Source organism: Harmonia axyridis, chromosome 1, assembly GCF_914767665.1.
Source record: "Harmonia axyridis chromosome 1, icHarAxyr1.1, whole genome shotgun sequence".
In the NCBI taxonomy this organism is placed as follows: Eukaryota; Metazoa; Arthropoda; class Insecta; order Coleoptera; family Coccinellidae; genus Harmonia; species Harmonia axyridis.
This window is the reverse complement of record NC_059501.1, coordinates 79,230,543-79,782,435: the sequence shown is the minus strand read 5'-3', so window position 1 is coordinate 79,782,435 and position 551,893 is coordinate 79,230,543. Positions and strand designations below refer to the sequence as shown.

Sequence of the window (551,893 nt, the reverse complement as noted above, 5' to 3'; positions counted from 1 at the left end):
AATTCTGCTGTAGCAGCGGCTGCTATATTGAATATTTCCCAAGGCACAATTTCATTGCCACTTTCGCTGCTGTTTTCCATATTTTATTGCGATTGCGATAAAAAAACATGCAAATTGTTGACAACTAATTTCATATGAACTGTCAGCCTTTTTATCGGTTGCTATAGTAATGATCAACTGCATTCATTAAAAAAAAACCTACCAAGATTTTCATATTCACAATGACACAAACGACGTGATTCTTTTCCGAACTAGTTCGGGAAGTACGTACTTTCCGGACTAGGCCGAGAAATGCTACTTTCTCAGAGAAAAAGCGCCCGGGAAGTGAGCACTTCCCGGACGGTTGCCGAAAATAGTAATTTACGTAACAAGTCCGGAAAATAGGGTTTTTTTGGACGAATAGACAAAATTCCAGGACGAGCGTAAGCGAGTCCTGGAAGTCTGTGAGTCCAAAAAAACCATTTTCGGGCGTGTTGCGTACAATATTTTTTCGGCAACCATGTAAAATAACACTATCGCTGCTGCTTTCCATATTTTATTGCGATTGCGATCAAAAAACATGCAAATTTTTGACAACTAATTTCATATGAACTGTCAGCCGTTATCTCGGTTGTTATGGATTCTATGATTCTTTTCCGGCCTAGTCCGGGAAGTACGTACTTTCCGGACTAGGCCGGGAAATGCTACTTTCTCAGAGAAAAAGCGTCCAGGAAGTGAGCACTTCCCGGATGGTTGCCGAAAAATGTGTTTTACTGTGGTAGACGGAGACTTTTCAATTGGCCTGTTGTAGGAAACGGAAATATGCCTCCGGGTGATGGTCGTCGAAGACGATCAGAAATTCCGGATTTCCAAGCGGAAAACTCAAAGGGAATCCGAAGGCTTCGAGCACAATTGCATTCTGCTGGTGTATTTTTACGGTCGCCGGCTATATTTCACCATCAAATCTCCACCATAGGCCTTGTACACGCCCGAACTGTACATTTTCAATGGCAATTTATGGCCGATGATAAACATTAGCAAAGCAAAGTAGACGACGCACTTGCATCTTAAAACCGTTTAAATTGCGCCATATATTAGACATAACGCGAATGTAATTGAATATTTGTGTAATTTTATATTTTTAATGTTGGTACACACGGTGGATCGCTTTACGTGCTAAATCAGTCGGGCGATTGTTGGGCCCGATAAGATTTTATTGGAATGAATAATTCAGGAGGAGCGCTCTGATTAGCGTTAGCTCATTTCCTGAGGTGAGCTTGAAAAACGGCCGGGTTTTTTGAATTTATAGACGAGGTGGACGTGGAAAACAAGGATTGTTCGAAAAAGTTGGAAATTTCACATGAAAGCTTACTATTACCATGCTATTCCGTTCTGTCTGTCTGACAAAAATTCAATAGTGGTAAAAAAAACTAATAACTGAAAAACTAATTAGGTTTGCCTTTTGAAATTAAGATTTAACTAAGGGGGTTTGTTGCACTGCGATCTAATGGTCTATTGTTCCCCCATCAGAGCTATTCTGGCCATTACGTGATCTACAGCTCGCCTTCCAACTCCAGTATCTGGAATGGCTTCAAAGAGGTTACTCCACAAGTTTCTTGTCCGAAGCAAATTTTGCGTTGGCTAGAGTGATGGCGTGGCATTCCATTACCAGGTGATCCGGAAACGATTTGACTCTAATGTCAATTCACTGCAGTTGAATCAAGAAGGCAATCCAGTGAGAAAAGAGCTATAAAATTAAATTTCATTTTGTAATAGGTAAAGAGCATATTTATGTAATGGTTTTTCTGCTAATAACATTATAATATATTATTAGCACCCTTTTCTTTCATTCATCATAAGAATTTGTTGATTTTCTGCTATTACTTATACTCGTTATTTATTCAATAAAATCCTCAATTTATGACGCACCTTCAGAAGAAACTGTACGTCTACCTCTTAGAAAAAGAAGGTATATTCCCGACATAACTCCGACATTTGTTGGCTCGGCTTAAAGTCTCGGCCAATAAAAATAGAACAAAAGAATAAACTAATAATAAAAATGAAACACAGTATGAGCAAAAAAGCTAAACAGTTACATTTTCCGTATAGTCATGTAACTAACTCATGAACAACCACGATAAATTCCACTAAAAATTTAAAAACCTTAGCGATGAATTAAGACTATCTTTTTTAGTTGCAGAAAAACACAAAAACTACTCATATATGTTCCCGGGTTCAAAAGTTCTGATAATATTACATTTGTAGCTTTTATCGGTATGTCTACTTTTTACAGCCTTTAACTTGGGAACCAGCGTTGACCAAATTCGTCTGACCAGTTTTTCTTTAATAGAGGCATAAAGTTCTTCAAAAAACAATACTTACATTTGAAATTAACTAGTACGAACCATATTTTATACATTTAGGTGCCTGTTCTTTCAGTTCGAAACATTCATCTGGTACATGAGAGCTCAAAATCTGCTGACTTCGAGTCAGTTATTTCCTCATTTTTTTTTTATATTCTGCGTACATTTTCTATGGCTTGGTATTGTTATTCTAAATAAACAAGCAGAATTTCAACTCCTTGTTCTTCGCTTAAGAACTGAGGACCTTAGATCTATAGAAATGAGGAGGATCTATTACGGATGCGAGAGTATTCATACTACACAAAACGAACAAATCATCAACTATGGATAAAATACAAGAGAAGTCAAGACATCGATGAAGACGAAATTGAAGATCTAGTATTCTAGTGAAAGGATTTCACTGCATATGTAAAACAGGAGACAGAACGTGAGGAACCTGCTCTAACATCGCAATCATTTTATGGTTTCTGGGATATGCGCATCATCAAATGAACACGAAATAGCGAAATAGGCACTCTCTAGCAAAGCTTTACTAGAAAATGAAGAATGTCGCCTCAAGAGAATCATTACAAGACCTTTAAGTTGATGGCAATAATGAATGACCAAAACAGGCGCCCTAGCAAATCTTTGCTAGAAAATGATCAAGATGCCGCCTTACGAAACTGTTTACAAGACCTTTAAGCTGATGACAATACTGATACTGGCTGAATGTTGCTTTACAGCATAGAGACTTGGTGGATAGTGTACCTTTCAAGAATGCCGTTACTACATTCCTTTGTCTTTAATATTCCAATAAGAATTGTGAAGTTATAACTGAAGAATGGAAATGAAACATTGCATGAGCAAAAGAGCTGAGCAGTTACGTTTTCTGGCTAGTCAGGTAACTCATAGCATAGGTAAAGATGATAAATATCCCTATAAAATTGAAAAAATCACAGCAATCAATCTCTGGTTTGAAAGCCATGGTAGTTTTTATACTTATGTCTACTTTGAACACCATAGAATTATAATAAATAATATAAAATTGGCTAACATCTGCACTTGGTAATGAATGAAGAATATACAAAAAGAAAGAAAAAGAACTACGATTTCCAAGTGGGTAATATCATACGATATTAATTATCTATCTGGTTAATGTATCAACAAAAATGCCATCAACATAATCATTGTCAAACAGAAGATTTCCACGCTATTTTATAGGAACCATAATCGGAAGCAAACCAAGGAGAATGCATGTCATCAAGGGAGAGTAGCGATATACCGGTTTCACCCTTATTAGGGATCATCAGTATTATGATTCCTATGGAATAGCGTGGAAATCTTCTGTTTGACAATGATTATGTTGATGGCATTTTTGTTGGTACATTAACCAGATAGATAATTAATATCGTATGATATTACACACTTGGAAATCTTACTGCTTTTTCTTTCTTTTTGTATATTCTTCACCATAGAACTTGTGAAATAGCGATGAGCAGAGTCTTCTGATCAGTTTCTCTTATTGACGTTAGGTATTAAGGTTTACAAAAAACATTCAAAATTAACCGGTAACCATTTTTCATAAAATCAGGAGCTTGGTCCTTCAAATTGACTTGATTCTAAAATGTAAAAGCGTTCTTTCATCCAACTTTTCTCTCCTTCCCTCCCACATCCCTCCAAACCGCATCCAGATCCCCGCCGACAGATCGCTCACACCATCCCACCCCCCCTTGGTCCTCGCCAGGAGCCAAATCCACGTGAGGGGGTGGCGGTGGCGGATTCGCCGAGGGGGTCGAAAAGCAGTATCGGCCCCGAGGACGGCGACAGATAACGGGCGAAGATTTAATCCCGTTCGAAAATCCTCCGGGCCGCCGCTGAAACACGGGGACATCCGGAGATCCGGATCCGAGATAAACGGACGAATTGTTCTTTTAGACCCGTTACTTTTCAGAACGGATCCGGCGAATCCGCCATTTGGCTAAGGACTTCTCAATTAGGGGAGGATTTGTCGGGACGGTTGGTAGTCTTGATTTTATCGCTCTTTCTAGTTGTTAGGTTTGGATTGGGACGGGATTATCGGGTCCGAATGGAATTGGGCAATTTCGGAGGATGCAGGGATGTCTTTGAGGGAATTTTGGGTGTAGCGCATCCACCATTAATTATTTCTTATATCAATAATTGTGTATGTAGGAACATAGTACCTAATTATGAAATCACACGTTTACAATTCTCACGATCAGAATTTTGAAATATATTCGAACGTGGTATAAAATTGCAAAGTAAAATTACTTCAAGTAAATCCAACCAATAACTAGATACCTATAACCAAATTGAAGGTGTATTTATTTTCTGTTTGAACATTTCTGAACATGTAATAATAAAACTGAAAATATTGCTGCTATAGTCCTTAGTGTTGACGAAACCCAGGTTTGTCGATTCCTCGCTGATCTTGGGAAGATGATCGTTTGTTCTTAATCCTATCTATTAATACAAACCTAGGGAGGTCGTCGATTCTGTTTTTAAACCGACGACATCCTTAGGAGCCTTGGCTATTACTTCGTGAGTATCCAGAATTCACTTTCCCATATGAGTGGTCAGCCAGCCAGCTCCAGGCATTAGCACACTATGGGTTCTTTCCACAGAGTCTGCAGATCTCATCTGCTTACTTACCCATGCAGTACAAAAGATATTTGCACCGACAGTGTCCTGTCAGCATCAGTCCAACCATTACCAGAAGTCCAGCTCGTGGTAGCCTTAGGAGCTTTCTGGTATAGGTCGGTGAAAGGACCACAAATTTCTTTGCCCGAGCAAGACCCGGTATATTCCTCCAGAGGGTTCTCCTATTGTCCCTTTTCCATTGTTGGACCGATGTTTTGTATTGGTATTTTCCAAGCCCACAGAAGGGGTCAGGGCCAACAGATGTCAACCTTGATGGCCTTTTTGCAAGTTCATTGGTTTTTTCATCTCCTTAAATACCACAATGCAACGGTGTCCATAGTAGAGGTACTTTATTGCCTCTGATGGCCAGTTGCTTTATGGGATTACGGCACTCCCAGGTCAGTAGAGCCCCTGGCTATATGATTCCAGAAATCTCAACGTAGACTGGCTGTCCGTAGAGATGTAAATAAATGCGCTCCCCTTTGAGGTTTCTCTTGAAACATCTTTTAGACGCAAGTGTAGATAGCTAGTGTCTCGGTTTGCATGTAACTATTCCAATTCATGTTTATAAGAATTTCAATATGAATTTTTCAGTGCTTGGGTTAACTAAATTTTTTTCGAACATTATTCTGATCTCCACATTGTTATAATCCTGTTGTTGTTATATTAATGAAGCACAAACTGTCAAAAAATTATTGGGAATTGCTAATTCAAAGGCCTATTCAAAAAGATTATCGATGAAACACCAAGTTATTAGTTGAAACACTATTTCGCCTGTTTTGATATTTGGGTTCTTCATTAGTGAGCCTTTAATATAGGAAGAGTGTTTCTTTGAAGCTGATGTGATAAATTCGGATGACAATATTCAATTGAGCTATTTATGGCATTATTATAAGTAGTAGTATTTCATTATTTTTAGTTATCTTCATATCATATCTTATCTTCATATCATATCTATAACTTCTTCTTCTTCACCTTTTGGACATTAACTAATACCTAGTCAAAAATAATTTGGGAACAGTACTGTAGATTTGGCTCAGGTTACAAATCCTGACTTAAGTGTTTTAGAAATGGGACCTGGTGAAAAAATTGACAAAGTGACTATCGAACCCTCTTTAATTAACATATTAGTTTGTTGTGACTCTGCATGCGCGAGAGGTTGCGTTGCTAGCTACGGCTAGCATCGGTGGGTTCGTATAGAATCTCCGAATTTATGCAGAAGAGTCACCTCTCCACGATGGTGTGAGATGGTGTTCCTTGAGTCAACCAGCGATCTCGAGACGAAACATCATATCCCTAGGTAGAAGGCGCACATACCTAATTGATTTAAATGCCCCTCTTTCGAAATTTACTAATGGAGCAGTTAAGTTATATCCATTAATTGCTTATAATTAATTAATCTCCATAAATGAGGTCTATTACACTTCCAATTATTTCTTATTTGTTAAGCATAAAAGTAGTACGTGTAGCTTACACGACATAGGTCTTTTTCGATCAATTTTAAGGTATGGATACGCAACTTCATTTGGGTGTGTATACCATGGAGTTGATTATCGTGAGAGTTTCACAATACCAAGCGTTTATAAGGCGAAAAAGGACTACATCTTTCGGTAACCTAACGAAGAAACTAATCAAGCAATTCTTGAAACGAAACTCACTAGTAGCCCCCTTTAGGTTCGGCGATATTTCACATCGTCCCCGTCGACCCACCTAACCTAAAAAACATCTAAAAACACGCCAATAAACTCCCACAATGAGCGGTAAATCTCGATCGCGCCGTACCAGATTTCGATTTAATTGCGAAAAATGGCCAGGTAATTGGCGAACAATCGAAATACCCAACAAACCTCTCTTCTCCCATTGTTCTTCTGGCAAAGGCCGGTTCCCACGATCGCTCCTTATCTACGGTACTGTTTCGAAATTAAAGTACCGCGCCACGCTCGTGGTGTAACTGCGGTGTGAAAGAGGTAGTTTATAGGCGCGGGGCTGAGGTAATCTCTCGGCACGCTAACGAAGTACACGAAGGTTAGAGAGGTAGCAGCAGCAGCAGAGCCATTTTTATTTATATCGTCATTAGGTCTGGCCGATATCGACGGTTGTGTAGTACGACACCGAGGTATATGTGTCGTCGTCTGTTCTGTGTTTCTCTACATCGGCTTAATGATGCTGGTAATTAGTTCGTCATCTTTGTGGTCAGACGTATACACGTGGTATGTCGGTCAGTGGTGTAGCGATGAATCAAATCGGGAATTTAGCTTTGACAGTTGGCAATTTCGTCACACAGAGCTTTATATTCACACAGAATTTCATTTTGAGATTTTTCAGGGTGTTCTGCTCGTATAGTTCAAACATGGACTAAGACTTATGGTGCCTAGATTCGGTTCAGATATGTTTTAGCGATCCTTTAGTTCAGTAAGGAACATCATGTGAAAAATGTTGAAGAGAATATTGTTGAAGGAAAAGATTATTGTTGCTTGTATCAATTTTTTTTAAATATTTTCCTTGATTCTTCAATTTAGGGTCGAGTGGAGAATCGTAAGCTAGTCTTTACCCCTATATTATTTTTTCTTGCAAATAAAGACACTATTAATATTATCCTAACTTCTGGTTGAAGGATAAGTAATTTCCGTATGTGGAAACATTATGACCTCTGTTGCGCGAAGACATTGATATAAAATAATTTTACTGCTTCTTGTAACTTGATGCATTTCAAGGACAGATATAACCTTGCTGGGGATCGACCGGCTTGACATTTTGCATTAACTGAACTTAAAAAGCCTAAGACCTAAGTCTTTCTACAAAATATTATGTAACGTCGATTGTGGAATGCCTTATTTCCAAGATCCATGAGGAATCCATAAATCTTGGTTTTCGTCAACACCCGGTTTCGATTCCTTATAATATGTCTAACTTCTTCCAACAGCTCAAATTTTTCCACCAGCTTCACTATGGCCAACCCAGGTGATTCACGACGTGCTTTAGCTTCGCATGATGTGGCTGCAAAATTTTCACCATTTCTGCAGTGACTTTGAACAATTTCAATATTGAGGAGTATATCGTTATATTTTTAGTAATGGCGTAGTCTTCACTTGTCAAATGTCAAGACATTGACAGATTTCCAGAGAGCAGGATATTCAAAAAGAAACCTCTTAATGCAAAACCTTATATATAAGTGAAGATACAAGTGAAGATAGTATTGTGAAAGACCAAAAACACCATGAAACCAACGCTGCACGCCACTGCAGGCTGTCTACCCAGCAAAAACGTCAAACCGGTCCCGGGTAACTTACCAAAATGTCCAGTTGCCGCTACTCAATTCTGTCAACGTCAGCCATTGAGGTACGCGAGGATTATTCACACTCATTATCCTTCTGAGGTCTCTCTCTCTCTCGCCGTTCGAATCACGTTGTCCTAACGAAGATATTCATGTTCATCTGCATCTGTCACTATCCATATAAACCTGAATAATGGGTCTTTATTTGAAGCCCTAGTCGGCGAGATTAACAATGAACGATTGAAAACTGGAAAGGATATTGAAGGCCGGACGGCTGAGACTTGCAGGTATATCTATGGAGAGAAAAAATGTCGACGTTTTATGAGATGTTGGAATAGTTGTGCTTGTTGCAATATTCGGATATTGAGAAATCTCTGATACCTTTAGACCTATAAAAAACATGTTTCGTTGAATAAATTTGATTTGCTTTGTTCATAAATGTAACACATCGAAAAAGTTCGAAGAAAAATTAGAAGATTTAGAAATTTTCATAACTTCCGTTTCTTTGTCCCAATCGCAATTCCGTACTCTCACAAAAACATAAGTGTAAACTCCGTTGAAGCCTTCAAAGAAGAATTCAAAGATTTACAAATGTATATCTCCAACACGAGGGATGAAGGTTGCAACGATTTTGCACGATTCAATTCATGTAACGCTACTGCAATTTTCAAAGACGCAGTGGTTTGTCGATTCGTCGTGTGTGGTTGGTCGCCGATGAAGCGCCATCGGATGCGCTTATCTAGAGAAAGAAACAGAGAATTTTCTGAAAGATTTTCAATAATTATCGAGACTTCAGGAAAGATACGTACCTTGTTTTGGATTTCAGTCATTACTAGTTTAATTTGAGATTTGGAATTTATTTTATAGGCGAGAATTGTGTCAGGATTTTCGCAGTTTTTATTTCAAAATTATTTGTTTAGAGTGAAAAGGATCGATCTTTCCATAATTTAATTTTATTAAATTTGTAAAAATTTGGGTAGGAGTTTTGTTGCCAAATAAGCCAAACCACCCCTAGATATCAGAATCTCATGGGCAATTGTAACGTTACAAGGTATTTGTTTTGTCATCGACGTTTGAAAAAATCACATTCAAACCCCCCAACATTCAGTCAGTTGCCCTTTTCTGATACACCATTATTGAATTATTCAATACTGTCATTGAGCCTATTATTAAAACATTTCTTGTAATAAAGAACATTCAAATATAGATATAAATATCACAATCTCTAATTCATCATTCTTCGGCGTCTACCGATAATAAACACTAGAGCAATGAGTAAAAGTTCATTGCTCATTAACTTACGTCTTAGACTGCCCGGATTCAGAACCAGTTCCGGATTTTTCTCCATTTCTGCACGAGATAAAATCTAGGAGGCTGGCAGTATTATATTGACGGGCATAATGCAACAGGCCAACAAAATGGTTTACACGTAAGTCTGTTTAATAACTTAACGAGAGCATAAATTAAATGAGCACTGCTTGATAATACCATAGCGCTTCAAGTTGGCGAGAGGATAGATCATTTCCAGTTTTGGCAACAATGTAATTTCGACTGAAGAAAATTTGAAGATCACTGAGATGAAAGAATATTCAAACTTTAGTTTTACGCAACAGTGGAATTTCATAAAAAATATAATTTCATATTATCAGAGAAATTAGTTGGTAAATATTAAAATCTCTAGAGATATGGATGTCCCCTCACTGTTGGAAAAAATTCAAGATAGGACTGGCGACTTTGTATTATCAATAATTTTCGAACTTGAAGGAGATTTCCGATAATTCAGTTGAGTTCCGCATCATTGCCTATGGTGTTCAAAACTAATTTCGCTGTTGTTTCCTCAGAAATATCACCATTTCATTGTATTAGAGCCATCTTCGGAAGAAGCAAAATTTTTCGCTGTCATTCATGAAGATATGACCAATTTATTTTGAAGCGCTACCTAGGCAATTAACCAACATACATATAGCGAAATATTTGAAACAGTAATTTTTCAGAAACGCCGTGTAACTCGAAGAAGAATCAAGGTATCTATGATATTCGTTATAATGTCTTATTATTTTGAGAAAAAAAAAATAGTTCTCGAGATGCTTTCAGAGAGCATCAATTTTCGGACACCCTATACCTTGCTAAGAGAAATGTTGACTTGTATTGATTTGGTCGCATTAATTTTCATTCTTCACTTATTACACAATTTTTAATTTTCAAGGAGATGATTCTCAAGCATTTGCAAAGCCATGACTTGGTCCTCATGGCTTGATAGTCTAGCGGTGTCATTAGCAATTGTACCAGTTATTGTGTCTCTGTGTGTTGGTAGATCGGCTGTGTATAATAAACACAATAGAGGGCCTAAGAAGTGTCCTTGCGGGACTCATCCATTTTTAATATGGAGATAATCCGATCCTAAATTTACTTTCACTGAGATAAGATCGTAACAGATTGAAGTAGGTAGGTGGTAGAAACTTTTTTTATTTTGTATTATAGGACAAGATGCCCAACTCTATCAGAAGGTTGGCTGACGTCCAGGAATACTGATATGCTGATATTCTTCAAGAGCTCTATTCCCCAATTATCAACTTCCAACAACAAAGCAGGTGAAGATGTAATCTAAGTATTAGCAGAGGAAATGTAAACAGGGCATCATACATTTCAACGTAAGATACAAGAGCACAGAAAAAAACCTCAACAAAAATCTGTCTCCTCGTATAGGTGTAGTGACTGGTTTGTGTATTCGTTTACAGAATAAGCTGACATATTTATATTGAAGGACTTCGTCCTCATACAAACAAAATCTTTTCCATCCAGTCTCTTCACCAACGGTTGACGACTTCAAAATTGAATCTGAAAACAAAAGAAAAGAACTAAAAAGGAGTATGGAAAAAGTAAGTTTCCATTATATTGATTTGATGAATGGATAGCTTGGAAACCACCACCAAATTTATAAATTGGACAAGTAATCACCAAGTGGTCAATGGTTTCTTTTACACCACTCACATGGTTGGCTATCAATAGAATGTCATTCGAAGAGCGTACTATTACAACGATCATGACCAGTCCTAAGTAAAATACGAGGAGTGTTGTAAAAGTGAAATCACACGTATGCCTGTCGGCTGCTCAGTTGATACGGTGAGGGTGTGGACACCAAATGAACTTGTTAACTTGACTAATTAATTGTTGGGCGCCAGGCATACTAAAGTAAACCAAATTTTTTATAAATTGAAATTTCTCAAAAAAAAATATTAAAAGAGATGATAAAAAAAAATGAAGTCAAGTATGAGAAACGGGAGATAGATAAGAGAGATCTTGCTTAGTGGTAAGAAATAAAACGAATTAAATTTTACAAATATATTAAAACTATTTAAAAAAAATATTGCTGAAGGCTGAGAAAAAAAATAAATTCAGAATTTCCAAAAAAAATATTGCTGAAGGCTGAGAAAAAAATAAATTCAGAATTTACAAAAAAAATATTGCTGAAGGCTGAGAAAAAAAAATAAACTCAGAACATTTACAAATGATGAAAATTTCACTGATCTTACAATTCGGATATTAGGTCTCCAGACAGAAATTGGAATAAGTAGGTAGGTTATCGAAAGATGAATTTTGATATCTCACTTGGTAGATCTTGTTTCTCAATTTTGATAGTTGCTTGATATCAGAATATTGCTCTTGGATCGAAGTGGTGAAAAGAAATTCAAATCTCGGGTTCCAATTTGGTGGATGCTCGCCTGAAGTGGAACTCCCCACTTCAACGGCACTTGCAGTATTTCGTCCAAATATTTTATGAAGGTTTCTGTGTAACCTTGATCAGGATGCAGATTCAGTGCAGCCTGGTTAGGAACTTGTACAGGAATTGTGGAATCTTCTTCGTATCAAAATGGATGCTTGAGCATGCGTGGAGAGAAAAATTCAGGAAATTAGATCTGTACAATTGTCGGAAATAAAAATGTTCTGGTTGAATTTAGAAAAATAGTATCAAAAGTATTGTATGAAATTTGGAATTGACAGAAATTATAAACTATTATATAAAAATGAGTTACTTATTGAATACTTTCCGGAAAGTGAAAAAAACTTATGTTATAAGAAACAATGAAATGAAAGAAAAAAAAAGGTACAAATGACCCGAGAGTTATCATAAGACGGAAATTTATTTGATTTGAATGAAATTTAGAGTTAATTACAGCAAAAAAGGGAATATGTACTTCCTGGCGGCTCTCAAAAGAAAGAGGAAAAAAAAATCCTTACACACCACTGTGTGTCACGAGAAAAAAAGAAAAGAGACAATGGAATATCAAATTGAACTATCAGATATCAAATAGTAAGATAGAATTACTGATATTCAAAGAAATAAATAGGTAATATTGAATATCTAATATTAAGGTACTCAACCAAACGTAAAGCCACCAAAAAATATCACACTCACTCTCCACCTGTTTTCAATCAGTCGTCAAATCAATAGTAATCCTCTTTCAGCTGAAAACTGAAAAATTCCCATATTGAACTTCAATCTCCGCGCACTCTCTATATTAAATATGAGAATCGATAGTGTTCGATAAATTACATCGGGGATCAGTGGCGTTTCTTAAACATGAGCTGGGCAAAATTATATACGGTCAGTTGAATCGTTACAGTGTATTTAAAGTGAGGTCTCCATTTATTTTTTCACATTAAATAACATTTATTTACTAAGTTTTGTACATTGCTGTAAAGCTTGAAATCTAAGCTATTTTTCTACGTAATCGCCATTCACTTCGATGAGCTTCCTCATTCGTACGACAAACTTTTGTATCCCCTCCTGAATGAATAGAGTCTCTACTGCACACATCTTGGATTTTTTCGGCCAACTCATTGAGGGTCAACCTGCGATCTTTCAGCACAAGCGCCTCAACTTTCTGCTCTGTTTCGTCCGAGTGTGACGGCCTGCCGCTGCGCTCCTCGTCGTGAACGTTTAGTCAGCCAGCAGAAAATTCTCTACACCATTTTTGAACGTTTTTCACGTCCATACATTTTTTACCATACACTTCTTCCAATTGACGATGAATTTCTATAGGTGGAGTTTTTTTTGAGTGCAAAAACTTAATGACTGAACGTAACTCACACCTGGCGGGAGCAACAACCGGCAGTTCCAATGCAAAAGGCTGCTACGTCAAGACTTAGCGTCCTAATGAGCTCCACCAGGTGTCGATTGGTGGAGGGGGGCCTAAAGTATACAAAAGTGTTGCCGGATTTTACTAGCGCTACTTGCGACGATACAATGGCCTTGGAGACCTTACTTTAAATACACGCCTCGTACACCAAATTTTCCTAGGATGATTGAAACCTAGAACTTTCTCTGAAGGATCAACGATTAGACTTTTGTTGAAGGTATTACAAGAACTCCATTCCGAATATCAGATTTCCTTGTCACTTTCATTAGATTGAAGGAAGAATAATCTATTGCGTGACTTTAATCTGGCAGAAGAACTGAGCAACTTTGTGGACTTACTGTACTGTCGAATGCTCTGGTCAGAAACTGAACTGGAGATGCGGAATCCATTCTTCTGTATTTGGTTCGTTGTTTATTTTTCTCAAATGAAGATATTAATAATTTCAGTTCGCCATTTCAGCCTACCCGAAAACGACTAGCGGAAAAAACTAGATCGCGCCACAAACGAACGAAAATATTCTCGATACAAAACTGTCCCGATGCAACCCAGTTTTTCAGAAATGGACAAACTTCCAGCGGGCATGTCTAAATTGTATCAATAAAACGTGATACGGGTTCGGCGAAACGAGCTCTGTAGGTCTGAGAGACAAGTGTCTCGCATTGTTTTGTCAATCAGATCGTGACGAAAGTGGTCGATTCGTTTTGCTTTTCTGTCCGCTGATGCTGTCCCCGTAATCTGGTGTAACTGAACTCTTACCTCTCGTAATTAGTGGAGGATCTCGATGCATGAAAGTAATGGCGAATGTGACGAACTAACCGTAGCGATAGTAGGTAGATTTATTTTAGCATTGACGAATGTAAAGGTGTCCCATAATCAGCGCAAGATTTGAGTTGAATAGAAAATCATTTTTCAGCCCTTTCATTGTAATTTTTTATTGTACAGGGTTATTCACTATAAATTACCCACCCCTTATCAGCGTTATCATTGCAAACCGAAGAAAAAGTTGAATGTAAAAGTTGTGTACTAGTGACTAAATTTTGATGAAATGCTATCAAAAACCCAGTGGCGTGCAGATTTCAGGGGATACAATTTTTTTATACTTTTTTTCAAATGGGACACTCTGCATATTATTGAATTTTTGTAATGGTTGTTTTTTCCTGATTTCAAAAATATAACATATGTTACCCCTATCTTATACCGTTTTCGAGTTATAAGGCGTCGATTAATGGCGAATTCACTTACCTACTCTTAACATAACTTCATAAACTTATAATTAAATTATAATTTTCATGGTAGTGTTCATGCATGCGACTTAAGGACTCAAAAGTGATTTATGAAAGTCATAAGTTGGTCAACTTTCAATTCTTCGTGCAAATCAGGTTCTGCGCATGTTCATAAAACATCTTAACGAAGACGAAACAATCAATAAAATATCGAAATTCGGTTAATCAAGTATCGTCAATTCTGGCACCGCTCTCCGATTTTGCGTAGACCTCACAGTTTTGAGGAAATTCTAACTCGAAATTTGGGAAAAAATTGAATTTCCAACCAAAAATCATTATATCTCCTAAATTATTTGTCATAGACCCCTCAAATAAAAACTTTTTTTGAACATCGGGTTCTGATCTGAAAAATAGTGAGGTTTCAAGGGCGTAGCATACGTCCAGAAGAAGTTGCAGCCTCGGGAATATCATCCATTTTTCTTTCGAAAATTTAAGATTTTTACCTCTATAACTTCTGAAATAATGTACTGATCACAAACCTGCAAGCGTTTTCGTGATCTACATAGTCGAATCAATCAATGAAATGGTACAATAGTCCCATGAAGAAACTTTTAATTTTTTTCAATTTTCTAAGGGTAAGGATGGAAAATTTTACGAAAATTTTTCTAACGAAAAAATTTTCAGGTGAGATCGAAATTCGGCTAATCACGGATCGTTTATTTTGGCACCGCTCACCGATTTTGCGTAGATCTCACAGTTTTGAGGAAATTTGAACTCAAAATTTGGGAAAACTTTGAATTTCCATAAAAAAATCTCATCAAATAAGAACCTTTTTTGAACATCAGGTTCTGATCTGAAACATAGTGATGTTTCAAGGATGTAGCTTACGTCCAGGAGAAGTTGCAGCTTCGGGAATTTCATTCATTTATTTTTCGAAAATTTCAGATTTTTACTTATAATTTCTTAAATAATGTGTGTACCTCAACCTCATGAGCATAAGTGAAATGGTCTTCGGTTTGAGATTGTTTTTTGTCTTCTTAACTCGTCTCTTTTTGCAGTCTGTCAATCGAACTCTTAATTTCATTCCGTAATGTTGATTTGCTATGGAGTACAAAGGTATCTTCTAGGCCATTTGTAGACATTGATTGTTTCCCAGAAATTCCAGATTTTTGCCTGGTGCTCAACAAACTGTTCATCAGTCTGAATCTTACGAGAAGATTTAAATTAATGTATAAATTCATAAGCAAGCCTAACTAGCTGCTCTTTGTTCAAGAGATACGTCTATACATCTAAAGAAGAAGGAAAATCATCACAATCACAAAAAATCAACAGAAAAACGAAGAATACATAGTTATCGTGATACTAATCTCTTGTTTGAATATCAAACGATTGATTCAACAAACGGCGCATACCAAACGTCAAAATCGTTCTTGAAAAAGCGAATAAGCTCACTGTCCAACGTACCAAACAATCCCAGTCATGGAAAATAATCTGATCGAGCTTTTGATAGATATAGAATCTATAATTTCCCATTCATCTTCTCGCATTGGCGTCACGTATAAACAACACTGAAAATATACCCCCTGAGCGTCCACAATATTGGTCGTAATTATTTTAATTGTTCGGACATAAGTCTAGTGATTCTGAAGTGTTATTTATGTTCGAAAATGCCGAATCATCGGAGGAAATTACCGGCCTAGCAAGATCGAGGAGCTGCCTAAGTATCACTTTGTTCGTTTTTACTATTATTTAATTCGATTGAGGCGCTGAATGACAATCAACACGTACTTACAGTTTTCGGTTCTGTGAGTAAATCAGTGACGTCCGTCCTGAAAATCTCTGGGACGAATAAGCTAAGATTTCGTATCTAAGCTTTTGATCCAAAAAGATATCCGATAAAAAAAACGAACAAGCCAAGATCATTTGTAATGTTATATACCTCTCTACAGAAAATATGTTACATGCCGCCCGAAAAATTTATGGTCTCCAAGTGCACAAAAGGCGCATAAAAATGCGAATTTCTAACTTCCTCTTGACGTTAAGACAGTGCTTTTCTGATCTTTTTTCATTAGGTTCTTGTTTTGTTTAGTCAATTCGATTACTTGAAATTCGCTTATGAAACTGCGTGGATTATTTTAGCTTTCAGTAGAAATTTCCCGAATATATTTGAGAACTACATAGAGGGTTTTACAATAAGAGGTTTTATTTTTATATCAAGAACTATTATATTTTAAGAGAAATCAATGAAGATTAATTTTTTTGTTAACTGAAAAGTATGCCTTTAACGATTGAAAACTATATCAGCCAAATTGCCGCCACGGCTACGGTTGCAGCACAATATCCTGCTCATAAAATTATATGATCAATCCACACATTTGCGACTGTATGTCCTAGATAACTTCAGGAATTTAATTTTTGAGGTTTGGAATCGATTGTGAGGCAAAATATGGGTCGAAAGATGTCGAATCACAAAATCTCGGTGGCCAATTGTGATCACCTCTTCGAGAAAAAACACAGCCAGGAAACATTCCTTCCAAAATTGAGATTTTTTCGTTACTTGTGGGGTACGTAGCTCCGACTTGTTAGAAATGATCGTCGTCCATATCAATATCTTCTAATTCCGGCCATAAAAATCTCTAAGTATAGTTTGATAGCGCAATCATTGTAATAGTTCCCCCAGTCTCGTTTTCGAAAAACAGCCCAAACAAGAACCGCACCAAATATAGTGACATGTTGAGGATGGAGAGGCTTTTCAAAGAATCATTCTAGGATTTTCCGAGCTCCAAATGCGACAATTCTTCTAATTGACCAAGGTGAAATGGGCCTCATCACTGAAGATGGAAATCCGGATCATTTTGATGCATTTCAAGGACCCAATAAGCGAAAATTGCGTTGTTGGCTAGAGTTCTTGTGTTACCTGAGCTTCAAAACCCTCAAGTCTTTATGAAAAATACGCTGTAATGTTGTTCGTGGTATGCCTAATTCCCAAGATCAACGGGTAATCGACACTCTTGGGTTTTTTCAGTACTACGGGCAATATTACCTTTGTTCTTGAGTGAAGTTCACATTCTTTCAATTCTTGACATCACTAACTTATCTCAAGAAGTTCTTTCCACCAGTTTCACTATTGCTTCAGAAGTGACAACTCTAGCGATTTATTCAAAATGAAACCTAACGGGTGTTTTTTTTTCGAGGTATATAACTTTAAGTTGGCATTACTGTTCAAGATGGCGACCGATTTAACAGCTGTCAAGTGATTTATTCTCAGTTTGGTTTGGCAATTCATCATAAATAGACTCACGCCTGAACAACGCTTGCAAATAGTGCAATTTTATTTCGAAAATAATGGTTCTGTGCGGAATACGTATCGCGCACTACGTCCATTTTATTTTGTTTAGCGATGAAGCGCACTTCTGGTTGAATGGCTACGTCAACAAACAAAACTGCCGCAGTTGGAATGAAGCTAATCCTCAAGTGTATGTCGAAACACCGTTACATCCAGAAAAACTGACTGTTTAGTGCGCTTTTTGGGGTGGTGGAATCATTGGTCCGTACTTCTTCAAAAACGATGATGGCCAGAACGTTACAGTCAATGGTGATCGGTATAGAGCCATGATTACTAACTTTTTCATTCCTGAATTGAACAACTATGATGTCCAGGAGCTGTGGTTCCAACAAGACGGCGCAACATGTCACACAGCTCGTGCCACAATCGATTTATTGAAAGACACGTTTGGTGACCGCCTAATTTCACGTTTTGGACCTGTGAATTGGCCTCCAAGATCTTGTGATTTAACACCGCTAGATTTCTTTCTGTGGGGCTATGTAAAGTCATTGGTCTATGCGGATAAGCCACAAACTCTTGACCATTTGGAAGACAACATTCGCCGTGTTATTGCCGATATACGGCCACAAATGTTGGAAAAAGTCATCGAAAATTGGACGTCCAGATTGGACTACATCCGAGAAAGCCGTGGCGGTCATATGCCAGAAATCATATTTAAAATGTAATGCCACAAGATTGTCTTGCGGATAAATAGAATTAATATCAATCGAATAATCCATCGTTGTTCTATTGCAATTTAAAGTTCTATAGCTCTAAAAAAACACCCTTCATTATTGGAAATCCCCTTTACTAGATGTATGAATGAAAGGATTACTTCTTTATGAGAAAAATAGTTAGTGACACATTTTTTATGAATAGTTTATAACGCATCTCTTATTGTACGAAAAACAATTTTTTTTGACAGTCCCAGAACTAGCAAATGCACAAATGCAGATTTATAGTTTTTCTTGCCACAAAAAGTCACACTTTCACTTCTTCTAAACAATCTCTTGCAATTCAACAGAATCTATTATATTCGCGAAACATCATCAACATACTACCCTCCAGATATAGGCACCAGACCGAAAATGCGAAATCAAGGAAAATATGGGACCTAGAACTCCGCCCTGGGGTACTCCATCCCCAAAACCCAATCCATCACCGTAGCTTTTATCGACGCGAAATTAACGTTCTCGTCAGACCCCTGATAAGCGAAGAACACAACCTGAAAGCCATCTGTTAAACCTCGGATTCCTCTACAAGCGAATCCGAATCAAACAAGCTCTCTTATCTAGAATTCGTCCCAACCTCGTCCGCTGCAAGATTCTTCTCGGAGATGGCCGGGCCTTTTTACGTCGGCAGCTGAATCGTCCGGCTTATCTAAAACGGAGAGTCGTTGTATCCTCCTAATAAATCAATAATGAATAGCGCAGATCTCGGCTCGGCATCGGGATGGACCCAAACGGAGCTGAAATTACCCGGGGTGATTCAATTATATCGAATACTCGGACAATACTATCTCGGTTTGTCTCGGCGCGACGGTGACAAGTGTTTTCGATTCTCCTGTACCGGTGGAAGTAATTAAAACTGGCGGCGGTAGGTGGAGGCACGCTCTATGTCGGAGTTGTAGTAGAAAAGAAAGGATTCTGATGTGATTGAAATTTTAAGTCGAATCATTGGGATTTGATTAAAGTGTGTTTAGATATCTGTTTTGATTAGTGGGAGGATTCGAAGTCTCACTGAGTAGAATAAAAGGAGGAATTTAATTATTTGATCGGTATAATGTATCATTTAATTACAAGGTAGATGATGAGAAATTGAGAAGAGTGTGGGACCTTGATTCGGACTGTGGGGGACTCCATCCCCAAGTGGAGGGCACGCTCTATGTCGGAATTGTGGATAGAAATCAAATGTGATTGAAATTTCAAGTCATCGGGATTTGATTTAGTTGTGTTTAGATATCTGGTTTAATTAGTAGAAGTATTCGATTTCTCACTGTGTGTGAATAAAAGCAGGATGTGAATCAGTATAATGTGCTATTTAGTTATACGGTAGATATTGAGTGATTGAAAAAAGTGTGGGACCAAGATTTGAGCTGTGGGGTACTCCACCTCTAAGTCTCAATTATGTTTCTGAATATAATAGATACGCTTCTGAATTGATATTATTTTCACTTCCACAGACGTTCCATTTTAGTCTGGCCGTGAGCGTACAAAATACTAATTTTCATATCAAATCCGCGAAATGACTCTTTAGCAATAGGGAAAAAGGAAATTAGGATACCTAATATCGATCGCTAAAGAAATTCGCTGCCCTGATATAAGCACTATTCCTGGACAACCATGAAAAATATGAAAATTGAGTTGTATGTTGTATATCAAAAGAAAAATTAAAAACCTTTGGCTGTACTTTCTTAGTGTTTCTATATAAATCGAATTTCTCTTAAATTTCCTACTGACATTCACAAGAAATATTTTTTCAACTCGTGACAATGTCTGATAGTGGTAGTTCAGTGTCGTTAACTCTGGACTTAAAAAATGTAGTCGATTCTGTGAGCAAAAGTTCCGTAATTCGCATCTATGCTTTCCTGCTTTTTTTTTTGTTCATAATTCATATGATATATTGAGTTGAATATCTTATTAAGTATAAGGTAAATCTTTCTAAATAGAATTATTCTCACTTTGATCAAAAGAAGAAGAAGATCCTGATGGCAATTTGTTGCACAACTCATCATCTTCTTCAGATTGGAGGGCAGGTCATTTATGAAAAGTAAGAATGAAAGTGGTCTCAGGACTGAACACTGAGGGACACCCAAATTCACCTCACAAACATCTGAGAATGAACTGCCGACTTTAACGATCATAGTTCTCTGCCCTCAAGATAGCTGGAAATCCATCTCAAAAACACACCCCTGAAACCTAGACTATAGCATTTGTCGATTACGAAGGCTTAGTATGCTAAAACTGACTGAAAGTACTGATTTAAAGTTAGGAGCTTTTGTACGCTAAGTTTTTCAAGAAATATTATATAAACTTTTAACCAGCAGAACCATAGGAAATTCGAGAAGAATATCGAAGAAAGAGAGAAAGCACTGTTGTAAGACAGGAGGATGTGGGATCATCATTTTTGCGCCAATAGCCTTGGAGATCAAATATACTTAAATACAGTTCTACAGTTTCATGAGGATGCAATCGGCGAATGAATGAACGAGAGCTCAAAAGCTCCTGATAAATTTAATAATTATTCGAAGTTTCTCACACCAAAGAGAATGCCAAACAGAAAATTTCCAGTATATTCATCAATAATAATTGTGAAACATGCAAAATAGAAAATCAGTAGATCGGTATTGTCATTTGTATTTTTTGAGGGGTTTTGCCACTCCGCTCAAAGGCATGACTGAACACTCAAGAATTTGTGATGAGAAGAGACCCTCCTCTCTCGGAAAACTCAAATTCAAACGGAAATATAAGGCTGGACGTCTGTGTGCGTATATACGAAAATATACGGCATCCAAATTGTTCGTAATTATTATCAAACTCGTTTTTTCTTAACCCTCTAGAGACCGTAAAGTTCCAAAGAATCCAGCAAACGATAATTCACAATTTGAACAAAAGTAACAAAAAAAACCACCGTAACGCGGTGTTACTTTGCTACGTATTGGTGACTTTACACATGACCGGTATATTTTCATTGAACATTATATTTGTATTAAATCTGACATCGTTGCGACAAAACACGTGCAGAGTTGATTAAGTCGAATGATGGTTGGAATTACACAATTCGAGAAAAGTGTTCAGTCCGTTGTGGAACGGTGTGGTGGACGTTTGAGCTGCGGCGTGATTATCGGCCGTTTCAACAACTGGTATGTACTAAGGGTTACTACCTTTATTTAGTCAGCAATTTCAGATTGATTTTATATGTACAATATGAATTAGTACTTCAAGAATATGTATTCACAATTTTAAATAAACATTATATATTCCTATGCGACGTTATGTGTCTTTTTGTATATCAAGGATACTTTACACATAAAGTGGGATTCCAAAAATTAATGAATATAAACTTCTTTTTCAGCTTGGTATAATGGGCCGCATTTATAAAAGAAGAGTTGGTAATAGAAATTACGCAAATTATTCTGAAGACACATTAAAAAATGCTGTTGCAGCAATTCGTGCTGGGGCTAGTTACAGGGAAGCTGGAATCCGTTATGGAATTCCATGGAAAACCTTGTGGAACAAGGTCAAAGGAAAACATAAGAACAAAGTGGGTGGACCAACTGCATTAACGGAAGTCGAGGAAAGAGTTTTGGTAGACGTGCTTCTTGCAGCTGGTGAGTTCGGAAGTCCTCTCACTGCATTCGATCTCAGATTACTAGTCAAAAGATATTTTGATCGAAAGGGAACGATCATAAGCAAGTTTCCAAACAACTTGCCAGGCCACGACTGGGTTTTGAATTTTATGGATAGGCACAAAGATAAGCTGTCACAAAGAAGCTGCCAGAACATCAAGACATGTCGTGCAGAGAAAACGGAAGAGGAGATGCAAAATTATTTTGAAAATTTGGAGAGAAGCCTGAGAGATGTTCCACCTACTAATATTTTAAATTTCGATGAAACTAATCTTTCCGATGACCCCGGATCTAAAAAATGTATATTTCGGCGAGGAATGAAATATCCAGAACGAGTAATGAATACTTCTAAGGCATGTATTTCCATTATGTTTGCCATCACTGGGGCTGGAGATGTTTTGCCACCATACACGGTGTATAAGGCGGAGCGATTGTACGACCAGTGGACCATTGGAGGACCGAAGAATGCTCGTTATAACAGGTCGAAATCGGGTTGGTTCGATGGCTTTACCTTTGAAGATTGGTTCTCCTCAATTGTTATTCCTTGGGCGAAAAGGCTTTCTGGGCCTAAAGTTATTATAGGCGATAATTTATCCTCACATCTGAACATAGAAATTATAATAGAATGTCAGCGAAATAATGTTAGGTTCGTATTTCTACCGAAAAATGCAACGCATATCACCCAGCCTTTGGATGTGGGTTATTACGGACCTCTCAAAAAAATATGGAGGAAATTACTGACGGATTATAAAACACAGAATCCTCGAGACCAAACTCTGAACAAGTCCACATTTCCACATTTGCTGAAAAAGTTGATGGACAAATTAGATTTGACCAATAAAACTACAATTGAGGGAGCTTTTCGAGGAACAGGAATCATTCCATTTAATCCACAGGAAGTGATGAAAAGGTTGCCTTCAAATAGAGCCCAGGAACATATTTCCGAAACACTCAGCGAGTCATTGCTGGACTATTTGAAAGAATTTCGTACTCCTCAATCAAATATAAAACCTCGATCAAGAAAAAAAATGTTGAAAATTCAACCAGGAAAATCAGTTTCCTATGAAGATTTTTGTTCCGATGAAGAAAATGCTGCAGAAGCTGTAGAAGGCGTTGCCGAAGATGAAGAAGAAAAAGAAAATATTCCAAATATTGATCTCACAGATGTAGACGTAAGTGACGAGGAATTACCCATTCCAAAACCAGGAATTTTTACTGTGATTAAACTAGCTTCTAAGAAATCCTTCAAGCATTTTATATGCAAGATTGAAGAGGTGAACAGGCCAGAATTGGTGGTCAAATTTATGAGAGTGAAACGGGAAAATCTTTTTGTTTTCCCGGACAAAGATGATATTTCCGTACAAAATGAAGACGACATTGTTATGTATCTGAAGCCTCCATCAATGAAGAGGGGCATTTATACGTTCGATGGACTGAATACTACAGAGTACAAATTTTGAATATTTTATGTATACCTATATTTAGAGTTGAGAATGCTTTTTACTTTATCAAGTTAACAAAAATGTTTTATTTACTTTTGTACTTTATTTACGAATATAAATAAATATTTGTCCATTTTGAAGAATTTAGTGAAATATTTTTGAAAAAATATTGAGTTTGTTCAATGAAAAAAAAAATCAATCAAAAAACATATGTAAAAATAACGTGTAAAGTATCCATTCAGACAGTTCGACTTGGAATAATATTTATTTTTATATGTTCTTGTAAATTCACACTACGGACAGGTGACTTTACACAAAAATAAAAAAATAAAAATCTCGTAACTATCATATTTCGTCGACAATATATAGGCTTCCATGTGTAGACAATAGTCTAAAATAACATATATATCAGACTTCAAATTATCAACTCATTATGAGAGGTAGTTTTACTGTTAAAAATGTCAAAATTGTTGCAAAGTAACACCGCCTTACGGCACTTCGAATTATAACCCCTCCAATTCCCCCGCGTACCTCCCCTCCCAAGCCAAGAAAATTTTCTCCTCGGAGTAATCATGTCTTACACTCGGTCGGAAATTAATGTCCAAATACTTTTTTCATTATTCCGCCGTGTCAATTCCGTGAGCCGGGTGCGGTCTGGAAGTGACGCGCAAAAAAAGTCCAATCTATCTCTTTTGTAATTAAGTGGAAATTCAATCTTTTGAATGCGCGAAAGTGGGGACCGAAACGGGCAGTAAATTTAGGTCCCTGGTGCGATGAAAATTGAACGGAGGTCCCGCGGAATTCCACGGCTCAATCGCACTTTAAACAGTCCGGGAATTGGAGTCCTCTAGTCGAGACAGGTCCGGCTCTGATGTTAATTTTGTGAAATTCTCAATAGAAGCATCTTTTGTAATTGCGTTTTATTGAAGTTTTACCATAAGTATTTCTATCATTATAAACTTACTTACTTACAGCAAATTTACTGATAATCATCATAATCTTTTGGTGGAATCAAAAACTGTAAGACTATGGAAATGCAATGGACTCCAAACTTTTCCATATTCACTTAAAAGTAATGTTGTCACATCTTGATTCAAGATTCGATGCTTGGTGCTGAGACGAGTTACTTCTTTTCGAAAAACCTCGTAATTTTTACACTATGGTATATGATGAATATTTGATCCGTTGGGTATTTCATTGTTAAGGACGGTCCTTTATAAAATTTTATTGTGACTCTTATCACAGTCAAAAATATGAATACAATCGTTACGGGCAGAACAGGAAGTACTCAAAGAGACATTGAAAAAGGGTTCTGCCCGAAACGTATGTATTTATATTTTTGACTGTGATAAGAATCACAAAAAAAGTTTAGGACCATCCCTAACAATCAAATACCTAACAGATCAGATTATAGAAATTAGTGAGATAAATAAGTTTCAATAAATATCTATAAATATTCTTTTTCTACGCAAAATATTTCGAAATGTGACGAGAAAACAAAAAGATAAAATAATCTAATTTTTTATTACCTCTCTAAAGTACAACTCGATTCACAATCGTAGCACTGATAACACAATTGGAAGTGTAGGCACATACATAAAACGTTCACACTTGGGCTAACACCATATTATGTTTGCCACAATTGTAATTCGCAATATTCAGATATATTTTTCAGACTGACCATTTCATTTGATATGAGCTATTAGGCTAATTGAAAACTGCCCGGTCTGATGCATAGAGGGCAATGCTAGTATTAAATCCTTATAATTTTTAGTTAATACCAACCTTCAAACGATACGTGTCCAAATTTGACAGCAGTCCGACCATTAGTTTGTGTGATATTGCGTTGTGAGTGTAGCTACTTTTGATATTTGGAAAAAAGATGGAAAAAAGGATTCCGTGTGCTGATATTATATTGCCTTTTGAAGGGAAAAAATACAGTTGAAGCAAAATCTTGGTCTGATGAAGAGTTTCCGGGGTCTGCACCAGGAGAATCAACCATCATTGTTGGATATGCTGAGTTTAAACGTGGTGAAACCAGCACCGAAGACGGCGAACGCCCAGAAGAGGCTGTCACCGACAAAAAAATCGAAAAAGTTCACAAAATAATTTTTAATGACAGTAAAGTTGATCGAGATAGCAGACATTGTGAAGATATCATCTGAACGTGTACATCCTATCATTCACGAATATTTGTACATGAGAAAGCTGTGTGCAAAATGGGTGCCGCGCGAGCTCACGATCGATCAAAAGTAACAACGTGTTAATGATTCTGAGCAGTGTTTGAAGCTGTTTAAGTGCAATAAACTTGAATTTTTGCGTCGATATGTGACAATGGATGAAACATGACTCCATCAATTCACTCCGGAGTCCAATCGACAGTCAGCTGAGTAGACTGCACACGATGAACCGAATCCAAAGCGAGGAAAAACACAACAGTCTGCTGTCAAGGTTATGGCATCAGTATTCTGGGATGCGCAAGGTATGAAACTCATTCATCACCTCCAAAAGGGCCAGACCATAAAACAACAGCGATTATAATATAGCGTTATTGAATCGTTTGAAGGACGGAATCGTTGAAAAACGGCCCCAATTGAAGAAAAAAAAGGTGCTGTTCCATCAAGACAATGCGCCGCGGGTCACAAATTAATGAAAACAAAACAATTTGCATGAATTGGGCTTCGAATTGCTTCTGCATCCACCGTATTCGCCAGATCTGGCCCCTAGCGACCTTTTCTTGTTCTCAGACCTCGAAAGAATGCTCGCTGGAAAGAAATTAAGCACCAATGAAGAAGTGATTGTCGAAACTAAGGCCTATTCTGAAGTGAAAGACAAATCGTACTACAAAAATGGTATCGAAAAGTTGGAAGATCCCTCAAATCGCTGTATCGCCCTCGAAGGCAACTATATTGAATAATAAAATCGAAATTTTCCAGAAATATGTGTTTTACTATGGTAGACCGGGGACGTTTCAATTGGCCTATTATTCTCTGTTATTTTTTGTTATGAACAATATCTTTTTGTTCGTTTAATGATTTACAGAATTAATCTTCAATTTGATTCAAATGAACATTTTTTCTCAGATTTCTATGTGCTCGGGAGTTATTATTACCGTCGAACAGACAAACATTCGTGAATTTTACAAAAAATTCGTCAACAGTGATTTGGCGTCATCATTTGAGACCACAACCGGCTCAAAATTGAAGAATTTTCATGACGCAAAGAAGTTTTTGAGTGAATCAAGGAACGAGTGCTCAAAAACATCGAAAAACACCTCGCATCAAATTGTTGCAAAAAAACAACCATCAAGAGCAGGAAGCATCTCCAACCACTCGAACAGTTTTTGGTTCATTTCGAATTCATGTATTCAAACGGGAAAAAATGGTTAATGTGTCATAACCAGGTCTATTTATCTGATAACTATAATTAATAACCGCGATTATACAGACTGGCCCGCCTCCCAACGAGCTTTGAAATACTTCTCGCTCTCCGTATGAAGAAATAAGTAGTTGTGAAGAACACGTTTCGTGATCACAAAATACCTAATTATGCCTTAAAGTTAACTTTGCATTATTCTGAGACCTCATCAAATATCTATCATTGCCGTGGAAATGAATGATGCCTAAGTGGCCGGGCAGACAGCATGTAAATGACGTCAATTATTATCTAATTTAATTTTATCCTCGCTGTGACAAAATTACAACTTTAACTCGTGACAAGGCAGTCAAATTAGTATGTTCGGATTGGAGAGAAGGTGTGTTTTTGTTGCCACCCAGAGTTGTGAACGGAATTTTATTATGTTTTTCTTTGTTTCCTCGTTTTTTGTGTGTGTTCGTCCATTTTGTTTGTTAATTTCAGTTTTTCAGGTTGTATCGTTACCTCAACATTTATTTTTATTAATTTTGATTAAACTGGATAAGCTTTCATAAAAGGTATGCAATTGATGTATAGGCCAAGAAGAAGTTGGTTTGAGGCTTCAATAGGTCGGTTGATTTAGCAAAGAGATGAAACTGGTCTGATGATTTTGAATATTGATTACTAATTAATATTATAGGATTAGCTTGCACCATGACCTCTAAGTTCAATGTGCCCTCTACCAGAGTTGTTTTCACCACTACTCCATCTACAGCTCGACTTTTATTTCTGGAGTTCTAATGAGCTCCAGTATCCGGGATGGTTTCAAGAAAGTTACATCCCCACTCCTACAAATTGCTCATCCGAAGCATTTCTTGCGTTGACTTGCAATGATGAGGCATTCTGTGGCCAGATGATCAGGAGTTTCTTCCTCCTGCCATATAATCTGCACTTATCTCTTTCTGATAACCCTAACCTTATTAGGTGCTTTTGAAGGAAGCTGTGCCTTCAAAGGAAGAAAGTGTAGCATGTTCGTAATGAGATCCAAATAATGATTGTGATCCATTTCTGGAAGATTCCGCCAGAATATATTTCATTTGTTATATTGATTCTGTCGAAACCATTTCTGATAGAGTATTTTCAGGAGGAGAATTATATTGGCTACATGCAATGTTTAACGACGGATTGAAATTTTAACGGGTCCTGGATTTAAATGAACGTTCCTGTAACTGGATGTGAGTAGTACAAAATTTTATTGGAAATCATAAAGCAAAGAACGAAAGGCAACTACGCTTTCAAATTTTCAAAATTCTTCGTTGTAGCATAAACGGTCACTTATAGAATGGCATACTGTCACAACGACCATGACCAGCAGTAGCGTACCCAAGGGGGGATAAGGGGGATATATCCCCCGCCCCCCCAGAAGGAATATCCATTATATGTAGCAACCTTATATATCACAATATTATTATGAGTAAGCAAAATTCTTTGGAAAACTTCTTCAAAAGAAGGAAAAATTGAAAATTTTTTTCTTAACCCCCCCCCCAAGGCTTATGTCTGGGTACGCCACTGATGACCAGTTCATAGTCAATTTAAAATACGCCAAATTTCCCTAGGAAGATTGAAACCTAGAACTTCCTTTGAAGGAACAATGATCAGACTTTTGTTGAAGACATCACAAGAACTCCTTTCCGAGCGCCAAATTTCTTTCTCACTTTCATTGAATTGAAGAAAGGTACTAATCCATAAAGGATTGCGTGACTTTAATCTGGCAGTTCTTGTATCTGGGAGGTGAGATATTGGAAATAAGTTCGGGTAGAAATGAAATTTTTCCTTAGATATCTTGACTGGGATCTGTCTAAGAATATGAGGCGGAAGCATATGTGATAGCATTGGTAATCAATGTGAAGGTGTAGATCTAATAGATCTGATAATTCATAAAAATGTTAAGCTGTGCATCAGTTTTATGGATGTGAGCACTATCGAACCAAACAGAACAACAGTCAGCAGCAGAAAAAACCAAGGCAAAGCTGCAGTACGAAGAGTGCTGGCAGCAGCACCCCATGAAGAACCAGCTAATTTTTGAAGAATATTATTCCTCGACTTCAATTTCAAACGTGAATTTTCCAAATGAACCAACTCAAGGCAGAATTATTGAAAGTAACTTTCAATTTTTATATTTTTGTTGAATATTCGATTCTTGCTATATTCCCTCACTAATTTTCAGACGATAAGTTATTATTTCAAATATAAACGAAGTATGAACTGAAAATGTTAAAAGAAACATATTTTAAATGAATAGATCTGATAGACAAAATCTAGAGATCTATTTCGGGTTCGCAGTGGAACCGTTGGAAAACCGTGGGCACTAAAACGCATTGAATAAAAACAAAATATGTAACAGGTGTTTTTTTTCGAGGTATAAAACTTTGAGTTAGCATTACTGTTCAAGATGGCTACCGATTTAACAGCTGTCAAGTGATTTATTCTCAGTTTGGTTTGGCAATTCATCATGAATAGACTCACGCCTGAACAACGCTTGCAAATAGTGCAATTTCATTCCGAAAATAATGGTTCTGTGCGGAATACGTATCGTGCACTACGTCCATTTTATCGTCGACAGAGCAGTTGAATGGCTACGTCAACAAACAAAACTGCCGCATTTGGAGTGAAGCTAATCCTCAAGTGTATGTCGAAACACCGTTACATCCAGAAAAACTGACTGTTTGGTGCGCTTTATGGGCTGGTGGAATCATTGGTCCGTACTTCTTCAAAAACGATGATGGCCAGAACGTTACAGTCGAAGGTGATCGGTATAGAGCCATGATTACTAACTTTTTCATTCCTGAATTGAACAACCATGATGTCCAGGAGCTGTGGTTCCAACAAGACGGCGCAACATGTCACACAGCTCGTGCCACAATCGATTCATTGAAAGACACGTTTGGTGACCGCCTAATTTCACGTTTTGGACCTGTGAATTGGCCTCCAAGATCTTGTGATTCAACACCGCTAGACTACTTTCTATGGGACTATGTAAAAAAATTGGTTTATGCGGATAAGCAACAAACCCTTGACCATTTGGAAGACAACATTCGCCGTGTTATTGCCGATATACGGCCACAAATGTTGGAAATAGTCATCGAAAATTGGACGTCCAGATTGGACTACATCCAAGCCAGTCGTGGCGGTCATATGCCAGAAATCATATTTAAAATATAATGCCACAAGATTATCTTGCGGATAAATGAAATTCATGTCAATCGAATAATCCATCGTTGTTTTATTGCAATTTAAAGTTATATAGCTCTAAAAAAACACCCTTTAGTACAATGTTATGTATGTGAGTGATATGTAAATATCTCGTGTATCAATGAAGTCCAATGAAACTGCTCTCATCAGAAGCCTAAGCACGTCTTGATCCTATTATTTTCGGAACTTTGTCGACAAAATAGTCAATAAGAACACAAAAGCGACCGACAATCGGATAAAAAATCCGTTTCTACCTGCCATCGATTCACAGAATAACGCAGCCCCGATCCACTTGATCGAATCTCCAGCTTCCATTCGGCCGACGTAAGAACGGTCCCATCAGGAACCCTAGAACGTTTCCATCGAACGTTCCTAATCCCGATCGAACCCAATCTCTCCCCAACCCAAGGGCGTAGAAATGGGGGAGGGTTTACTGGGGTTAATTACCTCACCAAGATTTCCAAAATATGAAATTTCAAAATTCTCTCAAAGACAAAGAACGAAAATTCTTACATAAAATCAACCAATACTTTTTTTACTTTTTTTTAAAATCGACACAGCAGCAAAAAATCGGACCCTTTAACGGTTTATGAGTTCATTATCGCTTTCAAGCTACTTTCATTGCACTACGAGCACGTCTATGTCCGAGGTTTATCATTTTTCTTTATCTACCCGCTTTGTCGGCGTTACCTTCGTTTTGTCATCTGTGGTTTTTGCATTCGTCATCGGTATACACTTATCCAGCTCGCGATCTCGTGATGTTTCGCGAATTACGTCTCGTGAATCGGTGCATAATTGAATATTGTCTATGCTCTTGTGATATTATAACTGATTATAAGATTTGACACTTATTTCCTACTTATTTGTAAAGAAGATTAATAAAGATTCGATAAACTGTTATAAGCATCACAAAAAAGGACTACAAAAACATTGAATAGGACATTTCATTCTTAAAATAATTCAAGGAATCTCTTATTTTTCTTCGTACCTGCAATTTAGCAACACCCTGTATAAGTAGCACTTACAAAACTCAAAGGAAATAGGTTCTACGTTTGCGTACGGAGAACCAATTCATAGATTTGTTTTGGATGCGTTTGGCCTATGGGAACCTGATCTTAGAGTCGTAGAATTTTTTTACTGAAGGTCTCCTAGTGGCAGAAGCAGCAACAACATCAACCTTAATGATCTGAATAGCATGAGCTCTAGCTCTATGACGGGCCCCATATCTCTGTAACATTGAGTTACTGCTACAGAAACAGTCGAGTTTCTGTATTCCCTGTACATGTTGTGGATTCCAGAACGGGAATCACACCTCAGCAAGATACCAGATAAGGGAATAACAATCGAATAGGTAATCAAAAAAATGCTATCATTTCGAGAAATTTTTTGCTAAAACTCCGCTATCAAACCTTTCATTCTCAGATTACAGATATGGGTATCTAAACGTTGTCGTCAAGAATTTTTTTCGATTACCCCCCCATCCCCAAGAAAAAAAGATCTACTCCCTTGACGGTCCCAGAACCCCTCAAACGTTTCCAGCGAACGTTGAACGTTTCCTAATCCCGATCGAATCCAATCTCTCCCTCCAACCCCACCTCATTCTTGTCGCCAAGATAACGATCTATCCCGAATGCCATAGTCTTCAGTTTCCGCATAAATCCTCCCAGTTTTTTTTTTCGACACTGCATAATGGGAGATTATTCCGAGATCGATTCAGGTTCAAAGATGGGGTCCGCCGTTATAAGGGATGATCACGGTCTGAGGATAAAGCCCAAGTTTCTTTTAATATGTCGAAGTTGTTGGTGCGGAACGGATGACCCGATAAGTTTCTGGATGAATTATTCAGGTTTTTGGAGATTTTCGGTTGGCAGGATTGATCAACGCCGGCTATGCTTTCGCGTCGTTTAGTTATTCAGGGGGGGTTGGTTGGTTATTTGGGTCTTCACTGCGAGGAGTTCAAGCTTGAATGTTATTTAATATTTCTTAATAATTTGCAGTATATATTATCAACAGTTTATTTTTTATCTTAAAAAGTTGAAGGAGTTAGATCAAAACACATATGAAAATATAGACTAACTAAAATTTTTCGTGTTTATCTCTATTTCAGTATCGTAATATTACTAAGAACAGTTGTATAATAAACCCATAACAGCATTGTTTTGAGTTATTTTTTTTTGTTTAGTGGTTGTCTACACTGACTTCCGATCCTTGGATAAAGCGAAATGATTTTCAACGTTATTTGCAATTTCTCTTATTTGTGGCGATGTTAAATCGATTTTTTCAGACATAATTCACGAATTCAATGCGTAATAATTGTAAATTATTTCAAAATTCGAATGGTATGATTCAATGTCGAATTCCGTTATCTGTCAATTTTTGTAACAGTCACACCAACTGCCAAGATACAATACATAAAGTCATTAGGATATATAATCTGAATTTTTCATTAAATTTCGGAAATATTTCAGAAAACTTCACTGAAATAGAGAAAATATCGTCTAATACTCGTTGCAGAAGGCAATTCCTACACTCATGCTCACTCCTTTGTCGCTCGTTTTCGAATTTCGCATTTTAGACTAGGAGCCCATTCTGCAACTTGTTTGAGATTATAGGTACTATTAATATCGACTAATTTCATTATAACATCTCATTCAAATTTCCAGGTTGATATAATAATTCTTACTATAATTGTTGTGTTATATCAGGACTTCTTCGGGTGTTTAATGATTATTGAACTGAATGAATCTGCAAAAATGAGAGCAAACATAGCAGAAAGTATAAAACACAATAATAATCAAGGAATTCTAAATATTTATAGAGCGTTTGTTTGCTTGTGAACAGAGCCTTGCAAGACAAGGACGAAATGGATTTTTGCATCGCATTGTGACTGGAGATGAAAAAAGGTTTCATTACGATAATCCCAAACGCAGAAAATCATGTGGATATCCCGGTCATGCTTCCACGTCGAAGGTCGAACTAAATATTCATGATTCCAAGGTCATGCTCAGTACTTGGTGGTACAAGCGCAGAAAATCATGTGGATATCCCGGTCATGCTTCCACGTCGACGGTCAAACTAAATATTCACGATTGCAAGGTCATGCTTAGTACTTGGTGGTACCAGCTCAGCGTAGTGTATTATGAGTTGTCAAAACCAACTGAACCAATACCAGGCCATCGTTACCGTTTGAGCTAAGGCAGAATGGCCGCATTATAACGAGAGACAGGATAAAGTGATTTCACAGCATGACAATGCTCGACCCCTTTCTGCGAAAGACATACTCGCAAATGTTGAAATGGGTAGTCCTACCCCACCCGCCGTATTGCCCAGACGTTGCTCCATCGGACTATCAATTGCTTCGATCAATGGCACACGGCTTGGCTGACCAGCACTTCCGGTTTTATGAAGAAGTAAAAAATTGGATCGGGATTCGTACCTGCCCGAAAGATGGGAGTAAGTAGTGGTCAGCGATGGACAATACTTTGAATCATAAAATGCATAACCAGTTTTTTACAATAAAGCCTCGAATTTTAGAAAAAAAAACGGCGGAAGCGAAATTTTGCTTCTATGTAATTTCCTTTTGATTTTGAACCTCATTTCCTATTCATTTTCCATAAATTGATCAGATTGTAACTACAATCTGATATTATATTGCTTATGTATTCAAGTTATAACAAAATCTGCTTGAAATATTCTTTCCAGGCACTTTTGAAGAGTGGATACAAAAGATTAGACAAACTCATTAGCATTCAACTCAAAATTATTCAAAAACGGTATATGAACAAAAATTTTTCATGTGAAACGATAAACGTATGAGATAAAATTAAGCACAAGAAACCGTGATTCAACTATTCCGAAATTTTTTAATTCATGATTAAAATTTCAATAATTAATTTGAAGTATCTGCAATATATCAGAAAAATACTCAAATCACCTTTAAAGTAAACGCCGTTTTCATTTCCAATCATCTAATTTTTAGGCTTTCAGAAACACTTCATACGCAGAAACAAGGAAGTGTTTAGAATAATGAATGACCTAAAGCAATATCAACTACAATCAAGTATCAGAGAATATCCATAAGAACAGAATTTGGAATACTCACAGATATTTTGGAAGCCAGTTCTGAAGAGAGTTGCATCGATTAACTTATAGAATGTTGATATATACCTTCATAAATTTGTATTAGTTATAAACCATAATATCCAATCAATTATATGAATTTGAAGCTATCGAATTATTCATTTCAAAGTTCGAATATCTTCTAAATTTGCACTCTGTAAACACGAACACACCGTTACCTCACAGGTTTTCATAAACTGACAACCCTCCAATGTCACTTTGACAAGAGCGATTTCTCACTGACGTTTTGAGAAGAACCTTCGGCTTGCAACAGTAATGTATCGCCGTTTTTATTCAAGAATCGTTTCGAGCCCAAGCCGTCGAACATGAAACTGTTCCTGTGCCGAACTTTATGTCAGTTTTTAACGTTGAAATCGACAGCTGAAACTAATTTTAAGTGAGATTAAGTACTCAAAAAAATGTATAAATGAATGTCAAACCGATGGCCAAACGAAAAGTCAGCGCAGTTGGAAATTACAGATTCACTGGTAGAGTTCTTGGAAAAGGTAACTTCGCTAGGGTGGAAGAGGCATGTCATGAAGTACTTGGAATCAAGGTAGCCGTCAAAATAATGGATCTAAATAATATCAAGGAGGAGTACGTTGTCAAGAATTTATTCAGAGAAGCAAAAATAATGGCAAGACTAAAACATCCCTGTATTGTATCCCTTTTTGAAACTATTCAGAGATCCGACAATGTTTATTATCTCATAACAGAAATAGTGACAGGAGGAGACTTATGCACGTATGTGAAAGCTCAACGTAGTGGAAAATTAGATGAAAAAACTGCTAAACACTACGCTCAGCAGTTCGTATCAGCTCTGTCATATATGCATCATAGGGGAATAGTACACCGGGACTTGAAGATGGAAAACGTAATGCTCAACTCCTCGCAGACTCAAATAAAAATCGTTGATTTTGGTCTCAGCAACGAATGGTCTGCGGAAGCACCTCTGAAAACACACTGCGGTTCTCCTGAATACGCAGCACCTGAGCTTTTTGTCACTAGTAGAGTTTATGGACCTGAAGTCGACCTATGGAGCTTGGGCATCATCCTCTACGGTATGGTTGTGGGTCAACTACCCTTCGTCAGCAATAAAAGCCCCAATATATCCTCTCAAGAACGTAGAAAAATGCTGGTAGCACAGATCAACAAAGGCTTATCAGGACCACAGCGTAAAGCAATCTCCTCATTTTCCATAGAGTTCCGAAACCTGATGACTCGCTTGTTGAACGCTGATTCAAAAAAGAGGATCAATATAAAGGATATGATCGTGCATCCTTGGATAACAGATAACGGAAAGAAGATCGTGAAGACCAATCCTTTGAGGAAGCTCAGCACAGCCACTTATTCCAAGATGATTAACGAGATCAGCACTCTCTGTCGAATCCATGCAAGCGAGGTTCCTAAGATAATCGATAGGAATCCTTTTGGTACTCTTGGAGCTATGTTGAACATCATGGTCCATAGGACTTTCATCAAACCCTTCACGCCAGATCTCTTAACTCGTGCCGTTTCTGATAGTACCACTTTGCATGTGATGAGGAATATGGAGAGGCAAAAGACTGAAACTCCCCTCAGGCTTCTTCATACTGCTAGATCGCAGCAAGAAGACAAGTTGAGTGACAAAATAGCCAGGCCACACACTACATCTGCTTGCAAATTGAGTAGAACTAAAGCGATACTGACTAGGAAAAATACGCAGTTATCTCCGAAAATTTCCAGGCATGTGAAAGAAGAATCATCCATAACAAAAAGTGCAAGACCTCGTTCCGTACAATTCACCAAGAATAGCGAAGTTAAAGAGGTCAAACGTCCTGCTACCTCAGCGTTGCATAAGCGTCAAGAGTATTCAGCACTTATTGCAGCGAAATTTGTCCACACCTCGAGGAGTATAAGATCACGAAAGAGTTCAAACGATGAAGAAGCAATTCCTAAGAAAATTTCAGATAGTGCGCGCAAAGCTGAGTCCTCAGCTTCAAGTAGAGTTGCCAGGGTCTCGGATAGCAACATTCCAAAGAGGATTATTAAAACTCCAACTTCTTCGAAACGAAGATCATCAGTGGACAGATCAAAGAATATCAAGTCGTTGAGTGCGACAGAAGCACAGAAACATCCATATCTGAGCCACTTACCTCAGTTGTATACGCTGATGAAGCTTATAGGGAGTGATGTACAGAAGAAGGGGTCGACTGATCCTCAAATGAAGTTGAGTGCGAGGAGTAATTCTAATAGATCCACGTGCACGAAACATTCAGGTATACCGATTTTACCAAGAGCGTCGCCAGCCAAAACTAAACTCAGAAGTTGCCAACCAAGCTGTACAAATATTGCAAATACTGTATCTAGTAATAGACGTAAGGTAGGAAAATAAATGATAAAAGGTCTTTTTCTGTTTTTTTTATAAACTTTTTTCATTTTTTATTTGGAGAAGTTGGTCACTTTTATTATTTCTATGACAACTGAAGAGATTGTTTATTGAGTGAATTATTTTCATATTCGTGAAGTCTACACTCTAACTCAGTAATCATCATTGTTATCAATACCTTTACTTTCTGCCAACATCAATGTAATTCGTTTACGAAAAGAATAAATAAATATCAATTGTTTACGGTGCTTTATCAAGCAGAATTTTTCCTTCCAAAAATTATCCTGTTGATAGTCGATAGTTGATTGATTCTGCAATGAAGTATATGAAATTATTGTAATTTGTAACTGTTCTATATAATCACATGTAAACTGAAAGCGTAATCTGTTTTCTCAGAGTGTTTCATTTCATCAGAAGAATTAAGAAGTTTTTATATTTTTCAATGCAATTTGAATTTTATGAGTCAAAATGTTACTTGACCAGATTTGTGAAAATAAAACTAACGGATTATTATGAACAGTCTCCATTTCACCCTGACATAGCTTTGACCGACTTTTCACCAAAATTACGTACTACTTTGAGGCAATCATTTTCAGTTGCTTGAAGTAACGAAGGAAAATTCGCTAGAACAAGGAACTGAAGTCGATTCCAGAAAATAATTTTTTTATTTACATCGGAGTATATCCCTTTCAAATCGCCATGTTGGCCAAATCTGGCCTTCCTAAGCCTGAACATTCGCTAACTATAAAATTAGATAACATATAAGTGAAAGGAGCTCCTTGCTGAGTTTGAGTTTTATGTTCTTCATGATGTTAGAGAAATATATGGTCGTATACAAGAATTTTTATGTATCCGTATTTCAACAGTAAATTCAATATATGAAATACCTTCACATGCCATTGAAGTCGTTGTTCTCAATTGTTTGTTCCACTTGTACATCTAGTTTCATTAGAGCAAGTTATCATTCAACTTTTAATTTCATTTGATCTACTTAAAAGTCCCGTAAACCTGTACTTGATACTGTGCTTGCTGCTGTTTAAGTACATTGATAACTTGCTTTCTATTCTTCCAAACTTTCTCTAGAATCATACATCTTCCATTCTTTGCTACTTTTCCTACAGCAAGTCTCAACGTGTGTGGACTCCTTTAACACGATCTTGCATACCGGTTCATCGTGCATTATCCAAGTACAATATCTCCTTCGCGTTGAGATAATGTTACGCAGATGATTAACATTGCCGATAGAAAATATAATTATAGTTTTCGTGTAAGAGATGGTCTGAAATAGTTTAATTTAATTGTAGAATGGGGGTGATTTTTACGAAATAAATTGAAGAGACATGAGAAATTACCGTCCGACCCCGTATCTGCGCGCATCGATCGTATTTTTTCGTGCACTTCGCTGATTTGCAATCAAAATTGAATTGGGAAAAAATCCAAGGGTAGAAAATATGTCGATATCGGCGGAGTTCATCTAGATTGGATTTGATATATTGGTTGCTAGACCACTTTGCTGATGCTTCGGTAAATTTCATCGTTACTTGATTAGCATCTTTTATTTTTATGTGATTTATTGATAGTCTTCTATATTTTCTTTATTTTTTTAATTTTAATGAATATATGCATACCTCATAAAAGTAGTTTTTCTAGAGAGGCTATAATTTAAATTTCTTCATTTTGATCTTGTTCATTACTCTTGCATACATTATCTGCAGATTGATCCATTAATCATTTAGGTATTTCTTGAAAACTGGCCATTCTTGTTGAGGCTTATAGTTTCAATGAAATGTACTATTACACATTGTGTTTCTTAGAAATCTGTGTTTATGTAGTTCATTCAATTCTAAATATTTAGTTGTTTGAAGATGTCTAAGGTTCAATATGAAGGGCGTTCCGAAAAGTTTCATTTTGATTAAAAAAAAACGATGGAAAATGAAATCAGCCAAATGGCCCCATGGCTACGGCTGCAGCACCATATCATTATCATTAAATTTTTCAAGACAAATTTGCACATTTGCGGCTGTATGGTTTCGAATATCATCTTTAAGGTCTTGAATCTATTGTGGAGCATTGGCATATACCTTATCTTTCACGTGGCCCAAAAGATAAGCGTCTGAAGGTATTAATTAAATCACAAGATCTCTGTGGCAATGCCCAGGAAACTTTTCTTGTATAAATGCGATTGTTTTGTGGCTTGTGTGGCACGTAGCGTCGTCTTCTTGGGAATAAGGTGCTTCTTGACGACCCAAGTTGCGGTGTCTTTCGGACCACCTGTAAAGGGATCCGTAAATCTTTAGAAGACTTAAAAACTTTCCGGGAATTCAATAGAAAAATCAAAGAATTATCTTGAACGGTGATCAAAATATGGTCTTCAGTTTAAACCATTATTTCCATGAAATTGATCAAAAAAATGTGACCTACGTCAGAATGTACCACAGATAAATGATGACAAGTGGGGTATTTTGAAATCAGAATTTTATGGATATTATGAGTATGATATAAAAATTGGGCATACACAAAAATATCGTATTTCACCACTTTCGAATCAGCTTGTAGAGTCAAAACTGATGCAAGCTTATGCGCTAGAGAGGCTGTCGCCGACGGAAAAATCAAAAAAGCTCACAAATTAATTTTGAATGACCGTAAAGTGAAGTTGATCGAGATAGTAGACATTGTGGAGATATCATCTGAATGCGTACATCATGTCAAACACAACAGTCAGCTGGCAAGGTTATGGCATCAGTATACTGGGATGTGCAAGGTATAATAGTCATTGATTGCCTTCAAAAGGGCCAGATCATCAACAGCAATTATTATATAGTGTTATTGGATCGTTTAAAGGAAGAGATCGTTAAAAACGATTTGAAGAAAACAAAGGTGCTGTTTCATCAAGACAATGCGCCGTATCACAAATCAATGAAAAAAAATGTCAAAATTTATTTATTTATTTATTTATTTATTTAAATGTATTACATCCAACAGGCACATGCCCAATTACAGGTGTAAGTAACATGAAAAAATTACCAAATAATGATAACTAACGGAATCGCCGTCGGCAGAAAATTGCATGAATTGGGCTTCGAATTGCGTCTGCATCCACCGTATTCGCCAGATCTGGCACCCAGCGACTTTTTGCGGTTCTCAGACCTCAGAAGAATGCTCGCTGGAAATGAATTTAGCGCCAATGAAGAAGTAATCGCCGAAACTGTGGCCTATTTTGAAGCGAAAGACAAGAATGGTATCGAAAAGTTGGAAGATCGCTATAATCGCTGTATCGCTCTCGAAGGCAATTATGTTGAATAATAAAATAAAATTTTGCCAAAAAAATGTGTTTTACTCTGGTAGACCAGGGACTTTTCAATTAATAATAATGATAATAATATTTCTTTATTTTCTTAATACAGAATACACTGTATAGAAAACGTCAAAAAAAATTATGCATACAATAATAATAATACGAAAAAAAGAAACAAATTAGTAACTGAAACCGAAAATTTGATTAACAAAAGATTCAAATTCCTCAAATAAAAGAGTAATCCAAGTATTCGCTGGCACTATAAAAACAATTTATCAACAACAATTCCTTAATGTCATTCTTAAATTCTTAAAAACTAAAACTTTCAGTCTACCTGGAAGATAATTAAACAATCTGATGCCATGGTACGTTGGCGAGTGCTGAAATTTAGTTGTTCTATGTTTTGGAATACAGAGAATATCTTTGTCTTGTATTGTAATCATGGTAATCAGAACATTATCCCAGTAACCTCGAGTTCTTTTTGATATACAATAAACAATTCAATATGAAAACACAAGGAAAACTTAACAATCTGTTGGAACTGAAGATTTGATTGAACTGAAGTAGGGTCTACAGTTGGCGTTTTACAATAAAAATTTCATACACCGTAACGGTTCGCGTTTACTTATTGTTATTTTGTAATTGTTAAATGAAAAACATTGTACAGGGTGTCCCAAATTCGATACTCACTGAGAGCATCCCAATAACTATAAGATTCAGAGAAAAAAATATTGAAACACCACGATCGCTCTTTGAAAAAATGGCAGAATACGAATTTGCACAAGCGCCCAATTTCTCATATTTCTTTAAGTATAAAACCCAATAAATAAGACTTTCTCGCACCCATTTCCATCTTATCCCCATCCCGATGAATAACGCCCATCATAATCCCCTCTACATATGCATATGGTAAATCGCGCCGAAGGTGACATAGACATAACGCGAACTTCAATTTCCTAGGAAAGAACAGCACGTAACCCGCCTCTCGTTCCACCACCCTCCATCTACTGTAATATTATGGAAATGGATTCGGGCTAAACCCCATTTTCTCCCATATAACCAGATTATCGCGATGCTCAAAGTTGCCAAACAACTTACGCCGATAATAAACTTGAGAGTCTTCGCTTATTTTCGCGTACGCCCGCGTTTTTCGCCGAACCCCCGGCCTCTTCTTCTTCTTCTTTTACATATCTGACATTACTTATCCGTCATTATGGCGGAAGTGATACGGCAGCCGGTAACAGAGAGACATCCGCTTTATGGGACGTTCGGGCTAATGGGACGGCTGGATTTGCCATTGTTCTTCGTCGAACGTTATTTTGACGCGGGCGGTAAAAGAGAGTTATGTGCGAGGGGCTTAACGGCGCGTATATAGAGGGCATTGATTAAAGGAGGTCGTGAACGATCTCTGTTGTGTTTAGAGAATGCGTTAGTCGTTAGTTTTGAATATTCTTGTTGTTTTTTTGGGTGTTCGTTTGCGTAATGGGTTGTTTACACGAGTCGTTACGTTCAGTGAAGACGTTTGAATGTTTAGTTTGAAATTGTAGTCGAGACACTTCATTTTATGATGTATCGCTTGAATGCCAAGCACAGGACCGCCGCCAGAAATTTAACTGCCTCGGAAAATTAAAATTTTGCCGCCTCACTTTGCCTAATTCAACCTATTCGATTCTAAAAAATTTGCTGGTTGCAAATTTTTTATTTTAGACATATAGAGTATTTTGACTAAAACAAAATTATGTGAAGAAATGTTTTATAAACTAACTTGGCGCCCCTATAACTTCGCGCGGTGGTAAAATGCCTGGTATGCCGGTCCTGACCAAGCAGGCCATGGCTTGGTGTAGTGGAATTATCTTTTGCTCGAATTTTCCAAAAATGATAGGAAAATGTTAAAATGACGTTTTCTAGAAACCTTATAATTCAGAACCATAGAAAAATAATTGGCCAATAGTTCCGTGACCGCAAACAAAGGAAGTTGAGATTTTGGGGATGTAAAATAACTAGTTCAGTCCCCGTTCAAAGTTTTGTATAAATAGCATGAGAGAAAGAAGCATTTTGCTCCCTTTTCAGGAAAAACATTATATTTTTAGAGACTCTTTACGTCGAGGACTCAAGAAAACTAAGGTTTCAAGATTCCTCGTAATCTGGTGGATTAAGCATTCCACAAAACGACACTAAACCGAATTTTGCATAAAGACTTGATATTCTTCCAAGGGGGTTCTGTGACCTAATAGTCTATTGTGCCTCTATCAGAGCTATTCTCGCCATAGTGTGATCTACAGCTCGCCTTCCAGTTCCAGAGTTTAAATGAACTCCAGTATCTGGGATGGCTTCAAAGAGGCTACTTCCTCACTTTAAGAAGCTTCTTGTTCAAAGCAGATTTTGTGTTGGCTAGTGATAGCTAGGCATTTTGTCCCCAGGTGATCTGAAGTTTCTTCATCCTCCCCACAGAGTCTGTACTCATCAGTTTCTGTTAGACCTACCTCATGAGCTGTTTCCTAAGGCGGCAATGCCCTTTGATGAATCCAGTGAGGAGATATAGTGTGTTCTTGCTAAGATCCAGATACTCCTTCCTTCTCCTAAAACTCTTTCTTGTATGTTCATTTGCCTATACCACAGAAAGGTTCCTGACTAATGAAATAAGTTTGTTCTCCTTTTCTGGCAAGTATGTTGACCTCTTCATTTCCTTTAATTCCCTAGTGGCCGAAAATCCAGACTAGGAAAACCTTGTTATTCTTGCCCATTTTATTGAGTTGCATGAAAACTCAAGACTTAAGGCTTTTTAATTTCAGTTAACAACAGAATATGCTGATCGAACACCCGCAATGTCATTCGCTGATTGGGTCCTTGAAATGTATCCAAATGATCCAGATTTTCATCGAAAAACCATCTTCAGTGATAAGGCCCATTTTTACCATAGAGGAATTAGCAGAATTGTCGCATTTAGGGCTCGGAAAGCCAAGAAGATTGTTGAAAAACTTCTGCATCCTCAACGTGTCACTGTTGATGCAGTTTTTGGCCTGATGGTTGTGATTGGATCTCATTTATTCAAAAATGAGGATGGTGCAACTGTTTCGCAAATGGAATGCGCTATCGAGCTATAATTAATGTTTTTTTTTATGGCCGGAATTGGGAGCTTTTTATGTGGACCACTTTTATTCACAAAAAACGAAATAATCACAATTTTGCACGAAATTGGTCACCAAGATCTTGTGATTTCAGAATTTTCTGCTGGGACCACGCGAAATATACGAATACTCCACAATCGATCTAATAGGTTAAAGATGAAATTCTTGAATTCGAGGACATAAAGCCGCAAATGTGCGAATTGGTCATGGTAAATTTCATGAAAAAGATATGATGCTACAACCATAGCCGTAGCGGCCATTTGGCTGATATCGTTTTCCATCGTTAATACCTTCTTCTTTACGATGAAATAAACATCCATTGATATTTTTTCATATCAGAATGAAACCTTTTATTGAAAAATCCTTCATTCAAATCAAGAAGAAAATAATGAGTTCTTCGAAAGAGCGCTATAAAACTAGCTTACTCTTTTTGATACCTAACATTCAACTTAACCTAACCTAACCTAACATTCAACTTCGATTACCCAGCCCGAAAGTTCCAAACGGACTCTGCTCTTGCGAACTCCCTGTGTACTCAGCTCCGAGAATTAGTTTCTCGATGTAGAATCTCAATTCCAAGCAGCACATTATCCTATGCAATTCACGCAGAGCTTCGATCTAAACGTGCGGTTAGTGCCAACCTCATAATTCTAAATTTTGATCGGTTGCCTTCCTGAAACAACGCCAGGAGATTATTAATTGCTATCAATTTTAGCCATCTACGGCGCATTTTATCGATGGCTCCGTATTAAGTTGGTTAGCAGAACCGGAAGTCGAGACTTGTCCCATATTTCATTTGCGATAGATGCATCCAAACTAGTTTTATTTATGCGGCTGCATATAATAAGGCTGGATTTATAGCTGGTCAACAGCGCGCTGCACAAGGCCATAACTCAGCAGTTCTTTCGTCGGAGCCAATGGGAAATTAGCTAGGATCTGTCCTTCGCCAGTTGTGACCGTGAGATGTAACGGTTTTGGCGGGAGTCGCAGAGAAATTCGTGTTACTTCATCATGCCGATTGGTTAAGGCTGATTGAAGGTATGATGAAATTTTGATTTTATGTTTCTCACGGTTGATAGTATGAGGAAGTAATTTATCCGTATTCTTTGTTACTAAGGAAGAAGGAAGCTGTGGTTGTATGAAAAATTTATGAAACGAACAGAAAATCATCAAATAATGAGGCTTGAACCATAAAAACACTGCAAATTTTACACAATGATTTATTATTTTCTTCTATAGCTATCGGAAAAAAATTCAAAATCTAAAGATTTTTCCATAGAAGGCGAAGGCTTATGGACTACTGGGACAAAGTTGTACTCACCATATCTTGAGATGGTGACCGACAACAAGATTCAGATTACAGAACAATTCATAATAAGTGAAGTGAAGAAAATCCATTTTTTTCGAATAGATGGCTTTAGTTGTATAACAGTTTCCACTAGATGGGGTAGGAAAGATGAGATTTCATACTACAAAAACTTTTGTGACAGTTTTGTGATTAGTTGATTCAGTTTAGTTCGGGCACCCGTCAAATAGCGGGTATAAATAATAGAGTTAGTTGCCGGGAAGTATTTAAAAAATACCAAATACTTACCATCCCCAGCTCCTTTATATTTGGGTGTCTTTTATTTGTTCACGGACGTAAGGGGCAGCTCCCAAGGCACTCTGACGTCCATACCTATGCAACAAGAAGCAGAGATAATTATGTTCCACCAAGACACCGCCTAGAAAAGACCAAGAATACATTCCTATTCCTGGGAACAAAAATGTATAACCACTTACCAGCTGAGGTTAAATCACAACCACCGAACCAATTCAAGAAAAAAATAAAAAAATACTTGTGTGATAACGCGTTTTATAGTATAGAGGAATTTTTGCCGCATGATTATTCATAGTTGTCGATCATTTATGTTGTTTGTGAATTGAGTATTATCTTATACACAGTTTATGTATATGTTAGTCCTCAAATATTTTATGACAGGCCTTGTAAAATTGAAGGTAAATAAATATGATATGATAAATATGGACATGAGCAAAGAGAAGATACGCTATATTTTACAGTTTTTCTTCGATAGGCGGCTCGAAATGTAAATATTGTTTATGGTCCTGATATTGTGATAGCCAATCTCGCGCAATTCTGGTTTCATCACACCAGGTTCATTGTCGAAAATGTTAACAAAATCATGGACATTGTCTAGTGCGAGATCGAAGAGTTGAAGATTGCATAAAAATCCGTTTGAAACTATTTGCATAAGGCTAGTCTCAGGAAGAAGCTCGATGTAAGGAATCGCAACAAAATCCATCAATTTTTGTAGCGGTTGGTGACTAGTCATGAAAAGTGAATCCCTTACGACAACGTCAAGCGAAAACGGCCGTGGTCGAAAAGCAGTGAGCTGGCGGAAACAGTGGCCAAGCTTCATTAAGGGCCAGGAATGTAGGAATGTGTGTTAGGTGGGTTTGGCAAAGTATTATTTATTATGAGCTGATCCCCTACGACACAACTGTTAACTTGGAACTGTACTGTCAACAATTGGACCGTCTGTGTTCCAAACTATGAGGTAAAGAATATTCTATTCAGTTCAATTGCAGAAAAACATCTTCGACATTTCATAATCTTGTTGAGTAAATTTCGGTAGGAAAATATTTTTCAAAAAGTGATTTCTTGCTTTCTCCTTTTAAAATTCAAGTATCGTATACTCGCGCTAGTGAAATAATTGATTTTTATACCAAATTTCATAAGGATAGTTCTTATTCTGGGTGGACAAACCAAAACACGAGAAAAGCATTCACTTGGCATCAGGAGTTTTCGAGCTGTGAAATTTTCACATGTAGACGAATACAACTAATTTAGTTTAGGCTGAACTGTTTAGGCCCAGGACTAACTGTTATATAAACGTGGTATTTTATGGTGCAAGTGGCGCAAGAATGAACGAGCGCTTTAAAGCTTCTGAATGTCTCATTGGTAACGAAATATTCACAATCAGGGAAGTTTCTTCGCGATTCCTACCTGTTTCTCCTTTTCTGGATCGGGCGTCGTAATGCAGACCGAGAACATTCGTTACAGTCCCTTCTAACCATCGGACGTTCTGCCGAGTCCCATTTGCATGATTTAACTAGAGTTAAAATGACGCTCATCTGTCCGACAGTAGGACTGCGAGATAAGGAGGTGAACAGTCGGATAAGTTATGCCTTCCTCCAGTTTCGAATCCAATTTATTTTACGATAAAAGCTTATTGGAGGGGGGCAAGAGTCTTAATATTTATGTATCGGCGGAATTTCTCTGCTTTGAATCCGCGATTAGTTCGATTATGGAGTTTTCGCTTTGTGAGGTTAGTTACGATCTGGAGACGGAAGAGAGGATGATGCCTCTTCATTTTAACGATTCGGAAGGGGAAGGGGAGATATTGCTCCGTTAGGTCGGTGAGAAATTGAGGCCTTTTGCGTTACGTCTTCTTATTTCTGTTGAATCGTTTCCGCGAGTCTTCGTATTCGAGATTTTCTTCATTACGTGAAGTTATTATCTTTTAGGACCTCTTCTACTAGGGGGGTTAAGTGGACCGAGTGTAAAGCTCAATGCCTTCAGTTGTCCCCTCGAAGAAGTAATAATTGCTACTTCTCGTTTTTTTGGGAATTTACTATACAATGTGTTTGTTAAAGATAGGTCAAAACTAAGAAGGCGATTCCTTGATTAAAACTACGGTCTGTGCTGCTTGAACCCGCAAGAAGTGAGGAATATTGTAACTTCAATCATGCAAATGAATGCGGAAAAGTAATACATAGTGCACGCTCGTAGAACAATCAATTTCTACCTAATTACTTACAAGTCGAGAGTGTCGTTTAAAGACAGATTTTGCTTACGCCTGCAAATACCTACACTACATTAAAAGTGAAAACATTGTGGGAATTCTAATAATTTGAAAATACGCTATCGTTCAGTGTCCTACATACACAGTGTCCGTAAAAAATGAAACAAATTTATTTTCAGCTAAACAGACCATTTCAAGGAATAATCCTGAAACACGTCGGTTTTTTATTTAAATTTACCGTATTCTAAAATAATAATCTAAAATATACAGGGTAAATTACTTTCGAGTAATAACGTCACCGTCATTTTTTTCAAATGGAACACCCCAAATTTGTCTCAATTTTCCGATTACTCTAGCTGAGCTGATTCCAAAAATGTATCACAAATTGATTCCAATTGGTACGGGGTGGACAAAAATACAATAGTTTTGTGTGTGCTCATAAAGTAACGCGTAACATTCTTTATTCAGTTCAATTAACAATTTTATCAAAAATACTTATTATCTAGCGGCAGTTGGTTCGAATGTAACACCCTGTAGTTTGTTACATTTTTAGATTTATAAAAATGTATAAGATTAAGAAATAATTTCTTTCATAGTCTGTCTGCTAGACTACAAGTACCAACCATGTTTGGAAACAGCTCATTTTTATTGATCTAAAAATGTAACAAACTACAGGGTGTTACATTCTAACCAATTGCCGCTAGACAATAAGTATTTTTGATAATATTGTTAATTCAACTAATAAAGAATGTTACGCGTTACTTTATGAGCACACATACAAAACTATTGTATTTTGTCCACCCTGTACCAATTGGAAACAACTTGTGATACATTTTTGGAATCAGCTCAGCTAGAGTAATCGGAAAACTGGGGCAAAATGGGAGTGTCCCATTTGAAAAAAGTGACGGTGACGTCATTACTCGAAAGTAATTCAGCCTTTATATTAGATTATTATTTTAGAATATGGTAAATTAAAATAAAAAATCGACGAGTTTCAGGATTCTAACTTAAAATGGTCTGTTTAACTAAAAATGAATTTGTTCCATACTTTACGGACACAGTGTATATCATTATAAACAACCGAAGAAAACATTATATGTTTAACTCGGTAGCAAAGTAGATTGACTGCCTTGGCAGAATTCCTAGCCTCGCTACGTTCGGCTAAGAATTATCAGCCACGGCAGTCAATCTACTACTGTGCTGCCTAGTAAAACAAATGACTATTTTCGTATGTTTTACACACTAAACTTTTCCACGATTATGAATAGCGAATAAACTTTCACAAAATACAAATCAAAACGCACAAATCATATTGTTTTACCTCCTTAATAGCCTTTATGAGCGGCGTATACTTTCTGCGTTTCAAAAGGCCCGACATCATCATGCAGAATTATTTTGCACTGTCTGGGAAATGATTCCGCATGCGTTTTAACATTTCGGTATGATACTTCATTATTTTTGGGTATAACATATGGAAAATTTGGTTTTAAATGCAAGTAAATGATTAAATAAGGGCGATATTCCATAGCAAAGCAACCCTAGAAAAAGAACCTTCATTCTCCTAATGACACCCCCATTGTTGGTGCAATGCACGTTCATCCAATTCCGTTCAGGAAGTTATGGAAAGGCTCCAAAACCGATACACTCCACCCCTATTCAAACAGGGGACCTAATGGCCCAATGAATATGTGAAATTACCCCCGAAATAGACGCATCCTACAGGAGCCAATATTATTCCCATATTGGAATATATTGTTTTTTCATTGGGTAAATTTCTCCTATTTGCATATTTATAGGGCAGGATCTACCAAACTCTATGCTGCGGTCGGTATTTATAACCGACATACGGCTCTAGCTGAATGGAAATCTGAATATTGCTGGAATAATGCAACAAGAACTCGAATAAAATCTGGTTGTAAGGCTTAGGTCTTTATGCGTTTGAGATGTCGTTTGGTTGTTCGAAGGGATTGAGTGGATTCGATTTTGAGAAGTCTATGGCAATTTGTTTTTAACGATGGATGTTTGGGAGGGTATTGCGTGGAATTGGGACATATGTGGCTTTTTGTATAGTGCTTTTTTGAGTTGTCCTTATTCATATTTATTTACATTTTAAATCCTTATTCTAGGAGGTTGTTGTAGGGAGGCTGTAAAATGACGAATAGAGTTGTTTGATCTGGATAAAATATGGAGATGTTTAGCTGACCGAATTGACGCTCATGTTAGTCAGTTTATCTTTTCAAGAAAATTTCTTAGTGTATTAGAATTTTGAACTGATAATACATAGTCAAAAGTCTTGCCCCCCCAGGTTTCTCAAGAAATAAACAATCTATGTTCTGGCAATGAGAGGAATATTTTCCTCGATTTATATTGCTATATATTTGATAGAAAACTTTTGTTTGTTACTCTTTGCTTCATTCCGAATGAAAAAAAATAGGAAAAATGAGAAAAACCCTAATTTATCGATTATTTTTTTCGGATTAATTATAGTTATTCCACAACAAAATCCAAATTCATTAGTCTGTCAAACCAACTCTTCTTTCAATCAACTGCCCTATACGCCTAAGCATCCCAAAAATCAAGACATTAATGAAATTTTTAGGTATATCGTTCCATTCTACCTGAAGAGCTTAACTTAATTCCTGAAAAGTTGAAGGTGGGTTTTGTCGATTCGATATTGCTCTCCTTAAGTAATCCCATACGGGCTCATACTGGTGAGTTTGCTGGCCTGTTCATTCTCTGGATATTGCTCTGTTCAAAAATGTTTTGAACCCTTTGTGTGCATTGTGCTGGGGCTTTATCATTCTGATAAATGAAATAATCCCCAAATTCGTTGGTTCCATGATGTTTTCTACATAGATGGCACCAGTCTTTGTTCGTTCAACGAAAATAAGAGGGGTACGGCGACAGAACATTATATCCCTCCAGCAAATTATTGATCAGCCCTGAAAGGGAACAACTTCTCAGGCGAATTTGAGTCGCTCCAGTACTCTGTCTGGACCTCTTCAAACCCTTTCTTGTAGACTATCACTTTGTAAACCGAATCGTGACTCGTTCGAAAAAAGTACTTTGCACCAAGACTGCCTTGGCGATGTTCTGCTCATTTCCGACGGGTAGCTCTATGTCTAGGTAATAGACAAGCTACTCTTAAAGGTTTTTCTTGCCCTCAAATTTGAGGAACGCAACCATCTCCTTATGGTATGGTTGAGACTACCCATCTATAGGTCCTCAAAGAATGACTTCTATAGGCTGTTACAGGTACCGTTCGATTCCTTCGAGTAAAATTTGCCATATAATGGTCTTCCCTTGCAGATGTTACTCTTGGTCGACCAGGCACCGATCTCCGGACAATGCTGCCAGTTTCCAGGAAAAAGGTCACTTATCTGATGGTTAGACAAATCTTCTCGATGTACTAGCTATTCTTCCCGTTCAAACTGAGAAATTGATTTTGGAAAATAACTTCAAAACATGACATCTTTTGATAAGGATTCCAAAATGAGATAACCATTTCTTGAATTCAGCGAATTTTTTTTCGTAAAATTGTTCTTACATATCCGAAGCCTTCCTCAAGGCCATAACTTTAAGATTCCAGTTGAAGTGAGACGAAGAGAGTAATTTTTCTAAAGGTCAGCGTCACATTATTAATAAATGATTCTGCCCGTCTAACTCATTTTTAAGTGATCAAGAAAAATTTGGCCAAAACTAAATTTATTACTCAATTTGAGGAACAACTTAGCAAGTATCATACCATTTTGAAATTCCTATTGAATGCGTCAACGTTTGAAGTTACTGATGGCCGGACAGAATCGAATTTAAGGACCCATTCGTTATTAGTGAGTTGAAACTTTCCGGCTCAAAATTCAAAAAATACAGTTCAGTGAACGAGCGCTCAAAAATGATTAGTCCATCCAAAAAATTCTCTGAGATAAACTATTTCTGAACTTTCACATTATCTGAAAGTATTCCATCAAAATTTGGACGTCTTAACAAAAACCAATCCAATTGTGAACTCCCCCAACTCACCTGAATTTTTCCAACTCTTCCTCCACTCAGTTACACCATCCAGCATCCCCATCCCAACAATTGAATAACATTCCATCATCCCCCGAAACGAACAGTCCCCACTACACACAGATATCCGAACGCAAAGCGCGAAAATACCGAATTTAAAGTAGGCGGCTTTGCATTTTCATCGAATTCGAGGATTTTCGCCGGAATAAAATTCAGACCGGTAGGTCTCGAAGATAAATTGCATCAGTTACGACTCCGGATTATCCAGGGTCGATGTAAATTTGGGCAATCACTCTGCCTGCCGCCCCTGTAGGTGTGGGGGGTTTGTCGAAGACAATGCCAGATTCTCGCTACTCAAATAAGAACGTCTCGAGTTTCTGTTCGTGACTGTTTCGTGAACATTTCTAGAGTTTGGGTGTTTTTTAGAAAGACAAACATTGAAATTTGAGCTGCGATTGTTTTGGGAGGAATGAGGGGTGGTCTGGGAGTTGGTGTGATAGGGATACTTGAGGGGGTTTGCTGTAATGGAAGTGCGAATGAAATTTGATGCTGAGGATGTTGGGAAATACACTTGAAAGCGTTTGTAGTATCGATAACAAACTGTAGGGAATGTAACAATTCCATCAGTTCGAAAGTTGAATTTCAAACGAAAATTTTATAAACGGAAGAAGTCGGAGTAAAACCATCGAATTAGCAAAAACGCACTCCTAAGTATGCCAAACTAATGATGAATTTGAATACGGAATTTCAGTGCTTAGAATCGAAGCCGGAGTTCCCCAAGGATCGGTGATGGGACCGCTGCTGTTCAATTTATACATGCCAGACATACCAAAAATGAATAGATACAAGATATCCTTGTTTGCTGATGACCCCGTTACCTACTTACTATCACAAATGAGATCAACAAGGCAACATCCACTTCTACTACCACAGAAGTGTTCAGCAAAAGCCAAGAGGATGCTAAAGACCTGGAAGGTTTCAGTTTGACTTTTCTTACTGAAGACGATCCACAGCCCATGGCTAAGATAAGTTTCAACTTTTGGAAGCTTTGCTAGACGATGGTCGCCTAGTTATAAAGGCTAATAGTTTTGAAGGCCAGTCTGGTGATTATCAGCCAGGGCCATCTCATGCTCAACATAATGTTTTTTTGAAATATATATTCTTCTGTTCTTGTTCTTCCTTTAATTTGTTCGTTTGATGTCAATAGAACTCGGAAAGCAATAGCTATATAGTCAGTTACAGATAGACTGAAATAAACTGATGGAATGCTTCAAAAAATGGAGATTCAGAGTGAATACGACGAAAACAGTTGCAATCTTCTTTACAGAAGCAACAGTAAAGAAAGAAAAAGCAGGAAACGTCAAGATAGTAAATCAGACGATAGAAAAAGGAAGCAAAATACCATGGAGCACCTCTAGACGAAAGAATGAATTTTGACAAACATCTAGAAGAAAACAGGAAAAAACAAGACAATTGCACAGGAGACTGTACCCGGTGCTCAACACAAAAAGTAAACTTTTCCTAGAAAACAAGCTGAAGATGATGTAAATAGTGCTAATACCAAGCATTACGAATGCAGGAGTAACCTAGTATGATACGGAAGACAATAAAAAAGATCACTTACAAAGTACACTGAATAGAGTAATCAGAACAGCGCTTAGATCTTTTCAGATTTAACAATTCAATTAAAAATATGAGTTATAAATGATCAATTCACAAATAATTTTCAAAACTTTATATATCTACCTAATAACATCCTTCTAAGACTAGGGACTCTCTTGAATCTACTAAGAGTTAAGATTCGCAAACTCTGGGGAAGATGGTCAAAAATTTATACCTTGATATATGGATGAACCTAGAGGTGTTCGTTTTAAGAAAATATTATCTCTTCAAACTTAATCTAAATTTTTCGCACTTACTCTAATAACTTAATATAATGGAGTTATAAATTTTCAGTATGAATCCTGTAGGAGTCCTGCCTACAGATTTATACATCCACATGATTAAAAACCATGAAAGAGAAGCCTCTTCATCTTATTTGAATAATACCCAAGGCGAACCTTCCAATTCCAACTGAAAATTATGACCAGATAACATCGCGTTCAAAGAATACGCAGCACAACAAAGCTATAAAAACAACAAAACAGCGTTAATAACGAATCACCCATCATAGTGCACTTAGTAAGATGTAAAAGTTGTCCCATACGCAATGGAAACGTCCGTATCTGCGTTTGCATGTGCCTAGAATTCAAATACGAATCCAAGCCCCCTTTGGAACGAACGGCGATTTCTGAATTCATTGCCGTGTTTCAGATAAACATTGATTAATGGATATGGTTCGTGGGACTTTTCCATGAATCTGAAATTTGATCATTATCGTCTATGTATTCAGTCCATTCGTGTTGATAAAACGGTATGGAGATTTATACGGATTTTTTGAGGCAGAAGGAGCGATACATCAATCTGGAATTGTTGGTTGTGTATAGAGCCGTTTTGAATGGGATTACGCATAGGCGTAACCTGAGATTTAGTTCCAAGTCCAATCAGGTAAATGCAAATGCTTCATAGACTGGGATGTAATAAGGATTTGGAAGGTTTTGGAATGGCAAGATGGAAAACAGATAGAGAACAAGATCTCTAGTTTGAATTTGAGTAGATCGCTATATCATTTCATTAGAATCTCTGTATTTTTAAAATTTTGTGCTGCTAATGATTTTCAAATGCAATTCTATTCCTCCTTTTAGCCTTCACCAAGTTATAATAATAATAATATTCATTTCTAATATACTACTAATGGTATGAATTTATGTAGCCAAATAGACATCGAAAACCTGCAACGCATAAAAAGAACTGTGAAGACAAAAACACACAATCACTACCTGAATAGCAGCTTTGAGAGGAAAACACTGCCGAAGAATAAAAGAGGCAAGGGTTTGCTAGAAGTCATGGAACTTGCTCATGGGCAAATAGAAAGCCTATGAACATACTCCAGAGACCAAGTATGTCAGAGGTTTACTAAACATATTGTGAAGCAGACGAATCAACAACTTGAAATATCAGAAAGCTGCTAAAGGGGAAAAGTCCCTATATTGAAAATATTTCAACGAGGTGAAATAGGATCATGTCGACATTGAAGCGTCGAACTATTCGCTCATATCAGGTGGGATGTATTTAGAAACGGAAGGTTTTCTTCTAGTCATCCAAGATCATCGAGAAACTGATGAATATAACTATCACTGACAATTGACGCCTTGGCTCGTATAGTAGGGAAGAGGTCGAAAAAATTTCATTTATATGGACATCGAGTATCAATTGAAGTACAAGCAGGGAATGATTTCAATGAAAATCGTCATCTTAAAAATTGAAGTAGTATCAAAAAAACTTAAGAAAAATATCATGGAACTAGGACTTAGTGAGTATATCTAATGTATTTGCTTCCAGCTTTATCAAGGACTGTGAGGAAAATCCGAGCAGGGACGGAAAGGCTCAAGGATCGATGGGATTCCGTGGACGAGGACCAGAGAGGCTACAAGTTCCAGACACGACCGAGATCTATCCTTCTGATATTTCGAATATCCGGGATTGAGTGAATGATCTCCTTAATGCACTTAGGTGGAGTGAAAATGGCGACTGTGAGGTGCGTTTTCTCTCCCACACTGAGTGGCTGGAGTCAGAATAATGTTACTTCTCAAAATGTATAAAAAATATATAAATTCTTGATCTATGTCTTAGAAACTTTTCTCTCAGAACAAAAAGAAATATTCTCAAACATTCCCTGAAGAAAAAAACCTTGTTTTTTTCGATTCAAAAAAGATGAGCAATAAAGACAACACTTTACAACATTTTGTCTTTTTCTTGAAATCTTTCATGGTATCTGGTGACTTGAGATTTTGGAGAAGGCAATTGTATACACGAGGAGCCAAAAACACATGTGACTTCTGACCTCTAGTCCGATTCATCAATTGTATCACAAAAAATTGACCTGTGATCTTCGTTCAAATAAGCTGATCTCAAGTTTTTTCCTGATTAACTGCCATATTCGAGAAAAACAGTTGTCTGACCTCCATAATCGCAGCAAATTCAAAAAGGCAATAACTGAGGTAACTTTTTGTTTCTGAAGATGACAACATCGTTTTTGCAATGTTTCTTGAACGCTTAAATGATTCTCTCCTACAATGTGGTTACAAAAATTTCAAGGATAAAATAACATTTAACATAATACTACAGCACTTAATCTGATAATTTAACACCAATTTTTACATAATAACGCGGCAGAAATCTATGTATTATTTGCAAGTGCAAAAAGTAAAAAGACAGTGAGCAGCTGTAGGTGAAAACGAACTAGACGATAAGTTGAAAAATCAGATAAATGTTATTAAATTTCTCAGTTATTCTACAGAAATATTGTTTTTTCTTGATTCGAGGGGCCCCAAGTTCTCAGAGATTTAAATTAACGGGAGGTTAGAAGTTATAATGAATAAAGCTCGTGCTCAGAAAGTCTTCATTAGGACATCGTATCGTAAGCCACTCTCAAATTAAATTTCTGTTCCTAATGATTTCATATCGAGTAATCGCTGGGGCATGAAACTGAAGAATTAATTAAATATAAAAGTTGAAGCGACTTCTTCTAAGATTTCCCCTAGGATTTAGCGAACGTTTATGCACACTGTAAATACCGAGTTATAGACAGCGTACATACCTATACCTACATCATACCTCGCATTTTCAATCTGCTGACGGATGAACTGAGATCTAAATTTTGTACATTGAACTCCTGCAGACTATTCAGCAAATATGTTAAGAACTATTTGAAAGGAACTGATAGAGCTAAAATTGCAGATATAATTAATCAGAGATAACAGTATCCAACATCTATGGACCTGAAGTCGTACCTTGCTCATGAGGCTGCCTCAATGCTGCACTCGCAAAATTAGTGCACAGATTTTAAGGAATATACCCTCCATGCAACCAATCGGTTTTTGGAGGAAACTATGTTTATTCAGCACCAGAATGTCTTTTTTTTCTTTTCCATTACCATTTGAGTGACTTTTATTGCTGCCCATGGACATTTTTCATTTTGATATTGTTCCAGCATATATTTGTTGAGTTTATTTTCTTTTGTAAATTGAATCAATGAATAAACATGAATCATTATTATTATCTCTTCACTAATTAAGTCCCGGACATAACCAGTAAAAATATATTGTTTTTTCGAAAATTCGACATTATTCGTGGACTTAGTCACCTTCAAGTATGAACTCGGCAATATAACTTTTCTGCATATAGTTTCGTCTTTGCATTTGAACTTGGCCCAAACCTCGCCGATCACTTGTTCACTAAAGCCAAATATCTTTCCCATGAGCATTTTTTTGAGGTCTCCAAAAAGCTAGTAATCGGGAGCCAAATTTGAAGATGAAAGCATGGTGGTCATCAAGCTGATGAAAGGGCAATTCGTTCAATTTGTCCATGGTTTTCAACGATTTGTGACAAGGATCATTGTCTTGGTGAAAGATCTTTTGAATTGTTTTTTTTTAACGTTTTTCTTCATTTCTGCACTCAATCAATCCAATAACGTTATATAAAGTTCACTGTGGATATTTTTACCTTTGTCAAGATAGTCAAAGAACAATATGCCATGCACCTCCCAGCATATGGATGCCATAACCTTGCCAGCTGATGTTTGATCGCTTTGAACGGCTTTCACCGACTGGTTCCAACTCAGCTAATGCTCTCTTTAAGTTAGAGTGTAGTGATAAATCCTGTTTATTTCGTTTGAACAGTTTTAAACAGCTTTAGGAATCGGCAATGCGTTGTTGATTTTGATCAGCCAATATATTAATAGTAAACGATGTTATGATTGATTTAATATCATTGATTCCTATGAATTCGGCTTCCGAAGGACCATGAACGAGTGTATGATTGATTGCTTGGTTTACCAAAATGATCATCCGGCTCGAAGGACCATGAACGTTTGTATGCTTGATTTGTGGATGGAAGGAAAATACGTATGATTTTCACTTGTTTAATATGTAAACACAAACGCTGAATTTAACTGTAATGTTGTAATGTAATAGTAGTAGTAGTAACTTGTGAATACCAAGTGAACGAATATTTGTTGAATACTTGAATGTGAAATGACTGATGAATACTGTGTTACTTACTGATGAATGAATGAAAAAATTATTAACTGATGAATATTACTGGGTGAATACTGAATTAATGAAAGCACTCTCTAGAGGTGGGACCATGGTGCGAGAAAGCATCGAGTAGAATCACAGTAGTTCTTTTTCTTCCTCTGTAAGCCTTAAGTTTAAAATTTACATTAGCTGAAAATCATTTCCTGTATTTTTGTATGTTTTCTGAAATAATTGCCGCATTCGAATGGTCAGATCATTCAGCATCATCGGTGGTTCTTCGACCACATTCAAAAACAGCATACTACCTGTTAACCGATGATGTTGATAGAACAGAGTCTGAATAATACTTATCAAGTTATTTCCTAGTTTCTAGGTCTTTTCTATCTAAAGTGATCGTGTTTACGGTCGACCGGACCAAAAAAATTAAATTTGAGAAGAGAAACGTCATCAGTGAGTTGAACCTTATCGTTTGAAACCATTTCTGGCTTTACAGACATAGTGACGAAGTAAAAGAGCGATCTTGTCGGTGAACGACCGCTCAACAACCCAAAACATGAAAGAATTTAATAGTATATAATGTCGTTAAAGCACACCTAAACGAAGTAACCCGAATGCACAACTCGTCAACGCTGAATTCAAGACCAGTAGCTCGATCAGAGAACCAGGCCACGTCTCTTCCATGTCTTCATCCGTGTCTAGCATCCTAATTATAATTGAGGCCGGCAAATCAACAGAATTCGCTCCGACCAATTCCAGACATAATAATAATGAGTTATCGGCTTCTATTGGATCCAGAATTGCACCTGGATTACGGTCTATTCAATTCTTCCCCAAAACCCCAAGTTATTACGGAGATGTACGAGAACAGCGGCGTCTATTGGAACCAAGTTTGGATCTCCTCTCTGTGGGGGGTTTGGTTATTTTGTTGGATATCGAGGTAATAAGTTTGTTGGGAGGATGTGGGATATTATGGAAGTTGGAGAAAAACGTATATTGGATCTTATGGGGAATTATGATTTGCTATGTGAGGAGAATGGATTCTGATGGTATTAACGGATATTGGTGATTGGACGATATGTGATGTGTGTTTCTGAATTGTCTGTATCAGTTCCACTTAAATGTTTTTTTTTCAACAACAATATTGTAGAATCTGAGATGGTTTGAGTCTTAGCTGCCTACATTTAGAAATTCTCAATTGTAATAAACCATCATTTTTTGTGAAAAACAGTTTTCCACAGATCAAGAGATGTTATTTAGTTCTTAAAGTTTTGAGCTTAACCTTCATTCAATACTTAATCTCTTTTGGAGCTTGGTATTAATGAGAAAAAAGTCGTATGGCATCTGTGCGCCAGGACCAGGACTTGATAATAATAATAATAACATATATTCATCATCAAAGTTTACAGATACATGAATTAAACAAAAAGTACTCCGTCAAATTAAACTATCGATTTATATGAGGAACTAATGACATGAATATACAAAAAATAGAGAAAACCAAGTGAAATGGTTTTCTGTGAGTAAAATCATCATCATCAAAACTGATAAGTGAAGCGATCGAAATAAATTTTGCTGAAATTTCCTATGATTCCGATAATGTGATTCTTCCATAAATAATAAACATAAATAGAGGGATTATACGCAATATTAACATATCCTCAACATGGTTAGATTACGTTGTCGGATTGTGATATATTTTCAAATCCACAATTTGAATATATCATCATATAATATTGTATATTATATTGAATGAAATATATTTATTTGAGTGATTCCCGATTAAATATGCAAATTTCAATATTTGGAAAACGATATTTTTCTATTTGTCGAATTCATAACAAGTAGAATCTTTTCATCTCCGCGCGCTTCATGTCAAACTTGACGTTGGGAACAAAATTTGTTTACTGAAAATGGCATATCTATCTATGTTTATTACTCGGAGGATCATTCATACTGTGCGATTTCATCTTGCTCGAAATTAAAGCCTTATATCGAAAAAAATTTCAATATTGCGTGACCGATATGACTAGGTCGAATATGTAGATTTTTGAACATGCAAAATAATTATTCCAATATTCATGCCAAATTTTAGGAGTAGCCCTTAACCAGAACCTTATGACCAAATGAACCATACCTAAACAATGTCATCATATGGCTAGATGCCAAGAAATCACATCTCATTTATATCTTCATAGACACAGTTATGTAGTCTTAAACTGCTCAATTGGCTCATGAATTGAACCTACCCTCAAAAGCTTTAGGTACTATAGTCCTGCCAAAAGAATTAATAATGAAAAATTATTTTCCATATTCACGAACTGTAATTCAAAGAAGAAATACCAAACAGTTCGATTACGAAAGCAAGGTGTAGCAATAACTGAAAATGTATTATGAAGTAAACGTGGTTTTCTCCTTATTTGATGTAACATCAATAATATATATGAAAGATTCATGCGTTTGGAGTATATGGTGTTTTTGAATTCACTTCTCACTGGATTTCTCACCCGACTTCTCACTTCAGCTCGATTGATGAATAATTGAGAAAATCGTGCGATAAATAATTTATCATTTGATTTATTTCATGCAGTCAAATGTTTGCAATACCTCATGACGGGAGAAAACTATTTAGACTCAGTAAAGGAATTTATTAATTTTGACGTTTTGAAATACTGCTGTATCAAATATGTATATGGGGTGATATTAATAATAATATTGTCAACGCCAAATTGCGGAAAAATTTTTGAGATTGAACCCGAGAAAAACTTGGCAATAGTAAATCTATGGAAAGGAACTGAATGAATTTCTTTCTTATGCACAAGTTACTCGAAGAGTATGAATATTTTAAATTGATTTTATTGCTCTTTTATTTGCTGCTTAAAGATTCATGTTTTTTTTATATTTTCATCATTAATCTTATCCGTTTGTTTTAATTGTGCAGTTAATTCATGTTAAGTAGGATCGTTAGCATAGCTTCCTCAGTTAATTTGTTAGAAATGCGAGAAATGACTAGTAGAGAATTAGGTATGTATTTTCATGAATGACCTCTTCATAAAAATACATACCTTATTATCCTCTAGTCATTTCTCGCATTGCTAATCAATTAATTTATGAAGCTATGCTATTTATGAATTTTTATAACTGAAACAAAGGGACGTAAAATTATATTCAGCTAACAGGTTGCCGCCTAGCATAACATGGCCTTGAAGATTATTAACAGTTGTATTTATCATCAGTGTTCATCAATTTCGATGATACATGTCAGAATTGAAGAAGGCGACCAATCTTATCATTATTGAGACACAGAACATTAGAAATTTCGAAAATTCTTTTCTGATGAAAGTACATATGAAGCCTAATTTTTGTATAATCTTTCAATTCAGAAATTGTATGTGTAAAAAATTGAAATGTCACATAATATTGCAAAAAAAAATTATGAATAACAACGAATTTTGTTTTCATCTCGAGATCGATTTTCATCTAAGGAAGCATGGAGTAGTACATGATATTCCATGAAACAAGTGCAAAAGGCATAGATATCCTTTCACTTGACGAGTTTTCGAAAATATTAGTGTTAGAATGAGCCTCCGGTTCGAATATTGGATCAATGGATCACCATTGACTGTAACGTTCTGGCCATCATCGTTTTTGAAGAAGTACGGACCAATGATTCCACTAGCCCATAAAGCGCACCAAACAGTCAGTTTTTCTGGATGTAACGATATTTTGACATACACTTAAGGATTAGCTTCAATCCAAATGCGGCAGTTTTGTTTGTTGACGTAGACATTCAACCAGAAGTGCGCTTCATCGCTAATGGACGTAGTGCGCGATACGTATTCTGCACAGAACGATTATTTTCGAAATAAAATTGCATTTTTTGCGAGCGTTGTTCAGGCGTGAGTCTACGATAAATTGCCAAACCAAACTGAGAATAAATCACTTGACAGTTGTTGAATCGGTCGCCATCTCGAACAGTAATGCCAACTTAAAGTTATACACCTCGAAAAAAAACACCCTTTAGTTCTTCAATTTCTTCGCACCGATAACAGATATCCTATTTTTCCTCTTCTTTTTTTATTTTTTTTATTATCTTTCAAATTTGCTGATAATCACTCTTGTTCTTCTCTACGTCTCTTCTTCTGTTCTTCAGTTCCAAAATCTCGTCTTTCATACAGAATTCATTTTTGATCTTTTTAGTAGCCAGAAACTCATTGCCAATCTTTACAAGCCCCTCAGATAACCTCGATAGATTCTACAGACCCCAGACAGTCTTTACATTATTGGCAGAATTTCTTCATATTATTTTTTTCAACTATTTTTTCACATGGTTCTCCTTGTTTGATTCTACTCATATTTTTCCTTTTTTCTTCAACAGTATCTTTCGTCTTTTTGAATCTGAGTTTCAGCACAAAGTAGTAGAGAAATATTATCTACCCCAAAATCACCCCAATCTTACCTCTCCCCAACTTTCAGCTCACACCGACTCTACACATTCCTACTTCTATACGTGATTACAAAAACCATACGTAAAAGCTAGTCGTTCTATATGGAAATCCCGACCGGTAACGTATACTTTTCGCTGGCGGTATATTTCAAAGCAGAGTGCGCCCGAGGGAGATGAAATATTATTCTCCTAAATTGTCCCTATCGCGACTTGTTCATTTTATTCAAATCCAGGAGTTCTCCTTACGCCTGGGAAAAATCTCATACCACCTATATACCGCGAAATTTACGAGGTAAACTTTCCAATACTCGCCTCTCTCCGCAATCAAGATATAAGTGCGCCCCGAAACACTGGAATGATAGAAATGCGTTTTAAAGTGGCTATAAATCCACGAACAAAGGGAATAATGACGCGGGGGTTGAATGCCGTTAGGTGACGCAGGGGCGCAATACGCCACGTTGGACACCCTGCTGGGAAAAGCGTTTTTCGCGAGAAAAAAAAAAGTTGACTTAGCATCGAGAGCTTCTGAGCGATGGTTCATGCTTACGTCACTATACGTCGTCTATTATATACCTTTGGAGACTAAGAAACTGTAAAGGTACCCAAATATACAGGCTGTTTAGTTAATAATTGAAAATATCACATCTCATAATATTGAGCTCGATATATGAAGATTTGAAGCAAATTATCTAGATATAAGGCGTCCTGCCTGAGGTGCAGAGTGCTTTATTTCAAAGCTTATAATCTGTCATTATACTTCCCGATATCTTGGCCTTTAACTTCTTTGAATTTCAAAGTACACTTAGAAAAATTAACTGATTCTTCATTGCCAGCACTATTCGAACGACAGCTATGGCCTCAGATTCTTCTGCTGCTGAATACTATTTGGTTCAATAGTGCTCAAGTTCATGAACGTTTCTTTAGAATTATCAGTAGAACTATTAGCTCCACAACTTTACCTACATTAGTTGCCAGTCCTATCACATAAGCTTCCGCCTCATATAGGGTTTTTTTTTTCGAGGTATATAACTTTAAGTTGGCTTTACTGTTCAATATGGCGACCGATTTGACAGCTGTCAAGTGATTTATTCTCAGTTTGGTTTGGCAATTCATCATGAATAGACTTATGCCTGAAAAACGCTTGCAAATAGTGCAATTTTATTTCGAAAATAATGGTTCTGTGCGGAATACGTATCGCGCACTACGTCCATTAGCGATGAAGCGCACTTCTGGTTGAATGAATAAACAAAATTGCCGCATTTGGAGTGAAGCTAATACTCAAGTGTATATCGAAACAGCGTTACATCCAGAAAAACTGACTGTTTGGTGCGCTTTATGGGCTGGTGGACTCATTGGTCCGTACTTCTTCAAAAACGATGATGGCCAGAACGTTACAGTCAATGGTGATCGGTATAGAGCCATGATTACTAACTTTTTCATTCCTGAATTGAACAACCATGATGTCCAGAAGCTGTGGTTCCAACAAGACGGCGCCACATATCACACAGCTCGTGCCACAATCGATTTATTGAAAGCCACGTTTGGTGACCGCCTAATTTCACGTTTTGGACCTGTGAATTGGCCTCCAAGATCTTGTGATTTAACACCGCTAGACTACTTTCTGTGGGGATATGTGAAGTCATTGGTCTATGCGGATAAGCCACAAACCCTTGACCATTTGGAAGACAACATTCGCCGTGTTATTGCCGATATACGGCCACAAATGTTGGGAGAAGTCATCGAAAATTAGACGTCCAGATTGGACTATATCCGAGCCAGCCGTGGCGGTCATATGCCAGAAATCATATTTAAAATGTGATGCAATAAGATTACCTTGCAAATAAATAAAATTCATGTCAATCCAATAATCCATAAAAATAGTATGTTTTATCATGAAGCCAGTGTTGTAGGTTAATTTGTGGCGGCTTCTCATAAAGCTCCACATAGCAACAATAAACACAGCACTCGTTGGCCTAGAGGTTAGGATGTAGACTCACTCACCGAGATACGACGAGGTGCCGGGTTCGAGTCCCGGCGGCTCCCGATAATAATAAATTCCCCAAGCGTCTGTGACACGGCACACACAAATATTCCAAAGTCACACTGATGAGTCCGGTGTGTGTACCAGGGACGAAACGCATAAGTAGGCATATGTGAAATCCTACAAAACCAACCATAAATGAAAAGAAATAAAATCTTACTTACGTTACTTGTTCTGATACATCTAATCGAAGTAAATAAAATTAAAGAACTTCACCATCCTACTTCTATCTAAAGAAAACCTAGTTGGAATTTTATTGCAATGGAAAGCTATTCTGCTCTTTCTATCTCCCTAGTGAAGGAGGATAATCCAGGTGTTTTTCTAATAGAATCGAAACTTATCCGAGAAACTCTGAAAAAAGCTGTCCGAATCCAACCCTGGTGACGCATATGGCTGAATGTCACTTGGGCAGTGACGAATGAAAAAGTTTATTTCCCCCTTGAACGGAAACTTTTAGGCACGTACTTGGACGGCATTTATCCCTTTTCAAACTTATTACGGGTTCTCCCCGAGTCTATCCATTAGGTTCGAAGTTCCTTCGACAGCCAGTTTCAAAGAAAAAAAGGGCAGCAGTATGCCACACTGAAATACCGCCTTTTTTGTCGGAAAATCCGTCGTAAAACAATGAAATATCGCTAGAGGTAAAAAGCTAGGTTTTGATTTTATGACTGGAGACAGTTGGAGCGCGATTGATATTTTAAGGAGGTCCCTATAGTTTGTCCAGGAAAAGCAGTTGATAATATGAAATTTCAAAAATAAATATTGCTTTTCAGAGGGAAATATTTATAAGAAATAGTTCATTCATAACATATTGCTATTCAATAGCAATGTCAACATATTGTATTTGCGGAACATGTTGTAGATGTAGATTTAGGGGAGTTTTATTGCACCGCGGCTTTATGGTCTTTTGTGCCCCAATCAGAGCTGTTCACGGCATTATTTTACAGCTTGCCCCCCAATTCCGGAGTTCAAATGTACTCCAGTATCGGAGATAGCTTCAAGGAGGTTACTCCCTCACTTCTTATAAGTCTCTTGTCCAAAGCATTTTTGCGTTGGCTATCCGGAGTGTCTTCCTCCTCCCCACAGAATCTGCACTCGTTTTCTTCTAGACTCATTCTGATGAGAAGCTTCCTGAAGCAGCAATGCCATGTAAAGAATCCATTGAGGAGATAAAGGTCATTCTTCTTTAAGCTCCAGATACTTTATCTCGCTGTATCAGAGTTGAGATGAAACTTTTGGAGTGATCCTACCCAGAAATATTTCGCTAGAGTGTTTCCCTTATACGGTTTTTGTCTTCTCCTAAATTCTTTTTTGTAGGTGTATTAACTTTTACCACAGAAGGATTCGAAGCCAATGAAAATAATTTGTACTGCTCTTCTGGTAAGAGCTGCAGCCAGACTTTTAGAAAGTTACGCTATATCACATTTCTGATATACTAATAATAAATTAATTTTATGTTATTCAAGAAATAAATTGTTATACTAGTTATAAATTTATTTCAATAGAAACAACCTCTCAGTATTTTCAAACTGAAACATACATACTAAGTTCATTTGAACACATCTTTCGATTGCAAGTAGATATCTCTGCCTGAAAGACACTTGGACAGAGACCTAAAGATGGTGAGCATTTGGTGCCAGCTTCAAATAGGTTATACTTCAGCATTAGCCGTCATTTTGGAACCATCTGCAACTAATGTCACTTCATAAAATGGAAAACTACTTTAATGATTTTTGCTCAAAAATAGAAAATGAAGTGAATGAATTAAAATGACAGAACATGTCTGCAATCTGTTACTCATCATATTCGATCATGTTGTTTTTTTTTATGCTCTTACGCTTTTTCGTTGGTTTTTTGTATATCCCCAAGACTATTCTCATTGGCCAATTTGTAAAACTAGGCAGCATATTATTTACCTATTTGGAAGTAGAAGTGTAGTCTTTTGTATATAGACAAACTCAGTCTAACTACAAAATGTTCTGTTTCGCGAATGAAATTGAAAAAAGTGGAGGTATATTTTCAAAAAACAAAAGGTATTCAGCTGATAGATTTAGGAAAAAATATAAAAATGGACTCTCAACATGACATGAATTCAGATAATTCAACAATATAATAATTTTCAAAATCCAGAATCATACACCAATAATGATAATTAGTCAGGTCATTCAAAACCTAACACTAGGACTGTCACTAGGACTGTCAGTACTCAATGCAATGATGAGTAAAACATTACAAACTATTCTGAAAATGTGCAATTCATGAGAAAATGATATATGACATACATTAATGAAGTTGACGTTTTTCAAAATTCATGGACAAATAATTTCAATATACGTACCATGCTTTTATATTCTCACCTATTTCGAATTTATATCGGACGGGCCATATTTCAATGGAGCAATCCTCAATTTCCAAAACGACCCTGTTCAATGGTAATCTGGATTGATTATACAATACATTAAATGCTTATTTAGCTCGGGTAAGCCCAGCAAGCGAATAATTACACTATTTTGCAAGATATGGAGGTAATCAGCAGATCCTTTGCGTATTATTAAACTGCATTCAGTGTCTGGCATGCTAATTCCTTAAGGTCCTTGACTTTACAGGCCGTTCAGATTATTCAACGTTGATTTTTGAGAGCTCATTCTTCGAACCGATCGCTTTATTATTTCGTTAAAATGACTGTATTTTTAAAATTTTGTCTCAAACGACAAGGTTTGATTCACTGAGGACGAATCCGTGGTCAAATTATATTCTCTTGAAACTTTCAAAGTTCGGATTTTGAATGCCGTGGTTATGTTTCTTTGTTAGGCAAAATTCAACTAGGGCTTCCATGAATGTGCCTGTGAATTTCAAAATTACAGGTTCGATCGAGAAGGAAATATCCATTTAGTTGTGAAGTGATGACTAAAAGCTTAGTGAAAAATTTCATGTTGATTGCTTTATCAGGTTCATAAAAGATTCAAGCAGAATATCTAAAAAATTACCCAATATTCCTGGCATGATAAGAACGGACTAAAGATTGGTATTGATATGAAATAGCAATTTCAAGCTTCCTGCAAAATTTTAAGCTAATCACGTTTTGTAGACCTCAAAATTAAGTGAAAGGAAAATAAATTTGGCTCTAATGAAGAAGAAGCAATTGCCGAGATTCAAGCTCATTTCGAATCTTTTGATAGAGAAGTCTGTTAAAAGTAAAAGCAGCGTTGAAGAATGGTAGATCGGGGTCGGTTGAAACATTTCAACCAAATAGCTTGCTAAAGCCACAGCGTATTTGAAAGTGTGTTATAAACGAACTTTAGTTATTCAATTATCAAATTGTTGAGGTTTAGGCGGCAATTTATGCTTTCAAAAAGTCGTCCAATAGGAAATTGTTTCTACTGACCCCATACCCGGCCGATTGAAACGGTGAATGTGTTCAATTGAAATAATAATAATATTTAATAATATTAAGACATATATATTGAGAATATTAAAAGATATAGTTCCTTTTGTTGTTATTCATGAATCTATTTATTTTAAATCGCTCCTTACATTAGCATCAGTCCCATGTTTGAACTTGCAATAGAAAAATTCTAGCAACACCGATTTCTTACTTACACATCAGACGGTAAGTCACTACACTCCGTCATTATACATAGGTCTAAACTTTGCTTCCACCGATTTTTCCGAAATTCGAAACTTTATTGTAACACACTGGTTATAAATTTATGTTTTGAAGTATTGTTCATCACAGGCCACTACTTTCTCCCATCTTTCGGGCAGTGTACGAATCCTGCCTTGAAAAAATTGACCATCTTTTGAAGCGATTCACGAATCGATCCAATTTTTACTTCTTCATAGGACCGAAAGTGCAGGTTAGACAGGCCGTGTGCCATTGATCGAAACAAGTGAAAGACCGAGGAAGCAACGCCTGGAGAATACGGCGGGTGGGATAGGACTTCCCATTTCAACGTTTCCAAGTATGTCTTGACCACTTTCACAAGGGGTCGACCATTGTCATGCTGTAAATTAACTTCATCATGTCTTTTGTTGTATTGCGGGCCTCTGTTTTTTAATGCTCGGCTCAAACGCAATTGCGTTCGTTAACGATCGCCTGCGATTATTCCACTCGGTTTTAACAACTCATATTACACGCCTAACTGGTTACATAAAATAGTGAGCATGACCTTGAAACCGTGAATATCGTAATGAACCCATTTTTCGCCTTGAGTCGCAATGCGATGCAAAAATCCCTTCTGTCTTTGCCTTGCAAGCAGCTATTCACAAGCAAACAAACGCCGTTCAATATCTCTCGGCTTCATCTCGTACGACAACCCAATTTTCTCGTTTCTGAATTATTCCCATGACTTTCAGGCGTTTTGAAATGGCTTGTTGAGTCACTCCCAATGATCCTGCCAATTCTTGTTGCGTTTGACACGAGTCTTGATCAATTAATGCCTCCAATTCTGCATCTTCGAAAACCTTCTCTCTTCTGCTGCCATGCTAGTCTTCGACGTCAAAATCACCGTTCTTGAACCGTTGAAACCACTCTCAATACGTCTTTTCACTAATAGCGGCTTCACTATTTAGTATTTGAGAGCATAATACAACTCCATCTAACCCCCGCACTGTCCTTTCTATACAAATTGTTACAACCGACCCCGGTCTCCCCTAAATGTATCACCTTAGGAGGTAACTTTCATTTCAACGACGTTATTGATTGAAGTAGAATGTTTTAAGAAAAAATTATGCTTCTACTGGTAACACCCGGGACTTACTAAGGGAGGTGTTACATCCACCAGGAACAATCAACCTTTCCAACCCCAAAATCAAACAACTAACCCACCCTTTCACAGCGTTAGCACTCAGCCACAATCTCCCGTATTCATAACCACGAATCCATAGTTATCCCCCTGTGATAATCATCTGAGTTAAACTAGCACGAGTCTCATGTTTGAACTTTTAATAGAAAAATTCTAGCGACACCGAATTCTTCTCAACACAACAGACGGTAAGTCACTACACTCCCTAATTATACAACTTTCTCCAACCCCTGCAGTTTCCAATACATATGGATTGTTTCAACCATCCCCTGTTACAACCGACCCCGGTCTCCCCGACATGTATCACTCTTGCAGTTAATTTTTATCACAACTACGTTATCGAATAAAGTCGAATTTTTAAGAAAAATGCTTCTACTGGTAACACCCTGGACTTACCGAGGGAAGTGTTACATCCGCCCGGAAGCAATCAACCTTTCCAACCCCAAAATCAAACAACTAACCCACCCTTTCACAGCGTCAGCACTCAGCCACAATTTCCCGTATTCATAATCACGAATCCATAGTTATCCCCCTGTGATAATCATCTGATTTAAATTAATACACGTTGGATTTGATATTCTACGGCCGTTCGGTTGGCCGTACCGGAGCGTAATAACGCGGACGTGTCGTTGTCGTTAGCTCAATAAACAACTCGTTACCTTCATTTACATACGTGTGTGATTACCTTGTCCGACATGCAAAATGTTTGGATGTGCCGTAATGGCCTACGTCTGGCCCGAACAAAATAATGAATTGATTCGTTTCGATGCTGGCTGATCGTAAATTAGGGGGGTTAGTTTTGTGCATTTGGTAGCATTGGAGTGTATAGGAATTGTAGTTTTCACTATGTGGTGGTTTAGTTAGACAGTTTTGTTACGTCGGTAACAATTGTTATATAAATTACATTTTCTATCAATTCAATTTTAACTTTATGATTTCTGCTCCATCCTCCTAGTTGGATCAACTTTTCCCTGATAGTGAGTATCATTGATAAAGAAGGTATACCGTGTCAGATCCTTAATTATTTTCTGAGCGGATAATTAACAAAAAACATTATATTAGGTAAAGAATCTCCCCCATCAACTTTTAAAGTAAGGTAAGATACCTATCTTAAAACTATACAATATCAACATAATATAAATAAAGCTTATACAGGAAATATACATTCAGTGAACATTGATAAATATTTTTTTTCTACAAGAATGCACTTTCAACTCTTTTTCTACATACATTTCAAGTCACAAAGGGACAATTCCTCGAGAATGCGGAAAATCCACTGATATTCCTTTTTCGCACGCATATGCGTGCGGGGAAGAAATAGCAGTGGATTTTTCCGCACGCGAGTATTGAAGAATAAACTAAATGTTTTCATGTCTCTATGCAGCAAAAGCCGAATTATTGTCAACTAATGAACGGCATGCAGTTTTGTGCAAAAAAATAGCACTTTCCGCACTTTCTAGGAAAATTTCTATTATTACAAACACAGTGTATTATTATCTGTTAGTATAACAGTTTGAATAAAATTGTAAAAACATTACAATAACCTATTACGAGACTTTTAATTGGCAAACTCATTATTTGTATCACCATACGAAATCTCATTGATTTGTATATTTTACAAAGCGTTTAGCAATTAATGATCTTGAACTATTGAATATTTAGCTCTGTATACTTATAGGAATAATATTCCTATGAGTATTATAAGTATACAGAGCTAAATATTCAATAGTTCAAGATCATTAATTGCTAAACGTTAAACACCTATATTCCTGGAATATAGGAGTTTATTTGAATTTTTAATGAATATTTTAATTTTTCTCCAATTTTTGAATCTTAGCATGTATAATAATTAATATTCAATTCTCTGCATAGAAATAAGAAATTAATAAGCTCAATTATGCCAGCCTTAAAATTTGCCGCCTTAAACAGGTTGCTGGTAAATCCGCCACTAAATCTCGGGAACCTTTTGGATTGAAAAATATCAAAGTAATAGCAGATTTGAACACGTAACTAAATAAGTTCTAGGCCTGGCGCACAAATGGTAGTTGTTTCGTATGAAAACTTTCTAGAAATAGGTGCTTGTTCTCCGCTGATCAAAGTTACACCATTGATTCCGAACGCTGTTTAGTGCTGTTTAAGCGGAATAAACAGGATATTTTGCCATCGATATGTGACACTGAATAAAACAAACATTTATCACTACAGTCCTGAGTGGTACAGGGAGTTAGCTGAATAAAAAGCAGTCTACAAAAAGCGTCCAAAGCGACCAAAATCTGCTGCAGGGCCCTCTCTCGAGGCCGGTAAACCAATATTTTGCCGGGGCGGCAATTATTGGAGGGCGTCATTTTCTACCTCTGCCGGCTGATCCGAATTCCTAGAAGAATGTATTAAATTATTTTTTTCAATTCCCACAAATTTTTCATACCTGATTAACTTGTGATTAACATGGGCACATTCGAATTTAAAATAATGGTTCTGTCAAAATTCGACAGAAAAACCTGAAACCGGAGAGTCTCTGCTCTGGAGGGGCGGCAAATATTGAATGGCAGAATTTTCTACTTTTTCCGAGAAATCTGGATTCCTAAAGAATGTTGTTGCGTCAAGTGAATTTCACGCAAACTTTACGGGCAGTTGGAATATTCAGAAAGACGCATTTAGTTCGAGAAACCAACCCCAGCAGGTACAGCGAGGGCTAAAGATAGAACAAGAGCATCCTTGGCGCCACATAGGTGCTACATATGGTCACTCTGAAGTCACATCTAAGGGCAAGGAACGAAGACGTGGACCAATCAGGGACCTGGATGGCGCTTTGGTATGCAAAATCCAAAGCGACGCTTAACATATTCAGTACGCTCGTAGCTGTGACCTTGTAAACATATAACTTGTACAGCCAAATTCAATATATTAGTTAAGAAATCCGGTGTTTAATTATCCCAATTCAATAGCATTACAGTTGACCGATTCAACCAAAAACAAATGTATTGAATAATTAGCTCCTTGTCGCAAATCGATGAAAATAATGGCCTAATTGAACAAATTGCACTTCCAACTGCTTATAACACAATTTATCTGACCCTCAATGATTACTGGCTTTTTGTAGACCGCGAAAGAATGCTTCAGGATGAAAATTCAGCTCTAATGAAGAGTGATTGTCGAGGTTCAAGCCAAATCCGAAAGCAAAGACGATTTTTTCACAAAAAAGATATTTACACGTTAGAGGAGGGTTGGAGTACATGTATCATACTTGAAGCTGACTTTGTTGACAAATTAAGTCGAATTTTTGAGAAAAAAATTTGTTTTCACTGGTAAGGCCTGGGACTTTTTGAACCACTTATTAGTGTAACCTCAACGGGCTCATGAAAGAACGAGCGCTCCAAAGCTCCTGTAAATGTTCTTGAACTCATACAATTTTCTGTACCACTACCAACGTCCAAAGCTAAAATCTTAGTTCGTTCAACTCAAACAATACGGGTAAACACTGTAAACAACATGTATATCACATTCAGCAGGACTAGTGTCATCCCATTATCGATCGATCAGAAGATCCTGCCAGTAAAGGCCATTCCACACCCAATCAATCATAATAAAACAAGCGTGAATATTGACACAACGACACAGGGGTACTTAACGAACTACTAATCACATTTAGCTGGCCCACAATAAAGCCGAAGGTAAAAATAGTCTGGTCTACAAACATTGTTGTCCTTCAGGCTCCCCATCAAACGCCAAAAACGTCGCAATCAAAGCGATTGAGAAAATTGCGAGGTAAAATTTGTCGTCATTAATCTTTACCCTTCTCCCGTATTAAATTATTGTTATTGGAGCGGACTGTCTCTAATTCCCCTGCAATTTTCAATTTAGAGTCGACGGTGTACCTCCAGATGTTGCCGTAATGACCACATCAGTGTGTCATTATCGTGGACAAAAATGGGAGAATGAATATTAGTATAAATGCTATCAAATGGTCTGAGGTTTGGTACTTGGAACGATGTGAAGGCATTGTGTTTTGATGGATTTGTGTAATTAACTTCTTTTTGTTGGTTTAACCATTTTTTTCTGGGTGATTATTTATAGTGTAAGCATGTCTACGTCGAATTTAGAGTTAAATGGACAATAAACTTGTAGATCGTGATATAGGTTAATATACGTGATTTATTCAGTCTCTGTGAAATGAACCAATCAGAGATCAACATTTACCAAATAAATTTTGTTTAAATAAGTGGATATTGCACATAACATTTTCATAGTAGTGATATTTGATTGTCCATTTTGGTTTTCATTTCATCAAGAAAGTAGTGGTAATTGGTATATCCATCATATTGATTTGAAGTAAGCGATCCATTCTGAAACAGCATCTGAAACTGAATGGATAGCTTTGAAACCTCCATGAAATTTATAAATTGGACAAGTATTCACCAAGTAGTCAATGGTTTCTTCTACACCATACTCACATAGTGGGCTTTCAATATAGAATGCCATTTGAAGAGCATACTATTGCAATTACCATGGCCAGTCCTGAGTTGGTTTACAGTAAAATGTTCCAAGGCAGATTGAAACCTGGAAATTTCTCTGAAGGATTAACGACTTTTGTTGAACTGCATTCCGAACTCCAAATTTCTTTGTCTCTTTTATTATATTGAAGAAAAGTATCAATCCATAAAGGTTTACGTGACTATCTGACAGTATCTGAGAGTTAAGCTACAAGAAATAAGTGCCCCCCAATATTTCTCGACTGCAGCCTGTCTACGAATATGAGGAGGAAGAACAGGGTGCGGCAGAGCCGATTGACGAGTTTTGACAGGTCATTGCTAGGGATGTGGTGGGGGCAGATAGGTGCGAAAGGGGTTTTTGTGTTCCTTAGAGTCAGTAGTTTTTAGCCAGCACCATGATTTGGACCGAAATGATTCGGAGCTTGCCGTTCGGATGTTTTTCGAAAATTACCGTTCTGTGATCATGACCTAGCGGGCATCTGCGAACATCTGAGACAGATGTTCCCAGGAAGACTGGTTTCACTGAGGGGGGACTTGGGTTGGCCAGCGCGCCCACCAGATTTGAGCATCTGCGACTTCTTCATTTGTGGCCACCTCAAAGATAAGATCTTCGAACATCGTCCCCACACCCTGCCAGAACTCAAGCAGCGAAAAACCGAAAAATGCCGGGCCATACCGCTCGAGATCTGCCAAAAAGCGATCGAAAACTCCGAAGATTGACTACATCAGTATGTCGCTGCTGACGACCGCCATTTGAGTGATATCGTTTTCAAAACTTCAACAAAAAACTATATTTTCTACTGCTTCGAATGAATAGATCCGTTTTTCTCCAACTTTTTAAATTTTTTGTAATGGCCCTTTGAAACTCGTCAGTTGACTCTGCCGCACCAGGTATATGTGATAGTATTGGTGACCAATGTGCAGTTGTAAATCTAGTAGATCACTGATAACTTTCACAGAAAAGTTGAGCTGTGCATCAATTTCATCAACATGAGTATTCAACTGCAGAAAAGAGTGCTGGCATCAGCACACCATGAAAAACCAGCTAATTTTCGAAGAATATTATTCCTCCATTTCAATTTCCTACGTAAATTTCAAAGAAGAACTCCAAGATATTTGGAAAAAACGGGTGTTTTTTTCGAAGTATATAAGTTGGCATTACTGTTCAAGATAGCGACCGATTCAACAGCTGTCAAGTGATTTATTCTCAGTTTGGTTTGGCAATTCATCATGAATAGACTCACGCCTGAACAACGCTTGCAAATAGTGCAATTTTATTTCGAAAATAATGGTTCTGTGCGGAATACGTATCGCGCACTACGACCATTTTATTTTGTTTATCGATGAAGCGCACTTCTGGTTGAACGGCTACGTCAACAAACAAAACTGCAGCATTTGGAGTGAAGCTAATCCTCAAGTGTATGTCAAACCACCGTTACATCCAGAAAAACTGACTGTTTGGTGCGCTTTATGGGTTGACGGAATCATTGGTCCAGAACGTTACAGTCAATGGTGATCGGTATAGAGCCATGATTACTAACTTTTTCATTCCTGAATTGAACAACCATGATGTCCAGGAGCTATGTTTCCAACAAGACGGCGCAATATGTCACACAGCTTGTGCCACAAACGATTTATTGAAAGGCACGTTTGGTGACCACCTAATTTCACGTTTTGGACCTGTGAATTGGCTTCCAAGATCTTGTGATTTAACACCGCTAGACTACTTTCTCTGGGACTATGTAAAGTCATTGCTCTATGCGGATAAGTCACAAACCCTTGACCATTTGGAAGACAACATTCGTCGTGTTATTGCCGATATACGGCCACAAATGTTGGAAAAAGTCATCGAAAATTGGACGTCCAGATTGGACTACATCCGAGCCAGTCGTGGCGGTCATATGCCAGAAATCATATTTATGATTCAAGAATAGTTATTTATAATACAAATGCAGAAGGCATTGATATTCTTCCACGAGTTCAAAATTCAATGAACGAGTGGTAGAATGAGCCTTCTGTACGAGTATTATACATTATTTTCTCTAATTCATTGAATTTTCGTTGAAATTAATGAAATATTTCCATTAATATAATTTAGTGATTTTTGCAATGAAAAATGTTGGTTGGCAGAACTAATTTCTTTAAGGCAAATTGATGAATTGACAGATAAAGCCGTGGCGGAAAGTTCGGAGTACCAACATAGAATAATAAAATATAACCATGAAAACTGTGCGTTTCTGATATATTCTCGCACGATTTTGTTCTACAAGATGTGGAAAAATGAACGGAATTACCACAGAATTAGAGAAATTAATAATTCGAAACTACGTACAAAAATTAATTTGAAATAATTGAGTCTTCAACCATTCTTCACCAAAATCACAGTCAAAATAAGCGGATAGTTAAATCGACTAAATTCATATCTCCCTCCCTATGTACCACATGATTAACATCCCCACCTGTCATATCCCAAAGCCATTTAGTGGTAATCACAAATTCAAACGCGAATCCAGGAAGCGTATGAATATATCAGAGTGATTTTGCATTTTCCACCTCGACCCGGTAATTTTATACGAGTTGGCGCTGAAATCAATCAGCAGTAACATGAAACTGCAGCTTCCGAACCGAATGGACCATCTCCAACAGTGGCATGTCGGTGTCGACCTGTTAACTATCGAATTACCCCGGTATTGCAGGGGTAACAGGGCGGTATGTAATCCATTATCGAGGTCTCTTTGCTCCGTGAATTCTGAACAATTGGGTTCATTTCGGACAGGTATTGAGAGCACATACGGCTATTCTATTGAATTGGCTGTATTTTTCTATCGGATGGAACATAAAGCTTTGGCTGGAATAGGTGAGGTGAGAGTTAGTCGATTGCCTTCGTTTTGCTGTTATACTGGTTGACCAATAAGTAGGTATTCACTGTTTTTATTAGCAATATGTTGAAAACTGTCGACTTTGTTAAGATTTAATTAAGGAGGTTCCGTTTCACTGCAAATTAATGGTCTTTTGTGCCCCCATCAGAACTGTTCTCGCCATAAACTGATTTACAACTAGACAGTTCCAGAGTTCTTATGAACTCCAATATCTGAGATGGCTTCAAGGAGGCCAATTCCTCACTTCTGCAAGTTTCTCGTCCAAAGCATATTTTGCGTTAGTGATGGAGAGACATTCCGTCACCAGGTGGTTCGGAGATACTCGTACCCTCAGAATCTGCACTCGTCATTTTCTGCTAGACCATTTCTTATGAGGGGTTTCCTAAGGAGACAATGCCCCGTGAGGAATACAGTGAGGAGATGTAGTATATTCTTACTAAGATCCCAGATACTTCTTAGATCTCGCAGTGTCAAAGTTTCGAAGAAACTTTTTGTAATGATTCAAACCAGGAAGATCACTCCAGAGTGTTCGGTTTCTTCTTTTTTCTGAAACTCTTTCTGGTATATAGATTTGCCTATAGCACAGTTCCAGGTCGATGAAAGGTGTTTGTGCTCCTTTTCTGGCAAGTTTGATTGCCTCTTCATTCCCTCTGATTCCCGAATGACCGGGAAGCATTTTTCCGTTTCCTATGTGGCTAGCTCAACCAGTTGCTCTAATCCATTAGGGAACGGAGAAGCACGAGACAACTCCGTTCCCTATGTGGTTAGCACAACTCGCACATTTATTAACCATGCTTTCTGCGCACATGCAAAAAATTGTGCATATACATCCATATTGTTATTCTTATGTTTAAAATTCGAATTTTTTCTTTGGATCAGGCATATTTTCGTTGGGTTTCATTTAATTTCTAAATTCAACTCTTTCATTGATAGGTTCTTCATTTATAATTCTTAAGATCATTGGGTAATTTTACGACAATAAATTTTTCAGGTAAGATCGAAATTCGGCTGATCACAGATCGTCAATTCTGGTACCGCTCACTGATTCTTCGTAAAGCTTACGGTTTTTTTGGGTTTAATAATGGATACTGATTTACGCTTTTCAGAACATCTGAAGACTTTACTCATGAGGGCATATTCAAACTTGAGACTTATATACCCCAACCGGCATATACTTGATATGAAGACCAAGAGAACTCTTTGTGAATCTCTTGTCTTATCCCAATTCACATATTGTGATTTTAATTATGGGCCGTGTTTGACTAAGATTAATCGCGATAGAATTCAAAGAGTGCAGAAGTCGTGTTTCAGGTTGATTCATGGTGCAAAGAAGTATGATCCTATTAGTTACAAAATCAGGGAGGATGAGAGTCTTTTTATGGAATCGAGGAGGAATTATCACCTAGGTACTTTCACTCATAAGCTTCTTTGTAATGCCGAGGCTCCACCTTTCCTCAGGAAGAGATTCGTTCATCATAGTAACGTTCATTCGAGAGTTACAAGATTTCAGGATAAATTTGTAGTGCCGAGACATAAAACGGCTTTATTTCAGAGAAGTTTCATCTTTCAGTCAATAACATTTTACAATTCCCTACCGAATGAGTTCAAATTGTTGAATATCAATAAGTTCAAGTTAAAAAGTATTTGTTGTGTGAGCAATAATCGATGTATATTATTTCAAGGGTGTGTATGGTTGTTATCTTCATGCTGTGGGATTCGGGTGCTCATTGGGTATACATTTCATATTTTGTTTTATATGTAGGTATATATTGCTGACTTGTTAATTATTATGTACTTGTTGGATGCTAGCTCATTGCCGGTTTGGGGAGGTTTGAGTTTGAATAGCAGTCTGCTAGACTTCGCCTTCCGCTGCTAGGTGATGGGTTCATGTATTTCTCTATTTTCTTTTGTGAAATAAAGACGTCATTTATTTATTTATTCATTTATTTATGTCCAGGAGAAGTTGCAGCCTCGGGAAGATTATCAATTTTTTTCTGGGAAATTTCAGATTTTTACCTATAATTTCTGAAATAATGTACTGATCGCCCAACTGCAAGCCTTTTCGTTATCTAAATAGTTGAATCAATCAAAGAAATGATAAAATAGTCCCATGAAGGATTTTTTTTTAAATTTCTAAAGGTTTGGTATGGAAAATCTTACGAAAATTTTTCGACAAAAATTTTTCAGGTGAGATCGAAATTCGGCTAATCAGAAATCGTCAATTCTGGCTCCGCTCACCAATTCTCCGTAGAGCTCACGGTTTTGAGGAAATTTGAACTTTAAATTCGGGAAAAAATTGAATTTCCCTCCTAAAATCTTTATATCTCCTGAATTATTTGTCACAGACCCCTAAAATAAAAGGTTTTTCAAATATCAAGTTCCGATCCAACACTTACTCAGGTTTCAAGGGCGTAGCTTACGTCCAGATAGTGTTGCAGCCTCGGGAATATAATCAATTTTTTCTCAAAAATTTCAGATTTTTACCTATATACTGCAAGCCTTTTCGAGATCTACATAGTCGAATCATTCATAAGCTGACATGTTTAATGGAGAATAACTTTATGATGCAGACACAAATCGACTAATATTTCGATGGCGTTATGTCTACAAATACGTAAACTTATTGTATGACATCTACGATCTATTTATTTCGACTACCACTCACCGCTACATCCATCTATTGCAAAAAAGCGGAAGCACCTAATAGCTATCGTGGTTTCTTCAGTTACGACGTAATATTTTTGGTTGAATTGTAACAAATAGAGTCGACCACAGAAATACGAACATAGACAATATCAGATTACCTATACGGTTTTGATAAGCTAAACGGCAAATTATCCCTAAAACCCAATCCCGATACCGTTCGTCCGAGCATTCTCACGTGAATCCGTTTTCTGCAATATCGGAAAAGAATTCGATCGTGGTCCCGTCAACCGTGACGGGCGGACAGACTCGTCCCCGCTTTCCGGTGTCGTGTTCGCTACTCCTTTCCCAGGACCTAGTCGGCCGTGAAAATTGCGGCGTCTTGCAAAGCGTGTCATTTTAATTGTGAATTTGGCGTAAACGACGTGATCTCGCTGAACGGTGGTTGGATGACTTCATTTAGCCTTCGCCGGAGACCATAGAGCAATAAGTACCTATTGATGGAGAGAGTAAAGTTAGTTCTTAGTGTCTTCAACATTGCTACCGAGATCTGGACGTTGTCAGCTTGTAATGAAGGGTTTTCCAACCAACAAAGGGTTTCATTTTGAATAGTCACTTTCGAAGCTGTCATATTTTGACCCGCTACAACAACGCATTCAAATTGTTGAAACTCATAACAAAAATGGCAAAAATTTTGTGGTCACAATTCGCAAAACTAAACCACTTTTGTAACGTCGTGAAGGAACTTCTCAGCTAACAATAGTGGAGCAGTTAGTCGAATTTGAGTTATTGGAACAAGTTAGTGATGTGAAGAATTGAAACCGTGTTTGTCGATCAAGAACAACTGAGAGAATTGGTGCTGTACCCTGTAGCCTGTAGCGTTGACGAAAACACAGGTTTGTCGATCTTGGGATATAGGCATTTTCCAAACGACATTACACATCACACCGTTTTTTGCATAAAGACTTATTATTATTATTGATCAGGGTCGTTGCACCTCTGTTAACCTTTCGGGAACTGCGACCAAATTAATCTTTTGTCCTTAACCCCACTCATTTATACAAACCCAGGGAGGCCGTATCGTGATTCTTAGGCCAGTCAGCCTAAGTCATTTGCACACTATAGCTGTTTCTATCTCCTTCCCACAGGGCCTGCAAATCTCATCTGCTGACTTACCGACAGTTTCATTTCAGCAGTCTCACTATTACCCGAAGCTCAGCTCGTGATAGCTTCAAGAGCTTTCTGGTGGAGGTCGGTGAAAGCACCACAAATTTTTACGCCTGTGCAAAACTCGGAGTGTTCCTCCAGAGGTTTTTCCTATTGTTCAATTCTCATTGTTGGACCGCTGCCTTATATTGGTCATTTCCCAAGCTAACAGAAGGGCTCAGAGCCAACAGATGTTAATCTTGATGCCTTTTTTGTAAGTTCATTGGCTCTTTCGTTTCCTTAAATACCACAATGCCCCGGTACCTATAGTAGAGTTACTTAATTGCCTCTAGCCTGTTGCTTTATGGTATTACGGCAGTCCCATGTTAGAAGAGACTTCTGGCTATATGATTCCAGCGTGGTGGGGTTTCTTTTGAGACACTCTTGGGCCCAAGTATAGACAGCCAGTGTCTCGGTTTGCAAGATAGAAGGCTCACTTCACAGGGATCTAGAGATCCTCGTTTTAGGCCCATATACAGCAATACCTGAGCCTCTCTGGAGGATTTATTTGTCCATGCATAAAGTCTTGAAGCTTTCAAAGTTCAGTTAGCACAATAACTCGAGATGGTTGATCGCCAGCAACGTAGTATCTTCGATGATTGGATTCTTAAAATGCATGAAAATGATCCGTATTCTCATAAGAAAATCATCTTCACTGATAAGGCCTATTTTCACTACGTTAATAAGCAGAATTGTCGCATTTGGGTATCAGAAAATCCAAAAATTATTGATGACAAGCCGTTTGGTGTGGTTTTTAGGCTGGTGGTGTGATTGGAGCTTAATTATTCGAAAATGAAGCTCTTGCAACTAAATGGTGTTTTTTTTTGAGCTATAGAACTTTAAATTGCAATAAAACAACGATGGATTATTTGATTGACATGAATTTTGTTTATCCGCAAGATAATCTTGTGGCATTACATTTTAAATATGATTTCTGACATATGACCGCCACGGCTGGCTCGGATGTAGTCCAATGTGGACGTCCAATTTTCGATTACTTTTTCCAACATTTGTGGCCGTATATCGGCAATAACATGGGAATGTTGTCTTCCAAATGGTCAAGGGTTTGTGGCTTATCTGCATAGACCAATGACTTTACATAGCCCCACAGAAAGTAGTCTAGCGGTGTTAAATCACAAGATCTAGGAGGCCAATTCACAGGTCCAAAACGTGAAATTAGGCGGTCTTTCAGTAAATCGATTGTGGCACGAGCTATGTGACATGTTGCGCCGTCTTGTTGGAACCACAGCTCCTGGACATCATGGTTGTACAATTCAGGAATGAAAAAGTTATTAATCATGGCTCTATACCGATCACCATTGACTGGAACGTTCTGGCCATCATCCTTTTTGAAGAAGTACGGACCAATGATTCCACCAGCCCATAAAGCGCACCAAACAATCAGTTTTTCTGGATGTAACGGTGTTTCGACATACACTTGAGGGTTAGCTTCACTACAAATGCGGCAGTTTTGTTTGTTGACGTAGCCATTCAACCAGAAGTGCGCTTCGTCGCTAAACAAAATAAAATGGACGTAGTGCGCGATACGTATTCCGCACAGAACCATTATTTTCGAAATAAAATTGCACTATTTGCAAGCGTTGTTCAGGCGTGAGTCTATTCATGATGAATTGCCAAACCAAACTGAGAATAAATCACTTGACAGCTGTTAAATCGGTCGCCATCTTGAACACTAATGCCAACTTAAAGTTAAATACCTCGAAAAAAAAACACCCGCTCTAATGATGAATGGATTATGCTACTGAATTATGATTAATGATTTTTCAGTAACGGAATTGTACGATATTGATGTGGGTGACGTTAATTTTCAACGAGACGTCGCTACGTCCCTCAAAAGCAACGGAACAATTACAATTCTGCAAAGAAAGTGGTTTTTCGAAGGAGTGATCACAATCGGTCGAAGAAATCTTGTGATTCAACACCTTCAGACTTTTTTCTTTGACAATGCTCCAAAATCGAATCGAATAAGCCCTCAAAGATGATGTTTGTGAAGTTATCAAGAACATACTGCCACAAATGTGCGAACTGGTCAAGAAGAATTTCATGAGATGGAATTGGTGAAGTCCATATCATATTGTAACTTGTTTTCAAAAATTAAAATGCTCGGGTGCGAAGATTTTTCTCAATAAGTCTTCGTACAAAGAATTATTGACTTCTTACGTTACTTTTTTGGCACGCTATATGAAGTTAATAAGTGTGCGATACCTAAAAATACATCTATACAGTCGGTAATATGACCTTAAAGTTAACACCCAGTATAAAAACATAAACGATATATTCATCCCAAAATTCGGTAAACACCCCCAAAATAAAATTCAACCCACATCAAAAATGACGACACCTATAAATCCCAATGAAAAACCCTTTCCAAAAGGCCTAATCCAAACAAACGACGCTCGTTAGCAACATGTGTGTCCTAACTTGGCAGGAAGAGGAAATTCGTGTTGCACTTCGACATCGGTGAATGGCTCGTGTCAAACTTTTACAACTAATTAATTTTGATGAGACGTTCCCACCGCCTGCTGTATTCAGCATATCGTCACGTGCAAAACTGAGACAAGACGCTCCTCGAGTTGATGTCTGGTACAAACGACGCCTTAATGAGACCATGACCGAGTTGTGATTAATATTGAGGATCGTGAAGATTTTACTCGATTAGAGATGGGGGAGGATCTAAAGGGTTCGTGTTCTTGGAAGGATGTTTTGGATGTTTCGTTTTGGAAGTTGTCAGGTTTAAAGTTGATACAAGGATGTGGATAATATACATAAATTGCTTGAAGGGTGCTGCCGTACTTCGATATAATAACTAAGTAAGTATGGCTTGCTGAAACTTACGTCCAAGTATGCAGGGTTAGAACTATTTTAGGGGCACTGCAGGGGTATCAAAATCCGCCAAAAAGACAGGGTGGCTTGAATTACAAAAAAGTTGCATTATTTAGGGATCAGTGTGTTGCTGTTAACAGATCCAAAATGTCTCCAATGGTTCTTAAGACATCTCCAAAAAACTAAAAATCGAGATTTTTTTTTGTGACTCATTCGTTTCTGGAGATAACTTCACGAAATTCGGTTTGTAGCCTTCATCCAATATAAATATTCTAATGGTGATTTTTTTTCCATTGTTTTAGAGACGCCGTAGTCAAGTTTTTTCTTATGGACGCCATATTGTATTTCCTTATGAGTTGATGAAGAAAAAAATTACGAATTCAACAATGTATCACACCCTACCAAAATATCGAGTCTAGCTGCGCAAATCTGAACTACCTGTTTCATCGACTTTAAGGTTCTTTCTGTTTTCCGGAAGTCACAAACTACTACACAAAGTAAGAAATTGCGTTTTTTCCTCATTTATAGTTTTTCCTCGATTTCTCTCAAAGTATTAATTTTAGGTATAGGGTTTGCTCGAGTGACCCCCTCCTTTTATACGTAGAATTGATTGAATTAATAAAAAATATTGATTCCCAATTCGAAAATCTCGAGTTTTGATGAATTTAAGTTGTCCAAGTTCATGATCTTCTGATACACACCCTGTAAATTTTCGGTTGAAACCGCAAACAGTTTTCTGATCTAGTTTTCACACAATGTATGGCATATTGCCGAAATTGTCATCAAACAAGCTATCTTATGATACAATAATATACTGAGTGTGTCATTTGAAATAAAGAAGTAGTAGTCTGTTTCCAGTACCTAAAACCGGAAGTTGTAGAGATTTGAAAAATATTAGGAAGAAAGATCATTGTCTGAAAACCCAACCCTAATTAATGCATAATATAAAAGTCTATAGGCTATCGCGGTGAATCACTCTCTATACTCGTACATAAGTACGAGTTTCAGATTCTAATATTTCGTGTAATGAGTATTAAAAATGTTCTGGTTTTGTTAAAAAAAATCATCACCCGATCATGTGTGAAACCATCGAAAACTCATGAAAAATGAACTCACTACCTATAATAATTATTCCGAGTACTCACCGATGGGTTTATTCCTTTTTTTCGATTTTCGATTTATTATTTCTTAGAACTTCATTGCCTTTCATTTTCATCTTAACTGTTAGCAATTGACTGATGAGACATCAAAAATCTATAACAGAGAACATATTTATGATCATCACCACCATTTGATAAAATAAATCATAAAATGTGTATAAAATACCTTGAAAATAACTATCTGGAGAAAAACTTGATTGATAAAGGTGAATCTCTAATTTTTGCAAGTCAGTTTCATAGACTAATAATTATTTAGTTCACCAACAATCATCGATTGGTAGGCGGGGTTTTGCAATTCCTTCAATCTATGATCAATGGTAACTAGAACATTGAAAATTCAAGAATATGGAAAACATTCAAAACTGTGGTTGAATTTCTTTGCAATGTCATCGAATACGCAATTATCAAATCAAAGTATACAATCAGTAACCAAATTGCTAAATCGCAATACATATGAATAAAACATATTTCAGAATCTAGGATTCTAAGACTATTGGAAATTTTCTGGCTTCATCAAAAATGTTCATTGAATGGTTTGTTTTCGGGAAAAATAAAACTGCTTCGAAAACTGATATATTCATTCATTAGAATGAACACAATACATGAGGCGATTAGATTATTTCATCAATGAATATCTCGTCTCTGAAACAATCCAAATAAAACGTATTTAATAATCGAAAAACCCAAAAAAAATGTATCACTTGCCTCCTGTGAGGTTTGAACTCACGACCCCTGGTTTACGAGACCAGTGCTCTACCACTGAGCTAAAGAGGCTCATACTTACGGCGGCGTTAGTCCGCCATATATTCGTAACATTTGATATTATAGTTGAAATTTCATTTTATTCATTCGGTTGAAATTGAAAATAGCATAAAATGGAATTGTATTAGATGGAGTTCATCGTTTTCTTGAGTGTAATGATATAAAACGGAATGGAATAATTTTTTAATCACGAATTTGCTATTTTTATCGCACATTGTGATATAAAGATTTCCACACAAGTAGTGATTTGTTGATAAACCTCCAAAGAGGAATCCTATATTGAATACTCTAAAATATTCCGCCAGATCATCAAAAAAATCGAAATATTGAATTATTTTATATTTGTGTGTACTGTTCAAATTCAAACTGAACTATTCAGAGTCTTTAATAATAATTTCTCGTTTCTTTTCCTATGTTATTCCATTTGTTGAAGAATACACTTTTTTTCATCTCTTTGAAATTAATTATCCCTTCAGGAGGTCTATAAAAGAAGTAGGTATCCTATAAAATCAAGTTCACATGAATAAATAATCCATTTTCTCCATTATACGTATAATGGAGATATCAACAGTGAAATATTTAATCGAATTCTAGTTGAATAACTGAAAAATACCGTCATAATAAGCTTATATCTCAGAACTTCAAAGGTTGGAATAGGGTAATCTGATTTAATAGGATACCTTTACGATTTGTGCAGAAAAGCTTTCTATTGGTGGAGTGGAAATTATGAAAAGTTACACTCATTAAGAACGACTAAATGGGAAATCACGAATATAAGGGATGTACTCAGTTTCCCATCGCGATTTTTCCTACTAGTCTTCCGAAGTTATCCACTCTTGCCAAATGCATTTCAGACCATTCTGAACAACAAATGCATAGGTGTGTTTATGAATCTGATGGCTAGCGCATTATTGATACTGCGCTACTCGATAAACTCTTGGAAAACCCTTCAGAAATCAATAATTAATAATTGATTATACGCATCAGATCCATGAAATACAGTGGGCACTGCATTAATTTGCAAATTTATTTTGAGGTCGTTTTCTAGTATTTCCGTTGAGTTCTATTCTATTAGGCCAATTGAAAAGTCCCCGGTCTGATGCATAGATGGCGATGCTAGCATTAAATCCATATGATTTTTAGTTAGTACCAACCTTCAAACGATACGTGACAAAATTTGACAGCAGTCCGACTATTAGTTTGTGAGATATTGCGTTGTAGCTACTTTTGTTATTTGAAAATAGATTGGAAAAAAAGAATTTCGTGGTGAAATGAGCACTGAAGACGGTGAACGCAGTGGCCGCCCAAAAGAGGCTGTCACCGACGAAAAAATCAAAGAAGTTCACAAAATTATGAACGCAAAATATCATCCAAAGGAGTACATCATATCATTCACGAATATTTGTATATGAGAGAGCTGTGTGCAAAATGGGTGTCCTGCGAGCTGACCATCGATCAAAAGCAACAACGTGTTAATGATTCTGAGTAGTGTTTGAAGTTGAAGTTGATCGAGATAGCAAACATTGTGAAAATATCATCCAAAGGAGTACATCATATCATTCACGAATATTTGTATATGAGAGAGCTGTGTGCAAAATGGGTGTCCTGCGAGCTGACCATCGATCAAAAGCAACAACGTGTTAATGATTCTGAGTAGTGTTTGAAGTGCAATAAACCTGAATTTTTGCGTTGATATGTGACAATGGATGAATCGACAGTCAGCTCAGTGGACTGCATATACGATGAACCGAATCCAAAGCTAGTAAAACACAACAGTCAGCTGGCAAGGTTATGGCATAAGTATTTTGGGATGTGCAAGATTTAATATTCATTGATTACCTCTAAAAGGGCCAGATCATCAACAGCGATTATAATACAGCGTTATTGGATCGTTTAAAGGATGAAATCGATAAAAAACGGCCCCATTTGTAGAAAGAAATGTGCTGTTTCATCAAGAAAATGTGCCGTGTCAGAAATAAATGAAAACAATGGCAAAATTGCATGAATTGGGCTCTGAATTGCTTCCACCTTATTCGCCAGATCTAGCCCTCAGCATTTTTTTTTCTGTTCTCAGACCTCAAAAGAATGCTCGCTGGAAAGAAATTTAGCGCCAATGAAGAAGTAATCGCCGAAACTGAGGCCTATTTTGAAGCGAAAGACAAATCGTACTACAAAAATGGTATCCAAAAGTTGGAAGATCGCTATAATCGCTGTATCGCCCTCGAAGGCAACTATGTTGAATAATAAAATCGGATTTTGGCAAAAAAATGTGTTTTCTATGGTAGGCAAGGGATATTTCAATTGGCCTGTTACTTTCCTAGTAGGGGTACAAAAGCAAGAAGTCCGTCCCTGGAATCGAAGATTCTAATTAATGCTATGATTGATGAACATTTTTGCGTTCATTTGTTGAATCACGCAACCATTAATTCCTAGAGGTATTGAAATGTTCTCTCTATGCAAATTTCAATCTGGTTTTAACGAACCGTTACCTAAGTAAAACTTATATACTGGCTCAATTAGTGCCCAGATCTGAATTAGTTTATGACAGATTCGAATGATGTTGATTTTTAACTGGACTGTAATGCCTTCGGATATTATTTATATTAAGATTGTGTCAGTTCAACAGAGTCAGATTCCCTCTTACTTCTTGATAGATACTGAGTAGGTATTCATTGAATTTTGAATTGAAATAGGATATTATACTAGATATAAAAACGTTTTGAAATATGTAAATTAGAATTTTTCAAATTTTCTAGAGATCGCTGAAGAAAAAATTCATTAATTAAACTATTTCAGCAAACTCTGTGACAAAAAATGCAAAAACAAGAAGGCGTCGGAATTTTTTGACCAAACTTGGCTCTAATGTTTATATAGTTGAAGGTTGTAATCGATTTCAATCCAAATAATCAAGTTCTAAAAAAGAATATATTTGAAGTTTTACATGTTATGTGGTATATTCTTGATATATGAAGTCGATTTAGATTTTTTGGTTCCATTTCATTCGTTTTTTTGTCTGTTTTACGATTTGAGGCTTTGATCATGCTTAGAGTGCGTCTTCGTGAAATTGCATTATTGGATCAATTTTCCATTCAGAGAAATCGCTAATGGTAGGTATCTACTATGGTTTATCCTCTGACATAGGGTGTTATTAAGCATGAGAAGTGGTCAAGAACTGTAAGTGGACGCCCAAGACTTACAAATGAGGTCCATCATCACCATTTTTGGTTGATGGCATAAGTACACCGATTCTCGAGTACAAGATCAATAGCTGATCAATGGTTTCGAAACACGTGAATTATTATTGTGAAAGTAACAGGAATTCTCAATTTTCATGACATCAACTCTACCTGAACCTTAATCTTAATGTTGTCAACACCTTAGATAAACCTCAAATCGATAAACAAATTCCCAGCTACATTGTTTATAGCTACAAGGTGAGGAATCATTTACGAACATTCACCAATGCGCTACTAGATTTACACGTTGTACAAGAGAAACTGTGTATCTATCATTTATAATATTGATCACGTCTTGTACAGTTTCTAATGTTATCACCTGTTCAGAATGCTGTGTAAACTAGTGCATAATTCATTGAATAGACTGTACCTTCTATCACTTGATTCTTTCACAATGAAAATGAATGTTGGCAGTTATCTAGGTGTAAGATTTTACTGGAATACTTGGTTGAAAAATGTTCAAAATGGTACAATTTTACTCATTTGAATAGTTCTTTTTGAATTTCCAAAAAAAATTCTCAAACTTGCATTATGAACGAGCACTGGTGTAAGTAAGATCTTTAGAGATCTTATGTCAATTAAGATCCAGCATTTAGTTTTCTGAAAGAATTTTTTTCTGCCCATTGCTTCATTTGAAGTGGAGAAAATAATTAGTAAAATTAATAAGGATTTTTTCCTCCAACAATCAAATACTTAGCAAAATATGCATCTGGAAAAAACTATCGGATAGGACTTCATCACAGAACAAAATTCATCAAACATTATTGCACCAAATATGTTTTTCCAAGTTCAGTTTCTTATTTTCTTCCTTTCTGATGTTCCTGATCATAAATATCGGAGATAAGATTATTGGTATCCTAAACGATTTCATCTTTCTTTATGGTTTTTCTGGATTCCACAGAGTCAATAATTTATATTTATTGCACAAACTGACTAACCCCTTTCAGCGATTTCTTCTAGGCCTTTTAAACATCGAGATATTCCAGTTCGATTCAAAGCAACGAACCCGGTGATATTCAAATTTATTGTAATGAGACCGGTTTCAAGAAAATAATCTACTTCGGATTCTACAGTTTCTAACTCACATAAGAAAGATAATGAAAGCATGTGGTGGTGCATCCGATTGTAAGTGCTCCCAACGTTACAACTTGAAAGACTTTTGAAAACGATTGTTAATTCAAAATATGAGAATATAAGATGTGAAGTAAACTATACAGTTGAGGTTTTGTATTAATTCAATGTTCGTAATCTAACCAATACTAGTTCTTCAATTAAAAAAAAATAAACACAAAAATGAATACGATGAAGGTTTAACTGAAGCAATGTTTTGTACAACAAAAAATAAATCAATCAATTCCTTGAAAGGAACTAGAGATAAGCTCACCCTGTATACATAACAAGGAACATTTGAAAAAACAACAACAAACTTTTTTCCCCTAAGAAAATTTGTGATCATGAAAAACATAAATATATTAACATATACAAACTTATCAATTCAATTTCAAGAATCTCCTCTTCATATTCGCAAAACTTTCTATCATAGAATGAATATGATAGATAGAAAGATAATGCTTCTTTATTTCAAATAAACGAATACAATGTTATACAAAGAAAAACTTTAAGTGAAATGACGTCATACATTTACAGCCCTTATACCGCCCCTTCGAAATATTCTGCCAGACTTAACATTACTAATAATTTTTTTATTCTATTCCTGAATAGTTTGTAATCTGATATACATTTAATTTGATTAGGCAACTTATTGAAAGCTCTTATACTCATGTAAGATGGACATTTCTCTGTTAATGTTAACCTATGTGCAGGAAATTGTCTGAAGATCTTGTGTTGTATATATTCAAATTCTCTTCTGTAAAATTGTGCCTATTTATGTGCAGAAACAACAAACATTCGAACAAATAGACACCAAAGACTGTGAAATATTCTTACTCCTAAATTTTCCCCTACAAGATTCCCTAAAATTTAACTTAAAAACTATGCGGAAAGCCCTTTTTTGTATCAAAAATATTCTATTTAAATTTTCATTATTTACCCAAAATATTATTCCATAATTGAAATTTGCTTCAAAATTAACTATTTTTAAAGTTCTTTCATATTAACTTATCGCAACATTTTAGTGCAGATTTTCAGTCTCACTAGTCCATTCTTCATACTTCAACTCTAATTCTATTTCCATTTAACTAAAAACGATACTATTTTTCTGCTCAGAGAAAATAGGCATTATTGAACGATTTCAAAATTGTTATTTCTGTGGCGCGAATTGAATTGACGAATTAACAAACAATCAGTGTCGACACTAAATGTGACACTTTTACTCCTTATAAAATAATATACTGCAAATTAGCATACTTGTCGTTATTCTACATCTAAAACAGAATCATAATTAGTCCTGACATACAATCATTTATATCAAATGCGATCTAACATAACATCCTTAATTCTTCTGGGTCAGTTTATCTAATGAATCTCTCAGATTTCATACCGAGATCCATTAATGGAGGCGAAACCAGCTTTAACCGATCCAAAAAAAAAACCGTGTAATCCTCTAAAAATCCCCTCAAGATATCACACGTCAGATCTAGTTGCTCCACTGTTGCCAACCTGACATCAAAAATACCATCTTATCATAAATCTCTCCTAAGCACCGGTATGGAAAATGTTGCATGATATTAACCAAGAATAATCACACACGCTGTGGACTTGTATCTTCGCAATGGTACCAACTGCGTCGGCGTTCTTTCGATCAGGCCTTGCAACTTGCTGCGATAAAAACGGCAAATATGGAAATTGATTCAGCTGCTTCGTACCTAGCTCACATCGTTATAGAGGGATTCAGGAGTGAAATCTTACGAGTGAGAGTACTTGTAATTACTTGGTGTCGGTGGAAAAAACCAATGGCAGAAGATAAAAAGAGGTGATTTCATTCCAGCAGTTGGAGTATCTATCAATAGTATAAAAACCTAGCAAATTTCAAACAATTCTTTACTCCTCAGTATAATCCCACAGAATGTGTCAAATAGTATGAAAAAAGTATATATAATGGGTATCTGGATGTGAGGTTAAGTTAGGTTAGGTCAGGTTAGGTTGTGTGTCAGGTTATTGGTTTATAATATGTTACGAGTAGAATTTAAAAAAATAAACCTTCAAAATTGATGATGGAAAGTTTTCCAATAAGAGGTTTTATTTTAAATAGCGCACAATCAGGACAGCTCTCACTTTTAAAGTGACATTCGACAAGTAAAAACTACGAAATCACTCAAAATGAAAGGATACACGCACTACAAAATATGCGAATGCTTCATATTATGGAGCATTTGCATATAGCAAACTGTCGTTTTTTTAATGCAGAATGTCTCACTTACTCACTAATACTTATAATAATTATAAAATACATATACCTGAAACATTATAAATAATAAAATTTCAATGAGTCTACTCGATGGAGGCAGTTTATATACACACATCGGAAAAGTCTAAGGATATTCTTCGAAATGATTGGTTTTGAGTTAAATGAAAGAAAATTCGAGGAAATTATGTATAGATGTATTCAATAATTGTTTATATACTTCAAATAAACCGAAATTTTTATAATGAAAAAGTGAAAAACTGAAAAAAATCGAAGTCTCTAAATTGCGAAAAACATAGTAATTATTCTTAGTAATTTTTTATCGAAAATCAATTCAAGTTTGGCATTTAATATAATGTGTGGCCTCCTCGTTGATTAATTACGGCTCTACACCTACGATTCATAGACAAAATCAGATTGTTTAGGTCTTCCTGATTTAAATTTGTCCATTCAGCTGTCAGAAGCTCCCTGAATTCTAAAACATTTTGGACGTTTCCCATATTTGGCGTAATCCTTCTTTGAAGCATGTCCCATACATGTTCTATCGGATTCAGGTCCGGAAATTGTGCTGGCCATGGCAAAACATCAATTCCCTCATTATCCAACCATTGTGTCACAATACGAGCGGTATGGGGACGAGCATTGTCATGCATCAAATGGAAGTTTTCACCAACAGCTTCTGCATAAGGTTGTACAATTGGTTGCAGAATATTTTCCAAATATTGCTGAGCTCTTAGAAAACCATCAGGAAAAACGAGCTCTGTTCTACGTCCAATGGAAATTCCTCCCCACACCATAATTGTACCACCTCTATAACGGTGTACTTCCTGGACGTGTCTCAAGCGTTCTAAATTACCAGATCGTCTCCATAGTCTTATTCGACGAGAATCTGGATGATATCCGAATCTTGATTCATCTGTGAATAAAACTGTGGACCACTCATTGACACCCCAATTTTGAAACTCACGACACCAATTCAATCTTGCAGCGCGATTTCCTCTGGAAAGTGGTGGACACCTAATGGGCCGTCGGGAATGAAGATCGGCTTCATGAAGACGATTCCTCACAGTATCTCGCCCAATGGTCAAATTATGAGCCCGTTGAAATTCCATAACCAACTCAGGAGCCGTTATAGTGGGTTGCCTTCGGGCGGTCAAAACCAAAAATCTGTCTTGAATAGCAGTTGTACAACGTCCACGTCCTGGATGATTTTCGGCAGGATTTCCAGTTGTTCTGAAACGCCTCCACCAACGACTTATAACACTTTGTGAAACACCCATTCGCTCAGCTGCATCGACTTGTCTCATGCCCCCTTCAAGTGAACCAACCACTCGATTCATCTCTTCCAAAGTTAAATGATGTCGTTCCATAATAAAAAGAAGTTGATAGAAAAATATTGTCGATGTTATAACCCAAAATCGATCTAACGAATGCATGAAATGATTAAAATCAAATACAGAAATTTTAACTGCGACATTCATTTTTTTTATTTTTATCATATCTCCCATATTTTCTTGGCTAGCATATGTATACAACCAAAATTCACTCCGCATGATGATTTCAATTGGTAGTCTGCAAAAAACTTGAGATAAAAGCAATATGCGATTTACCATGCGAGATATACTGAAATATCCTTAGACTTTTCCGATGTGTGTACATAAATATCAAAAAATTAAAGTCAACATCAACCAAGCGATATATAATTGAACTCTCTAGAACTAGAATTGTTATTTCAATTTTGAACGTTAATTTGTATATCTATTTCACAGGAGAGTAAGAGAAAATATCTATGATAATCAGTTGAAATTGTTTTCTATAAATCCTTATGAGATAAATAGTTATCCTACGAATTCCTAAAATGAAAGTTCCTAATATATCATAATCATAATCAATCATAATCATAATCAAATATAAAAATTTCAGTTGGTAAGTGTTTTCAAACTATAAGACACTAATGAGGAAAAATTGTATTGAAAAATACCAGAGTTTCCATTGGTACGTCCAATGTTAATTCAGTTATTCAATTCATAAATCGTTCACTCAATTTGTACAGTTTTGGATGATAAATTATTTTTTTTTATTCTAATATTTTGTAAATTTGGAATCATTTCCAGACGAAAGGGTAAATATAGAAAAAAGATATAAATAATAAAGGTTGAAGGAAATTTTCTTTTTAAAGATACATATGTTTTGTTACTTACTTCTGTTTTCATGTTAATTTGGTTATTCAATTTTTCAACCGTTTACTTGATTTGTACAATTTTGGATAATTTTTGTTTTTTCTGGATGAATCTAATATGTTGTCAATTTCTTCAGACAGTCCTGTACTCCTATTAGTAGGAATTGTAGCCTGTTGAAACTATAGTGTGGCAATAGTATATTGTGCAACAAGTGGGGAAAGTCCAACTTTTCTCGCGAGTGTGGAAGTTTGTGGCACGAGCCTGAAAGGCGAGTGCCGCAAACACACAAGCGAGAAAAGGACTTTCTCCACATGTTGCACACTATACTTTTCCTGCAACTGTTCAAATTTCAATAATTCAAGTAATGAACTTAATTTAAATCAAAATGACCTTAGTTGACAGTAGGTGCTAATTTATTGCATTTCCATAGAAACGACTCAAAAGCCCAATTTCATTGGTCTACCAAGCGATGTGTGGGCAAAGTGCCGTGGGGAATAATATTTCCCACAGTATGAGCAATACATAGTTTTGAAATTGAGAAAGCTATGAAGAATACGCTACTTTCCATAGCAGTTGTAGGAAAAACAATTTTTGCTAACAATTAAATAGTTAAGTGGAAATTACTTCGTTTCATTTTTTATTTTAAAAACACGTTTATGAAAACGGTGAATTTATTGGTTTATAATGTCCGTGATTCCTATGTTAGGATCTCGAAAATTATAAACTTCTTCATTTCTCGCTGAATGTTTCGCGAATTGTTAAGCAATAATAAGCAGCCCACAAAAATCATAGTTCCCTTCATCGGAACTAACAGAGTACATCACCGTTCCTTTCTCTACAGACCTGAGGCATCAACTCCAGTCCTTACTAAATTGAAACTCAAGTTTATGCACCAAAAAATCATTTAGAGAGAACATCAATCAAAAAAATAAAATCAGACTCTATAATATTTTTATTCCAATTGAAAATGTTCTTTCTTTTTCACAGAACAGTAACAGAGGATATCTACGACTATGTATAGAAATTGCTTTCTGTGAATCCCTTTCAAATAAACAGTTTCTTTCAGTTAAATTCAGGTAAATTCAATAATTTTCTTTTAAACTATATGAGACACTGATGAGGAGAAATTCTATTGAAAGATAAAACATTTTCAAAACGTAGGTCTGCATTCATGTTAATTCATTTATTCAATTCATACAGTTTTGGTTTGTTTTTTCTGGTTGATTTTTATATTTTGTCAATTCGGTATTGTATCTTTAGACGAAAAGTATAAATCAAAAAAAAAAGAATCAAATTTAAGGTTTTGGTACAATGATTTCATAATTTTGATGCCTAAAACTTTATAAAAACACCTTTGAGAATGGAAATGGTGAATTGATTGGTTACTGATATCTGTGATCCCCATGTTAGGGCTTCCGAAAATTCTGAACTTCCTCATTCCTCATTGAATGTTTTGCGAATTGATCGCCAATAATAGTTAGCCCACAAAAATTATAGTTCCATTTATCAGAACTTACAGGGCAAATAGCAGTTTCTTTTGCAACAGACCAAAGACGTCAACTCCAGTCCAGTTCCTAATTTCTATTTGAAATTCAAGTTCATACACCAAAATGATTCAGAGAGAACAGAACATAAAGATGAAACTAAACTTCATATGACATTTTTATATCGAATGTTAATGTTGATTTGTATACCAATTTCACAGGAGAGTAAGAGAGAAGGTTCTCTATTCATGAACTTCACAGGTATATTGGACAATGTGCCGCCTATAATTTCCAAACTATCTGAAGAAATTCAATAATGGGGATGAGTATACATCTATTTGTTCGTTCAACAGAATGTAAATTCTAGGCTACATTTTTGACTGATAAGAGTACTGGGGTTGTATTAAAAAAGTAGCCTGGTGTAGCTACAGTATGGCGAAACAATTGTTGATAACAATTGAATAATTCATCGGTACTTTGTTTTATTTTATTTATTATCAAAGAACACCTTTGATAATGCATACGAAAAATTTATTGGTTTTATAACGGTTGTGATTCCCATGCTAGGATCTCGAAAAGTCCAAACTTCTTCATTTCTCGCCAAATATTTCGTGAATTGTTCGCCAATAATAAGAATGGACATCAACCAAAAGATAAATTAGACTCTCTTCAATTTTAATTTGAATTGAATATGTTAATTTGTATATCTATTTCACAGAAGAGTAAGAAAGGAGATCTATGATTACCTATTGAAATTACTTTCTCTAAATCCCTTCCAAATAAACAGTTTCTTTCAGTTAGCCTACGCGTGTCTAGAATGCAAGTTTGTAAAATGAATCCGCAAGTTTCAATTTGGCAAATTCAATAAATTTTTTTTTACGATGATATCCTGATGTGAGGAGAAATTCTATTGAAAGAAACAAAATTTTCGAAACGTACGTCTGTCTTCATGCTAATTTATTCATTCAATTTATTAACCGTTTACTGAATTCGTACAGTTTTGAATTATTTTTTCTGAATACCTGATTTCTGTGATTCCCATATTAGGATTTCGCAAAATCCAAACTTCTTCATTTCTCGCCAAATGTTTCGCGAATTGTTCGCCAATAGTAACCAGCCCACAAAAATCCCAATTCCATTCATCGGAACTAACAGGGCGAATCGCCTTCCAACATACCAAAGGCATCAACTCCAGTCCTAACTTAATTGAAACTCAAGTTCATGCACCTGAATATCCTCGTAAATTCCTTGCACTCTCGTGTCGAATTGGAAGGAACTGAAATTGCAAATTCACGAACGAATCGAACCCGATATTCGAAGGCATATAAAACGGAGATTTCCGTTTCAGTTCCTCCTGAGAGGAGGAGAAGAAACGACGCCATGCATCGAACAACACAACTCTCAAATTTATTTCTGCCCACAATCGTTGCCGTATAAATCGGTCAGTTACCTCAATTTCGCTAAGGGCGATAGGTTTGTACACGACCTATGATGCAAAGCGTACCACCGAGGCAACACATCATGCTTCGAGTGGAAACAATGGCGATTTAACAACCGGGATCTGCGACGATCGTTGACATTCAGGTATACAGGGTGGCGCAAGGAACGCGTCTTTAACGTTTCTAGTTTTTCACAGGACGCTACTGGTGGATTTTGATTGGAATGTCGAAATCAAAAATCGCTTTTTAAGTGTTAAAAAAGCTGCTCGGTGACGTTCATTAGAAAGATTGCCGATAAGCTTGATGAATTGTAATGTTAAAAAATAATTGGCGCACACCCATGCTAAATCCTTCAAATTCGTATTCATATCAGTTGTATATAAATTCGATATTTGAATGACAACTTATTCTACACTCTGTGCAGAAATCCTACAAATTTATTATCGATTGATACGTTAATCGATAATAAATTAGTAGTATTATCGATTAATTCGTTTATAATCGGTACCTCACCATAGTTACCATGATGTGGGGAAGGGAGGAGTACCGATTACTAACGTATCAATCGATGGTACTACTAATTTATTAAGGATTAACGTATCAATCGATAATACTACTAATTCATTATCGATTAATACCTTAAAAATCGGTACCTCTCCCTTCCCTTACACTCACCTCATTATGGTGAGATAACGATTATAAACATATCCATCGATAGTACTACTAATTTATTATCGATTGATACGTTAATAATTGTTACCTCACTACTATGGCGAGTCCCCTGACCATAGTAACTATGGTGAGGTACCGATTTTCAACGTATCAATCGATAATAAATTAGTAGTGTTGTGTTATCGCCTGATACGTTTATAATCAGTACCCCTCTCTTTCCCTCACTATAATACCTATGGTGAGGTATCGATTTCAACTTATCAATCGATAATAAATGATATCTCGCCATATGCACTAAACCTCATCATAGGCACTATAATAAGGGAAAGGGAGAGGTACTGATCAATCGACTATACTAATTTATTATCTATTGATACGTTAATAATTAATACCTCAGTACTATGGTGGGTCCCTGACTATAGGAACTATGGTGAGGTTCCGATTTTTAACGTATCAATCGATAATAAATTAGGTAGTAGTGTTAGATTGAAAAATTTGTAATCGGTACCCCCCACCCCTACTTTTCCTGACTGTAGTACCTATGCTGAGGTACCGATTTTTAACGTATCAATCGATAATAAATGATGTTAATAATCAGTACCTCACAATAGGTACTTTAGCCTGGAAGAGGGAGGGGTACCGATTGTAAACATATCAATCGATAACACTACTAATTTATTATCGATTGATACCTCAAAAATCGGAACCTCACCATAGTTACAATAGTTACTATGAGGTACCTATTATTAACGTATAAATCGATAATAAATTAGTGGTTATAGTATTTATAGATTATGTTTTCGATTGATACTTTTATAATCGGTATCTCACTACTATGGTGATTCCGCTGACTATAGTAACTATAGTGAGGTACCGAGTTTTGACGTATCAATCGATAATGAATTAGTAGTGTTATCGATTGATACGTTTATAATCGGAACCCCCCTTTCCCTGACTATAGTACCTAAAGTGAGGTACCGATCATTAACGTATCAATCGATAACAAAGTAAAAGTATTATTTATTGATACGTTAATAAATCGGTACCCCTTTCTTCCCCTGAATCGATATTGAATGAAAAGAATCCCACCACTGATCGTATATCGCTATTTTACCGCTCCTCGCATCTCTAAATACCGTAAAATATTTGTTTTCTTTTCAGATATTTGTAAGTGTTGGCTGTTCATTGGAACACATAATGGAAGCCTTTGTAGATTATCTTTGTCTTCTGACATAATCACTGAATTATCAGCATAATATACTTTTTTTATATTTTCGCTTCTCATTCGGCATCCTCTTCCAGTTTGCTTCACGTCTTTCATTGTCTCATCTATTTTGATGCTGAACAAAATCGGGCTGAGGCTGTATCCTTGTCTGATCTTGGTTGTCACAGGAACTCTCTTGCATATCTAAAATTATTAGTATTCATGTTTTCTATTACCTTTATTATGTTGGGGTGAATCTTCCTTTTCTTCAGTAGAGCTGTGATATCATAAAGAAAGTTTTATTGAACTCTGTAGCCTTTTCCGTCATTTGGAGGATCACAAATATAGTACATATAGCAGAACTGTTGCTCCTGAATCTCTGTTGAAATTTTAGAGAAAAATTTCTGTATAACACAGGGTTAATTTTTTCTCCATTCGGTTTGGGTAACAAAAAAAACCCATCTTTGCTCTGTGACCTCCCACATGCAGACCAAACCCAACTCATCACGTACTTCATTTTCGAATAAATCAAATCTACGGCCGCTCATTCCAGCAATCAATCTTCATTCTCGCTCTCTCCCAAGGAACAATACCGACCACGCCGTGAAAATTGACCGTTGCCGGTCGCCTCCTATATGTAATTTTCGAAATAATCCAGATGGGCGCGTAATTCACGGTTGATATTTGCCAGAAACCGCAGCGACCACGGTCGAAATTATATCGATGCCTTTCGGGACGCCGCGGCAGGGAAATTTGTTCTCTGGTTCGGAATGAAACGACTCTGTGCTCCAGCGCGATAACTATAATTTCGGAATGAATTGATTTTATGTGCGGGTTTTGATTGCTTTTAATTACGACTTCTGGGTGGGAGGTTTAAGTGCATATGGTGAGAGCGGGTTTGGATTATACAGGATGAATGATATTTTGGTACTGGTGATTTTTCAACTGTTTCTTGGTTGATTTTTGGGTGCAGAATACGAAATATCTCTTAGATTCACGCCGGCCGGTTTCTGAAAGGCCTACCAACGTAGAATCCAACTTAACTGTTGTCAGTTCTATGGTCGAGCGTCATTTAGGTTGCTGAAAGTAAGGTTAACTCATTTTATTTGAACATTCTGGGAGTTGACACAGTGGTCAAATATTACACGTGAATTATACTCCAAGCGTCATTTCGGGGTTCTGAAACTCGTTTTAATTTTATTTTCAAGTTAATAGCTCCAGATAACATAGATAAGTTAATTTTACTCTGTACAACATTTCAAAAACTCTAATGTATTGGACATTGCTGTAAAGTTGAATGTAGTATTAGGTGAACAAAGTTTCGATCAGTCTTTAAGAAACCGGGAGTCAGTCTATTAGAGAGATTCTTTGAATTTATACTTTTAGGTCTGAACTATTGCTTTGTCAACATAACGCCATCGAAATATCGGTCGATTTGTGCATCATAAAGTTATTCTCGATTTCAGCTTACGAGCCAAATTCTCGTCATTTGCGAGATGTTCTAATTTTCTACATTAATATGAAGCAATCTGTGGCTGAGGCTTATCGAAAGCTCTCAAATACCTTTGCTGAGGCCGCTATTAGTGAAAGAACCTGCCGAGGCTTCAAAGCTTCACGAATATTGATTTTGACCAGCATGGCGGTGAAAGAGAGAAGGTTTTCGAAGATTGGAGGCATTACTAGATAAAGACTGGTGTCAAATGCAACAAGAATTAGCAGGATCATTATTGGAAGTAACGCAACAAGCAATTTCAAAAGCCCTGAAAGTCATAGAAATGCTTCAGAAACAAGGAAATTGAGTGCCGTACGAGTTGAAGCCGAGAGATGTTGAACGGCGTTTGTTTGCTTGTGATCAGCTGCTTGTAAGGCAGAGACGGAAGGGATTCCTAGATCGCATTGTGACTGGAGAAGAAAAATGGGTCCATTACGATAATCTCGAGCGCAGGAGAGCATGGGGATATCCGGGCCATGCTTCCACGTCGACGGCCAAACCGAATATTCACGGTTCCAAAGTAATGCTCAGTATTTGGTTGGACGAGCTCGGCATAAAGTATTATGAGTAGGTAAAATCGACTGAAACAATCACAGGCGATCGTTATCGAACACAATTAATGCGTTTGAGCCGATCATTGAAAGACAAACGCCCGCAATACAACGAGAGACAACGATCAATGGCACACGACCTAGCTGACCAGCACTTCCGGTCTTATGAAGAACTGAAAAATTGGATCGATTCGTGGATCGCTTCAAAAAATGTCCAGGTTTTTCAACGTGGTATTCGTGAGCTGCTCGAAAGATGGGATAAAGTAGAAACCAGCGATGGACAATACTTTCAATTATAAATGTACAACCACTTTTTTACAATGAAGTCTCGAATTTCGGAATGAAAACGGCGGAAGCAAAGTTGTACGCGTATGTATTTCCATCAGGTGAAGACAGAGTCCATCAAATAGTTTTGAGCGCATCAAAACTATTAGTAGTGTTTTAATACACCTATTACTCTTGAAGTTGACTATCTGAACGAATAAAATTGATTTAAGAGATAATGTGTTTTAACTGGTTGGGCCCGGAACCTATTGACTTAAATGTTATATGGCCATACTAATAGCTTTTTACACAGAAAGTATTCCACTAACTATCCTCGAATATAAGAAACTTCAATTTCCACGTAGATCTAAACCCTCCATCCCCAAAAACTCCACCCTCGCTGCTCATTTCGATCAATCATTCCGCCAGAACACGTCGCCGAGCCGAGATGATGCCACCAATTTTCAGCCTGGCCAGAGACGAATGGCCAAAGCCAGGCAAATTTAATGGCACAAGAAGCGAACGGTGGCGGAGGTGTCTGCAGATTTCCGCGGACCGGCCTACTTGATTGAATTAAGTGACAGCCTCGTCGTGGGGTTGAACTCAATTAATAGCGGGTGAGGGGGGCGATGCGGCTACGGAACCCGCGGGTGCGCGCACTCATCGTGACTTGCAGCCTCCGAGCGGATGAGTCCTCATTTAAATTTCCATTGAAGCGAGAACCTGGCGAAATTACGAATTTTGGGAGAGAAGGGAATGTTGACAGGCGGACGTGACGTCGGGTGAATAAAAATGTTGGAGGTATGCGGTGAAGTAAGGGGGTTTGGGAGGTTTCTGGCGCTTGTTGTGTGTTTGTGTTGGGTTTGGAGAGCGAGTGCTTTGTTGTTTCTTTACGATGTCGGTATTTTTTGAGATTGGAGGCGAAAATAATGAGGAATTAGTGATCAACTTCAATTCTGTCTGACGATATCTCTTGAAAGAATAAATCCAAAAACTTTGAATTTTCGAGGTTGTTTCGTATGTCGAATGTCGCAATTGAGTATGTTTAAGGGAGAAATTCGAATAGGGGTTCCGTAAATATGGTCGTTCGATATTTTGTTTTCTTTATAATTCAAAAATAACTAATTTCATCGTGATGAAATTACTCATTTCGATTAAGAATAACATTTTCAAGCTTAGTGCACAATTTCATGTATGGTATAACCAGAACCAAAGAAAATTCTAACAGAATATCGAGAAAAATTGGGTGCGATAGATCCAACTTTCAATTGAATTTATACCTATCAATATTCCAATTCTTCCGATATTCTTCCGATTTACAATTAATAGCAGACTCGTGGCGCATACTCTTTTATTTTCGTGTATACAACTTCAAAATGTTTATCATTTCTTTTTTCATTAATAAGTTTGAGCAGTGATTGCAATGAATTCCAAGCAACAGCGTAGTTCAATGTTTTAGTTTGCAAATATTTTGAACCAGGAGTTACAACAAGAACCAAATGTAAAACGAATGAAATAAATGAGTTTCTAATTTTTGATCATTGATTTGCCAAATTTCTGGCCATATGTCTGGATTTACAATCAAACTGACCATCATGGTTTTTTAATACAGTTTACTGACGTCAATTATTTATCTTTGGCAGTTTTCTTCAACACACTTTCATCAATTATCGAAAATAGAGCCTTACAGACTTTTGCAGTCTATAAAGTTTGTATGTTCTTTTTTGTTTCTTTCTACCATACTGCCATTCGCTTGTAAGATGAACTCAGAAAAACTGCAGATTCTTCCACCAATCCAAACAAGTTTTCTGTCTCTAGTAACTTTACTGCTGAATCAGCTACTAGGTTCAAGACGTGATAGATACGTCATATTTTCATTTAGCTTTTTAAGGTGAGCCTGTAAACCGTTATAATACTCTTTCATGTTATTCTTTCCATCGAATGAACATGAAACGATATTTGATTCCAGAATTCCGTACTTGGTTAATTCTGGAGTTACACGTTTTTACAATGCAGGACCACTCGAGTCTTCAACTACAGTAATTTCTAGAAGCCTTTCATAATCTTTTCATCGAATGACATATCGTACGAAAATAGCCAATTGGTATATAAGTGCTTCCTGTATCTTGGGTAGAGTCTACCATAACGTTATGAATAATGCTATCGTGGAAGCCTTTCAAAATTATATTGCGTTTTATCGAAGCAATTGTTTTTATCAATTTGTTCAAATGAAAGATTTTGACAAAAATATCAATACAGAATCTTGCCCATAATGTCTATTCGTTGTTCATTTTAAAACGTTTGAATGAAATAAAATTGTCAAAAAAACATATTTTCAAAAATTTGTTTAGTTTAGTTTGGTTCAGCTGGGGGTCCCCTTGGGCCGGGGCCCTCGGCGATCGCCGACCTGCCGACCTGGCCAGACCGGGCCTGCCACCACTTAAATCACACAACTCACCTATACAGGGTGTTTCCTAAACATGCGGAAAAAATTCAGGGGGTTGTTCCTTGGACTATTTTAAGCATGTTTTGTCCTTGGATGATTTTTGAAAAACCTCTTTGTTTCGAAGATACAGGGCGAACAACATTTTTCATATTTTTAAAATTAATAATAGTTTAAATAAAAATGCGTACCGCACTGTGTTTACTAAGTAGGTACAATTTATTTTTAAATTTGTTTAACAACATTCCAATTACTAAAAACGGCCAGTTTTTTGACTAAAAATTGATAAGTGCAGATGGTAAAGGAATACAGATTAAACACGGTTTTCATTTGAATTCGTTTTGTGATGTATTAGCAATTAACATTTTATCTTTGACTATTATGAATCGCTTGTATGCTGGCTAGAGGTGGTCATTTTCAACAGTTTTTGTAGGTTGAGTTGAATTTTCATGTAATTTTTCATAATAAAATGTTATTATCTGAAATTTTGTTTCCCCTATATCTTCGAAACAAATAGGTTTTTCAAAAATCATCAAAGGACAAAATATTCTTAGAATAGTCCAAGGAACAACCCCCTGAATTTTTGCCGCATGTTTAGGAAACACCCTGTATATCGTAGTGTGCAAACAAATAACAATGTACCAAAGACTTTGTTTGACGGAAATGAAAGGGCTGTGTGTTGCATTTTAAAAGTATATTTCTTGAACACAACCTAAGTTAACATGATTTAAAGAATAATTTATTGATTTGTTTATTTTTTTGAATTTTTACATTTGTTATAATTTATTAGTAAAGGCCTCGGTGCCAGTTTTGTAAACTTTTTCGAGGGGTGAAATAAATGATTCGAAGAAAAAAACCATATAAAATGAAATATAACCATGAAATACTACAAAATCACCGATTTCCACTCCCCAAAACGCAGCCACCCATCCTATCTACCCGAAATCCGCTTCGAAGGACCAATCCAACCTATCCGACATCCTCAAACAAGTCCCAAGTTGCGAATTCTTCGTTCCATCCGCGTTACCACAACAGAACAATCGACCGCACCAAGAAGAACCATCAAGGCCAATTTGTTCCGACCATCAATCCGCTTCAGGCTTCTCGCCGGAGTCTAACACGCGGAGGAGACGAAGACGCCCGCCGTCCTCCGGAGACCGCCGCTGAATTCCTTTTTGAAGCGCTGGAGAAATGGCTTGGGGATGCAGGCCTGAGATGTCCTCTGAATAATAATGCGAGTCTTTGACGAGTTTGAAACTCCGGGAGAACTTTGGGAGGGTTGACAAAGTGCGATTAGTTTCGGGTTGTAATTTTTTAGGGGATGGAGTTTGGTTGGGGGGGAGGAAGGAGAAAGAAGGCGGTTTTGGTCCGAGTTGGAATTGTTCAAAGAGAAAAGTTTTGGCGTTTTGTATTTGTTCTGCCTTCGTTATAGACTAGTAGGTCATTAGCTGAATCCTCTGTCAACAATTAAATGTCTAGACAAACAAATATATCTATATCTCATTATTTATGGCACAATGAGTTTTCGGAAATAATATATCAATTTTAAAATGGTACAGATATAAGTTCGAAGTTCCAAATCAAAACCGCAATCGACCAGTCACAGATAGAATAGCCGCTATTTCCACATCTATCCGTCAGATTATTGTGGTTCAAGTGCCTTCTATTGTTTTCGAAAAACGACATAGCATTAATTTTAGATGAAGAGGAGGTGAAACATCAGGAGGAAAAAAATACTATATTTAAGAGTTTACTCATTCACTTGAATCATATTTTCCTTTGGATTTCTCTATAACCTTTATGCATTGATGCATTAATACTTTCCTCAAATCCAATGCAATTTTGCGTTCAGAATGCAGTTCTTGTTATGTCTTCAACAAAAGTCGAATCATTCATCCTTTAGGGAAAGCTCCAGGTTTCAATCTCCTCAGGAAAATTTGTTGTACTTCGTAGTGTATAATCGTTGCAACAGTATGCTCTTCAAATGGCATTCTATAGAACGCCAACGTGTGAGCCTGGCGACGAAGAAATCATAGAACACTTAGTGAAGAATTGTACAATTTATAAATTTCATGTTCGTTTCTAAGATATCCATTCAATTTCAGATCCTCTTTGAATTTGAAATTTTTAAGCCCACTAGAAATTTCCAATGATCTACTGACAAAGAAACTGCAACACCTAAAAGGAGTTTTTTAAATTTAAAATTTTCTTTGGTAAAACATAGATAGTACAGCAAGAAGTGAATGATTGAATTTGGAGAAAAAATCGTGAAGGTTTTTTCATGTGAACAATCTTTGTAACTTAAATATTGTAGTAGTTTTTTGCAAGTTTTTTAAATTTTACAACAAACCAGCTATTCGAGGAGATCCAAAGTCGATGTTTAGTTGTTAAAATGCTAGAGCACGTGTACGTGGAATTTATCGCCAGTTATGTGAATTTGAAAGTGGTCGAATTATTGGTCTACGGGATGCAGAGTTGTCATTTCGAGAAATCGCTAATCGTACGAACAGAAATCCAACTACTGTTATGAGATGTTGTCATGCGTGGTTTGATTATGTCCAAAATTGGAGAAGAGTAGGCACCGGACGTCGAAGGGGCACAAATGAAGTTCAAGATCGACGTCTGAGCTTTATGGCCATTAGAGACCTATTTGCGACAACTTGATCTTTGGCTTACCGCCAGATAAGGTCTTTTGGACTGCAGCATTATCGACCCCATCTTGTGTTACCTCTGACGGTTGAGCATCGTCGGCAATGATTCGTGGTGCAGAGAACGCCAACTTTGGAATGTGGAATAGCTTCAAATCGTCTTTTCTGATGAATCTCCATTCTCCTTGGGTATATGATGGCCGATGAAGGTTAAGACGACGTCGAGGAGAAAGACGTGAACCTGAGTTTGATGTTGAGCGTCATGTACATCGGACAGTAGGCGTTATGGTATGGGATGCTATTGCACATGCTAGTAGGTCACCTTTAGTCTTTATTCGAGGAAGCATGACAGCGTTGCTTTACCTTCAAGTGATAGTGTAGCCATATGTTCTCCCTTACCTTAACCGGATCGGGAATCCGATAGTTCAGCAAGATAATGCCCGACCTCTTGTTGCCAGAGTTAGTTTAAACTTTTTCGAAGCGATCCATGTAAATCTTTTGCCATGGCCGCCCAAACTCCCCGATCTTTCGTCCATAGATCATGCTTGGGACATAATGGGTAGAAGGCTTGGAAATTTACCCCAACCCCCACGGACTTTCGAGGCTCTGAGACATGAAGTACTGGTAGCTTGAAATAGTATACCTCAAGAAGAAATAGAACATCTTATTGCATTAATGCCGAGACGTGTTGGGGAGTGTATAGATAATCGCGTTGAACAAATTATTAACCAATTTATCAAATGAAATATAAACCCTTCGTTTTTTCTCCAAATTTCAATCATTTACTCCTTGCTATACTATCTATGTTTTAACAAAAAAAAAATGAAAATTTAAACAGCTCCTTCTGGGTGTTGCAGTTTCATTGTCAGTTTGTATATTTACAATTACTTATGATACATTTTGTACGTTTTGATTAAAATGAATGAAGCATGAATTTGATTTTTTTTCCACAGAATTGGAAAATCAAGGCCGGAAGGGTTGAAAGAACATAATTAAAAACTCAAAATTATATACAGGATATGGACGATCCAACGTTTCAGATGTGGAGCACATGAATAAAATCAAAATAAAGCCTGTCAATGTTGACTATTCCACATTTGGTGAACACCTGACCAATAAATGTACAGGCACGCATACGTAGGCAATGACAGGGCCGGATTAAACTCTTTTCCGCCCCTAGGCCAAAAACAATTTGCCGCCCCTATGAGTAAAGATAATTTTAAAAATTCAAATTTTTTAAATACGTGATTTTCGCAGAAGTTGATAAAGACAATTTTCTATCTGGAAATAAAACAATCTAATGTTTCAGAGTTATATTTCATAGTAAAAAATTACAGCTTTCATAATCAAACTAATAATGGTTTTCTTCTTGCCTTCTTTTCCGCAAATTGTTGCAACACAGCTTCGAAGTCTAATTTTTTCAACAATTCAGCTTCAATGCACAAAACGGCCAGAGAATTCAAACGCTCTTGAGACATGCTAGATCGCAAATAGGATAAAATTCGCTTCAATGCTGAAAACGACCTCTCTGCTGAACAGTTCGTTGCAAAAGTGCATAAAAACATTCTAATTGTAATATCGATGTAGGGAAACACTTGCACTAAGCTTTTATCACTTCTAATGAAGGTACTCATCTCGTGTAGAGTTTTTGGAGGTTGTTCTAACTGTCCTAAGTAGGATTTGAAGTGCAAACATTCATCGTGGAGTTTTTCATCTAAATCCTGAGGAAAACTAGAGATGAGATTAGTAACCGCTACTCCTAATTCTTCAGAACTAATCGATTGCAGTTTTAATAAAAAGGAGAATTTCGCAGCAAAACCCTTGTAGCAATTTTTACATTGATTCAATTCTCTTGTTAGAATGTTAGATAGTCAATTATAACAAGATAAACCCCTACTCTGAAGTTTTCCCTCCCACTCAAAGCAGTATGTCCCACTCGAGTTTCATCAGCAGGAACAGTTCTTGTTGTGGCTCTTCTTTCTTCACTTCGATATTTCTCAAATCCAGAACTGATCTTCGCTTTTTCTCAAATCGATCAAATTGATCTCTTAATCCTAAGATATAATCAACCAATGACTCATAATTCAAAACTACTTCATCTATACCAATGCCAACTTTCTGTATTGCTTCGCTCACTTTATCAAATCTTTCCAAAATTGGACTCCATACAGCGAACATAATTGCGGTTTCCAGAGATGTTAGCTTGATTTTCAATCCTTTTGCTCCACTCCCAGTCTTAGACCTGTCCCGCTCATCAATTTCACTCAAAGCTGCGACAACTTCTTTCCAGTTTTGGTTCATGCTGTTGCAAGCTTCATATCTCGCCGACCAGCGAGTTGTAGATAATCGTTTCACTGAAGGGCCAGTCAGATGTTTCATTAGTATCCCCCAGCGAGCAGTCGAGATTGAGAAGAAAACGTAAATATCCTGAAGAAGTGAGAAAAAATCCCGAGATGCCTTACACGATCCAGCAGCGTGTTCTCCGACGAGGTTCAGCGAATGAGCCGTGCATGGGATCCAATATGCCAAAGGAGAGATTTCTTTTATTTTTGCTTGCAGTCCATTATATATTCCTGACATATTTGCCGCATTGTCATAAGATTGACCTCTACAATTCGCAAAATTGAAATTATGCTCCTCCATCATTTTAATAACAGCGTTATAAAGGTCTTCAGCCTTGTGTCCCGGATTTGGTATAAATCCTGTGAGTAAAATTACCTAAGTTAGTACCAAATTATTCAATGAGCTCATAAAGATAACTATTATTCACCCTAGTAAATATCAGTAATTATGTGTGAGTAGAATACTATATTTTATCCACGATTTCCTGGGTAAAATTCGAATTAATCTGCATTTTCAAAAATTAGAGTAGTTTCCAAAGCGATGACAACATTTTCTGCGTTCGCACTGAAAATTGCAAGCTCAAAATAAAGTTCAAAATTTTCACGTGACATCGATTCCATCAGTAGCCTTTTTTTTACCGCGCTGATAGCTTGGTGGTTGATCTTACTGTCAGTCAGTCTATCACGATGCTGATAAGTTATTCACTGCTATAATTCATATGTGCATATTATAGAATAGTCGTGGACAATAACAATTACATTGCATAAATCAATTCAAATTTTCATTTCTATGTCAAAATTATTATAATATGTAATGAATTTGTTATTTCAAACGTTTCGATCATTAATCGCTCTTACTAATAAACTGGAATTGATAAAATAGCTACACTTAAAAACATTTTTTGAAAGTAACATCATTTCAGTATTGGTAAATGAGAAAACATTAAGAAAAAAATACAACTTTTCTCAATCTTACCTAAAAATCTTTCCACTGGTTTTCCGTCTTCTTTATTATAGCGAGTAATAAAAGCCAGTTGATCGGTATGCGTTATATCTGGTGTGGAGTCTACGCTTATTGAATAGTATTTGGCTTCTGTAACTTCCTGATCAATTGATTTTAGAACTTCTGTAGCCATAATTTGGATAATTTCTTCACAAATCGATGATGACAAGTAAGATACGTTCCCTCTGCCTTGATTTCCGTGCTTTTCAATGTGATCAGCAAGAAAAGGGTCAAATTCAGCTAGAAATTCTAATAGCATCATATAATTGCCATTATGTAGACTACCAAATACTTCCGTCGAACCCCTGAATGAAAGTCCTCTTGATGCCAATGCCTTGATCGCTGCAACAACTCTCTTTAAAACTTCTCTCCAGTACTGTACTTCCCGCTTGTATTCTTTAACATGAAGTGCATCTACCTGGTCAGCTGCTTTTTGCCTTTGGAGTAAAATTAGGACACAATTTTTGTGATTCTGTGAATTCTCGTGCTGTTCAATAATAATAGGATTTTTCCAATCATTAAATCCGGTAGATGCAAATGGACCTTTCCATTGAATAAACGGCATGGCAGACAGTAGAGACGTCCTGTGCTGGCAGAGTAAATCAAGAAATCGCGAGTGTGAGTCTCGGCATTTTTCAATCGGGTTTTAAACAATCCTTTCGAACAATATCGAACGCGATCATTGTAATTCCTTCTTGAAGCTTCAAAATCTAATAAATCAATATTTTGTTTAATTCCACGATTGATAAAATTCTGCCTCAACTCCTCTGTTATTTCATCCCACAGAGCTGGATCATCACTGAAGTTATCTGAACTGCCGCTAATTTCTGGAAAAGCTTTTTTCGGATTTTCACAAGATTCCACTTGTTCCGGAATCTCCATAATGCTTTCAGCTTTGTTTGATGTGTTGTTACCACTTGTTGAATGTTGATCGAATTCTTGTTGAATTTCACTCAGCTCTGTCGAGTCCACTTTTTGTTTTTTATCACCTTTTTGTAAAAAGGTGTCAATCTTGGGAATCTTCTTCACCAGTTCCTCATTTTTTTCTGATCTTTCCTTTGCTCGTTTTCTATATTCACAACCACTTTCATGTTTTCTTGACATTGCGAAAAAAAGAATGAACAAGTAGATCTGAAGATAAGTTCCCACAAAATTTATTTATACTAAAAATTGCACTAGCAATGTTTAAAAATGACTGGCGACAACTCTATAGTGGTTAGTTCTCGATTCTGAGTGTATTGCATGGACGGAAAAATAGGACTGACGAGCTGCCAGTGCCGATTCCGAAATTCACGCAAAAAATTTAACTAGTTACTTGCATCCATTGAAAATAATACCTACTAGGGCAACTCATCAAACGTGCCGCATTCATATTTTAAATATTATGCCAGTCCTCTGATTTCCCTGACAGTAATCCGTGTTTTATTAGTAGCAATTACAATTTACGATAGGATAGGTTTTCCACGTTCTCTTTGATGCGCTTAACCGCCGACAGTGCCGACTGCTGTTCGGTTTTAGGGCGGCTCCTTTGATTTTCAGATTACCGAGGGGTGTGAAAAATGCAACAATATTTCTATCTTCCATTCAAAAGAATTATACATCGGTAATGAAAAAATGGGCGAAATTTTCGAAGATGGCTATTTCTACATTTTCGTAGAGGAGTTAAAGAATTTTTTTTTATTCACCGAAAAATTTGCCGCCCCTAAAATTTTGCCGCCCCTAGGCCATGGCCTATGTTGGCCTAGGCGGTAATAGGGCACTGGGCAATGAGTTTGTATTTTCAGCGATGTGTGTATAAAAATTGTGTACATGTTGGTATTGAAGACCCGAGATCCATTAACTCTAACGAGAAAACCGTGTTGCGAGCTTTTTCAATCGATTTGCTTGATGTAGGTATCACATTTCAAATGCCCAAATACACAGCACTCGATTCACTACGTATGGATTTCGTTCTACAGTGAGTTGTTATCGTTATATTCATGAGTATTCATGAATTCATCGGATTTATTGGCAATATTTTCGAGAGAAACTTGTGATAGTTGTAAATTCCATTCGGCATTGGGAGATTTGTGTAGGAATATTAACGGTTGTCATGTTGGCAATCGAATGAGGCTGATATTTTCGATCGAACAATATTGCTAATTCGATGACACTTTTGATATATTGGTTATAATCTGTCATTTATATTTTTATAGATTACACAGGCTAATTGAAAAGTTCCCGGTTTATCATAGCAAAACACTTTTTTTTTAGCAAATTCGATTTTATTATTCAACATAGTTGCCATTGAGGGCATACAGCGATTATAGCGATTTTCGATATCATTTTTGTAGTATTTGTCTTTCGCCTCAAAATAGGTCTCAATTTCGGCGATTAATTCTTCATTGGCGCTGAATTTCTTTCCGGCGAGCATCTTTTCGAGGTCTGAGAAGAAGAAAAAGTTTTTTTTTCCTCAAATGGGGCCGTTTTTTAACGATTTCATCCTTCAAACGATCCTTTAACGCTCTTTAATAATCGCTGTTGATGGTCTGGCTCTTTTGGAGGTAATCAATGAATATTATACCTTGCGCATCCCAGAATACTGATGCCATAACCTTGCCAGTTGACTTTGGTTTTCCTCGCTTTGGATTCGGTTCATCGTGTGTAGTCCACTCAGCTGACTGTCGATGGGACTCCGGAGTGAAATCATGGAGCCATATTTCGTCCATTGTCACATATCGACGCAAAAATTCAGGTTTATTGCACTCAAACAGCATCAACCACTGCTCAGAATCATTAACACGTTGTTGCTTTTAATCGATTATGAGCTAGCGTGGCCCCCATTTTGCAAACAGCTTTCTCATGTACAAATATTCGTGAATGATATGATGTACAAGTTCAAATGATATCTTCACAATATCTGCTATCTCGGTCAACTTCACTTTACGGTCATTCAAAATTATTTTGTGAACTTTTTTGATTTTTTGTTGGTTACAGCCTCTTTTGGACGTCCACTGCGTTCGCCGTCTTCGGTGCTCATTTCACCACGTTTGAACTTAAAATACCAATCAATGGTGGTTGATTTTCCTGGTGCAGACCCCGAAAACTCTCCATCGAGCCAAGATTTTCCTTCAACTGTATTTTTCCCTTCAAAAAGCAATATTTTATCAGCACACGAAATTCTTTCTTCAAATAACCAAAGTAGCTACATTCAAAACACAATATCTCACAAACTAATGGTCGGACTGCTGTCAAATTTTGACACGTATCGTTTGAAGGTTTGTACTAACTAAAAATCACATGGAATTAATACTAGCACCGCCATCTGTGCATCAGACTGGGGACTTTTCAATTGGTACTCAAAAACAATTATTTTTACAGTTTTATCTCAACAAATCTTATATTCTTCTCTTCAAGAGATGGTTGATGATTCCAGATGGTTATTTAACGGATCCAGTACTTAATTCAAATTAATTATCAAATGAAACAATTTTTTATTTCATTCCAGATGGTTACTGGAACGCATAAATTATTTCCTCATCTAAACCTGGTATGACCGATTCGAATACTTTCGAAATGATACCACGCCGGTATAAACTTAATATCGCAACACTTTGGCCTTTTCAGAGTTACAATTAAAAGAGCTCGTTTGTTTAACGGCATGACATGAAAGCACGATTCAAGTATTATTATATGCTGACTCGAATGAGCGATTATTCAAGTTTATGATGGCAGGAAACATTTTCATGTAGAGATGTTTCTATGATTATAGCCTGAAAATTTTCATCCTCAGATATGGAATTTCTGCAGAACTTTCTCCACGTCAGTTGTCAACTGGTCGGCTAAATTAATTGGTAGGTATGTAATTGAATTCATGTAAAGAATTAATTTATATACTTTCGAATCTACTGCTTTATTATCATATCAAGTTGATTCACAAAAAATTGTGAGGTTTTCTTGTATAGATTATCATGGATATATCTTTCATTATTTATTGACAACATATGAAATTATTAACTTTCCATTTTCAGTTAAAATATACAAACCTACTGTTTTGATTCTGAATAAATTTCAGGTAAATAAAGGTATCTTTGGTCGTCTTGAGTATTTGCCATCTGGATGACCTCCAACATGTATCATGTTTTTTGAACATGGATTTCTATAACTACTTGGAAATATTTGTTTAGATTTGAGTATTGTTCATATTCAAAAGTGTCCTACTTTGAAAGCGATACAATAAAATTCTACGAAAAGCGAATATTTCATTCATTCATTCATGTTACTTTTATTACTCACTCGTAATTGCCTTTGTAAAATACTGTTGTGTTACTGGTTGATTTTATTGTGGTAGCTCGAGAGATGGCGTCGAAGGCTGCGCAATTGCCTGAAGAAAGGCACTGCTTGGAAGATATACCTTATCGTTCTACAAAAAAGTCACCACGCTTCGCTATGAAGGTGGAAGATGTATATGGCAGAGCTCACTGAGCTGCTCTACTGATCATCAGTGCGGTTCCGTTATGAAATACCAAAATCCTCTGAGAGATTTCAAGAATTAGCTGAGAACGCCTCCGTAAATCTTAATCAATCTTTTCTGATGGGAAATTTGAGACGTGAGGGCCTTAGCAAACCTGAATTACACGATAACCCACCAAGCTTCAAAATTTCGGAATAAGTAGTTCTAGTCTAGACCGTGGTATTGTACAAAGTGAAGCTACATTTGTGGTAGTTTGAAAAATTGATGAATACGAGTTTCGTGTATTGATGAAACATTATTTTTCATGACAAAAAGTGTCCAAGCAAAGCGAGAGCAAGTGTTATTCAGATTCTGTTCTATCGAAAACACAGGTTTGAAGAAGATATGCTGACTTATATTTGGCTCTTATGAAGAAATGATTGCCGAGATTGAAGCCTACTTCTAGAGCAAAGATTAATATTTCTTCAGACAAAGTATTCAGAAGTGATAGGAGCGTTGGATTAGGTGTATGTATCCATCTTAACTCCAGAACGCCTAAAGCTATCGCTTTGCGACCTTTTGGTTTTTTCATACAAATTTGATGGGTTTTCTGTTTCTGTCAGAACTTAAAGACAAGCAGCAAAAACAAATTTATCATGAGTATATTTTGTCCTCAATCAACAAGATATTATCTTTCAGACAAGATCTAATTTTCTCGAGAATGTTGAGCCAAACTGAAGTTAGAGGCATTTCAATCAGTCAGATTTCTCCCTTTCCCTTACCCTTATTTGATCGAGTAAAATTCATTTTTCTACTCGACGGTAGCTGTTATGGCCCCTAGCGGTAGAAGTATGAACTTCAAAACAATTTAGTGATGCAAATTTTCACCACAAGTCTCTACGATGAGTGGATCCTGAGATATAGCCGACCTCGCTTATTTGCCCACCCTGTAGTTTCGTAGATAACACCAACAGTAATTGAATTTGAACCACCCTGTAAACTCCTCCAAATCACGGTTATTATAACCTTTAAATGGTACTCTCTCGCAGCTCAGGCAGCAGGATACGTAATTATCCCCAGGGAATAAAAGCTATCATTATTAACTCCAACTATACAACTACCATTGATATTGAATACTTAACAGTCAACTACCTAATTATGACTCATTTGTATATTAATAATACACGAAATAAAAACCAAAATATTCACTCTCCAAACCCGTCCAATTCTCAGGATCACCACGAATCCAACTGAACCCATCGGAATTTTCAATTACCAGAATGGCAGATCGTTTAATCCGCGCCATCTTTACGATGATTAAGAATCCGCGAATGTGACCGGAGTCCTTGACCAGTTCCGACAACAGCTAAACTCGAAAGTTCCACTTTTCGGAGAACACGCTGGCAGGCTCGACATTCTCCTTTCGTGTCTCCATCGGTCCCCGATCATGTCAGTTCTCAGTTTTGGTTTCCGTTCACGTTTCAGTTCATTTTGGAACATTTTGAATTTATACATTCCGTTCAGATTTTATGGTGCTAATTGTACCAATCTACTTGAATCCTTATAGCCCTGAACAAGGTAACTGGTAGGGCCTTAAGTCAAGTACTTAATAAAAGAATAATTGACTGGACGTTAAAAAACTACTACTTGACTTGAATTTAAGATGATTTCAAATCAAGCTCAAGTCAAGTAGCTTAAATATCAAATCAAGCAGCTTGAATATCCAATCAAGTAGTTTGAATATTAAGTCAAGCCTTGAATTCCTAGAACTGGTACATCACTTTTTGAACAATTCTGGAATAGTTTTAACTGAAAATTATTGGATGCTTGGATGACAAGAATAACAAGGTCTGTTTAGTCTAGGATTCCGATCAATAGGAAATTAAAGAAGAGGAATAAGCCGACAAATATGCCAGAAAAGGAGCACAAACTCCGTTTATCAGCGCTGAACCTTTTTGTGGTATAGATAAATGTACCTACAATAAAGAGTTTCAGAAGAAGGAAAAAACCGAAAGAGACACTATGTCGGAATTTTCCAGCAGAACACGACGAGTTAAGATTCTGTAAAGGGGAGAAAAAACTACAGATCACCTGAGGACGAAATGCCTCGACATCGCCAGCCAAAAATACTTTGGACTTTCAACAAAGGTGTATCATACTAGGATATAATCAAGTGCTTACAAACTCCCTTATATTTCCTATCACACCCTGTATGATCACAAGGACTGAATTGGTGTGATGGTCAAAAACGATTCCATTATTACTTGTTGTTACTTGTTTCATAATAGGTATCCTCGTAAGTACCTTAGTTGTCGAATGCTCAAAGTATTTGAACCAATTTTTTCTCAGATGATTTATTCGTTTCCAATGCAGTTTTATTACTTTCGAAAATTAACTCTCGACTTATCGATGAAGTTTTTTTAACGAATTCAGAAAATTTTCAAAACTTCCTTCATGAAATCTTAGAATTCTAAAAAAACAATCCCATTTTTATATGTATATCTCTTGATGCATACTTCAGATTATTTATTTCAGAAAATAACGCAGGGACACACCAACAATTCCAGTCATAATATTAAAAACTATTGCGATATAGGTACCAATTCGGTTACTGAAAATATAATTTTATACTTCGATTGCAGTCATTCAAAGACATATCACAGAAAATCAATCACAGTTTTGTATGTTTTCCATAGTTTTGAATTTTCACTGTTCGAGTTACCCTTGATCATAGATTGAGAAATTCCAAGACTCCGCCCACCAATCAATGATTGTCGATGAACTGAATTATGGTCTATGAGACTGACTTGCAAAAATACGAGATTCACGTGAATCAATCAATTTTTCGCCAGAAAGCTATTATTGAGGCATTTCATGTACATTTTTCTTAAAAATTACATTCGATATTATCATATATTTCGTCAAATGGTGTTGATGATACTGAATATGTTCTCTGTTATAGATTTATGATGTCTCATAAGTCAATTGCTCATAGTGATGATGAAAATAAAAGACAACGAGGTCCTAAGAAAAAAAATGAATAAGTGTATGAGGACGAGAAGCTGTTTCAGATTAGGTAATAAACCCATCGGTGAGTACTTAGAATGATTGTTATCGTTAATGAGTATATTCGAAGAAAATAATTTCTTCTAAATTCCAACTCTTGATTTATCGATGAAGTTTTTTTAACGAATTCAGAAAATTTTCAAAACTTCCTTCAAGAAATCTTAGAATTCGAAAAGAACAATCCTATTTTTATATTTAGATCTCTTGAGGCATACTTCAGATTATTTATTATAGAAAATAAATCTGGGACACACCAGCAATTCTAGTCATAATATTAAAAATTATTGCAATATACCAATTCGGTTACTGAAAATATGATTTATAATTCGATTACACCCATTCTAAGAGATATCACAGAAAATCAAAGCAGTTTTATATAGTTTCCATAGTTTTGAATTTTCACTGTTCGAGTTACCCTTGATCATAGATTGAGAAATTCCAAGACTCCGCCCACCAATCAATGATTGTCGATGAACTGAATTATGTCAGTCTATGAGACTGACTTGCAAAAATACGAGATTCACCTGAATCAATCAATTTTTCGCCAGAAAGCTATTATTGAGGTATTTCATATACATTTTTCTTAAAAATTACATTCGATATTATCATATATTTCGTCAAATGGTGTTGATGATACTGAATATGTTCTCTGTTATAGATTCATGATGTCTCATCAGTCAATTGCTCATAGTGATGATGAAAATAAAAGACAACGAGGTCCTAAGAAAAAAATGAATAAGTGTAGGTGGACGAAAAGCTGTCAGATTAGGTAATAATTCCATCGGTGAGTACTTAAAATGATTGTTATCGTTAATGAGTACATTCAAAGACAATGATTCGTTCTAAATTCTAACTCTTGATTTATCGATGAAGTTTTTTTAACGAATTCGGAAAATTTTCAAAACTTCCTTCATGAAATCTTAGAATTCGAAAAAACAATCCAATTTTTATATGTATATTTCTTGATGCATCCTTCAGATTATTTATTCCAGAGAATAACTCTGGGACACACCAGCAATTCTAGTCATAATATTTAAAATTATTGCAATATACCAATTCGGTTACTGAAAATATGATTTATAATTCGATTACACCCATTCAAAGACATATCACAGAAAATCAAATACAGTTTTATATAGTTTCCATGGTTTTGAAGTTACACTGTTCGAGTTACCCTTGATCATAGATTGAAAAAATCCAAAACCCCGCCTACCAATCAATGATTGTCGATGAACTGAATTATTAGTCTATGAGACTGACTTGCGAAAATTCGAGATTCACGTGAATCAATCAATTTTTCGACAGATAGTTATTGTTGAGGTATTTCATGTACATTTTTTTAAAAAGTTACATTTGATATTATGATATTTTTCGTCAAATGGTGTTGATGATACTAAATATGTTCTCTGTTATAGATTCATGATGTCTCATCAGTCAATTGCTCATAGTGATGATGAAAATAAAAGATAACGAGGACCTAAGAAAAAAATGAATAATTGTATAAGGACGAAAAGCTGTTTCAGATTAGGGAATAAATCCATCGGTGAGTATCTACTTAGAATGATTGTTATCGTTAATAAGTACATTCAAAGAAAATAATTTCTTCTAAATTCTAACTGGGTAAAATGCAGATAATTCCAATCATGGGAAAAGTGGAATCCTTTCGTTTCTACTTTTTCAACTCAAAGAAAAAATAATACGAATAAAAAGTAAATGGTTTTGAGGAGGAATCTCACTTAGACAAGAGCATCTTTGAAATTTCAGATGGGAATCCCTGTGTTTCATTGCAAATTCGTATTCTACGGTAAAAAATACAAAAGATTTGTAGAAACCAATTTTTCACAATTCAACACAGAAGAATCTGCAATCGAAATTAAATTGTCCGTTTGGATGACCTTGGCGTAACCGTTCCATTAATAATTCCCTCGAAATTCGGACGTTTTCTGCTGAACTGTTTGTTTTCAGTACATGCACTATCATTGTTCATTTGAAATGTCGAAATTATGTGTTTTTGGTTCAAAATATTCCCATTAATTAATGAGGATGTATCAATTGAAAGAATACTCTTTGGAATCTAAGAGAAATCTCCTCCAATCCGTTTATCTTTATTCGTAGAAGGTCTTTTATTGTTTCAACGAATAGTTGGACAATTTACGATTAAAATTTCAAGTGAATTATCAATGGAACGGATACATTAAGGTCGTTCAGACGAAAAATTCAAACTCTATATCAGAACCATGTGATTCGAAAAAAAAGGTTTGCCCAGTTGAAATTCCAAAATTGACCCCTGTACATACAAGGGAGATTTGAAAGGAAGAAATTCTGGCATAAGTGGACTTCTCTCCATCCTCAGAACAATTAACCTTTTATTCAAAATATTTTTCCGTGAAATGTTTACTTTTCGAGATTTTTGACTGACTCAACTCGGTATACAAACAATAACTATTCCAAGCTTCGTTCAAAATTTCATGTAGATAGCTTAAACAGAACCAGAGAAAATTCAAGAAGGTGATTAAAGACCAAATAAACCTATCTAGTGTTATGTGGCCTCAAAAGGGTAAAATTTGCACATGATCTAATAACGCTATGAAACTCTTGACTTAATGTCAGTGATTCTCTTCTTTTTAATATGAAGTTTTTTATTCTACAGTGGTCATAAAATTTTCTAGGGTTGTAATAATCACAATAATCCACAGAATCGATTCCTTTTAAAGGCTTATAAAGATTGTATATTTTGAGTATCATTTTTAAGCGTAGGAAAACGTAACAGTTCGACTATAAATACACAAAAGAATCTTCAGACTGCCTTGAGTCGTTCGAATTCTTCGCGGCGAAGACATAATCCGGACAAATTGATTAATTAAAATTTCGCCTGATGCCCGGACTTGGGACTGATTGTATCTTTGTAGAGAGGGGGGGGGAGGAGGAATATTAAATATTGGGCTGGTTCTGTCCGTGGGAATTCCATTGGGTTCGACCTAGATGTTCTGCACGCGATTGAGGAACGAAGAAAACTGTATTCCACACGACAAATGTGATGGATTGCCTTTTGTAATCCGGAATATGATCGGAGTGTTTCCTATTGCTTTGTTAGGAGATGGAGGGGGGAGATTGGATGTTGAATTAAGAGGTTGGTTTTGAATATTCATAGAAACTTCTCTAAGAAGATTTGTACGGTCTTCTTAGATAGATTGCTTGGACATATGGAATTATTTTATAGAAACTATACTGTTCATTTCAGATTATATACTGTTCATTTCAAATTAGATACTGTCATTTACTTCCGTAGCAGTTCTTTTTGAAATTCAGAAAGTTATCGTTGTTGAACCTTTTTTTGAAATTGAGAAGAATTACATTTCGTTGCAATTTGTTCTGCAAGTTCTTTCGAGTATGCATTTTGCACAGCATTCATATTATACTTTTTGACACCACAACTGGTTTTGAACGACCTTCACAAAATTCGTTTTTGAGCAAACGGCGACCAGGATTTAACTCAGTTTGACAGCAATAAACAGTGATTTTTGGGTGGTGCTTCAATCCTAAAAGTTGAATTTAGTCCATCGAAGCATTATTGTTGAGTTATTAATCCATGTCCAAATTGATAAAATGTTAGTACTTGTTAGGAGGAGTTTATACCGTCTCAGCAGTCATTTCAATAATAGGTATACAGGGTGATTCAATGGGATGGCCTATCAGACGTTTATGGAACACTAATCATAATTTTATGTTGAAAATTTGCATATTGGGGTTTGAGAAGATGATCTTTCTCCTTAAAATAATTTCAGATCTCTACAATTTCCGGTTAAACCGGAAACAAACTACTACCTACTTCCTCATTCCAAATAGTACACCCAGTCTATTATGGCATCATCAGATAGCTTTTTTGACGACTATTTCGGCAATATACCATACCTTGGGTGAAAACTCAATGGCTCATGAGTTAATGGGATTCTTATAAATAAAATGGTGGCTTTGAGGACTCAAATTTTTTCCATTCTTCGGCAGAAAAAGCTGTTTTCGAGAAAAATATTTATTTTTCGATTTCGCAAATACGTAGTATCTATTATAAGACTGTTTGCGGTACGGCCCAAAAATGTACAGAGTTTTCATTAGAAGATTATGAACTTGGACAACTCAAATTCATCAAAACTCAAGATTTTCAAATTGGAAACTATATTTATTCTTTTTTCAGTCGATTATACGTAGAAAAATTAGTGGGTTTTACTTAAGCAAACCCTATACCTAAAATGAATACTTCGAGAGTTTTCGAGGAAGAACTTCAAGTGAGGAAAAACCTCAATTTATAACGGTGTGGAGTAGTTTGTGACTTCCGGAAAATACAGAAAGAAACTGAAATCCGATGTTTCCAGAACTAAATTTTACATTTCATGAATTATAATTAATTTTTCGTTGGGATTGTTGAGGAATTCATAAACCAATACAATTTTCAATTACGAATAATTCATTACAATTTTTGAAATGTCAAATTTAGTTATGGAAACATCGAATTCTAGTTTATTTCTGTGTTTTTGAAGTCACAGACTACTCCACACAGTTATAAATTGCGGTTTTTCCTCATTTAAAATTCTTCCTTGATAACTCTCAAAGTATTTATTTTAGGTATGGGGTTTTCTTAAGTAACCCCCACTCTTTTTGTCGAGTTGTAGAAATCTGAAAATATTTTAGGGAGAAAGATCATTTTCTCAAACCCCAATATGCAAATTTTCAGCTCAAAATTATGATTAGTTTTCCATAAACGTCTAATAGGCCATCCCGGTGAATCAACCTGTATATTACACTAGAAACCATCAATTTATATGAGGTTTTAACTATTATTCATTTTAGGGAGTTCGTCATTCTGAAAAGTCGTTATTTGTATTTTTTTTGGAATGGAAAAGAAAAAATTGAATGAATTTTTCATTGAAGAACCACGTGGTATGAACCCCTCTCAATTCAATTTCCTTGCTACGATGGTTATTCCATCAGGGTTGCCAATTCCTGAAATATAAAAGGCAACCGTCATGATGACCCACTCCAATTCAATATTCATTAACATTTTAGCGATTCGAACGTGAACCAATAAGATCAAGTACCGGGTTTTTCACTATAATTTGACCCCCCCTTTAACTTTGTTACTAAAAGAGGTACAAAAAAATGTTTTCTATGAAAGTTTCAAGAAATCGACTAATGTTTTTTCAAAATGATCTCACAAAATGAAAAATATACAGAGTGGGCAACATATTGATTGCAACTTCATTTTTTCAAATAGAACACCCTGTATATTTTTTATTATTTGACTAGATCTTTTTCCCCTAATTTCGAATATATAACATATGTTTGGTCTATCTCTCTTATTCTGAGTACCACAGAGTTTCAAATTGAACCTCCTGGCAAGCTTAGTAATCAGTTTTCAAGTGGAAAGCTGCGATAATTCAAAATGCCCTTTTTTGAGTTATCTCGTGGGCAAAGATTTATGACATACGTTTGTCATTGAATGAAACTGTTCATCGAATATGCACTACACAGAATAGGGAAAATTTGAAATATTTTCACTTTATGTGAAGAACAATAAGAATAATAAAGCTACAAGGAGAGAATATATGGAGTGGCATTCAAATCATCCTATTCCAATTTATAGTGAAAAATATATGTCATATCGTTGCCAATGAGATAACTAAAAAAAGGGCATTTTGAGTTATCACAGCCTTCCACTTGAAACATGATTACTTAACTTGCCAGGTGGTTCTTAAAATTTAAAACTCTGTGGTACTCAGAATATGAGAGATAGGCCAAATATATGTTATATATTCGAAATCAGGGGAAAAAGAGCTAGTCAAATATAGAGGAATATACAGGGTGTTCCATTTGAAAAAATGAAGTTGCAATCAATATGTTGCCCACCTTGTATATATTTCGTTCTGTGAAATCATTTTAAAAAACATCAGTCGATTTCATGAAACTTTTGTAAAAAAAAATTTTTTTGTACCTCTTTTAGTAACAAAGTTAAAGGAGGGGTCAAATTATGGTGAAAAACCCGGTACATAAGTGTTGAGAAAATTTCAGTAGTGAAGGATCTATCGGAATTCCATGAAACGAAAAATTCAAATTCTAAATAACTCAAATTTGATAAATGTAACTTTTCCTTCCGTCGTCAATCACCCCCATAGCCTTCAACCTACCCATCACCGTCCCAATCCATCACCTCACTCTGAAAACTCCCGAAAACCCCCGGCCCGTTCGCCGTCCCCAAAACCTGCGCACACCGCCCGTCTCCACGTGGTCCTCTCCAAGACCGGGCGCCAAACACTCGCTCAAGCCGAAAGCTCGACTTCAGCCTTCAGTTCGCGTCAAAGCGCTAGCACGGTCGGTCGCTGAACCTTCCCTAGCAGTCCTGCTGCATGTTCTTGCCTCCGGACGTGTATTTGTGTGTGTGAAGACCGAGAAGTCGCTGCTGCTTCCAAACTATTCGCGATTGCCGGTGTACCATTGTTCTTGGCGTCACTTCACCAGCTTTTTTCAAACGGCCCGGACAATGAGTAAGGAACGCAAAGAATGGTGTCCTTTCCAGTGGGTCGCAGTGTAGTGCATCCATAAGTGTCATCGGTGTGAATTTGCTGATTTGGGTTTTTTTGCCTCATTAACACCCTGGACTAACTTTTAATCTCTCTCAGCTATTACTAACGACTCTTTCAACCCTTAAACTCCCTCCCATTTCACTCTGAAGTGAATATACACTGCAGGACGCCAAAAAGTACCATAAGTGTCATCAACTCTTCTAACTCCTTATACTTATTCATTCCCCTCTTCAAGTGAAAACAGTGCAGAACATCACCACCTAACAAGTGCAAACTATCCTCCAGTACAACTAACAGCTCTTCTAACTCCTCAAGAAGTGCAAACTATCCCCAAGTGCTACCAGTGATAGCTAACAACATTTTCAACCCATATACAGTGAATATACAGTGGTAAACCCCAGAGTTTCACCGTTTAAATTGTGCAAACTCTCTTCAGCAGTGTCGTCAACCCGTATGGTGGACGTCAAAAGGCGGTTTTCTTCATGTTCTTTTCGAGGAATTTGAAACGGGTTGATCTTTGAGTACGGATTGTATTTCAGTGAGTGAGACCGGGCTTATGAAAGTTCGATAAAGTGAGAGCAGTCTGCTTTTGGGTCATTTCGACAGTTCTTGTGGATTATTCTTGGCAGGACGCGGAAGAACTTGTTTGGAGGCGACTGGGCCGTATTTGGAGTAGATGTCTGATTATTATCGCAGTTGTACGGATTGAAAAAAAGGTGAGTACTCGTGGTTTTTTTTTTGAGGTGACAGCGTGATGCTGTTTGGTTATGTTTGGGATTGTTAAGCGGGTTCTGTGTTGGCGAGGAGGTTGGTTTATGCATTTTGGGTATCTACTGATGACAAGTACTTCTTGTGTCGTCTGCTGACCAAGATATTTTTCGGTCTGGGCCATATAGTAAGGAACATAGATAGAGAATATACGCAATTTTACATGACCCCAACATGGTTAGATTAGGCTGTCGGATTGTGATATATTTTAAATCCACTATTTACTATATCTTTATGGATGTATATTCTATTGAATGAAATATATTTATTTGGGTGACTCCCGATTAACTATAAATTTGAATATTTGGAATCCGCTATATCTCCTAATTGTCAAATTTATGATAGGCAGAATATTTATTAATTTCTTTATCTACCTGCTGAAATCCAAGGTTTGGCAACTTTTGCTCTCCTAGTATCATCGGTTGTTTCACGTCGTTTTGCGCACTAGAACTTTGTTTCCCGAATTTCTTATATATTTAGAATTTTATTTCAATATATTTTGAATTAATATGAGACGTTGATTCACTATGGGACATAAGAAGTGCGTTCTTAGAAGAGAAATTTGCGAATTGAGTGAAATATTGTATCACTGATATGTTTTCATTTCCGCGCGCTTGTTGTCGAATTTGATATTTAATGTTGGGGACAAAATTTGCGTACTGAAAATTACATATACTCCCTCTATCTATGTTTATTACTCTGAGGTCTTAGCCAATATCTGTCTCAACAGATATAAATCGATCTGATATATTTGCTGAGAAAATGTTAGACTTTTGGATCCAATTAAATCCTAATCTGATAAACTGAACAAACACACAACGTACAATGAAAATTTTTGCTTGGAACATTCAACTAGGAGAAATTGTACGTCAATTGTATAAAATGAAACAAAATGAACACCAATTTTTGGGATATTTGGTGTTAGATTCAATAATTCATAATATAAGGAGTAGTACCTACCTCATCTGTACAATGACAATAGCTGCAATCTCTTTCGAATGTTTTTCAAATTCTTCAACAGAATGTATCTGTCCTTCAGAGACTTGTACTTTTCACATGTTAGCTGATGACTCTCTGCAAATGAAGAAACCTCGGAAGAAACAAACTTGAATGAACTCTAGATATAAAATTTAATATCATATTAATTTCCATATGCTGAGGATATTAAAATTGCTTTCGAGACAATAACATTAAATAATCGAGTTAGCCTTAATCGAGGCCTTAATTATTCATCACTACTAAAAACATTTATGAGTGTATTCGCATCCTTCCATTCACCCGAGCATTCACCTGATTCGATCACTTGCGATTTTTAAACTTTTTTAATGCCTGAGAATCGTCTCATTAGATAACTCTGAGGTGATTACCGGAAATTACCCTATATAAGGAGGCTATGTTGAAGAATAGAGTTGAATTATATTGAAATGATTCCTGACAAAAAAGTACTGGGAAATTATGATTTGAAAGTATGTTTCAATTTCACCAACTGTCCTTTAATATTTCTATATATTCATGATAGAGTTCAGTGTCATCTGTTCTTTAGTTTATTCATATCGCTTCATTATGCTTATTAAGTTTTTGTGATATATGGCACCATTCAATCTAATCAGAAATTATTATTTTTATTTATTATTTTGAAATAAGCCTACTACGGAGGTGATAGAGAGAAGTCTGGAGAAATATGTAACGTAAAAACTTCAAATCGGAAATGTAAAATTCTGTAATACTCATTAAAGTGAAGTATTTTTTCTCCATAAAGCTCAGTTAGCCTAATTCCAGCACTGTATTTAAAGGTGTTACTTTCCTGCTTAATAAGTAGATAATTACCTTATAAAACAACACTCTCGAAATTAATTAATCTTTGAATTACACAATTATATCTATGTTTGAATTATAATCTGGTTCGATGATATCAACAACCTAAATTTCACAGAAAACTAGACATGGCTTTAATCGAATGTCATAACTAGATAGACATAGAAATACATTGACTGATTTAGAAGTTTATTGATGTTTAAAATTATGCTTGACAGCATTGTTCCATATATTATTTAGTGATTATTTTGGTGAATCAAAATAGTTCAAATGGCCTCGTTTGTCGAAAAATTCACAGTTGATATTGCTTCAATGGCTATTACAGCAAATTACCATTTTTACAAGCTGGTGTGAAAAATGATTGTAGAGCTACAAACATGAAATCAGTGATTTTCTCAGTGAGTTCATTCCATTGTCTATTATTAATATACATTATAAGATATACTTACCGGTTTTGTCTGAGTGTCAAGTAAATCTAAAGGTGATCGAAAGCTTATCTAGATTTCAGAAGATTTGAATCCTTTATTCCGGAAATATCAATATCAGTTACCATATTGACTCAATAGGTTGATAGATATTAAGTAAAAAGTGAATAATCCACTTGAATTTCGTGTACAATTTGCTCTGATTTCAACAATTTCAGTCCGTTATGGATTTTAAAATTTATTTGCGTGGAAACAATAACCATTCAAACATGCAGCGTGCTCCCGCGCCCGGTGTCCCCCAGGACAGATTCTTGACCCCGCAATATCCGCCGTTGCAATCTGAACCAACAGGTCCCAGTCCGGTCCTTGCCGCCTTCCTCCGAGATACCATAACCAATCGCAGAACAAATTTTTATCATAAATGAATTGAAGATACGCATAGCTTGATAACTGTATAGAAAATATCCAGTCCCTGTGTCGACTACCTGACCAGCCAGGAATCTCTTTTTTTCTCCTGCGTGGCATCGAGATCGAAATAATTCACTTCAGATAAGTGGTTGCATTCAGTGCAACTTTTTTCAACGGACTCTTGTTGTGATCGCCTTATGAGGAGACACACTATTCATTGTACGAACAGATAATTATTGCTTCAGGAAAGTGGAGAGGCCTGAAAAAGGAAGAGTTGTTGATGGTGCTAAATTAATATATTTTCAGGAGCATTCGGATTTATATTGGTATAGGTTTATGTCTCGGGTTTATGTATACATAATAATACGAATAAATCTGCGATCAATATATGTTATATTTTTAGATTCTGTAGTTGATAATACTTCAAATTACCTGTGTAAGAGTACAGGGTGTTCTACAAGCTCTATTATTATTATTTTAATAACTTTGAAATACATAGGCGTAGAACTTTGCATCCCCATGATTTTTTGCGGTTGGGATTATCGTACTGAACCCATTTTTTGTCCCTTGTCACAATGCGATGTAGAAATCCCTTTAATCTTTGCCTTGCAAGCAGCTGTTCACAAGCAAACAAACGCCGTTTAACATCTCTCGGCTTCAACTCGTACGGCACCCAAATTCCTTGTTTCTGAATCATAACTATGAATTTTAGGGCTTCTTTCCTTAATAGCAGCCTCACCATAGTTATTTGAGAGCATACGATGAGCCTCAGTCGCAGATTTCTTCATATTAAAGCGGAAAATTAAAACCTTCAGCAAATGACGGGAATTTGGCTCGTAAGCTGACATGTTTAATCGAGAATTACTTTATGATGCAGACTCAAATCGACTAATATTTCGATGGCGTTATGTTGACTAATACCTTAGCTTATTGCATGACATCTACGATCTATTTTTTCGACTGGCGTTATAGCCATTTACAACTGTCGTCTTTTAAAGTTTGTCATAAATATTCATAATTTTCTGGCTACAACTAGAGGCATACGTCGGGAGCAAACTACTAATTGATCCTCCTCCCAAAATGTTTGATCAGTCGCGGAATTGCATTTTACCATAATATTTATGTTTCATTCACCTGAAAAGTGCCATCAAGATTAATAGGACTCTATTTTTACTTCTCGACTGACACTTAGCTTGTAAGAATATATGAATGAAAATAATGGTGTTGTAAAAAGCCATAAATTGTTCAAATAATTGCGTAATATCTCACTTGATGTAATCAAACGCTTGTGATGGTGAATAATTTGTTTACATTATATTTCTATCACTTTTGTGATTGGTGAATGAGTAAGTATCGATCTGAAAAATAGTGAATTTGGGTACTACTACTGCAGTGTTGATCGCTTTATCCAGAACCATATTGAATTAAAAAAAAAATATCGAACAAAAATTACCAAATATTTCCGTGACCAGACAATCGACGGAGTTGATATTTCAAGCTGAATACTAAACTTCGATGCCTTCTTCAGAACCATAGAAAATTCAAAAATAATTTCGAAAGAAAATTTTTATTTTGATGACAACAGATCCGACCTATTTGAAATCTTTGTAATGAAAGAATAACAATTTCAAGTCTGTTGTAAAATTACGTGCGATCAAAAGTCCAAACTTAACGTCAGAGTTAGTAGCAACTTTAAAAAAACTCCAAAAAGCTTGTTTTAATATTGATATAGAACAAGCATTTTATTGTTACTTCATAGAACAAGTTTAATAATGCAGGCATGACAAAAACAATGTTTTCAGTGTTTCAAAGAGTTTTCCAATGAAAGGTATAATTTAGATAATAAAAAAGGTATATTCCAAGAAAAATCAATAGATGTTTACTCCATTTTGAAGTGGTAGGTATGTCATTAACGATGAAAAAGCTTCTCCCGAAATTTTCAAGGACCAATTAGCACGTTTGAGACTCGATAACCTCACGAATTCAATCTGCTGGGTCTTCAATGGAGCATTGGCATAAAGGTACCTTATCATGTCAGAAAGAAGTCTAAAGGTGTTAAATCACAAGATCTCGGTGGCCAATTGTGATCTCTTGGAAAACCGTTTATTTGAAATTCCATTCGAGAATGAACATACTGAACTTCAAAAAGGAAAAGGCTCTATTTTTATTGTGAACAATTACATTTCACAATATTTTTTCCTCTCCTTATCTACTAGAAATAGCTTTCAATGGGCTAGAATAATTGGTTTGAGAGTCTCAACTTACCTGAATCATAAATTTCTGGAAAGGTCAAAGTGTAACCATTTCTATCGTAATTTCTTCACATCACAAATTAATCCCAGAGAAATTCAAAACGATGACAACTCTCGATGCACCTATACCTACGGAATATAATTATTTTTTATCGTCCCATCTCGGACCATCCATTGTCGCGTCGAAGGGACCCTACAACGACCTGCCCGATCCTTATTTACGACCACTTAACGTCTTCTTTTCACCTAATGAAGAAGACACCTTTAATTCAATACTCGAAATAATAACCGAAAGCTTCTTGTCGGCCGTTTTGTAGAAGTGTGTCGTACTGGCTGTGCATGTAAATGAGAGGGACGTGTTGAACAAGAAATGAGAATTAAAAAGGATCGGAGAACATGCTCGTGGGTGCAGGTTGATGGATCGATCCTGCTGCAGTTCACGATGGGGAATTCTAGTCGAGATGATAATTGAGCGTTTTATTTGGAGGATCTTATGAATGGTGGCGCGTTTTCAACTTATTTTCTAATTTTTTCGTGAAATCATATAGAAGAATTCGAGAATAGCACACTGAATTGATATTAGGTGCTATTTAGCGTATGCGAGAGCGTATGTTAGTTAGCTTTGAGTATGAAACGCTTCATTTATCTCGGTGAAGGTTCGCAAGATTTTTATATTTGTTGTCCAATTTTGCTTCCGTCGTTTTGCAATGGATTGCTGTAGCAATAAGTGGTAGTGGAGAAAAAAATGAATCAAAGATGTCATAAAATAAGCTTAGGTATTTGTAAACATAACGCCATCGACATATAAGTCGATTTGTGCCTGCATCATAAAGTTATTCTCAATTAAACATGTCAGCTTACGAGCTGAATTCTCGTCATTTGCGGGAGGTTTTGATTTTCTGCTTTTATATGAAGAAATCTGAGGCTGAGGCTCATCGAATGCTCTCAAATACATATGGCGAGGCCACTATTTGAATGAATTTGCCGAAAGTGGTTTCAACGCTTCAAGAACGGTGATTTTAAAGTCAAAGACCAGCTTCGCGGTGGAAGAGAGAAGATTTTCGAAATGCAGAATTGGAGGAATTTAGATCGAGACTCGCGTCAAACGCAACAAGATTTGGCAGGATCATTAGGAGTGACGCAACAAGCCATTCCAAAACGTCTGAAAGTCATGGAAATGATTATATTCATAACCATTTTTTAACAATAAAGCCTCGAATTTCGGAGAAAAAAAAGGGGAAGCAAAATTCTACGCTTATGTAGATTTTCAAGTCTCATTCTGACAGTTGAAGTCCTAACCAACGCTAACAAGTTTCAAGGTCTTTTCGTTCGCGAATTACAGTGCCAAATTCTGATTGCAGACATCGTGTCGAAATAAAAACTAAATGGAATTTAAAATTTGTGTTAAAATTCTTCAGTTAGTAATATCGCCAGAATATATTCGAGGGATACTGAAGGTCAATAAATTGGTCTCCCTGATTAGATGAAGAGATAAAGACGTTAACTCCGTTCAAGTCTTCTGCGCATGCCAAGTTAGCAAAGTTTGTGGTTTGAGAATGTGAACCGTCTTCTAGAATGCTTGGCTATTTCACAATAAATCATGTAAGAGATCGAGACGAACCTACTACGTGATCAATGACACTTAAGTATTATTTCCATCTGAATTGTTTCAAAATCATTCTGACGTAAACTGGTAGTGCTACGCAAAAACTAAGACTGGTAAAAAACATCTGGCAGCGTTTTTGAAAACAGCATGTTAAGAATACCTTAAATCAGTTGTTGAATTTCCGGTACCAATTTATTCTCATTTTGTGGTATCGTTTATTTCAACCTCGATTTCAACTTTATCAGCGACATTTATTTTTATTGTAGAAACTGTTACTGAATGAGCGAGCAAAAACTTCTATTCTAACGTCACTGCTATTCATGTAATTTGTCAACATTCACAGATTGTCCAGATACCTGCCAGCATTGACAATAGATAAGCGACCAGCTGTCAAACAATAGTCCTCTAGAATTCCCCGCATCTCACTGATACTTATTGTATCAAGAAAGGTAGCTCTTGAACGATCTCAATAAAGATCAGCAAATAAGGATGCCAGAAAAATATCCCTTTTACCTCAGATCGAAATGAACACACACAAAACACGGATTACTCCAGTAATCATCCTCGATCTGACATAAACCCACTTTCGAGATTAAGCCCCTTTCAAACGCCGATATTCCACATAGAGCCATTAGTTTTTGCGGCCACATTTTATTAGAACCATTCCGACGGAGCTTGAGAAAACGCTCGCAAAAAAAAAAGGACAAGAAATACGGAAAATAATGTTAATTCGAAAACATTATGAAGCATAGCGAACAGACAATACCATGCAATTATTTTCGTATTATTATACTCGTGAAGCACGCATGCATTTGTGTAATTACAATGGCGATTGTAACATCCAGAAATGCGGCACTTAATTCGTCTGCAGGATCTGCAGGAGAACCGTATACGTACGGACCGACTCCCACCGATATTTGTTTGCGTTCCTGCTGAAATAATGGTTAGGTTAGGTTATGGTTATCGCATATAGCGTCGAAGAAAATGTAGGTTCGAACGGTGTCTCGAAAAATTCTGGAGAACACAATGTAGAATATCTATTGTGGCTTGATTACGTGAAAGGATGCAAATTTACACAATGGTTCGTTTCCTATTTCTCATAGAATATCCCTCTGTGACATAAATGAATGCAACACCTAGAAGGCGTTGGAAGTCTCTAAAAAAAAGCAGGAAAGCATTGTGGCCAATTCACAAGATTTCATTAAATTTCACTGATGAAGTTGAGGATTATGATGAACTCTTATGAGATTTACAGAAAACGTGGTTACTCCATGCTTAATCTTTTATTTTTTTAGTGCAATTATATGAACGCCTCATTTATATCGGAAACCTATCGCACGATTTTTGTAGATTTTGGTGAGCAAGGATCTTGTGATATGTCATCCGATAGTGGTTTTTACATGATTGTCAGATCAATGAATAATAATAATCAACTTTGGTTTTTCAAATGGATAACCCTGTAAATGTTTTCCCTTTTAAAATATCGAATAATTCTTTATGTTTCCTATACCTACAGATTGCATAATTTTGGAGTTAAAGCTACATTTACATTATCTTTGACGGATAATACGGTTATGATTGAATTGAACTCGTTCAATTTCAATTTCAAATTCAATTCAATTCCATTTTATTCATCAACATATATTATGATACATTAAAAGTTTAAACTGGATTGCCAATTTGCAGAGATGCAGTCTAAGCCAGTCTTGTATACTGCCAATACTCTCGCAAAAACAAGTGATGAATATTCCCTGTATACTAATCACTAATATTTAAATTAACAACACTGATATGTAGAAAAAAAATTAAGTTTGCGTACATAATCAAGAACAAAACAAAAAAGGGTAACACTAAGAAAAACAAAAACAAATTTTAGCTGAACAGACCTGAAATACGTCGATTCTTTATTTTAATTTACCGTATTTCAAAATCATAATCTAATATACAGGGTGAATTATCACTTTCGAGTAATTTTTTTTTAAATGGAACACCCCCATTTAAATTTTCCAATTACTCTAGCTGAGCTGATTCCAAAAATGTATCACATGTTGATTCCAATTGGTACTGGGTGGACAGACACAGTGTATATGAGCTATATAGAGCTATAAGCAACATAGATCTATAAGCTACAATTTGTGGAATACTCGTAGATGAAACTTGTGGCTCTATAGGACTTTAAGCAACTTTTAGGCCAATAAAGATCTTTCAAAACGGTAGTTTTGCTGGCTTCTATTACAATTTACAATTATTACAATAAAATCGTTCATTGAAAACAACAAATCAATAAATTAGTCATTGATAAAGTTGAGTATACTATCGAAATTATAGCTCACACCACCGTTAGTGGTCCACTTGAATGAAAGCCATCATTATAGACTCCCGGCATACTCTACTATAAGCTTCACGACATATACGCGTCATTCGTGTATAAATCCTATCCGATTTACCAATCCTAGTCCGGAACACACAAATCGCAGCGGGTACCCAAAATTCGAATCGAGAATGGTGTCGTGACATCCCCCGGTGTTTCAACAACCAGAAATTACCCGATCTTTTGTCCGCCAAATTGCTGAATAAATCGGAATTGCGAAAGATCGCGGCCAGACAATGCCTCAGCTCCGGTGTTCCCCGTGCAAACGCACCAAGAATGAAAATTGCCTCCATTAAAAATACCGATGACCATCTACTGCGATTCATCACGGCCGGTACGGCGCAACGACCAAACGGGCAAAAAAAAAATAATAATAGAAGACGTAGGTTTATACCTACGGGAGTATGTATTGTCATTATACCCGTCGTAAGTATTATTACGGAGTAAAAAAATGGTTGCTGTAATCTGTTTAATTGCTCTGCGCGCGACGGACGCTGGTGGTCGATGACTCCTGCTGAAGAGATCTATTACGACATTCTTCCAGATGAATCTCGATGTAAGCGGATTTGGGATGCTGTCGCATGGTCTGGATTTTTCTATCGGGAATGCGATGGATTGTTGGATTCCGTCAACTCTGAAAATTTTTCACCGTTGTTCATTGTTTCCTAGTATCTTGACAGAGTGACTTATGAGATAGAAATAAAACATTCTTCCTGTCTGGATTCGAACCTTTGACCTCGCGGTTACCGATCAAACGCTTTGCAGAAGTTGGCATACAGTCGTCAATATACAGAAGAGCTGACCCCAACAGAACTAGGTCTAGAGCTTTGCGTTCAAATTACTCCAATGAATTCATTCTATAACAGACGTTTTGGATTTAATGATTATGTCTGAGAGTATTATGAGTGAAGTCAGGGTGGTTCCAATTCGTTATTCAAGAATCTCCTGAACTACAGCAGTGAGCTTTTGAGCGCTACACGTTCACTCATGCAACAATTGTGCCCTTCGAAGCTGTTTATATAATACCTTTCTGAGGTCTTCAAGGCAGCAATTGGCTCATAAATTAACGAGTATCCATCAGAAGTTCCTGAGTACACATCAGAAGTTCCTGATTACACATCAGTGCTTTCCTATGTTCCTCGCTTTTTAGTTTCCTTTTATTATAGTTTTGTATTACTTAAAAGATAAATAGGGAAATGAGCACCAATATAAAAACAGACTGAAACTAATGACTTAAGCCGAATAGGAGCTTTTGTAACCTTGCCTAAATTGTGATGTTATTTTGTCTAGAAATATCATATGAACTTTCAACCATGCAACCTGAAGTTGCACTTCATGAAAATATTTAACCTAACCTAACCTAACCTAACCTAAAGTTGCACTTCATGAAGATATTTCAGTGATCAACGTTTTTCAATATACAGGGTGGCCATTTGAAAACGAAACAGACGAGATTACAGACGAAATAAAGTTTTTCGATAGAAATGCTCGGACAGGTCGATTTCTGTTTCGAGGGGGACAACTTAAGATGTAGGTTACGGACGCATAGCGCTTCAACCCTTGCTACTACAACCCTCACCCCCAAATTTTGAATATGGAAGATGGGTGAGTGATACCTCATTTGAAAGGTATTTTTATACTGATTTCAGCACAGTAATTGTTTTTTCATTTTATGCATTAGTTCTCGAAATATTCTTAACTAAGTATTTGAAAATGAAGTGGTGTTTTCGTGGCACTTGTAGTTATCGACATTTTGAGCTTCAAAACAACCATGACTGTGGCTTCCTTCCTAACTAACTAACGCATGAATATTTCGAGAACTAATGCATAAAATGAAAAAACAATTACTGTGCTGAAATCAGTATAAAAATACCTTTAAATTGAGGTATCACTCACCCCATCTTCCCTATTCAAAAATTGGGGGTGGGGGTTGTAGCAGCAAGGGTTGAAGCGCTATGCGTCCGTAACCTACATCTCAAGTTGTCCCCCTCGAAACAGAAATCGACCTGTCCGAGCATTTCTATCGAAAAACTTTATTTCGTCTGTAATCTCGTCCGTTTCGTTTTCAAATGGCCACCCTGTATTGTAGATGTTTGCTTCAATATATTCTATTCGATCTTCTGAATATTGGGAATCTATGCTTCCTAATTTTCAAAATATGTGCCTCCTAAATTCAATCAACTGAATAGGAAGTGTAGGGCCAACACACTTGCCAGAAAAGGAGCAAAAACTCCTTCCATTGGCCCAGAATCTTTTCGTGGTAGGTATAGGTAAATGCACCTACAAGAAAAAGTTTCAGGAGAAGAAAAAATCTTCCTGGATTGGAACATTCGAAAAATTTTCTTGGAGACTTCGATACTGCGAGATTTGAGAAATATCTGGTTCTTAGCAAGAATATGGTTCACATTCCCACTGAATTCCCTACAAGGATTTGCCTTCTCAGGGACCACCTCTTGACAATGAATCTAGCAGAAAATGACGAATGCAGGGTCTGTGAGGATGAATAAGAAACCCCAGAACACCAATAAATTCATGCAGACTATCGAAAAACAAAAATCTAATGTTATCAACGGAAATAGATCTTTTCGAGTTGAAATTTTGCTTGTTAACATTAATCCGAGCATTAATCCGGTATTTCTGTGAAAATTGATACGTCTAGGTTTATGTAAAATAATCACTCGATCACTCGATACACGACGTGAGGGGTCACTTCAGTGTAGTAACATTGCTAAAATGACCTTGACGAACCATAGAAAAATCGTTCCCAAATTTCACTGTACAGTGCATCCCATTTTGGGTGAGACTGCCAGGTTTCTCGCTTGTTATTTAAGATAGAGCCTTGTGGTTTTCACGTTCCTGTCCTACTTTTTCGTGAAACTCAAGTTGGTCTAATCAGATTTTGCATAACTGTTTCCGTTCAAGAGATACATGGCGATTTTGGAAATTGATACTTTTCGGACCCCTCCTTTATCTCCGAAGTTATTAGAAATAATGCTGAGGTAAAAACTACGTCTGAATCAGAATTCTGCGTAGAATCCAGTGGCGTACTCAATTTTTTTTTTTTCGGGGTATGGTTTTGAAGATTCAACACAAACCTATATTTTTTTTAATGGAACACCGTATATATCATTACTTCGTTGAATTCGTTATATTTTTCCCCTCAAAATGATGTATGATACTATATAGGTAGAATGGTCAGAAATGTTAAAGAAACACTAAAACATCAAATAATGATGATTTTTTGTTAATGAGCAATGGATTTCTCATATGAAAAAAAAGTTCAATTGGATAATTTTAATTTGTGATTTTTATAAATAGTACAGTAAGCAAACAAAGATAATACAGTCATCACTAACATGAAAAACAAAACGTAGGTACCTACCTAATAGCAACAAATAAATGATACAAAAATTCATAAACATTGCATGATATCTTACAGATTAAACTATTCAAATTTTCCTCTAATACATAATGGACAAAACTTTTCAATACGCCTTAGTGTATTTAATATTATAAAAGGGCGGTTTTGTAAATCTTGGAAAACTGCCTCTCTTGATGCACGAAGTTCTTCGAGACTGTTATGTCTTTTACTGTAGTATATTATATGTATTAGGAAAAATGGACAGCAATTTGAACATTTTAATCTGTAAGATATTATGCAATGTTTATGAATTTTTTTATTATTCATTTGTTGCTATTAGGTAGGTACCTACGTTTTGTTTTTCGTATTAGTGATGAGTGTATTATATTTATATGCTTACTCTACTATAAATTAATATCACAAATGAAAATTATCCAATTAATCCTTTTTTTCTTATGGAAAATCCATTGCTCATTAACAAAAAATCATCATTATTTGATGTTTTAGTGTTTTTTTAACATTTCTGAACATCCTACCTATATAGTGTCATATATCATTTTGAAGGGAAAAAAATAACGATTTCAACGAAGTAATGTTATATAGGGTGTTCCATTGAAAAAAAAATAGGTTTGTGTTGAATCTTCAAAACCATACCCCGAAAAAAAAATTGAGTACGCCACTGGATTCTACGCAAAATTCTGATTCAGATGTAGTTTTTACCTCAGCATTATTTCTAATAACTTCGGAGATAAAGGAGGGGTCCGAAAAGTATCAATTTCCAAAATCGCCATGTATCTCTTGAACGGAAACAGTTATGCAAAATCTGATTAGACCAACTTGAGTTTCACGAAAAAGTAGGACAGGAACGTGAAGGCTCTATCTTAAATAACAAGCGAGAAACCTGGCAGTCTCACCAAAAATGGGATGCACTGTACTTTATGAAATTCGGTAGTTGAACAAATTCATCTGTGTTTTTCTCGCTTCCTTTACATATTCACTGCCCGAACATAATGCAAATTGTTCTTGCGTCCTCAAAAAGCATCATTAAATTAAACACCACAATTTGTACACAGCTATCAAGACCACCATAAAGCAACAATGTTTTCTCACAGCAATTTTAATATCATTTCGGAAATGAAATAAAAAGAATCTAACGCTGCCGAGGACGTGAAGGCAGACGGAAAAAATTGATGAGATGTTGTGTAATTAATCAAGCTGAGACAACGGCGAATTAAGATGGACAAATACGTTTCAGGTACGTTGAATCTTGATGAAAGTGGTTGCCTTTCATTGCACGGAAATCTTTATTGAGGTCTCGGTGTTTTTTTCCCTTTTCATTCATTCTATTCGGAGCTAATAATTGCCGCTGAAGAAACTCAATCTATCTTCTTGGAGATCCAGAGTTGGGTCGAAGTTACAAGAGAGGAGATAGAAAGAAAAAAAATTAGTATTGCTCCACGCTTTTGAACGGGAATAGGGTTCATTGAATTCAATTCGCTGAATGTTTCATATGTCCACCTTTAGTGATAACTATTCTTCAGCTTACAAAGTTTTTGCCAATTGCTTGACTCTCCCAGTTTTACTTTTACATCTCAAATATTCTATTATTTTTATTTTCCAAAAAACTCAGATTATAGTGTTCTCAATTTTTCTTTTCATCATGTTGTGTAGGTGAATACAAGGTGTCTCAAAACAAAGTCTACATTTCTTTAATCTACTGCGTGGCCGTAACGATTTGGAGGGGCGCGGGAGATATGTCGAGCGTTTCTCGGGAACGAATCGCACGTTGTGCGTACGCGAATTTTACGAAAATGATGACTATTGCGCAGAGAAAATTCTTCAATATTCAAGGTTTTGGTCACTGGCGCGCCAAGCATTCATCTCGTTAGGAAATGGATGAAAAAAATTGAAGAGATCTGTTCAACACTGAATGGGATGCAATATCATCGCAAGAAATTATTGGACCATACTTTTCAAAAATGCAAATGGGATATGTACTAACTGTGATTGTATTGAGTATTGAGTGAGAATGTTAAATGAGTTTTTGTTGCTTGAACTGCAAAATTTTCTTTGCAACTGATGAACATCATTCCAGCAACTTCACACACGTTCAATGAGACTATCTACTAAAAATCCTACTAATTGAAACAGGTGACATTCATTGCACCACTGTCACCTTCCGCAGTTCTGATTTAACTAGGAATTCACGGCTTGACTTGATATTCAAGCTACTTGACTTCAGCTTGACTTGAAATTCAAATCAGTATTAGTATTTCAATGTCAAATCAAGTACTCATTCATCAAGTACTTGACTTTACATCGAAAAACTACATCTTGAGCTGATTTCAAGTCAAGCTCAAGTCAAGCAGCTTGAATGTCAAGTCAAGCCGTGAATCCCTAGATTTAACGCCAATGAACTTTTGCCAGGGAAGTTTACCACCAAACCGTTCTCAAGAATTTTGGTGTAGTAAAAGTGACAGTAGACATTTAAATGGCATTTTTTTCGAGAAATTGATGTTCTATTCATTTACTTTTATCAATTATGAGTAACTTTATTACTTATCATTAAAAACGAGTCATTAATTAATTTTAGGATCAGCTACATATTCAAAAATTTACATAATTGATCCGAATTTTTGAAATAATATTCCCTTGAACGGACCCTTGAAGCACACCATGGCTTCTTCCATAAAATATTCTACTTAAAGCTCTTCGTAAACCAAAAGCATATAATCCATTGAGCTCAGTGCTTGAGTGGCAATTTCTTTTCTTCTTCGCTTTTCCAAACCAGGCCATCATTCTCATATCCAATCAGTTTAATTGGAGATCCATCCGATGATTTCCAAAAGTGGGCAAGACGTGCTTTATGGGTTCCGTGAGAACCTACGGAATGTCGACGATGTTAATAATGGCCTATAAATGATCGAGAAAGGTTTTTACTTCTATATTGAAACAAATAAATTGCGTGATAAACCACAATTTTGCCCGGAGATTTATGACATAGGATCCGATCCCCTATATGTCAAACCGCAACTTGACAGGACGGGGTAGCTGTAGGTTTCGCCCTACATGCAATCAGTGCATTTCCTCTTTTTATTTATGTTCTTATTCTGGACGCCCGACTACCACACTGAATAAAACACGTCGAAAATACCAGGTATTACTCTCGGTATTTCTTCATGATTCCGATTAAAGGTTGCGTGCTAATTGGGGATTATGAATTTAATTGAATATCTTATGTTTATCTTACGGTCGGTTTTTCTTCTGGTGGTCTCAACTATGGTTTGCGATTGAATTCGCTATCTTTTCTCATGGGGGAACTGATGTATTTATGATTCAATGGTGGTAATTCTGTTCGACTAATTGCTAATTGCTAGAATTCTCCTGGAAGGAAATCGTAATTCTTGTTCTCTTCCTTGATAATACACCGAGAAAAACAATCGTCTCGTTCTCAACAGAGGAATTGCTGAAGGTGATAATTTAGACTAGACTTCGTTTACTGTCGGGCTTCTTGAATGTGCCTGATTTCAGATAGTGTACCTTACTGGATTGACGAAGATAGAACAGTGTTTTCTTTATTTATCTCTTTATGGTAATCGTTTTATGCTTCGTTATCTAGTCAAGAATAAAATAAAATATATAAATTTTAGGTACTCCCTGCTACGACAAAATGTCGTCAATGGTTTATAATGATAGTTTCTACTCACCCAAACAATAATGATAGTTTGCAATTAACTCAGTTTCAAAAAAAGGGTAACACCTCAACCCTTTCATGGGTTTGGAAGAGAATATGCAGTTCAGAAATGTGAGCTCAAAAATAAGAAATACCTCTGAAGGAATATACCCGAACAGGGCTGATGTTCAGAACTCACAATTTGAGTTGGCAAACTTCTCTAAATTATTGTCAAGTCTCCTATGAACGTTGTCAGATATGGTGGAATTCTGAAGATCATCGTAACAATTGTTGACTAGGCTATTAAATTAAGGATCAAACTGTTTACAGTTATGGAAAACTCTACAACAATATCTAATCGAAATGAATAATACGCCGACAAATTCAAAAATTGGTGTACAATTTTGCTTCCGCCGTTTTGCAATAGATGGCTGTAGCGGTAAGTGGTAGTCGAAATAAATAGATTGTAAATGTCATACAATAAGCTTAGGTATTTGTCAACATAACGCTATCGAAATATTAGTCGATTCGTCTGCATCATGAAGTTATTCTCGATTAAACATGTCAGCTTACGAGCCAAATTCTCGCCATCTGCCGGAGAATTTAATTTTCAGCTTTAATATGAAGAAATCTGCGGCTGAGGCTCATCGAATGCTCTCAAATACCTATGGTGAGGACGTTATTAGTGAAAGAACGTGCCGAAAGTGGTTTCAACGCTTCAAGAACGGTGCTGGTCGAAGACCAGCAAGGCGGTTGAAGAGAGAAGGTTTTCGATGATGCAGAATTGGAGGCATAACTAGTTCAAGACTCGTGTCAAATGCAACAAGAATTGGCAGGATCATTCGGAGTAATGCATTGAGAAACAAACGTCCGCAATACAACGGGAGACATGATAAAGTGATTTTACAGCATGACTATGCTCGACTCATGTTGCGAAAGTGGTCAAGACATACTTGAAAACGTTGAAATGGGAAGTCCTAACCCACCCGCCATATTCTCCAGACATTGCTCCCTCGACCTTATGAAGAAGTAAAAAATTTGATCGATTCGTGGATCGCTTCAAAAGATGACTAACTTTTTCAACACAGGATTCGTAGGCTGCCTGAAAGATGGGAAAATTAATGGCCAGCGATGGGAAATATTTTGAATTATAAATGTACAACCTGTTTTCTAGAATGAAGCCACGAATTTCGGAAAGAAAACGGCGGAAACAAGGGACACAGAAATAGCTCAAACAAATATAGAAATGAAATAGAATATGATAAAAGAAAGATAATATTAAATGAAAGTATGTTGAAAGACACAAGTAGGATATATGAAGGTCTGGATGAAGTTACAACTTGCGACCTTCCGATGAGCAAGAAATACATATCATTTCTTTTCAGATCTTTGTCTTCCTTTTCATCTTGGGTTGGGACAGTCTTTCAAGTTCTGTTGTCAATAGCACAGTATCTTCAAGAATGTGTGGAACAGACTGAAACGTCATTGATGATGTAGATTTTTGTCGTTTTGCTTTCAATGAGTAACGAAATTGGGACACTCTGTACTCACATCAGCAACATAGCGAAGAGTTAGCAACCCAAATTTTCCCAATCGGAAAGTTTTGTCTGCGTTTTCCAGCTTGATACAGATGGCATCTCGGATCCGCCATCCGCGTCGTCACGCAACCGCTGAAATAGATAAACTACACCAATTATCCCTTCACGTCCAGGCAGATTGAAAAACTCGACAACACGTGCTACGGCAAGATATCGGGAAAACTTCCATTTCCTCTCCTCCCTACGCGTCCGTACGCGCGAGCGACAATAAATCGGACGATAAAGGAATTTTTACGATTTGGAAAGCAATTACCGGCCGATCTGACCATCTGATCCCCTATCTTCCATTAAATATGGCCACACGCGGTCGTGTTTTATCGGCCGGGACAACAGGGGGCAGCACCGGTAATGCGTACAGATATTCAGTGTTAAGTTATGGTCATCCGCTATCGTTCTGTGGTCTCGCCACTGATACCCCGGCCTTTATAACCACCCTGGCCGATGATATTTATTGGGTTTGCCGATTAGGGCCCAGTCGAGTCCGCCGCGTAATTAAATCGCGGACAATAGAGGGCGCTGCTGCGAGTGTTCGATTCAGATAAGTCGTCGCCAGACGACGCCGCCGCCTTTGGTGACATGTGTTATTTGGTGTCGTATACGTGTTAATCGGATGCTCGGGGTGAGATATGTTCCAATTGTGCCTTCGCTAATTGAAAAGGCAAGGGCGCAAAAGCTGCACGAATATTTTTTTTAAATTGTTATCTTTGTTTATGAGCGCTCGTTCTCCGAACATTTCTCCATGAAGTCTGTATTTTCCGAATAACTGATGAAGAATATTTTTTCCTGAAAATCTTGCATGTCATACATAAATAAACGAATGAATAAATGAAGAAATGAGTGAATAAATAAATGATTGAATAAGTAGATGATTATATAAATAAATTAATTATTGATGGAATGAAGAAATAAATAAATTAATAAATCAAATTTATCAGTAACTGTGTTTTGAAGTGGAAAAGCGACATATCCTATAAATCTTGCATAGTGATTAACGGCTTGGCTTGATAATCAAGCTACTTGGCTCAAGCTTGACTTGAAATCATTTCAAGTTTAAGTCAAGTAGTAGTTTTTCAATGCCAAGTGAAGTATTTATTCATTAAGTGCTTGACTCAACAACCTACTTGAGCTTGAGCCAAGTGGCTTGACTATCAAGCCAAGCCGTGAATCCCTAATCTTGCATGTAGGCAGAGTATACATCTTCCTCAAGTGCCGTCTTCGTTCCGAAGGTTGGCTATCATCAAAGCTATGCCAATTCTAAATACTGCAGATCTAAACAATTGGCAGTTGTTGCAGTTGTACCATTTTCTCAAGTTCTTCAACCACGAGTTTCTTCTTCCTATTGATCTTTTGTCCATTATCTTTCCCTGGACAGAGTATAAATAAAGAAAGGTTTAATTGAGGAGGCTCCGTTTCACTGCGACCTGTAGATCTATTGTGCCCCCCATCAGAACTATTCTCACCATAACGTGATCTGCAGCTCGCCTTCCAGTTCCAGAGTTCTAATGAACTCCAGTATCTGGTATGGCTGCAAAGAGACTAATTCCTCACTTCTACAAGTTTCTCGTCGAAAGCAGATTTTGCGTTGGTTAGTGATGGCAAGGCATTCCATCACCAGGGATCCGGAGTTTCTTCCTCCTCCCCACAGAATCTGCGCTCGTCATTTTCTGCTAGACCCATTCTCATGAGGTGTTTCCTTAGGCGACAATGTCCTGTGAGGAATCCGGTGAGGAGGTGTAATATATTTTTGTTAGGATCCAGATACTTCTTGGATCTCGGAGTGTCAAAGTTTCGAAGAAACTATTTGGAATGATCGAAACAAGGAAGATTCCGCCAGAGTGTTTTTTTGTTGGTTTCTTCCTTCTCCTGAAACTCCTTCTTGTATGTACATTTGCCTATACCACAGAAAGGTTCCTGGCCGATGAAAGGAGTTTGTGCTCCTTTTCTGGCAAGTTGTTGTTCTCTTCATTTCCTATAATTCCAGAGTGGCCGGGAACCCAGACTGAAGAGGCCTTGTTATTCTTGCCTATTTCATTGAGTTCTCTTCGGCACTCCAATACTATCTTACAACCGATTATATGAGCTCAGTGCTTGCAGCCTGACTGTCAGAATGTATCGCTATATTACATTTCTGTTTATTTCTTGCTAGATTAATTTCTACACATCTTTCTATTGCAAGTATCTCCTTCTGAAAGACATTCAAACAGCGGCCTAACGATTTTGAGCATTTGGTACTAGTCCATAATACTCCAGCGCCAGTACCCGTCGTTGTTTCAGAACCATCTGTGTACCATTTGTTGGTATTCTTTTTGAGACCTGAGATTGTGGACTTCTTTTCCCATTCTTCTTTTTTACTTGATATCGTAATGAACGTTTTTCGATGCTAATTTTCTTTATCATCTCGTCACTGGGAAGGTTCGCTGATGGCATGAAATTAGTCAGGGAGGACCAGGCTCTCTGATTTCTAATTCCTTCATTACCGGTACCTTCCCTAGATGTTCTTAGAGTGGCATCATAGGCCACATAACCCATAGATATATTCATTTATTTTATTTATTTCTTCATTCATAACAAGAACATAAACAGGTAAACTAATATCCAAAAAATGTCCACAAGAAAAGAGTTCTAAGAGCGGTTAGCGAAGGTCTCCAGCTGTCTGAATCTCCTCAATCTCCTCAAGAATGACGATGATTCCAATTGATTATTCAGTAGCTTATTTGCAAAGAGTACGTCACTCATGATAAAAATTAATTAAATTTATCAATATTTGTGTTCTGAAGGAAACTAGCGACAACCTCGGCGAAGATCAAAATTTCTGTTCAATCCGATGATCTCAGGTCGGTATCGTATCTCACGCACCGTAATGAAACGAAATTCGTCGGTGTTTTATAGGTCGACGTCTACCTGTTCGATCTTCCGACCAGAAAATACTTGTAGGACGACCATAACGAAGGTTGCTCCGCCCGACAGCGCAACGAAAAATCGTGACTTGAAAGCAATTGGAATTAATTGGGATACTTACTGAATACACACCTTTCATGCGGTTCATTATTATGGGGGACCTTCGAAATACGTATCGGAGAAACACCATTTTTGTTGTGCGCTGGTCGCGTTTGGGAATTACGTACCTACGCCTAGAAGGATGTTGAGAACACTTTGAATTCTTCATAATGGTTCATTTTTTTTTTTTTTGAACTCGACAAATATCCTGAATTCGGAAATTCTCAATCAAAAGAAAATTGCGAAAAAATTACATGAAAAAAAAATAGATCATCCTATTCACATCCAAACTTGTGACCGCAAGATCGATAGTACAAGATTTAAAAATAGCCTAATCAAGTGGGATGGAATTAGTATATTGTGCAATAAGTGAGGATAGTTCAACTTTTCTCACGAGTGTGAGAAACGTATGAGAAAAAGTACTTTCCACTCTCTGTACTTTTCCTGCAACTGCACAAATTTGAAGAAATCAGGAGATAAGTGATGTACCTGACTCGATTCAGAATGGCCTCTGTTGACAGTAGCTATGCATTTCTTGCGTTTCAATAGAAACAACTTTTCAAAAGTCCAATTTCATTGGTCTATCCAGTGTAGATTGGGCACCTGCTGTGAGGAATAGTATATGATTTCATAAGGAGGAGAAGTGTCACTACTTTTCATGGTGAGCCTGTGTTTACCTGCCAAACGTAGTGAGGCAGGTAACTGAAGGCGATCCTAATAAAGTTACTTCTCCTCCGAATACGTAAATTTTTTCAAACTTTTGGAAATTCATATTATAATTGTTCAAATGAGATTTATATCAACGATCGTTAAAATTGATTGATCAAAGGAATTTTTGCCTATTTACGGTTGTGATGCTAAATTAATTTTGACAGACATGAATTATGATAGTTAAAAGTCATCATTTCTAGGTTACACTTTTCTCTGTGGTGAGGCGGAGGAGAAGTAGCACTTTTCGAATATCTTGTTAGTCAAAATATGACGTTATTGTATGTTTAAAAAGAAATTCTCACAAAAGGAGAAAATGAAGAATACGCTACTTTTCATGGCAGTTGTCGGAGATTAGTATATTACATACCAATAGTTGTAAGATGCATATCACACACGACTAGAAGAAGTAACTCTATTCTAGGAGTGCGTATTTGTCTTACAACTCGAGTTGTGTAGTATACTTTTCCTACAATCGCATTCATTTCCATAAAAACTTAGGCAATTCCAAAAACTGGAGGCAATGAGCGACACAATTACGAAACGTCAAAAAGTTATCGGCTACGCGGGCTGTTGGTTATTCGTTTCCGTGGCAACTTCTAAAGATTTCATTCTATTGGTTATTCGCCGTGCGATTTACTTTACATTTGCTACTATATTGGTTGTTGATCGTGCTCTCTGTTTACGGTAAAGTAAATCGCACAGTTCTACGTAGCACAGTAGTTAAGTAGACAGTTACAAGTTGGCGAGTTGCACAATTTTCGACATTTTCTGTTGAGGTAGTAGAAAAAAAGGAATTATTGAAATGCATTACTCTAGAGCCTTCCGGTGAAAACTTTCATTTCATTCGGTACGACGATTACAGATTAGAATTGTTATGATTGTGCGTAGTCAAATTCTGTGGATATGAATAATCTAGATATTTCTCGTTATCTTCCAAACGAAAACACCAAAAAATTTGTTTTATGTTAGGTTCGTATAGCGAATATTATGAGGTTAAGTTCGTTAACGGTCACAATCCGACATGGGTTCCGTAGGTATATGACAAGTTTTTGCATATTTTTTGTGTTTTTGGATTGAATAATACCTACCGGGAAACCAATTATTTACGTAATCTGATTTGTAATCCCAAGCTTTCTGAAAAAAATTCGAGCCAAATAGAGAAAAATTGTTATAATGGTACGGATTTCAGGAAGAATTTCTTTCCCGTAAATCTTATCGTTTCTACTTCGACTAACCCAACCCTCGTTCAAGATCTGAGATAAAAATCGAAGTGACACTTCCAGAATCCCTCCGATCCCTACACAACAAACACCGGCAGAACCTCCATAAAACCACCTGCATAATCAATGCGATTATCGAACCAGTTCCTACTAATCCCTATCAACATTTTTGGAATCGCCCCATGACGAAGCCCTAATTAAGCTAAGCTCGAGAGAAGGAAGCGATTATTGTGGGAAAACGAGCACAGGCATTAGTGGTCTCGTATATATACATAGAGGCGAAATAGTGGCCTTCCGCGAGAGTCAGGTTTGTTCAAGACATATGTCAAAGTGTCTTGTGATTGTCTGGAACTTGCATACTGAATAGGAGCTAATTCGCATAGTGGTGGGATGAGAAACATGGTGATTACGAATCCGGTAGCTGCTTAGATATGCGCGAATTATCTTCATTGCGCCCTGTGGGCATGATTCCGGCAGAGTTGTTGGGGAATGCGCATAACAGCACTAATGGGCATTGCATGTGATTATCGAAAATTTCGGTTAGAATAGTTAATTATAATACAAGTGCAGAAGGCATTGATATTCTTCCACGAGTTCAAAATTCAAAAACGAGCCACGAAGTGGCGAGTTTTTGAATGAACGAGTGGTAGAATGAGGCTTCTGTACGAGTATAATACATTATTTTCTCCAATTCATTGCATTTTCATTGAAATTAATGAAATATTTCCATAAATATATTTTAGTGATTTTTGCATTGAAAAATGTTGGTTGGCAGAACTGATTTCTTTAAGGCAAATTGATGAATTGACAGATAAAGCCGTGGCGGAAAGTTTGGAGTGCCAACATAGAATAATAAAATATAACCATGAAAACTGTGCGTTTCTGATATATTCTCGCACGATTTTGTTCTACAAGATGTGGAAGAATGAACGGAATAACCACAGAATTAGAGAAACATTCATCTGGGGTTTCCTTTCCATTATTCATTCGACTGGAAAGCAATCAAGAGCTTATAAACTGACTTTACCTTAGTTCGTTTTCGCTCCTTATTTTTTTTTAATATTCTGCATCAATTTTCGCTGGAAAATCAGGATTTTTTTCGATATTCTGTTTGAATCTTCTATGGTGGTTCTGATGATACTTTCCTCACTTATTTTCTTTCAAAGCTTCGAATAGTATAATTCGCTATATACGTAAAATCTTAACCCGATCGGATTTGTGATAACAGAAATATTGAGAATATTCTTTTTGACTTTTTTATGATTGCAATGATGCTATCAGTTTGAAACTTCGACCTGAGTTTGAAATAATTGCCAAATTTTTCTTTTCACAAGCTTTGAATGTTTCCCATATTGATACCACTCAAACAACCCCGACTATTTTATTATACAGGGTGGCCATTTGAAAACGAAACAGACGAGATTACAGACGAAATAAAGTTTTTCGATAGAAATGCTCGGACAGGTCGATTTCTGTTTCGAGGGGGACAACTTAAGATGTAGGTTACGGACGCATAGCGCTTCAACCCTTGCTACTACAACCCTCACCCCCAAATTTTGAATAGGGAAGATGGGGTGAGTGATACCTCATTTGAAAGGTATTTTTATACTGATTTCAGCACAGTAATTGTTTTTTCATTTTATGCATTAGTTCTCGAAATATTCTCAACTAAGTATTTGAAAATGAAGTGGTGTTTTCATGGCACTTGTAGTGTTTTGTGAAAAATCGACATTTTGAGCTTCAAAACAACCATGACTGTGGCTTCCTTCCTAACTAACTAACGCATGAATATTTCGAGAACTAATGCATAAAATGAAAAAACAATTACTGTGCTGAAATCAGTATAAAAATACCTTTAAATTGAGGTATCACTCACCCCATCTTCCCTATTCAAAAATTGGGGGTGGGGGTTGTAGCAGCAAGGGTTGAAGCGCTATGCGTCCGTTACCTACATCTTAAGTTGTCCCCCTCGAAACAGAAAATGACCTGTCCGAGCATTTCTATCGAAAAACTTTATTTCGTCTGTAATCTCGTCTGTTTCGTTTTCAAATGGCCACCCTGAATGACCTTCTTATTGGCTATAGCTGTAAGTTTCAACTTCTCCAAAATTGATAGTAGTTACCATAATTTTGTCCAGTATCTCAAAAATATTCAACGTATAAGTCTCATCCATACTTATAGAGTCGAAGGTGCAATTTAATCTGCGTATACTCATCGGAAAAGGTGCCGTTCAAATGTGTATATACATACCGCACGACGCTCAAGACCAAATCATCAAGAATCCAATAGTTGGTTTTACGATTTCGCGATGTGAGTTTGTGAATTTTTTCACAGGGGATTGTTTCAAAAACCTTTTTAAGGTTTCTGGAATTGAGAACCCTAAATAATAACCAAAAAGAAGTGGTGGAAGGGAAACTGTAGAAGGGCAGGATCCCCGGCAGGATCGTTCTGTAGCTCAAATAGCAAAAATAAATGTCACATCTCATCCAGAGCTTCAAAAACAATTTTTGCAAGCTACATGTGTTAGTGGTTATGTCGAAACTACTCAACTTGAGAGAAGACAGTAAGGGTTCCAGAACTGTCAAGTAAATTAAAGCTGACCATTATTGGTGTTTGGAGCATAGAAATTGGACTATTGGAGATTGGAGAACTGTCTTATTTTGGGATGAAACCAAAATCGGCCTACGATCTGATGACTGGTGAATTCGAATTTTGAGAGGTAGAGGGAGACAAGCCAGACTTCTTGCTGCCAAACCTTTACCGAAATAGAAAGGACGTCCTGTAGTTTGAATTGGTGAAAGAACTTCCCATTCATTCGACAAATGTACTCTTCCACATACCAGTAGAGTGGTCTTAAGGCTGAATCCTATAAAGCACTTATGAGATAAGATCAAAAGAAAGATTAGAGCATGGTCCAATTTATACAAATGGTTTTAGAGGGATTTGCAAATGTTCCTCTACAGAAAATGAACAACTTTTCAGAAAAATTAGTTCTATATACTATACACTTCTGGTTATTACTATTAACAAATTGTAATAATTTTCATCTGATTCTAGTAATAAACTTGGTTTGTAAAACTGCGCTTTATACTCTTCAATAACTTTTTTTTTTAATTGAACCTTCTGTCTCGAAACTACTGGGTGGTTTCACATAAATTTGGTGACGTATAAATACACACACAAACACCTTCCTATATAATGTTCTGCGGTTTCCAAGGGTACATGAATGCGGTCTGCAATTGGTACATGAATGATCAAGCATTCAAAAGCTCAGTTCTTTCCACATCCTTCATTTTCCTATTTTTGTCTCTTCTTCTTCATGTGCCCTGTCAGTTTTGTCTGACGTTGGCGATCACCGATCATTTTTGTCTCTAAAATCCTCAATTTATAATTTACGTATCAAGGCCGATTTTCTTCCGACGAATATTTCAAAAAGAAAGAAAAAACGCAGTCTGACCGTAATTTTCGACCCAACTCGCCCCCTCAACCTCGAATTCCTCCAGAAAATAAAGGATTCCGCCATCAGGCCTAAGATTATGATTTCAGCATAATTCCAAGCCTACTACTCGATCGTGTATTCCACCGAAAGAATGGATCTTTTGTTTCATATGGGTGATTTATAGGCACAACAAACAAACAGGTTATGTTAGATTATAGGCCGCGATAATGAACATGACGCAAGCGGGAAGGCACAAAGGATGGTCTCGGATGGTTCTTCTACGAAGAGAGACTTACCGGGACCGCTGAACGCGTCTTCGGAGTTATAGGAAGAGATGGGCGGTAATGACAGAGATTTTTCTTTTTTTTCGGAATGCGAGGTTGAAGTGTGTTGTGAAAGTGGAAACGAGGGAATTCTTGTTTGGGCTGCCTGTTTCTGTGGAGTTTTGGGTTTGACTACCGTATCTGTCGGATTCCACTAGAAAACTATTAATTTTTTTAGTTACAGGATGTCCCTTGAGAGAGTGATGATTTGTTTTTGTTAGTAGCAATTGTTACTCTGTCTACGTTTGCATTATAATATTCGGCGAGCCAGGTGTTGTGGTTTTAGAATATTTTAGATACATAAGTTTCTTTAGAAACCTGCTGCTTCTAATACTTCTTAGCGTTAACGCACACTTAAGTGACGCGTGTTAAAGTTAATAATATTTTTGAGGCGTTGAAGTTATGATACATGTGGTAGACTCACATTAAGTAAAATTGGACGCGAAATTAAGAGAATCAAAAAGAGTAAACCTTTGACGCTGGGCTACCCGATAGCGGAAATACAAGTCAATTTCAAGAGTTTCGAAAGTTATATCAGTCATAGTCCACAGTATTTTTTTATTCAGTAAATTTTTGAGAGCTTCAAGTACGACTGTCCTGTCATTCACTGCTAGATAGATTCAAAAGAATATTTGGTTATAGCATTGAGTGCTGTCGCTTGTAAGTCAGACCCTCGGTCAGACCCAACTCACACTTTGCCCCATATCAAAAGAGAAAGAATTAATTAACAACACTAGAAGAAAATAACATCCCTTGATCTTTAGAAACTAACTGACTAATGACGTCCACGAATTAATTCTTCATATATTCGATTCCAACAACAACCATAAGGCTCAATGTCACAGCTCGTTTAAAATTCACAATATCATATCACCGCTGTCTCAAGGTTAAGAAGATTGCAGAATGTACTCATGAATAAGAACAATTGGATGATAAGCCACATCTATAAGCGATCTTGAATATGATTGATTCGCACACCAGCTCCGTAAGATCAATACGCCCACTTGACTAGACTTTGTATTTCTTCACAGTCCCCCACCTACTTAAAATATCTAATAATATTTAATAAGTTGCCGGAATATAAGCTTTATGTTGCAAGTAGTAGTTCCCCATTGTTATTCTACTTTATTAACTTCTTTTCTATAACTTTTTATTTTTTTTCAACAGTCAATTTTAGATATTCTAAACTTTGTTTTCTCAGTTTTATCTTCTGTGTTAATCTTCTTGAATAAGATGTCCACTGTACGATGTACACTGGTGTATCGAATGATTAGACATTGCTCAAGATTAGTAATTTTGATGACTATACCTCGGTATTGCCGTTCTTCAAAGACATGCTAACATTCGAAGAGCAGATTCTTGATATTATTTAAACAAAAAAACTTCATCCGAATGGATTTCGTGAACTTTGGAGAGACAGGGTGAGAGTTCTGAGGATTAATTTTTGTAATCCCTGTTCTATTCATATGTTCATCCCTATGAAATTTGCTACACGTCTTCAATATATCAAGATGCATTTTCTGAGGCACAAACAATGTAAATTAAACTTCATCCTCTTATATCTCACGACATGCATTATATAGAACGACATGGAAAACTATTCAGAAATCATCAAGGTGAAGTGAAGTACCGACAAGGTCTTCAAAATTCAAGAGGACTGGTCCTCCAAAAGACGCCAGATTTAACTCAAACTTTTTCAAGAGTGAGTGGATACACCAGTATTTCTAGGCTCAAATCGAATTTTTTGATTTTTCCAGTTGTTGATCTCATGGTATTTTTTTTGGTCCAGAGTACAATGAACAAAGAAGCTTGAACATACAGATGCAATTTTAATTTATGCTATAACTTTCCGCTTTTGATAGAATAAATGTTGATCTATTGTGGTAGATGGTAACCAAGCATAATTTTTGATGCTCGATTGTAGCATTATGCTGAAGTTGTTTTTACCACACTTCAATCCACAAAATCTTCATGAGCGTTATTAAAATCCTATTTGTTACAACATCTTCACAACTCAAAAAACTTCATTGCGCCATTAGAGTGTAGTAAAATAGTCAGTTTGGAGCTATCAAAAGTTGCTTTTTATCGGATCTATACATTTATCTAATCCATCTATTCAGGTGAGAAAGAAATCTACTGGTTCAACCAAATCCATTCAAATAATATCAAAACATCAGCCTGCAGTAATATTACCATAATGTCTCAATTTCCGTTTCCTCAACAATTTCCAGAAATATTCTTATAACTGTTCTTCCGAAGCATTCCGAGCAAGGGCCATGCATCTTCCGATCTGCTGATGGAAGAAGAGTGTTCGATCCATAATGCTTGCGAAGAAAGACCCAATTAGGAGTCTGTCGGCAGATGTAACGGTTCCTATTGGACATTCTGTTTTATCGTAGTGATTTGCATTTTATTGTGCGATCCTGTTATACAAATTGGGAGAGTGGCTGGGAATGAGAGGAATGGTCATTCTTTTTGGGCTCCGAATATTGCGCGACATCTGAATCGATTTGTTTCGGGTGTTGAAAAATATGCGGAATGGATTTGGTTAATCGATGTTGAATTGGTGATAAATTGATGCGGGATATTTGGGATGGGACTTATGAGACTTATTGGGTATCGGTATGCTGATTATTTCGATATAAGGTGTTGAGTAATCAGATGAATAATGTTAATACTTCGTTCGAGGATGAAGATATTCTTTCTTTATGCTCTGGTGGACTTAACTCTGCAGCTTATCACTGATAGTCCATTCTGATTATTGTTTCCATTTCATACCTTCTGTTTTCTTTCTTTTCTGACTGGCGATAGGATGAAATTCTTTTTTAGTAACAAATTTTCATGAATAAGAGAAGCTGATAAAGCTTTAGATATAATTTTAATTGAAGGTAAACCTTAGATAACTTATCAAGAATTCATGTTCATCTTTGCGTTGAGGACAGTCACCTGTGTTAATTTTTCGATCTTATTTAAATATTTATAGCATCAAGTTATATTGAATATAGGCTATAAAAGCAGCTTTCCAGATCTGCGACCAGTTTTGCCTGCTTCCTATACCCTGAAGAAATGGTGTATCATAGTGGCAAACTCGAAAACGTCCATGGAAGCCTTGGTTATAACTTCGTTATTTCCAGACAAAGGTCTTGGGTGAAAGAGGACGATCGATGAATCTTTGTTTTGTCGCATTGGAGCTTGAAAACTTCTGAATGATGTGAAAATCAATCTTGAATCTTTGTAGATGCATGCTGAAACTTTTTTCCCACTCAATCTGAAACGTCCTGTAGATCATAAAAGAAACAATACACGGCAAAATTCAGCAATGAACACTCAGAAGTATGAGAACTCTCTGGAGGAACACTTGGACTCGTGCTCGGACTCGTGAAAGTGCACAAGTGGATTGATTTAGATTTCAGCCATTATTAAATAGCTGAAATCTAAAACAAGATACGTATCTTTCCTGAAGTCTAGATAATTATTGAAAATCTTTCAGAAAATTCTCTCTATTTCTTTCTTTAGTTACGCGCATCCGCATCCCGACCAATCGCATGCGATGAATTGACAAATTACTGCGTCTTTGAAAATTCCATTAGCGTAACATGAATTGAAGAATGCAAAATCGTTGCAACTCGAATTACATGAGCGCTTCTGAGGTTTGATCGATTCATTGAAATATACCAATAAATATTTAGTTACTTATTTAGGTTGAGAATAGTTTATTACACTACACCATTTTCATACTACATCTTGGTATTGAACCTTTGATTCCCTTTATCATTTCAAAATATGCAATTTTCAGATTGAACTCTGACAAAAGAAATTCAGTGACAATTCCACCTCCCGTAGATCGGCTAGCTCACTAGCACCAACTATTCCACAATCCGAGAATCATCTGAAACTCTGAAGACCTTCCTAACCCCTTCGGAACTTCCTTAACGCACCGCTGAACACCAGACGTCTGTTCAAATCCTCTCTTTCCTCATTCCCGCCGATCGTACGTTCCGATACCTCGGCAACGGCCCGGGACGTACACTTAATTAGCAATAAATCCACCCGAATTAATATCACTTCTCGCAGTGCCGGAGATCGCAGACGGGCTCCTTGTCTGCGGGGAGCGTCAGAACGGAAGATATGTTAATGAACTTACGATTTCGCCTCTCTCGTTAATATCCGACCTCTGGCCCTCCGTACGATTCCGACAGATTGCAGCACCGGCGTCTACCGGGCGAGCAAATATTTTCAGTTTAATAAGCCTCAATCATTTAAGGGGGCGTGGCGGCGATATTCCCCCTTCGTTCCATGGAACGGACTGGCCCAAGGGGAGAACCCTGGGGGCCGCCGAGGCAGCGGGTTGACGGATACCGTTCCTCAGGTGTTCAGCCACTGGTGAGTGGGAATTTTCGGTTCGACGATGGAGGAAATAGATTTCGTTTGGTCTTGATGTGATCTTTTCGCTTTGCGACCATTTGGTCGTTGTGGATTTACCGTATGATTACTGATGCCTTAGGATGTCGTACTTCTTTACCCAGGCAGTTTGGCGACTTTTCGTGGATGTTGCTCGATCAACATATGAATCTTTTTTGTGTCATGGAAGCGCAATGAATGAATACTACAAATTTACTGTTTAGTGATGAAATGATCTGAGTGAATGACCAATAGATTTTATGCTTGATTATCTACCAGGACTTACAGGATTGACTTTTTTTCTCAGATTTTGTTGAGTTGCCTATTACAATTTATAAGCATAGAATGATCTTGCTATTTGGGTGGTTCAGTGGTAATTTAGATGGTTCTTTTTATTCAGCAGGATGAGTCGTTTGGTTTGACCATAATAATGAGATGTAGAATATTTTCCAATTGTTTAGTTTCAACTTAATAACTCCAACTCAACAACTTTCCGAATTAAAATTTGAATGCGATGTATATAATATGTCGTATATTACCATTCAAGTCTAAATTATATTCTCAATTAATTATGTGCTGGTTTCAATCGGGAACCTCTGCTTATAGCGCTAGCAAAAAATGAAAAACAAAACAGATGACATATGGGAGCGTTCAACTTTATTCAACTCTCGATCAATGAAATATATTTTTCATGTAGATTCTTACACTTGCTGCTGGCAAGATCTCTGATTCTATAAGTTAAAGTTAACGCTCAATATCGCTGATTCATGAAATGCAAAGATGATGAATGAACAATTCGCATCATTTCTAGAGTTTATCAAATTTGATCACCTATTCGAAAGCTTTCAATAAACCATTCTTCATCAGAAAAAAACCAAGTTATATTCATCGGATTAGAAATGGATTTTGAAATTACGAATGGCACAACTATTTTGGTGAGTTTATTGAATAGGCCATTTCAACTTTATACGTATATTCAAACTCTGAAAAATGGTGTTCTTTCACAAAAGGTTACAACTGAGTACAGCAGTTGTGAATCTTATTGTAATCGATTGTATTCTCTATATTTGAACACGTGTAAAAATATAAATCAGCAAGAACTCTAACAGAGATCGAATTGGATAAAATCTTTATGCTCTAACCTATTTTGCTCACTTATCTAGCCCTTTGAATATTATTCTTTTTTCCTCTTGTTGAATAGCAAAAATCTTCTGATGTCAATGATCTCTCATACTGCTGAATATTTATTTTTATTTCTAGGGAGTATAAATATACTCCCTAGAACAAATGTCTCACATTCAATATTATTATTATTATTATTAGAACTCTTTATTGCATAAAAGGTTGTACAATAGTTTGTTAAAAAATATTCTGGATATCTCGTGTATTTCTACTAGACAATGTGATTTTTGTCTATAAATAGTTTTTAATATAACTTGTTTGATATACAGGGTGGCCATTTGAAAACGAAACAGACGAGTTTACAGACGAAATAAAGTTTTTCGATAGAAATGCTCGGACAGGTCGATTTCTGTTTCGAGGGGGACAACTTAAGATGTAGGTTACGGACGCATAGCGCTTCAACCCTTGCTACTACAACCCTCACCCCCAAATTTTGAATAGGGAAGATGGGGTGAGTGATACCTCATTTGAAAGGTATTTTTATACTGATTTCAGCACAGTAATTGTTTTTTCATTTTATGCATTAGTTCTCGAAATATTCTCAACTAAGTATTTGAAAATGAAGTGGTGTTTTCATGGCACTTGTAGTGTTTTGTGAAAAACCGACATTTTGAGCTTCAAAACAACCATGACTGTGGCTTCCTTCCTAACTAACTAACGCATGAATATTTCGAGAACTAATGCATAAAATGAAAAAACAATTACTGTGCTGAAATCAGTATAAAAATACCTTTAAATTGAGGTATCACTCACCCCATCTTCCCTATTCAAAAATTGGGGGTGGGGGTTGTAGCAGCAAGGGTTGAAGCGCTATGCGTCCGTAACCTACATCTTAAGTTGTCCCCCTCGAAACAGAACTCGACCTGTCCGAGCATTTCTATCGAAAAACTTTATTTCGTCTGTAATCTCGTCTGTTTCGTTTTCAAATGGCCACGCTGTATATCGTCTTGTCCAGAATCTCCATGAATATAGAACGAATAAATCGCATCCATAGTAAATTTGTGGTGTCTAAGTGCCTTGCAGTGGCTGGTAAGCCTATTGTTTTCGAAAAAGCTTCCGTTGAAAAGAAGAAGCAGAGGTACCTACCGCACGAAGTTTCATACCAACTAATCTTGAATTTACAATTCCCGATTAATACGCAATCATCGATTTCCATTATAGAAGTCGCTGAAATGAAACTTCATCATTATTTTTACGAAGAAATAAACCAACAACGATTGGTTCAGTATCAATAATAATTATTACCATAATAACACCGTACGTATCTCCGATGAACTTTTAGCATAGCTTTCTTAAATTTTATAACCAAATACGAAGTAAGGAGATTCTCACTGCCATAAATTAATCAGATTTAATTTCTCATCTTCTCAATCTGTACGTCGAACATTAGCAGATATTAATTCCTCGTTTAAAGACCCGACCGTCGTCTTGAATTATTGTTTATGATTTTCATTATACGTTTTTAATTGGCAATTTCTGATCTCGGGGAATTCGAGTCATCTCTGTTGACTGCCCCGAGAGCGTCGTAAAATGGTAAAATGGATTCGAGATTGAAGCGAATCAGAATGCAACCAATGACCATGTATGGGATATGCGTTTGATAAAATATGTGATATGGTATGTTTGTATCCTGAAAGCTGAGGTGGGTTTCTGTGTAATAGCTTACGATTGAGATGAAATTGAAATTATACTTTTGGAAGTGGTTTCTGGTGAGAAAATTTAAAAATGCACAGATGTCACCGTCAGCACCATACTACTCATTTCTCGTTAGGACTAAGCTACAAAATATCTTCGTCTACATTTCGGAACACAAAGTTGAGTTCAGATTGAGATATTGTAGGTAAAGTGACGCTACATTTTTGCTGTTTGAAAATGGATTAAAATCAGTTTTGTGTATTGATAAAAAACTGTATCTTAACAACTGAAGCCATGACTTGATGAGTTATTCAGAAAACAACGATTAAAAGGTGGTATACTGAGTTTAAACGTGGTCGAACAACCTCGGCAGGTGTTTCGGAAAACACAGAAAAAGTCTTCGAAATGCTTTTGAGCGATCGTTAACTGAAGTTGCATTGCATATCGCATAGGAGTTGAATATATCTGAAAGCAGTGTATTCACTATTTTGCGCGTTTTCTAACCGTTGATTGAAGGAATAACATATCGTCGATTTCCAACGCTGTTTGTAGCTGTTTAAGCAGAATACACATGATTTTTTTCGTCGATAAGTAGTGGCAGTGGATGAAACTTTTTGTTTTCATCACTATTTCTGAATCAAAAAAAGTGTCAGCTGAGAAGAAAACTGTCGGTGAAAGCTATTCAAAACGAATTGAATCTCAAACATCAGCTGGCAAAGTTATGGCATCCTCTTCATCAAGGAACAATTCTCAATGGTGGAAGCAATATTTGGAAAAAAATGAGAAACACTGTGTCATCAGGAGCATTTTAGCATTCGTTTTGTTGCATTTTCCATATTTGAACCAATAAAAATGATGTTATAATAGTCTTACCAATAAAAACTGCTCTCTGCTTCCACACAGCACCGCACTGTATAAGGATGAAAGGGAACAGGGTAAAGGATTGAAATGGAACAAAATGGGACTTATACAATGCAAACTGTCCTTCTAATGAACTGTTATCTTGATATATTCGAAATGTCCGTGAATGAACCCAAACCGCTATATTGAACAGCGAAAACTTTATTCTATCAAACTTCAACTTTTCTTTCCGATAACAATACATTTCATTCATAATCTAACAAAACATACCTACGTCTCGATATTCCTAGAATACGCGACGTTGCCAAAAGTAAACATCATAATAACTTAAAAAGGACTAAAACACGTTTATTCTTTGGTTTTCTCTTGTTCTGGTTTCATGATCAACCTGAAATATTGCATAAAGCTTGAAATTTTGTTTTTAACTTATTAAACTTTTTGAATCTGAGCCACAAAATATGGTTCCGATGGAGAAATCGACAGGAAATCCTTCATTGAATCCTATAATCATTTTTTCTTATCAGCACGCAAAATATCGACTTTGCTGTCATATGTATTTGTTTGCATGGAGTTCGAAGTTGTTATTGTTTATCTAAAGGCAATATGTTATCTCAATCAAGTTTTGAATTATCAGTATAACAAATATTTCGTTTTCCTCATACATATAATATGATCGAAATGAAATTCACCATTCACATTTAGATTAAAAATAGACTCGAGACAAACATTACCATGCGGACCTAATCTATCTCATCCTCCCATCCCCTAGGTGAGACATCTTTCACGAAACGCATAATTTTCCCATAAATCTCGAAGATATAACCTTCGAGACCGATATCTGAAATAGTAAAATATCTCCGCGACGGAGAAAGTCAAGAACAATAAGCGGGCTAGCCTGAAGAATTTCGCCATTAGCCTGTATTGTGAGTCGAAACACGCCTCAAGAACTGACAGCTCCCCGTGATCGATTTCCAGGACGGGCGACGTAGCTCGAATATTCCTGATGGATCCGGGAACGGGAACTTTGAGTTTGGAGAGTATCCAGAAGGGGGAGTGTGGAACCAGCACAGGGCTGGAAGTGATCAAACTTTTTCGATATGAATATCGATTGGTTAGTTTGAAAGGTAAACCGAAGGCAAGATATTGAGTGGAGAGTAAAAAAGTGAGCAAATTGTATTTCGAAATGAATACATAATGTTTTAGAAATGGGGGAGATTAAGGAGCAGAAGAAAATGATTCTGTAATGGGACCTGTTTCAACATGAGTATTATGCCTGTGAGTCCAGGAATGAAAAGCAAATTACAGGCAATAGAGATTAAAAGCAGGAAACAGAGAGACATGAGGAGATGAGACCAGTGAAACAAATATAACGGGCGAAAGTGGATGCTGAACCAAAAAGAAAAAGACCACAATAGATATAGGACTACATGATCGAGAGCAAGAAAAAGAAGAGTGACAAAACTTTAAGAGAGATATCAATGATGACGATGGATAGAATACTGTGAAAGAAGTTAATTAAATTCAGATGAAGTTTGAGAGGCCCATGTGTCTGTTTTGATTGGTGACTATATTTTTGGATTTGAGATTAGGTTTTGTATTTTTTTTTGCGTTTGAGAGGAATTTGTGTCTGAAATTTCATTCTAGGGAATGGCAAAGAATATCTTTGAATCAGCTTCAATAAGAATGAAGCTTGCGAGATGACTTCTACGAGTACTATTTGCAAAGGCTAGTAGTAAGAGTCATAAATTGACAGAAACGTATTTAACAAATGGAATGCGATAGACTGCGATATTTTTCAATACCAAAGAAAGTTTTTCCGCAATTTCAACTCTAACTACGTCCCAACAATCTTCCAACATTGTATTGAAAAAACAGGACCGAAAATTCAATGATGTTGCAAACTCTCTTTTGTCGCTATTCCGAAAAACAAGCTTGCAATCTATTATTCTTTTTATTTTTCATTAATTGATTTATATCTTAACACAGCAAATAGCACACTGGCAGTTCATGTCAGTTGTTACAAACCTAACGAATAAATAATGCAGATAGAAATTCATGGTTGTCACATAGAAATGTGAAACGTTAACTATTTACTACTGTTGTTGTATAGTGAAGTTGGGAATGAGTATGATGAATGTAAGGATCTCTTTTCCAATTAATTTATAACGGTGGGACAGTTTAAACAGGTGAAACCGAGAAAGGAGCTTTTATTAACATAGATGTCATCATGTCTGTAATATTTGAATAATGTTCCCCTCAACGATGACGAATACGTCCGTGAACACACAAACTCTCGAACGTTAAAACCCAGTGAATTGAAATTTTTCAGGTAAGCACCGATACAAAGTCAGGAAATAATGAGAGCTCAGAGATTTTAGACGCAACTGCCGCATGAATGAATGAGCGATCAACAGCTCCAGATCTCTCGTCAATGCTTGCCTCATACTATTAATTTCTGAAATATTTCAATTCTAATATGACATATTTTCGAATCTAAATTTTACATTGCACGTTTCATTGTAGACAAATTATTGCCAACTAAGCTATTTTCACGCACGAGGCAGTGTGTGATCCAATCGAGCCTTCAATCATACGTGTTTTTGTTGAGATACTTTGAATTTTTGCAGACACTATTTTTGCAAATGTGTGCCTATGATTACTGCACTATTTAACATGTGGTGACAAAGCAATAAGACATAATGTCTGTGTCAAGCCGAAATTGTCGTCATATTACTTGATATAAATGTATCTGCATTAGTGTAGCAATAGTCTTTCACGGTACTTGTGCATACAACTTTCTCATTCATAGGGTTCTCAGAAAGATATACTAGAGAATATCTTTCCCCTACCCTAAATAGTGTGCAGGCACCATGATACCATTGCGCAGGCAGACAACTTAGAGAATAAGAAAAGGAAGATGAAATTCATGGTGTACAAATGACTTTATGTTTGTAACCCAGGTATAAAACTGGGAGAATAGGAGTTTAGTAGAGTAAGTTAGGATGTTTCCAAGAGCTGTACCAAAATTTTCACAGCTCTCGTCTGTTGTCTATCTGTGTGTTAATAATCCCCTTGAAAACGAGGTCCCCAAAAACATTAGAGATAAGAAAATAATAATATAAATAGCAGATGTATTGTTTTTGAGTCAGTCAGTCTTTCAATCAAGTAGTCTGTACGCTGAAGTCTTGCTTCAAAATATTCATACTTTGTAAATAAATTCATTTTCAGAGAGTTTTGTAGCACAAATCTATAATAATAATAATAAATTGCTTTAAAGAAAAGAAAGAAACATATCAAGAGGCGAAGTTTAGCATAGCTACTTTTACTCAACCTCTATCGAAAAAAACAAAAACTTGTAATAACAAAAAAAAAAGAATCTAATAATAATATGCAATTCTTTCCCTCCATTTCCATCACTAGAAAGCTCCACTGTCTCTCTAGACAAAGACAAACGCCAATACTCCTCTCACAAGACCCTAGATTGCCTCCGAAACCGAGCCCCCCCAGCTTTCTACTCCAAAATAATTACGGAGCTCCCGTGGAACCCAATGAGGGTTATTTCCATGTAAATAGGGTACATATCCCCGGTTCCCGAATTCTTGGACAACTCCATCGGGCCGACCTTTCAATCAGCGCCGCTGTCTGCTAGTCACTAATGGATTTTCAACCGAATTTTCCCGTTTCCCATTTTCACTCCATTCGCGTACAGGCTGGGACATGAATCACCGGCACGTTTTCAGTTAGAGGCAGTGGCGGTTCCGAGGGCGGTTCAGACCTTGAGAAGAAGGAAAGCTTTCCCCATTTTTTTTTTAATTTTATTATTTTGTGGGAAGGAATTCCACATTCATTTAGCTATAAATAAGATTAAATCTACACGATCTTTATTGTTTCATCACATTGACCTTCGAAATGTTCTTTCACGCTTCCAACGAGTACTGCGACCTATAACTAAATTTCAAAACGTGTGTGTATAATAGTGTAAAAAACTCGCAAGACCTACGCCATTGCCTCTTTCTAGAAGGTACCGGACGCACCGAGAGCTCGATAGAAAGATCAAGTCCCTTCTTACATAGATGCCAGCGGTCTTTAACCAGTGGAAGCCGCAAAGGAGAGCAGTGTCGACGTAAACGGCAGTTAGTGCCGGATAGTGTGGATATTTTTTAAAAGAAGAAAAAAACTCGTTTTCCGACATAACCGTGATTTTCTTGCTGAAAAGCGTAGTCTGTTATGGGATTTTGTGGAAAGATGAAAATATTTTGAAACGCTCCCACTTGGATGTTGCCTCGGATGTTGCTAGATACCACAAGAAGAAGACGAAATATGGTTTTAATGCAGCACTTTTTTGATTTTTTTCTCCGTCTCCCCAAGAGGAGATCTCGAACATTTTCAAGAAATTCCGAAAAGCTCTTAAAATTTTTGTATTTCTGTAGACTCGTGCGCAGTTTTTCAGTTCAGCCAAGTATTGGGTCGACGAAGATCGGTCTAACAAAACTTCAACGCATATCATCACTGTTCAGAAACTTTATTCAATTTTCCATGATATTCGATATTAAATGTGAAAAAAACTAGTAATAAATATCACAGGAATGTTCCCTGATAATATGCAAGTGTAACGTGAGTAAAGAAAAAAATAGATGCATTAAACAAAAATTAATGCATTCTATGGGATGAACGCCACTGGTTGGAGAAGACCATAGTCCAGTTGAATGATGAATGGCAAAGATGTTTTTCATCGACAGTTATTCAATAAGCCACCGCACAGAATATGAAATTGCAGTTCTGATTTGAATTCGAACCAAGAACGATACGAGAACGTATAAGGAATTTCGCATTCAGTTTGTCGATTCTCAGTTCGTTCTCTGAATTCAATATTGCACCAGTTCATGTTTGCTTCTCGCGCTTCTTCTTCGTTATGTCCAAAAGTTTTCAAACCGTCAAGTTGGACCAACTGATGAAGAGTACAAGGTCATATTAACTCTATTAAGTTGCACCGGCGATCTGTCGATCAGAACTGTCGCCAGAGTTCTCCATTCTGGAGTATTTATCCAGATTTTCATTGTCAAGTCATATTGGCAATTCTGAAACGATAGGTAGTATGGACATTAGTAGGCACCTCTAGGAAGGAAATACTCGTAGGATGATATAGAACGAGGGAAATAAAATATTACCATTAAGCACACAAAACAGTTCATTTTTATTATTTCAGACAACTTCTAGTTCTCATGAAATAGGTGATGAATATCCTTCAAATTTTTTAAATTGTTGTTGTTATCAGATGACTTCAATGAGTTTTAATTGTATCACCTTTTTATCAATGTACTCAACATTCAAACATCAATGTGATGAAGACTTTGTCTTCTCAGGCACATACTCAACAGGTCTTGTATTATTTTGAAAATTGGGGCTATTAAATGAATTATTATGGAACTACAGAGCCATACACCAAAATGTTTCAGGATACAAATCAAAATCACGGAGCAAAAATTTTTCTATCCCAAAAGGGATCACAAAATATCCCTGCATTTCTAGACTAGATTGTAGTGCAATGAACTTTAGTTGCATTCCATCGATGAGAAACGTATTGCCGAATAAATTATGGATTCGATTTGAACAGCCGATGAAATTACAGAAATATCTCGATCATAAAATTTTAAATCGCATATTATCTTTGTATAATATGTGATTTGCATATAAGTGTCTAAATAACTATCGAATGATTCGAAATGAGTTGAGCAGTTCTGTAATTTCACACGAATGAGAACAATTTAATAATACAATGTTTCTTTTATTGACCATCTAGAGCTCTTAAACGGCATCATGACCACTGAATAACCACCCTAATTTACTCCTGAATATCACAATAACACTCATTTTCCTACATAAAACTCACTGGTTATTCGAAACAACCAAAAGACCACAACCGCGCAACACCTTTGAAAGTCTATATTTGTAAATATTCACGTCCCTATTTATGTTCTCGATGAAATACGATCTAGTCCATGGATTGTTAAATTTTATTAACCATTCAGCCTTATGGCGCATATGGTGCCATAACAGGATACCAGAGTACCTACAAATTCTATTTCTGGGTTGCCGTGTAAAAGACAGTCGAACGCTGATTCTAAACGGCCTGTTTGAACCTTCAGTTGTCTTCGTTGGTTTGCCGGATAGTTAAATAAATAAAGACCGTATGCGACACAGTTTGAACGAGAATCTTGTGCGAGAAAGATGTTTCTATAATTAAATTGATTGGAATGGTGTTTAGTCGAAGATGCCATCGTTAATAACAGAAAAAGGCGATCCTCTTCTGGGACAAGTTAATTATTGAATTCTACCGCGATGACAACTTGATGGGAAGATAGGATAACAAGGCTGGCTGCTTGGAAGAAGCGATGACCTGGATGTTTCTAGAGATCCAAACACTTGTTCAGTGGAATGAGCGTTTCGCTTTTGATATCCTTGTTCTTGTTTTTACTACTTTGAGAATTGCACCTATTTACGTTTAATGCAAGGTGATTTAACTGTTAGTATATCAATGATCGATAGGTTTTGAATACAACATACCTACTGCTTATGTCCCAGAGATCTATCGGATTGAAAGAATCACGGAAAACTATATTAGTGGGAAGCAAGGATAACCCCCGTTAGAATGTTTTTCTAATTGAGAATCTGCTGCAAGAATTAGTGAGGTTGCAGGATCTTTTAGATTTCCCAGATCTCATTCCAATTGATGATTTCGTATGAAATTTTTTTTCAAGTATTTAAATACGCGAATGAGAGTAATTATGTTCAATCGACCTATGATCCTTTTTTCGATAAGAAGATGTTTTTCTTCAGGAGAAATATTTTTTTTGGAAATAACATTTGAATGGTAGAGAAAATTATCGAAATGAATTGTGTAGAATAACTGAAATGGATGAAGAACAAAAAAAAAAGATAGACGAAAAAACAAGGAAGAAACGAAGCAAGTAGAACTAAGAAGAAAAATAGAGTTCACCTATATTCATCTTATGGTAACTCGTCACGCAATAAGTCTTAGGCCTGGCGAATAGGTGAAACAATCAGTGCCATATCACACTTTTTTGTTAGAACTAAGCTCAGAGGTTTCATGTCCAAATTTCGTAACATAGAGTTAAGACTGGATCAAGCTTTTGAATGTTGAGCGAGGCTACATTTGTTTTTGTTTGGAAAAAGCTACACTTATCATTCTTAAAAAAATGTTAAAACCGAGTTTCGGGTATTGATAAATCACTGTTTTCTTCTGCAAGCAGAATTATTCGGTGATTGCCTATTTCGAAACATAGACGAATCTTCTCACAAAAAGGGTATTGAAAAGTTTATAGGAGCGTTGGACTGTTACTATGTTGACGAATCTTGAAGAAAAAATGCGCTTTCAGAGCTTAGACCTGGGACTTTTGACTGAATTGATGCAAGGTAGTTTTTACAGAAATAACTTTCTACAAAGCGACCCAGAGTCCGTTTTGAACATAGAAGACAATAACGTCAACTGTCACGAAACCGTTAACAATAGCCATACCAACCTACATAACGAAAATACCCATACTCCTGGGCGTCAAAAAATACGACATCGTAACTTCTCATCTATACATCTAGTATCAAGTCGCCCGTCCAGATCTCAGCTTGGTGAACTACCCAAGATTTCACAGTTATAACACCGGCGACAGAACAATGGCGTGGCCAAATTGGAATTTATAGCGCCCGAGTTCGCCATTCACACATCCAGCGCTTGCTGCGCGACCCTCTCTTATGAATTATTTTCGCAATAGGTATTCGTTGCGAGTACCGCGCTGCTGATGCATGTTCCGTGACGCTTCGTATGACAAGTATCACCTGAATCCGGGAGAAGGATGCTGCGAGCCACGGCGTGAATAATGAATCTCTGTGGTAGGGACGTCAAAATACAGAGAGGAGTGTTAAACGCGTGCTAAGTGAGGCTTCACCGTTAGGCTCTCCATCAAGCTGGAGGAGGCTGGGAAATTATTATCATTGCGAAGAAATCGCAACAAAGCTCGATTGTGCAGATGGCGGACTTATGGAGATGTTTACCTTCGAGGAGAAGATGCTGGTGGTTTTGGTTCGTTTATTTGTGTGCAAGTGTGGAGTGGAGATGACCGGGCAAGATGAGTTATTGCGATTTAGAGAAGGAGTGTTGGCAATCCGAGAATCTCAATTCAAATTGCGTATTTATTTGAATCGACTTGCTTGAAGAAATTTCCAACAAGGTTTTTTCAAACAGTTACCAGCTTATTCTCTAGATGTGCATAATTCTAGATAATTCAATGATTACGGAAGTTGAAAAAAAAATATTAGATGAATAAATTGTGAACATTATAGAAAAAACTTTATGATAACGAAATAATTGAAATACACTTTTTCTTTTTCTCTTTATAGTAGTTCAGGGGTACCCAATTTCATTTTCTGGAACTGCTAAAGAGAACTTCTTATAAGTGTAATTAGAATGAGCTACAGAATTCAACAAAGGACTAAGGGATTTCCAATAACAAATGATTTATTTGTTAACATATGACATCGGTATGGAAATTAAAATTGTACGAGTACAATGTTGAATGAGTTCAAGAGTTTGCTCTGATAGTGATTGTAATTTTATAATACACTTTTCAATTGCTATGTCGTTTCTGGTTCTTTCTAAGATTTCATTCATTCAACAAAAAAGGCGAAAGATTTATTCGCACCTGAGGAAAGATCAGATCTACCTCCCTCACACTTACCTTTGAAGAAAGGAAATGAAGCTTACTCTTACCTCCTATCAAAACTATCGGATGTGATGCCAATTATCTTCCATTTTGAAGTACCCTTTGAAACGGTTATCGACGACTGGCTCATTGCAATGAGCAACTTGAACTTGAGAAAAAGTCCTTCATATGGTATACCAATGGATCAAAATCAAAAAAAGGGACAGGTATTTGGGTTAACCTATGGGCCTAAAATGGAGGATCTCTAAATCTTTAGAATGTGAGCCCTCTATCTTGCAAACTTAAACACTAGCAGTCTATACTATATGCGCCCAAGAGTTCCTCAAAAGAAATGTCGAAGGGACGCGTATTTACTACACTACGGACAGCGAGGCTACGCTGAGGTCCCTGGAATCATATAGCCAGGGGTTTCTACTGACATGGGAGTGCCTTATACCGTAAAGCAACTAGCCAGAGGTAATGAAGTAGTCTACCGATGAATTTGCAAAAAGTCATCAAGGTTGATACTCCTGATCTCTTCTGTGGGCTTAGAAAATATAAATACAAGGCAGCAGTCCTACAACGGGAGGGGAACAAAAGAAAAACTTTCTGGAGGATTACTCCGGATCTTGCCCAGACAAAAAAATTTGTGGTGCTCTCACCAACCTATTCAAGAAAGCTCCAGAAGCTACCACGAGCTGCGCTTCAGGTAATGGTGAGACTACTGACAGGACATTGTCGGAGCAAATACCTCTTGTACCACATGGGTAAGTCAGCAAATGCGATCTCCAGACTCTGTGGAAAGCAGGTAGAAACAGCCGAACACATAGTATGCAAATGCCTGGGCAGAACCACTCACATGGGAAAGTCAGTTCTGGATACTCACGAAGTGATATCCAAGGCTCCTAAGGATGTCGCAGGTTTCGTTAGCAGCATTAACGGCCTCCCTGGGTTTGTATGAATAGGTCAGGTTAAGAACAAACGATCAATTTGGTCGCAGTTCGCGGAAGGCTAACAGAGACGTAATGATCCCGATTCAGTGAAATAATATTGACAGTAATGACTTGCAATATTCTCTGTACCCAAACAAATCATATTTATTTGACTATATGAACTTGAGAAGCAAATATTTTGAAAAGCGACTATGTTACTTCGTTACCTTTTATTTACACATATTTGTCACTTCAATTCATACCTATTTTGCTTGTTTTCTTTGTAGCCTTTAGGTAGGCGGAATATGTAGACGTTCGCTCAGTCCAAATTGGTAATCTGATTTCAATCGTCCTGACCCTGTAAATTGAACTTCAATGTGTTTACCGCAGGACGTGCAAGCAACGAATGCATTCACTCCAATGTATTTTTTCGTATAAATGCCAAAAATGTCGACTTCACAAAGTAAAACTTCATTTCATAGAATAATGTATCGACAATACTGTAGGTACCATATTGCCATATCAGCACCAAATTCCCCCGTCTCAAGAAGACCGCGGGCATCTCGAAACAAATTCCAACCTTGTCGAAACAACGGTCTGCCTCGCAAAATCGAATCAATTATTGGGGAAGAAGCGCGGAGAACAGTATCACTTCAATAAGATACATGTTGATGAACCTGTTTCCAGCAGCCCGGCCGACCGTCGTCGTCGTCGTCGAAGAGCGGCCCCGTCTAGCTGACCTTGAAACGAGATGAACGTGATCGTTGCTCGCGATCCAGCAACCGATTCTGTAAGAAACAAATTCAATTTAACTTCGCCGACATTTCAGGCGCTTATCGCGCTGGATCTTGATTGGAAAATCGGCATCTTTTCTAATTTTATTGGTATGTGTAGGTTTTGGCTGTTTGGATCGATGGTATTGGACTGACGTTTAAGAGGGAATTTGAGGTTATGGCCTATTTGGGTGAGAGGTAGTCGTTTGTTCATTAGTAGGCACTTAGGTGAAGTTGTCGTTGAGATCGCGTTTCTTGGAGATTAGTTTTGGAATACGAAAACAGCGATTTGGTTTTACAATATGGGTAGTCGCCATATAAGGAATGTCAGTAGCTCTTGTTTATATTCAGTATTCCTACTTTGCCGATGCATCGTTCTCTTTGATAGCGTTTGGTTTGCATGCAGAAGTTAGTGACACTTCACTCAATAAATACTAGGCCCATTTTTGTACTTGTTTTTATTCATCAACATAGTCACCTACAAGAGTACTCCTCGTCTAACTTCGCAATACCATTTCTGATTAGCCTTTGCTTCTGAAAAAGTCTCAGCAAATTAGAGCCAAATTCCTTTCCCTGGAGCATTCTTTTGTGGTGTGCAAAAAGGCAGGGATCACTGCTAGCAAGATCTGGATAATAAGCTGGGTGGTCAAGCAATTATTATTATTATTATAAGTTTATTGAGCAAAATTAAAACATTTTTCAGAGTACACTTTCTTATACCAAACATATTTGAGTACAATTCAATCTAAAGATGGATACAAAGGTAAATCAATAAACTATTCTTTACCTGAAGAAAGCACAATTGAAAGCACAATTTGTTTAATTTGACTATGGTTCCATCGACAAGGAACATTGTCATTGAATGAAACTCGTTTCTATCCATTTTCAAAGAACAACATTTGTAGCCTCATTCAACCTTAAATATCTTAATTGGGGCTTAAGAGGGGGTACAGCTTTTCCGCTCTAAAATTAAAAGGCTTTATTTTACGCTAGAGACCATCGAGTTATGTGAGGTTTTCACTATTATTCATTTTAAAAAGTACGTCATTGAGGAAAGACCTTATTTATGATTTTTTTTTATATACATATACATGATATAACATTTTTCTTTATGAATTTTCATAAAAAATATACAGAAAGTCTTGTCAAAGGCTGAAAAAACGGTTATTCCAAAATTAAAAATAAAGACGTGAAAACGTATTTTGAATTCTTGCATGTGGTAGAAAAAGACGGAAATCCGAGGAACGTTCGAAATTGCTTCACTCATCCTGAAAAGTGGTGGGATCTTGAAAACTCTGAGAAGAGAGGAGCAAAATTACGAGAAGTGGCATAAACCCATCTTAACGCATGCCCCAAAATTTTGACACGCATATTTTGACCTTTGAACGAACGAAAAAAGAGTGCTGAGTGGGATGCCACTGACGTTGACATATGTATGCCAGGCCTGGGATTTCTTTAGTGACAAGTTTTAATGAATAGATCCTTCCAAAATTTTGCATGAACATTCTAGTGATTATTGTTAATATATATTCAATTTGAATCTCAACCTAGTCAACCTAGAAATATTGTTCAATTGTTTTCTCATTTTTTGCAGCTTTTGATTCTAATTGACCTAAAGTTTTGCATCTAACAAAAGAATGTTTTCAAATATGCACATGCAAAATTTCCTTATGGTCGGATCTGTTGTCACTGAGATATTTGGTGTTTTTTTCGATAGGTACATTAATTGTTCAAGGTTCTGATGAGGCGTTCAATATGAATGTATTACAAAGGTTGAAAATATAATTTTATATCCAATTTCCACCTCCATTGAGATCGAATTATAAGGTTACCTAAATTTAAAACATATTTACGGAACCCCTAGTAGGATCTTGTCCATTAACGAACTCAACCGTATCATTCGAGATCAGAAAGTACCCTCAAGTTGTCAATTATTGTCTAATAATTTTTTCTGAAGTTATCATGATTACGCACAAATAGATACAATTGGATTTGTACGCGGATTCGTTGCAAAATAAAACATACAATAGAAATACAGAAATCGTGAAGAAACATTGCTCTGTCCATGCAACGAGCACCCAACAGAAACGTTCCAGAAAATGCTATATTTCATTTAGGTAATACATTATCTCTTCCACGAAGCTGTGGAAATCACTCGGAATAGATGACAGCTCAACAATTTCAACTCTACAGCCAAGTCTTTGAATACCCAAGGAAACCCAATCATCAATCATCTCTGCTCCAAGATTTTTCCCCTTACGCTGTCATATTTCAAGTTATAAGAACATCGGGGATCTCACTTTATACCAGAATATCACGCATCAATGAGATTAATATCAAGATTCGACGCCAGAAATCTTTCAACTTTCCTGAGAGGAAATTAACTCTACGAAGAAGCTTCCTACCACATCATTTATTCATATTGACGTTCCCCAAGAAATAGAGCTTCCGTTATACCCCTTTCATCTGGAATTCAACGAGATCTAATTTTAAATTATTTACACGTTCCCGTCTACCCAGGAAATGAAGAAGTTGAATAACTTCACAGAATGAAATATGCTGGATAACGGAGAGGGATATTTTCATAGACGATAAACCATCAAGAAGATGTGGTTGATGGGTTCGTGGTCGTTGAAGTAATCAGAAAACGTATTGAAATATTATTCTCTACTCCTTTTTGGTCTTGGATGAAAGGCAATATTGAAGTACTGCAATTTTTTTATAATGGTTAATTTTTCGCACAATATCATGGAACAGTATCATTATGTTAGAAATGTCCAACGTTTATTTTCACTGAAATTCATTCAATAGCCTTCGAAACAGACTCCTTACAAAATTATGCGATAACCATTATTACGCCAATCATTCGATAACCAAAATATTCATATCGCAATTCCAAACTCCTTGCAAATTTTTGAACTGATAACATCATCAGAACAACAAAAATGTCAAAATGAATATTGGAAATGAAATAATGAATATTTCCATGATTACAGATTCGATTGGACTGAGATTGTATATAAAGGATAACAAACCTAACCTAACCTAACCTCAACTAGGTTAGGTTAGCTTCGTGCAAAATTTCAACCAAGATATTTAGTCTAGAGCGATTTTCCGTTTTAGAATGTACATTCATTTTCTGACGCAAGAGAAAAATCATACGAGATGATCATAGTACGTTCAGAAATTTTTCGATTACCTTTTTCCGACTTTTTCGTTTCTCAACAACTGTTCAAATAGAAGGAATCATGAAATCGCGTTGAACGTAGATCTCCTAACTTATTTTTCAAGGCATGTTACTCTGCAGATTTATTTGAGTAAATGTCATCCATAATGGTTGAACTTAAAGGCACATACTTTAAAAACTAAGAAACCAGGAAATTCACATTTTCAGAAGACTAAAGATCTGACTCAAACTCATCACTTATTACTTTTACATGAACCTCAATAACATCGCTAATTGGAAACTATGCTCTAGATTGGCCTTGATATCTACAGTAATCTTTGTATCGTTTCACATTAATCTAAAGCTTGGCTTTTTTCTCAATTAATTGCCTAATTATGTCGTATCGAATCAGGTCTTATATTGGTGCCAAATCTTCAAGATGTTTCACAAACCTGTTCTTTTTGAACGAATTAGGTAAATTATGTTATATTATCATCGCATGTTATACAGATCATAAATTTTTCCCATAACTCGATCAAGTTCAAATAGAAAACATCGAACAACGCATATTGAATGTTTTTCATCAAACATCAAAAGATTTAATTATATAGGTTTCAATAACTTCCAGGTACAACATATAAACCTTCAATTGAGAATAGAAAAGTATCACAACTCATCCATCAAAGTAAAACCTTCATTCAAAAAACCTCTAAAAGTTTATATATTTTTGACACCAATAAAACAGCAAGATTTTATTCTCGTGGTTTCCGACTGTAAATGGCAGATACACCAATTATTTGATCGTCTTAGAATGCACACTGAGAGTTGAATATCTTTTCTCGATCAATTCAAAATAGTCATCAAAGCAAACGAAACCGTATTAAAGAACAAATATATTCAGCGATGAAAGAAGTAACGTGTGATTTCAGGTCATTATCTAATTCAGATTCGAACTCATTTACTCTCCTTCTAAGGACTCAAGTACCATTCAAGGAAAAAACTGCCAGTTATCACCTCTGACGCTTCTTCAGAATTACCAACCTCGGCCATAAACCCTCACTACATCTTCCAACAAAGACCGAATGTGCAAATGCCAATTTTACCGCTTCTCTCAATTCAGTTCCCTCTTGCAATCCAGCCGATCTTGGCCATCTTCATCCGCAGAATCTTGATTGGCTGAATTCCTCACCGTCTTTAACGATCATCAACTCGAAATCTTCCTTTTTATTCCGATGTGTAGGTAGACATAAATTTCTTCCCTCTCGTCTCCTAATGATAACCATTATTTTAACAACACCGCATAAAGCCTGCCGCTAGTCCAGGCTTCTTCCATTTAACGCGTGTTGAGATCAACAGTATGCACCTAATTGATATTAGATCTTCGTAGGGAATGCGTGTGCAGTTCAAGAGACGATGGTCAACTGGATTTTTGCTAGAAAAGTTCAGGCTTCGCTCTGCCATACTCGTGCTTTTCAATGCCAATAGAAACAGAATTTATAAGGCTCAAATACTTTCTATACTGTGGAATGGATCTGGAGAAACCTTTTTAGAGACCGAATATAGGGTGCGGCAGAGCCAACTGACGATTTTCAGAGAGCTATTTAAAAAAAATGGTGAAAGTTAGAGAAAAGCGGTTTTATTCGTTCGAAGCACTAGGAAATATAGTTTTGTTGCTCAAGTTTTGAGAACGATATCACTAAGATGGTGGCCGTGAGCTGCTACACACTGATGTAGTCGATTTTGGAAGTTTTCGACCGTTTTTCGCCATATCTCGAGCCGTATGGCCTGGATTCCTTCAATTATTCGCTGCTTGAGTTCTGAAAGGGTGTGTGCACGATGTTCGAAGACCTTATATTTAGGGTGGCTCCGAAGGAAGTAGTCGCAGAGGCTCATTTGAGCATCTGCGACTTTCTTTCTTTAGCGTACTGGCCAACCGACGTCCCCTCTCAGTGAGACCAGTCTTCCTGGAAACATCTGCATCAAAACAGCTAACGAAGTTCGAGCTGTGTGGACTGTAGCGCTATCCTGCTGGAAGGATTCAGGAAGGTATCCAACATTGACAGATAACGCTGGGAAGTTATTATGACGTTGAGGAGGACTTCGAGGAGGGAAAAGTAAGAGCTTATCATTCTGAATTGAGACACAGAACACTTTACTGTGACTTAAGGTGAATGGAGTGGTCTTTCATGGAGTTGAGGAGGTTTACATGCATCGCAGTATAGTATATCCAAAGTCACTTGGAGGAAGATGAATATTTCGATTATACAAGGTTTGTCCAAGTTTCCAGAAATTCCTTTGGGGCCAGTGAATTCATTGCCTAACAATACTTTCAGATGAACCCCGGTATTTTACAGATCGCGGTATCCACTTCAAAGAGACATCTATGGCCAAGCGTTTTTATGGTCTAGTCCAAGTGACTTTGAATAAACTATACCGAAAATTTTGCTTATTCACTGTTCCACAGAACGGTTATATTCGTAAAATATGCGAACGGCAAAGTCTCGATGCACTTGGTTCAAATCATGGTGCTGCCTGAAAACTACTGACTCTAAAGAACACAAAGACCCCTTCCGCACCTACCTGCCCCCAACACATCCCGAGAAATGACCTGTCAAAACTCGTCAATCGGCTCTGCCGCACCCTGTATAATTACTGCTGTCATAAACAGAGTATATAGATACGTGAAACATGATCAAAATTGAAATAGTCTTAAATTGGGAATGGAATACTTCTGATTGTTCTAATTTCATGAATATACTCTATAACATAAGAAATACAACACCAAAATTATCAGAAAATTTCTACTGCTTGAAGATTTCAATTGATATCTAGTTGCCATTGTTATTGCAACCGAAATTATCTAGTATATTTCTTGAAAGAAGAAATCGATTTCGGTTTTTTTTTGTTGCTTTTCTTCTGATTTTTGTTCTTCTTTGCTTTTGGAGACTGTGGTCACGTGAGTGCGATAACGTGGAGATTATCAACAACTGAGTTAATTCGAGAATTGGATTATGTGTGGATGTTTTTTCATTTCGAGAAATTGGTAATCGTCTCTACTCTAATCAACGTTTTGGAGTAGTGTTTTATCAGACACGACACGACAGAGAATTTCTTGCTTTGTATGGTGATATAAAAAGTGTTTATGGCCCTGATACTATAACAGCTTCGTAGATTCCATTCCGGTAATTTCAATGTCAAAGATGCACCACGTACAGGAGAAACAATTGTCGAAATTGTCGATAAAATCATGAATTTTGTCGAGTCCGAACTTCATGTATACACTGCTTCGATTTCCCAAGAACTGAAGATTGTTCAAAAAACCGTTTGAAATCTTTTGCATAAGGCTGGTCTAAAAGGAGCTCGATGTATGGAAATGGCACGAGTCAACGTAACCTCATGGACCGAATTTCCATCTGCAAATCGCTACTGAATCGCAAAAAATCCATTCACGACAACGTCAAGCGAAATCGGACGTGGTCGAAACAAAGCCTCCCTTTTCAAGCTGAAATAATGGATTTATTTTAGATACTCGAAGTGTTAATTATAATTGAGCGCCATCTACCTATCTTATATTGGTAGGTTAGCTCCTAGATCGAATAACGAACAAAAAATTGTCGCAATCCTCACGTAACATCCGCGTTAAGCTCTCGGTTTGCCATCGTAAATCACCAACGAAGGACCTGTCCTCGAGGTATTGTGTCCTGTAAGTAACGACATGGGAGCTGCAAGGATATGAGAGCCGGCCCCTCATTCCCTACTTTGTTTCTTTTTGTCGAAGAAAGTCGCGGGCAGCGTGGCAACCATAACTTATTGTTTCCAACATCAATAACGAAGTAGCCATGAAAGCCCTCCTGGGGCTCGGTAATGAAATTGAAGTGGATTTCCGAGATTCTCCTGTATTTTTTTACGATTGCTAGAGGAGGAAAATTCTTGGGGTGAATGGCAGGCGTTCGCTGGACCATGGCGTACATATATATATATTACACAATGGCGGTATTTCTGAGTGGAATAATAAATGGCCCATTCCTCTCCTCCAGTGAGCCAACATTCTTGTACGTGAGGAATAAATATGAGTGCATTCGGTGAACGGGCATGATTTGGAGTTGAAAGCAATGGGGATATCGCTTTATTGGTTTCTGACAGGATATTTCTTTTCCTACAAAAAGTTCTGTCGAGGTAATTTCTTCATATTGAGATTATGAAATTGATGGATTCAATTCTTGAGGCCAGTAAATGAATCAATTCAATAGAAGACTTCTAGAAGGCGGACAAAATTGACTAGATAATTTATGAAATTTGTTCTTCAAGAATCAAAACAGTATTACTGGCTATGTGAATTTGATGAACATTGGAAGTTGAGTTGCGAGGAAGTATTCTGTTACATAAACCTTTTTCTGGACTCTTCCAGGCTCATTTAGACCTCGAAGATATCCTGGACAACAGTGCAGTAATTACAAATATCTGGGAGTGAAACTGTCAAATAATGGGTCATTGGATGAGGCAATCAAGGATCGAAATACTCAAGGGAGAAAATCGGAGTCGTTGCTCAACGGAATACTCTGGGACAAGAACATAAGTGAGGAAAATAAGAAAAAGATCTATAATACCATTGTTAAAAATATTATCATATACAGCTCAGAGGTTTGGCCGTTGACAAAAAAAATGATGATATGTTGAAAGCTACTGAAATGGATATCTGGCGGAGAGCTGCTGGAAAATCTAAAATGGAAAGGGTTACAAATTAGAGAGTGAGGGAGATAATGAACGACAAGCATACAATCAATAGTGGAGAATATTAAAGATACTCGTAAACAGCTGGTTTGGACGTGTACAGAGAATGACGGATATAAGGCTACCGAAACCAGTGATGGAATGGAAACCAGGAGAGAGAAGAAGACATGGAAGACTTAGGAGAGGTTGGATGAACGGAATAAATGAGGAAATCAAGGAGAAAAGACTTGAAGACACCGACTGGAATGACAGTGAGGGATGGCAATCAGGCATCGGAAGAAGTAAAACCGATATTATTTATAGGTATCCTGAAAATTTTAAGTCTCTAGTTCTCTTTCTGCGTCTTTTTTCCACAGGTACCGATTTTGTCAAAATGAACGAGTTTTACTTATAACCTTCAAATTTTTCACTGATGGAGCATATGACAAATGATGCTAATGTTCTTCATCGCAAAATCCCTCTGGATATTTTTTTTTCAACACACGGCCAACCTCATGAATGGGTGTTACTTTCAATCATCATTAGCGAGCTCGAACTTATTAAACCTGTCTTTCAAGTAAAGGACAGATCATGGCTGATTATATTAACGTTAATAAGGAATTCTATCCTGATTGAGTTATTAAAACTGCGAGCGATTGAGTTGAATTATTCTCTAGGATTATCTCTTTGCAGATCGACATATAAGCCGCTCTGTATCTGGCTAATTGGGAATTTCATACGAGAACGTCTATTTACGAAGTTTGAACTGAATAAATACGGAGCTTAATTCACATTCACTCTCAATGAGGACCTCTTAAGTACGCAACATCAAAAAAAAGGCAGGCAGAATATCGAAAAAAAAATTAGGAAAGCATTGACGTGAGATCAGGAGATTTTTAGCTCTTGATGTTCATTCATGCGTCAATTCTGTGGTTTCAAATTGATCTATTGGCGCATGAATAACGTTGACTTCGAATGTGGTCAAAGAGCAACCCACGATGCTGATTGTTCTGATCTCCAGAATTCGGCAGAATGGAGTTGAAGACATCACCAGGCAGTACATTCAATATTCTATGGGAACATTTGTCCATAAAAAAACTTTGCTCCTCATGTGTGTCGCACTTGCTAACCGCTGATAAAATGCATCAAGGCATCCATGATTTTGAGCACTGTTTGGAGCTGTTTAAAGCGGTTTGAACAGGAGTTTCTGCCTTGACAGGTAACAGGTGAAACATGAATACATCAATACTCTCCTGAATCAAGAAGAGCATGGGCTGAATAGAAAGCAGTCTCTGTTATCTCAGTATTTTGGGTTCTAGTCTTGAGATTTTGAAAAAATTTGTTATAGAAATTCGGATTAGGTGATTAATTCTTTTATAAGTCAAATTGCTTGTTTAATTCCGGTTTCATGGGATGTAGATTGGCTGCTGCCTCGCCATCGTTTTGGTGATCGTCCCAATCATCTTCTTCTATGAGGTATGTTTTATCTTGCTATCTTGGCCATCCTGTCTGAACTCATATTTTCTATGTGCTGGTTCTATTGCCTTCTTCTTCCTCTTATCCATCTCACAACATCATCTGTTTGTCACTTTTTTCTAATAGTTGTATTTCTCTTCCTATCGTTTAGTGTATATCCTGTGATTGTCCTCAGAGTCTTCGTTTCGGTTGTTCTTAAGATTCTCTTTGTCACCGATGTTTCAGCTCTTGTTCCTCCCCATATGTCGTTACTGTTCTTTACATGTGTTTTGTATATCCTTGACTCACATTCTGTGCTCAGATGTTTGTTCTTCCAGATTGGATATTTCAGATGTCCTGAGATGACATCAGCTTTGTTGGTCTGTTGCCTCTCTTCATTCATTTTAATTTCCTTGACCAAAAAACGAACAGCATCCTATTGGCAGAGCATTATCGTTTGATGAAAACTCATATCTTTGCATAAGAATCATTTAAGTCTATTCCATAAGTCCGTTCAATTTAAAATTATTTACTGTTCGACAACCTCTTAAAACACTAATGAATTCAACTGTTAATTGAATTTCTCGTGAAAATAATTGATACTTGTTCGACTAATTGAATTCTTCCCATCTCAATCAAATTACAGCGAAAATTATCATTAAATCTTATAATTTACATTTCTTCGCAAGCCTAGAGTGTGTTTATATCATTTACAAGCGGTTATGCCCTCGCAAAACCAATAGATTCAATAACAATCTACTTGAAACTATTCATTAGATTGTGAGAACTCGTGAAATATATACAGGGTGTCTGGTGACCAGTGGAGCAAGGCTCTGAGAAAGGACATTTATTATAGTCACCTCAGGCTTCTTATGTCAGAGATACAGGATGTTTCCGAGAATTTTCAGAAATTTCAAAAGGCTCCAACTTTAGAAGCTTTGAACTGATTTTGGTGATTTTTGTATGATGACATTAGATGAGGTGACATTAGAAAGTCGAGTTTGTAAAAATGAATTATATCAGGCTTGTAATCACGAGATTCTTCTTTTCTGAAATCAATCAAAAACAACACTGTGTAATGCATACAAGTCATTTTTCACGCATTTTTTCGTTAATAGCTTGCTCTCATCTCATTCATTCCCGATGCCTACAACCTCTGAATTTTGAGCGGTATCGAATAAATAACAGCAGGACTAAGCACAATAGAAAATTTTCTACCCTTCAATATAAGTGTAAATGTGTGGTTTCAAATACATTATCTCTATCTTCAGCTGAGCGTTAACCTGGTCAGTAGACATCCTGTAAACTTGAAACCTCGCTTGAAAATTTGTTGCTGTAATGTTGGTAATTCGGTAACTCCCTCCTAACAGCCGAGAGCGTTGATTTTTTCACCTCGTTATAATTGATAATAATAACCTGCTATCCGGTATGGATAATGCAAATTATAATGAAAATTACAGCGCTTCTGGCAAGCACATTGCCATTAAGTAACTGACTAACCACTGACCTTTAGACCACCTCTCCTTGAGAAACAAAAGCTGAAATGAATGCTCGGACTGTATGCGAAATACCGGTATGAAATTTTGTTATTATTAGGTATCACCACTGGGAGTTTTATGACAAGATTTATCATTTTATTCATATTATCAGAAATTAAAAAATGATTTAAAGGAAATTGATTGGCACGAATTGATGAAAAATAAAGATGTAGACTCATTCGCAGAATTGTTTATTGATTTATTAAAACATTACACACAGAAACATACAACAAAAATTGAGTTGAGCCATAGGAAATCTGGGAGAAGCAACTGGATCACTCAGGGATTACTAAGAGCCATAAACAGAAAAAACTATTTATACAAGGAAATGATGAAATATCAATACAATACTGAGTTGAAACAACAATATACAAGATACAGAAATATTTTACACAAGTTGATCAGGAATGCTAAAAGAGATTACATGAACACCTTTGTCACGAAATACACTTCAGCAACAAAATCACTTTGGTCTTACGTGGATAACCTCTGCGGTAGATCCAAACCTGCAACAGAAATAAAATCTATCATTAATAATGAAGGACAGGAAGTAACAAACACGGAACAAATTGTAGAGGAATTCGGAAGATATTACAACGAAGTAGGTAAAAAGCTAGCAGATAATATACCTTATAGTTTAGAAAAGAAAGAGGGTGAAATTTTTTGTAATGAGACATTTTTTCTATTCCCAACAAGTCCAAATGAAGTGAAAGAAGTGATACAAAAACAAAAAAACGGAGGATCTCCTGGCGTTGATGGAATTAGATCAGAACTGCTGAAGAATATTCAAGAAGAAATTGTTGAACCCCTTGTATTAATGACGAATATGTGTTTCGAGTCAGCTAGGTTTCCTAGAATTTTCAAAGTGGGGGTTATCAAACCAATTTTTAAATCAGGAGAAAAGGACAAGATGACAAATTATAGACCGATATGTCTTATATCGAATGTAGCCAAAATTGTAGAGAAATTATTGAAGATCAGAATTGTCAAGTTCCTAGAAAAAAATAAAATTATATCTGAACACCAGTACGGTTTCAGAGAAGGTAAATCGACTGAAGATGCGATTAGGAGAATGATAGCGAGGATATACAGTTGGTTAGATGGTAGAAAAACTGGTCTGTGTGTCTTTGTAGACCTTGAAAGGGCCTTCGATACTGTTTCACACAAAAAACTTTTAGATAAACTCTACCGAAACGGATTCCGGGGTAAATCATATGAATTATTGAAAAGCTATTTAACTGATAGAGTCCAATTTGTAAAAATAAAGGATTATTCTAGTAAGATGAGGAACATCGAATGTGGAGTACCCCAAGGAACAGTGATGGGACCGATATTGTTCTTAGTTTATATGAATGGTTTATTACAAATGGAGAAGAAAGGTGAGGTTATCAGTTTTGCGGATGACACTGCCATATTGTACGAGGGAAATTCTTGGCAAGAACTGAAATCTGAGTCTGAAAAAGACCTTTTCAAAATAAAACAGTGGTTTGAGATGAATGAATTAACAATGAACGTGAAAAAAACAAAGTACTTACCGTTTACTTCCTATGAGTCAGGTCTTCCGAACTTGGGTCCTCTGAAAGTCAATGATTGCACAATCATACCCGAAACTGACTCCATCAAGTATCTCGGCATTACCATCGATAGACATCTAAAATGGAACTTACATATAGACAATTTGGTAAGAAAACTTAGATGCCTTCTATCAAAGTTTAGATACCTTAAAAAGTATTTGGAAATAGAAAGGCTAATGCAGATATATAATGCTCTATGCCAATCGCTGATAAAGTATGGAATTATTGCCTGGGGTGGAGCATACGAATGTCATATAAAAAGAGTAGAAGTGGTCCAGAAATGGTTGCTCCGTGTAATCTACGGAAAGCCCCATTTGTTTCCTTCAGACGAATTATACTTCTTATCGCGGGCAATGAATCCTCAACAGTTATTTGTATCCCAGATATTAACGGCCATCTGTTCTAGAAGAATACAACTCACATTAAGACAAACCGATTGCAGTTATGAAACAAGAAGTAAGATAATTCACGTGATTCCTAGAGCAGAAAAGCGAATTGGACAAAGATGCTTCACATACCTGGCTCCACGCATTTATAGTATGATCCCGAAGAACCTGAAAGACATAAGACACAATAAGAAACAACAAATTATGATAAGGAAATGGATTTTTGAAAAAGGAAGAAAATATATTCAATCCATAATCAATGGTTGAATCATGGATGAAACCTCATATCCAAGAATTCCTGCCTACCTTAGATCGGCCTCTAGATGATGCACCGGTAATCCTCAACTGCATGTCACCAAGGTTACAACACTAAAGAGTCATCACTGAGTTCTCGACACTTCAAGTTATCCTCATTTTGATATGATTCGATCAATTCCATTATTTATTCAGTTTTTATTCAGAATTAGATTTATTTCAAATGTGGCTATTGTAATATTGTTCATATGTTAATTGTATATCGCGTACAGGCTTCAGCCTCTGCGATTTATGTTTATGTCACAATAAACTATTATTATTATTATTATTATCTTTCACATCATTCAAGTTTTTCTAGGTAATCTACTTATCATCAACTTGTTTCTTATTTTATGATATAATGATAATGTTGCCTAGATTTTTTGTGTATCGATGAAATTGAAGGTTTTTAATATCCACTATTTTCAAATCGCAAACTGAAAGAATTTGAATGAATATTTGAATAATTTGTTTTTCAACCGATTCTACATATTATTCTTTGAGAAAAGTGAACTGATTACCAAATATGAAATGTTTTCTAGGATCAAATGAAATGACAATAAGAATAAATTTCATTCTTCAGAATGAAAAGATTCTCTAGATGTTGCACTATACTTCCTAGTCCTTCACTCCAAAAAAAATTATGACGTAATGAATTAGAAATCTATGTTCAATATGAATTCTAAACAGTACTTCCTTATTATAAAATAAGACAGTGTTTGAAGATGAACTTCAAATCGGTTCGAAACTGCGCGAAAATAGTTCAAAACTTGTTTTAATTGTGATGAACTAGCAAACAGTATCGGTTGAATAATCAGTGATTATCAGTTAAAATCAATTTTTACATTGTAGTTGTATTATATTTATTCTGCTTGGTCATTAATATTCAGAAGAAGATAACATCTCATGAATAAATATTAATTAAACTAAGGTTTTATAGAGGTGAAAATTACAACTTTACCATAGAGATGTTGAAATCACTCAATACCACTAGAACTAAAAATTAAAGTTGACCTTTCACCACTCCTCGAGAAATAATATTATTCAAATATTGAATAGGCTCTTCACGAAAACTCGAAGCAACACATTGAATCCATTGTAATAATAGACTGTCCGATTATTAGTCATTGGAGGTGATGTTCTTTTCATATTGAAGTCATTCTATTATGATGATAAGTATCAACGATCTCTTGTAGAAGTGATGTTTATTTGAAATGTTGAGCTGATAGATCTACTGGTTTCACAACGACAGTAGTGGCATGATCTGAAGAGGATATCGATAAAACTCAAGATTAGAATTTTTTGTGATTTTTGCCTTTTGGTCATACAACACATTGATTATGTAATGATAAAATGGAGTGAATACTTGAACAACAAGAAAGGTGCTTCTTTTGTAGCTCAAAGCATTCAAAAATGATGAATGAAGAAGCAATGCATTAAATTGTGTAACTTACTGATAAGCATTGTCTAGAGGAATTCTAGAGGAAACGAACCTAGCAATAGAATAGAACCCATCAATTTTCATTTGTAAGGTGATATCTTGAAAATTACCAGATGTACGATCATTGTCCCAAGCGAAATGTCAACACTTTTCAGAATGGATTCCTTGATCCTTGAGTAAACATATTGAAGTTCAAATGACAGGATTTGGATATTTGGACTAAGCCAACTGTTCGTCTATATAATTACATAATATGTCCCTATTCTAATCGTGTGACATTTTCGAATCCTTCTTTAATATTGCATATTTTATGGTAATATCTTGGTGAAATCTTGTTCCTCACTCATGTCTCCTAAATTTTTTGGGAAACGGTCGAAGTGGCTGTGTAAATAGAGATTTGGAACTATTAAGCATTTTGTTAACCATTTTAACATAGTCTTGAACTTTACTTTTGCCTAGAAAATTTTCTACAACTGCAACAAATGATGTCCAAGCTTCTCGTTCAACTCAATTCATTGAATTTATGAAGGCAGGATACTTAATTAATTGTCTTATTTGTGGACTGTCAAATATCGCTGCCTTGAGTTTTTCTGTGCTCAAATGATGCATTTTTACCCTTATATATGCAAAACATGAGCAATTCTTATTGAAAGCCTTTACAAATTGCTTCATTAAGCCCAACTTCATAACGGAGGAAGTATGATTTTTTCTCGTACTCACATGAGTTAAGGGATTAAAAGGGTCAGTTCAGGTACCTGATAGTCGCTGGTTCCATTATTTATAGATAAACCTAGAATTTACTCAATTACAGACAATAAAACCATTGTACCTACATTTATGAATATATAATAATTATAAAAACTCTCGTGAATAAATATACTGAATGAAACCCACATTGGAAGATAAGTTGATGTATCTAGAAAATTAGAGCTGATTGAACAGATTGCAAACACAGATTTAGCGTACTAAATGTAGTTATAATCAGCCCTAAAATCCAAGGCACCAAAAAAATTTGTGTAATTCATACACTGGCACCCTATTGCCAACTGAGATTTTTGAGGGAGTTGCCATCTCTCTATTCATTCCCACAAAGGATGTCCTACCTCGGCGTATGAACTTATCCTCACGGAAATATACGGCCGTGATATTTATGCGAACCATCCTGTATATTCCTAGTCCTTCGTGAACCAGTAGACGCAAAGAAGTACATGTCAATATGACCATGTCGAACCATCATGTGTAACGTGATACCTTTCACACACACATCCAACACTTTATTCCCATTCCAGCCATAGCAACATCCACTAAGAACATCTCGTACATCTTTCTCCGCAACCACAACACCATCCTCTACTTTATGTCTAAATCTCAAGCAGATAAAGAACGTATTTATGCCGTTTCCAAGTTTTACTCAACTTCCTATCGCACATCTCGAAATAGCTCTAACTGGTCGTTTTATTTTTTCAGGTAAGACCATGACGGCCGATGAATTTTCCGAAGGAAGCGACCCGCGGATATGTCGATGGAGGAACGCCCCCTGTCGGTGAGTAAGTGAATTCTCGGTTTATCTGCCATCTTCCCTGCTCGAAACGCGGAAAGGTTAGGATAGGCAGATTAGATGGGCGAGAGAGTTGGAGATGATGGTACAATTGGTGGATGGCTTATCGAGATCTGCGCGGGTCTTGCGGTACCAAAGTCGTGTTCTGGTGTCGGTTGAGGTCATTGATCAAGTGGCACGGCGGAATTTGGGTCATAGAATGAAGGGTTGGTTTTGGAAATTGATGGTTTGAGTCACGTTTCGAGCTGGATTGAATCGAAGAATGGTAATGAGGAGGTTGTTGGATGAGGATAAGGAAAAAGTAGGGCGCAGAGATACGAATAAGTACCAGGGAATTACTATATTGAGAGGAGATTGCGAACAATGTGGAGTTTTTTGCGCGTTGGTTGAATTGTTTCTTTTATTGTTAACATTGAGCAGTTTGAGAGGATTTTAAGTCGAAAATATTCGTTTAACTGTTGGAAAATGAAATCTTAGGATTTGACAAGGTCAGTTCGATGTGTGAATGCTCCAATAAAATTCCTCAATGGACTAAATTCGCCAATGTCTTTCGAAATCATGGCCATCTGAATTTTTCTTGCCCAGTAATTCCAAAAATAATGATTTCAATCATGATTATGAAGTTCTGCTAGAACGAAAAAAAATTCATAGCTATTTCACTTCATCAGGAAGAAAAATAAGATTTTTCCAAATATTTTCTTTCAATATTGTGCTCAAAATGATGAATTCTATCACGCCTTTCAAGATGAATACGTAAACATTACTTTCACAAATAATAAAAACTCAGATATTTATATCAGCTTATTTAGGTGCATTAGCCCCTCTCCAGAAAAATTTGCCTTAAAAATTTCACGAACTCGTGTGGCAGAGACATTTTGACTTTGGTTATAGCTAGGAATGTTCTGCTATTCAGGCTACAAAAACTCATTTGACATCGTCACATAATGCTCTGAATTCATAGTAAGTGCAAGCCACCTTTCATCTTCAAAAAAGTAAGACCAATAGTTTCTTGCGATGACATTGCTGTTCATACCTCTGGCAAATGAAGGGATTTCTGATGTTTGTATTTCAAATTGATTGCACTATATTGTTGGCTTATTCACTTGGCCATTGAGCTTCATCCAAAAACAAGACATTGGTAAACGTTTATAAGCGCTCAATTACCTGTTTCACGAATTTTTATGGCTTAATGGTTTCAATTCTAGCACCAATTTAATTTGATAGGAGCCCTGCTTTAGATCACTTGTATGCATCCGAATGGAGAGGTCGGGATCATCACGGACATACCGATTGATTAACCAGTTCCATGTTTTTTTGTTGTCAATAACCTTGGGCGCCCGGGTTTTGGTTCATATAGACTTAAATTTTTATCCTCAAACTTTTTTAGCCATTTATGAATGAGAGAAATGTCTGGCGCGTCAGTGACCGAATCTCTCCATAACTTATAAATTCGCAAGAGACTGGCTACCGATTGACAGATCTCCTGCGCCCCTTCGAATCGTTGCGTTGACACGATAAACTAAGCGAATATAAGCTTTCTTTTAGTACGATTTCGTTTCTGATGCTGTTAATATATAAATAGGGCAGATTGATTATTTATTCAATTCTTATCAGGTTTCTAGGTGTCTGTTTTTATTGTGTCCATGGGAATTCAGATTCAATTGGTAATATTGATTCAATTTGGTAAACTAATGGAATGGATAACGAAAAAACTAGATACTACTAAATAATACTAAATAATGAAAATTACACCAATGTGAAAAATCCATAAAAAAATGTTTATTTTTTATAATTTTCTCATTCGCTATTGTTTTTTATCGAAGTATTGAAATATAGCACTCTACAAAACTACTTTCATATCTAGAGTTTCTTACTCAATAATACAAGACATACCCTGTACAATTTTACTTGTTGAAAGCATCGTCCTAGTAGACTCAGGTAGAAACGTTTTCGGCCCCAGTCATAACAAAGTGATGAATTTCCAGACAAGTTAATTAATCAACGCTGTTCAAACAGACATTCATCAAAATTAAAACGACGATATTAATTTCGAGGATCCGAGCGGCTCATAGTTTAATTAGTGGAGGCTTTTAACGAATGTAAGTTTGCCTTTCCTTAGCCGCACGGAAGCTTGGAACTTAATCATATTCATATCCCGTTTCTATGATGCAAACTCGGCTCTAATATCCGCTCGTTTGGTTGTTTTTAACTGTTTTTAAAAAGCTACTTTGGGAATGCCTAGTTAGTGAATACCTAATTAGTTTAGTTTTATTCTCTTTATTTCCTAGTTATTTTATTAGTCTTATTCATCTTTTTCACAATTTCATTGAAATGAATTTACGCGTTAAGAAGCAAGTTCTGCTCGTTTGGTTGTGTTTTAACTATTTTTAAAAACTACATTGGGAATGCCTCATTAGTAAATACCTTATTACTCTTATTAGTTTCGTATTATTCTCTTTATGTCGAAGTTATTTTATTAGTCTTATTCATCTTTTTCACAACTTCATTGAAATGAATTTACGCGTTAAGAAGCTAGTTCTGCTCGTTTGGTTGTGTTTTAACTATTTTTAAAAACTACATTGGGAATGCCTTATTAGTAAATACCTTATTAGTTTCGTATTATTCTCTTTATGTCGAAGTTATTTTATTAGTCTTATTCATCTTTTTCACAACTTCATTGAAATGAATTTACGCGTTAAGAAGCTAGTTCTGCTCGTTTGGTTGTGTTTTAACTATTTTTAAAAACTATTACATTGGGAATGCCTTATCAGTTAATGCCTTATTAGTTTCTCTTTATGTCGAAGTTATTTTATTAGTCTTATTCATCTTTGTGACAATCTCATTGAAATTAATTGACGCATTCTAAACCTCTCACACGATCATATCATTTTCTCTTCATATCTTAAATGAATTTATTATACAGGTTGTTCGTAAATTGGAGATACGAACTAAAATGATAGATTCTTTGGATAATTTGAAGAAAAAAAGTCCAACAGACATGGGTCCTCAAACGCTTTGTTATCGAGATACAAGGTATTCAGTGTGATTTTGCTCATAGCAACTTCCTTCACAGGAATTTGGCATAGATATCCCGATTTGAAGTTTCCATCATGTGATATGAATGATGTGAATGCAAATCTATAGGGTGATATTTTTGCTTTCAAAACTTTTTTTTGATTGTGCACTGGTAGTTCAGAAAAATATAGAATGAAACTTTGTTTCAGGAATACCCTTTTTGGTTTCTTGTAGTTTTGTTTCATCTACTACCGATTCCGAGAAAAACATTGAAAATATTCTCTCGTAATCCTCAGGAACATCCAAATTATTATTGAATTTTTGGTAATAATTTATACAATCATCACTACAAGAAACACCCTGTATCTTGAAAATCAAGCCATTCCGGGCCCATGTTTATAAGAATTTTTTTATTAATATTGACATCTCATTTTCTATTGTATTTCCAATTCAGGAACACCCTGTATATGGTAAAAGATGAATTATATTACAACAATATTTCCTTACAGTCGCCATTTAACAAACTAATGAAAACCTGCATTTTGTTAGCGTCATAAAGTTAACAACTCATAATGACCATTTTGTTCGAGACCATTCTGCTATTATTTAATGAGGGATAAACTCATTCAGTAGTAAATAATGGTACATAAACAAATGCTGTCCATAAATAACTATTTTCAGCTTAGTTTTCCAGATACAGGTTATTTCTTGTAGTCATACTTTTTTGTGATGATTATACCAGCTTATCGAATCTTCGCTACAGATTGAGTAAATGAGTACCAAAACTTATAATTAATTTAGTTTTCATAGCTTCCTAACTGAATCTTTATAATAATTTATATATTCCCTGAGGATTACTAAAGAAAAGTTTGCAAGGATTTTGCACGCTCCAATTCATGTTAAGTTACTGTAATTTCCAAAGACGCGTAATTCATCGTATGATATTGGTCGCCGATGAAGTGGAGGAAAGAAGAGGACAATATTCCATATGTAGGAACAACCTGTATGAGGACTGAATCTCTCACAATCACACAACAAATTCCTTTTATTTCGCTATAATACATCCCATTCCGCATTAACAGCACCATCTATACATATAACGACATTCGAATACATATAATTTGCCCGCGCCGAATCCTATAATCGATCACGATCAATTTACGTTGGTTACGTTCTGGGGTTATAACGGTGAGACCGGGAGATGTCCCATAAATAAGACGATATGCAAGTCAAATAGAGAGAAACCTGTCCTTCCGACCGGAGAGAGGAGGCAGGTATGGAAGGCCGGAGAGGACTGGGAACCAGCCATGCAAACCGAGAAGAAAGAAGAACTGAGAAATTCCACTTCTGTACGTGAATCCATTTTTATTATGTCGGCTGTTGCATCGAGAGATTATCGAAATGAAGAGGCGGCTGCTTTACGGCGGTGGTCTTGGATAGACCGCAGATCTTCGTCGATTCCGAGGAATTGGCGTTGTTGGGAAGGATATTTCGATAGCTTGGGTTTGATTTGTAATGGTGTATTGAATATCCGAATGGTGGGATTTTGTGGGGAGAGAAAAATGTTTAAAATAAAAACTGATAAAAACAAGTTCCATGTATTGATAAAACGAAGCATGATACAATGGTTTGATGGGTGTTAGTGAGAGTCTGATTCATCGACAACAACGGTTAAGAGGTGGTATGCTAAGACTGTGCCAGAGCTGAACGCTCTGGTCTTCAGAATTTGATAGTTGCTCTATATAACATCAAAAAAGTTCACGAAGAAGATTTGAGCGATCATGAATTGAAGTTGCGTGAGATAGCGTTGCAGATGAAGATATTAAGGCAGTATTCACTATTTTGAGTGAACACATAAGCTCTTCATCCAAACAAAATTTTCTCCATCCTTTCTTTTCACCAATTGTTGATTACTTCATAATTGAATCGGAAAACAAAAAAAGAAAAGAATCAGAAAAGAGTATTGAATGTTAGTTTCCATTATATTTATTTGAAGTTAGCGACCCATTCAAAAAAAAAATCTGAAATTGGATGGATAGCTTGGAAACCACCATGAAATTTATGAAGTGGAGAAATATTCACCAAGTGGTCAATGGGTTCTTCTACACCACACTCATAGTATCAATAGAATGCCGTATGAAGAGCATACTATTACAAAGACCATGACCAGCCCTTAGTCGATTCAAAATACACAAAAATTTCCTAGGAAGAATGAAACCTAGAACTTTCTCTGAATGATCAATGATTAGACTATTGTTGAAGACATTACAAGAACTCCATACCGAACATCAAAGTTCCCTGTCACTTTCATTAGACTGAAGGAAGGTATTAATCCATAAACGTTTGCGTGACTTTAATCTGGCAGTTCTTGTATCTGGGAGGTAAGATACAATTGGAAATAAGTTCAGGTAGAAATGAAATGTTTCCTAATACTTCTTGACTGAGACCTGTCTAAGAATATGAGGCGAAATTATATTCGATAGCACTGGTAACCAATGTGAAAGTGTAGATCTAATAGTTCCACTGATAATTCTCATAGAAACGTTAAGTTGTGCATCAATTTTATGAACATTAGCACTATTGAACCAAACAGAACAACAGTATTCAGTAGCAGAAAAAACCAAGACCAAAGCTGCCGTACGAAGAGTGCTAACATCATCACCTCTTGAAAGGCCAGCTAATTTTTGAAGGATATTATTCCTCGACTTTAATTTCAAACTTAAATTTTCCGAGCGGTCCTTGATATTCAATGTTCACTTTTGTCATTACAAAGGCTCGTTAGAAATAAGTGCCGCGCTTGTTCAACCCTGACCAAAAACAACAACACATTTCGATCGCTATTTGGAGCTGTTTAAGCGAAGTAAATAGGATTTTTTGCGTCGATATTTAACTGTAGATGAACCATGGATTCACTACTACACTTATAAAACAAAACAAAAATCAGTTGCGTTAAAAGCAGTTGGTGAAAGCCGTACAAGCGACCAAAATCTCAATCAGCAGCTGGCAAAGGTAGGGTATCCGAATTTGTGGACGTGCATGGTATATTGTACAGTAACTATCTTGACAAAGGAAAAACCGTCAATAGTGAATAGAACTTAACGTTATTGGGTCGAATAAATGTGAAAATTTTAAAAAACCTCTTCTAATGCAAAGGAAACAATTACTTTATCACCAAGACATTGGCTATTTGTCACAAATTGATGAGAACCATGGTCGAATCGCTCTCTCAACTGCTTGACCACCCAACTTATCCTTCAGATCTGACCTCCTAGTCATAACCTACTGCCTTTTTGCACACCTTGAAAGAATCCTCTAGAGAAAGAAATTTGACTCTAACAAGGAAATATTTCGAAAGCAAAGAGTTTTTCTACAAAAAAAGCATCGAATAGTTAGAGTAACATGTATCACTGTTGAAGATGACCATGTTGATTAGTCGACTGTGTTTTCAATGGTTGGTTCCGGAACTTATTGAGTGCTAATTTACTATATCCCTTTTTGTTGATCGACACGAATATATTTCTCTCCATTGAATTTTCATTAATTTTTAACCACACGTACAAGCCCATTGTGGTTGAGGACGTGAAGTAATGTTCAACTTCAGTCCACTTCTATACAGAAAAAATCTGAAAAATTCAATAATGCCCAACGATTTAGAGTATTCTGAATCCTTCTAATAAATCTAAGGAAGAAAATCTGTATCATTCCACTCGTCCTCTCTTTGTTCAAACCGACAATAATTCATCTGAAAAAAAAAACGAAACTCAAATTCGTCGGAAAATTCAAATTCCTTCTTATCGTGAAGATACCCAAATGAGAATACCACAATGGGAAGGCGATCTTTTATAAAACTCATTAATACGAAATTGGTGTATGTTTTTACTTATCGGAATGCGAGAAGCATTAGGAATGAAAATTTGTAATTCAAATCGGTATCTTCGGTGTTAGCGGGGTTAACGAGTTTGATATAAAGCTTCCACCGCGAGCCAGGTCTCACATAAATTCAATTATAGATACAAGAATTCCCTTAGTTTGGGTGGTCTATGAAATTAATTGGGTGGATTGTTGGATATTAGGGGTTCTAGAAACACCTGTAGGGTGCTAACGACTGGCTTTCAGTATTGAATCTGGAATAAATATTTAACACTTCAGTATTTATCTTCTACTTTCGGATGTTATATTTCAAACACAATGATAATTATTGCTGCTTAATTGTGCACAATTGAAATATACAGGGTGAGTCTTTGACTTGTACATATAATTCAAACGAAGATTCCTGAGGTCAAAAGAAACACTCTTTTCTTCTAGCATTCTTTCCGATTCGGTTGAAAAGATACAGGCTGATGAAAATCCATAAAAATATTTATAGTTTCATCTCACAAATGGAATGGAATCTAAGGTTTTCGGAGTATAATTTTTAATTGATATGATGAATCTTGTCCGAACATAAAATTGCATTAAAGTCTGGTCAACTCCAGAATGCCCGCTATACCGAGTGAAAAAAAAATCGAATCGGAAAAAATAGTAAAGGAAAATAGTTATTTGTTTTACTATTCGGAAAAGTGACTGCCGCGGCTGATAGTTCATGGGAGTTCTGCGGAAACGGCGAATGTAGTAGACCCAAGAGCCCAAAAGAGGCTGTAACCGACGAAAAAATCAAAAAAGTTCACAAAATGATTTTGAATGACCGTAAAGTGAAGTTGATCGAGATAGCAGACATTGTGAAGATATCATCTGAGCGTGTACATCATATCATTCATGAATATTTGTACATGAGAAAACTGTGTGCCGAATGGGTGCCATCAAAAGCAACAACGTGTTAATGATTATGAGAGGTGTTTGAAGCTGTTTGAGTGCAATAAAACTGAATTTTTGCGTCGATATGTGACAATGAATGAAACATGGCTCCGACATTTCAATGCGGAGTCCAATTGACAGTTAGCTGAGTGGAAAGCACACGATGAACCGAATCCAAAGCAAGGAAAAAACAACAGTCAGCTGGAAAGGTTACGGCATCAGTATTCTGGGATGCGCAAGATATAATATTCATTGATTACCTCCGACAGGGCCAGAACATCAACAGCGATTATTATATAGCGTTATTGGATCGTCTAAAGGATGAAATCGTTAAAAAACGGCCCATTTGAGGAAAAAAGGGGCTATTTTTTCAAGACAATGCGCCCTGTCACAAATCAATGAAAAAAATGGCGAGATTGAATGAATTGCGTCTGCATCCAGTATTCGCCAGATCTGGCCTCCAGCGACTTTTTCCTCTTCTAGGACCTCAAAAGAATTAATGCTCGCCGGAAAGAACTTTAGCGCCAATGAAGAAGTAATGAGGCCTTTTTTGAAGCGAAAGACAAATCGTACTACAAAAATTTATCGAAAAGTTGGAAGATCGCTATAATCACTGTATCGCTCTCGAAGGCAACTGTGTTGAATTATAAAATCGAATTTCGCCAAAAAAATGTATTCCACTATGGAAGACTGGGAACTTTTCAATTGGCGTGTTAATGATACATGTGGAATATTGTATTTGCAAATTATTACAATTCTTCATATTTTTCCTATCGTGATGAATTAAAGCGAAATTCGATAGAAATCGCAATTGTTGGAATGGTTGCTTGCTATGAAAATTTATATGTCCATAATAATTATAGTTTAACAACTTATGAATTTCATAAGTTTTTTGGAAAATTATCGAATATATTTATATTATGGACAGTGATAGCGACTTAGAAGAGCTTACTCCGCGAGAAATAAGTAAGGTGGCAAAAAATATTGATCGTCAGAAAACGTCGAATGTTTTATTCGCATTGAGAATTATCCCTTCGCTGCTTAGGCAGGAAAAATAATACTTTGCTGATTGATATGTGTCTGCAAACTCAATATTTGCTGTCAATCGGTGAAAAAGTATTTCTTTTGGCCTCAGGAATCTTCGGTTGAAATATATGGTACAAGTTAAAGGTTCAACCTTTATTTTCACAGAAAAAAAGTCGAGTCCGTACCTGCCCACATAAAATAATCTATCCGCAAATAACCACGCGATCAAACCCATCTCATCGTAAAAAAAACCTCTCCGCAATCGACAGTCAAATTTTCATCACAATAACTCCATCCGAACTGCGCTTTTATGCTTACCGTCGCCGTCATAATTTTTTTGGCGCGCCAATTAAAAGACGATTTTCATCGTCCCAGAGGTGGGCTGATCTTTAGATACTCATTAAGTGGCCGGTCCGATGCGACGTCAAAGGTTACCAGAAATATAAAACAGCGTTATAAAAATCCATATAACCTCTTTTAGAGCCCCTCGGTTTAGAGCTAACGCGGTCCGGCGGGGCCTGCTTCGATGCAATAAAAATCGGGAGATATCTGATGGGGAAAATACCTGAAGAGTCGTCCCGGAACGAAACGGGCATAAGTTAGGAGCGGAGTCGTCTTGTCGTATAAAAAGGACAAGACCGGCAGCAGATAAAGTTAGAGTTTTGGACCGTAAAGATAAGTCGCTAATGGATCGACAGAGTGGTGCTGCTTTTGGCGTACTGACGTTCTTGTTTATCTGTCTACAGGTGTCCTCTCAATTCGATCATTTCGCGGTAGTTAATTTCGCGATTTTACGTCGCGTAATGGACGGTGTACGATTATGTTTTTTGAGAGGAGAACCTAGTTTAGTAAACGTTTTATCTATCAATAGACGGTCTAGCTATAATGAGAATTCTCTATTGAAAAATCAGTATTGAAAGCGAGCTGTAATGAACATCAGCCTCTCACTGGTCGTTACATGTTTTTATAATATTCTTTATCTGAAATGCATGCATCGTAGTCTAAAAATTGGGTTCAGGAATTCTAAAACTGAGTTTTAATTAATTGAATCAACTAAAGTAATAAACCACATTCGACACTTCTTTCTGTGATTTGCTTTCCTATATTTAATTTTTACCTCTAGTCTAGTGTATTATTCTAATCTTGTTATACTGTTTCATTTTATTAATAATATGTTGTTTCTTTTGTTTGTAATTCTTGATAAATTCAATAAGAGTCTTTAGTTATGCAATTTCCAATTATGTTTCGGGTTTATCTAATACTCTTTTCAATTTATCAATTAGCTCTCCAATAATTTAAATCGACTAAATTTTTTCCATCATCACATTTATTTCATACTCCTTTTCGTATTTGCATGAATTTACAAAAAACTCAAAAATCTGATATTTCTTCAATTAATTTTACAACCATTTCAATACCTGTTTTTGAACCTACAATACAAAATTTTTCTAATTCTTACACAAAAATTTTAAGTTCTTCTGAATTACATCCACCTTATATTGACAATTGAATTATTTATTATGATTTTTCTTTAAAAGATTTTCCTTTAAACTGTTTAGACAGCTGTCGTTTTTGAAATAGTCATATTTTGACATTTGGCTTGTGAAAATACGTCATCACTAAATATAGAACGATAGACGCTTCAACCACACATTGTAATCTTCAAAATTCACATGAAAAATGGTGACACAGTTCGCAAAACTAAAGCCTGAGTCGACCTGAAGCACCTTCTCGGCTGGCAAAAGTGAAACTGGTGAAAAGTTTAATGTTTCAAGACAAGTTAGTGATGTGAAGAATTGAAACCGTGTGTGTCGCCGTATCGCTCAAAAATATCTATCCTAAATTTAAAATTTTGTCATAAATTATGACGAAAATCTCATTTCCTTGTTGAATAACATTGAAATTCAGTAGCCTATAAGACATCTCTCTGAAGTTAATATTTGAAACATATAATTTTGTCTTATCCAACATATCCTCAAAATTGTTTCTAATTTGAAAATTTCATTACCCATACCTAATTTCTAAATTCCTCCAAATCATTAGAAATTTCATTCTCCGTTACATTTCAGATGCTGAAAAGTACCTAGAAATGGGATGAATTTGATATTCACTGAGATGTGCTAGAATAATTTGGTTTTGTAACTTGTGATTCAGAAGATATATTCAAATTCTTCTTTATATATTCAGTTATTGAATCTCTAAGTTTGAATATTCATTCAGCTTTTTAGTGAATATCAAAAATTTCCGAAAGAATCATGTTTAATTGATATAATAATGTTTTTATTCTGTATTCAAATTCTAGAAATTAAAAAAACCTATTACAAAAATTCAGTGTAGTCTGGGTTCTGTGTCCTGACTTGGAATCAATAGATTTTTTGTGTCCCATTCTTATCTGTTCCCATTCCAATGCAGGATCGCAACCAATTCAAACCAGATAGCATTCATACCATAAACAAAGTGCAACCGATTGGTGATTTATGTTGACACTTTCTATTTAATTAATGTTCGCACGGTCTTGTACCTGTCCTTCACTTCACAAATAACTCTCACCGAGAGGAAAAGAACAGATCGACATGAACATTTACGATTTCCGCTACTAATATTTATATTCGAAGGCACTTTACTTACCGCTCCATATTCGCAAGCAAGGAAAAAACGTTTTCCTGATGAGTTTTTATACACTGTCTCTGTGAAGTATGGAACAAATTCATTTTTAGCTAAACTGACCATTTCAAGAAATAATCCTGAAACACGTCGATTTTTGATTTTGATTTACCGTATTTTAAAATGATAATCTAATATACAGGGTGAATTACTTTCGAGTAATGACATCACATTTTAAATGGAACACCCCATTTTGTCTCAATTTTTCGATTACTCTAGCTGAGCTGATTTCAAAAATGTATCACATGTTGATTCCAATTGGTACAGGGTGGAGAAAAATACAATAGTTTTGTGTGTGCTCATAAAGTAACGCATAACATTCTTTATTAGTTAAATTAACAATATTTGGTTTGAATGTAACACCCTGTAGTTTGTTACATTTTTAGATCAATGAAAATGAGCTGTTTCCAAACATGTTTGGTACTGGTCATCTAGCAGACAGAATATGAAAGAAATTATTTCTTATCAATTTAAAAAAGAAAAACATAGTCGTCTAGTTTTTTGTGAAATGTCATTATTTGTTTATTGCCGCTAGACAATAAGTATTTTTGATAATATTGTTAATTTAACTAATAAAGAATGTTACGCGTTACTTTAATTAACATTGAATAATACATATTCAATGTTTCATGGTCTAAGTTTTCGATATACTCAATTGAAAATACCAACTCCATTCATGAATAATTGCGTCCACGAAATAACGTATGTGCAAAGACTTCTTAAGTATTTTATTTTTAACACCTTGGTGTCAGATTTGTCATTCCTCAGTTTTTTTTTTGAATCATAATGAATAATGAGACGCTGAGTCTGTAAGATAATACTTCAGCTTTTATCACATCCTACAACAATCCAATAGTAGATCTATAAACGAAGTTATAAACTTCTATACGATTCATGCAGACAATTAATTTGAGAAAATGTGTAGGCGTACCGCAACAGAAAAGTATAGGTCAGATACTCTTGCGGTATCAGGTTTAATTGATAGTATACCCCAGGATGAATAACTCCTGAGGAAGTACCATCTTTTCTCGTTTCGTTGTTTCTGCATCACTACTGCTGTTTGTACTTCAAATTGTGCCATTCACAAGACCTATGATCAACGTTCCCTTCTTGTGTTGAAAAACGCTCGTCATACAATTTATTATTGATGTGATTAATTAATTTTTAATCCATTATTATAACATAAACTTTTTACACTGTAAGAAACTACATAAACTATTAAAGTGACAAAATTTAAATGTTTCCAGGAAAGGTTCCCTCTTCACGTTGAGAATCCCATTTTTCAACCCAACTATTGGGGCAAATTGAATGAAACACTCTGTTGAAATATTGACATGGTTCATAGTTTTCGCCCCTGATTTTTTGGCATCGATGGAAGTCCAAATAGCTTTGGTAGCAGTAACGGGTCTGGTTGGTATTTGGGAACCTGGGGTCGAAGGGGGCTGTTTTTAGTTCAACCTTTTGGGTAGACATTTTCACCTTTCAAAATATGTATCTCCAGCAGTTTTAGTTATAGGACTGATGAAACAAGAAGGTCATTGGGTACTGAATCAGGACTATATGGCGGATGAAAACTTTTTGACTACTCAGAAATTCACTTTTTCGAGCCGAAGTTTTAGAGCTCGCGTTGCCATGATGAAGAATGATTCTTCTGCGTGATTTTATTTTCGAATTCCCCCAAACACTTTAGATGAGCAAATGGTAATGTACCACTCAGAATTGAGTGTTCTACGGTGCTATAATGATACAGTAGTCACATGTCTGGTTATTGCGAAGAAAAAGGCAAACCTTTGCTTCGAAGTGCTTCGAGCACAACTGTTGTGGGATTTGGTTTATCTGGGAAGACCCAAACTGGCGAATGCAGGTTAGTTTTGGGTTCATATGCATATAACGAAGACTCGTCACCAGTTTGGATCTAATAAACGTCTTTTGAAGCACCGATATTAAATTTTTTGAGTATTTCATCGCACCTATCGACACGAGCATCTCATTGTGTTAACTATAGGTACTTAAAAGCCTTAAGACCTAAGTCTTTATGCAAAATACGGTGTAATGACGTTTGTTAAATGTCCAAATCCCAAGATCGACAAGGCATCGGCAAATCTGGATTTTGTCAACAATACGGGCTACAGCAGCAATATTCTCAGTTGTTCTTGAGCGACGTACACAGTTTCGATTCTTTACTCCACAAACTCAACAGCTCACTGTGGTGTTTCACGGCGACCCAGAAGTGCTTCAGTTTTTCAAACTGTGACTGCAAGCTTTACTAAATTTTTTAGTGAATTTAAACGACTTATTGAAGTCGTTGCATTGGCGTTGTTGACCTTCGAATCCAATTTATTGAAACTCCACTCTCAGATTCCAAACAAACTCGATATTCCACACTTACAACCCTGTCCGAATAACATCCCCTTGCCCATCAGTATGTATGATGTGTAGTCTGCGTACTCAAAACCAAGGACGAAACCTCAGCGGACTCCCCAGATCTCTAATGGGCAGTTTGAGCCCTTCGGGGGGATCCGCATAAACTGTCTCCCGCCGATAACAATGAAGGAACGACCGGAGGGTAACTTTAATTCAACATTCGCCTCAGGCACTGTTGCACCCCAAGAAAACCCGCGGATAACGATTTGTGCGTCTTACCGGGAGGCGGAAATCTGTTGAGGAAAAATTGGGGCGCTTTTTTCTTGTCGAAGGTTATTATTTTGCGGCTTCGTCGATTGATTGGGTTGAAAGGTGTTTGATTGGGGGTTGTTTGAAGGGTAGTTTTGATGGATTGTTGACGGAAAATGTTTTTGATGAAATATTGGAAATCCAAGGGTGTACCCAGGATCGAAATTAGGGTGGTGGGGCAAACCATAGTTGTTCAAGTTGTGGCATTTTGTAAAATAACAATAATTTCACAATTTTCAATAGTGTAGGTATTTTTTTTTATTATTAAAATTATTTCGAAATTTGTAATGAATTCCTGCGACAAAATTTAATGACGATTAATTTTTTTGCCTTCAAGGGGGGTCAGGTTCCCCCTCCGGCCCCTCGTTGGGTAAGCCCGTGTGGAATCTCAGAACACTTTATTTTTTATAATTGATGAAACTCGACTCATATCTCAAAATACTGAAGGAGGCCTCAACAAGTTTGCAAGGTTTAGATGATCTGGTTATCTAATTAACCTACCAGATCTACCAAGTTTATGCCGATCATTGATCAACAACTAAACAATTAACAATGAATATTGAACTTAGGTAAAGGGTGTTTTTTTTAGAGCTATAGAACCTTGAATTGCAATAAAACAACGACGGATTATTCGATTGACATGAATTTTATTTATCCGCAAGATAATCTTGTGGCATTACATTTTAAATATGATTTCTGGCATATGACTGCCACGGCTGGCTCAGATGTAGTCCAATCTGGACGTCCAATTTTCGATGACTTTTTCCAACATTTGTGGCCGTATATCGGCAATAACACGGCGAATGTCGTCTTCCAAATAGTCAAGGGTTTGTGGCTTATCCGCATAGGCCCCACGGAAAGTAGTCTAGCGGTGTTAAATCACAAGATCTTGTAGGCCAATTCACAGGTCCAAAACGTGAAATTAGGCGGTCAACAAACGTGTCTTTCAATAAATCGACTGTGGCACGAGCTGTGTGACATGTTGCGCCGTCTTGTAATGCCAACTCAAAGTTTTCCATATACCTCGAAAAAAACACCCGTTACTATTGATATTATGTACGGAGAAGTCGTGGTGGTCATTTGAATTATTTTATTTTACATACATAATGAAAGTAAATTTGTGTCTCACTGAATAATTCATATGTTGTTTTCAAATTGTACCATCGCTGTTGGAAAACTCATTTCGTTACAAGTCCAAATGATGACATCACTTATTAAGGTCAAGAAACAAGACGTTGCAGTAATTTTCCATAGAATCACATTAGTGATTCTATGGAAACTAACTAACTTACTAATGGAATTACTGCAATGTCTTTGTTTCATAGCGATATCGTCAAGAATGTTCAAGTTATGGTGGTGCGATGAAAATTTTCGTTCATATTTCGAAAATTAGGGGTGGTTTTTAGTCTCTGCGAAAATACCAAAATTACTTAACATACTCTTCCAGAAAGTAACTAGATATCTTTCAACAGTATCTATGACCCCTCAGCCAGGTATTAACCTAAGTATACATTGCACCTCTCCGCCAAATTTGTCTACCCGTTTTCGACCCACCCCCGTATCCAACCCCTCCACAACCAGCTCCGTCTACCGACCCAACTATCGCAACACACACGAAACCTGCATCGCGAAAACACACACGCTGCGATCAGCATCATCCTCATCCTCCGATCACCTGCCCCAAACTTCAACCCCCGACACGTCGCGCGCGAGGTGTCCTTGAACCACCCCGGTTCGAAACAGGCTCCCGAGGCATTGGGGGAGTGTGTCGGCCCCGAAACCCCCGGCCGCCGTCGGTGCAACGATCTCTCTCTCTCGACGCTTAGTCATACCAACCCCCCGCCCCGCTCTCCTCCCGGCGGCCGCGCGCCCCTGAAAACGTGGGGTTGTGTCCCTTATTCGTAATGTCTAATCACTCTGTAGCGGGCGGTATATTTATTCAGTTTTATCATAACTGTGTGTAGTGTGTGAAGTGCGTTGTCGCGAATTTTGTACGTTTAGTTCGTGAAAACGGGCTGGTTTGTGTGTTTTTGTGTGTTTGTCCCCGGTTGACGGGCGCCGATGAGGCGCGAAAGGCGCGAAACGTGGTGACGAACGCGGGGTTTTATTCTGTGGATGTTTTGAAAGGTGGATGGAGATGAAGGGTTGCGTCGTTTTTGAATGGCGTCGACTGCGAGCGTGTTTATATGATTCTTAGTAAAGTATGGGTTGTGTGAGGACTGAGGTTATACTCGACAAGGAGTAAAAACTTGACACACATTTTATGACGTTTCTGTCTCTAGGTTACGAATTGCAACGCTTTTTTTCGTTCTAAAGGCTGTCTTGATTCGCGAAGTAGTATTTTGTGTCTAGGAGCTAGATGGATAAAATAATGAGAACAATTTAATTTTTAATGATGAATGGAATGTTCAGTTGAATATGTATCTTGATGGTTTTTTAGGGGGATGACTCAATAAAATCTTTCGATTATTCCACAACTTAGTGCTCATAATATGGTTCAATATTTACCTAATGTTTTCTGTTTGATTCTCCTTGGCCTCTGTAAATTTTCCCTGACGCTTGGAGAAACTTAAGAAAAACTGTTTGTGTTTTTGCAGGACTTGTATCTGTGTCACATTGTCACATTAGATAAAACAATGAATTATTGACTTCATTTTCGAACTGAAGTCTAAATTCCCTGCTAGTTTCTCAATTTCTCTAACTGTTGAAAAGGATTTCGTAAAAAATGCTTCAGTTTTTAACTTCAGAACGCAAATATCATTGAATTCAGTTGTTAACAACAGGAATATTAACATATCGAATGCATAATACATGTTTTATTTTCTCTTTAGCTCACGTTATGGTTTGTGTGTCCAAAGTAACTTTAAAAATTTGCAACATGTGTACGGTATTGTATGGATAATCCGAATAGAAAGTTGGCAGGACTGGTTTATTCTCGGGTTTATCAAATCATTCAGATTATAGAAATCATATTTAATGATATCTACAATCCGTACGTTGTTCGGATTATAGAAAAAATTTCTAGAGTGTGCAAACTTATTCTCATTGAAAAAATGTTGTACTTTATATAAAAATATCTATTTCTGCCCATCAAAGACATGAATTGAATGATACGATCGCCTCTTTAGTGGACACTTTCTGAACAGATTCATCTTCGTTGTCAGAGCTTTCATTTTCCGCAGTGACATCATCAATCATCTCATCATCTGCCTAAATCTCTGTGTCTTAATTTCTTCGACATCACCTCGTGTCCATTTTTGATTTTCTGTTTGGATCATAGTACCATTTACTTTGTTCACTTATTTCACTGAATCAAACCCTTGATCTAGTCCTTCTCTTGATACTCTCACAGGATTCAAATCTTCTGCATTTCATTCTTCCGTTCGGATTGCAGAGTTCAGGCTGTTCGGATTATACTCATCTTTTCACCAATTGGGCCGTTCGGATTATAGGGTACTTCGGATTATCCGGGATTCGGATTACATTACTGTGTTTCAAATATATTGCACAAAACAAGTCGATGGTATTGATGAAATATTACTAAAATTACTCAGGAATTCTAGGGCAAACTTCAACATGATTATCTTTTAACATATTCATTAATCTTCTCTTTCCTGAATAATAAGAGATTAGTAGCAAAGCTCCTTTTTTGTCTATGAAAAATTCCGGATTATTTAGGTTTACAAAGAAAACTATAATTTGGAAATATTGAAAGTATATCAAATGAGAAATTTACTTATTTATCCGAATTCCTATTTGAATACGTGACAATGCTAAATTCAAGATGAATTTTTCGATCGATATTTTTCCCCATTGTGAAACGTAAAGCTCATTTAAGGCTAGATGACAAAATGGAACACTGTTAGTGAGCTAACCGCTCACAATTTTGAATCGAGGTTAGGTTAGATCAGGTTAGATTTTGTTAAATTGTGTTATATTTCAACTTCCCTAATCAACAAATGAAAATTTGTCAGTTTAGTTCAATATTCCAGATTTCACAATGATATAAATGAATTTCGTTTCAAATTTTATGGCAATACACCTGAAGCATGGAATTCGTATAGGATTATCTTAGATTTTGAAACTGATAGCTAAAAACTTATTTAGAAGCCATTGTATTGAGATGCTCAAGAAAATTGAGAAATCTACGATAGATTCCATTTCAGACCTCTTCAGTATTAAGAATTTTTCCATTAACTGGTTTCTAGATGGAATCGAATACGCATGACGCACCCAGTTGTCCCGATCCAATTCTTTTTATACTCATAACAACTCCTTGAAATGATCACAATATTTTTTTCTCACGTTCCCAATTGAAAATTCAAATTATTCCATATCAATTCCCATGGAATCTCCGGTTATCGTTTTTATAGTTCCCAATTTATAGTTCACGTAGGTGAGAAACGACTGTCTTCTGATTCAACAGTCACCGAAAGTCCAATAAAGCGGATTTGCATAAAAACACCCAAGACACATATCAAACCAACCTCCTATTTAATATTTAAATTTCGCCTGACGTGGGCAGACGGCAAACATCAATTAAAATCGAATACTTTGCGCTATGCATTGTCGAATTGTTTACATTTTGGTTTATCTTGAGTTACATGGAAGGCGTCTTTTGTAGGTGACGAAAACATGTCCGTTTTTGAGTTAATTAGTGTTTTCGGTGGAAATTTGAGGACGTTTATTGATGGAAGTCATTTGAGAAGATTCTGATAAATAATGGATTTGCGGAATTAACGAAGGTGTTTTAACAAGCAGGTTGTTTTGGACATTCGTCCAACGTGAAGAAACAATTAGGGGAATGAGTCTAGCGAATCTTCTCAATTAGGACAAGATTCCAACTTGATTGGTTCTCCAAACTTTTTTGGTGATTAATAACCTAGAGAGACATCGGCTTCTTTTGGTGGACAGTCTGATTGATAAACAGAGAATTTTATTAGTTGGTTAAGAGTTTAGTTTAATAAATGGTAACAATTCAATGATTTAAAAAGTTAAGATCAGCAAAATAAGAGTGCGAGATGCAAAAGTTCAATGAAACATGATTTTTGTAGCAGAGCAAAGTGATTTTTATTCATTATGAAGTGGTAATGGGCAGTAAGAAGGTATTACTTATATTATGTGGTCATCGCAAAGGCTTTTTTCTATCAAAGACTTCACTTGGATTAGTTTGCTGAGGTGGTTATGTAGAAGTAAATGCAATAACACATTTCATAGTTGGCCATTACGACTTTACTTGCCTATGTGTACTCTCTTAGAGATTTGACACAGTTTCTAATATCTGCCTCTAATGTTACGGTGGTCGTGAACTGATTAGCACAAACCTGTGATTCAAGATCTTTGAGGCGGAAATTCAAGGTGTGATAGGCAATTTTTATCCTGAACCCGGTGAAGACCAGATTAGGAAAGTTTCTCCAGGGGTAAAACAAATGAGGCTTCAAACATTCGAATGGGCTCAACTGGTTTATAACTTTCCAGTTCGCTCTCACTACTTTACCTAACTTGACTTCAAAGAAAAGCGGCAAAAATCTGTTCGATGATTCATTCAATCCATTATATGATTTCATCAGTAAAAAATTCGGCAGCTTTAACTAATAATAATATAGCTATCGAGGTGAAAAAGAGTCTCATTCTTTAGAACAATGGTTTACACAAAATCAGCATAGTCTTGGCTATCTGAGGTTCCAGTAGAAAGAGTTGTTGGATCTTGTAACAGTTTGCCAACTCCGACGGATTGGTCCTGACAAAATAAGAATGTCATCAAATGTGGCACTATTCAAACCTTGCATTCTTAACGATGCATTCTTCACTTTTTAAAGCAACAATTCAATAATTCTGCATTATTACACAAGAAAGATTCCTCTATAGGTTGGACCATCCATTGGTTTCTTTTATTAGAAGTGTTCATCAATTGTAGATGTTGGATTATCAAATTGTGCATTTCTTGAAAAACGTAGGCATCTTTAGAAGTTTTCAGATTGTAGCTCTCAGAATGTATCTCAATATTGGCGTAGATTCTATATTCCAGATCAAAGATTTCGTCTTAACATTGAAGTCGTTTAGTGTTCTTAAGAATAATCAAGTTTTGAGTTACAATATACGACCTAAAAGCTACACGGCTATAGGAAAAACATCAGTTGGAATTCTTGAACACTTCCTTCTTTTATTTCGCACTTAATTTCAATACAATCGATATTTATGATTCTTAATATTTTTCTCCGAACTGACCATAAAGCTGTCCCAACAAGAACGCCCCTATCGACTGAATAGCCATTGAAAATTCGCAGTGATACACAACCAAATCAACAATTTAATGTGCTTTTTCATATGACTTCCATCAATATGTAAACTCAAATCCAGTCGCCTAATAATAATAATGTTTGTTATATCAAGTGAGATGATAACCCTTGTTATAATCCTCTTCATTTCATTCAACGTATTACATTGAACATCCACAGAAGAACCCGATGACTAATCAAACCTCCAGCTTCAACGAAATAAACACATCTCCGGCCATACCTGACCACCTCAACGACTCGTAACGCTTCGAAAATATACGATGTGTACGCACCTTCCAATGAAGCGAGAAAAAACCAATCCGACATTACAACCGTCCGTGTAATCGCCACCAGAACCGTCTTCCTCTCTTGAATATTTCACGCGTATTTGCCAGATCGATTTGTCTCACCTGCGTCGGCTCGTCTTTGAAACGAGCCGATTAATCGATCTACGAAAGGTGTTGCGCGCAAAATCTCTAACGACCATTAGAAGATGCAGTCGAACGAAAAATCCTGCGGTAACCGTGAAAAGGAAGCACCGCCGTCTCCGCACTACCTGCCTGATATACCCCTGCCGACGCCACCTCCGATGGCCAACATAATGATGACGTCACGGTTTGATCTGCAGACCAGAGGCGGATGCGGGTATCGCAGGATCTTGAGCTCCAGGTCCACGGACTTCACGTCTGGTCGATCTCCGATATTCCCTAGGTCCTCGACTTTCCAGCGGGATAAATCTGGCTTTAACGTGTACAGGGATAGGTGCTTGAGCTTGTCGCCTCTGCCAAGTCGGCACAAACCTTTCGAGGTACCTCCAAGACCGCCTATGGAACTCCCGAAGAAGCCACAGCCTTACAAACCGCCCCAAACCGGAAGTAAGTACCTTCCAAGGAATTCCATGGTGTCGGAAGAGATACAGGAAGTTGAGGAACTCAGGAGGGAGTTGCAGCAGAAGTTCCGGCCAAGCAAACCCCAGGAAATATCTCCTGAGTACCAAAGCGTGTACTTCAACGAGCACTTCATGTCGGACATCGATGAAAACGAGGAAATAAAAGAGTTTTCCGTGGGTTACAAAACTCCAGACACAGACGTTTCTGACGAAATGCCAAATGTGAAGAATTTCCGAAGGAAATCCTTGGATGTCAATTACAGCCTAAGTACCAACTTGGACTACGAGGACGTCTTCGATTCTGGTGTTTTTATGAAGTACTACAACCTAGATTCGGTGTATCCTAGACTGCAGAAGTTCACAAGCGAAGACTCTCGTAAGTTCCAAACTATATCCTCCATTGATTTGAGACACGAGATGAAGAAGCGGAAGAAAAGGTGCTCGAAGTACAACTATGAGTATGAGTTTAGTGCTAGTTCAGTGTCTTTGCCTGGTAGTAAGATTGAGAAGAAGCGGTCGCATGGTACCAGGAAAGAACTCAATGAAACTCCTTCTTACAAGAGTTCCGAGTATTGTAGTGACAGTCCGAGTTCTGTAAACTTGGAGGAGTATGGAGAATGTGCCAAGGTTGTCACCAAGAGTCCTCACAGGCCTGTTGTTAAAGTGGCGAATATAAGGTAGGAGTGTGTGGATCTATTTGTTTGCTTATAGAGAGTACAAAAGTTGTTTTTCGAGAATGAAATATTTTTTGATTGACCAATCCAACAGGAACAGAGAATATCAGTTGGATTTTTTTGGCAACAATAGCTGAGAAAATACAATTAGTGATGTAGGTTGCACCGGCAAAATCAATACACAATTCCTACAAAATTATTCTTGAACATTTGTTGCATACTATAGAGTTCTAAAAGTTCTACTTTGTCTTCTTACATCATTATTACTTCCTAATTTTTTCTACCTCAACGTCGACAGAATTTCGCTCATCAATCATTTTTTGTGTTTTTTTATTCTTTCATAAATAGGAACGATTTTTTGTCATATAATCAAATCAAATCAATCTTTATTAATTCCTTTAAGACATATTATAATATATAGGATATGTCAACATAAAATAAGTACAATCAAAGTAAAAAGCACATTATTATAAAATTTAAAATAAAATAATTCAATATGAAAAATAAAAATTACGAAATGCTAAACGAACTGAAAGAATCACAGAAAATTTCCTCCAAATGATTGAACAACCGGCAAAAGTGGGAAATATTTCATATCTACTAGTATTGTGTTGTGGTATGCATAAAATACCATCATGTCGAGTCTGATAGCGATAAAAGTGAAAACAATTCATCAACTTGCGCAGTTCAGATTCCACATGTAGTTCACAGTTCAATATTAGTATATACAAGGGAGTGACATAATTTTAAAGTTCCTGAATATTGATCTACATGTTGAGGTTTTAAGCCGAAAATCAGGCGAATTTTTTTTTTTTTGTGCGATAGAAGCACGACTACTCCTAGAGGACGCACCCCACAATATGACGCCATAACTCAGGTGACAATTGATCAGCCTTAGTCAATCCCCACCGAGATCCCCCCGAGTGCATCAACTGGAAGTGAGTGTTTGAGATGATGTAAAGCTTAAAACGACTAATTCAACCTTTCACATAGATGGTCGATTTGAAAGTGCCACCTCAAATGTTTATCAAAGTGCAGTGCAAGAAGTCTTATGCATTCACCAGACTCCAGACCTTCACCTTTTTTGCTAAGAATTAATGGCACAATTGAACCTGAATCGCGAATACCAAATTTGAGGACTTTAGTTTTATTCACATTAGCAATGAGTGAATTTTTTCAACACCAGCCCTCAATAACCCGAAGGAGTAGTTCTCACTTTGCCTTTAATTCTTTAACTATCAGCTTTACAGCCAATGAAGTATCATCCTCAGGCAAAATTTTAATACACTCAACAACACACTCTGGCAAATCATTGACAAACATTATGAAAAGTAGTGGTCCAAGGTGTGAACCCTGGGGGAAGTTTCCACTTAGCTTCTTCGAATAAGATCGTAGCTTATTCATGTAAAATGTCTCCCGGTATTCACAAATGAACCCTGATTTTGATGAAACTATTCAACATTTTCTGAACGTTGTTGAAGTGTCTATGTTTCCTACTGAACACAGATGACATAATGAATTAAAGAAATAATACAGAAGAATATTCAATCGAATATTCATGAATTATTCTTAAATATCTCCTAGTATTTGCAACTGAGCACTGATTTTTATAAAACAATTCAACAATTTCTAAAAGTTTTCGAAATCTTTCCATGATCAAATGGCATTAGCAATCAAACACAAATGAAATAAGAAATCCCAAACAATAATACAGAATGTTGTCATTACAACCATTTTAAATTGTATCACCTTCTCCGAAAACCCCTTACATCACCAGGTGTCACTGCTCAAAAAACCCCTAACATCAATAGAATTACCCAAGATCGAGCTTATACACGTATCCTGTCATGAATTTATTATTTGTCATGCTTCATCTGTCCGATCAGATAAAACCGTTGAAAAGCAAACCCGACAGCACTCACCGAATTGATAACACACCCCCGCAACCTTTGTGCTCCCCTCTTTCGCCCCTCCTTATCATCTCCGACCACAGGGAAGATTTCATTCAACATCTGAGCCAAACATTCCTCGCAAACTGAATAAGGAGAGAGCTCCACGTTAATCTGAATTTATGTGATCTCACATATGCGTCTCATAAATATAGCCTCCCTTATAACATCACACTCCCCCCCGTTAATTCAATCAATATTAGGTGGGGATGAAGAATAGGGTGACGAGAAATCCATAGAAGTAATTGCGAAACAACGTACTGTCTCGTGGATGCAGTAGTGTGTTCTGTGCATGCGAGGCAATAGTTGGAATTGCTGGATATAAATCAAGACAGGGGAAACTATAACTATAAGACAGGTTCAATTGGGTTGAGTATGTCTGAGGTACTTACTACAGTAAGTGTTAATGTTGGGGAGGCATAACATTTTGGTTCGAACAATTCCTTGAGTAATATAAACAAAATCAACGTCACTTTTGACGTTATTTATAGTTACTCATACACTTCTTCCAGCTTAGTGTTGGTGGTCTAACAGATTCTTACAGGTTATCCAATGTTCATCCAAAATGTCTGAATTATCTTTTCCAAAATAAGCATCTTTTCGAAAATGCTTTGACTCAAAGCAGTAATGAAAGACGAGACCCACAAATACATATATCCCAAGCATTACTTCACAATAACTGAGAAATGTTCAATAAATTACCCAAGTACTTCTGAAGAGAAACAGATATATAAAAATTTTGAAAAGCAATATACGAAATGTTGTTAAATTATATTTAAAGAAAATTTACCAGTGAATAGTGATTTTTTATTTTTTTTGAGACTAATCCTTTATTTGTTGATCGTAGTAACTAGAAATAAAGATGTTTTCTATTCTTATTCTCTTCTAACTTCATATTTTAATTTGTGATTCCACTTCATGAATTTCAAATGTCGTTATAGTTGAAAGTCCAAAGATTATAACTCTTTATTGCATAAAAGGTCATACAATAGTTTGGTAACAAAGTGTAATAGGCGAGAATATCGCAAAGCGATGTCTTCCTGCCAACCTTTACAGAATAGTCTACAATTTTACATTGTAACAATTTGAGTTTTTCATGTTTGATATATATTGAAGGAATCTTCGCAAAAATTTGAATCACTCCTAACTGAATAGTTGACGAGAAAGAGGAAATGGGAAGAGAGACTGAGAATAGAGGGGAGAGATACATCTGAAGAACTGTTCCTAGAAAAATATAAGGACTGAGATATTAAGATTTGTACCAGCTAAATACTTCTTGAGACTAAACTTGAACAAACCGAAAGAAGGCTTTCGGACTATCCCTATTGGAAAATTGCAGATACCTCACTGAAAAACTATTATGGGAAAAATTTGTGAGATCTCCAGATATTCTCGAAGTGAAATTATCAAGCGCTCTTGTCTGACGAACGGCATCTCCAAGAAACCAAACATTGCAATATAAATACGTGGGTTCCCGCTATTCCAGAACCTTTTATCCCAAGAGCAGCATGTGCAAAATGTGGCGTTGTTTCATGGTTAACAAATTTAGGTCTTGCTTCAACTGACTGACGTGATTCAACTTCCTTGAAGTGTAGATAAATTTAACAGCATTCTGCAAGCGCTGGAGTTGATTCATAGTTAGACCATAGTTAGTCTCAAAGATGAGCTTCAAGTTTCCCATCTACATATTATATGAAGCTTTATATTTTGAACATTTAAAGCTCAATATTTGCCTCCTTGATGGCTTGCCAGATCAAGATCTATAGTGGATGTCATTCACATATAAATACCTACAATTTTGAGGTCAGAATGTATAGTCTTCTTTATGTGATACTCATTTCTAAATACCTCTCCCTCCATTGCGTTATTGAATGATGTAAAGGGTGTTTTATTTTAAAGCTATAGAACTTTAAATTGCAATAAAACAACGATGGATTATTGGATTGACATGAATTTTATTTATCCGCAAGATAATCTTGTGGTATTATATTTTAAATATGATTTCTGACATATGACTGCCACGGCTGGCTCGGATGTAGTCCACAGCTCCTGGACATCATGATTGTTCAATTCAGGAATGAAAAAGTTAGTGATCATGGCTCTATACCGATCACCATTGACTGTAACGTTCTGGCCATCATCGTTTTCGAAGAAGTACGAACCAATTATTCCACCAGCCCATAAAGCGCACCAAACAGTCAGTTTTTCTGGATGTAACGGTGTTTCGACATATACTTGAGGATTAGCTTCACTCCAAATGCGGCAGTTTTGTTTGTTGACTTAGCCATTCAACCAGAAGTGCGCTTCATCGCTAAATAAAATAAAATGGACGTAGTGCGCAATACGTATTCCGCACAGAACCATTATTTTCGAAATAAAATTGCACTATTTGCGAGCGTTGTTCAGGCGTGAGTCTATTCATAATGAATCGCCAAACCAAACTGAGAATAAATCACTTGACAGGTGTTAAATCGGTCGCCATCTTGAACAGTAATGCCAACATAAAGTTATATACCTCGAAAAAAAAAACACCCGTTCATTGATGTTGGATTGTTTTTGATTAATGTTATATTGTCCTTTCTCATGGCTTGATATAGCTGCAGCCTAAACCTTCTAGTCTCATGGATCATCATATTGAATCATTGATAATTTATAGCAAGGATGTTGGGTCGATAGCAACAATGCTGAGACTACTTTCTGGATGTTTTTCACAAGGAGGTTGCTTTCCCTCCAGAATGCAGCATATTAATATAGAAGAAGAAAAGAAGAAATGAATGCAGCAGTTTTAACTTTTATTGTAGGCATTGTAGCCGCATCCTGTTGAAAATTAACCCATTGAAAGTGGGCATACAGTTATTGTTGATAGGTGATCTGACGTCAAATAACCTATGTGTTATAATGACATTAAAATTGACGAGCGATTCAAACCTTGTACTTTCATTGATCGTCTCTTCAATTCAAAAACATCTCATTGAATTAAACCATTTTCGAAGATCACTATAAAACGAGTACCGGCTTGACTCAAACCGTATTTGACAGTGACAATCTTTATTCGTTTGCTTCTCGGCCAGATTGCAGCGCAATTTTTTTCGATTCAGTTTCTTTCGAACTTATTCCCGTTGTTTCGAATTCCCATGAAAGTGAGCAGTATTTTGTTCGACGAGCGGCAAAAACGCTCGTCGGCATAATGGAAAATCGACCGTACCGTCTTGTTCGTATATTTCAGAAAATCGACTGATAAATACCTTCATCTGGAACACGGCTGTCTATATATAGATGCATAAAAACCCGTTTCAATGGTATTGTGAGTTTAGTGAATGTGCCTATCAATCACCTTATGTCACCGTGCAGAATTATATCCTTTTATTCGCCACGTGAAACGGCTAGATTATTTATGTATTTATTTATTCGTTTCGTTGCTGTGTTTTATGTCCGTTTGGTGGTCCATTGCGAAATTTTAATGCTCTTCTTGCTCGTTCCAGTCAAGGCTGATCTGAGCTGTGGAAAGGAAGAAGGTTATCGAAAGGCGCAGTGTAGGTACTTCTTAAAAATAAACTGTTGTTTTTTTGACGTACACGATTCGATGTTTTGGGGTCAATTCAAGAAGAAAACACTTCAATATCCTACAGGGTGTCCCATAAGTGGCACGTCACAGTGACACCGGAGGTAGGTCAGCTAAAGAGGGACCTAACCAGCCGAACATGACCCCAGTAAAAGTTGCATGGTTTTCGAGTTATTACCAAATTACGTTTTTTAGTGAATTTTCACCTTTTTTAACATTGTCAGGGTCAGAATTCTGCTGGAAAGCTCTCGAAGCTTATTTTTTTTGTTGTAATGGAATCTTAAATAGTTATTTAAGATGACATGAGTATGATTCTGTCAAAAAGTTATGTGGATTTCCGTAAATTAATGGATAAATCTTGATTTCAATTGCTAGCAAAACGAGAACTTCGACTTTGGACAGCTGCTGTGAAAAAATATCCTTGAAACAAAACGAGCAAGTAACATAAAAAAATTGGGCATTTTAGACAGATTTAGAAATGGTACAATACACGAATCTTATGCCCATAAAACTAGGTATTTTCATCATTTTACCGGGCTGCGTCGAATAAGAAGCGAGGAAGAATTGCGTGAACGCGTATTCGACGCAGCCCGGACCATATCGGAAATTAGTTTAAGAAAATTGAATCGTAATTTTATAAAACGGTATCATTTATGCATTAGAGTCCGAGAGAAACAGTTTGAACATTTACTGTGTGTTAGATTTAAGAATTAAGTAAATAATCGAAAGTTAAGTCTGTTTTTAATTAATTTACCTTTTTTTCAATAATATTCTTTTTTCGCTTCCCCTAATCCATCTTTTTCCCTATTGTGACTTTAACAAATAATAACAAAGCCCGGTATCAAATGTAATGTCATAGCAAGCGGCAAAATTACCTGATAGCGGGGTTCCTAGTTTCAACTTAGTTAAGTAGGGCATCGGTAAAATGATGAAAATATCTAGTTTAATGGGCATAAGATTCGTGTATTGTACCATTTCTAAATCTGTCTAAAATGCCCAATTTTTTGATGTTACTTGCTCGTTTTGTTTCAAGGATTTTTTTTTCACAGCAGGTGTCCAAAGTCGAAGTTCTCGTTTTGCTAGCAATTGAAATCAAGATTTATCCATTAATTTACGGAAATCCACATAACTTTTTGACAGAATCATACTCATGTCATCTTAAATAACTATTTAAGATTCCATTACAACAAAAAAAATAAGCTTCGAGAGCTTTCCAGCAGAATTCTGACCCTGACAATGTTAAAAAAGGTGAAAATTCACTAAAAAACGTAATTTGGTAATAACTCGAAAACCATGCAACTTTTACTGGGGTCATGTTAGGCTGGTTAGGTCCCTCTTTAGCTGACCTACCTCCGGTGTCACTGTGACGTGCCACTTATGGGACACCCTGTATATCTCTGGGTAGGATGTCTTGTCCTTGAATGAAAGGCATTTATTCCAAAAAGAAGTTGATGCCCGCTATCTGGGCATCTGTCACTTTTTAAAAAAGGCCATTACTGAAAATGGTGCGTCAAACCCTTCAACAACGAATTAAAATTTTTGAAAATCACTATAAAAATGGTGACACTTTTAGATCGTCATGAAACACCTGGTTGGCAATAGTGGAACTGGTTAAAATATTTGAGCTGTTAACACAAGTAAGTGATGTGAAGAATCGAAACCAATGTGTGTCGCTCTAGAACAACTGAGAATAAGCTGTAGCTCGTAGTGTTGACGAAAACCCAGGTTCGTCGATTCCTTATCGATCTTGGCATTAAGCCCACAAAAGACATTACATTACATTATTTTGCATACAGACTTTAAGGTCTTAAGGCTTTTGAAGTTCTGTTAAAACAAGAGATCAATCCTGTCTATCATATCTTTGCTGATTGGGTCCTTGGAATGAATCAAAATGATCTTCGGTGATGAGGCCTATTTTTATGTTTTACCTTGGACGCTACATTAATAAGCTTTTTTCATTTTATTTTAGTTTTTTGACCTTAGTGAATCTCTATCCAGTCATCATCCAATTTTGTATTTTAAACACTATCAAATTCACCACCACCAGACATACACAACATCCATGACCTAACCAGAATTCGAACCCTGTACCTTCGGCACCACAGTCGACTGTTAATCCACTGCGCTACCGAGGTAGTCCATTAATAAGCTGAACCGTGGAATTTGGAACTCGATAAATCCAAGAATGATTGTTGAAAAGCCTCTCCATCCTCAAGGTGTCAGTGTATAGTGCGGTTTTTGGGCTGGTAATGTGTTTGGATCATACTTATTCGAAAATAAGGCTGATGAAACTATTACGCGGTGAATGCATTGAGCTACCAAGTTATGATTGATGGTTTTTTTATGGCCGGAAATGAAAGATATTGAGGTGAACGATGTTTTTTTCAACAAGACGCCGTTACGTGCCACACAGGAAACAAAACAATCGCAATTTAGCAAGAACAGTCACCTGACTGTTAGTGATACAATTGACCACATAGATCTTGTGATTTTTTTGTCAACTACCAATTTTTTCTCTGGACTATTTGTATTGATAAATCAACATCAAGCAGGTGTTTGTTTTTGTTCAAATACATTTTTGGATGTGAATTCATAAGACTTTACAGCAACTAAAAAAAGGAATTCAAAATATACTGAACATCATGTATTTGTGAAAACTTAACTTACCGAGATCTTTCTTCACATTCTTTTATCATTATAAACTCCTAATAATCAACTTCAATAATACTAAAAATGATGCCGAATTCGAAACCAGCTGTTTTAAGCAGATGTCAAACTTGCCGCTTGTCTGAGAAAGAATGAGTTCAAGCAAACAACTGGTCCAACCCAAAAACCAAACCACTTTTTCAAGTTTGAGCACCAACCTGCAAGGTTCGACAGAACAATGCTGAAACCTCAGAGTAATAAACATAGATAGAGGAAGCATAATATGTCACTTTCAGTAAGCAAATTTTTTTCCCAACATGAACAAATTTGACATGAAGCGCGTGGAAATGAAGTGCGTTCTTTGTGGAAATATCGTATCAGTTATATGCTTATATAACTGATACGATATTTCACTCAATTCGCGAGTTTTTCCACAAAGAACGCTCTTCTCATGTCCCATAGTGAATCAACGTTTCATATCTACTCAAAATATATTGAAATAAATACCTAAATATATCAGAAATTCAGAAAACAAACTTCAAGCATGCTAAACGACTGATGACACTAGGAGAGCAAAAGTTGCCAAACCTTGGATTTCAACAGGTAGATACAGAAAATAATAAATATTTTTCTCATTATAAATTCGACAATTAGCGAAAACATCTGATTCCAACTATTCAAATTTGCATATTTAATCGGGAATCACTCAAATAAATATATTTCATTCAATATAATATACATTCATAACGATATAGTAAAATTGTGGCTTTGAAAATATATCACAATCCAACAACGAAATCTAACCATGTTGGGGACGTGTAAAAATTGCGTATATTCCCTTCATGTGCATCATTCTATGGCTATTCCTATATCCGTGAAACGAGCGCTCAAAAACGAAATATCATATGTATATTCTTTATAAAATTTCCTCGAATAAGAAGAATTCCACTCTAGAAACTCTCATATAACATCCAGTCTCGTACAGTCCGTCCCCAAAATCCTTAATACACTCAACGGGTGTGCCTCAACACCATAAAACCGTGACGGGAATGTTTATAAGCAACTTGACAACATTCTGCTGTATTAAACTGCCGAGAGAGAGTCTTTGTTTCGGTCCATATTGCATTGTGATGATGGAATGCACCACTGGATGAAAGACGGGGAGAAAAAAGATGAGCCAATATAGAATCTGCTCGGCTGGACCGAGACATGAAAGAGGACTTCGAATTCGTTTTGGATACCCTTTATTACGAACAAAGGGTGGCTGTGTTTGTTGTCTGGATTCAAACCCCAGAAAGAAACAGGGGTGGACTGAACTTTTAATATATGCGTTGCAAGAAAATACTTCGAATTTATTTCGAATTTTTTTATCATCCCTGCATCCATAATTCGAATTTGTGCTATTTGTGTATCTATTGTGATACAACATTTTTGGCTATCGTTGAAATCTCAGAAAGGAGTTCTCTCTGATACTCAATCATTTTGAAATCCACAATCAATGCTAAGCCTAATGGTACTTTCCAATCAAAGTCAGCTCAAAAACTATGCGACTTTCTAAATCACTGCATGATGCGTACTGAAAACAACAGTGTTCATTCCTCCAAGACCCTTTTTCAGACCTGAAGCGTGCCTACCCGGAGAGTTTCTAATTTAGGTCTTTTTAAGCCTTCGTTCTCCAAACAGATCGCTTCATTATTTGGTCACAACGTCCAGGTCTAGAATTTTGAATTAGAATTTTATTCTGTATTATCGAAATAGGTGAATTATGGACGTTAGGAATATTGTTCACTATTAATATCAAAACTACATATTCGATTAGGGATTTACGGCTTGGCTTGAGATTCAAGCTACTTGGCTTGAGCTTGACTTGGAATCAACACAAGTTCAAGTTAAGTAGTAGTTTTCCAATGTCAAGTCAAGTATTTATTTATTAAATCCTTGTGTACTTCAAGCCATGTAGCTTGAATGTCAAGTCAAACCGTGAATCCCTAAATTCGATCCAGGTGAGCATTTGGTTGCAGAAATACGATTTGAAGCTTCATGCTGAGCTCAATTTTGATTACTTGATCACAGTCATAGAAAATTCGAAGGAGTATCGAAAAATTATCTCACAATATTTTCGTGACCACAAAAACCATTGAATTGAGATTCAAGGTGTTCATATAAATGAACAACTTCAAGCATTGAGCAAAATTCCATACAGGAAAAGCAAAACCCAATATTTCCTAATCAACATAATCTACGGGATTCATATTTTGCACGGATATATAGATGAATAACTCAGAATAATCATTTCAAGCTTCATGCAGAATATCTTTGAAAAAGATGAAAAGAAGAACTTATACCATCATACAGCCTCCGAATCAGCAACATAGAAAACTTCGAAGAATATCCAACAAAAATGAGGAGAGCAATGACAGGAAGTCAAGAGCATTTGAGAGCTCGTTCATTTACACGCCAATTGCACCCTTGAAGACCACATTACTCACAACGTTTGATGTATACTCCTTGTTGCAAATTGATGCAAACAATGGTGGAATTGAGCTTCCAACTGTTCCATCCCTCAATTCTCTAGATCTGGCCTCAAATGAACACTGGATTTTCATTAACCTTAAAACAATTCTCCAGAGAAAAAATTTGGCTCTAATGAGGACAAAGACGAATCTTCCAACAGAAAAGTATAGAAAAGATAGAGTAGATTTTTTGAAAGTGACTATTTTGATGAATGAAGTCCTGGATAGGCCAGGGACTCATTGAGTAAAGTGTTATACATAATATGTGGTCTTCAAGAGTGCAATTTACGCATGAATGTCGAGCGCTCAAAAATTCCTGACTTAGTCGGCAAAAAAGGGGAAATGAATTGAACCTTAGAAACGGTTCCGATGAGTTTCGGATACAGAAGAACCTGAAGTTTATTCAACAGTACCTAAAAGTAAACATCCAATAGAATGGAATGCAAAATGGAGGTGAAAGCATATACAATATAATTAAATGCTGTTCAAATGGTTGTCCTCGACTAATTGATGGAGAGGAGATTCTTCAGACTTGATACCCTTTATTTTCGTTGGTATACTGCCCAACATTCTCATTCCAGGACTGAATATTGACTTTTAATTGCGGAAATCATTCAAAAATATTACACGTGAATCAAATAAACACAAGTTTTCAACCTAGCAGCTTACAAATCGCGCAACATCCAATACCAACACCTCAAACGTGCCAAACGGACTCAGAATCATCCTACCAGCTACCTCCGTCCGTCTCGGACCTCATGATAGCCGTCACATTACAACATCTACATAGTTAACTCCCAGCAGGAGACTGAAGACCTGCAAGTCATGGAAATATATGACGGCCAGCTTCCTTATTATAACTCAAGTACGGTCGCCTACACGTAAACCCTTCGTACGATGCAAATACTCTCGAGATCCGGTACTCAATCAAATAAATGACCGTTGTTATCATTGTTAACACAATTTCGACCGTCGATAAATTTCAGGGAAGGCTGAAATTGCCGTTATTTGCATATTGGAGTGGTCGCGATCGGTAAGGTAGATGTTTAGTTTCTCACGGGGGTGAGAAAGTACAGGGTGAAAGAGATTGTGTGTAATGATAATGATGAATTTATAAACCTTTGAAACTAATGGGTGATAAGTCACACTTTCGAACTGAGGAATATTTTTGAATATTTTTTGAAACTTCGCAGCTCAAAAGGCTATTCTTCATTGTTTGCTAAGGCATTTTGATTTTTTAGGGGTATTTATCGTCTTTACTTATGAGTAACATGACAAGGCGGAAAACGTATATGCTTAGTTGTTTTGCTCATAAAATGTGTCATTTTTATTATTTGTCCATTACTTCGTTATTTTTATCGGACTATCAAAGGCAAAATAATATAATAACAGTATTCTTGAATGCCACACTATCCTGCAAGTCTCTCTTCTCTGAAGCAGTCATTTTCATTGGCTACAAAGTTGATATGGGTAAATTTGTTCTTTTTTGGTCCTTTTATTCTTGCCATCAACTTAAAGGTCTTGCACGGTGTTCCGTTAGTTAGCAAGTTACTTGTTGGTATCCTCCAATGTCTTCATTGAATATAGTAACTGACAAAGGAACTACAATACCCAGAAGGAGCTGTTAAAATTTAATTTAGTTAGTATAGTATGGTATTTAAAAGGTAGTATAGCAAGAAGTTAATGATTGAATTTGAAAAAAAAATCGTGAAGGTTCTTTCATGTGAACAATTTTTGTCACTTGAATATTGTAGTTGTTTTTGCAAGTTTTTTATATTTCACAACAAACCAGCTGTTCGGGCAGATACAAAATCGAGAGTTCAGTTGTCGTTAAAATGCCTAGAGCAGGTGTACGCGGAATTTATCGCCAGCTAAGTGAATTTGATATAGGTCGAATTATTGGTCTACGGGAGGCGGAGTTGTTATTTCGAGAAATCATTAACCGTATGAAGAGAAATCCAACTACTGTTATGTGATGTTGTCAAGCGTGGTTTGATAATGCCGAAAATCGAAGAAGAATAGGCATCGGACGTCGAAAGGGCACAAATGGAGTTCAAGATCGTCGTCTAAGACTTATGGCCATTAGAGACCGATTGGCGACAACTCGATCTTTGGCTGATGAGTGGTTAGGAGAACAAGGCCATTCTGTAACCGTCCGAAAGGTTTACCGCCTGATAAGGACTGCAACATTATCGACCCCATCTTGTGTCACCTCTGACAGTTGATCATCGTCGGCAACGATTACAGTCGTGCAAAGAACGTCAACATTGGAATGGCATCAGGTCGTCTTTTCTGAGGAATATTGATTCTTCTTGGGTGCACATGATGGCCGAAGAAGGGTTCGATGACGTCGAGGAGAAAGACGTGAACCTCAGTCTGATGTTGAGCCTCATGTACACCGCTGTACGCGCTGTTTTAGCTTCAAAAAATATTGGGGCCATATGTTCTCTCTCACATTAACCGGCTCGTGAATCCAATATTTCAGCAAGATAATGCCCGACCTCATATTGCCAGAGTTGGTTTGATCTTTTTTGAAGCGTGTGAAATGTGAATCTTTTTTGCCATGGCAGCCCAGATCCCCCGATTTTTTGCCCATAGAGCATGTTCGGGATATCATGGGTAGAAGGCATGGAAATTTAACCCAGCCCCTACGGACTTTGGTGGCTCTGACACATGAAGTACAGGTAGCTTGGGATAGTACCCCTCAAGAAGAAATAGATCATCTTATTGAATCAATGCCGACAATTCATAAAAGCAAGCAAAAATCCATATAAATATTCCCCTAATATATTTGCAACTATATGTTGTATTTCTGGGAATTTTTCTTTGATAAGCGCATTTATACTTTGTTATACTTTGAACAAAAGCATTGCCAAAACATGATGTTTTGAAATTTATTTCGAATGAAGCTATCAAACTCAATCGTGTTGTCAAAGTGATAGATAGTTGCACTGAATGCAATATTCAGTCTACTTTGAACACCTTCTAACTTGGAAACCAGCGTTGAGCAGAGTCTTCTGATCAGCATTTCTTATCAAATGCAAAAAGGTCTACAAAAACCATAAGAAATTACCTCGTTATTACTTTTCATACATTTAGGTGCCTGGTCCTTTCGATAGGAAGAGATCACGTATCGAATCCAACCGATTCACCTCGTCCAACCACCTCCCACGCCATTTTTTTCGCCACTTCAGCTTCCTCGTTTCCACAGTGAGTTCGTTTATAGCTCTGCGTAGGCTCCAGCGCCGATAAAACCGGAGAAATCCGGAGACACATAAGGTGGATTGATTCAGCTATTAATTGGCCTTAACTCTCCGGTCTGTGATTGTATCCCCCGATAACATAGAAACATACCTCGGGGAAGGCTGAAGTTTCAAGTTGGCGGGACTGTTATCGAACTCGGTAGTTTTTTTTTAGATCCGCTTCCCTATTGAGTTTCGATAAATGACTGCGTGCCTGCGATACGCCTTCCTGATTCGGTTGTGTTTCTTCACGTCCGGTATTGTCGTTACATGAAAAAACGCTGCAACTTACGTCAATCGGGGAAAAAGATTTGAAAAGGGGACTGGCTATCTTGAATGGTTGTTTTCGAACGTTTTGCTTGTTGAAACCTTTCGAGATAGCGATAGGTACTTGGTGAGCTTATTATACAGGGTGTTATACAAGCCAAGCTCTATAACAAACCGTTGGGGATTACAGTTTTGCTCATTCTGAACATTTTTTCCATGAACGTTCGTCCCACCCATTTTTAGTTGAAGGTATAAGAATTTGAAAACATTTGATTGGAAAGTAAGCAGACAAATTATCATTTATCAATTATCATTTGGTGTATGTTTTGAATTACAAGGAATAACAGGAGTATGCAGATATTATGTTTGCATATGGATATTCTAATGGAAACTCCAAAAGAGCTGCTCTAGTAGCCCTACATCAAAAAGCTTTGTCGAACTACCATATTGCGCAACGTTTGAATATTCCACGGATTTCAGTGAGGCGCATAGTGGCCCTTTTTCTGGAAACTGCCAGCGTTGCCTGGAGACTGGTGCCTGGTCGACCCAGAGTACCATTTCCAAGGGAAGACCATCATATCGCAAATTTTACTCGAAGGAATCGAACGTTATCTGTAACAGCCCTTCTAAGTCAGTTTTTGAGGACCTATAGACGGGTAGTTTCAACCAGTATCACAAAGAGACAGTTGCATCCTTCAAATATAAGGGCAAGAGGACCTTCGAGAGTACCTCGGCTATCACCTAGACATAGAGATACCCGTCAGCAATGGGCATCAACTTTTTCTTTGGACGAGTCACGATTCGGTTAACAAAGTGATAGTCGACGAGAAAGGGTTTGGAGAGGTCAGGCAGACTAGAGCGACTCAATTTCGCCCAGGAAGTTGGGCCTCTTCAACGTGGATCAATAATGGGCTGGGGGGTATGATATTCGGTCTGTGTACTCCTCTTATTTTCTTTGAGCGAACAATAACTGGTGCCATCTAAGTAGGAAACATCATTGCACCAATCATTGTTCCTCTGCGCAACGAATTTGGGCATAATTTAATTTATCAGGATGATACCGCCCCACCACACTGCACACGAAGGGTTCAAAACATTCTTTAAGAGAACAATATCCAGAGAATACACTGGCTAGCAAAGTCACCACATATGAATCCAATTGAGCACGTATGGGATTACTTAGGGAGAGCAATATGCAATCGCCAAAACTCACCTTCAAGTTTCAGCTTCAGGAATTGAGTTAAGCTCTTGAGCAATCATATGCTTGACAATTTCATTAATGACTTTATTCGTAGGATGTCTAGGCATACTGGGAGGTTGATTGAAAGAAGAGGTGGTAATATAGACACTTGAATTTGAATTCAGTTGTAGAGTAACTATAATCAAGCAAAAATAAATAATCGAATAATTCAGATTATTCTCATGTTTGCTATTTTGTATTATCCTGCATAAAGCAAAGAGTAACAAACAAAGACTTCCTATCAAATATATTGCAATTGAAATAGAAGAAAATGTTCATCTCATTTCCAGATTGTTGATTTCTTGAAAAACCTAGGGGGGCCAAGACTTTTGACAATGTGTGTATGTTAAAGTTGGGATAAGTATTTTATTTCTACTAGAAAATTGACACTTCTCATCATGCTTGCTCAATTAGAGACTCTTCAATGTATAAACAGTTTCACACCATATTCAAAAGAGAGATCTCCATAATTGTTTTTACGATTACCTCTAGATATATCCATGAAGAATTGCTACAAATCTCTTCATAGAATACCTACATGAGCACATACAATATCCATAATGAAATTTCAACGATAAAGCAAAGAGGTACATATCTCATCAGTAATTTTATGCAATCGTCAATCTTCACAACTACCCAATAAACATCGTGAAAAAATCAGCATCCCGTTATGATCTCCATACAAGATCCCATTCACAGCATCCCCCTGAGGACCATTTAAGGTTTATCCTCCATCGATAGACGGTATATCCAAACCGACGCGAAGCCCAACACCTCCACCGTTGTTGCAACACGGACAGTTAGAAGTTTATATCGTAGTGACAACAGAAGTACCAACGTTCGTGTGTATATCCCCATGTTTTATAATCGTGTTTATGTTGGCTGCAGGTGCAGGTCGCTATTTGCTTCTTGCTCTCCCTATAAGGAAGTCGTAACGCACTGAACTTCGTTTTACGGTCACTCGCGAACGTCTTCCGTGGTTAATCGTTCGAGATTAGCTTAGCTCTGTCTTCGGTGTCGTCTTGAGTCGACCGGATGGTGAAATTGAAGGAATGAAGGTTTTTTTTTCGGTGGAGCCGGGTATGTCTACCGTTATTCGGTATTTCTTGTTGTTGATTGTGAGAGATGGACTTCTGTAACGTTCGTGTTTGAATATACTGCTCTAATATGCGGAATCGAGAGCAAATTTCGGATAACCAGATGACAAATCATTTATCTCGGTTCACTGTATTAGAAGCTGTTCTTGATTCTTGAAGTAAATACTGATGAAAAAATTCCCTTAACCTGGAGTGTGGGATTTGATCATTTTTACGCAATCGTACAACTTTGTTTCCGCCGTTTTTCATCGAAATTCGAGGTTTTGTCGTAAAAAACTGGTTATACATTTATGGTTCGAAGTATTGTCCATCGCTGGTCCCACCAAATACTGGGCATGACCTTGAAACCGTGAATATTCGGTTTGGCCGACGACGTGGAAGCATGGCCGGGATATCCTCAGGATTTTCTGCTCTTGTGATTATCGTAATGAACCCATTTTTCGTCTCCAGTCACAATGCGATGGAGAAATCCCTTCCCTCTTTGCCTTGCAAGCAGCTGTTCACAAGCAAACAAACACCATTTAACATCTCTCGTTTTCAACTAGTACGGTATCCAATTTTCTTGTTTCTGAATCATTCCCATGACTTTCATATGTTTTGAAATGGCCTTTTGCGTCACTCACTAATTCTTGTTGCGTTTTACCGAGTCTTGAGCAAGTAATGCCCCCAATTCTGCATCTTCGAAAACCTTCTCTCTTCCACCACCGTGTTGGACTTCGATGTCAAAATCATTGTTCTTGAAGCAGTGAAACCACTCTCGGAACGTTTTTTCACTAATTGACTGAGGACAATTATTTTGATATGTTAAGTTGAGTATAGTATGAAAGGAAAACGTCGATCGGTGTAGCATCAGTGGAATGAGATAGTTGTTGCTTTTTTTATAGTTATTGACTTTTTGCTTCAAATTCCTCCTCGACGATATCCTATGGGATAGTGTAAACCCATCATTCTGAGGCTGAATGGATAGCTTGGAAACCACCATAAAATTTATGAATTGGCCAAGTATTCACCACGTGGTCAATGGTTTCTTCTACACTACTACACTCACATAGTGGACTTTCAATAGAATGCCATTTGAAGAGCATATTATCGCAACGACCATGACCAGTGCTGAGTCGATTTGAAATACACCATATTTTCCTAGAAATATTGAAACCTAGGACTTTCTCTGAAGGATCAACTACCAGACTTTTGTTGAAGACAAGAACTCCATTGCGTGACTTTAATCTGGTAGTTCTAGTATTTGGGAGGTAAGATACAATTGGAAATGAGTTCGGGTAGAAATGATATTTTTTCCAATATTGATTGACTGATACCTGTATATTTGATAGCACTGGTAATGTAATCGTATAGATCTAATAGTTCCACTGATAATTCTCATAGAAACGTTAAGCCGTGCATCAATTTTATGAGCATGAGCACTATTAAACCAAACAGAACAACAGTATTCAGCAGCAGAAGAAATCAAGGCCAAAGCTGCAAAGCTGCCTTACGAAGAGTGCTGGCATCAGCACCCCATGAAGAACCAGCCAATTTTTGAAAGATATTATTCCTCGACTTCATTCAAACCACCCGAACTCTTCTTCTGATGACCTGAGAACATACTTTAGCACATCATTCGAAGCGAACGTCAAAACAACAACCTCTCACAGCAACCGTCAGACAGGTGGTCCCTACGTTGCATATTACCCATCCACTTGCCGACTCGGTAACATGCAACCTGTTGAACGTCTAGAACGATTCCACCCGTCATTTTTTTCGGCCAGGAAGAATATAAATCGGGTTTATGGGGTCATTTCCCATTCTTCAAAAGGCGAGTTGTTGGCTCTTCGCGTGATATCCCACTGTTACAGTTTGCGAACGCTCCTTTGCGGCAATTACAAGGGTAATCCACGCACCATCTCCGCTGTCCATTAGTCGGTCTTGCGTTTCGAGGCATATTTTGTGTTTTATGTTGCCTTCCTGTTGCTCAGGAGGAGGATTCGAGGTGAAGGAATCAGATCGGAGAACCTGTTTGATGCAGGTGAACTTCGGATCTGATTTATTGAGGCTGAAGTGAGAGTCTGTGTGTAAGGCAGATCTTTGTGCTTGATTCCAATGATGTGATGTGATGTCATTTCAGGTGATGAAGATCGAAACTTGTGATTCGACATTCTCTTCCCCCAGAATAGTGTTTCTCAACCTTCTTTTCTGGCGTCCATTTTACTAGACAACAAGATTTTGCGGATGGAATGAGTTTATTATGTCCAATAATAATATATACGATAATATTTTTCATTTTACTAACCTTAGTAACCCATTTTTCAACCAGAATAATAACACAGAGTTTTCCTAAAGTGGTTTCATCTCAAATAGCCCTTATCTGGGTTACTGTTACTTTAGAAGCTTTCATATTTTCAAATTTGCAAGTAAAAACTATGCCAGTTCTAAAATTGTAACGATGCACGCTTCAACAACGCATTGAAGTTGTAAAAATTCACCTTTCGCAAATTAAAGCACTTTAGGGTTTTGTGGTATCGCGTTTCATTAAAACACTAATGGACGACAAACTAGAACTTTATTGTGGTACAGCACTTGGAAACAACCTTGAACACTCCACTAACTCAACTGGTCATCCCCTCGTAACTTACTTCACTGAACTCTACTTTTCCCAGTTTTATACCTGGGTTACAAACATACCTAAAATCATATATTGTACACCTGGAATTTCTTCTTCCTTTTCTTATTCTCTAAGCTGTATGCCTGCGCAATGGTATCATTGTACCTGCACACTCATTTCGGAGCACCTTATGAATGAGAAAGTTGTATGATATTGTGAGAGTAACAGATATTATCTAATCAAATGATATTCCAATATGAAAGGTATACCTTCACAATAAAAGAAACATCCACCGATTGATGTTGAAATATACTCCAAATGAAACTTTTATGGGAAGGTTGAGTTTAAAGATTAGAGGTTAACTTGGATTCTTTGTCGGGTCTCATTACATTATTAAATTTATTTCGATAGTTATCCCTAAGATACACAAGTGCCAAATACTGTTTTCACAGTTTATCATGAAATTGGTGCTCACTAAAACTTCTTGGAGCAAATAATGGTGAGTGGGTATCGCTTGGGTAGCCACTTATTTTACTCTAGCTATAAGACCAGCATGACGTCCAACCATCTCAGCGGCTACATCGGTACAAAGTCCCATACACTAGAGTATGCTCATTCGAAAAACCGTTCGATTTTATAAACACATCTTCACCAGTGGTATGCCTCGGTATAACCTCACAAAGTAGAATATCTTCATTTACCCCATACCGTCTTCATGCTTGAAATAACAACAAAAAAGACACTTTGGTTCAACCTTTTGTCACATTAATTTGCATTAATCTTCAGACAGTGTCTGAAGATGAAACTTGAAATAAGTTAGAAACTGCGCGGTAACACAATTTGATCTGCAGAAAGCAAAAAACTTGTTTAAATCTATTCATACATATTGTGTCCTTCTTTTCAACCTAATTGAATAATTGAAAAATATCTTAAACCAAACTTAAGGTAGGGTTCTCCATTAGATAGACAAACCTTATAGTTTGAGACTATTCAAAGTGGAAGTAAGTTTTGCTTTCAAATGTCGTTGCTCCATAACTCTGAGGTGAAGAGGGTCCATCTAACCATTTGCTCTGCTGAAGTGGTGATTGGGCATAATAACAAAACCTTCACAAAACACAACTGGTTCTCTGAACTCACCAAAGTTCTGATCTTCTGGGAGGTCTAGCTGGATGAAAAAGCTGAAAAAAATTCTTTGATGTTACAAGAATCAAGTTTCAATACTGGATCTATACCTACTTCGCACAAAAACCTCCGAGAGAAATCCACAGCGTTCTGTCTCAGAACATAATTAAATTTCACATCACTAATTGAATGAATTCCATCTCGGTTTGCTCATATATTATGACTTCATAAATACCAATTCCGCGAATTCAATATTCAGACATGCCGGGGACAAAAATAAAATAATTCCATCTATTCCAGCAGCCATTTCATTTTCAATCATAATTACAAAACAGACGTCTGCATGAAAAACGCGACACAAAAAATCAATAGTTCGGGAAACGTCTAAGATATCTCTCATGCTGTAAAATGATTTAATTGATTCCGCCGCGGTCCCGATATACAGCGGGAGCCAATTAAGTTGACGTCACTAATGAATGGAAATGAAAACGCAAGGATATACTGTATTAATAATACGGTCCCATACAAAGGGGGGACAATTTCAGGAATATGTGAAACTGGCTTGGTTCGTGTAGTCGGGGTCTGCGTTCAGCGCAGAGATTTATAACCGCATTCCATTATACTTTTAATAAGTGCCGATTGCTGAGTGAAAATTTCTGTTGTGGACAACTCAATTAGAACCGACTGCAAAGGCGGATTCCTTTCATTGGATGATATTCAGATGGTATTGGTGTCTTTAATGAGCAGGTGCGCATATTGATTGATCCAGTTGATGCCAAAGTTTGCATGGTTTTTTGTCAAAATAACTAATGCGCTCATAAAGGATTGCAGAAAATTTTCATTCGCAAAAATAACAACAATTTTCTGTCTTAAATTAACATCAGTTCGTGGTGATGAAGTGTTATTTAATCTGATGCACAGATGGCGGTGCTAGTATAAAATCCATATGATTTCTTGTTAGTACCAACCTTCAAACGATACGGCCATTAGTTTGTGAGATATTGCGTTTTCAGTGTAGCTATTTTTGTTATTTGAAAAAAGATGGAAAAAATGAATTTCGAGTACTGATGAAATATTGCTTTTTGAAGGGAAAAACTACAGTTGAAGTAAAATCTTGGCTTGATGAAGAGTTTCCATCATTGATTAGTATGCTAATTTTAAACGTGGTGAAATGAGCACCGAAGACAACGAACGCAGTGGACGCCCAGAAGAGGCTGTCACCAACGAAAAAAAAAATATTTTTGAATGACCGTAAAGTGAAGTTGATTGAGATAGCAGACATTGTGAAGATATCATCTGAACGTGTACACTGTGCATCATATCATTCACGAATATTTGTACATGAAAAAGCTGTGTGCAAAATGGGTATCGCGCGAGCTCACAATCGATCAAAAGCAACAACGTGTTGATGATTCTGAGCAGTGTTTGAAGCTGTTTAAGTGAAATAAACCTGAATTTTTGCGTCGATATGTGACAATGCATGAAACATGGCTCCATCATTTCACTCTGGAGTCCAATCTACAGTCAGCTGAGCGGACTGCACAGGATGAACCGAATTCAACGCAAGGAAAAACATAACAGACATAATAGCTGGCAAGGTTATGGCATCAATATTCTGGGATATGCAAGGTATAATATTCATTGATTACCTCTATAAGGGCCAGATCATCAACTCAGCGATTATTATATTACGGTATTGGATCGTCTAAAGGATGAAATCGTTAAAAAGACGCCCTATTTGAAGAAAAAAGGTGCTGTTTCATCAAGACAATGCGTCTTGTCACAAATCCATGAGAACAATGGCAAAATTGCATGAATTGGGCTTCGAATTGCTTCAGCATCCACCGTATTCGCCTGATATGGCCCCTATCGAATTTTTTCTGTTCGCAGACCCCAAAAGAATGCTCGCTGGACAGAAATGTAGCGCCAATGAAGTAGTAATCGCCGAAACTGAGACCTATTTTGAAGCGAAAGACAAATCGTACTACAAAATGGTATCGAAAAGTTGGAAGATCGCTATAATCGCTGTATCGTCCTCGAAGACAACTATGTCTTTTTTTTTGCCAAAAAAAATGTGTTTTACTATGGTAGACCGGGGACTTCTCAATTGGCCTGTTACATAAAATGAATACTATGAGAGTTACCTATCGAGGAAGAATTTTAAATGTGGAAAAACCGCAAATTCTAACTTTGTGAAGTCGTCTGTGTCTTCCAGAAAACACATAAAGAAACTGAATTTCGATGTTTCGATAACACTATTGGACATCTTATAATCAAGATAACGATATATTGTTAACTTGTTTGGAAATTAATTCCGTTATAAAGCTGTATACAGGAGTGTCAGCCTACTCAATAACATAAAAATTATATTTACAACATACTGACATAATTTCAAATTATCAACTGATAGACACATTCATGAAAGTCACCAATAAACTCTAATGATGAGGCAAGAACTGTTAGATATTAGATACCTACTTTGTAACCAATCTTCGTACCAATCAAAAGGCGCCCATTAAAAACATCGTTAATAAACCTCACGCTGGTTGTCAATAAATACCGCTATGTTTTAGACAGAAAAAGCCAGCGAATCCTCAAACTTCCAATGGATTTAATCGAGGGTTGATCGTGACTGGCACTATGTGTGTGTAACTCGCTGTTGAAGCTCTCGGATTCTTGTTCTTCTGCTAATTAGTGGGATAGCACCTGTCGACGGTACAGTCTGGTCGGAAAGTGGACGATTGTTAATTTGCTACATTCCGAGAAAACCGGTAACGTTGCGAATATCAAGTGTTTTGAATCGGTTGTGGATAACATCGGTTATTGATGGAATTGGTAAAATGTTTAGCGTATTGTTCATACATTCGTTTTCATAATCGCAAAACCTACGAATTTATTCGATTGTACAGGGTGACCACGAGAAACAATTACATTCTAGAAATAATGACACAATATTGATTTTTCAAGAAAATATGCATTCAACTTAACCCTTCATTTCATTCTGTTGCAAATTTGCAACACACATATTTAGAGCGTCTGCTATTACAGACGATATGCGTTAAAGCTTGAGTTCATGCTGTTGCATATTTGTAGCACTCCTATTAAGCACGTGCGCAATACCGATGTCGTTTACGGTTAGGTTTTTTATGGTGTTGTGGGTTTATGTGTCCACGTGTTTTGTGGAATCAGTTGACTCGTGAAGGGCCTTGTAGTTGAAGGGGTTAAAAAATTTAAAAAATAGTTGAGTGATAATAATACCTACCGTATACTATGGACAATACAGGTATGTTCAAAATTAATAAAAATGTTTCTTTGTTTGTTATATCTTTGGGGGTTATTTTAGCAAAATAATATCTATGTTGCTAATATGCAACATCATGAACTGTGGATAAAATTATTTATTTTCTTTGCAGAAGGTTCACGTCTTAGAAAAAGACCAAATAAACTTCTATCTGATGCAGAACTGGAAGAGATTGCTGCACATTTGTGGGACGATAGTGAAGATGAGTTTGACTTTTCGGATACGGATAGTTTAGCTGATCCGGAATATTTTCCAGAAGAAATTGAAGATGGTGAAAATAATGAGTTGAACACCGATTTGCCGATCAATGATGATGATAATGACGGTAGAAATGAAGTTGGTGATTTGATAGAAAATGAGATGCTACCAAACGAAAATACATGCGACAATCCGGAGGCTCCAATATGTCAAAAGAACATTCGAGAAAAAATAACATGGCGAAAAAAACATTTAGCAATGAATGAAGATGCCTTAAACTTTTTAGGCAATTCTAGTCTCCCCAATAATATTCTGGAACTTGAGACCCCTTACGATTTTTTCAAGTACCTGTTCACTGATTCATTGCTCCAGACAATTGTTGACCAAACCAATTTGTACAGTGTTCAGAAGAACCCAAATAAGCCGGCGAACATATCGATGGGTGATATTCAAAAATTTTTCGGTATTGCATTATATATGTCGGTTATCAAGCTTCCCAGGACACGTTGTTATTGGAGACCAGATATTGGAAATGCAACAATTCGCAAATGTATGACAATAAATGAATTTGAGACTCTCAAAAGTGTTATACATTTCAATAACAACGAAAATCTCTTGCCTAGAGAACATCCCGATTACGACAATTTATTCAGAATTAGACCCCTTTTGACAGAATTGAATACAAGATGTTCTTCAGTGCCAATGGAAAACAAGCTTTCCATCGATGAGCAAATATGCGCAACAAAATCAAAGCACCATTTGAAACAGTATATTCCTATGAAACCCCACAAATGGGGTTTCAAACTATTCATGTTGTGTGATACATCAGGATTCACCTACAATTTTGAAATATACAACGGATCCACAAATACTTTCACAAAAGTGAAACCAAATGAGAAGGATTTAGGAGCCAGTGCTAATGTTGTTGTTCGACTTTCAAGAGTGATTCCGAGAAATGAGAATTTCCAGCTTTATTGCGACAATTACTATACCTCAATACCGCTGTTCTCGTATATGGCAAAAGATGGAATATTTATGCTGGGCACAATACGCCGCAACAGGATTTTGAACTCTAAGCTTACTAATGAAAAAGAATTTACAAAAAAATCAAGGGGAACATCTGAAGAATACGTAGGCAATTTCGAAGGTATAGACCTGAGTACTGTTGCTTGGAAAGACAACAAGGTGGTAACAATGCTTTCATCTTGCTTTGGAGAGCTTCCGTTTCACGATGCTAAACGCTTTGACAGAAAAAATAAACATTTAATTACAATCCCTTGTCCTAACGTAATCATCGAATACAACAAGCACATGGGTGGTGTTGACATGCTTGATAGCCATATAGGCCGCTATAAAATTCCTATTAGATCAAGGAAATGGTACCTCAGAATATTTTTTCATTTACTGGACATCGTTACTATCAACGCTTGGCTCTTATTCAAGCGGTCCAAAAAGGAAAAAAATATCGAAGATGATATGACCCAGTGGCAATTTCGTCTCCATCTTGCAGAAACGTTATGTTTGTTTCAATCGGCAAATGACAAAAAACGAGGAAGGCCTTCAACTAGTGAGGTGGAACTGGGTATAAACGCTAAAAGACACAAAGGACCAGCGGTACATGCACCCCCGAAAAACGTTCGAATGGATAACGTTGGTCACTGGACAAAATATGATACGGCAAGACAGAGATGTAAAATGCCCCTCTGCAAAGGAATAACGCATTTTAAATGTGAAAAGTGTGGTGTCCATCTTTGTTTGACAAAAGACAAAAACTGTTTTTATAATTTCCATATTCAATAAAAAATTATAATTCAGTTCTTTTTGTTCATAGTGTTGCAGATTAGCAACATACATTTTTTTTGTTATAATTCATTGCATATAAGAAAAGAGTTCATAATGTCGTTTACTAAGCCTAAATAAATATTCAAACCTATCAAAATATTTTTATTCCTAATTTTTCTTAATTCATGAAATGAAGGGTTAAGTTAGATAGTTGTGGAAATACCTATGCCATTTATTTCACGATGATGTCAGGAATGTGACGTCCTTCTTCCCTCAAGCAATTTCCTATTATAGGTGTACAACTTTGCTTCAGCCGTTTTGCAATATATGACTGTAGCGTTGACTGGAAGTCGAAAGAAATAGATCGTAGATGCCAAACAATTCTTCTCAAGGTACCATCCCCACTTAATGAAGGTTGGACACTCGGTTGGACAAAAATCTGTCTCGGCTTTAGCAATCTGAAACAGGGAGCACTCGTTCATACAATAAGCTTAGGTATTTGTAAAATTAACGCCATCGAAATATTAGTCGATTTGTGGCTGCACCATAAAGTTATTATCGATCAAACATGTCAGTTTACGAGCCAAATTCTCTTCATTTGAGGGAGATTTAAATTTTTTGTTTTGATATTAAGAAATCTGCGGCTCATCGAATGCTGTCAAGTACCTATGGTGAGGACGCTATTTGTGAAAGAACCTGCCGAAAGTGGTTTCAACGTTTAAAGATTTCGATTTAGACGTCGAAGACCAGCATGGCAGTGGAAGAGAGAAGGTTTTCGAAGATGCAGAATTGGAGGCATTACTTGATCAAGATTCGTGTCAAAGACAACAAGAATTGGCAGGGCTTTGGGGGTGACTCAACAAGACATTTCAAAACGCCTGGAAGTCATGGAAATGATGCAGAAACAAGAAAATTGGGTGCCTTATGAGTTGAAGCCGAGAGATGTTGAACAACGTTTGTTTGCTTGTGAACAGCTGCTTGCAAGGCAAAGAAGGAAGAGATTTCTGCATCGCATTATTCCTGTAGACGCAAAATGGGTTCATCACGTTAATCCCAAACGCAGAAAATCATGGAGATATCCCAGTCATGCTTCCACGTCGACGGCCAAACCGAATATTCACGGTTCCAAGGTCATGCTCATTATTTGGCGGGACTTGCTCGAAAAAGTGTATTATGAGTTGTTAAAACCAACTAAAACAATAACAGGCGATCGTTATCGAACGCAATTAATGCCTTTGAGCCGAGCATTGAAAAACAAACGGTCGAAATACAATGAGAGACATGATAAATTGATTTTACAGCTTGACAATGCTCTACTCCATGTTACGAAAGTGGTCAACACATACTTGGAAACATTGAAAGGGCATGTCCTATCTCACCGGTTGTATTTTCCAGACGTCGCTCTCTCGGACTATCACTTGTTTCGATCAATGGCAAACGGCCTGGCTGATCAGCACTGCCGGTCTTATGAAGAAGTAAAAAATTGGATCGATTCTTGGATCGCTTCAAAAATGACCTGTTTTTTCAATGCGAGATTCGTACACCGCCCGAAAAATGGGAGAAAGTAGTGGCCAGCGATGGACAATACTTTGAATCATAAATGTATAACCAGTTGTTCAGAATAAAGCCTCGAATTTCGAAAAAAAAAACGGCGGCAGCAAAGTTGCACGAACAAGATAATAATGAACCATAATGTAAAATTGGCTGTGCTTATTTGATTCACCAAAGATGTATCCGGTTTCTACGAATAATCTCGAAATTACCACCCAGCGAGCAGAAAGATTCCTCCGGAATTCTCCGAAAAATCGCGAACAATTCCGCATAAACCCCTCCATGTCTCCTTTATCGAGAATTCGAGAGTGCAACCGCAAAAAGTGCAGATCAAAATGCAATTACACTTCAGCCGTCTCCGAAGAAAACTCCGGCTCGGCTCAAATTCAATTTCCGACCGGTAATTAGCGGTAATTAGAGTGCAATCCTTGAAGTCATGAAGCTAAATTGAATTCTAAGGCATGCCGCCGCCAAATTCCAAAATTAATTAATGCCGAATATTTCTGGATATCTGGATGGTGTTCGGTTCCGAGGAATTATACTATTGTTGTTAATCGTTGATTGCCTTCCAGATTTCTTCGGAATAGAGTCGGGAATGGAGTCAATCTAATCAAGGGAACTTAGAGAAAGAAAAATCGTTCAATTAAATTGATGTAATGGAAAAGTTTACGAGTTTTGATTTGTTTTTACGTCATTTAGATACTAGAAAAGAATGAGGAAAGCACTGAATTCCATTGTAGTCCCTGTGACTTGTTCGACCATGACAAGATCAGATATCTTCCTGGCTTCGGCTGAAATGTTTCAATACAAAATTTTAAATAACTACGATATACATTATTCTTTCTTCAATATTTGTTGATTATTTGACGAAAGAAGAAAATAAGATGAAATGATCGATGTACTTTCGGAATCTTTCTAAAATCTTTCTCGTTTTTTCAACAAAACATTTCCATCCAAGTTGTAAATGACATTGTGTTGAAAGTAGGTATTCCAATTTTTTTTCATGGCATATTCTCAGACAAAACTGCCATTTCGAACCAAAACTGTTCAGTCGAAGTCGTTGTTCTAAAGTACTTACTTACGTTTGAAAAATTGTTTCATAAGTGGATTAAGAATCTACTTGAAATGTTATGAAATAAATTTTGGTTAATAATATTTCCCTTTTTATTCCTTTGACGAATATTTTCGACATTTATCTAGTTGTTGCACACTAAATGCATCTACTTGATTTCGATAGGTTTTACATACTTGTTCATCAAATAAATTTAATTTTGAAAGGTACCTACACAGAACATTCTTCATGTTAATTCTCAAGAAAGCTACTTATGTATATCAGACCGGCCTCCTATTCAAATACTTACCTCAAGTAGGTAAAGCTGGTTTCATATGATAATAATATCTATGATTCTTCAAATTATTTCAATGCTAGAACAATTTTCTTCTGGCAATGAAAATAACACAAAACCAAATGTACTCTAGGGGAGAAATCTAATTGAAATACATATATGTTTTATCAATTTTGAAAGTCTCATATTAGTTTATAAATAATAATTTTCTTTTTTTTTTCAGGTGAGCATCCTACCCTTGATTATAATGATCAGATGCGTTCGGTAAGTTTCAACAACAAACTTGTATATTTGATACGTATATTGTTCTTGCGAATCACTAATAAACAAACATCTGATAGCTAAAATAGTTGTGGTAAGTAATACAAAACAAGCTTTTCACAATATTTTTTTGCATTTTATCAAACATATTTCTTCTTATGCTGCCTCTCAGAGGGTAGAGTTTCATCCAAAGACCATGTCCTGATGTTGGAAACATCAGTATAGCAACTCATAGGTATCTGCCATCTAACCCACACCTGCATAGCAAAGCGTGGTGACTCTGTTTTAGAACGATTTGGTTGGGTTGCGCATGTTACGAAGCCATCTCTTACTAGCAACTATTCTTCTATTGGAAAAAAGTGATGCTTTCTCAAGTTCATTTTAATGAAAACACATTCTTGACTGATCCCAAAGGGACTCGATACATTGTAAAAAGCAGAGGTATAGTACCTAGATTTTATTTCAGTCATTTACACAACAAGTATTGATGTTTATTGATTAGAAGAAAGTTTAACACACATGACTAGGACATACTACAATCGACGCGACGAAACGCTGGCTAAATGCGATCGACGCGTCAAATGGTCTTGTGTGCAAACTTATTAAGCCCCACTCGACACGTCAATTTACTTTCAAGTATGTTACTGCTTGTATATGACGTATATGAAAACATTATAAAAGCGCTAGTTTTGTGAATGAAAATCTTTTCTTCGTATATTTTCAAGCGATCCAAGAAAGTCAACTCTTCATCTTTATATTCTTATCAACTCAAGAACATATTAACTCAAAAAAATATATAGACATGAGGAAATTCAACAGAAGAAAAAGTCAAAGCTATTCACAAGACTAGAATTGGTATGCTTTTTAGAGCGGTGTCTAGAGAATCAATTTATATCAATACTTAGAGATGTTGACAACATACTCAGTGGATCTTTTAGTTATCTATTACGACAACTCTATTACCGAACTCGATTCCGGAAAATACCTCAAAAAGGTATTGATGATTGGATCTGGTTGGAATAATTCATTCATTCATTCTATGAGTAGTATCTTATTATTAGCATTCGTGAGAACCATCCACATAGACAGCGTAACATGGATAATCATTTTTTTTCATTTTCACTATATTCTGCGGTCACGAAATGTTCTACCTCTTTCACATCTCAGCGAATCACCTCGTATATTACAACAGTATCGCGTTCATCTTGAAACTCCCTTCCACATTATATAAATATGAATAGGCAAGGAATTCCTAAATCCCGTCCAACACAAAGATCCGATCTCTAGATAACACTAATTAAATTCCTCATCTCGGCACCGCCTCCTTTTCAATAACAATGCGGCCTCCAAAATTCGTTCTAAAACAGAATTAGGGGCCCCTCAACGTAAATGGGGATTAAATCTCGGCGAGCATACAGTTTCCTGCAAGATAATCGTATACTTATTGTATTAGCCGCCGCCATCTTGAGCGCAGAGCTAACTTGGCGACTTGGTGGCGTTTAACAAGACGTTAGAAGTGGTTGCCGCCATTCAAAGTATGGGTCCAAAGGCTTAAAGGCTTCTTGGGTACAGTCTGTTATTTATTGCGAAGATTACGTCGGCCATATCTGGCCGGAAAAGTCGTGTTTATTCATCGAACGATGTGGCGTATTTATAATACTGAGTATTTATGAGCGTGTTGAAATGATTGTGTTTTAATGGGCCCTTTGTGGGGACATGTTGGTGCTTATTGAATACTGATGCGGGTCGTAGGGATTTTTGAAGGAAATCTGTATTTTATGGGTTTGAGGCTTTAAAGGAAGATTTTGTGATGTTGGAAGGTTGAATGAGATTCTATGGTGTAATGGTCTTAATTGGATTGATTTAATTCTCCAGACGAAACTGTCTTAACATCGAGAATTTAGACGGTTCGGATTTTTTTAACGAAATCCTCGATTTATGGTCGCAAAGCTTCATCTTTTGAATTGAGGATTTTGTAATGTTGGCAGCTTTAATTGCCTTGATTTCCAGTACAGGATTTCAGTGAGTATTGATCTACAAGAAGTTTTTGGGTGTTTTTGAAAGAAATCCTCATTTTATGGATGATTTTTTAAGGTAATCTGTATTTTATAGGTTTAAGGCTTCGATTGAATGGAGGATTTTTGTTGGAAGGTTGAATGGAGATTCTATGGTGTACTGGTCTTAATTGGATTGATTTAATTCTTCGAACTGTCTTAAAATCGAAAATTTGTATGAATCAAGCTTTGTTAACCAAAACCGCATTTTATAATCGTAAGGCTTCATCTTTTGGATTGAGTATTTTGTAATGTTGGCAGCTTCAAGTGCCTTAATTCTTCCCTTCCATTCAGTGAATTCAGACATCAGAACCACGACTCAAAACAAACGACTGTTCTCGGGCATTTTGAGTGGTAACACATAATTTTGACCTTAAGTGCCCCACGCTGGGCGCCAAAATTATGTGTAACCTCTTTGTTACCACTCGAAATGCCTGAAAACAGTCGATCAAACACCTCTTATATTTACACAAGTATTTCACAATCTGAACCTTTAAAATATCTGGTATCAGATGAATTGACATACAATATTCTACAAAATGGAAATACATATGAGTAAATCCGAAATTTATAAATGTACAGAAATAATTCTTCCCTGAAGAGATAAGTCCTAGCTCTATACTGAGCCAATCTTCCTGCAAGATATAACCTAATTTGCACCTCAGGGTACAACTTAAATTTGTACTTTTCTTCCGAGAGAAGGATATTACATAAAGAAAGCACCTCAGTGCTTAGATGTGTTTTCGATCCACTGAGAGAGGACATGATTATCACTATATCTGATATTCCTTCTTGGTATATTCAATTCCACCTGACAGAATATTGAAACCAACCAAAAAGAAATGAATTATTCAAAACTGTAAAATTGAGTAAACAGCTAATAAATTGAATAACTAAATAAACATGAAGACAGACGTACGTTCCGGAATCAGAAAGTGAAATCAAATTCTCGATAATTGTTATTTCAATTGTAAATCATGATTTGCATATTCATTTCACAGAAGAGTAAAAAAGATATATGACTTAACCTGATGTATATTACCAGAGAAACTCTCCTTTCAGTTAGCCTACTGTGTTCTCAAATGCAAGATACTGATGTGGAAAAATAGTAATAAAAAAATCAGTTACGTCCGTCTATCTACAGGTTGATTTTGTTACAAGTATTCAATTCATTAGCTGTTCATTCAATTGTACGTATAGTTTTGAAGAGTTTATTTCCCTTCTGATTGGTTTTGTTATTTAGTCAGTCGAAATTGTATTCCGACCAAAAAAAGATTATCAACTAGTGAAAGTTTTGGGCACAATGAAGTCCTGATTTTGATTTTTATATTAGATTGTCTTGAGAAGACTCTTTTGAACTTTATAGCATACATATATACACGATGATTGAACGGGACGAAGCATGTACTATTACTATGTACTACTTCAATGTTACTAACAGACAAAATTATTCATTAGATATCATCAATAAATTGGTCGTTGATGAAGTAGGCCCTACAACTCATAATAATATCTATAATTCAGTTTAGTTCAGGTATCATTATTGTCTCATTGTACATCTACTATTTTTCCTCAACATCACATAAATAATACATTTATTTCCGCTTTGAACCCATAGAAACTCCCTTATCAGATCCATCCCTAATAACCTCCCCCCTGTTAGAACAAATGTTACCAATTAATCTGCCGCTGTCTCGACTCACGACTCGCCATAAATCTGCGAAATTGAATGCTGACCCCCCCGGAAGCCCCCTCACCCCGAACTACCAAACTTCTGATCTCGGCCTACTATTCAGATTTGGCCCGCAAGGTGGGCACACAATAACTTTATTAGTCGAGCGTGGATATTGTCGAAATGATTAAGGATAAGTGCCTAATCAGTCCTTTGGGGACGGTCCCAGTTCGAGAAGTTGAAAGTCACTCCGAAATTACCTAATTAGGGGTTATTAATCCTTGCGTTTCCAAGCTTTGTAAGCGTCGTAGTGAAAGCGAGGTGTCGTTCGAAGGAATTGATTGGGGAGGAGGGGGGCTTAATTGGGGGGACCTTAATAACTGAGATTAGAGGTAAATGTGGGGACAATCGGTTAGGAGGAGATATTGAGATTTTGTTTGGGAATTATTTAGTTTTGTTGGAATGGATGTTTGTTAACTTTTTATCTCAATCTTTTGCTTTGTTTGAGAAAATATGATTTCTGGTTTCCTTCGATTATCAAGTTTCGAAGTTGCGTTTTCAACTTGACAATATTATGATAGGGACTTCCTTTTCTAAAATCACTTCAAATATCTATTTGAAGTAAAGGGTGTTTTTTTAGAGCTATAGAACTTTAAATTGCAATAAAACAGCGATGGATTTTTCGATTGACATAAATTTTATTTATCCGCAAGATAATCTTGTGGCATTACATTTCAAATATGATTTCTGGCATATGACCACCACGGTTGGCTCGGATGTAGTCCAATCTGGACGTCCAATTTTCGATGACTTTTTCCAACATTTGTGGCCGTATATCGGCAATAATACGGCGAATGTTGCCTTCCAAATGGTCAAGGGTTTGTGGCTCATCCGCATAGACCAATGACTTTACAAAGCCCCACAGAAAGTAGTCTAGCGGTGTTAAATCACAAGATCTTGGAGGCCAATTCACAGGTCCAAAACGTGAAATTAGGCGGTCACCAAACGTGTCTTTCAATAAATCGATTGTGGCACGAGATGTGAGACATGTTGCGCCGTCTTGTTGGAACCAGAGCTCCTGGATATCATGGTTGTTCAATTCAGGAATGAAAAAGTTAGTAATCATGGCTCTATACCGATCACCATTGACTGTAACGTTCTGGCCATCATCGTTTTTGAAGAAGTACGGACCAATGATTCCACCAGCCCATAAAGAGCACCAAACAGTTAGTTTTTCTGGATGTAACGGTGTTTCGACATACACTTGAGGTTAGCTTCACTCCAAATGCGGCAGTTTTGTTTGTTAATGTAGCCATTCAACCAGAAGTGCGCTTCATCGCTAAACAAAATAAAATGGACGTAGTGCGCGATACGTCTTCCGCACAGAATCTTTTTTTTCGAAATAAAATTGCACTATTTGCAAGCGTTGTTTAGACGTGAGTCTATTCATGATGAATTGCCAAACCAAACTGAGAATAAATCACTTGACAGCTGTTAAATCGGTCGCCATTTCGAACAGTAATGCCAACTTGAAGTTATATACCTCGAAAAAAAACACCCTTTATATCTTTCCAGCAAAGATCTTTGATTGTGTAATTCCAAATTTCTTGGACTCTCAAAGTGATCTGACTCTCCATTGTATTGTACAATGTGTGCACTCGTTGAGGTCCTTTTTGAGACACTCTTCAACAGAGTTATAAAACTGATTATGTGTGCTTTGTTTTGTTTTGACAGCTGTAGTCACTATACTCTTGAATACGGTTGTTTTAATTAGAGTCTGACGGACGTTTCGTCAAGTAAGTTTCCATCATCAGAAAATAGAGCTCACTTACTAAATTACAAAGACATGAGTAATGGTAAGGGTGATACCCCTACTAGTACCTCTGAAATAACTTACTACAAACTAATATATGTTCAACCTTCACCTCTTCAATTAGGCACACTATTAATAATAAGGTATACTGATAATTTTTTTTTCTTTTTATGGAATTCAGTAACTTCGAAACCACATTTCCTGGAGAATTTCAACAAATTTCAATGAATTATATGAATAAATTGTGACCAATTGCGAAAACGTGATTTAGTTTTTTTCAAACAGGATGATATTAGCTCACTTACAAACTTTGGCATATGAAAGGTCATATAATTTCAACATAAAACATCATGGAACATATATTATTTTTCGATTATGTAAGGAAATAAATGACTTTCAAAGTTTCATTCATGTCTATTGAAATGCTTAGAAACTAGCGTTAATACACTTGTCAGTTCATTGTCAGTATAGGTATTCTAGTTGTCATGTTCCGTAACACTGAAATTATAGCAGTAAGTTTACTTTCTGCTATAATTGCTGACAACTAGAATACCTACTGACAAGTGTATTTACCCTCTTTTTTGTTATTAATGAATCAAATCAATAGACATAAATGATACTTTGAAAGTCATTTGTTTCCTTATATAATCGAAAAGGAACATATGTTCCCAAAATATTTTTTTTGTTGAAATTACATACATACAACTTCCATATGGCAAAGATTGTCGGTGAGCTAATAAATCACTCTGTATAACCTAGATACGTTTTTTTCTATTGAATTTGGTATTACCCAAATATTGCTCAGTTCTAAAAGTTAATTTCATGTTAACTATAAAGACATCTTAAACTATTCTTCCATAAGTATGTTTCCTCTGATACTGTAGTAGATAATTCTCTGTTATTTCACATAAGCCCAGTTTCGTGCAAATAATACCACTTGTCACACTTTTAAGGGAAATGACTATTCAAATGTCGTGGAATATTCTGGGAAGCGAAGAAATATGCATAATTCTGCAGCGTCGCAAGATTGAAATACGAAGTTGTATAAAACATTTCCAGTTGTACTATTCAACCCAATTCCGAATATTCCGGAAGAATAGAAACCAGATCCGGAAGTCACAAACAAATACCATAAACTTCCTGGCTTCATCCGAATTGAATATCTCGCTGTCTTCCCAACAATCTCCGTTATTCCCTATATCCACTGCATTCGAAGCGACATAAACAGAGCAAACCCGGCTCAAACTATCCCATATTCCTCCAAATCCTGGAAATAAAACACGCTCTCATTCCCAAGCCCGACAAGATACAGAGGAGAGATAAATCAAAATCGAAGAATTCCAGGCCGTCGTCATAGAAACGACGTCGTGTTTCCGGGCGCCGTTCATTTGTCTGCGGAAACAATACAAACGTGCCGGAATCAAAGGCAGCTGCAGAAGCTTTTGCTTTCTTTTGTCTTTGAGGAAAATAGTTTCTTGCTGCAACGCCACCCCCCCCCCCAGGTTCAGATTGAAAAAGAGGAAGTCCCTAGGGTTATTATATGGAGTCTGGAGTTGTTTCTCGTTATGTTTCGATGATATGCATATTGTTATGTTGTCTGAAAGAGACTTGCTGTATCGTAAAAAAAAGTGTATAACCTGAGTTCTTCGTTTTATCTCCAATCTTCAGTTAGACTTGCTCGAAGATTTCAGTTGGTTAGAACTTTCAGAATTCTACAATACATATAATTCCTTCATTTATTCCAAAATGCAGTTGATGATTATTTTCAAAAATGCATCGAAAAATGCTCGAATATTCCCAGTGGGTTGAAACTTTCAGAATTCTATAATAAAAATATCCTTCAATTATTCAAAAATGCAGTTGATGATAATTTTCAAGAATAAATCGAAAAAAGAAACACTTTGGCTGTATGTATCGCAAGTTCCATAAAAGTTGCCTAAAGAGGGGATCTCAGAATCCCTTTGTGTTAAAAAAAAGGAATGCCGCATTTTCGGGCTTGATTTTTGAGAGAATTTATTTGGTGAGAACCAAAACCTTATAGAATCAACGGTTTTCGAGCTCTAAAAAAAAATAATAGTGAATCTGAACATTCTATTAGCAATTTTTCCAGTAGAATCCATTGATGTTATCATTTGTTTTTCATTGATATTATCTTCGGAGTTATAATACAAATTTGTGTTTTTTTATTAAACCTTAAAAATTTCTATGAGAAATAAAATCTCTTTTTTCCCCTTCAAAAATTCATAACATAATACATAAATTTCATAGCAATCTATGAAATCATCAAAAATTTCAGTTTCACACCGAGTTCCTAACTATGATAATCTGTGAACTTCAAAAATTTGAAATATTTACAGGCCACCTATGCTCTTCAGATTTAACGCCATTAGTTATTTCAACATTTCAAAACTAATAAATGTGAGGAAAGAAAAAATCAACCGGTGTTAAATCCGGAGACCTTGGTGGCCACCGAATAGTTTAATTATCTGAAGTTCACAAATTATCATAGTTATCATAGTCACTTGGTTGATTTGCAGTGTGAAACTGAAACTTTTGATGATTTTTTATAATAATAATAAAATGGTTTATTCTGTTTGAGAAGAAATTTATATATTATGTTTTATGTTTTTGAAAGATGAAAAAATGAACGATTTTATTTCTTATAGAAATTTTTATGGTTTAAATTAAAAATGAACAAGTTTCAATTATTATAACTTCAAAACCAACTGTGATAAAAAACAAATTATTACACCAATGGATTCTACTGGAAAATGTGAAGACTGTAGAATTTTTTTGTTTTATGTATATAGCACCGGTAACAAAAGAGTTATGAGAACTTTCCATTTCGAGCCATTTTCAAATTGTCTCTTATAGCATGAACCTACAAGGTTCTGGTTTCCACCAAATTAATTCTCTCAGGAATCGAGCCCGAAGATGTGCCATCCTTTTTTTTCTCAAAAGGATTCTGAGATCCTCTCACTAGACAAGGAATTTATGGATAATATATGGTAATATATTATTCTACCTCGGACCCCAAAAAAATAATGAAAAATCCGTCCTCCACAGTACATTATATTCAGTCTTTCAACTGTTATATGTATATGCGGAAGAATTTTGATTGATGTATGTCCAACAAGAGCAGTATATTCAAAAAAACTCAAATACGTTCGGAAATTTCATAAAAATTGAAGAAGAAAGTAGTAAATGGAACATTTGCACATTAGTAAGGTGTAGTGTACATGTATCTTATAAAGCTAGAATTATCAAGGAACTACTAAGTATCTAAATCAACTATCTTCATCAAATTTTATCGAAATGGTACAGGTAGAACGCGAGATGTTGATATCTATGGAATAACAAATTTGCACAAGCTCAATGAGAACCCTATTCCCAGAAAATATTAAATTCACATTTGACCATACACAGCACTAACAAGAAACCCAAACAAAGTAGTAAATTGTGGGAATTAAGGCTGCCTAATATAAATTATTTTCGAACACACAGTTCCACAAACCAACACGACACCGAAGTTGTTCCAAATGGTCTGATGCTCTGCAAAAGTTTTTTTCCAAAAACATTATCTAAACCATGACTCCACATGTACACGCTGTAGTACCAATTCCGTTACAGCTCCTTCTCTCTCCATTGTTGTGGAATCATCCAGTATATCAATCCTATTATTTCTGTTCGAAGGTTTAAAAGAAAGAAACTTAAATATATCTTGTGGGTGAACTACTGAACTGAGAGGTAATGACTCTTTTATTCTTTGTAGGAGGATGTTTTTGGTTTCGTTATCTTGTGAGAATCTTCGACTTTTTTCCTATAATTATTCAGTAAATTACTTGAGCATTCTGATATTGTTACCATTAATTATGTCGGCCTGCCGCAATTACTTTTTCAAAAAAGAACAAAAGCTCCAACAATAATATTTTCATATACAATAGAGATGTTAAGAAGGGCATTACCAGTAATACCTATAATAAAATATATTACGAGCGAACCATAACATTCAGACAATAGTAAAAAGAATCATGGAAATTTTTATGGGTTTCTCTGCAATCAGTGGAATAACCAATATATTATCAAGAGTATTAATTACTTTTCTGAAATTACATTTGGAATGTAAGCTCCACGTTAGTCCAACATATTACGACAATAAATTGTACAGTTATCTCATTTCAACGGGGATGTTCAGCAGTGAATTTCTGAACACATTTACATCATCAAGGTAAATCAAACAATGTCATTTCAATGCACAACAATAACGACAACATACTAGTTTCAAGTTCATGACAATTTCTAGCTCTCTATAGTATTTTCTAATACTATTCATCAACCTATATTATATTGGTACAAATCAATTTAAATATTTATTGCTGACCAGAAATATGATTTTAGGCTGGTTTTAGAATCACGCTGACCGTCAGCGCTGAAGCCTATGCGCGTAGCTCTCAGCGCGTAGCAACTCGTTTCAGTGTCATGCTGAACGTCGTGAGGTACAGTCATGCCCAACCACAACTTCAATCACACGACCAGTATCAATATCGCGATTCATTGTTGCGTTGACTGTCCCCGTCAGCGCGTGCGTTTTACGTAACACAGTAACGATACATTAGCTCGGTAGCTCGTCGGCGCGGCGTGGTCAGCGGCGCCGACGCGTTGCGCGTACGCGCTCGATACCTCAGCCTGAACCGTCGGCGTTATTCTAAAACGCTTCATAAGTGATCATACATATTGGCCTGTCAGCGCTGACGGTCAGCGTGACTCTAAAACCAGCCTTACTTTGGTCTTCCTCAGGACCTAGAAAGAAGAGAGATGAAATCAAGGAAAATAGGAATCGACTAAATTTAAAGGAAGGAGATGCAACAAATAAAAACGAGAAAAACACTGACATGAAGTTCGGAGCTTTTTCATTCATGCGACAATAGCATCCTTCAAGACTACAAAACTTTCAATAAGTATGAGGCAATGAGTGAAATCAATGAAACGGACTTTTGTGGAGAAAAAATGTTAACTGAGACAGAAATGACAGTATAGGAGCAGTACCTACTTAGTGTATGGTAGACCTTTTTTTTTAGTTAGAATTTATCTGCTCTTCTCATCTGATTGATTATTAGCTGATTCATTTCCGATCAATTGAGAAAAGAAAATAGTTTTGAAAATCGCAAAATTTGTATTTCTGCTTTCTATCAAAACGGTTTCTACCTACTTAAGGGATTAACTGAAATAACTTCCTTCTGATACCTGTTCCTAAAGTAATATATTCGTACTCAATTAGATTAGATCCCTTCAGAGTTGGCTTTTGTTGTTTGGTGAGAAACGACTGGTCGACAAAAAAACATCAATCTTCACCACAAAAATAAAATTCCATTTGCTGTTACTAACTTCTCTAATGTGTAAGACAGCAGTGGGAAGTCAACACTCACTTAGCGACCTCAACTGATTCCATCACCCTAAACAGAACTATCTTCAAGGGGCGATAACTCACCCCTGTAAAAATAAAACAGGAAACGGTGCGAATGTACAAAAAGCAAATTGCCATCTTCATCCTTGCTCTTATCTTGATCTATCGCACACATTAGTTGGGATGTTGCAGCGAAGATGTGTTGGAAAGCTTTGCGTTCGAAGGAGGAACCTTCCTTCTGTGCAAATATTTATGTTTACCCATAGTCTAGGGGGTTTTCCTATAAAGTGTAGTATGTTTGTTTCGCCCATACGGCACTTGAGCTTAAAGACGTAGTTTGTTAAGATTTAGCCATCGGATGGATAGTTGAGCTTTCGCTGTAGACATCAATTCGTCTTTCAGATTGTGACAATATTGTTGCAAAGGTAAATTATTCAATATTCTCTAGCATAATCAACCTTAACGTTCGCTCGTTAGCTGTTATTAAATTTATTCAGAGTCTTCTGTGTTTTTATTACAGTGGTTTTGAATATCTAAAAATGAAGAGTTATTAATGTATATTTGTGTTAACTTTTATGTAAACATGTCAATGATGTAGCTTTCATTAATAAAAAAGCTGCTACGCTGACTATTATACAACTTCATTTCGATGTTCTATATGTTGTGTGATCAATATAAAATTTTGTACGAAGCTATGAATTGTCATTCTGCATCCAAATGAATGATTCAATATGCAGTTTTAATATTATTTAATATTTACGGAAACCCTGTATATATGGAAGACTATATTTGAATTTGAAGACGTTGAAGCGTAGCTTATAGTTTGAGACTATTCCCAGCTCGAAATTCTTCAATAACAGATATTGTGACGAAATAATAGAGCGATCTGTTTGATCAACGAGCGCTCAAAAAGGCGTACAAAGAGAGCTAGTGAGCGTATCTTGTACCTGACACCAGTAACAAGATCCGCGAAGGTTTTCTCCTTACTCTACGTTCATCTCCAGCAAGCAAACCATCTCAGATCATCGACGCACGTAGGTACTTATCCTCAATCTCGTCCGATACCTCCACCGAATACCAAGTAGCTCGAACAAAGCTGCATATTAGCGAAGCAACGAAGTTCAAATGATTCCTTGTCGCCAGGGTTGCCAGGTAGAAAGAATTATTTTCACTAGAATATGTATCAAAAGTTGCCAGAGTTCGAATTGAAATCCCTAGTTTTCTATTGTGGTATATTTTATGAAATCTGAAAACAAAAACGAAAAGAACCAGAAAGAAGTTTACAATGTTAGTTTCCTTTATATTGATTTGAAGTTAGCGGCCCATTCTGAATAAAAAATCTGAAACTGAATGGATAGCTTGGAAATCCCTATGAAATTTATAAATTGGACAAGTATTCACCAGTCAATAGTTTCTTCTACACCACACTCACATAGTGGGCTTTCAATAGGATGCCATTTCAAGAGCATACTATTGCAACGGCCATGACTAGTTCTAAGTCGATTTGAAATACACCAAATTTTCCTAAGAGAATTTGAACCTAGAACTTCTCTGGAGGATCAACGATTAGATTTTTGTTGAAGGCAGTACAAGTACTCCATTTCGGACGCCAAATTTTTTTGACTTTTTCATTAGATTGAAGGATAGTATTAATCCATAAGGATTTGGGTAATTTTGATTTGGCAGTTCCAGTATCTGAGAGGTAAAATATAATTGGAAATAAGTTCGGGTAGAAATTTTTCCCAAGATTTCTTGATTGGGACATGTCTACGAATATGAGGCGGAAGTATATGTGATAGCAATGGTAACCAATGTCAAGGTGTTGATTTGATAGTTCAACTGATAATTCTCATAAAAACGTTAAACTGTGCATCAATTTAATGAACATGAGGACTATTCAAGCAAACGGAACAACAGTATTCAGCAGCAGAGAAAACCAAGGCCAAAGCTGCCGTACGAAAAGTGCTGGCATCAGCACCCTATGAAGAACCAGCTAATTTTTGAAGGATATTATTCCTTACCAAATGATTGTAATGATTGGTAAGAAGAATAAATCAAATTGCTGCAGTTCTGAAACGCTGCATCTACTTCATTAATGGACTTTTACCAGAGGAGGTTCATCTTAAGTTAACGTGAGTAAACTAACTTCATTGGCCCAATGAAAAGGAAGCTTTCTTCGGAGCCTCTATCAAGCTACTTTTATAGGCGAGTTTCTACTATGAGGTTTTTACCGAAAGAAGCTTTGTCACATGGATTATGGAACTAGCCCTAATACAGGCAACTAGTTAAGTTATATCGAAAAATTTCTATGTGAGCAATCAGAAATTGTGGGATTCACGGCTTGACTTGATCAAGTCATGCCGTGAATCCCCAGTTATCAATTCTTTTTCACATTTCCTGAAGTCCTATTTTCAAACTTGTAATTAGAAATTTCAAAATGTTTTAACACTCACTATAAATTTGTAACAATCCTGTATAATCGTTTCATCGGAGGTGAAATTCCGATCGCGTAAACAAATAACATAACTTAACTCTCTGAAATAATCAGAAAATTCCTGCACGACTCATTTATGATTTTCTTCATATTATGCTAGTTTTCATGAAGTTTCTGCCCGGTCCCTAAACGAAATATAATTTCCTCAGTTCCAGGGAAAAATCCACCGCGCTGGCAACACCGCTTCTCGCTAACTATCGACTCCCTTTCCTTTCACTCGAACCGTGTACCGTGTCAACGCGGAATTCCCGCAATAAACCACATCGGGCCAGCTGTTTAAGGAAACCGCGCTACCTGACGATAAAATGACACAAATAATGGCGACCAAGTCGGGAGCGAAATCGTCGCTCGACCCGGCCAGGAGCGACGTGTCCGCCTCTCTGACATTTTAATTCCCCCGAAACGGACCGGAGGAATCCTCTCATGCCTCAAGCACGCTCGCTGTTTACCGAGAAGGAAGGATTTATTGTAACGGGGAATGCGCACTCACTGGCTCTTACGCCTAGTTATTTTAACGAAGAGAACCTGTAAATTACCATAGTATTATTATGGGATAAACAAGATAGTAAATCAGAGAGGTCTGTTAATTAGCGGACTAAGTTGACCTGTTAAGCTCGCGCTGACTCTCTAATAGCTATAGTTGTGCGTGCAGGGACGTCTCACTGGCGGCTGGAAAGGGTGGTTGTTGAGATTTAACGTCTGGGAAATAGATCATTCTTATTGTTTGGCGACTTGTTTTACTGCTGGGAAGTTTTGTCGTTTATTTCTCGACAGGAGTGTGGTACAAGTTGTCCTCACTACTAAAAGTGTTCATTACTTATTCACTTATTGCTCAGTTCATTTGAGACTAACTGAATAGTTATGGGTGTATAGGTTGAAATTGAATACAGAGGAAATGAAAGATAGAAAAGTCTTTTAGAAATTGTCGAAATATGAGAATCTAAATTCAGTCAGTTTCTCATAACCCTATTGTTATAAGGTGCATGCTGAGGCAGCAATACAGCGTAAGGAAGCCATTGAGGAGGTGTAGCATGTTTTCACTGAGATCCAAACCAAAGACATTTTGGATCTTGAAGTATTCAAGATCCGAAAAGTTTTTTGGAATGAAGATTCTGCCAGATTATTTCTCTTTCGGTTTCCTGCATTCTCCTATACAATAGCATTGTTCGGAGCAAGTGAAAGGTGTTCGTGTTCCCTTTCTGTCAAATGTGATAGCCTCTTCGATTCCTTTAACTCTTGAGTAACCATGAACCCAGATCCAGAAGGCTTTAATCTTCATTTCATAAGTTCCTTCTCTAACCAGTAACTACTACCGAACAACTGCCGAATTCGGGTGGCCAGAGCGTTCAGCATCTTCAGTGTTTCTTTAATATGCTGACGAATTTTTCCATTGTTGTCGAAGAATGCTAATAACACCTGTGAATGTCGCATTGTCGTTGCTGCTTGTACAGTCTCTATTCTCTTAAAAAAAATAGTGATTTATCGATACACATATTTTCTCCTGCACCTCCATATTAAATTTCATTGACTGATATAGAGGCTTAATGTTTCAATAGCAGCTTGACTATCAGAACGGATTGCTATGTCACATTTCAAATAGTTTCTGTTTGGGTTCGTTTTCGATTAAAAGTATTTTTATCTGAAAAACACTTGAACAGGAGACTAACGCTAGCGAGCATTTGGTGCATGTCCTAGATACTCCACTGCCAGCTAATGTTGTGGTTTTTGAACCATCTGTGTTCCATTCAGGGGTATTTTTTTTTTTAAATTAGGCAGTGCATCGTGGTTCAGCTCTTTTCCTTGCTTACTCTCCTGATCATTTCATCATTAGGAAGATTCACTGATGGGCCCCATCTACTTGATTAAAATGGACCAGTCTCATGTTCCTTGCCTAGTTATAGTAGAATGGGCTAGTGCACCTAGGAGAGTTGGCATAGAAAAAACATTGAACGGTTTGGATGACATGTTACAAATAAAAGATTCTTGAAGGTCATTTTTCCAATTCTTGCATACGAGAATAATAACATCACAACACCAGCCTTAGGAGGGCTATGCTATTTGGCTCTTCAACAGAACAATACGTTGTTCTCTTCGGTTTTACTGCCATTGCTAGCAAGCATTTCATTTTCTTCTCTGTCTAACTTCGTGATAGACGTATGGCGACTCTATAGAAGACGTTGTTGTAGGGTGGTTGTCCAGGATCTGAACGATTTTTTGGACTGTTAGTCTCTAAGTCCTTCGATCTATTATCTAGCGCATCATTCATTGATATCTGTCTCTGTTAATTTGGAAGTGACATCAGTACAATGGGTGCCAGATCTACTTCGTTTTCTTTTTTTCTGCTGGCTATCATGACGAAAGCGGCTCATACGCCTCTCTATATTGAATTTAATGTCAACCTATAGGGCGGAGGTGGAACTCAATACTACAAGAATATTCTCTTCATGACGCTAAACCAGAGTGAGCATCAACCTTTACTTGGATCTGAACAACCATTATTCCAAGCCCAACCGTCTGCTCATCACCGACCAGTCCTACGCCAAGAACACCCATCGCATCCCTATCGCAAACCGTAAACGCCAAATAAAATACGACCTCTATCGGACTTCTCCTGACTTACGGCCCCCATTAAAAAACGAAATGCCGAAACTACTTTACGAGCCTCAAACGGCAAATCCTCATTAATCGAGGATGTTGCTAGGCCATTATCACAGCGCAATAAATCCAGCATCGGCAGCGATAGCTAATTTCACCTGTTATATTGAAAAACAAACTACGTCTCTCATCGTCGTCGCGGAATACAACACAGTTCGGTAGTTTAATCATACGGAGAAATTCAATCAGCGGATCCCATAATTCACCGATAGGTCAGATCCGCACTCAGCTCCGCAGAGATTATCGTTACAGGTATGCGTGTAACCGTGTAATAAAGGGGACTGGGGAATTGCTTTACGGCGGGAATATTTTAGCGTGAATATCTAATTACTTAATGGAGCAACTTTTCGAATTGCTAATGAGATCTGTCGATTGTGGGGCGGAGAGACGTGACGCTTTTTCAACTGTTGAGTTCATGCTGAGAATGTCTCGGTGAGTATTGCGTTCGTGTGACGTTTAAATGGTTTCTGATTGTTTTTCGACTTGTCGGTAATAATGAATAACCGTTGAAGTGAAACACAAGCTCTAATGGAATTTTCTCAGATAAAGCTTGGAGTGTGTGGAGTTCGAAGATTCGTTGACAATTGACTTGTAGATTGTCAAATAGTTCGTTGTGTATCTAGTGGTGGAAGTGATACTTTTTCTGACACAATATTGCCTGGTTTACATTGGTATAAGTAGTAATAGAGTTCATTAGCATACTTTTTTTTTTAAATACTCTACTACGATAATTTTGTCAGTCATTTAAGAAGGTAGTTTGAAGAGAGAAACACAATCGCAGCTAGAAATACAATCTATCCTCAGCTTAAACCAAACTTGTGTATGTTTACATTGGTAAAGTCAACAAATGAATCAAAAGAGTAAAGTAAGATTGTAGAAATGGGGGTGGGATAGTCGAGTTTACTATTCCACACATACTATACACTTTCCTCTCTCCTGCACTATTTGTAATATTCTACTGTCACAACCTGTTTTCATTATTCTAATAGGGAAATAATGTGCTATTTTTTTTTCAATCGAAATCAACATTTTCTTGAATTGAGGATTTTTTCAAATTGATAACGATTTTTGATACTCTCAATTCCTATGGAATCGTTTCCTTGACAATCGATTCGTTGTGTCAAAAGTCTTCTTCCTCTTCTTTTTCTTCAGACCTCACTAATTCAGTGTCGGACATAAGTCTCTTCCAGTTTCTTCCTTGCTTTTCTTTTATTTGCCGTTCTACTCCATTGTTTTCCTGCGATTGTGTCGTCTATCCATCTCTTGCTTGGTCTTCCTATGGTCCTCTTGATTTCTTGAGGTCTCCAAAGTGTCACTCTGTATGACCTTTTCTCCACATTTTGCCTTGCTACATGTGCCATTCCCTATCACCTAAACTAGAAGTCTGATAATTATTAAACATTTTCGTTTGAGATCTATTTATATTTTAAAAATATATTAAATTGATTGTGATGCTGATGTTCGGATGTGCGGGACATGTTGAACCTGTTGCCGAATAAATACAAGGAAAAATATGAATACACTCAAAAACGTTTCATGGGTTAAAAAGCATCTACATTATGGTTCATCCATTCTGCAAGTTACACTCACTACAAAAGATGTTAATATTTCAGAATATTCTCAAGTACGTGTTTTCTTGAAACAATAAACAAAAAAATCTGAAATTTTGACCAAATGAACAAATCAAGGTATATTTTGCGATCGCATTTTCTTGTTGACTAAGATACGTTAAGCATCTAAGAGCATCCGATTGATGTGTCTTCAATATCTGGGTTACTATAACTCAAATAGTTGAGACACACCAATCGTAAAAGTATTTTTAACGCATTTTTAGGTATCAACTTCTCCTCGAATTGGTACTTTTAAGGAAAAGAGTAACTTGGGTAAAGTCATAACAATTGAATAAAAATTTGTTATCGTCCATTATCATGTTTCAAACTACATACAAGAGCCTCCTTCCCACAAATACGGCACTCACAGAATTTTATTTGCAGTGCAAAATTCAAGTGAGTTTTATGAATATTCTTAGGTTCTCAGATTTAATTCACAGAAAAGTACTTTGGTGAGTGGGCCCATAACCTATGATTATCCTTGAAAAATCATCACTTAGATTTGATTTTACTGCATATTCAACGTCTGTAACCATTCACATCATCACTTCAAGAGTTACCAAACATTTATCGATCACTCTACCTCATCGTGAACACCAGAACCACTCACATTTTTAGTATCAGCAGTTAAACTTAAACTAACAAACAGTACTTATACAAGTGTCGTCATTGATATTTGATGGAATCGTGGTTAAAAATAACTTTATCAACTATAAAAAGTCAGCATTTCCATTGTACAAGTCGCACGCACTTGAAATCGTTAGATCATATGAAGCACTGTGAAGCAACTAAATGATAGATACTGCACAAATGCTACATGAACAAAGGGGCCGTTCGTAGCAACTCAATAGTCTGCGATTTCATTTGCTCCGTCACTCACAGACCAAACTAATCGCGCCAATAAATCGACCTAACCTGAAATGAAGCCTCTTCAAAACAAAAAAAAGATGCTAATCGGCCCCAAAACCCGATACACCTCTCTTCCTCTTCATTATCCAAATTCCCCCGCCGACAGAAACTATTCCAATTAAGCCCTCACACTTCCAACCAAAGGGCAGCCAACAACCAAACATCCTCCGTCAACATTTCACCGTCAGAGGTGAATACTGAACAGTAACAAACAAGACTGACCGCACCATCCAACAACCCAACCTCGAACCCCTTTCTCTCCAGACACAGCACAGATAGATAGATCGATCGGTAGGTAACCCGAGACCTCTCACTTCCAATTAATCACCACGTGATCACGAGAGGCATTAACGGGCCGACGGGTTGCTCACGCAATTGAACTACAAATCCGTCAAAGTGTCAACGGGTCGGATCCGTGCGGCTAGGCGGCCGTGGTGCCCCGTCTTTCGTCGAGTGGTGGGCGGTCGTCGGGAAACGTTTCGGATTTATGACGGGTAGATGGCGCCACCGTCCAATTCAATTAGCGGACGCCCGAATGTTAATTCGAAAATTGCCAATGAGAGAGAGGATGGTCACGCCCCTCATTAGGATGGGTTTTAGAGGCGATTATGATGAGGCCGTCGGTGGTGCAGGTTTGCGTCTCGAAGATGCCGGGTTGTAGAGGTCGCTGACGTCGGGAATGCCGATATTGGATTGTTTCATGTGTGGGTTAATAGAGAATTGGGGTTTTCGTTTGTGAGTCCAAAACTTTTCCAAAGAAAATATAAGGTTAGGTCGTAATGATAATAAATCATTCATTTTCAATAAGTTTAAACCGTATTCAAAGGAAAACCGTCGAAGAAACTAGTTACCTATATCATGATGAAGATTTATTTAGTTATATACTAGCATCATGCCTTACTTGTACTTGTCAGGAATTCCACTGAAATAAAACATAAAAATTTTCTTAACAATGTAAACATAATAAGCTAACGGCTAAAGGACTAAACTGCTCTTACATCACAATTCAAAAACTCATCGATACTATAGAAAACACATTGAATCAGCAGGCTCTTAATTCTATCCTTGAACTTTATCTAAGTCCTGAATAGCCGAAGGGATCCTTTAAAGGAGCTTAGGAAGCACCATATTGAGTTTTAGTAAAGTTTTAGTAAATTCTAAATTGATATTCTCCTCGAATATAATAATCATCATCATCATCTTACTGTGCACAGTTTATATTTTTATAAAACTCTACAGTATTATAGAGTTTATTGAATGTATTTTCATGAATAAACTCTCTTATTATTATTATTTTTATCATCAGACCCGGTGATATCGAAGTTACCCTTATTCTTGTACGCAAACGAGTACGCAAATATCAACCAGAATATATATCCTATCCTGAAGGCTCTCCCCTACTGGGCAGAAATTCTGAGCCTAAAGAAGCAGTTATCTCGCGTTAATATGCCATATTTTAGATGTGATTCTATAAGTGCAAAATAGATCACCCTCAGGACACCCATCGACAGGCCATGCAACATACTCCTCAACAGAAAAACACCCTCTCACAGCTTCTTCGCATGCTGATCAACGTGGACATCCCAGCGTAACGACGAGTCAAGTATGACATACCCCTGCAGATTCTTCACACATACGTGGCAAAGCGTGAAAAGCAATAGTTTTTGTTCATTAAAAACCAGTCTATTAGGGGGTACCTGTTTGCACCACCCCACAATCTTCTAAGAGGGCAGGAAGACTCCCAGATGCCAAGGAGACAGTTGTCGTTTGAAAATAGTGTGAACTTAAAGGCTTCAAGATGAGATGGAAGATCAGTGAGGAAAATTAAGAAGAGGAGAGCTCCAAGAACTGATCCCTGCGGGATTTGATTATTTTTCATTAACGTAAACAGTCTGATATTTATCAGACCCCGAGCATTCGCAAGCCCCCAATTTCCCCAAAAAGATCTACAGGGCCACACAGTCGAAAGTCCTTGTAGTGATAAGTTCCTCCTATAGTTGAAAATGTATCAAACAGGACGTTTGGAAAGTACTCAAGTTATTTTATAAGAGAAGATATCCTGTTTCTCTTATGTGGCAACTGCTTTTATCTAAAGATCATTAATGCATCTTCAAATCAATAATATTCTATATTGTTGATAGATATAGATTGCAATCTATATAAAAGAAAACGAAATTACTATTTAATTGGCAGATTTATTGAATTTCTCTTTAGTATAGAATTCCAAAGGATAAGCTACAAGAAGAAATCTCATTTTTTTTATGTTACCAAACATCTCAACCTATAGAAGAGCTTAAACCTCAATATCGCAAACTGACCAACATTTTTACGAAGCGAGCAACCACGTCGAACTTGTTCCCGCATTAATTGAGTGATAAATTTCACTAATCAACGAACAAGTCAGGTCTTAATGAATATCACCAATCAACGCTCCCAAACTCGGTCAGCTGCGTCGTCGAAATTCCCAATTATTTCCCAATAAATTATTCGAAAGATCCAGCATCCAAATCTAATGGGGCAGCCTCTCCACGCCCACGCCTGAATTAATTCATCTGTAACAGTTGTCTGACTAATTGGAGGAGCTCGTAAAACTATCCTCCCACCGTGGAACTTGAGATTTATTCATTTGGAGCGAAATGTACAGTTTGGACTTTCGATCGAATCACTGGAGCGGTAATGAGACGATGGGATTGTCGGCTGCTCAAATGTAATGAGGGAGTGGAGAAAGAGGAGACGCTTTTTGGATCAAGTGAGTGGACAAGAAAGAAGCATATTGAATGGCTAGCTGCAAAACTGAAGTGAAAGGTATTCTTCGATAGAAGGTATATTAGGCCAATTGAAAAGTCCCCGGTCTGATGCACAGATGACGGTATTGACTCAATATGACTTTTAGTTAGTGCCAACCTTCAAACGATACATGTCAAAATTTGGAAGCAGTCCGACCATTAGTTTGTGAGATATTGCGTTGTGAGTGTAGCTACTTTTGTTATTTGAAAAAAGATGGAAAGAAGAGATTTTCGTGTGCTGATAAAATATTGCTTTTTGAAGGGAAAAATACAGTGGAAGCAAAATCTTGGCTTGATGAAGAGTTTCCGAGGTCTGCACCAGGAAAATCAACCATCATTGATTGGTATGCTGAGTTTAAACATGGTGAAATGAGCACCGAAAACGGCGAAAGCAGTGAACTTTCAACAGAAGCTGTCACTGACGAAAAAATCAGAGAAGTTCACAAAATAATTTTGGATGACCGTAAAGTGAAGTTGATCGAGATAGCAAACATTGTAAAGATATCATCTGAACGTGTACATCATATCATTTTTACATGAGAAAGCTGTGTGCAAAATGAGTGCCGCGCGAGCTCACAATCGATCAAAAGCAACAACGTGTTAATGATTCTGAGCAATACTTGAAGCTGTTTAAGTGCAATAAACCTGATTTTTTGCGTTGATATGTGACAATGAATGAAACATGGCTCCATCATTTCAATCCGGAGTCCAATCGACAGTCAGCTAAGTGGACTGCACTTGATGAACCGAATCCAAAACGAAGAAAAACACAATAGTCAGCTGGCAGGGTTATGGCATCAGTATTCTGGGATGCGCAAGGTATAATATTCATTAATTACCTCCAAAAGGGTCAGACCATCAACAGCAATTATTATATGGCGTAATTGGATCGATTAAAGGATGAAATCGTTGAAAAACGTCTCCATTTGAAGGCAAAAAGGTGCTGCTTTATCAAGACAATGCCCCGTGTCACAAATCAATGAAAAAAAATTGCATGAATTGGAATTAGAATTGCTTCTGCATTCACCGCATTCGCCTGATCTGTCCCCCAGCGACTTTTTCCCGTTCTCAGACCGCAAAAGAATGCTCACCGGAAAGAAATTTAGCGCCAATAAAAAAAATCGCCAAAACTGAGGCCTATTTTGAAGCGAAAGACAAGTCGTACTACAAAATGGTATCGAAAAGTTGGAAGATCGCTATAATCGCTGTATCGCCCTCGAAGGCAATTATGTTGAATAATAAAATCGAATTTAGCCAAAAAAAATGTGTTTTACTATGGTAGACCGGGAACTTTTCAATTGGCCTGTTAGTTCTTTCATAACATAAAAGCCAGGTATTTTCATTGTTGCATCTTCAGGGCTTATTCACAATTGTTGAAGTTCAAATTACAGGGTTAGGACCATTGAGCAATAGGAATAACTGCTAAGATTCCGAATTAAACAACACAAATACTATTGCGATCCAATATTCAGGTATTGGGAAAATACAACTGTCCTTGCAGAATATCGTTTTATGAAAGACCATACATTTGACTTCGACAACACAAAGACAATAGATTACGAATCAAATGGAAAGAAATCAGCGATATGACAATTATAGAACCGATTTACACAACCTCAATCAACTACATAATAATTTGTTGGACAGATCTACGACCCATAAATATGTTAACACTCTTTCAACAGTTTGTTCTGACAGTGATTGCAAGTTTATAATAGTCTTTGACCTTTGTAATGTGTACGTCGTTCTTTCTTAGATTTCATTCATTTATCAAAGTGTCAATGTTAATTTCTTATATTCTCTGTACGAATCATCTTCATACGTTCAAATGAACTTGGTATGCAAATACATACATCGTCAAAAGTCTTGACCACCCTAGGTTTCTCAAGAAATGAACAATCTATGTTCTAGAAATATTATAAATGTCTTCTTCTATTCCAACTGCAATTTATTCGATAAAAGATCTTTGTTATTCTGTACTTTATGCAGGATGAGAGAAAATAGGAAAATTGAGGAAAAATCTAAATTTTACCACCTCTTCTCTCAATCTACTGCTCAATATGATTAGGCATTGAAGAATGTTTTAAACCCTTCGTGTGGGCGTTATCATCCTGATAAATTAAATGTCACCAGTCATTGTTCATTCAACGATAATAAGAGGAGTATGGCGATCGAACATTGTATCCCTCCAGCCCACTATTGATCGGTCTTGAAAAGGCACAACTTCCGGAAAAAATTGAGTCGCTCTAGTCTGCCTGGACCTCTTCAAACCCTTTCTCGTCGACTATCACTCTGTAAACCGAATCGTGACTCATCCAAAAAAGTACGTTGCGCCATTGTGCTAAAAGCCAGTCTTGGTGGTGTTCTGCCCATTTCTGGCGGGTAGCTCTATGTCCAGGTGATATCCAAGTTACTCTTAAAGGTCTTCTTGCCTTGTAGCCTTCTTATAGTACTGGTTGAGTCTACCCGTCTATAAGTCTTCAAAAAATGACTTCGAAGGGCTGTTACAGAGAGTGTTCGATTCATTCGTGTGAAATTTGCGATATAATGGTCATTCCTTGCAGATGTTACTCTAGGTCGACCATTTACCGATCTCTGGGCAACGCTGCCGGTTTCCTGGAAATCTGGTAGTTCGACAAAGCTTCTTGATGTAGGGCTACTATTCTTGTGCAGTCAGTTCAGGAATTGGGTTTAGTCCTTTTGGAAGAATGGAACAATATGCCTGAAAATTTCATTGATGACTTGACTCATGGGATGCCTTTCCTCATTGGGTAGTTGATTGAAAGAAGAGATGGTAATACGTTTTATTGAATTTGGATTCAGTTGTGGAATAAACACAAGAGGTATTTTTATCGGATAAATTTCCCTTCGCAACGAAATAGTTTTGCCAATAATTTTACGAGAAAAACTGACATGATAAAATCGCGACACCAAAGGTGGAGCGATTTTATCTAATGTCAGTTTTTCGAGCATATTTAGTGATTGGCAAAACTTTGAGTTAAAGAGGAATTTATCTGATAAAAGGAAAGCTCGAGTGTTTTTTGGCAAGATAAATTAACGACGGAATATATGGATGAACAACAAAAATAATTACCTATCTGTATTAATAGAGCAGAGTTAAATAATTACCACACCGATTCAAAATAAAAGCACTATGTTTAAAATTCAAAAATCTGTCAGACTAATTGACAGTTGTACTAGATATTGAGGAAGAGAACTTTTCATCCGATAAAAAGGATGCGCCTTTTTTATCGATGTCAAAGTGACAATAACATTTCCAGGTATTTTACATTGGAGTTAATTTAACTATTATAAATAATTGATAAATTTCGATTTCTTCTCATTTTTAATATTTTGTCTCGTCCTGCATAAAGCAAAGAGTAACAAACAAAGATTTCCTATCGAATATATTGCAGTTGAAATAGAGGAAAATATTCATCCCATTTCCAGAACATCGATTGTTTATTTCTTGAGAAACCTAAGGGGGCCAAGACTTTTGACAATATGTGCATTTCAGTAGAACACTTTGGAAGGACAATACCGAGGAAAAAGAAGGTTCTCAAGTCCCATTATTGAATTGTTAGTTGTCAACAGTTCTCCAATAATCACATCGACCCCACCAGACAATAACCAAAGATTTCATTACTTCCTACTCCTGCAAACGCCACTCCCCTCCACTCCAAGATTAACGACCGATCAGATCTCATCAATTCGAAACGGAAGCGAAGATTGCGAATCATAATGAAAAATCCTCGGGGCGGGGGGGATCCCCCAACCTCGACGACCCCTAGATTTCCATCCTGCCCTGGAAGAACTACAATAAAATACGTCTGTAAAATATGTGATGATAGCACGTAGTGCGCGATTGCCAGTAGGATAGCACCTGAGCTTTATGGGGGAACTGCGCGCAATAATATTTCAACCCCCGCCTGCGTCACATGGTGTGCTGGATGACATCCATCAGGAGGGGCGAAAGATTATAGATTGCCCCCCTTGTACGACTCCCAGGAACGTCGGAATGTGTCTTTGTTATGCCCGCGCGGATTGTCGAACGATACGAAGAGACGTGCATTTTGAGTTATGTGGAAAGGAGGCGATAAGAGATGTCGTGAATTTACAGGGTGTGGCAGAAAATTTCGTCCTGGAGGGTACACACAAAGAAATGAATGTACCTACTTCAGTTACCTAGATTTTTAGGTAGGTAGAAATGCATTTATTCACATATAGTGGCCAAGATTCGGTGTATAGCGAAGGTATCTGCGTAACTCAGGAAGCTAGAAAACAGTAGGAAAGCACTGACATGAAGACTGACTCAAAAACAATACATCTGATATTCATATGAATTATCTTATCTTTAATGGTACATGATGTTACTTACCATAAGGACACACGTGCAAAATTGTAAAGTCAACAAGAATACATTGTATCTAAAATGTAATTATATTCAATACAATATTGAAAGTAGGGGATCAGCTCTTTTTGGTGTCGAGGTTTTTTGAGCTGATTCTATATCAGTTCGAAATCCTGACTTCAAATAACGTATTCATTTTTACCTAGGAGCTCAAATTTTCAAGATATACAATTTTAGAGAAATATAAGTTACATTATTTCAACACAAATCCATAAGTGTGGTAAACTAAAGTAGATACGAAATTTTTATTCTAGTTATACAAAATACAATATTATTTCGTACTTACAAATAAAGAAAAACATTGAAGAAATCAAATAGTCACTCAACACTTCGGAAGCTTCTTTTCCGCGACATTCTTGAATGTTTTGTGAGCAGCCCATTTTTAAACTCCAGCAGTAATCTGGCATCATGTGTATTCCCCATCTTCCTTGGTAATGGTCATAACTTCAATATCTTGGTGAAATCTTCCACCTTGTTCCTCACTCATGTCTCCTAAATTTTCTGGACAACGGTCTAAGTGGCTGTGTAAATAGTGTATTTCCATACTTATATTGCACCCTAAGGATTTGATACTATTAAGCATCTTGTTTACAATTTCAACATAGTTTTGAGCTTTTTGTTTGCCTAGAAAATTTGTTACTACTGCAACAAATGATGTCCAAGCTTCTCGTTCAACATGATTCATTGAAAATATAAAGGAAGGATCCTTAATTAATTTTAATTGTCTTAATTATGGGCCGTTAAATATCCCTACTTTGGGTTTTTTTTTGTGGTCAACTGATGCACTTTCATCCCTATATATGCAAAACATAGAGCCCAACTTTATATGTAATGGAGGAATCATGATATTTTTTCTTACTTACTCGATTTAAGGGCTTAAAAGGGTCAGTTCAGGTACCTGAGGCAAAGGTTCCACTCTTTATAGATTTACCTGGAATTTACTCAATGACAGATTGACACTAGAACCATTGCACCTACATCAATGAATATATAATAATTTCAGAACTCCCATAAATGAATATACTGAATGAAACCCACATCGGTAGATAAGCTGATGTATCTAAAAAATTAGAACTGATAGATAAAAACGGATTTCGTGTACAGATTTAGCGTCCCAAATATAGTTAAAATCAGCTCTAAAACCCCAGACACCAAAAAAAAAAAAAATTGTTTTTGTTGCCCTTTGTAATTTGTCTATGATGAAATATGCAGTAATCAATAGGAATTCGAATTTTACCAGTACTTCTGGATATAATATAGTCAGAATTCGATTCTGGAGAACCTCCTATACAGGATGTACACTTTTAAAACGGATCAACTTCAAGGGGATATTATATCATAAGCAGCTCCGAAATAGAGCAAAGGAAAGTTCGAGTATTTTCGCCTTTTTCATTGTCATCACGTTAGCCATGATATCACAGCAGAAGGAAAGTGTCTAGCACAAAATTTGATATGTCGTTCGAAAGCCTGCAAACTGGAGAACTTTTACTGCAAAGAAAACATATTCTCATCTATAGTTTTTCATTCATAAAACGATTGGAAAAATACAACTTATTCCGCTCTCTAAAGAATATTTATATTCACCACATTCGTCAGTAAAACTCTTTTCCCACTCATGACTTCTCATATTGAGGCAAATTTAATGTTTTTTCGGAATATATGAACAAATTCGATGAGGATGCAGAAATGAATAAGATATAATTGGTTTTATGGAAAAAAGTAATAAATTCCGTAAAATCAAGAAATGTTAAATTGAAGAATAACCACCAACATTTCGACCATGTGTTATATGACATTTTTGTTGCAAATCACTTGTATAATCTCCCCTTGAAGTTTTGAAAGTGTACAGCCTGTGTGGTACACCCAAATTATATCAGATATATATCAAAAAAACTTAGAGTAGTAGAAAATTCAAAAGTTTTTTTATATTCCAATAAGAGTTGAATGAAATAAACCAGTAAGTTCCCAATCCTCCCCCTTTCCGCACTAATATCCCTAATCATCATTTCCTCCCTTAGCGAACCGTGAAGAAAAAAAATTGCCATAAACCAATTCCTCCTTGTGCTACGCCGCCTCGATCTCAAACGTCGTAAGCATCAACGTCGCGCGATAATCAAGATGGCAGTCACATTTCGCCGGCGCTGATAACCATAATTATCAGAAATTACCCTAACACGTCAGATTCGTCCACATTCCACGCTCGGCCGCTGAGACGGCCAGATCTGCGTCGCATCAATCATAACGTACCCCGGCATTATCAACAACGCGAGACAAGCGTAACGCAGACTCATCTCCGTCCGTGTCATTAGCACATTCGAAATGCATGACGTGCTTTATCTTGTGCAATCTTCGAGATAATAAGGGAAGCTGGCTGGCTGGCTGGCTGGCTGGGGAGAGAGCGGTGGGATTGAGCGCCCTCTGCTTGATGGATGGTGGCACGAATATTGTTGCCGATGTGTGATTCATTAGCGGGGTCGTGGAGGGGAGGCATAATGGGTATTTTTCTGGATGTGTTCAAGTCTCGAGGTTTTAATGGGAATTGTCGGGTCTTCTTATACGTTACTTCTACCTCTTCGAAAGGGCCTTGAAGCTCGATCGTGGTCATATAATTTAGGCAGATATTCAATAGCTGTAAAGCTTCAGTGTCGATTCTGAAAAAGAGATAACTTCTGTAAGAAAAAAATGTTCAATTTCGTTATTCAAACAATATCTAATAATCATTCTAACTAATAAGCTTCTGTTTTGACTTCCTAAAGAGCTTGACCTCAAGGTAATCAATGGCAAGTGAAAATTATCTTCAGAGTAGGTTATGCTGGTGTCCTGAAACTGAAATCGCCCAAATTCCTTAAAATTATCTTTGTCTTCTTTCGTATGCGTACATATTCAATAAATGTTCAAAGAATTAATCCAAAAATAATTTGTTGACACTTCAATACAATCCATACATATTCAATAATGAAACCTGAAAAGCAAGCAAGTAATTAACTTAAATTCAGACTTAATAGTATACATTTCGTTGAATTTTCCTGAAATTTGTTAGTTATTCGTAATATTGAATAACAGATATAAATGCTTGCAATTTTGTTTTCGCTTTTAATTCCGTTTTGCATTACTCCCCCTTCAAAAAGAGACTTGGCACCTCTAATATGAATAACCAAAATTATACAAATCGAAAATTAGCATTCACGGAAAATGAGAAAAATGAAGATCAACTGAAGTGTTTATTATGAGATTTTAATCTCATAATATCAAAGGACTCGAACGAATACCATTTTAGCAAGCCTTAAAGAGAGCCTATCATTGAGGATATAATAACAAGTTATAATACAACATTAGTGTAGTATCAAATTACAATTATGCAAATAGTACCTCAACCTCCTCGTTTTCACTGAACATTTTGGAATTTGTTCATCACGAAAGTTGAGGATACCTTCATTCTAATGACATGTTACTGCTAATTGCTATTTGGTCTGCATGAATGGAAATTTGGCCATTTGTTACTGGATAATGGTTAGTTGATATTTGTTATTCTATGCTGCATGTTTATGCATGCACACTAAAAGCTCGAAGCTCCATATTTGGAATAACTTTTTTATAATTGTTTATATACTGACAACTGTCCAGATAGCGGGCTATTCCAGAGAAACTTCTTATTTGAAAACCCTTTCGTGGTGTAAATTCATATCGAATTCACAAAGAAGCTATTACAAGGCAGAGATCCTATAGACCTATCAATAGAATAACTGTTTTCTAATTACCAATACACAAATATACAAAAATATCTGTTTATATCCTAGCAATAAGCACTGAAGTCAATGAATCCGCTGTTAGTTAACCGAAACGCTTTCAGCTGTCCGTTTAGCTCCGTTCTAGTCGGTTGGACAGCAAATCGAATAGTTTTCGCATCAGATGCGGTGCCCAAGTGTCAAAATAACTCATTCCCATCTGAGATTTTTTCAGGTTAACACCGTTGTGTCGTTCACGGCACGTTATTATCCAGCATTTAAGTTGTCATAACTATCGACAGGTCGATAATCGATTGAAAAGCTGGCCTGTGACCGGATTGTGGGAGTCCTAGAGAGTCTTAGAGACTCTCACCTGCGTTGGAAAGGTTTCGGATTACGTTAATTCCTAGCATTAACGGGGTATTTGATTACGAGCGAGATTGGAACATCGATTTCGGCTGGGAAGAGGTCTTAATAACGTCTTTCAGGGCGATCGTCAAAGCTGGAGCGAATATTGCATTGACTCAACCGAGTTTTCCATCAATTTAGAATCCACAGGGTGTGAACGTGGATCTCTGAAAAAAATCCTAGAATGATGGATGAGCAATTGATGCATTGAAAACTAGTGTGTTTGTTGTGCATTTACTCTTGACGTTGAACTGGCGCTGGAAAAGTGCGAATACATTTTGAAAAGCGTCGTGTGAAGGCCTCCTAGCTCGTTGTCTGTTGTTGTATAAAACATTGCCTTAACAAAGCAATGTTACCGTTACGCACATGAAATATGTATTGAAAGTCTTGCACGTATTCTTTTCTGATTTACGTGGATTTTCCGCCTATTTCTATGTCAAAAGAAATCGAAGAAACTACAGATATTTAGCTTTTGATAAATATTTTTCTAATTAGGTACCAGTCCAATTGAAAAGTCCCCGGTCTACCTTGATGAAACATATTTTTTTTTGTCAAAATTCGATTTCATTATTCAAATAGTTCCATATTTGAAAGGAATTGGCAACCACACTCTTTGGATTCTAGACTTTTAGACCTTACCACCAACTCTTGTTGTCGAGAAAGCAGAATCTGGCCAATTTTTATCAAAATATTCCTCAGCTTGGGCCTTATTTTCCTTCATCATTAAACATTGTTCTATCAATACACTAAACTCGTGTTATTTATCTAGATTCAGATTAGACTCGCGTTTTTTGAAGTTTAGTACTAATGAGAAAAAAGAGGTATGGCTCAGAGTGGTTCGTTATCTTTTCGGGATTTTGAAGTGCTGCAGAGGGTAAAACTAGAAAAGATACTCACAAAACATTAAGTTGATCTTCATTTTCCAATTATATTTGCACTGGTTTTTTCAAAAATATTTTCATTGAATTTTCGTGTTTAGCTCTCTTAATGACTCGGACAAGACACCAAGTACTTTACTGATTAATCCGAAGCGATTTCGAGAGAATTTAAAAGCAGCACATCAGTTCCCATCCAAACTAAGTTGAAATAATGTAGCTCTATAATCTCTAGAGATAATTCGCTGTTGTCACTGGTCGGTTTAAAAACCATTTAGTTCGTTTCAAAAAGTTTTTTCCAATCTTCGATACTGCAAATTCTAAGAAGTATCTGGACCTTAGCAAGAATATGATACACCTCCTCACTGGATTCCTTACAAGGCATTGCCTCCTTCTGAGGAAGCAATGCCTTGTAAAGAACCTAGCGAGAATCCAGCCAGGAGGTGAAGCATATTCTTAGGTTCTCATAAAGTGCCTCCTCCTGAGAAAGCAATGTCTTGTAAGGAATCTACCCAGGAGGTAAAGCATATTCTTGTTTCTCATGAGGTGCATCCTGAAGCAGCTCATGAGAATGAGTCTAGCAGTAATCGACGAGTCCAAATTCTGTGGGGAGGAGAGGGTAACTCCAAACACCTAGCGACGGAATGTCTCCCCAACGCCAAAGCAAAAATGCTTTGGACATGACACTCGTACAAGTCAGGAAGTAACTTCTCTAAGCCATCCCATATAATGGAGTTCATTAGAATTCTGGAACTGGAGAGAAAACTGTGGACTACGAATATTGGCGAGAACTGCTCTGATGGGAGGCACAATAGACCATAAGGTCGCGGTTCAATGAAACTCCTTCAAAACTTCAATCATAGGCCACACTTATTTCAGAAAACCATATCGAGTGTCAATAGTTCCATTGAAATATGTTGTGTTTGTCTGCAATATAAATTTCTGCAAGTGAACACGAAACTTTCTGCAATTGAAAGTAGAATTAATGTTCCAAACCCATCATCATTGAACTACGTTCCAATTACACTTCAACCAGGTTAATTCACTCCCTCTTTACCAATACACTCACCTCAAATTGTCTCTAATGATTTATAACCGACGAAATATCCTCCAAAACTCTACACAGTCATTGTCCCATCTTTCCACTTCGACAAAGTACCCCGATGAAACTAATAACAACGCATTATGTACACCTGAAAACCACTTTCAGAATATCGATTAATCTATAGCCTTTAAAAACGTCTTCGACATATGGACAATGTGCTCGATTCTAACGGAAACGGCTATACCGAAACTCAATTAAGCGTTTGCGATTTTTCTCGGTTATATTGTGTGAAAGAAGCACAACGCATTCAGCGAATTCATAAATCAAGAAGCGACTCGTATGGAATTATACGCCAGAAGAAGAATGTAACAGCGGAGATTTATCCAGACACTGGCATCGTTATTACGGGATAATTGCGGATTTTAATGATGGATTGCGATATTACCTAGATCGGAAAACACTCCGAGTGTTGGGTCCACGGCGGGAGAGTTAATGGGGATGCTGTATTCATGAATGAATCGAGATGCATCTGATACGCGACTAATTATGGAAATGGACGCGGTGGTAATGATGGAAGAATATGATAGGGAGTTATTTAAGCCGAGACCGAGTTTTGGTTGATTTTTTCTTTTTTTGGGGGGGGATGGATTGTTAGAAAAAAGTTGGCATTCATCCGGATCAAATTCGAGTTTTACTCTGTTTTATTACTTCCTGTGATACCTATCACAGAATACTTGGAAGCAAGTTGGAGAAGAGCAATGCATAGGACCAGGCAGCTGCCTAATGGAAAAATTGTAACATTTTAATTTTTTTTTTAATTTTTCGTTCGATCATTGTTTTGAGGGAATTTGTAATCGAAATTTGGGAAAAAATTGATTTTCCATTCAAAAATGGTTATATCTCCAGAATTATTCGTCGCAGACCCCTCAAATGAATACTTTTTTCAAATATCTAGTTCTGATCTGAAACATATTGAGGTTTCAAGGGCGTAGCTCACGTCCAGGAGAAGTTGCAGCCTCGGGAATATTATAAATTTTTTTTCTCGAAAATTTCAGATTTTTGCCTTTGATTTCTTAAATAATGTACTGATCGCCCAACTGCAAATATTTTCGTGATCTACAAAGTCGAATCAATCAAAGAAGTGATACAATATTCCCATGAAGAAACTTTTATTTTTTTTTTCAATTTTCTAAGGGTTAGGTATGGAAAATTTTACGAAAATTTTTCAACAAAAAATTTTTCAGGTAAGATCGAAATTCGACTAATCAGAGATCGTCAATTCTAGCACCGCTCACCGATTCTTAGTAGAGCTTTCAGCTTTGGGGAAATTTGAACTCGAAATTTGGGAAAAAATTGAATTGCCCTCCAAAAATCGTTATATCTCCTGAATTACTCGTCACAGACTCCTCAAATGAATACGTTTTTTGAACATCAAGTTCCGATCTAAAACATAGGTTTCAAAAGCGTAGCTCACTGAGGTTTTAAGGGTGTAGCTCACGTCCAGGAGAAGTTGCAGCCTCAGGAATATTATCATTTTTTCTCGAAAATTTTTGATTTTTGCCTATAATTTCTTAAATAATATACTGATCGCCCAACTGCAAGTATTTTCATGATCTACAAAGTCGAATCAATCAAAGAAATGATACAATATTCCCATGAAGGAACTTTTATTTTGTTTCAATTTTCTAAGGGTCAGGTATAGAATAGCCCGAAAATATGTCATTAATTTTTTCGTAGCCCAATAGTTTTCTGAGATCCTCTCACTAGACAACGAATTTGGGACACCAAAGGAGACACCTGATACACGATTATTTTTCAGCTGCAAAATTTTCACAAATGTGCTATTTAATTCTAATGAAATTCGGGAGAAAATTCTTATGAAACATTTTCCTGTGGTTCGGTTTGATTTCACGATTTCAAATTCTCAGGAATTGTAATTGACGCGCACCTCAATTCACAAAAAATATTTTTGAATCTTGTAACTGTTTTCATATTTCTATATTTATACAGCAACCAAAATCAAAAAATCAGAGTTCTACTCAGAGTCCTCAACCTCAATCTGAACAAAAATGTATTGTTCATTTTTGTTCAGATTGAGGTTGAGGACTACAAGTAGAACTTAAGTTGAGACATATGGTGAAAACAATTTTCACCATAGATCTCAAGCTTCACTACCATAAAAGTGAACAAAAAAAATAACAATTATGCATCTATTTTCCATATTTCCAGCATCAGCAACTACCACTCTCATCCGCCAAACTTTCTCCAGATTAGATTAAAAAAAAGAAAATTCAAATTTATAACGGCATCCGTCTGAATTGTTCCCCGAGGTGCATTCTTCTCCACTTTTAATTGTTGAGTAGAACGGGCCATTCTGTTTCCACGTCTCTGGGGATGATATTTTCAGACTCCGGTCCACGCGGACCTGAAGAAATTAACTTCGTGGACTGGTAATTAAACACTTTGTTCCGTGGGTTATGTCTTTAATGATGCTTCGGAGTGGGCGAATTTCTATGGCTGTGCTCGATTAATTTTTACGCGAATGTCTTTCCATTTTCCAGTCAGTTGGGGAAAATGTACGTATGCAGGAGAATTGCGGATGAATTTCAAATTTCATGCATAAGAGATATTGTGAGGACCGACCCAGAAAGATATCGTAAGCTTGAATTGAATGAGCATTGTCCTGGAACATTTCCAAATGAAGTTCGGAATTTTTAATTTCGCTGGGGTAAACTACAGGTAAAAACATCTCCACTCCACTGGTTAGATTTGATTTGAGGGGGTGCCATTGATTGCACTGCGATCTGATGGTCTATTGTGCCCCAACTCCACTGGTTTTCTGTCAGATTCCTCAAGCTCATAGCTTTCTAAACTCCCTTCATCCAAGTTTTTCTCATCGTCTACCATGTTGACGTACCCATTCCAAGATCAGATGTAGTTAATCTGGTAATATCTATGCTGTGCACATGATGGTACCAAATAAGTTACTTCCGTTCAATGTCTGTCATAAAAGATTCGTATTTTCCCATTCTTACTCGAGCATCCTCTTCCCATATTTGGCCTCCTCTAGATCTTCTCAATGACCGTCTAAATACATCCAATTCTATAGCTTCCAGTTTCCCTTCATTGTTAATTGGAATTCTTCATGTTTCTGCTCCATATAATGAAGAAGTTTCTTTACTTCTAAGTTCAGAATACTCCAATAAAAAAAAGATGAGACTCACGGCTTGGTTTTTCGTTCTTAACTTCCCTATCATCCTTACTTGCGGTAAAATATCAGAAAACATAAAAAAAGTCTACAAAATAGTTTTGTGCGTTCTAAAATGAGGCAAAACCTTCTTTTACACTAAGATATGGTTCCTTGTGACAAATCGATGGAAACCAAGGTCAAATTGAACTAATTGTGCTTCCAACTGCTATTCCACCCTATTCTCTAGATCAGGCCTTCAGAAATTACTGGCTTTTTGCAGACCTCAAAAGATTGCTCCAGGAAAAGAGATTTGTGATTTGGCTCTAATGTTGAAGCCTATTTTGATAGCAAAGGTGAAGTTAACATTAGCTCTAATGACTTGCACGTTAGCAAAACGTTTCTTTTGTTTCTTTGGTCTTTGAGAACACCACACTTATCAATCACTTTTCCTTGATAACGCATGAAACCATTTGAGGCAGAATTTGTATGTAAGCTTTTGAAATAATTAGGTATTGTCATCTTCCCCCTGAAAAATGAGACGATGAAAACCACTGTGGAGGATATTAAAGAAGGTCATAACTTATTTATGACAAGATTTATTTATTTATTATTATAATGATATCTGATTGATGATTGATCCTCTTCATGACAAAAGTAGTCATAAGAATCTTTAAGAAGGCTGCTTTTTTCGTGTGCATTCGAACAAGATTTCCATAAACCTTTGACAATATTCTAAAGAATTAATGATAAACGACAAGATGAATACCGATAGATGAGCAGACCAATCAAAAATCGAACAGAGCTTCTAATTATAACTTATTCAAACAGAGGATTTTCGTTTCAAGAATGAGTACTGTCCAATTTCTAACGAACGATTCATCAACACACAAAACCTACAAAGAAATATCCCAGTTGAAGATTTTCCTAGTTCCAACTTGATCTCAAATCTTCCAGTCCACACACCATACACCTGCATAACCTAAACTACGTACGTCCTCATCCTCAAGTAGTACCATAGGTCGTGACAAACTATCTAGATTCCTTACGCCTTCGACCTATGCAACCAAGTATACACCGAAGACATTTCAGTTACATAACCCACTGAAGGCAGTACCCTTGAAAAGACTAACGGCTGTCGTTACTACCGACCAGCACCTAGTACTACTACACTCGACGGTCAACGTACTACCTGGAACTACTCACAATTGTGCGATGGCGCTTCTGCATGACAGGTACTCGTATTTCCAGTTTTCGTTATCCAAAAGATCGATGACTCGTGCAGGCTGGGTACTACGAGGTGAATCACTGTATTCACTATCGCCAGGTGTAGGACGGAGACGTTAGATGTCGCTGTTTGTTCGTATATGACCATGATATACGAGTATGGAGTACCTAATCTTGTTAGGGTTAACAAATAAACGGACAAAGATACTGCAACACCCAGAAGGAGCCGTTTAAATATTAAATCTTTTTTGGTGAGACATAGATAGTACAGCAAGGAGTTAATGATTGAATTTGGAGAAAAAATCGTGAATTTTTTTTTTGTGAACAATTTTTGTTTCTTAAATATTGTAGTCGGTTTTTGCAAGTTTTTTACATTTAACAACGAACCAGCTGTTCGAGGAGATCCAAAGTCGATGTTTAGTGTTAAAATGCTTAGAGCAAGTGTACGCGGAATTTATCGCCACATAAGTGAATTTGAAAGAGGTCGAATTATTGGTCTACGGGAGGCGGGCTTGTCATTTCGAGAAATCGCCTACAGTACGATCAGAAATCCAACTACTGTTATGTAATGTTGTCAAGCGTGGTTTGGTAATGCCCAAAATCGAAATCGAAAGAGTAGGGACACAAATGAAGTTCAAGATCGACGTCTAAGACTTATGGCCATTAGAGGCCGATTTGTGACAACTCAATCTTTGGCTGATGAGTGGTCAGGAGAACAAGGCCATCCAGTAATTGTCCGAATGGTTTACAGACAGATAAGGTCTTTTGGACTGCAGCATTATCGACCCCATCTTGTGTTACCTCTGATGGTTGAGAATATCCGGCAACGATTACAGTGGTGAATTTTAATCCTCCTTGGGTGCACATGATGGCCGAAGAAGGGTTAGACGACGTCGGGGAGAAAGACGTGAACTTCAGTTTGATGTTGAGCGTCATATACACCGAACAGTAGGCGTTATGGTATGGGGTACAATTGCACATGGAAGTAGGTCACCTTTAGTCTTTAATCGAGTAAAATAAACTAACTGACAAAAAACGTTTTTGTGTCAGTTAGTTTATTTTAGGAGTGAATACTCTAACCTTGGTACGGTTAACAAATAACAACAAAATATCCATGGAATAAGCTGCCTTATCCACACATTATTTCACCTATCATCACGAAATACCAACCCCCAATAGAGCATTCAACATTTCCTGCAATTGAATGAGATAAACCTTCCCTTGAAGATTCTACAAACTCTGCTCGAATTCCGACATCGTATGAAGCTGTTTTCACTCCAACACCCCATCCCAGTTGCCTAATTGATTAGCGTTTATTGTTATGGTTCCTCGCAAAGTCGTACGCCAAATCGAATTGCGGAATTTGCTTATACCGAATTAGTTTTGGGGGGAGCCGACAAATTAAGCCTGCATTCACCAGAAGACGAGGGAAAGCCGGAGCAGCGGTGAAGACTGAATGCCGATGAAGTCCTTTATTCGAATCGGTGAATTATTGACGTATGTTCGCCCTGTAGACGTTTGATGTGGCGCCAAGAATCGCTGAGAGGGAAGCCTCCCTGGAGACTGAAGGAGAAAGATTCCAGAGAGTGGATGAATTTTTTAAAATAGGATCAAAGCGAGATATGTACTCCTCTCTTGTTTTTGATTAGAAACCTTTGAATTCACTCAGTTCAATCGATTACGTTTTGGCGTTCATGTTATCTTGAATTGATCAACTTTATGGTGATGTATTCTATTCAAAGTATTCCTCTCTGTCAACTTCTCTTTCATATCTCATTCGGTCTCAAACTTCAGCTTTCGAAAGATGCATCAAAACATTTTTTGTTGAAAAAATTCTACTCTTTTTTGGGTTATGAAGTTAGGTAATGTTTAGAAGTCCACATCTGTTAAATGACCCTTTAAGCTATGCTGGCAAATGCGTACTCATTTTGTTGATCGTTATTTTACTGATGTGACGGTATAAATCGTCGTAGTGATCTTTTTGGCATAAACTTGTTACTTCAAATAAAAACACAACTAAGAGTGTTCAATCTCAAGAACGTATAAAAGGTGTTTTTTTCAGAGCTATAGAACTTTAAATTGCAATAAAACAACGATGGATTATTCGATTGACATGAATTTTATTTATCCGCAACATAATCTTGTGGCATTACATTTCAAATATGATTTCTGGCATATGACCGTCACGGCTGGCTCGGATGTAGTCCAATCTGGACGTCCAATTTTCGATGACTTTTTCCAACATTTGTGGCCGTATATCGGCAATAACACGGCGAATGTTGTCTTCCAATGACTTTACATAGCCCCACAGAAAGTAGTCTAGCGGTGTTGAATCACAAGATCTTGGAGTCCAATTCACAGGTCCAAAACGTGAAATTAGGCGGTCACCAAACATGTCTTTCAATAAATCGATTGTGGCATGAGCTGTGTGACATGTTGGAACCACAGCTCCTGGACATCATGGTTGTTCAATTCAGGAATGAAAAAGTTAGTAATCATGGCTCTATACCAATCACCATTGGCTGTAACGTTCTGGCCATCATCGTTTTTGAAGAAGTACGGACCAATGATTCCTCCAACCCATAAAGCGCACCAAACAGTCAGTTTTTCTGGATGTTTGATATTCAATTGATGGTTCAATTTAAGGCTTTCATATGTCGTCTATCAATTTGCAGGCATGTTTTGTGGAATTCAACATCAATTTATAAGAAGTTACTCCTCCCTCCTTCTTTGTAGACATACTTTTAAGTACCAACATGAACATCTATTTAGAGGTAATGTAGTGCTTCTGTTATGTGTGCCAAGACAAAGTAGTTTTAAACACAATGAAGAAGCCAATCAACTTGCAAAAAGAGCATCAATGATAACATTCACGGATATAAACTCTTCTTCTTCTTATCAACAATGAGAAACTTATTTGAAAAACTAAAATGATATGATGACATAATTTTGTTAGTTCAATATTGTTTCGATTCAAATTTCAAGATAAAATTTCCCGCCTTCCACAAGTGTCAGTAATGTGAATATTCTGATAATGGTTGTTTTCGATGAACATATATCTCTTTTGTATTTCAATCCATCAAGAAAAAATACGTAGAACAAACAACGTCATATAATATCCTTTTCAAAAATGGTCAGATGGGCGTTTCAACATCAAACCTTACAAAGCCAAAGGTCAGAAGATTGATGACAGCTACTCGAAGCAAATTTCCACTCACCAAGCAAATAAACGCATCGATATCCAAGTCATTTGGACCTTTTGTCCTGAGTTATGTTGATCCGGACGACGTTTGATGTGGCTCCAGAATAGCCTGAGGGTATCCCGGTCCCTCGGGATCAGCCGAAACTCAGGATAGTGGATGGATATATTAATTGCATCACCGGAAGATGGATGGAGTCCATGACAAGGGCAGCAAAATATCCGATTGTTGTGGGAATCTGGAAATATTATTTCTGTATTCTATTCGGGGGATAATTCAATGAAGACCTAGATATTCATTTGCAGGGGTCCTGTGGGATCGCATCAGTGACGCTGCGATATTCCGTTTGACTTGAGCCGGATAAATGACACGCTCAGGGGGACAGGATTTGGATTAGGTGAATACGGTGACAAATAGTTCATGAATACAGACGATGTTCAGGGGTTAGTTTGCAATTATGTTCGAAGCCGAATATCATTCCGATGATCTCGTTGATTCTGATGAAGGCAATTTTGTTCCCTAAACAGTTTGCTCTCTAATTTTGTCTCACAATGAATGTTATTTTCAAATTTTGAGGTGGAAATGGTCTTGAACGATAGTGTTAGACTCTCTGATTATAACTACGTTGTAACAGATGTTTTTTTTAGAGCTATAGAACTTCAAATTGCAATAAAACAATGATGGATTATTCGATTGACATGAATTGAATTTATCCGCAAGATAATCTTGTGGCATTACATATTAAATATGATTTCTGGCATATGACCGCCACGACTGGCTCGGATGTAGTCCAAGCTGAGCGTCCAATTTTCGATGACTTTTTCCAACATTTGTGACCGTATATCGGCAATAACACTGAGAATGTTGTCTTTCAAATTGTCAAGGGTTTGTGGCTTATCCGCATAGACCAATGAATTTACATAGCCCCACAAAAAGTAGTTTAGCATTGTTAAATCACAAGATCTTGGAGGCCAATTCACATGTCCAAAACGTGAAATTAGGCGGTCACCAAACGTGTCTTTAAATAAATCGATTGTGGCACGAGCTGTGTGACATGTTGCGCCGTCTTGTTGGACCCACAGCTCCTGGACATCATGGTTGTTCAATTCAGGAATGAAAAAGTTAGTAATCATGGCTCTATACCGATCACCATCGACTGTAACGTTCTGGCCATCATCGTTTTTGAAGAAGTACGGACCAATGATTCCACCAGGCCATGAAGCGCACCAAACAGTCAGTTTTTCTGGATGTAACGGTGTTTCGACATACACTTGAGTATTAGCTTCACTCCAAATGTGGCAGTTTTGTTTGTTGACGTAGCCATTCAACCAGAAGTGCGCTTCATCGCTAAACAAAATAAAATGGACGTAGTGCGCGATACGTATTCCGTACAGTACCATTATTTTCGAAATAAAATTGCACTATTTGCAAGCGCTGTTCAGGCGTGAGTCTATTTATGATGAATTGCAAAACCAAACTGAGAATAAATCAAAGCTGTTAAAACGGTCGCCTTCTTGATAGTAATGCCGACTTAAAGTTATATACCTCGAAAAAAAACACCCGTTAGATTGGTATAAACTAGGTGGAATTTCAGAACTCTCACTAAGAATGAGAATATTGCTACTGTAACCCATAACGTTGACAAAAACCCAGGTTTGTCGATTTCTTGTCGTAAAGTATTCCACAAAAGACATTACACCGTATTTTTCATAGAGACTTAGGTCTTAAGGCTTTTGAAGTTCAGTTAACACAAAAACTCTACATCAAGATGCAGCAAAATGTATAAATTACAATTAGAAATGTAGCAAGGTACAATGACTTATAAATATTAATGAAACACAGTGGCGACAATTCGTTCAAATTGTACCTAAAAATGCCGAGTCCTAATGGCTTCTCATAGAATAAAATTGACTGAACTGAACTGACACTTTGTCAAAATCGCAAGTATTGGGCCTGATTGTATTACTGAAAATTTATTCAACTGGAGAAAACTACAGTGTCTCAAAAGAATGGGTCTTAAATTTTGAATAAATCTCAGAAATCAGGTAAACGGAGAAGGTAAACAAAAAACAGCCATATCAAAAAGTGACCACGGTTGTCGCCACTGTGGTTTTTAAGTCACTGTAAAGCAAGGCTTGTCTCATCGCCATCTGTCAATGTCCCATCGTAAATCAAGAGAAATTCGTCCCGTGAGACTTTTTCTTATCTTCGATTGGAATTTCAACGTCCAAAATATCGCCAATAGAAGCCATAAACTATTTTGACGACATGAAAACCATCTAGAACACAATAAATTTGAACGACTAAAATATTTTCTGTGTCCCATTAAATCAGCCCATTACTCTTCGTCCACTAAAACACAATTCGAACGGTCTACCGAAAGGACAAAGCCGAAGAATTAAAAGCTGGAAGCTCATCTTATAAAGCAACTTGACAGACCGTGCAGCATGAAATGAGAAATTCCAAAAACACCTCAGAGACATTCAACGATTACCCAAGCTATAATTCTACGCCACATCGGAAATATTTCTCACGGTGGTATCATTATAAATCTAATCGGATATTTGCCTCCTGGATTTTCGGTTGTGATCCATACCTCTCAGGTTTTATAATTGAAGAAATGTGTTGATGCGCCAAACGATTAAAGCAGCTATCTTCTGAGTTATGGCATATTCCGTTAATTAAATTTCAGACGGTGGGGTGACTTTTCACCTTTATTTGACGAAGGAGCGCTTCGTCAATTGAATATGCATGATAACCAGGGACGGACTGGTGACAGTCAATTGATACTCAGAGATGGGATTGTTTTTATACCAATAAAATTGGAAATCGACAATTTTAGCATTATATTTTGTAACCGAGCAGTTTCGAACTTATTTTCAATTCATCTTCAGACACTGAAGGTTATTGAAATGGTACAGAGTGCTATCCAAATTCAGGTACAAAAAGGTGATAGGAAAAACTTGAAAAGAAAAAGCTATTAGTTATACTATTTTGCTTCCGCCGTTTTGCAACAGATGTCTGTAGATATTTGTGAACATAAAGCCATCGAAATATTAGTTGATTTGTGTCTGCATTATAAAGTTATTCAATTCATGTCAGCTTACGAGCCAAATTTTTGTCATTTGCGAGAGGTTTTAATTTTCTGATTAAATTTGAAGATTCTGCAGCTGAGGCTCTTCGAATGCTCTCAAATATCTATGGTGAGTTCGCTTTTAGTGATAGAACGTGAAGAAATTGGTTTCAACGCTTCAAGAACGGTGATTTTGACGTCGAAGACCAGCATGGCGGAGGAAGAGAGAAAGTTTTCGAAGATGCAGAATTGAAGGCATAACTTGATCAAGACTTGTGTCAAACGCAACAAGAATTGCCAGGATCATTGGGAGTGATGCAACAAGCCATTTCAAAACGCCTGAAAGCCATGGAAATGATTCACAAACAAGTAAATTGGGTGCCGTACTAGTTCAAGCTGGGAGATGTTGAACGGCGTTTGTTTGCTTGTGAACTGCTGCTAACAAGACAAAGACGGAAGGGATTTCGGCAACACATTGTGACTGGAGACGGAGAATGAGTTCATCACGATAATCCCAAGCGCAGAAAATCATTGGGAAATCCCGGCCATGCATCCACATCGGCGGCCAAACCGAGAATTCTCGGTCCCAAGGTCATGCTCAGTATTTGATATGACCAGCTCGGCGTAGTGTATTATGAGTTGTTAAAATCGACTGAAACAATCACAGGCGATCTTCAACGGAAGCAATTAATGCATTCGAGCCGAGCATTGCTGAAGTGGTCAAGTATACTTGGAACTACCCCACCTGCCGTATACTCCGGACGTTGCTCCCTCGGACTATCGCTTGTTTCGATCAATAGCACACGACCTGGCTGACCAGCACATGCAATCGATTCGTGGATCACTTTAGAAGATGACCAGTTCCTTCAACGCGGGATTCGTACGCTGCCTGAAAGATGGGAGAAAGTAGTGGCCAGCGATGGACAATACTTTGAATTATAAAGGTTTAACCAGTTTTGTACAATAAAGCCTTGAATTTCGGAAAAAAACGGCTGAAACAAAGTTGTACTCCTACTTTAGAATAAATAAAAGTGAAAACCTCATATAAATCGAGCGTCTCTAGCGTAAAATATAATGTACTTATTTTTGAACTGACCAATGAAAGGTTATAAACTCCTCTTAGCCTGTTGGTGAGAGACAATTTTGAAATAAAATTTTCTTTTCATCCAAAAAGTGAGCACAATGCTTCCAGTCCCTCCTGTAGACTTGAAAGCAAAATTCCAGAAGAAATAAATACAACAAATTGCCACGACAGGTCGAGAAATGAATATCTCATATATTTATATGTTTCCGTGAAATCCTCACTCAAATTTACGATACATCTTCACCTCATTTAGACCCATTATTTGTTATGTTTGCCTTTCCAAACTCTGCCGCCTCTGTCTCTATTAGGAGGATACACATATAGGTAATTTTTTAGTCATTATACGGGGAACACACACGTTGATCCGTGTTTATGAGAGCTGGAGATCTTTTTTGTAGGAAGCCAGTTCTATAACATTAAGTCTTGTGACGTTAAAACAGGGATTTATGGAAGTCGTTACTAGTTCTTCGATTTCCTAAATTATGTAAAAGGAAGCTTTATGCGCTTGCACGTCATCAATCTTCTTCGCGTAATTCTTTGGTTCATTGTGACGTTACTGGAATATTAAGTGTTTTCTTTGGTTGTGATTCATTTTCTATGAATCCGTGGTGCCGTATCGAATCATGAAATGCTACATTATAAGTTGATCGTTATTTCATTACGCTATAAAATTACATACAAGTACGAATTACTTGAAAATATATATTTGAAATTGAAAGCAATGAATAATTGTAAAAACCTTGTTACATCCACGATAATATTCATCTATTGTTTCATTAGGAGAGTAAAATTCTGATCATTATAAATTGGAGCATGGTATAAAGAATTCCTTATACTATGATTGGAAATAACATCTCTATGATTCTCGTTGATATTTCAGCTTCAATTGATTTAATCTCATTTCCAAGTACATGTGCCTTTAATTTTAGTGTGTAAATATTTATATGGTATATTAATTGATTTCTTGTAGAAAATTTTATTCGTATGAATCATTGAGTCCTGATTCGATCAAATATAATCTAAAATCAATTATTTGTTTCAGGTCAGTACAAGGGAATGATGGCAATACTATGGACAGTGAATGTGAGTTCTATCTGTATTATTTGATGTTTAGATTCTAGTTCATATTGAAACAAAAAACTTTATAAGCTGAAAAAAATAGTAATACATATTATAGGTATCTTGAACTGCATCGAATTGCTGTAGTCAAATTGTATGAGGCTATAATGTGGCATAAAATTGAGTTTTGAGATTGTTTCATCTATGATGAAGCTTTATGATAAGATATGAGTTATTTATATTTTTTTTTCATTCAACAGCCATGAAGAAGAAACGCCTGAAATATATGAAACAATTACTTATGATGTTCATCGTTCCATGTGACGCGGTGGTGGACAATGTCAATATTTAATATTTATTTTTATAATTGAATTAGTCTGGACTTGAATAATGAACATTGTTATTTCAATTCATTGTTTTCTGGGAGGTGGAGTGCAAATACGCAATACTAAAGCACAATTTGATCTTCATCCAGCATTATGATATAAGGAATAAAGGAAAATTTGTTGGCAAATTCTGCACAAAATTTTAATAAATGGAAAGTGAATGGTGTACAACATTGCTTCCGCCGTTTAGAAATAGATGGCTGTAGCGGTAAGTGGTAGTCGAAATAAATAGACCGTAGATGTCATACAATAAGCTTAGGTATTCGTAAACATAACACCATCGAAATATTAGTCGATTTGTGTCTGCACCATAAAGTTATTCTCGATTGAATATGTCAGCTTACGAGCCAAATTCTCATCATTTAAGGGAGGTATTAATTTTCTGTTTTCATAAAAAGAAATCTGCGGCTGAGGCTCATCGAATCCTCTCAAGTACCTGCATCGCATTGTGTCTGAAGACGAAAAATGAGTTCATTACGATAATGCCAAGCGCAGAGAGTCATGGTGATATCCCGTCCATTCTTCCAAGTCGACGGCCAAACCGAATAAACACGGTTCCAAGGTCATGCTCAGTATTTGGGGGGACTAGCTCGGCGTAGTGTATTATGAGTTGTTAAAACCGACTGAACCAATCACAGGCGATCGTTATGAATCGCAATCAATGCGTTTGAGCCGAGCATTGAAAGACGAACGGCCGCAATACAACAAGAAACATAATAAAGTGATTTTACAGCTCGACGCCAAGTTGCGAAAGCGGTCAAGTCATACTTGGAAACGTTGAAATGGGAAATCCTACTCCACCTACCGAATTCTCCAGACGTTGACCTCTCGCACTTTCAGCTCCAACATCCTGTAGAGGACCTTTATTCGAAGAATTATCCTAGGAATCAGTCTTTTTTATTTTTAACTCCAACTTTGGAACACCCTGTATGAAATACAGTTGTTCCACTACACATTTTCCATTTTCAATAACTGAAATATTACGTTTAGATGCTACTGTGTAGTGAAATGATTATAATATATGTAAAGAATTAAGAATTTTTATAATTTTGGTTACTCGATGCTTGCATTATTGCGGCTCAATGATTTTCTTGGTCTGGTAGACGATCCAAAAGGGGCGTCCTCTATCCCACGCCGTCCGAACTAATTACACCAGTATAATCTCCGACTCGGACATAATTTACAAACGAGGTGTCACGCTAACAGCAACGAAAATTGATAGTAGACCTCGAACAACCAGCCGACTAGACTCCAAGGTACCCCCTCGTCAATTTACCCATAATAACAGCGATATAATACGTACGATTCCCGCAATCAACGAGCGCGACCGTAAACCATACTTCCCCGCGCATCCACCCGTTTGTAATTTGAGCAACTGCCGCGCTCGCGGCAATCGCGCGGACGCGTCGGATTAATACGAAATTAGATCCTCTTTTAGGTCGTTTCGGTTTTTTTTCTCTGCTCGTTCTTTAATTTCTACCGGGGCGACGGAGATGATTTAAGCGATGCTGATGAGCCGAATGGGCGGTCGTAAAAATTCCAGAGCCGGTAGTTACCGACAATTATGGGACGTAAATCTTGCCTCCGACAACTTCGACTCTTGGACTTTGTGTGTAGTGTGTAGGGGGGGGGGGGTGAAGTGAAGGGAAGATGGCGTGTATGGAGATGAGCATCGGGAAAATTGCATCGGAGATGGAAATGCATGGGGAATGACGGAATGGTTGTTGCTTGGGTCGTGTGGTATTCGAAATTGGATTTCCTCGTCCCGGAATGGAATTTTCCATTTCCGGTCTGCCGGACGGAAGTTTTCACGTTTGTGATTATAGAGTCGTATATGGGTTGGATGTATGGTTGTCGTGTGAGAATGTCAAGCTGCAAATTTTGATGTGCAGTTTTTAAGCGGTCGTATTCCGAGAATATTGTCACAATGCCTGTAATTTTCCTGCCGAGAATGGCCTCAAACGATAAGATTCGATTCCGTCCTCAAATTTGATTATATCCATCCGTGAACACGATAACTCACAAAACTCACAAACGTAAATACCTATTCAAACTAAAAAAAAGTTTGAACTCAAAAGTCAACGTTTCATTTTTATAGGGTGTTCTTAAATTGGAGGTACAAACGAAAAGGACAGATCCCTCTGATCATTTAAAAATGTGCTATAAACATGAGCCATCTAAATTTATCGATTATTCATTTTTGGATTATTATAGTTATTCCACAACTGAATTCAAATCCAATAGTCCGTACTACCACCACTTCTTTCAATTAACTGCCGAATAATGAAGATCTTGATAGACTTGCAATGTTCTGTAGAACCAACAGTCTTTTTCTGAACTTCAATAAATGTTTAAGAAACTCATCTTCCAAAAACAAAAATTGTATCGAATACAACTACAAAATCGAAAACCACGAATTGAGAAGGGTTTCTGAGGTGAAGAGCTTGGGAGTTTTAATGGATTCAAAACTGACATTCAAACCGCAAATCGAGAAAACGACTGTAACAAACTTATCAGTTTCACATGTTTTTCGGGAGAAGGCTCTTGTTAATGTTTATTTTGCTTATAATCATTGCAAACTCTGCTTTGCTTCAGTTGTCTGGAATCCCCATTATCAGGTTCACATAGAAAGGATAGAAAGCGTCCAGAGGAGATTTCTCAGATTGTTGGATATAGGTCTCAAACTCCCATTGAAAATAGCGACTATGCTCCATTGATGCAAAAGCATGGGATTGTGACACTACAGGGTACAAGAGCCATCGCGTATTTGATTATGGTCTTCAAGATAATGAATGGACTTACTCAAAGTCCAGAAATCTTTTCTAGGGTCCAGTTCAACATCCCGAACAGAGTGCTAAGATACTCTGAATTGTTCAAGATACCTTTGAGATAACTTGAGGAATGCAACCGTCTCCTTATGGTACTGGTTGAGACCACCCGTATATAGGTTCTCAAAAAATGACTTCAAAGGGCTGTAACAGCTAATGTTCGATTCCTTCGAAAAAAATTTGCGATATAATGGTCTTCCCTTGCAGATGTTACTCTGGGTCGACCAGGCACCGGTCTCCAGGCAACGCTGCCGGTTTCCAGGAAAAGAGACACTATGCGCCTGAATTCCGCGGAATATTCAAATGTTGCGCATTCTGGTGTTTCGACAAAGCTTCTCAATGTAGGGCTTCTATCTTTAATCTCTTGAATGACTCTCGTTTTTCGCTGAAAACTGATAAACTGTGAATACTTCTGTATTCTACCGAACAAGAAATATTTTTGCTGGTTTATTGTTTTCATTAGAGTGAAGATTCTACACACAAAAATTGTCATGTTACATTCAACAATTTGAAAGTTGATAGGGGTGGAGCTAAGACTTTTGACTTTGTTATTTTATGACAAAATAAAACCTCTTAACAGAAAAGCCCTGATAATAAGAAGTTTAAATATTGAAATTGAGTCAATTCAATTCTGAACCATATAATACAGAAATTCTAACGGAACCCTGCGGAACACCACCTGCAACACGCGTTAACAAGCATAACCTTTCAGGCCGCCGTCACCGTAATCAATTATTCATTCATTCGCCAATTGTCTTCTAAGAGACCACATACCGCGCCTTCGAACTATCTGGATCAGTCCATACCTTACGCGCGCACCTAATAACATACAATTTCCCGAATTAGACGTCTCTCTCCGTACGGGAAAATATCGAATAACTCATTAACTGCCATCTCGACCTCGCCGCATTTTTTTTGCAGGCCTCTAAAACATCCTCTCGTAATTTGTTCGGCATCCGCAGCAGCGTCGAAGAAGTGGTCGAACCGTTATAGATAAACGAACGTACATATTAATACCCATAATTGACACAAATCCTGTTAGTATTTATTTCCCCCCCGTCAGATCTGCATCGGACTGCTATCTAGGCGGTCAGGCCACGTGACCGCTCGTGGCCAGTGGCGTTTTCGCCAAAGGAATCGAGGCGGTTGACGCTCCCGGTTTTTTTTCCACGTTCCGCGAAAACCATCCTTCATTATGTCGTTAGGTCGGCTGGCCGTACGGCATACCTTGCCATATCGATAACTTAATTTCTGTGGACAATGGGAGAAACCGGTCAAAACGTGGAGGTGATCGGAGATGGAAGAAATGAAGAACGGGCTTATTTTTTTTTCAGCTGTATACTCTGTGAACTCTCTGGCGTCACCTGCTTTGATCAATCGGTGTGAACGGATCATTAGATTCATTTTTTCATGAGATAATTCAAGTACATCCTATACAGCAGATATAAACAATCAGCTGAAATTGTTAAAGATCACATATCTCACCGAACAACCGAAAATGATCGATATAAAACGTTTTCTATTCAATCTCGAACAATTCACTATCCCAGTAGTGGATATGTCAAAGCTAAGGTAAATTAGGAATGAAATTCAGAACAGACGTGTCCATATTCTGAAACAATCCTTCCTTCACCTCAGATTTTAACATTTAAAACTTCTTCAGAGTATAGTAAATAGTAACAGAAAGCATAAAGCAATGTGTTTTTCTCGATTTCAATTCAGTGTTGTTGTATCTAATGGGTTTTCCTTCTAATTCCCTATCACAAGAAATATCTGGATCTTAGCAAGAATATACTACACCTCCTCACTGGATTTCTCACAGGGCACTGTCGGCTAAGTTCCCTAAGGAAACACCTCACAAGAATGGCTCTAGCAGAAAATGACGAGTGCAGACTCTATTGGGAGGTGGAAGAAATTCTGGATCATCTGGTGACGGAATGCCTCGCCATCACTAGCCAACGCAAAGATGCTTTGGATAAGAAAGTTGTAGAAGTAAGAAGGTAGCCTCCTTGAAGCCATCCCAGGTACTGGAGTTCATTATAACTCTAGAATTGGAAGGCGAGCTTTAGATCACGTTATGGCGAGAATAGCTCTGATGAGGAACACCATAGAGTCATAGACCATTAGGTTGCAGTGCAATTTTTTCCTTATTATATGGCAAATTGTTATAACTCACCTCATTAAAATGGATTACAATGTTGAGTTAGACGTTTCCTACAATCCGTTGATCCACTACACATCAGTCAACAATATTTTATTTTTCATTTTGCACAACATCATCTACAAAAATGATTTGAGGTGTTGGAACCAAGGAAACACATGGAAAAAAGTTTTATCCAAACTTCGAAGGCTTCAGGCCAATTTGGACAGTTAAGTAGAAAAAACGAAGATATCAAAAAGTACCAAAGCGTTTCCTGATATTTACAAAGATCTGGTCGAGTCTACTTATTCAAATATCTTCTACACAATGTGCCAAATTACTTCAAGATTCGGGTCAATGAACGATGATAAGGTATTTCTCTTATTCTTCTTGCTAGCAAAGCAAATCCTTCGACTCAGGTGGGTCATCATTCCAAAAAAATGAGCCTAAATTAGTCTCGATTCTGACTTCCAGCTAGGAGCACATATCAATTTCACCACCCCAATGATCAAGGTCTGATGCTCACTTCTAATAAGTAAAATTCCAGCTAAGTGAATTTATATTTACGAGGGCATGAGTGAATTGAATTAAAACAAGCATAAGAATATCATTAGCATTAGGTAACGAGATTGGAATTACTAAGGTTCAAAACTCCCAAAACACATTAGTGCCTGTTTTTCGTAGAGAATGTAAAAGACTAAAATCTTTGATAAATAAAGGTAATGAAATGATAATTGATTTTGACTCTCCTCAGTATTTCGTTCAAAAATGACCAAGATACCTATTTCTCAGAGTGTAAATACCACAATGGTTGGGTAATTTGATATTTTTCCTCAAGAAAATACTATCAATACAGTTAATATGAATACATGATTCAGCATATTATGTGGCTTTCTGAATTGAATCACTCACTCGATCAACATTTGATTGAAACATTAGTAATAACTATATCAGCTGAAAAGAAGAGATGTTTGCACGAAGGAACTACCGTTAGAAGACGAGCTAAGAAGGTAAGAGAAGGTAAGGTAAGAGCGAAGAAGTCGAAAGGCATTTGTTTTGGTTTCACAGAAAGACATTTGAACAAAGATTCTTTGACAACTCGCTGAAGATTTGTTCTTCTTTCGAGTGAGATTCTAATCGAAATCATGTTTAGCTGGTTAAAGTAGAATTGGTAGGTGGTGCAACGTGAAGGATGCACCAACCTATATTTCCCCAAAAGTAATCCTAAAACATGTTGAGGAAATATAGGTTAGCATACCCTACCCTACCTTCATTTCCTCAACATATATTAAGATTCACTGTGGCAAAATATGGATTGTCCACAATTTGAAGAAATCATTGGAATACCAAAAGAGTTAAGTTCCCCCTCTCATTTCAAGGCAACAAACCAAGACTATTCGACAAACCTCCCAATAGAATACAGTTCGAAATACTACAAGGTCGTGAGAATGGAACCAAGCGTAAATTTATCTGAATAGATTTGTCACAACACGAGAAACAACACCACCAAGACCTAGGATAATTTACGTTACGCCTCTGTTGTCTCCCACTCGCCAAAGGTGACGGCCGAGCAAAAACTGGCAAATATGTATTGACTCGGTGCCAAGTTATTTATCAACTGCAACAGTTTCTCTTCTATAATTTACCTCGGACCATATAGAAATTAATTTCAATGTAGCGGTTCTCGAATGGGACTTTTCTCTTTATTAAATTAAAACTACCGTCGGTAAATACATACAGCGTGTGCAGCCTTTGCGGGGGTTTTTCAGTACGTTGACCGATATCGTATTTCTTGAAAGGCATAATGCTGGTGTAGTCTCGCTGAACTTTCTTGGCGGAAAATTCTCGTTCGACTAGGCCGATATGTCGGGAAGTCGACACGGTTCGTGAATTTTATGATGGAAGGCGCTGAAAGGTCAAGACAACGCGCTATCAGCTCGGTTATTTATGGCTGCCCTATTGTGTTTAAGGTTTCTCTTGTTTTATCCCTGCTCGGTGGAGATATTAGGTGTATGGTATCCTTTAGTTGCTTTTTATGATTGTGTTTTTAAAATATCTGTCAACATGTTATCAGAGCATTAGCTCAACAAGTATCAAGATTTGCGTAGCTTGGGTATCATGATGAAACGATTTCAGTTTTTAACAAGCTCACACTTCCGCTAACAGTTGTCAAAATATCTGTGTAGGACGTAGGTTACAAATTATATAAGTCTTCACCCTTCGTTTCTCAGTTGTACGCTTGTACCACTAATGCGCTTGTATGATATATACTCATCATTGAAAAGTATCTTCCATCACTTGACTTGAGAGTTCATTCCGCTTTTCACCATATGATATCATATAATTTTTTTTTATTCATCAACATAGTAAGCTTCAAGAGTGATACACATACTTCTTCGTTCATCTAATTTTTCGATACCTTTTCTGAAGAAGGATTCGTCTTTACTTTCGAAATCAGCTTATCAAAATTTCAGAACATAAAGTTAAGTGTCAAGTGTTAATGAATGAAAACTATAAAGTTGCAAGGTAGATCGAATTTCAAATGCCGCGGTTAAGTTCTTTAATGTGCATAATCCCTAACCATTTCATATTGGTAACGTCATCAGTATCATGGAAAACTCAAGCAGAATATCTGAAAACTTACATGCAAGAGACAGCAGATCCCACTCAGTTAAGATTTTGCAACTGACCTGAAGTTAGCAGATTTCTAGTGATCTTTCAATCCTATGCCAGTCGCGTCCTATATTTACCTATACATAACGGGTGTTTTTTTCGAGGTATATAACTTTAAGTTGGCATTACTGTTCAAGATGGTGACTGATTTAGCAGCTGTCAAGTGATTTATTCTCAGTTTGGTTTGGCAATTCATCATCAATAGACTCACGCCTGAACAACGCTTGCAAATAGTACAATTTTATTTCGAAAATAATGGTTCTGTGCGGAATACGTATCGCGCACTACGTCCATTTTGTTTTGTTAAGCGATGAAGCGCACTTCTGGTTGAATAGCTACAAACAAAATGCCGCATTTGGAGTGAAGCTAATCCTCAAGTGTAAGTCGAAATACCATTACATCCAGAAAAACTGACTGTTTGGTGCGCTCGAGGGTGCGCTTTATGGGCTAGTGGAATCATTGGTCCGTACTTCTTCAAATGGCCAGAACGTTACAGTCAATGGTGATCGGTATAGAGCCATTATTACTTACTTTTTCATTCCTAAATTGAACAACCATGATGTCCAGGAGCTGTGGTTCCAACAAGACGGCGCAACATGTCACATAGCTCGTGCCAGAATCGATTTATTGAAAGACACGTTTGGTGAACGCCTAATTTCACGTTCTGGACCTGTGAATTGGCCTTCAAGATCTTGTGATTTAACACCGCTAGACTACTTTCTGTGGGGTTATGTAAAGTCATAGGTCTATGCGGATAAGCCACAAACCCTTGACCATTTGGAAGACAACATTCGCCGTGTTATTACCGATATAAGGCCACAAATGTTGGAAAAAGTCATCGAAAATTGGACGTCCAGATTGGACTACATCCGAGCCAGCCGTGGCGGTCATATGCCAGAAATCATATTTAAAATGTTATGCCACAAAATTATCTTGCATATAAATAAAATTCATGTCAATCGAATAATCCATCGTTGTTTTATTGCAATTTAAAGTTCTATAGCTCTAAAAAAAACACTCTTTAGTTCTGTTGTCTGGAGGAGCCTTATTGACAAATGAATGACGAGCGCCTAATTACTCCTGATTTTCTCATTTTTCGGAGTGAGCTTCTTTATTTCAGATCAGTCATTACTGATGGAGATTAAAGGTACTCTTATTAGTACAGTTTTAGAGCTAAAAAAAATAAAAAAAACAGTTCGCAGCAGAACTCGTATTGTGATATTCATTGGGATATGTAGAAGACATTGAAGATTATGAATGAAAGATGAACCACTTAGCTGGTATAAGGATTTGGTTAACATTCTGGAGAAGCATTCCCTAATGGAACATCTAATTGATCAAATTCCGGTTAATAATGCTTCGATTACCGCGTAATGTTTATAACTTACGAGTGACTTATCAAAGATCACAAATCACGAGAGTTATGCAGCCAAAAAATGAGAAGACGTGATCAGTAAAGCACTCATGCCCTCAAATGATTCGCAATTGGTATGATCTTGCTGAAACCAGCTTTGAATAATATATTATGGATTTTCTGGACCCCGAATTCAGCAGTTTTTTCTTCTAAGTAAGTAATCGAGGTGAAAATTGGCATCATCATTGAAAGTGATATTGTGCATAAAAATCGGCATGTCAATATTTTAGTCCCGTTTATGCATCTTTCTTTGGAATCAACCAAGATATCTCGAGTAGTTTCAGTTATCATCAAATAATGTTTGATTTATCATCGATCAGAATCTCCCATCTCTACTTGAGACCCTTCGGGTGCAGAATCTAAACAAACTTCCAAGAAGAACATCGGACGTATTTCAATTATAAACGAACGAAACACGAATCGAGAAGAGAATAACTTCTAAATAACTAACGCAGTGTCGGGCAGTCGTAAATCTGCGGAAGAATAATTCGACAACAGATGTTTCCAGCAGTTTCTATCTGAATTAATTGCGAAAGTTTGATTTATCGCCTAGACTTCACACCCGCTTGCAGCCCGATACATTACGTTGCATGACTCGAAATTAATTTCAACGGATAGTTTTTGTTCCCTTAACAGTGAAAAAAATGAAACATCGAGAAGGGGGCCGGGAGAGATCGATGGACTGTTAGCAGCTTGAATTGATTACACTGGCCAACACTAGATATTGATACTTTTTGCTGGCTGATTCCGGCAAAACAACGTGCTATCATTTTGAGCCTACTGTGGTGGGCAGTATTGATCAAAATCAATTAAATTAGGTTAGATTACGTTGTCGGATTGTGATATACAGGGTGTTTCCTAAACATGCGGCAAAAATTCAGGGGGTTGTTCCTTGGACTATTTTAAGCATGTTTTGTCCTTGGATGATTTTTGAAAAACCTCTTTGTTTCGAAGATACAGGGCGAACAACATTTTTCATATTTTTAAAATTAATAATAGTTTAAATAAAAATGCGTACCGCACTGTGTTTACTAAGTAGGTACAATTTATTTTTAAATTTGTTTAACAACAATTACTAAAAACGGACTTAAACCCCTTAGATTATTTCCTATGGGGCCATCTAAAATCATTAGTTTATACCACTCCAGTAGAAAATGTGGAAGACTTGCGAAATCGGATCATTGCTGGGTGTAACTTAATAAGAAATGATCCTGGTGTTTTTGAAAGTGTTCGGCAGTCAATGAGGAGAAGATTGGATGCTTGTATGCTGGCTAGAGGTGGTCATTTTCAACAGTTTTTGTAGGTTGAGTTGAATTTTCATGTAATTTTTCATAATAAAATGTTATTATCTGAAATATTGTTTCCCCTATATCTTCGAAACAAATAGGTTTTTCAAAAATCATCAAAGGACAAAATATTCTTAGAATAGTCCAAGGAACAACCCCCTGAATTTTTGCCGCATGTTCAGGAAACACCCTGTATTTTCAAATACACAATTTTATCGTTATGAATTTATATTAAATTGAGTGAAATATATTTATTTGAGTGATTCCCGATTGAATATGCAAATTCGAATTTTTGAAATCCGATATTTTTCCTTCTTCTTCGTATTTTAAGCTTTGGGCTTGTGTTTTCCATTTAACCTTCCTGCGAAATCGACGTCCACGAATCTCTCCATCTTTTTGGAGGTTTCCTATCGGTCGTCTTGTTCCTGGTGTTCCGTCTCTCGCAATCTTCGCGATTCTTTCCTCGTTCATCCTGTCCACGTGGGAATTCCATAGATATTTTTCCTAATTGTCGAATTTGTGATAAGCAGAATATTCATTATTTTCTGTATCTACCTGCTGAAATCCAAGGTTTGGCAACTATTGCTCTCCTATTGTCATCGGTTGTTTCACGTCATTTGGCGCGCTTGAAAATTGTTTTCTGAATTTCTGATATATTTAGGTATTCCTTTCAATATATTTTGAGTAATATTATGAAACGTTGATTCACTATGAGATATAAGAAGTTCGTTCTTTGTAGAGAAACTCGCGAATTGAGTGAAATCTCGTATCACTGATATCGTTTTCACATCCGCACGCTTCATGTCAAATTTGATAGTTCATGTTGGGGACGAAATGTGCTTACTGAAAATGACATATATCCCTCTATCTAAGTTCATCTGGTTGATCTGCATTTTGACATTTAAGGAGGAAAATTCGAGCTTGAGTATAGACCTGAAGGCTTGCAAGGTTAAGGGGAAATGTCCAGTGCATTAATCACCACCTTTTGTGACCATTGGAAAAGCAAATTTCTACGGATCAAGTAGGGATTTATGCAATGTCTACGTATCGGGGAAAAGACGAAGTTGTTGCCAACCACCGACGTTTCAGACCAAATGAACACACGTGGATAGATTGCTTGAATTACAAAAATGATCTTCTGGCTCGAAGTACCTTGAACGAATAATGTATGATTGCTTGCTTGCTTGATTCGGCTCCAGTAACTTGTGGTGTTTATGCTTGATTTGGGTGTAAGAAAATACGTATGATTTTTATTTAATATATTAACACAAACACTGTATAAAATTATAATATTAATAACTTGTGAATACTTAAATATGTAATGATTGATGCTGAGTTACTGGTTGCCTGGATGTTAAGTGACTGAATATTTGAATTATAACTGGTGAATAGTGAATTGTCACTGTGAATAGTGAATAACTGGAAGCCCTGTCTGGTGGTGGGGCAATGGTGGGAGAAAGCATCGAAGCAGGATTCTTCTTCTTCCTCTATAAGCCTTAACACCAAATAATAGAGAATCTACAATTTCCATTATTGCACTAGTATAAAACGAGGTTAAGGCGGTATCTTATTTGAATATTCGAGATCGGAGCAATCTAATCTTTATCCCTTTCCAATAATCATCGTAGGTAATTGCACAAGTGCATCAAAATTACCGATAATTTTGCATGACAGCGTGTTGTCATAAAAACTGCATGAGATAAAAAGAGCCCTCCACCTTCGGTGTCGGGCTCTTTCTCCAAAAATGAAAATGACCGAATGCAGTTTTTCGAAGAAAACACGCTGGAATGCGAAATTATCCGGTCATTTTGATGCACGAGTGTAATTCGGGGGAATATTTCCCGAATAAACTGTTACATCACTTGTCAAACTGATGTAGAATGGAATTGCCATAGATTCCAACTGTGTAAGATGCATAGAAACTATGCATCTATGAACAGAACAATTATCGCAGTGCAGTTTCGCTTCCCACAATGCAATTATCGCTGTAATTTTCGATAATTGTTCTCCATATACATAGAATTTTTGACAGGAGGGAAATATTCGCGCTTACTGCATCCATCGACTCGTAATGAAAATAAATCTCGAACGAAATACTACGCACCCACAACTCATCACAATCTCCAACAATTCAAGAACTCAACCTTAAAGAGTCCCACCCACGCGACATAAATCAGCCGAGAATTGAGTCACCCGCAAGATTTCCAGTCAGCGAAACCGACCCCGTTCACAAAGCGGCCCACGATTGTGGAAACGACGTACGACCGTCTCCAAGGGCGTAGAAATATGGGGTAATTGGGTCAATTACCCCTCACAAGATTTCCAAAATATAAAATTGCGAATTCTCGCAAAGACGGAGAACGAAAATTTTTCCGTGAAATGAACCAATAATCATTTTACTTATCTTCGAAATCCACACGGCAGTAAAAAATCGGACCCTTTTTCGGTTTATGAGTTTATTATCGCTTCCAAGATGAGGTTTATTATTTTCCTTTATCTATCCGCTTTGTCGGCCTCTTATTTGCCATCTGTGATTTTTGCATTCGTCATCGGCATACACTTTGTATCATTCTCGTCACAAATTTCAATGCTGTAGTTGTCAAAGTACTGAACTGAGTTATTCGCATTGAACAATTGTCTGGGATGTGTTGTACCGTTTATTATGTTTCATTCAAACTGCAATTTAATAGTGAACATCAGTTTTTAATTGATGGGAGGTACAAATGAAAGATTTCTCGGATCATTTCAAGAAAAAAGTCCTATAGGTAAAATGAAACACCAAACCCCTCTTTTCTTGAGATACAGGTGTTAAAGTTTAAATTTTTTCTCCTAGAACCTTTCCTTGACAAGATGATCAATTTGAATTGGCAATAGATATTCCAATTTGTAGTTTCACTAGTTAAGCATTACTAAAAAGTAGGACTACAAGAAACACCTTATATCTCGAAAACAAAGCGTTTTCGGACTCATATTCATGGGACTTTTTATTCTTGAAATTATCCAAGAAATCTATCATTTTCCGCCGTAAATCTAATTCAGGAACATCTAGTATAAGGTAAAAACAACCGAACTGGTAATAAAAAAAAATTATTTCCAGTAATTTGGTTCAAACTTCGTTATCAAACTTATTTTTCTCACATTATAGATATGAGTAAACGTTGTCGTCAAAAATTTTTTTTCGATTACCTCCCCAAGAAAAAAAAAAGATACGCCCTTAACCAACCCGTATGATGCCCGTCATTTATAAAACCGCCGCGAATCCGGCTCGAAGGACCAACTCGCCCACCTCAGGATCGACTCGACGGGTCGGACAATGCGGGACAGCCAGAGAGTGACGTATTAAGCCCAGTCCCCGACATCCGTCATAGCGGCCCGTCACCGCTACAATCTGACAGATTGTGTATTGTTGTGGAATAGCGTCCGGTCGCGTGACATGTGTGGGATTTCGGCGGGCGGCTTCGTTTTGATTTCCCCAGCGGCTCCCGATATGAGTCGCGTATGAACGACGCCTTATTTGCGTATACCGACGACGAGATGTTTTATGCCGGTCGTTATCTAGGCAGCGTCGATCTGTCGTGGTGGCTGTTTCTGAGTAGATTTGAGCGGGTTGTAAAGCGGTTTAGGGGTATTTTTGATTATAGCGACAACGTTGCTGCTTCCCTCGGCTCGAGTTGGTTATCGTCGGGTTTACGAGTCTGAGTCGTACGTATAAAGATGGATGCGGGAGGGAGAATGATACCGGCGGGGATTTCATTGGGAGAAATAATCTTTATTTGGAATGAATGTATTGATATGTGAAGGGGTTATTCAATGAGAGATTTCATTTTGATATTAAAAAAAGAGCATATATTAAGGGGAATCAATGGATGTTTATTTCAGTGGAAGGTATGCTATAAACCATAACTGCACGACTTCCATCTTTGAGGTCTTGAATCGATTGTGAAGCATTGGCATAGACCTCAGGTGTTCAATCACACGATCTTGGAGGCCAATTCACAGGTCCAAAACGTGAAATTAGGCGGTCACCAAACGTGTCTTTCAATAAATCGATTGTGGCACGAGCTGTGTGACATGTTGCGCCTTCTTAGAATCTTAGAATCACAGCTCCTGGACATCATGGTTGTTCAATTCAGGAATGAAAAAGTTAGTAATCATGGCTCTATACCGATCACCATTGACTGTAACGTTCTGGCCATCATCGTTTTTGAAGAAGTACGGACCAATGATTCCACCAGCCCATAAAGCGCACCAAACAGTCAGTTTTTCTGGATGTAACGGTGTTTCAACATACACTTGAGGATTAGCTTCACTCCAAATGCGGCAGTTTTGTTTGTTGATGTAGCCATTCAACCAAAAGTGCGCTTCATCGCTAATGGAGGTAGTGCGCGATACGTACTCCGCACAGAACCATTATTTTCGAAATAAAAATACACTATTTGCAAGCGTCGTTCAGGCGTGAGTCTATCCATGATGAATTGCCAAACCAAACTGAGAATAAATCACTTGACAGTTGTTAAATGGGTCGCCATCTTGTACAGTAATGCTAACTTAAAGTTATATAACTCGACAAAAAACACCCGTTATAAGAGGAAAGTTGGTCTTATTACATCTATTTTCATAATAGAAGCCTTCCTCGACAGCACACAAATTCCTCGACAAACTGTTGATTTTTCTATTTCAACATCTATTTCTATTATTGATTATTTATCAATTTAAACATCTATTGATTGTGGAATGTTTTTAGATTGTGTTCTGATGATGGCCGTTGGCCGAAGCATGTAGACACAATAAATTGATTGAGTCTAAAATATACTGGAATAAGACCCCTTATATCAATGTGAGTCTCGAATTCTTTTCTGTCATAGTGGTCGTGGCATCTTGAATATGTAATTTCTCATCATACCAGCCTAGTCAAAGAGATCATCCAATCGATAAGACCAAGAGATCAACGAAGTTCACAATGGCATTCCCATTATTCCATTAGACAAACGCTGCATAACTATGGAAATGAAAATCTGTGTCTATAAATTTCCCATATACAATAACATCTCGCCTGTGTTCAGGCCAACAGAGATCATAAGTTAACCGAACCTGCCGTAACTGTCACAAAAGGAAGATACATGACGTCATAATTCACCCTGATCGTAGTTGGCCGACTCAGTTATCACTTGCTGGTCAGTAATGACCGTTTGTTTCGTGGCGGGCAGATAGATAACGCCGATGGTTTGTAATAACAATCGAAATTCGGACCTTTGCGGTAAGGGAGATACTCCTAGAATCGCACCTCGTTCTATACTAAGCGATATAAAACAAATCATGTGATTTCGAGCTCTCTTCCTCTCTTACCAGTGGTCCACTAAAACAAATTTTGGAGGAAAGAAGCAGGCGCTGTTCCAGAAAAGATATCACCCTGTAGATGTGCATTCAAAATTAGCATATCACATGATGAAATTTCTTAATTAGAATCGCTTTGCCAAATTCAAGCTGAATATCTTGTGGAGGGAAGCTAGTACGAGGAAAAATTTGAAAAAATCAAACTTTCACACCTTGTATCTCGAAAATAAAACATTTTCGGCCCCAAGTTCGAAGAACTTTTTCTTGAAATGAACCGAGGAGACTGTCGTTTTCGTTTGTATCTACAATTTAAGAACACCTCATATACTTACTGTTCTCTTCCCTTTCGAAATATGTTTGATCATTACAATTCCTCAATTAATCTGCAAAAAGACGATAAAATAGAATGAGACTACTATCAACACAATGTAATTCCTCTCATTATTTCTCCTCTTAATTCCAGAAAGAATCAGCTCTCTAACTATCATGGTCTAAATTTGGTATCGAAATATTCCAGCCGAGACCGGGAAGATAGCTGATCAAACCACCGTCAACCAAGCTTGACTACATCGAACTTTTCTCATTTTTTCTATATTTTGCAGACATTTTTCATAGTTCTGATGCCGCTATTCATACGAAGTTTCGCACGAATGTTAGGATGGTTATTCTGTGTACATCTTCCTGAATCTAATTTATATTTTTTCTCCTGTACTTCCTGGACAATCTCTACTCAAGATGAACTTCTGCTCTATTCCCTGAAAGGTTATTAACTCCAAGTTTTTCCAATAAAGTTCTAAATCCTTCAATGAAAGACTCACATCTAGAAAATATTAAATGAGGAAACTTGGTTTTCAATATTATAATTTCTGACACATATCTATAATCGTCAATTTCATCATGATATTAATAATTTGCCGTTACTGTTTAAGGACTGTCTCACATAGGCTTCAATTCTCTCAACGTTCTAGGCAGATGACAACATTAATATTTTCAATATTTCCTCTATGTTTTCCTTTGATACTAATATACCATGAAGTAATCAGATTTATTGCTTATGTAGGGTTATCGTCCCAATTCCCATCGAAAAACCACCTCATTTCCCTGATATGACCCATGCCAAGGGATTCACAGCTTGACTTGATATTTAATCTACTTGACTTGATATTGAAGGTACTTGGCTTGAACCTGACTTGACTACTCAAGTTCAAGTCAAGTAGTAGTTTTTCGAAGTTGAGTCAAGTACTTAATAGATAAATACTTGATTTGACATTGAAAAACTACTACTTGACTTGAACTTGAGTTGATTTCAAGTCAAGTATCTTGAATATCAAGTCAAGCCGTGAATCCCCCCCCATGCCGATATCTTTCCTTGATAGGAAATCCACTTGTTCACCTCAAGATGTTCAGAACAGAACGCTTTGTTAACGGCATTTCTCACAAAGCAATGAACGATTTGAGAAGGTGCTCCCGAATCGAAGCAGAGGGAGGATAAATGGCAATTGTCCAGCAATGAATATGGCCATTACGTGGTCCAAACTGATTATACAAGTGAGATATTACCACGTAATAAATTGTGGAATTACTGTAAACGACTGGAAGCTCGAAGTTACTGTTGGACTATCGGGGTGTTATCTCTATCCTCCACGCTATGTGTTGCTTAGGCCACCAGTGGTATTTTTAACGAAGAGTCAACTCGATATTTCTCGGATTGTACACAGAAAAGCACCAAGAACATCTATGAATTATAAGCCGGCATACCAACTGGTATATTGAGGCGTTTACAAGTCCTAGTAGGAGTTGAAACTCTTCACGTGAATGTTTGTCATAAATTTGGTGACCATAGCAACATAATGATGTTCCTATGGAATAACTATGGATTCCAAAGCCTAAGAACTGGTGTTTTCTAATTGATGGAGCTTCCTACACCAAATGATGTTTCGTCTATATATCAGTACCAGGAAATCGATTATTTCTGAAGATGTGTTTTCATCTTTGAGAGCAATATTTTCAAACATTCTGTTAGTTTCCATGAAATATAGGCGATTTCTGTGTATTAATGCTCTCAAAAACCTATCGTGAGGCTGTAAACAGTGAAAGAACGTACTGAGAGTGGTTTTTCCACGCTTCAAGAACAGTGATTTTGACGTCTAAGACCAGCATGGCGGTGGAAGAGAGAAGGTTTTCGAAGATGCAGAATTGGAGACATTACTTGATCAACACTCGTGTCAAATGCAAGAATTGACAAGATTATAGGGAGTGACGCAACAAGCCATTTCCAAACGCCTGAAAATCATGGGAATGATTTAGAAACAAGGAAATTGGGTACCGTACGAGTTGAAGCCGTGAGATGCTGAACGGCTGATGAAAGACAGACGGAAGGGATTTCTGTATCGCATTGTGACCGAAGGCGAAAATGGGTTCATTACAATAGTCCCAAGCGAAAAATGTCGTGAGGATATCCCGGCCATGCTTCCGCGTCGACGGACAAACTGAATATGCACGGTTCCAAAGTCATGCTCAGCATTTGGTGGGACCCGCTCGGCGAAGTTGTTAAAACCTACTGAAACAATCACAGGCAATCGTTATCGAACGAAATCAATGCGTTTGATCCGAGCATTGAAAGACAAATGGTCACAATACAACAACAACGAGAGACATGATGAAGTGATTTTACAGCATGATAATACTTGACCCCATGTTGCGCAAATGGTCATACATACTCGACATCGTTGAAATGCGGAGTCCTACCCCACCCGCCGTATTCTCCAGACTATCACTTATTTCTATCAATGGCACGCGGCCTGACTGAGAAGCAATCGCTCCAAAAGATAACTAGTTTTTTCAACGTGGAATTCGTACACTGCCCGAAAAATGGGAGGAAGTAGTGTTCAGCGATGAACAATACATTGAATCATATATTTATAAACAGTTTTTTACAATAAAGCCTCGAATTTCGGTATAGAATTCAGCTCACATAGATTACGCAAAGGTAGAAATGTCAAACGTAAATTCTTCCAAATTAAATGACGTATTTAAGATAGGGAGGCGCCAACAATATATAAACATTTTTTCAACGAAGTCTTTTTGATCTTCGTTCAGCCTTGTCTGAACGATCAAAAAAAAAACGGGAATATTGTTGGTGGTAATCGAATCACGCCTCCCGGCATTTTCCAGAGAGATGGCGATCAGCACAAATTATCCAATGGCAACCGGACCAATCTATAAATTGAATTAACAATCCTTATCTGCATCGGGCGCCGCCCATACCTTAAGTATTCCCACAGTATTCGCTTCAATTAAATTTTTCTGCATATACACGGACGGAAATTTGATTACCCAAACGAGGTGATCATAAAACATAACGCAATACTGAAGATGAATTATGGGGTAAGAAACGAGATACGATCGGAATTGACGCGTTCGTATTTCATCTTCAATCTTCCAATTTAGATTTTTTTTTATAGCTTGCGAATGGCGAGGATATTATTGTGAATATACGATAGGGGAATTTTAAATTATTGCCATGCGGAGAAATTAATGTCGGAAACCAGATGCTTCCTTTATCTTGCTACTCTGGAATTGATGAATCCTTAAGATAAAATGCGCAAATAGAAGTTGAGGAAGTTCAATTTTTTTTTGGAGTTGTAGTAGCGAAAAGGTACTTATTTCAATGCTTGAACATACTATAAGCATGCATGTGTCCTCACCATAGATATTTGAGAGCATAAGATGAGCCTCAGCCACAGATTTCTTCATATTGTAGCAGAAAATTAAAACCTCCCGCAAAAGACAAGAATTTGTTTCGTAAGCTGTCATGTTTAATCGAGACAAAAAACGACTAATATTCCGATGGCGCTATGTTTACAAATACCTAAGCTTATTGTATGACATTTACGATTTATTCATTTCGACTATCACTTACCACTACAGCCATCTATTGCAAAACGGCAGAAGCAAAGTTGCACACCTAATATACTCGTCAACTTAGTCACCCTCAGAGGTGAAACATGTAACTCCAATACTCCTCTACTTATTCGATTTTTTAACTGTACAAAGAGCTTCTTTTCCTGGAGAGTTCTTTGAAGGTCTGCATAAAGTCAATTATCACTGGGGGCAGATCTGGAGAACAAGCTGCGTGATGAAGCATTTGGAATAGCAATTCTTTCAATTTGACCATGTCTTTCATTGAGTTTTGATAGGGAGCATTGTCTTGCTGAAAGATCATTTTTTTCGTTTGCATTTAGGAAGGTGTTTGTTGATTTCTGCACGAGTCGATATTTTATAAAATTTTGAAGCTTGTTGGTATATATGTATCGGGTGTTTTTTTTCGAGGTATATAACCTTAAGTTGGCATTACTGTTCAAGATGGCGACCGATTTAACAGCTGTCTAGTGATTTATTCTCAGTTTGGTTTGGCAATTCATCATGAATAGACTCACGCCTGAAAAACGCCTGCAAATAGTGCAAATTCATTTCGAAAATAATGGTTCTGTGCGGAATACGTATCGCGCACTACGTCTATTTTATCGTCGACAAAATCGTCCATCAGAGCAGTTAATTCGATTAACCATGGAACGTTTTCGCACCGCGTTCACTCTTATTGCGTTATACCGTTACATTTAGAAAAACTGACTGTTTGGTGCGCTTTATGGGCTGGTGGAATCATGATTACTAACTTTTTCATTCCTGAATTGAACAACCATTATGTCCAGGAGCTGTGGTTCCAACAAGACGGCGCAACATGTCACACAGCTCATGCCACAATCGATTTATTGAAAGACGTTTGGTGACCGCCTAATTTCACGTTTTGGATCTGTGAATTGGCCTCCAAGATCTTGTGGTTTAACACCGCTAATCTACTTTCTGTGGGGCTATGTAAAGTCATTGCTCTATGCGGATAAGCCACAAACCCTTGATCATTTGGAAGACAACATTCGCCGTTATATTGCCGATATACGGCCACAAATGTTGGAAAAAGTCATCGAAAATTGGACGTCCAGATTGGACTACATCCGAGCCAGCCGTGACGGTCAAATGCCAGAAATCATATTCAAAATGTTATGCCATAAGATTATCTTGCGGATGAATAAAATTCATGTCAATCGAATAATCCATCGTTGTTTCATTGCAATTTAAAGTTCTATAGCTCTAAAAAAAACACCCTTTACATGAATATAATCATGTGGTCTCGAAAGGCATAATTATCGAATGATATCCTGACTTCACGTACCTAAGTGCTCTCCTCGTTATATTATTCTGTTTGTCCTATTCTATAAGGTCCGATTTTGAACATACCAATATCTGAACGAGAGAACAAGAGATCCTCGCTGATCACCAATGCTTCTTTGGAATTTCGCGATCAAGTTCATCGCATCACAATACAACGTCCATCTCAACGAAAAAAATTGTCCATCATTGTAACGCCTCTTTAACGTTTCTGCGAACGTAATCGAACGCCAATCTCTAACGAAACACTCGTCTCGACGATCGTATAAATATCTCCATACGTTCCGCAGGGTCGTAAATCGTCTTCGGAAAAAGATAAGACAAATTGCGAATGTGTCACCTAAGGACGGTCCCGAAATCCATAAAGCAGCGCTAAATCTCTCCACTTTCATTCAATGTACGTCCCAAAGAGCGGGAACGATTTTAGCGGCCATAAAACGTCTTGTCGTAAACTCTCCCTAGATAGAAGGAGTGAGTATCGGTGCGGTGCGGCTGCTTCCAGCGAAAAAATCCATCTTTATATGGTGGACGGGGGTCTGGAGTCGAACGAGAACAGGCAGAGACGTAGTTCCCCTTTCCGCGGACGGTGCGTCGTTTGAATTATGGACCATATTTCGCAGACTGGAAGTAGCAGAAGAACGTGGTTACGTCATCGATGACGTAGGCTGCGTAGCTGAAATTATGAAACGAAGGTTATCGTAACAACTTTTTGTTGAATATCAGTAGTCATCTTCATAACAGTTAACTGTATTTATATTCAGTGTTCCGATACAACGATTGAGTGTCCCAAATTTGTTGTCCAGTGAGAGGATCTCAAAATCCCTTTGAGCTAGAAAAAAATGAATGGCACATTTTGGGGCTCGATTTTTGAGAGAATTAATTTGGTGTTAATCGGAAACTCATAAATTCAACTGTTTTCAAGCTACAAGAGAAAATTCGAAATTGGCGTGAAATGAAAAATTCTCATAACTTCTTTATTATTGGTTCTATTAACATCAAACAAAAACATCCTACAGACATCATCATCAGACTTCATAAGAGTTACATTCTCAAATTGTCTGGAAATACACAAGGTGTACCAAACAGGTGTGAATGACCAAACATGTTTTTTCTTAGGGAACACAATATTTTTTTATTGAATTCTCATGTTGCATTGATTTAACGAACCCAAGGAAAACTTATTACTTTGGAAAGAATCGATTTATTTCAATGAGATTTTGAAAGTAAATACTGGAAGAACGAAATTTGTTATTTTATCTTGACGGCAAAATCTCATCACCATCAGATTTATAATAATTGATAAGTTTTTTTCGATATTCTTATTGAATTTTTTCTGTTTCTGGTCATGCGACCAAATTGTTAAGCTTCAGACTTTTGTTTTCCATCCCAATGCAAAATTCTTATCACTGTCGAACCCCTAGTTTTAACCTAGTATAATTCTACCCTGCAAATTTCAAGCTATTCACTGTTGGACGGACAGAATTGAATGAGGCCAGGGATTCGTCATGAGTGAAGCCAACCAGTTCGCAAAACACCACTTGTTTTAAAGGCGATCCCCACACACCTGCGTCGGTTTTCCATCGTTCCCTCCCACAGAGTAATAAACATAGAGAGAGCATCTGTCATTTTCAGTGAGCAAATTTTGTCCCCATCATGAACTATCAAATTTGACATGAAGCTTGCGGAAATGCAAACATAACAGTGATACGATATTTCACTCAATTCGCAAGTTTCTCCACAAAGAACGTACTTCTTATGTTCCATGAGATTCAATAATCAACGTTTCATATTAACTTAAAATATATTGAAATAAATACCTAAATATATCATAAATTCAGAAAACAACCTTCAAGCAAGTCAAACGACGTGAAACAACCAATGACACTAGGAGAGCAAAAGTTGCCAAACCTAGGATTTCAGCAGATAGATATAGAGCATAATAAATATTCTGCTTATTATAAATTCGATAATTAGGAAAAATATCGAATTCCAAATATTCAAATTTGCATATTTAGTCGAAAATCACCCAAATAAATTGATTTCATTCAATATAATATACATCCATAACGATATAGTAAAATTGTGGATTTGAAAATATATCACAATCTGACAACGTGATCTAACCATGTTGGGGACATGTAAAAATTGCTTATACTCCCTCTCTCTATGTTTATTACTCTATGTTCCCGCCGAACATAGTGTAATCAACACTTTTAAATCCCCATCGTTGAACGATGGCGGTTCCCAGTCCAAACACTCATGATTAATTCTCACCGAAACGTGCACAACTAATCAGTCTGCTCAATTTCCCAAACGCAGACGTGCCCGAACGTTCCGTCAGGTTGGTTATCCAATAGCTCATAGAAACGTTCATAGCACGTTACGAAACATGATTTTCCAATAATTCATGCTACAGATACGGCCAGAAATGATCTAGACGGCACCGCATTCCTCAATAGAAAGACGATCGCGCTAAATTGATAATCAGCGTAATGAATAAGAGAGGCCGTGGACCACGGAGCGAACCCTGTGGCCTGCCTTGACAGGAGACACGGAGGTCAGTGGCGGCACGTTACACTGCTAACCCCGTATCAAACAAGGCTTTTTCCACAACTATTTCTAGGCTGTTTTTTGGCAGGGTCACACTTGTTTCAGGGCTTATTAGGGAGATTTATATTTCAGCAGGGTATAGTTGCACCGTGATTAAGATTAAGATTTAGTAGAGGAGGTTTCGTTTCACTGCGACCTAATGGTCTATTGTGCCCCTCATCTGGGCTATTCTCTTCATAAAGTGATCTACATCTCGCCTTCCATTTCCAGAGTTGTAATGAACTGCAGTATCTGGGATGGCTTCAAGGAGGCTACTTCCTAACTTCTACAAGTTTCGTGTCCAAAGCAGATGGCGAGGCATTCTGTCACCAGGTGTGCCGGAGTTTCTTCCTCCTCCCCATAGAATCTACACTCGTCATTTTCTCCTTGACCATTATCATGAGGTTTTTTTAAGGCGACAATGACCTGTGAGGAATCCTGTAAGGTGGTGTAGTAAATTTTTCCTGAGATCCAGATACTTCTTGGATCTTGCAGGGTCAAAGTTTCGAAGAAACTTCTTGAAGTGATCCAAACCAGAAAGATTCCGCCAGAGTGTTTTTCGTTCGTTTTTCCCTTTTCTGAAACTCTTTCTTGTAGGTACATTTGTCTACGCCACAGAAAGGTTCCAGGCCGATGAGAAGAGGTGGTGCTCTTTTTATGGCAAGTGTTTTGGCCTCTACATTTCCTCTTATTCCCGAGTGGCCGGAAACCCAGACTAAAAGACCTTGTTATTCTTGCCTATGTCATTGAGTTTTCTTCGGCACTTCAATATCATCTTAGAATCGATGATATGTGAGCTCAGTGCTTTGATTGCAGCCTGACTATTAGAATGTATTGCTATATCCCATTTCCGATAGTTTCTTGCTAGGTCAATTTCTACACATCTTTCTAATGCAAGTATCTCTGCCTGAGAGACACTTAGACAGCAGCTTAACGATATTGGGCATTTGGTAGTAGTCTCAAATACTCCAGCTCCAGAGCTCGTCATGGTTTTGGAACCATGTGTCCACTGGGACAGTGGACTCCTTTTCCCAATCGTCTTTTCTACTTAGTATTTTAAAGAAGTTTTTTTCAATGCTAATTTTCTTTATCATTTCGTCACTGAAATGGTTCGCTTATGATATGTCGGGGAGGGCCAGGCTCTCTTATTCCTAATTCTCTCATTTCCTACACCTTCCTTGTGGTCTTTTGTGAACCCCACCCATCAGAGTTGATCTAGCCATTAGTCGTCGTAGTCTACAGGTCGCCCTACAGTTCCAAAGTTCTTATAAACTCCAATATTTGGAATGGCTTCAACGAGCCATATTTTGCGTTTGCTAGCGATGGCGAAGCATTCCGTCACCAGGTGATCCGGAGTTTATTCTTCCTCCCCAACAGAAATTGAACTCTTCACTTTCTGCTAGACTCATTTTCATGAGGTGCTTCATGAGGAGACCATTCCTGGCAGCTACTTCAGCTTCCCTAATGAACCTTCATTGTTGTACTGCAATCATGTAGTCTTCTTTTCCAAGTCCCCATAATAGTTGAGGTCTAGCTGGTGTTACCTTTGATGGCACTTTTGCAAACTCATCAGATGGTTTATTTGTTAGGTTATTGGTTTCATCAATTTTAATCAAATGTTTTTATAAAGACAAATTAAAAGGTATATAAAAAGACGAATTAGTGCAAAAGATTCGGCAGAATTAATATAAACTTTCAATGTTGAAGTTATCACTTGTACAAAATTCAAGTGCCGCCACTGCCGGCAACTGTTAATGATGATAACCAGAGGCGTATTCTGCGTTAGGTAGACGGGCCTGAGGCCTGAGCGGGAGAAATTACACATTGGTAGCTCTGGTTGGACCCGTTCTTTGCCCCGATGTAGTCTTCAGTTCTTCAGTTTTATAGTAGACCAGATTTTTAACAAAATGATAGGCAACGAATAATAATAGTCAGAACTAGTGGAGCTAAGTGATGTCGTTAGCGACGAAATGAACTCGTTGTTGGATCCCATTAAAATGTTTCCATGATTGATGTTATTATGATGTTCAATGTACCGGATATTACGATCAAACTTGGAATTATTTCGTATTTATGTTGCAGTGATTGGAGAGGTGAAAACTGAGGTGTGCGTTGATTTTAAAGAGAAAAAACAGGCGGAACTAACGATTCTCGGCTTGATTTGCGGAACACTTTCTTAGATGAGGCTACACACTGTTAGTGACTACTAAAGTATTTGTAGTAGTTTATCAATAAAATTTGGCGAGATAAAATGAATAGTCATTCTTATTTCAAATCATGCTGAAATTTTCAGAAAACGAAGGTTGAGATGAACTTTAGTTTCTGGAAATGACATAATTATTCTTGAAAACGCGATAATCATGAATAAAAGTTCCGTAGACATGGTTGTAGTTACTATAAACTACGACCTCTATTCCTACATTGTGATATCTAAATATTACGTCACTGAATAACTTCAGAGCCAGGCGCACAACATATAGTTTAATCTGGATCAAAATATTAAAGGTTAGGTGACGCTATATTTGTGGTTCGACAAAATGGATAGAAATTTTTTTCGTGGGTTGACAAAACACAGTATTTTGATGGGAAAAAGTTTGGTACACGCAAAGCAATGAATGGATAAGTGTAATTCAGATTCTGCGGACCACCAAAGTTAAAATTTGTGAGATAGTGGTAGAGTTGAAATTATCAGAAGGTTCATGAGAAAGCCTTGGTCGAAATGGGTGAATCCATCGTCCATTCCTAACGTTGTTTGGAGCTGTATAAGAGGAACAAACAGTATTTTTTACGTCGATATATGACAGTGGGTGGATTCATCACTTCAGACCTGAATGAAAAAGAGGATCAGCTGAGGGGTAAGCGGTTGTGAAAGCCTCCAATGCGACCAAACATCAGCTGGCAATGTTATGGCATTCGTATCTTGGGACATGCATGATTCATTATTCATTGAGTATCTTGATAAAGGCGAAATCATCGATAGTGATATTACATACGGCGTCATTGGATCGATATCGTGCAGAAGTTCCCTCAAATACAAAAGAATTCTTGTTCACAAATCGAAATAACTAAGGTCATACTCTGCGAAATGCGCTTTCAGCAGCATGATCACCAAGCTTTTTCTTCAGATCTTGCCCAGTAGTTACTCGCTTTTTGCAGTCCTCAAAATGATTATTATTATTATTATTATTATTACAAAATGGATAAGAGAGGAGGCATACAAGCCTATAACTCTCAGGAAAAAAATACAGAAAAATTTACATAACACCAATACCCTAAAATAAATAATATGCTAAAACGACATCAAAGTGCATCCAACAGATTTTTAAAAGTATTCACACTTGGGGCGTCCGCTATCCAGCCTGGTAGTGAATTCCACCTATCAAACACCCTGTTGCAGAGGAAATGTTGCCTTTGAGATGTCCGATAGTTTTCGTGGTACAATTTCAGCTGGTGGCCACGAAGATTGTTAGTATTGAGGGCAAACAAGTTGCTCAGATCACAACCGAACAGACCGTGTAACGCTCTATAGGTCACTATCAAATCGCCACGTTCACGGCGCTCACTGAAAGAACGAAGACCGAACAGGCGCAATCTTTCGCTATAGCTCGGGCGAATCGCACCATACGGCACACGCGTTGCACACCGCTGAACCTTCTCGAGCCTCTCGCGATCACCCGCGAGTGCCGCTACCCAAACAGGACCGGCGAACTCCATGATGGGCCGCACGTAAGTAGTATACAGGGTCTTAGCTGTACTCACAGAACACCTGGGGAAGGTCCTTCTTATTAGGTACACCATTCTCTTCGCCTTTGACACAACACAATCGACATGAGCCGACCAAGATAAATCAGATGACATGATCACTCCTAAATCGCCATGTTGTTCGGCAGCTTGAAGTAGAACACCATCAATGTTGTACTGTCTCCTCGGATTATTCCTGCCCAAATGTAAAACCCTGCACTTCTGAATATTTAGGGGAAGAAGCCATTCCTGACACCACTCAGAGATACGATTCAGATCATTCTGGATTGTAGAGGAGAAAACATTGGCAAACAATTTAAAGTCATCTGCATAAGCTGAACACTCAGAGGATACCAGTTGTGGAAGATCAGCCACATAAATCAGAAATAGCAGTGGGCCGAGCACAGAACCCTGTGGCACGCCACTAGTTACAGTCCTGCTACTAGAAGAGGATGCACCGACTCTGACTGTGAACTCTCGATCACTCAAAAATGACTCGATCCATTTGAGTAATTTCCCTCTGATGCCAAAATGGCTTAGTTTGAGAAGGAGTCTTTTCAAAGGAACGCGATCGAATGCTCTTGAAAAGTCTAAATAGACCACATCCAAAAATGTGTTCCAAATGTTCCAAAAATGAAATTTGATTCTAATGAAGAAAAAATTGCTGAGGTTGAAGCAAAGACGAATTTGTATACTGCAGGTATTGAGCAGGTGAAGGATCAGTGGAGCGCATTTATCACTCTAGAAGGTGGCCATGTTGACGAATAAAGTGGAATTTTGGAGAAAAAATGTGTTTTCACTGGTTAGGTCCTGGACTTATAAAGTGGCCTATCATAAAAAGCGAGTCATTTCTTTCAAAACATCTGCTCAATCCGCCGTAGAACAGCTAACTATTACCGTCTCTGTCTATCGAGCTCGAAGTTGCTGCATTGCTAAATGTTCGAACAACCTTTTCATAGTTCGCTATGTTTTCATTGGCTGGCGTGTAAGAATTGAATGCCGTCAAACGTATCTGAATTCTCACATGTGGTAGAAAAGGACGGAAAATCAGAAGAACGTTTGAGATTGCTCCACTCACTGAAAAGTGAGGGCTTCTCAGAGGTGCTGGGGGGAGCTGAATAGGTAAACTTTGACAGATGCGCCGAAACGCAAGTGGTACCATTCTCTCTTAATGAAAGGTTATGGGAAGGTTTACTTAACTGTTACGTCATAACCATACGTCGTAGCAGTTAAGAGCTTTTTAAAATTAGACAAAAAAAGTCCCTTGAAGGTTGCGTTTGTTGCCGAAATATTTTTTAGGATATACATTATAGGGGGACATTTCAAAATCTGTCTTCTGGCTTATTATAAGACACCTTATATTTCATCATCAAGTCCTCTAGTTCCGAAATAACTCCAGGCAAATAACCCGAAGCTGGATTGCCACAACTTGATATTAATTATATTATTTTTTACGGAACTCGAGATAGGAATAAGTCCGTCCATCCTCGAAGTTCAATTACCAAGTCATAAACGGAGTTATTGGTATTTCGATCCCCGAGAAAAATGATCGCGCACATATATATCTGAAACCGCGCGGTGAACAGTAAACGATCTTATTTATTGCCAATAAAGCGGGTTAGAGCGCATGGCTGCCCACGTTTAAATTAGAAAAATCCACGAGATGCTATTTCACGGTCGGAATTATCATCGACATCCAAAGGCACTAAAAGTGGACGCGCAAGCCTGTAATTAGGGTTGCTGCAGTCTATTATTATACCTACCTACCCTCCTCGTTGATGGTTGTTTCGGCGAGTACGGTTATTCAATTCAGGATGTCCCATGAAAGTTCTAATTGGGATCTTAGGCTGGCATGTTAAGGGAATTTTTCGCTTTGATGATTTGTTAGGGTTTCCGGTTATGGTGTTTTGACGGCGAATAAAAGGTTGAAAATGTAGGAATAAAGGACTTCAAAGGATTTTGTGTATAGTTGGATGTTGCGCCGTATCTTTTTATGACGGTGTTTTGAGCGATTTCAACAAAAGGAGATTTATACGAATGTGGAATTTTCTTTGATTTTTCATCATTTGACATTATCGTATTCTTTCAATATTTGCTCAGAGGGGGTGGACAAATTAATGTACGTTGTTGCCAGAACGATTGAATAATCAGTAGAATATTACAATAATTTCTACTGTCGTATTTTACGAGTCATTTCGTAAATGTCCACAATGTTGAAGTTTAGCTTCTTTTGCATTGATTTTTTCACGAATATAATAGGTACACCATATCATCAGTTATTTAGCGAAAAAACGAAAAGTTTCTAAAATTATCATTATTTTTTCATCCGCAAATTAAAAATATTGAAATACTACAATGTAGATTATTGTTTGAAAAATTATGTCAGAACCCCATGAAAATTGGTGATTTGTACGAAGAGATATCAACAATTTCGTTTCGTCATGTGGTGATGTTCTCCCTTATTTTCATGAGGCAGTGGGATCTGTGGCTTGTCAATTAAATTTGGTCCTTATTTTCAATAATTTTGTTGGTGTCATTCAGGAAAAAGTTTTATAATAATTAGGGATTTGAATGAGGTAAAATTTGAATATGAAAGAATTATTATTTTTTAATATTAGTATTGCATTTCCTCCTATAGAGTTCACCAATATGAGATTTCATTTTTCTATGAAAAAACGAGTATATTTTGAAAGAAATCATTCCATCTATGTCGCCAATAACTTCACGAATTCCATCTTCAAGGTTCTGAATCGATTGTGGAGCAGTGACATAGACCTTTCTCCTTTCACATGACATGAAAAAATTTTTAAATTTGTCAAATTAGAATTGTGGCCAATTGTGATCCTCTTCGAGAAATAACACGGCCAGGAAGCATTCCTTGCAAAATTGTTTCGTTGCTTGTGTGGCACGTAGCTCTGTCTTGTTGATAATGAACGTCATCCACATCAAAATCTGCCAATTTTGGTCAAAAGAAATGCCTAATTTCCATTACCGACGTGGTATCAAAAAACCTGAGTGTAGAGCTACAGAAGAAATATTCTCAGTTATTCTTGAGTGTCGACAAAATTCGATTTTTTGTCAATACATTTCTCAATCCACATGTCAAGCAACAACAAATCCTTCTGTATTTTTATCATTTGTTACATAAATAAAGCAAAATTTCAGAATACAATTTTCTAAAAATTGCTTTCAACATCCATTAACACCTTCTTAGCTAATGTCCTTGTCGAGACTGTAGTTTATAGTTCTCTTCGCTTGAAAAATCTCAAAGAGCGTTCAGACCATCCCAATCAACCATATAACATATGGCAGCAAAGCCTCTACATGGGAGTGTAAATTGATCAAGATAAACCTGATGAGATCGTCGTTGTAGATAGCCCAGACCAGATTTTTATAGGCTACAATTCTTTGTGTTGCATATACGAATGAACGAGAGCATAAGATTATGAACATCTCAATCAACTGGACGATATTTTATGTGATTTGTTTATTTATTGGTTATTTCCTTAATGGCTTATTGGTATGCTCTTTGAAGGATTATGGAATTAATTATTGAGTATTCGGAATCGAAATTTCCATTATTTATGTTAAGCAGTGTAAACAAATATAGTTACAGGAAATTGAGGATTAGTGGTGGGCATAGAAGTTGTTTTCTTGCAGGAATATGGCATCGAAGACATGTAATCACGAATTTAATTCCAATGGACTCCAAAAAATCATTTGCCTCTTCGAAAAAAAATTGCAGAATATTTATTCTCAGTTGAAATCTCAAACTTTTGTTTGTTAATGGGCGAAATGTGACTTGAGGTTTCGTAAATATGCAATTAATGTTAGAAATGTAATTTTTGTATTAATTTTCAAAACTGCTGGTTGCATGTTGCTCACTTTAATCAAAACCGAAGGAAATTCAAGAAGAATATCGAAAGAAAAGACCCTATTAACTGACAAGGTTTCACATTGATAGGAAATTCCAATTCCATACTCCATGCAAAATTTGAAGCTCATCACATAATAAGAACCATAAAAAAATCATGGAGAATATTGGAAAAAACTGAAGACTCAATATTTCCATGATTACAGATCCAAGAATGCGCTTGTACAGATAGAATAACCATTTCAAGCTTCGTGCAAAATGTTGTGTTAATAGCTTAACTAGAACCATAAAGAACTCAAGAAGAATATAAAAAACTTACCCAATATTTCCGTGATCACAAAATCAACGTATTTGTGGTGGCGATATGAAATACCCATTTCAAGCTCCTTGAAAAGTTTTGAACTGATCATATTATCAGAACCATAAAAAATTCAGGAAGAATATTGGAAGGAAAAACTAAATACTGAATATTTCCGTGATTACTGATCCGATCCGGTTGAGAATGCACTTGTATAAATAGGATGATCATTTCAAGCTTCGTGCAAAATTTTGTGATCATTGCTTAACCAGAAGCATAAAAATCTCAAGAAGAATTTCAAAAAAATTACTCAATATCTCCGTGATCGTAAAACCGATTCAGTTGAGATTTTGGATGTCAATATGAATTACTCATTTCAAGCTCCGTGCAAAGTTTTGATCTGATCACATCATCAGAACCATAAAAAATTCAAGATGAATATTGGAAGAAAAAAACTGAATAATGGATATTTCCGTGATTACAGTTCCGATAGGGTTGAAAATGCGCTTGTGGGATAACTATTCCATGCTTTGTGAAGAATTTTGTGTTAGTAGCTGAACCAGAACCATAGAAAAATCATGAAGAATATAAAAAAATACCCAATATTTCCGTTATCACAAAACCAACGTACTTGAGATTCAGAGTGTCGATATGAAATCCATTTCAAGCTCCATGCAACGTTTCAAGCTCATCACATCCTCAGAACCATAGAAAACGCATGAGGAATATGGAAAGACTGAATATTTCGGTGATAACATATCGGATCGGTGTGATAATGCATTTGTATAGATAAGATAACCATTTATTTCAAGCTTTGTGCTAAACGTTGTGGAATAGCTCAACTAGAACCATAAAAAACTCGAGAAGAATATCGAAAAAATCACTCAATATGTCCGTGAGATTTGGGGTGTCGATATGAAATACCCCTTTCATTGCAAAGTTTTGAACTAATTCATCAGAACCATAGAAAACTCGAGGAGATTATTGGAAGAAAAAAACTAAATACTTAATATTTCCATGATTACGAATCCAATTGGATTGAATGCGCCGAAATGGATAGGATAACCATTTCAAGCTTCGTGTAGAATACCAGAACCATAGAAAAATCGTGAAGAATATAAATAATTACTGAATATTTCCGTTACCACGTTGTTCAAATTGCGGTGTTGATGTGAAATACCGATTTTGAGCTCTATGCAAAATTTTTAGCTGATCACATCATCGGAACCATAGAAAAAGTCGTAAGAAAACGCCATAATCCGACCTCTCAACCTGTCACACGCTTGGAAACCCAACCTGTCGTTGACGCAAAAGCGCAAATATCAATTTGAGACACCGGCCGTCTCGATAGCCTGTCTCGCATTATTCAAAAACTCAACTCCTGCGTAATGAGTTTCTAGAATTGAGTTGTGGTTTCGATATTACACTGTAATTTAGACAATTATAGCCCGAGAAAATTGTTTAAGTCCTACCTCGCGTGACTTTCGGTCCCGGCGTGTTCTTTTGTTCTTGAAGGAGTCGGAGGACGCTCCAATTTCGTTGGAATGTCTTCGGATGCTGGAGACTTGTGATGCTGTCTCGGAAATTCTGGGAAGTTTCAAGGTCATTCTTCAGGGGTGGGATAAACGATGTTTTCAATTTCGATGTTTGATTAAAACGTAATAATAATAATGCCTACGATTGATTTGATTATTTTTCGGCACGTTGTGATTTTGTTCAATTATTTGTTGCGCTCGAATTCGATACCGGCGTCGATGTCAAAGGATTAGATTAGAAAATAATGAAGAATCTGTGGTTAAATTTAATTTGTGTTCGATGGATGTGGTCCTTGTTTGATAAAAATCTCTTATAGACGAAATAATGAAACAAAGTAATTTTCACAAATCTTTTAATGTTTGCGACAATTGTTTCGTTAACATTTCGGCCTCATCGTGTTACATTTCAACTGATAATAAAACAGAGGTTGAAACAAACCTGTATAGAACACAAAAATATGAACACAGACCGATAAAACGTGAATACTATATTAGGCCAATTGAAAAGTCCACGGTCGGATGAACAGATGGCGGTGCTAGTATTGAATCCATATGATTTTTGATTAGTACCAACTTTCAAACGATATGTGTCGAAATTTGACAGCAGTCCAACCATTAGTTTGTGAGATATTGCGTTGTGAGTGTAGCTACTTTTGTTATTTGAAAAAAAGATGGAAAGAAAAAGAATTTCGTGTGCTGATGAAATATTGCCTTTTGGAGGTAAAAAAACACAGTTGAAGCAAAATCTTGGCTTAATGAAGAGTTTCCGGATTCTGCACCAAGAAAATCAACCATCATTGATTGGTATGCTAAGTTTAAACGTGGTGAAATGAGCACCGAAGTCGGCGAACGCAGTAGATGCCCAAAAGAGGCTGTCACCGACGAAAAAATCAACAAATTCACACAATAATTCTGAATGACCGTAAAGTGGAGTTGATCGAGAAAGCAGACATTGTGAAGATACCATCTGAACGTGTACATCATATCATTCACGAATATTTGAACAGCAGAAAGCTGTGTGCAAAATGAATGCCACGCGAGCTGACAATCGATCAAAAGCAATAACGTGTTTATGATTCTGAGCAGTGTTTGAAGCTGTTAAGTGCAATAAACCTGAATTTTTGCGTCGATATGTAGCAATGGTTGTAACATGGCCCCATCATTTCACTCCGGAGTCCAACTGACACTCAGCTGAGTGGACTGCACACGATGATTCGAATCCAAAGCGAGGAAAAACACAACAGTCTGCTCGCAAGGTTATGGCGTCAGTATTCTGGGATGCGCAAGGTATAATATTCATTGTTTACTTCCAAATTATTATTTTATATGTAATGACTTTTGTGATCTAGCTATTTTTTTGACTCTCCAAATTCAAAGGGTCCAGGCCATCAACAGTAATTATTATATAGCGTTATGGGATCGTTTAAAGGATGAAATCGTTAAGACACGACCCCATTTGAAGAAGAAAAAGTGGCTGTTACATCAAGACAATGCATCTTGTCACAAGTCAATGAAAACAATGGCAAAATTGCATGAATTGGGCTTCGAATTGCTTTTGAATCCACCGTATTCGCCAGATCTGGCCCCCAGCGACTTTTTCCTGTTCCAGACCTCAAAAGAATGCTCGCTGAAAAAAAATTTAGCGCCAATGAAAAATAAATCGCCGAAACTGAGGCCTATTTTGAAGCGAAAGACAAATCATACTACAAAAATGGTATCGAAAAGTTGAAGATCGCTATAATCGCTGTATCGCCCTGGAAGGCAACTATGTTGAATAATAAAGTCGAATTTTGCCAAAAAAATTTGTTTACTATGGTTGACCGGAGACTTTTAAATTGGCCTGTTAATGTTGTCACTGAAATATCAGGTTTTTCTTGACATTCTGCTTGAATTCTATGAATGACGCTATCAACGCTGAAACTAGTTGCAGACATCATCACACTCTAATCAACAGAATCTTTACAAGCGTTATCGCTACTGAAGAAGAAAAACAAGAATACTGCTTCGTATAAATGGTTTTTACAGCATTTGCTCATTTAATGCGGCAGTTAGCCAGAGCAGCGCACTGAATAACGTAGCAAATTAGTGATTTTCTTGCGACCGTTGGCATCACTGAACAATAGCCACTATCAATAACGTTCTCGCTACCTGGTCATTATCCAATTTTCGCGGGAGCCATTCAATTTCTAAAATACGTAGTGAAACGCGATAATGATCTAATTATATAACGAGTAAGAGCTCCACAGCCTACTTAACCTTTGTTTAAGGTCTTAAATACACAAACGCTGCGGTGCAACTGGGTCACAGAAAGCAAGCGAAGAGAGTTGAAAGTAGAGAATAGATCTGCGAATTGTTGTTATAAAAAGCCCACGCCGTTTTTTGAATCATCCAGGTCATGCTTCTTGGACGGAGAATGGTTTTCTGATGTATTCAGATCTCGCCGATTCGCACTTCAGCGTTAGTGCAATTTGCAATACTCATTTGATTGTTATTTCTGAAAAGTCGCTGAACTTCAAAAAACTTACTATCCAAGAATCAAGCTCGTATATTGTTGCCAATACTGTATATTCGATATATATAAGATTTTAATTTTGAGTAATAAATTTCAATTTTGGTTGGTCGTTAAAGATATACACACGTCGGCATTAGCCTCGACTAGCACCTAGCATACACAGAGAATGCTTCTGAAAAGACACTTGTTGAACCTTGAAGCCATCCCAGAAACTGGAGTTCATTAGAACTCTAGAACTGGAGAGCGAGTTGTATATCACTATGACTAATAATTAGAACATCTTCTTGGGGGCAATAGACCAAAGGTTCGCAGTTCGATAAAACCTCTTCTTAAATCTAAATCTAAATCTGATCTAATCCATCATATTCAATTATGATTTCATCGAGCAATATCGACACCAACTAGTTGAATTCTTCATTCAACAATAAACTAGTGCCAAGATTTGAAAATAGTTTGCAAAGAAGCAAGAAGGTAAAGGTTTTATATCTATAAGCTGCAAGAAAAGTTCAATGTTTCAGTATTTAATTACTTAAAAATATAAAAGCAAAAGCAAGAACGCCTCATCTGAAATTTTCGAGCATCCATCACAAAAAGTCATAATTTTACTTCCAATAAAACAATGTATTAATTATGGAATCTTCGAATCTCGCGCCATCTGGATGTATATTCGCTTATTCAAGTTATTCCAAGTTATTAAAAAACTACCAATAAATAAATTCGTTCCATATCCTCATTCTCGAATGACTTCCTTTCTTCTAACAATCTTTTTGTTGCAGGTATGTGTCATCTTCACAAACTCAAAGAATTTCCTGATCCAGTCACGGAAGCGATTCCAGGTATGTCCAAATGACTTATAACTGACAACTCACTCAATTCGAATGAAACGAACCCGGAACTCTTATATATATACAGCCTGAACATTAGTATACGGACGGCGCGTCGAAACAACGAATTTATAAAATTCAACAAGCATGCCCTGTATCGAAGCAGCTCGGCATGTAACCGTGCAGACTGCCAAAGCGACCATTTTCCTCCGTAATATCGAAGGAGAAGTTGTTAAGCGCTAATTGTACCGAAGTTGAGCGCCTTATAACGCATGCAAATAACTGTTGATAATTTTCTTAGTGGCCTCGTAGCTGATATCGCGATGTGATCTGGGTTGGTTGTTTATTGAAGAAGGAAATCGTTTTGGCGATTTTTCTTATCGATCGAACGATGAATTTTCGATAAGGATTGTTAACGAGAACCGTTTCATCCTCTTACTTTATATGGTGCTTCTTAATGAATGAGTTGGTATGGTCTTCGAACGATATTGATTAGTGGTTATCAAGATGTAAGTTTTGGACAGTTTGGTCCAAAAAGAGTAATTTTGTATCTCTGTGTATTGAATACCTTTTTTGATTGCATCTTGTTCGAAACCACTTCGAATGAAAGTAGCTCAGCTGGTGAAATTCTCGAACAACTCTATGAAAACTCTTGTCCAGATGTTCGTATGATCGCAACCATGAGTACACGCTCTGCAAACCCTAGAGTTGAAAATAAGATTTACCTGATTGATTTGAACTCTGATAGCGATTCTTTCAGATAATTCGCAGCATGAGTAGCTTTTGTTGTCACATCATCAATGTTACTATGTTATTTTACTAGGTTATAATTTGAATATTCTATATTCTCGACCTGTAATATACTCGACGTATCATTACTGACTCTGAAAGGGACTAGAGGAATTGATTTTAACGGAGAATATTCATCTTCTTTTGTCGAACATCATCCTAGAAATCATTTAAAACCTCTTTTATTTTCTTGATGACAGTATAAGCCTTAGTTGCTGTTGATTGAATTTTCTTAAACTGCTCTCAATAACTTCCCAAACCACTTCTGTTGATGAGATTTGGAACATGAGCACAACTCCCACCAATAAGAGCGACTAAATTGCCTGACGGCAGGACGTGCAGTATTTCGAGCAATGAAAGTGACTAAATCGATAGACAATCAACTAGCATACTGGAGTTCATTCGAGAGGATTGGTATGACAATAAATTCCTTGCTTCTCAATACATTTCTGGGAACTTAAAAACTTGTATATTAGGAATATTCTGGCGTACTTCAACTGAAAAACCTGGAAAAAAATCAGTCGCACAAAGGACTGAAACGGAGTAAAAAATGATCATTTCATTAATTAGCTACAGCCAATGAAAGTAACCAAATCGGTACCTGGTTTTAACGTGGACTAATTTAGCCAATAGAAACAATCAAATCGACACATTCTGTTTCCAAAGACCATCTGCTAAACAGCGGGGTTAATTGATTTGAAAAAAAAGTTAGGCAATAAACTCCAAAGCCCCAAATGAATTTATGGAAACTTTTCGAACTTGGACAATCCTTGTGAAATCCAAATATTCTGGCTTCCTCCAAGTGACTTTGGATATACATACTATAACCCGAGAGCTGTGAGAAAAAATAACTTTCCATAGAATAGAAGCAGAAGTTGCCGAGCACTGATTGAACTCAGTCCCATAACGTCTTATAACGCATGCAAATAACTTGACAATTTCCTCAATAGCCCCATACTAATATCGCCAGTTGACCTGGGTTCGTTGTTTATTGAAAAAAGGAGTCGTTTTGGCGATTTTTCTTATCGACAAGAAGGATCGATTAAGCTTTAAGTTTTCGATAAGGATTACTTACGAGAACCGTATCATCCTCTTACTTTATATGGTGCTCCTTAATGAATGAGTTGGTATCGTCCTCAAACGATACTGATTAGTAGTTATCAAGATGTTAAGTGAAGACTGTGTGATCCATAGAGAGCAATTTTGTAATTCTGTGTATTGAATACCTTTTTTGGTTATGTCTTGTTCCAAACCAACCTGATTCAAAGTAGCTCAGCATGTAACAGAGAAGACTGTAAGAAAAGAAAATTTTTCATGGTATCAATGCAGTAGTGGTTAAGCACTAATTAGTGATTAATTCTATAAAGTCTCATAATGCATGCATTCAGCTCTGATAATTTTCTCATTAGCCTATAAGATAACCATTCTATTCTTTTGCTATGGTGCTCCTTAAAGAATGAGTGACTATTAGCTTCAAATATTATCAAATCGAGAGATTCGTTGTAGACAGTTTGGTCCATGGAAAACAATTTTTGTTTTTTGTATTGAATGCCTTTCATTTTTTCAAAACCACCCTGTTTGGAATTTGCTCGGCATTGAAGACTGTCACAGCGACCAATTTCCATATATCCAAAGAAGAAGAAGTTGTTGAGCGATAATTATAATAAGTCGTCCTGCCGAAGTAATCTCCTTATAACGTATGCAAATAGCTCAGGCAATTTTATCGGTAGCCTTATAGCTGATATCGCGATTTGATCTGAGTTCGTTATTTACTATAGTAGGAATCAGTTTTGACGATTTTTCTTATCGACAAGAAGGATCGATCGAACGCAAAATTTTCTATAAGGATTGCTAACGATTGCCGATAAGAGAACCGTTTCATCCTTTTGCTCTATATGGTGCTGTTTAATGAATGGGATATGGACAGTTCATAGAACATAGAGAAACACTTCGTGCTGAAGATGATGAAGGATTCTCTGTAATTTTTCGAATTTGAAAGTATCTGAATGATTCTGAATATACCTTCATCATAATTCCTGTTTTCTGGACATGAAAATGTGCACCAATTATCCTTATCGTGTATATAAATTTAGCTATCGCCTTAAATCCTCGAATACAGGATTTACAAGAGGATGAGCGGTATTTCTTTACAACTCCCTACACTAGCAACAGTATCAATTCCAAACTGTTACACTAAGAGTGATCAATGACAAGGCAATGATTGGAAAATCAATTTATGCTCCACTACTTTGCATAACGGTCTGGTAATACAGCTGTACACTCAGTGCTGAATAAAATCGATAATTAACAATCGATAAAATAATTACATCAGTCGATTGAACTGTACTTCGGAATTTCTATCAGGTATAGCCGTTGCTAATGTGACTATCAATCGAGTCGCGGATAATATCATTTTATGTTATTGAATCGTCGGTTCGAATTGACAATTATTGAACTTTTGATGGGAAAATACTTTTATTCTAAGGTTGGTTCATCATTATTAGCTTCATAATGAGAAACTTGAAAGGTATAAAATCAAATGGAAAAAAATGGAAAATCAATGTCATCAGTCTAGTGATATTTCGCCATTAAATCGAAAGAAACCTTGGGAAATTCTATCAACCAAGTACTGACATATTCGTTTCGGGTGAGGAGCAAACCTTGATTCAATTATGTAATTGTTTTTGACGATGACGATTGAAAAATTCCTGTTGTTAGGACTCTGATAATGGAGAGATTTTTTTGGTAGATATTGTATTTTGCTGTCTTGAGGAGGTTAAATGTTTACTGTAGTTTTGATTCATTTGCAAAAATTAAATACTATGGTTTAGGTGGTTTTTTTACCTCAAACGGCTCTGAGATCCCTTCACTAGACAACGAATTTGAGACGACCAATACAATTTTGACTTACCCTCCATACAGTACTGTGGCATCCAAGAGTGCAATAGGCGTAATAATCAACGAGCACCAAAAAGCTCCTGTCTTCATGTGAATGCATTTCCTCATCTTCCTTCTGAAAATTGCTTGAAAAATTGCTTGAATATTGGAGCTGAGCCTCACCCATTATAAGTCGACCAGGCCATCACTCAAGTGTCTCTTGCTATACTATCTATGTTTTACCAAAAAAATTGAAATTGAACAGCTCCTTCTGCGGGTTGCAGTTCTTTGTTAGTTAGTATTTTTAAAATACGTGAAAATTCGTTCACTCAAGTCAATATAATTTCCATCCATTTGTGGGAGGTCAGCCTTGAAGAAATGAACATTATTTTATTCCAATATTTTCCATTTTCCAATTTTCTCTTAAAGCTTGAAAACAGTGGAATTTATAAGCTTCCGGTCTTCACCAAATTGATTCTCTCAAAAATCGAGTCCATAAATATGTCATTTCAATTTTTTTTACCTCAAACGGCTCTGAGATCCCTTCACTAGACAACGAATTTGAGACGATCAATACAATTTTGACTTACCCTCCATACAGTACTGTGGCATCCAAGAGTGCAATAGGCGTAATAATCAACGAGCACCAAAAAGCTCCTGTCTTCATGTGAATGCATTTCCTCAGCTTCCTTCTGAAAATTGCTTGAAAAATTGATTGAATATTGGAGCAGAGCCTCGCCCATTATAACTCGACCAGGCCATCACTCAAGTGTCTCTTCGTCTACCCACCGGCTTTTTCCACATACCAACTGATTTGTGATTTGTAACCGACCGGTGATAGGCTCGACTTTTTCACGGCCTCCTCGCAATGGATTTCCCGGGGCATAAAAATCACCGAACTGGATCATATCTTCTTCTTGTTCGATTGATGTATTACGCCGCTCCCATCATAGAAACTTCGACGTAATCGATAATCACAGAGCGTCGGGTTCCGAGACGATTTATGGTCCCCGTCGAGCAGCGATCGTCGTCTTTCATGCGGTATAAATCAGTTATGAATTTCTTCGGATGAAAAAAGCCAATTGCCAGCCTAGATATCATGCGTAGCAATTCGAAATAAGTAGTTCAATCGACCATTATGTTCCTGGTAGGTCGTTTCGTGTTGCTGGGAAACTCTGTGGAATTCCGTACGTGCTGACGCGGAAAAAATCGGATCGAGCGATCTGGAATGACGGAGGAATTCGCAGCGAGATGAATTGGGCTCCCTGGGTTCTTGATTATTTATGGGAATCGACAGGTTGAATATTCAGCTGCCGCGAAAATAACGTATGGTGGTGGATTGGACGATATTTCTTTTTGCCGCGATTTTCTTGACGGATCACGTGATGTACGAGGTGTAACTTGACAAATATCTAATAATGAGTATTCCTTGTCAACTTCTAACACAGAAAGTCTATGAATAATCAGAAATATTGTCTTAGACCCCGATTTGAAAACACCAGCTTCTTTGTCTTCTTGTTGAAGACACAGGGCTTTACCAAGGAACCACTTACTGCTTGCGTTGTCTTAGAGACCCGATTTGAAAACAACAGCTTCTTTGTCTTCTTGTTGAAGACACAGGGCTTAACCAAGGAATCACCTAATCTATGGTTAAAAAAAGAGATCCTCCGAATCTGGTAGACTCTCAAAAGATGTATGTGGATAGCGTAATATTAACAGCAGCCAACTAGGGGCATTGGGGATCATGACAGATCTCACACCTCTTCAGACACCTCATATGCCCCGGGAAATCCATTGCGAGGAGGCCGTGAAAAAGTCGAGCCTATCATCGGTCGGTTACAAATCACAGATCAGGTGGTTTGTGGAAAAAGCCGGTGGGCAGACGAAGAGACACTTGAGTGATGGCCTGGTCGAGTTATAATGGGCGAGGCTCTGCTCCAATATTCAATCAATTTTTCAAGCAATTTTCAGAAGGAAGATGAGGAAATGCATTCACATGAAGACAAGAGCTTTTTGATGCTCGTTGATTATTACGCCTATTGCACTCTTGGATGCCACAGTACTGTATGGAGGGTAAGTCAAAATTGTATTGGTCGTCTCAAATTCGTTGTCTAGTGAAGGTATCTCAGAGCCGTTTGAGGTGAAAAAAATTGAAATGACATATTTATGGACTCGATTTTTGAGAGGATCAATTTGGTGAAGACTGGAAGCTTATAAATTCCACTGTTTTCAGAGAATTAAGAGAAAATTGGAAAATGGAAAATATTGGAATAAAATAATGTTCATTTCTTCAAGGCTGACCTCCCACAAATGGATGGAAATTATATTGACTTGAGTGAACGAATTTTCACGTATTTTAAAAATACTAACTAACAAAGAACTGCAACACGCAGAAGGAGCTGTTCAATTTCAATTTTTTTGGTAAAACATAGATAGTATAGCAAGGAGTAAATGATTGAAATTTGAGGGAAAAAACGAAGGGTTTACAATTTTTTTTGAGAAATTTTGGTGATAATGTGTTTGTCCACTCCCAAACACGTTTCGGCATTGATGCAATAAGATGATCTTTTTATTCCCAAGCTACCTGTAAATTTCCAAACCTTCTACCCATGATATCCCAAACATGCTCTATGGGCGAAAGATCGGGGGACCTGAGCGGCCGTAGCAAAAGATTCACTTGGGTTGCTTCGAAAAAGTTGAAACTAACTCTGGCAACATGAGGGCGGGTATTATCTTGCTGAAATATTGGATTCACGAGCCAGTTAAGGTGAGGGAGAACATATGGCTCGACTATTTCTTGAAGGTAACGCAGCGCTATCATGTTACCTCGAATAAAGACTAAAAGTGACCTATTTGCATGTGCAACAGCTCTCCATACATTAACGGATACTGTCCCGGTGTACATGACGCTCAACACTAACTGAGGTTCACGTCTTTCTCCCCAAAGTCGTCTAACAATTCTTCGGCCATCATCTCCACGCAAGGAGAATCGAGATTCATCAGAAAAGACGACCTTATGCCATACCACATTCCAATGTCAACGTTCTCTACACCACTGTATTCGTTGCCGGCGATGCTCAACCGTCAGAGGTAACACAAGATGGGGTCGATAATGCTGCAGTCCAAAAGACATTATCCGATGGCAAATGGTTCGGGCAGTTCCAGGATGGCCTTGTTCTCCTAACCACTCATCAGCTAAAGATCGAGTTGTCGAAAATCGGTCTCTGATGGCCATAAGTCTTAGACGTCGATCTTGAACTTCATTTGTTCCCCTTAAACGTCCGGTGCCTGCTCTTCTTCGATTTTGGGCATTATCAATTCACGCTTTGCAACATCTCAGTAGTTGGATGTATGTTCGTACGGTTAGCGATTTCTCGAAATGTCAACACCGCCTCCCGTAGACCAATAATTCGATCTCTTTAAAATTTACTTAGCTGGCGATAAATTCCGCGTACACGTGCTCTAGACATTTCAACAACTAAACATCGACTTTGGATCTCCTCTAAAAGCTGGTTTGTTGTAAAATTCAAAAAACTTGCAAAAAACGACTACAATATTTGAGTGAGAAAAATTGTTTACATGATTATTACGTACATTCGAATATTTGGGATCCACTCAAGAGAAGATTCTTCGTTTTTCTCTCTTAAGTGTTGTAAACTTATATCGCTATATGTAGTATATTAGGTTGCAAATATTGTAATAAAATGTCCATAAGATTCACGATTTTGGCTTCAAATTCAATCATTTACTCCTTGCTATACTATCTATGTTTTACCAAAGAAAATTTAAAATTTATACAGCCCCTTCTGGGCATAAAATTCTAGTGAGTGCCCTTCCGAATTCAGATGAAATCAGCTCTATAACAAGCACACAAGAAGGAACGATCACTTAAACATCTGTTTTCTACAACAAGAAAACAAGATCTCATAATTTCCCAGAACGATATTCATCCATACATATGCAAAAATGGAATTTCATTGTTTCCAGTAAATCCGGCCTATCTTAATGTATCTAATAATGCCCTACGTTATTCAATTCATATTCGCAAGGAGCACAATGAGGAATTCAAATGGATGTGAACTACCGCCCGGATAAAGATCGTAGGCAGCTATGAAGAAAAAATCTACACGACGTGGTGTAGGTATCTGTAAACACAAGCTTCTTATGATCAACAAAGTCATACCGCCTCGCATTCGATGTTTATATCATGGGCAAGAATAAAGCTTTGTGCGTTTGAATAGTCTACGCAGTGTCCGACAAGAAAAGGACAATATACAGCAGGCTTCCATGATGTAAAACGGCTAAATTTTTTTAAAAGTTCCCATGATTAGATGCTTCTGAGTGGTCGTCATTGGAAATCAAATTCTACGGTTGTGATAACGCAATCCTCCTGATATTTGAAGATTAGGGTTTTCCATTTAAGAAACACCAACTCTCCTATACAGTGTGGCCCTACGAAAACTTGGAAAATCTCTCGGGCCCGTCAATTTCTGATTCGAGAGGGAACAACTTTTCCGTTCTTTGCATCTCCGTAACTTCAACCCTCTTATGTGGGGTGAGTACAACCCCTTGATTTTAAATAGGGATGAAAGGTGTTGCCATACCTCATTTTGAATATCTTATCGAGTACTATCTCGGTCAATACCGCTTCAGTGATCAGTTCAAAAATTAGTACACTTTATTCTACATTAGAGACCATCGAAGTATATGAGGATTTCACTTTTATTCATTTCAGAGAGTACGAATTCGAAAAGTCCTTATTTATTATTTTTTTTTAATTGGAAAAAAAAAAGAATTAGATAAATTTTTTATTGAAGAATAAATATATGCATGATAAAACTTTCCGAGAATTTTCACACAAAATATTATACAAAAAGTCTTGTAGTAGGCTGGAAAAACGGTTTTTCTAAAATTAAAAATGAAGACCTAAAAGTGTATTTTGAATTCTTGCATGTGGTAGAAAAGGACGGTAAATCAAGGGAAACTTTCAATTTGCTTCACTCATTCTGAAATGTGTTGGAATATCAAAAACGGTGAGGAGGGAGGAGTAGTTAAACTTTGGCAGATCCCGAGAAAGTCACGTGGTATAAACCCCTTTTAACCATAAAAATTACTGAAAAAAACGTTTAAGAGTTTTTTGGAGATCTCGAACAGAAACCACGATATAGCTGAATATTAAAAACGGTCATTTTTCATAAACGCCCTGTTACTCAAGAACGAATGAAGATATCTATATGATCTGCATTTTGATATCTGATATCTCTGATAATAATACGAAAATAGAGATCAGGGTTCTTGAAGATTATTTCTCCAAGTCTTTTAATTCTCGAGATGTTTTCAGTGGGCATCGAATTAAGGACACCATGTACCAGTCTACGCTTTAAGAGACGTTTTTAATAGAAACAAATCTCCTGGACAAACCTGCGTAATTAATTCCTTTATAATTTTTCTCCTCATTAACGCTGCCTCAGAGACTAGCAGGAGGTAAAACCGTATCATTTTCACGTTTCTGTTCTTATCGTAAAATGACAAATTAGTGAAGGAAATCTAAAGTTTATTCGTCTACCGTATCATTAGAATAGAAAAATTAACTTCCATAAACATAATTTATATCGCGAGTCTAATTAGTGTCTTCTACCGTACCAATTAAAAACAAATTCGTTATTAGTGGGTTATTAAAAGATTTCCAGCCAATAAAATATGGATATTCAAAAACAGGTTGGGTGATCCTCGATCGATGCCACAGAATTGTTTCGACGGCGATCATAGAGATTTAAGAGGCAGTTGGATATTGATTCGATTTAATTTAATAGTGATTTTTGAAGTTTGCTTTTTGTAATCGGATATTCTCTGTAATCAATGTCTACACAAATCAGGTAGTTTTCAGTTTATGCCTGTCTATTTCTATCAGTTTCGTCTGTAAGTTAGTGTATTCATACGACTTCCTCAATAACTTTGAATTTTTTGATGTGAAATATTTTCTTCAACAGGATACCACACAATCAGTTGTTTTGAAGTGTGTTTTGCGATTTAGGTTATGACTGAAAATATGGATCGAAGATTTGATTGCAAATATACTTAACGGATTTTTCCTAACCAAAACAGCGGGCTACAATTTTACCCAAATTTCGACTTATGTGCCGAGAATAGTCACAAACTATCAGGTTTCTCTGAATAATGAAGAATTTGAGGTCAAAATCAAATCTTTCAGTACAGCCGGCTGCTGTGTAAGCGATAACTCTCGTACAGAATTTTTAGGGTATTTGCAGAAACTATTCAATTTCCTATTCTATGAATGCTTCGAGAGTAATCTAGGAAGAACTTTCAATGAGGAGAACACGCAATTTCTAACTGTGTGGAGTAGGTTATTATTTCCGGAAAACACAGAAAGAAACTGAAATTCGATATTTCGATAACTCAATTTGACATTTCAGCGCTGTTTGGAGATATTTAAGCGTAAAACACTGAATTTTCGGACGAAAAATCAAACAAGGATTCATCACTTCACACTTGAATAAAAAAAAAGCGTCAGCTAAGTGAGTACTATTTAGAAAAAGGTAAAACCATAAACAGTTAATATTATTGGATCGATTAAGTCAAAAATTGGGACAAATCGTCCCCAAATAGAAAAGAAAATAATTTTCTCTCACCAAGAGAATTCTCCTTGTCACAAATAGATGAAAATCATCGTTCATTCGAAGGCATTGCCATCCCTTCAACTACTTGAAATCCAGCTTTTTCTGCAGATCTAACCCTGTGTGTTTATTGGCTTCTTACAGACCTCAAAAAAGTTCTCCAGGAAAAGAAATTTGGCTTTGATAAAGAAGAAAATTTGAAGCCTATTTCGAAGACAAAGACTGATTTTTCTACAGAAAAGGTATCGAAAAGTTAGAGGAGAGTTGAAGAACTTGTAACATTTTTGAATATGTGACTATGTTGACCAACAAAATCGAATTTAAAAATAATGTGTGTTTTGTGGTAAGGTCGAGAACTAATGTTTTTATGCTTGGATGTCTCCTTGTCGCGAGTAAATTATTTCTAAAAGGGGCTACTCTCATGGTGATACAATAAATTTAGATTATAATAATTACTCGTATGATTATTTTTTATTTTCTTCACCAACGCCCAGTTCTCTGTTGATATAATACTACTGGTTCTGCTTTACTAGCTGTTAATTGTTTATCCTTTCTATATAATTCCTAACATTACATTAACGATCTTGTCGAGTACTTGAAAACTGTATAGGTACATTCCTCAGCACCATGATTTTTCCGACAAAACCTCCAATTACATATTCTTACGTTCCAATCAATGACTACGTCAATTTATCGGCATAAGTTGAGCAAATAATAAACATACTGTATAATTTATTGTCTTCTCGGTCTGGTTACATTTCCCTCTTGTCCTTATTAGTTCCATATAATAGAGACATCAAAAATGAATTGTATGGAATGTAATTCCGACATTATAACCATAACTTTGTGATAAAAAATAAAAATTACAAAATAGCATCGACTGAATAGTTCCGAAGAATGCTGAATGAGAGGAATGTGGCAGAAACTCGAAGGTTGTAAAAATTAATTACGAAATTTAGATTTCATCCTGAGTAATTAATGTCTTTTTAATCGTTGTAGGCATTTTTGATCATCATGAGACATGGAAGGTCTAATGTGGTCGTAAAATTCATATGAAATATTTTCGTTTGCCTATTCGCTGTGACAAATTAATGTTTCATTAGACTCATAGGAATCAATTATAGTGTAATATATTTAGCTTTTCACTACTTTTCTCTTTCATGTTAGAAATTTCTGTTAGTAATTCAATTGATGGCAAGAAAATCGACAAAGTAGATCAATGACATTAAATTTTCATCATCCACATAATCTTTGACTAGATTTCACTCATTCAAGAATTTATCCTGTGTAATATAACTTCTCAAGAAATTCCTGCTACATAACTTTCTAGCGCGAAGTTTAGTGGGATAGTTGCGCTGAAAGCTATGGCTCCAACAGTAGTCAACCATCATGTATATATACCATATATCATTCTTGATATTATTCTTTCATAATTTAAATGTCTTTATGGAATATTTCCTTTTTTTTCACCAATCACTTTCTGGCTAACGATCTAGGTGGCTGGGAAGGTAGTGAACTTTTATACTGATGCTACAATCGACAATTTAAAAACTTAAAATTGCTTTCACTAATTCGATTATTTTCGGTATTCTCTGCTTTATTATTACCAAGAAAATTTTGTACGACTGGAACTAATGAACACGTCGTGTTAGAATCAGTTTGTTCATTGATTTGTCGAGTTGCTTTATTTGGGGAACTTATCATATTTGTTTTTTGTTTCCGGAGCTAGTGCAATTGTTTCATATTCATCCTTTATCGTAGTTGAAAGACCAATAGGAATTGAACCATATTTGTCACCCTCATATAGGAAAACCTATTTTAAACCATGTTTTGTCAAGTGTCAATCAAAAGGCGGAAATCGCTTGATCTGTATTCTGTTAAACCCATTCTTACTAAGACTCTTTTTATATTATTCCAGAATGACAGGTTATTTTGATTCAGATTTAATTGCATGTATATATATTTGTCCATTCAGATTTTAATTTGGAGTCGGAAATGTCTATTGTGGCCTTCAAAGATATATTTATCTTTTTAATTTTGAGTAGTATCAGTATCAATTCATCCTCATCTCTAAAACTAAACCTGATGCGAAAAATCTGTTGGCGTTTTTTGAATCAGAATTTCAAAGACATTCTCTTCATTTCATTGGCTTGTGTAATGAATGTGTAGGATTTCACGTATACCTACTTATGCGTTTCGTCCCTGGCACACACACCGGACTCATCAGTGTGACTTTGGTATAATTGTGTGTACCGTGTCACAGACGCTTGGGGAATTTATTATTATCGGGAGCCGCCGGGACTCGAACCCGGGACCTTGTTGCATCTCGGTGAGTGAGAACACAGTCTTAGCCTCTAGGCCACTGAGTGCTGTGTTTTATTATTGTTGCTATGTGGGCTTTATGAGAAGCCGCCACAAATGTATGCTTGATACGTTCCATTTTCAATCCTTTGGACATTTGTTATTAATTATCTCGACCAAATCATCGATGTAGAAAATTATGCATTCAAATTTGCCTATTTCCAGAAAATGTTTTTGTTCCCCGTTGTTTATCAGCGATCTGAACCAAATAAAGCCCGCTTTTCCCCTGGAAAATGCGAGAAAAAAACAATAAAATAGAGAGGAGAAAATATTATTAAAATATCTCAAGAGCATTTCAATAACTATGACTAAGCACTGCATTTGATAATTCAATGTGCATTTCACTGCGCCTGACTTTTATCTTTTTGTCGAAAGTCCAAGAATGTTACCATGGAAATAATCACAATATGGCAGGAGGCGAAACACCAAAATGATTATACCACGTCGTCAAGGGTATATACATATACAATACGCCGTAACTATGTTTTTCACGGATTCTATTGGTTCATCAGCACATGAGTTGTAACGGGTGTTTTTTTTCGAGGTATATAACTTTAAGTTGGCATTACTGTTCATATGGCGACCGATTTAACAGCTGTCAAGTGATTTATTCTCAGTTTGGTTTGGCAATTCATCATGAATAGACTCACGCCTGAACAACGCTTGCAAATAGTGCAATTTTATTTCGAAAATAATGGTTCTTTGCGGAATACGTATCGCGCAATACGTCCATTTTATTTTGTTTAGCGATGAAGCGCACTTCTGGTTGAATGGCTACGTCAACAAACAAAACTGCCGCATTTGGAGTGAAGCCAATCCTCAAGTGTATGTCGAAACACCGTTACATCCAGAAAACTGACTGTTTGGTGCGCTTTATGGGCTGGTGGAATCATTGGTCCGTACTTCTTCAAAAACGATGATGGCCAGAACGTTACAGTCAATGGTGATCGGTATAGAGCCATGATTACTAACTTTTTCATTCCTGAATTGAACAACCATGATGTCCAGGAGCTGTGGTTCCAACAAGACGGCGCAACATGTCACACTGCTCGTGCCACAATCGATTTATTGAAAGACACGTTAGGTGACCGCTTAATTTCACGTTTTGGACCTGTAAATTGGCCTCAAAGATATTGTGATTTAACACCGCTCGAATACTTTCTGTGGGGCTATGTAAAGTCATTGGTCTATGCGGATAAGCCACAAACCCTTTATCATTTGGAAGACAACATTCGTCGTGTTATTGCCGATATACTTCCACAAATGGTGGAAAAAGTCTTCGAAAATTGGACGTCCAGATTGGACTACATCCGAACCAGCTGTGGCTGTCATATGCCAGAAATCATATTTAAAATGTAATGCCACAAGATTATCTTGCGGATAAATAAGATTCATGCCAATTGAATAATCCATCGTTGTTTTATTGCAATTTAAAGTTCTATAGCTCTAAAAAAAACACCCTTTATAATCGAAAATACCGTCTGATCTGATGGAAGTGGACATAGCATATAAAAATATGAGAAAAATCAGGATAAATTAATTCACAATCAAGCGAAACTGGATCCTACAACAATCGATGAAATCCTCTTTTGTCTGGATATTCGCAACGCAGTGCAGTTATCCGATTAAAAGAAAATTATTTGAGTCCCTATCGGAAATGAAATACCGAGCCAGACACTGAACCACGCAGCACTCCGGATGAAACCGGGACACGTCGGTTGGCACGCATTGTCGCTGTACTTGCATTTCTGCGCCCGAATTTGAATAACAATAAACAATGGAGGATGGCTTGGGGTCTTGTTGGGATTCTTCAAACCGCGAGTATCTGATTGAATAATGTTCGGCGAGAGGATTTTTGCGGAACCGATTTTTTTCCGCGCTAGTGCGGAGAACAATGCCGAAAGTGGAATATTAAATGTTGATTGTATTAATTTACGTGGGGTCGACGACATGAGATCGACTTGTGATGTTTTTGTGAACGTTTTCTTTATTTTTATTATTCTCAAATGATAACACTTCTTCAGATGCTTCAAGATGAGATGAAGTTCAAATTGCAGGGTTGGGTCGTTGATATCAGGCGTTCAATTTGGACTGAGACAACACGTTGTCTTAGTTGTCCAGAATTCGAGGCTTTATTGTGAAAAACTGGTTATACATTTATGATTCAAAGTATTGTCCATCGCTGGCCACTATTTCCTCCCATCTTTCGGGCAGCGTACGAATCTCGCGTTGAAAAACTGGTCATATTTAGAAGCGATCCACGAATCGATCCAAATTTTTACTTCTTCATAAAGCTGGTCAGTCAGGCCGTATGTCATTGACCGAAACAAGGGATAGTCCAAGGAAGCAACGTAAGGAGAGTACGGGGAATGGGGTAGGACTTCCCATTTCAACGTTTTCAAGTATGTCTTGAACACTTTCGCAACATGGGGTCGAGCATTGTCATGCTGTGAATCACTTCATCATGTCTCTCGTTGTATTGCGGCCGTTTGTCTATCAATGCTCGGCTCAAACGCATTAATTACGTTCGATAATGATCTCCTGTGATTGTTTCAGTCGGTTTTAACAACTCATAATACACTACGCCGAGCTAGTCCCACCTTGGAACCGTGAATATTCGGTTGTGCCGTCGACGTGGAAGCATTGCCGGGATATCCCCATAATTTTTTGCGCTTGGGATTATCGTAATGAATCCATTTTTCGTTTACAATCACAATGCGATGCAGAAGTCTCTTCCCTCTATGCCTAGTAAGCAGCTGTTAACAAGCAAACAAACGCCGTTCAATATCTCTCGGCTTCAACTCGTACGGCACCTAATTTCCTTCTTGAATCATTCCCATGACTTTCAATTGTTTTGAAATGGCTTGTTCCGTCACTTCTAATGACCCTGGCAATTCTTGTTGCGTTTGACATGAGTCATGATCAAGTAATGCCTCCAATTCTGCATCCTCGAAAACCTTCTGTCTACCACCGCCATGCTGGTCTTCGACGTCAAAATCACCGTTCTTGAAGCGTTGAAACCACTATCGGCCGTTCATTCACTAATAGCGGCCTTACCATAGGTATTTGAGAGCATTCGATGAGCCTCAGCCGCAGATTTCTTCATATAGAAGCAGAAAAATGAAACCTCCCGCAAAAGACGAGAATTTGGCTCGTAAGCTGATATCTTTAATCGAGAATAACTCTATGACGCAGACACAAATCGACTGATATTTCGATGGCATTGTGTCAACAAATAGCTAATCTTATTGTATGACATCTACAATCTATTTATTTCGGCTACCACTTACCGCTTAATCCATCTATTGCAAAACGGCGGAAGCAAAGTTGTACACCTAATATATATTTGGAATTTGTCAAGGCTATATAGGAAACATACAAAATGGGAATAAGTTGAAGTAAAAAATATTCAAAAAGCATCATTTTCCGAAAATTTCGTAACGGCTATTTCAGTGAAATCCTTCTTTCAATGGAATTCAAATGAAGGACTACCTACAGCTGAGTTCACATCCTCCACAATCTTTTCATCTAATACAATTTTTCCATTTATCCTTCCGTTATCTGAGCACGGGTCACCGCTCATTCCTCCACGGCAAAGCTCAGCCAAGATATCAAATGTTGATTTGACCACCGACGTTCGACATCGTCTCGTGTTAAGAGTCGAAGGAACGATATCGACATTGACGGTATATTGATGGATACACGGATCCGATAAATCCACTGAGCTGAAACTTACATTCCTTGGGAATTTCATGTGTGTACCGGAGTGTGTAACCACGCCGGAGATAGGCAGATCGCAGATGGCATAGAGTTGTCGCAGGAAGTGTTGCGGTTAGGTCTGTGATTCACGTGGCGGTATTAATATATGAGAAATTCTGAGGCCCAGTTTCACCAAATGCTTTAATCTTGACTTGGCGCTTAAGTGAGGCCTTAGATCACGATTAATGTAATGTAGCGTTTCACCACACTCCAAAGCGCCATTTAATCGACCAATCGCGATTTAGCACTAATCGGCCATTTTTGGAGGATTATAACCTTTCAAGTTGAGATTAATAATTATTTATCAGTATGGAACTCTTGTCTATGTAATTATTTTTCCGGAAATTTCTAATTTTTGGGTCAATTTTATCAAAATATGACTTTATGTATAGGCTCAATATTTCCCATTTAAAATACACGTAAACTTTGTTTTTGTGTTTTATGAAATTTATTGCAAAGAATAATTTATTGTTATGTTTGATTGAAATATTATTTAAGAAGCAGTTAAACTTGTTAATAAAAATAAATAAGTTAATAAAATTACTTATATAGTTTTTTTCCCAGAATGTGTGGTTTGGTGAAATGGGATAATTTCTTTTTAACTTCTGCAAGTTTCCGACATTTCGAAGCACATCACTCGACATTTTCGGCAAAAATTAACTTTGTTTTTTGTTTACAAGATGACAAATGATTTGAAATGTTATGAGTTATGAATGAATGACACCTGACACCTAGCGCCAATGGTGGTCATCACTGCTTATACGATACAGAACACTATATAACTTTTTGTTCACAACGTTGCCAAATGGTTTGACTATTTAATCGCGATCATCTTCGGTGGGGTTGATGCATGGTGAAACAGAAAACACTGTTAAGCCTGCTTTAGTAACAAGCGGAGTTTAATCAATCTGGGATCAAGTGCTGTTTGGTGAAACTGGGCCTGAGTGATGATGGTTGTTACCACTGTTAATACGATTAGAAATATTGGGGCAAGAAATATACTTACAGTTATAATGGTATTTATTGTGACGCTGGAATTTATAGTAACATTGGTTGTGATACCTAGTGAACGTACAGATAGTAAGAACTCCAAAAACAGTTGATGTTTAAAAATATTTAATAATAATTCAATTTTCACAAGAAAATCTATGCAGAATATAAAAGGTTTTCCAATGAGAGTTTTCATTTTTTCATTAAAAGCAACCCAGTAAGTTTCAGGAGAATTCAATGGATGTAAGTGGCAAGGTGTGTCATTGAAGATGGGAAATGATATCAGCCAAACGGTCGCCATGGCTACGGTAGTAGCATCATTTCCTCTTGATGAAATTCTTTATGAACAATTCGCACATTTGCGGCTGGGTTTTCGTCAACACTACGGACAACAGCAGCAACATTCTCAGTTGTTTTTTGAGTACCAATGCAAATGGTTTCGATTCTTCACATCATTAACTTGTCCCAACAGCTTGAAATTTTCTACCAGTTTCAATTTTGCTGACCGAGAATATTTCGAAGTGATTTTCAACAAATTCAATGCATTGTTCAAGCGTTTTTTTTTTCATTTTTAGTAATTACGTAATTTTCACTTATTAGATGTCAAAATATGACAGCTTCAAAAGTGGCAGCTGCTTAGATTCAAAATGATTATAATGTCAATATTCTACTTTTGGCGTTCCCAAAGTTGAATAATTTAATCATGGAAAGATATACGCTTCAAAGTTAAACAATTTTGAAATTTTTTTAACAAAATCAGTACTCATTTGTGATTACTGAGAGTAATTCAAGAAGTACTCATGGACGATATGATTCAGTCAAAATACTTACTATTCATCGTATTGTAGACTAATTTGAAATTGGTACCAAAACAGCTCAGTAATTGGTACTGAAACATTTCTATCATTTCTATTGCAAAACAATTTTTTTTTTGTTTGATGCAATACCTAGGCCCCATGATCTATTGTCCTACATCCTGATCAACGATTTCAAAGAGGACCGTCTATACCGCAAACACACGAGTGAGAAAAGGACTATCCACATGCTGCACACTATAATTTTCTTACAAGTGCACAAATTTGAATGATTCAAGTAATCTACCTGATTCAATTCAAACTGGCCAAATTGTGCAACAAGTGTACAACATACGAGTGAGAAAAGCACTTTATCCACATGTTGCACACTATATTTTCCCACAACTGCACAAATTTGAATAATTCAAGTAATGTACCTAATTCAATTCAAAATGGCCTTCGTTGACAGTTCATTCCTTGCGTTTCCGTTGAAACGACTTCTCAAAAGCCTAATTTCATTGGTCTACCAAGCGAGGTGTGGGCAGAGTGCAGTGTAGAATAATATTTCTCACACTATAAGAAATACTTAGTTTTGTAATTGAGTATCTAAGCTATGAAGAATAAGCTACTTTTCATAGTATTTGTAAAAAAAATGTTTTTCAGCTTATTTTCAGCACACTGGCCAGTTATTATGAACAGTTCACATTTAAATAATCTATCGAATTGTTAATATTTCTCTACTCTCCCTTCACGTAAAAAATTCACGATTATTTTTCCCGCAATTGCATCAATGAAGTAATCCTACCAAAAGTTGACTCACCCTGTATTCTTCCAGCCTCTTCTCTGATATAATACCAACCAGAACATTCCAGAATAACTTCCTCAATTTCAAATTGATACAACCACTCCTCCAAACCTCAATTTGCCTAGAACTCCGCATCCTGAATCAGCTACTAGGTACAGAACCAAGCCAGTCCTCAGCTAATTTATGTTCCTTCGACTCGCATAATTGAAATCCTCTCGCATCGAGCCATTGCACTCCCTCATTACCAGCAGGCCGGGGCGGTCACATCTGACTTAATATTTGACGTATGGGTGAATCGAAGCCACTCACGGCGCAGCCACTGACATAATAGAATGCAAATTCCGATGAGATACTTTCGGAAACATCTAATTAAGACGTGGAGGTGTGGGCATATCAGAAGCGATCTGGAGTTATGCATAAATTTCAGATACGCAGCTCGATTTTGATTAATTTGCGATTTGCATAATTTTAACGTGTGTATCTGAATTGCCTAGATAACCGTTTGTTTACGAAGTGGCTGGGATTAGAGTGCTTTGAAGAGTGGTATTCGATAGTACTAGAGATGAGCGATATTTCACGAACTGTGATTTTATCACTGATTTCAGGTAGTCACAGTTCCGCAAAACGAAGCGTGACGTGATCACAGTTGAAACAGATCACAGTTCGTATATACAAGGGGTTGGGACTTTTTCGCATTTTTGTATTTGAATAATCATTGTTAAATTTATTCGATTATTCGAATAATTCATTGAAACAAATATTCAAGCTTGATTATTTTTGAATATTCAACTATTCGTTGAATATTCAATGAGTATTCATTGATTATTCAGTGACTATTCATTGAATATTCAATGAGTATTCAGTGATTATCCAATGAATATTCAGTGATTATTCAATGAATATTCAGTGATTATTCAATGAATAGTCACTGAATAATCAATGAATACTCATTGAATATTCGACGAATAGTTGAATATTCAAAAATAATCAAGCTTGAATATTTGTTTCAATGAATTATTCGAATAATCGAATATGAATATGCCGGTCCGGTTTGGCATCCGTGGTTGACGGGTGATGCTGCATTGCTGGAGAACTTACAGCGTCGTGTCACACGCATTCCCTTTGGATGGAATCGCCCTTGTTATCAGGAACGGCTACGGATGATGGGTCTTTCTTCCTTTGCTGATCGTCGTTTGAGGGGAGACCTGATAGTTACATATCGAGCATTGCACTGCTTATTCGGCGTCGATATGTCCCACCTGTATGAATTGAATTCGAATCAACTTCGTGGACATGGATACAAGTTGAATAGAGAAGTATTTCGAACGAGGTGCCGAGAGAATTTCCTTTGTAATCGGGTGTTTAACCATTGGAACGGTGCCCAGTGAAATTGTAGAAGCAGTATCAGTCAATGCGTTCAAGAATAAATTTGACACCTGGAAAAGTAATTGAAGTGTATATATTGTTAGGTTTTTGGTTGTTGATAATATCATTTTTGAAGCCTTTTGTAAATTTCACTTATCTCTGTTTTTTTTCTCTTTCTCTACAGTTGTATTATGGATAATTTTCAGTTAGAGTTTATAGGTTTAATGTACCTCAACTCTGTAATTTTGTTTAATAATAATAATAATAAAATTAATTGAATAATCAATGGATATTCAGTGATTATTCAATGAATATTCAGTGATTAAACTCACGTTTTAATAAACCAATTAAATCCGTAAATTTCAGAATCAAACAATATTTGACCACTGAAATAGAGAAATATCTAGAAATGGCAATGCATACGGAACTGGAAAGCAAGGTTTCAAATGAAAAAACTGCATCGATTAAAAAGACGTCAAGGATTACCTCCTCGAAAACGATTTAGATGAATCGTTAAAAAATAGTACCGATCGTAATAATAAAATAGATATTTACGCCTAAAATTATCCAAAGATTCAAAACCACTGGAATGGTGGAAAAATAATCAAAACAACCCCAAATTGTCTGAAATAGCAAAAAAGTATCTATGTATATCATCAATATCAGAATCAGTTCAAATGATTTTTTCTCTTTCACAAAATCTGCAAAGTAAATATCCAACTATAGTCACTGAATAGAAAACTATTCACTGAATAATCAGTGAATAGTCGAGTATTCACTGATTATTCATGAATAGAAAACTAGTGATTGAATATTCAACTATTCAGTGAATACTCGACTATTCACTGATTATTCATGAATAAAAAAATTGTCATTGAATATTCAACTATTCAGTGAATACTAGACTATTCACTGAATATTCAACGATTCATTGAATTATTGTCGATAAGAAAATTCATCTTTATGCATTTTCAAACAACAAAAAATGTGTCGATGTAATAACACCAATCAAAACCGATTTGATTCTCGATTAAAAAGCATTATTCATGGTACTATTTCTGGATAGCCCATTGGTAGCTAGGGTAGTCTGCAATGACTTTGATTATAAGTGAATTTTATCAGAACTCATTCGATTATTGTACAGTGCAATCCAATTTTGGGTGAGACAGCCAGGTTTCTCGCTTGTTATTTAAGATAGAGCCTTGCGGTTTTCACGTTCCTGTCCTACTTTTTCGTGAAACTCAAGTTGGTCTAATCAGATTTTGCATAACTGTTTCCGTTCAAGAGATACAGAGCGATTTTGGAAATTGATACTTTTCGGACCCCTCCTTTATCTCCGAAGTTAGTAGAAATAATGCTGAGGTAAAAACTACTGAATCTGAATCAGAATTCTGCGTAGAATCCAGTGGCGTACTCAATTTTTTTTTCGGGGTATGGTTTTGAAGATTCAACACAAACTTATGTTTTTTTTAATGGAACACCATGTGTATCATTACTTCGTTGAATTCGTTATTTTTTCCCTTCGAAATGATATATGACACTATGTAGGAAGGATGTTCAGAAATGTTAAAAAAACACTAAAACATCAAATAATGATGATTTTTTGTTAATGGGCAATGGATTTCTCATAGAAAAGAAGAATCAATAATGATAACAATAATTTATAGCGATGGCAGCTAGATCAGATTGGTTTTTTCCCTCCAATGCCTACTTGATAAAACAATGCTCCCGAATGCATAGTAGCCATAATAACAACAAGAATGTTTGTGTCATCAATGACCTACTACTTTTAAAAATCGGAATTTATAATCCTCTTATTGGAACATAGAAAATTCATGGCCCATTTACAAAAAATCATCATTATTTGACGTTTTAGTGTTTTTTTAACATTTCTGGACATCCTACCTACATAGTATCATATATCATTTTAAAGGGAAAAAAATAACGAATTCAACGAAGTAATGATATATAGGGTCTTCCATTAAAAAAAATATAGGTTTGTGTTGAATCTTCAAAACCATACCCCGAAAAAAAAAATTGAGTACGCCACTGGATTCTACGCAGAATTCTGATTCAGACGTAGTTTTTACCTCAGCATTATTTCTAATAACTTCGGAGATAAAGAAGGGGTCCGAAAAGTATCAATTTCCAAAATCACCCTGTATCTTTTGAACGGAAACAGTTATGCAGAATCTGATTAGACCAACTTGAGTTTCACGAAAAAGTAGGACGGGAACGTGAAAACCTTAAATAACAAGCGAGAAACCTGGCTGTCTCACCCAAAATGGGTTGCACTGTACTCTACATATTTCAGGTGGTATAGGTATAAATGAAATTAAACTTTCAGTTCCAGATATTTTTAATTTAAAATTGAATGCTCTATCAGAATCTATAGTTCTTTGTGCAAGTAAATTTCTGTAGTAATAATGGTTGGTAATGATTCAATCCACGTAGAAAATATATCATGAAAGTTCATTTGTTCCAATACGCAACTGTTTCTCCATCATTCCAAGTCTGAATTCTCTCAAATAAGTCATGAAGTTGGTTTAATAAAACTTTTATCGTGGTGATTTGCTCGATCAAATCATTTCTGAATTCAATTTCAATTTATTTTTGACACTTCCATACCTTCATTTGGAACTACAATCAACTAGTTGATCGGCAATCAAAGTTTTATGAAACCCATTGATAATTTTCCTCAAATTTGATAATCCTTCATGGGGACTTTAACGTGAATTCAAGCAAACCAATACTACAGTGATTATTGTGATTCAGTTGATTAGAAAAATTGAATTTTTAATGCAAGATAGACTTCCAGCATTAGTTCTTCGAAAAGTTGATTTATGGATAAGAAGTTTGACAGACGAACTCGTTAACATAAACAATTTTACCAAAGATTTCTTCTTAAAAGATGGCTTAATTTATCAACATAGTCACATCCAAGAGTAAAGCATGTACTCCAATGATTCTACAATTTATCATTACCTTTTATGTAGGAGATTCATCTTTGCTTTCGAAATAGGCTTTTTTTTCATTAAAGCCAGCATACCACTCTTCAACCGTTGTTGTCGATGAATCAGAGTCTGAATAACATTCACCTAAGAAGTTATCGCTTTGTATGCACAGTATTATTTTCATCAGAAAATAGTGTTGAATAAAATCACGGAGACAATAGTTCGATCCAGACTAACTATATTTTCAGAAATTTGACACGCATTTTTAGTTTGGTTCTAACGAGAAAAACAATTTTTTGTGTCTAAACGCTAAATAAAATGAAACAATTAAAAAGTGTTATGACACAGACGGACATGTTGTCAAAAAATAGACTCGCCTCTGAAAACATTCTCTTTTAGTGAAAGAGAGAAGGAGACTTCAACGTGCGACCAAGCGAGAAACAACATCGTTTTCACCTCCATTTGGACCCCTATAAGTGTTACGTTCCGTGAAAACATTCACACCTTAATTATCCGGCTCTCGACAATATCCCAATAATCGAAATTCGAATACAGGATTCTCCGAACTCAAACATCACGTACCTACAGAGAGAGAACATACGGATATTTTAGAACCTTTCATGTACAAAAGTACTAGTTATAAATAATTACGGTGATTATAATAGATAGAGCTGAATACTTTCGGCTAATTAGGTATAATAATTTTTCCCAACAAAAAACCTGCGAGCGAGTGTCCAAGTATGGAGGTGATATCGAGTAGTAGTCCAGTGGCGTATTTCTGGTTTTAACTCGATGACGCTGAATCAAAGGATAAGATGATGATCGATAATTTTTAATTTATAATGACCTACAGTCCAAAATTAATTATGAGTACATTTTCAAACTACAAAATAATAAACGAAGGAGTGTCAAAATATTTTGATTGCATACCTACTTTAAATATTTATAATACAGGGTGATTCACCGGGATTGCCTATTAGACGTTTATGGTTAACTAATCATAATTTGGAGCCGAAAATTTGCATATTGTAGTTTGAGACAATGATCTTACTCCCTAAAATATTTTCAGATCTCTACAACTTCCGGTTTCACCGGAAACAGACTACGACTTCCTTATTTCTAATGGCACACCCAGTATATTATTGCATCATCAGATAGCTTTTTTGATGACAATTGCGGCAATATGCCATAGCTTGGGTAAAAACTCAACATTTCATGAGTTAATGGGATTCTTATAAAATATTGCTAGCGATGAGGACTCACATTTTTTTAATAATTCGACAGAAAAAACTTTTTTCCAAAAAAAAATTTCTTTTTCCATTTTGAAAATACGTAGTATTTCGAGGAACATGGAATTATAACATGCAAAATCTAAGTAATTGTTGAAAGAATACAAAATTTTAAGGGTTTCGCGCTTTATCCAACGTTGAAGTCTCCACAACCGCCAACAACACCAGTACCCCAAACACGTCTCACCTGACCACCCCCACCCCTGGTGATTCCTCCTAATAATCACCTCCATCTTCAACTTCCGCAAACCGCAAATCCCAGCCACATCCCATCCGCAGCTTCCAGATCCTCTCTTCTTGAACCCCCGCGCCAAAGATAAACATGGCGGCCCCGGGAGACTCAAACGCCAGATCAAGGTGGCAACGACTCTCGCCGAACGCTCACGACCGCGTCCTGTCAGCGGATCTAGAAGGCAGTCTTCGCCGGCATTTGTTACCTGTTCGATCGTCATTTGTCCCAAGTAGTCCACGGATTGCTCGATCGTGATTTACAGACCACCGAGACTCGTGTATCTTTGCGATTCGATGATCCGGGATGACGTGAAAAGGATTAGAGGATCGGTGTGCGATCAGCTCGGGTATATACGGGGTGATCCTTATCGGGAATGTTTGTTGTGGTGATGATGATGATGAGTCTTGGTCGGGAGTAGTGTGTCACGTGTGCGCTTGGTTGGTTGGTTGTATTTAAATGAGTGTCACTCGAAGGATTATGGATGTTGATGGAGATTAATCCAGATGTCACGTGCTTGTTTTGGATCTTGTGAATGGTAAACGTTTTTTTGAGATTGACTCGGTGACTCGTTTATGAAGCCATATCTGATGATAATCGCGCTGTGATTTAAATGACAGTAACTGAGTCCTTTTTACTTATTTGGTCCGCTCGACTACTAACATTGTCACTTATTAAATCGATAAAATATATCGTCGAAAATTTAAACATCAAATCCTCATTTTTTAAACATTTCAGTCCTAAATTGATTTTGAATACGAGTTATTTCAATTTCCACTGTTTTATGATTCAAATAACAATTGTTTCGCTACACAGTTACTTCGATATTATACATTTTGATTTAATGTATTTCAAAATGTATGAAATCTAAAGAAGCTACTATGTAGTGCAACATCAAGTCAATCAAATACCTACTTAAACATAAGACCTATCAGTCTTAAAAGCAAAGTGCAGAAAACCGTAAGAATACAATATTTCGTGTATTATTTTCTCTGAGAAATTCATGAAGGATAAATATTCTCATCCTCATAAAAATGCAAAAGAAATAATTCCCATACAAAGGATGAGTTTTTCCCAAGATACTTCGTTCTATACATTCACGAATATTTAAGATTTGAAATATATAAAATTTAATATTCCTTTTTGCATTATAATGCCTATAACTTGATCGTACTATCAAATTATTTTGAGCATGATTCTGCTTTGAAATACCTAGTTCATTGTATTTTTTTTCTGAAGTTTTTGTGTACATTTCCTATACTCAAGATTTTTCTTCAAGGGAACAACCAATTTTGCAGATTTTCAATTTGCTTTCGTTGTTGTTATGTTCTTTTTTCTGATCAATATCATCGGTCAAATTTTCAGTAGCTCTTTCATAGACATTGGCTCATTCTTTTTTGGCTCAGTTGATTTCTGGTTGATATTATGAGTTGTTGTTATTGAACAAATAAAGTATTATTATTATATGGACCAAGAAAGACATTTCACAACAAATCAATAGATTTCTGCTTGAATACAGCTATATGCGATGTCATGTCACACCAAGTTCTCAAATTTGTCTTTTTCGTCTAAAATCAATATTTTTATTCAAATTGAAAAGATATATATGCAGCGCCGTCTTACATTAAATATTCCGACATCACATGAAAATTCCTCCATTCTTGTACCATATAATCCTTGGAATTTCTATGACCCTCCTTTTGTATAACCGAAAAAATTCTAAACAAATCATTCTATTCTCCGAAAGTTATTCTGTGATTAAGATGGTTATCAGATTAAAAAAACATGTTTAAAAGCTACTTAACTAAATTTTTGGATAAATCACTTCATCCATGAATTTCAACTTCATAAATTTCGAATGGAAGTTTTCAATATCAATGATTATCCTTAAATATGGGGAAAAACAGAAATGCAAACGCAATTAAAGACATCCTGTGCTTCACCATCTCATCTTAACCTAATTCATTCGTAAATAGTGTTTTTTCCTGTTTTATCCATTAAATAATGAGTAATAAACCATCAAAATTACACTTGGAAAGAGCTGCAATAATGCATCTTTTACATTGAAAATTATAATATGTTATTTCATTGACTGTGAAGGCCATAACACTGTGCAAAATGTCTGCACGTGGAGTATCCAATTTTTGAGTCATAAATGAGTGGCTATATCACTGATTGACAAATTGTGAGTTGAATTCTAGCGTGTTCAAGGATACGATGCTAATCACATGAATCCGAATTGAAACAGAATTAGTATTTTTGAAGCAGGCAGGTACTCGAAAACTCAGCAGTTGTGAGAACAAAAAGAGTCGAACTGTTTATTTAAGTATGTGGGATTCTAATGATGGGAAATTCAGCATTGATTATTTAGATCTTTTTTGAGGTTATTTATTGAGCTCATTACGAGATTCACAGTGCTACAATCATCGATTTAATATGTGGATAATTTTTTTTTTTTAATTCTTCTTTGGTCTTTTTGTATGTAGCTCATCTGTGGAACAATAAGAACTGTAATTATATTAGTATATTCAAATCAATATTTTCTCCATGTCATTCAATTTATAAATTAACAAACTTTCTCATTACCCACTTGTTCGTTTCCTAAACAAAATTCATCAATTTATTCATATTTTGGCATTATTAGACGATTTCAAGAGATCCCTAATTTAATTACATCAAGAAACATCTATCTTTGAGATTATCATATCACAAAAAAACTGACAAAGAGAAATAAATAACTTTCGATTCAATCGAATCAATTTTCCAAGTCCTTAACCTTGAAAAATTTTGGTTGTGTTTTTTCGAACATTCCAAAATTCCGTATTAAGAACTGTTATTAATATTCTTCGAAAAAAATGGGAGTATTACTCCATCTGCATTTGTTAAACGACCCTGAAACTAATAACAACAATAAGTACGAAATTTCCATATGAAGTTGAAATTACAATACATACTCGGAAAATTACTGATTGCTAATAATACACCAATAAGATAAAATTACCTTTCATATATCTTTATATCCACTCCAACAATTTATTGAGCGACTCTAGATCCAACATTTCGTTATTAAAAACAACTATTTCTAGCTAATAGAATACACGTTTTCATTTAAATAACAGGACATCTATGTTTCGATATATCACGTTACTGGCACAACAAAAAACTTTGTAGCTTATAAATCTCTACACTGATAGAAGATAGCGCGCTACAAATCCTCTTGAAATTGAATTATTCAATAGAAAAAACTTGAATTCCAAGAGATTTGATTGATGTATAGTTGCTTTAGGTTCTTTCTACAACTTTCCAGCCATAATATATGAAGGCTTCGAAGATGATAACATATTGATTGATGTAACGAGCTAGCTTTTTCTGCGATTCATACATACTCACTCGATGTTGGAATTAGGTATCAATTCGATATTCATTTTTTTTTGGAATCCTTCAAGAATGCCAACTTTCTCGGCGAAAATTCCATAAATTAGCTATTCACTATTCCACATGGTGGTAATCCCTCTTAATGCCAACTAAAAAGTACGAACTTTCAAACTGATATTTTCATTATAAAGGGTGTTTTTTTTTAGAGCTATAGAACTTTAAATTGCAATAAAACAACGATGGATTATTCGATTGACATGAATTTTATTTATCCGCAAGATAATTTTGTGGCTTTACATTTCAAATATGATTTCTGGCATATGACCGCCACGGCTGGCTCGGATGGTAGTCCATTCTGGACGTCGAATTTTCGATGACTTTTTCCAACATTTGTGGCCGTATATCGGCAATGACAAGGCGAATGTTGTCTTCCAAATCGTCAAGGGTTTGTAGCTTATTCGCATATACCAATGACTTTACATAGCCCCACAGAAAGTAGTCTAGCGGTGTTAAATCACAAGATCTTAGAGGCCAATTCACAGGTCCAAAACGTGAAAATAGGCGGTCACCAAACGTGTCTTTCAATTAATCGATTTTGGCACGAGCTGTGTGACATGTTGCGCCGTCTTGTTGGAACCACAGCTCCTGGACATCATGGTTGTTCAATTCAGGAATGAAAAAGTTAGTAATAATGGCTCTATACCGATCACCATTGACTGTAACGTTCTGGCCATCATCGTTTTTGAAGAAGTACGGACCAATGATTCCACCAGCCCATAAAGCGCATCAAACGGTCAGTTTTTCTGGATGTAACGGTGTTTCGACATACACTTGAGGATTAGCTTTACTCCAAATGCGGCAGTTTTGTTTGTGCGCTTCATCGCTAAACAAAATAAAATGGACGTAGTGCGCGATACGTATTCCGCACAGAACCATTATTTTCGAAATGAAATTGCACTATTTGCAAGCGTTGTTCGGGCGTGAGTCTATTCATGATGAATTGCCAAACCAAACTGAGAATAAATCACTTGACAGCTGTTAAATCGGTCGCCATCTTGAACAGTAATGCCAACTTAAAGTTATATACCTCGTAAAAAACACCCTATATCTGTAGTGCACTTCGATGAGTCTTTTTCCTAACAAATCAATTGCGACAAAAATCCAAGAATTACCACACTATTAAAGTATCGAACAAGCCTTTTCGATCGGCTGAACAACAACAATCGAATTCGCCAGAATCCTCGTTCCCCCTTGTTCCCTTCCTCTGCAACCGAATCTTCCTCTAATCTCCTGTCGATCCGAATACCAGCATCCCACCGGAGCACAAAATTCGCCAGTCATTAAATAACCATTTGGCGGACTATCTCCCTAATCGAATTGTGTTGCGCAGTTGTAATCTTGATAAAGTAACTTTTAATGGATTTCAATCGCTGGTTTGGTCCGATCTGCGGTTGTTTCGGTCATGGGAAGATTTTCCGGATGGACAGAATCGGAAAGGTCTCGGTTGAGTTCATAAAAAAAAAGAAGAGGAAACCGCTGACTTCAAGACGGAAGCTTCTGAGCGCTCAATCATTCATACGCCAGTTGTGTCCTTAGATAACCAATGTTTCCGTGACAACTGATCCAATGGAGTTGAGATTTGGCATCTATAGGAAGAATGACAATTTCCAGCTCGTCCAAAATATCAAAAAAGCGTCATCAAAAAAATTCAAGAAAAATATAAAAAAATAATAATAATAAAAAAAGGAATATTTCAATGACAACAGACTAAGTTTATCTTTATTCCATATATGGAATAAAAATTTCAAGTTTTGTGAAAATTGTTCTCTCAGAACCTAAAAAAATTCAAGTAATATTTCGAAGAAAATTGAAAGATCAATGAGGTGACTTCAGGAGCTTTTGAGCTCCCGTTCATCCAGGTATCAATGAGATATAATTAATTAAATAACATCTCATATATCAGTTCCTTAGTAAAGTCCAAATAAAAAAATGATGAAATGAGAAGGAACCTTGCAAAAAACACATTTATTAAACTTATTGTATGAAAGAACCGAAAATATCAACTTTTTTGAAATGGAAACATGAATTAGGTTACTATAAATCATAAAAAATGAAAAATAATGAAACAATAAAGATTCTTAATATTGAGAAACCTTCAGGCTCTATTTGATTTCATAATTTTCCATCCAGGATCTAAGACACATGAGGCATCTTTTAGATTTGTCGCCTAACCCATTGCGGGTTTTTGTAACTGTAAGAGCAGCTCTGGAAAATTGTCTTTCAACAGGAACTGAAGATATTGACGTTGATAAAAAATCCTTGCCCATTTTGGACAAGTTTGGAAAGATATTTCCGAAACTACCAACATCTACCAATAGATTTCATAGAAATATGAGAAAACTACTAATAAAGTCACACTGGCCAAGCTTCAGTCTCTCGGCTTTCGAGGAATACCCTCATTTAGTCTAAGCGCGCCCGAGATCGCAGAAATATACGCCGTGCGACGCGTGAATATCAAGCTCAAGTAATATCAAGTAGCTTCATATCAAGTCAAGCAATAAATATCTCAAATCAAGTGAAGTCCAGCTCAAGCATATAATGTAATTTTTCACGAGCTTGATTTTGAAGTCCAGTAGTTGGTTAAAATGTCAAGCTACTTGGCTTGATGAATCCCTATTATAGATCGCTAAGGAGATTTGTAACCATTGTCGAATAAGTGAACTTTAAAAACTGTAAGTAGTTGGAACACACTTTATAATTGACCAAATGTAACAACATCAAGGAACAATGCTTTTAAGAGGATCTCATATTCACGGCTGATCATATCTTTATTACACAGAATAGTAATGTTAATCCAGAATAACGTTTTGTACTGTTCAACGATTGAGAGCAAAAATGACAATTTTCAAGGACCTCTAGCGTCAAAACTAGCCTAGTGAAAAACTTGTGCCTATTGAACTTTTTGTTTGGAATGACTTGGACTATATCAAGATATAAATTGAACCCACATTGAAGGATATTGTGATGAAATGATAGAGCGATCTGTTCGATTAACGTGCGCTCAAAAAGAATTAGCATAATACAAAGTCTGATGCTAATACCAGCGTATGTTCATTATAACTAGTTCATTAAAATTGTTTATTATAACTTGTTAATTTCTAGCAATTTCTTTCCTTTTAGAAATCGGTGTAAATCATGCACATATCGAATAGATTCGATAGTCTCAAAAAGTAATTGCATTCAATACCACCCACATCAACTGAAAATAATCTAATTTCCGTTCGGCGTTCCTACAATGGCATTAATGATACGTCTTAAATCAGCATCAGATAACAATCTTCCGAAGCGCTGGTAGATCAATATTTATCATTTGGATCTATTCCAGAAGCTCACTTACCCACACCTCGGTAAACTGGGCAGAAAATGAGAACAAATTAGTAGTTTAATACTCTTTTTTGCTCCAGTAAGCCTTGGATTTCTGCATTAAAAAGTTGTCGAACTCATATCGATGATCGTGCCTATTTTCGATTGGCTCGAAAGAACTATTAGACAATACGGCATTCTTCAGTTTAATGGTCCTTCTTTGACGCCTATCTATCACATTTGATGAACAGCTATTGGTATTTTGAATTAATTCGTCTGGACGGTAGTTAGAATCCTGATGGAATGAAGAATTGAAAAGTTTTCGGTACATCATGTTGGGTTGTCTGTAATTTTCGTATTTTGAGTCGGAAATGGTCCCAAAGAAGAGGTTTGAATCGTTGGTAAAAATCCGTTCTTAAATTTGATTGAGTTTATCCGTAAACATAATAACTCACGAAGGAAAAGTCCAAGAAACTGTAATTTTCAGGTTGGATTCGGATTTCAGTAGAGCTCGTTAAGTTCGATTGAGTTTTGGGTGTTTAAAAGGGATTACCACCACGTGGTTTTTCGCGTATCAGTTAAACTTTGGTACCCATTAATTTCGCTTCTGACGCTCCTGCGATGAAAAAACTTTGTACGGTGTACGAAGTTGTTCATACACTTCATCATCTTTGTTTCTTCGAAGCAAATAAGTAGAGGGCAGCACTGTACGTCGTCTTTCACGAAATTATAATTTCACCTCTTCTGTTATGATTTTTGGTAGTTTTTTTTTAAAAATTTTCAAGAATATATCAGTGCTTTGTACAAAGCATATATATCATTATTTTTTTTTCGAAAAATGAGAAGTTTCCTAATTTTTTTTTTAATTTACATTCGAGAATTAAATATATTCACTTATTTCCATGTAGATTATGGTTCAAGTAAATTATTTTGAAATATCTCTAATTTCGTTTTGAACTGAGCAGCGACGTGGTGTTCCCTCTTGAATAAATTAAATGACAATGTTCAACTCTGTATGAAATTTCAAGCTATTCACATTATGACTACCATGAAGAATAAAATACATTGCAAGAATAATATTGTCAAAAAAACACCCAACATTTCCGCGATGGCTTCGATCGTATTCAGGTCCAGATTTTAGTTCAAAAACTTTGGCGTCGGATAGAACAACTTTTTTCATAAAAAAAAGTTCATTTAAACCTATACCCTGACAAGCTTCGTTTTCGAGATACAGGTTATTAAAATTTGAAAAAAAGAACAGTTTTTTACTTTTAACTCTAGTGTAATCACTTGTTTTAATTCTCAACTATCTAGATTATAAAATGTTTCGAACTTGGCAAGTGTCTCCTGCAGGGGTGAAATGATACTTTTTCTATTGAATATCTACACCATTGTCTTTTTTTCGAGAAAATTATTTCATTTCTGAAATAAACAGAGTTTCACTTGAAAAAAATGGTATGTTGAATTTTTTCATAGAATTGTAGTGACTCTGTAGGCTCAAGACATGGCGTTCTGGGCTGCGCGCCACACTTACTTTGGCCCCGGAAATTCATAGGAGTCGACGCGTTGCAGCAGAGTCACCTCTCCGCAATGGTGTGAGTGGGTGTGTCTTAGGCAGAGATCGCTGGAATGCCTAACTGATGAGTCATCCAGCGATTTCGAGAAAGACTCGCCAAAGAATGTACCGTTTTCGAGACCTTCGTGTTCAAAACTCTACAACAATCAATTTTTCACATAACTGTTAAATGGCGACTGGGATACTCAATTCCTATAGAATCTGGCAGCAGGCAGCGAACAGTCAACAGAGGACATAATTATCTGAAGAAGAATAGAACCACAGATGAATCTGTATTAAAACCATAGAAATGTAGATCATAGAGCATAAAGGTCAAGAATTCGGATTCAGACGAGCTTATCGAACGTACAAGTAAACTTGCATACGAAACTTGAACTTAAACCCTCTAAGCCTGGCTTTATCGCATAAGGTGCATGTGGGCACAAGTAAACTGCGTTTTCGTACGACTCGGAGCGTGAAATTACAAGCGCACATCAACAACTACTCATTCGCACATTCCTGTGGCGAGCAAAGAGACCTCTGGCTTCATCGCCTCTCAAACGTAAACAGTGAATAAGCGTTAGTTCATTAGCAACTAACTGGCACTATTCGAGTTTGTCTAAGCCAATCCTATATATAGCATAATGGCTTCGGGATGGAAAGTTATTATCGCTGCCGCCAGAGTACGACAGGTGTTTGGGGCGCATAAAACGAAGCCATTGCGAGTGGTGTGCCACGGGGACACTCCGCGCCCGTATACATATTTCCATTCTTCTCGGACTTCGTTTCGGACGCACGCTGGGCCTGCTTTGTGAGCTGGTTCGAGTTGCGAATCGCCGAGACTGCTCGGTTGAAGTCACGTATTTTGACGTACGAAGTCGTTGATGTTCTTGTATGCAATTCTATGCGCTTCAACTGTTGTATAGATGTGATTGTCAAGGGCGAAAGGTTATGAGTATACTCAGTGACATAAGAAGTGTTACACCTAGGAAGAATAGCTTTATTTTTCAGCAATGTGCTAGTCTTACTACAAGAATAAAATGTGATAACGTTTTATTTACGTAGCTAATTTCATTTTGTACTCGTCTAGGCATCGACGAAATAAGGTGGACAATGTCTTTTTGTAGCAACTTGTTCCAAACAACGCTAATTTCGTGAATTAAGTGTGACGGTATGTGAAAATGGGGCATCATTTTCAATGGCATTTAGATCCGGTGTGCGGGATAGCCGAGGAAAAAAGTTAACGTTAGCCTCTCAGTGAAATAACATAGCCGAATCAATCAATAAAATGATAAAATATCCTCGTGAAGGAACTTTTGATTTTTTTCAATTTTCTAAGGGTTAGCCATGTAAAATTTCACGAAAATTTTTCGCCAAAAAATTTTTCACAGACCCCTCAAATGAAAACGTTTTTTTAACATCAATATCCGATCTAAAACATACTCAGGTTTCAAGGGCGTAGCTCACGACCAGGAGAAGGTGCAGCCTCGGGAATATTATCAATTTCTTCTCGAAAATTTCAGATTTTTACCTATTATTTCTGAAATAATGTACTGATCGCCCAACTGCAAGCATTTTCGTAATCTACGTTGTCGAATGAATCAATAAAATGGCACAATAGTCCCATGAAGGATCTTTTAATTTTTTTCAATTGTCTAAGGGTTTGGTTATGGAAAATTTTTCAGGTGAGATCGAAATTCGGCTAATGAGAGTTCGCCAACTTGAAATTTGTAGTGTTCACGGCTGGATTACCCCACAGAGATCCAACATTTTGTCGAATGGTATCAGAACGAAGAATCAGTCCATCTTCCCCACATAATGGACCTATTAACTCATCGTCCTTTCTAAATTAAGTTCCGGCATTGAAAAAGACATCAATCTCTGGAATTCACTAACAAGATGAACATCTCCAACGAGAATCCTCGCAATGTGTATGTTTCCTCGTAAAAACACTCTCCTTCTCCAGAAACGTCTGGACAATGCTCCTCGCTGATATCAGCTGCCTGCTCTTTGGCATTCGATTAACTTCGGAATCCGGTCTGCAGTCCACTCTATGATTGTATTAGCGATTTATAATCTTTCGTTTCCTGACAAACAACGCCGAGCAGGAAATTACATTAATATCAACATTTAACACCGATGTTTACTGGACAACTTTATCATTACGGAGCCTGAGTACATACATATTAATTTTAATTCGTGCATTCCTATATAAGGAAGTTTCAGACCGTTTGCAAGCCACATATTCTCGCGAAGAAAGAATTTTAAGAGTATCGTCTTTCTGCGTTCATACAGAAAAGGAAAACCCTTTCTAAACTATAATCAGTGAAAAATTAGTGCAATTTTGTTGTGCAATAAATTTTCGTGCAATAAGTTTTCATTGCAATAAATTTTGGTGCAAATAATTCTAAAATTGGTGAAAAACTACTGCAATTTACGTGCTATAAATATTTCATTGCAATAATTTTAAACGCAATAAATTTTTGATGCAATAATCTCTGATTCCACTCCAGCAAAACTTTTTTTGCACTCATCTATAATTGTACTTCGTTTTACATAGTTTTATTGCACTCGCCTGTTAATCTACTTGCACTCTTATGCATTCTAGTCCATTCAATATGTAATCGATTGTCACGTGCAATAATTTTTTCAACTCATTGCACAAATGACTATTTTCAAAATCACAGGAATTCGTTATATTTTCCATGCTTTTCCACTCCGCATCTAATCGTTAATTATAACAATTCATATGTGGTCTTCAGCTTCTAATCATACTGGTCACAAAATAGGATACATATATTAATGTCTAGTAGTTCTGATAAATCTTCTATCGGTCTAATTAGAAGATTCCCCATGAATAATATTAACCTTCCATTTGAAATCCAATATCATAAATCTCGAAGCTTTGATCGATACACCAAATAAAATACGGTTCAAGATAAGATGTTAAACCTAACATGGACAGAAGGAATTCCATTCGAATCATCGTGAGTGATTTTCCCTTGGGCAAATATTAGTAAGGACGATTAAGATTAATTCGTAGTGAATTGTGAAACATTTGTTGTGTAAACAGCAGGTTTCTGCTGTGAAAACATGGCGATAAGCATATTTACTTTAGTAAGTTACGAATTCTTTTCAATTTGGTTTATTCAAGCAAGTGGAATTCCAATAAATCTTCATATAGCTATAATAAAATGATCATTGATGAAATTTGGATTCAAGAATAATAATACTAGACGATACACCTATGCATAAGTTCTTAAATTAGTGTTTTAAATAGCGTTCAAGTTGAAGGAGCAAAATGAATTACGAGAGTTAGTGTATTGCAAAACTATCAACTATTGTTTCAAATTTTGTTTCTGATTCAAAAGAGGACTGGCACCAAAATATTGAAATATTCAAATTTTTTTCAAGAAAGAAAATTGAAATTTTCAAGTCGACAAAATCACATGTGAAAGGAAGCAAACACACATACATGAAACAGACAAAGCAGAAAGAGAAATTTCTCTTTAGACATTTATATACCCACATTTGAGATGTCGATTACCCACATTTGAAATGTGGATTACCCATATTTGAAATGTGGATAAGTCCACATTTAAAGAATTTTTTTGGGAAACGGTTGAATTAATATGTTTAAAAAGCGTCGTTCAAGAATGATTTCATTATGGCCTCCCGGAGGATAACTCCCGTTGCTATAGATAACTTAATTACAGTCTCACCGAGCGCAGCTCGACTTCAAAGCGAAAAAAAATGACCAAGCAGCGGTGAAATCCATTTGCATCATTGTTACTCGGTGTCCAGAACGTGAAATATGAAAGTGCTCACGCGGAGATTAAATTATTTAATTACGATCCTATTCTCGGACTGATTTAGAGTTCGTTTATGATTCGCAGTAGGTGAGAATAATAAAAATATCTTCGGAAGATGATGAAATAATTTAATCGTACGATATTTTCGGCCCGAGTTGAAAAACTCTCTCTGCAGGTGATTTATTACTGTTTAGAAGGGAAATTACCTGCGGTTGTGATGGAATTCTTCTCCGAGAGACTGCACCAACTGTCACTCCGCTGACAGGATGTCAGGGACGTACTCGAAACCAGCAGGAATCTGTCTTGTGTTGAGATGTATGGAAGACCGTTATCGGTAATCAAGGTCCATATGGAATTTCAATTCGATCTGTGGATGAGAAAGCTATCAAGAAAAATCGTGTTTGGAATCTTCTGAGATCTAGTGGTACGTTCGGTATTCGAATTATAATGAATAATGCTCATCATTAGTTTCGCATAAAGCTTTTCCTTATATCTCAACTCAATCCATCGATCATTTTCTATTTATATTCATAAAAGTCATACAATTCAAAATAGCTTCAATGGCTACACTGTGTGCTAACAAAGCAACATAAGCTTTGATGGCTTGCAGAAGTCTGGCTGGTTAGACTTGGTGATGTAAAACAAAAATATTGCGATAATGTACGTTATGATTTTGAGGCCTATAATAACTTAAGAAGCTTTGATCTGTCCTACCAAAGCAAATCGGAACAACACAAGTAGAGCCCTAGATTAAATACAAAGGTTAGCCTGTGTTTGTGTTACTGGAACGAGTCGAACTAGGGCATTGGAATTCATTACAGATCTTACACCTCTTCATCTTGTGATGATAGATAAGCTATCTAAGGAAAGTACCGGCAATGAGATAATTAGGAACCAGAGTACCTGTTCCTGTCCGACCAATATTCTCACCATCAGCGAACCTTTCCAGTGATGAGATGATAACGAAACCTAGCATTGAGAAAATCTTCACTGCGATGCTAAGTAGAAAAAAAAAACCAAAATCTCAGCTCTCAAACAATACCATACCATGCAATACCATCAAAAAGTACGCAGATGGTTATAAAACCACGACTAGGCCTGGTGCTGCAGTATTAGATACTGGCACCGGAGTATTCGGAACTGGCAACAAATGCTCACTTTCGTAAGGCTGTTGTCCAAGTGATTTTCAGGAAGAAATAGTTTGCATTGGAAAATTGAAAATACACCTAGTAAGAAATATGATATAGCGATACATTCTGACAGCCTTGCTGCAATCAAAACATTGAGCTCAGATATAATCGATTTTAAGATGGTATAGGAGTACTGGAGAAATCTCAACGAAATAGGCAAGAAGAACAATGTATGTTTAGTCTGGGTTCCTGGTCATTCGGGAATTAAAGATTTTGTGGAGAGTAGGAAAAAACTCCGTATCACCTGGTGATGGAATGCCTCTCCGTCACTAGCCAACGAAAAAAATGCTTTGGATGAAAGACTTACAGCAGTGAGGAAGTAACCTCCTTGAATCAATCCCAGATACTGAAGTTCATAAGTAATCTGGAACTGAAAGGATAGCTGTAGACTACAAGATCTATAGACCATAAGATTGTGGAGCAATGGAACACTGTGTTCAATTTTTTCATATTTCTCATATCATCAATGTTTAGGAGATTTTTCCTTCCAATCATGGAAAGATTCACACAAATTGAATCACTCCTATATTGGAAAACATTATACAGGGTGGCCATTTGAAAACGAAACAGACGAGATTACAGACGAAATAAAGTTTTTCGATAGAAATGCTCGGACAGGTCGATTTCTGTTTCGAGGGGGACAACTTAAGATGTAGGTTACGGACGCATAGCGCTTCAACCCTTGCTGCTACAACCCCCACCCCCAATTTTTGAATAGGGAAGATGGGGTGAGTGATACCTCAATTTAAAGGTATTTTTATACTGATTTCAGCACAGTAATTGTTTTTTCATTTTATGCATTAGTTCTCGAAATATTCATGCGTTAGTTAGTTAGAAAGGAAGCCACAGTCATGGTTGTTTTAAAGCTCAAAATATCGATTTTTCACAAAACACTACAAGTGCCACTTCATTTTCAAATACTTAGTTAAGAATATTTCGAGAACTAATGCATAAAATGAAAAAACAATTACTGTGCTGAAATCAGTATAAAAATACCTTTCAAATGAGGTATCACTCACCCCATCTTCCCTATTCAAAATTTGGGGGTGAGGGTTGTAGTAGCAAGGGTTGAAGCGCTATGCGTCCGTAACCTACATCTTAAGTTGTCCCCCTCGAAACAGAAATCGACCTGTCCGAGCATTTCTATCGAAAAACTTTATTTCGTCTGTAATCTCGTCTGTTTCGTTTTCAAATGGCCACCCTGTATATCCTCACCAATTAGAAATACACTAATTAAAAGTTGATACATCATGTAATTGATCTGTCTGTATGTTCAGGAAACTCCATAAGTTTTCCCAAAATATATTTATCAACAAATTAAATATTCTTCCAACAAAGTTCAATCTCAAATATGTCGTTAGTTATTTTCTGTATGAACCAATGTTCTCCATCCATTACACGAATGACACGAATAAATTGAGACGTGGTCATCAGTATTCAACTTGGACTGTAAAATCCCTTCCACCTCCACAACTCAACTACAAACCACGTCCACAAAGAACCTCACGCAACACAACAACAACACAAAAAAATCATGACGACGATGAAACTTGACGTCCACGGAATGTCGAAACCATTCGTTTGAAAAGTGTTACAACTCTTCTCGTTGAAAGACCGACACATGCCATCAATCATGAAATTTTATATAACTCAGGGTACGTACCTGTGACTCAGGGCAGCCCTCTTGATGATGTGACCCGACACATAACCTGTACGCTTCGTGATTCCTCTATTCGATCACGTCCAGGGTTGCCAGGTCCATAAGGATTATTTTCATCAAGATCTGTATCAAGAGTTGTCAGTTTTTGTATGAAAATCCCCAGATTTGTATTTCACATTTCCAAATTCAATTTGAAAACAAATTGGCGCAAAACTTTAAAAAGGGTAGAAACTAGACATCTCATATTATGTTTTAACAACTTGATGGAAATTTTCAAACTTTACCAGATGATTCCTAAGAAAGATATTTCAAAGTGGTCGCAGTTCTGGAAAGCTGTGCTCCAAGTCAATCGATCGAAGCTAACAGAGGAAATTGTAGAATTCGACCTGACAATTCGTGAACATTATAGAAAATTTATTTTCCTCCATTTTTGTCTAACTTTGCTCAATGGAAAAAGACTGCATTCAAAGTAATTGAAGTGTATACATTGTTAGGTTTTTGGTTGTTGATAATATCATTCTTGTAGCTTTTTGTGAATTTCTGGTGATGGTTGACCTTACTTTACTCGTTTCACTTATCTCTGTTTTTTTTTCTTTCTCTACAGTTGTATTATGGATAATTTTCAGTTTATAGGTTTAATGTACCTCAACACTGTAATTTTGTTTGATAATGATAATAATAATAATAATTTAAAAGATTATTAAGAACAATAGATCAAATGACATTGATTTTCCCTAGTCGCAGGAAAAAACCCCAAGACCTGGCAACAATGATCACGTCGGTCGTTGGTCATCTGTGCGTCGTCCGCGGTGTCGGGTTCCGTTTCGGAACATTTGAAATTTCACGGGCCTTGCCTCTATTTACATAATCGCTGGAAGAGTATAGACGAAATATTTCGGTACTCGAGATGCTGGGAGATTGGGATCTACTTTCATCTTTTCATCTCGGATTTTTTCGGTTAGATTAGTCGGTAATGACTTTTCGATTCCGATCATCGTGTAAGATAATATCTCGGCATTTTTTTCATGGAATAGTACATTAACTCTGAGAGAATAGAGCTCTGGGAGTACCAGCATATACTGTTTATCTCATAAGTAATTGAAAATATTTCAACCATACAAGCATCAGCAGAAATAAGAAAATTTAACAAAATAAACTAGATAAAATGTTTTTCCTGTATAAAGTACAGGGTCATTTGGAAAATTTATGAATTATTTGTGACCTGTACATTCAAACTGTTTCACTTATAATGCACCAAGAAGTGGAAGTACTGTAAACCAATTTATGCCAAATAAACGTTTCTGGTTGCCACCAGAGGAGTACGATGGCATCAAGTGGCTGGTTGATCCTCCCCAAATTTCACGCCACTGGCAAAATTGCAAATTTCACCATAATTTTTCGATTCTCCACTATTGTCACATCAACATCATTATAATCATGTAGCTTCGTGTTTAACTTGAAATATCTCAATTCAAATAGTGACTTTATCTCCTTAAACGAAGTGTGAAATATTTACCTAGAAAGTATTGGAGAATAGAGATGCTGTGGTGAAAGCGCAATTTTACCTGTGTCGTAGAATTTGGGGAATATCAACTGGTCTCTTGCCCCAGTTGCACTCCTCTGGTGATAACCCTAAACGGTCATTTAGCATAATTTAATAGGGTTTATAGCACCTACACCCAAACGAACAGAATTGAATAACATAAATGATAGAGTGATATGTTTGAAGACAAAATAACTCAAAAACCATTGCAAAGAGATTGATGGGTATTGCCCTGTAGAAAAGCTATTGCAGATCAATTGTAGGTCTAAAGAAGGTTTTATTGCACCGCGAGCTCATGGTCTATTACTTGTGACCACTATCAGAGCTGTTCTTGCCAGGATGGCCTCAAGGAGATTACTTCCTCACCTCTACAAGCCTCTTGTCCAAAGCACTCTTTGCGTTGACTGGTGATGGCAAGGCATTCCGTCACCAGGTGATCCCCAGAATCTGCAGTTGCCATTTTCTGCATTATCAAGAGGTGCTTCCTGAGGCGGTAATATCCTGTGAGGAATCCAGTTAGAAGGTGTAGCATATTATTGTTTCTCCTTAGATCTCGCAGTATCAAAGTTTAGAAGAACATTTTTGGAATGATATAACCCAGGTAGACTCTGTCAGACTGTTTCTCTTTCGGTTTTTTCCATCCGTTAAATTCCTCCTTGAAGGTACATTTACCTTTACCATAAAAATATTCTGATATAAAAACAATGCGAGGTTTTTTTTATTATATTGCTACTTACTTTTGAAACTGAAGATAAGTAGGACATTCCAGATATAAAACCATTTTTGTTCTAAATTTGCTCACAAAAAAGAGAATGAGACGGTTTTGAAAAATATTAACTGGTAGGTCCAACCAAAACAGCAATAAAAAACGGACTCATTCAAATTATTCAATCCCCGTCCAAATGAACCAAAAAAACTCTCATTATATGAATTCATGAAGATACCTCACATCGTAGTCGACATATAAAAGCAAAACCCACATTATTCATAAAACTCAACAGGGTACGATTACGATCAACATGTCATTACGATTTGTCCGAAGAGCTCATGAGTATGTTCTGTTTCACAATTATGCATATTCGTGGATCCACTCAACCTACCGGTTCTTTCTTCCGTATCTTCTCCACATCAAATATTTATACGCTTTGTTGAGCTCGAAATGATGGAAATTCGAGAATTAACCGGCAGTGAGATTTTATCACGTCAATTTGAACGCTCGACTTGTGTTTTAACCATATCATGTTGTATTTGATAAGACCGTGGGAATCTGGATTTGACATTCGTTGAGCTTGGAAAAAATGCTCTTTGTTTTGGGCCAATTGGAGCTGAAGGATTTCAGCTGATGCGAGGGATGGGTAATCTAGATCTATATTACCCATATCATGCGCAAGATGTGCAATTGCATATAATAATAAGAATATTTTAACGATTTATTACAATTGTCTGAGATCAGTATGTCTCAACATTCGTGATGCTTGTAGCGTTTTAGCACAAACCATATTGAATAAGCTGTTGTACTTTCTCAAAAGCAGGAGTGAAATGGGTCTTTTATCCCTAAATTAAAATAACATAGTCAACTCAATTCAAATTATTTCATCATATTTATTCAATAAAAAGAGGCAAATATGACATCCGCATGAAATCTTTTTGCTCTCAAGGAAGACAGTCCAAGCTGGACCCACAACTGACCTGCAAAGAAAGTCTCAGAAGAAAATGAGCCACTTCTAATTGAAACATATCTGAGGAATTTGTATTTTATCCCCTCAAGAATAAGGCTGTCCACTGATGTGTAGGGTGACCAAACGACGCATGAGAACTCCAACTTTGATCTCACGAAAGCGACAAAGAGGTAGTGTAGAGTTTTTCCGATTAAATCTCTTCTGCTCCTCAGGACAAATCCCAGAGTCTTCAGAAGTACATCAGAAATGGCCCAGATATGTGGTCTGAAAGATAACTTACTGTCATGTACTGTCATAATTGCATGAAACTTGCTTCTTGGGCAGCTGTGAAGGTGTGGATTCATCTGCTTCACACAATGTTTGGTAGACCTCTGACGTACTTGCTTGGTCTCTAAAGTATGTTCGTAGACTTTTTATTTGCCCATGGGCAAGTTCCATGATATCTAGCAGATCTCTGCCTCCTTTATTCCTCGGCTATGTTGTCATCTCCTCTCAACGCTGCTTTTCTGATGGTGCTTATGTGCTTTTGTAATCAAAGTTCACATTATGCGTTGGAGGTTTACTATATCTGTTTTGCTCCATGGAAATAGTATAAAAGAGTATGTTAGGATTCAACATGCATTTGTATTGATGACTTCCGTCATGTTCTAGCTGTTGAGGTTTGTTTTTAAAATTGTTTTGGATCTCCTAATGAACTCAGTTGTTAGGTCTTTCTTAATTCTTTGATGTTTGATTCTTGGGATATGTTTTATTCCTAGGTATTTGTGAAAATCGTCCGAATTCACTGCTTCTATCTATTGTCCATTCAGATTTTAAATCATCCATGTATAGCAAATTATTGGGTTCAGTAATATTACTGTTATTTCTGATATTGAAACCTTTTTCAGGAGTATTCAGTTGTTCAGAGAGGAGGTTCAGCGCCAAGCAGAACTATGATGGGGTCGAGGAATCTCACTGGAAAATTCCCTTCCTAATTGAAATCTACTTAGTAGTTATGTTCCCGTCGAAAGTTCGAAATTCGTTGATCTATTGCAAATTGGATACTCCAGAAAGTATTTTGTCATTGGGTATATTTCCAAAATTGTTGTCAGCCAGCCATGTGAAATTGAGGCGAAGGCCATTTAAAGGCGAAAGATCTCATAAGAAGATCTGTGTTTTTTGAAGGCTTGGTTGCAAATGATCAGCACTTTCTTTGATCCTAGTGCATTCTAGGAACATTCTTTGGACTGTGTGGTTATTTTTCTATCAAAGTTTTCAGATACCAGATTCTTATTCGTTTTATTATATTCGCCAAGTTAGGTACATCGAAAAAATCGAAATTTTCGACATTCGCGGGAATACTCCTAGATTCAATTATCTATGATATATTCAATGAATGGTCACGCCATATGTCAGGAAAAATACCATTATCAATATGAATTGAATTGAAACCATTCCAATGGTTTACCATTCGGAAAGGCTCAATTCATGATCGGGACGCCATATACAAAACCGCAGTACGCGTACGAAGATATGATCGAAAAAAATCGATTTATAGCGTACGCAACATGTATATATATATATAGGGGTTCTGTAAACTAGAACATTCCATTGGTTGTAGCGTTGGTTTATAGCGTTCGGCGCTAAATAAAACTCGTTTATGCATAGCTCAGTTGTATCGATATGGGAGGATTTAGTGTTATTGTCGAATATGCGGTGTTGCCGGTCATAATGGTCATAAAACGAATAAAGGGAGGATTTGACGAGGAGACGGACGCAGGATTTGCATCTACAAGAACGTACAAGCGGACGGTCGATGTTATTGGGGAGAGGAACTTATCAATTTGCTTGGGTGTAGAAGATACGGCTAGATTGAAGAGGATGTCCATTAACAGTTGTGGCATGGGCAGACCTCAATAATTTTATTCCGTCTTTACTATACCGGGTGTCCCAAGTTATCGTATACAGGCAATATCAAGCTTATTTGACAAGATGATAAAAAAATAAAAAAATTGCTTTGAATAACATTAAAGTCCGAGAACTGAAGAATTCAGTCTACAAACTTAGGATTATCAAAGCCACGCCCCTAAGGGATCCGTAGAAAGGCTTTGCTAACGGTCGAATGCCCATAAAACTCGGAATTTCAGGGCGAATAATTCAATTGAGTTCAGACCAACTACAACATATGTGCAACACTTGCACCGACAACGAGAAGATTAAAGAATTTCACATCTGTTCCCGAGACCGGCGAAAAGTACCTGCAACGACCCAAGTGGCCAGAGCCCCCCCCCTCCCTTATAAGATCAAATATCATCTTCTTCCCACATTTTTAGTGGGTTGGAAATAAATTGAATAAGTGTTCTTATCCCGATCTTTTTTTTCTCTAATTTGTCCTTGGCCGTGAACTACTTTAGTTACAGTATAAGGACCACAACCCACACAATAAAGTATACAAAAGGTTCTTACATTTGACAGACCTGTGGTAGCATCCCCTCACTCTTTATTTCTCTCTATTTTTATAAGGCACCCCCTGTATATTGTCAATGAAAATTGCGTGTCATTCCATTTGGAACACAACGATAGCTCATACTTGGTATTTTTCAGTAATAACAACAAAAACAATACTAATTTGTGACTTCTTTTACGTTAATCAATTATCTTTGAAAAAATCAAATACTTCCACCCATGTTTGTACAAACCTACTCATGAGAAGTAGATTAATTGCTTCAAATGTTTTTTCGTTTTTCGAATTGCATAGTAGGTATTTTGGTTACAATTCATACTTCACAAAATGATAATGTTTTCGTTATTATTAATGAAAAAATACCAAGTATATGCTATCGTTGTATTCCAAATAGAATGACACGCAATTTTCACTGACAATATACAAGGGGTGCCATTGGAAAATGAAAAGTGAGGGGTAGCTACCACAGGGTTCTCAAATGAACGAACCTTTTCATACATCACAAAGAAGGTACTTTGATATTATACACTGCAATTTTTTTATTATCTTGTCAAAAAAGCTTGATATTGCCTGCATACGATAACTTGGAACACCCGGTTTATTTGAAAACTTTTATTTGATTCTTCAGTAGATATTGAATTAAGCATTCAAAATTGAAAAAAGTTATAGAAGTATCGTCTATACTCAGAAGCAGGCTATCGATGTAGTTTGAGAGATTTGGATTTGAGAAATTGAGAATTACTATTATTATTATTTTTATTTAATTCGGTAATAAGAAATTGGGCTCCATTTCTATCTTTCGCAATTAATTAGGTACTTATTATCTTGTGGTCATGTTCTGACTGATTGAAAACCATACTAGTTCATATTTGACATCATAAACTTATCATCAATCTAGAGCTTTGCTTCAAGAATGTGAATCTGGTAGTTTACCAAAAATAGTTCTGCCATGTTATAGCAGGTGCAACATTTCAAGTCAGTCTGAGAATATAACAGTAGACACTCTACCTTTTCCGCACATGAACTGAGTATTATGCACCCTAATATTTACAATTAAGCCAAATTGTCGAATCAGTTTTGAAAAAAAAAATATTCAATGATTTGTCATTTTAAAGGTCATGTTATGAAATCGATTCCAATGACTTCAATGTTTATAAAAAAATATTTCCAGTTGAAGAATAACTAGAACAGTTAATTGAGTACATTTTCTCACAAATACTCTATCATGTGTGATGTCCTTTAACCATATATACTACCCGTCAACTTGCGCATAGCCACATAACCACTGGAAATTATGAATATAAAAAAAATCTTTTACGAGTGTCCATTATGCCTATCTCACTTTTATTGCAAGCTGCTGAAAGCGCGAAGCCGGGACAAAAATGAAAATCGAGATTGTTCGCTTTTGCATAAAATCCCCCGTTTCATAAAATATGCATTACGTCACCCCTATGAGAATGCATTTAACTTTTGATTGCAGTTGCGTGGGTATTTCCATTAACTTTTCAGGATTTATAACGTTCATGGAAGTACGCGGTAATAATGAGGATATTCTGGTAGGTATTAGACTCATATATGTGCTATAACTTGAATTCAATGTGTCAGTAAATTGACGTCAGTTTAAGGATTCGAGACATAATCTATTATTGGTTCGTGAATATTCCTGAGTTATTGACTTTTTGGTGGTGCAGCTTCCATTCTGCTTTTCAAAAAAATGAGAAATTGAACCTTAAGCTACCAACGTAGCTTTTTTTTGTCATGCTAATACCGACGTGACACCTGGAAGGCCGGTAATGCAACATTGAATTTTGTGGAAAATATGTGTAATATGTATTAAAAATAGTTCCTCACCTTTTTCTTCTACACGAAATGAAAATCACCATTCAGGAACCACCAACAACTACTTTTTCTCACGGTTATATCTATTATAAGGTGAGCAAAAAAAAACAGAAATAAAATAAGCAGTATTTGGATTGCTACAAATGAAAAAATGCAAACAATAAAGTTAGTCATAAGAAGGGCATATTTGCATTGCGCATAAAAAGTGTTATAGGTCAAAATCTAGATCGGCGGCTGCTATATATATTGAACAATTCTTAACTCCTTTTCATTTGTTGAATTTTATCATTTCTGGTTTCCCTGCCTCAATTTCAATACCCTCGATATGATGCATCTAGGAAACTACTGAAACCTTCCTAGTACATGAGGACTTGTTAACTTGTTTGTAAAACCGTACAATGTTGCAACTTTTTGGAAAAATTCAGGAGGAACTTCTTTCTTATTACTTTTTCCTTTTGCTTTTCATTTTTCTCGGAAATTTGAGGCTGCACCCCTTTAAAATTCAATTGGTGCCAGAATTGAAACTCCAAGATGCCATTTAGAGGTAATAATTCGTAGACCAGGCAATTGAGCGCTTACAAACGTTTACAAACATCTCGTTCTTGGATGATGCTCATTTTCGTCTTGATGGTCACGTGCAAATAATATCTTCTCCATCCCTTCTTTTCACCAACAGTTGGCGATTTTTTAATTGAATCTGAAAACAAAAAAAAGGACCAGAAAGTACTAATAAATGTTAGTTTCCATTTTACTCTGATTTGAAGTTAGCAACCTGTTCTAAAAAAGAATCTGAAACTGAATGGATAGCTTGGAAACCACATTCACATAGTATGCTTTCAATATAATACCCTTTGAAGAGCATATACTATTACAACGACCATGACCATGACAATGTTCACTATTTCCTCCACTCTACAGGAAATAATGAACCAAAAGGAATCCAAAAGAACTGCTTCATCCAAGCATTGCATTTTCAAGACTAAACAATCTATTCCAGCAGTTTAAGTCGAAGCAACGATTCGACATTAAGTCACGGCAGCAGACAAACAAAAATCAGCCATTCCCCGCGATGGTAATGAAAGAGAAATTCTGAGATATCATCTCATCAGCTCGCCGATTGCGAATACGCACGAAACCTCCTCCATTCGGACCACAGATATGGATATTAGGTCGTATAAACTTCAACCGGTAAAATAGATGCAATGGCAACTGGCCGCTCGGCGAAGGAGCGAATGCTCAACTTTAATGGAGTCGCGATGAATCAGATCCCGATCCGACGGACCAGGTTCATCAGATCTAGCCTTTATGCTTTTAATCACTTAAAACCCATTATAATCTCTGTCTCGAGATGCCCACTCCGGCCATATTAGGAACTGATGGATGGGCAGGTGTTGAGACTCGACCTTCGTCTTTGCGATCCGAGTTACGACGAGCGGCGAGCATGAGGGACGGCCGTTAAAGAGCTCGGGAGGCATTTCTGATCGTATTTTAACAGTAATAGGGCCGGATTTTTATCCGGGTTGCGTTTCCGGGTCGGACAAATTGTTGCGCGACTCTGCGTCGTGTGCCATTAATCCTTGGTTGATTTCCTGTTTGGTTTAATTAAGGTCTGATGTGTTGGTTTCGGACCTGGCCATTTGTGATTGTACTCTGGGTTCGTAACCTTTCAATCGATAAGTTTCGGGTTTAAAAAATAAAATCATTTTTTTTTTTCAATTTGACTTCATTCATAGGTGGTGCTAGTATTAAATCCATAAGATTCTTAGTAAGTACCAACCTTCAAACGAAACGTGTCAAAATTTGACAGCAGTCTGACAATTAATTTGCGAGATATAGCTACTTTTGTTATTCGAAAAAAGATACGAAAAAAGAATTTCTTGTGCCGATAAAATATTGCTTTTTGAAGGGAAAATATACAGTTGAAGCAAAATCTTGGCTTGATGAAGAGTTTCCGAGGTCTGCACCAGAAAAATCAAACATCTTTGATAGGTATGCAAAGTTTAAACGTGGTGAAATGAGCACCGAAGACGGCGAACGCATTGGACGCCCAAAATGGCCTGTCAGGCGAAATAATCAATAAAGTTCACAAAATAATTTTAAATGACCGTAAAGTGAAGTTGATCGAGATAGCAGACATTGTGAAGATATCATTTGCGAATATTTTTACATGAGAAAGCTGTGTGCAAAATCGATCAAAAGCAACAACGTGTTAATGATTCTGAGTAGTGTTTGAAGCTGTTTAAGTGCAATAAACCCGAATTTTTACGTCGATATGTGATAATAGATGAAATATGGTTCCATCATTCCTCTCCGGAGTCCAATAGACAGTCAGCTGAGTGGAATGCACACGATGAATCGAATTCAGAGCGAGAAAAAACACAACAGTCAGCTGGCAAGGTTATAGCATCAGTATTCTGAGATGTACAAGGTATAATATTAATTGATTACCTCCAAAAGGGCCAGACCATCAACAGCGATTATTATATAGCGTTATTGGATCGTTTGAAGGATGAAATCCTTAAAAAACGGCTCCATTTGAAGAAAAAAAGAGGTGCTGTTTCATCAAGACAATGCACCCTGTCACGAATCAATGAAAACAATAACAAAATTGCATAAATTGAGCTTGGAATTGCTTCTGCATACACCGTATTCGACAGATCTGGCACCCAGCGACTTTTTCCTGTTTTCAGACCTCAAAAGAATGCTCGCTGAAAAGAAATTTAGCGCCAATGAAGAAGTAATCGCCGAAACTGAGGCCTATTTTGAAGCGAAAGACAAATCGTACTACAAAAATGGTATCGAAAAGTTGGAAGATCGAAGGCAACTATGTTGAATAATGAGATCGAATTTCGCCAAAAAAAATTAGTTTTACTATGGTTGAATTAGTGGTTGGAATACTAGCACTAAATGTTTTCTATTTATTTTAGCCAGTGCCATCGTATTGCTTAACTTAATCAATGAAATTTACGTATTCGAAGCTGTGCCAACTGATAAGTACAATGATCATGTGCGGTTGTTAATTAACAATGAATTTTACGTCAATTTGTTTAATTTTCGTGCCTATCGACCATCCATCGAAAATCGAGCGTTACTCTCTAGCCTCCTTCATTCGCGACACACCCCACCTCCAACAACACAAAACTACCGAGCATAATTTTTAAGGCTTATCGTGGCAAGTCCAGTTACGGAGAGAATCGTGACCGATTTCTTTCGGTGTTATGTCACTCCACTTATTTGCCAGGTAATGTTCAACGACCCGGCAATAAATATCTATTCAAATGCACCAGATTGAATTGAGCCGATAAGACACTTACAAGGATCGTGGCCGTGTCAGGGGCTTTGTTCGCGTACTTACAATTTCGAATTTCCATTATTCCGATCATGAGAAAATGCGAGACGTCTGATTTTTTTTTTTTTTTTTTGAGCGAGGGAATTAATGAGATTTCATCTGCATATCTCGTTGGCGAGGTGTGATTATTTCAGAATGTGGAATTTGGTACAGCGTTTTCAACGTGCATATTTCATTTCTTCACCCACTGTCTCGGAACGTAAACCTTGTTATGGTAACTCGAGCGAATGATTTATTTGCTGGTTTCGTTTTGGTGTTTACAAAACGATTCCGGTGAGTGCTTAATAGTGATGTTTTACCCCACACAACTCTATGATGACTTCATATAGTACGTCGTTAGACGTAACTAAAACAATAAACTGGAAGGCGTAATGAAAATGTTGAATATTTTATAAGAAAAACAACAGGAATTAAAATTAGCTCAGTTGAAATGAAAAACTCTTGTGTGCTTCTCTACAAATTTATATCTCCTTAATAAGATCTCAGTGGAGTGGAGTGTTCGTCAATAATAGTGCAAAACAACTCAGACTTTCAATAAATCATAATTTTGTCTGAATGTATAATTTTCAAAATGTCTGGAACCCACTTTTCTTGTGACTGACTTCCTGTTTTCATTGCTCGTTCGATTTGTTTCGAATTATAACCATTGGATAAGTAGGTTTGTCTCAAGTCATTCAGTTTCTCCTGGACATTATTATTTGAACTGGGGTCATTGTAGTTCGGTAAGCCTTCCGGGAACTGCGACCATGCAGATCTTTTGTTCTCTACCCTACTCATTCATGGAAACCCAAGGAGGTCATCAACGACGTTCCTCCTGGACATACTTTGGCTCACATATACGGGCTCTTCCTTCAAGTGTCTTGATCACTTCTCGTTTTTGTTGTGGATGGTGGTGAGAATCCTTGAGCAGTTATCTATATGTGAGAGTTCACCGTGTCTTAGTTCACCTTCTTTCTTGTTTCTTGTTAGTAAGACTTCTAGAAATGGAAGAGCTTTCATTTCAATTCCAATTTTAGAGTGGCTAGTATTGCGATGGTTTAAAAAGTCGTTTAAAGGATTTGACATTTGGCAAAAGGATATCCACCTTGAGAGCCGATGACGAAAGAACCATCCACATATCTCAGCCAAGTTGAAGGCTTCATTTGAGCTATTTGCATGACAACGAAATCGGCAAGAATAACAAGGTCTGTTAAGTCTGTTCAGTCTGGGTTCCTGATCACTTGGAATTGAAGAAAAATAAGGCCACAAAAGGGGCACAAACATTTCTGTGGTATAAGGAAACCGAGAGGTAAACCCACCTACAAGAAAGAGTTTCAAGAGGATGGAAAACCCGAAAGCAAAACACTCGGGCGGAATCTTCCTGGGTAGGATCATTCCAAAAAGCATCATCAAAACTTTGATTAGGCAATATTTTAAATGTTTCTGAATGTTAGCAAGAATATGATACACCACTTGAAATGAGTCTAGCAGAAAACGACGGGTGAAGATTCTGTGGAGAGGAGGAAGAATCTCAAGATGACCTGGTGATGGAATGTCTCGCCATCGCTAGCAAACGAAAAATCTGATTTCGACAAAAAAGGTAGAAATGAAGAAGTAGCCTCTTCGAAGCTATCTCAGATACTGGAGTCCATTAGAACTCTGAAACTGGAGACCAAGCTGTAGACTATGACGACTAATGAAGTGAACAGTTTTGATAGAGGTACCATAAAATCTACATCTTGGTATTGCATCATTCTCGAATATTTCCATAAAAAACTTTGCGATGTAAGAGTCTAAGGCCCAGTTTCACCAAATGCTTTAATCTTGACTTGGCTCTTAAGTGAGGCCTTAGACCACGATTAATGTAATGTAGCGTTTTATCACACTCCAAAGCGCCATTTAATCGACCAATCGTGATTTAGCACCAATCGGCCATTTTTGGAGGATTATAACCTTTCAAGTTGAGATTAATAATTATTTATCAGTATGGAACTCTTGTCTATGTAATTATTTTTCCGGAAATTTCTAATTTTTGGGTCAAACATTAGTTTTATTCCCATTGAGAACTAAACCATTTTCGATACACCATTTTTCAATCACTGTCATTGATGTTTTCAAAGTGTTCATGACATCTCCAATAGTCTGGGGCCTGATATTAAAACATTAGCGTCATCAGCATATAAATATGTTTCTATATGTTCTTCTCTAGGTGATAGATGTTCAATCGTTAAATTAGGTTGTGGTGAAGTCTCAGTTGAATAGGCAGTAGATGGAGAAAGTATAATAATATATAATAATAAAATTACTTATATAGTTTTTTTTCCAGAATGTGTGGTTTTGTGAAATGGGATAATTTCTTTTTAACTTCTGCAAGTTTCCGACATTTCGAAGCACATCACTCGACATTTTCGGCAAAAATCAACTTTGTTTTTTGTTTACAAGATGACAAATGATTTGAAATGTTATGAGTTATGAATGAATGACACCTGACACCTAGCGCCAATGGTGGTCATCACTGCTAATACGATACAGAACACTATATAACTTTTTGTTCACAACGTTGCCAAATGGTTTGACTATTTAATCGTGATTTGGTTAATCGCGATCATCTTCGGACGGGTTGATGCATGGTGAAACAGAAAACACTGTTAAGCCTGCTTTAGTAACAAGCGGAGTTTAATCAATCTGGGATCAAGTGCTGTTTCGTGAAACTGGGCCTAAGGGTTTACTAATAGCGACTCTATACTGTTGTTCGTAAAATTCAATCTTCTATTGGATAATAGCTGAATGTTAGGCAAAGTTTGAAGAATTGCGTTATGTTATATATATCGTCTAAGAATTTTCTGATAGAAACTAGTGGAAGAGCGACGCAATATCGAAGCTCGCAGTTTATATTAGAAAGGTTATTGAAACCGTTGGCGATTCGAGGTAGAAGGTCAATGATAGATCCTTAACATCTGCATCGTTCGATTTCGGCCGAATGAGGAAGGTGTAAACTGCTGACCGAGCTGCAGCTCCGAGCGGATATCCACAGTTAGACTCGCTAAACTCTGCGTAATGCAGAAATACCCACCTTGACTCCGAGTGTCCACTCGTCCATCGCCAGGCCGTTTTCTTCGCAACCGACTTGCACCGCATGAAATTTCAATTAACCAGTCCCCATGGAATAAACTGCCAGCAAACCGTTTGTACGTAACGAAATCATTGCCGTTTCGGTCTGAACGCGGCTTAAGTTGACCGTAGCATCGTAATTAATTAGCGCGGTGCTGCAAAAAACGCTGTCGGGTGACCGCAGGAGTCTGTTCTGGGAACTGCGACAGGAAGGAGAAATATCGAAAATTCGATTTGTACCATGGGATGCTGTGATCAGGTGGTTTTTGCGTCGGTGGAAACTGGGCTTAATGGCTGTGTTGGGCGATGAGGCTTGAGCAAATTGTCGCATTCGCTCTGGTTCTTAATTTTATCGCTTTAGAATTGGTTTGAAATAGTTAAAGGTAAAACAAAGTTGAGTATGACTTGAACTGTCACAGTTTCAGTATGGGATGTTTTCAAAAGTCTTCAAACAGATCGGTCTTTATTCAAGGTTGTAGTAGGCATACTTTGGTTGACAGGATCTTCTGGTGTTCAACGCCAGATTACTCTCGGTAGTTATATCTTCAACCATAAATTAACGGCCATCTTTCTTTAGTTTCAATTAGTGATGGTTATACCTTGAGATATTTCTTTTCATGGTGGTTTAGATAGAGGAAATATACTGAGTATCTGCAGAATACTTTATCTGCAAGTGCTGTTTCAACTTGTCAATTGTTATTAAAATAATATGAACATTGATGGCAGAACGCTATTATGGTTTGATGATTGAAATATAAGAAGATTGTTTCTAGTTAGTGAGGATTCTTTTATGAATCGAGTAGTACTGAATCTTCAAAGTTGCAAAATCCTTCATTAACTACCTAGCCTTGAGTATATTATCAGGGACTTCTGAATTTTTTTCCAGCGGTTTCTGAAATACATGGGCAAACCTGATAGAAATAACTAATATGTCAAAGGATATAGAAGTAATAAAGCTTTGAAGCAACTGAGAAGTAGAAATAGCTAGGTACCAATTTGTATTTTTGAGTGGTATCCTAGACACGTTTATGAATAGCCACTTCTGCATCAATAACTTCTATTTAAAAAATTGTTTGATGAAAGCAGAAATAACTGAGAGCTGCCTCTCAGTTTGGATTAACATTTCGATAACGACGATGACTAGAATTTTGGCCTGGACGACCATGTTCTTGGCCCAGGGGTATGAACTGTAGATCGAAAAGTCTGTTTCCAAGATTTTCTGTGAATTGTTACTTTATCCATAAAGCCATTATTTTCAACGATAAATCTCTACTATTCACTTCCAACCGGTTATTGAATTAGTAAAATACATAATAAAGTTGCAGGAAAGCATGGGTAAGAAAAAGCCCGTAAAACACATGATCACAAATCAGTGCCTTCAACTATCAACATCTCCAGAACTTTTGAAGAGTAATTCGAACTGTTAGCTTCAGTATCTGTCATTACAACATCTTCTCGTATTTCTTGAATTGTGTAAGCTACACGCAGTCGACTGAACCAACAGACAATATCTCCATCCTCCCAAACAAAAGAGATTATTTTCTCCACATAGTAACAGATATTAATGCAGTATCGTATATCACCACAAGCTTCCGTTCAATTTAACCAAAGGCCAAAACTATTATGTCAAACACCAAAACCAGCGATGACGGACATATCGCGTTTCTCTCAACAGTATGATTGAATCGGTAACCCAAGTCTATGGGCAGCAATGCAATCTTTGATACCGTGACGACCTTGAGCCTCAGTGTGCATTTCAATAACCAGTCACGACATGGAAACGGATATCGAATGTGCCGCACTTATGTGGAATAAGGATTTGTTAAAATCGCAATTTGCAATGAATTTCTCCGATATGCGTTCCACACCTACGACGCTATCGTGGTAATGGGGTGAAAGGATGCCCATAATTTCTATGGTGCCTATGGAGCACAGATTCCATGTGGGCATTTATGGCCATAGAAGAAGTGGATAGTATGGGTTTGCCGTTGTCTAGGAAGTGTTAGTTGGTGCATTATGAGGGGATTATCTGCTTGTACACTTATAGCAGTCGGTGTCAATTGTATACAGGGTTGGTTGGTGAATTTTTCGAACTTGAGTGGTATTTCAAAATATAAACTATAGAAATCTTCTGGTTTTTGCGCGAATTATCATTCTGTCTTGTAATTTTCGAACCTTTTGAGATTACAGGTTCGAATCCCGCCCGGAGAGGTACTTCTTCCGGAATTTAACAATTTTCTGTTAGCCATCAAAATATTAGGCTGTTACATCATCTGATATTTAATACAATAGGATAATCCTTCTCGTGTGTAGATGTTACGTAGTAAATAAGTCCTGTAGTTCCCAACGTGATAGATGGCAGTACTTTTGGGATTCGGACGATCTAGGTAATGGGTTGTTGTAATGACAGTGATAACGGGGATAGTTGGAAGGAATCATTTTATGGAAATTTGATCCATTTCTTATTAGGAATATTAATTCATTCCCAACCAATGCGATATATGGTTGATTGGTTTTGTGGATTTAGATATTTTTGGTAGTTTTACATGTCAACTGCAAATCGCACTCTTACGAGGATTAGTTGAGGTTATTGTCCCCACATCTCAAGGTTGAGAACAGTAATAAGGCCCCACGTTGGGCGCCAAACTGCAACCTCTCTCTAATACTACCAAAGTCAAAGGCTCACCCGTCAACTATCCAGTCAAGTCGGGTGGATATATGCTGGCTAAGCTAAACAGTGAAGATGGGAATGGATCCCTATGAGCTATTGAGTGATATTCAATGGATGCCAGGTAGATTAAGATTTTCAATAAATACCCCCCTGACTCGACTGTATTGTTGACAGGTGAACCTGTGATTTTCATAGGATTATAGTGGTCGCATTTTGGCGCCCAACGTGGGGCCTTATTATTGCTCTTGTTGTAAAGTGAGGTCGCATTGAATAATATGAACATGAAATATATATTATATAATAAATTAAGACCAAACAATCAAACTATACCTAGATCCTACAATTATATCTTAATAATAGAACCCAAAATCAATATAAACATTTACGTGTGTTGATTATATGAACCTGAAGTACATATTATATAATAAATCAATACAAATTAATCAAAGTATACCTATATCCTACAATTATGTCTATAAATTTTACCCGAAATCAATTTTGAGAATGTCGGAAGAACTTTAAATGTAGGAAATTTGTATCTACACTGTAGTAGCAAGTATTTTTCACATCGTCATCGAATCAGATATGGCTTCATCGACGTGTTGTACCACACAACAAAGAATTTTTTCCCAACCAGCAACTTTTACAGATCCACCCACACAATCCAATTGGTCATCGAGAAGCAAACCTAAAATAAAAAAATGAAAAACGCGCCAACCTCAACAATGCCTACTTCGGCAACGAAACGAGAAAACGCGAGCGCATCCGCGAACGTCCTGATGTGCAAACAGTGGTGGAAAGTGTGCTGGATGTACGGCGACCAGGAGAAATACTACCGCCAACTTTACGGCAAGAAAAGTGAGAACGGCGTCGGAAAAAAGTTCGGAGGAGTGTTCGTGAACGGAGTGAACCAGACGACGACGGTCAACGATAGGAGTGCGCCTAACGGACGTCAGTTCTTCGAGGACGTGGTGGCGGACCGCGTCCAGGGAAGGAACCAGGAGGCCAGGATGAGGTCCCCGCAGCCGCCCAGGGCGTTCAGCAGTTCTCCCGGAGTTAATTCCTTGGAGCTACAGGATAACGATGAGTAAGTTTATTAGATCACTGATGGAAGGCGGGCGAGCGTTTCGGCGTCTTATTTTTATTGACTCTGAGGGTTGGTAGTTGATGTTATTATCCTCGTAGGAGGGAGTTTAATGAAGCGTGGAGATGTCCGAGGGGTTCAGTGTTAGTTGAGTATTTTCTTTCCTTTGGGGTATAGGATTTCATTTTTTTTTTGTCCTTGATGTATCAAATCCGAAGTTCCTCTTATATTTGATTACATGAGATAGATAAAGCTGGGATTGGTATTTCAGATGGGGCTAGCTTAGGTTACAATAGCTCAGACAACATTTTTTTATGATTCAAACAGTAATTTCACATAATGGGTAATTCTTTTATTCCAAAAATTCGGCATGAACATTCGAATGATTATTTCACACACAAAAAAAGTTTTAATATCTTCCTACAGACATATTTAAAGTGGGAACTGAAATATTAGGTTATTTTCAGATATTCTGCTCGCAATAGACACTAAATCCCAACATCTACATGCAGATAATCCAACTGGGCACTGAAATATTAGGTTTTTCTCGATATTCTACTTGAAATAGAATTACTGTGAATTTTCTCAATTCTTATCGATTTTATAGGTCATAATGCTGATTATTTGATTTTTCGAACTTAATCATGAAGAATAGGAATCAAAAATCCTAACTACTTTTGAAAAGGATACCTTTGTAAAAAAATGACAGAAAATGGCTTTAGATAGCCTCCATCCTAATTGGCGTAGAGGTAAAAGCAACTGAAGACACGATACCCCAAAAAACTACGCCTTTGGGGTATTGTACAAACTCAACAAAAATATGAACATATAAGAAATCGTCAAAGTACAAAATTCTCAATAATTCAAATGCTTATTATCCCAAATCGTTTTGAATTCATAATAATAAATGAAGAAATATCTGGGAGGTATTCTCGATTAAACATGTCAGCTTACGAGCCAAATTCTCGTCATTTGCGGGATGTTTCAATTTTCTGTTTAAATATGAAGCGGCTGAGGCTCATTGAATGCTCTCAAATACCTATGGTGAGACCGTTATTAGTGAAAGAACTTGTCGAGAGTGGTTTCAACGCTTAAAGAACGGTGATTTTGACGTCGAAGACCAGCATGGCGGTTGAAGTAAGAAAGTTTTCGAAATTGCAGAATCGGAGGCATTACTTGATCAAGACTCATGTTAAACGCAATAAGAATTGGCGGGATTATTTGGAGGTACGCTACAAGCCATTTCAAAATGCATTAAAATCATGGGAATGATTCAGAAAAAAAATTGGGTTCGGTACGAGTTGAAGCCGAGAAATGTTGAACGGCGTTTGTTTGCTTGTGAACAGTTGCTTGCAAGGCAAAGACGGAGGGGATTTCTGCATTGCATTGTGATCGGAGACGAAAAATGGGTCCATTACGATAATCCCAAGTGCATAATCATAATTGTATTTCAGTTTTTTCAATAAAGCCTCGAATTTCGGAAAAAAACAGCGGAAGCAAAGTTGTACACATATATATGACCTTTTCATTAAATAGCGTCACCTAAGAAAGAACATGAAACTACCGGAAACCCTGAATTCGATTCGCACCAACAAAATCTAATCAGTAAATACACCAGTATTTTTAGACATCTTACAGACCATAAAATGAGAGCCAATGACATTTCCACCATTCCAGTATGACCGCCTTGTGGTTTCGAAAGCATATCTTTCCAACAGCGCTATTCTGCACTAGTAGCCACTTATCTGGGCAAAGGGATCTACATCAAGCGATGGCGTCAGACAATAACTATGTAGGTACTTGGAAGTGAACCTCAATAGCTCAATTTTTCACGGTACTCAGGCCGTATAATCAATATAGTCTACCAGTGACTTGACGCAACACTGTGGCCGCTCAAAGCATATATTTACGGAACCAATTGTTGCTTAAGCTGCCATAAATATAGACATATAGATGGGAATTACCAGGTGTTCGCGATGTTCTTCTACTTTGGTCTATGACGATGATACCGAACTACAGTTATCGCAGAATCTTGTATTAGTTACGGTGGTGGAAATGTTTCGAAATTATTGCAGATACCTACTGTTTGCTGGAGTCGTAGAACTGCGGATAGGTCGTTTCCTTGTTATACCATTTTCAAGGATTTCATTGCCACTTAACCTCAGGAATTTATAGAAGATCTTGAGTGTTCGTTTATTCATACACCATTGAAATTATCAGGAAAGCAGAATTCATACCCATATAATATTTCAAACAGCCAAACGCGAGGCCAAACGGAATCCCTAGACGGTGTTTGCCTATTAAAGAACTTCTTCTTATTCTTCTTCCTGTTTTAGCAGGCACATGTCAAAGAAAACGATTAAAAATCAGGGTTTTATTTCTTGACTTTCGACTCCCAAACATTCTCTTTCTGTAATAATTGTCCCTAATTTCTTCTGTCAGAACTCTAGCATTCATAAATATCATGATGAGTGAAAATTTTAACTCAACAAAAATATCCTCAACAAGAGAAATATAATAGATACTATCGCAGAGCCTATTACTTTCATTACTTCGAAATGGTGAAACTCTTTTTGAATAAGAATGGGTCAGGTACCTCAGTTCTTCATAGCAAAATATATTTTTATGGATTCAGTGTTTTCACGTCCTTGAGTAAAATATATATAAAAAAGTTCAAATTAGGTTAGAAGTGTTAGGACCATCAAAATCTCATCAAGCTGCAGAGAAAGCAACAAATTAGAAGGTTACAATTTCGAAGGCTGAATATCTGTTACCAAGTTCATTCAATCGAATAAAGATTATTTATTTGAGTACAGAGAAGAATCTTAAAAATTAACAGTAACATTTTGTTAAATAAATGAAAGCTAATAAACAACGGAATCCACATTGAAAAGTCTATATAGCCTAGTTGACATTGATATATTCAGTAGTAGAGTTGACTAGCATACTTTCCGAAATACTCTACAATGCTCATTTTGGTAGAGTAACTGTATTCACGTTTGCTAGTGTGTTGAGAGGACAGTTCGAAGGCTGAAGCTCACAAGCTGCTAGAAAGACAGACTATCCTCTGCTAAAACCAAACTTGTGTTTGTTTACGTTGGTATAGTCAACAAACAAACCAGTAGAGTAGAGTTGTGAAAATGGGAGTGGGATAGTCGAGTATTATTCCATACATGCTATCCACTTCACTCTCCCCTGCACTATCTGTTGTACATAACCTGTTTAAATCATTCTAGTAGGAGAAACTAAGCACTCTACCACCGAACTTTACTACTAATTATACCAATGTAAACCAAGCTTGTGAAATTGCAATCACTGTGAGAACAAACTGTTTCATACAGGCTTAATATATTCATGGATTGTGGAATTCCTGATATCAGTCTAAAGAATTAGCGTATACATATGTAACCGAGTATGTAACTTTGATCTAGTGTGGGTATCGATCCTGTAATTGACGGTCTCATTCAGTTTTTGGGATTTTCGCTGATGATATTTTTTTCATTCGTTAGGTCATCGTAATCTGTTAAATACTTAGTTTACTCCCAGTAGAGTAGTCTAAAGTAGACTAGACTAGTCTGATTTCAGTGGTCTCAAACTTTGTTATTTGAAAGTCAACATATTTTTGAATGATAAACCAGTTTGATTGAAAGAAAATCTCTTTCGTATAATCGTGTAAAAAGAATCATTCGAATAAAAACCTTGTACTAGTTGAAAATAGATACTAACAAAGGAAATAATTCATTTCCTTTCAATCGACTCTTAGAAAAAGCCTAAAGGGAAATTATTCCTTGAAATAACCACATCGCAGTCTGCGTTAGCAGTTCCCATCGTGCTCTAATTGAAATATTCGCGAATTTTTAAAGTTGCGCGTTGATGAGAGATCGGAGGAAGATATCGCCACTTATAAAGTCATAGGTATTCGCGAGATCTCCATCTGTGGCTAGGCTTGAGTACAAGATATTTATCTCGGGTCGGAGTCGTCGCCATCGCGTTCTAACAACTGCCCGGAATGGTCAAAGAACTGGATTGGAAAGTGCGATATTTCTGCGATCAAAGCAAATGATATGTCGTGGCTCCTTCTATGGTCACGTTGGAGAATAAGGAAGGAAAGTTCGTCGAATGAATCTGAAACGCTATAGATGCGAATCTCGATTGTTGTGTTGAGGGTGGAGTGAAAAAGTTTGGGGAAAGTTGGGACGTAAGTGAGTTAGGAACTTTTTAGAGCTCTGAGGAAAGACATCATTCGTTGTGACACAACTGGTCTCTTGGTCACGAGAGTGCCAACTTTGTTTCAGTTTGATAGGAATGAGAGGTTTACCTGAAATGAAAATAACGTTTATTGAAATTTTGGTACAAGCGTTGAGATCAACACTCATCGAAATCTTTACAACTTACCTTCTCCAATAATAATTATACTGATTAAAATGGTTAAAACGGCAAAATTGCAAATTTCTTTGATATTTCTTATGTCATTTGTGGTTAGTGAGTTCTCTCCTTTTGTCATGGAAATAAAGATGCTTAAACAGCATTTTGAAAAGAATTGTTCAAATCAGAATCAGTACTCATTTGTGAATACTGAGAGAAATTTGAGAAAAATTCATGTACGAAATTATTTAGTTAATCAATTCAATATTCGTCGTATTCTAGACAAATTCAATTTTCTCTACGCGTTGCAGAGGTTTCAGTTCCACTTTGACATCAGCCTACAATACGACGAATAGTGTCCCTTTCATGTACCTGTTCCAGCTATCAATCTACTGCTGGGTTACCAGTAATCCTTTGTTTGTATATCCGTTTGTATTGTTCCCCAAGTGGAACTCCTACAGATGCCTTGAATACGCTGTTGCGTTGATTTTTCGTTTTTGTTGATTTTTCGTTTTTGTTGCTTTGTCCTCCCCCAAGTAAAACTCCAAAAACTGCCTTGAATACGCTGTACTCTGCTACCGTTTGCACTTGTACACCTTAACGTTGTTTTCCGATTTCACAATACTACCCGTTGAAATCTTTCGATATGTTCACTATCCGGCTCGAAGGGCCAATGTTTTTTGTTGAATCGTTAAACTGGTATTCTATTAAATTTGGATAATGAAACTGGATTTCTTAACTAATATATTGAATTTTGGCTGTACAAGTTATGTGTTTATTGGTTAACAGCTGAGCGTAGCTTTGGATTTTCCATAGCCAAAGCGCAATCCAGGTCCCTGATTGGTCCACTACTTTGTTTCTAGCTCTTAGATGTGCCTTCAAGATGACCAAATGTAGCGTCAATGTGGCGCCAAGAATGTTCTGGTTCTATTCTTAGCCCTAGTTTTACCTGCGGGGGTTGGTTTTTCTATCTAAATGTATCTCTGAATATTCAACTGCCCGTATGAGTGAAATTCACTCGACGCAACACCCGGTATATGTATCTTGTAATAAAGTAATGTTCTTGATGTGAGTTTTAGCGTGAATAAATATTCTATCCAAACTCTAATGTATAAAAAACCAGAAGGTATTAACTTTGACGGCCTATGCAGGAAATATAACTCTTCTAGACAATAATCCAAAAATGTCCTTAGTTTAGCGATGGAAAAAATATTTGATTAGCCTAAATTGTGGTCACAAGATGCTCTGAGTAAGTAGCCATTCTTTAACGATGAAAAAAAGCATTCGGGTGACAATACATGGAATTGTACTCACAAATAATTACTTCTTGGTCTCTCATATCAACAACCTAGAAGACTATTTTGTCGTAAAAATCTTCCGCATGTCCCCTCTGAAGAATTCGAATTTTATTGGCCGCCTATCCTTCACATATAAGAATAACATATCCGACAGCTGTAATATTTTTTAAATCTCACTCAATACCTCAGCTATCACCCATTAAACAGCGAGCAAATAGAATATGAGGAAAGAGCTAACCCATGAACTAGCCCATTAAACTGTCTCTGGTTGAAGAGAGTGTGGGAATGTTTTGATTTATTAGCTATAAAGAGACGTTTCAAGGATAACTGTAGCTTGTTAAGCTGGAAAAGTGCGATCTGTTCAGATCGCAAGAAGAAGGAGTTCAATGAGCAGTTGCCTTCCGATTCAGACATTGTTTCTCGTTCTACACCGGCAGTCTAATGAAAGACATTAGCAGATGAGGGAACTCAACAATGGAACCGTGGATTTATTAAATGTAGCTGTTTGGTTGGGTTAGGCCGTTTATTAGAGACGTGAGATTCTCACGTGATTGATGATTCTTTGGAGACTTATCGAGGTGAACGATAAGGAATATGGGTTCAAGCGTAGTCATTAAGATCGCTTTTGGGGTCGATGTAGCGGTGGTTGTGTCAATTAAATATGATTTGTTCTTGATAATTGTGGAAATGAATTAGGGGAATTTATTGAACAATGGCACAATTGTTTGTGGGTTTGGAGAATTGAGTTCAGCGCGTTTAGATAGTGATCAGTTGTAGGTTCTCTTTCGATGCAATTTAATTCTTCAACATCAAAAAACACAACATTGCAAATGATAAAATGTATTGTGATTGTATGGGTTTTGTTTGTATACCACACAACAACAATAATTGCTCTGCCATAACAATTCGCTCAATGGAACCAGAGCCTATCTAGTAAAATCACATTTCGTCTCAAAAATTATTCGTCTACATAGTCAGCTTCCAGAAGGAGATATACTAACTGACAAAAAAACTGCAAAACCCAGAAGGAGCTGTTCAAATTGGAATTTTTTTCCGGTAAAACATAGATAGTATAGCAAGAAGTGAACGATTGAAATTTGGAGAAAAAAACGAAGGGTTTACAATTTTTTTTTTAAATTTGTCGATAATGTGTTTGTCCACCGCGACTACCTATACACTACCCAACAAGTCTCGGCATTGATGCAATAAGATGGTCTATTTCTTCTTGAAGAATACTATCCCATGCTACATGTACTTTATGTCTCAGAGCTGCCAAAGTCCGTGGGGGCTGGGGTAAATTTCCAAGCCTTCTAACCATTAGGTCTCAAACATGCTTTATGGGCAAAAGATCGGGGGATGTGGGCGGTCATGGCAAAAGATTCACATGGTTCGCTTTGAAAAAGCTTAATCTGACTCTGGCAACATTAGGTCGGGCATTATCTTGCTGAAATATTGGACTCTCGACCCGGTTAGGGTCAGGTAGAACATATGGCTCCACTATTTCTTGAAGGTGATGCTGCGCTGTCATGTTACCTCGAATAAAAACTAAAAGTGACCTACTTGCATGTCCAATAGCACCCCATACCATAACGCCTACTTTTCGGTGTATATGACATCGAACTGAGGTTCACGTCTTTCTCCCCGACGTCGTCTAACCCCAAGAATCAAGATTTATCAGAAAAGACGACCTGATGCCATTCCACATTCCAATGTTGACGTTCTCTGCACCAGTGTAATCGTTGCCGGCGATGCTCAACCGTCAGAGGTACAACAAGATGGAGTTGATAATGCTACAGTCCAAAAGACCTTATCCGGCGGTAAACCGTTCGGACAGTTACAGGATGGCCTTGTTCTCCTAAGATCGAGTTGTCACAAATCGGTCTCTCCAAATTCAATCATTTCCTCCTTGCTATACTATCTATGTTTTTCCAAAACAAAAATGAAATTCAGACAGCTCCTTCTGGGTATTGCAGTTTCTTTGTCAGTTAGTATAATAAGCAATGGTTGAATAACCTATCATGAACAATGCTTCATTGGGTCCGTTTTATTGACCATGATAAGAATTAAATTAATGACAAATTTGGCCACTTGAGTGTCTGAAGTCGAATATACACTAAAATATTAAAAACGTAAAAGTAGCCACCTACTGTGACAATGAATAATAGCATAAGAAGTTACGATGTAACGGTCAGTTACGAAAATGTTCAGTACTACTAAAAAATTATTTATACCCGTTACATATAACTATATTATATATAACTAAACACAGAAACATAAACCAGAAGACGCATAAACCAAAGTAGGTAATTTCACGCTTGACAGTAATAAGTGTTGCTATTAGAGAATAACTAATAACCAATTCAAAAATTCAGCTATAAAGTCATGAAGAGAATAGTTATTTATACCTACAACATGAATATTAAGAGAGGTTGCATAACTCGCCTAAGGCTCGTTGTCGAAATTTTCGCTGGTATATATTCGAGTTTTACGTTCTCAAACCCCTTGTTGTCTATTTTTATGTTATAATGTAAAAGCTGGAAATTTATGTGCGCAATATCTTTGATAGGTTTAATAAGGAATGGCCACTAAAACTTTGGATCAATGTGGTTTTGCCAGGTAACATGTGTTAAAAATGTAAGAACTGAAATTTTTATGTTTTTCGGATAACCACAAAAAGACGTTTACTCGAATGTCATACGCATCGCTCAGTAGAAACCCCTCGTTGTTTTAAAAAACATCAACTTGATAAAGGTAAAATTATCAACAACAAATAAAACATATAACATTCATGCATCAATTGAATGTGAAAATTAGGGAAAAACGTCCTCAAATGCAAAAGAAAAAATTATCTTGCATCAAGATACCCCTAGTAACAAATCGATGAAAACATGGTCAAATTGAACAAATTGTATTTCCAATTGCTTGAACACCCAAAGTATTCTCCAGATCTGGTCCCCCTAGTTTTTGCAGGCCTCAAAATTAATGCTCCATGAAAAGAAACTGACCCCAAAGGAAGTATTAATTCCCGAGTTTGAAGCAACGATGAATATTTCAACAGAAAAGATATTGAAGAGTTAGGTGTGCGTGTACATGTTCAATTTTTGAAGAGGACTTTAATGACGAATAAGGTCAAATTTTCATGAAAAAATGTGTTTTTTTACCGGTTAGGAAAGGGATTTATTGAGTGAAGTGTTAGTTAGATTGTAAGTTCAAAATGACCGGACATTTGCCAACGTTGGTCAGGAATAATATCAGGATAGGTGACCACTATCTACTCTTTCCTTTATGTATATTCGTGTGCTTCTTTTCTTGTGGGCTTATCTTGTCCTCTAGTAGGTAACCCATTCCCAAATCCATTCACAACTCCTCCAACCAACCGACCATAAATTAAATCGCCACAACAAAACAAACGCCGATCGACACGATCGAACCATTTCGTTCAGTTGTTCAATCTTGCGAAGAATCCGCGGTCGGATACCCTTTTTCGTCCACGCCCGAGCGAAGACGAACGGATCTACCTGTTGTTCCTCGCCGCTCGGCCTGCCGACCGTAAGCATCTGTCGTCGGTAGGGCAGGTGTAACAAACTCAACAGGTTACGAGCCGGGTCGATTTGGGACCGTTCTTTGATGTAGGCAGGTCGATTCGTGGTGTAATACAACGCATCCTCGATTTTTATCCGTGAATTTATGGAGTGACTTTGGACTTTGTCGCTGGAGAGCGGCAGGTAGGTAATGTATTTGGGGAATTCGATGCGGAGATTCCGTTGGTGGATTTGGGCTGTTATTAGCGATAATTTGGGGATGGCGGGTCTGGGGTGAAATATTTGTGGATGATTAGATAGTAGTTAGGGAGCTTTTGATGGTTGTTGCTATCTATTATTAGGCGATGTTAAATGTTCTGGAAACTTTGCATTCTTCTCGTTGTTTTATTCGTCTTACAGATTTATTCTGATTCTGTGCAGTCTTTCAGCATTTTTGACGATGTAATCAGCTTGAAATTTGATAAGAAATGTCAATTTGAGAATTAACGATTTCAATTGCATCAACAGCAAACTAGTGAAAAGATTCTTATGTTTGCGAACGAGCTAGACGTTTTATATATCTGAAAAAGCTTAAATTTCCAACGACATACGACCCAAAATGAATATATATCCATACCAAAATCAAGTAAAAAACGAAATATAAAGATCCGGATATTTTACCGCATGCTTTTATCAGAGAAAACACCACCAAGTGACTGCTCAAAAACTGAATTAGAGATATTTCTTCTTACCAATCATCGATTTTTATGTGGTTTTCACATAATTTCCTCAAACAATAATCTACATTTCAATATGAATAATTTGCAAATGAAAAACAATTTTTGTAACTTCTCGCAAAATAATTAATGATATGGTATCCCTACAAAGCACTGATGTATTTCAAAAATGTTCTTGCAGAAAACCTTAAACAAATCATTGAAAAAGAAGCAAACTCTAATCTCGTGAAAATTTTCAAAAAGACTTTCGACGAAAGTTGGAACTATTGCAATATTCTTAACGTCTACTTATCATTGAATGGTTCTGGCCACAGCGGATATTATCTTGTCTTCCCTCCTCTGGGATAGTATTGACAGATCACATGATGGTACTCCCTCTTCACATACTCCTTTTATCTGTAAGAGGTAAATTGATGGGAACATTTCCTGTCCAAACAGGATACCTTTACCAAATTCAATTAAAATTGGACAAGAATTATACACAGGCCGACAGACAGAAGCAAACCTAAAGTTGTTCAGGATGTTATAAAATGTATTTTGCTAGAGGTACTTTAGAAATAAGTGACCCACAAAGATTCTCAGGCCGACAGTGAACACAGAGCTTCTCTGCTTTCGATGACTCGGAAGTATTATGATATATGCACTGAAATACCCTCAAATATTTGGAATAGGATCATCGAATAAAATATTACATTATTCCTATTCAAAGCTCCTCTTGAGAACTAGAAGTTAGTTGACTGGAATCATAATGTTTTTAAACACTAATCACTTCCACTCTAATATGGGTAAATGCCAAATGTAAAATTCAATTTAATTATGTCTAATTCTATGAGAAAATATTTCTAATTTTTTTTTTTTTCAGGTAAGTTGCACTGCTGACTACATCAATTTGAGCTATCTTCAATCATTCATAAAGATATTGTAAGTAGTCTCAAATAAGTTTTTCCCAACTTCCAAGCCATGCTGAAGGATACATACCTAAATTTTCAATTTAATATTGTGAAATTAACAAGCAAATCTCATTTGAAATTCTAGCATATACCGCCCATTGAAAACTAAATGAGAAATACATCAACATTATAGATTGAAGATATTATGAATAATTTGAAACTATGGAAAATTAGAAAAACTTCTACCGCACTGAGTAGTAATTAAAATAATTCTACTGATTGAATTAAAAAATAAGATAATCTCCTGTATACACTTCAGTATAAATTACATCAAATAAACAGATGGAATGTGCCCAATACTTCCTTAGTTATAGAACTGGGTTTCTAGATATATTCTTTGAAAGTTACCAGGTTTCCCATAGTTCAGGAATAATTTTTGACTTAATATTCTAATAGATGATATTGCGTAGAGATTATGAAACGAACGAGCACGTGAAAATAGTATTGGAGAGACTAACAGTGTTATTGTCCATAACATATCCATATTTCTCAATTCGATACACCTTTATATACCAGGTAGCCATCAAACCTCTCCAATAGCAAAAAAACTTCCCATAACTTAATCACTGACATTTATGTATCCCATGGAATAAACCATCGACCACGGTACCACTCCAGATCCCTGAATCTAATTTATTGCAGACAATGTTACTAATTGTGGAACCGAATGATTAATTGATCTTCGGCAGATACAGTTTGTTCCTCAAGTCTACCCACGCGAAATGTGTCGACTGGACAAACAGAAAAAAAGAACCACAGTCGGTAGAATATTACCGGGCAGATTGAAGTGGAAGATACGCACTTGTGAACCACGGCCGAGCAGACTGTGGAGGAATTGTTCCACTTCATCTAACATGCAGATGAATTGCCAGAGGAGCCAGAATGTGGTATTGATTTATTATTGGGTGTATATTGCTACCTACACGTGGCGTGCCACTTGTTTCGATACGAATTCTGGTGGATTTTGTCGAATTAAGTCTGGTAGCTGACCATGAGGCTCTTTGATGTTATCTGGAATTAAGACATTCTTCATTTCCCTTGATTGGAGGGGAATGATAAATCAAAATTAGCTCGGAAACGATGTCTCGCGAGGTTGGTAATTATTTCGTCCTTAACGAAGATCAAAGATCTGTTTCGTTGTCGTTTCCTGAGGCTTTTTTCCGGATTCATGTTGCCTGATTGGAATCTTCCGTGTTTGAAATTTGAGTATAAAAAAAACTAATATAATTCTTATCATTTACGTCGACCAGGCTGTACTTATGGTATTATGGTAACTTGGGAGATCATAGTTAGTTCTCTTCCTAATAGAGATTCACGATTTCAAGCTATTTGGCTTGGCATTCGAGCTACTTTGCTTGAGCTTGACTTGAATCAACTCAAGTTCAAGTCAAGTAGTAGTTTTTTAATGTCAAGTCAAGTATTTATTTATCAAGTACTTGATATAAAATTGGAAAACTTCTACTTGACTTGAACTTGGGCTGATTTCAAGTCAAGCTCAAGCCAAGTAGCTTGAATATCAAGCCAAGCCGTGAACCCTTACTTCCTAAGTTCCTTTGTCTAGTAAAGACCGAGATTGAAAAAACTTGAACCTATAAAATTCAAGCAAAATACAGGGTGTTTTAAAATTAGGCACCTTGGAGGACGTGTTAGTATGACTCATTTGTAGTAATTTGAGCCAACTCTAATGATAACCAAAAATCAACAGTTTACAAGATATTTGACTTCTTTTGATTTTTAAAAGATTTCTCACCTTACTTCATTTTTCGTCAATTTTTTCTACATTGACCAAATTTGATTAAAATTTTGGATTATTTTCGTGGCCAGCGAGAAGTCCAGATCTAACATCTTTAGGAAACTGAAGGGCACTGGCTTGTACAAAGAATGGTGGAGGTCATTTCAAACATAATTCATGAACACATTTCTACTAAAATTTTGAGTTTAATTGCAATAAAAAAATATTTAATTCTTTACTTACCTTTCTATGTTTCTTTCCCCTTTCAAATCAAAATCTGCTGAAACAAAACTAGTTCCTGCATTCTAACGAAAACTTTTCTAGGAAATAAAGAAAGATTTGGCAGGCTTTTGAAATAATTTTATTATACATAATTTGTGGAATTCGCCAGTTGCAGGAAAATTTATATTAGAACTTTTCTATTCTTTTCTTTATATAACAACTTTCAAATCATACTTATTCTTATCCAACATCTAATACAGCATTGTTTACCTTTTTTTCACGCATATCATTTCCTCTTCTGATGAAAATAATACAAAATTCAAATCAAACTTTTTCAACGCAGAAAAAATTGACGAAAAATGAAGTGAGAAATCTTTCAAAAATCACAAGAACTCAAATATCTCGAAAACTATTGATTTTCGATTATTATAATAAATATGGCTCAATCAAATGAGTGATACTAACACCTCCTTCAAAGTTTAATACTTGAAGTCCAAATTCGAACCTAATAAACACCAAATTTGAAGTTCAAGGATTCATTTAGATCATGTCTAAACTCTCTGAATAAAAAAAAAAGAAGATCAAAAGAACAGTTTCGCAAGCAACTGCGCACTCATCAACCAGGAATGCCAATCAGACAAAACAAAAATCGAACGAACAACGCTCTTGATGACTCTCCATATCAGCACGTCGAAAAGAACACATAACCTATTATATTTGCACACCAAATAGTCCGTCTTGAACAAACACCAAAACCCATCCAACGAACATTCGTCACTGGGTAAATGTTGACCGAGACTTGCTGACTTCATTCCCTGAAGCCGCGCATCTTCGGGAGGAATTCTTATTTACATGATCGTTCTCTTGTTCCTCCTACTTGACACCACTCCAAGTCTTTCCGAACTGACAAGTACACAACGTAGGATCGTTAATGAATAGGGCCAATAATTGGTTTTCTCTTTGGGGCCATTCCTGGCATTGCTGATACGAAGAGAGAACAATGGGAACGATGGCGGGAGAATGCTCTGAATGTTTTCATTCTGACAGAACATGACAGATCGATTCCGGATCAAAGCTACGCACTTAGTTTGTTGTTTTGAGCTGTCGACCAAACGTTGAATGTTTGAGGATCGCATTTGTAGAATGTTTCTCCAAATAAGGTCTGCTGATTATGATGTAACACTTCACTCAATACCGGGCCTATCCAGTAAAAACACTTTTTTTTCTTGAAAATTAGACTTTTTTTGTCAACAGAATCATCTTCAAGAGTCATATATACACACATCGCCAAAGTCTTTTCCCCTTTCGGTTTCTCAAGAACTGAACAATCTGTGTTATGGAAATGAGATGAATATCTTCCTCTATTTCAACTCAATATATTTGATCTAAAATCTTTGTTTGTTAATCTTTGATTTATGCAGGATGAGACAAAATAGGAAAAACGAGAAAAAATATTAATTTATCGATTATTTATTTCTGATTAATTATAGTTATTCCACCACTTCCAGATTCAATAGTCCGTATTACCACCTCTTCTTTCAATCAACTGCCCAGTACGCTTAGGCATACTACGAATGAAGGCATTAATGAAATTTTCAGACAGAAGGTTTCTTTCTTCTTGATGGGCTAAACTCAATTCCTGAAAGGTTGAAGGTGGGTTTTGGCGATTGGATATTGCTCTCCCTAAGTAATCCCATACGTTCTCAATTGAATTAATGTCTGGTGAATTTGCTGGGCAGTTCATTCTCTGGATATTTTTCTCTTGAAGAATATTTTGAACCCTTCGTGTGCGGTGTGGTGGGGCGTTATTATCCTTATAATTGAAATTATCCTCAAATTCGTTGAGCAGGGGAACAGTGATTGGTTCAATGAATGACTGAATATTATACCCCTCCAGCACAATATTGATCCGCCTTGAAAGGGCACAACTTCCTGGGAGGAATTGAGTCGCTCTAGTCTGCCTGGACCTCTCTAAACCCTTCCTCGTCGACTATCACTTTGTGAACCGATTCGTGACTCGTACGAAAAAAGTACGTTGCGTCATTGTGGTTGAAGCTAGTCTTGGTGGTGTTTTTTCCTTTGTCGACGAGTAGCTCTCTGACCAAGTGATAACTGAAGTAGTCTTAAAGGTCTTCTCACCCTCAAATTTGAGGAATGCAATCGTTTCCTTTATTACTGGTTGAGACTACCCGTCTATAGTTCCTCAAAAAATGACGACGAAAGGCTGTTACAGATACCGTTCGTTCCTTCAAGTAAAATTTGCGATATAATGGTCTTCCCTTCCAGATGTTACTCTGGGTCAACCAGGCACCAGTCTCCGGGCTACGCTGTCGGTTTCCAGGAAAAGGGCCACTATGAGTTTTTATTTAGTGAAGTCCGTGGAATATTCAAATGTAGCTCAATCTTGTTCGACAAAGTTTATTGATGTAGGGCTTCTAGTCTTGCCCGGTCAAACTGAGAAATTGGGTGTCCCGGCATTTTCCAAAGAATATTCTCAATATTATAACTCTCACAAAAAATTGTCATGTTACACTTTTGATGCTCCTTCAACTTGCTAATAACTTTTCTGTGAAAACATTCGTCTTTTCTTTCGACATAGACTTCAATAATTACAGCTTTTCCTGAATCATCTTTTCAACAGTTGTTGTCCATGGTGCAGTCTGAATAACACTCAAGCCACATCTTTGCTTTTACCTCATTTTTCCCATCAAAAAACAGCGTTTTATCAATACTTTGAACTCTCCATCCATTTTTCAAACAACCTTAACTCACTTAACCTTCTCGATCCAGACTCAACTCTTTGTTTCGAAACAATCTTGCTCTGTTCTTAGTGTGCATTCATAAATCATCAATTAACGATTATCAATCAACAAATATGGAATAGGAGAGTGTTAACTTGGATAAAATCGATGAAAACCATGGTCAACTTGAACGAATTGCGCTTCCAACTGCTTGACCACCAAAATTATTCTCCAAATCTAAGACCTCCAGTGATTACTGGCTTTGTGTAGACCTAAAAAGACTGCTCCAGGAAGAGAAATTCAGTTCTTATGGGGGCTAAGAATCCCACAGAAAAGGTATCTTGAAAGTTTTTTTCGAGAAAAAATGTGTTTTTCTGGCGATACCCAGTACTTGTTGAGTGAAATGTTATTTGTTATTCGATTCTGCATCAATTCAGACTTAACTTCCGGAATTCTTCTCTGTGTTTCCAACGTATGTTACAAATTCCATAGAATCCTTTCATTCCAACACTACAAGAGAATAATAATAAATAAGAATCAGACTGTGAGAAATGCATGATGAAATATCTTATAAGGGTTCTTCGTTTCCGTGGGAACATGGGTACCTGCTGACGTTTGGTTTCGTGAAGTCACTTGAAGGTTCGATGAACTGGTTAACTATAGCCAAGGGTTGAGAAATGTTATTCGTCCAAATCTCCAGCAAATTCAAGTGCCTTGTGGGAAACCCCGATAAACTACAAACCCAAATAATGAATACGTTACGTTCAAATTTCAACTTCAAACTTTATTCACAACTGGCCCATAACGAAATAATGATGGTCATTATAAACGTAACATATTCAGACGCTGCTAACAGCTCAGCAGGGTAAACACAATCACAATTCAATTAAGAGCTCTACTCCTTATGTTACCCTAGAAATAATGTATTTTTGATAGGCCGTTAGCAAAACATTTGTACCGGTGACCATGTGAGGATGACAATTAAGGCTGATTAGATCGTTACTCTGGGTAAATCGGATGATTGATGATGACATCTCGTAATCAGAATGTTGGTAACGTTGCTTGAGTTTTTGTTCGTCGGGAAGTTTTGTATTGGGTCAGTTTAAGGAAGAAATAAGTACTGTTCAGATTTTCTGACGTGAATAATCGAGATCTACTTCTTTATCACGAAAAGCAGATCTTAAAAAAGATGAAATCTAGTGCGATCCAACAAATTCAATGATAAAAAAAGTTTCTCTGGCAGTAATAACAAATTTTCAACGAAATCAAATAATAATAAGGCCTTCATTTCTTTATAGAAATCCCAAAAGGAAGATCACCCATAGGTGTTCTACCACTTAACCCTTGTTGATACATGAAAGGAAAAGTATCATATATAAACATACATTGTGTGCAATCCATCAAATAACACTGTGAAAAAACAATAACAGAGCATAAAGAATCGAACAAAATAATCTGTAATCATTAAGTTGTTTCAATTCATAAAGTATAACATTGTACAATTTAAAGATTTTGAGAAAGAAATTTGATTCTAATTTGATTAATAATTGTTAAGTAAACCAAGAGCTATCATCTTGGTTTTGCGTTGGTGAGGTTTTTATTGTTGTTTTATCGATATCAACATGGAGAAAATCAAATATATGTTTCTCTATTGGAGTAATTCCATTACATATAGTAAAAATTTCGAATCCCGCTTGGGATTGACTGAAAAATCAAACACAAATATGACGTTCAATCCCACTTCAGAGTAAAAAACAGATATTCCATTATTCATACGAAAGAGATTTACAACAATACCTCTAAACGAGATATTTAATTTATCAATTCCTGGTACTCTTCTAGTAGAACAGCCATCACAGTAACCTCAATATAAAAGTCTAGACAGAAAAATCACAATTCAAAGACGTTTAAACGATTCTGAGTAAACCGCCTTGGGTACATCTTCTCAAGATGATTCCAGTGAATATATTCAATCATTTCACGGTTAGTTGCGAAATTAAATACCACTGAAGATACTTCACTATTCAAGGCAGACAATGAAAGCAAGTATTGAAACGAGAAATAAATCCAAAACATCAAAATGAAAAACATAGTTTAGAGTCAAGTCATTGCATACAAGTTAAAATTTCTCCGAAAAATCACAAATGTTACCAAGAAATTAAACCTGCATTGTCGGGGTATCTGATATATAAAAAGAAGCAATCTTGCACGTTGTAACCGCGAATTCTAAAACCAATTTTACCCCTTTACGCATCATCGTGAAAACCTAGTCAAGAGCAATGTCATCACATTCAAGTCAATATTTCCCCTAAAGAACAAAAACGTTACCAAGAAACTCAAAGCGCATTGTATACTAAAAAACCATCAAACTTGCGCGTTGTAACCATAAAGTCTTCAATTGATGTTGCCTCTTCTCCAATCCAATCCATCATCCTCTAACACAATCAAGCACTGGTGCGACAATCGAGTATGGCGAAAGAACCAATCTCGAAATCAATCGGTCTTGGACAAATTCCTTCACCTTGGCCGCTCACACTGACTGACGTATACTCGGCAGACGTTTATTGTTACTCGCCGACTGATAGAGCCAATCATTGCAGAAGACGTCTTGTAAATACTGTCGGAAGGGTCTTCAAAGCGTTCCAGTACCTCCAGTATCATTAATTATACCGCAGACAGTCCTGATAAATGTAAATAGATGATCATAAACCATTTTTATTCCACCAGAGAGATAAGCTGGGTTGATCCTGATTGGGATCGGTAAGAGGTCTTGCAATTATTCGGTTAATTGATGATAAACAACGTTACGATGATGATATGCGGTTTGGATGATGCGGTGCGCAACTTGGGTTTCATTCCGATCTATTCCTTTTTTCATTTGATACTAATTGAATAAATTAATTGATATTTCCTCCTTTTTCACTTTCTGGTCACCATCAAAATAATTTCATTTGGTTCAACCAATAAATCCAGTTAGTAAGTGTCAGTAATGTATATACAGGGTGTTTCCAAATTGGACGTATACCTTGGAGAATGTGTTAGTATGACTCATTTTCTGTCGTTTGAGCCATATTTAGTGATAACCAAAAATCGACAGTTCAAGAGATATTTGAGTTCTTGTGATTTTAAAAAGGTTTCTCAACTCACTCCATTTTTCTTCAATTTTTTCTACGTTGAGCAAATTTGATTATAATTTCGGATTATTTTCGTGGCCAGCGAGAAGTCCGGATCTAACATTGTTAGAATAGACGAAGTCTTGAGAAGAATGAGAGTAAATTTCAAGGGTAAAGTAACAAGTGAAAAAATAAGAAAAAGGGAAAGTGCTTGTATTAGGAATGGTGGAGGTCATTTCAAATATAATGCATGAATACATTTCTCCTGAAATTTTGAGTTGAATTCCAATAAGGAATTACTTAATTCATTACTTTACTTTCTTTGCTTATTTTTCTTTTCAAATCAAAATCTGCTGAAACAAAACTAGTGCCTGAATTCTAACGAAAACTTTCTCAGGAAATAAAGACGGGATTAGGCAAGCTTTTGAAATAATTTTGTCATACATAAATAGTAGAATTCGAAAGTTGCCTACAGATTTATATTAGAAATTCATTCTTCTTTTCCTCATATACCAACTTTTAAATCATACTTATTCTTATTCAACATCCAATACAGAATAGTTTTGCTTTTTGCTTACATATCATCTCCTTTTCTGATGGAAATAATACAAAATTTAGATCGAACTTCGTCAATAGGTCAACATGAAAAAAATTTACGAAAAATCAAGGTGACAAATATAATAAAAAACAAAAGAACTCAAATATCTCGAAAACTGTTGATTTTCGTTTAAAATATGGCTCAATCGACAGCAAATGAGTGATACTAACACGTCCTCCAAAGTTCATATCTAATTTGGAAACACTCTGTATTTTATTATATGTAATCCAAAATAAATCATGAAATCCAAGTGTCAAATCCAATCCATTCACGTTAGTTTCAAAATTATAAGAATTTTGTAAAATGTTTCTAAATAAATCTCGTTGAGGGTTGAGAAACTTTCGAAACGAGTGCCCAAGAATTGATTCTCATGTGTAATTTAGTTGGTTCAATGTCCTTCAACCTAAAGTATGTATTCTGGTTTTCACATTTAATAAAGTATTGGAAATTTTTCATTGGAAATTTGTGTCCACAAAGCTAGAAATATATCATTATTGGTCGAGAAGGAATTCTTGGCCAATGAAGAAAACATATTATTGTCAACAACTAAACAGATCATAATTGATACATTGGTCATAATAAAACTCGACAGATTAAATTCAGTAGCACTTGATTCCACTTCTCGTAGTTCTCATTAATGTTATTTCGAATATAATCAACATCGATCAATCGTTTTCTTAACGATTGTTGTCATAGGCTAATGAACACCTATCTAATTTTATGATTTACATACATAAATATCCCGCAGTAACTATATGCATAATAGCTGACATTTCCCTGCCTACTCTATTCTTCCGAAGAATTTTAATCGTATCCTTGTTAACGCTTTCACGTTGAATATTCAAGTTTTCTTCGCGACAAATCTGTCCCAAACCCTGGGCGTGTAGTAGCAGTATCAAATAACGAATAGCATGTAGCAATTATCATATAACAAATAGCCGAAATGTTACCAAATAGCAATCAACCATATATGTCTTTCAAATGAGATAAACTAAACTTATAAAGGGTGTTTTTTTAGAGCTATAGAACTTTAAATTGAAATAAAACAACGATGGATTATTCGATTGACATGAATTTTATTTATCCGCAAGATGTGGCATTACATTTTAAATATGATTTCTGGCATATGACCGCCAAGGCTGGCTCGGATGTAGTCCAATCTGGACATCCAATTTTTGATGACTTTTTCCAACATTTGTGGCCGTATATAGGCAATAACACGTCGAATGTTGTCTTCCAAATGGTCAAGGGTTTGTAGTTTATCCGCATAGATCAATGACTTTACATAGCCCCACAGAAAGTAGTCTAGCGGTGTTAAATCACAAGATCTTGGAGGCCAATTCACAGGTCCAAAACGTGAAATTAGGCGGTCACCAAACGTGTCTTTCAATAAAAGATTGTGGCACGAGCTGTGTGACATGTTGCGCAGTCTTGTTGGAACCACAGCTCCTGGACATCATGGTTGTTCAATTCAGGAATGAAAAAGTTAGTAATCATGGCTCTATACCGATCACCATTGACTGTAACGTTCTGGCCATCATCGTTTTTGAAGAAGTACGGACCAATGATTCCACAAGCCCAAAAAGCGCACCAAACAGTCAGTGTTTCTGGATGTAACGGTGTTTCGACATACACTTCAGGATTAGCTTCACTCCAAATGCGGCAGTTTTGTTTGTTGACGTAACCATTTAACCAGAAGTGCGCTTCATCGCTAAACAAAATGAAATGGACGTAGTGCGCGATACGTATTCCGCACAGAACCATTATTTTCGAAATAAAATTGCACTATTTGCAAGCGTTGTTCAGGCGTGAGTCCATTCATGATGAATTGCCAAACCAAACTGAGAATAAATCACTTGACAGCTGTTAAATCGGTCGCCATCTTGAACAGTAATGCCAACTTAAAGTTATATACCTCTAAAAAAAACACCCGTTATTTTCGTAATATTCTATGTTGCTTTACTTCACTTACTTTATAATTTTCAAGGGATATTTGTTAAGTGCTACTTGTTGTTTGATGCAGTCTAAATGCATATTCTATGCAGGTAGAATGTAGCAGTGTTTCACCATTTACACTGGTTTATTTCATCGTACAGTTGTAAGCAAGATTCCCCTTTGCTTTTACCGATATCCCCTCGTAGCGTATCAATAACAGTTTCTTTGTCGTGAAACGTGATAATATTCCATCGGAACAATCATCTCTAACTTATGCCGTTAAGACAGTACTTAATATGTCAGTGGCAGAGTCAGGCGAGCAGGATGCTATCGAAAAATTGTTAATTTATTAACTTCAATTAGATGTACTGTTAGTCGGAGTGTGCTCTGCTGCAAAGCACTCTTTCGAAAACGTTTCTGCCTCCTAACCTTCGGTCGATTAGGCTGAGAGGTAATTAATATTCGTTGCAATATGGCGGCAGGATGACAATTCGAGAAAAATCAGGCGCTCTTGAACGCTCGTTCAAATTCTACTGAACCTACTTTTATGAAACTTTTCAATCTTTAGTTGGGCCTGGGTCAAGAGAAGAGAATAGAAGAGTTGAAGGTTAGATGATGCCACATTCGTTATTGTTTGAAAAAATGGACAAAAAGAGGTTCAGTGTATTGAACGTAAACAATTTTCCATGAAAAAGCTTTGTCGAAATGGGTGCACACTTGCTCAGTGCTGATTGAAAGAAACAACGCATGTTTAGAACCGTTTAAGCGGAATAAATAGGATTTTTTTGAGTCGATATGTTACAGTGGATGATGCATGTCTTCTTTACTACACCTCCGAGTACACTCCTGAGTCAAAGAGAGCGTCATCTGAGATAAAATCAATCGGTAAAAAACGTCCAAAGCTATCAGAGTCTTAAACATCAGCTGGAAAGGTTATGGCATCCGTTTTTGGAACGTGCATGGTTAGTTAGTTAGTTGACTATCTTGCCAAATGTGAAAACATGATTATTAAATATTGTAGAACGTTATTTGGTCCATTGAATGCAGACATAAAGAAAAAAGTCTTCAAATGCAAAAGAAAAAAAGAAAATTCTCCTCGTCACAAATCGATGAATACCATGGTCGAATTGAACGCATTGCTCTTCCAACTGCTTCAACACCCAGCTTTTCTCCAGATCTAGCACTCAGTGATTACTGGCTTTCTGCAGACCTCGAAAGAATGCTCCAGGGAAATAAATTTGGCTCTAATGAGGAAGTGCTTACCGAAATTGAAGGCTATTTTGAAAGCACAGACGAATATTTCTACATAAAATGTATTGAACAGTAAGATAAGCATTAGAGTGCATGTATCACTCTTGAAGTTTACTATGTTTCAACTGGTGAAGCCCGTACTTATTGAGCGAAGTGTTAGCCTTTTAAGTCTTCACCTCTAAAAAGCTAAGAGCCGGGCATGACTCTCAGTGTTAGGCAACTACAGTAGTACAGTACCAAAATACTATGTGTACTAAGTTTTTAACGGTGTTTCCAGTGATACAGCTAATTTACTAACTACCTCTAGCTGTTAGTAAGACCTTTTTCAACACTCGCTAGAAAGCCATTATGATCGATGATCTCTATAAATCGATCGTAAACGTTGTCACGATGGTCCAAAGTGGTATTTATCAATCCATTGCCATTCCGGCGCTATCCATAGAATCACGAGATGGTCGTGATGCCGGCTAAAGATACCACAATGCTGGCCGATTGGTTGTATCGCAGCGGACACAAATGGATGATGAAGAACCTCATCAATAATCATCCTACCCCAATGATGGACGCAAATCGTTTTCTGCCAGGAATAATTTCTCAACGTCAACCGCGAGTCTTCGCGCAGATTCTTCTATGAACTGGCTGAATAATACTGCAATTCTTGCACTATGGTTTATCATTTTCTCCTTCTATTTTCTAGAGTATCTTTCTCGAATTATTGGAAAAAGTGGATTGAAGAATAGAAAAGTTTTGGTTCATTGTGGATTCGAACTCAGGTTTGTTGCGTCAAACCCCAGCTTCCTTTCAATAAGCCACCAACTTCAAAAAGTTATGACAGTAATTAAGGTTATAACTAGGCTTATTATATTAGACTTATAATATCCAAATGTTAAGCTCACAAACTACGGTTGTTTGACGATTTTAAGACCAAAATATTCAAGAATACTAGGAATATATACTGACGTAAACAATTGAGAAAAAAATCAAAAATCGTGCCTTACAAATAGCCGATTGAAATAACAGTTGAAGCAAATCTTCATGGGATTTTCTTATATACACTAAATGAATACTTCACTATGTACTCCACAATGAAAAAAATTCCAGAAAACCACAGATATAAAATTCTCGACAAGTTATCTTTCAAAGCGCTAAGAAAGCAATTTCTGAAAAATATTCTATACTGTTTCATAGCCAAACTTTCATATGACCCACCCAATAAAATGAGGCAGTATGCCGGATACAATTACCATTAGGTATTGCTTACAGAACTTGTGACCCAGAAAAATAGAAGAATTAACAATAGATCTATACCAATATCTAGATACACCGTATGTGGTATTCCACTTTTTTCCCATTTATTCATTAACATAATTCTCGTCCTAAAAAAATTAAAAATATATCTAATAACATATCGACGTTGATCTATATATTTTCCATTCGGTTAATTTCTACTATCCCACTTTGTAAGTCCATGTCATTAAAGAATTTGAATGCGAACGTGAACGGATCATAAAAACGGTATCATAGATATAATTATAAGTCACAAGTATGGAACTCCTGTGGGCAATTAAAATTAATAATATATCTTTACAGAGGAATTCACACGCTTCGAACGGATCAGAAGAATGTGCGTATTGAACATCGGAGAAAAATCACGTATCTCATTTTCCGGTTGAAGATAAACACAACTCATAAAATTGTATCTTCGACTCGGAAATCAAACAAATGAGTATAAATATTTTTCTCTATTTCAGTATCTAAAAAGTGTGCTGTAATGAACGCATTACAGCATTATTTTAAGTTATATTTTTCGTTTTGTGGTTGTCTACGCTGGCTTCCGATCCTATCAAATTTCAATAAACTTCAATTGTCAATATAATATAATTTGGATATAGAGAAATGATTTCTCTGATTTCTGGGGGTGTTAAATCGATTTCGTCAGACATAATTCACAAACTTCTTGCGTGATTATAAATTATTCCAAAATTCCAAACGTACCCTTCGAATTGACATCCGTCAATTTTCGTAACAGTCACACCAACTGCCAACATACAACACAAAAGTAACTATGATGTGTAATCTGAATTTTTCATTAAATTTCGACAATATTTCAGAAAACTTGACAGAAATAGAGAAAATACGTCTAATACTCGTTGCAGATGGCAATTCCAACACTCATGGGTAAAGGGTGTTTTTTTTAGAGGTATAGAACTTTAAATTGCAATAAAACAACGATGGATTACTCGATTGACATAAATTTCATTTATCCGCAAGATAATCTTGTGGCATTACATTTTAAATATAATTTCTGGCATATGACCGCCACGGCTGGCTCGGATGTAGTCCAATCTGGACGTCCAATTTTCAATGACTTTTTCCAACATTTGTGGACGTATATCGGCAATAACACGGCGAATGTTGTCTTCCAAAAGGTCAAGGGTTTGTGTTTTATCCGCATAGACCAATGTCTTAACATAGCCCCACAGAAAGTAGTCTAACGGTGTTGAATCACAAGATCTTGGAGGCCAATTCACAGGTCCAAAACGTGAAATTAGGCGGTCACCAAACGTGTCCTTCAATACATCGATTGTGGCACGAGCTGTGTGACATGTTGCGCCATCTTGTTAGAACCACATCTCCTGGACATCATGGTTGTTCAATTCAGGAATGAAAAAGTTAGTAATCATGGCTCTATATCGATCATTATTGACTGTAACGTTCTGGCGATCATCGTAGTGTACGGACCAATGATTCCACCAGCCCATAAAGCGCACCAAACAGTCAGTTTTTCCGGATGTAACGGTATTTCGACATACACTTGAGGATTAGCTTCAATCCAAATGCGGCAGTTTTGTTTGTTGACGTTGCCATTCAACCAGAAGTGCGCTTCATCGCTAAACAAAGTAAAATGGACGTAGTGCGCGATACGTATTCCGCACAGAACCATTATTTTCGAAAATAAATTGCACTATTTGCAAGCGTTGTTCAGGCGTATGTCTATTCATGATGAATTGCCAAACCAAACTGAGAATAAATCACTTGACAGCTGTTAAATCGGTCGCCATCTTGAACAGTAATGCCAACTTAAAGTGATATACCTCGAAAAAAAACACCCTATACAAAAATGTATTGAATAAATATCTCGACCACTACGGTGGCGACTCTTATTCTACCCATCATTAAGACTTCTATTTATTACTACTTTATATGAATATATATCTGGCTTTAAAACAAACAGAAATACCTTCCTAATATTCCTATTCAATTTAAAGACATCCTGACTGAGTTCTGCTTATTCATCTTGGTTTTGTAGTCCACAACATTCAATTGGATTTGCCCATTAGTGCTTCCATGCCTCCATTAACCAGCTACCTGCGCTTAAATACGTATTTCCTCTTTTTAATGAAGCCTTTCAGGACTGTCAACTGTATTTTTCTAGAAAAATAAAAAGGGGCACCTACTTGCTGGTAATTTTAGCGTGAATACATTATTTCCTTATTATAGCTCATTAGAATTCGGTGTTCGTTTGAAGAAAGATTTGTTATTAGCGTTTCTAGTCTCCTTCAATTTAATATACTTCTAACTATTCATCACATCAAAGAACATTATGCTTGCTTCAACCGCTTGTCATTTTCATTGTAGATTCATATTTTACAAAGGCGTACAACTTCGTTTCCGCCGTTTTTTCCGAAATTCGAGGCTTCATTGTAAAGAACTGGTTATACATTCATGATTCAAAGTATTGTCCATCGCTGGCAAGCATCTTTCGGACAGCGTACGAATCCCGCGTTAAAAAAACTGGTCATCTTTCGAAGCGATCCACGAATCGATCCAATTCTTTACTTCTTCATAAGACAGTAAGTGCTGGTCAGCCAGGCCGTGTACCATTGATCGAAATAAGTGAGTCCGTGGGGGCAACGTCTGAAGAAAACGGTGGGTGGGGTAGGACCAAGTATTTCTTGACCACTTTCGCAACATGGGGTCGAGCATTGTCATGCTCTAAAATCACTTTATTATGTCGCTCGTTGTATTGCGGCCGTTTATGTTTCAATGCTCGGCTCAAACGCATTAATTGCTTTCGACAACGATTGCCTGTGATTGTTTCCGTCGGTTTTAACAACTCATAATACACTTCGCTGAGCTGGTCCCACCAAATACTGAGCATGACCTTAGTATCGTGAATATTCGGTTTGGCCGTCGACGTGGAAGCATGGCAGGGATATCCTCATGATTTCATGCGCTTGGGATTATCGTTATGAACCCTTTTTTCGTCTTAATAGTCACAATGCGATGCAGAAATCCCTTCCGCCTTTGCCTTGCAAGCAAATTTCACAAGCAAACAAACACCGTTCAACATCCCTCGGCCATTTCAGCCACATTATTGTCAATATTTTACTCAAGAGCGAATGGCTGGGCGATCACCCCTAATTAGATGATTTCTTTTTTTGTATTATTGTCTTTCCCCTTACGGGACTGAAACAAACAGTCGAGTCAGCTGGACAAACCGCTAAGTAAGATCAAACATACCAAGCACACATCAAAATACGATGATCGTTCTTGTCAACAAGTCTCACCCTGTAACGTTATCAGCATTCGATCTGCTTCAAAGAAAAACGCGCGCTTTAACAGTCGATTCTCTACGCATAAAGCGTTTTTCCGATCAGGCCGTAACTCTTCTAGTCCCATACAACAAAGAAGCCAGGCAGGCATTGAAGGACGTAATACGGTCTTTTTCTCGGCTGTGATCTCGTAACTAGAGACCGGATTATATGCGAGTAAAAAGTTTGAAATATGCAAGGAAAATATATGAAATATGCTAATAATTATAACTCACAATCGGTAGGTGATCTATGGATTTCTAACCTTAAAAACAGTCATTAGCGAATCATAACATTCAAAGCTAGCATTTGTTACTTTCTTTACCTGCATATATCATTGTTACATATCTTATCGATGATCATTGTCTTCTCGAGCCAAGATTGTGTAGGTGCGCCCTCTCCCAGGGATTTTCGTTTCTCGTCCCGAGATCGCAGTTAGGCAATCCAGCGATCTCTGCCTAAAACACCCTCTCAGATCAATGTGGAGAGGTGATTCTGCTGCAACGCGTGGACCCCTATAAATCTGCCGAGGCCGAAGGGAGTGAAGCGCGAAACCCATAACGCTATCTTTGAGCAGACAAAGTAACTACAGTTGAATCAACAATTTTTGTATGTTACCTAGCAACGAACTCACAAGTTGTAATAAACATAGATAGAGGGAGCATATGTCATTTCCAGTAAACAAATTTTGTCCCCAACATGAACTATCAAATTTGACATGAAGTGAGCGGAAATGAAAACATATCAGTGATACGATATTTCATTCAATCCGCGAGTTACTCCACAAAGAACGCACTTCTTATGTCCCATAGTGAATCAACGTCAAATATAATTTCAGAATATATTGAAATAAATACCTAAATATATCAGAAAACAAACTTCAAGCGCGCCAAACGATGTGAAACAACCGATGACACTTGGAGAGCAAAAGTTACCAAACCTTGGATTCACTAGGTAGATACAGAAAGTTACAAATATTCTGCTTCTATTCGACAATTAGGAATAGTTATTTATAATACAAGTGCAGAAGGCATTGATATTCTTCCACGAGTTCAAAATTCAAAAACGAGCCACGAAGTGGCGAGTTTTGGAATGAACGTGTGGTAGAATGAGCCTTCTGTACGAGTATTATACATTATTTTCTCTAATTCATTGCATTTTCATTGAAATTGATGAAATATTTCCATAAATATAATTTAGTGATTTTTGCATTGAAAAATGTTGGTTGACAGAACTGATTTCTTTAAGGCAATTTGATGAATTGACAGATAAAGCCGTAGCGGAAAGTTCGGAGTGCCAACATATAATAATAAAATATAACCATGAAAACTGTGCGTTTCTGATATATTCTTGCATGATTTTGTTCTACAAGATGTGGAAGAATGAACGGAATAACCACAGAATTAGAGAAAAATATTTAATTCCAAATATTCAAATTTGCATATTTAATCGGGAATCACTCAAATGAGTATATTTCATTCAACATAATATACATTCATAACGATAGATACAGTAAAATTGTGGATTTGAAAATATATCACAATCCGAAAACGTAACCTAACCATATTGGGGACATGTAAAAATTGCGTATACCCCTCAATCCATGTTTATTACTCCATGATACATCCTAATAGATGCAGCATCTCTTGTATCGATTTTGGATAAAATATACGATAACTGATTAGTATTAGCTGAATATGCATGCAGATATGCAACATCTCAATAGACCGATGTGTTTTTGTGTTGTGGCTCCGCGTGGCCGACTCAAAAAAACCGGATCGCGGCGCTTGAATGCTCTCTCAACAAATTACGTCGATTTAAAAAATCTACCGTCCCATCTTTCGACTGGCCGGCCGATCACCCAGATTTCGCGGTCGTTCTTCTTCGTTAGGGCGGATTGTGCGGGGCTGGCACAATCCGACAGTCGGCGACGTTTGTGATTTACGGAGTATTCAATTGATCGGACGGATGCCTCTTTAATATACCTTTTTTTTGTATTGTAGTTTTGTTGGGTTATTTAGCGATTTGGTGCTGGTGCGCTTTAACAAGCCGACCATATAGAATTTGGAGTTGAATTGGTGCGGCTTTGAGTAGTGGAGGGGTTCGTCAAGGTTCCGTTTGGTAGTCCGTCTTTTCTACAGTCGCTTGAACTTGAGAATCGAAAGAACAGACATCATTTCGTTTTGTATTTTGTATTTTTATTCAACGGTTCAGTGAATTGAAATCATAATGTTCAAATTGCGAATACGTCACAAAAGACGACATTATGCATGCATTTTTTCTTGTCGTTTTGTAGGGATTGTCAGGCAGAACATGTGGTTTCACCACGTGATCTTTTATGAGTAATAGCCTCCCAAACCATAATTCGAACAGTGTGGTTAACATGCCTTTCCATGGAAAATTGAGATTCTCGTCTTAAACTACATAACCTCACCATTTCATGCCCAAATAGAATCTGGATTTTTGACTAAAGACAATAATTCTTTCAGTTAAACTGTAGTTTCAGGGAAACAACCGAGATCACAATATTTCACTTTCTACTTGACCGATTTTAATCAAATTTGAAATGGATATTCGGATCATAACATCAAAGCTAACATTACGTTGCGGAGCATTATTGGTGTAAGTTTTTGTTACAGTGGGAATGAGTTCACTGCGAGCTCTTAATATTTCAGAGTGAATACATATTATAAACTCTAGATTAAAACTTTCATGCACAACTTCGTCGACCTGAATTTACTCGATTACCGACCATAAAATCTCGCACATCTCGCATCCAGAGCGAGATCCGATCTCCATCTCACGAAACGTCACTCCGTTTGACGTTGCCCAGTGACTTTTCAATCAGCCAAACGCCCACGTGGCAGCGGAAACCGAGTAGGCCTTGGTCGATTCTCGATTCCCGCGTATACAGCGAATGGTAATGCGATCCCGATTACGGTCCCGTAATGACCGTTTATAATCGATTCCGAGAGAAAAAAAAGTCGAATCTTAATATCATTTGATATGTACGTAAAAGGCTCAGAGCCACTCAATAATTAAAATTGCGATGAAGTCGATTACTCGGTCGAATCCAGAAAGGCCGCTCGTAACTTCTTCACTTATCACCGGACGGAATGTGGAGGAATTGAGGACCTTAAGAGGCGAAGAATGCTCTCCGAAGGATAATCTTGTTGGGAAAGGAAGGAACTTTTGGATTTTTCTGTATTGAGGCGTTTCCTTGTAGGGGCCTAACGGCGCTTCTTTTAAGCATTACTTTGGAAAAAGTTCTATTGATATTCCAGACGTACCTAGATCTTCTTTGGAACGCTAGCATAAAATGGACATGAATTGTATCAAATTATTCAATTGAACAGATTCAATCCATGTGGGTTGTATATAAATTCCCGCATATCGATTTATTGACCCAAAATGAATACGAGATACACAAGCTATGAAGTACATAAGCACTACCTAGAGATTACAGTTTCACCCGAAGATAAGGCTGTCTTCAGTATTGTATTCATATATTTCATCATAACCATACCTAAGAATCTAACTTTAAACACTCTTTCCTTCTAAGTAGGTTCGTCTCTTAACGCACTATTGAAGTCTCCAGAAATTTCTTCTCTATGATTCTCAATTCCTTAGATTGAATTCGAAACATAATATGATATTAATCCCGTGGAAGACAAAGCGTTTTTCGAAACTATTTCTGAACCTGATGGTCCGTCCTTAAAATGATCATGCCTTCGGGCCATTTTTATCTGTTAGCCAGACATAAAATTTAAGCGAACTTTTATCCTGAAATGTTAAAATGCAAGTCGACCAACAAAACTTTTATCTGATTGACAGTGTCTATCACAATTATGGGAAATTTTTTTTTATTTCTCTCCATGTTTTGTTGCTGATTTGATTATGTTAATGCAGAAACGTGATATCAATATCACGAACAGGGACCGTATTCTCGACAAGTGATCTTTCAAAACGTATACGTTCATTCAGTGTTCAGAGCACTGAAAGAACGTATACGTTTTGAAAGATCAATTGTCGAGAATACGGTCCCAGAGTAAATGCATAACCTCAGAAATAACATCAAGATTTGCAGCTTTGTAATAGGATGCCAGAAACAAGATGATGCACAGTGAAATCTCATTATACACTTGGTCTTTTTTTTTGTCAATTTCAAAGGCTGAAGATCTGTGCCTGAAAGCGGCATACCTTCAGGTCGTTTTTTGATTATTTAATCGAGCATGAATTTCAAATGAAACTTTACTCCAGGCTGAACAATACTAGTCCTTGTCCCTCTCTCTCTTTCTCCCTCTTTTTCCCCCTTCCCTCCTCCTTCTTCTCCTCTTCCTTCTTCTCCTCCTCCTCTTCCTTCATCTCCTCCTCCTTCTTCTCCCCCTCCTTCTTCTCCTCCTCCTCCTTCTCCTCCTCCTTCTTCTCCTCCTTCTTCTCCTCCTCCTTCTCCTCCTCCTTCTTCTCCCCCTCCTTCTTCTCCTCCTCCTTCTTCTCCTCCTCCTTCTCCTCCTCCTTCTTCTCCCCCTCCTTCTCCTCCTCCTCCTTCTTCTCCCCTCCTTCTTCTCCTCCTTCTTCTCCTCCTCCTTCTCCTCCTCCCTCTTCTTCTCCTCCTTCTTCTTCTCCTCCTCCTTCATCTCCTTCTCCTCCTCTCCTTCTCCTCCTCTCCTTCTCCTCCTTCTTCTCCTCCTCCTTCTTCTCCTCCTCCTTCTTCTCCTCCTCCTTCTTCTCCTCCTCCTTCTTCTCCTCCTCCTTCTTCTCCTCCTCCTTCTTCTCCTCCTCCTTCTTCTCCTCTTCCTTCTTCTCCCCTCCTTCTCCTCCTCCTCATTCTTCTCCTCCTCCTTCTTCTCCTCCTCTTCCTTCTCCTCCTCCTTCTTCTCCTCCTCCTCCTTCTTCTTCTTCTCCTTCTTCTCCTCCTCCTTCTTCTCCTCCTCCTCCTTCTCCTCTTCCTTCTCTTCATTTTCCTTCTTTTTCTCCTCCTTCCTCTTCTCCTTATTCTCCTCCTTCTTCACCTCCTTCTTCTCCTCCTCTTCCTCCTCCTCCTTATCCTCCTCCTTCTTTTCCTCCTCTTCTTCCTCCTTCTCCTCCTCCTTCTTCTTCACCTTCTCCTTCTCTTTCTCCTTTTCAATCCTCTAAACCAATAAAAAATGCGTCTCAAAATTATCAAAGGTTCAAGCATTAAGACAACTCAAAGACTTACTGAGATGAACAGTTAATGCAAGCATAAAAAATTGAAAGATAGAGGTTTCTTAGAAAACAACTAAATAGAACTCATTCATATATGTCTTCCCAGTTTCTATTTCTGTCTCTCTTTCTCATTGAAGTTAAAAATGCCCTCCAATTGGAAACTTGTAGGTGATCAGTTCATTCGCAGCTCCGGAATCTGTACCACGATCTAACCTCTGAAGGAACGCCAAGGAACTCACACGATTCAACGACACACACAAACTGAATAATCGCTCTCCATACCAACCCCGTGTTAATCCACTTAAATCGACGGTATCTCCGTTCCTCATCTGAATTGCCCGATCCGGCGACCAATTTGAAAGAGAGACGTTTATGGGGAAAAAAACCGAACCGCTCATTTCATATGCATATGCGTACCCTCTCCGTACTACGGGAATTAACATAACAACGCATGCCCTCTGGCGGTCCGTCCGGGAACGACCGAGCGGCCTTAAGGAGGCTCGGGAAAAAATACGCAGTGGCGCGCCGTTACGGTAGCACGTACTACGTCAAGCGGCGACTCGTCTCTTATCTGATGCTTGCCTTTTTAGAATCTTGCCATCGTCGATTCGCGATTGTTGAACATCTCGGATCGCTACGTGCCGGGATTTTGTCGGTTTTTTTTTTACGGGATGGGTTCTCGCTCTTTCTACTCTCTGAGCGTGTTAAAACAGTGTCATTGCCTTTTTAGTAATTACCTCAGAGTTATAAACACAGATAAAGGGAGCATATGTCATTGTCATTAAGCAAATTTTGTGTGACTATCCCCACTCTACCATTGAAAGAGAACACTTATATATTCGATATCGTATCGTGCAGATATTTTGGTCTATGAGCTCAGTGTGATAAACATAGATAGAGGGAGCAAATGTTATTTTCAGTAAGCAAATTTTGTCTCCAACAGGAACTATCAAAATTGACATAAAGCGAGGAAAAATTAAAACTTATCACTGATACGATATTTCACTCAATTCCCTAGTTTCTCCACTAAGAATGCACTTCTTATGTCTCCTAGTGAATCAACTTTTCATATTAACTCGAAATACATTGAAATAAATATCTAAATATATCGGAAATTCAAATAACAAAATTCAAACGCGCCAAACTGCGTGAAACAATCGATGACACTAGGAGAGCAAAAGTTGCCAAACCTTGGATGTCAGCAGGTAGAAATAGAAAATAATAAATATTCTGCTTATAATAAATTCGATAATTAGGAAAAATATCGGATTCCAAATACCCAAGTTTGAAATTCAATTGGGAATCACTCAAATAAATATATTTCATTCAATTTAATATACATTCATAACGATATAGTAAAATTGTGGATTTAAAAATATATCACAATCCGACAACGTAATCTAACCATCTTGGGGACAAGTAAAATTTGCGTATACTCCCTCTATCTATGTTTCTTACTTTATGGTAATTACCAATGCTTTGCGAATATTCAAAAAAAATTATTAATTAGTTTTACCTCATTGGGAAATGAACCAATCCGAAACCCCGAATTCCCGAGACATTCATAGATAATTGGGAAAAGTTAAAAAAGTTTTTCAACAACATTTTTCTTGACTATTTGCGGTATATCGTTTTCGTGGGGATTATTGAAACACTGATGGACAACAGACGAGAACTTTATTGTGGTACAGCACTTGGAAACATCCTTGAACACTCTACTAACTCAACTGGTCATCACCTCGTAACTTACTCCGCTAAACTCCCTTTTTCCCGGTTTTATACCTGGTTTACAAACATAAAATCATATTGTAAACCTTTAATTTCTTCTTCCTTTTCTTATTCTCTAAGTTGTATGCCTGCGCAATGGTATTATGGTGCCTACACACTAATTAGGGTAGTATTGTATCTTCCTGAGAACCCTATGAATGGGAAACTTGTATGCACAAGTACCATGAAAAACTATTGTTACACTAATGCGGGTTCATTTATATTGAGTTTGGTGAAGACAATTTCGGCCAAAGACAGACATTATATCTAATTGTTTTTTGTCGCTACTACTCCTTACTCCATTATTTTTATTTCATTCAACATCACCAGAATTATTATCATATGATGCATTCAGGTTCAGTGAAAAGGATTCTGAGACTTTAAGATATTTTTGCAATTTCTTTTGCTCCTTCATGAATGAATACATTCAACGTTTTATGTAATCTTAATCCTCTCTACACTTTTCGTTTACTCATGAGGTGTTTCCTAAGGCAAACATGGCCTGGAAGGAATCCACTGAGGAGGTGAAGTATATTCTTGCTAAGATCCAGATACCTCTTGGATCTAGCAGTGGCAAAGTTTTTGGAATGATCCATCCCAGAAAGATTGCGCCAGAGTGTTTCTCTTCCGGTTTTTCCTTGTCCTGAGACTCTTTCTTGTAAAGAGTTTGCGCTCCTTTCCTGGCAAGTGTGTTGGTCTCTTCTTTTCCTTTCCTTTTCTCGAATGATCGGAAACCCAGACTAAAAAGACCTTGTTATACTTGCCGATTTCATTTAGTTTTCTTCATCAATTCAATACCATCTTAAAATCGATGATATGTAATCAAAATCTTTGATTGAAGCTTGACTGTCAGAATTTATCACTACATTTCTGTGTACAATTTAATGATATTCGTTTTGAGAACTGGGCTTGTGGACTCCTTTCCTCAATCTTCTTTTCTACTTTTTTTCTGGATGCTAATAGGTCATATACGATTTACTACCATCTTTTTTGCGGCTAATAGCCATAGCAGTTGATGCCACCAAAAATTAAAAAAAAAAATTACCATCTCATCATTTTTGTTTCCGCTACCTATCTGATTCTTATTATTTCTAAAATTATTTTAGAATTTCAGGTAAAATTATGTCTGAATAACAAATTCCTAAATCTCTTCTGTCCACAATTATCGTGTTCATAGAGTTGAATTGGTTTGAACCAAAATTTCTTCAACATGATTCAAACCTGATAATTTGAGATCATTACCACCTTGAAACGCATGTGCTAGCTATTTCCTAGAACAAAAGCGCAAAAAACGTCCTCCAATCGTGCGGTAAAACAAGACAAAAACCCAACTGGCCGATATCTTCGACGAATTTGATCGTTCAAAACTGGAACAACATCTTCACGTGCAGGATAATTATCCTTCGGAGGGAGATTATCAACTCATGAATAAGCGATGGTAGCAAACAACCACGTCGTATAATTTCTTGCAACTTAATTCGTTGGTTGCATGTGGGTCAACATTAAAATTACCCGAATAAATTCCGTTTGTGGTCGAACGAACAGAGCTATCGGAACGCAACTCTGAAGATCCACGATGACCTCCTCAAATGCTAATGGGAGTTAGAAGATTCCCTCCACGTTTTCTTGATTGATGGCAGCTACATATCTTGTCGAGCTTCGTCGGAATAGATAATATTACGTTGGGAATATTGTTGTCGTGCTCTTGGTGTCTCTGATGGCGCTTTAAAACAACCTTTTATTGTGAAGGAGTGATCTTGTCGAGTCGATAACTTTTCAGTTAATATATAGATATATATTTTTTTGAGAAAGGGCCAGTACAAATTGATTATTTCAAAAAATGAAGCATATGTGTCGATGAATCTCAGTATTAGCAATATAAGGGGCCTGCAGCGATCCTGGTTCACCTGAGTATTCGAAAAATCATCACTTGGAGAATCGGTCCTGGTTGAAGAAACCCTTCCAATTTTGGAGCAGATTTGGATTTCTAAGGACAGGAATGACTCCGTGAAAGAGGATTTTTAGCAGTTATGTATTGATATATTGCCTCTTTAATTCTGTTTGTGCTCTGGCTCATTATGTTGGAAAATCATTAGTTAGTTTTTGGCTTTTAAATTTCGATATGATTCTTTCTTATCCTTCAATTTATTGTGTTGATTTCGATTGTCATCATTCAATGTGGTATATGATGGGAACTGGTTCTTTTCTTTTCGTTTTCAGATTTGATCGTAATATATGCGTTGTCATCTTCTGTTGAAGAGGAGGGATTCTATTTTTTATGAAGAAGAATCCCTTCAATATAAATATGTCAGCTTATTTCATAAACAAACACATAAACCAATCACCACACCTATACGGGGAGACAGTGTTTTGGCTGAGGTTCTTATCTGTTCTCTTGTATCATACGTTGAAATGTATGATGCCCCATTTGCATTTACTCTTCAGTTAATTATACTTCAAAACAGTTCAATTTCAGCATTCAGTTTTGTCAATAAACTTCAATGCCTTCTTGGTCTTGCAGTTTTTTGTTTGTTTTCGTTTCAACCTATCGGTTTTTGAAATTTTTCAGAAGTACCAAGTTGGTTGAATAAATGCTCTTTACTAAAGTAGCCGAATAGTTCAATATGTCTCAATCATAAAGACCTCAAAGTTCAACCAACGGTTTCTGTTGATTAGTTTTTAGCTTATAAATTGCTCTGAATAGGATTCCATCGATTATCATCACCTCATTTCTGATTTTAAATTGCTTGATTATTTCAAGTGAATGTTCATAGTAGTGGTGATAGGTTTTCTCAACATTCAGGTAGATCAATTAAACGATCTATTGACCTTCTATTAAGTGGACTTCATTTCTTGGTGATAAGGATATCATACAGGTGTTTGTTAGGGATGGAAACTAACTATCAATCTTTCAAATTGTTGTTCAATAATACAACTCTTTCAGACTTGACTTAGTTACCAGAAGACTGCGTAAACTTCAGAAATGTTTATTTCAAACAAGTTTCTTATGGAAGGTGGAAAATAGTTCTTTTTTCGATGACAAAGTAGGATGCGCAACTCTTTAACCTGTTAGAGAAATGTAGGTTGTCCTGTTGTCCTCTGACTGAAGTTTTCGTTTCCCAGATTTAAACTTATGAAAGTACCTGTAGTTTGGTCATCGAAACACATAATACCTATGTATAATTCATCTAGAGTCTTCTACCTAGAGAAAACGGCTACTCTGAAATAATAATATGAGTCGTGACTAGAGAAGAAAGTCTGCAGAAGCCATATCAGGGCAATACGGTGGTTCTTCCATGAGATTTATGAAATTGTACCCGAGTCCGATATTTTGTGATAGCATCGCTTCGCCAGACCAAATTATCTTTAGAATACAAAATTCAAGATAGACGCTCAAAGTCTGTGTGACTACAAAAAATATTTGCTCCAACTGGTATAGGAAAAATGTCTACAATCACTTCAATGAGGCTTCTTAACTGATCGATTCATGGTACTTTTTCAAAAGGACTGTCCAACTGATGCTCGAACTGATGCTTTCGGGTCATTTTTGAACTGAAAATATCAATCTATAGTAGTTATTCCATTCAAATAAATGTCTTCATTTGTTTGTTCAAGTCCGATTGTTTTATTTCTTCGATCCCGATGAAAAAGCTACTTACCGATTCTACTGATATAAATCACACGTTTCTTGTCGAGTTATAAATTCTACGTGATATATTTATTTCTAGAATATCTATTGACATTTCCAAGTGAATGAAACATTCCTTGCTTCTGTTCGAGATCAATAAATCACTTTTGATGTGTCGGTCATAATTCTTTATTCAATGAAAATTATTTTCACGTTATTTACTTATGAAATATACTCGGTGTATCGTGATGAATGTATTTGAATTAATTTAGCCTTCAATTTGAACAACATAGATATCAAATGAGAAGTGATGAAAATGAATCTCAGAGTAATAAACTCAGATAGAGGGAGTATATGTCATTTTCACTAAGCAAATTTTCTCTCCAACATGAACTATCAAATTTGACATGAAGTGCTCGGAAATGAAAACATATCAGTGATACGATATTTCACTCAATTCGCGAGTTTCTTCATAAAGAACGCACTTCTTATGTCCCATATTGAATCAACGTTTCATTTCAAATCGAAATATATCCAAATAAATACCTTAATATAGCAGAAATTCAGAAAACAAACTTCAAGCGCGCCAAAAGACGTGAAACAACCGATGACACTAGGAGAGCAAAAGTTGCCAAACCTCGAATATCAGTAGGTAGATACAGAAAGTAATAAATATTCTGCTTATTATAAATTCGACAATTAGGTTGAATATCGCATTCCAAATATTGAAATTTGCATATTTAATCGGGAATCACTCAAATAAATATATTTCATTCAATATAACCATGTTTTGCGTATACTTCCTCTATCTTTGTTTATATCCATGTTTTAGGTTTGTACTTTTGTTGCATTTCTTCGTTGTTGTCTTTCTCAGATCAGAAATTATGTCACTTTCTAATTTTGAAAGGAACTGTTTTTGCGTTCTCGATTTGAAAAACCACACATAACCTGACCTAACCTAACTCAACGTGTTAAATGTCAAATAACAATCATTATTATCGATTATCCACAAAATCCTGCTCGTTTCTCTTTGAAAAAATTAGTGTGTTTGTGGTCAAGATGTAAATACTTGTAAACCTCAAACGTTGCAAGTGTGACACTTCTGTCGTTTTATTATGGCATTCTTGAGTTTCCAATTGCGGTAAGAGCAATGAATAAACCGATGATTGCCCATAGTTCCGGCATTAAAATTCATAGAATATTCTACGACATCTCTTTTTTCGATGACAAAACAACGTTCGAGAGCGGGAAATGAAAATCAGGCGGAATTGTTTTAACGGACTGTGGTTTACGATTTTTATCACTGTCCTAAATTGGTAACGTTTACAGCTTTAACTGTGAGGTGTGAAGTTGGGAAGGATACGCACCATTTAGATAGGGATTGTTTCGTTGAAAGAAGTACTTATTCGGCTATAAAACGTTTTGAGAACTATTCTTTATAGTGATTACCTTCACGAAATGTTCCTCGGTTGGGTAAAAGTTGTCCAGCATGTAGGCAATCATTTATGATTCGTGTTTCACTCGGATCCAGTGGCGTAGGAGGGACCTCCGAAGACTCCACCGTTTGGGGCCTCCATGAGCAAAAAAGGACCCCTGATGATTTTATTCTATTGAAATTTATCTTCCAAGTCGTTCTCAACAATTAAATCATTTTCAAACAATTTGGAGAATATCGAGAATATTGAGGCAAGATTAGAGTTTACATCCTTACAAAATTTAACTGCTTCAATCACTTTTTGATTGAGCCATATTTACGTAGGTGCGCCCTCTTCCTAAGGATTGTGGTGTTTCGTCCCGAAATTGCTAATTGACTCATCAGTAAGGCATTTCAGAGATCTTCTTAAGAGACCCTCTCAAACCATCGTGAAAAGGTAACTCTGCTGCAACGCGGTGATCCCCATGAACCCGCCGGGGCCAAAGTATAGTGTGGCGCAATGCCCATAACGCCACCTCTCGGACAGACGAAGTCACTATAACTTGAGCCAGTAGACCATCAGTGGCTCTTGAACTGAATCAAAACAATGAACAATAGTATCGAAAAACTTTATTCAGTGGTGAACATCATTTTAGGTAAAATGGTTATCGAATTGCAGAATTTGGAAGCAATCAAAAATCAACATTGAATATACTATTGATGAAATACTGCCAAATTTATGTGAAAAAGAATGCTATACGTACAGAGAAGTCGTGGTGGTCATTTAAGAAACTTAACCATTCTAATAAAAATAATCTTGTCCAACTGAATAATTTATATTTTCTTCTATTTTCAAATTGCATCATCACTATTCGAAAATGCCTTATAAGAGACTCGCTGACAACAAATTTCTATCAAGTATAGTTGAAGCACTGCAGCTCTTAACCAAACATGGCAAATGTGAAGAAATAAACGTCAACTATTCCCCACAAATAACAACCAACAAAATAAATATTCACTTCGATATTCACGACGTATTTCAAAAAAAAAACCAAAGAGTCATTGTCCCATTATTTTTTGTCCAGAGTGGCGTATGTAAGAGTCAGAATTCACGATGCTGCAGTGAATAAGCGTTCAATCCAAGAACTTGGCTGAGTGGAGCGCTGCTGTACCAATGTCCACAGAATAAATAGAGGATAGTCACGTTTCCGAGAAAATAATTTTATGGTAATTCACGGACCATGCAAATGCTTCGTTTGATTATCTGCCAGGCACAGAAGCAGGAAGCTCCGTTTGTGTGTTTGATCCTGCGGTTCGATTAAATAGCTCACTTGTAACAGCGTTTTTATCGTCGTCCATAGAGATACCGATCGGTCATAATGCCGTGTCTGTAATTATTACAATTACAACCTGGTGGACTGTGAATGATAAATTCGAGAGATTAGCTTGGGGGTCTATTGGTGTTCTTGTCAAAATGGGTCTGAGATAAATATGGAAATGACGTAAATGCCTCCTGCCCTTCCAGCCATGTTTTAATTGATGTATATGTGTAATTTGAGGAGTTATTAGGGAGATTTTAGATAGGGTAGGTTGGAGGATGGATCTTTGCGTAGAATCGATAATCAAATTTTATTTTATCAGACAAGAATTCTTCAGGTTATGGTGGGGAAATTTAATATTCTCAGTCAGTTTATTAAATGAACTTCACTTAGGTAGTGATTAGGGAGATAAACTAACCACTTACCACACTTCTGGTATGTACATAGGCGTTCAACTTTGCTTCCGACGTTTTTTTTTCCGAATTTCGAGGCTTTATTGTAAAAACCTGGTAATGAATTTATGATTCAAAGTATTGTTTATCGCTGGCCACTACTTTCTTCCATCTTTTGAACAGCGTACGAATTCCGAGTTGAAAAAACTGGTCATCTTTTGAAGCGATCCACGGATCAATCCAATTTTTTACTTCTTCATAAGACCGGAAGTGCTAGTCAGCCAGGCCGTGTGCCATTGATCGAAACAAGTGATAGTCCGAGGAGCAACGTCTGGAGAATACGGCTACAGAAACCGATGGCAATGTTCAAAACCGTTTGAAAAACAAAACTTGTTGAACAAGATAAACAAAATTAAATCGCTTGAAGGCCATTTAATAATACCAATCAGCTCAAAATAAAAGCTGCATAGAAGTTAATAAAACATTTAAGGTGGTCCCACCCGTCTCTCTATGATTGCCGATGCATCAAACATCCGTTATCAAAAACCTCATTAGTAAACTTTATTGGTATTAGTCTCTGATAAGATTGGAAATGGGAATCCTATTTGTAGGAGGACTCGTATCTTAAAACAAACTGTTCAAGGAAGTATACAAAACCGTTCGGTGTATTGCAGCTAGTGGTTATAAATTTACGTGGGAATCAGTACAGTAATTTATAACCTGTTTTATCAACATTCTAGTCAAGCCTGGTTTAGATCAACTAACTTAAACGCAGTTTGAAAAATTCATAGTGAATGATTCGATTAGGTGGATTTATTAATTAATTTGCCTGTTGATTTTATCTTTCGATATCAATAAAACGTTATTCATCATTTTCATTGAATAGGGTAAAACAGGGAGAGATGACGCGGCGGGAGAGACGACTCAATTCGATAATTCACGTTTTTGATACACGCAGCGCCGGTTGCCCAAGACAGGTGCATACAGACGGTTTACTCTTGCTGTTCGAAAAAAATCATGTTGAAAGTGAGATATACATATAAGATATATGACGCATTATGGTTTTTTATTTTCAGACCTAACGACTTTTTTCACTATTTTCAAAAAAAAATTCCACTTTGAGCATTCGAAAGGCCAAAGATGTATTCATGTCCCGAGCTGAAGGTATGAACAAAGAAGGGCGCATAAATATTTTGAGCTTTTGTCTGCACAAAACTTGACTGATAGCAGATAAAAAAATTTGATGAGGGAAAAAGTAGGATACCGTATTCTTACGGTGAATAGAAATTCAGAAAAAATAATTAGAAAAACATCACAAAAGACATCAGTAAAAACTATAAACATATCCAAGAAGTATATGACAAACAAAAACAACCTTGTTAAAATAAAATGTGTAAAACGACATTTGGTAAGTTTTTGCTCTGAAGAAAATGGTGCGATGGAAAACGATTCCATAGACGACGAAACTTTTGACGAAAATGAACGCTACGAAAATACTAAATCTACAGTGGAATGGATTCAGTACGTGGAGTGACGCAGGTGGCTTCATGACACGTGCAAATCCTTTAAAAACTACTGTAAACCCTGTGGGAATAAAACAATTGCCGAAAAGTTTGCATGTTAAGTTGAGCCAATTGAGCAATCTCTCCCAATGCATCGTCTCACCCGTGGGATGCGGGAGAGATTGCCAAAATCAGAATTTTGTATTTTATTTTATTTTTGAAAAATGTTTGAGTTTTTTTCATGTTGATGATATAATATAAAATAATAATAACCAAAGAATTATTTATGATTTTAGGACCACGATCAGTTCAAAACAGTAGATTTCCGGTGCATTTTACAAAAGGTGCGTCATCTCTCCCTGTTTTCCTATATTGTTTTTAAATGTTCTTTCTATGAGAATGTCGATAAATAGAACATTATTTTCCATATTGTCAAGTAGTCTATAGAAGACCTTGAAATACATAATATTTTCAATTGATCAAAATTTAAGCTACAATTCTTTGATGTCGACAACAATTAATTATCATACGCTTAAAAAAAATAATAATACATTTATTTATCGTAACTTTCAAGCTCGCTTTCAAGTATCCAAACTTCGTGAAACAGCCCCTCGACAAGAATGTAAATACACCAAGTTAAATATAAATAGATGACGCAAAAATTAAATGAATAACCTCACATTAAACATAAAATTCGGCAAGATATATGCTTCGGAGGCCATTTCATCCACTCCTCGCAAATTTATATACCGAATATATACGACCGACCACATCCTGCCGAATTTGTGTGAGGTCCCATGTGCATTCCGGTCCTGCATCTAATTGCCTTTGCCATTATGACCACCTTCCTCTCCCGAAACATAGTAACGACCCTTCTGACATGGCGTGGAATCCACGTTTCACTCGAAATCCACCTCGAACAGGTAATATTTCGTGTTTTTTTACGGCCTACCGAAAAAACGATTCAACACGGTGAAATTTTAGAGTACGGGGTTTAACGATAGTTTAAATAACTGGAGATAAAAATCTGAGTCCAAAGGCACGAATTTATGATTATACCTAGTGGCCTTTTAGGTCCCGGGATGGGTCGATAAAAATCAAAGTGGGGACAGACTGAATAGTTTACGCGTCATCAAGTCTATTATATTTCGATTTAGTGGACGGTGTTAAAATGTGGACGTTTATGGAATTTGCGATTGGGCAGCTGAGGATGATATTGTGTAAATAAATGTAACACACTTCGGCTTCATTTTTGCGTGGTTGTTACAGGAAAACATTTCACCGAATTCTTTTCAATTTTTTTTTTTATTTTGAGCCAAGAATGTTTGAATTCACTGACTTCTGTAGAATTTGACGTCAAAATCAATTACCTATATCGGTCCTTCTAAAAGAATGCACTAGCGACTATCTAGATTCTCCGATAAGTGGTTTCATTTTGATATTAAAAAAAACGAGTATATTTTAAGAGAAATAAATGGATATTTATTTCATTGTAAGGAGGAAGGTATGCCACTTATTATGGAAAACGATATCGAGCAAATAGCCTCCACGGCGGCGGTTGCTGCACTTTATTCTTTTCATTAAAGATTTCATGATCAGTTCGCACATTTACAGCTGCATATCCTGGACAACTTCACGAATTCCATATTGTCTTGAATTGATTGTAGGGCATTGATATAGTCCTCATATTGTACATGTCCCCAGAGAAAAAATCTAAACGTGTTCAATCACAAGATTTCGATGGACAATTGTGATCATCTCTTCTAGAAATAACACTGCCAGGAAACATAATTTGCGAAATTGTTTCGTTGATGGTGTGGAAGGTGTTTTTTTTCGAGGTATATAACTTTAAGTTGGCATTACTGTTCAAGATGGCGACCGATTTAACAGATGTCAAGTGATTTATTCTCAGTTTGGTTTGGCAATTCATCACGAATAGACTCATGCCTGAACAACGCTCGCAAATAGTACAATTTTATTTCGAAAATAATGGTTCTGTGCGGAATACGTATCGCGCACTACGTCCATTTTATTTTGTTTAACAATGAAGCGCACTTCTGGTTGAATGGCTACGTCAACAAACAAAACTGCCGCATTTGGAGTGAGGCTAATCCTCAAGTGTATGCCGAAACACCGTTACATCCAGAAAAACTGACTTTTTGGTGCGGTTTATGGGCTGGTGGAATCATTGGTCCGTACTTCTTCAAAAACGATGATGGCCAGAACGTTACAGTCAATGGTGATCGGTATAGTGCCATGATTAACAACTTTTTCATTCCTGAATTGAACAACCTTGATGTCCAGGAGCTGTGGTTCCAACAAGACGGCGCAACATATCACACAGCTCGTGTCACAATCGATTTATTGAAAGACACGTTTGGTGACCGCCTAATTTCACGTTTTGATCCTGTGAATTGTTCTCCAAGATCTTGTGATTTAACACCGCTAGACTACTTTCTGTGGGGCTATGTAAAGTCATTGGTCTATGCGGATGAGCCACAAACCCTTGACCATTTGGAAGACAACATTCGCCGTGTTATTGCCGATATACGGCCACAAATGTTGGAAAAAGTCATTGAAAATTGGACGTCCAGATTGGACTACATCCGAGCCAGCCGTGGCGGTCATATGCCAGAAATCATATTTAAAATGTAATGCCACAAGATTATCTTGCGGATAAATGAAATTCATGTCAATCGAATAATCCATCGTTGTTTTATTGCAATTTAAAGTTCTATTGCTCTAAAAAGAACACCCTTTATGTATAGACTGATCTATACATAAGTTGCAGTCAAGGCGCAATTTCCTGACGAATTAACTTGACAACAAGTTTGGACAAGCACTCGAAAGCTCCAGGATATAATTAAATCGCCAGTAGATGGAAAGCTCATCGTTTGAGATCATTCTCATCTCAAATCTCAAAATATACAAACACCGTAACGAAATGATATAGCGCTCTGTTCGGGGAACGAACGATCAAAAAGAAGCCGCTGTGTGGAAATTTTTCCAGACCTCATATAGAGCCTTTATTCCCCTCTAACCGCAAGGGGGTAAGCCATCAAAATGATATGAAATTACTGCACGTCTAAAAACTAGTTATACATATAAACTTGATAGCGGCATCATCAGGGGAATTTCGCAATTAAAAAGAGAGAGAATTCATTAAAACTACGAATATATGAGCAATGTTGCCAGTCTGCAGTTGGTCGAACGTAAACAGATGTAGATTATTAACTACCAATTTGATGAGTTATTCGCATCGTAATATCAGTTATTCAGGATTTAATTCTTCCCAACCACTCTATGATCTGGGCTATTCGTGTTTAATGGTTGCAATGGTCTGTCTTGATGGTTTCTAATTAGCCATTGGAGAATGTTTAGTAGTCTCAAGGACTTTATGGGTACAATCTTAGAAGATGGATGATAACAACAAATTCTATCAATGCAGACTCAAATAATATCTTTGAAAGAATCTGTTACCCCTCCAATCGGAAGTTTAGCATGCATCATCTTTATTTAGAGGATATGCAGTATCATTATGAATTCGCATTTTTTCCATGGTAGCTTACAATTCTGAGTTTACCTCAAAATTACGGAACCTATGCACAAGGCGGCCTGCGCGAACAATTTTGGCGCCTGAAGCAAATAATTTTTCGGCGCCCCTGCTGAAAAAGTATCAATAAACCCCCCCTTACAACAAAAAACATCACCTGCCCCGATGAAATTCGCCATTTTTGATTTCTCTAGCGTTTTTGCTAATCGTTTCTTTCTAAAGTCGTTTCCACTGAGTTTTTTTGTCGGACATTTTTACCTACAATAAATTCCTTGATTTATTGGACGTCGATGAACAATGATTCTTACATTCACAAGGCACTGCGTACGATCGATGAAAGATTACCTATCACACCACAAGATACAAAGGGCGTTAAAGCATGCGCAAAGCTTCAAAAACTAAATGGGATTAAAAACGTACGATCGATGAAAGATTACCTATCACATCACAAGATACAAAGGGCGTTAAGGCATGCAAAGCTTCGAAAACTAAATGGGATCAAAAACATATGTTCCGCTGAAAACATATTGCATTTATAGTAACTAGTTTCTGATGCAGAATCGTAGGAATTTTCCATATGTTGAAAGTGTAAACAACTTCCACGTAATACGAAGTTTTGTTTTTCGTCTTTGTGAAAAACATTACATCCCTCATTCAATTAGGGTAATAGGCAATGCTGATTATATTGGTTGGGATGCTATGTGTTATTTATTGAACAGGCGGCTTAGTAAGACGGTTTGGATAAACGCAACAAAGCGGACCAACCTCATGTTTGTTTTTAAGAATTAAGACTATATTTTTTCAGAAATATGAAAGGGTGGCCACAAACTGGTCTGAATTTCCGCCCTTCAAAAAGAGGCGCCTGAAACAGTCGCTTCACTATTTCACCCCTAACGCCGGACATGCAACGAATGTCTTGAAAATTTTGGCATAAATTCTTCAAAACAATTTAAAAAAAAAACATGGTTTTACAGCAATTTCTCAGAGCATTTTCAATCAGTGTTTTATGAGCAACAAAATTTTATATCAGAACAAGTTTAAAGATCCATGTTCTTCAACAATACGCAGATACATCTTTCATCAAGACTTGGATTTTTCTAGACAAAATAGACCAGAAACATGGCTGAGCCTGCGGTAAATTTGAAAACGTAATTTTTTGTAGATCACGATTGTGAATTGAATATGTTTGGAGCTTTTCTGTGCAACATCGTAATATCTAGATGAAATATTGCCAGGACAGCCTGAAGAACTACCATTCAAAATCCGAGTTAGCTCATGAACAACCCACAACAACATTTGCATGCCAATAAGATGTTTTTCAAAATTAAAGGAGCCTCAAAAATACCTCTTTCAACACCACATGAAAGGAGAACACCAAACAAGATTTATTTAAATCCATTTTTTCCTGTAAATCACTATTAACTAAAAGTTGGACCTAATTTTTTCTTTCATCCTTGAAAGATGGCATCATTATGAAATATTGCTATGGCAGTTTCAATAATCCGTAAATCATATACATCGTAACTCAACATACTAATGGATGTTCAAATCCTTATGTCAAATATTCTTGTTACATAATCCATAAAAAAGAAGAACTATTCTATTGACCTATTCTGTTTGGAACCAAATACAAATACCATGGGCAAAAAACAGCATCAAGCAGGATATAATATTCAGAACCATTTTTTTCTGTAGGTACATCACGACTGTTAATAGAATTCGTTCAGAGCTTGACTAAAAGGTGGATCTAATTTTTCTTTCAACCGTGAGAGATAACATCTAGATGAAATATCGCCATGACAGCCTAAATAACTATCATTTATAATCCGAGTTACCCAATCGGTAACTCATACACATCATACAACAACGCACTAATGGATGTTTAAGTCACTTATGGTGCCAAATACGCTTGTTGACATAAATGATTAAAACACATCAATATAACTCTTCCAGAATGAGCGTGAACTACTTAGATCAAACCCAGCGTGATATTATTGAAACGAGTTTATAATTATTCCAAAGAGAAAAAGGTGATGGCTAATTGCCTCACAGTCTTCCATGTATCTTCTTGACATCGATTCATTTTAGAACACGAAGCGCATCAACGTCTTGAATATGAAGCAGTTGGTATCCATTATTGTCTATGATGAAATGATTCGCATTTCTGATGATCTACTTTTTTGTGGTAGACAAAGATCTTGCGTTTTCCACTTCTTCGTGGATTTCTTCTCGGTTTTGTCCGTATATAGCAACTAGATAATCGGGATACTGGATTTGCTCGGAAAACGATATATCTTGATCGATTCGATATTTATCGGTCTTATTTCGAAATATAAGAAGATTTTGCATTGAATTGTGAATTGTAATTGAACAGAAAGGAGTGGTCTACGTCCAACTTGAATTTCAAAACAGATTGGCAAAAACAAAAGGGTTTTTCAATAAGATGTTTCCTTTTGATAAGTCCGTTATCTAGGCAACTGTCACTTTTAAAGCTGTTATCTTTCGAAATTCTACAAGTTAAAACTATGCCATTACTGAAATAGGAAAGATTCACTCTTCAACAACGCATTGGAAATGTTTGAAATTCCCTACAAAACTGGTGAAAGTTTTGCAGTCACAATTCGCAAAACTAAGATTCTTCGTGAAGCACTTTTTCAGCCGGCTATGGTGAAACTGTCGATCTTGGGAATTATGCATTCCACAAACGACTACATCACAGCGTATTTTGCATAAATACTCAGACCTTAAGGCTTTTAAAGCTCAGTTAACTCAAGTCGTATCTTCGCTGATTGGGTCCTTGAAATGCATCAAAATGATCCAGATTTACATGGAAAAATCATCTTCATTGACGAAGCTCATTTGCACCTTGGAGACTACGTTAATAGGCAGAATTGGGGCATTTGAGGCTCAAAAAATCCAAGAATGATTGTTGAAAAGCCTCTCGATTCTCATGTTGTCACTGTTTGGTTCGGTTTTTAGGCTGATGGTGTGATTGGACCTTACTTATTCAAAAATGAGGTGATGCAACTGTTACGGTGAACGGATTTCGCTACCGAGTTATGGTTAATGATTTTTATGGCTGGAATTTGAAGGAATTGTAAAGGATTTCAAAGATTTTCAACAAGATGACTCCAAGTAGCAAACAAACAAAGAAAAAACTAGATTCTGCCAGAATAGTTTCCTGGACTGGTTATTTGCCGAAGAAGTGATCACAATTGGCCATAGAGATCTTAAGATTTCTTCTTTGGGGCCACGTGAAAGAGGTCTATTTCAACATCGACTTGATTTCTCTTAAAATACACTTGTTTTTTTTTTAGAATATCAAAATGCAACCTCTGATTGGAAAACCATTTCATATAATATCATGCAGCTCTACTGCTTGCAGATATTACGAGCCGCTACTGATATCTTAAGTGTCTCTTATGTGCTCAGTGCATGATTAGAATAATAAGACTTGTGGTCAAAATCATCGTATGCAATGTCATCGTACCGATCAACTCAATTTCATGATCGACTTGCTTCGAACCCTTTGAAGATTCACTGTAGTGTATAATTAACCAAGCTGTGGTAATTTTCTGAAGAGGTCTTGTAAGCTCAAATATATTTCAATCTTCGCTCTTGAAGAAGAATGGCTTCTCATCAATATTCTGTCTGGACGAACACACACATAAGCAAATAACTTTGTTTGCTCTTTAATATGTTTCGTTTGCACACGCTTGGTTCTCTCATTGACATTCCAGAGACAATATAGGAGTGTGGTACTTTTTTCATATTTCAAAAAGTTCTAATGTAAACTTCAACATTACAAAAGAGAAGCCAGTATATCTGGTTTGAAGGACCGTCGAAATGTGTTCTTAATGATATTCGTTCATTCATATTTGAGATCGTTGGAGACATTGTTCTCACAATATGCGTGTGGAAATTCAAACAGAAGTCCAAATATGGTAGTAATGATATTGATTGAGTATGTTAACTTATGTATTGTTTTGTTCTTTTGTGTATCTAAGCTTAATTTGTTTTTTTTTTGTTACAGGTAAGTCCTACACAACTTTCAAGAGAGGAATATTAGCGTAAGTTAAGGAATATGAATCTCGGACGAGCATGTCCATCAAGTAAAATATTGGAATGTTGTATCCTCACGACTTCTTTCACATTCTACTTTTTTCTGTCGGTAAATTGTTACGTCAATGGTATGCGGACTTTGATTGGCTGAACGTTTGAAAGTTACATGAAGTCTTGATGCCTTCCATTTGTTATACTCAGATTTGTAGCACTGACATCATGTTGGGACCGTTTGAACTTTGACATATCAACACAGTGCCGGCATCATTGATAATTGAAAAATCAATTTTTCATAATGAAATTCGAAACAGACTTTAGAACTGCTCGTCATGAAAGTGAATTTGTTAGCAATGAGAACTTTATAACTGCTATTATTCGCAAGGAAGAGATAATCCTAAAGCGAATTTTGTAAGTCACTCCAGTGAATAAAAGTCGAATAATATGCGAGTAGAAAACTAAACTTCGCCAACGACATCACAAATGTTTCGAATAGAAGGCACTCTGACATGACATTTAATGGTGTATATGTATGACCAGATAGATTGAGAACTCTTAAAGTATTGAATAGGTTTTCCACAAGATGTATCGTTTACATTTAGTAGAAAACTCTGTTATAAGTACATACTTTAAGGTATAAATCCCTAGGTTCACCACCGAGTACACTTTAATTTTATATGGTAGAAGAAACTCTGCTACTAACAGTCGAATAAATAAGTTGTGCCATTTCGTAAAATATTGTTTGTCACCCTTAAAGTTTGATGGACCAATGTATAATAATTATCTTCAGTGAACAATAACATATTTCTTGAGCAAATACATGCATAATATAATGTGTATATAGAAGTCGTAATAGTATATTATTCAACGAGCGGTTATATAGGTCATAACTCACGCAGATGAAGTTTCATTCATCAAGTGAGTTATGACCATTACCGCAAGTTGAATACTATACTTTATCTACCACTATAACAATAAATACCAAAATACAAGAATAGAGAAAGAACTTGAAAAACCCTTAAAAGTCACCAATAAACGTCAAAATTATCAAAGTAACATTCCTCCCCTCAATGACAATAATGGAATGTTCCCTTTCGGCCAACCAAATAGAAGCACAAAAGTATAGAAGCACAGATCCATCTTTTCCTATTGATTATAGTGAGTTATAGTAGTGGAATTATTATAACTCACGCTGTTTGTTAATAGATACTATTAATTTCTCAAAAGAAGTTGAATACTGAATATATAATTCAATAGAAGTAGTAAAAAAAAATTATTCAGTTCATTCTTTTATTAAATAATTAAATAATAATAACTAATCTATCAGTACAACACACATTTCACTTCCGGATTCATGAAGGATCCTGCAGGACAATGGAAATCCTTAGCGAACTGTGGCAAGTTTCTCAACCTATAATTTATCCTATACTCGCTGTTGGCGTGGAAGAACAACTCTGTTTCTAACAGTGGTTTTTTGCAGAGGAAAGTACCCGTCATTACCCAGAAAATTTGGTTGGGGGTCATATCTACACCGGGCAGTCTTGTTTCAACGCCATTCTCGTGCACGTAGTCTTGATAGAGGTCGTAGGCTATGTCTGTTCCGACAAAGTCGGCTATGTTTTCCTCTAGAGTTGAATTGACGTTCTGAGGGATCTGAAAAAGTTGAATGATACTATATTCTTCAATATTCTGTACAGGATCATTTTAACAATGAAAATATTTATTATTACACTTATATTGATACTCTAGGTACTTGATATTATTTCAAATTATAAAAATTGGTTAATGACTGAAATTAATTATAATAGCATAATTTTTGGTGACTACCAGACAATTTCTTTAATTTCGAAAAAAGTACCTCCTCGAGCGGGACTCGAACCCGCAACCTCCGAATTACTAGTCTAGTGCTCTCACCTATCGAGGAAATACTTTTTCCGGAATTGAAAAATTGTCTATTGGCCATCAGATGTTTGCTATCTTCATTTCAAATGACTGCACATGACTTAATTCTATTTGTATTTAATTTCCCATTCAAAAAATCATCGTATCAAAGTCGTGAATTATCAATAATAAATGACGTCCTCACCTCTCCGAATGTCTTGTTGTGAAAATATTTATATTCCTCTTCGAAACATTGAGAAGAATTTCCGAATGCCTTTGAAAAAGCATCGTTGTAGATGAAGTGAAATCTACCCCTCTTTTCTTCTGTCGTATTTCCCAGTTTCTCCATACTATGGGCGAACTCGTGACCTATAGTCGACACCAGAGATCCATAGTTCATGTAATTCGGACGATTTTTGTCATAGAAAACATCATGTAACAATGCAGAAGATAGCACTAGAATAAGAAGTTTATAGTAAAAAAAGTGCAATGGAAATTTTTTTCCATTTTGTAATGTTTCACTTATTGGTGGAAATAATATCTACTATTTTTCAAAGAAATCTATTCTTACCAAGATTATTGCTGAATCCATTATAGAGAGCATTGACGTTTGTGTACGGTTCCAAAGGTACCTTGTCTTTTCCTATTTTACCGAAAAAATGACTAACCCTATTGATTGAGGTCTTCGTCACTATATTGACTAGATCATCATCCTTAAAACGCAGCTGAAAAAAACAATGATCGTGATTTTCACTTTTATCTTCCACTTGTTTCATTATGATCAAAAAAGAACGTTTTTGCTGATTTTTTTTATATGATCAAATTCTGTTAAAGAAGCGACCTATGTAAATTTTGAATCATGAAATCCAAGGAATTCGAGATGAAAAACTTGAAACAATTAATATCAACCGACGTTACTGCTATGAAAAAAGCGGAAAAGTTGTTCCTCCTCAAATCAGAAAATGACCGGTCCGAGCGATTTTCCACATTTTCATTTCAAAGTCGGAAAATCGAGGTGTTAAGTTTCCGTTGGACCACCTTGAATATTCCCGAAGCATATCTTACGTCATTATATCCCAATTCTTCTTCAGCCTTTTCCGCATCAAAAACCAAGTCAGGACCACCGACATCGATCCCAATATTCCTCATTTCCGCCTCTATGTCCTCTTCTAACTTAATTTCCAAACGCGAAGAAGTTTTGAGCCTTCTAATCAGCGACCTCTTAACCTTCTCGAAAATATTTTTGAGCTCCCTTCTCACATCGGGATCTGTGTATCTCCTCACGTATTCAATTTCGGCAACATTGGAGAAACTGAAAGTCTGAATCAGTATTTGGATGAACTTTTGTGCTGAAATACTTACATCTCTTTAGCCAACTTCACGCATTCATCTTTCCTTTGATGTCTGTTAACTTTTTTATCAGGATACTGCGTCTTGAATTTTTCGTATCTGCTTCGGATATTATGAGTTAAAAATGGTATGAATTTTTCTATCATTTTCCAAATTATATAATTTCCCAATATCCTGAAATATAACAGGAATAGGTTAAAATCATGAATATGTTTTGGTATTCATCGGTTTCTTGACATACAGTGTGATGTGACACTGAGAAATATGGTATTAGTCGAGATATTTTAAGAGGGATTACCACCACGTGGTTTTTTGTACAGTGTTCGAAGTTGTACATTCACTTCATTTTCCTTCTTTTATCGAAACAAATAAGTAGAGGGCAGCACTATACGACGACCTTCACGAAAAACATCAAAGTTACCCAAAAAAAAAATCAAACTCCAAAAGATATATGCTTGTCAAAATTTCGGTACATATAGTTGAGTTTGGATCGAGATATGGTAGATTAAGTGACACTATATTTGTTGTTGTTTTAAAAATTTATAAAATCTAGTTTCATGTATCGAAGAAACACAATTTTTATTGGAAATAAAGTGTGCATAGAAATCAATGGGTTATAAAGTGTTACTGAGACTCTGCTCCATTGACACAACGGTTAAGAGATGGTATGTTAATTTTAAACGTGGTTGAAGAACCACCAACGAGTCATTACTGGCTTTTTGCAGACCTCAGAAGAATGCTCCTGGCAAAGATATTTGGGTCTAATGAAAAAGTGATTGCCAAGCTTAAATTCTATTTGGAAAGCAAAAATGAATCTTTCTACAAAAAAGTATTGAAAAGCCAGAGAAGCAATTGGGTGCATGTATCACTCTTGAAAATGATCATGTTCACGAATAAAAAAAAGCCAATATATATTCGAATTAGATATAGTCAAATATTCAACAGTGGGTCATCTTCTCACCTCTGCATTGTGACAACTTAGGGTAATCATTACTATTTAACCTTCGAACTGTCGATAATTCCTTGGGATAAGAAGTCATGCTTTCTTATGAGTCACCACAGAAATCTGAATTAGAACTCAACCCGCATGAAGAGATTAATGATCATCGTATAGGTAGCTTCAATTTGAAGACATTCATAAACGTTATTATCACTCCTTTTTTCCCATTCTGAATATAAATTAAACGAAAATATGAGGCCAAGAATAAGGTCATGAGGGATGCCGCCTCAAAATTGCCGTGTATTTTTTTAATTGAAAACTTGGAATGAGACCTACCTCTTCTTAGTGTTCAACAGAAGAATCTCAAGATCTATCAGATATCGCTCTGACCTTATGGAGATCAAATCGGTTTCTTTCAGGACCAGAGCATCTGACAACACAGCGTTGAGGAATTGCAACCAGGATATTCTAGGGTACTTGTCCTGAAATGCCTTCAGCGTCATATTTTTCGATGGAGCTGAGGAATTTCGAGCTAGTTCTATGATCTGCGAATCGAAACGAAATTATTCATGAACAAAGATTTTCGTATTAGGGCTAACCATAGAGTAATAAACATAGATAGAGGGAGTATACGCAATTTTACATGTCTTCAACATGGTTAGATTACGTTGTCGGATTGTGATATATTTTCAGATCCACAATTTCACTAAATCATTATGAATGTATATTATACTGAATGAAAAATATTTATTTGAGTTATTCCCGATTAAACATGCAAATTTGAATATTTGGAATCCGATATTTTTCCTAATTGTCAAATTTATAATAAGCAGAATATTTATTATTTTCTGTATCTACCTGCTGCAATCCAAGGTTTGGCAACTTTTGCTCTCCTAGTGTCATATGTTTTTTCACGTCGTTTGACGCGCTTAAAGTTTGTTTTCTGAATTTCTGATTATTTTAGGTATTCATCTCAATATATTTATAGTTGATATGAAACGTTGATCCACAATGGGACATAAAAATTGAGTTCTTTGTGGAGAATTTTGCGAATTAAGTGAAATATCGTATCACTAATATGTTTTCATTTCCGCGCGCTTCATGTCAAATTTAATAGTTCATGTTGGGGACAAAATTTGCTCACTGAAAATGACATATGCTCCCTCTATCTATGTTTATTACTCTGAGGGAGTTACTTACTCTGTGGAGTTGATTTTGGAACTGAGGTATATTCCTGACTTCCGGTCTGATTCCGAATGTTGGTGCGTGTAAGAAGATGGCAATATCGTGGATCAGCTCTACGTAGGGATCCATTGTTTCGTGCGATATGTAATTGACATCATCAGGAGGAGTTATCTGGTGAAAAAACATATGACAATTTTTTATTTATTGTATGTGTAGAGATGATTTGCGTTGAAATAGTAAATGCAGTCTCTTCTTACCTCTAAAATCGTTGTATTCTCATCAGTATAAGTAATAGACAACCCAATAAGTTTCTGAAAACTGAGTCCCAATTTCCTCGACCTTATCATCGTCTGCTTCCAGTCAAAGTTGTTCTCTTCCCAGAAATTATTCTTGATCACTGGCCATCCACCAATCGAATCTATGAGTGTCAAAAATTTATCGTTTTCGTCATTCTCAATAGCTGAAGTGTTCATGCAGCTTTTGTAAAACCTCCTCTGGAGTTGTAGGGAGTGAGTTGACGTATCATTGACGGTAGTCGTGATCAGAGATTCTATCTGCCCTTTCGTCCGGTCTTCCAGGTATTTAATAACTGGTGTTTTGTTGTATTCTACGGCTTTTTTGAGAAAGGAGCCACACACGAAGCCGTAGAAGTCGTCACATGGTCTTACAGAGAAGTCTACGTAGTCCAAAACATGAGTAGAAGCACTAACGCAATCCATCGTGAGACAAGTGTCATCTGAAAGTATTAGAATTAATTATATCCATTGAAACTCAACGTGTTCTGGTCAATTTCATTTCTGAGAATCAATTAACTGAAATCAGTACAACATTTGTAAAGGGTGTTTTTTTAGAGCTATATAACTTTAAATTGCAATTATACAATGATGGATTATTCGATTGACATGAATTTTATTTATCCGCAAGATAATCTTGTGGCATTACATTTTAAATATGATTTCTGGCATATGACCGCCACGGCTGGCTCGGATGTAGTCCAATCTGGACGTCCAATTTTCGATGACCTCTTCCAACATTTGTGGCCGTATATCGGCAATAACACGGCGAATGTTGTCTTCCGAATGGTCAAGGGTTTGTGCCTTATCCGCATAGATCAATGACTTTACATAGCCCCACAGAAAGTAGTCTAGCGGTGTTAAATCACAAGATCTTGGAGGCCAATTCACAGGTTCAAAACGTGAAATTAGGCGGTCACCAAACGTGTCTTTCAATAAATCGATTGTGGCACGAGCTGTGTGACATGTTGCGCCGTCTTGTTGGAACCACAGCTCCTGGACATCATGGTTGTTCAATTCAGGAATGATAAAGTTAGTGATCATGGCTCTATACCGATCACCATTGACTGTAACGTTATGGCCATCATCGTTTTTGAAGAAGTACGGACCAATGATTCCACCACCCCATAAAGCGCACCAAACAGTCAGTTTTTATGGATGTAACGGTGTTTCGACATACACTTGAGGATTAGCTTCACTCCAAATGCGGCAGTTTTGTTTGTTAACGTAGCCATTCAACCAGAAGTGCGCTTCATCGCTAAACAAAATAAAATGGACGTAGTGCGCGATATGTATTCCGCACAGAACCATTATTTTCGAAATAAAATTGCACTATTTGCAAGCGTGGTTCAGTGAGTCTATTCATGATGAATTGCCAAACCAAACTGAGAATAAATCATTTGACAGCTGTTAAATCGGTCGCTATCTTGATCAGTAATGCCAACTTAAAGTTATATACTTCGAAAAAAAAACATCTGTTACTACTTCCTTGCTTTCAACTTTTTTGATCGCCCTCTAAGGTTACTTAGCTTTCTGTTATTTTTTATTACGTAGAGCTCAAGCAATAAGATAATAAAAATTAGATTTCTATCTTTTGCCCAACTAGAGATATGAAGCACTGCTCCACTGTTGCAGGATTCTGTATAATGTACATCTCGGGGATTAATAAAAACCGTTTCCAAATTATGTTAATTGATTCAGCAATCTGTCAAATCTTTTCTCTTCAGTCTCATGCAAATCACCGCTAACCATTAAATATTTTATCTCTTCTCATCATGCAAATGGACTCTGATATCAAACAACTCAATTCTACACTGACACCTTTATCCAAACATATTAGTAAGCTTTTAAATAATGAATATTTCATGGACATCAGCTGGAGTAAATAGACAAGAATTTCTTCTCAATTTTATTATCTCCATTTTGGTCTTTGTATAACCTACTTTCGAAGAGTTAGATTGAAATTGAAGGCTTCAAGTTTGACAGTCATTGCATTTATACAGCTTGGCAAGAGTGAAATTGAAGAATATGGAAAGCTTCAAAGATTTGAAAAGATTTACACTTCTAATTATTATTCCTAATGGAAGTGAGGAGAATTGAAGCCAATAAATTTGAAAAGAAATACCTTCTTCATGAATTGCTGTTGCCTCTATTTTTGTGTTCGTTCGTCCTACAAATCGTTCATGAATCAGTTTATAATTCAATAGAAATGAGAAAATTCAGAGCAATAGAAAATGAGACAGGTGGGAAAAATCGTGAAAACTATGGACATATTACTAAATAAATAGTCATATACTTTATATATTTCATGGAAAAAATCTAATAGACATAGAAAAAAACAAAAAAAAAAAAGATTTCTTGCCTAACTTAAACTAGATAATTTGAAAGGAATATCATTTTACAGAATATAATTACTACTAGGTTTACTTGAATTAATGTTAAGTATCCACACTACTACTATCCCAGTCACCCAAAATTTCAAATATGCCAGTTAAATGAGATTCAAGGTTGAGACATATTCTGTTAATTAATTAAATGATGTCATCTTATGACTTCAGGTATATCTTGTAGTATTTAGAATCGCAAAAATTTAAATAACTGTGCCTTACACAAGCACAACGTATTCTGAATAATTTTTAAATTGGACCAACAATTTTTTCATTGAAAAAACTGTTGTTGAAAACTCATGAAGAACTTTTGTTCGAGATCAATTATATCCAGCCGTACGGCTGGCTGCCGTATACCAGATAACTCTCGAACGGCCAGCTATAGAGACTTGAAATTGTCAGGGTGGTTAAGTTCTTTATTGGGTGAAATCATTTTATTTATTCCAAAGTTATACTCATAAGCCATAGTAAACTTTGTTTTCTGAATTATCTATCCGACCGAACTAAAATTTAAAAATCATGTGCAAAATGGTGGAACGAAGATATACAATTTAAAATAGTTATAATGGCAACACTGTGAATTTTTTTTTGACAATTTTTATGTCATTTGTGTTCAGTAAGTTATACTATTCAATCATGGAAGGATACACGCTTCAACAACGGTTGGAAATTGTAATATTGAAATCATTGCTTATTTGGGAATACTGAGAGACATTCAAGAAGAATTCATGACATTATTCAGTCAATCGCCTCACTATTTGACCTATTGCAAGTACTGAGCCGTACTCGGTACCAGTTTCAAATTTGTGAACAATATGGGAAATAGTGAGTCGATTACTGAATAATATCATTCATGAATTCATATTGAATTACTCTCAGTATGCTCAAAGGTGCACGGATTTTGATAAAACAATTCAACAATTTGTAAACGTTGTTGAAAGGTATCTATATTTTCATGATCAATTGGCATAACCTAAAAAACACGAACGACGAAATAATATACAAAATTGCCACAATCTTTCCTATTGGAAAAGCCTATAAAATCGCATATGTAGAAAGAACCCAATGGGCACAGGTACGTTGAAATAACGTTGTGAAATGATTGTGTAACCAACCGTTTATTATCAATACAAATATCGTGGAAAATAAATTTATTTACTCGAAGTATTATATCAATATTTAACGTTATTTTAAACGTATAAATATTATTTTTTATTATGATATCAACAGAAACATTGATCAAATACTATATGAACAATTGTTTTATATTCAAGTATTTTACATAACAAATAATAGACACTTATGTATTATTCTAGTTGTATGTGTGGCCATTGGGAAGGAACCTCAAGCATTTTCATATGCAGTTATACTTGTCCTCAAGAATATTTCGATGGATGGCATTTTATGTTTTCAGTTTATGTCACTTTGCAAATTGATAGAGTAGTTGTAATATTAGTAATTTTCGAATCAGAAGGCGAACAAAATTTCGAACGCTCTAACCTATCCTGAAAATTCCAAGTTTCTCTAAGTTCTTACGTTTGAAAGTTATCGTGGTTCTGAATAGATTCGTTATCAATGAGTCGAACCCTCAGAGTAACAAACATATATAGAGTAAGCAGTATTTTGTCCCTAACATGAACCATCAAATTTGACACGAAGCGCGCGGAAATGAAAACCTTTCAGTGATATTTCACTCAATTCGCGAGTTTGTCCACAAAGAACGCACTTCTCATGTTCCATAATGAATTAACGTTTCATATTTACTCAAAATTTATTGAAATAAAAACCTAACTATATCAGAAATTCAGAAAACAAACTTCAAGCGCGCCAAACGACGTGAAACAACCGATGACACTAGGAGAGCAAAAGTTGCCAAACCTTGGATTTCAGCAGGTAGATACAGAAAATAATAAATATTCTGTTTATTATAAATTTGACAATGGGGAAAAATATCAAATCCCAAATATTCAAATTTGCATATTGAATCGGGAATGACTCAAATAATTATAAGTCATTCAATATAATATACATTCATAAGGATATAGCAAAATTATGGATTTGAAAATATATCTCAATCCGACAAAGTAATCTAACCATGTTGGGGACATGTAAAATTGCGTATACTCCCTCTATCTATGTTTATTACTCTATGGTCGAGCTTTACCATTTAAGACCTTCACGAAATAATAAATAAAACATAAGAATGAAAAAAGAAACAGTATAATTGCAACCTCACCTCCACTGGCGAATATCGCATAGAGAATTATCACCAGCAGCACCAAACTCAGGACCAGAACGAACAGCAGCAGTCTCTTCTCCAAATCGCTCCTGCTCTCCCAAAACACCTCCAATCTGCCCATTTCTCCAAACGACATCTCTTCGAACCTGAAACGAACCGACCCGGCAAACTTCACATAATAAGTAACGGTACACCGACTGATCTGTCGAGCTCTCGAAGATTTTAATTGATGCTGGACTGCGCTCGTGTGCCGTGTGATCTAATACCGTGTCAAGTCAATGGACAATCATCTGTGACTAACTCCTCCAATTATACGATGTAGGTAGAATTAATTCGGTGATATTTTGGCATTCCTGCAGCACCGCAGCTGCTTCCAATTGATGTTGACGTTCTGTTTTCCTCTCTCTGAGGTTGGACCACTGCTAGCCGGAAGAGGAGATCAATCGGTGTTGTCGCTTTTCCGTTGATAGTGGCGAATTAAGTAGGCTATTTTTACGTTGGATCCCGGAAATACGCTAATGACACATCTGTACAATTTTTACGCGCTTCTAGGACAATACGAAAACAACGGTTAATGGATAACGGTGGATAGAAAGGTTAATTAACAATACACTCAATAACTTCCGGGCCCAACCAGTAAAATTGCATTTTTCTTAGAAATTCCACTTTAGATTAGAGGAGGGGCGAGATATAAACCGACCCGCATGCACCTTGACCTAAAGATCTATTGTGCATAAATTCAACTTTAATACTCAACCTACAATGCTCCTGTAATTCTTCATACATTTTCTGTGAAAAGATTAGTATTTCCTTTCGAAATAGGCTTCAACCTATACCATCACTTCTTCAGTGGAGGCATTACTTGATCAATACTCGTGTTAAACGCAACAATAATTGGCAAGATCATTGGGAATGACGCAACAAGCCATTTCAAAACGCCTGAAAGTCATGGGAATGATTCAGAAACAAGGAAATCGGGTGCCGTACGAGTTGAAGCCGAGATATGTTGAATGGCGTTTGTTTGATTGTGAACATCTGCTTGCCAGGCAAAAACGGAGGGGATTTCTACATTGTGACTGGAGTCGAGAAATGGGCTCATTACGGTAATCCAAGCGCAGAAAATCATGGGTATATCCCGACGGTATATCGACGGCCAAACCGAATAATCAAGCTCAGTATTTGGTGGGACCAGCTCGGCGTTAAGTATTATGAGTTGTTAAAATCAACTGAAGCAATCACAGGAAGCCGTTATCGAACGCAATCAATGCGTTTGAGCCGAGCATTGAAAGACAAACGGCCGCAATACAACGAGAGACATGATGAAGTGATTTTACAGCATAACACTGCTCGACCCCATGTTGTGAAAATGGTCAAGACATACTTGGAAACGTTGAAACGGGAAGTCTTACCCATCCCACCGTATTCTCTTCATATTCTTCATACAACAACAAATATAGCATCACTTAACCTTAAATATATGATATCTATCCAGACTCAACAGTGTGTTACGAATCTTTTGCACCTCAGGACCACGAGAGAAAAGTGGTATGACACTGGCGGTCCAATATGTGCGCCAGGCCTAGACTTATTGAGTGTATAGTGTTATTCCACCCCAATTGAATGGATAATCAAACTGTCATAACTACGAAACCATAAGGCAACTATTTAAACATTATATACTAGATTTTATAATGTAATAATAATAATAATAAAGTTTATTTGCACACAACCTAATATAATATTCTATTAAATATTGCAAATAAACATGGCAACATGTTTGAATATTTCCTAAAAAAAAGTTTTCAAGGCAAATTATGGCACTTATCGGACTAGAATAGATCTCGAAAACGCTCAAAGATGTTTTGAGTATTTGCTGAACTTTGTAAATCAACAAAATATACTGGATACAAAAGGCAAAAATCAATAGAAACAGAATAGGTTTATCTGTCCTACATCTATCTGATTTGAAATTGTAGGATGTATTCTCAAAATGTGAGAAGTAAATCTCTGAGAACAAAATACTTCCATGATATGCTATCCATCGATATTTTTCCATGCAAAGTTTATATATTACCTACGACAACAGTTGTCACATCAAAAATGGTCTACTAGTAAATAATTTTTTGGCATAGAAGAATAAGCAGGAAATACTCATATGGAATATAATTATTAAAAGCTTATTATTTTGGATAATACTAACGGTTTCGGAGTATGAAATTTATAAAACATATTATGTTCGATTATTGTGAAAGTATAAAATATCTGTCAACAGGATTACTTTCGAAATTGAAACTTGAATTTTCCATACCTAAGTATTCCAATCACTGATAAAAATTCTCTTTTCAAAAATTAAATCATCTAATTTTCCCGCTTCAAGTACTTACAAGATTCAACAAAATGGGATTATATCACATTTGCTGAACACTAAACTGTTGGTTCAGAGAAATGTGTAGATATCTCTACAAAACAATTGATGTAAGGTTCAGAGTTCATACATTCATATAAGAATAGGACGAAACATCATTACCTTTTCATCTGGCATTATGAATGATGTGCATTGAAAAGTGACGTCATAAACTTGAAGCAGAACAATCCATTTCAAATATATCTATTTTATTAATGAGATCTAAAATTTCATCTTACTCTATCTTATTTTTCCTGATTCAATTTGTTCTGAATTAATAAATTATTCATTCTAAATAACTCCATGACGAAAAGGTGAATACGCTTCTCGAATAAATAATATAATTGGTCCGCCATGTCGGATTCACGGTTGTGAGGAATACTAAATCGGTCGGCAACCATACATACACGTTTAGAGTTGAAGGTCGTCAGATTAGTTGCCTACTACACCATCACCATCAGGTATCAATAATTGAATGAATGATTCAGGTGAATCACATTCAAAATACAATGTATTTTTCGAAACTATTAGTTTTTCATGATAACTGAAATGAAGTAAGAGACCGGATTATTTTCTAGGAGATTTTAAGGAGGATATGAATAAAAGAAAATCTACGAGGCACTTCTGCAGTTCTTTAATTGACGCTGAATAACAGAGAATCTACAAAAATATTCTATAGTCAAACAATTTCAAAGTAATGAATTCTTATTTACAATGATTTGATCTACATTAGCTGTCTTATGTCCTTCATTAAAAAAATAATGAGTTGTCGAATTCATCTGAAACGCTCAGAAGAAATCTTTTCTGATAAGAACTATGGCATATATTCATAAAATTAATACATCGATCATGTGATTTCAAAGATTCACTGAATCACTAAATAAATAACGTACATAGAGCGAATTCAAAGAATTCTGCATTTTTGCTTGGGGTTCATGAAGGAACCCTCAGGACAATTGAAGTCCTTGGCGAAATACTTGGAGTTTCTTGCGCCCGCAGTTACCCTAAACAAAGGAATAGCGTGGACGTCTTCTGCATTCATATCTGTTGCGTCATCGTCTAGTTTCCTGAAGCACAAGAAGGTGCCGGTTTGTATCCAGAATATCTGCTTGGGAGTCAGTGGTATTCCAGGAAGTGACTTCTCTTCTCCATACTTCTCCAACCACCTACCATATGCCTCATAGGCCACGTCTATCCCAACCAGGTCAGCCAAATTCTCCTCAAGGGTGAGAGTACCGTTTAACTATAAAAACATACCGAATTCCATCAAAATATGATTATTCCAGATGTGAACATGATTTGAAATAAGGTGACCCCCATGGGTCCATTTTGGGGAACTATTCTTTACCTTATATGTGAAAGGAATCTGCTCATATTCATCGATTGCGCATTTCTTCGTTTTGTTGAACGCATCAACTGTAGCGTTGGTCCACCAATCTACTTGCTCGTTGTTCTTTAAGAGAACCTGTCTACCAGCTTCTCCAAAACCATGCTGGAGCTCATGGCCTATAACTCTCCCTATGGATCCGTAGTTCATGAAAGCTGGGAACTTGTAGTTGAAGAAGACCGAATTCAAGATAGGTGCAGGTATAACTGAAAATCAGAGGTAAAAGGGTTTAAATGAATTATCAAAATAGATGGATCAGAACTTACTCATGACGTTCAGAGGGGTTGCAAAGAAAGCGTTGACCTGATTCACTGAGTGGAAGAATACATCCCAGTTTTCTGGTGGTTTCTCGTTTACTTTTTCCCAGATGTGTTTATTCTCCCTTATTCTTTTTTCTCTGAAGATTTGATAAGGTACGTCTGACGAGTATTCAATCTGAAATGAAAAAAATTATTGTAGATTTTATAAGAATCTTTGCCAGTCCGGTGCTCGAGCTTTCAAACTATGAGTGAGTAAATTAAATACTAGACCAACTTTATCTTACCCCGTCAACACCAAGCAGTTTATCAAACTTGTCGACATCATAAAGAACTTCATCAGCACCCACAACTTTTTCTATGAGCTGAGCCTTTTCAGCACCCCTCTTTTTGGTTTCTTCGTCCATCCAAGTAGATGCTTTGATGTGCTCAATAAACACTTCCTTCATTATATCGACCAATTCTTCCAGTTGTTCTCTTACATATGGATTTGTTTTTTTCCGTATGTATATTGTTTCTTTCAAATACTTGAAGCTGAAACAACAATTATTGTTAATCAGTAAAATTTAAATTCGAAGAAGTACAAGCTCAAATGGAAATAAAATAACGTGGAATAAAAATTATTCAACGATTGAATTATTCCTTGGTGTATAAATATTTTTTCATAGAGGTTTTTTCATAAGTAGTGCAATAAATTCGAATTAATAATAGATATTTGGTATTTCTTGTTTTTGTGCAGTCTAGTGACTTAATAAGTTTTTCATACCTTTCATCGGTCAATTGGAAGCATTTCTTGAACCTATCCTGGGTTTCATCACCTTTGTAGGCATCTCTCACGTCTTCTCTCAAGAAATCACGTGATTTATGAATAATGGACCACACATAATAATCAGAAATTACCCTGCAAATTTAAAGGAGAATTTAGTTGATTGGTTCAAGCGATGATTCTGGTAATACCAACCATTTTGGTGTGTTATTCAGCAACTTGATAAGTTTTTTACAATACTCGCTGAGAGATCCGAAGATAACTTCAGTATCAGTTTTAAACTCTCTGACTCCCTTTGAAAGCCCATTCAAGAGTTTTAACCATGGAATTTGAGGACATTCCTGTATCAAGTCTTTTACTGTTGAAACTTCATCTTCTCCATTTCCACTGTCTTCATAATCAATTGCCAACTAGTAACATTTGCTAAATTAATAGTTGCACAAAATTCCCATTTATATTCATTAATATAGATGATTGGCACAAATTTTACTTCTAATTTTAACATCAATTGCAAAAATGAAGAAAGACTCAGTTGAATAGTTTCGAATATATCATTTATAAGCCAATTTTCGATCTTCATTGATAAATTCCGTTTTTTATTTGCTAAACCAAGTGTTACCATATAATATAAATTTACCTCTTTCAAATCCTTGAAGAACTGGTATATTGTTTTGATATCATCTGAAGCACTGCTTGGTGCGTCAAAAGCAGCAGCTATTTGTGACATGATGCCCATGAACTCCATTCTAGTCATTTTAAGATCATTGAGAATAGAAGCTGAGATCTGTAATATTGATTAATTAGGTAATAGCTATCATGAAACCAAAGTACATTCATTTCAAACTTCAAAAAAAGCTCTTTTCTAGAGATCATCTTCGCCTGTGTTGTTGATAGGGGGTAACCCCCTACACTCAGAACAATTGAATCTAAGGTGAAAATTGGAGAAAATACGATTAAAATATTCATAGAACTAATGATTTCAAATGTAATTAAGGATAATTCTTGTTGTCAATGCCAAGTATTATGGGAATGTCGTTAAAGCAGATAAGACGTTGTAATTTATTGAGATGAAATTTAGATTAAATAATGCGTAAGCCTATAAAAAAAAGTCGAGTTCATTTGACCATACCCTTGAAAACTGCATAAGTAAAGTCAGAAGTCAACTATAGTTTGTTGGCCTTTAAATCCTTGTTTATTTAGAGTTTAGAACTGCTTAAAATCATCACTTAAATTTCGACATTTTTTCGGAGTAGGACCCCCAGTTCCCCTTTTTAAAGTAGACTGTTACATATCCCCATATCCCCGACTGCTCCAAAAAATTATTGATTATTTATTAAAACATTGTATCAACAACATTTCATTGTTATTCAGAGAGCTACGATTATATAATTGATTAAATTAAAATAAGGAAAATAAACGATGGGTTTTTTGATGAGTTATTAGAAGATGGAATGATTCAGAACACGGAATCGTAAGTCAATATTTACAAATAAATTAATAAAAAAAGGAGCAGGAAAACACTATGCTCACTACGCTGAGGACATTTTAATTGATTTGTATGAACAACTATTTGAATTGCATCCAGTTTTCTAGACGTTATAACTGCACGTTTCCTATTTTAACTCTTCCGGTTACAACTGCAACCGCTGAAAGAATTGTATCTTTGATTTGAATTGTTTGTGCTCTTTATCTCTTATTAACAACTTTTAATTATAGCAGCATTTTTTGTATCTCTTATGAAAATCTCATCCTTACTTTGAGCCCTCTCACATATTTTGATGCAGGGTCTCTCTAAGAGGCAGTGGTAAATCTTTGTTCTCCATAAACTGATTCGTGTAAATAGTTTTTCTATATAATTATGTACTGTTACCCTTAAGGTTGCTCACCCTCAAAACGGTAGTGTTCTCAGAAGTCTCTTCAGGCTTTAAATCAAAGAACCCAATAACAGGAACCCCCATCTGTACAGCCTTAACTTGCCAATCCAACCAATTAAAAGAAGAGGAATCCCAACCAGTAGCATTGAGCAAATGCCACCCTCCCAGCTCGTTGATAGCCTCCAAGAAGTTGGCGTCCTTATCAGATTCGATCCTGCTCTCATTCATGCACGCCTGGTAGAACATCTTCATGGCCACGTTGGCCTTGGAGTCCTTCTTCCTCACGGGGTCCACGATGATGGCCTTCTGCTCATTCTCCACCAGCTTCATGATCTCCTTGATGGGCGTGGTGGCGTCGTTCTTCACGGCGTCCTTTATGTAATGGCCGCACACGTAGTGGTAGAAGTCTTTGCAGGGATCGACTTTGAGATCGACGAAGTCTAGGAGTTGGGCTGAGGCCTTGACGCATTTCTTTTCCACGCATACCTCCTCGGATGGCGAACCTGAAATAGATATCGATATGGTGGTCAGGGAGTTGTTGGTGTGCTGGAATGAATTATTTATGTGTCTATTATTAAGACGGTGTCCGTTTGGGAATTTTTTAGCCAGCGGTTATTCGATAGGTTTGGCTTCGATCGAGGTTGGTCAACTTTGTGTGGATGAGTGAAGTCTTCGCAAAACCTTTTTAATAGCGTTTAATGTTTTCCTTTTACATTATAGTTTTGATTTGCTCCTTTATCGTTCAGACCATAATAATTTTGATTTGTTAAAAATAAAAATGCATATTCGTTTATCGTAGCAATGGTATGAAGTCTCCAAATTCGACATAATTTTCACAAAACTATTTTGACGAACTTTTTTGTGGTATAATCAAGAAAAGTTGGTATGTTTTACCGATTGATTACAAGAGTTGCCTGGAATTGGTACTTATGACGTCTACACAGGGTGCTGGTGAATCACTGTGGCAAACTTAGAGAGGTACGCCACTGAAATATTTCAAGCTAATAATCATTTTTGAATGCCTCGTTCGATTTGTGACAAACTTAGAGCAATAAACATAGATAGAGGGAGTTGACGCAATTTCTGCATGTCCCCAACATGGTTAGGTTACGTTGTCGGATTGATATTTTCAAATCCACAATTTTACTATATCATTATGAATGTATATTATATTGAATGAGATATATTTATTTGAGTGATTCCCGATTAAATATGCAAATTTGAATATTTGGAATCCGATATTTTTCCTAATCGTCGAATTCATAATAAGCAGAATATTTATTATTTTCTGTATCTACCTGCTGAAAACCAAGCTTTGGCAACTTTTGCTCTCCTAGTGTCATCGGTTGTTTCACGTCGTTTGGCGCGCTTGAAGTTTGGTTTCTGACTTTCTCATAGATTTAGGTATTCATCTCAATATATTTTGAGTTAATATGAAACGTTGATTTACTTTGGGACATAAGAAGTGCGTACTTTGCGGAAAAACTCTTGAATTGAGTGACATATCGTATCACTGATATATTTTCATTTTTGCGCGGTTCATGTCAAATTTGATAATTTATGTTAGGGACAAAATTTGTTCACTGAAAATGACATATGCTCCCTCTATCTATGTTTAAGTTTATTACTCTGAGCTGACAAATAATCTTTCATAACATTTTTCCTATGGAATGCCGTTTATATTAAAAAAAAACTTCACTTGAATATATTCTCAGTGAAAAATACGCGTTAAGATGTTTCATTTTGAATAGAAAAATTCAATTCAGATAGCTCAGAACTCAGAAGCGAACCATTTGTCTTAGTTATTTTGTGAATTAATAAATCGAAATATTGTCCACCGAGATTTTGATGGAATTCGTGAAGTTTTCGGGAATATACAGCCGCATATGTGCGAATTTTTCATGGAAATATTCATGAAGGGGATTTGGTAGTGGAAGCCATTTCGCTGATATAGTTTTCCATCATTAATGCCATACCTTCCTCTTAAGAATCATTTGATTTTTCTTATTTATAATACAAGTGCCGAAGGCATTGATATATATTCTTTCACGAATGGGCCTTATGTACGAGTATTATACATTATTTTTCTCTAATTCAACAAATTTTTCATTGAAATTTATAGAATCTTTCCATAAATATCGTTCAGTAATTTTTGCATTGAAAAATGTTAGATGTCAAAAAAGTTTTTTGTATCACAAATTTGACAGATAATAAATAAATTCGTGGCGGGAGAGTTCCCGAATACCAACATATTGAAATAATAAAATATAACTGTTCAAATCTGCGATTTTGTTCTGCAAGATGTGGCAGAATGAACTGATAAGTCACAGAATTAGATAAAGAATTCTATTCTAGCATTATTTCAAGCAATTCAGAAAATAACCAAGCTATCGATAGTTTAATGAATCTTTTATGTTCTGCACGATTTTTTTAAAGTGAAAATCCCGGATCTTACCGCTGTTTCGAAGGAATAATTTATATGTATTTTGTGTTTTATTGTCTGATGTTCGGTTCCTTTCTGATACAGCCATACAACTTAAGACCCAATAGATATTGACAACGACTCAAACGAACTTCGCAATCTAAAGCGTTTAAATCGATTGTCTGTATTAAAATCACGTACGTAGGAAGAAATGCAAATTTATATATCCATGGTTCGCGTGGTTGTTATGGTCACTACTATATGCTTGAAGTAAAAGATCGACGAAATGCAGACAGACAGACCATGCGATTATTTAACGCTGTGATGGTTCGTGGCCTTCAAAATCAACATCATGATATGGCGTCAAAATAGTTCGACTAGTTCACATCATATTATTATTGCTCGACCTAGAACTGTAATTAATTGATCAATTAATCAACCATTCCATTATTGTATTTTATTTTTAGACACCTATCTCACACCACTCTTATATGGTCCGAAATATTCATGATGTAGATCAACAACTGAATTTTTTTTTGACGGTTGAAAAAATTAGCATACCTAACGAATGTTTGGTTATAATTCTACCCGCAGAAAAAATGCATATTTTACAATGTTCCATTACTTCCTCGTATCTCACCTGTCCCAAAAAATTGTATGTCGAGGGGTTTGAACTCAAGGTTATTGATACCGATCTGCTAATACATTTAATTTGTAAATTAAATTTTTAAAAATTTTATCTCTTATGCTACTAACGCCACGACTTCACCATAAAAAATATCTTATTACACATTCCATTACAGTTTCCAGTTTCATTATTGTATACAGGGTGTTACACAGTGAAAAAGACTTCAGGGAGTGATTCTTCATGAAAAAATAATGACACTTAAAGAGTGTTGAAGTTTTTTTTTTCAAAACTGACTATTTATTATTATTCCAACGCTTATAAAGCATCTTCGTTATTATTGAGCAAATATTATCTAAATGTGGATTTGCATAATAAATAGAAATTAAAGTCGAGCATCTGCTCATTCTGCAATATTTTTGAGGATTCTACCTACTCAAATAAAACGAAGCATTTTCGTAATCCCTTTTATCTCTCTCATTGTGTCAAGTTATCAATTTTCACTTCCTCTAAAACCAACCGAATGTCACCTCGATTAACAGATTATTTTTTATCAAACTCTTTTTGACCTTCATAAATTCGGTCATTTGATCTTTATAAAGCCTCCGTGGGAATATCTATAGGAAGCATCTAAAGAAAATTGAGTTCCTTAATCTTTACTCGACGAGTAATATTATATCAATTCGGTCTAACGGTTGCTTATTGTTGTTTTGTCAACAATCTTTCATGCACTTTTTTGCTGTAGATTTATTTTTGTGACTATTGATTTTATAAATAGGTAATAATGGGCTTATCAAACTTATTATTAATTATTTTCGTTCCTGCTACTTTGTTCTAGACGAGTTCTAGATAATATATGTTTTCTTATGTTCAGTTTTGGATAAAAATTGAATGCTACTACTTTCAACTTCATATAAATGTTGGCTGGACCTTCCTAACATCGGTTCATTAAGATTGATACGAAATATTTGGAAAATTTCCAGTGAAAATCAAGAAATATTATATTATAAATAGATTTCATTTCTTGCAAATTTCAAATTCAGATGTATATAAATTCTTAAATGACTGACGCTATAAATCTTCAACAAAATTATGGAAAAAAATCTCCCCAAACTTCTACAATGGAAAACAGCATGTGTTTAAGTTTTCGCATTCAAAAATATCAAAATGAAAGGCGCAATAATTGTTTCTTTAGTTTTCAGTCTCATATTTTTTAACTTTATTGATAAAAGCGGTCCTTCACATGAAATCACTGAAAGGTTAATATTTCTGAAAAAGAACTATCGCACTATATTGAGGTACTATTAACAATTTCGACAAATTATCTAAACAAAAATCAAAAACGCACATGTGTTTTTTTTCTGATAAATTGTCTTTTTCATCGCTCCACCACACAAAATGCCAAATGAATTCTAAAATTTGGGCAATTGACCATTAGTTTTTTTATTCATTGCGAAAATTGTATAACACACATAAACTGACGATATAGAGAATTGTAAACAAACTAAATGACATGTGACGCTTATACTCCGCGTTATAATAATACAGGACAGTGTTGTGCCGGCCTTTTTAAATGAGTAAAAAAATAATTAGATAATAAAATCGGAGAACCATCTGAAAACATTGCATATTTATGATACTAATTTTTTGTATCAATCTTCATAGCCGAATTCTAAGTTAGTCCAAGAAGAATAAGACTTTTTTTGTTGAGTAAAAAAAGACGCTTGGCTCTCAGTTCAACAATTTTTCGGCTTTACAATTTTCCTGCTTTACAAATTTTTCCAGCTTTACAATTTTTCAGCTTTACAATTTTTTATTCATGTTTTTTTTTTCGAAGCTGAAAATTGTAAAGCTAAGCGTGATTTCTTCAACTAGATAATCAAAAAATCTTCACCAAGTGTTAGACTTACAGTTTTTGGTGAAATAGAGCACCAAGAACACCACAGCGAGAACGGACACCAAAACAACAGCACCGATCAAACCTTTCTCCAGACCGCTCCTTCCCCTCCTTTTCTCTCCTTGAGCGCGGCTACAAACAAGAACAACAGAATGAGAAATGTATGAAAAACATCGACAATCTCGAAATTCGGATATTTCAGGAAAACTTGAAAAAATTTACTTTTTGCTGGGTTCCAGCATCTTGCCAAACACAGGTCACGGCGCGAACTGAGCGCGTATATTTTAAAATGCGGTGAGCCGTGACAACAAGTTCTGGATCCGCAAACAGGTTATAAACAAACGCGCCACTTGCGTAACAGCGAAAGAATGCAGTGACAGCCCGCTAGCTTCTCGGCAGAGCCAATTTTTTTGCGATTGTAAGCGAACTGGACGCCCAGATGTCAGCACCGTTTGACGTTCACTACGTAGCGTTGTCTCGATCGACCTAAGCGCTGCTGTTTAGGGTCAGTTTCATAAACGAAAGTAAAGTCACGTTTTCCGTAAGAAGTATCCTTTACAAATGAAATGTTTTTCATAAACCTATTTTGAGGTTATAAAAAGGATTAAGGTGTCCTTTCTCATAAAGTTCCGATATTGGCCCTTTATGTCAAGAAAGGGATCCTTTTCTTCATACATGCTCTATGACTACAAAACATAACCTCATTCTGTTGTGTCATTTCCATCGCACGTTTTCCTTCTCCATACAAACTTTTTTTGTTAAAATTATCATATTTAAAATTAAGGACCTTCATTTACTTCTACTTTATACACAAAATTTCAATTCAATTTCAATTTTAATTCAACATCAATTTCAATATCTATGAAATAGTGCCAAACACAGACAATAAATCACTAGTTCTCACAGGAGGAAATTTAACTCTTACGAATAAAAGGAAGCTTTCTCTAAAAGACGGTCGAAATATGTTCATGAAACCGGAGCCACTTCAAGCTACATTTGAAGGCGACTTTCTTATAAAACGGTCTTTATCATATAAATTATAAAACTGGCCCTAAATATCCAATCTGGAGTTTTTAGGTTGGAATTAATATGAAATTGGTTCGTGCTTCTGCCAAAGGAGTTGCTGATGTATATATTCTATATGTATATTTTTCAAGAACGCACAAACCCAGATATTTTGCTGTGATACATGGAAATTTGTCATATATGTATATATAAACTTCTTCTCCGCTGGAGGGAAAAGTGTTGCTTAGGAATGGTAACTTTCAACTATATTATACCTTATGTCTGTCAACAATAATTTAGCATGACAACTGTAACTAAGCAAATTTCCCATTCATCAATCAATTATAACGATCCTTAATATGAATCTCATATAAAATTGGATCTCCAGATATTTATAAATTTCAAAAAGTTTGAAAAAAAAATAACGTATCTTATTCAGAAGAAAAGTGATTTTTCATGGCTAGCCTTCAATCGCCGAAAGAACTGACATTTTTTTTACATAAGTGACTAGCATATTTACTAGTTATTGCCTTCAGCATACACCAAATGCACCAATCTTTTCACATTAAAAACGTCTCATGAATAAATTTCAGAATAACTTTCTTCAGCCAGAATTTTGGACTGTTTTGGCTGATATATTTTCGATCTTTGCATCGAATTTTTGACCAACCTATGGTAATTTTCGATATCAATATTCTTATTTAACATTCCAGTATTCTTTTCCGATGAATACTTGGACCATAAAGAACTGTTTCACAGAGATCGATAAGGAAGGTTTCATTAATGCTTTGCACGAAGTCTACTGGCATGACTTCACAAAATTTTGGTACTCCTTGTCATAGGATTTTTGTGTACTTTTTGACAATAAGATTTCTACTGCCATTATCACTTTTTCGGGAGTTTTACAATTTTATTTAATTTTTTCAATGTTTACCTGATTGAAATCAAAATACGTTCACAATGAGAAAATTTGTGGGTATAGTAACATACGTGCACAGTGAATATTGAGAGATTTGGATGCTCTTGTTACATAAATAACAATTATCAATAATTCTTACTAATTCCGTCTTAGAGATGATATTGCCCCCTGCTCTCGCGTACGAAACGCCACTGTCCGAATGCACGTCTCTGCCGAGATGAGACCTTCAGGAAGTGTATCTATTTTCATGCTGGATCCAATATGAAAACGAATAATTTTTCCCATTATTTTTGTTCCACTACGGCGACATTTTCAAGTCCAGTATTGAATTAATTTTGCCATTGAAATATGTGGGAACTGTACCGAAACACAATATGTGGAGCGGGCTGAAGAGACTGTTTAAAATTCGTAATTAATTGGGCTGATGGTGTACATGGATCACAGGATCTGTTGTATGTTTTGGTATTCCTGTTCTATTGTGTCGTCATGTTTCCTCTTTTTGGCCGTGTGAATAAACAAGTACTAGTAGTACTCAGCGTTCAAGCGTACCATACATTGTTATGCCCAGTTGGTCTTCTGCTTATTAAATTCTGAACAAAACCACCTGCGATATCCGGCATTGATCCGAGTAGTTATATTATAGTTAGGAATGGATTATAGAGAATATATCCCTCCTGTCAAAAATTCTATGTATATGGAGAACAATTATCGAAAATTATAGTGAATATTTCCCTCCTGTCAAAAATTCTAAGTATCTGGAGAACAATTATCGAAAATTACAGCGATAATTGCATTGTAGGCAGCGAAACAGCACTGCGATAATTGTTCTGCATAGATGCATAGTTTCTATGCATCTTACACAGATCGAATCTATGACAATTCCATTCTACATCAGTTTGACAAGTGATGTAACAGTTTATTCGGGAAATATTCCCCCGAATTACACTCGTGCATCAAAATGACCGGATAATTTCGCATTCCAGCGTGTTTTCTTTGAAAAACTGCATTCGGTCATTTTCATTTTTGGAGAAAGAGCCCTCCACCTTCGGTGTCGGGCTCTTTCTCCAAAAATGAAAATGAACTCATGCAGTTTTTATGACAACACGCTGTCATGCAAAATTATCGGTAATTTTGATGCACTTGTGCAATTACTTATGAAAATTTCTACTAAAAAATTCGAGAAAATTCTTGGCGTAAACTTCTAAGAGAATCCAACCACCTACTACAATGTTACTTGACTTCATAACTGTTTGCGTTCAGTGATGGCGGCAGTTCGATCAGGCCCAAAATTGCACCATTAAATATTCCAGTCCATAAATTAATCTTGAATCGATATTGTGGTGTATCTTCTCTCACCTCGTGTGGAATTATGATATTCTAGCTATACAAATTGTGGATTCCCACCGGTGGATTGGAAGAGGAGGTGAAATTTTGTGGTCTCCTCGTTCACCTGACCTAAATCCTATGGACTTTTATTATTGGGGCTGCCTAAAAAACAAAGTATATGCAACACCCATACGTGATGAAGCCGAATTGAGAGAACGCATCCGCAATTTGGCTTCATCACGTATGAGTGTTGCGTATACTTTGTCTTTTAGGCAGCCCCAATATTAAAAGTCCAGAGGATTTAGGTCTTCATGTACCCATCCTTGGTACAGAAAGACTCGTCGCTCCAAATGATCTTATTAAAAAAATCTGGATCCGCATGATGTTTTCGCAAAATTTGCCGGCAAAATTGAATTTCGTTGAGGTGAATAATTATGCGAGTAATATTTTCGCACATAAACAATTGCCATTGTTCACTAAGTAATGCAACATCGAAGATTTCTCAACATAATTGACAAACTTGATTTTGTCAGAAACGAACCCATTTGGATAAAAACAGCCATATCTTTTTTCTTTGAATAACAAATGACTTGTGTGATACTTTTTTGAAATCACTATAAAATAGACAATTCATTGGTGTAATGTTCAGTAGTAGCTCGGTACATTTTGGTTCCACTACGATGGGCTAAACTTCATGAACAAAATAATCCACTACCAAAATTTCCAATAAAACTATTTCTCATAGGCCCCCTGTTCGGAGGATGTTTTTAATGTAAACGTTAAAATCATTCTCAGTAATATTTAACTGAAAAAATTAACCAAAAAGGTTTAAAATTGTACCAACCGAAAGGACGAAACTATTGAAAGGGGCAAAAATTCATTATTTTCCAAAAAAAAATATCTCGAAAACGGTAAGACTTTTATAATGGGAATTCTGTCATAGCAGGTTGGTTATCCTTTGATCTACATGCTCCCTCGGTTTGACGTGGTCTTTACGGGACACCCTGTATATGATCTATTACCATTGCATCGTGGGCATCTCGAGCTGATTTGAATACTATATTGTTAAACGAGTCAATCATATTTTTATAATTATTACCTTTAGTACTTTTTTGCAATAGTTTGCACAAAACGTTCCAAATTGTCTTCACCGTTGCTTCTTTATAGTCGGTCACATCTTTCTTTCTTATATTGACCGCCCAATCTTTTAGTACCAACGTCGATTCTTCTAAGCTCCTATGTTCATTCAATTCGTCTTCTCGTTCGCAACAAAAATCCATTAATATTCCTCAAATATATTTGTGACTGTATTTGGTATTTTTGGAAATTTTTCCTTGATTAGCGCATTTATACTTTGTTATCCTATAAACTTGCGCATTGCCAGAATGTGACGTTAATGACTAAATCTGATTAATAATAATAATGTTTATTCCAAATGAACATATTATTGTTATAACAGTCAAAAAATTTTCTCTATGAGCTGTTTAGCTAAATTCCCATTTAACTTAATTCTTCAATGCCTATTTACCTTGTGGTTCAATTTTTGGTTGACAATTTTGAAGAAAAAGGTAGTAGCTCATCAGTTTGTTGCACAAGATTAGCACGATTTTTACTGAATAAACTATTTTATATAGACTTCAGTAGCATATGAACAAATAAATTCAAGATATCAAGATAATTTATCTTTGAAACAATAATAATTTCAGGTCAAAAATCAACTGGCTGAACAATCCACAATAATATATGTTGGAATTTCAAATAAATAGTTTCTACTTCTCTTCTGAACTTTCTCGCCCTGTATGTTCTAATTATATTATAGTGTGATGCTCATATCATGGTCTATACTTTTTATCGGCACTTTGTTTATTTCACAGGATATTGAAATCATATAAAAATTTGCATAAGGTTTGCATTTTTTGCATTGATTTCGTTCAAATGAAAAAAATTCTGTATTATGACACTTTCTTCATTGATGCGGAATTCATTCATTTTAATCATTCTCTCTAGTTTTTCCGTTCGATCTGTTCGAAAATTCAGTTTGTGATAGAGCTATCTTGCCTCATTACAATAATCCATACATAATGTGTACGGACGAAATTTGAATTGATAATAATCTTTGTGAATCATCAATTTTCACGTCTTCTATTTTTATCCATTCCCAACGTACTATTAATATACATAACTCAGTAACTGATTGATATAATGTGGATGTTATAACTTATACATATTTATGATCGATTTTAATATATTTCAGTAACTAACTTGGCTCTTTATTACATTGCTATTACTGTCTCAAATTACATATCGAAATTATTCCTGCCTTATTATCTTTTTAAATTCATATTGATATTAGTTTTGAAATAATAACTAATTGGTTCAAGAATGATATATTTGAATAATATTTATATCATCATGTTCTAAACATAATAAACTCAATGTAATTTTATATAAATATTTACACTTGCCAACAATGAATTTATTTTTACATTACTATGACTGCATCTAAAATGAAGAAAATAAACTTTCTCTCACCTTTCACAGGCCTTTTCTCTGAAAGCATACATTCTCAAATAAATACAAGTATATTGTATCGGATTTGTTGAGGAAGAAATATGATATTTTCTACCACTAGGTTTTTCCAAAGTATTGAAAATATTCTAAAATTATTACTATTATATTCGAGCGTTTTCAATAAATATATTTCATTTTCGTGAATATTAAGAATTTTAAGTTCAAGCTGAGGCTTAAATTAAAATAATTTTCACCTCCTTGTTCATAACTAAAACTAATAAATCAAATTCGTTATAAGTAAGGAAAGAAATTTTGACGGAATCTTCCGCACCATGGACATCATTCAATTCATTTCATGACCTGGTAAGATATAGGAAAGGATAATAATAATAATAACTGATCTTTATTTTTATTGATAACTAGTTATCAAAGGGCAATCGACCGAGATCCTTAGGAAAGGATAAATGAACTAAAAGGCCGAGGAAAAGGCACACATTATTAAAATAAAATATTTTATTAAATGGCAACAATTGTAAGTAAAACAAACATTGAAACAAATTGTAATCTTCCTTGTGATCATAGCCAGACAAAACGAATTCAAAATTGTTATGTTTTCGAAATAATGAGTTCTGTATTACACTAGAATAAGAAAATAAAAATTTGTCAACTCATTCGAGGTCAAATTTCCAAAATTTACTCCCATTTCAATATGGCATTACATATAATCACATACGTATCTGTCAAGTGTCAAACGAAATCTAACAAAAATATGGCAATTCTAAGAATCCACATTCAAATCCAACCAGCCGTCCATCAAAGAATAACACACTTCTCCTTTGGATTCATAAAACTACCAACGGGACAGTTGAAAGCTTCGGCGAAGTGTAAAGAGTGTCTAGCTGGCCCCTGGACCCTAAAAGCTGGTATTCCATGTTCGTCTTTCTCCTCGTAATCCACAGAGTTGTCGTCCAATTTCCTAAAGCAGAAGTTAGTGGCTGTCTGGACCCAGTAAATCTGTTCTGGAGTAAGTGGAACACCAGCTAGCTTCTTTTCAGGGCTATGTATATTGACCCATGTTTTGTAGGCTTCATATCCAACATCTGCACCCACAAAATCTGCTATGTTTTCTTCTAACGTCATGGTCCCGTTCAACTGTAACCAGAAACGAATATAAATATAATGAAGCGTTTCACCACTCATCTCCATGAAAGTGTAGAGGTGTATAAGGCAGGGACCAATGAGTAGCCTCTTTCTATGATAGACGCCGCAATTCTCCAACAGAGAACGCGCCATTACTAATAGCTGAGAATAAAGTTTTCATAATGCAAATAACTATCTAGCTCAATTCATTAATTCAACTGATCACAGCAACAGAGTTTAATTTACAAAATATCAATGGAAATGTAGAAATGCGTACATATAGTGAAGCCGTTGAGCGTGTCACCTAAAAAATAAAGACTGTTTCACCCAACTCAAAATTTATGAAAATATCCAACCCAACTCAGCATATGTCTTGGTATGGGCATCAAACAGTACCCATAATACTTCCGAGTACTCTCCAAATAACTACTCGAGAAGAATCAACTGTTCTTCATTTTCTGTGGTATCAATCATGGTTAGTGAAACCTTGTGGTCCATTGATCCTTCGGATGAGATAAGGAAGACAGGAATACCACAAAACATTTTGAATTTACTTGAAATTCATCTAGCGTTAACGCATAAGTACTCATGTTTTGTTCAGTTCAATACTCACCCTATACCTGAAAGGTATGCTCTCATATTCATCAATGATACATTTTATCTTCTTAGTATATCTTTCCTCGGTTGTGTTTGTCCACCAGTCTTCACCTTCAAATTCCCGTGACGATTGGGTGAAACCATGAGTCAACTCATGACCAACTGTACTGCCCATGGCACCATAATTCATGAAAGCTGGGAACTTCCAGTTGTAGAAGATAGATGTTAGGATTGGTGCGGGAATGACTGCAATTGAAATTGTGTTAATGCTAGAAAGGGCAAGATTGCATCTACAAACTTTCGCAAACACTAAAGAAAAATATTGTACAGGGTGGGCAAATAAGCGAGGTAAGCGGCTATATCTCAGGAACCACTCATCGTAGAGACTTGCGGTAAAAAATTTTACCACTAAAGTAAACAAAAGAAAACCCTGGAAATTGTTTTGAAGTTCATACCTCCACCGCTAGGGGGCGTAATAGCTATCGTCGAGTAGAAAAATGCATTTTACTCGAAAAATTTTCATATTGAGTTGGAAAAAAAATATCATCACTGTAAACCTTGGAAAATTCTCTATCTGTTTGAATTGTCACTTTTGATTTTGCGACATCGAATAAGGGTGGGGGAAACATAGAAATCTGACTGATTGAAATGTCTGTAACTTCAGTTTGGCTCAACATTTTTGAGCAAATTAGATCTTATTTGAGAGACAACATCTTGTAGATTAAGGAAAAAATATACTCATGATGAATTTGATTCAGCTGCTTCCGATAGGGAGCGCTTAGTCAGAAGTTCATTGTTTTGTTCTTTTTTCTCTGAAATTTCAAATGTAATGATAGGATTTTCTTAATTGAAACAAAAATTTCATTGAATTTGCATGAAAAAACCTATAGGACGCAAAGCGATAATTTCAGGCGTTCTGAAGTTATGGCCGAAAGAAGATATTCTTCAACTGATGCACTGCGGAAAACCAAATTGAGTCTTCAAGTTCTAACAGAAACAGAAATCCCATCAAATTTATATGAAAAAACCAAAAGGTCGCAAAGCGATAGCTTCAGGGGTTCTGGAGTTATGGACGAAAAAAGATATTCTTCAACTGATGCACTGAAAAACTAAATTGTGTCTTCTTTCGGCCATAACTCCAGAACGCCTGAAGCCATCGCTTTGCGACCTTTTGGTTTTTTCATATAAATTTGATGGGATTTCTGTTTCTGTTAGAACTTGAAGACTCAATTTGGTTTTCCGCAGTACATCAGTTGAAGAATATCTTCTTTCGGCCATAACTTCAGAACGCCTGAAATTATCGCTTTGCGTCCTTTAGGTTTTTTCATGCAAATTCAATGAAATTTTTGTTTCAATTAAGTAAATCCTATCATTACATTTGAAATTTCAGAGAAAAAAGAACAAAACAATGAACTTCTGACTTAGCGCTCCCTATCGGAAGCAGCTGAATCAAATTCATCATGAGTATATTTTTTCCTTAATCAACAAGATGTTGTCTCTCAAATAAGATCTAATTTGCTCAAAAATGTTGAGCCAAACTGAAGTTACAGACATTTCAATCAGTCAGATTTCTATGTTTCCCCCACCCTTATTCGATGTCGCAAAATCGAAAGTGACAATTCAAACAGATAGAGAATTTTCCAAGGTTTACAGTGATGATATTTTTTTTCCAACTTAATATGAAAATTTTTCGAGTAAAATGCATTTTTCTACTCGACGATAGCTATTACGCCCCCTAGCGGTGGAGGTATGAACTTCAAAACAATTTCTAGTGTTTTCTTTTGTTTACTTTAGTGGTAAAATTTTTTACCGCAAGTCTCTACGATGAGTGGATCCTGAGATATAGCCGCTTACCTCGCTTATTTGCCCACCCTGTACATAGTTCCTTCCGTCATTTTGTCAGTTGCCTAAATATGATTGAAATGAAGGAAGAACTTCTTTCTAATGAAATACTCACTCATAGCATTGGCAGATGGAAGGAAGAAGGCATTTACTTCCACGGCATTATCGAAGAAAGATGGCCAATCATCTTCGTCATCCTCATCAAGCTTTGCGAAGAAGGTATGGTCTTGTTTAAGGAGTAATTCCATGTACATCTTGAAGATGTTGTCAGAGGTGAAGTTGAACTGGAACACATCAATTGAGTTTGTGAAAAAATTAGTAACTATTCGACGATTCTACTAGAGTGTTAATATTATGATACATATCTGTTAGTGTGCATTATAATACTTCACTCAATAACTCCTGGGCCTAACCAGTAAAAACATATTTTTTCTTTAAAATTCGACTTTATTAATCAACAAAGTCACCTTCAAGAGACAAAGATGTACTCCAATGAACTTCTAACTTGTCAATATTCTTTCTGGAGTTCGTGTAATGTCTTCAAAAATAGTCTAATCGTTGATCCTTCAGAGAAAGTTCTAGCTTTCAATCTTCCTAGGAAAATTTGGTGTATTTTAAATCAACTTAATACTGGTCATGGTCGTTGCAATAGTATACTCTTCAAATAGCATTCTATTGGAAGTCCACTATGAGAATGTGGTGTAGAAGAAACCATTGACCACTTGATGAATACTTGTCCAATTTATAAATTTCATGGTGGTTTCCAAGCTATCCATTCAGGTTCTTTTCTTTTTTGTTTCCATATTCAATTATAAAGTCGTCAACCGTTGGCGAAGAGTAAAGATGGAGAAGATTTTGTTCAGATGAAGAGAAAGCTTTCAATATAAATATGTTAGCTTATTCTGTAAACAAATACACAAACCAGTCACTACACCCATACGGGAAGACGGAGTTTTTGCTGAGCTTTTTATTTGTGCTCTGCTCTTGTATCATACGTTGAAATGTATGATGCTCCATTAAAATTTCCTCTTCTAATATTGAGATTATTTTAATACATGCTCTGTTGTTTGGAGTTGATAATTTGCTTTACTAACAAAGAATTGAAAATAATGTTTTATCGTGAAAATCGTTTTCATCCAGTTTTTAAACATCAACCTTCAATATACCGATCCAGACTCAACTCTATGATCCGTGAATTCGACACGCATCTTTTGTTATTAAAAAAAAAAGATGTCATGGTTCTATCTGTCCGCCGAGCCCAGGACTTATTGAGTGGCGTGTTACATCATTATTTTTTTGTTCTTTAATAAGACTGATCAAAAAAATTTTTTGATACCATGATGAAATATCATAGTTGGGAGAATGTTGAAAATATCAATGTTTACATTATCGAAACCCAAAATTCTATCGAATTTCTCCACGTCATAGAGGAAATCGTCTGCTCCAACCATATGTTCTATAGCTTTCGCTTTCTTTATAGCCTTAGCCCTTGACGTCTCGTCCATCCAATCGCATTTCTTCAGCCTTTCGATGAACAGTTCCTTAATGATTCGAATCATCTCAAAAAGGTCATTTCTGACTTTGGGAAACGTTTTCCTCCTGATGTACACAGTTTCCTTCACATACTTGAAACTGAAACGAAGACAGTATTGTTTATTTGTGTGTTATATTTTCTTCTTTTCGTTCTTCGAAGTACCTTTCATCAATTGAATCGTAGCATACTTGGAATCGGTCACTTTCTTCTGATTCAATATCTTCATATACTCTTCTCACATCTTTCGTCATGTATTTATGTGCATTGGTGATGATGGTCCATATGTAGAAGTTTGCGAAGACTCTAGAAATAAAACATTCATCTCAACTCTTACATCTTGGACACAATTCACGAATGAAACTAAAAGGCTTTCATGGAATTTCCTCAAACAATAATCAACATGGAAGAAAGTGATTTTTTTTTAATTTGCGAATGAAAGAAAAAAATTGGTAAAAAAAATTGATGGTATGTATTTTGTACAAAGCACTGATATATTTTCAAAATATTCGTGAAAAAGATCCTACCAGAACACATTACAAAAGAGATAAAATTGAAATTTCGTGAAAGTCTTCGCACAGTGCTGCCCTCTACTAATTTGCTTCGAAAAAAGATAAAGTGAATGTACAACTTCGTACACCGTACAAAGTTTGGTCATCGCAAGAGCACCAAAGGGGGAATGAATGAGTACCAAAGTTTGACTGATACGCGAAAAACCACGTGGTAGTAATCCTCCTCAACAGGAAATATCAAAATATATCTTCTGGACTGAAGGACTTCAATCAATTGCCTGTTAGCTATAGTTAGGTTAGGTTAGCTATATTCAAACCGTTCCGAAAAACGCTCTTTGATGACTTAAGGATCTGTGATCGCTCAGAGATCATATTTGCAACTTCTCTTTCCGCTGTACGCAGCTGATTTTGAGTCAACTTACTCTGGTTTCACATCCTTCAACAAAGAGTCCAATTTCAAGCAGTATTTCTCCATCAAACTATTGCTATAAAATACTTTCGATGAATCGTCAAACTGCGATGAATTTCCTGAGATGTTATTCAAAATGTGTAACCAAGGCACGTTTGGACATATCTCAGTTAAATTAGCTATAGTTTTGGGTTCCGTAGTCTCTTCTGCGTCATCATCATCATCATCATCATTTGCTTCTTGTTCCTCATCATCGTCAATTTCATGCTCATCATCATCATCGAACATCGTATGGAGTTCCTGCAGACATTACTATTTTAAAAAAATTACTAGTACTACAGTTGATGATAGAGTTATGACTCTAGAGAGCTTAATTTAAACATTCCTATCATACGTCTTGATTGTACTAGTATCAATTTTTAAGTTGTCAGAACAAATAATAATTCTTCCAATACTGGTTACGATAGGTAAGGTTAGGAATGTTTTTAAATTTCATCATCTAACTTGATCAAAAGAAGTATGTGAAAAAACATAATCAATAACACTGAATATACTCACATATCTGTGATCATAAAAAGTATCTACTAGTTTAAAGAGTTGGTTATAATCATCTGAGTCCTCAGATGCTGAGAAAGCTTCTGATATTCCTCTCATCAGCTTGCGGAATGTTTTCTTGGAGTTATAGTGCACTACCTCTAAATTTGGTCCACCCACCTGAAATAGAGTACTTCGAGTTTCTTGTCAATTTTATTAACTGTCACCCACCCGTAGAATACCTGGACTCAATTTTGTGAAATGAAACAGCCCAAGCGCAGGAAGACCCATCTTCTTAGCCTTAATGTACCATTCAGCCCAATTGAAATCTGATCCTTTCCAATCGCTACCATTGATCATAGGCCAACCGCCAAGCTCGTTCAAGGCGTTCATAAAGGTCTCATTTTCATCATCTTCTATCTTGGTGGTGTTCATGCATTCGCGGTAGAACTTCTTCATCGATATGTGTGTGTTGGTGTCGTTCACACTGATGGGATCTACAACGAGCGCTTTCATCTCGTTCTCGAACAGGGTCCTTGTGGACTCCCATGGCGAAGGGTTGTCTTTTTTGACGGCATTCTTCACGAAGGAGCCACAGGCGAACTTGTAGAAGTTGTGGCATGGATCTGCCTTCAGGTCCACAAACTCTAAAATCTCGGCGGCTGCCTTCACGCAGCTTTTGGTGTTGCATTCTTCTTGTGGCTCGTCACCTGAAGAGGAGAAATATAAGTTTCATATTGGATTGTTTGGTATATTTGAAAAACAGCTTTGGTAGTTAGGTATTTTTGGAGGTTGCAAAGCTCGTTGCAGCTAAGTTGGATGTAGGTCTTGAAGCAGCGATCCATAAGCGGCTTTACAATTCTCAATAAGAGTGTTGATTTCAATAGAATTGTCAGTTAAAATTTCATGAGGTTTTAAGACGGGTTTGATCAGAAGTTTGTTCCTTTGGTGGACCTTTTTTTTTTTTCATGGCCAACAGAAGGGTTCAGAGGTTGGTGTCCCTGATGACTCTTTCACAAATTCATCAATATACCCTGGCATGCATATCAGAGTCATTTTGTTGCATCTAGCCAAATCATTGATGGTATTACAGCAATATTAGGTTAGCAGAGAGATTTTGTCATGTTTTACTCTTATTGATGCACCATTTCATCATAGCAGTCTTCATCTTATAAATAGTGGACATGTCATCAGATGGCAATTCTGTTTAAAATTTTTGGATATTTCAAAATGAAAATGAGAACATCAATCAACAAAAGTTATATTTATATTACAAATGCAGAAGGCATTGATATTCTTCCACGAGCCACGAAGTGGCGAGTTTTTGAATTAACGAGTGTCAGAATGAGCCATCTGTACGAGTTTTATACATTATTTCCCTAATTCACTGAATTTTTAATTAAAATTAATGGAATATTTCCATGAATTAATATCGTTTCGTGATTTCTGCATTGAAAAATGTGAATTGGCAAAAATATTTTCTGTATCACAAATTTTACAGATAATGATAATTGTAGATAAATCCGTGGCAGGAGAGTTCAGAGTACCAACATACGGAAACATAAGAGCGAAAATGATCCACTAATGATTTTCCGACTTCTAAAGCATGATAGTAGCTAGAAATTAACTCCAATGGAAACTGGTATAATAAATGTTATGTATTTCTAGGATACCAAACATGATTCGAAATGCAGTACCCTACGCTTTTCATTGAGTATTAAATTCTTAAATTTTCGGTACTTTCGTTCGTCCTTATTTTTACAATATCATGTTCTCAGTATTATGCGAATTTCGAGTTAAAAATATGCTGTACTGATTACATCAGTCTTTCGTCTCTATCTTCCCGTTTGTAAACACGATTACTGTAGGAAGTAACCTTGACAGTTAAATTTTGCAAGGCATATTTCAAGCTCAAATATATGACGTTTGAATTCGGGAGTAGCCATAATCTGCGAAATTGAAGTTTTTTATCTCATTATGTCAATACATATCCGATCCAGTTGCTATTCAGTATTTAAATTAAATAATCACTGGAACATGAGTTTGGAAAAGCTCCCAACGATGAGTCAATATTTTTCCATGTAATCAGCGAGCAATCGAAAATAGTATCAAATCATTAGGAGCCATTGATAAAGAATTGGAGGTCAAAATCAATTCTGTCCGTCCGACCAAAAATGACATAATTTAACTCTTGAGCGGAAAGTGCTAGAGACTTGAAATTTTCAAGGTAGGTTAAGTGTGCGAATATCTCGGATGATTTTATTATAAAAACTTTATTGTTGAAAACCCAACTTGTTTATTTTGTTGGCTTGCTTATTCTTTCTTTGTGAAACGAATGGAAAATGTGGAATAGTCAGTTCAATTCATAGTGATAATTAAAATGGATTTCTGCTATATTTTATTGCCTCGAAAACTATTTATTGTTCTGCGAAAGTCGCCTGCTATGAACCCAAGCTGAATCAGATCCAAGTTATTCCACCGAGCTATCCAAGTAATTCCGAATTCACTAAGTATATATATCGCGTGAGATAAGTAACGCCTACAACTAGACTTCTCTTGCTCTATTCATCAATTCAATTATTAGGCTATCTGCAAGTTCGAGTGACATATTCTCTTAAAGGTACTCAATTCATTGCATTTTGTTGCTAGATCTGTCATTTAAGGAATGATCATGGATTTTGGTTGGTTGGTTACGACACTTTTGTATCACTTGATTTTCTATCTTTTTTTAGGGGCCACTCTGTACATTTGGGTTTGTATGCAGTCACCTTGACCTTCAATTGAATTTCAAAACGGAAGAATTATGTAAATTGGGCATAATGTTCTAAATGTCGTGTTTTGATTAATTCGCTGAGTATTAATCTACTTCTGTAAAATGGAAAAACGACTATTCAGTACGTTCGTCATAGGTTTCATTTTTGCAACAGAAGAATATATTTTAAAGGCGCTCAAACAACAAGTTACTGCTATATTAATTAACTAAGTAATAACAAATTTTAGATCTCCAAGGCTTCAATTGAGGGATGCCCATGCTACTTTTACCTTGATAACTAGTCACTATTTCCCTTTCAACGCTTAGTTGAAAATTTAAAGTTGTTTTCCATTAAATCAGCACTAGTTTTTAGAATATTTGTATTTTGAAGAATTACTGAATTTCATTGACGCTCACCATATAGTTTTTCGTTTCTATCAATCAACATATAGGATTGTATATACTTTCCGTATCCACCAATATAATAGCATAGAAAGAATTGTTTATCAGTTTATTGAGAAAAATGGAAGAAATCAACGATATCCCCTCAATAATTGCAGTTATTCTTGATTTATTTGTAAATCTCTGGGAAAATAAACAACTATCTGTTTGCTCTCATTAGATAAGGTTAGATGGTGTTCTCAATAGAATCAAGCATTTTGAGAAATAAACATTTGAATGATTGAATAATGAGGTTAAATTCAAAATGATACACTTATGGGAAAATTTCGGAGGAAACTGAGAAAATTTTTCTTTAATAGAGTTGATGCTTATTTATAGTCCTTGCTTTAGACTTTAGAGTAGGATCCTCTAAAATCATTTAATTTACGTGTAATAATAATGGATTTCCTGTCATTATAGATTATGTTAATGGACTTTATCAATAAACCGCATTATTTTTACTTCAATTATGTATTACATATTTCCGAATTAGTTGAGATTTTTTCAATTTGGGAACATTGTTAGGAATACATAGTATTTTGATCTGCTATTATGACGTTACATCATTAATTAATATTTCATTTTAAATTGGAATGTTCAAACAAGAAAAGCATTGTCAGTGGATATCACATAGTTGATTCGAAATGAATTTGACATTGAAATGTCAGGATTACGTTGTTTTATGTATTAATCTTAAGATTAATAGTATTCGAACAATTATCTTCATAAATGATTTTCTTTTCTTATTATTACTCTTGTTGTTTCTTTTCTCAACAGAATTTGTATGAATGAAATGAATATTGTTAAGCCCTAATTCTTCAGGTGATCCAATAACACTTATAGGAAGAAATCAAGTATGACAAAATAATATAATTTTTCTTGGAATGAAAAATAACGGGAATACTATATTGCTTGCTTCTATTCATAAGTAGAAAATCGTTCCCGCTTGGAAGATGAAAAAAATAGAGAATCACTGACGTTTATTCATATTGCGCCATTCAGGGACCACAGAACTGTAAATAGGGATATGTATATGACATGCGATTTATTATAATGTCATTTTGTTGATTAGTTTATCTGATGATATGATCCTCCTCAAATTCCAATGTATATTTTCCATATACAAACTGAATTTCAACTTAGACGGATCTGCTGTTGTGGATTATGTTCTTTGAAATTTTGTACAAAACTTCTAAAGGATTATTTTATATTACTTGCAAAATCTCATTTAGATCGGTTCTGTTGACACGCATATATTGGGTATCATTTGTTTCCGATATTCTGCTTGAATAATCTGTGATTCTTGTGATGCGATCGTCATTCGTTTACTCGAAACTACGAAAATTGAATACAGTTGGATTTGTTGAAATATTGAATTTTTTCCGATGTTTTCTTTAATTTTTCTTTGCTTCTAGAGACGTGATCACGATGAAATTTTGAGTAAGGTTTAAATATGAAATAAAATAAAATAATTGTCACCAATATTTCAATATCAAACAGAATCGTTTAGCTCAATCTGTGACTTATTCAGATCAATTTCTACTGTGAAATGTCGAATTGGCCTGAAGAAGCCACAGTAGTGGCGAAACGATTGTTGTTAATTTCAAAATCACTGTGGGTTCTTCAGGTTAATTTTATTTCGACATTTTACAGTAGAAATGTAAAATTATCGTGAAGAGGATACAGTGTTGGCGTTGTTAATAATAAAATATTTGTGGAAAATTTTTATTTCTTTTCACATTCAAACCCCATTGAAAATCTCATGGTGGTCACTAAAACCAAAGCAAAATAGGGAAAAAAATTCAATGAATAAAACAAAATAATTTCCACAAATATTTCAATATTATTAATAATTGTTTCACCAACACTCTGGCTCCTTCAGGTCAATTTTACGTTTCAACTGTAAAATGTAGGAATGTTAAATCAATCTTAAGAAGCCACAGTGTTGTCGAAATAATTGTTGTTAATATAAATATATTAAATAGATTTCCATGTATTACTTCACAACCAAATGTAATTTACACGTTAGAAATCCTAATTTTCAGGACTAAAAAGGTCATGTGACCATCTGATATCGTAACATTGTAAACAATCTGCTCGGCGCACGAGCGCAGGGCCGCCGCCAGGACCGGCAAACCAGACATTTTGCCGGGGCGCCAAATTTTAGAGGCGCGCAGACAGTTAATAAAAGAAGACATATTTTCTGACACAAAACTGTTTTCTAAGTGAAAATTCTACTATTTATAGTAAATAATAAAATTACCTGCACCCAATTTCTTTTAATCGAATAGGTGCTCTAACTTTTGTTATGAAAATACAAATAGGTAATCAAATGCACCTTTAAGAACTACGTCGTCTGTTTACTATAGAATTATAGAGCGTCAAACTATTAAACTATCATGTTGCCTACCTTTCATTTGTGTATTTCTTTTTGTATTATTTTACTTATCTCGAAACAAGTGTTCAACACTTTTCGATAGTTTGAGTTTATTCAATCTATGATGGTACAAAAATGTATTTTTTTATTTTTACAAGTCAATAAACGTTATTATTATTATTATTTTCAAATGCAGAAGGTTTTTTGATGAAATCGACAAAACGTCCTTTGATAAATTGGACAAGGTGAATTCAACTTACGAAATATGCTTTCTTATGGAATTGAAAAGATGCCTGAGGGGAATTACAGAGGCTCCTTCAACGAAAATCGACAGAAATCAGGCGAAGCAGGGCGGCGAATTTTTTTGCCGGGCAACAAAATTTTTTTGCCGGGGCGCCAAAATTTTTGGCGGTGTCTCCGAGCGAGCGCTCAAATCATAAATAAAACAGAAAAACCAACACCGGACACACTCAATTCCGGTATGCGGCACACTTACACGACTTCTGGAAGTAGAACACCAACAGCAGGATAAGAGCGAAGACACCAAGAGCCGAGGCGCCGAAAATCAGCTTCTTCTCCAACCCCGTCCTCCTCCTCCAACACTGCTCCTTCTCACTGAAACCAAACAAAGCTGTGTGAACAAAGCCGAAAGAACAACACGACCGGTTAGAAATTTACCGTGCTGCAGGATCAGGCATGGTGCCAACGCGAAATCACTTGGCAGAATGTGTGTGCCCAACAAGTCGTGCGGCTTCCTCGACGCCTCCTCTCCGCAGTAGAGGTCCACCGTAATTGCAACGTATTTATTTTTACCCGGAGATCACCTGGTTATAGATTGAGGAAGGAACGCTGTGTAGTTCTTGTCGTCGGAGGTGCCCTCAAGGTCGAGTCCTTGTTCGGATTAGAGAAAACGTTTTCCGACCGATTGGCTCTGAGGTCGGTATCTGGTCTGGGTGACCTGTGGGGTTATCTGGCGTGTCCCCCCCACTTGGTCACTTCGATTCGGGATTCTTATGAAGGATGATGATGCGCTCAATAACGGCAAGTTTCGTAATAGGAATTGAGTAAAGTCTTCATTATCGGTGATTGCATTTCTAAGTAGAAACGTCTTTGTCGTGGACCACGATTTAGGACGTGTGCCAGTACTCTTATGGTTACAGGTTCGCTTCCGAAAAGATCCAATACTTTTTTCGTTTTATGAGTTGCTTTATATTGGAAAATGTTTGGATTCAGCAAATTCTTCGAGATCGGGAGGAATAATAATTCATTCATTAAAATTTGCACTGTTTCAGTTTGATTTTAATCATAGGCGTAACAAGGGGAGGGGATTATTGGAGACCCTAAAGTAATAAATATAGATAGAGGAAGTATACGTAATTTTTACAGGTCCCCAACATGGTTAGGTTACTTTGTCCGATTGTGATATATTTTCAAATCCACAATTTTACTATGTCGTTATGAATGTATATTATATTGAATGAGATATAGTTATTTGAGTAATTCCCGATTAAATATGCAAATTTGTCTCTTTGGAAATCGATATTTTTCCTAATTGTCGAATTTATAATGAGCACAGTATTTATTATTTTCTGTATCTACCTGCTGAAATCCAAGGTTTGGCAACTTTTTCTCTACTAGTGTCATCGGTTGTTTCAAGTCGTTTGGCGCGCTTGAAGTTAGTTTTCTGAATCTCTGATACATTTAGGTATTCATTTCAATATATTTCGAGTTAATATGGAACTTTGATTCACTATGGGACATAAGAAGTGTGTTCTTCGTAGAGAAACTCGCGAGTTGAGTAAATATCGTATTCATTTCCGCGCGCTTCATGTCAAATTTGATAGTTCATGTTGGGGACAATATTTGATTACTGAAAATGACATTTGCTCCCTCTGTCTATGTTTATTACTCTTAGATGAAATGGTACCTTGAATTCATTAAAGTATAAATTTTACAATCAATTTCTTATATTTTCTTAGGGGTATCTGGTAGGGTAGCAACTCTCATAAGTGTCCGGCAATGGACGAGTTTTCTTAAGTAATCTAGAAGAAAATATTGAAAAAATTGAACTTTATACTTATATTTAAGATACTATTTTATAAAACTTTACTACCAGTTAACTGCCAAAGCAATCACAACCCAAACTCTATAATCGCTGGTTGTCTTCACCTGTGTAGGGAACAGTTACAAAAAACTTTCTTCTTCTTCAAGTGCCGTCTTCGTTCCGAAGTTTGGCTATCATCAAAGCTATGCCTATTCTCGAAACTGCAGATCTAAACAATTGGCAGTTGTTGCAATTGTTCCATTCTCTCAAGTTCTTCTTCCTATTGATCTTTTGCTCATTATCTTTCCCTGGACAATAAGCTGCAGCAACTGGTATCTATCTCCCCTCATAATATGTCCCAGGTATTCTAGTTTGCGCTTTTTAATAGTCAGTACGAATTCTTTCTCTTTCTGCATCCTCAGCAAGATCTCCACATTCGTTACTTTCAGCTTTCATAAAATGATGAAGATCTGGGCGTAGTGGGCTCTTGGACTAGAAGTGTTACTGCTAATTTCCAATATTCTCTATACTCAAGATTAATCATCTTGATACGTCTAAATATATAGACGAAACGTTGGCTTAGTCCAAATTGGTCAACTTGTCCATTTGGTTTCAAACTGGATTCAAAATTCAATGTCTATCTCCACACCAAAACCATGGAAAAGTGATGCATATTATCATAAAACATTACCCGATATTTCCGTTACTGAATCGGATTTGGTTAGGTTGAAATTAAGTTTGTATCATGTAAAATAATCACTTGAATGTTCATGCCAAATTTCAAGAGAATCTAAATAAATCATCTCATCAGGGTACAATAGGCGTGCGAATGGTTTAATTTAGTTCTGATACTCAATTTTGCATCGTTCTCAAAATGTATTCATTCTAAAACGTGAACCTTCAAATTTCGCCTTCTTGGCAGAATTGATAAGGTTTGATAATTTAATGAATGGATATAGTAGATTTACGTCTATTTTTTGTGACATGAGATCCTTCATTTCCCTACGAATTAATATTTTCCTCGTGAATCAATCATTATTATAGGATTTGGAAAACATCCAAGAATGCTCGATTTCCGTCAGATAAATCTAAGAGCAATCAATTTCCTCCACTATTACGAAACCAGAAAAAACACATAATCTTACATCTGTACATTGTCAAAAACGTATGTGTATTTCGAAATTAGAGCTGGATAGATCAATTACAAATTTCCAACCCGATCTAAGAGAATGCAAAATACACTATGCTTTCATTGGACTGAAGCCAGTTATTCCTAATTTTATCAACAATCTAAAGAAAGATCTTGAAATACTTTCGTAGACAATCCAATCATCAGTCATCTGATACTTAAATACTCCCAATCACTTCGTATTTATGGATGATTTTGAAGTTTCTCCATAAATTTCCTTTTGCTCCAAGTGAACCTAAAAAAAGATCATCAATTGCGTAGAAATATGTCTACCGAATTAGATCAATTCTTCAGCAATAAGTCAGTCCATTTGAAAAATAAATTCCTATCGAACCTTTTAATGATTTCGGGATTTCCGCAGGGAAATGTTCTTGGCCCTCAAATAAACAACTTTGCGAATATTTAGGTTATTAATTTGTTTCCCTTCAGAACCACCTAAATTTTTTTATGATACGTATATGAAGGGAATCTTCAAGACTTGTATTTTTTTGCAAGAGCTCAGAGGCTGACTACTCACTTAAAGAGTTCAAAAACGATCTTTTTTAGGCATTGTAACACAGTTCCATTAGCAAAGTACCATGCAAGTGAACGTGACATCACACTTTGGGTAATATTGAATTGGTTACTCAGTCTTGTGTTCGACCAGACTGAAGCATGTCATGTGCTCTGCTAACATGTTCCTCAGATGAAACTTGACAAGGCCCAATGAAAATTCGATTTTTTTATTGCATAGAACTTATTGAAAACGAAATATAGGCACATATGAATAATCGTTATGTGCGTAATTGAAAGAACTATTCAGATGTTACGCAAAATATACATCCTTCACTTTTGACGAGCAGTTTACTATTTTGTATAGAATCTTCTCACTCTGTAGGAGATATTTTATTGAAGATTGCATTTTTTTCTAGGACGGTATGCCGTAACTATCCCTGGTCAGATAACGGCATGTCAGCACATGAGACAGGGCAATTGGGGGGCCCTATATCTTCTCCAGCTCTTTCATCTCCCGGGGGTGTTAGCAAGCACTCCACAATGGACCCTACGGACAGATTTCTGGGTAAAGGATCGCCATTTTCACCGTCATCTGGAGATCCACAGAGGCACTCCCAGAGTGACGATGATTCTGGTTGTGCTCTGGAAGAGTACACTTGGGTACCACCAGGACTTAGGCCAGATCAGGTAGGTTTATCAACAAATAGGAACTTTACTTTTCACATATTTAACACACTGCTTGTCAATGTAATGTAAGGTTATCTTCCACTAACAAAGTTATCGTGCACGTTGAACAAAATCATGAATCTCTTCCAGGTCCACTTGTACTTCAGTGCTCTTCCAGAAGACAAAGTACCATACGTGAATTCCGTTGGTGAGAGATACAGGGTGCGACAACTTCTCCAGCAGCTTCCACCACATGACAACGAGGTTCGCTATTGCCACGCTCTCAGTGATGAGGAGAGGAAGGAATTGAGGCTCTTTTCTGCTCAAAGGAAGAGGGAAGCTCTCGGTAGAGGTTCTGTGAGGCAGCCTCCAACATCTATGCAATGTGATGGGGTGAGTAAAATTTGTTTATGTGAGCTTTAACATGAAACAAGTTTTTTTGGTGAAATAAATTTAAATTTCTAAACGTTTTTGATGCGTGTTTTCCGCACAAAACATAAATAACATAGGAAAAGTCAAAAATGAATACGCAGTGTTGCCATCATAACCATTTCGAATTTATATCGAAGATTTCATCAAATTTTTCTTCTTTTATTTTAAATATACATTTTTGTTGCAGTGTGACGAAACAGTCTCTGCAGGAGATATATGCGTATTTGCGTCACGTGCAGGACCAAATACCTGCTGGCATCCGGCTTGCTTCACCTGCTACGTCTGTAACGAGCTTCTGGTAGATCTGATCTATTTCTACAAAGAGGGAAGACTGTACTGCGGACGTCATCATGCCGAGACCATCAAACCCAGATGTTCTGCTTGTGACGAGGTAAATATTCTACCTATTTTGGACATAATTTTCCGTTATTTGAACCCCAGTGGGCGTTAAAGTCAATCGTATGCCTGACTGGGCGTTAAATTGTACTTTATCGCCCAGGTGTTAAACTCAATTTTGTTGATTAGACGTCAAAGTGTACTTTAGCGCCCAGATGTTGAAATTCACCAGGGTGTTGAAAATTACTTTGAAACGTACTCTACCGCCCGGGCGTTAAAATTTATTTTCTCTAATTCTGTGGTTATTCCATTCATTCTTCCACATCTTGTAGAACAAAATCGTGCGAGAATATATCAGAAACGCACAGTTTTCATGGTTATATTTCATTATTATGTGTTGGTACTCCGAACTTTCCGCCACGGCTTTATCTGTCAATTCATCAATTTGCCTTAAGTGATCAGTTCTGCCAACCAACATTTTTCAATGTAAAAATAACTAAATGATTTTTATGGAAATATTTCATTGATTTCAATAAAAATGCAATGAATTAGAGAAAATAATGTATAATACTCGTACAGAAGGTTCGTTCTATCACTCGTTCTTTCAAAAACTCGCCACTTCGTGGCTCGTTTTTGAATTTTGAACTCGTGGAAGAATATCAATGCCTTCTGCACTTGTATTATAAATAACTGTTATAGCCTGGGCACTAGTATATTTTCGTATATTTTTCCACTCAGTCAAACGTATAAGTAGAGTGCAAAGCACCATATAATGTAGTTTGTTAAATTGAATCAATGTGAGTAAACATTCTTAATTTCAGATCATCCTTGCCGATGAATGTACGGAAGCAGAAGGCCGCGCATGGCACATGAAGCATTTTGCCTGTTCCGAATGCGAGCGTCAACTGGGCGGACAGCGATACATAATGAGAGAAGGACGTCCATACTGCCTCCACTGCTTCGACGCCATGTTCGCCGAGTACTGCGACTCCTGCGGCGAACCCATAGGAGTAGACCAGGGCCAGATGAGCCACGAGGGCCAACACTGGCACGCCACCGAAAACTGTTTCTGTTGCCACACCTGCCATTCATCCCTCCTAGGACGTTCCTTCCTTCCCAGGAGAGGTGCCATATATTGCTCGATCGCCTGCAGCAAAGGGGAACCCCCGACGCCTTCGGACAGTTCCGGTCCTGGAAGTCGGATAGCCAGACCGACCAATAAGGGCAAACCACGGTCTTCGTCTCCTAGCGACTCTCACACTCCGCCACCATCACCCAGTACAAAAGCCAACAATACTAATTCCTCCACCATATCTTCGCCGTCATCGCCGCCCAGACACCCGGGTTCGATGTCTCTAGGGAAATTATCGTTGCCGGTTAGGTCGCCGAAGATGGGTCGACGTGCCTTGCAGAGATCGCCGAAACCTTGTTCTAACCCGGCTACGCCAACACCTTCTGATGGTAGCCAGACTGGTCAGCAAGACCAGGTTTTCTTAAACGAGGATTCCAGGCTTCAAAACCATCAAACAGGTCAGCAGAGTCCCGTTGGTGGTAGAGGATTGGATAGAGCGTTGTTGGAAAGGAACTTGGAACGTTTGTTAACCGACAGGAATCCTTCTTCTCAAGACTTGGAGAAGCTACTTCATTCCAGAGACAGAAGCAGGGAGCCTCTTCATCTCGCCGATTTGAGTCTAGATGATTGGTCTCCAAATATACGCTCTGACAATAACACAGATATCAGCCAGAATGATAGTAAATTGGATACGAATTCAACGGAATACTTGCCAGAGTTGGAAACTCCAAGTGATAATGTCCAACCCCATGCTTCGTCAATGCCAGAACTTGCCGCTTCTGCTGGTGGTGCAGGACAAGATCAACCAACCACGCCAGGATCTCCAAGCAAACGCGATAAGACTGCACTGAGTGTTAGATTTCTCGGAGATAACGATGCTTTCGAATGTGATGAAGCAGACGCGGCTACTGTTGAAGCTTCCAATCGACTGCCAAGAAGTAGAAGCTATTCAGGTCGCTCTAAATACATAGACACGTTGAATCGAAAGACGAAGTCTAAAAGACCTACAAATCTCCCACAGTTGCCTTCCACAAAAAGACACGATGATGATGACAACAGGAGTTATTGTTCGACGTGTTCATCCAGTTCTTCCAGTGACGACCTCGACTATCAGTTACCTCCAAGAAGAGCTTATGGAGGCGTCAGGATATCATACGTGCCCAATGACGCCCTAGCTTGTGCTAGACGTAGACAAGCCTCCAGCCAATCCCAAGGAAAGAAGACCGGTTTGGACGACAAAGATAAGAACTGCATCATATCATGATTGTTCCTGTTATTGAAGCGAACAATGCCTTCCACTTCATTCAGTTGCCAAAAATATGTAAAGAAGAAAGTATTCAGGGTATCTAGAGATAGAACTGACACAAATTTATAAACTCTAATATTTATATAACTACTTACACAATGTACACTGATCTTTATATGTATATGTATTTTAGTGAATAGATATTCGAATTTTGTAAATAATTTATTTGTACTTTTATAAATATATTGTTGGAAATTACTGTTACTATACTAGTTGAATAACAAGAGGATATTCGTAGAGATTGTATGAACCATGTAAATTATGTAAATGATGGAAATAAAAAGTATAAGTCATTTAGTTTCTTTTAATCAGCAAATACACGAAAATAGAGTATACATTTTTTTTATCCACAGATAAAATATTGAATCGTAGATCTACAGAAATGAACAACATCAATATCGTAAAAATACAACAATTAAAATACAAAATATCACGTTTCAAAATATTCTACATTTTTTCTTAGGGTTCATGAAAGAACCCTCAGGACACTTGAAATCTTTGGCAAAATATAATGAATTTCTGGCACCTGCTTGAACCCTAAAACCGGGTATGGCATGTTCATCCTCCTCTTCGTAATCTATGTCGCTATCATCTAATTTTCTGAAGCACAGCCACGTTCCTGTTTGTATCCAGAATATCTGTTCGGGAGTAAGAGGAACACCCGGTATTCTTTGCTCAGGGCCATATTTCTCGACGTATTTCAGGTAAGCTTCGTATGCCACATCGATACCAACGAAATCTGAGACGTTTTCGTCTAAAGTTAACGTACCATTCAACTGAAAAATCATTAAAATTCACTAGAGAGGAAGATTTCCTTTGTGGTAATTGAACAAAAGATATCAGATAAGGGAAAGAAAGGATATTTTAAGAAGAATAGCTCGAAAGGTGAGTAAAGAATATTGTTTTATCAATACACGAAACTAATTTCAATCCATTCTTCAAACAACTACATGTAGAGCGCCATAGCGTCCAATATATGGTTCTAGACTTAATTCTGTTCCGAAATTTCGATGCGCACCTATTGAACCTTGGTATTAACAAGAAAAAAGTAGAATGACAAAGTCAGGCTCTTTTTGAGTGTCATAGTTTCATCTCATACTTACCCTATATCTAAAAGGAATTTTCTCGTATCTCTCAATAACACATTTCACTTTCTTATCGTAGGCATCGGCTGTTGCATTGGTCCACCAATCCTTCATACCATCATTCGTAGCAATCATTCTTCCAGATTTCTCAAATCCATGCATTATTTCGTGTCCTATGATTCGTCCTATCGAACCGTAGTTCATAAAAGCTGGTTTACGGTAATCATAGAATATCGAACTTAGAATAGGTGCTGGAAGTACTGAAAGAAATAGAAACATTACCAACTGCTCAAGTTCAACCATAGGAGATTCTTACTCATGGCGTTGATAGGAGACACAAAGAAAGCGTTGACTTTTAGCATGTTATCGAAAAATCCTGGATAATCATCGTCTTCGTCTTGATAGACCGTTCTGAAGAAATGATCAGTTTCACTCATTCTCCTTTCACGAGACATGTTGAAAATGTTATCAGATGTGAAATTCAGCTGAAAAAGTTTAATCATTTAGGGGTCTAATCGATAAGCCGAACAATTTCAGTCTTGTTGTGAATTAAACTGATAGAAAATGTAATGGACTGATCAAAGAAATATTTTGAAATAGATTTTCAATTCTATTTATGATTATACATAGAGCATTTGAGCAATCGTGCATACATACACCAATTGGACCCTTGTATATACCTATATTCAGTTATGTGGTCTCCAATGGTGCAATTAGCGTATTTTATTTTTTTCCACTCTTACCTCACCAAGTCCAGCAAGTTTATCGAAAAAATCTGGCTCGTACATTTCATCATCTCCTCCAATCATGGTTTGAATATGTTCAGTTTTTGCCAAAGCTAGCTTCTTGGTTTCATCGTCCATCCAATCACTTGCCTCTACATGTTTCTTGAATACCTCTTTCATAAAATCGATCATTTCGTTCAAATTGTCTCTAACGACTTTTGGTGTCTTCTTCCGAACGTACACTGTTTCTTTCACGTATTTGAACCTACAAAAATCAAGAATATTATGAAGGAACCTCAAATTTTATGGATTTTGTTGTTATCTGCTGAATTATAAAACTTCCAGTAGACGAGATTCATCCATGTTTCAATTTGCTACATGCGGTAACGTTAAATAACAAAAATGTCATCGCATTACAGGGACTTAATAAATTATTGTAACATCATAGTAATCTTCGAAAAATTTCAGTTTAACCCTACACTCAATAAGTTCCGAGCCTTATCAGTTAAATAAATTTGTAGTGTCTCAGTTTGCTCTCAGATGGCCCTATGGATTTTCGGACCACACATATTTTGGCCCCGTAGGATTTATAGGGGTCATAGCGTTGCAACAGAGTCACCTCTCCACGATGGTGTAAGAGGGTGTGTCCTAGGCAGAGATCGCTGGATTGCCTAAATGAAGAGTCCACCAGCAATATCGGGACAAAACACAAACCCATGGGAGAGGGCGCACCTAGTAACTTGGCTCGAGAAAGACTCGCCAATGATTTTATTCGCAACATAGTACCTTCAAGAGTGATATATGTAGTCCAACGCTTCGCAAAGATTCGTGTTCGCTTTCGAAATACGCCAAATGTTTTTTCCCGGATCATTTTTCTGAGATCTACAATGAGCCAGTAATCATCTGGACAATAACCTGGGTGGTCGAGCAGTTGAAAGCGCAATTAGTTCATTATGACCATTCTTTTCTATAGATTTGTGTAAAGTATTAGGTGTAGTGAAAAGAAACCCATTATTTTTCCAATAGATGGCTTTAATTAGATATCTGTATTTCGCGTTGTCGGGTTCCACTAGATGGCGTTAGAAAGATGAGATTTTATACTACAAGAACTTTTGTGACAGTTTTGTGATTAAATAACTCAGTTTCGTTTGAGCGTGCGTCAAAGATGGACACTAGCTAAGAACAAATACGCTATATTTTATAGTTTTGCTTCGCTAAAGACCAAAATGCAAGCCAGCCGGCTGAAAATGTAAATAGTGTTTATGGTCCTGATACTGTAACTGCCAATCACGCGCAATTTCGGTTTCGTCGATTCCGTTCCGATAATTTCGATGTCAAAAATGAACCACGCACTGGAAGGCCAATTGTTGAAAATGTCGATAAAAGCATGGACATTGTCGAATTCGCCAGTCAGGTAAGCACTGTTTCGATTACCCAAGAGCTCAAATTGCATAAAAACCCGTTTGGAACCATTTACATAAGGGTAGTCCCAAGAAGAAGTTCGATGTATGGGTACCACACGACTTTCCGCAAAAATCTTCATGGAACGAATTTCCATCTGATAATCACTGCTGAATCGCACCAAAATCGATCCATTTTTGAAGCGGTTGGTGACTGGTGATGAAAAGTGGATCACTTATTACGACAACGTCAAGCGAAAACGGTCGTGGTCGAAACGCGGTGAGTCGAAGGAAAATGTGGCCAAGCTAGGATTGACGGCCAGGAAGGTTTTGCTGTATGTTTGGTAGGATTGGCAGGGAATTATCTACTATGAGATACGTCCCTACGGCACAACTGTTAACTCGGAACTGTACTGTCAACAACGCCAGGCCACATCGATAGTGACTCGCCAGAAGCTCCGGGAGCTTGGTTGGGAGGTTCTTATGCATCCTCCTTATAGTTCGGACCTAACACCAAGTGATTACTAAATGTTCCTGTCAATGGCGAACTATTTTGCTGGTGAAAAATTTGCTTCAAAAGAGGTTTGTGAAAATCGACTGAATCAATTTTTTGCCAATAGGGACGAGGACTCTAGGAAAGAGGCATAATGATATTACCTTCAAAATAGCAATTATTTATCGAACAAAACCTGAATCGGATCATTCTGACATTAAGCCTTATTTTTCATGCAAAAACAGTGCATTTTTTTTTTACACCAACATTGTCTTGATGAAAGAGAATATCATCCTTCGCATTTTTGGGCGTTTTTTTTAATTTCCGCACTCAATCGGGCCAATACTGTTATGTAATATTTACTGTTGATGGTTTTGACAAAGAGCCAAATAATTGACAATACTTGGCCATCAACTTTTTGAGATTTCTCTCCTTTAGACTTCTGGCTATATGGTTACTCAAATACTCAAAATCATGTTTTGTCGCAAGAAAACATTGAACCTTCATACCTTGAAATATTTTTGTCACACCCTTTATAGACTTTCCGGTGAGTATTGAATTGTCTTTCCTTAATTTGCAAATTGATTAGAATTAATTTTTCCTTGATGCAATTGTAATATCCCCGTTGATATGTTTATTTATCTTTATAAAATTTAACTTTTCCTGACTTCATATGATTATCATTGATAACTTCAAATTAAACTGGCATAATAATGTTTTCTAAAATCCAATGACAATGTGACAAATAAACGAAAATGGAAAATTTTGTTATCATAGTGATATCGATTTCAATGTTGAATTGAAAGGAAATAATAAAAGACGAATCAGTCATCACTGTCGCCAATACTGGAAAATAACCTTGCACAACTTGATATAATCATTAATAAGAATTCCTAATTACCCGGATGCGCACTGCGAAACATAGCAAGAAACTTATTTTGGCTTCATTATCTACACTGAGACGAATTTCCAAGGTCAAATAGGCGACCACACATTTTAGTGCACATTTCAACGAGTTAATAATAATAATAATAATAATCCTTTATTGATCTCATAAGACATACAGTTATGTGTGAGATAAGTCACAAAAAAAAGAAAAAGTTAACATAAATAATTATCTAATGTATCGTTTAAAAATTCACCAACAGTATAATAACAATTTCTCAACAATAACACTGGCCTTGAATTCTCTAAGATTCAGAGACGTAATATGGGAAGGTAAATGATTGAACAATTTTATGCCCTGATATGTGGGCGACATTTCAAATTTTGCTGTTCTGTGTTTTGGCACAAACAGCACTCCCCCACTTGTTGTATGGTAATTATGAAAGCTTGATAATTTTGTGATGCTATTCTCTTTTTCCTTAATATATAATAAGGTTTTAAGAATGAAAATACAAGACAGCGTGAGAATACTATTTTGTGAAAAAACTGGTCTACAAGACGTCCTTGGTGTTATATCAAATATCATGCGCAGAATCCGCTTTTGAATAATAAAGACCCTACTAACCTCTGAAGAATTTCCCCAAAGTAGGATGTTGTAAGATATATGGCTATATACTAAGCTGTAATAAATATTGATCAACGATGGCATGGGAAACAAGTGTCTTACTCTACTTATAGCGAAAAATGAACTTTTCAATTTACCGCAGACCAAATCAATGTGACTGAACCATCTTAAACCTTCATCCAGAAAAATTCCAAGAAATTTAACACATTCTTTAGATGTGGTTACAGTATCTAGATGGTGAAGAACGAGTTTCTTACTATATTTACCCAATGAAAAATGAATACATTCAGTCTTCCCGATATTAATTACAATTAATGTTTACCTTTCATCGGCATCTTTGAAACATATCTCAAATCTAGATGGTGTTTCATAAGTAACTTGTCCATAGGTCTCTCTTATGCTCAAATAGTTATATGTCTGATGAAGTATACTCCATATGAAATAATTCGCGATTGCTCTGAAAGAAAGGCAAAATAAAAATTCGACAAAAGCACTGACCTAGTGTCAGGAGCTTTTGAGCGCTCGTTCATTCCTATTGGAGACCACAGAAAAGTTGTATGAATTATGATACAAACTAAATTTCTACCTGGTGTGATTTGTTGTTACCTGAATATTGGAAATTATTTCTGGTTAAGCGATCAACGTGAAATTTTACATAAAGCTCGAAATTGTGTTTATACAGGATATAGCAGTTTTTTCAAAACTGAATAAAACCCTTCATCAGAAAATTTTCATTCGTTTTTTATAATAAAGGCACATATCTAAAATTTTGTTTTACTTAGTTTTTGAAGAGTAAATCAGAACATCTGCTCGAAAATTAAGACTCAACAACTCAAAATTCTAAAACTACAGAGAACCTGACGAGAAATGATAAAGCAGAGAACGAGTGCTCAAAAACTGTAATTGAAGTATGAAAAGAGTCATGTTTACCTTGGAGGCGTTTTATTCAAGAGTTGATCCAACTCCTCACAATATTGATCAATTTCACCATAGGTAACCGAAGAGTTGCTATTGAAAGTTTCGTTCATATCACCTGCCAATGAATTTAATAATTTCAGCCATGGTACCGAAGGACATGCCTTTAGTAGGTCTTCCAATGTTTTAACTGAAGAATCTTCACCCAGGTTAAGCTACAAAACAAAGAACAAATCTAGAAAACGAACTCTCTTATCAGACCTGTCAACTGTAGATTTAAAAGAATCTTGTTACGAAAAAGTTACTTTTTGAGACCTCTCAGAGGCTAACATAAGTTAGGAAACCCGATTTTGATATATGTAAGCTATGTTACTGTCATTGCCACTTGAACCGCACAAAATTTTTTCAACCCAACAGTGAATGTATCTGAGTTACTTCTTTAGACGATGGATAAGATACATTTTCAGTTATTTTTTAAGCAAGTTTTATTAACTATTAGGTAACATGTAAAGTATCTAAGATACTTTTCGACATTCAACGCACTTTCCTAAGTTACAACATATAGTTCTTTTTGAAAAGTATCTGAGATACTATATTTTGTGACATAAAACATGCTACACCAAGAAGTCTTTGAAATTTTTTGCTCAAACTTGATAGAAATGTTTAACGAGTTAAAGGCAGTAATTGATCAAAATTTAAAAGAAATCAAACATTTTTTATCACTCCTATTAGTTAGACACTCCTCACCCTTCTTGGCGTAGATTCCTCCAGATGATCGATTTCTTCCTGAGGTATTGCATATCTGGCAATATGTAAATCATGCCAGGGAGCTTCTAGTGTTTGTAGAGGAAAGGGTACAGTCTTCTACCCTTCAATGTCGGGTGATTTGGATATCCACAGCTAGATATTGACGTTAGCCAATACCAAGCGCTCCATAGATTGCCTTGCAATAAGGGGACTAGTATTATCCTTTCAAAAAATCGGGTCTTCCAGCCCCTGAAGAGATGTAAGGATATGGGGTGCTAACCTTTCGCCAACATATAGGTGAGCATTCATATTGCCTCAGATGAATATCAACTGAGACCTGCTTGCATGAACAATAGCACACCATAACATAACGCCTAGAGTATGGTGCACATTGGAACGTTCTCCAAGTCTACGTTTCACCATCATGCAGAATCTGGATTCGTCACTGAAGACCACACTATGCCAATTCGCGTTAAAACCCAGTTTCAAGGTACGCCACTCCAAACATTGCTGTCGATGACGAGCAGTCAGCAGAATCAGAAGCTTTGTTCGATAAAACTTTAAGCCAAAACTGTAATTCTACGGTAATTTTTCTGAATCCAATCTACCACTCTCGGGTTCAGTCAGTTGTCAATAACATTCATGTTGTCGCACTCTAAGCTGCACAATCGCATCCTCAAAACACAAAAAATAACACAAACACAAAAGAATTGAAACCAAAAACAAATCAACTTAATATTTCAAAAAATATACCAGATAACTTCGATTGTAATAGCAATTAAGTTCAATTTTAGATAACTACTAGATTATTTTGAAGGAAATTTCAATCTAAAACCTTTAACTAGTTGAACATATCTGCCAAGTTTGGTCGAAAAATAATTACAACTACGTATGTAAATTGATAATTTGGAATAAAAGCAATATATTCACGTAAAGTAATCAACAAATAATTACTGATCTGATTTTTTCTTTGAACGAAACAACTTCGTAGTTCTGTTTCGTGATTTCTCCACCTTGATCGGTAACGTTTAAAGCTTCCATTACTTCTGTCATTATTCTGTTGTATCTTGCTTCAGAAAGGTATACACCGGATCCTTTAGATACACCAGCTACCTAGAAAGATGAAATCTATTCAAATCAAGAGGGTCATAAGTGAGAATATAGAACTGGCAGAATTTTTAGGAGAGGGGTTAACAACGAGTAAAGGTACTGTCATCGAAGGTGAGTAACGATAGACCAGTATCGTATAATCCAACACAACGATGACAACCAAATGAAAACAGAGAGTATTTGATTTAAAGCCAGCAGTAGACTGTAGCATAAGACCATATCTACCAATGGGACACCTGGCGTCCAAAAACCTAAGCTAACGCACAAGTTGTGAAGGTTGACCTATTTTGGAAGTCAGGATGACACATTGATTGTTATTGATTATCAGACATACTTACTTTCAAAATGGTGTTACCAGCTGCAGTTGTAACTCTCTCAAATGTAAAAAACCCGTAAATTGGAAGACCCAGCTTTGTAGCTTTTATATGCCAGTCCACCCAATTGAATTTCGGGACATCCCAAGCGCCCCCCTTCATGAGAGGCCAGCCTCCTAGTTCTTCAACGGCCTCCAAGAATGCTTTACTCTCATCTGCGTCAATCTTTTTTTCATCCATGCATTGCTGGTAGAACTGCTTCAGCAGGACGAGTGCATGTGGATTTTTGTGCCCGATTGGATCAACTATTATTGCTTTCAGCTCATTTTTGAGATCATCGGTGACGGTAACCAGTGGCGTGGTTTCTTGTTTTTTAACGGCGTTCTTTGAGAAGGATCCACAAGTGAATTTGTAGAAGTCCTGGCAAGGATTCGCCTTGAAATCGGCGTAGTCTAGGATTTCCGATGATGCCTTGACGCAGTGTTTGGTCGTGCATATTTCTCCTGTATCTAAAATGAAAAAAAAATGCAAATTTCCCTCTTAGTCGCCAATGCTGATATTCAATCATTATTTTGTATGTTGTATTAATCAATGTTCATTTATTTTGATCTTATTATAATTTCATGAATTGGACTTCAGTCAAGTGCCCTAGAACCTTGGACATGAAACTATTTTTCAAAAAATTCGATTCTAGAATTTTTTATTGATTTATTATTCAAGAGGAAGATATGTTTTCCTCATTATAATAATCCGTACGCCTCTGGCCGCCAATGTTTGAATAGTGACTAGGTTAATGTTGTATCCGTCGTCTTGACCTTGCTTGTCCAATTTTTAATTGTTTCTATTGTTATTAATAGAGTTTGATTTGAGTTCCGCATATTAAAAAAAGATTAAAATTTCTGTTTACCACGAACAGCCTAGTCATCTTAAGTTGTGAATTAAGTAGTTGTAAATGTTCAAATATTCATAAAACTAAACATTCTGAAGCTATGTTCAGAAATTTAAGCTGAAATACCTATAATCTATTCAGTAATTATATTCGGTATCATTGTAGAGTGTTTTAAAATGGAATGATGATTCTTGAGGTTTGATTTCTTGATTCCTAACTTTCAAATTTCATAGATTAGGTTCTCTAGGAGGATCCAAATAAAGTTTTCTACTTTCATCTTTCAGACGTTTTAGGATGTATGGATTTTTTATTCGATTATCATTCCATCTACACTCTAATATGATACCGAATATCATTGTAGAGTATTTTAAAACACTCTACACTGTTTTTAAACACTCTACAATGATACCGAATATCATTGCAAAGTGTTTTAAGATGGAATGATTCTTGTAGGTTCGATTTCTTGATTCCTTACTTTCAAATTTCATAGATTGGGTTCCCGGGCTAGGCGAGGATCCAAATAAAGTTATTTTACTTTAATCCTTCAGACGTATTAGGATGTATGGATGTTTTATTCGATTTTCGTATTCTTATCTTTTTAAAATGTGAAATAAGAACAAGACATAGTCACCTTCAAGAGAGATATGTACTCCAACTATGGCCGCCGCCAGGAGCAGCATACCGGACATTTTGCCGGGGCGCCAAATTGCAGAGGCACATCATCAATTAACAAAACAAGACATAATTTTTGACACAAAAATGTTTTCTCAGTGATACCACACTTCGTAGTCAAATTAAAAGATTGTCAAGTTCCAATTTTATTGAAGATATCGAATAGGCGCTCTAAATTAGGTAGGTACTGAAATGCACTTTACGCCGTCGTCTTTTTACTATAGAGCGTCCTACCTTTGAACAATTAAGGGGAGTTTTCGATGAAATCGACAATAAATTTGTCAAGGTGATTTTGAGTTCAATAAGCGCTGAAATTTTCAATTTTTTTTTCGACACAGTACCATTAGAGCTACATTATCAAACTCTTTGGAAATACGCAGATTGTAACAAAAAAGTGTGAATGAACATATTTTTTCTTATTAGTTTCACTTATATCACATTATAAACTCAAATAATTATAAAACTTCCAACCTATCTACACTTCCATAGGCAAGAGTTTTTAATTTCAAATTATTCTAATCAAATTGAAATTGATTAATTGATATGCATCGTTGATCCTTTGCATTATATGTGTCTAATAATAGTACGTGTACAAACTACTAACTGGGAATCTATTTCCAACTGGCCTCGGTAAACTTATCCTTCGCATGCATGTAATTTTTCCGTCAACACTAAAAAATTCACAGTTGCAAATTTCACCATCTACAAATGTTATATTATCAATAAATTGAAAAAAGTTATTTTTTAGGCTCAACTTCCATCAAAATATAACAGGAAAAATTACATCTTGGTACGTTCTTTTTTTTAATTAAAAAAGTTACTAATTTCGTTATAGACATTTCATCTTATTATTAACAATATACAAATTTCAGATCATCGTTCAAAATTTCGTTATGAAATAGGTAACAAAATATTTCAAAATTTGATTCACTGGTTTTCGAAATTTGAAATTGATAGTTCAGGTGCTCAGTACATAGTACATCCAATTTGAATACAAAAATTTCCGAAGAAAAAAATTCTAGAGGAATTTTCTGGTCAACTCTATTGTTTGATTTTTTGGCCAATTTCGAAATACTATAAGAGCTATAGGGATATGAAATTTTGTTTGAATATCAATTGCTATACGTTCTTGGTAATTTGATCTTGATCTAGGCCTGAAAAGCGAAAATTCGAAACTGAAACTGTTTCAAAGTTATGAAATGAATATTGAATGATTGTTATGTATTCCCGTTGCACAAAAAAACCGAATTAAAAAATGAAAATAATTGAATTAAAATAATCATTCAAAAATTCTAAAAGATCAAACAGCTTAATTTCCTCAATTGAAAAAGTTTCACTCACCAGGTTCTTTCGTGAGATACAAAATCAAAAACAACACAGTCAAAATGCACAATATCACACAGCAAGGAATTAATAGTTTTTCTAATTTCGTTTTCCTTTTCCAACAGCCACTCGAACGACTGAAACAAAAAGGAAATTAAGCCAAATAAGAAGGAAAAAATCTATGGTAAACTTTCTTACTTTTGCCTTGGCTCTAGCATTTCCACAGTTGAAATGCAATGGATTATTTGAACAGTGTTTGTTTTTGACGATGATGCAGAATATAGTTCGCTGTTCACATCGTGCGTGCTCAATTGCGGTACACAGGTGGTCAGGAATTGGATATGTTAGTGAATATCAAACTAAGAATGATACAAGGTGAAGCATTTTAAAAGATCCACCCAAATAAGACCTTGGGAAGAGTCTGGATCAAAAATTGGATCAAAAATTTCTTAGTCTTCAAGGGGTATCCAATGCAGACATTCGAAGTGACCTTGAATTTGATTTCAAGGTCATTTCAAGGTCAAGTAGTTTTCTAAAAGAGAATTTACCTTTTTATCTGTAGAATCAAATTTGTCGCTTTTGTTTTTGTGGTAATTGAATAGCTGTGTGGATGATATGTAGTGTGTTATGCTTAGAATGTGCAAACCTTCTACAAACGAACTAACAGGCCAATTGAAAAGTCCCCGGTCTACCATAGTAAAACACATTTTTTTGGTCAAATTCGAATTTATTATTCAACATGTTCATTCAGAGTGTTTTTTCTGTATATTTGAAGAAATCATACTTGAGAATAGGGGTGTTTTCAAAGGCAAATATTATAAATATTAGGTTCCATAAAAAATTTGTGTGTACTATAACGAAATTTTCAGCAGTTTAAACAGAGAAAGATTATAGCTACCGTAGATACGTGTCTACGCTATGGTTAGCGCTTTTCCTTGAGTTATGTGTCATTATAATTTTTCTTTGCTTTTTTAAACAATTCCCCTCATCATTTCCTCTACAAGAGAAAGATAATCTCGAATATTTTATGTCTTTAGTTCTTTTTTCCAGCGCTAGTTCTACGAAGTTTTTTCTAAAATTTCTTCTCATGGTTTAATGTTCGAATTACATTTTCACAGCATCCCTTCAGACACCGCACTGATATATTTTTTTTTGTAACTCTCTGATGTTCATCTGAAAATTAAAGAAACCTCAACCCACTATAGGCCAACTGGCTACATGTAGATATTTAGAATGAAGAATATCTGAGCTTTTTAAAATATTTAATAAAAATATAACTTGTAACATTATAAAAATATACACATAAAAATTTCAAACATTGTCCATATCAACATGTCATGAATAAAAGATTTCATTTTGTAAATACAATAATAAAAATTATAAATATCATAACATATGTTGTTTAACATATTCCCAGATAAATGTTGCTCCTGCCACATGAACATTGAGTGACCTAGTTTGTCCAAATTGAGGTATTTCAACACAGGTATCCAAAAATGGAAGTAGAGGAGCTGGTATACCTTCTTTTTCATTTCTGAAACAAATATGAAAAAATTGAATGAAAACCGAGGATCAAAGTATAAAATTTAAATAAATATTATCAGAACCAGAGGAAGAATAGTATTGTAGTGCCGCTTTGCTTGCCCTAGAGATGGCGTGGTGGACTACACATCTCTTGGAAGATCTGACACTTCTAAGGCAAAGTCACCATGATCCGCTCTGCAGTAAATAATTACAAAATTCACTTTAAAAAGAAAATATTAAGGAACTATTCATAATGGGTAGCTTATTCACTGGCCGTAACATATCTAATATACTAATTAAGTTTCGATCTATCTCTATAGAAACTACATGAATTTGATGTGCATGCGACAGGAAATGATGTGGAAATCAACTGAAGTTGAGCCAACTGTTCTCAAACCTAAGAGAAAAGTGCTCTCTGCAAAAGTTGCAAGCCAGATATAAAACATTTGCATGAGTAAGTGGGCACACTGGTATTTCTAGTTATCATAACTGCCATATACTTACCCCAACAGAATTACAGTTTTCTTCTCAAACTTGAAGTCATGCAACTTGACACTTTCAGAGGTCTGCTCCAAACCAACGATTGCAAAACCCTGTTCTTTCAATTTTATCAGAAAACTAGATAATTCGTCTTTTTTTACTTCCATAAAATCGACCCAATTCTCAGAAGACATACTCAAACTTTTGAACTCCCTATCATCTTTTATTTTCATGTTGTGTAAGACCAGATGCTGCACATTGAAAATTTCACACGTCCTTGATAAGCCACCAATGTTACTATATTTCTCAACCAGTGATGCCACACAAATCAAACTGTTCAACGATTTATTTTCAATTTTTTCCTCTAGGTCCTGTTTCCAGGGTATTATTTTCTTCTGTACATTAACACATGTTGATTCATATTCATTCTCCTCTTTGAAGTTTTTGGAGGAGACAATGTTCGGAAGGGTCATCTCAGTTTTTAATTTCATTTCGAATTGTTCGCAAAATTTATGCTTCAAAACATTTTGCCACTCAGAAGGTGGAACATCTAACATTTTTGGAAGGGCAACGAATATATTCTCCACAGAATAGTGCAGATCTGGGTTTAAGGCTTCAATGAAGGTCATATCGTTCTTCAAGGTTTCTGATACAGCATTTCCAGTAGCATCGAGAACAGCAGAAATGGAATTCTCCAGAAATGAATATTTGTCTATGTATTTAGTGAGTTGATTTTGTTTCGCACGTTTTAGAATATTTCTGAGAGTTACCTGAAACAAATTACATCAATTATATACCAGAGGTATAATTTCAATATCGAACAGTAAGCCGTGTACATTCAGCCAATAATATGTGGGAATAGGTATTCAAAAACATTACAAATTTTACACTATGGATTATTCATTGGGGTTAGAGGTTGTTGAAGTAATGAAAAACGTTTTTTCTTGAAACACAAAAGTTTAGGACATAGGTTTCTGCTTAAAAGCATTCTTAAAGATCGGCATCGCATTCTGTATATTTTAATTCAATTCCATATTCTCACCTGGGAATATACTCTCAATTTGAAATTGGCACCCATTGTCCATGGTAGCAGAGCGTTTGTAGCTTGATACCAACATTCTTCATCCTTAAGAGATGTTACCAAATGATACACAACAGGTATCAATGCCACAACAGATGAGGTATTGGACAAATTGGTGGTTTCAACCTTCTCAATCATCAAGCTCAAATAACTGGGCGATTGTGATACCAAAATAATAAGCAACCATTGTAACAGTTGCTTCACAGAAGTTTGGTGAGTCTCTTCGCAAAAACTTTTCATTATGAACTCCACCAATTTTTCTCTGGATCTGTCTGTAAAATGAACTATCATAAGCATCGCTTGTACTATTCTTAGTTTTTCAAGGTGGATCTAAAAGTGAAAATAGTGAGATAAAAGAATTTCAAATGGAGTATAAAAATCATCGAATAGGCTATTTGACAAAATTTTCAAAACCTCTCAATTATGAAATCAGTAACTTGAATGTTTTTTATGATGACTGTAAGAACTCTCAAAAGCTTAAAGTTTATACGAGTTGGGAGGACTGTATAATGTTATAAATAGGCTTTGTTACTGTGTCCTATGGCCACTTCAGAACAGCACTGTTAATTTTTCATTCTACAGTGAACAGTTGGTTCATTATAAAGATTACTCTGATTCATTACACTCTTACTATAGCAAATCGTTTGAGCTTAAAATTCAATGTTGTTTTCAATTACTTTTCTAAATAGAAAATGGATCTGTTCAAAATCTCAGAATAACCAACATATTTTATTGTATTATTATGTTAAATTGGTATAAGAGTCTGTAATTTACGAGGATTTCATTAAATAAAAAAATATTCTTTATACTGTCAAATAGCCTAACAGATTGTTAAACTTTACCTTTGACTCTGGAAAATACCTCTTATTGTAATTTACCATATAATGGTCGACTAGCATCTCCATCAGAACATCTGCCGATGGAATATTCCTCATGGACTTATTTTTAGCTAAAAGATATAAACATTCTATCGATAAAATCTTCAAGTCTGTGGCGATCAAATTGGGGCTGAAAAAAATTATCACAAATTGAAATAAAATGGATGATACTAGTTCAATTCATTTATAGTTAAATTGATTAAGAAAATTGGATTTTTTTTGGGTATAAACAATTCATATAAAATCAAATGTACTTACTTCTGAACAGATAACGAACCAATATCTTCGTGAATTGCTTGACAGATACCATATTCTACTCTAAAAAGAAACAGACATTTCAGATACGAGAAACATGTGAAATAAAATTTAAGTTTAAATTATTTTTTCTTTGAACAAAGAAAAACTAAAACAAAAATGAAGCTTGCTCTCACCTTTGGTTTTTTTGAATAACAATTCCTTTAGTTAGCGCACCCAAAATCAAGGGTGTCAATATTCCCATATGAGGTGCTTCAAGCAAAATTATTTTTCTGCATCCCTCCATGATAACTTTGAGTAAACTATCACATTCCATGAAATAGCATTCAAATAAATCTGAATACCATTTTTTCCAACACTCGGCAAAAGTGGATGTTGAAAATAGATTAAATTCGAATATTGATTCGAAAAACAAAGAAGAATATGTTCTCATTAAATTATTAGATAATCTACAGATTTTTCTCAAACATATATCTAAAACTCCAATAGAACCGGTTTCATTGAAAATAAAATAATTGGTAACCAAATCTAGATTGTCTACGATTAACTTAAGAAGATTTTCATTATCAGTATCCAGCCAGTCACCAAATTTTTGGATGAGATTATTGAATTGTTTTTCATTTTTTATAATGTCAAAGGATTTTCTGAATTTTTTCAACCACACTTCACATCCAATATGTTTCAAGTACAATTCTACTTTTGGCAGTATTGTTGAATCAACATATAATGTATTAGGTATCCTATATATCAAATAACTTGCAATTAACTTCTTTCCATTACTTTGACTGTTATGCCATATCTTCAAACATTCATCACTTGATATCTTCACTAAATCATTTTCAATCATTATTTCCAAAAATTTCAAAAGGTACTGATAGTCATCATTATGTTCATTTTGAAATCTCTTCACTATGTAATCCCCAACATGAAATGGTCTCAAGAGATTCGGGAAATAAAAAAGTATCATATCATCTAAATTGCAAGGAGCTGATTTCACTTCGTACTCTATATCTAAGTTCAATTTTTTCATTAACTGCAAATTTATCAGTAAATATTCAGTATTTTCCTCTTCTATATATTGTTTTGTTGATTTTTTCAAATTTTCTGTACATAATCTTAGTTCACTTATTTTTTTTTCTATTATTTGATAGAATATTTCCTTGTCGATTTGTTGATCAGTGGAGAATAGAAATCTCCCTATCAGTATAACTTTTTCAAGAATATCAGAAGAATCTTCCAACAGTTTCTCGATGAAAAAAATTATGCAACTTTGTTTAATGTACATATGAGGCAATTTTTTCAAACACCTCAGCATTTTGATGATGAGAGACTTTGGAATTTTATGCAAGAGGAATGAGGCACTTTTCAACACACACCAGGCTGCTGCGGGATTCCAATCGATTTTCAAAAACTCTTCATAAAATATGGGGTAGAAGACTTCATTCAATTCATTACAAAAAACTTCGAGCTTATTGAATACTCTTCTCGTCAAAAATGAATATTCATATTTATTCAAGGCAATTAAAATATCACTAACTACTCTTTGATAAATTGGACTGGAAGTAAATTTCAATCCCAGTACATGCTCAATCATGTTATAAACAACAGTTAATTGTGAATGATTCAAAAGTTCCTGATAAAGACAAATTCGCCAAGTTATATGCAAATCTTTAATGGACGGCAATAACTTTAGTGTGGGTTGTATCAAATGCAATTGCTTTTCTTTTGACATTTCTAATAAAATGAAGAAAAAATCCCACTCTTTTAAATTTGTAACTTGTAGAGCTCTAGGTGTTGCTGTTTCATTCGTTTTGAAGTACTCTACTGTCCTAAATAAAATATATTGTGCCTGCTTCTTTTTCACACTATTTTTGCTTACAATATGAAGCTTCAAAAAATTCCAGAGATTATCTTCCTGGAAATAATCACTGGTAACTAAGTTACTGAGCTTTTTATCAAATAACATGCATAAATAATCTAAATTTTCTTGTTCAATAAAATATTGTACAGCTTGATCAATAAATTCTTCTTCTGTTTTTATAATGAGCTCAAAATATTTGAAAAATAAAGATGATTTATCAATTAAAAAATCTTTACTCAACTCTGTTCCACATAATTTAAACAAAAACATTTTCAACTTGAATTTATCTACATATGTGAATATATCTTCTTTGACCTGCTGATTCACTCGAATTATAACAGTAGCTAAGCATAATATTCTTGAAAGATTTCCAACATCATTCCATGTTGATTCCACCAAGGACAATTGCTCATTCAGTAAAAGAAGACAGTATATGAATTCTGCATTATCAGTTTGAATATCGAGAGCCAAATTAAGAGCAGATATTTTTATTTCAAGAGGACAATTATTCTTCAGAATTTTAGCCACAGGGAAATTGTGTTTTTGTGACATATTCAGTTTTATTCTCTCAACTTGCAATTGTAAGAGACAAATTAGATTTGAAATAGACTCCTCTTCATCAATCATAGCAAGAAGAGATTCATCTTCCACAAAATTATATAAAAGAGAATCTGTGGGATATTTGTTTTCATTTAATTGATTCATTGTGATATTCTTCTTCGAAATATTAGAATATTTATTCTGATAACAACTGTAATGTGAAATTATTCCTTGGATCTTGAATCAGGAGGATTAGGATTAAGCTCCCACAGAGTAGAACACAATTAATCACAAAAATCTCTAAATAAATATAGTCGTCTAGCAGTAATTACCACTTTGCAATTGACACATAATTAATAAATAAATAGAAAAAAAAAACAATAGTAAATAAAGCTGCTTTTTAGGTTGACAACCATACATAACCAAATTAAACCGTTCACAGAATATCATTATGAAGAAAAGGTTTTTATATATGAATCTTAAAACCATAACATAACATAAGGTTTTATGATAATTTGGTTTCTACCAGATATCAACCATATTATCAAAATAAGATTATTGCTTTTTCAATCATTTAGAATTTAAGAACTTAAAGTGAAAATAGAATGTACTGTGTTCCTATCTATGGTTCTCAAATATCAACACGTTTCTTTGACATTTCCCCTCTATGAAACCAAGTTAACCTATATATATTTATATTATATATTTAACGTGATTTAAGATTTAACTTTTGAGTTTATTGAGTTTATGTTTTTTAATTACAATGGATTTGAACGATAAGTATTCTATATACGTTGGTTCGGCAAGGGGAACCATAACATGTAAGTTTCAATGAGTTATTCCTTCATATATATGTAAAATTAATTTTTAAAATTATTTCAGATACTGATCTGAATCCTGAAAAGAAAAATCATTATGAATTCGCAGCTGAAGCTTCCGAAATAAATTCCATGATTTGGAAAAACGAAACTGAAATACTAGTTGGTTACAAAAATGGAATTGTAAGCACTTACGATACAATTACACAAAAATATGGGAAAATATTTGACCAATGTAGAGATGAAGGATCTGTAGTTGGTCTTGGTTCTTTTGGCAAAAAAATATTAGTTACTTCAGCCAAAGGGAAAATTAATATAATTGGTCCGAAAAATAAAATTTACAGTATTGTGACCCTTTATCCAGAAAATGGAACTCTGGAAACTTCAAGTCAAAGTATGGATAGATTAAATATTATAGCAACTGGTGGAGAAATGAATGATGTTAAGTTATGGGATGTGGAAGCCAAGGAATGTATATTCAAGGCAAAATCGGTTAGTAATATCATTTCAAAGAATTTTCAAACCAGATTAATACATTATTTTGACTCTTTGAATTTCAGATGGGACATGATCACTTAAATCTACCTATTAAAACTTCAGTTAGAGGAATTACATTCATTCCAGGAGAGCCCAGCCTATGTTGTTGTGCCACAAAAGAGGGTCATGTTTTGATTTATGATGAAAGGGCCCAAAGAAGACCAGTATGCAAATTTCTAGAACCAAAAGCCAGCTTTTCTTCAATTACTACTGCATATAGGGAAAGGTAAATTTAATGTATTACAAATAACATTTTTATTTATTAATGCCAATATTCTTTTCAATTATAGGAATATCCTAGCTGGAACAACAAAAGGATATATAGAATATATTGATATGAAAAAAGGAAAATGTCTAAGAACATTTACAGGTACATGTGGAAGTGTAACAAGCTTATTGTGTGATCCTGTAGAACCTATTCTTTTCGCAACAAGCTTGGACAGATATTTAAGGATATATAACTTGGATACTAAAGAAATACTTAATAAGGTAAATTGAATCATAATAGGCTATTTGACAGTATAAAAATATTTTTCTATTCATTGAATTCCTCACATATATTATATATACAAAAAAAGTTTTGAAAACTTGAATATATTAGAAAAATTGGTTAATGTCTGGAATTATTTATAATAGCATAATATAATTGTCTGCCATCATATATTATGCAATTAAATAACTTTCAACTATTATCGGAATTAAACTGGATCAGGCGAACTTAACAATAATGAATTTATGGTAAATTCATGCGTAATTCACATTTTGGTTCCTCTAAATTGAATATTTTGCACTGAATTTTGATATTTTATGAATTATACAATAAAATAAGCTTGTTCTTTCGAAAATTTTAACAAATTCATTTTCTCTTGAAAAAAATAATTGAAACTTAGGTCACTCTAATATATATTGAGTATAGGTAATATATATTATCCTAACTAAGGTGCAGAACTTGCTCAAGAATTAGGTCACTTTAAACAACATTGAATACTAACCACCGATTGCTACAGTAAGAATATAATGGAACAAAAATCGTTGCAAAAAAAAACTTTAAAATAATAAATTTACTACTTACATCAAAACTTGTTTCCAAATTTCACACACAAATATTCTTTTATCTAAGTGGCGTCACCGACGCCAAGTTGGATAAAATTGTGGTTTGCCAGACTTTGCAAATTGAAAAATCTACTCTACTGAATTAATAAGGAGGATTTAAAAAAATTTTTTTATATTAGGTACTAAAATTTACTGGACATTTTTTATATTCAATTAAATTATTTCAGCAATATTTGAAACAAAATTTGAAGAGAATATTAGTGAAGCCAATAGTGAAAAAAGAGGAAGAAATTGTTCCCAATAACAAAACTACTGTAGATGAATTTGATGAAATATTTAACAACTTAGAAGTTATTTCTGAAGAAACAGCAAAAAAACAAAAGGCAAAGGCAGAACTAAATAATAAATCTCAAAAAGATGGAGATTTAAATACAGATGGAAATGAAGAAATATCAAACAATCCAGAAGCTGTTGCAGAGAAACCAAAAAAAACTCGTAAAATCAAAAAGAATAAAGATCAATCTAAAAAAGATGGAAATTCTGGTACTGATAAAACTGAAGAAAATTCAAACAATATGGAGGTTGTTAAAGATAAATCAACAAAAAAACGGAAAATCAATAAAGAGAATAAAGTTGAAATGAAAAAAGGTGGGGATCCCAATACAGATAGAACCGAAAACAACGTAGAGGTTATTGAAGAAATACCAACAAAAAAACTAAAATTAGAGAATAAGGTTAAATCCAAAAAACTGAAAAATAAAATACTTGTATAAATAACTGTTTCATTTCGTTTTCCTAATGCAAATAATTCAATAAGTTATCGCTATAGGTTGTCTTTATGAGATAGAAAAAAATAGTTTTTCCTTTACTTGAACGCTGAAGGAACCAATCTCTTGTCCATAGTATATTTCAATTAATTGTCGAAATGTAGAACAAACACTAATAAAAAATCCCCTAGATAAAAGTGAGGTTACTCCAGCTCACATGTTACCGAGTCCTCCACAGAGACTTGTTTCAATAAGTTTATTCTCACCAATATCTAAATGCATATCTTATGAAGGTTGATATTTTTGATTATGGAAACCCATGTTGATTTAGAATTATTTATTTCATTATAAATGGATTAAGAACTTGGAAACGAAGAGAAGATACACTCAATATTTCAATAGAAAATATAATTTTTTTTGTTTTCCATTAATAATTTAACTAAAGTATACACAGTACTTTCGGCTTAAATTTAATTTTTTTTGTACAATATGATTTTTACAAAATTTCGAATTTTTTACAGTTCCACTGCTAAAATACCTATTGCTTAGTCTTGGGAATGTCTATACATAATATAAAAGTTTAATTGAAGGAATATATTTACAGTTAAAATACTGCAATAATAGTAAAGATTGAATAACCTGATAAATATCATTCATATCTCTGAAGAAACTAAGGCAAGTTGAAATGAAGAACTTGATCATCTTTATCAATTGGTGGTGGTGCAACCGAAACTTTGTTGCTAGGGCCTTGAGTCAGATAACCAGCTACCGTTGGCGTTCCAGCTGTAAAAGATTGAAATATTTTCAGAGTGAACAATACACTGTTAGTTAATCAATAGAATCACGGAATATACTGAAAAAACCTTAACACAATTTGGGTATGGTCCGTATATCGCCGAGAATTTCAGAGCGGTTACTAGTGGTTTTCAATGTTTCAGGTAACCTTCTTCGATACGGTCTGCTTGACACTTGTCATTGGTCAACCAAATTTTTCTTTGACAGAATTTTGGAGGTTATAAATGGTTGATCTCTTTTAATTTATAAACAACTGAAAAATCTTAATGGTTCTGAAGGGTATTTGTTTCATAATTAAAATAATACAATTTTTGAGTGTTAGATGTCATGGAAAATGTCCATAAACAATAATCTGAACATTAAAATGACAACTGCCAAGACGAGTGGGCGTGGTTACCGAACCTAACCACAATAAAAGTACAGTTGCTGTGGTGACAGATAACTCACCGAAGTTTGAGGAAATAGTCACCGGTTTTTGAGCAATTTGACATATACGGACCGCCAACTGTTTAAGTTGAGGTTCAGGCTGTTTAGCTGTTGTTAGCAGGAATAAATAAATAAATAACTTACTAACCATAGTAACTAAGGTGATATACGAACCATACCCATTATTGATACAACAATTTAGGTTATGCATACATAACCTGCAAAAACTAATAACAAAAATATGTACAGTTTCACTTACCTGTGAGATATCCAGCTACTGGAGAATTACAAATGAAGAGATCATGTTTCTGGTCTTTGTACTCGGCCCAAATGGTACTCTTCTCAAGTATCACATTAATTTTATCCCCATAAAGCAAACTTCTTCCCATAGACTTCAAAGCTTTTACAATTTGTGCTTTCGTCATGGCTGGATTATCGATCAATTCGAGTCTCGCTTCGAGCAAATTCAGTAGGAACTGTACAAAATCGACCTCAAGAGCCTGCTTAACCAACTGTTCTTGATTGTTGGAAAAGAGTCTACTCAAGGCTTCACAAGCTACGGCAACCATATCCTTTCTGACTTGCATTGCTTGTTTCAGCGAATGCATGCAATCGGTCTGAGCTATTGCATTGATACATATCTGAAATAAATATTAGGAATAATCTGCAATATGATATTAACCACTTGTGTAATGTAATAAAGTGTTTTCAATAGCTATAATACAATGTAAAATGCTTATAATGGCAACACTGTGTATTATTGTTTGACATTTCTTTAGTCATTTGTGTTCGAAACAACAAATAATGAGTCGATATACTGAATGTCGTCTATGAATCCTTGTTAAATTTCTCTCAGTGTTCACAAATAGAAAGAACTGATTGTGATAAAACAATTCAATAGTTTCTGAACAATGTCAAAACGCGTATCTTTCCATGATTGAATGACATAACCTACTAAACACAAATGACATAATAAATGTCAACAAATAAAACACAGTGTTGCCATTATAACCATTTTAAATTGTATCATTTCTATACATATCGATGGCTGTTAATAAACAACTTTTTCTCTCTATGATACTTTTGATCCAAATTGATAACTTACGGTGCTAAGTGACAAGGAATTGAAGATCAAAATGGCCGATTTAGGAACAATCGTCTGCCTGATATTCGAACCCATCTGCCTGCACAGTCTCGGAATATGACCCATGGCAGGAATTGTATCTAGAAGCGCAGGTTGTGTTTGGAGTAAAGAGCATAAGGCGGAAGTTGATATTTCCAATAAATCCGTCTGAAAATAGAACTTCAGTAACCTAACTAGCCATTATGGATTTATTCGTTCTGAAAGTACCGGGAATAGATCATTTGAAAAAACAGAAAAGAAAATCCGGTCAGTCAATTGAAATTAACGTTGGCTTAAGTGGATTTCTCAAAAATGAGGCACTCTCATAAATTTGAATGAATGAGGCATATTCTTTGGTCCATTGACAGATTTCCGGTACTTTCTTCAGTAAATTAATTGATTGTAGTTACTTACATCAGGTTTGTCCTTCGCCATTGTTGTCAGACACGTCTCCAACAATTCTGAAAGGAACTCCTTCGGTTTTCTCAAGCTCCAAGACGGGTTGGCAATGAAAATTCTCAGATAAACACCACCAACCATAATTTCATTGGGGTTAGAAAAGTTGGTGAGGCCGTTAGTATCAGGCATCTTCCATGGAGTGGATGGTGCAACGACTTGATTCATATGGTGCCTAAAGAACAACAAAACAGTAAATTACCTCTGGGCCCAACTCCGACAAAATGCAAACTCACTCTTTTCGCAACCTGGCAATTGCCAAGCATACTCTATCCTTAGAATCCTGATCCCAGATCAACTCCGGATGTTCATGCTGAGATTCGAACATACTGACAGCAGTCTCGGGACTGTCTCTCATCGCATCGGCAAAGATCGGTGGCAAGAAGGCACAAAGAGCTAACCTCACTTTTGGACCCACCAATTTGTCAGATGTCATTTTTGCCAACAGTTCGGCGCACGTTTGACGTATCTGGTGATCGTTCGAATTACAAAACAGATCTAATAAATATACAACAGCTCCCTTTCCCAAAGCTTCTCTGACAATCTTCGTGGTGGACATAAGAGAATGCAGAACTGTCAGAATCTGGAGCTGTTGCTCTTGTAACGTGTAAATGACGGACAAGAGGTATCCCAAGACTTCGACAGAAGCTATATCATTAATGCACTCGTTGGTTCTAGTAACGACAGAAATAAAATTGATGGTGCCCTTTTGGATTGGTGTAAAGTTGACATGTAGTAGGCCGAAGAACAATTGGAAGTGTCCTATGCACTGTATCTCGACACCGCTATTGTTTCTTATCACATTGGTTAAGGCTTCTAGAGCCATCACAGTTTGTTTCAAGCGATTTTCTATTGACACAGAAAACGCTATATCTTCTAGGTTCCTTATATGAGGGAACTGCTCGGAAACAAATTTCACCAGGTGAATGGTAAAGTCTTTAGGATCCTTTGGAAAAAAAAGGGAAAATTATCAACAGAATATTCATTAGGAAAAATTCAACATACCTTAATGATGTACGTAGGTTGTTCATTATACATTTTGATAAATATTCCTCCAATTCGTAATTCATCTTTGTGAGCCGAGTATGTAAAATCATTTACAACTGTCAAATCGGGATCACCTCTGGAATCACGTTGATTCTCCAGAAAATCTACCAATTCCGCTCTTGTACTGTTATCCCAAACTAAATATGGAGATTCGCTATTACTGTTCAAAGTTTTTAGTACCTAGAAAAAGTTAAATTTCGAAATAATGAAAAAAAATTGTGCTGTCGGGGGAGCCTTGTCAAGAACAAAGTTTCTTACGTCATTTTGTTAACACTATACGTGATTTAATGAAAGGTTTTCTAATAAAGATTTCATTTCGAATAGCCTGCTATTTGGGAAGATATCTATATTTTGAAAATATCATCATTTGACAAGTATACATTACGCCATTACTAAATATGTTTTTATCATTTTGTTAATTCAAAAAAACGCTTTCTTCTTACGTGACGATTAAAGCCGCGTTAAAAAACATAGTTACAATATTATTTCCTAGAATTAGTGAATATTTCATCTTACCACTTCCGGTTGATCATTTCCGAGCTGATTGGCAAGATATTCCGTCAACAGAGATTCTAGAATACTTCTGCACAAATTGTTCGCAGGTGGTTGATTTTCGCCAACGAAATAGCCTCCCAGAGCAGCGCAGGCCTTGACAGCCTCTTTGGCCAATCTGTTGCTAACTTCCTGCTGATTGGCGTCTTCACTTTTTTCAACGCCACCTTCATCTAAAGTAAAATCGTAGTTGAACATGAAGAGCAACAAATGCCACAAAGCTCCTGATTTCAAGAGTTCCAGTTGGAGTATTGAATCTATCGATAGGGCTTTTACACATTCGGTCGCTACTGAGCAAAGTTTGGTAAGATGCTGAAAACCCAGTGAGGTTAGAGTGGTTCACTGCACAAAAAAAAGGCAAACTCACCTTGAAGTATAAAATTCGGCATAAGTCCCTGACCAACTGTTTCAGATCCACCATTTTCTCCCTACAGGCAGAAAATTCTGCAGCGACACTGAAGCACCTAGTTATATGCATGCAAACTTGAACAGCAACATCGCCATGCTTGGAAGACTTGCTCAGAACATTGACACACCTGGTATAAGCATCCAGAAGAACCTGCAAATTCAAACAATATAGGAAGAGCCTTCAGCTAACAATATCCACTATCAAAAGAAGGTTATGTTAGGTTAGATTGAAATGTCAAAATAAATGTTGTAACATGTTCAGATATTTACCTCTAAACCATTTTCTCTCCTTAGTTCTTCTGCATTCAGAGAAGAGCAATGGACTGTGAAATAAGCCAGTTCACTTGCAGCAGAAAGAAGGGGTGCGCTCTTGGAAAACAACTGCTCATCTTCCGTTTCAAGTTTTATGGTCTTGATAAGTTGAGGATATCCCGCATATTTATATGGTTTCAATTCTGCAAACATTGAGAAAAAGTCATGATGCAGTTCGTTACATGAGAGGCATCAATTTTAAACGAATTCATACCTTCAGAGTAACGATGGAAGAGAATACTCTGAGTCTGTAGGATGAGAACTATATTGTGAGGATTTGGTCCGTCTGTGTTCCAACTGCTCCTGCTGCATAAGAATTCGTAGGCTTGGTTCACAGCTTCGAATTGTTCCTGAAATCATAACTCGTCAAGATAATTCCCAAGCCTTTGTAACACTATGCCTTTTTGTGAGCCCAATGTTACATGGTTGAAGTTAAAATGAAGTGCGCTTGCCTTCAGGGCTAATTTGACGTTTGAGTCAGGCATGAAATTCAATTGAACGTGTGACATTTTAACCTTGGGACGTTGCAACATAACCTTAAAAATAATTCGTGAAAAAGTCAAAATATTCAAGGTTTACAGTTCTGAAATTATACCTATTGCAAACGTCAAAAAACCAGGTGTAACAGTGCCAGACATTGAAAAATTTCGCCCAAAAACAAACATGAAAATAGCAGTCAAAATATACACCAAAAAGGCATAATGTAAAAGATGGTAAGAAACATTGAAATAGAACGTACTCTTCCAGCTGGATTTTTGTCAGGGTGATAGATCGTGGCCAAACGATAATAGGCTTTCCGAATTGTAGATTCTTCATGGTGCGTACCATTCAATTCCAATTTTTTATAAGCCTCTTCAACAGTCATTATTGGAGGTTTCTTTTCAACCTCCATCTTCCATGATTCCAATACATTTTTGAGCAACATAACCTAAAAAAAATTATGAAAATTATTTTTTATACGGCTATCGAAGACTGTTATCAAACTTACAGGGTCGGGTATAGGCCAATCTGGAAACTTGGAAGAATCGCACAAATGTCGTAGATAAAATATATTACAAAATAATTCGTGTTCGAGCTGAGGATATCTGACTGCTGGAATAGGAATATATACGTATCTTGCCATTGTATGGCTCCTCAAACGAGGGGTGAAATCTGCTATGTGAGCAGAAATTTTCTCGATCAACATCCTCCTGCAAATGAATATTCAATGAAAAATACCCATAGACCGCATTACCGATTCTAACCTCATTTCTGTATTCCATATGGCTTCTGGAGTGTCAAACTCTCCCAAAAATATCTGAGCAAACTTCTCAGCCCCATGGTTTTCTAGATAATATACCATAGCTTCGGGTAGCAATTGCCCCAAAATACTCCTTAGCATTATATCGGATGAGTTCTAAAAGGTTTTGATCATGACATTAAAATGAGAAAAGAACTGACATAGATTTCAACGTAATGTCATTTATAATGATATAATAATATTATTTTGTAAAATTTTGAAAATTATTTTGTCTTTTTAATGAATTTTTTTTGATTCCGAATCATCCTAAAAAATTTCAATTTGAGGGGATGTGTATCTATCATTGAAAACACAAAATTTTGCATGGTTATAACTCGGCAAAGCATCCAACGGATGCAATTTTCGGATCCTGAACATAACCCAAAAATTACATGTCCTTAGCACATTCCTTGCAGATATTACAAGAATTTGGGGAAAATTATAATGCAACATACTCACATCATCAGATTTGAAAGCTTGCTTCATGTGAGTGAGTTGCAAAAATCTTGCAATAGGTAGTACATTGCTTCCTGTATACATCAGAATGAAAAAGAACACACCAGTGGTGTAAACCTTCGATATCTCCGGATTATCTTTCATCACCTCATACAGCAGACATGCAACCTTCTCCACCAGTATCGGATCGAAAGTCAACAAAAGTTGAACAATATGAGACAAATAAATAGGTTCTGATAGTATTCGTTTAACTTTGGGCAGTGGACGTATTATAGCACCATCTTTGTTCCTAAAATCAAGGATATACCCAATTTTAGTCTTGCATCTCGTTCAAGTGGAAACGGTCTGAAAAATACTAGCCTGCTTACCTGCTAGGATAATTTTCACACATTTTGATCAGTATTTTCAATAAGTATGTAGCCAATTCACTTTCATTGAGAACTGGTTGGCCTTTCGCTATTAGTGTCCATTTCAATTGGGGCAACTGAGCGAGGGCCCTCCAACCGTCTAATCCCATCGCCCAACATCTTGTTCTTGGATTAATTTCATTTTTATTGAAGAGATCTTTCATCTATAAGTGGTGCAACGACCATAGAATAAAATTTGACACATCTAATCTAACCTAATTATTTCAACAGGTTAAATTACCTCATTGAAGTTAACTGGTCCTTGTCTACCCTCTTCTGTACTTCTTAAATAATGCCACTCCTTTTCTTGCATTACTTGCATACCAGGGCCTGCTTCTATAACATTTGTCTGGGTAGGTATCACAGCTCTTGAAGTGTGCAGGTGGGCTAACGTCATAAGGTCAACAAATATACGCACCCCACCTGCGTCTACTATATCTCTAACGTTCTTGTGATGAAGAATAAGCTTGTTGATGAACATGACTAGTCTGTCACGTTCCATTTTATCCACACACTAGGAAAAACAACATTTGTACACATCGGAGAAAAAAATGTGAATTTTATTATTAGATAGTTATGTCTACTTCATATGACCACCACTACTACAACAATATAAGAGCAACAAAATAAGTTAGTACTTACTCTTTCTAACATAGTTATAATATATTTAGTATCACTAAAAGGTCCAATATCTTCATAGTATCGTCCATAAACAATGGACATTGCTTGAAGACACATACATTTCATTTCTACTTTACTAGTTAATAAAAATCTATGGTAGAGATCATTGAAGAACTCATAGCTTAAAATAACATAATAATGATGTAGAAAATTGTGAGTAAATTGATATATTTTAAACTTACGATCTTCTTATTGGAGAATCATCGTTATTCTCATCCATTTCTAATAGTAATCTTAGATAATAATCCCCAATTTTAACCTCATCTGCTAAGCAGTGATAGGTTAGCTCAAATTCTTGATGGTTCCATGCAACTAAGGCTGCTCCGGCTAGTTCTCTGTCGTTGTTGAAAAGTCTCACTTCGTTTTCCAAGGCACTTCGTAATTCTTCTCTTGTCTGAGAGAAATGTGTCGATATAACTCTTCACACAATACCAAAATTTTATTTTTCACTCACCTTATGATTCCAAATTAGATTAGGAAGAGCATGATCTTGATTAAACTGATAATAAAAAAGAGCCCAATTTGCCTCTGCCTTTATTCTTTCCCTTCTCTTCCTCAGCACAATAGGTCTTTCTCTATTTTTCTCTTTTCTATCAACTGACATTCCAATTCTCGCTCCCCAATGTTGTATTGCCAAATTTGTGTAATGTTCAACTTGTTTCTCCATCATTTTTATTTTTCTTTCAACAGCCAGCCAATTGGGATTTTTCTTATTACGAGAAGCATGGTCCTGAGCTAATTTGAGGTTATCACGATAATTTAATAGTTCTTGTTCTACGGCGTTTTCGGGTACTTTGTCTTGAGAATCTAAGAAACTGGTCAAACCAGTCGGCTTGAAGAGAAAAACGATTATTATTTTCGAATATCGATTGGGTAGTGCGTCAGAAAAAAGTAATGAAACTTTTTCTTTAATACCCTTGATGTATTTTGATGTTTAATAGATTAATATGTGATTGAGAACATAATCGTCTTTGAACACCACGGTTATAAGAAAAACTGTAAAACATGTATAAAAAAAATTTAACTTGTTAACAACAAACAAATGAAACCTAACCTAACAGCAATGTCATAAAGGTTATGTCAGGTTGATATTCAGAACAAGAATGGCAACCTATCAAACAAATCTAACAATATGCCCAATCCTCTTATTTTTCCAAAGTCTTTTTCATCTAGTGTAGCACAATAAATTATGTATGTGAATTAATTTACCAATATTCTCTTCAGGAGCCCCATCGCTATGGGATTCCCCGTAACCCAGAGACCAACGAGGTGTCTAGATAACTGGCGATGTGTTAAAAGTCTGCCGTCAGATCCTTGAGTGTAAAGAGCTGCAAGAAGATGACTGGGCAGAGCACCTTCGGCAAGTGCCAACTCTTGCATTCTTGCCGCTGTATCAGATTCTCCTTCTTCTATCAGAGCTCTCATTACAAGCCCTGCTCCTTTTACGATAGCCATTGAGGGATGCTTGAATGACAGAACACAAGAATTTTGTATTGAAATTCAAACATATACGTTCAAAGTTGAAAAAAGCAAATGATAAAGCAAAAAAGCAAAACCAAACTTTTATTTTTTTATCACCTGGAAAAGTCTGAACAATGACCTTCCCCGTTCAGACACCATATCTAGTAAAATGTCGAAATGTCTTCCATCAGTCGTTTCACTGTATGGAACACAAAGCGCAAATGTCAAGAAATCCAACATGGCGGATACAACGAGTGCACCTGTACCTTGATTCTAAAAAGATATCAATCACAAAAAGGACACAATGAAATATTATAGACTCACAATATGCGACGTCCACATATCTAGTAGGTTTTCTAGGAAGCTCTTAGTTTGAAGTAAAGATAGTTTGTTCATTTGTTCTTGCTTTAAATCGCTCTCTTCGTGCATAGGATGCATCAATGCGCATACCATATCGATTGCAGCATGTGTAACAGCAAAATCTTGTCGTTTTAAAGCATTGACTACTTTCAAACCAATAGCTTCTCTAAATCTGTAAATATTTCAAATTACATGGTACCACAGAAATCTCGAATACAAGGTAAGGTTATCACCAAGTGTGGCCATAGAAAAACATACCCTGGTAATGATGTAAATGCAGCATAGCCTACTTTACTGGCAATTAAACGTCTCAACGCTTGAAACTGTGCCTCCAGATCAACAACACTGATGGTTTTTTGGTCACCTTCATTTTTAACCAAAGAATTCAAAGCACCTATGATCATTTTCTCTTTGTTTTCAGAAAATATTCCCTGGAAAAATTAAGAAATAAATCACGATTATTTGATACTATAGTAATTAACAATTCGATTATTTTACTCACATCTTGAGTCACACTGTACAATAAACCACTGTAAGGTACATTGGCATTGAACCTCCTCACACATTCTGCGAAAGACTTTTTGGGGGGTAGGTTGTATAAAAATTTTACATGTATGCTTTCAGCCTCTTCTTCAACTGGTAGATGTAAAGGTCCTAATCTAAAGCCACGTTCAGAATATATCATTTTAATGTTAACGTCTCTGTTGCCAGATGCTCGAACTCCATCTAATAATGAAGCCAGTAATGAATCTCTGAAAATAATAATTTGCCATTATTTTTTTTCACACAAAACTATCATTTTGAACCAATGTTTGTAAAATTCTAATTTCGAGCCACAAATGGTCGTAGTTAATCGGATGAAGAGTCCTTAACTAGTTGAATTTTTACTAGAATATGAAAAAAAAACGATATTCTTACCTATCAATTGCAGAATAAGTTCTTTTTTGACCATCAATATATTCTATACTGAACAACTGTGGATTACTATTGTCTCTAACCAAAGCAAATATGTGTCCTAAAGGCCTTAAAGTACAGATGTTATATGTCTGAGGGTCTCTCTCCAACAAACAGGTTTCCGAAAGGCATAGTGTTCTTCTCAAAGGCTCAGGATGCCTACACTTATGAATCTTATAAACCGCAAACTCAGACACTGAAGTTAGGTGTTCATCATCACTGTAAAACAATAATATTCAAATGGAAGGTAAAAAAAGGTACTATCATTTTTATGGTGAATTCTATCTTAGATTTGAACTGACCTGTATTTACCAAATCTTTGTTTCTGAAAATCTTCTAATGTTATAGGTGTACTCAATACTTTTAAAGTAACTCCTAAATTGACTGCAGCACTCTCTATTAACTTAATTTTTATTTCCTCATATTCGGCAGATTGGAACAGATGGAGTCTCCCAAAGCCTCCACAAACAATGACAAATCCACCTGAATTTCAAAAAGAATCAGTGGGGTCAAAAATTAATCTTAATCAAAACCCACCTGGATAATCTGATGTAACACATATTCCTTCAAAATCTTTAAAATGGTAACTGGCAAGAAGAACATTTGTGGTTGGATCCAATTGATCCAAAGAATGTGGGGTTACTTCTAATACTACGGGTAATCTTACATCTGACCAGTGATGTTTATATGCATGGTATCTCTAAAAAATAATTTTGGCATATAAATAATATAGAAATTCGAAATGCACTCAGAACACAAATTTTTTCAAAATTTTGTTGTTTTGATTGATTTAAAACTTCAAAATTAAAATTATTCTTTCTAGAAATATTAAATTATTCTCCTAAAAGCTGAGAACAAATATATTAGCTGTTGCTAAAAATAGCACATATGAATAAACAAAGATCAAAGGAACATAAATAAAACCAATAAAATACTCCAAATGTAAAATATGACAAGATCTTTCTTTCACCCTGTTATCTTGAACAGAAATAGTATAAGCTTTATACTTACTAAGATTTCTTTAGGTTTTTCTGCAAAATGGTTTCTGAATTTGAGAGCTTCTGTTAACAATTGTGTTCGATGATCAGATGAGAACCTCATATTATCAATTTTATTTTGTTTTTTCATACTTATTTGAAATTCATTATTCGCATTACCCGCTTTAGGTAGAGGTTGGAGGGAAATGAAATCATTGTATATCCATCGATTTGTAACTTCTAGGGTGGTTGGGTTATATGTTGTAATCCCCAAGGATCCAACAGAGAATATTCTCTTATACCTTGAATAAATAAATATTGTTATTAATTATATAGTAGAGAATGAATTCTTTTTACTCACTTTCCTTTCCAGGAGTGTTTTGTGACATAGAAACACGCAACATCTTGATTATCTCTGATCGGCATCATTTTTTCATTTCCTTAAAACGAATAAACAATGTACAAAAGGAATAAACCGAAAATCCATGCAAATAAATACCCATGCTCTAGTTAGGTACGAAGACTACGACACAACAAATAACTTACTTATTTTTTAATTTACTGAAATAATCAAAACACACATCACATCTCTCAACGCAAACTTTTCGACAAAAATTCTGGGGGTGTCAGCTGTTTTGATATTCTTGTGTCAAAAACAGGATATCAAGTTGTCAAAAGTGTCAATTTCGAGATTGTATTTGTCAAACTTGTCGGCAACTGGACTGATAAAAAGGACTCTTCGTGGTTTTGTGGGAGGTGGCATCTATCTATGTAAGTGCAAACTATTTTCCGGTAATTCCCCTGTTGTAAAGATGTCTACAGAGACCTTTATTATCCTTATCCATTATTGTTTAATTCATTATCTTTAGGATAGGTGTGCAATGGTATTTTGATTAACGGTTTATTATTTCAAATAATAAAGTGTTGCAAAACGGAAATTAACTTACTGTTTAGGTTTAAATTTTAGAAGCGGAGAAGCAGAGTGCCGCACTCTTTGGCAGGGTATTTTTATTCTCTGAGCCGCTTTCTTGAAGATTTGAGATACCTATTCTACGAGATAGAAGGAATTGAATAAATCAAAGTGTAAAGTTTGCAGTGATTTTCAAGCCCTCGTCGTCTCTGAATCTTCACAAAATGTCCATAATTTTCGACTTTTGAGCTGGTCAATTATAAATTAACGTGAATTAAGGAGCTTCTGATAGCTCATTCATTCTTGCGCCAATTGCACCCTTGAAACCCAAATTTATATCTATACAGGTATGCGGTCTTGCAGTTGGATTGAAGCACGAACTGACGAGCGCTCAAAAGCTCCTGACTTCATGTACATCAGTGCATTTTTTAAAGGTTAGGTTGGGTCTTGTAGGTCAAATGTTTTCAGTTACATTCATCAGTACTATTTGTCTCATAGATACTGCCAATGAAATTGATAACAATTTTATCTGTAAAGTTGATAATCTGGCCAATACTAGAATTACCAGTTATCCAATTCCCTTTGCAACTAGTGTTAATAAAAAGATCAATAAAACTTTTGCGTAGTCAGTGTCCTATATATAGTAACTTCAAAATGAGCTCCTTCTATGTATTTAACAAACAGTCCATATCGATCAAATTTTCCGTCACTTTTCCATGGCCAAACAGAATCTTCGTTAAAAATTTTCCATAAATTCAGTTAAGTAATAATGAAATGATATGACGCTTCCTCAGTTGAGAAACATCGTTGATCCAAATTAGTGCTAAACAACAATAAATAAATTGTTTTCTTGATTTACGCAAATGTAACTTTTGCAATTCCCTACAGATGTATATGAAAATAACTTCTTGGACGGATTGATACGATAATATAAGTAATGATAAACCCACAAAAGTTAACATTGTCCCCTTCCAATCAATATTCCTCATTTAATTGTGAAACCTTTTGGGTGCACACTTCAGAAAGTAGGCGGTTATCTCTCTGGTGAAAGGTCCTGTTTTTTTCGTGAGTCTGACTGTGTAGAAATTATAGTTATACCTATCAGTAAGTCCCCTTTCTCAATCTTATCTCGTTTTCGCTATTTTTATTGGATTTATTGTTTGTTTTGTCTTCAACAAAAGATGTGCAAGGATTTTAACCGGTGTCTTTACTATTTATGTATGTAATGTTTTTCGGAAAGTAAGCGCTTACATTTCCATTCACGTGGTGTATGTGTATGAGGCAACGTGTTGAATTAAGATAACAACATATAATCACCTGGTTAAATCTCAAACTGTTCGCTTGATATTATGATTCAACACAGCAGAAAATATGAAAAGATTGTAGTAATGAATAGTTTTAAAAAAATATTTGGAATTTAACATAGATCTATAATAACATTATTGTTATTATAGGTCTATGGAATTTAACACCAAGGAAAAATTTAAAGATATCTTCTACCTTTATTGTAACCAAATAAATTATAGGTGCCTTCTATTTTATTTCTAGTTCTGAGATAATCCGCAGTATTTCGAGTGGCACTGATTACCAAACATTTTTGAATTCGGATTACAAAACGAATGATGCGATGGGTTCAAATTTCCTCTCTTATTTTTATGGAAAGAATTCACATAAAGCCAGTTCTGGAGATTTTTCGATTTTTCCATACACCAATCTGCGGAATTGATTTTTTTTTTCGAATACATAGGCGTACAACTTTGCTTCTGCGGTTTTTTCCGCAATTCGATGCTGTATTGTAAAAAACTGGTTATACATTTATTATTGGAAGTATTATCCATCGCCGGCCACTAATTTCTCCCATCTTTCGGGCAGCGTACGAATCCTGCGTTGAAAAAACTGTTCATCTTTTGAAGCGATCCACGAATAATAATATATAATAATAATAATATAATAATTTATTCACTGACTACATTACAACATATATACACAGTAAGAAAATACAAAACATGAGTGGAGAACATAAATGCTCACATAATAATAAAATCATGTATTATAACAAATAAAGGAGTGAACAAAGTGTTAATCACAGAAGCTTTAGCTACGAAAGCTATTGCTTGTACGTGATATAATCAACCTAGATTTAACTATCCTTTATTGACAAGTGAACGAACAAACTCAAAATACACAACAAAACGAGAAATATTTCTGCTTCCTGTAGTTCCACCTAGAACAGCCTTTGGCTGATCAGAGCAATCAATCCTGATCTTCCGATAGATACTATCCACTTCCTTGACATCTTTCTGAACAAACTTAAACTGTTGAGTTTCTTTATGTACGAGGGTAGCTGATTGAAAACTTTCGGAGCAAGGTAGTTACAGCAGCGCTGTCCTATATTCTTTTCACAACGGGGTATGTTTAAGGAGCTTGATCTATTTCTGGTGTTATAATAGTGGTCAACTGGATCGGAAGTAATTTTCGACTTTTTCATATTTATTAGCATACTGAGACAGAAGAGTTGTCTTATATCAAGCATCCCGGACTCCCTGTACAAACTATCGTTGGAGAACATGAGTGGTTTACCGTAAATAATTCTAAGTATCCATCTTTGCATTACATTTAAGTTCTCCAAATGATTATCATTCACGCCGCCCCAACCAATAATTCCATACGACAATTGTGGCTGCACTAATGCAAAGTACAGCAATTTCAGGTGTTTCAAGTCGAGGTAGTCTTTTAAATATTTAATTTTATATAAAATGCCTCTTAGCTTGTTGACGATACTTTTGATATGCATGTCCCATTTAAGGTGTCTATCGATCGTTATACCCAAATATTTGATGGAGTCCGCTTCCGGGATATGTAAGTTCGGTGTGACCATCAGGGGTCCAATATGTGGTAATCCACTCGAGTACGATGCGAATGGTAAATATCTCGTTTTCTCCAAATTTATCGTCAATTTATTGTACCTGAACCACATATCCAGATTACTGAAGTCCTTCTCGGCCTCAGCTTTCAGGGTGTTCCAAGAATCCGACTCACAAAACAACGCCACGTCGTCTGCAAAACAGAGAACTCTGCCTCTTACTCTGACACTCAACAAACTGTTTATATACAGTGTGAATAAAAGGGGTCCAAGAACCGTGCCCTGAGGCACCCCGTAATTTACATACATTGCTTCACTTAACTCTCCATTTACACTTACTTTTTGTTCCCGATCCATCAAATAACTTCTCATCATGTTGTAAATTTTACCTCTGAAACCGTATTTTTCCAATTTATTGAGTAGTTTTTCATGGGAGACTGTATCAAAGGCCTTAGAGAGATCGATAAATATACATAAGGATTGTTTTTTCTTATCTAGTGAGTTGTAAATACAGGATGTCAGGTGTCTGATTGCATCTTCGGTTGATTTTTCTTCTACAAAGCCATATTGAAATTGTGAGATAATTTTATGTTTCGTGCAAAATTTTATAATCCTCTTTTTCAATATTTTTTCCATAACTTTTGCTATATTGCTGATCAACGATATTGGCCTGTAGTTCTTCATTTCCAATCTACTACCTTTTTTGAATAGAGGTTTTATAATACCTGTTTTTAAACTTTTCGGGAAATATCCTTCATCAAAGCAACAGTTTATTAGGTGAGTCAGAGGTGCCTTTATCTCGTCAGATATATTCTTTAGAGTTTCCGCTCTTATGCCATCATATCCCGGTGCTGTTCCCTGCCGCAGTTTCATAATCGTCTCGTGGACCTCCTCGATGTTCGTAGGGGTGAGAAACAAGGAGCTTCTTACTGTTTTTTCATGTTCTCTATAGTTTTCCGGAACACTTATTTTTTCTGCATACGTCTGACCTAAGTTAGAGTAGTATGCATTAAAACTGTCACAGATCCGTTTCCCAGACTCCACCATTGTTCCATCTGCCGATACAATCTTTTCAATCCTTGTCTCAGGCTTCGAACGATTGCATATGTTATTTACACTGTCCCAGAGTGCCTTGGACTGGTTAACATTGTCCTTTATTAGCTTTCGTGCATAATTCTTCTTCGCAACTTTGATTAACTTTGCCAACTTACCTTTATAAACGTGGTATTCTGTCTTCAGAAGTGAATTATTCGGATCCTTTTGTAAATTTTTATACAGGTGCTGTTTTCTATTTATCGATGTGAGGAGCGCGGAAGTAATCCACTTCTTTTTAATATTTTTTTGTTTTTTTAACCTTATATTTTTAGTTGTTTTTTCGATATATGCACTTATTCTGTCAACAAATTCATCAGCCATTTCATCTATATTATGGACAGAATAAAATTTTTCCCACCTCTCCTCTCTCAAGTTTGTCTTTAGTGCTGCGTAATCTATATATTTTTTATTTCTAGAATCGGAATTGGGCTGTCTCGTTGATGTTGCATCCAAGTCCACAGTTAATGCAATAGGATAGTGATCGGTAATAATATGTTGAAAGACGTACGATTGAATTGGAATAGAAACATTTTCTTTCACATAGAAATGATCTATGCAAGTTTTACTTTCTGGTCGAGTGTAGTCATTTATGTGCGATTCATATCCGTATGTGTTCAAGATATTCTTGTATTCCTCAGAAAAATCTGAATTCGACATAAGATCTATATTTATATCTCCTGTTATAACATGCATATCGCTCCTTTCAACCGTTTGAATATACTGCTGTAAATCAATGTTGAATTTTTTTGGACATGTACTTGGGGGTCTATAGACGGCTGTTAAAATAGCTTTCTTAGATCCAAACTGTGTTGAAACTTCCAGAATGTTTATATTTCCTAGTTTCTTTATTTCGTGTGAAAAACTGATTTCATTCCTAATATAAACCAACACTCCATCGTTCTTATTGAGTGAACCCTCATTGTATAAAATGGTATACCCTTCAATCTGCAGCAAATTCAGGTCATAGACGAAATACGTTTCGGTGAGTACAATAATTTGAATATCGAGCGCAAGTTTACTCAGAAACAAAACAAATTCGTCCATATTTTTCATCGCACTTCTAATATTAAGATGTAAGATATTAAGTGGTGTTTGTATAGGTGGCAAAAAATGATCTATGTCAGGTATAATCTTAGCAATGATTGGTTCGTTCTTATATTCTCTAATGTATGGATCCATTTTGTAGCAGAAAACCCACAGAAAAAGCCAAACAACTTAATAGCCCAACGCAACAAAAATAAACAACAGGACAAAATACAACAAAATCAACTATTTCAAATCCTTTCTTTGTACGTTCAAGCGCAATCTGGTTACTCTTTCTGGCTTTACAATTTTTCTAGCAGTGTTTTCAGCCACTGGTGTGCTTTGCAATCGGTCGAGAACCGAGATCTCCTCGATATTTTCAGGAGGTTGAGCCTGAGTTCGTACTTCTTCCGGGTTATGTATTAGGGACTGAGTCGGGGTCGCCGGGTTGCTGTTAGTCCGGCGGACAGTGGGATGTTTTCGAGCTTCTTCTAAATCGTGGAGTGTATATTCTTTATTGTTGACTACAAGTTTATTTCCTCTAATATGACAAGTTTCTCCTTTTTCTCTTTGCTCGATCAAATATCCCCTAAGCACTCGATACTCGTTCCGCTGCTGTTCCGTCAGATCGTCTCTGATGGCAACACCACTGCCCCTCAATTTTTTGCAATGTCTGATAACCTCAATTTTCTTGAGATAGGAAACAAACTCAATTTTTACTGGGCGATTCGACTTTTTTCCTAGGCAATAAAAATTATTTATATCGCTTCTACCAATTTCTACCCCTAGCAGGTTATTCAGCTCATTGCAAATGAAATCCGAAGTAATACCATCATTGGGCTCTGTCCATCCAAAAACCACGATGTTATTTTCGTTAGATTTTCTTTCCAGTCGGTCTACTTTATCCCTCAGAGACACATTCTCCCGCTCAAGTGTACGAATCTTGAATTTCAAGTTTTCAAGTTCAAGTAATATATTAGATTCCGAAGCTTGTATGCTGCTTTTAATTTCAGTTTTACTGTTCTCAATTTTTTCTAAAATATTTTGTACGGTTTTATCATCCATTATGTTCAATTGATAGAAAAAATTTTATGTAATAGTTCTGTATTAGGCAACTACCATAGCAGGGACACAAACCGAAACAAAAAATGAGGACGTAAGGGGAGACTCACTTCACTTCCTTGGGCCTTTAAGGAAGACTTGTAGCACAGAAGGTAGGCCACGGAAAAGTTGGAATCGGGAAATTTGGTGCGATATGGAAGGTCAGATTATTCTGTTTTCTCGTCCCGATAACGATTCATGCAGCGAACATACTACACCTGCCGAACGTACGCTGGCCGTCTAGACCTAAGCAAAAAAGACTCGATATCGAGAATGTATAAACAATTATCCGTTTTATAAACTATTCAGTTAGCTTCTTTTCCAAAAATATTAGTGTCTATGATGACCAGTTTTATTCTGTTTTCAACAATATCAATCTTTATCGAAATTCATCAATAACTCACTGAATTCCCTCACTCAATTCGGAGCACTCAACAACACACGTTCACCCGCTCAATGTCAACAATATAATCGAATCGATCCAATTATTCACTTCTTTATAAGACCGGAAGTGCTGGTCAGATGCTCGGCTCAAACGCATTAATTGCGTTCGATAACGATCGCCTATGATTGTTTCAGTCGGTTTTAACAACCCATAATACACTTAGCCGAGCTGGACTCACCAAATACTGAGCATGACCTTGGAACCGTAAATTTTCGGCTTGGCTGTCAACGTGGAAGCATGGCCGGGATATCCTCCATGATTTTATGCGCTTGGGATTATCATAATGAACCCATTTTTCGTCTTCAATCACAATGCGATGCAGAAGTCCCTTCCGTCTTTGCCTTGCAAGCACAAGCAAACAAACGCCGATCAACATCTCTCGGTTTCAACTCGTACGGCACCCAATTTCCTGGTTTCTGAATCATTTCCATGACTTTCAGGCGTTTTAAAATGATTTGTTGCATCACTCCCAATGATCTTTCTAATTCTTGTTGCGTTTGACACGAGTCTTGATCAAGTAATGCCTCCAATTCTGCATCTTTGAAAACCTTCTCTCTTCCACCGCCACGCTGGTCACCGTTCTTGAAGCGTTGAAACCGCTATCGGTACGTTCGCTAATTTCGGCCTCACCATAGGTATTTGAGAGCATTTGATGAGCCTCAGCCGTAGATTTCTTCAGAAAATAAAATTTCCCGTAAATTACGAGAATTTGACTCGTGAGCTGACATGTTTAATCGAGAATAACTTTATGATGCAGACACAAATCGACTAATATTTCGATGGCGTTATGTTTACAAATACCCAAGCTTATTGTATGACATCTACGATCTATTTATTTCGACTACCACTTGCCGCTACAGCCAACTATTGCAAAACGGCGGAAGCAAAGTTGTAGTTACACTTAACATATACCATAGTATGTTATACTATGCATATACATAACTAGCTGCCCGCACGTTTTGTCAGGCAACTCAAAATACATCCTTCGTAGTGTCAATCCATACTCTTGTCCGCCCCAGCTTCGCACGTTCTGTCAGGCAATCCAAAAAAAAGTTTTAAATTATACTCTATGTCTGTTCGCTCAGTAGGAGAAAACGAAAGCCTTTTTCCGTATGATTTTTTCGAAAATATTTTGTTGTATGAACCTTTTCATGGCTGTAATGAACACAACAAAAAAAGAATTATCCAATTTGATGCAGTTGCTTGAACGTGATGCCAATACATAATATTCTTAGATACTCTTTTATACATATAAAAGATATAAAGTTCTGAAACATTCAAGGGAACAAGACGCATGAATGGCTAGCGCTCAAAAGCTCTCGACGCCAAGTAGCATTCATATTTCACGGTATAGTTAGCCCAAACACCAAACAACTGCATTGTTAACCAAAATTTTATTAGCGAGATGAAATCATAAAATATGCCATAAAAGAATTCAACACGAAACAAACAGCAATAAGAATGCGTCAAATGATTGTCAGTTTTCGTGTTCAATTGCCACCCATTGGAATCGAATCACCATTGACAATTTTTTGAGAATCATTGTTTTATTCTCTTTGTGAAAAGTCAGGTATATTTATATCACAATCTACGAGTAGCCAGTTGTGAAAATAATTAATTTCTAATCAATTTTATCGCAACGTCTGAACTGCATAATTGCTTGCTTCTTTTTAGTTCTTTTATTCAAAATGATGTTAACGGTCGTTTGTTTTCTTTCTGATAACATGCTCTTTTGTTTACAGAAATATTATCTAGTGCTGGTGAAAATGGGTGTCTCCATCCTATTGAGAAGGTAAGTTTTCTGAATTCATATCTGTTAAGTAATCATACGAATTGATTTAAATTTAATTATACGTATAAACTAGTTGTTACGCTTCAGGTGTGTGCGAATAAACGTTGGCAAGAATTTAAGGATAGTCCTTAGCAGGATTAAGTTCTACCTGCTCGCCTTCAATTGAAAATGCTATGTTTGCTTCAAATTATCTATCGATAAAAAGTTGAACTGTATCAACTTCCTCGTTCGTAAGTTATCTTCTCTTTCAGATTCGCGGCATAATTTCACAGAATTGAAATAATTCATTATCTTTTTCTTCGACGTGCATAAATTACAAATTTTCGTCATTTACGTATTCTAATTTATTTATTGATTCAAAATACCGATCAAATTAGCCATTATTGATTGATTATCTATAGAAGTGAATCACTTTATGTCTTAAGAGGTAACACCACCACGTGACATTCTCGTGATCGGTCAATATTTGCCCAGAGAGAGAGAGAGAGATCGAAAAAATGTTCTGTGATAAATTTGACAAAATACTATTTTATATGAAATTGAAAAGATACCTGAGAGGAATAACAGAGGCTATTTCGAAAAAAATTCAAGAAACCGCAGTTTCAAAAACAACTTTTCAAGTCGAAATACTGAGCAGTCAGATTGAGGAGAATTGTAGAGGCTGAAACTCAAGAAGATACCTAATTAAATTCACAAAATGATACAATAATCGGAAAATCGGAACCAATGAACATGATCGATTCATTTTTGAGGCTTAAATCGAGGAATCCAATTAATCAAAATCAATTTATCGCCAATTTTCTATCGGAATAGATTTTATAAATCAGTTGCATAATAGTGAAACGAATTTTCATATGAAATTTTATGGGGATTGGATTGGAAGATTGTAAAATTTTGATGTATCAGAATCTATCGCCAGATTTCACTAAAATTTTGAATGTATATAAAGTTGAACGATAAAGCAAAATAATCTAAATATTCAGCAAATAGTGCCTCTACACGTGAAAAATTAGTCCTCACGTGCCTGTAATATACAGCTCGTGCAAGAACTATAAGGCCTAATGACCATCGTTTACGACACATTTTCGATGATTGGGCTAATTTGAAACTTTGAGCATTTTTTCCGAAGAATTGTGATGAAGTCGATTTCTGGTTGAATGGCTTCGTCGATGAACAAAATTGTAGTATATGAATCAAAGACAATTTGAAGCCATTAACGAATCACCACTTACCATCAAAATTGACTGTTTGGTGCAGCATCATCGGTTCTTATTTCTCTCGAAATGAGGAAATAACTGTGGTTACGGTAAATGGTGAGCGCTATCGAGCCATGCTGACTAATTTTTTGTTTCCAAAAATTAATCAGCCCAACATTGACAACATTTGGTATCAACAAGACTTCGCAACTTGCCATACAGCACGCCATCAATTTATTGCAAAATCAATTTGGTGACAACTTTATTTCCTCAAATGGTCTTGTTAACTGACCCCTCGTTCGTGTGACTTAACTCCTCTCGATTAATTTTTATGGGGTTATGTTGAGTCATTGGTTTATGTTGAAAAACCAGCAATTTTTGGAACATTGGAAGCCACTATTCAAGCCACCATTCACGCCATACTGCCAGATTTGGAGAAAGTAGTGAATGCCGGAAATCATATTTGGAAAATAAATGCAATGAAATTATCTACCAGATTGTAATGATAAATAATTCAATCCAACAATATTTCTGTCTTGTATGTTATAATTTAAAGTTCTCCAGCTCATAAAAAAAACACCCATATTAGAGACCTATTTCTTCATTTTTACATATCAGCACCGACTTGCAGAACTTTTAAAGGGGTATGCCTACTATGTCAAAAGTCGTTTTCGAAGAAAAACAATAATTATCATCGGGATTCTAAAAATAGAAAATTCCAGTAGATATCTAAAGAAATGCACTGACTTGAAATCAAAATATAAGGTCCTGATTTCACATCTCTGCTTCTTTCATAATTTTTGATAAATAAAGTTGAGAAAGAGACATTTCGAGAGTTTTGTGGGGTATATAGATGTTTATAGCAGATTTAGCTTAATCAGTATTTTTCCTTGATGTATCTCCAAGCGATATGCTTACTACATAATGGATGCGATTATGAGTCTTACTTTCTATTGCTCAATCTTTCAATCTCAACACTGACTTGCAGAAATTTTAAGGAGGTGTGTCTACTGCGTCAAAGGTCTCCTAATTTTTTTTCGATAATTATTGTTCTTATTCTAAACTGATCTTTATACTTTGGTACAGTAAACACACCTCTTCACAATTTCTGCAAGTCGATGCTGAGATATACACTCACCGACAAAAAACTCGGTCACCTAAAATTTTGCTGAAGTTCGTTGATCAAGATCTTTGAAACTTTTTCATCGATTTCAATTGTTTCTACGCAAAATTGAAGATAAATTTCTTGGTATTGAAACAACTTCGGAAAAGTTTTCCAAAAATGTTGATAGAATATTTATATACAGAATGGAAAGAAATCATTATTTGAAGTCGAATTTTTTGACGCTTTGTGGAACAGCTCGGGAAATTTGTAGAGTTTACGCTCAGTTTATTACAAAGGCCATCCTTTTCGCCATCTTTCAGTTTTTATTTCACCTTGATATCTTGATTTCTTTTGGAGATACACGTATTCAATTCAAATAAAAGCTGGAATTTTATACACTCCAAGCTCTATTAAAGAATCAGAGTGTATCAAGAGCAGCAAGTACCGAATTATTATATATATTGAAAACGAAGCTCTATATGCTCAAATTACATATAATAATACGTTCTGAAATGACTATTTTAATGCACGACAATGTAGGACTGCATGTAGCAAATATTGTAAACCAATTTTAATATTTGCATGAGGTTGATATCCGATTAGAATGGCCTGCATGTAGCCCGGATCAGAATCCGATTGAACATCTCTGGGATGAAACTCAAAGAAACATTCGTCGTTGTCTTAGACTACCCGAAACACTTGACGATCTGCGTTGCAATCTGAATATAACAGATCACAATTACAAGATCACATTATGTAATGGGTGTTCTTTTTCGAGGTATATAACTTTAAATTGGCATTACTGTTCAAGATGGCGACAATTTAACAGCTGTCAAGGGATTTATTCTCAGTTTGGTTTGGCAATTCATCATGTATAGACTCCCGCCTGAACAACGCTTGCAAATAGTGCAATTTTATTTCGAAAATAATGGTTCTGTGCGGAATACGTATCGCGCACTACTTCCATTTTAGCGATGAAGCGCACTTCTGGTTGAATGGCTACGTCAACAAACAAAACTGCCGCATTTGGAGTGAAGCTAATCCTCATGTGTATGTCGAAACACCGTTACATCCAGAAAAACTGACTGTTTGGTGCGCTTTATGGACTGGTGGAATCATTGGTCCGTACTTCTTCAAAAACGATGATGGCCAGAACGTTACAGTCAATGGTGATCGGTATAGAGCCATGATTACTAACTTTTTCATTCCTGAATTGAACAACCATGATGTCCAGGAGCTGTGGTTCCAACAAGATGGCGCAACATGTCACACAGCTCGTGCCACAATCGATTTATTGAAAGACACGTTTGGTGACCGCCTAAATTCACGTTTTGACCTGTGAATTGGCCTCCAAGATCTTGTGATTTAATACGGATAAGCCACAAACCCTTGACCATTTGGAAGACAACATTCGCCGTGTTATTGCCGATATACGGCCACAAATGTTGGAAAAAATCATCGAAAATTGGACGTCCAGATTGGACTACATCCGAGCCAGCCATGGCGGTCATATGCCAGAAATCATATTTAAAATGTAATGCCACAAGATTATCTTGCGGATAAATAAAATTCATGTCAATCGAATAATCCATCGTTGTTTTATTGCAATTTAAAGTTCTATAGCTCTAAAAAAACACCCTATACATGGTTTTTCACCCTGCATAAAGAAGCTATCAATATTTCTGGAGTTTGTTTCAATACCTATGCATTTGTCTCGAATTTGGCGAAGAGCAAATCGTGAAAAATTACGAATGTTCTTGAACAACGAACTTCAGCAAAATTTAGGTGGCCTAGTTTTTTTTACGGTGACGGTGAGTGTAGAAAGATGAAGAAATAGGTCGTAAATAGAAAGTAGGACTGATCATCGCAACAAATAATAATCGCCGCATAGAGACAAATCAAGGAAAAATACCGATTTATCTAAATCTGCTATAAACATCTCTAAACCCCACTAAAACTTTCGAAATGTCTCTTTCTCAACCTATTTTCGCCAGATAAGTCATTGTTTTATCGGTATTTTCCGTTTCAAAGTTCAAGTGGATGTTTTGTAGAAATTCCTGCTCGAGAGAAATACAGCTGATTAATATCGATAGCCAACTTGAACTCCGGATCGGATTCAGTTTTGATTTGAAGGTCGAAAGGCTCGACTTCAAACCTGAACGCCATTGGCCAAGACGGTAGGTGTGTTTCAGAATGCGATGCTGGCAAAACACAGCGGCGTATGCGATCGTCTAAAAATAGCAATTTTGGTTATTAGTTGGAATAACCTTCGGAATCGTTTGCTGAAAAAATTGAAGTTTTGACCTTTTACGTTTTGAATTCAAATACTCGACGAAATTCAATCTTTGTTTGAATTGTTATGTTTTCTATTTATTCATGTTTTAGATGTCAAACTTACGTGATTTGCTCTATGAATAAAATATTCTACAACTTTAATGTTTTATGTCTTTCGAAATCCAGACAAATTTTTGACTAATGGCCAGTTGCACCATTTGCCTAAACATCGATTAAAATTTAAACATAATTTCTCTTAGGGCCAGTTGTACCATTTGCCTAAACATCGATTAAAATTTAAACATTGATTATTTTCTAATTTCTCTTAGGGCCAGTTGCACCATTTGCCTAAACATTGATTAAAAATTCAAACATTGATTACTTTGTGATTTCTTAAGGGCCAATTGCACCATTTGCCTAAACATTGATTAAAAATTTAAACTTTGATTACTCTATGATTCCTCAAGAGAAATCGGAAATTAATCATTGTTTGAATTTCAATCAATGTTAAGGCAAATGGTGCAACTGGCCCTAAGAGAAATTAGAAAATAATCAATGTTTAAATTTTAATCGATGTTTAGGCAAATGGTACAACTGGCCCTAAGAGAAATTATGTTTAAATTTTAATCGATGTTTAGGCAAATGGTGCAACTGGCCATAATTCCTCCCGGAAAACACAGAAAGAAATGAAAATTTGATGTTTGAATAAGTAAATTTTACATTTCAATAATTATAATGAATTATTCGTAATTGAAAATTGTCTTGGTTTATAGATTTCTCAACAATCTAAACGAAAAATTAATTAGAATTCATGAAATGTAAAATTTAGTAATCCAAACATCGAATTTTAGTTTCTTTCTGTGTTTTCCGGAAGTCGCAGACTACTCCACACAGTGTGGTTTTTCCTCATTTAAGGTTCTTTCCCGATAACTCTTTACGTATTCATTTTAGGTATAGGGTTTGCTTGAATAACCCCCACTATTTTTGACGTAGAATCGACTGAAATAATAAAAAATATAGGTTCTAATTTGAAAATCTTGAATTTTGATAATATATAGAGTTGTCCAAGTTCATAATCTTCTTATAAACACCCTGTACATTTTTGGTCCGAAGCGCAAACAGTCTTATAATACTACTTATTTCCAGAATCGAAAAAGAAAAAAAATTTCCCGCCACCATTTTTTTCATAAGAATCTCATTAACTCATGAACCGTTGAGTTTTTACCCGAGATATGGCATATTGTCGAAATTGTCGTCAAAAATGCTATCTAATGATGCAATAATATACTGGGTGTGCCATTTGAAATAAGGAAGTAGTAGTCTGTTTCCGGTATAATCGGAAGTTGTAGAGATCTGAAAATTTTAGGAAGAAAGATCATTGTCTCAAACACCAATATGCAAATTTTCAGCTCAAAATTATTATCAGTTTTCCATAACCGTCTAATAGGCCATCCCGGTAAATCACCCTGTATATAGTTACGAAAACTAAAATGATTTCAAAATGTCAAACAATATTTTAATGATTATAGATAAGTTGAGAATCATTTTAAAGGGCGAAATTGAAAAATTCACTTCTGGAAAACAATGCCACCCAAAATTATAGATAAAATATAATAACCTAACACAATATTTTCTAGCTCGAAATACAATTATGAAAATATTATATTATCAGTTTTAATTTTTCTTCGATCAATCGAATGATATTTTGATGTGAAATTTATAATGTTTTATCATTTGTCAAGCAATTCATTCATATACATTTATCGACATTACACCTTTGAGATCGACGCCTATGAAGCATTTTCTGATGCAATATCACCATAAATTTGCCGTACGCGGTTACCACTATCTTTATGATTGCAAGTTAAATGCCGAATAGGAATTTCTTTGTTTGTATGAATAAGTAACGTACAAAAGCGAATTGCAGACATTTTTCATGTGAAAAAATCAGTATCGATAATCAACAATAGTCATGAAAAGAATAATTTTGATTAACAAATTTGTTCCACCAACAACAAGAATAAATTACTCTATCCCATCAGTATTTAATGTTTATAATAACGGAATGTATTTTTCTCTACATTTTAGCCGCAAACTCCTTGATTATTCATCGAATGATTTCGAAAAAATACAAGCGACAAATCGGAGGAATCAGTTGGCCAATACAAATATAGATCTTTATTGACCGACGGTTTATTTTTGCTAATAACGAAACAGGATTACGTACAAAACTCGAAATAATTTCGTCAATATTATTCAGATATTTCAGTACTGCGCGTAGAAAGGAAAAATTGCAAGGATATTTCATAATTTTGAAAATAACAGATTGATTCACTTTAACCTTTTGACATTCGCGTAGATATCCCCAGCAAAGTTTTGTATTTTGATTCAATGTTTCAAAATTATTTTTATCTACAGTTCCGTAAGAAAATAGACCCCTGACTGAAATAGCCTTATTTGAAGTAGCAAGAATAAACACTAAGTGTAATTACCTATAAGTACATACATAGAAAATATATTTCGCCCAACAAAAAACAAAGGACGTTGAAGACAAAGAAAGGATATCGAAAAATACACTTCGTCAGGACGGTATACCCGGTGTTGATCATCCAAAAAGATCTCTTGGAAGGATTGTTGAATTTAATCGTCGCTAAGTTGGCAGACATTATCGGAGTTTGAAGATCATCTGTTATTTAATTTTTTAATTTTTTGTCAGTCTATCTTACGTCTTACCGATTCTTACAACGAATGAAAATATACCTAAAACGAAGAATCTGTCTTAAATTTTGAATTGCTTGAACAAATGGACACCATATACGTTAGATTCAGACTCGTTCATCGATGTGGTGAAATGTGGATCTTTAACAAGTTGCCTTAGTTGAAAACCGACTTTCAGTTTTTCCATGCAATCCCAGGAAATTACCTGGCAAGTACCCAAAACAATTTTCATCGAGATTTAAAGCTTTCATAAATTGCTTATTCAGCCTCAACTTCATATACAAAGGCGGTGGTAATATTTTTTTCTCTCGTAACCAAACAGAGCTTCAATGGATTTCGTTTTGTTCTTCCTTGAATCATGACTCGAAGGCTAATTTCTGTTAATCCATTGTTCATTTTTAGGTTTGCTGTCCCGAAGGCATAAAAAACAATGATATTTTGTGTCTACATTTCCGTCTAAAGGGTTTACTATTTTTTAAATCAACACAAATTGTCCGTTGAACTTACTGGCATTAATCTCGTGCCTTCTGTCTACCAATTAATAGTAAAATCGTTCCTTAAATAATCTTATTTATCAAAATAATCCAATTTCTTCAACGACAACGTATTAATTTGAATGACAATTTGTTTGTTTGGATTCCGAACACTGACAGGAGAACTAAAATGACGGTGTGTGACGTCATCACTAATAGAGCGTATCATCTGAAGTGTATTCTGTCAAACCCATTTTTGCTAAGAGTCGTTTTACATTGGTACTGGATCACCAGTTTTCTTTTTTTTTGATTCAGGTCTAATTCCAGATAATTATTCGGTGAAAGAGGTTATTATTTTGAATAGGAAAGTTCTATTTTGACCATTAAAGATTAATTGGAGCTATTTATATTTTTATTTTTGCTTAGTAATAGAATTAACTTCAATAAGCCTGTACCTAAAAATCTAGAGCTGAAAGAAATGGTCTGGTGGCGGTACCATTCGAGCACCTAATTTTTCTAAAGAAAAAAATCGAAAAAACACAATGCAAATTAATATTTTTTTCAACAAAAATCATACGTGCAGGTGCAAAAATCCTAGCCTTCGACTCAGATTTTTATTGCCACCAGCATTCACGCTTCTTGTTTTTTCCATTTTTTTCGGAAAAATTAGAAGCCTTCACCATATAACTTACGATAAAATTGAAAATTAGAGAAAACGCTGACGTGAAGTCAGGAGTTTTTGAGCGCTCGTTCATTTATGCAACAAGTACACCCTTGGATATACTGATATGCAGTTATGTGGTATCCAAGAGCGCAATATGCGAAAAAGTTCATGACTTCGCTTAAACTCTCCGTCTCTTCTCCCTACAAAGCACACAAAATCTTTATTCATACCTGTAAAATTTGTCACCCACAGAAACACGGTTTCTTCTTCTTTGTTATAACTTATATGTGTCTATTTATTCCAAAAAAAGTACTTTTCTTTTTCGAAAAATTATCGTTCTTTGGATCCATGTGCAATTCGGAGAATTCGTTTATTTGTAAGATGAGTCTAAACGATTGTTATCAACTCTAGGAATCAATTATCAATTCCATAAAACAGTCTGGATATCAACAATTACCAAATCGATGTTTGTAATCAATGTTCCAAATAATAGTACATCCCCTCCACATTTAGCACGTCGTCATAGAATGGTATAAAGCTGAGACCAACGGACAAAGTGGTTATTCGATTTCGAACTTCAGTGTTGTTAGTAGTGTCTTTTGAAAATTACCTCATTTAAATTTGCAATCTGGCTTACGTAAATTTGAACGCGAGACACCATAGGCCCAATTGCTTCGTGTCCAAATCAGATAAAATTTATTTGAAATATATTTTCGGCTTTTTTTCTATGTACCATAAGAGTTATACTTAGAGAGGGTACTAGAATTTAAATTGTGAGTGAATTATTTGGCGAAATTTCGATTTTTCGATTCGATAGAAAACGAGATTAGATTTCAGAATGCCTGAATTTGGAGAAGGATACGAAGAGTCTGCATCGTAAGTATTTTTCACTTCTATTTTACCGGTATTTGCCGTTATAGATTTTTATTTATTGGGAACAAGACCGGTAATAAGTCAAGGTAAATCGTATTCTTCGTGTAGATTTTTGCTTTCACCTACGTAGATCGAGTTCAACCTTTTGATGTTTATAGATCAGATTTACGCTGTCAATATTCCGCAACATCTATTAGAGTTTTGAGATAGTTTACATACATCTCTTTGTACTGGTACTTCAAAACTTTACATAAAAATAATTTTATTTCATTCGAATTTTTTTTTAATTTAAAATTTCAATGTAAGATATACCTTAGTATATATGTAGAAAAAATAATATAATGCTGCCAAATAAAATTGATTTCAGTTAGGCTGTAGATGAAGAATTATATTAATAGTTTAATAATTAAGTCGAATTTGGAACTTTAAGGGAAATATGTCTTCTCTTAAATTATCTTGGAATTTTTTCTTTATATTTTTTATTTGAAATAACCATTAATTTTCAAATTCCGTGAAAAGATTAAATTGATATCTGATTTTTATTATTTCCCCATTGCATCATGCAATTATAATTTTGCTAAAAAGTTTCAGGAATTCTGGATCTATCGTTTTGTTCCACAGGCAAAAAAATGTTTCTTTTATTAAAGTTACACCTGTCGATACTACCTCTGTTATGTTATAGATATTAACGTTGACCGCTCTTTTACCTGTCGACTTCATTATAAAACTATTTCATTTTAAAATGGCCATTATTATTGAAAGTATTCATTTCGGATCCAATAAATGGTTTGTTCGAAAATTTTCATCTTGTCAGAGTAATTACCATAATTTCAAAGATAAAACACGTCATGCAATGTAATTGTTCATTGGCGAACCATAATATTTCTTGAAAAACGAATCATTTTGTTTATCTTCATTTCTTCGTTTATAATAGGTACTCAAATCTGTAAATTATTCCTTATTGTGTACTTTCTCACAAATGGTAGATATTTATCGCTATTGGACACGTAAATTTTCGATTCATTATTCAAATAATGAACCTCGTCATTGTTCCAGGAAAATCTTTTCTAAAATCCTTTGAAATTTTATAATTTACGTTGTGGATATATGGATTCCAAAATCGAATAAAAATCTCTTAGAAACAGTTAGAGAAATTTGTATTTGATACTTCAGTTTGATGGTTAAGAATAGAAGAATCTAATTAACGAAAAAGGAAAATAAAAAAATTGACAGTAATATTTTACAGTCGTAGAAAATCTCTGGACGGCGGACGAACAGATTTTTTTTATTAGATTTTTTGGATTTCACACATTCCAAAACGTGAACTGTCAGAATTTCAGAGAGGTTCGAATTTTTTTCCTGGAATAATCCAATAGTTTATCATTGAAATTTATAAACCAAAAACGAAAATAAAAAAAGGGGATATTTTTTCAGGATGTTTCAAAATATGGACAAGAACGCTTCTTAGAAATCATTTCCAAATTATGACATCGGAAAATTCTTATCCTGACGTAAATTGTGGTTGCAGGAAATTCTATTCCGCGTCAGTTCGGTGAAAAATCCACAATTTTCCTATCTAGAATTAAATAGTGCGATTTAATTATGATTAATATAATTTAGACGTCAAGGCGAAATTATTCAGCTTACAATTTTACGAGAATTGAAGAAATCAAATTGAACGATATCAAAACTTTAATCGGAGAATTGTTTTCTTATCGATATGCTTTAATTGTTCAAGTTCTTCATATTGATTAATATTTAAATGTTTCATATGCGGTATGTATTTCAATAACTCGTAGTTATGTATGTCCGATAATATACAGGGTGGCCATTTGAAAACGAAACAGACGAGATTACAGACGAAATAAAGTTTTTCGATAGAAATGCTCGGACAGGTCGATTTCTGTTTCGAGGGGGACAACTTAAGATGTAGGTTACGGACGCATAGCGCTTCAACCCTTGCTACTACAACCCTCACCCCCAAATTTTGAATAGGGAAGATGGGGTGAGTGATACCTCATTTGAAAGGTATTTTTATACTGATTTCAGCACAGTAATTGTTTTTTCATTTTATGCATTAGTTCTCGAAATATTCTTAACTAAGTATTTGAAAATGAAGTGGTGTTTTCATGGCACTTGTAGTGTTTTGTGAAAAATCGACATTTTGAGCTTCAAAACAACCATGACTGTGGCTTCCTTCCTAACTAACTAACGCATGAATATTTCGAGAACTAATGCATAAAATGAAAAAACAATTACTGTGCTGAAATCAGTATAAAAATACCTTTCTAATGAGGTATCACTCACCCCATCTTCCCTATTCAAAAATTGGGGGTGGGGGTTGTAGCAGCAAGGGTTGAAGCGCTATGCGTCCGTAACCTACATCTTAAGTTGTCCCCCTCGAAACAGAAATCGACCTGTCCGAGCATTTCTATCGAAAAACTTTATTTCGTCTGTAATCTCGTCTGTTTCGTTTTCAAATGGCCACCCTGTATACCTATACTTTTTCAAAATTAATCTCGAAAATTCACTTAATACCTAAAGATATCTTGATTCTTAGAGTGAAATTTGACTGTTAATATTTTCAGTAGAACACAACTGAAACATAAGTTCCGAATTAAATAATCAGTAATTGTATGATCAGCTTGAAAGTTCGTACGAAGATGTTTTTTACACTAAATTTCAATTTCGTCGGTTTTTTGGTCACGGAAATATTGGTTGATTTTTTTTCGATAGTCTTCTTAAATTTTTTATGGTTCTGATGAAGCTATCAACATGAAATTCTGCACGAAGCTTGAAATTACTATTTTTCATCTAATTGCAAATTTTCATCTCGATCGAATATGTAGTTGTGAAATTAACGGAAAATCAAATACAGAGTTTTCCAATAAGATGGGTCATTTTGATATTAAAAAAACGAATATATTTCAAGAGGAATCAATCGTTGTGTTTTTTTTATTGTAAAGCGGAAGGTATGCCATTAACGATGGAAAACGATATCAGCTGAATGGCTAGAATTTCATCCTTTCATGAAATTTTCCATGATACATTTGTGGCTGTATGTTCTCGATAACTACACGGATTCCATGTTTAAGATCTTGAATCGATTGTGGAGCATTGGTATAGACCTTATCATTTACGTGGCCTCAAAGAAAAAAGTCTACTGATGTTAAATCACATGATCTCGTTGGCCAATTGTGATCACCTCTTCGAGAATTAACACGTCCAGGAAACTTTTCTTGCCAAACTACGATTGTTTCGTTGATTGTGTGGCACGTAGCGCCGTCCTGCTGAAAATAATCGTCGTTCACATTAATATCTGTCAATTCCAGCCATAAAAATCATTAGGCATAGCTTAACTCCGAAGATCGATGAGAAAAACGACAAACCTGGGTTTTCGTCAATGAAACGGGCTACAGCAACAATATTTTAGTTGTTCTTGAGTGACGTAGGTACATGGTTTCAATTCTTAACATCACTAAAATGTCCCAACAGCTCAAACACAATACTGGCATTATGAAAATATCGAAAAAATATTTGTCCAGGAGTGGGCACTCAAAAATAACATATGACAAAAAAAAAAGCGTCCTCATTTCTGATATATTTCAGGCTTTATCCCTCAATTATACAATTTCAATCTATAAATCAACGAATTACTGATATTCCTTCTGTTATCACAGATTAATGTTGCTTCGTATCAGATAATAAGTGCCAATATTTCAGATAGGTGATTTGTGTGGAAACACGTTTTGCACTCGATGAGCTCAAAGTATTTTCAGCAAATATTCCTGTTATGGATTCGCGGGGAACCTTGTTTCGTCTTATCGAAGTAGACATTGGACCTTTGACTTCCGCGTATAATAAAATATCGCATCTTTGTTTACATTCAACTCGATCTTTGAGACAAAATACTGACACATTTAATCATCTTTTATACTCAGATAAATCGTAGATCAACCAATTGTAGGTGTATTACACGCCATTGAATTGAGTTTATAATTTTCGTTATCTTGTTTATTGCTAAGACGGAAAAAATCCATTTTCTGAAATCATTCAAGAATGTCTACATTCTTACAACAAATTAAGTTCACAAAATACGCTGACTAATATTTTGATGATGTACTTTCCCGGACTGTTTTCGATACGGAAATAGTAATTTACGTAACAAGTCCGGAAAATAGGGTTTTTTGGACGAATAGACAAAATTCCAGGACGAGCGTAAGCGAGTCCTGAAAGTCTGTGAGTCCAAAAAAACCATTTTCGGGCGTGTTGCATACAATATTTTTTCGGCAACCATGTAAAATAACTCTATCGCTGCTGCTTTCAATATTTTATTGCGATTGCGATCAAAAAATATGCAAATTTTTGACAACTAATTTCATATGAACTGTCAGGCGTTATCTCGGTTGGATTCTATGATTCTTTTCCGGCCTAGTCCGGGAAGTACGTACTTTCCGGACTAGGCCGGGAAATGCTACTTTCTCAGAGAAAAAGCGTCCGGGAAGTGAGCACTTCCCGGACGGTTGCCGAAAAAATTGATTTTCCGACCGTCAAAATGTATCCTTACTAGTTTTTTATTTAGGCTTACTTTGGTAAGTGGGTAAATTCAAGTTTGAAACCCACTCAAACCAAGAACATACATTAATAGAATATATTATTAGATACATATATAGAACGCTTATTATATCGTTTTTGTATGTTTATAGTTAAATATATGCTGCAGGTTGTACAATAATTAAACATAGGTTGAACTCTACCTGAAACGTCATCCTTTTTCTCGCTAGTAGCTCTTAATTTTTCCATTTTGATATAAAGAAAAATTCAAGAGAAATCAATGGATGTGTATTTCATCGTAAATAGAAAGATAAGCAATTAACGATGAAAAACGATATCAGTCAAATGGCCCCCCGGATAGAGTTTCAGCACAATATTATCCTTTTCATGAAATTATTCATGACCGATTCGTACACTGACTGAACTCAATGAATTCCATCTTGAAGGTCTTGAATCGATTGTGGAATATTGGCATACACATTATCTGTAAAGTGGCTCCAAAGAAAATAGTCTAAAGGTGTTAAATCACAAGATCTCGTTGGCCAAAAAATGTATGAATAACTTTTTTTTGACTCATTAACAATAAAACTTTAGAAAAAATCCTGTTATTCTGCAGTTCGCTTACAACAATAAAAATTACAACAGCATCGAGCAAAATCGGATTATTTTTCGTGAAAATTCTTCTCCTTAATTCTACCTAAACATTTCGAGTGTAAAACAAGGCGGTAACTCATCCAGATACTGACCCCGTTCTGAGCTGGCTTTGTGGTATATGAAAAATAAAATTATGAAAGATGTTGAATTTTCCAACGGATATTATTCAACACAGTTTCCATGAACAATCTTTTTTTATATCGCTGGAATATTTCGTCAATCTATTCGTCGAAATACGCCTCTGTCTAAAATCTGCAGTTCCTCTAAATGTATTTTTTTTCAGATGCGGATCAGAGATTGGCAGGTTCAATAAACAGTTGAAACAGTCAAGTCACGGATTTTTCCACCATCTTCGTGGAGTTTCTGTTATTTACGGAGATATCAATGTTCTCACTGAGAAGGTAAGTTTGAAAATTTGCCAGATGGAAATGTAAAGAACCTTATTTATTTTCTTTTCGGGTACGTTCAACTCAAAACAACTTGAAAATGCCGATTTTGATTCATTATTTCCAATAATAAAATTGTAACTCCTTTATTGCTTGAGCACAACGTAATAAAAATATTTTTGGTCACACGTGTAGTTCAGTTTTTCTTAGACGAGTCGTACTTTGTTTTTCCTTTTTTTTTTCACTCTTTCAGTTTCTACATGAAAAATAATGGATACTTCATAGCAACCCTCACTTCAAAAATTTTGAATATTCCGAGATATTTAGCATGACACGTTTCTATTTTTTTTTTTCAAATAAGTAACTCGGACTATTTGTTATTACAAATCGATCGGTAAACTATGCTTACCGTTCTTGGTACTCAATGTACCTATATTCAGACATCTTCGAAAGTTTTCATTTACATTCGGTTTATCAAGTCATTAAAATTTCACCTTATCGTAATCACTGAAATTTATTACTCCCAATGTTATAAAAAGTTATGGATTACATCATCAACACTATCGCAAATATTTCCATCAATAACGCAAATCGTAAACTTCCATGAGAGATTTTCCTAATATTTTTTTCCACGCAGGCAAGATCATATGTCGAGGACAAAGTCGACCTTTGCAGACCGAAAAATATCCATATCTGCGATGGCTCAGATGCTGAGAACACAAACTTGCTCTCTCTCCTTCAGAAGCAAGGTACCATTGAACCTCTACCCAAATACAAGAACTGGTAAGTTGATCCACAACATAACCTAACCTAACCTAACTCAACCTGCCAATCCTTGTTGCTCTGTGTTTCCCCGCCGTATAGTTAAAAAAGACACAAATTCTCATGGAATGTTCAATATCCTAACCTGAATATCCATACCAATGTTCATCGTCAACATTGGACTGGTAGAAAAAAAAGATATGGAAAAACTACTCATTTCTTCTTTGTGCATGTAGCTTTTTTATGCAAAAATCGAATGTTCAGTGATATCATTTACGGGCTAAACTGAATATCCTTACCAAATTTCATTGAAATCGGATGAGAATTGTAGAAGTTAAGGCTATAACAATGATGTGCTGACACATGGGTCGACAGACCCTAAACAAAAGTTGTTCAGGATGGCCTAAAATCAATTTTGCACGTGCAATTTCGATATAGGAGACTTTAGGGTCTATTGTGCCCACCATCAGATCTGTTATCGCTATTAGTCGTCGTAGTCTACAGCTAGCCCTTCAGTTCCAGAGTTCTAATGAATTCTAGTGTCTAGCATGACTTCAAGAAGATTTCTTCTCCACTTCTACCAGTCTCTTGTCCAAAGCAGGTTTTCTGCTCTTTCTCATGAGGTGCTTCCTGGGAAGGTGTAGCACATTCTTGCTAGGATCCAGATACTTATTAGATATGAAAGGATCAGTATATCATCAAAAGTTACTAAGAAACTTTTTGGAATGATCTACCACAGGAAGATTTCGCCAGAGTGTTTCTCTTTTGATTTTTTATTTCTCCTGATACTCTTTCTTGTAGGTACATTTTCTCACATCTCATAAAGGTTTTGGGCTAATGAAAAGAGTTTGTGCTCCTTTTCTAACAAGTGCGTTGGCCTCTTCATTTCCTTTAATTCCCAAGTGACCAGGAACCCCAGACTAAACCGACCTTGTTATTCCATAGCCTATTTCGTTGAGTTTTCTTCAGCACTCCAATACGCAAAAAGATTGACTGCATAAAAACTTTCAATCTAAAAGATCCTCCATCAATCAATGCTAATTTTCTCCTACCATTTTCAGCTGGCTGGCAAGAACAAACCCAGCCGACACAGCAAGAGTGGAGTCCAAGACGTTCATATGCACCGAAAAAAAAACCGACACAATTCCCACACCCACAGAAGGTGTAAAGGGCACCCTTGGAAACTGGATGGCCCCCCAACAAATGGATCAAGCCGTCGTTGAACGCTTCAACAACTGCATGAAGAACAGGACTATGTACGTGATTCCGTTTTCCATGGGCCCAGTTGGATCGTCCCTGTCCAAGATAGGTATCCAAATCACGGATTCACCCTACGTTGTAGCATCCATGAGAATTATGACTAGAATTGGAGAGAATGTGGCGAAGGTTATGACAGAAGATACCGAGTTTGTCAAGTGTCTTCATTCGGTTGGCACTCCTGCTAATGGAGTCGTGGAGATGCCGAGTTGGCCGTGTGATCCTGAAAGGACCCTCATTATGCACAAGTATGTATTTTGGAAGAATAATTTCCTGGTGTAAGACTTCTATCATTGTATAAACATTACATAGTTGGACAACGCCGTTGAATTTCGATTTGAATGTTTGTCAGCGCCATCTAGAAAGGATAAGCAATATTATCTAGAATGGGTGTCATACAAAGTGACCTCTTCTAGGAATTTTATGAACTAACTAAAAAAGTACAGTATGGTTGTTTATTAATGGACTTGAGATTTATGATATCTATAAGACTTGAGAGCATTTTCAACATGCCTGTGTAAAGTTAACTAGAATTAGTATTATCGTTAAAGAAGATAATAATTACCGATGGGAAGAATTAAATAAGAATCGATATATGTTCCTAGTATGACGGTTATGCACAACTTCATTGTATAAACTTTATAATTTTTTAGGTTTATACGTAACTAGAGTACTTCATGGGAAAAGCCATATGCAATATTTACTTATCGTAGTATTGATTTCTTGTAAAATGAAAATATCTTTCATTTTCGTCACATATAGCTTCTCTAAAATTTCCCGAATATTTTTCTTTTGTCTAACTTAATTTGAATGAATTATGTTTCAAAGTATGAGCGGATAGTTTGGTGTTATTTTTCAAATAAAAACTTAGCACCTATATACACTCGAGAAATCAATAAATATTGCTTATTCATATTTATATATAAGCACATTATTTGCAGAGCTAAACTCATAAGTAATTTGAAATTTTAATTAATTTCTAAATTCGGGCACCTACTCTGTATGTGAAATTTTCAGTATAACTACCTCTAAACTACACAATTCAGCGAGAAGGTAGACTTTCAGTAGCATGAATCTACCATGCTTGAATTATTAAACCAAATTATCATGGGTCATCAATTTTTGACCTAATATCGTTAGAATCATTAGTTGGTGGCAGCATCTAATTTGAGACGTTGTTCTATTATGTAATCTTCATACAAAGATTGCGTATCATGAAGTTCTTTTATAGACGATTAGGAACATTGCTAATAAACTTTTCTCTTTCTAGACCGCAGAACATGGAAATTGTCTCCTACGGTAGTGGGTATGGAGGTAATTCTTTATTGGGAAAGAAATGTTTCGCTCTAAGAATAGGATCCACCATTGCCAAAAAAGAAGGATGGTTAGCAGAACACATGCTGGTAAGTGAAAATCAGTCTTTGAATTCCTAACTTCTTATCCGGGAACAAACTATATAGTTCAATAGTTAAGATGCCTACTCACGTACAGGCGATTTGTTGTTTAAAACTGATCGTCAGTTTTTTCTTGACTTCTTAGGCTATCCAGCTAAACAACTAATGTTCTTTCAGATCCTTGGCATCACCAAAAATGGCGTCAAACGCTACATAGCTGCAGCTTTCCCATCTGCTTGCGGCAAGACAAACTTGGCCATGATGACCCCAACTTTGCCAGGTTACCAAGTGGAATGCGTAGGTGATGATATTGCTTGGATGCGTTTCGATGAAAACAACCAACTTAGGGCTATCAATCCCGAAAACGGGTTCTTTGGAGTAGCTCCTGGTACTTCCAACTCCAGCAATCCTATTGCTATGAAGACCATCTTCAAGAATACCATTTTCACCAACGTGGCTAAGACCAGTGATGGAGGTGTATATTGGGAAGGTATGGAGAATGATATTGATGAGAATGTGGAAATAACAGATTGGAGGGGAAAACCCTGGAACAGGAAGACAAGCAAGACTCCAGCTGCTCACCCTAACTCAAGGTAAGAACACCAACAATAAATCTGGTAAAACCATATTAATAGTGCTACATAGAACATAACTGGTTACCCTTACTAGCACAAGCTCTAATATTATTTGATGATTCTTTTCTCCAAAAGTTCTGCTTGAGAACAGAGGTGCTTTTTTAATATGTTATCAACCTATATACCAGATGTTTTATAAATTACTTATCCCTATTACAGATTTTGCACACCTGCAAGCCAATGCCCAATAATTGATCCCTTGTGGGAATCCCCAGAAGGCGTACCAATTTCTGCTATTCTTTTTGGTGGCAGAAGACCCGCAGGAGTTCCTCTCATAACAGAAGCCAAGAACTGGAAACATGCAGTCTTCATGGGAGCTTCACTGAGGAGTGAAGCTACAGCTGCAGCAGAACACAAGGTAACTATGATAAAAAAAAACTAAAACTTACACTTATCATTTATCTCATGGTTGAAAAAGTTGCTTTCATTGTGTACTTTTCGTTTTAGGGTAAAGTTATAATGCATGACCCGTTTGCAATGAGGCCATTCTTTGGTTACAACTTCGGCCACTATTTGGACCACTGGCTGAGTATGGAGAAACGCACTAACCAACTCCCAAAAGTATTCCTTGTGAATTGGTTCAGGAAGAGTAACGAAGGCCAATTTTTATGGCCTGGTTTTGGAGAGAACTGTAGAGTTTTAGACTGGATTTTAAGAAGACTGGATAACGAAGACTGTGCCTCAAAAACACCTATTGGTTTTATCCCCAAGAAAAACTCCATGAACTTTGAGGGATTATCTGATATAGACTTTGATGAGTTGTTCAGAATTGATCCTGAGTTTTGGAAACAAGAGGTACTATATCGCTCAATAATAAAAAAATAATTATCTCTTATCTAATGATTTATAATAAGTTTTACTAATGATGTTTACTATTTTCAGATAAGTTCTATCGAGAAATATTTCCACGATCAAGTTGGACAAGATTTACCTCAAGCAATTGAAGAAGAATGTAAATCTTTGAAGAAACATTTTGTTAACTGCTGAACGACCTATTAAAGTATTCGAATTTTTATTCGATTTTAAGTATTTTTATATGAATCTTAGCTTTTGTATATATGTAGAGATATAAGTGTTTTTTTGATATTTTTAGATATTCAGTGCACTAGTATATCAATTTCTGTATAATTAAATAAATTTTACAAATCAAATACATGATTTTATTTACTAAGTTGTTCAACAATCAATATTTTTTTCTAAAACAGAGTTTGGTTCTTTATGATTTGCATATTTTTATATTTCAAGAAAAGTAACCAATACTTTCCTAGTGTGTAAGAAATCTATTATCATTCAATAAAACTTAAGATTGCAAAAACTGCATTTTATTGAGACTACATTTGGATAATAACAATATTCTAATATCAAATCAATTAATATGATTCAAGTTTTATCAGGAATCAACTATAAATGATAAGATTTATTCAAGAGATCAAGTAATTTGGCACAATTAATGAATTACACTTAACTAAAAAAAAAAGTGAATCCATCAATCGACTTACTAGTTAAATACAATACTGAACCGATTCAAAATCATATAGTTTGGGTACTAATTCGAAAGTAGGAAAATACCACAATTTGCGAGATATGAGACAAAAATAATATTAATAGATAAATAGGAAAGAATATGACATTCCTATCAAATAGATTATAAAAAAAGTTGATAAGCACTGCCAATTTTAGGAAATCAGATCATAATTGTATAAGGCCGAAATAAATAATAAATATTCAAAAATTCATTAACGGTGAATAAATATAATATAATATAATAACAGAGTTCAAAATTTACCCTACAGAATCCTTCAAGACTTTTCTTGTCATTGACAATGGAGTAAAAGTACTTTTATTTGGAGATGGGTTTAATTTATTGGTTATATAAACGAAGGGTTCATAGAGAGACTTTCTTTCAAATGCACTCACAGTAAAATGCCTCAATTTCTCTCGATTACACCAAGCAGTTGCCTTACTTATAGTAGATTCAAATCCATTGTTCTCTACTTCTTTAGTTTTATTAGCTATGACAGTAATAATGACCTAAAAAAAAAAGACAGTAACATAAATTGATCATTGTGGAGACTTTACCTCTTTCTTATCTTTATTTCGATCTATATCTTTTTTCAATGCAACTAGTATATCAAGAGATTCCGATTTTTCAGTATCATAAACAAGAATATATCCATCTGCCCAGGCTAGGTAATGTCTTGGCAATTGTTGATTTGTAGTACCATTAGCTGTGCTTGTATGAGATTGTTCTATACCTGCCGTATCGTAAAATCTAACTTTCTCTCGTGTACCTTTATCACACTCAATATTAGCCACATAAATATCCTCAATAGTGGGATAGAATTCCTTGAAAGAATTTGAATTAAATTATGTTTCTCCTACGTTGTGACCTAGTCTTACTGTTTTTGTTGTTACATTTCCATAAATAACTTGATGCAGAATAGCTGTTTTACCTACACCTTTCATACCACAAACAACGACCTTCGAGGTTCTACCCATTTAAATCTGAAGAGGCGTCCCAACTAATCGAATTTCTTTCGTAAATATTGCAACGGGTTCAACGTTATCAAACCAAAACAATAGCTAAGAGGTTATGGTCTTAATGACGTTTACAAGTTGAAAAAAACTCATAGAGTATACCACAAAAATGGTCATTTATTTTATTAGTATTTATTTCATTAGTACAAAATGTATAGGTTGAATTGGAGTCTATCAGACTTCTCTATCACTTAAAAAGAATCAATGTCGAAGTAATTAACATCCAACTTCAACAAGAGTTCTTTCAACTAAGAATTTTTCAATCTTTTTTGAAAGCTTCTTTTATAGTTTCTGCATTATTCCTTTTAGCACGAATTTCTTTGAATGTACGTTTTCCTTTTACTTCCTTCTTCTTGAATATTTTCTTCTCTTGTCTTGAAAACAATTCCTCAGGAGAAAAATTTTTTGGAATATGTACATGGCGGATAGTTCGAGCTTTGACATAGAATTTTTCAAAGGATTGTTTAATACCTAAAATTCCAAAAACAACATTAATTCATAACGAAATATACCTAATACAAGAAAAGGAAATATTCAAAAATTTGAATATTCAATTTTCGCCACCACTGGAAGTAGTAAGACATTTCTATGTTCTATAGATAATTAGTTAATTAACCTCAAATTTTTTAAATCAAAATAACTATAGGTCTATAGATATCAAATATGTTATGTTATGAACTAATTGTACCTCTTGCATCATAAAAAGTAACGTCCTCCATATTTATATTCATCTGTCCATCAACACTTTCGATTTTTCCAGTAACTATGGCTTCGTTTCTTAAATCGATTGTTGTATATTCACCTTCTAAACCAGCAACAATACCAGTCAATGAATTAAAAATATTGAATTTATCTTGGCCTGAATGCATATTGAATAAATGGTCTAACTATTAACAATCTTTTATTTACCACAATACAATTCAATTTTCACGCACATTATTTTAACCGAAAACACGCTAAAAAATACCTTATTCACAATTCCAGAGGCGGCGCAACTATGTGATAAGAAGTGTAGAAGTTGAATATTGAAGAGGTAAAATTAATTAAAAGATGTATGTTCATTTACAATCAAAAGGAACAAAACTGATCATGCTGCTAAAATGTTTTGTATTTGGTTTATTATTGCTTCGACAGTAATGAATAATAATTATACACATTTATTATAAATCATTGTTATATGGAAATTTTCATCTAATCCCCCTGGAAGTTGTAGTTTATGTTTGGAAGATTATATGTATATATAATCAAGCTTGGTAGTTACTGGTTACAATATCACATTGATCCTATTCACTTGAGAAGTCAATCTATGAATTTTAAAGATTCAAAAATTATTTTGAGATGATACTGAATACCCTTAGGGCCAGTTGCACCATTTGCCTAAACATTGATTAATTTCTGATTTCTCTTGAGAAATCATAAAGTAATCAACGTTTAAATTTTTAATCAATGTTGCAACCGGCCCTTAATATCTTTCATCATAGTCATGACATTTTTAGGATTGAATAATGCAAAGGTTTTATTTTGTATTCAATTTACACATTTATTTATTGTGATAGAAGTGGAAATTATCCCAATTAAGGGTTCCCATGGAAGGTGTAATCAATAAATGAATGAACTTTCATTTACACTAATGTGCGTTCATTGTCTTCTGAAGATCTCTTCCAGACTCATGGTGTTCACTATACGAATATGGTTTGCATCAGTGCAATTTGAATTTCCTTTTTTGAGTTATATATAAAAAAACATAGGTGTTCCTCAACTCATCAATTTTTTAATAATAATATTGTAGTGCAGTATTTTATTTAATTAAAATTGTCAGTTGAAACGGAATAGTATTTCATAAAACAAATTATACACTAATTTCACAATTTACTTTCTGGTTGTCGGAGTCTAAATAAATAAATATGAAAAATAATAAATAACATTTATTGTAAAAATATTACAAAATTCTTATTCCATCATGACAGCATAAGTATTTATTTAACCTATGCAGTTGATAACACTAGCTTCATAATATGTACATTTTAATTTTGGATGTTGAATTTAGTGAAGAAAGAACATAATTTTCATTCAATCTATTGGTATAGCAATTTATCAAAAAAAACAAACTGTTTATGCAGTCTCTAATTCCAAGTCACTATCCAATTCTTTATCCCAATCCTTCATTTTAGCATCCATCATATAGTTATCTTTCAGAACATCCCAAACTTTTCCGCTATTATCCTCTTTATCTAATTTAATTTTCTTTGGAATATGTTCTTCTTTTGCCAGAACTTCATCAACTTGTTCAGATTTCTGACCCATTAAAGTATCTAAGAAAGTATTCTTATCAATACTTTTCATTACTTTTTCTTTTCTCACTTCTAAAGGACCAGCCTCATATAATTTTTTATTGATATCTTTCTGTTGATTCCTAACAGCATTAAACAACTGAACAACACCCCTTGTAGCTACTTTAGTAAGAATCCTCTCTCGATCTTTTTCCAAAATATCAGGTTTCACTCTTAAACCGGGAATTTCTTTTGTCTGAAAAATAAATAAGTATGAGATTTCAGTGTTAGTACATGGGATACAATAAAAATGTTGAGTCAAGATTCAAACACAATAAATTATTTCAATTACTTCTGTATTAACATGTTGACTGCCGCATAGGATTATCAGTGATTTCCAATATACGAAATTCTCTTGTACGCGACCTGTACAGCCGGCTACCAATACAAAATAATTTCCGTAAATAAAGGGAAATTCTAAATTATGATATGCGTTTTTTATTTCAATACTTAGTGGAGAAAAGCACATAGCAATTTTCGGGATATGCCACAGTTTCGTTTGGCGCTACAAGTATCAAGTCACTTGACTGCCGTCTCTACAGGTGGCAGTTAATGTGTTAAAGACCATTTTATATTTTAATATTATCAAGTAATGTCTCTGAATATTGCATTTAAATATTTGAATCAACAAGTTGTTCAATATCAATAAGTAGTTACTAAAGACTTACCCTTTTTCTCTTAACCTTGGTTTCTTTCTTTTCTTCGACTGGTTTATCTTCAACCAGTTCTTTTTTAATTTCCCCATCTTCCTGTACTACTTCAAATTCTGATTCTTTAGGTTTAGCTTTCACATCAGTCAATTTTTTTGCTTTAGAGAGCACTAGAGGTTTATTGGGTTTAGGTTTACTTTTTAAAATCTTGGATACTGAATCTGCCCATGCTGAATTCTTTGAACCATTCTCAGCATCAGAGCCTTGGTCATCACTTGTTTCACCTTCATCACTGGCAAAGTTCTCTTCTTCTCCAGAATTAACTTCGTCCTCGTTGCCGGATAAGACATTCTCGTCCTCACTTCTTGAATCTGCGAAAAGACGAATAAAGTTAAGTCAACATATATACATTACGTATTTATTAAAACGCACCGTCACTTTCTTCTACGATAACTCGCTTCATTGTGTTTTATAAATCAACAATTAATATGAATATATCCCATTAGTTACTATATTCCTTCGAAATTCACGTTTATTTTTGAATAACCGATAAAGTAAGGTTAATTTTGAACCATCAAAGCTTTGATAATGTCATATTTTTTTTTTGGCCTTGGTAGATCAGATATAATCGCCAGAAAAATGATAAATCAATGGTTGTAGAATCTGCTCAAAGAGGACGCCACACGTACATAATGTGCCATCTATGCGGAATCACGATTAACTTAGCATTATAGAAAATACAATATGTAGCGCTCGCTGTTCGAAAGATCAGAAATCATATCTAGACTAGAAACAACTCAATAGATGTGGCAGTTTATTCAGTCTTTTAATTTAAATTTTGATTAATTTTTTTGGTCGTTTTGGATAATCCATACAACTTTAGTGGATTTTGTTCATTTTATTATTTTATTTTAGAGGAGCGGTTTTTATAATATAGTCGCTGATGCGTTTGGCATGTGAGAATAATATAGTATATTTATATTAACACCGATAAAGATTATTATGATTAGTTCCGAAGTTTTGATATTAAAGGTCTTCAAGAATAATAAATTTATATGTAAGGATTCATATTGTTTGATCGCGTTACACCTCATTTCGTTCAAGCGGTGCGTCAGTCCTTAGACAAAAAACCGATAAACAGGACTTAGTTGCCAGAAATGTGAATGAATGGACTATTTAGTCCACTTATTTTAGGATTTAAGATAAAGATTTAATTAAGGAGGTTCCGTTTCACTGCGACCCAATGGTCTATTATACAGGGTGTCCCGGGAAGAATGCGACAAACGGATACCATGAAATAAGGTCATCATGGAGGACTCATATCAAGAGATTTCAATCGCCTGAGTGCCTTCGTTTGGGATACACAGGGTGATGTTCATCGTATGAGTGAAATTTCACAGTTCAATAACTCTTTAACTAATCGACCAAATAATTTCAAATTTTGAAGTTATGTCACCCTTTACTATCGCCTTCCTTCAATATTTCTGAAATCAAGTAAATCAGATCCGGACTAGGAAAATTTCGGACTTTTCCTATTTTCGTAAATATTAGATCACCCTGTACGTGAACATTATTATTTTTTTCCGTTTTATTTCATTAATTGAAATGGTATAGAGAAATAGTTTCGTATAAAGCCTCCTTGACTTTAAGATACAATTGAATTTTGATACATTAGTTCACAATCATATCAATTACCTTTTCTATCAATAAAATTCCAACTTTATGATTTGTGCTCCATCATTTGATTTCAATTTTTCTCCAATTCGGAATTCGTAGGTACTTTGTGTGTGTATACGTTATATTTTCTTTTAATTCTGTGAATCAAAATAAAGAATTAATATGCTCAAACTGCCGCCCGTTAGAATTTGCCGCCATAGGCTTCAGTCTATACTGAACCTGCTGGTAAATCCGCCACTGTGTCACAATAAAAAAAATGAATGGAAAAGAATAAATACAAAACCCACTACAGATGTCTAACGGTTTGAAATGGAAAAACATTATATTTGGAAAAAAAAATAGAATAAAATTTTTGAATGGCCTAATAAAAAAGATATGTATCTGTGAAAAAAAAATGAAAGCGCCGCAACTCCTGGTGTCTTTAGTATTTTTGCCGATTTTAACACGCATCTCAAGTCACCATTGACTTGTACAAGATGCCGTTTACAGAATAAAAAAAATATTCGGACGTTTTCGAGAAAATCGGGCTAACAAGATAAGTGAACCACCCTGAACACTTTAGTGAAATTGGAATGAAAGTTTTCGATTTACTAGTTCCGTTTAATATTACATTTATGAATAGTTATTTATGCAACAAGTGCAATAAACAATTTTTGCACGAGTTGCATACAACATTTTTTCTACGTTCATGCAAAAAGCAAAAAATGATTTATTGAGGTGCGGCACTAGGTGTAGGAAAATGAAAAGCGCAACTTGAATACTTTATTATTAATATCGATTTGCATTGAAACAGGAACGAATACGTTACGAACAATTTAACTCAAACTTTATTTTTACCCTCAATGTTGAAAGTGAATGAACAATTGACCATATTCACCGTCGCCATATTGTTATGCGACAATACCAACTACCCAGTGTTCCCAACGAAGAAATATTGAGTTTACTAGAAAAATTCCACAATATAAAGTTTATAAGTGAAGTTTATGTGTACCTTTTCTGGCTGCTACACCAGATAGGCTTGTTTGGGACAATATTTCGCAAAAATTTCACCTTTTGGAAATAAAAACATTAGTGAAAGGTGGTTTTATGAACAAATTAATTAATTAAATGAAGGCTTCTCTCCATTTTTGGGAATAGTCAGTGGAAGAATAATCTCTATGGCTGATAGTATTTTTGATATTAGAAGAATTTTTCTAGTAAACTCAATATTTCTTCGTTGGGAACACTGGGTAGTTGGTATGGTCGCACAACAATATGGCGACGGTGAATATGGTCAATATTGACCATATTCACCGACAATACCAACTACCCAGTGTTCCCAACGGAGAAATATTGAGTTTACTACAAAAATACCGCTAATATCAAAAATACTATCAGCCATAAAGACTATTCTTCCACTGACTATTTCCAAAAATGGAGCGAAGCATTCATTTATACACTCGGCCACAATTAATTTGTTCAGAAAACCACCTTTCACTAATCTTTTTATTTCCAAAAGGTGAAATTTTTGCACAATGTTGTCCCAAACAAGCCTATCTGGCGTAGCAGCCAGAAAAGGTACACATAAACTTCACTTATAAACTTTATATTGTGGAATTTTTCTAGTAAACTCAATATTTCTTCGTTGGGAACACTGGGTAGTTGGTATTGTCGCATAACAATATGGCGACGGTGAATATGGTCAATTGGTGACAGCACGTTGAAGTAGAATGACAGATGAGTGCAATAAAAACTTTATTGCACTAATGCAATAAAGAGCTTCTTTTTCCACTAAATATAGTTCAATAAAGTTTTGCTTTTTGCATGAATGTAGAAAAACTAAATTTCCAACCCTTTCGGCTCTGTTTTGTAGAGCACCTCTGAAGCAAAAATTATACAAGTCAACACTGATCGATCCAATTTGTTTTTTAATGAAGGGACCTAACGACTCATGAACGCATCTTTGAATTAATCAACTCCCTTAACTACTTCACCCATTTCTCCTATTCCTCCCAGAATTTTATCGCATGTTCTAGGTACTCGAAAAAAAAAATTTCCGATTTCTACACTTCCTCCCAGAGCAGACATTTTTGCACGACACCTAATTGCCGATCTAAGTGAGCGAGACTGCCAACCGATATTCGCCAGTATTTTTAACGAAACTGCTGCCGTATACCGCTCTCTCCAGAATAAGACTCAACAATTTCCGTCAACTTTGGAAATGAGAAGCGGATTGGAAGTTGATTGACAATTTCGCGACCGGCTCCGAAAGTTCATCACCATCTTTTAATTTGCCCACTTCTAGGTTTTAATTATCTTCATTCGATTAGCGGATTATTGATGGATGCAGGATGCAGGGCCGGCGCGAGCAATTTTGGCGCCTCAAGCAAAGAATCGTTTCTTTCTAAAGCCGTTTCCACTGGGTTTCTTTCTTTATTTCTGACATTTTCACCAATAATCCTGAAGCAACGCCCCTCCTGAAAAAGCTTCAATAAAACATTCAAAACTCCTGCCATTGACGATTTGTTTGGCGTTTTTGCTAATCGTTTCTTTCTTAAATTAATTCCACTGGATTTCTGAAGCAACGAATTTTAGGCGCACCTGTTGAAAAAACATAAATAACAATATTCAAAACTTCCACAACAAATCATCAATGGATGATTCGTCTTGCATTTTTGCTGATCGTTTCGACTAGATTTCTTCATTTTTTTCTGACATATTCACTTACAATCCTGAAGCAACGAATTTTCAGGCGCCCCTGCTGAAAAAGCGTCAATAACAACATTGAAAGATTCTGCCATTTTGTTTTTTCTAGCGTTTTTGCTAATCGTTTCTTTCTAAAGTCGTTTCCACTGGGTTTCTTCATTTTTTTTATGACGTTTTCGTCTACAATACTGAAGAAACGAATTTTTAGGCGCCCTTGCTGGAAAAGCATCAATAACAACATTGAAAGTTTCTACCATTTTTGATTTCGCTAGCTTTTTTGCCAATCGTTTCCTTATAAAGTCGTTTCCACTGGGTTTTTTCATTTTTTTCTGATATTTTACCTATTTTACTGAAGCAACGAATTTTAAGGCGCCTCTGCTGAAAAAACATAAATAACAATATTCAAAACTTCCGCAACAAATCATCAATGGATGATTCGTCTTGCATTTTTGCTGATCGTTTCGACTAGATTTCTTCAATTTTTTCTGACATATTCACTTACAATCCTGAAGCAACGAATTTTCAGGTGCCCCTGCTGAAAAAGCGTCAATAACAACATTCAAAGCTTCTGCCATTTTGTTTTTTCTAGCGTTTTTGCTAATCGTTTCTTTCTAAAGTCGTTTCCACAGGGTTTCTTCATTTTTTTAAGACATTTTTACCTACAATCCTGATGAAACGAATTTTTAGGCACTCCTGCTGGAAAAGCATCAATAACAACATTGAAAGTTTCTACTATTTTTGATTTCTCTAGCTTTTCTGCTAATCGTTTCTTTTTAAAGTCGTTTTCACTGGGTTTCTTCATTTTTTTCTGATATTTTACCTATATTACTGAAGCAACGAATTTTAGGCGCCCCTGCTGCAAAACATCAATAACAACATTCAACGCTTCTGTCATTTTAGATTTCGCTATAGCGTTTTTGCTAATCGTTTCTTTCGAAATTCGTTTCCACTGGGTTTCTTTTTTTCAGAAACGTTTACAATCCTGAAGCAACAAATTTTTAGGCGCCCCTGCTGAACAAGCATCAATAACAACATTCAAAGCTCCTATCTTTTAAAATTTCTCTAGCGTTTTTGATGATCGTTTCTTTCTAAAGTCGTTTCTACTGGGTTTATTTTTTTTTGACAATGTTTGGGGATTTTTATCGCAGGAAATTTTGACAGACGGATCTATGAAATATGAAAAGGTTGCCAGCAAACTGGGGCGAATTACCTCCCTTCAAATAGAGGCGACTGAAACGGTCGCTTCGCTGTTTCACCCCTAATGCCGGCCCTGGATATATTTCCACTGGAAAATCGTGACGGGCAAATAGAAGAAGAAGAAAGAGCGGTTGGGTCGTTGGCATTCGGGCGTTTCTCGCCTCTATGCCCCTTCGCCAAGCTGCTTCGATCTCCGTCTTTAATGAATTTATGATTTAATGAAGGTGTCGACAAGTATCGCGTTGGATTACTTTGTTCTCGGTTTTGTTCTGTTTGAAATTGGGTCTAACGTTCTGAATTGAGAGGGAGTTGTTTTCTATTCGTGAAAACGAAGAATAGTTTTATTTCTATGTTCTGATTCAAACTCCTTATCTGAAAAAGCATTCCCGAGGTGTAGGTGTATACTTTATTTTTTGCACGACTCGACTGTACATGATGTCTCAAATTCGATGTTCATTGAAAGCATTTCGAGAACTATAAACTTAGAGAAATAAATTTTCAAGGACCCCCGATCACTTTCTTCGAAATATAGACAACCACAAGCAGATCAGCGATACGTTGATTCGTTCTAAAGTTACAGGGCGTTTCTGGAAAATGACTGTTTCAAATATTTTGCTTTATCATGTTTTTTTTTCGAGATATTCGAGAAATTCTAAAACGCTTTCTTCAGTAATTTTTTGTGGCTTATATGATATTCATTATAGGTCATAGAAATTACTTATAGTTTCAGAGATAAAGATTACTTAAATGGGACACCTCATATTTTTTAGCCACAAATTTGTCGAAAAGCATCTCGTTATCGGTTTTTTCAAGAATGTCATCCGTTTCGAAGATATTCAGATTTTCGACTTTTTTGACATTTTTTGATGGGATACCATATATATAAATATTTTCCAATCATTTAATTTCTAATTAAATGGGACACCCCATATTATACCTATATATTATCTATTGATAATTTGTTTTCTCATAAACCGTGAATTTCAGCAAAAAATTAATTACAAGAGAATGAGTTTGTTATCGAGAAGAATGGATCAAAAAAAATAACGGGATGCTTTTGGACAAATCTGCGGCTAAAAAACTGCGTTGAAAAATATAGGGTGTCCCATTTAATAAGAAACATTTTTACTCTATTTCTTTGAAACGGTATAGTTATTTATAATACAAGTGCAGAAGGCATTGATATTCTTCCACGAGTTCAAAATTCAAAAACGAGCCACGAAGTGGCGAGTTTTGGAATGAACGAGTGGTAGAATGAGCCTTCTGTACGAGTATTATACATTATTTTCTCTAATTCATTGCATTTTCTTTGAAATTAATGAAATATTTCCATGAATATAATTTAGTGATTTTTGCATTGAAAAATGTTGGTTGGCAGAACTGATTTCTTTAAGGCAATTTGATGAATTGACAGATAAAGCCGTAGCGGAAAGTTCGGAGTGCCAAAATAGAATAATAAAATATAACCATGAAAACTGTGCGTTTCTGATATATTCTCGCACGATTTTGTTCTACAAGATGTGGAAGAATGAACGGAATAACCACAGAATTAGAGAAATTAATTTCTATTATCTGTTATAAGAATCACATTGACCATTAAATTACTGAAAAAACGTTTAGTTTTTGAATATTTCGAACAGAAACCTAGATATAGCGAAATATTCGAAACACTTGGGTAAAAAATGTTTCAATGTAAGGAAGGACTGAATACATTAAATACTTGGAAAAATCTAAAAAGAAATATATCAATATTCAATATGATATTTCAAATTTACGAACACAAAAATCTGGATGTTATACAAAACTAAATTTGATTATCATGACTTAAGGGTGGAGATATTATTTTCGTGGAAGTTAATACCGCAAAAATGTGTTATAAAACTATTGAAGAAGCTGCTGGATTTTTTTTTTATATTGGATTTGCAACCAAAAATGGCGGGCTTAGCTGTGGTTAAAAGCTATTACCGAATCATCCAAACCCGATTTACAAGATGAAATACCTCGTTATATTACAAATAATTATGTAAATATCTTGTTAGAAGGGTGCATCCCAACGAGAGGGGTGCCAAACCGTTGTGGGTTAATCACCGCCTTTACATCATTGTTTACACCCCGTACAGCTTTTGGGAATTCTTCGCTACAATGTCACCCATTCGTCCAGCAGAAGTACGCCGCTGTAATCCCACTAATTGGGTGTGAAAAATCGCTTTCTCGTATATTCAGAGATGAAAAACTTGAAGTTGTACTAGTTTGAACAAAAAGCACATCAGAATTCTGGTTTATTTCATTCTTTTTTCTCGTATAATATCTCAGGGTCTTACAAAACGAAAAACGCTGCATATTTCACAAATTGGTTTTCTACTTCATCTTTCAACGTGAAATATCTCTACACACAGGGTGCTTCCAAATAAGACGTGAACCTTAAAGGAGGTGTTAGTATTACTCATTTTCTGTCGATTGAGCTGTATTAATTGATAGTTAATCGAAAATCAACAGTTTTCGAGATATTTGATTTCTAAAAAATTTCTTACCTCCCTTCATATTTCGTCAATTTTTTCTACGTTACCAAGTTTGATTTGAATTTTGGATTATTTTCATCAGAAAAGGATGTGATATGTATATGAAAAAAGCAAAACCATGCTGTATTAGATGTTGAATACGTATGATTTGAAAGTTGGTATATGAAGAAAAGAATATTGAATTTCTGATATGAATTTTCCTGAAACTTTCGAATTCTACAATTTATGTATGTCTAAATTAATTTGAAAATTTCCTGAATTCCTTCTTCATTTCCTAAAAAAGATTTCATTAGAATAAAGGCACTAGTTTCGTTTCAACAGATTTTGATTTGAAAGGGGAAAAAGCAAAGAAAGGAATGTGATGAATTAATTTTTTTTATTGCAATTAATCTCAAAATTTTAGTACAAAATTTATTCATAAATTATGTTTGAAATTACTTCGACAATTCCTTTTACAAGCACGTGCCCTCTTTCTTATTGTTTCTGCCTGAAATTTACTCTCAATCTTCTAGCTACTTCGTCTATTCTAACGGTGTTAGATCCGGACTTCTCGCTGGCCACGAAAATAATCCAAAATTATAATCAAATTTGGTCAAGGTAGAAAAAATTCACGAAAAAAGAAATAATTTGAGAAATCTTTTAAAAACCACAAGTGCTCAAATGTCTCGTGAAGTGTTATGACTAAATATGGCTCAAACGACATCAAATGGAGTCATACTAACACTTCCTACAAGATTAACGTCTAATTTGGAAATATCCTGTATATATCGAACTAAAACTAAGAGTAATGACAAAAAAATTGAATATTCCACTTTTTTCATTACAGGGTGAATTATGAACTAAACGAATTTCATTTTGAATAATGTTTGATTCACCCCGTATCTAACAATAATTTCTATTGAAAACCAAATTATTATCTTATGAGTAAGCAATATTTGTCGCGCGAAAGTGTTTCATTCAAAATGTTTTCCTACGAGAAAGTTCACTTTAAAGAAAAGCCATTTTCGAACTTCGACACCATGTATGTCCGAATCTCGAAAACTATTAATAAGATTGAGTTGTACCCATAGACTCTCTTGTTTAGGTCATATTCTATAAAACATGAAAAATTCAGAAAAATTAACTGGTGACAATTTTTTCATTAGGCTGCTACCTGGTTTTTTGGAACACTCTCAGAGTAATTAACATAAATAGAGGGAGCATATGTCATTTTCAGTAAGCAAATTTTGTCTGCATCATGAACTATCAAATTTGACATGAAGCGTGCGGAAATTAAAACATATCAATGATATGATATTTCACTCCATTCGCGAGTTTTTACACAAAGAACGCACTTCTTATGTCCCATAGTGAATCAATGATTCATATCAACTCAAAATATATTGAGATGAATACCTAAATATATCAGAAATTCAGAAAACAAACTTCAAACGCGCCAAACGACGTGCAACAACAGATGACACTATGAGAGCAATAGTTGCCAAACCATGAATTTCAGAAGGTATATACAGAAAATAATGAATATTCTGCATAGTATAATTTCGACAATTAGGAAAAATATCGGATTCCGAATATTCAAATATGCATATTCAATCGGGAATCATTCAAATAAATATATTTCATTTAATATAATATACATTCGTAACGATATACTAAAATTGTGAATTTGAAAATATATCAGAATCCGACAACGTAATCTAACCATGTTGGAGACATGTAAAAATTGCGTATACTCCTTCTATCTATGTTTATTACACTATGGACACACCCGATACACTTTTGGTTTAGTATTGAATTTTAATTATTTATTTGCTATTTTTTTAATGTAAATTCAAACTATTCGAAAATATATGCTGACTAAATAATTATCATCATATTATTCAGAAACCCATTTGTTTACCCCTGATAAAATCGACCGGATTAATCGAATTTCTCAAATCTGTCAGCGTCGGCTCTCAAAAAAAAACGCACCAAATTATCAACATCAACCCCTGCCTCTGTCCATTACGCCTTCGAAGAAGGGATGAGACCTAATGGCTCACTTCATTTTATAGAACACCTTTCAATCAATTTTAAACAGTTATAGGTTTATAACAGACTTCCAGCCAGATCAGGGGGGTAGATAAGGGAGGCAGAAAATTACTAATCCCCTGAAATATTTCAAAGCAATCATCCCTCCGATCTTGCATTTGACATGGTTCGAAAAGCAACAGCGCCGAGCACGATTCGCTTCAAAGAGACCACGGTCGTTATTGGTTATTATTGTTATTGAATTGGGGTTATTTGAAACTTTGATCCTTTGCCCGATACAGCTAATGTTATAGCGACTACACTATTTCCTACTTTAATAAATCAGTTTGGATTTTATTACGGTTAAGAGTCCGTACATTACGGAGTGACTGGGCTTGAATTATTCAGATCATAATAATGGTCAATTCAATTATGTCATCGATGGAATTAGAGAGTGTTGCGTGCTACAAATCACCCTGTGGAGTGAAAACTTTAGGGTAATGGGTATTAACGATGGATATTCAGGTGAATATTTCATGGGTATGGACATCCTTGAACTTCGAATTAGATTTCGAATTGATATTATCTTTCGGAGTTATACGATTTGAAAATCGACGTGGCCATAAGTGTCATTTGTGTGTGCTAGACTTGAAGTCGAAAAAAAATAAGTTCGATTTGTCTCATTCATCAAATGCCTAAAAATATTATCTTATCTTGAATGATAGATATTGATTATCTTCTTCTTCTTGTAGGCTCCTAGCCTGTTTTTTTCCAACTCAATCATCCATTTCATTAGATGTTGAAATCCAGGGCTCTTTCTATCTCAGCTTATAATATCTCACTCCTCCAAATATCATAAACATGAGGAAAGCACTGACGTCAAGTCATGAGCTTGGACACTACTTGGTACTTTTGTAGGTATATCCAATCTTCTAGTTGATATTGCATATTGAATACAATGTATTATTGCTGACGTTAACTATTCTCTTATCTTTGATCACACCATTTACCATTATAGACAGGGCCGACGCCAGACATTTTGGCGCCACGGCAAAATAAAATTTCGCCGCCCTGCTTTGCAAATTTCTGTGAAATTCGTTGAAAGAGCTTCTGTAATTCCCCTCAGGCATCTTTTCAATTTTATATGAAATCGAAATTTTCAAGTTAAACTCACCTTCTCAAATGTATCAAATGACTTTTTGTCGATTCCATCAATCATGTTTTATGGTACAAAGCTCTATAAGTCTATAGTAAAAAGACGTGTAGTTCTAGGTACAAATGTATTTATATTTTCATAACAATAGTTGAGACCCTATTCGATTAAAAAAAATTGGCCATTGGTATTTTATTATTTCACTACAAAGAGGAAATTTCCACTAAAAAAACAGTTTTGTGTCAAGAAATATATCTTATTTTATTGACTGACTTCGCCACTAAAATTTGGCGCCCCGGTAAATGCCCGGTTTGCTGGTCCTGGCGGCGGCCCTGATTATAGTGAAGATAATATTATAAATAGCAGATTTATTGTTTTTTGAGTTAGTTAATTACTTATTCAATAAGTCTATACGCCATTCACTTTCTCCATCTGAGATACCTATTTGCATAGCGTTGCTTCAAATCATTCCTTCCTTGTAAATAAATTCGTTTTTAAAAAGGAGTTTTTTGCAAAAATCGCATAATTATATAGATACAGGCTGAAGGACCTTAGGTCGATGGCCATTTGTTTGTTTATGAACAATAAAGTACTGTTACTACTACTATATAGATACATGCTAAATTTCAACTCGGTCAGAACTGATGTCACTAAAATATCAAGTTAGGGTTGTTCGTTATTCTTCTTGAATTTTCAATATTTCTGGTTATGCTTACCACAAGAAATTTTGGACGGAGCATGAACAATTTATAAATTATATAAACGCAAGGTCTAAACTCTATCGAAATATGTGGTGTCTTTGCCAATATTTTTCGTGAGTTTTCTATAGTCAATTTTCCATGGTTATGATGATTGGCGGTGCTCAAAATTATTTATATTTCAAAACCTAATATCTTAATTACGTGCTGTAGCTCCTAGTGTTGACGAAAACCCAGGTTTGTCGATTCCTTGTCGATCTTGCGAATTAGGCATTCCACAAAGGACGTTACATACATACATATTTTACAAAAAGACTTAGGTCTTGGCCTTTAATATTAAAAAAAATCACAAGAACTCAAGCTGGTCGATCACCAGCAACGTCTTAACTTCGCTGATTGGGTCCTTGACATGCATCAAAATGATCCGGATTTCCATGAAGAGACCCATTTTCACCTCGGAGGCTACGTTCATGAGCAGAAATTGGTATACTCGGAAAATCCTAGAATGAAAAGCCTCTCCATTCTAAACGTGTCTCTGTTTGGTGTGGTTTTTGGGCTGGTGGTGAGAATGGAATTTACTCAATCGAAAATGAGGCTGGTGCAACTGTTAAATATTTTCAGTGAAATTATCTACTGCAACTGCAGGTATGGCATCCATTTGGCTGATATCGTTTTCCATCATTAATGGCATACCTTCCTTTTTACAATGAAATAAACAACAATTGATTTCTTTTGAAATATAACCTCTTAATATTCAGAAAACCCTTCATTGTTATTTTGTGTTTACTCAAAGATGACCAAGCGCTGCAACCTCTCCTTGTATCAATAAAACTCCTGAATTGATTAAACCCTAATTGCAGACTTGGCCAACACGAGCGAAAAAGCTTCATCAATAAGATTATCGCCAAGCTCAAACATGAACATTGCCAATCACCCACTTCATGCATATTTAACTAAGGAATCCCCTTTCTACGAAGGCAACGCAGATTAATATAGCTGCATATTGATCAGTTCCTTGAGGGGTATGAGTTCTTTAATAGACCAAAATGACCCCAAAACGCCAAGATAAAGTTGCAAGAGAGTACCCTCGGGAGTCAATTAAATTGTCCCCCTGTATACAAATGATTCGAATGATTTGAGTTTGGCAAACACCGATATGTCGTCCCTTTCATCCCGGACTTCAATTACAGGAGAGAGGCGAGGGCAAGTAGGACAATCCGACAGGGTCGGATCAAGCTCAACATTACGTCATCGAAAATTACATTATTTGAAAAACCTTTTGCAACGATTTTGCACCGCTTCAATTCATGCTACGTTACTGGAATTTTCAAAGACGCGGTAATTTGTCGATTCGTCGTGTGTGATTGGTTGCCGATGAAGCGCCAACGGATGCGCGTATCTAGAGAAAGAAACAGATAATTTTTTGAAAGATTTTCAATAATTATCGTATCGTTAACGTATTTCAGGTTTGGTAGAATTCTTTTCGTGTCAAATAATTTCAGCAAAACTCCTTCTCAGGTTTATTTTATGATGAATGAAATCATTTCTTATAATTTGTTGGTTAGAAATCCGAGAAGGAGTTGTGAATTCAGTTTAACCTATTCTAATATCGTTGTTCATTCTCCAAAAGCATGTGGGATTTCTCAATATTTGCCCAGAGGAGGTAGAACAAAAATAATAAGCAGTGTTACCAGAACGATTGAATGATCAGTAGAAGTTAGGAATATTACATTAGTTCCAACTTTTGTGGAAAAAAAGTGATTTATGAGTCAAATATTTTTGAAATGGATAAGTGCTTTGTATGGATACCATATCCCAATTTTTTTTATGAAAAGCGAACATTGACCAAAATTATTCTTTTTTTTCATTCGGAAATCAAAAATTTGATACTACAATGTAGATTATTCATAAAAATCGGTAATTTGTAAAAAGAAATATATCTTGTTTGTTTTGAACTGAAGAGTCTCTTGGGGATGATCCCTCTTAACATATTATGTTCTTCCTTCTATCCTAAAATCTAAATAAAATCTGTCAATTGATAAAACACTGGATTTATCATCGAACATTCATTTTCTGAAAAATTTAATTAGGAATTTCTTAAAATTTTTCTTTAAAATACATGAAAACACTGAATATATGCAATTCAAAAGCTTATTGAATTAATACTTCGATTTGAAGAGTAAATATTCGAACTCGAATAAAATACCACTTTCCAATTTCTGCTGTACAATCTACCTAGTAGGTATTCTTCAGGTGTGTGATTTTATCAATTCTTGAATGACTTCGGTTAAGTATCTTAAGTTTTTGTTGAACGAGTGTTAGAATAATCATTCTATAACATTTTCTCTAATTCACTGAACGTTTTTTGAAATTA

General features: G+C 36.3%; 16 protein-coding genes, 1 long non-coding RNA gene and 1 other non-coding gene across 24 annotated transcripts; 7 read left to right on the top strand and 11 right to left on the bottom strand.

Annotated features, from left to right (window-relative positions):
- The first annotated feature begins 21,644 nt into the window (after nucleotides 1–21,644).
- LOC123682314 (MFS-type transporter clz9-like) lies at nucleotides 21,645–24,204 on the top strand. Its single transcript, XM_045620877.1, has 2 exons — nucleotides 21,645–21,804; nucleotides 22,017–24,204. The coding sequence occupies exon 2, from the start codon at nucleotides 22,026–22,028 to the stop codon at nucleotides 23,748–23,750; it is 1,725 nt and encodes a 574-aa protein (XP_045476833.1). The 5' UTR covers nucleotides 21,645–21,804; nucleotides 22,017–22,025; the 3' UTR covers nucleotides 23,751–24,204.
- A 10,467-nt stretch (nucleotides 24,205–34,671) lies between these two features.
- LOC123679990 (hormonally up-regulated neu tumor-associated kinase homolog A-like) lies at nucleotides 34,672–36,844 on the top strand. The gene has a single exon (XM_045617611.1). It carries the CDS (start codon nucleotides 34,885–34,887, stop codon nucleotides 36,829–36,831), a length of 1,947 nt encoding a protein of 648 aa, XP_045473567.1. The 5' UTR covers nucleotides 34,672–34,884; the 3' UTR covers nucleotides 36,832–36,844.
- A 47,569-nt stretch (nucleotides 36,845–84,413) lies between these two features.
- On the bottom strand, nucleotides 84,414–84,485 carry Trnat-cgu. Its single transcript has one exon. It is a non-coding gene; the product is annotated as a tRNA-Thr (tRNA).
- Nucleotides 84,486–97,953: 13,468 nt separating this feature from the next.
- On the bottom strand, nucleotides 97,954–110,556 carry LOC123674057. Its single transcript, XM_045608893.1, has 5 exons — nucleotides 108,769–110,556; nucleotides 107,913–108,152; nucleotides 107,387–107,804; nucleotides 106,824–107,223; nucleotides 97,954–98,256 (listed from the first exon to the last, which is right to left on the bottom strand). Exons 1-5 carry the CDS (start codon nucleotides 109,358–109,360, stop codon nucleotides 97,954–97,956), a joined length of 1,953 nt encoding a protein of 650 aa, XP_045464849.1. The 5' UTR covers nucleotides 109,361–110,556.
- Nucleotides 110,557–122,626: 12,070 nt separating this feature from the next.
- On the top strand, nucleotides 122,627–471,510 carry LOC123680738 (protein prickle-like). 3 transcript variants are annotated; one of them, XM_045618805.1, is made up of 6 exons: nucleotides 279,841–279,859; nucleotides 316,448–316,507; nucleotides 467,822–468,092; nucleotides 468,222–468,464; nucleotides 468,691–468,894; nucleotides 469,661–471,510. In XM_045618805.1, exons 3-6 carry the CDS (start codon nucleotides 467,859–467,861, stop codon nucleotides 471,173–471,175), a joined length of 2,196 nt encoding a protein of 731 aa, XP_045474761.1. In that variant the 5' UTR covers nucleotides 279,841–279,859; nucleotides 316,448–316,507; nucleotides 467,822–467,858; the 3' UTR covers nucleotides 471,176–471,510. The 3 variants fall into 3 exon arrangements, with proteins under 3 accessions (XP_045474753.1, XP_045474761.1, XP_045474746.1); XM_045618790.1 differs by lacking the exons at nucleotides 279,841–279,859; nucleotides 316,448–316,507 and adding exons at nucleotides 341,484–341,880; nucleotides 373,561–373,998; XM_045618797.1 differs by lacking the exons at nucleotides 279,841–279,859; nucleotides 316,448–316,507 and adding an exon at nucleotides 122,627–123,584.
- On the top strand, nucleotides 229,976–250,568 carry LOC123674043 (piggyBac transposable element-derived protein 3-like). Its single transcript, XM_045608870.1, has 4 exons — nucleotides 229,976–229,988; nucleotides 230,119–231,894; nucleotides 235,107–235,147; nucleotides 250,413–250,568. The coding sequence occupies exons 1-4, from the start codon at nucleotides 229,976–229,978 to the stop codon at nucleotides 250,566–250,568; spliced, it is 1,986 nt and encodes a 661-aa protein (XP_045464826.1).
- On the bottom strand, nucleotides 425,151–436,676 carry LOC123680768 (neprilysin-2-like). 3 transcript variants are annotated; one of them, XM_045618841.1, is made up of 11 exons: nucleotides 436,534–436,676; nucleotides 434,147–434,295; nucleotides 431,649–431,693; nucleotides 429,488–429,966; nucleotides 429,246–429,401; nucleotides 428,382–428,590; nucleotides 427,118–427,279; nucleotides 426,821–427,067; nucleotides 426,327–426,480; nucleotides 425,961–426,211; nucleotides 425,151–425,527 (listed from the first exon to the last, which is right to left on the bottom strand). In XM_045618841.1, the coding sequence occupies exons 2-11, from the start codon at nucleotides 434,283–434,285 to the stop codon at nucleotides 425,198–425,200; spliced, it is 2,172 nt and encodes a 723-aa protein (XP_045474797.1). In that variant the 5' UTR covers nucleotides 434,286–434,295; nucleotides 436,534–436,676; the 3' UTR covers nucleotides 425,151–425,197. The 3 variants fall into 3 exon arrangements, with proteins under 3 accessions (XP_045474797.1, XP_045474786.1, XP_045474805.1); XM_045618830.1 differs by having other exon boundaries at nucleotides 434,147–434,697; nucleotides 436,534–436,650; XM_045618849.1 differs by lacking the exons at nucleotides 431,649–431,693; nucleotides 436,534–436,676 and having other exon boundaries at nucleotides 434,147–435,822.
- LOC123680779 (endothelin-converting enzyme 1-like) lies at nucleotides 437,166–446,163 on the bottom strand. Its single transcript, XM_045618861.1, has 10 exons — nucleotides 446,004–446,163; nucleotides 445,795–445,913; nucleotides 440,850–441,340; nucleotides 439,601–439,747; nucleotides 439,159–439,373; nucleotides 438,964–439,098; nucleotides 438,485–438,731; nucleotides 438,207–438,375; nucleotides 437,902–438,146; nucleotides 437,166–437,796 (listed from the first exon to the last, which is right to left on the bottom strand). Exons 1-10 carry the CDS (start codon nucleotides 446,021–446,023, stop codon nucleotides 437,458–437,460), a joined length of 2,127 nt encoding a protein of 708 aa, XP_045474817.1. The 5' UTR covers nucleotides 446,024–446,163; the 3' UTR covers nucleotides 437,166–437,457.
- On the top strand, nucleotides 451,628–452,366 carry LOC123680802. Its single transcript, XR_006747569.1, has 2 exons — nucleotides 451,628–452,147; nucleotides 452,220–452,366. It is a non-coding gene; the product is annotated as an uncharacterized LOC123680802 (long non-coding RNA).
- LOC123680759 (membrane metallo-endopeptidase-like 1) lies at nucleotides 452,038–464,621 on the bottom strand. The gene is made up of 10 exons (XM_045618818.1): nucleotides 464,356–464,621; nucleotides 464,174–464,292; nucleotides 458,339–458,817; nucleotides 458,132–458,287; nucleotides 457,587–457,873; nucleotides 456,818–456,958; nucleotides 456,507–456,753; nucleotides 455,237–455,405; nucleotides 453,296–453,525; nucleotides 452,038–452,694 (listed from the first exon to the last, which is right to left on the bottom strand). The coding sequence occupies exons 1-10, from the start codon at nucleotides 464,373–464,375 to the stop codon at nucleotides 452,356–452,358; spliced, it is 2,187 nt and encodes a 728-aa protein (XP_045474774.1). The 5' UTR covers nucleotides 464,376–464,621; the 3' UTR covers nucleotides 452,038–452,355.
- Nucleotides 471,508–482,793, bottom strand: LOC123680788 (neprilysin-2-like). Of its 2 annotated transcripts, none has more exons than XM_045618871.1 (10): nucleotides 482,599–482,793; nucleotides 482,419–482,537; nucleotides 479,541–480,025; nucleotides 479,047–479,205; nucleotides 477,361–477,560; nucleotides 476,753–476,887; nucleotides 473,046–473,292; nucleotides 472,619–472,787; nucleotides 472,321–472,562; nucleotides 471,508–471,993 (listed from the first exon to the last, which is right to left on the bottom strand). In XM_045618871.1, exons 1-10 carry the CDS (start codon nucleotides 482,616–482,618, stop codon nucleotides 471,655–471,657), a joined length of 2,115 nt encoding a protein of 704 aa, XP_045474827.1. In that variant the 5' UTR covers nucleotides 482,619–482,793; the 3' UTR covers nucleotides 471,508–471,654. The 2 variants fall into 2 exon arrangements, with proteins under 2 accessions (XP_045474827.1, XP_045474837.1); XM_045618881.1 differs by having other exon boundaries at nucleotides 479,541–480,030; nucleotides 482,424–482,537; nucleotides 482,599–482,752.
- An 852-nt stretch (nucleotides 482,794–483,645) lies between these two features.
- LOC123680729 lies at nucleotides 483,646–489,447 on the bottom strand. Its single transcript, XM_045618777.1, has 6 exons — nucleotides 486,795–489,447; nucleotides 486,622–486,681; nucleotides 486,328–486,493; nucleotides 485,447–485,815; nucleotides 484,429–485,174; nucleotides 483,646–483,934 (listed from the first exon to the last, which is right to left on the bottom strand). Exons 1-6 carry the CDS (start codon nucleotides 489,182–489,184, stop codon nucleotides 483,787–483,789), a joined length of 3,879 nt encoding a protein of 1,292 aa, XP_045474733.1. The 5' UTR covers nucleotides 489,185–489,447; the 3' UTR covers nucleotides 483,646–483,786.
- Nucleotides 489,448–489,679: 232 nt separating this feature from the next.
- On the top strand, nucleotides 489,680–492,204 carry LOC123680796 (WD repeat-containing protein 74). The gene is made up of 5 exons (XM_045618894.1): nucleotides 489,680–489,840; nucleotides 489,902–490,329; nucleotides 490,398–490,600; nucleotides 490,665–490,863; nucleotides 491,655–492,204. The coding sequence occupies exons 1-5, from the start codon at nucleotides 489,783–489,785 to the stop codon at nucleotides 492,198–492,200; spliced, it is 1,434 nt and encodes a 477-aa protein (XP_045474850.1). The 5' UTR covers nucleotides 489,680–489,782; the 3' UTR covers nucleotides 492,201–492,204.
- A 312-nt stretch (nucleotides 492,205–492,516) lies between these two features.
- On the bottom strand, nucleotides 492,517–504,535 carry LOC123680691 (dnaJ homolog subfamily C member 13). The gene is made up of 30 exons (XM_045618725.1): nucleotides 504,388–504,535; nucleotides 504,250–504,328; nucleotides 503,923–504,190; nucleotides 503,449–503,611; nucleotides 503,214–503,394; nucleotides 502,876–503,130; nucleotides 502,460–502,709; nucleotides 502,216–502,388; nucleotides 501,922–502,129; nucleotides 501,715–501,870; nucleotides 501,346–501,600; nucleotides 500,591–500,968; nucleotides 500,319–500,530; nucleotides 500,098–500,257; nucleotides 499,697–499,969; nucleotides 499,417–499,619; nucleotides 499,052–499,337; nucleotides 498,558–498,709; nucleotides 498,302–498,503; nucleotides 498,053–498,241; nucleotides 497,528–497,663; nucleotides 497,272–497,456; nucleotides 496,961–497,152; nucleotides 496,558–496,905; nucleotides 496,000–496,221; nucleotides 495,231–495,940; nucleotides 494,953–495,169; nucleotides 494,521–494,706; nucleotides 493,675–494,056; nucleotides 492,517–492,977 (listed from the first exon to the last, which is right to left on the bottom strand). Exons 1-30 carry the CDS (start codon nucleotides 504,389–504,391, stop codon nucleotides 492,865–492,867), a joined length of 6,738 nt encoding a protein of 2,245 aa, XP_045474681.1. The 5' UTR covers nucleotides 504,392–504,535; the 3' UTR covers nucleotides 492,517–492,864.
- Nucleotides 504,536–505,763: 1,228 nt separating this feature from the next.
- On the top strand, nucleotides 505,764–533,213 carry LOC123680699 (phosphoenolpyruvate carboxykinase [GTP]-like). Of its 2 annotated transcripts, XM_045618742.1 has the most exons (10): nucleotides 505,764–505,902; nucleotides 513,068–513,117; nucleotides 527,912–528,029; nucleotides 528,652–528,797; nucleotides 529,838–530,281; nucleotides 531,304–531,436; nucleotides 531,605–532,020; nucleotides 532,222–532,420; nucleotides 532,510–532,857; nucleotides 532,945–533,213. In XM_045618742.1, the coding sequence occupies exons 2-10, from the start codon at nucleotides 513,092–513,094 to the stop codon at nucleotides 533,047–533,049; spliced, it is 1,935 nt and encodes a 644-aa protein (XP_045474698.1). In that variant the 5' UTR covers nucleotides 505,764–505,902; nucleotides 513,068–513,091; the 3' UTR covers nucleotides 533,050–533,213. The 2 variants fall into 2 exon arrangements, with proteins under 2 accessions (XP_045474698.1, XP_045474691.1); XM_045618735.1 differs by lacking the exons at nucleotides 505,764–505,902; nucleotides 513,068–513,117 and adding an exon at nucleotides 522,104–522,423.
- A 155-nt stretch (nucleotides 533,214–533,368) lies between these two features.
- On the bottom strand, nucleotides 533,369–534,683 carry LOC123680713 (NF-kappa-B inhibitor-interacting Ras-like protein). Its single transcript, XM_045618754.1, has 3 exons — nucleotides 534,463–534,683; nucleotides 534,142–534,408; nucleotides 533,369–534,093 (listed from the first exon to the last, which is right to left on the bottom strand). Exons 1-3 carry the CDS (start codon nucleotides 534,559–534,561, stop codon nucleotides 533,845–533,847), a joined length of 615 nt encoding a protein of 204 aa, XP_045474710.1. The 5' UTR covers nucleotides 534,562–534,683; the 3' UTR covers nucleotides 533,369–533,844.
- Nucleotides 534,684–534,697: 14 nt separating this feature from the next.
- On the bottom strand, nucleotides 534,698–535,584 carry LOC123680722 (U7 snRNA-associated Sm-like protein LSm10). The gene is made up of 2 exons (XM_045618766.1): nucleotides 535,289–535,584; nucleotides 534,698–535,071 (listed from the first exon to the last, which is right to left on the bottom strand). Exons 1-2 carry the CDS (start codon nucleotides 535,467–535,469, stop codon nucleotides 534,860–534,862), a joined length of 393 nt encoding a protein of 130 aa, XP_045474722.1. The 5' UTR covers nucleotides 535,470–535,584; the 3' UTR covers nucleotides 534,698–534,859.
- A 926-nt stretch (nucleotides 535,585–536,510) lies between these two features.
- Nucleotides 536,511–538,171, bottom strand: LOC123679751 (RRP15-like protein). The gene is made up of 3 exons (XM_045617218.1): nucleotides 538,013–538,171; nucleotides 537,599–537,951; nucleotides 536,511–537,126 (listed from the first exon to the last, which is right to left on the bottom strand). Exons 1-3 carry the CDS (start codon nucleotides 538,041–538,043, stop codon nucleotides 536,713–536,715), a joined length of 798 nt encoding a protein of 265 aa, XP_045473174.1. The 5' UTR covers nucleotides 538,044–538,171; the 3' UTR covers nucleotides 536,511–536,712.
- Between the last annotated feature and the right edge of the window lie 13,722 nt (nucleotides 538,172–551,893).

Excerpts from the sequence above, each read along its gene's own strand:
- LOC123682314 (XM_045620877.1), top strand. The coding sequence starts at position 22,026 with ATGGGCCGCATTTATAAAAGAAGAGTTGGTAATAGAAATTACGCAAAT.
- LOC123674057 (XM_045608893.1), bottom strand. The coding sequence starts at position 109,360 with ATGCCGTTTATTCAATGGAAAGGTCCATTTGCATCTACCGGATTTAAT. Across the intron at positions 108,153-108,768 it reads ACCAGTGGAAAGATTTTTAG|GATTTATACCAAATCCGGGA; the intron begins GTAAGATTGAGA and ends TTTTACTCACAG. Across the intron at positions 98,257-106,823 it reads AACAATTTGCGGAAAAGAAG|ATATGCAAGAGAGTTCCTGT; the intron begins GCAAGAAGAAAA and ends TAATAATTTTAG.
- LOC123680796 (XM_045618894.1), top strand. The coding sequence starts at position 489,783 with ATGGATTTGAACGATAAGTATTCTATATACGTTGGTTCGGCAAGGGGA. Across the intron at positions 489,841-489,901 it reads GGCAAGGGGAACCATAACAT|ATACTGATCTGAATCCTGAA; the intron begins GTAAGTTTCAAT and ends AAATTATTTCAG. Across the intron at positions 490,330-490,397 it reads GTATATTCAAGGCAAAATCG|ATGGGACATGATCACTTAAA; the intron begins GTTAGTAATATC and ends TTTGAATTTCAG.
- LOC123679751 (XM_045617218.1), bottom strand. The coding sequence starts at position 538,043 with ATGAAGCGAGTTATCGTAGAAGAAAGTGACG. Across the intron at positions 537,952-538,012 it reads TATCGTAGAAGAAAGTGACG|ATTCAAGAAGTGAGGACGAG; the intron begins GTGCGTTTTAAT and ends GTCTTTTCGCAG. Across the intron at positions 537,127-537,598 it reads CCAAGGTTAAGAGAAAAAGG|ACAAAAGAAATTCCCGGTTT; the intron begins GTAAGTCTTTAG and ends TTTATTTTTCAG.
- LOC123680738 (XM_045618790.1), top strand. The coding sequence starts at position 373,613 with ATGAAAAACGCGCCAACCTCAACAATGCCTACTTCGGCAACGAAACGA. Across the intron at positions 468,093-468,221 it reads CAGGACTTAGGCCAGATCAG|GTCCACTTGTACTTCAGTGC; the intron begins GTAGGTTTATCA and ends AATCTCTTCCAG. Across the intron at positions 468,465-468,690 it reads CATCTATGCAATGTGATGGG|TGTGACGAAACAGTCTCTGC; the intron begins GTGAGTAAAATT and ends TTTTTGTTGCAG.
- LOC123680729 (XM_045618777.1), bottom strand. The coding sequence starts at position 489,184 with ATGAATCAATTAAATGAAAACAAATATCCCACAGATTCTCTTTTATAT. Across the intron at positions 485,175-485,446 it reads AATTGAGAGTATATTCCCAG|GTAACTCTCAGAAATATTCT; the intron begins GTGAGAATATGG and ends AATTTGTTTCAG. Across the intron at positions 483,935-484,428 it reads AAAACTGTAATTCTGTTGGG|AAATGAAAAAGAAGGTATAC; the intron begins GTAAGTATATGG and ends TATTTGTTTCAG.
- LOC123680768 (XM_045618841.1), bottom strand. The coding sequence starts at position 434,285 with ATGTCGTTTGGAGAAATGGGCAGATTGGAGGTGTTTTGGGAGAGCAGG. Across the intron at positions 428,591-429,245 it reads TCCAAAATCAACTCCACAGA|ATCATAGAACTAGCTCGAAA; the intron begins GTAAGTAACTCC and ends TTCGATTCGCAG. Across the intron at positions 427,068-427,117 it reads GTGAAGTTGGCTAAAGAGAT|TTTCTCCAATGTTGCCGAAA; the intron begins GTAAGTATTTCA and ends TCAGACTTTCAG.
- LOC123680713 (XM_045618754.1), bottom strand. The coding sequence starts at position 534,561 with ATGGGTAGAACCTCGAAGGTCGTTGTTTGTGGTATGAAAGGTGTAGGT. Across the intron at positions 534,409-534,462 it reads GAAATGTAACAACAAAAACA|GAATTCTATCCCACTATTGA; the intron begins GTAAGACTAGGT and ends AATTCTTTCAAG. Across the intron at positions 534,094-534,141 it reads GAAATAAAGATAAGAAAGAG|GTCATTATTACTGTCATAGC; the intron begins GTAAAGTCTCCA and ends TTTTTTTTTTAG.
- LOC123680699 (XM_045618735.1), top strand. The coding sequence starts at position 522,386 with ATGCCTGAATTTGGAGAAGGATACGAAGAGTCTGCATC. Across the intron at positions 522,424-527,911 it reads GGATACGAAGAGTCTGCATC|ATGCGGATCAGAGATTGGCA; the intron begins GTAAGTATTTTT and ends ATTTTTTTTCAG. Across the intron at positions 532,858-532,944 it reads CTGAGTTTTGGAAACAAGAG|ATAAGTTCTATCGAGAAATA; the intron begins GTACTATATCGC and ends TACTATTTTCAG.
- LOC123680788 (XM_045618871.1), bottom strand. The coding sequence starts at position 482,618 with ATGCTAGAGCCAAGGCAAAA. Across the intron at positions 479,206-479,540 it reads CTGGTAACACCATTTTGAAA|GTAGCTGGTGTATCTAAAGG; the intron begins GTAAGTATGTCT and ends TCATCTTTCTAG. Across the intron at positions 476,888-477,360 it reads TTGAATAAAACGCCTCCAAG|AGCAATCGCGAATTATTTCA; the intron begins GTAAACATGACT and ends CCTTTCTTTCAG.
- LOC123680759 (XM_045618818.1), bottom strand. The coding sequence starts at position 464,375 with ATGCCTGATCCTGCAGCACG. Across the intron at positions 464,293-464,355 it reads ATGCCTGATCCTGCAGCACG|TGAGAAGGAGCAGTGTTGGA; the intron begins GTAAATTTCTAA and ends GTTTGGTTTCAG. Across the intron at positions 456,754-456,817 it reads TACGATTCAATTGATGAAAG|TTTCAAGTATGTGAAGGAAA; the intron begins GTACTTCGAAGA and ends TCTTCGTTTCAG.
- LOC123679990 (XM_045617611.1), top strand. The coding sequence starts at position 34,885 with ATGAATGTCAAACCGATGGCCAAACGAAAAGTCAGCGCAGTTGGAAAT.
- LOC123680722 (XM_045618766.1), bottom strand. The coding sequence starts at position 535,469 with ATGCATTCAGGCCAAGATAAATTCAATATTTTTAATTCATTGACTGGT. Across the intron at positions 535,072-535,288 it reads TACTTTTTATGATGCAAGAG|GTATTAAACAATCCTTTGAA; the intron begins GTACAATTAGTT and ends TTGGAATTTTAG.
- LOC123674043 (XM_045608870.1), top strand. Across the intron at positions 231,895-235,106 it reads TGATACGGCAAGACAGAGAT|GTGAGCATCCTACCCTTGAT; the intron begins GTAAAATGCCCC and ends TTTTTTTTTCAG. Across the intron at positions 235,148-250,412 it reads ATAATGATCAGATGCGTTCG|GAAGATTCACTGATGGGCCC; the intron begins GTAAGTTTCAAC and ends TTTCATCATTAG.
- LOC123680691 (XM_045618725.1), bottom strand. Across the intron at positions 497,664-498,052 it reads ACAAAAATCCAGCTGGAAGA|GAACAATTCGAAGCTGTGAA; the intron begins GTACGTTCTATT and ends TTATGATTTCAG. Across the intron at positions 497,457-497,527 it reads CTTCCATCGTTACTCTGAAG|AATTGAAACCATATAAATAT; the intron begins GTATGAATTCGT and ends CAATGTTTGCAG.
- LOC123680779 (XM_045618861.1), bottom strand. The coding sequence starts at position 446,023 with ATGCTGGAACCCAGCAAAAA. Across the intron at positions 445,914-446,003 it reads ATGCTGGAACCCAGCAAAAA|CCGCGCTCAAGGAGAGAAAA; the intron begins GTAAATTTTTTC and ends TCTTGTTTGTAG. Across the intron at positions 438,376-438,484 it reads AACTGCTTGGTGTTGACGGG|ATTGAATACTCGTCAGACGT; the intron begins GTAAGATAAAGT and ends TTTTCATTTCAG.